This window comes from Manacus vitellinus, unplaced genomic scaffold (assembly GCF_001715985.3).
Source record: "Manacus vitellinus isolate BGI_N305 unplaced genomic scaffold, ASM171598v3 scaffold_79_pilon, whole genome shotgun sequence".
In the NCBI taxonomy this organism is placed as follows: Eukaryota; Metazoa; Chordata; class Aves; order Passeriformes; family Pipridae; genus Manacus; species Manacus vitellinus.
In genome coordinates, this window is record NW_021940812.1 from 1520626 (window position 1) to 2028157 (window position 507532).

Consider the following 507532-nt stretch of genomic DNA (forward strand, 5'->3'; position numbering starts at 1 on the left):
AGCTCAATTTGGTCACCATCAATTATTTTCTGAACACATTATATCAATATAAATGGAGGCTAATTCCACTGGTCTATTGTGTCTCAAGAAAAGAGATCAGAATCAACTGTCTTGCACTTGGTAGGGGTTTTAAGTAGTTTTCTAAAAGTATTCACAAAGTTAAATGTAAAAAATCCCACTGTCGTCCTGGTGTCACTGGAAGTGGCACCTGTGATCCAGCATACATGTTTCCAGGGAAGCATTACTAACATGGCACATCATTACTGGGGATAGATGTCAAGAGAACATCATTACCTGGGCACAGAGTATTGATACCCCAAGTTGTTTTTTCTCCTTTTGCCCTGATAGAGGACATGTAGTTACAAGCAATGCAGTAAACTTAGAAGGCTCATCAAGGTGAAAACAATACCTCTGATGCAGTGATTTAAATAGTGAGCCATGTAGGGCTAACCATCTTTGTTTACAAAGTTCCAACTTAGTTTTCAACTTGTGATTTTGTTTTGAATTAACAGTAAATATCCGTCTGACTGCAGCATGGCCTCTTTCACATCTCCTCTGGATAAGGCTCCAACCAAAGCAAACTTCAATAAAACCCCTCAGACCCCAAACGTGATGAGTTCTATCTCCTTGTTTCTTTGTACTTTCTTTCCCTGCCTCTGTTGATCTGTGGTCTTGGGGCAGGAGTTTGTGTTTTAGTGAAGCTGATGCACTACAGAGCATCGACCCAGCAGTCCACTCTTGCCATAAACTGAATGGGTTGACCATTGCACAGCACGGGCCAAAAACAAGCTCCCTTTTTGAGAGTGCAGGCAAGGGTTGGGCATACAAGTCTGTGGTCTTTAGAAGTTAAAATGTCCTGCTGATGAACTTGTCATTTTGGAAGGTTTCAGGATTCCTGCAGGGATGCGCTTTGAGAACTGGAAGGCGGACAACTGCAAAGAGATGGAGGAAATCAATGGGGCTAAAAACTAGTTATTGAAGGGATGGAAAGGGAGTGACCAAAGGAGGTACAAATAAACCTTTAAAATCAAATATTGAGATGCCTAGTGGAGTGCTTCAAAAATTGGTCTTCATTGGCCTTAATTAATTTGTAATGATTTGGGCAGGAAGAGTTGGCTGTGCTCACCAAAGCGTGATGGGAGACAGATGAGGGAGGGCTCAGAAAAGAAGTAGGGTTGGAGTATCTCAGAGGAATTGGATGAACTAGAGAATTAGAATAACAGAGATAAGATTAAATTTAATCTTGCAAAGTGCAAGAGCATGCACTCTGGTATTAATAAATTAGGATTTTTGTTGTAAGAGACACTGGGAAAAGAGGGAGAGCAGTGAATTAGTTTCAGATACCTGATCTGCAGATGTGGTGATCTAAGAGAAAAAGGACAACTGCCTTTTCTGGCTGGATGCATGAGGCCCTTCCAGAATTGAGTTATTAGTATGTGTATGTGTAGTATGAAGATTTAGTGCTGGACTTCAAATTAGCAACCCAATCAACCACCTCCCTACAGCCCTAAGAGGAAACACCCTGTGAATATTTATTTTGCGAAGGTTTTTTGAATGGTTCAGCTATCGAAGATTTTCTCTGCTTTTGCTCTACACATTCAGCCTTTCAAAGACCAGGGCTTAAGCTACAGAAAACATCCTTAGTTGGGTCAATGAGAATTGACTGGTCACACGGTGCCACTGCTCCTTGGTTTCAGATGTCAATTCTGGTAACTGCTGAATATACATTAAATATTTTCACCCATCCATGCTGCTCTGGAAAGATCCCAGGGGAAGGTGTGCCTTCAACTAGTGAAAAATTAAAGATGCTGACCGGTAAAATCGTTCCATGGAGATGTGGTCAGCACTGGGGATGCTTTGGAGAGGACTTGGGAGTTAAGCATTTCTATTTCTTCTGGCTCTAGTCCAGTATTCCACTGATTGTTACCTAATTAACAACCTTTTCATTAAATTACTGCTGAGAGGATTCTACTTCCATAAGAAGGATTTTAAGACAGCACGAGGATGGACTGAATAGCCCCACAGCCTTTTCCAATCCTGTTTTCCTGGGTCTTAAACAAATTAGGCTGTGTCTTCTGAAACTGTGGTATTCCTGTACAGCATCACACAGTCTTTACTGGCAAAAGCCAGTAAAAACAGAGGGAGGGGGTTTGGGTTTGGGAGGCTTTTTTCTTCATTTATCTGTGCAGTGAGTCAGGTGCCTTCCACAGTCTTAGTTAATGTGGATCCCACACTGCAGGACTTGAGAAGTGGGGAAATAGCTAAAAGCTTCAAAGAAAAAACGTGGAAGCCACCTGTTTCATTTGTTTTGATAAGGCTCAAAAGGTGTTCAGGGGGTGCTCATATAGCCCTCATTGCAGAGGAGAGCAGGGGTCTTCAAGCTGATTTTTCCAATACCCATCACAGGAATTTGGGTAACTTTCTCAAATATGCAGTGTCTGTTTAGTGCTGCACAGAACTAAATGGTCCTGAGTCAGGTACTCATGAGCATAGGCTGCTCTGGGTAATATTTATGTTAGTAGTGGTGGCTGGCTTTGAGTATTTTGCATGCAAGCAAAATCCAGCTCACTAGCAGGGTCTGATTGTTAAAAGATTATAATATCTCCCTGAAATTTAACACTTTAAGAGAACTTGATAATAAATCAAATTACAAATAACACTCTGAACCCTCATCTGAATCCTTCCTGCTTTGTGCTTAGGTAGGTCTTCAGTAAAACAGAAGTGCTGCTGTGAATTTGCTCCAGGATGGATTTAAGATTTCTCTGCAGATCAGTGGCCCTGATACCAATCTGTTCCTTGTCACTTCCTATCATTTGCTTTTTAAAAATTATTATTGTTATCATTATTAGCCTTATTATTGAAACTGGGGCTTCTGCAAACAGTAGCTGGATGCAAGATCTGAGTCACAGGGAAATAACTGGGTACGGTTTGAGAACCCCAGCGTTGTAAGTATGTCCTTTTCTATTTCTAGCCTGGGTTTTTGTGTGGCAAAACCAGTCCTGGAAGCCAAACCTCAATTAACTGAATGAAGAGATAGTTTCTTTATATATTCTCTGTCTTAAATACGGCCACAAACAGGCCTCTCTGCAAGGTGACACCCACAGCTCCTACTGCTATGAACCTTTCCAATTGTTTAGAGGTGCTGCCTTATTGGAAAGGGCTTGTGTTCGTTCACTACAGTGAGGAAAATTCACGGATCACATCATAACAGGGAAGATGTGGTTGTTCCCAGGTCGTCCCTGTGCTACTGTTAATCAGCCATATCCAGAGGGAGGATGCATGTTGCCTTTAATGGGGGCGAGGAGCAGGAGGAATGTAATCATCCCTCATCAGCGAGACCCTCAATCACTGCACTTCAAACAGCTGGGGGTACGTAACCTCATCTTCATTTGAAAATTTTAGTACCTTTTCTCTTAGCTACCTCCATTTTAAGCCTTTTTTTTTCCCCTCATAAATTTTTATGATTTTTTTTTTAAGGGAGAATTTATTGGCGAAATGGCAGAGACCGTGTGAAATGTGGAAGAGCTAAAAGGCTATCACTGTGGTAAATGAGGCTAATGGTTCTTTACCACCAGCTGTTTAGAGTTCAGTGATTGAGTCTAACTGACAAGAAATAATTACCCCCTCTCAGAGAGGTGAAATGGGCCCTCACACTGTGAATGCTGCTGATGAAGGGGCTGTCCCGGGAGAAGGCGGGATCCTTTCCAACAGTTTCTGTGCATACATCTTGGATCCTTAAACCTCTCCCAGCATCTTGCACTAAGGTTTTCTTAGTGCAATGTTTTCTTAGGGTGGTGTCCTTCAGTGACTCAGCAAATCCCTCCTGCCCTTCTGGTCCCAGGGAGGTTCAAAACCTTGAGACAACATCTTGCAGGGATGAGCCCAGAGCCAAAATAGTCCCATTATTGATTAAAACTGGTGACTGTCTCCTAGCCCATTTTATTTCAAAGCAAGAGCCCTCGTGCTTCTTATTGCAAAGATGTGCATTAGGATCTAAAAGCACCTGTTTTGTTCTTCTTTTCTAATCAATTGCAGGGAACAAATATGATGAGTGCATTTGTTCACAGGCCAGAGAGGGGGAATACCTTGACTTAGACGGGGGAAGGAAAGGACTTGCAGTGCTCCAGTTAGAAACCTGCATCCTCTCAGATCATGCTGGAGCCAAATCCCATTTAAAACAAACACCCAAACAAACAAACAAAAACCCAAACAAACAAACAAAAAACCAAGTCAAACCCTAAATATTTGGAATATGCAAGAAACATGAGATGAAACACAGAAATAAGCATGACGGTAATGGCTTGAATGCCACTACATTTCTCTGGCTTTATTTGTTGTGTTACGGCATTGATGAGGATACAAATACTTTGGATACTTTGAAAATGATGTCTCTAATGACTAAATTAATTATTATTATGCAAGAGCCCATCTGAGGTCGTGCTGTGTACTGCCCAAGTGAAACCAGGTACCATCTCAGGTCAGCTCAGGAGGGTGGGAGGAGCCTCTGGCCACAGCTTAACCACACTGTGGCTGTCATTACATCACTCATCTGGTTTCTTTAGAAGATGACCATGGTCATCTCCAGATGGCTGCCATGAGCCACCGTGGTGCACACAGAGCTTGGAGCCTCAGCAGTGAAGGAACAGCTCAGGGAGGCTCTGCTTCAGTCCCTGTTTCATTGCTCCTCTTTTGAGTGGCTGTTTCTGATGGGGCTTTTTAGAGGCATTTTTAGATGAGAATTTTACCCATGAAATGTCTGAGGTCCTGTGGGTTGTAACAGGCCAGTCAGTGCACATGCAGCCACCAGTTTGGCCTCCTCCTGCTATGAGGTGCTGTCTCTTCTTGGCTTCTTCCCCCTCAGTTTGGCCTCAGAAGGAGACAGGGTGTGCACCAGTGACAAGGTAGCACGTGAGAGATTGCTGAACATCAGAGGCAGCATCTTCTGAGAATCTTGTATGTGGGAGCTGCTGCATCCTCACTTTTCCCCTTCTCTCATGGCAGTTAAATGAAGCAGGTGATTTACTGATCACAGAAATATTTGTTTTATCAAAATAGTATAAATAAATACCGCCAAAAAACCCTAAAAAATAACCCAAAGGAGCCCAAAAATCCCACAGGCAAAACTAGCCAACCCATCACATGTGGAGACCCAACCAGGACCCAACCCCTCTGTCCTCTCATCCACCATCAGTGCCTCGCAAGCACAGGCTCCTGGTCACCAGTGTGGCCCAGCAGCTCTCCCAGCTTCACGTATTTGCTAAAACATAAACACTGAGGACAGGACTTTCCCTCTGTGAACCCATGTTGACTGTGCCTGATGATTGAATCATCCTTTAAATGCCTTTCAATAGCACTCAGTATAATCTCCATATTTTTTCCTGGAACTGTGGTTGGACTTACAGGTCTGTCATTCCCTGGGTCTTCCCTCACACCCTCTTTGTAGATTGGGGTAGCACTGGGCATCTCCCATCAGCAGGGACCTCCCCAGACTTCCAGGACCTTTGGTAGATGATCAAGAGGGGTCCTGGCATAACATCTGCTCACTCCTTCAGAGTTCCAGGATAAATCCCATCCGGCCCCATGGACTTGTGAGCATTCAGTTGGTACAGCTGGTCCTTTACAATGGAGGAGACAAATCAGACCCAGGATCTCCAGCCATGGGGGATTGGCTCAGGTGAAGGTGATGCTCACCCCAGGGATCAGAAGAGACCCAAGGGAAGGTGAGGAGGAACCTTCAATGCCGAAAAATGGACTGGGTGACCAAATGTTCTGGTGCAGAGACAACCAGAAAGGAGTGAGTTTTTCTCCCTCCTGGAAAAAAGAGTAGTTCAGGGTTTATTCCCCTTCAGGCTTTTTCCTTTGTACCTGGCTGCTTCTGTTCTTTCCAAAAACCTCTTTGTAAAGCAGAGGAAGGGGTTGGGATGACAGGAGCCCCCAGAACACAGCCCAAGTCAGGGTCTGGGCCATGGGAGGGAGACTCAGCTGATGGGGACACATGGGTCCTGTTCTTACCATTCTTCAGTGTGTCCTTAAGTCCCCATCTCCAGGAGCCATGCCATCAACACTCGCCTCCTTACAGGCTCCTGTCCATGAGGTCAAGGTATTGAAGGTAAGCATTTTTGGAACATCAGAAACTTCAATGCAAATGAAAAAATGCTGACACTATTATAGTAATTCTACTCAAATCTCCTGGATTTTGTTTTAAAGTGCAGAGTGGGCAAAAGAATGGATGGGAACCTTCTCCATGAAGGTGGTGTTTATTTACAAAATATGTGGGGTTGCTTCCTAAGTAAAGGTGTGAAGTTACCCATGACAAGATGCATGAAAGCCAAGCTTCACAAAAGTCCTCAGATTTTTTTTGGTTGCCTTATGTTAGTGAGTGTATCTTAAGGGAGGATGTGCCAGGGTGAGAGACAGAGTGAACGACTGTTGCCAGCTCTGGGATTTTTTGGCCCCGGTTGCAAGGACTCATGCCGGGCAAGAAGGTACAAAGGCTTTTCTTCTTCCTCGGCCTCATAAACTCAAGTAAGTCTGGTGTACGTCCTTCAACCACACCTTTGCTCATCCCCAGGCCAGCAATCCGTGATGCAATTCCCACAGGCATGGGGAGAAATTCTTCCCCCAGGACAGCACCACCCAGTCCCCTCCCAAACCTTCTGCCCAAAGTGTGCTGCCTATTCTAGCACAGCCACTGGCATGAGGGAGCCCTGTCCCACCTGGGAAGGGGACCCTACACCCGGGAAAGAGCCTGTGCCCATCTCTAATCCTTTTTGTGTGTCAGAGATCCATTTTTAGTGCTTACCTTCCCCTTCCTCCTCCTGTCTCCACAGTAAGATTTCCCCATGGAGGGACATGGCACCACATGGGGCAGTGGGGTGGGCAAAAGTGATACTGGGCCACTGGGAGGGCTGATGCTGAACAACACGTTGGTCATGCCAGAGTTTTGTCTCCTCATGCCAAGCCCAGAAGTGCCAGGAGAGGTGTCTGGTGTACTGAGAGGGGGCTGGGGGCTGGCAGCGGGCAAGAAGAGCAAGATCATGTTTCCCACAGGAATATGGTCCTTGTGCCACGATTAGAAACACCCCATGGAAACACACACACACAAAAAAAAAAGAATCCCTTGTTGCCGTTTCACATCAGAATTATTTGTGCTAAATGCCCTAGAATATTCTCAGAGAACCAGTTTTAACATGTGATTTTGGAAAGGGCGTGAAAAAAACCTGCGTCAGACTGAGCCAGAAATGTAACCAGACTGAAACCCATTTACAGGAAATAATTACCAGTGTTTTGGGCAGGGTTTTTTTCTTTTTTTCCCCCTGGCATCCCCAGCAGTCTTTAGACAGAAGCATGATGAACAGGCAAAGAAGCAAGCAGCTCTGGAAACGCAGCCTGTTGCAGTCTGGACTGGCAGGGAGGATGCTCCTTGCATTGGGCTGTTCGTGAGGGGTGGCTGTTCATGAGCTTGAGATGCTCATCCAAAGTAACCCTGGAGGAAAAGATTCAACTTGTCAAAAAACTGAGTAAAGAAGAAAGTATTTCTCTGGAGAATGTGAGCTTGGGTACCCCATTCATGCCACCCCACGATGGCAGAGAAGCTCAACCCCCCTCAGCACCAGGGCATCCAGACTCAACCTCGTTCCCCCGTGCTGCCCTTGCTGCCCACTGCAGGTGTTTGGCCCACTCTGCCACCATCATTGCTGTGGTTGAGGAAGTCATGACAAAATTTGTCTGTCCTCAGTCCTTTTACTGGGTTTTGGACTCAGCTGAGAAGTTTCCCCAGGCTCTGGTGTCATCCTTGCTAATGGAAGAAAGAACTTTGCTGGAGGATTCAGTGGAAACATGGTCCAGGTCACAGCCTTCCTCCAGGCAGTAAACCAAAGTATCATAGGATGGTTTAGGTTGGAAAAGACCCCTGAGATCACTGAGTCCAGCTGCTAACCCAGCCCTGCCAAGCCCACCACTAAACCATGTCCCCAAGTGCTACATCTACACTTCTTTTAAACACTTCCAGGGATGGTGAGGCCACTGCTTCCATGAGCAGCCTGTTTCAGTGCTTCACAATCCTTTCTGTGAAGAAGTATTTCCCTAAAATCCAATCTAAACCTCCCCTGGTGCAACTTGAGGCCATTTCCCCTTGTCCTATCAGTTGTTCTTTGGGAGAAGAGACCAACTCCCGTCTGGCTACAACCTCTTTTCAGGGAGTTGTAGAGAGCAATAAGGTCTCCCCTGAGCTTCCTTTTCTCCAGACTCAAGAGATCAGGTAGAAAACAATGGTTTAACCCTATTTTGTTGCTCACTCACAGTGTTTGAGGGATGCCAGAGCTGATGTGAGGCACATTTTGTCTGCTGGTGGATGGCAAGGAAAACCATAACACACCACAAGCTCAGTCCACTGAGGCCATTTCTTATCCGTATTTGGCAGAACCAAAAATCCCCAGGCCATTGTGATGTGTGATACTTCTTTAGGTCCAGTGTTGGCAGTTGGTGCTGACTGAAATCCTGACTGTCAGCCTAACTTGGAAAAGGGCATTTGGATGGTAGTGGGAAAGAGGTGTAATGCCTGCAATGTGATCTCCAGCCATGCTGACTGCTTTCTAAATGAGCTTCATTATACATATAATTAAAGGAAGAGAGCTGAATGCTATTTAGCCATGTTTTAGGGGTATTAATTTAAAGACTAAGGGCACCTGGAGATTAAATGAATTAACTCACAACTGAATCAGGTTAATTGTCATTTTCTTTACCTGGAATGAGGCTGAAAGAGGAAGTTTTTAATTCAATAGTAACTGTGGATATATTAAAGAAGAGTAGCTTCTTGAACAGAGGGAAACTCACTGTGAGAAATAGTGAATTGGGAACCAAAGCAGACAATGGAAAAGCTGGATGACAGTGTGGGCTCTGGGACTGGGGAGCACAGAGTGAGCATCCCCAGTGGACCAAAACTGGCCCCTGCATTGGGCACTACCCTGTGCACCCTTCTGTGGTGGGGTGATGCTTCTGGTCAGGAGCAGACCTGGCCTGTACCCACACTGCATAACTTCACTTCCTACCCACATCACATCAGCCTTTTCACTGCAGCCACCAAAAATAACATCAGCCACAAGTGAGAGCTCCCAGTCACCTCACCTGGACATCCCATCCACCTGGACATCCCATCCAGGCATCCTGTCGAGGGCTGTGGTTCTGCACACCTGTTCCTGCAGCTGAGCCTAGAGCTCTTTCCTGCCCTCTGAGTTTGACAGGCCTGATTTACTGGAGCTTGAATCAGAATGGGTGTCTTCAGTGGGGCCTGTCCATCTACCCATCTCCTGACTGCTGCTCTGATACATATAGGTTAGGCTTGTCAGTCCTGAAAATCTCTTCTGATGTGTAAGTGCAAGCTAAACACTGCTTTAAATAACAAGTAATTAGCTATAGAGACACTTGTGGAACCTGGTGAAATTCCTGGAGACATGATGTATTGCTGAGTGATTATTTTTCCATGGCTGATGTGACCAAGCAGTGTTAATGTACATAAAGGATGAGCAATTTTTCAGCAGAGGATTTCTCTCCAAGCCTCCAGCTTTCAGAGTACACAAACCCCTGGATTTCTTCCTACATCTCTGTCATCATCAGACTCACCTGAATTCTAAGGTAAAAGTTCAGATTTGAACCCCCTTTCTTCCTATGCACATGTGCTGCTTCCTAAAGCTTTTTTGACTGAAACAATTAATGCTTGAGGAAATCCATTTGTCTCCTCCTCCTTTTTTCACAGTGAGCCCTTCACAGGCCCTCATTGCCAAGGCTTCAGCTTGCACATCAGCTTTACTTCTTTCCATCTTCTCAGGCTTAGGTAGCATATACTAATGTCACATCATTGCAAACTCTTCTTAGATCAATTGTTCTGTCTAAAAATAAAATAAAATCGCTGACTTTATCAAAGAACAATTCTACATGAACCAACCCAATCAATTGGGTACAATATATATCCCATTTTCTGTTTGGCTCTCTATCTTTGATCCTTCTTTCATCTAAAACCTGTTTTATTTTCTTGTGCTATGCCAGGGTCAAGATATGTGCCTTGAGCTTGCTCAGGCCCCTGCCACAAATTAGTCTCTGCCTTCACAGTTGCCCAGTCACTCACCTGCCAGCACAGCTTATTTGATGAATCTCTTTAACATCATCCCTTCTGGATGCATCATCTCAAATGGTGACTCCTGTCTGCTCTTGGATGGAGAACAGGAAGGCTTCTTGTTTAAGGGCATAAAAGGACAAGTTGAATTTCTGTGGTGGATCCAGGCATTTTCCATAAATACCCATGTGACATTTTTCTCTTCCTCCCATGTTCAGTATCAGCATTCTGCTGCAGACCACAGCAAGGTGTTTTTCAAGCTGCACTTGTTCTCTTTGATTCCTTCCTCTCTATAGAGTGAATGAAGTTATCCTTGCATGGCTTCCACTTTACCTAAATATTTCATTAACCTTTTGGTTTTTCCTATGCAAAGTCGAACTACAAAACCTGGTTTATGGCAATTTTCCTTATAAACCTTCCAAAAGGTTGGTTTCTTTGCTGCTCAGAGGCTTGCCAGCTTCTCCCCAGGAGTGTGGTTTGCCTGCAGTGATGTACCTGGTCCTGCTTTGTGCAAGGGTGCCTGAAGAGGACTAGAAATGCATTTTCGACACTTCATGCGTGTCACAAAATTGACTAAACCACAGACATAGCCCAGGAAGATACAGGGAGAAGAGCCCTTAATCTCAGCACCTTCAAAGGGCTTCACAATGCTTTCAGGCAACTTGTCATTTCAGTTAGCACTAGGCTGGCAAACACTTCTTTATCCTTCTGGGCACAAAATATGTTTGGCAGCTTCTGCAGCCCCACCAGGGCCAGGGAGCCTTGTGCTGTTACAATATTTTGACTCACTCCCCTCTGGTATGAGGGCAGTCTGGAGCTTGGCTCCATCTGGAATCCCTGAAGGACATCCTGGGGAGGTGGGAGCAGAAGGGACCCCAACACACACTCCCAGCCCCAATGTTTGTCCCTCCTCTCTCCTGCTTCTTCCTCCGACATTTCTGAATCCACTCTTGGGTGCCAGGGCAGGAAAAACACATCACCACAGGTAGTTATGAGAAGTCTGCAGGAGTGTATTGCACTGCACTTCTTTCTCCAGGTTGTTTCTCCAGCAGTCTCTGTGTCTGCACTCCACCATCGCTTCCAGTCCCAACGAATTCAATGGGACATTTTCTGAGGAACAGATTGTCAAACCTACTTTCCTTAGGAAAACTTCCCTTCAGACAGCAGTGAACTTTTCATAGAATATTCAACACTGTCATGTTTCACCTTCCTCAAACGAGTGCCCATGGAGCACCAGGGTGACACACTCTCTTGTGGACAGGCTGAGCTGGGTGGGCTGGTGGTCACCTGGCTGGGTTATACTTTTCTGTAGCTTCCAGCATCAAAGAATTTAAATGTTCCACTTTTGAATTGTCTCCTGATGCTGATTTCAACTGTGCAAACTTCACCATGACATAAATACAAGATCATTTTAAACTCAAGTTTTATTTGAATTTCCTTTTGTTTTGTTTCGGACTTTTTTTTAACATTACAGGTTCACCTTCTTAACATTTTTTCTGCAAAAAGTGGAGGCTGGAAGCTAACTTGAAAAAAACCCAATACAATCTGAAATACACATGCAAACACATGCTAACAGAGTCAAATTTAAAAATGCCTCTAAGTATTAGGATATTCAAAACAAACAAAAAAAGGTTTAGTAAAAATACTCTAAAACATCCAACTATTATGCGCTGTTGTTATCTGAGTTCTGTCATAAAGACAATATTTCAGCAGATTTAGACAGATGCGATTTCTAAAGGGGATTTCTAATTTGTATTTGTTTTTAATTTGGGGTTTGGATCACAGCAGCAGCAACAATTTGTTTTGTTTTGTATTTATGGCTGCACATGTTTAAAATGGTAAATCTGCACTGACCTATTAGACCACAAAAGTGAAACTAGCTTCTGTATTCTCATTCCTTAGCTGGCAAAAAAACCCCCACAGCATGCATGTATAAAATAAATTAAATTTTTACAGCTTTCAGGGTTGGGAACCAAAGGCTATGCAAGTATTTTGGATTATCCCAGTCCTGGCTTTAAAAATAAGGAAATGGTTCCTTACCAGAAAGTGATTATTTCAAGACAAAATGCATTTTTCTAGCCGATGCCTTTCATTAAAATGGTATCATTTAATCCAAAATGAAAAGGGAATTTTTAAGGAGCTTAATAAAATGTGCACATTTCTTTGTGAATGAAACAGACTGGAATACAGAGAGATGCTGGTTTGGTTTGATACCAATAAAGATACTTCAGTCTCAGACATACTTCAGGGTTAGCACCAGATCATCCAGTGTGAGCCCCCTGCTCTTTCTTACCCACCTGTTTTTATTGGCTTTGCTGCTCAGGACAAATAGAAGTGTTTTCCTTCAGTCCTTAAGCCTTAAAAGCAAACACAGATTGAGTCATATTTGACTTAACACAGAAATGTGGATGGGACCTGTTGCTTGGCTCCCTGGTCGCAGCTCTGAAGAAGGGCTTATCCAGGCAGAGCAGAGCCTGGGCTGGGTCTCTCTCCTAGCTGGACTCATTATTTGGTGACAAATTTGTCTTCTCTGGCTAATTTCTAGGCCCTGGACAAACATGTGCATCATTTTACTCATTCAAGTTGCTTCATGCCCCAGGATGGAGGAGGATAGATTCCTAAGATGCTCCTGAGAGGCAGCAGGTGAAACCATAGGTTGAAAATAAAAGCCCCACACTCAGGTCCAACCTGGGCTCTTTGGGGGTGGACAGAAGTGGTCATTAGGAAAACAGCCCAGTTTTACACCATGGACCCCCCAGAGAGGCAGGAGGGTCCACAGAATCCCTCACGGGGCCAGAGGGTCAGGCTGAGACAGCAAGTCAGGCAACACCCATTGCAAAACTTCTCATTTCCCTGCAAAGTCCTTCTGAAACGTATCTTAGGAATGTCCCAAACAGTACTTGCTGGGAAGGCGCTGACAAATCCAGGGATAAAAAAAAAAGGGAGCTTTATTGCAAGAGGGTGATGAAAGTGGCACTGACCACAACAAGGGAGCACATTTCATTACAGTGGCTGCAGCACAGCCTCCGTGAAAATTACAGGGAATGCTAAATCAGCCCTGGAAATGGTTCAAACAGCAATTTGCTCTCGGCATGACCATCGTGGAGAGGGAAAGAGACCAACATGGAAGCAATGCTCTTGTCCTTCATCCTGCAACTGCCAAACCTCAGGGTCTTTAATGGATGTAGAGATAGGGCAGGAAAGAAACACAGGTCAGAGATTAACTTCTTTGAAACATGTGCAAAATTAAGCACTTGAGGGGGGCTTTTTCTGGCAGGAATAGGGTCCTGTTTTTCACCCAACTCTGGTCCAGAGATTGACACATCTGACCTGTGGAAGACATATGTTTTTTTAACTATCTGCATTCGGAGCCCCAGCAGAGCTCAGCATCTCCTGAGCATTTCCTTTGTGCCGAACCCAACCTCCTGTGCCAAAGGAATCAATGATTTTTGCTGCCTTCCCCAACCTTGAAATATCCCTTGGGAATATTAGAACAGAGCACACAACCATCTCACTGCTGACAGAGCTTCTCCCCCATTGCCCCTGAATGATGACATCCCATTTCTAACCCCCTTTGCTATTGATTTGTATGGTAAACTGACATAATTTGGCTGATACACAATTTTCATTTCCGCCACCACTGATGAATAGTAACATCCTCTCTCTATGCTCTTTTTTTAAAAAAGCTTAATAGTTTGAGAGGGAAAAGATGACCTTGTAGAGGTGAAAATCTCTCTCCTGTCATCCAGTCTGGTTGAACCTGGGGATGGGTATGGCTTAGCCCCTCAGCAACACCCCACACGCCCCACACAACTGGTAATAATTTTGTGATCAGTCTGTGACTGTTCCAAAAAGTAGGAACAAATGAGTTAAATCACAAATCTAGTGCACTTCCTATCCTGTCTATTCCCGAAGAACAGCACGTCAGCAGTGCCAGAAGACACATGGATGATAAGTTACTAATAAATTCATTGTGTTGCTGATCTTTAACAGGCTAATAAAAATACTCCTCTTCTTTTAACAGTGAGAATCTTGCATGAAAAAAAAAAGGTAGAGTTTGAGAAAATATTCTATGCTTGAATTGTAGGAATGGTTATTGTAACAGTCATAAATTGCTATAATTTTGCTTTAATCAGATATTGATTGCATTTGTACCATGGCACCATCTGAGTTCTGTGAGGGCGGCTGCCGAGCTGCACAGTTAACAGGAAATCACTAGAGGTCACTTTGATTCCACCTAACACAACAAATCCTAAAAGGTCTGGGGGTTTGTTTCTGCCCTTTTTTTTTTCTTTTTTTTTTTCGTGAGACACTTCTTAAAAGCAAACTCATTTTGCACATGTGTACAGGACTTGTATGTAGAAGCTCCTTGGGTTGAATTTTATCCTGGTGTAAAGAGTGAAACTCTGAAGAAGTTTGTAAAGCTGTGTCTATATTCATCAAGAGGAAATTTGGCCTTGAGTTTCTTTTTTAATATGAAACATCTTCCACTGGATTTGATATTCCTGATAACAGATGTCATTATTTAACTCTCAATAAATAGTTCTGTCCTGTCAAGGTCCCTTTGAACAGGAAACGAATAGCTTCGATGTATAAATCTGCAAGAAGATATTCTGGTTTTGCTCATTATTCAGTTATACTCAAAGGAGAAATAACATTTAGGTGTGTTTCATTCCTAGTTTTAGTTGATAACCAAAGTACAGACATTTCCTTGCTAATGAAAAAAACCCTAAAAGGGAACACCTTTTGATCAGGCAAAACACTTCCTTGATGCAGAGAGCAACTCCAAGAGGACTCCAGACATGACCTTTTATTACATTTGTAAAGTGACAATTTGCTTCCTTGGGAACCTGTAGCATGAAATCTGACTTTAATTTTGGAAATCTGGGCTCTCTTGGGCTCTACCCTGCCAGCTCTTCTTGTCATGAGGTCACAAATACCTGAGTCCCAGGTGAGGAACGCACAGCACAGCTCTCTCTGGAGTGGCATCAGTGCAGTCCAGATGCCTTGGTGTTCAGTCCCTGACAGGGCAGGGGCTGCACAGAGACATCCCCCCCGCCCTGATGAGCGGCAGCATCCAGCCCATTGCTGAGTGCAGTTGGTTTAATCCTGGTTTGGGAAAAGCAAAACCCCCTTGCATGTCTGGGATCTTGGTGGTGCTTTGGTCCTTCTTGCTGTACATACACCAGGTTTTGCTGCAAACTGGTGCAGCGTCTGCCAGTGCCCACCAGTGAGGTCCCACAGAGCTACAGCTTTTCTTCTTCATCTGATATTGTTCAACACCTGCTGGAAGGCACCAGGACAGCTGATGTATCTGCATGACCCCGTGCACTGATGGGTACCAGATGCATCCCTCCTGCAGTGGCACCACCAGCTCAGTGCCAAGCTGCTCAGCACTGACAAAAGCAGGACACCAGAGCTGAATTGAAATTAAAATGCTTCAGAAAAGCTTGTCCCATGTCCTGTGCTCAGTGCAGGGGATGCTGTATTTGTGCTTGGGAGCCAAGGAGCCAAGCCTCTCCCAGAGGTAGAAAACAGCCCTGTGTGTCACAGCCTTGGTTGCACAGACCAGGGCAGTCACTTCCCATAAACGAGCTCTTTCACATCCACACACCACTGAATAAAGGCCTAAGTGACTCCCCAGTGCCTCCATGAGTAACTCAGGAGCAGTGGGTGGGAGAGCTGTAGGCTGTTCTTCTGTGTCTGATGCCCAGGACAGCTCCTGGCATCAGCACTGAGTCACTCAGGCTGAGCACCAGAGCGTAGACCCAGCTGTGTCATGCCCACACCCAGGCACTGGTGACTTCTTCTGTCCTTTTCACGACTTGCCTAAAACCTGGGCTTTGGAAGGTGGGATGTCCCCAAGATTCCAAAAAGTCCCAAGCAAGAAGTCCATGCTGGGTGGCTCTCAGGGCAATCCTCCATCCATGCCCTCTCTCCTGGGGGAGTAGACAGTCTTGATGTCCTGCCTCACTCCTAGAAACACATCACTTCTTTCCTTTGACAGTACACAGGAAATTTCTTTCCAGGGGCAGCTCTCCACAGGCTCCATGGTGCTCCCTCAGCCCCCCACAGCTTTTTACCCCCACTTTTTACACTGTGTGTCCCACTCCAGATCACATTAAGCAACGTGATGAGCACCTCTCCCATGAGCATCTATCTTCTCCTTTCCTTTCCCCAGGGGAAAATGGAGTGGGAATAGTTTTAATTAACTACACTGTACGTGCACAGTGTTTATACCAACACAGGCAAGGCTGAACAAGTGTGCCTTGCTCTTGGAAAGAGAGGCACTGAGGTTTGTGGCCTCTCTGAAGTCCTGAGCTAATCCTGCAGTGGAGAACCAGCTCCAGAGAAAGCTCTGGCCTTGGACTGCACTGGGCTTACCCCAGTATGGATGCAGAGAGGAGGGTGAACATGTCTAGGCCCAGAGCTTGGTCACTCTGCAGAGCTAAGGGAAGTCTATGTGCACCTCACACCAGGTCCACTGGATGAGTCAAGGATGCCCCAAATATAATCTGGAACCTCATGGGGAGCCTCTGCGAAAAACAAAGGGCTGAAGTGACATTTTGGGCAGGATTCAGCTGTAAAGTTAGGACACCTAGTCAGACGTATTTGCAGGTGTCTCAGCTCTCTCATTAGTCCATAGAGATCTTGTCCATCCAGACTCCTCCAGCCAGCCAGCCATACCATGGAGGTACATGGAGACACAATCAGAAGCCAAAATAGTTTCTTAGCCTTGAGCTGGCTAAAGCCTTGTGGGTCCTCCTCATGACTTAAGTGTGCAGTGCAGAGTTTGACCATGCAAAAGCCAGCTGTCATCTTTTTCAAGAGTATTTAAAATGGGCTTTAAAATCCCATAATAAATATATTTATTTTAGATATAAATATGGCTGATACTGGCAGTTGTGAGAGATTTAAAAATTAAACACCTTTTTTAACCAATATGTAAATAAAAGGGCTTTCAAACAGTCTGACAAGCAAAGGTTCTGGGTCATCCTTCGGTTTCAGCATGTGCACACAGAGGAGATCCCTCAGTGACGAACAGGGAGTAGATGATACCTCAATCATTGTGTTTCTCATCATGTAGACCCATAGACCAGAGAAAATTATCCTTTGAGATGTTTTTCTTCAACCCTCTGATGAAGGCAGGGAGACAAAAGCTACTTGCTCAAAATCAGAAGAAACCCCATCAAAGGAGCAAGAATCAAAACTGGTTCACTCAAAGCCCAGCATCCTTCTGGCAACTTGTTTGTCTGTAATGAGGGATTTTTTTCACTGTTTTCTCCTTCCTACAGCTATTTATAGTTTCACTTCACAACCAGTGGTTAATATTTTCAAAGTAAACAAGCATGTGGTCTCCCACACAGAAGATGTGACCAATTCTCCCGTGCTGCCTAAGAAGTGTTGCCTATGATATTCAGTATCTTTCTGCAAGGATCAGGGGGAAGCCATTGGCAGAAGGGAGAGGGCAGGAAGGAACCTTGAGAAGAAGGTTTTGCTGAGGCTACCACGCTCTGCAAGGCTGTGAGTGAGTTTGCAAAGCATCTTCTCCTGAAGATGCACCATGTTGGAATTTCACACATTTATTTATTTTTCTACTAAATCTAACCCTCCCTGATCCTTATTCCTGAATACATGGGTTAAACCTTATTGCACTCTAGATCAAAGACTGGTATTTCGTGCCTTCTCCTGCACTGTTGTGCAGTGACAAAGTTCCTGGTGACTTAAGTGGGAGCGAGGCTGTGTCCTGGGAGACAAAACTTAATTGAGTGTAATACCACAGGGCACATAAAGTAGGACAACACAGCCTGACCTCATTTTGCCCATACATAACCCTACTGACATCAGTGGGAGCTGCACATACGCAGTCAGGAGATGACATTTGCCCACTCTTGGCTTCTCTAGGAAATTCTTACTTGCCTGATAAATTCTATTATTTAATGGCACAATATGAGAGCGATGGACACAACAGGTAAAGCTGAGCAAACACAGATGACCTCCCCTGCCTGTTTGAAGTTGTGGAAAGACTTCATTTGACGCTGGTGGTTGTTGTATTGAGCCCACAGTACACAGTGATTCATAATAATTTTTCTCAATGAAAGCAACCAGGTTGGTTTGTTGTTATTTGTGGGGTCACACATTCATTATTTGCAAATATTTGAATGGCAGCTGGACTTTCTGATGCCTGTGAACCCCACAGCTTCCACTGGTGATAGCACAAAATGGTTATTCATACAAATACTGTGCCAGAACAGACTTGTTTGATACTGTACATTTATTATGCTCCTATTTCTAGAAAAACTTGCTGAGTAGAAAGGGCATCATTTGGCAAAGCCAACAAAGCTTACACCAAACCGATGACTATTCCAAGAGAATTGTTCATGAGCAATCCTGAGACTAATATTTATTAGTATTCATCACAGTCTAATTAAAACCACTGCTTACTGCTGTGGAAAACAGGACAGGGCTGACTTAGAGAGAAAGGTGAGCTGGGTGAGTGAGGTTTCAGCTCTCTGCTCAGTGAGAGCTGCAGGAGCAGAAGCAGAGCTCAGCAGAACTCCAAATGCCCCAGATTTTGAGCCTGGGATTTCTTAAAACTAATTTTGTTTTAACTCTTTGGTCTCCTTCCTCTCAGAATGAATACAAAGAGAATATAAAGGAAGATTCTTGATTGATGGGGCGCACTGCTGTTATATTGAGGCAAACTGTTAGCTTATTTAACAATACCAGTTACTCAGAGGGTTGGAGCCCCTCTACACTTGCAGATATGTGAGACCTGATTGAGGATCTCCTCCTGCAGCTTGATCTAAGCAGTCCCCATATGGAGTGGAATTAGACCCGGGACCACCAGAGGCTGCTTACAGCCTAAACTGTTCAAAAAAGAAGCCCATGAAACGCTTTAGTTCTCCAAATTAGCCAAAGCCTGAGCTGTATCCTGCCTGTAAATAAGCTTCCTCCACTCAGAGAAACCCTACAACAGGTCTGTGACATAGTGCCTGTCTGCTGTGATACCGAAAGGATTTTGCTCTAATTGCATACAGATGTATCATCCATTCCCTTGCACAGAACTCCATCAAAAGATGCAAAACTTGGAATGCTGTAGCATTCCCAAGTATATTTTCCCTCTGAGCACATCCTCTTTGCAAGGATACATCCTGGTGTCCCAGAGAGCTGGTCCAGGCAAGCCTTGCCCCAGTGGTGGGGTGAGGAAGGGGTCCCTGTGCTGTCCCTGGAGCTGAGCAAGCTGGGCAGAGCTGCATGAAGCACATGCTATCCTCACAGGATTCCTGCTCCTCTGACCATGCCCAAGCCCTCCTGCCCCTGGGCAGAAGCCAGATGTGAGTTTGGTGGCCAAGGGACACTCCTTGGTCACGCCACACAGAGCATCCCCTGTCACCTCTCCTCTCCGATAATATGAATGGACATTTGTTTACACCAAACTGAGCAAATCTAATATTTATTTCGCATTTAGGTCACAGGACATCAAAACAAATACTTTTACCCCAAACAGACTTCTTGGCCTTGTGGTTTCACTCCTGATTTGCAGAAGTATTTGTGCGAAGAGCTGGCTTGCTCTCACTTAAAAATGAAAAGGAAAAGAAGTTATTTAGGGTCCTGCACTCTGCTTTAAGGTAGCAACACAACTCCCTCTGCACCCAGATCAGCTCTGGATGCCACTCTTGATTTTACTGGAACCAGGACAAGATCATTAAACTCGTATTTCCTGGATTTGCTAGCTTCTTTTCAGCACTGAAAACCAAAATTATTTAAATACGTAAGCCTAAACACCCCAAATGTGAAGTATTAAAAATTATATTTAACAATCTTGGCACAAACAGTGGCTGCAAGGCTCATCCTGCTCCCATCAAATCTGAGACAATCCCATTGCTTGTAAAGATGCATTTTTCAAAGATGATTTTTTCCCTTCCAGCCTGCTCAGTCCAAGGATCACATTAACTCTGTTCCTTTGAAAGCTCCAAAGTGTTCAGTACATGGAAAACTGACCTTTTTTCCAGTTAAGTTTGCATTGGTTTTAAGGCAGAAACTGCTGAAGAAAGAATTTCAAAAGCTTAAGAAAGCTGGTGGTCCCTTATGGCTTGCAGTAATGAGTAAAATAAAATGCTCCTACTGGTCTCCTTCCCCCTGTAATTGAAATAGATGCTGTACTGGGGCTGCAAAACTGCTGCCCAATTATCGCCCAACCGGGTGGATTTACATCACCTGCTCAGCCCTGGTGTGGTGTGAAATGCTTGGGAGGGCCAGTATAAACATATTTATAGCCTGGTAGGGTATGCTGAGCTCTTAATATAAGGATAATAATGTTATATATGTATACAAACGTGTGCATCGTGTGCATATATATATATAAAGATACAGCTAAGCAAATTTCACATGTGAGGGCACAAAGAGCTCCTGGCTGTGGCACAGAACAGCTCCCTGCCTGTGAAAGACCTGGTTTACCCCAGTGCTTGTGCTTGGATTTTAATTGCACTGTGGATGTGATCCTCTTTTGCTGGTGCATCCAAGCTTCCCCTTGGTGTGTTTACCTGGTGTCTGAGCACCAGGGCATTCCTTGACAGACCAGACAGGTAAACACCAACCTGTCCCTATATCATTAGGGTCACTTCTCACGTTGGCTTGGGTGGGGGAGGCAGTTTGTGCCCCACAAACCCCTTTCAAATGAGTTGGCTTTGCAGAGCCACACAGTATTTCACAGGTAAACGACAGACTGTCTACGTGGCTCTAGGTAGGAGAAGAGGGAGGTTGTGACCATCATGTGAAGCGACACAGACAATTCCTCACATGTTTGAAGAGCCCCATGCCAAATCCCCCCTCCCCGTTTCAATGTCATCAGGGTAAAAACCACAGAGCTGAGAGTGTGCAGTAGGAATGCTGTCACATATCAGACATTTCAGGAAGTCTCTGTAATTTCTTTAATTATTCAGACAACAGAGCACAAGGATAATAGCTTCAAGTACATTCTTATACATTATTTTAACAGTAATAGATATGTATTTAGTCATAAACTACTCTGTAGCCACCACTATGTGTACATTTTATACAAACTATTGCCATACTCAGACCCTGAAAATGGACAGTGACATCTCCTAGACGTTTTGCACAACGTTTTGACAGTACATCCTTCATACGAGAGCTGGAGCTACAGTTTGGGTTGGCCCATCTAAGGAAGCACTTCTAACGCACACCACGGAGGGGTGATCCGGATGAGAGGAGCCGGAGGAAGAGATGGAACACACACATGGTGAGAGGAAGGCAGAAAGCCTCTTGGAATATGTGCAGTGGAGAGCATGGCACAGCACTTCTCTGCTTGGCCAAACAGGTTGATCCTAGTATAAGACAGCATCTTAGCTTCTCTCCCACCACAAAGCTCTGAGCTCGTCTTGGCCTTTTGGTGAAGATTAAATGCAGCAATGTCTGATATGATCCCTACCAGACACATGCCCTACACTGACACAGGCATGGGCTCTGTTCTGATGGCTCATTCACATCTCAGTTACAACTTAGACTGAAGCCCCCAGGCCAATGGCTTTAAGTTTGATCGCTGACATCCCTAAACACCTCCACTGCCCGACCTCTGGAGAAGGTCATTTTTCTGAGTGTAAAGGCCTTAAAAAATGTCATCTGCCACTCAGAGACAGGGATAAGAGAGCTCAGATGCCCAAGCACTGCCATACATGCAAAGGCCCGGCTCTTAGAGCAGGGACTCATTTGTTCCATGATCACATTCTCACATGCCCCAAACCAGCCGCCTTGTCAGCCCTCAACGCACCAGCAGACCCCAAAGACATGGAGGTGGCAGAGTCCGAGCTGGGGTGGGCAGCAGGTCCCCAGCACCCACCAGGCAGTCCACAGTCCCCCACGATGCCCCACATCAGGAGGGCATTAGGGTGGCTTGGTTCCTGTCCTGGTGCTGCAGCACGCTGGTGGTCACACTGAAGTCTCATCTCCCCAGCCATGTCCGAGCTGTGGAGGTTGGAAGTGGTCCTGGACTAGAGGTTGACGGGAAGGAGAGACCACATCCATCTGTTAGGGCTTGACACAGCAGTGCTCGTGCACGGGGCTCAGCCACCAGCTCCTGACAGCACTCCAGAAGCTCCTAGGATTTCAACATGGAAGAGCATGGTCTACACCCTCTGGAGATGGCCACAGGTAGGGACATTCCGGGAGGCCCTGGAGCTGCTGTCCATCCCAGCAGGAACATGGCTGTGTCTCTGGAGCAAAAGGCTGCCCGATGGATGAACATCTAGACCGGTGAATAATGGAAACCAAAGGAAAGGTGAGAAGACATTCAAGGAAAGCTCCCTTCCGGCACGGTCCTGTTGCAGACGCTCACACACATGCACACACAGTGTTTTGCAAAATTTTTAAAGGGTTCCTGGAAACCCCTCATGGAGGAGCACGTGGTGCAGTAGAACCTCACTGATCAGCACCTGCAAGGATGATCCCCTCAGCAGGGGTTGGGGCTGGGACCAGGCAGGGGATTCAGTGCTGGCCACACCACTCAGCTCCAAAAACACATCTCCAGTGCGTTCACACATCGGTGGCTCGGGACAGACTCCTGTGTTATAGCTAAGGAATGTCTCTCAGAATAAACGAACAAATCTTTATCCTTTCTTTGTTTTGCAAAAATGGTGTTTTGCTCTGCTCTCAGCGGCCCCAAGCCCTGTGTTGTTACTCAAAGTGGCCAGTGAAATCTGGTGGCCGTCTCCTTCTTCCAGCATCTGCCACATGAATCCCTGCTAACTCACCAAAGTCAGTGTCTCTCCCTCAGATTTCCATCTTCTGGCACCCAAATTAAAGCCAATTAAAATCCCGGTGCGGCCACAAGATGAAGGCAGTTGCCTGCTTTTACATTTGCACACTTCAAAGGGAAAACTTGATTTAATATCCTCAGAAATCAATTTTAAGAGCTGTCTGCAGTGTCCAGACCAGGCCAGGAAGCGGACAGGGAGCCGGGGCTGGAGCTGGAAGAGGGGAGAATCGCCTGAGTGCGGATGGGGAGCCAGGGCTCCGGCAAAGGGAAACCGCGTCTCCCGGTCGCTCGTGCAAATAAGTGAGGTTCTACTGTCACTACAAGAGATTCCAGGTTATGCTCAAATGTGATGGATTCTTTTCGATAATTAAAGTACCAAAATTAAATGTCATAAGTAACACATCTAAATATAATAACAGGCACTCCTTTAGGCATCATGTTTCCTAAACCAATAAGCAAAAAGGAAAAAAAAAAAAAGATGGGATGCACCAGGAACTCTTAGTTATTATATACTAACCAGACTGTGCATGGCACATTTTATTTCTATAAAACTATTAAAACTATTACAAAATATTCAAAAATACATTTTAGTAAATTTACAGCAGTTATTTCTCAATTTATTAATGCAAAACATCCTTTTCTCCCCTCTGTACAAACTACCATCTCCATCGTCACAGAATTGCCGCCATGTGCGTTTTTTAAAAAATATTATTTTCTAATAAACTTTTTTTTTGAAGTTAAAAATAACAAAGTTTCTTACGGTTTTTGCAAATAAAAAGTTTGTGTAACAGTCTTGACTTCCATGGACGTGGCCGAATGGTGTTTTTACAAAGCAAAACATGGAAAACAATACAGGAAATGGTGTTACATTTGAAACTATTTAAATTAAAATAATATATTCTCATATTTTACACTATTTCAAAAAACGAAATGTGATTCAGTTAAGTATTGATCTCTCAAAAAAATCTAATTTACAATTCTGTGTATAAAAATATAATTTACGGACCCCCATGAAGTTTGTCTTTTTTGTGTGTGTCTGTTTGTTTGCTTGTTTTTTAGACTTGCTGAAATGACGGAGCAATGTAATGGAGAGATGGGAAAGTACAGAATTTTGCTTTCTGAAAGTCAGGACACACGTGACATGTAGAAAAATAGACTCTGCGCAGTTTTGCTTGGCCTCACAAAATAATTTTTTCCCGTGTGAGTACAGTTCACATGATAATAAATTATCAAAGAAACTATTTAAGGCTCTTGAAGGTCCGGTTCATATCATTTAAAACATCTATTCAAAATACCAAAGAAATAAATATCCAGGAGAGGAGGAAAAAAAACAAAACAACAACCGACAAACGAAACAAAAGAACAAATAAAAATATATATATATTTATAAACTAAACAGAACAGAACTTCCCGGGGTCTTTGTTTCCCTTAAAGTCTACTTTGGACTGTCCTACTTAATTATTATTATTTTATTATTATTATTATTTTTAAGTCTTAATCCGTGCTCTCTTTTAAAAATAGGTATTTTTTTCTTTTTTTTTTTCTTTTGGGTTTTTCTTTTCTTTTTTTTTTTTCTTTCTCTTTTTTAGTCTCCTTTCTCTCTCTCTCTGTCTCTCTCTCTGTCTCTCTCTCTCTCCCTCTGTGTCTCTGTCTCTCCCTCGGAGGCCGGCAGGTGGCCCGGGGCGGCGCAGGATGCTCTCAGCTGGACGACACCACCATGCCCAGCGGGTGCAGAGAGTCACTATCCAGCACCCAGCTGCCGATGCGGTAGAGGAGCCGAGAGTACCAGTGGATGCCGGGGGCCGTGGGGTCGCCCATCGGGGACCCCCCTCCGGAGGGGCAGAGGGTGGCCAGCATCCCCTGGAGCAGGCGGAAGGGGGCGAAGGCCCAGTGTGCCCAGCTGTGCTCCTCCACGACGGCGTAGCAGGAGGCCAGCACGCGGTTGATGAGGATGGTGCCCTGGGCGGTGAGCGGGGCGTAGGCCCCCGACGCCTCCTCCCGCAGCGACACACTGTGCACGGCCGCGGGCAGGAGCTGCCGCCGCCCTCGCCCAGCCGAAAGACCGCTGGCCCGGCGCACGCGGCTGGCGAAGAGCGCCGGCGGCTGCTGGGGGTCCCCGCCTGAGACTGGTTGTGCTGGGGGGCCACGAAGAGGAGGTGGGCGGCCGTCAGCAGCAGCCGGGCCGGGGCTGCCGTGTCTCGATGACGTAGAAGAGCTTGTGGGAGCCATCCTCCCGGTCGAGGAAGGTGAGGAAGTCGCTGTAGAGCAGGCGGCCTTCGGTGTCGGCCACCAGCACCCTGTCGCCGGGTCTCAGGTCCTTCACCAGCTTGGTCCCGCCTTGCTCCAGGTGCACCGTGGCCGAGCCAGGGAAGCAGCCTCCAGATTTGGCTGCCACCGAGTTTTCTGTGCAAGGAGAGAGGCACAGCAGGGTTAGAGGAGGGAGAAGCTCAGCTGGAGCATGGGTGTATGAGGGGACACGCCGCTTCCCCAACCACCCTGACCCACCCAAGAAGAATAGGTGCAGGACACAGCCAGACTTCTCTCTGAAATTCCTCCATCCTCATCTATGAACATGCCCCATTTACTCCCAGTGGGTCAAGTGAGAATCCCCTTCCTGACAGATTTGAGCCAGTGCATCTCTCTCTGGGTTAGGAGTTAGTTTCTTCGTTAAGGAAATGGACCAAAATATTTCCAGCAAGAAAACTCTTCCAGAACAAATTTCTTCTGGAAGAACTTCCCATTTGGCTACGATTTACCCTACACTGACATCCGATGCCAGATAACTCGCAACCTTTTGAAGCCGAGTGCTTTTACTGGCTTAAGGTTTCTCCTCTAAGCAAGTGTCTGCGCTTGCAGTGCTCAGGGTCCCCACTGAGCTCTTACTCAAGGAGGTCATCTAGGGAGAAGACAGCAGGGAGCAGGAGGAAACTTTGCTCCAAGGTGCACATGAATTTGCCCCACTGGAAAGCAACAGTCAGAGTTTCACGAGTCCTCCTCCATCACCCTGTACATGCCCCCGTGTTGTCTCCAGTCCTCTCTGCTCTCCTGCTTGGCATGGTGGCTACTGGTGCACATGTCGCTGTCATACCACCCCTGCTCAGCATTTCCTGCACTCTGGGTCACTCCTCTTTCCAAAAAAAAAAGCCTCTCCCACCCCAGTAGAAGAAGGATGCTGTTCCCTGTCCCAGAACTTGGGGTCCCCAGGCAGCTCCACATCTGTGCCAGGCTCAAGCTCCTTCACCTCCTCCAGCTCTTGGGAGTTACTCAGAGTTTAGATATTATATGCTGTCATGAACTGTAGCCGTTTTCCAGTGCTACTGAAAGGAACAATCTCAGATTTAAAGAAAGCAGAAGTAGCAATGAAACTCTAAGTCTGTCTTGCAAATCCCTTTCTGGAAGCTCAGCCACCGGTGGGGTGGTGGGAGAGAAACTCTGCCATGTTCCAGGCTGGTCTCTATCTTAACAGAGGGACTCTGCAGTGCCCCTAAAAGCTCTGGTATTCTGAAGATGGGGTAGTAGCTCATGCTATGCCATGGTAGCAAGTGTGTTTGCTACAACTGTTGGCATTCACCATCCCTCCCTCGCCTTTCCCTGGTTTCTCCCAGTTAATCCCTATACCAGTTAAGAGACCTGGTGATTTATCTCCTGAAGGTGGACAGGGTTTATATTTTACCTCCGCAGTTCTTACTGAAACTTATGGTTTAAATAAATCCTTGGAGTGTCTCCTAATGACTTTCTCGGGAAGGACAGGAAGGGTGAAAATTAGACCGTTATTGATTTGCTAATGACTTTATCACTTCTCCTTCAGAAATGAAGCAGTTAGATCTCCAAGGCCTCCCTCTTCAGGGAGGACATGGCAACAAACAAGCTATGTGCTTTATGTAGAGGCCTCTGCTAGCAAACTACACCTTCCTACAAGCCGACAGTAAAGGTCTGGCTAGAGCTTTGTTTGCATATTCAGGGACTTGATGAATAGATCTAGTAGTGTAGCAGCTCTACAAACATGCCAGTGAATTGGCAGAGGTGTGAAAATCTGCTTCTTTGAGCAGTGCTTGTTTGGGTTCTCTAATTAAAATCCAATAAAGGATCAGCATTGTCATTCTGATTCATGTAATAAATGCAGACACTCTTGGAAGAGAGGACACTTCCATTTTTTTCCCAGCTTCTTCCCCCCCTTTTCTCCCCCTCCCTATTTGTTCAGGTGCAGAAACCCTATGTGCCAATTCACACACATACTCTCCAAAAAACCCAGGACCTTCCAAGCATTATTTGCACAGCAGAGCCACTTTTCCAAGGCACTCAAGATCTGTATTTGAATTTTAAATGTAGAAGCTTGCTCTAAATACTTGCTGTAGCGCATTATCAATGTCCCTTTTACCACCCCTGCCTCTCCCTCCTCTGTTCTGGTGACAATAATTCAGGCCTTGGGGGAACTCTTCTTTGCATTCCAGTCTCCGGGATCATACTTTTTGCAAACAGAGATCTAGATAAAGAATCTTCCTGCCTGGCATTATGGGGTTTAATCTTCTCATGAGATGCTCTGTCATGAAATGAGGTTTGGACAGTTTAAGATCAGGGTGAGAGGATGGAATTCAAGCCTGCTTCCTTCAGCCTGCCTCGTACAGTCACACGACCCTGCGTGACACCCTCTAAATATTGCCCCCAACTCCGTGTGTGTCGAATCTCAATGAGCAGCTTGGGGTTACTCCTCTCCTATGAAATGCCCACGGGGGTGGATTAGGGGATGTGCTTGGGCTAAGGTCACCACACACCACAATCAGACACCTTGTGCTGTAAAGCCCATCTTGGCTGTTGAAAGGGATGTTTCATATCTCCACACAGCTGACAGTTCTGCAGGGCCTCCTTCTGGCTAGAGAGGACCCAGGAGCTGAACAAAAGCAGTAGCAGGCTCTCAGGACAAAGCCTCCACGGGCTGGGAGAAGTGCTACCTCGGCTCAGCCCCTGGGTAGCTTCGGGCTGGAGTGGGGCAATGAACCTGTCCTGCAGATGAGCAGACTGGTTTCCCTGCCCTGGGGCTGCTGGGTTCGAAACAAACGGCTATATTTAAAGAAAGCCCATTATTTTCCTTTGCAACCAAATGTTTCTTGACACATCCAGCAGGCTGCTGGGCTAGAGGATGCTCTTGAAAAGCGCTTTAGATGCCATCCAAAGGCATCTAAATGGGTGGAGGGAGACGGGAGGGCAGGGGGCTGGCACTTGCCAACCGATTTGCTCCCCAAAAAAGTGTCAAGTGTCAGAAAAAGGAACTCTGCGAGTCGAGGATTTCTTGCGAGCTGTTCCCGGGTTGAGACAGCGTGTGGCGTTGTAAGCACAGGGGAGGGGAGGGAAAAAAATTATGTGTATGTGTATCCCTATCTGGGAATTTCCTAGCGGCTACCGATGAAGGAGGCTGGGGACCACGTTACTTATTTATTTTCCTGGCCGGCTCCCACTCGGAGATTAGCGCTCGCGAGTAAGGCGTGCAGCCAGCGGGGCGGCTGGAGACTGCCACGAGTGTTTGTGTTGAACATGCTCTTTGGATGGGGAAAGCATCAGATCCCACGGGGGGAGGAGAAGGGTGTGTGGCTGCGGCGCAGCGCTCGTGGGAAGGCTGGGAAGAAACATCACCCAAATAAAAATTCTGTGCAAAAGTGCTGCAGCTGGCTGGGCTTTTTTTTTTCTTTCCGCCCTCACTCGTTCCTTACTCCCACCCCTGCGCCGGTGGGGCTCCGCTCCCATCCCCGCAGGAGCCCCGGCGGGGAGAGCCGGGTGATGGGGACACTTCGGGGGACAGGAGGAGGGAACCCGGGTGACATCAGGGCAGAGAAGACTCGGGGGGGCTGAGTCGTGGCCCGCGGGTGTCCCCCCATCCCGACCTGTCCCTGGCAAGTTGCCTGCCCTACCTGCTTTGACGGAGCAGTGGATGTGTGCCTTGGACTCGTAGTAGACCCAGTCGAAGCCGGCCTCGACGGCCAGGCGGGCCAGCATGCCGTACTTGCTGCGGTCCCGATCCGAGGTGGTGATGTCCACGGCGCGGCCCTCGTAGTGCAAGGACTCCTCAGAGTGGTGGCCGTCCTCATCCCATCCTTCGGTAACCCGCAGCTTTACGCCGGGCCACTGGTTCATCACCGAGATCGCCAGGGCGTTCAGCTTGTCCTTGCAGCGCTGCGGGATACGGATAGACAGGGAAAGGTCATTATGGGGATGCTGCAGCCAGGGGCAGACCCCCACTTCGTTATCTATACCCCCTTGGGCCGCATCCTACCCTCCCTCCCCAGCCAAATAGGCGGCAGCCCTCCCTTCCCCCCAAAACACGCGGCAGAATGGGCTCAGCCAGAGCTGAGCATCTTCTCCCCCGTTGCCAGGGAGGGATGGGGAAGCAGGTGAGGAGGAGTGTGAAACATGGGGACATGGGAGGAAGAGGGGATGAAACACCACGAAAACCCACAGGGACTGAGCAGTCCCCTCCCCGGCACCTGCTGCGGGGACAGGGGAAACCCCCCCGGCCGCACCACCGGGTGCGAGTGTGGTGGTTCAAAGCCACCTGCACGGAGCAAATTCCTGCCGCTAAGTGCCCAGTCCCTTCCCGAGAGCAAAGTTTCTGCCGAGAACAAACACTCGCCATATATCTCGGAGTCACGGATTCCCCCCGGAATGTCTCTCCGGGTCTTTTCAGCTTAATTCTGTGTTGAAAAGGGTATCAATACATGTTAACAGCCTTTATGTGCTGGAAGGATGGGTGTTTTGTTTTTTTTTTTTCTCTCCCTTCGCCCATCACTCATTAGAGCCCTCAAAGCTGCATGGGCTGGGAGCATTCACTCCGCTTCAAACATACATCGGCGCTCGCCTACAAAGCCGAGCAAATCCATACAATAATATAGCTCTTAGTGGGAAGATGAAAAGCAAGGGAGGGCCAAGGAGGGAAGTTAAGCGAAGCAGGGATGCTATGCAAGCTAGGAGCCTCTTTGTGTGGAGTGAAACGCTTACAACTCCGTGGAGAAGCATTGCAGGGTTTTTCATCGCCCCTCCGGAGCCACCGACCTTCCTCGGGCTGAACCGGGCCCCGCAGCACCAGGGTCCCTCAGGGACCGAGTAATGAGGGGGGCAAGATGGGGAGAGGGAGGGGAAAGGGGCCTGCAGCACTGGAAGGAGGTGAGCTGTAAATGAAGCCCTGAAAGTTCTGGGGGGATTCCTATCTTAGACAAGGGGGGGAGAACAGGCACAGTGTGATAGGGGAAAGGATTCTCAGCCCTCCGAAAGAGGAAATCAGCACCAAAAGCATTGAAAAGCGCTTGACTAAAGGTACAGAGTTAGAAACACGCACGTTGCCAGCTTTCTTCCCCATTTTTGAGAGTAAAACAAGTCGTGGATATACCCGATGTGGTTCGCTTGACGAGATGGATAAAAGCCAAGCGGGATGCAGTAAGCTGCTCTTCCCACACTTTTGCTAGCCTGACTGGGATTCTTGGCCTCCTGCAGGACCCTTCTCCCCAGTGTGCTCACAGCACACCTAATAACAGACCACAAAGTCCCCCTTCACAGCTCCCAGAAAGGCAAAGCCTCTCCATTACCCCAACGACGCTACTTTTAGGGACGTGACAAGGTTGCTCAGCAAGAAAGTTCCCTTGTGTCTATCAACAGCCATAAAAGTGATACCAGCGACACACAGGTACCCGAGAAATATAAAACACAACCGTGAGCTCACTTTGGACTCTCTGGCCTACCGTTGTATGTAGAGAGACCGGTGTTTGGGTTTCAGCACTGTTCCCGGCAGCAAAGTGCAGCGGCACAAGTTGAGTTTGATTTATTTTATTTTTTCCTTCTCTTCCTCTCACACCTGAGAGGATGGATACGCTCTTCCACTAATTTACGGGGGGAAGGGGGCGAAGGATCGAACGTTTCAGCTACTGATAAGGCGACAACACTGCGCGACACGGCGATGTCTTGCCCCCCACGGGAGGCAGCGGGAGCGGAGGGGGCGGACCGGGATGCGGGCAGCGGTGAGGGCAGCGCCGAGGGACTCTTGCCGCTTCGGCCCTGCCAGCACCAGTTCCCGGCTTCAGGGGAAATAAAGAAGAAACGGCCTCCTAAAGGACTTTCTTCCCTTTTATACTGCCTGAGCTGGATTGTCAGAGTCAAAAGCCGTGAAGCCCAGACTATTTATTAATTCATTGGGTCGTGTGCCACAAATCAAGCCCAATTCTGTTCAGCCACCGTGAAGCTCAGCAGGGCTGCCTCCACTAACGCTTTGTGTGGAGGCAAAGTTGTTCAACAAGCCCTCTCCTGCCAGCTCCTAATCTCTTCACAAATGAATTGCTTGAAGGAAATACTTAACAGGTACCTGTCAGTGTAAACAACCTGGTGGGCTTCCTAAATGCCAAGTTGATCTCTAAATTCCTCACATCACGCACCGGTTGTGTGCCTGCATTACACGAGATCGCTATTTTTTTTCATACAAATTCCAGCTTTATCATACTGACCTGGCCTCCTTATCTCTCCCCCGAATCCAGCCAATGGCTGGGGTGGGGGGGGAGGGAGGGGAGGAAGGGGAGCCCTTAGCAAACTGCTGGTGTCACTGCAAAGTTGAGAACCTGACTTACCTACCTCTGTTTGCGTTCGCCCCCCCCCATCCCTTCTGGAGTTAATATTAACTAGCGACTAATGCATTCGGCAACCACTCTGCAAGTTTAACGATTCTGTTCAGGAAAAATCTCTCCATGGTTGAAGGGCTCCCGAAGCCGGCGTTTGAAGGCTGGGATTTAACGAGAGGTTGCTGGCGGAGGGAGAGAGGGAAGGAGAGGAAAGCAAGGCAGGGAAACCGGCGGCAGGACGGCACCTCGGGTCGCCAGGGGCCCAGCCGTGCCCGGGGAGCGGTGGGCAAGGGCAACCCCTCCGCCCGCTCCCCAGCCCCGCTCCATTTCCCTCTCACTGCCTGGCCGAGGCGTGCCGGAGCCCCGCTCTCTCCCTGCTCTCTTCTCAGTCTCGCTCCCCCATCTCACAACTCCCTTTGCCGCCGGGTACCCGGGGCTGCTGCCTCCTCGTCCCCGCTGCTCTCAGCCCACCTCCCCCCCATTGTGTCTAAGGCATGGCAACAAGCGCTGAAGGAGAAGGTGGGGGGGGGTGTAGAAAAAAAAAGTATTTGTTTTCGTTTCGTTCGTCTGAGGGAAGTTGACAGAAGGTCAGGAGTTCAGCCGCTGCCAGCTAATGCAGCGGGAGCGCAGCAGCCCCGCGTAGCCGGCGCGGCGTGCCCCGGGAGAGCCGCAGGCGGGGTCAGCCCCGCAAGCCCCCCCCGGCCCGCAGCCCACCGCTCCCGACCGCGCCCCCGCTCCCCCGCGCGCGCCGCGCCCCGCTCCGCCGCGCACACACGCACGCGCAGCGCGCAGGGAAGGAGGAGAGGGAGGGAGGGAAGGACGAGAGGGATGCGCGGCCCCGGCGGGAGCCCGTCTCCCGCGAGCCGCCGCGCTGCGCGCCGCGCCGCGGCTGCGGAGGGAGGGTGAAACCCGAGCCGCCGCGATCAATACGCGAGGGGAGTAAGTGGAGCTGAAAATGCTAGAGATGCGGCTCCGGAGGCAGCGGGGGCGGAGGAGCCGCGGGTGTGCGGAGGGGCGCGGGCGCGCCCGAGCGGGGACCGGCCCCGGCCCCGCTGCGCTCCGCACCCTGCCGCGGGGCGGCGGCCGGGGGCGGGCGGAGGCGCCGCCGCGCTCCGAGGTGCGGTGCGATTTAAGGTGGTCGGGAGGAGATGGTGGCGGCCGCCGGTCCCTCGCCCCGGGAGACCCGACAACGTGCGGAAAATCAGGCCGAGGAACGGGGAGAGTTTGGGAAATTCCACTCCCCACTCTCTCCCCCCCCCCTTTACCCGCGTCCACTCCCCGCCTAGTCCTTCCAGGCGAGTCCTGCTCTAGCACTGAAGGTGGGGCTTAAATGTATTAATATTAAAAAAGCGCTGTTGACCTATATTTGGAGGAAACCCATTTCCAGTGTCTAGATTGCATGTAGTTTCTGAAACTCCGGAATTGGCAGAGCACTTGACTTCACTGAGCTCTCTGTTGAGCATGAATAATAATTATGAGGTGACTCTCGGAGCGGTTCTCTCTCTTTCCCTCTCGTTTCTCTATTTTTTCTTTTTTTTTTTTTCTTTTTCATAATATGGTTCCGCAATCCGATTCCACCCGAGATCCAATATTTACCCAGTTGTAAACCTTGTGCCATCAGATTTTTTAAAACAGAAGGTGATGCAATGCCGATAAGTTGCAAGTCCCTCCCCTATGGAAGTACCAGAGCATTGGTGGCGAGCATCCTTAAAGAAATATCAATATATTTACGCTCTGATGGGCACAATTGCAAATGATGGTATTGCAATACGAGCTATATAATACTGAATCAGGAGAGGAATGGTCGATCCGGCTTCAGCTGCCTTTTGTGAGTGCACGACTGCATGCCTACTAAATTTAGAATATGCTCACGAGAGAAATAACAATAATAATAATAATAATAATAATAATGAAGGTTAAAATGAAATGAAGAAAAAAAAGAGAGAAATTGAATAAAATATATATATATAAAAAATCAAGTCAGCAGGCGCAGCAACCACGGACTACGTTTGTAATAATGAGTGGGTGGCCCGGCGGTCACTATACAGTTGGGGTCCTCTGAGCTGTATGCAATTCGTTTGATCAAAGTGCATCCTTGGGGACAAATGCAAACAGCAATCTCTAACCAAGTTACAGGGAACGCCATGGCACGGTAATGACTGTAAGTACCACACAGATTCCCCCACCAAATATCTAAATAGCTCCAGCTCCAGCCCCTGCTAACTTGTCTGGATAGATGGTATTTACATTCAATGGGGAAAACTAGCCGAGTTTGGAGGGGCGGGGGGAGGAGGGGGAGAGGGAAAGGGGGGGCTTTCAAAAATGCTAAGACAGATGCGTCCTTTAGGATTGCTCAGAGAGGTTAACAAACACAAATACAGGTATCTCTGTGGCTCTACCTGAGTCATCAGTCTGTCAGCTCCCGTGTTCTCTTCATCCTTAAAAATAATGTCAGGGTTGTAATTTGGGGTTAGTTCTTTAAATCTCTCGGAGTTTCTTGTGATCTTCCCTTCATATCTTCCACTGGCCCCTAGGGTCTTCTCTGCCACATTGGGAATAAACTGCTTATAGGCTAAAGGGGTCAGCTTTTTGGGGTGCCTCCTTTTTCCAATGCCCCTGCCTGGTCCACAAGTCAGCCCAGAGGAGACTAAAAGAGCGCAGATGAAGCCCACCAAGAGAATTCTTGTCAACAGCAGCATTTCGTCCATTGAATCCAATTACTTCAAAGCTCTCTGTGCCTATCCCTGGCTGTCTCTAGAGCTCTCTCTCCTCCTATGTCCTTGTCTGCTTTCTGAATCGTATACTATCCACCGATCCCTAGCAAGACAGGTGCTGGAATGGCAGGCTTTAGGTCGCTGATAACGGAACACATCGGAGTTTGGTCGTGAGACAGCAATCGAGAGACAAAAAAAGGGTCTGATTTTAATGGTAGCAAAGCAAGACGCTTGTGAGAGGAGTCTGCCTTTAGTTCTATATTATAGCTGCCAGGGCCGAGAGCTGATTGGCCAAGGCGAGACAAGCTTGTCTTCTGATGTTTTAACCCTCAAAAAGGCAACAAATTCTTGAAAGATTTTTTTTTTCCTTTTACCTGAAGGGCTTGGAGCTGAGAGGGGTGGAGATCGCGCTTTCTTGGGATAACATCAATTACACGCTTTTTTTTTTCTTTTTGCCTTTTTTTTTTTTTTTTTTTTTTTTTTTTTTTTTTTTTTTTTGTCAGAAACTTTCTTGGCAGAATGGTACATTTGTCAGCAAGAGGAACAGATGCCTCTGTGAAAGACGGGGAAAAAAGTAAGATTAGCAGGCTGCCTCAGTCCAAGTCAAGATTCTAAGGGCAGTTGCGGTTAAATAAAATGCCGAATTGTCGGGGAGCCGTGTAAATAGGAACGTATTGGGGAAGTATTAACGCCCGGGGGGGAATAATGCCATTTCAGAGCGCACCCACCTAAATGGCTTTGTAACAGGTTTCTTCCCCCTGAAAAGGGAGATTGCTCTCCTTCCTAAAGACGTACTTTTTAAAACACACTCGCCTTTTAGCTGTTAAATGACCACTTTAAAGGCAGAATCAGGTCTGATGCGAGGCGGCAGTTAGATGAAGTTAGGGTGTCTGACTTATGTATCACACAACTGCAATGAGGCACTTTTTTTTTTTTTAATAAAACAAGGACTATCACCCAGTTTAAAATAGTGTTGTATCTTCGAAAGTGCGTGAAAAGTCAACTGATTAAAAATAGATGGTCTCCTGAGCACACTGGGGCTATATTCTTTGTTTCTTTGGTCAAAGTCGGAGAGGAGCGTTTTAGACTCTTACACCTCCTTGCGGGGTGTCATTAAGTTTTTAAGAAAAGCATAGTGCTGAAAGCATCCGCAAACACAATTATCAGAGATCGATCCAAGCAAAGTGAATGGAAAGGGGATAAGTTTAATGTTAAATTAATTGTTATCTCATGCAGCGTGGCAAGTGATGTCTTTATCCCGATCTCCAAAAGCTACTAATCAGACAAAGGTGTTGAGAGACGGGCAAAATTGCAGAGATGGGGCTGATAGAGCAGGTTAGACAGAACAGCAGAGTCCCATATGAACAAACACTTCTCTGCCTGTAAAGTGCTCATTTACTTTTGCTCCTAAGAAAATACAATTTGTCCTAGGATCTAGAAACTTTAAGGAGTTTTTTTAGGGGTTGTTAAAAATTCCAGGACAGCATGCTGAAGTAATTAAAAGTTCTGTCTCTCAGAAAAACAAAACACATCCAAAAATCAACTTTATTTTAGTTGTGGGTATCTAAAAAAAAAAAAAAAAAAAAAAAGAAGTTCTTTGGAGCTAACAATCATATGGGATTTTTCCAGTCTGTGACATCGACCTGAGTAATCAACTTAATCCATGTGAAAATGCACTTTAAAATTAGTTTTTAAGTGGTAAGAAAGTTGTGCATCCGTAAACTGTAACAAGCAGGGCAGCATGGACTTTTCAAGGGACAAAGTGGTCTTTTTAGGTAAACTTTAGAAAAGAGCCGAAAAAAGTAATCCGAAACTCTCATGCTGGCTCTAACCGGTGCTCTTCCCTCTTTTTTAGCCTAAACTTTTCTTCTGCTGTTTATGTTTCTTTGTAGAGTTTTAGTGAATCATTGATTTCTCTTTCCGAGCTTTAAATTGAGGAGTTTTGACTTGGAAATGGGTAAAAAGCTAGAAAGTCAGCAGCTTGGCTTCTAGGTTGTTATCAACCAACTTAGTTGCAGAAACAAGTTGTATAACAGCTAAATACCTGCTTCATGCTATTAAAAAACAAACTTAAGTTTTATCTTGCCGTCTGCGTGCATGCGAGAAGACAGATACAAGGAATATATAATTTATACAAAAGAGGATATGTTCTTTTGATGTGGTTGCTTAAACAGCATGACTTGATATAACAGTTGATTAAACAGCGCCAAGGAATAAAAGCTATTCTTAATGGTGTGGAATACTGCAAATCTTTTATCGCCCCTCTTACCTTGTCCCCCTACCCAAGGAAAGATAATCGATATCCCAGGCACTAGACGGGTGGACATCGCAGAGAAGAAGTCTAGAGAATAAGGATAAACTCCCTCATTATCAGATTGCCATATGTACAAAGCAGTCACCCAAAGATTAGCAGGGAAGGAAACGCAAAGAAGGAATTAATTAAATGCAAGTAATAAATGCGCGGGGCGGGGGGAAGGGAGAAATCAAGAAAAGTTGTAACTGTGGGAAGCTCGAAATCCCCCTCCTATCAAATTAGATGTGAAAGAAAGCAGAGCTGGGGGAGCGGGGAGGCTCTGCTCAGCCTCAGCGCAGGCTGGAGGTGGCCGCGGCCCCACCGGGAGCCGGGCCCGCACCCGCGGCCTCCGGCATGGCGCCCGTGCCTCTCCTACGCCGCGTCTAAAGCTTCTGCTTCTTCCTTTTCTAATCTATTATTTAAATGCCACCGCTTCTGGGCGAAAAAATAGCCCCCAAGCCCCCAGTCCCTGTCAAGCAGCGCCGGGCGCGCTTTCCCTTCCGCGGGGCATCACTGACCTGCCCCGACCGGCGCCCCAGCACCGGCCCCAGGCTGCCGAGCGGGGAGATCCGTGCCCTGCCCCTGCCCCGCCCCCACACCTCAGAAGAAACAGCAAAACACCCCGCGGCCGGGCCCCCACCGCACACCTTCTTTGCGAGGCCGTCCACAGAGCCACAGCCACTGCCTGCCCCAGGGGTCCCAGGGCCCCTCAGGGCTGCCCAGGTCCAGGGTGACGGGGAGGCCCCTGAATGAAGACCCCCTCCCTCCACACTGCTACCCACAGAGCCAGGTCCCCCATGGAGCTGCCGCCAGGCTCCCTGTCAGCCCCCAAAGCTCTGGCAGAGCGATGGGGAGCCCCTTGGGTCATCCCCCGGTGCCCCAGGGCACAGCACACACCACAGTCCCGAGAGCATCCACTGCTGACCCCACGAGTCCTATTGCAAGCACCCATCGCAGCCTCATGGCCCAGAGTTCCTCGATGACACACAAGCTCTTCCAGTGGCTCTGCCAAACCTTGTGGCAGGGGGCCAGGCTTCCCCCCACCGTGGGGCCATGGACAGGGCTGTGGGGCAGCACTGTCCTGGGCCATCCCTATGGGGCCTGGGCTGCAGTGGGGCAGTGGTGGGTGCACCTGGCCTCCAGTCAAGCTCTTTGAGGATCTCACTTATCATTTATCTTCTTCTTTTGTGAAATCTGGATTTGCTGATGGCCGTTTGCTCTGCATAAAGGCAGGGAAGGGTTCAGACTGCACAGGCGAGGTTGCTGGTTGGCCATTTGAAGTTGCACTAATACATTTTGCTTGATGAATCCCAAAACACAGGATGTTTCCCTCAGAAAATTTGAGATGCAAATGCTGTGTACCTTTTAATTGGATCTTAATAATTTATCATCCTTAATGGCCACCTTTTTTTCTCACACTTAATATATGATTTTTTTATTAAACTATCCATTTTTAGAGCATGAAAGCTTCATTCTTGTAGCCTCTTTGCACCTCTGGTGTTTGCCAAGATATTTGGGATCAAAGCAATCACTGATAGAGAAGTAGATCATGAATAACTTCAGCAAAACCAGAGGTTATGATTGAGTAAGACTGGTATAAGTGGAAGGAGACTCAGGCAGGATTTTCATTTGAAGCTTTGTTTGATTCTTTTTTACACCCCACCCCCTTTTACGGCAATGTTAGACTATTTCATTTAAAAGAATTGACTCACCATCCCTTGTTGCCTATCCTGGTAGTATTGCAATATATATCTTAGAAATTTCAGTCCAGAACTACTGTCTAGCTGGCAACTATACCTTTACAATGACAAGCAGAACAAGTACTTGTTCCTTGGAATATCCTTCCAAAAACCCCCAAACCCTGGCAGCAACAAGAAAAATTAAGCTTGTAGTTTTCCACTCATTTTGGTTTGACTGCAAAATTCAGGGAGCCACAGAGCCAAAACCTGGTATCTGCTCTGCTTTTCCCTTAAACTGGCATTAGTCTGTGAGTACTCCTGCTACAAGAAAACCATATTTTGTGTGCATGGAGAGGCAGAAAATGTTTGCTTCACAGAACAACTCTGTCTATGTGCATTGATTTTGCCATTTTCATACCCATCTGCTTGTGGATTAATGCTAATCATTGGCTTGACTACGGTCAAAACAGCCTTTCATCATACATGTAACAATTACTGTAGGCAAAATGATTCATAAGACATCGTTATCTATGTTTTATTTCATATTTGCTCTTGAAGCAAACTTTAAAGCAGAGTTTCCCCCAGATTTCCTTATATCCTCAACAGTGCAATATGTAATGTCTGATTACAGGTTTATAGAGAAGCCCTTACATTTCTTTCGTAGGTATTTTAATTTCTCTTTGAATAACCCAACATTTTCTTGTACCAAAAGCCCCAGATAGGAAGGAGTATCCTTTTTTATTTTTTGTTCTTTCATTCCTGGGTTGTGATCTGCATCCCTTTTCAGTCACTTCCTTCTAGTCATGAGTGGGGAAAATCCCAACCCAGGTGTTTCTGTCCATGCAGGAACGGTGGGAGGGAAACAGCCACTAGGGGAGCTCGATGTTGGGAGTAACCTCTGAGCACCTTCCTCACAGCTTACACAGCTTTCTGCACTCCCCGGGAGTAGAAGTTTGAAAGTAGTTGTTAAGTTAAAAACAAAAACAAAAACAAAAAAAAAAAAAACCCACAAAAAACCAAACACTAAAAAAATAAGAAAATCAAACCAAAACAAAAACCCTCAAACAACAACAACCCCCCCAGCCCAAAACAAAGCAGCAACATACAAAATGGACAAGTTTTGGAGCTTTATTTTTTTATTTTTTTTTAATAACAATTTTATAACCAACTAAGTTATTTTCTTGTCGCTCTGTACATTGAATTCTGAGGCAAGAAACAACCACAAAAACACATTTCTTTAGTTTCTGATAACCCATAAAATTAAGAGATAATGAAATGTAGCTGCTTAAGCACCAGTCAAGAGTACAAGAATATCTAATATTTAGTTCCAGTTGTAATGTCAGCTTGCTTTGCTGGTCATTGGCAGGAGACTTAGATCTAAAGTTTGCATCACATAAACATTGCTAAGAATAAACCTTCAAAGGAAATCATATCTTTTTCTTGGTTTTGTTGTTATAAAAATTGTTACCTGGATTATTAATGGTTAGTATGTTGATTTGGATTTTGATTGTTTATCTAAGGAATTTATCTGGGCAATAGAGTCAATGATCGTTAGAGGTTGTGGGTGGAGGAAGAGCCAAAATAGAACTTTTTCTGCATGCAGATCAATACCAGCAGGTTCTTACTTGGTTATCTTTGGGTCCCACCTATTCTCAAACATACTTCTGAGTCTGAAGAAGCTATTCATTCTAACGGACTTGCTCTCATCTCTTTCAGTATGAATGATTACTGAAGCTAGTAAAATATTTAGTGTAAATAAAGAGGCTATGTTTAATACATATATATACTCCCCACAAAATGGTTAATAAAGGAATTACCTTCTAGCAAGATCTGCATTTTAATGTACTGTTTTCTGTTCAGAAAAAAAAGGTGGATACATAAGAAGCACTGTGAAATGCTTGTGATTTTTAGCTGTCTGACTTGCACTGTTCTTGCATTTTAGGGGAAAAGTGCAGAGTCATATTTTGGAATATTGAGTGATAATACATCTCTGGGTCTATATGATATGACATCCAGACAGGGGATGCTAAGAGAAACCTGAAGGCATGAGATAAATTCAAACTTAACTTGCTGGCTCTTGCAGTGTGAGGTTGGCTTGCTCAGAGTACACAAACCAACAGACTGGATCAAGGCTCTCTGTTTGGGCAGAGATCAGAAACAAAGCTTGCCCTCTAAAGTCCACCTCATAGCCTGATCCAGCCATGGTAACCACTGTATTCACTGGGCCATGGTAGCAGGAGAGGTATGTGCATGATTGTCTTAGTTTTTCTTGTTTCCTTACATTTGCAGACTATTTTTGAGCATAGTTTACATGTTTTCTTTCTTTTTTCCTGGCATATTTACACCCCAGCTTTTTAAAATGCTTTGTTCATGCCAGTCAGTTTAGCAATGCGCTTGTTAAAACAGTTCCTAATATATTGTATATGACTGAAAATGACTTAATTGTTCTATTTCTTTCTGACCCCAATAAAAAGTGTCCCTGATATTGTTTGAGTCTCTCTCTGTTCACAAGCACCTACATATATGTCACCGGGTGACTTTGAAACATTTCTTAGATACATCAATTCAATTGCTCTTATTTATTTATTTAGATTTGTAATAATGACAGTAAATGGCCATCTGAATCAATCTGGGCACTTTGCAGTCATTAATACTGCAGCATCAATATCACATAACACAATTATAGTGCAATAAATTACCCATATGCCTCATCTGTTGCCCAACAAAAATAAGAGCTCCCTGTACCTATCACATTGCTCATTTATGTCCTTTCCCTCTGAAACACCTTGATAGAGGAAAAAAGGTCTTTGAAATGTTCCTGAAAGCTTAACAAAACACTGTCCTTCCCAAGTGAAGATGTAGATATGAGGAAATGGCATGTGGGATGCTCCACCAGCTAATATGTCCTTATGAACAGAGAAGGGCCCAATCCTCAGCACAGTTAACTCATAGTTGCTTATATAACACCAGGAAACCTCAGAAGGACATCATTGATGACATCTACAACTGAGTTGTGTGACAGTTCAGGAAGACTTATGCTCTCCCATCTCAAGCCACGTGGGGCTTTCAGTGACAAAAACAAAACCTTGAATTTTGTGTAGAAACCCATTCAAACTGAAGTCACCGGCACAGCTGTGAAATCACTGTGAAGCCAGAACTAGGAGCAGACTGTCACATTGCACATCACCCTCAGTTATTATCCATATTGGTTTCAGAAATAACGTAACAAAGTGCCCAATTCAGCAGCTTAATCTCCAAGCGTGGAAGGACTGGATAACTGCAGAAAGACTGGCACCTAAACCCCACTATTCTCTGACAGGTGATGATGCAAGGAACTCTTTAATGCAGCTTCTTTCTGGGTATGCAGTGGCAGCACTGATTGTTTTTATGTCAAGTGTTTTCCTGGAGCATCTTTTCTGAGGGGACAGAGGGATGGAGGGAAGGAGGCAATCAGAGAGGCTTCCTAGGTGCAAAGGGTCCTTTGTGCAACCATGAAGCTCAGAGCTCCTGTGCCATTGTGTCACGGGCTGGAAAGGGAAACAAGCTGAGCCAATGATTCTGCAAAAGCAGTAGCTCGAAGCCTCAATAATCCTGGGATCCAAGAAATCGGAATCCTTTTTCCAATTTCCCAGAGGATCCCCTTAGAAAACCCATTAGAACAGCAGACTTGACCCTGCTAGGCCTTGATTCAAAGTCCTCTGGATTCAACTGGAGCTTTTCTGTTGTTTTCAGTGGATTTTGCATCACTTTGATGTTAAGTCCATTACATTTGTGTTGCTCAGAGCAAACTGCTTGTGGTGGTGTTAACAATTCCTCAGATTCATACATAAAAGCAGAGAGGTAACAATGGTTTTATAGCATCAAAGTAGCATGCCCTGCTCAGTTCCCCGGTGAGATTTCTTTGGGTAACTCAACAAGCAACTCTACAGGGTAACAAACTGTATTAACTATTCATGCTAGAAGGTTGTGTCTCCTTCACAACTGCAGCAGTATTGCCCAAATCTGCCATAACGTGACAACTAATCTATTGGTCAAATTTGTTCGTAGAATTAATCAATTTCAATCAGTAATTGCCTTTGGGCAACAGTTCAATTATGGCCTCATCTTTTGGTTCTCGCTATTGTAAAAACAGCTACGTAAGTTTTGAAGAGAAATTTGCCTCATCAATGCTCAGAATCAGGCAGTGTTGATGCTGATGTTTATTTTATTCATATAACCACGTTTTTTGCACATGACTTCTTGGTGGGCATGGAGTAACAATGCAGTGACAATGCCACAGCACACAGTGTGCCCAGCTATATGCAAATTAACATTAAAAAACAAAGAAAGCCCCTTTTGAGGAGTATGATGTATCTCTCACCCCAGTGCTGGAGTTATGAGATCTCAGCATCTCTCAAGGTTCAAACAAAAGATACTTTTTTTATTTCAACTCTTCTCTGTGTTTATTTTTCTGTATGGAAGAAAAAAATTATTTGCTGGAGGTGCAGAGTTTTCTTCAGAAATAAAAAGCACACTCTTGAAATATTCATAAAAAAAAAAAAAAAACAAACCAAAAAGCCCCACACTGTACTACTTCACTCAGCCTTTCTTTAGGAAAGCAAAATAAATCATAATTTATGCATGGAGGCTTGAAAATCAAAATCGTCACGAAGTAGCATAAGGGCAGCCTGACAAAATAAGGCACAGACCGTAGGCTAGAAAATTACCCACCATGTAAACAAGGTGACACAGACAATTGGGCACTGAGAGCTCAGTGATTTTTGAGGCAGGGGAAAATGTTTTGCTGATATATCCTAAGGGAATTTTGAAATCACTCCAAAATGCACTACCTGAAGACAGGCAATTTTTGGAATGCGTTCATATTATGTCATTATATCTAAATATGCTGAGCAAAGAGCAGGATAATATTTCCCCTTCCTCTATGCTGTTAAAATGAATTCAATTTGGGGCAAAATTACTCAGACTTAATCAGTATTTTTGTGCATTAGTATCCAGTTGAATCTCAGGGCAAATCAAGTAGGCTGCAGACATTGGTGCAGCTTGATATTGCTATTTTTATTCATTTCTGTTTATTGTAGCAAAGCTTAGAAGCCAAGAGAGAATTAGGCACCATTTTACTAGGCTTTACTCAAACAAATATAAAAAGATCTCTTCTTCAAAGAGCCTACCCTTTTATTTGTACTGTTTGTACTTCACCTTATCTGCATGAAGACCCATTGAAGTAATGAGAACAATTTACAGAATGAGGCATATTAAGATTTCCAATCTGATGTAGCAAAATGAAACTTCATAAAAGTCCTCAGCTGGTCCTGATTGGGTGTAGTGTGAGAAATACCTCTCTTGTCTTGGCTGGAGGTCTCATCCACACATTTTAAAGCTTTCTGGCCAACCTCATCCCTAGATATTGCTGAGGTAATTATATTCCGAGTGTTTCAAAAAGGACTGGATACTTACATAATTGGAGTATCTCTGCTGAGTAGACGGTTTTAAATGATGTGTGAGCTTTAGTAGTTTCTGACAGAAACTTCCATTAATTATCATGAGCCAGAAGGAATCTATCCCTTTAAACACCTTCTCGTGTAAATACCCATTTTGAGGATCAGCCAACAGTAGTCTCTGAGCCTGGCTGAAGCCAATGGAGAAGAGGTTTTGAAGACCCTTGGTGATTTGGCAGCACAGTGATCCTTCTTAAGCAATGAGCTGTGCATCAGCAGTCTCAGTACAAGATTGAGTTGCAACAGCTTCATGAGTCACTTCGTGGTGATTGTGAGAGGGTATCCTCACTTGTGGCAAATGTACAAGATGAGATTTATCACAGAGTCATAGAATAGTTTGGGTTGAAAGGGACCTTAAAGACCATCCAGTTCTAAACCCCCCTGCCTTGGGCAGGGATACCTTCCACCAGATCAGGTTGCTCTGAGCTCCATCCTGCCTGGCCTTGAACACTTCCAGGGATGGGGCAGCCACAGCTTCTCTGGGCAACCTGTTCCAGTGCCTCATCACCCTCACAATAAAGAATTTCTTCCTGGTCTCTAAACCTCCCTTCTTTCAGTTTGAAGCCATTCCTCCTTGCCCTACACGTCCATGCCCTTGTCACAAGCCCCTCTCCAGCTCTCCTATGGTCCCATTAGAAGGTGCTACAGGGTGTTCCCAGAGTCACCTCTTCTCCAGGCTTAACAACCTCAACTCTCCCAGCCTGTCTTCATAGGAGAGGTGCTCCAGCCCTCTGATCATCTCTGTGGCCTCCTCTGGACTCACTTCAGCAGGTTTGTGTCCTTTTTATGTTGGGGACCTGAGAGCTGGAGGCAGCACTGCAGGTGGGGTCTCATGAGGGCAGAGCAGAGACACAGAATCACCTCCCTCGACTGGCTGACCACCCTTCTTTTCATAAAATCATAGAAAATCCTGGAATGTCCTGAGTTGGAAGGGACCCACAAGGATCATCAAAGTCCAGCTCCTGGACACGACCGTCCCCAAGAGTCATACCATGTGCCTGAGAGCACTGGCCAAAGTCTTCTTGAACTGTCAGGCTTGCTGCTGTGACCACTTCCCTGGGGAGGCTGTTCCAGCGCCCAGCCACCCTCTGGGTGAAAAACATTTTCCTAATATCCAACCTAAACCTCCTCTGACAGAACTTCATAATTTTGATGCAGCCCAGGACAGGGTTGACTTTCTGGGCTGCGAGCACACATTGCTGGGACGTGTCCAGCCTCTCACCCACCAGCACAGTTGGGTGTTATGGAACAGTCTGGGCCAGCTCATGTTGCTTGGTAGGTGCAGTAAGCTGGGAGCACGAGTGGCTAGCTATGGTAGGTGAGCTGCAGTGTGGTAACTAATTCAGCCTTGTCACCACAGGGCTTCTTTGGATCCTGCAGATCCATAAGTGGCTTTTGAAAATGTCACTTAGGTAGGAAAATGATGCCTGAGTTGTTTGGTGAACCAAGAATCAGACTGCGAATGGCAAGTCTTAGAGAGGAAAGAGGCAAAAGAACCTTCTTTTCTCAAGTTACAAACACCACGTAGAGAATAGATATCTTTAATTTATGCTTATAAGATATTATCAACCTTCCAAAAAAACACTGCTAAGATGTCAGTGTTCTGTACATGACAGCCACTTAGAAAAACAAGATTTTTTTTATTCTCACACTATACAGTTTCTATGTCCTGTTGAATGCATTTATTATACATTAACATAATTACTTTAATTTATTACCTTAGTAAATGTCAGACCCATAAGATGTCAGTGTATTATGTGTATTACACCGCATTAATTTTATTTAACAAAGAGCCTCAAAGAAATGACCAAACCAAGCATCAAGTTTCTACTTCACATACGCATTTTTGAGAGAGTATTGTGAAATAAAAAAATGTGCACTTATAATTAAATGCTGCCTTTGTTTATACCTACGTACTTCTGTTATGATCCATGCAGACTGAGACCTGCAAAGCCGTGTCCAGTTGGCTGGGATGCTGGAAAGCCCTGGCTTGCTAGTTCTAATCCTAGTTCTTTTCACATATTAAGTGACTGTCACATCATGAATTTAAGACAGAGTTTTCCTTGCTTTTTCTTTTTTTTTTTTAAAATAAAAAAATATTAGAACCCTCAAATTTGCTACGTAAAAACCCCTTTGATTCTGCTTAGCACAATTAGGGGATAGAATAAGAAATGATCCCAAGAAGTTTATCTAGCTTTGCTTCTTGTGCCAGATCAGGATCACATCATATTTACATTTATAGATGGCTTCACTATTCAACCTGCAGATTTTGGAACGAATACGTATTAGAGGCACTGGCTGCAACACTGTGCATCCTCTGTTTTGCCTCATCAAGAGGGAACTGCAACATCCCCTTTCCAACCTTTGCAGATTCCCCAGCAGCAGGTGGCTGCTGACCATGACCTCCTCCCTCTTAGAGGAGGGCTGAAGTGCTCTTCTGTATCCTCCTCAAACTTGGAATTTTTGTGCAACCTTTTTTCTCCTCAAGGAAGATATGTAACTTCGTGTTGAGGATTACACACTCGTATTTTTCAAATGAAAGTATCGCAAACACTGTTCCTGATCTGTGCTGGCAGAATTCACTGGAATGGCTCCATAGAAGTCATGTTTAGTTCATATACTGTCAATAATTATGAGTGATATCCTAACCTGACATATTCACATACTATATCATTTCAAATATTTGCCTCTGATTATGTTAGTGCAATGTATTGACAGGCTCTAAGAAGGCAGAGCTTGTCTTGACAAAGCATCTGAACTCTATAATTCCATAAAATATCCCCATGAATTTGGAGAGGCCCTCTTAAAAGAGTGCATAGTTTCTGAGATCTATGCTACAGAATTTAAGATGTAAGTTATTCCTATGCTTGTTTTTCTATAAAATACCTACAAAACAAAAAAGCATTAGGGGTTGAGATGAAGGGAGATGAAAGCAAAAACACCAGGTAACCTGTTTTTCTCAAGATTGGAAAGTAAAACCAGCATTTTCTTCATGCTTCTTATGTCACTGTGAGGAGATCACTTTGCGGAAGGATATCTGCTGAACTTATGGACACCTCTTTGTACAAACCTCTTTCATTAGGACACCAGATTTTCTATATGTGCACAGTCCACATAATGCCCCAAGAGAGTTATTGGAGTCTAAAATAGTTTATGTGAGATCGTAAATATTTCCTCTCCAATGAACTTAATTTACTTTCACATTTGATAAAGACTTCCCAGAAATCTTTATAGATAATTTTCCTGAAATGCAGACCTGAACTAAAAAGATGTTTCTAAGTAGAAAAAACACAGACTGATCAAATTCTACAATTTTTCTTGACATAGAAACCCAACAACTTTTCTCTGATCATTTTTTAAGTAAACATGGTTTACTTAAAAAATAAGTAATCGGAATTGTGAGGGGAATTTTTTTCCTTTTTAAATTAAATGAATAAATTAATCTCCAATCCTCTCTCATATTGTTATTGGAATGACTGAAATCTCCCAATCCATTTCCTTTTGGACAAGACAATTTGCACTCCTCAGAGTCCATCTTCTTGCCAGTGCTTGAGATGCTACCAGTACTCTCAGCTCTGGTCATAACTGAAAATCTAACTGTTCAGCTTATTTTCCTCTGAGAACTCTGTTATGTTCTTCCTTGCTGAGAAATGCAGATATTTTGAACTTAAGACATTTGAAAAAATAGTATGACCAAAAATGCCGTTTTTTTCCTTTCAGAATGGTAAATTTTCCTTAGTCACTCTCACTTGAAGAGTGAGAAGGAGCATTTACCCCTGTTATATAACAACTTCTTCTCAGTTTTTAGACTGTCAATTACTAGACCGAGAGGGACCTCAGCTGGGACTGTATTTTGTGTCATGGTGTAGATCTTTGGACTCAATGATCTTAGAGGTCTTTTCCAACCTTAATGATTCTATGATCTTATTTTGTATTGGGGCCTTATATCTATTTTTGACAAGAGATTAAACACATGAAAGTTCAACCTTGCAAATTCTTGTTGCATGATCTAAGAAGTGTGGGAGGATGTGGCTTGGTTCAGGTGAGGCATGTCTGTCTCCATGGACAGACAGAAAGGCACAGGTGGCAGTGACCTGTGGCATCTCTTCCCAGGCAGGTAAGTTGTATTCTTTTGGCCTGTTGACATCTTCTGAAATTGTAATTTCAACTTCACAACCTCATTTTGAGGCCAATCATGAAACAAGAGGTTATCACTGAAAATGTGTTGGGGGGTAACCTGTTTTAAAGCTTTTATCTTCTTTCTGCTGAAATCTCTTGGTGCATCCTGGATCCAAGGAGGTGAGCTGGGATATGCCTCTGTTACTTGTGTAATTTGTGAGCTTAGTGTTACTATGAAGTATTGTGCCCTGGGCTTTCTTCAGCAGATTTTGAGGGAAAAGACAATCTCACATGAATTACTAAAGCACCTTTTAAGATGAATGCCCACCACACTTTTGGAAACTATGCTTAGTTTCATCCTCTGTGAGTGTTTCAAGCACCTTCAGATTTTTGGGTGAATGCTAAGACTAATTTAAGATAGTTATCTTGGTGCTGTATCTCTTCAGTGAACTACAGCAAAATTTCTCTTTGCATGAGCTTTCCACTAGAGCCAGGTAATTAGATTTTAGTCACGAGTGGCCAGCAGCTACAAGGTTTTTCTCTGAGCAGAGACTGTCAGTCACATCAGATTTTATTCATTTTGTGATGTGGATAAGCATCCAAAAAGTAACAGGCTGACACCAATAAACTCACTTTATTTTTAATCTGTGGCAGATTTGTGGCTTTTATACTGAAACACCAGGGCTCAAACCAGCTGGTTTCACCACATTCTTGGTGCTGCCCCCTCCTTTAACCCACAGTAGCAGAATCACATGTAACAATTTATGAGCTTGTGTTCACCCGAGAGCTTGTGTTCCTTTGCTTACTGTACTTTTCTATCTGTAAAAAAAAAAAATTAAATAAATATGCTTAAATGAGTCAGTGATTATTGAACTGGGAAGCAGATCCGAGTTTGACAATTAAACGTAACACATCCATATTGGGGTGTGGGAAGTAAAGAAAAAACAACAAAACTTTAACATTTTCACATGCCAGAAAAACTAGCTTTCATGTTCTTTAAACAGGAGAAAGGTAAGACGTGTTTGGGAATAAAGACATAGCCTCCAAATTCACTCTTCAAGTATACTCTGTTACAGCAGCATGATTCCTTTTATGATTGTATCCATCATGCTGTCAAAAAAAGAAATCTTATCTTCACTCATTACTAAATATACAAAGAGCTGGGATTTCCACTTGGCAAATGCTCCTGTTTACCTGAAGGCTCGATTTTACCTGCACTTTGATAAAGTTCATTTGCTGAGATAGGCTAAACTTTTTAATCCTTAAACTACTGGAGTTTGTAAACCAAGTTTTGCTCTGAAGTAAGAGGCATGTGCATGGAGTAGCTATTTTCCTTAGGAAAATTAAAGATTTTGTTATGGAAGGAAGCCAAAGGGCCCATCTGGATCTGTCCTGTCTGAGTTGTGAGTTATAGCTCCTGTTTACAACTGCTCTGCAAAAAGAAGTCTAGGTGAGGATGCCTTCAGTAGTCACTGTCAGCCTTGTCTTCTCAAGTTTTTTGTCTTCAGGAACAGTCAGTCAGTAATGGAGACAATATCTTGGCATCCGTCATCCCTGCTATGCTTAGACCTTTCTAATGCTCCTTCTCATTACCAAAACCTCACATTAAATACATAAAAAGATCTTTGCCACTTAAAAAGAAACAGAATCAGGCCCTCATGTGCCATAGTGTACCTTTCTTTATAATGAACGTGAACAATCCTCTCTGAACATGTTGATGTGGATGAACTTCCTGAATCTATGCATTGCTCTGAATTCCCTTGATTGTTTCTCTTTCAGTTGCAACCTTTTAAAATGAAATGATCATTTATTAATATAATTATTTCTATTATAATGACAACCACAAACCATCAGTGAAATCATGGTCCCAGTTTTCTGAGCTATGCTTAAATGAGAAATCACAAACAAATCTCTACCTTGTTATTTAAACAAACACAAGAGGGAAAGGGTGTTACTGTAACTCAAGTGCAAAAGTGATTTTCACAGTAGAGGTGACAACATTCCCTTAGATTTGAGACTTTACCATCCAGTTTAGTTAAGTGTTCCTGTGTCTCAGGTTGGCAGAGCTCTGTGGCCTGTACATCTCTCTCTATCTCCACAACCTCTACTCCTGTAGATCATTTGTTCTGTCTGAAACCTGTCTCCTTTGATTTGCAGTCTTGCCGATATGTGGATTTCTATTTTTTTTTATGTTTTTTTTTCTTTTTCTTTCTTACTTTTCATTTCAGTATTGTCTAATTTCCTGCAGAATTCAGTCTCTAAACTTTACTCTGGAGACATCAACCACTACAGCAACCTAGTCCTTCTTTGTCTAACACAGAATTGCTCCAACAGTTGCTGCCACTGAGGGCAGTGCTAAAATTCACCTGGATTGAAGAGTTAGACCAACATTTCTTCTCTTCAATACTTCCTTCTTGTCCTTAGTATTAGCTTCTATTATTTAGTCTATATCTTCTACAGCATTCAGTCTCATTTTCCTCATGTTCTTAATTCAGTAAGTTAAGCCCAGCTTTGGAGCACTCTAATGACTGTCTTTCCATGCAGGTACAGCCTGGTTAATTTAATCACTTGGCTCATTGATTCATTAAGGTCACTGGTATACCAATATGAGCAATGATCATCCATATAGTAATCCTTTTGAGTTCTCCCCTCCTGTCCTAACCTGATTTCACATGAACTTTATCTATAGGCCAGTTCTTTATGAACAGTGTGACTTCCCTTGAACCAACACTTACATATGTTATGTTTTGCATGGCGTTATATCAAAATTCAAGAATTCTGATGTGCTTACACATGATTTCTCTGTAGTTATGACTCTCTTTAATTAAACAGTAGCTTTCTAGGTGTTCCCCTGCAGTGTTCCTGATTAATGTTTCCAGTAACTTCCCAGCTTATGAATCAAAATCTGCAATCTGTTATCGTTTTTATACTACCATTGATTGAAATTCTTTTTCTGGGTTAAAGCTCAGCTTTGCAAACTCTAGAAGATTTTGTGTAAGGAGTATAGATGCACACATAAACACACTCATATGCACAGAGTCAAAATCTGCAACTCAATCCCAACTTGTTCCCAGCTGCTTGGCAAACAGAGTTCACATACCTTTTAATGACCTGCAGAACGCTGGGTTTTTGCTGACCTCCAAAAACCAGGAAGATTAAAATTAGAAGAAGCACTATGTATAGCTTATGCTGCGTGTTCCATTTAAGTTTACCCACAAATATTTTGTTGATTTTTAGTGAAGGGGATTTCGTATAGAAATCCTTGTGGAAATTTTTGTTTTCCCCACACCTGGCTACTTCCACATGAGTGCTGTCTTTCTCATGGGACATCAGGCTGCTAGAATGATAATATTTAGTAAACTTCCTTTAAGAATCCTGACATGAAGGCTCTTAACCCAGGAAAGGCTTAGAGGGTACCTTTGTAGCATTCTCACAGAGAATTGCATCATTCTGTTTGAGAGCCAGGGTGGTTTTTGGCAGGTGCTGTGGTGCAATCAGACAGTGATCATATTCAAAGGAGTCCCAGCATTTCCAGGTATTTCCTGGAGTAGTGCACTTCTGTCCTTTCCCACCCCGTGACCTGCAGTGGGTATTGCTCACTCCTGGGCCCTGCTACTACCTGCCCTGGTGAAAGTTTAAATGAGGAAATTGCCATTACGTAGATAGGTTTAGAGCTGTTATTTATAAAGGGAATGATACTAAAAGTTGCATGACTTCCTTCCAAAATTCAGTAACTTTTCTTGAGTGCTGGCTCCCTGAACAGATGTCAGCCCAAATATCTGAATGATGTGAGCCTTCAGTGGCAGAACTTGGACTGAATTTTTCCCACCATAAAGTGTAACAAGAACTTGAACCCCTCTTAGCATCTGGGTGAAATCAAGAGTCAGAAGACTTTCCACAAAAACAAAACAAAACAAAACAAATCAGAACACAACAGGAAAACATACTTGACAGCAGTCTCCACTTGCACCTGGGATGCAGAAGATCACAGGAAGGTCTTGCTCTGCTTGCTGGAGAATGGAGAGTGAAAATTGAGTTTCCAGTATTTCCAGTGTGTGTCCTAGGCCCTGAGCTGTTTGGGGAGTGAATTTTCCTAGTCTTTCCTCTGAGAACTTGATCATTTGAATAAATAATTCATCACCATAGGGACATTATCCACTTCTTTTTTTTTTTTTTAATAATCCCTCATTATGTCCTAGCCATTAGGTTATTAAGACTTTTACTCTGTCTCACATACACATGAACATGCTTTATTTTTACTAGAACCTCAGCTCTGGGCTTATGTTGTCACTAAACAAGTGGGATTTTTTTTTTTACAATCAATATTTTCAGGTAACTGGATGCTTCCAATGGAAAAATATTTTGATCAAAATAATTTCTGACTATGAGCAGGTTTATGTCATTAGCCTGTGTAATTCATATTTTCAAATTAGAAAGACAAATAAAGGAGAACTGTAGAATGGAGATATGTGTGCATATATGAGGTTGCTAATAATAATATTTGTAGACATTTTGATTGCATATTTTTCCACAAATTTTGTACATTTCTGTGTTTTTTTCTCTGGGAATGACAAACATCATACAGATAGATGATGTGTCCTCCTCTCTTTGCCTATTCTTTGGGTCAAATATAGCTCTTTGAAATTAATTGTTTTGTTTTGTTTTCTTTTCTTTGCTCCTGTCCTTAATGGGACCAAATATTCCACCCATATTCTTTACTCTTGCAAGATCCCCAGGGTAAACCAAATCTTGGTTCTATTCCCATTGAGTAACATACTCCTTGAGCAATCCCATCAGCTTCTCTGAGACTATTTGGGATTATCCAATGGGAGCAAAAGCAGGTGAGTCTGGCCCCAAGGTACTTACACACCCCCTGGGACAATGGCACCTCAGTTTCGGTCAGTGCCTTTGGGTGCTCTTGCATTTCAGCCTTTAATAATCTGTTTCAATTGTCAGAGTGAAATTTTAATGAATAATCCATTAGGTACATGTAGAAACCCAATCTGTGACAGTGTGATGGTATTCAAGAAACTGTTTTCCTGTGGATGCTTCACGGAAGAAGAAAGGATGAACTCATCCCAGCAACTATTTGCTTAGTTCTTGGGGGATTTACACTTCTGCGTCAATGGTTCAAAGGTTGTCTGAACTTGCAGTGGACTCAAATGTTCTGCATTTACATCCAAGAGTTATTTTCCTTTGGAGAGCGATGTGGGTACCCTACTGCCTGCTTTGGGTTGGTGCTGGGCTTGTCATTCTCAGAAGGTTCTGCTTTGTTCAACCAAATTGTTCACCAGTCTGGACTGAAGCTAGGGACGAGTTTTTTTAACAAGAGCAGCAGAAGGGCCTCATGGTAAAGAAGTCAAATCACAAGGGATTACTCTCACCTGACTTTATCCCCTTGATGCTTAGTTATCTAATCTAAATGGGCTGTCTTGAGTCCCCTATTGCCAGTGGAAAGAGATAGACAGCAGTGAATGGCCTTCTGGAGGTATTTATGTCTCTCTGTGCTGACTATAGGCGGAGCCCAGGCAACTGGTTTATAGTAAATGTCTAACTTGTCATGGGCTATAGTTAGAGATATGATAAGTGGATCTCACCTCTAATTTCCAAAGGTCTCATCTTCTTCCATCTGTGACTCAGGAGAAAAATAATAACCATGTCGACATGGAAGGAGTGCCTACACTAAAGGAAAATATCAATTTGTTGTAAATCCTGACCTGGGCTGAGGGTATCTCAGGGGGATGGAGCTAGAGCTGGTCACTGGGTTCACTAGGGGGAGCTAGGAAGAAACCTGTCAGTCTCACAGCGATAATGGAGTTCCTGCTGCAGAATTATTCCTGAGAAGGTACTTGTGGTGGAGAGTTCTTCCGAAGTCTCTTCTCTTCCTGCTTACAGACACTATGCTGGATTCGTCATATCTGATTTTTCAGCCAGATTATAACTTCTTGTCCATTTGATCTCCAACACTATTTTTGATTACCTTACCTAGATAAGACTTGACTTGCATATAGAGAAAAATGTGGTCCAAGATAAGCATGTCTTTGTCTACAGAGAAAAAAAAACAAATACAATGACAACAATAAATCCATCTGGTTGCAAGACTATGTTTCTGTCTTGGAAAGACTTTGGACACATGAGCACTGAAGTACCTCTAGAGTTATAGGATGTATTACATATGTGTGTGTGTAAGTGTGTATATAGTGATAAACATGCCCCATATCAAGATTTCTAATACTGAGGACACATCAATAGAAAAGGCTGACTGTTCTCATTTCTCCCTAAATCATCCATTTTGGTGGGGTGAGATGAGACAAAAATCTTGCTACTGAGGTCAGTGCTTTAGCAGCCTCTGTTCTGGATTGCTGAACTCAGATGAGCATGAACTTTTTCCAGGAGCAGGCCCAGCTCTGCAGGAAGTAGCTGGTTTCTTTGAAAATGCATGTGTGCCTGCAAAACTGATATCCCAAAGCGTTCTATTTTTATACTGCGAGTTGCTGTGTTGAGATATAAAATGTTCAGAATTATTTTTATTGGACAAACACAAGCACTGAAATCATGAGGTTCTGGCAGGCTCCAGGCTCTGCCAGCTTAACACTTCTTTGTGCTTGGCAGGCAAAACAGTTTTTAATATTTTAGTTTTACTTTGCTATTCCCTGCCCAATGGAGGTAGTTCTTAGTGACTTTAAGCAAAAGGTAGGAAGCATGTAAGCACTACTGGGAGACTTTTAACTGAATTGAATCTAACAAATCATTCTCTGATCAATTTTAACAGTAATAATGCAAATTTAATTTTGGATGCAAACTTGTATAATTTGCTGCAGCTCGTGAGCCAGCTGAATTACCCCATATTCTGGGTGTCTCACTGTACTGCTGAATGATTCAGATTTATTTACAGTGCTGCTTGGGGGATCGAAACCTGCTCTCTGTAATTCAATTGAAAGGCCCAAATAATTCCATTGTTTTGAAGGAAGTTATGCTCTGTTGACCTTGGACCTTCAGTCCCTTTCCTGCAACATACAGGCTCAGCAAGGCAGGTTTAGTATTTACTTCGTGCGATGAGAAGGGGGGTGGTAAGGAAGGAAAGGAAAACCTGGATCATCTCCAGCAGTAAAAGAGCTCCAGGTAGATCATTGCCAGGTTCTTTTCTGCAGATAAGCTTAAATAGGTGTTACACCCAGTGAATGCTACTGTGACCTGCAAATGCCACAGTGTGACGGAGCCCCATAAAAGAGGTACAAATGAGAGGGAAAACAGAGAGAAAGAACCAGTTCCTCTCTTTTCTTCATAATGATGGTATGAGTTTGGATTAATTTTACCAACATTACTACGAGACTGCAGCAAGACTGCTGAGCCAGGACTGTGTTCTGAAGACAGAGTAATCTACCCTTTTAGAAGTTGCCCTTGCAAAATATTTTCTTCCCGTGATGTGTTTCTCTGCCTCCCGATTATTATTTCTTGTGTGTGTCTGACACAGTTGCACAAAATCCAAACTGAAACCACGGCCTCAGCGAGATCCGAGCAGCTTGGTGAGCTCACCGTGGCTCAGCAGTCAGGCAGGACTATGGATTGTAATTTACAGCAGAGTCCAAGCTCTGAGCAGCAGATTCAATTTTATAAGTGCCTCTCTAGTTCAGCTTAGGTAAGAGTCTCTGGAACAGACATCCTCTACATGTCCTATAAATAGTGAGTGGTTAAATGTGCTCCCTCATTACACATCATTGATTGCGATGCAAAGCACATACTCGAGAACAGTCAGCCTCACCCCCCTCATCAGGTACCAGGGAATTTATTTATTCCATATTGTCATTACAGGCAAATAAGAGACCTGACCTAATGTAACAGAGAGGTGGAAGGCTGATTATTTTATTTCCATAGCTGTTGCATTGCTGTGTTTTACAATATGTTTGTAAATCATCACAATAATGGCACGTTATTATAGCTGGTAAGTTATATCTTCAAGGAAATATATTTTAATTTACCAAAAAGGAATACGAATAGCTAACTATCTTATCAGTTAAGTCCAAGAACAAGGTCCACCCAGATACTGATTAATATCAACTGTATTGATTTTATTACTCATACTTAATAAATGACATTGATATTCTTGAAGAGTGCAAACATTTGCTTTTTTGTGCTATTGTCTCAGTTGGAGTGTAAATCTCTCACTTTCGTGATTATTGTTCTGGTCATTGTTTCATGACTGGAGGCATTTTAATGATGATTTATGGGGTTATATATAGTTGGACTATAAACTTCTGATTGCAATTAAAACCTAGTTAATGAAAACTTTCAGCTTGAAGGCAGTGTCTCTTTATCACTGAAAACTATAAAGGATTAAAATGTGGTATTTTGGAAAAAATCAATAGTTGGTTTTATTTTTCTCTTTCCATACTACAAGGCAAAAGAACCATCTAGAAATCCATATTTTCTGCAGATTTTCCAGGAGAAGAATTTTAGAAATATACTACTCTAGCACACCTGAACAGCTACAGATTCCTTTTTCCATTATTTATATGTCCCGTGTGGGCTCAGCTGAGAGAAAGAGAACTTCTCATGTTTTCTGAGAACTGTGGACCAACAGAACAACCTGGGGTGCTCCAGAGTGCTCCTTGCTGAAGTAGTAACATAAATCCTGTAGGTCCTCATGAAGAGGAAAATAGCTTTGATGCCACAATGAAAGCATCTCCTTCCATTTTAAGGTTCTCCAATCTAGTTTCCTCATGTATTCTATTTCCATTTCTATCAGTCAGTAGTATTTCCATGTATGACATTAGCCTGAGATGTCACTGTCTACACATGAGAATTATTGCCCTCAAAATGCTCCTGAGTATATTGTTATGTGATTACACTGGCCAACATACAAAAAGATTTTGTTGAGTTTGCAAGGTATAAGCAGTGCAAGGAGGTGCAGACAGTCCAGGAGTGCCATTTAAACCTCTGTGTTCTTATAGGTGTATGTGTGTGTTACACTGTCACACCACTCTGGCTTATACGGGGGTGTATGAACCTACACTGTTCAAGAGTTGTTTCACTGTCAGTGAAATGAAGCTGCTATACAGCTCATTATATAATTGTGTGCTGTTTGTTACATACTTCACAAGCTAAATATTTTAGAATTTTCTGAGTCTACAGAAAACCCAGCGTCTCTTCTGTCTCTTCTCTCTTCAGCTGTGTTGGCCAGTGAAGAATTTTGTCATTGATGGGTTGGGTTAGAGGTTGGAGGGCTGGTGCCTCAGGCTGAATTTGAATTTTGCTTAATGTTTTGTTGGTGAATCCTGTAAGTCTTATTAGGAACACTGCCACTACCCAGTCCCATATTGTCCACTCAACATTATTCCAGCCTTGTCATCTACAGGGATAAGATTTTAGCCCTGGCAGTTACAGCAGTTTGTGATGAGCTATTGACAGGGCATATGGACATTTCTGATATGGAGACAGACCAAAAAGGCACAGAGAGGCTGAGCTTTTCCACAAGCTGCCTACTGCTTAAATCTCATAATTCTACATTTTCTCTTGCAATAGGAATTTCACACAGGTTGGTGTAATTTGATATATCCCTGCTAATACTAATGTTCCATCTACACAGTGGAGATGCCAGAGTCATGTGTCTTTCCTCTCTTTCTGTTTCTAGAAGACCACTATAAAAAGGTGTATATACCCCAAAATACACACATAATTCCTCTACTTTATTTACTGTGTAAAAAAAAAACAAAGACAAGAAAATGTGCTTTTAAAGGTGCATCCCTGTCTCTAATGTAGATTTTGTACTAAGTTTTCCCAGTAGCATATTTATATTGTATTTATATAATTCATTCTCAGAAGCCTTTTTAATTTGCAGAAGAATACGCTTGAATGGGAAGGATCTATGAAGTTAATGGCTGCTCAGCTCCTCTGAACCTTGGCAACTTGCACTCTCTTTTTTGGGGAGCTTCCAAAGAACAAAATTTGACAGTTGTTGGTGTCTCCTGTTTACTTTTTCTGGACCATATTTAGCAGTGGACGTGGGCTTGAAAGGAAATGTTGGGAGATCATTACAAGAACTAACATGATCCAGTGATCAAATAGTTCAGCTGATTGTCTCTTTCTTTTTTTCCCCTTCCTGATGATCACTGAGTCAGGAGGGATCCATGGCTGCTGCACTCTCCTTAGATAGAAGCTACCCAGAGCATATGTGGACTGTGTTGTTAAGACTTCCCGTTCCTTATACTTAAAGATGAACAGAGTTGTTTGAGCGTCAGAGTTGTGGGAAATTTTCTCTTCTCTCCTTCCAATATCTTCCTTTCCAAACTCCTGCTGCCTCCAGAAAATTCAGAGTGGGCACTTTTGATTGACTTTCATCTGACCAGAGGATTAAGGCCAGATTCTGAAGAGCTCCATTAACTGCAATTTTAGTAAGTTTGTTGTTAAATGATCAGGTGTATTTTAAAGTCAAAGCACCCGAGGGAAAGAACACCAGGAGTTGGTAGATATGTAGGTAGATAGATAGGTAGGATTATTTGGAGGTAATGCCTCTGTACCCCTCACTCCTTTTGGGGAGCCTCTTTGTCACAGTGTTTTTCCCACTGCTGTAGCTGAAGTGAAGCCCTTTCAATTGCTATTACGGGAGAGAGGCATCAAAATGAACTGAGGTGGTTCTTCACAGGTTTTTAAATCCTCCTAGGACATAAAGCAGCCTGATGTTACCAACCGTCATGATCTTAACCAAGTCTTTGGGACAGATTCCTGTGATCAAAAGGACAGGTCCCACATGAACAAAATATTGAAACTGCAGTGGAGTTTGGTGGTGTTTTAATTATCAGCTACGAGAGTCATTTAGGTAAGAACTTCATTCTTTTCCTTCATTATTTTCTTCCTTCGTAAGGAAGAAATAATTACAGAATCATAGAATGATATGGGTTGGAAGGGGCCTTAAAAATTATCGAGTTCCACCCTTCTTACCATGGGCAGAGACACCTCCCACTAGACCAGGTTGCTCAAAGCCCCATCCAACTTGGCCATGACCACTTCCAGGGATGGGTTATCCACAGCTTCTCTGGGCAATCTGTGCCAGTGACTCACGGTAAAGAATTTCTTCCAAATATTTAATCTAAACCCACTCTCTTCAATTTAAAACCATTACCCTTTGTCCTAATTAAACTTTGATGATCCAAAGGAGAACTAGACTGGAATGAAGCTGAACAGTAAAAGCATCAGATTGGAAAGGAAAATAACTTCTTCTTCACCTGCTGAGGTTTGCAGTCCAGACTTGTGATTTCTGTATCCTGACTGACAAATTTTAAACAGACATAGCTGGTGATACAGGAGGATAACCCCACAGAGGGTAGTTATGAAAGCTGACCTTGATGCTTCGGGTTCTGTGAATGCTAGGCAACCACCTTAAGACTTTGCAGTGACAGTAAAATCCAGGGCACTACATATGGGGCAGTTACAACCTTAGACTCAGAGGCAATCAGATACATGAACAGTTCTCAGGGGCTGAGGCTTAGCACTGTGTTAATTGTTAACACAAGACTAGGGCCATATATATTCTCTTCCTGATCCGCTGTGGGACGAATCAGTGGTGTTATGGCATTGTACCTGTACTGCTTTTTTCTACTGGAGTATTGTATGGGTTTGGGCTGCTTTGTAACAGGAATTTTTAGGAAAACTTGAGAAACAGGCTTCAACATTTGTGATGTGTTTGTAAAACTCAGGCAATTTGCAAAATGCAATTTGTCTGGTCCTCTTCCTCTTTCATCCCAGCATAAATGCAATATGACTCCATGGCAGTGAATCTCTCTGCTTCAGCTACTCTGTTTTAGAACATCTAAATTTAATGAATTGTTGCTGTCTACTGGATTTTTAGTAACAAATACTGTGAACTGACACACTAAGTGAAGAACTAGATGAAACCTACTGTACAGCTACAAAAAGCTGAAAATTCCTTTTTTACTGTGGCTATAAATTCGCATTAACTTTTCTTAAATAATTGCTGTATGTTGCTACTTTGTGATTAGTCATAGGCTCCTGTATAAGCCAGCACAAATGAAACCAATAAAATGAATATAATGAATGTAATGAATTAGGCAATAAATACCTACAAAAGAATAATCTTAATAAAAATGCTAAAAGAGCAATATGGTAAAGAAAGTCTCTGTCTTCACAAATCAAACAGGAAATAATCTTGGAAAAATCTGAAAATGAGTACAAGCGCTACTGACTGTTACTCAGAGCAAAGAATTATTGATCCTTGCCTCCTCCTATTGATTTTATGTCACTTCTGTGATTTAATCATGTTTTCCTTGTTATCTCTTTGCAGTCTTTCTTCTATTGTCTGGTATGAAATCTCAGCCAAGGCCTTTCAGCCTGTGGTGGTGGATCAAAATAACTTTGCCTTCCATTTGCATTGTTTTAAAGAAATGATTAAACAATCAAGCTCAGGTGATCCTTGGACAGGATTATACAGTAAAAATGCATCTCTGTAAAATGAAAATGCCTCCTTCTTTTCCTTCCTCAGAGACATTGAAAGGTTGTGAAACGCTTCTGCAGACAATCCAGTGTGCAAACCTATGCAAAAGGGTCTAAGAGCTTTACTTTCATATTAATCCACCTATTCTTTTCTTTCTAAAATACTGTCAATTGTGTTTCAAATTGTGTTAGAGTTTCTGGCCACTGAAGTCTATGGGAACAAATTTGCATGTGGGAGAGACAAAACTTGCATTTTATTAAAGCAGTGTGGCTACTGCCATGCAAACTTCTTTCCAAGATAGTACTGTGCTTTCACTACAAAGTGCTCAGATTTCACTTTCAGGAAAATGGCTGCAGTGAAGAGCAATATTTGGCCTAATTCTTGACTTATGTTTAGAAATATACATTTATGTTTTCATAATTGTTTTGAAGTAAAAAAAAACAAACCTAGAAAATATAATTTCTTTAAAAGAACAAAAATAAGCTACATATTAAAACACATATGCAGTGAGGCAGATACAAATAGGGGAACATTTAGATATCTGCTACTCTACAACTCACTGTTTTCAGAATATAAGTATTGATTTCTTTCCCAATTTCATTAGAATATGCTTTGTACACATGGTTGCACACAACTAGCAAAACACTGTATTTCTCTCATGTGCATATGAAATTGTTAACATTAGATGTTTCTTAATATCTGGATCTATTTCCATAATTGAATACCTTTTTCACTCTTTGTATTAAGATTCCATTTAGGAAGGGTTCAGAGAGGTTTAATATAGAGTCAGTGGATTTATGAGTGTGTTACATACATAATTATTATGGATGGCTATAAGCACATCAAAAGGAAATATAATAGATGTTTGTGAGCTCTGGTTACATGAAACCTGTTGGACTCTAGCAACTGAGTCACCATTTATTAAACATACCTTAATAATCGATCATAGCCTTATTATAGCTTTAAAAATAATGCTCCATTATTTATTTTTCCATTTGCACCTGGACTTTTTAACCTAATCTGCATAGACCATAGTAAATTCCATACTGGGAGAAGACTGTGTTGCTAGTGGATGGGAATTGCAGAATATTATGCAGGTTTACACCACTCAAAGGTGTCCATGCAAATCTATATGTGTGTGTCTGCGTGTATATATATGTGTACAGATACTTGTGTTCTTGTTTAAACCTCTCAGTGAGGTTGTGTTACATGGTATGTTGTATGAAGAACAGAGACAGGTTTTGCCAGATTAATTCTTTGTAGACCAAATTGCTACAAGAATCTGTGGGACCTTCTTGTATACAATGGACCACTCAAACCTTTCAGCTTTCCTTTTTTCACCTTTAAGCTGGAGTAGAAAATATGTAGAAGAGTGTTTTGGGGACCACTGAACTTCTGCCCGTCAAAATGGGCAGGGGTTGGTCTTATGTGATGTGGCGACCCAGTTGGCTTTCCAGAGGACTTTCTGTGGCAAACAAAAGGTCAAATTGGAGGCGGAAATCAGAGTGGGTGCGGAAAAAAATCAACACATAAAAATGCCACTGTGCTACTTGTTGCCCTATGACAAAGATGGTGTGGGAGGATGGATTGGAAACGCAAGTGAGACCTTCCCTGGGCATCCACAAGTTGTTCTCTGCAGCAGCGCAGTGTAACTTCTGTGTTCTAGTTAACAGCATGTGCTCCAAGCCCTCAAATATAAATAGTTGCTGGTGACTCATTCAATGTAATTCTTCAGCTATGTCAGTGGGACACAAGGTTGGCCTTATGGGTAAAGGCACAGCTTTCAGGCCGGAAGTGCACGTTTTATTCTCGCCACTAGCCACAAGATAAGTCATAAGGAATTTCTTCAGTCTTTCCATTTGTAATTTTGTGAGAAAATTTTATTCCCTTCAGAGAGTATTGTGACTTCATCTGGGGGTCAGCAAAGCATTCATGGTAGGTCTGCCAAGGACTGTCAGGGCCCCACTGCCCATTTTGTTTATGCCAGGGTCCTCTGAAGTTCTAAACTGGGTGCTGCTGCTGCTGGCAGGATAAGGCTGTAGCAGCTTTCCTGCTGGGAAATCTGCTCTTTCCTGCCTCTTAGGAAGAAGCAGGCACAACTACCTCAACTCCTTCCACCAGATCTGCTCCCATCCCTGGTATATCTCCCACTTCTCTAGCATTATTTCTCATGCCAAAGTATCCCTGCCTACCCCATGCCCCTGTTCATCCTTGATCCAGCAATATGTGATCTTCCAGTTGGTGCTGAGAAACATCGCGCTAATTCAGGTCAAGCTCTTTTGCATTGTGACTCTTGTGACCATAGACTTCCTTGGGTACTTCAGGGAGAGCTGTGTTCTGGAAAAGCAAATGCCATATAAAGCTATCCAGTGCAGATAGGAGCTATAGACTATACCTCTTATTTTCAAGCACATTTGGAAAAGTATAAATTAAATAGCACTGTAGAACTGCTCAGCTTTGGCTGGAAAAAGGTGCTTCGCTTTTACAACTGCTCATTATATGTGCCTATGACTACTTAAAATTGTACAGACCACAGGACAGCATTAGCTTTTAAACCTCAATCTCCTTTTCAGAAGGAGAATGAGATCACTCAGATGTTGAAGTTAGAAGGGTTTTCACTCAGTCTTTACTGCTCTTTGTATTACAAAGCCTGCATAACGTGGGCCTGACGAGCACAGAGCCTACGCTCTGCAAGATGATTACACAGTGAAACCTGAATCAAAAGTTTTGAAGTCAAATCATCAACTGCATCCTTGTCCATTCACTCAGGGAAAAATAGGATTTAACGTATAAGAATGTGGATATTACAAAAAAATGCAGTCTTAAGAGCCTTTTAGGTACAGTCAGGTTTTGTTCAAATGTGGAAAATAATGCCAGTTGATTTAATTTGCACTTTTTTCAAGCTGAGACTCCCTTACAATTGAAATTTGCTTTCATTTAGGTCTGTGCAGTGCATGTTCTCTGCACGTCTCCTCTCCCTGTGCCTCACTACTCCTGAAGGGTATAATTCTGAACTGGGAGTCACATAAGCAGAAAACCATGATCCGAGGAGAAGCTTTGCCCTGCTCCAAAGCAGAGCTTTAACTCCCTCTTGTTTGATATCAGATCTTCAGAGGAAGCATTTCAATAGCAACCCACAGCTTACTCCCATATATTCAACAATTAGGTTATTGACAGTGTTAGACTAGGGTAACAGATAAAAAAAGGGCAAATATTTTCACTGTGCAAGAGAGAATGCAGTTCCATTGTAAAGCCAAACTCCTCTCATGCAGAGGAAAGACTTGATATATAGTGAGAAAGCCTCACAGTGCATGTATCTAGCTGCCTTCCCTAAAAGGCTCCTCACTTGATGTAATGTCTATATAGCTGCTATTTTTTGCAAGTTCATTTCAACAGCTACATCCTGGTATCGAGTTCTGTTATATTATACTGTCGCGCTAACACTTACACGTTTGTTTTTGCTGATGAACGTCTCCTAATATTGAGTTATGTATCAGGTTATTGCAGGAAATCTGAGTGAAGATGTAATATTTCACATGCTTGCCTTAAGAGGAAAGAACTGCTAATATCATGAATAATTTCTCACAATAGAGATCCAAGCTGTCAGCTCCAACTATAATATCCGGGCCCCAAGGGAACTCAGGTTTTCATCTGGAGGTGTACAGATCCAAAGGAAAATTTGGCAGTGTTATCTTGACAGTGGTGGAGAGTTCTACTTCCTTACTCCAGAGTTCCGTTAAATACATCAATAGATACACCATATTATGAATTTTTAAGCACCTCTCCAGAGACAGTACTTAATACAGAATATTTGAGGACTCAGCCTCTGCAGGGTTTGTTTGGTGCCTTAGAAATGTTTCTGCTGGGTAAATTTCTGTGGGAGTAGAGTTCGGCCCTTTATTTTAATCTGTCTTCTTTCAAGATGAATGTGTTTGTTCTTAAGGTCCAGGTGACATTGGCAGATTCTTTAGGCATCTCCAGACACCATGGCTGGAAGATACTAAAAATTTGTTTTAAAGCATAAGATTTTTTTTTAGCGTTGACCAAGACAAAATGAATTCTTCCACTATTTTCAGTGTTCTTACCATTTTCCTTAAAAAAAAAAAATCAAAGTTACACAATGAAATTACTTCCCTTTTGAGGAGCAATGAGAAGATTGTGTGTTCTTAAAGGGAACATGAGTGCAGAACAAAATCCTAGGACACCATCAGCGTGGACTCTGAGTGTGTTAAATGTTGTAGACTGGATTTCTCTGAAATGACTCACAGATGTGAACAACCCAGAAGTGCTTTCTGCCCCACTTTTTAACAAGAGACAGAAGCCACCTCCAGCAAGAAATGGGGTTGATTTTGCCTGGTGGGGTGCTCAGCTAAACATCATGGATCCTTCAAACCCTACAGAAGACAAGAGGGCTCTGTGGAATGTTTTGTGCTTAGAGGTTTGGTGGCGACCTCAGACAGTGTCAGAGGTGGAAGAGTCCAACAATGGTCACTTGACAGGTTACAGGATACTGAAATCATTCCTACTTTATGTACAAACAAATACAGGGAACCCTGTCATTTAAAGAGATTGATATAGAAAAGAATTTGCTTCACTTGCCCTGGCAAAGGTCTTGCTCTATAACCTGAAGATCAACTTATCCTGATATCTCAGTAGGGGAAGAAAATTTTTTAAATGCATCATAGTATATAAAGTCAGCCCCACCATTAAGCTTAATATATGGTATTAATTATGTCAGAATTCTTTAAAGCAACAAAATTCTTCCCAGTTCTGATTCAATTAGAAGAACTAGCTTCTAAGGCTGGTGAAAAAGACCATTTCAAAAGCCAGTATTTTATCTTGATATTGGGCAGTGCTTTGCCTTCAGCCTGTGGGTCTGCTGCATAGCTGATGTAAATGTGGTAGAGTTTTCACTTGCTTGCACCAGCTTATTCTGAAACTAGCTTCTGTATTTAAAACCAAAACAAAACACTGATGACTATTTTTGGTGCATGTATGGAAAGCATGTGAAAATAAGCAAAGAAAATGAACTTGCAGCTAAATTTAAAGAACATATAATCCTCACAGCGTAGTAAGCAGGAACACACAGCACCTCTGCAAGGAAAAAGCTTTGCACTCTGATGTAAAGATCAGCCAAGGAGAAAATGGTTAAAGAGGCAGTGAGACTCATTGGAGAGGCCGGTGACTTGATGGCAGGCGCTCAGAGGCGTCTCACATATCCACATGACATTTCTTGAGCTAGCAAACATGGCAAGGGCAAAACCATGTTTGCAATTTGCAGGTAAATAACGGCCGTATTAAAGCTAATTTATTGCCTAAGGTATTTCTGTGTGTCAGTATAAGCTTTCAAGCTAGGCTTAAACTGCAAAATTGGATACTGCGAGCAGAGCTGGTATGTTAGAACAGAAACTGCGGTGCAAATCCTGTCCACTCACACCAGGCTCCCTGCCTGAGTCACTGAGGTCTTCTTGTCAGCTGCATAAAAAACAGCTCAGAGAGGCTGACGTGGGCACGTTAAGCATCACTGCATAATGATGGCTGGTGGATATTTTCAGTCTGTGCGTACTTGGTGTGAGTGAACCTGTATCCAAGTCTGTATGGGATAATATCAAACGTTTGACCACTTCCTTGGGTATGCCAACACTGTCCTCATGGTGTCTGACCAAGCAGATGTGTTTGAACCATATCTTCTAGCTCTTCTTGCCAATCCAGAAATGCACATCTCTGAAAGGTTCAGGGGTTTTTGATTTGGTCTATCAAGATGTGTTTGATGTGATAGCGCTGTCTGTTTTGGAGTCGCTTACATGCGATAACTGCACGCGTTTGCCTTCAAATTAAACCTTGTTTCAGCAGATTTGCTAACAGTTGTGATGTTTTTTCTTTCACAACATAAGGAGGCTGCTTATGTGTTGGAATAAGAAAGATGGGCCTATGCAAATAGTAGCTCCCTTATGCAAGGAAGGGTACTCCCTCAGCAACAGTGAACAGAAGTGTTAGAAAGAGGAAACATCTACCTTTTATTCATAAAACATAGAAGTTGTCCTAAAATGTAAAATCCGGATTCACAGTAGGGAGTTAGGCTTCTAAGCACTATTGATTTAACAGGCAAAAAGGGCTGGTACCTGCATAGATTTAGCATCACAGCTTACATTAAGCAAAACATGCCTAATTGAAAGCAAGTGCCTTATCCCATTGCAATCAGTGGGATGTAAGTACATGCTTGTGCTAGACACGGAGGGAGAGACTGCTGAATTGGTGCCTGAGCAAGGGACAAAACTGGTTTATTTATAAGCACTCTATTTATAGCTTTTGCTGTGTTGGAATACACTAATTCATTTTAAGTGCTCTATCTCTGCGAATGAGCTCATAGCTCCTAAGAAGGTGAAGTTTTCTGTCTGTGCTGCCTTTTCTGATGTGGTCCTGCTCTTATTTCCCTGGCCATGGAAAATAACACCTGGGAGGGAATCAGAAAAATAGTCATGTTGTGTAACAAGCTGTTAGATCAAGAATATAAACTGGAAGGACAACAGTATGCTTTTTTCCGTAGGAGAGCTGGGCTGGCAGGGAAAAGAAGCATTGTGGAAGGACTTCATTGAAGAGATCTCAATGCAAGAGGAGCAGGGCATGGTGTGGGACCCATCCATGGAAATACCTGGGAGGACTGCAGGGTCAGAGTGAGCCCAGGCAACAACAATGGAGCACATCTCTACTCTGTGTCTATCATCGTGGGCTTGCTGGCATTTGGGCAAAGGAGGTAGAAAGTACTCCCTGCCTGTGTCCAGACAGCCACTGGGGAACAGCACGGAGGGAGATGCTGTCCTGACAGCCCCCAGACCACCCCAAAGCCCTTCACACAAGCCTGTTTACTAAAGCCTTTCCATGCATTTGACAATTTGGACCACAAGATGTGTAGTCTACACCACAGTTCTGCTGAGCACCACTTGCCTGTTGAGTCAGCCTACAGTAGGCTCCATCCTGGGAGAAAAGCAAAGCTCCAGAGTGAGATTGGCTGTAAGGAAGAGGCCATAAGGGCAATTTGCTGATGGGCAGCAGAGACAACCCCTCCACCTCCAAGAAGCTGTAAATATAAAACCAGCTGAAGCTGAGGCTGGAGGAGAAGCACAGCATTTCAGGATTTCTCTTCCTCCCCTTTAAACAGGAGTTGCATATGGAGCCATTGTCCACATTCCTGGGTACATATGCACGAATTTCAGGACATCTATTTCAAAGGACGCACCCCTGGAAGAGGGAGGAGGTGTGTTTGTGTGGGGCAGGCTCCTAACTTGCATCTCTTCCAGGGAGCTCTGAGTCATTATTTGATCCTGGTGTGCCTGGATTCTGGGCTGCCCCCATGTTTCGGGATCAACTCCTTCCTCATTTGTGGTCCTCTCCTAACGGCATCTTGAATTTCCAGTTTGGCCTTCATCTAAATTTGAAACAGGACCAACCTGTCAAATCCCATGCCCAAGCCAGACAACCCCCAAGAAAACCCCACAGTCCTACTTTATTAGTGGACATGTTTTTAGGAAATCCTTGTGGAGATGGCATCAGAAGCTCCAAGAGAGGACAAGCAAACGGAAGCAGGTGACAGAACTATATGCAAATTTCACTATATAACCACAGTCTTGTGTTTACAAATCACACAGACTCACCTTTGATCGCTTTCTCTTAAGACTTGAGCCCATAAAAGGGAGTAAATTAGACATGGCAAAACATGTGCTTTCCCCATACTTGTTCTTTCCCAGAAATAGCGAGAAAGCAAAGGTTAAAAAGGACTCAAATACATATGTATATGAGAGTTTGTAATATATTTTTAAAAAACTATTGTCACAAGTTTAGCTAAAGTGGCCTTCTCTTATGTTTCTCTCCTGAACACAAAAGAAATATTTTCGGGAGCACAGAGGATTTTTTCAGTGCAGCCTGCTCTTGGCTTTATCTTTATTTTCTATCAAGTAACTGAAAACGAAACAAAGATCTCAGACATAGGTACATCTTTAAGAGAATTTGCTCACTCTTAACTTTGTTTGAATGGGTAAACCTCCTCACTGTTTGCCCTTAAAGCTATTCCAACAGAGAGCTGTTTTATCAACACTGGCTGCTCAGTGAGGAGAGGCATTTTCTTCCACCTTCAGAGCAGTTTTCTATGCCACTGTTGGGGGGTGGGAAGTTGACCTTACGTGGACCCTCAAGACAAAACCAGAGGTTTTAAGCAAGTGAAGAATAGGTAAACACTAGCCAGCAGTTGCCATATACAGAGTACACTGCTAAAAAATCCCAGAAATCTCACTGATAGAGCGTTACCCTGTGACTGGGCAGTGCTTCTCCCCTTGTAATTTATACATGTGTCAATAGGAGATTACGCCTGTAAGTACAGACTCGGCAAACTCACTTCTAGTGTTTATTATGGAATTTTTGGAGGAGAAAAGTAAAAGAAATACTGTAGGTATTTTCACCAGTCACAGTGCCTCAGACTGATGAAGCTGCCTCTGGAGCTGCTTTATAAAAACTCCAAAACAATGAGTTTAAACAAACTTTGTAAGCAATAGACAATTTTCTGGGCTTTGTGGAGAGTGGTCGTAGCTAAGAGCTTAATGTTAAAATTCACAGAGAATCAGATCTGCAAGAAATGGTCTGCCTGCAATTATTAATTGAACACAAGTCCCTAAATCTGAGTATCCCTGAATTTTGCAAAATGTGAGAAGCAGGTCTGAATTCTTCTGACACATAAGTCAGGGCTGTAAGAAATCATCCACAATTAAACAGTGGACTTAAAAATAAAACTAATACCTGCACTGCACAGATGTTTTGATTTGTCTCAAGCCTATTGGGAACAGGTTCAAGATAAACTACATTAAGCTACTATTTAAACTCTAGCAAGAATGTCCACAGACCTTTTGCATTGATTTAATGGAATAAATTGGGGGAAAAAAGTATGGTAAACTTCCTTGTCTTTTCCCAGGAATAGGTTTGAGGTTGAGGCACTAAAATGGGCTTTAGGAAATCTTGATTCTATTTCTGGCTCTGCCAAGTAATTTATCCTCTCTGTTCTTCTATTCTTTTCCATACAAATAACTGCAATTACTAGATCTCTGCCAGGTATGTAGAAAGGGTGAAACCCTATTTGCTTAAAGACCAGATGACGTGTATTAGAGGAAAACCATAAATATGTAGAGGTGAAGTATTTCAGCATACTAGCTGTTACCATTCAAAACATTCCAAAATCTGGAAATTTAACACACTCTGTTAGAAACTGAAGTTGCTAACTGCACTGATATGTTTTGTTCTGCTACAAGAAAGTGCTGAGAACTCTGCTGTAGTGCAAATGTTGTCCCATGGCAATCCAGGAAGGAGCATGGTAGTTCGGTGTTCAGATGCCATAAATCAGGGGTATTCACACACTTTCACATAAAAAGATAATTCAGATCTCCATATTTGAAGCTTTCTCATGGATGTGAGGATTCTCCAGTAGATTCCAATGTTTTTTTGCTGTATTTCAGGGATTCAAGAATTAGTCCTAACATTAGACTGCATATAAAAATCACTACTTCAGAATTAAAAAAAAAAACCACAAACGGACTATTTTTAAGCTGATTTAAACACAAAAAAGTTATAAACCCCCCAGTTGTCAAAGTAATTTTTCATCTTCACCCCTCCCAGGCTTAATTTTAAAAATCGCAAAGCCATCTTAATTGTTTCCCTCATTTTAATTTTTTTCATTGTTGAATTCCAACATACATAATGCAAACATGGCAGTGCTGTGATCTGGAAAGTGCAGCTTGCTCTTCATTCAGCTGAGATGACGTAATGTGCTGCTCAGCCTCGCAGTTGTATTACATAAATATTATTAATGATGAAATGTGGGCTGGGTGCTAAAGTATTCTTTTAGAGTCATCCAAGTAACATGGTTTCTTTAGACATTATCTAAAACACAGCAGGTGAGTCTCCCACCAGGAAAAATGTTTCTCAGGAGACAGGATCATGTACCGGTAATTCTTACTTTATTTGATCTGCTGGTGAAAAGTATAGAGAGAGATGTCTTGGTATGTGGAACCAAGCCATGCCCATTTGGGGTTGGGGGTGTGGTTTACTGCAAGATATCTTAATATAGCAAAGAATAAAACACTTTTTTTTTTCCTCCAGAGTTTGCATAATATTAGGGACAGCCATGTAAACACAAGATCTTCTGTTATCAAAACTCTTAATCAAGGGCCTAATAAAAACTCTCCACAAAGTCAATGGAGTTTAGGAAGTAATTCATCTCAGCCTGAGCGAGACATTTACAGTAAGTCAGATGAACTGGTCCCTTTGCTTCTGGAAGCAGACAGATACCAGGTAAGCTATGAATTGTGTCTGAACTGGTTTGGTGGGAATTTTTAGCTTTCAGGTCTTCCATGTGAACTCTTGCTCCTACAGAAATTGCTTTATGATCTTTGTTGACTACATGGAGGAAATGGGATCTTACATCTAAAGGGCTCAAGCTTGTATACGCTCAAATATTCACACATCACACACAGAGGCAATAAAATCCATAGTTTGAAAACACATTTTCAGAGCCCTCGCTACCACAGTATCACTGAAAAGATGCTGTCAGCTCAAGTACTGTAAACATCAGTATTTTATCTCTCTAGACTTTCAAGATGGAAATAATGTCAAAAAAGCATTCATTTTCTGTTAGCTTTTATTATTTTGTTTAGATAGGACAATGATGAACAGCAGATCCTCTGTCTTTTTGTTCACAAAAACTCTTTTTCAGTCACTGCAGATTTGATTTCAGGCTGGACTGGGTGGTGCTCCTTCAGAATGACTGCTCTCAGTGGGATTTTTTTTTTAAAAGTCAAATCACATCTATTGATTTAAGAATTTGCCATAGTGAGTTGCTGGGTTTTTTATTAATATTAATTAAATTGATAATGTCTCCTTAGCGCTGAGTAGGAAAAGAACATCTTTGTTTTGAAATCAGGCTCAATCAAACACAAATCCCACTATGAATAGAGGAACGAAGGATTACAGCAGCCATATGTTTATAAATGAGTAATAACCTTTACATCAGCAGAGTCCTTCACCAGGAACATCACAGATGGCGATATTTACAGTAGTTGTCTCTGAAGGGCTGACACCTAGGGTGGGTGAGCCTCCGTTAGCACAAGCAATCTTGAAATGGCATATTTTGACCTTCCAGGCCGGACAATGGAGGAGTTTCATTTTCCAGGGATTTTTTTGCCTCCCTTCTGTCATCAGTTTTGCCACGTTGCTTAGTGACCTTCCGGCACTTGACCAGTCGGCGATTTTCAGAATGCAGGAAAATGTTCATGGAGAACAATGCCAACCCAAGTGCCAGCTTTCCTCAATACCCTGCTTTTGTATCTGTACAATCCAAAACCTGTAGGAGTTGGAGAGATATAACGCTGCAGCAAGTAGGACTCTAAATCAGCTATTGAAAATTCATATGTTTTGATGAGATAGCACATAAAACAGTGACTGGCATCAGGCCACGGTATGATTGCAAATGTTCATATTTGCTGGCAAAAACGAGTCTTCTATGACCTCCCAAGGTCACCTCTCCAGATTTCTCTCCCTGAGTCATCAGTGGCAGTTTTGTCAGTGTGTGCATGCACACAACTATGAGCTCTTCTCTTTCTCCTCTCCTGGCCGAGTGCCACTTCTGAGCAATAAAGTTTCCGGAATTGCTTCTGAATATTGCCTGTGACACTTGCCCCACTCCGGCTCCTGCTGCTTGCAGAGAGATGGCAAGAGAGTGAGCAAAAGCTCACCCACATGCAACATCAGAAAGTCAGCTGGCTGTTGGAATGCCACGCAGTCTACAAAAATGCCGTGAATTCAGGCGTTCTGAGATCCAGAAATTCTATCTCAGGAGGAGCAGTGTCTTCAGAAGAGGGAAGGGGATTTAGATGCCTGAGGCACACTGAGATGCCTGGATTTCTGGTACATGCATGAGATGCCTGGTCTTGTTTGAACAGTCAAGGTCTGCCAAGGTAGAGTCTCAGTACCCACCAGGGCTGTCTGTGTTCTCAGTGGACAGGGCCCAGGGACATTTCTGAAGAGTTCACATCAACTCCCAAGCCTGCACTTTTGTTGCCTTCATGGACGGGTGCATCTTCCCATTCAGTCCTTGGACTTTGCAGTGCTGGTTAGCTCATGATGATGTGGTGGTTTCAGGAGTACTGAATGCAAATGACAGGGTGGTTCCCAAATCCTGGCTTACCCTGTGGATGAAGACCCTGCCTGGACACCAGCCTCTCCCTGTATTGGTTTCCCTTGCTGCGGCATTGGAGGGTCCAGCTGGAATCGTCCATCTCACTATTGGAACTGAGCTCTCAAGAATCAAATCCTGGCTCTGCCCTTTTCCTTAAACACTACAGTAATTTAGCCCAGGTTCTTCTCTGTTTTAACTCTATTTTTAAGTTCATTGGATCCTATTTACACCTTCCCCTGTCAGTGAGACATCATTTATCTCCCCTTCACTGTGGTGATGGGCTCAGAAAATTAATCTTATGACTCAAGCTGTACATTTTCATAGTCATTTCATCCACATATAATCCAGCTCTGAGTTCCTTACTTTCCTCTATGCCTCAAGGTAAAACACTGGCCCTTCCAGTGAAATCAGCTAAGTAGAAACACCATAACTGCCACAGGTCCCCTGATGGTACCTTTGACTCCTCCTGCAGGGTTTCAGATTTAATGACTTGGAATGGGTAGCAGATACTAATGGTTTGCACATCTGTTACACTACAGCTGGAGAGTGTGTTCCTGAGTTAGAGCCTTGTTTTCATGTACTGAAAGTAGATGGACAAAAATAAAGGCTCATTAAATATTGAAAAGAAAGGTATCTTTTTTAGTCAGAATACTTATGTCTCTTCTAAAAATCAAAGTTTATAAGAAAAAAAATCTCATGTCTTCCTTCTGATATGAAATTATTGTCTTTAGCAATGGAACATGTCTGTGCTGTTTTATGTTGTCTCTATTTTGACTTCTGCCACTCATCGAACTATTCTTCATTGTTGATTTTTCATCTCTCCTTTCTTCCTACCCTTTTTGCTTCAAAAAAAAATAAATCTACCTTGACTCCTCATGCATTGGAGGAAGTAAGGAGACATCCACAAGAGACAAAGACAACTGTAAAAGAAACTTCCTTTACAGTTTTCCCAGTTATCTCAGAGATCTTATATGACCTTCCTCCATCTTGTGGTAATGTAAAATACTCTGGAGGACTCGGTCATTTCACTGGCAGGAAACTCAAATGTGCTGCTCTTTCCAGCTATTCCCATTGCTCCAATAAAAAATGTTATCTATCTGTTAAAACCTCGCAGGTCTAGAATGTACTAAACAACAAAACATTTCAAAAAACATCTAAATCATTGCACAGCAGAAGAGTGCCTCACTTTCCGTGCTCCTCTGATGAAAAGTGAAATCACTGGGTTTTGCTTTGTATTTTGAGACCTTGTAGTGTTATCTTCTTTGAACCTTCGGCACTCTTTGTTTTTTGCCATTGAAGTGACACTTCAGGGACAGCTGTCCTCACTAAAGTTCTCATTTTCCTAATATTACATCATTCTGTGCACAAAGAGCACCTAAATGTATTCGAGCAAGTGGCCTTCCTTATACAGAGTACAAACAGGAAAGAATGAAAATTAAGTCAGATCCTTGAGAACCTGCAGTGGAGTAAACAAACACAACAAAAATATTACCGTGACAATCAAGGAACGCTGCCTGAACTCAGTGGGAGCTATTCACATCCCTCTGAGCACAGGCTTTGACTCGCCTTAGCAGTAAACTTTAGACATGAGTCTGACCTGGAAAGTTCAAGGGTTTTCTGATTTAAAGTTCTGGTTTGATCTCATCTGCACTCACAACAGCAGGACAACAACTCCTGTTTTCCCTTCTTTGTTAAAAAGGTCATAACTTGCCTTGGTTTTCTAAAGCTTGTTCTTGGAAGAAAACATGTAGATAAAAATAGGAGAAAAGAGAGCTGCATATAATAGAAAACAATTGTTTTATCTGAAAGAAAATGATGCTTTATCACAATAGCTAGTTTTACTGTGCAGACCTTGGTTTTTTCCTTCTCTTTGTACTGCAGACAGAAGATGGAATGGGGCTGACTGTGAACATGAATATAAAGGTATGCACAGATGTAGGACTTTGTGAACTGCATGGGGTAGGAGTCTTGATTAGTGTTGCTGAGTAACAGATTAATTCCTTTAGCACTTTCCCGTAAACATGTCTGACTGTTTATGCAGGCAGGAGCTTTAAACTGAGTGCATAACTTGAATTCTGCCTCTCTCATCCATGTGAGCTGACGTCATCTGTTTCTTCAGCCCATTTCTGACTTTTCTGCTCTGCCTGTCCTTTCCTCAGCAGGGATCTGTGCTCCAGAGTGCCTTGCAGGACCAGTTTGCCAAGGCTATGTGATCACAGCCTAAATTGGCCTGTGTTTGCTTCCTCCCAGTGATCCAGGGGCACAGCAGGAGTGGACGGTGCCGTGCAGTTGGATGCTGAGCAGCCGCTCAGGGTTTCAGTACTGAAAGGGTTAGGGCTGCCTCCACTTCTGCCAACAGGAATCCTTCCATTGATTTTTCACTAGGAGCAAGTTCAGGCCCTTCTTCAGTAAGTTACTGACACTAGTATCAGTGTTGGTAATAGTGGCTCTGCAGCAGATGGAGCGCTTCAATTATCTTGGGCCCGTGATGAATGAGTGCTATTGACAGCTGCTGCAAAATCCATAGCAGACTGAGGATGCACAGACAATTATGATATCGCTGGTAAACATATGGCAGGATTGGATCTCCTAAAAAACCTACAAACTCAGGCTCTGCTGGCCCTGGGTTTGGTCCAGAGCCAAGTTCTAGGTTGGACTTAGCACACATCACTGTAAAATCCCATAAGGGTGACAAAACAGTGTCTTAGGACCTTGGTATTTTGAGCTCATTTTGCCTTTGTTGAATATTGTCTCTGGGTGTTATTGGTGCTTATTTGGTGTGATAAAAAGGAAAATTTTCCTATAATACTGCTAAAATGTATGTTTGTATTCCTTTTAGCCAATTCAAATTCATCTCAACACATACCTACAGAATACTCTGTGTTTGAGTGGGTCAGTCAGAAGAATTTATTCCTTTACTGACCAAGCCAAGCAGACAGTAATATCTATTATTTTAGCCAGTTGCCTGCAGTTTGCAGACCAGCCAGTGAAGCAGGAGAGCAGGGTTGGTTTTAGCAACTTTTCTCTTACTGATTCCAATCTCTCCTTTACTACAAAACCATGGTGGATTTGGGAGTACTCTGGCCTCTTGTAACCATCTCTCATTTGCTCCATTGTGGCTCCTTAGTATTTCTGAAAAGGGTGCTGAGATGGCTGCACACCCACCTTCAACCTCCATGATCCCTTTGAGCACAACTGTGACTGTACCACCGCAGTCTGGAGAGTTTGTGACCCCCAAGCCTTCCCCAGGCCCAGTGGTTCACAGAGTTGTGCCTTGTTGTCATTTCCAAACTCTTTCTTCAAGGAGAGGATAGTTTTTCAGTTCCTTTTTTATATAATTGCTCTCTTCCTTTGGCATTGTTAACTATATTATGTGATTAACAAACAGATGCAGCAAAAGCTGCAAAAAAATGCAATAAATGTCCCATCAGCTCAGGGAATTAAAAAAACAAACAAACAAACAAAAACCAACCAAACAAAAAAACCAACAAACAAAAAACCCCAGGTTGGATAACTGCTTTTACCTCTATTTGCTGAATTAACATTTTGAACTGATCCTCCTGCAATGGGCCATATTCAGAACTCTGAAAAATTTGCCCTTCACATACACTTTGCTTCTCTGATCACTTCACATCTCAGTCCCTCCCTTGAAAATGCACTGATTTTCATTCTTGCCGTATTGTCCATAACGCTTAATTATCTCATTGTCAGCTGGCAAAGTTATGAGATCAAAGACTTGAGCAGGAAACTCCTACTCTAAAATATTAGAAAAATAGCCTGAGTGATCTTATCCAATTCTCTATTTTTCAATAATTTGGGAGGCACTTTTGGATCCTATTATCTACGTTGTCATTTGATTCTTTTTAATGCCAACTTGTTTCTTAAACATTATGAATTATGATACCAGGTGCAAGCATTTCTCAGCACAGACCACTCTCTGAAACACATCTTTAATTGTATCAGATTATGTTTTTATTTTGTTTTTAATAAATAAAAATATGTGAACACACCTACACAGGCAAGGGATGTATGAGCTTGTTTGCTTCCTTTGAAACCTACTTACACGAAGAGAGTTCAAAAGCTTGACTCAGACATCATGCTCTGCTTGGGGGAGGCTGAATAAAGAGGTGATGAGGGGTCAAAGAGGGAAAAAAATCCAACCAAAATGGCTCTGTAGATGACCACAGTAGATGTGAGGGTGTGTATTTGCACTGGACTCATCAGATACCCTCTTTGTCTGAACTGAGCACTTGATGTTTAAATACTGGTACCTTTCTTGGCTACTAATATGTGGCATCTCCTTCCCCTTTGTTCATGGCACATATCTTTCCTTTGGTTGAAAGCAGGAAAGGGATTACTGACAGTTGAGTACTAGATTTAAAGACCAGAGAAAAAGTCTTGTGAATTCAACCAGTATTTGATGGAAGAAGTGTCTTGCCAGTTGAGACCATCAGACCTGTCACCACAAAGCCCAAGCAACAAGACATTTCCCTTTGCCCACAAAATCAGAAAAGCCTTTTTGCCATGCAGCTGGTAATGTTTTTTCTCCTCCCTGTGTGAGGCTTGTCCTCTCCAGCCTCTTCCAAAAAACAGAGGTGCGGGGTGAGTCTGCTATAAAGTATTTTACAGACCTTTTTTTTTCTTAAGAAAAAAAAAAGGTTGTGGGGGAAGAAACAAGGAATAGCCTATTTTTGGGTCTGAATCCCATCACAGTGAAATCTGAGGAAGAGAGTAGATTATGCAGTGTTTTCAAAATGCAATAGGTACATCTGCAAATAAAACAAAACATTAAAACCCCTCTTTAAAACATTAAATCCCTCTGCTGATGCAATATAAACATATAAAGCATTTGCTAAAAACAACTCAAGAAGAGCCAGAAGAGCTGGGGACAAAAGAGGGAAAAGATGTGTCCAGAAGACCACAGCACTGCTTCCCTGCAAGGCAATGCCTGCCTCCTGTTGGCATTGTGCATCATTTCCATGGTGGCACATGAGCTCATCTTCCTCTTAGGAAGCGTGTAGGGGTTCAGCATAAATGATTGTTTGAGATTTGAGGTTGTTTGAGATTGGTTAGGGTTTGAGATCCTTACCAAAGTCATATTAGTAAAAACACCAATCTGATGTAAAAATATGTTCTGTTCCATCTGGGGTCAGATTGCATTTGTTATCATTTAAATTTAAAATGAGGCTAGAGAAGATATAAACCCCAGATATTCTAGGAACTGACACAGCCCCAGGTCTGACTTTGAACAATTTTTTGCAGAGACTAGAGTTGTCAAGGGATCAGTCATAGCCTGTAGCTGAAAGTCATAGACTGTGCACAGGAGAAATCCAAATATGCAGGAGGAAAAAGGAAAAAAAATCTTTTATATTCCATTTCCCTGTAAACACAGGATCCTTGTCCTTGTAGAAGTTTTTGCATTTCTTCAAACTAACTAGGAAAAACCCATAAATTGTCCCCAAGGTAGTAAGCTGAGACCAGCAATGTATTTTTCCTGATTTTTGTGATTTTTTTGTGGAAGGATGCTGATAGTTAAGATTAACACTGTATCCACTTGACACCTAAAATGCATTTTCATGATGAGGGCTGTTTTTGCCACTCACTGGTTTTAATGGTCTTATCACTTAAATGGTCACAAAGGGGTTTAAGCATAATGTCCCTATTAAGATGTATGAAAGAAGTTCAAACCCCTGCTGGATTTATTTTTCCTCAGCCTGTCTGGCTATAGATTCAACTAGATACAATTATATTGATTTGCAGAGCACAGATAATCAGGATAACCAGAAATCACAGGCACTTCAGGGCGTATTTTCCCCTTTCAAATCCATTAACTTTAGGAAGACTTTCAACGTGACAAACTTAAGGGGGATAATAGACTTGTGAACTTAAAAAGAAGTTACCTTGCTGCTGAAGCAGTTAATGAGATGCCTTAAACCCCAGGAACTAAGCAACTGCTTTCAGTTTGGATTGATTGTGACAGGCAGAAGAAGTGCCACACCAAGCCAAACCATGGCCCGTGGAGAGGTGATGCGCACCTTGCTAAGACCCAGCACGTGGGGTGATGGTCCTGCAGAGGCCAGCACATCTCCTCAACCCACCACCATGGTCCCACACTACTGAGGATGCTCCTGAGCTTTTAGCACGAGCGGGGCTCCTCCAAAATACATGAAGTGTGCTGCAGAGTCTCGGTGGCTGTGAGTTCCCAGAATGAATTTGCTTTTTAACAGCAGGAGTTAAAAGGGAGCAGCCTATATCCACTACACGAATTATTTTCTGTGTCATAATGATTTGTTTTGGGATATGGCTTTAAACCCCTCCAGTGCTCAGAGGGTCTGGACACAGTTTCTCACCACAACCACAGTGCAAAGGCGATTCATCCCACAGCCGGTGTGCTCGGCTCAGAGGATCCCAGCTGGGTGCTGCTGGCTGGCCTTCTCCCCATCCGCGTGTCTGGACATGGGTGGAGATTCATTAACTCTGAGCTTCTGTTGGAATTCCTCTGCTGTGCCAATCTCCTGCTATCTGATCATTTCCAGCAAATTTATGTGGCCAGTCACGTAAAATTACGGCAAACTCTGACAAACTAGGGCAAACCATTTATTAAACTCCCAGATGAAACAATTTACCATTTCTACAGTCATTTAAATACAAATGGCTTTTCTTGGATTCTAGTGAAAAACAAGGTAAGCTGCAAGGAATATATCAGTGACATATACAGCTCCACCGATCGGGTTGATGTCTTTTACTAAATGATGTCTTAGAAAGCATTTCTGTGTGGGCTTCATTTCTTAATGTGGTTTATGGCCCCAGAAGCCTTACAAGCTTCTCACTGAGTGGAAAGCCCCCTCTCTGCCTGACAGTACAAGACTGATACTCATTTACTTTATGTTGACCAGCCTATATGCTAAAACTGATATCCTCCTTCTATTGCAGTATCTTTTCACCTTACGTTTGTCAAATCCCCTCTGATTTATTTTTTTCAGCAATCACAAATGCTGCAGCCCCTCTCTGGATTCAATTCCAACTTTTATTTTGTTTCCTTAACTTTGTGAATAACTACCTATTCCCGTAACAGTGGCAGCAGAAATCCATCCTCATCCCGGTGTTGTGCTTCTGAGAATGGCCTGTAGCAGGTATTTCGGGGAACAGCACAAAAGCAGAGCAACTGTAGAGTGTAGAAGGATACTTTATTCTGGCACACCCTCCCAGCAGTCTGTGCCTTAGGGGCACCGTGAGCCAGAGATTGTATCTGCATCTTTGCGTTTTGTAACGCTCGATGAATTTTTCAGCCAGGAATTTGTCTAATTGCTTTTTGAGCCCATTTATATGTTTGGCCTCTACAACATCCTGTGGCAGTGGAGTTCCGCAGTTTAATTATGCATCATGTGAAAAAAAAAATATTATTTTTAATAATAATTTGTTTTGTTTAAAATCTGCATCTTGATAATCTTATGTGACACCCTTCCTTGATATCCCTCCTTGATACTCCCTTTCTTGAATAGTAATACTAATTTAGAACACACCATCCCTTTCTTATATTTAGAATACTTTCTCTTCATATCTACTATCCCACATTTATCACGTAACTTTCATTTGACTGTTTTTACCAGCTGGTCACTAATTAACATGAAATCCTTTAGCCATATGTCATAATTATTTTTGCTTTTAACTTTACTGTTTGTTTTTTTGGTTTCTTTTTTTTCTTGGTCGTCTTACTGCTCACATCCTTTTCCAAGTTGCTTATGAATGTTTTGAAGAGCAGAGGTCTCAGGACAGATCTCTGTGACAAACTCCACTGATAATCCCCACCATATGACCACGCATTCCTACTCGTTTCTCCATATTTTTTTCTAGTTACTTGTTCCCACAAGAATTTCTTTACCTGCAAGTTTGTACTTTCCCTAAAGAGTGCCAGGGAAGGATCTCGTAGAAAACATTAGGGATCTAAGTGCAATGTGGGAACAGACATATTCTCTGCAACTCATGTTGCAGCTCTCTCATCTTCTTTCTGGTCCCTTGACAATCCACACTGCAGGTGAGTTAGTTTACACTTGTGTCTAATTTGGCCATCCACATGCAAAGTTTGACCTTGGGATGCAAGAGGCTGGGGCAAACTCATGTATTTTTGGCTGAGACACCTCAGAGTCTCTCTCTTATATACTCCCAAGTTACCATCAATCTTCCCACTTGAAAAGAGCAGGGTGCTGAGCAAGATCTTCAGAGATCTAGCCATCTCAGTGTGGTCTGCCTTGCTGGGCAGATGGGCATATCCATTCCACTGAGCTTGCATCTCCTGCAGTGTGACATCACGGACACCCTTCACTGCAATTTCTTGAAGGAGAGAGGCTCTGAGAAAAAGATTAAACTCTCCCAAGGGCACAAACACAGATCTCACACTGTGTCAGTGAGCTGTTATTTATGCAGTGGCAGCTCCACTGGCCGATATGAGCCAGGATCCCTTGCAGCAGAGGCTGTTGACTACAAATACTCCAACACTGTATATTTTGCACCATCATTTATGGGTGATAGCACCAGTAGGGATGAGGATGAGGGGAAGACATGTGGGATCTCTGATCCATCATCCCATTCTCAAGGTATTCTTGCTGGACACTATGCCTTTGGGCTACTCTTTTTCCTATTTACAATATTCAGATTGCAGGCTTGGTTAGAATTTCTGGTTTGCTGGCTCAGGCAAGCCTGTTTAGTTCTCGGTTGTGAAACAAATGCATTTTAAAATCAAAGCTATGTGCTCTCCTGCCTCTCCCAATAGATTTTGGTCCTCTACTGGAAGTGTTCCCAGGTCCAAGCTGTTTAGTGTCTGGATATACAAAGAAACTTCCCTGAAAAGACAGTGGACCTGAGAAGGGATCTTTGATAGATACACTGTGTATTCATGATGAAAAGAAGATAGTAAGGGTGAAAGGAGCCTCCTAAAAAGCATGTCAGCCAGCAATATATTGTCTGCTTCTCACAGATGGGATGGTGCAGGAGAATATTCAAGTGGGAGTGAGGTATGTGTCAAGAGAGGAGGAAAGAGAGCTCTTCAGAGAACAGTGGAAGGGAGTACTGCAGAGACAACATGGGTCCAAGCATTAGCTTTTTTTGAGGTGTGTAGCCGTTAATTCTCCTTATATATAAGTGGAAATGTCTTCCTGGGTTTCTCTTGCATTCCCTTGGGAGTGAGGACTGGCAGTGTCAGGCTGCATAAAACTGGCCTGTGGTACTGCTTTCTTCTGTATGAACTTCTTCTGGAGAGAATCCAGAAGATATGGCAGATTCAGGTGGCTGAAGTAATGCAGATGGTGTTAGGGACTTTGTTGTTTCACCTTTTCCCGAGTTTCCAGCATCTTGTTTTGAGTGAATCAAAAGCCATATTTTACTTCTAGTCTAGAGGAATTCTGGCCTTGTCTAAATGGTTGGATGGGCCTTGATTATCTGTTCTGGGCTCTATGAGTACAGGGAATATGCAGCAAAGGAACAATCTAGGTGGATGACTCTATGATTCTTGTGTCAACACACTCCAGCTTTGCACATAACAGAAAAAACCTGCATGTTGTATCTCAACAGAGCTTCCTCACCCTCAAATAAGAAGAAAAATTCTCTAAATTCCTTGTCTTCTGTGTGCTACCATTATTATGCTTGTCTGGCTTGCCTTCATTTCCAGGAGCCATAGGCAGATGCACAGTGTCTCACAGTAGCACACATCTTCTGGCAGACTCAGTACCCACTGATCCTTCAAGCCTGACCTGTTTCTGCACACAGTTCTCGGCAACAGCTCTCTTGATTTTTGATCCCTGAGGCCTTCTTAGGATGTTGATTAAGCTGAAAGACTAGGGATAGAATTTTAGAAGTAGACCAAAAATCAGGAATGTTCTCTTTTTTCCCTCCCAAGGTTTCTTCTTATAACTCAGGTTATAAAGTTTGCTGGGACCCAGTAGTCTATCCAGCTGTGAAAAGAATTAGTCTTTCATGCTACTCATTTTCCCAGGTGGCCAACATGATTCTCCTTTGACACTGATAATGAAAACCGTTCTGCTACATTTCTGCATCTCATCCTGATTTATCCCACCCAAATAGAACTGTCCCTTTCTTCTTCAGGCATGGCCATTTTTGTCTTCCCTTTGACCACATAGTAAGAAACTGCTTCATTACTGCAAATTGACTGATCATTCTTCTTTCAGAAAAAGCTGAAACCCTTTGACAATTTTTATGTCTCTAAAGTTTCAAAAAGCTAGATATGTCTTTAAAATTAACTTCTATTATTTTAATTGAATTGGAATAAATGCCACAAGAAAAATAAAGTAATAACAACAACAAAAAAGAACCCTCTTGGTGTGGTGAGTGAGTTCTTATCTCCAAAGCACATCCAGCACTATTTCATATCCAGTCCCTGGTTTAAATTCCAGGTGCAAAGCATGGGTAATCAAAAAGTTTTTCTTAACTCACCAGAACATCACATTCCAGACCTTAACTGTATGGTGACTGTGGTGTCACAACAGCTCTTCAACTTTTGGGCAGTACAGTGAAATATATTGAAAACTACAAATTAGCCAGAAGCTGAAACCTTCTCTTCACTGGGTGACATGCCTGTCCAACAGTGCCATTATCCTTGATTTTCTTATCATTTCCCTGCTTCATGTTGGTCACCAGTACAGTGAATCCATTCTGTTGAATTTTCAGAGGCCAATATCTTGGTACTACACCTAGAAGAGGCAGGCTTGGGTACTCATTACACGGGAGTTTTTCATGATTCAGCACTTAACCTTTGACACTGTGACGCTATTTCACCTTTGTTTTTCTCCAGTGCCAAAGGACTTTATCAAAGATATGCAACCATTTTTAACAGCTATTCAATAACAAAGATCCTGCATTCTGTTCGTGTGCATGAGCTCAGAGGAGGGACTTAGAGGCTTGTGCTTCAAGATCGAGCATCAGTAGTCTGATAAGGGCAGTGGCTACATCATCTGCGAGGAGGAAGGAGCGTTTGAAGTAGCAAGTTTAAGTCACAACAAGAACTAGACATTCTGCAGCGGTGAGAACGATTAGTGTTTCTTCCTGTGAGGAGGTGTAGTATCAGGAATGAGATGTCTGCTCTGTGGTCAGAGAGAGAGGACTCTATATAAACACTTCTGATGAAAGGTAGCACAAATGGATCTTATTTTTCCTCCATGGGCCCCTTTGTAAGACATCACTTGTAGATCAAGATAAATAATATATGAGTGCATGAGTGCAGGCATAGATCACACCTTCTCAGAGATCAGATGTTTCTCTTCTGTTAAAAGTTTCAGAACAGAAATAAAAGACAGTATTGATGATCTTACTGGTCATCATGTAACGTGCAGTTGTGCCCTGAAAATTAAATACATAATGCCTTTGGGGTGAGGTCAATGAGTTAACCTTGCATTAGATACTTGGATCCAGTGAGTAGAAATTAACCTATTTGTTGTCTTCAATCATAAACCACCTTGATTTCAAACTTTGTTAACACTTACAGCAGTAAATAAAAATCCTTAGATCTCTCTCTCCCTCTTAGGCCAGCCAATACTATTAACCACATCTTCTACTTTTATGTTAGTGTTCATGTGGTGCATTTGAAAGACCTTTTTAGCTTCCTGGTGTAACATTTAGATGAGTCTGACAGTGCTGGGGAAACTTAGGGTATTTGCCATCATCTAATAAGAAAAAACAGAGGTCTCATCTCTTTTTTCAGCAGTAAAGTCCTTTTCCTCCATCAGCAGAGCTGTTCCCCTCCTCATCAGGGTGTCACAGACACTGTGGTCAGAAGTATGGGGTGGTTGTGGCGATCTCTGTTGGTCTTGAGTTTGTGAAATGTCCCATTTTCCATTCATAATCTGTGCAGAGGACAAGATCTTGATTGTCCCCAGTGTTATTTCTCACAAATGAAACAGTTTCAAACAACAACAAACATTGGACCTCGGGCTTCAGGGACCAAGGAGGGAATTCCCCTTTGGTAAAGACTTGTGTGCTCACACACAAAACCCCAGACAAACACATATGGAACACAAGGAATATGCCCCACAGATAAAGAAAGACCCCCAGATGGGACAGCATAGTGATCCCAGGTGACATGTTGAATCATCCTTGCCTGAGTCTCAACCAGCATACCTGGTTCATGGGCTCAGGTCATGTTGACCTCCAGATTTTGGAATTGGGTAGGTATTTTCCATGAGATCGAACTGCAAAAGTCAGGATGATTCTTCATCCATTGTTTCCCAGAAAGTGGGGGGAATCATTTTGGCTTATCCCTTATTATAGCAGTTCCCTGCTAATGTAGGAGTCTCAGGCTCTGTTTTGTGTTCTTAGAGTGACAGGAGGTCAAATGAGATAATCTGGTCGATTCTTTTCTTCTTGAACCATAAAAAACTGTGAAATGGGAATTTAGAACATTTGGCTAGTATTCAGTGGAAGAGAGTTGTTGCTCCCATAATTTAAAGGGAGTTATGATGGAAATGGATGTAATATGCCCTTGAGAACTCTGAGCTTTTATACTCAAAACAAATGATAGAGGTAAGGGCAATGAGCAAAGACAAGGTGCACTGCAGAGATCCTGGGTTGCCTGGAGGTAGGGTGTTTGTCCTTGCCCACCTACAGGCCCCCAGCAGCCTGTAAACTGGAACAGCTCTGCTGCAACCAGCAAAATCGTGTGAATTCCCAGCAGGCAGATAATTTGGTCCTTCACATGTGTAGTTGTGCCTGACAAACTTGGTGGGCTTCTATGATGGGCTTATAGCAGTGGTGGATAAGGGAAGAGTGACCGACGTCATCTAACTGGACTTGCGCAAAGAATTTGACGCTGTACCACACAGCATCCTTGTCTCTAAAAAGGAGATGTGGATTTGGTGGGTGGACCACTGGGTGGTTAAGGAAATGGATGAATTGTTGCACTCAAAGAGTTGCAGTCAAAAGGTGGATGTCCAGCTGGAAGCCAGAGAACAGTGGTGGTCCTCAGGGGTTCATATTGGGGCTGGTGTTGCTTAACATCTTTGTCAGTGACGTGGACAGTGGCACTGAGTGCACCCTCAGCAGGTTTGCTGATGGCAACAAGCTGAGTGGTGTGGTCGACACACTGGAGGGAAGAGAGGTACCTGGACAGGCTGGAGAGGTGGGACTGTGTGAACCTCATGATGGCCAATGAGACCAAATGCAAGGTTGTGCACCTGGGTCAGGACAACCCCAAGCACAAATACAGGCTGGGCAGAGAAAGGATTGAGAGCAGCCCTGGGGTACTGGAAGGATTTGAGGTGTTTGTGGATGAGAAGCTCAACATGGCGTGTGCACCTGTCACCCAGAAACCCAGCCACATCCTGGGCTGCATCACAAGAAGTGTGGCCAGCAGGTTGAGGGAGGTGATTCTGTCCCTCTACTCCACCCTGGTGGGATCCCACCTGGAGTGCTGCATCCAGCTTTGAGGTCCCCAAAATAAGAAAGACATGGACCTGCTGAAGCGAGTCCAGAGGACGCAATGAAAAGGGTTGGATCACCTCTTCTATGGAGACAGGATGAGAGAGTTAGTGTTGTTCAGCCTGGAGAAGACAAGGCACTGGGAAGACCTTATAGCACCTTCCAACCCAAACTCTTCTATGATTTATGAAATAACATTCATAAACATGGGAAATAACAAGGTACTCCAAAACACCAATTGAAGGTGGTAAAAGCACTGATTTGTTCAGATATCCAGGCAATATTGATAGGAAAGGAGTGCCAGGGAGAATGTATGGAGTAACAAGTGGCAATAAGGAAATATTTTTCCTGGAAACTCAATTAAAATTAAACCAAACACAGTCATCTCCTTCTTTAGACGAGAGAGTTCAGCTGGCAGCTCTGAGAGTTGGTTTTTTATGACAGTGTTTAGCAGCACTTCTCTTATGAGAAATAGCTAGTAAAATATTCACCTTCTCTGTGGGACTTTACGCATCGGGGCCAGGATTCCTCATTAAGCCTGGTCCTTGGTTTAAAGTGTTTTTCACCACTCTCTGGTGAGGATAAATCTCAGCTAATGGTGGATTTGATAAGACAGCAGTTTTATGATCCAAATACATTGCGTTGTCTATGAATATAGCCTATTTTTGTCAGTTACATTGGAAAGAAATAAATTACTCATCAGTCAATCCATTATTATTATAATAAGAGCACGGCACTACTTAATTGCATCAGTTAAGTGGATATGACTTTGCCAATGCTCATAAATGCCATTACATCAATCCACAGAAATGGACCTGTTGATTTATTAGATGATGATGGACAAAGAAGATGTTGCAATCTCTTTTATAATTTAACCTGTGCTTAAGACATATAGGTGTTTAAGGCCAATACATGTATAGTTATTACCACAGAGAGGGAAAGGGAAAAGGGAATTGTAAACCATAACAACCTCTATCAAGTACATGTCTATTTTGGTATGTGTAATAATCCTGAACATGCATTTATGTAACACACTGTATGGTACTTAAGCTGCTCTGGGCTATCATGTACAGTTAATCCACATTTAATCAAAGGACTGTGGCATATGATTGAGTACTGTAAATTTTCTCTACCATGGAGAAATACAACTGTAGAACAGCAGTTCCACAGATGAACTGCAGCCATGTGGACTGTCTAGCAATAATAAATTTCTCAGAGGAACTCCAGGTCCATCACTGGTGATTTATTTACTGAGTGCCTGTTTTCATTTACTTATATATTTTTGACAACAAATCACTAGCTAGTAGTAAGCCAACGAGTGCAGTCCTAGGATATCATTACAAGGAATAAGGACAAATAGACTGTTGTTGTGATTTGATAATGCACCTGCAAGAGCCCTTCAGTTATTTTTGCACTATTTCTTTTGTCTGCACAAAACGCCTTCTGCACACTAGGTAAAGGTCAGAAATGACACAAAAATGGAAGTCAACCCAACCTTCATGAAAGTTGCTTCTATTTGCCTTTTGCTCTTAACTGCCTCACTGAAACAATCTGTGTTTATACCTTCTTCTGTCTTCTACCTATATTTCGGGACAAATCTGCTCTTTGAGAGCAGCCTGATTGGGGAGTTTTAAAAGGTAGTCTTCCAGCAGCCTTCTTCACCAAGAAGGAGGCCAGGCTTTCTCAAGTGTCTGAAACCCGTTTAGGAACCTGACTAGAGTAGTTATATTCAATTAATTCCTCCCAGACAGAGCTGTGGAAGTTCTTGGTTGAGAAGCTCCTAAAAAAGCTGTGAAGTGTGTCTACAAACACAGATCGTAGTCATTTAAAATTCTGACTCAGAACATTTGTATGAAAATCTGCATAAATTCTAAAGTTCAAATGCAACCTTAAATAGCTGACAGAAATGAGAAATAGGTTGAAATTTAATTTGTTTCAATTAATTAAATATTGAGATTTGATATTTTTACTATTTGCACTTTTGACTCCCCAGTGGGTATAATATTATATTAGGCTTCTCAATAAGTCTTCTAATTATAATGCATCATATGAAGACTAGAAGGTCAGCATCTTATTAGAAATAAAAATTGAAACTTTGATATAATACTGAATGCTGTAGCATCTGTGAAGCTGCCATGCCTGTGTTATCAAAAGCCGGATTCTTGTGCTCATTATTCAAGCTGAATAAATAAATTTTTTCATGAGGAGCTTCCTTGAAGTCAGTGGACTGTGCAGTAAGTCTCTCTTTGCCACGATTGAAGGCACCAGGCTCTGACCTCAAATAAGGAAAAAGATTCTGAGTTTGCTGAACCTTTGGACCATATTGCACAAGCTGGTGGAGTTCCTGGTATGCTGACAAAGGAGAAACCTGCATGACAGGGAAGATGTCTGAGTTTCTCAGGAAGGATGAGAATGGTCATTCCCTTTGAGAGTTGCTCTTTGGGCCACACAGCCCTTTCAACCTCCTCCTGTGGGCAGCCAACCAAAGGAAAGCCACAAGCACACTTTCATGGGCTGCTTCTCTGACCACCATCCTTACCAATAAGGGGAAGAGAGAGCATCCTTATGTCCTTCCCCTCAGAGGGGAAAGGCACTGCAGCCCTCTGAGCTCTTACTCCACTGTTTCAGGCAACACCCCTGAGTGTTTTCCCCCCACCAAGGGTCTGAGTCTTCTGGTGGAACCATGAAACCTTGGATAAAGTTTCCAAGGAGCCTGCTCAGACCAAGGGCTGTCCCTGATCACACTCTCCAGAGAGATTTTATCACGTTGCTGCAATGAACATATTTCTGGTTGACATTTTCAGGACAGCCCCAAGAGATCTGATGAAGCATATCAGAAAACACAAACCCAAGAGCCCATCAGGTACGTGTCAGAGGGGGATCTAGATCTAGCCTGGATTAAAAAGCATCTCTAGTATACTGAGTTTGGTAGCATAACTGACAGCAGGATTTGGCCCATTGTTTCCTGGGAAAATTAATGAGCTGTAAGAAAAATATCTGACCATCATTTGACTTATCAAAGCCATTGTGACTCCTTCCCTAAATAACATTAAGATGAATCACCTATTATTTGAGAATTGAGAGTCACGGTAGTGACTGAAGCCAAGTTAGGAAAACAGCACTGCCATTACTAGCTTTGCAGGATTGAACTTGACTTGGAATCTGGGGTTTTGCCCTGACAATACCACAACGTTTGAAATCTTATTTACTTTGTGGGGTTTCTTTTGTACTAACCTACTCACTCTAACATCACATGAAACCTTTAATAGGTGTCCTACATACACGGAATTTATCGTCAGCTGCTTGAATCCTGATCTCATGAGCAATGGTGCAAATAAGAATGAGGGTGCTGCAACCAGTGCAGAAATGTCTGGTTTTGTTCTGCAAAATGCAGTCACTGATTTTTACAGTAATTAAATTGAAGCTGCATGTAGATTATTTGCATTACTTTGGGGTTGCACTTTGTTTGATCTTTATTGCTTTCACACATTTTTTAGAGTGGCTTTTCTATGTTCCTTACTCTCTCACTGCTTCAACTTCACAAATGGATAAATATGGGAACCCTCTGGTGGCCAAAATAATATCTGTAAATCCCACTCAGCCTTAACCACCTCTGCACAATATAGGGACAAGGTCAAACTCTGTTGGAGTTGTATTATTAGTATATTTTATCACCTTTCTCTTCTTCTGTCTGTGTACCTTTGTACGTAACCTGTATGTCTATTGCCTCTGTTACATAAAATGCCCTGCATTTATCTAGACAATTTAAACAACACGGTTTTTATTGTGGTTGAAGGTCTGTCGGTCTTTAACTGCTCATCACATGCTCAGTGACTGGGGCATTTCAGAACAATTAAATTGTGAAGAAATGGATTAAAGAGTAATTAGGACTGCCTATCACGTAGTCCTCTGCACAGGTCAGTCCAGATGTGGGCATGCTTTCAGATAATAGAACACAGAATCACAGCAATTTGGGTTGGAAGCGACCTTAAAGACCATCTCGTTCCACCCTCCCTGACATGGGCAGGGACAACTTCCACTAGACCAGGTTGCTCAAAACTCTCTCCAACCTGGCCTTGAAAACTTCCAGGAATGGGGCAGCCACAGCTTCTCTGGGCAACCTGTTCCAATTGGGCAGCCTCACCACTCTCACAGTAAAAAATTTCTTCCTAATATCTAATCCAAACCTACTCTTTTTCAGTTTAAAGCCCTTATCTTTACAAACAGATGAAATTTTTCATCATCCGTCTTCCCCTCCAATATTACTTTTAAATTTAAAACACAAAAAATATGAGCCCTCCAGTGGCTGGAAAAACACCTGGTAAATCCAGGGATAGTGATCAGGGGTTAGGGTTTGGAACAACTGAGCATCAATGAATTGGCATAACTTGTCTGCCCACTGTGGAGAGGCTTCTTTCCTACACTTCTGCCATGAGCAATGGCATCAGGCCTCCAGCAATGAAGACTTAGATGTCCCCAGCTTCTACTGCAGTGGCATTTGGATTTTTTTTGTCTTGTCAGCTTATTATGTTTCCCAATAAAAGTGTAGACTCCTCTCAGTTTGCTTTCAAAGTGCAAGGTAAGCCCACAGGACTGTCACATTTTTCTTAGCAATCTTCCCTGGAAGCTGCAAAAGTTTATGATTTCTGCCAGAGATCTATGGAACACAGTCTTCTAGTGCCCTCCAGTTTGTCAAATGGATGAAGGTCTGGTATGAATCACCACTTTTCCATTTTGTGCCATTGTACAATCAATACACACTCATATAAATGAGGATGCAATGGCCAAGGCTCCAGAGGGAGTTGGGCCCCACAGATTGCTGCATCAGAAAGTGGTTGCATCAGATTCCTGCTCTTTTTTGCTGATGATAACATAAATTTATTGCTACGTTGACAAATTTGGCCCACTGAAAGGCTTGCGACAATTGTGACAATCAGCATTTCATGATCAATGTGTTGCTTACATTTTTATTGCTTTCTTATGGGGAAATCAAATATTTTGATTTTCATATATTGATTTAAATATTTCTTGAAAAAGAGTTTATTCAGACCGCTGTATACTAATTTATGGTCATAAAAAGCATCAAGGAACGTGCATATATGCTGTTCACTTAGATCCTAAGCTCTTCAGTGTAAGAGCTTGTAATATTTGCCTTGTAATATTCTGCAACACCTACTGTGACACAGATCCTTTGCAATGCCAGATTCTACATGTATTGTGGTTTCTTACTTGACATCAACTACTGAGTATCAATCATAGAATCATAGAATCAGCTGGGTTGGAAAAGACCTCTGAGACCATCAAGTCCAACCCTTGATCCCCTACCGCTGTGGTTCCCAGACCATGGCACTAAGTGCCACATCCAGTCTCATCTTAAAAACCTCCAGGGACGGAGAATCCACCACTTCCCTGGGCAGCCCATTCCAATGCCTGATTACCCTCTCTGTAAAGAATTTCTTCCTAACATCTAACCTAAACCTCCCCTGGCACAGCTTAAGACCATGCACTCTTGTTTTGCTGATAGTTGCCTGGGAGAAGAGACCAACCCCCACTTGGCTACAGCCTCCTGTCAGGGAATTGTAGAGAGTGAGGAGGTCTCCCCTGAGCCTCCTCTTCTCCAGTTCCCTCATCCTCTCCTCATAGGACTTGTGCTCAAGTCCCTTCACCAGCCTTGTTGCTCTTCTCTGGACCTGCTCCAGCACCTCAATGTCCTTTCTGAACTGAGGGGCCCAGAACTGGACACAGTACTCCAGGTGTGGCCTCACCAGTGCTGAGTACAGGGGAAGAATCACTTCCCTGCACCTGTTGGCCACAATGAAGCAGTAAAGGGCATTCTTTATCTGCTCTCCTTTGCCATCTGAAACTTAAACACTCTAAATCTAAGCAAATGAATTTTCAAACTAATTTTTGTCAATGGAGAAAAGTAAGCACCAACAAAGAGGAATTAATCAAACTTCACGTTGCATATCTAAGGTAGGTCAAGCATCCCTCAGGAGTGAGCCCAGGCACTGGACTGCTGGTCATCCTCATGTTAAATTGTTGACCTGTTCCCTGAAAGGGTATGTGTATGTGCCAAACAGCACTCTCCTAGACATTGCTTGGGCATCTTTCTGGGTAAAGATGACCCTAAAGGCTGTCCTGGGACACAGCTGTCCCAAATAAAGGTTCACCACTGCACAGCTCTTCACTATTGCCATGCAGTATACCTACAACCTCTGTTTCATACCATGAAAACACCCATCTGAAAGACTGCAGCACAGTCCTCATATAATTTCTGACACTTGCAACTGAAAAGGATAATGGAGGAAGAAAACAGAGCCCAAAGGAGACCTAGACCCAGTTCCATGGGTAAAGCTGGGCCTTGCTGCTTGGTTTCAAGGTCAGTCTCCTTTGTATTCAACAATTCATCTTCCCTTTTTACGAAATTGTATATGGGTTACCAGATTTTTTTTTGGTTTTAAAAGGCAGTATTTTTGTCATATCAACTATATGGTCATTTTTTTATGATTGTCTTTTATCTAGGCAAATAAAAAGAGAGATAAGCAAAGCCCAGAAGCAGCAAGTAGGTATAAAAGGACTACATCAAGAGAAGCAACACTTACTGTTCTGTGGATGTAGCAGTGCTGCTGTATCACAGAGACAAACCTCTTCAAAGGGAACCAGAGAAGCTACAGAGACTCAGCTCACTCAGCCAGTTCAGCCTTTGGTAGCAGATAAGGGCAGGGAAAAAAAGCAGCCATGTATTGACTGTTTCATTAATGTGCTGCTTCTACAGTACAGGGAGAAATGCTTTGTGAACATACCAGTATCTTGCTGCTGTCTACCTGCACATCCGCAGTGTTGCTTTGTTCTGAAAAATCATTGCAAAAAATGTCACCTCCTTGCATTCCTGGGTTCTCACGCAAACAGGGATGCAAAAGGGGATAGTGTAGAATTTGCCCTTCGAGTCCTAGGCACCTAGGACTGGATATATTGCTAGTTTCTGCTTCTCCCAAGGCACCAGTTGCTTCAGGGAAGCTGGGTTGCATAGGATCTCTGAATTCCTCAAGACCTGGAATTTAGAAGGCAGTTTGGCCTGCAGAATGCCCTTTGCAATGGCAAGAGACATCAAGAAAATACACCATCCATCTATATAGTCCTCACACTGGCTGGACAGCATGAACAGTTAGAAACAAATAATCAATTGCACACAAAGCGAGCACACACAGCCAGCAGTCTTTGGGACAGAGCCCATGCACAACCCTGCAGTGCCATTTCTGCAGGTTCTTCTCAGAAAGGAGTTGCATTTAAGGTCCATGTTGAGGCAAGCAAAGGGGAAACAGCTTCTCATTTCTCAGCAGCCTGTAGCAAATTGATGGTGTTTTGGTTTCATGGCTTGGGGAGGAGTAGATGAAGGCAGGGCACAGCACCCCGGCAATGTGGGCTGTGTTCAGACCACCTACAATAAATAGGTGCCTCGCTTAGTTGTCATGACTGTTATGGCAATTTAGTTCAATAAAGCAGTGAGCACACCAGACGCCCACAATCCAGGTCTGCCAGATCTTGGCTCCCTGTGCAGACAGTGGATGGGAGCAGTCACTGTGCCTAAGTTAGGCACTTGCAGTAGGAGGGTTCAATGAACCCCCATGTGCTTCTGCCTCATCTGCAGAACTATATTGCTTTGTACTCAAGGAGGCTATGTAATGCTGCCAGGAACTGATTAACATCTGAATCACGTTGTCCTCTGTCTGTGTGGCAGATATAAATAGGTTGCAGTAGAGGTGGGCTGTGTCCATGAGCGCTTGTCTCCTTAGGGGATGGTCTTATCTACATGCACACAAAGTAGAAGCCTGAGCCTTCTCAGGCAAACTTCCAAGATATTCCCCTTGTGGTAAGGAGCTATCCTACTGATCCCGTGCTGTGGAATTGCCCCTCTGACCCCTTGTCTCAGAGGCTTTACTGCTGGCAGGCACACTGCGACACAGGTCTCCACCCATCCGACCCACACACGGCTGGACAGCTGAGGAACCAGCGAAACTGCACCAGCTGAAATTTGCTTTCAGTTTATTATCTATGTAGTGTCACTATAAAGGTCTGAGCTAATCTTAGCTGCATAATGGGCTGGTAGAAAGTATTCTATTTGTTATGCAAATAAATATTTGCTTCAAATGTGGTTTCCCAAAGTATGGTCACCTTGCACGCATCTGCTTCCAAAAATGCATCTGCTTTACAACAAGGTAGTAATTATCCTTTCCTCAAGGGGGTTCAGTTTGAACCTACTATGTGTACTAGACTGCTGGCGAAGTTTTTAATTTTGGTTTATGATGTTTGTAGTTTTTGGAGGCACAGGATCAAACGCTTGAAATGCAGTATTCATCTGATACTACTTACCAACCCCAAATACAGGTAGGGTTTGCTTGGTGGGCTTTTTTCTCCTTCAAGAACAGCTCTTTTCTCCTGCACATTTTTTTTTCCCTAAAACATCAGTCAGTTGAGTGGACAGATGCAGAAAGCAAGTTACTTCATTTCACTGGTAAAATACCTTAGTGGAGTAACACAATAGCATTATCATCCTTCTTTTTTACTGGTTCTTCTTTTAATCTGTGTGTCATAATAGTGTCATTAGAGGGTGACTTCATCTTTTTAGCAGGCTATTTCTGCAGTACTTAATGTCTGTTTGATCTTTCATTCAGATATCTATTACCATACATATCTATTATAAGTTGAAAAGGTTTTTAGTCTGACATAACATTGGAGGGGAAGAAATGTCAGCTTCATTAAACCTCACAGTTCTGAGACTGGAGGTAAATTACTTATTCAGCACATTTTTAAAGAAACATACTGAAAAAAATCTTATGAAGATATGTAGTTTTTCTTTATTTATCTTCCCTCCTCTCTTTAATCCACCTATTAATGCACTTTGCTTTGCTTTCTGTAGAAAGGGAGCAGTGAGTGAAGCAGTGTCTTGAATGAAGAAATAAAGCAATGTCTGAGCCCAGTTTCTGCTGGACTGAGCAGTTCAGTGAGCTCAGGGCTGGGAAAAAGAGGGAGGAGGAGGCTGGGGAGTGACATTTTCTTTAGCTTCTCACATGCCACAGCCCCATATTGCAGTGGGTGATTTGAAGGGTTCACCCATAGCTCTGCACTCCAAGGCAACACTGTTCTGCTATGATAAACTTGGGGGGGGGTGGTGTTGGTGTTAAAGCAGCAGAATACTGCGTGAAGTCCCAAGGCTGTCAAAGCCAATAAGGAGATTTCATTTTTTCCCCTCTTGATCCATAACATCGGGCTGACAGGTAACCTGTGTGAACTGGGGTCTGATTCAGCAATTAGCACAAGCATTTCCACAACTTCCAGTGCAATGACCATCCCAGAGAAGCAGACAGAATCCCCATCAGGGCGATGTCTGTATTTATGTGGCTTGCTGAACTAGGACTGTGAGAGCACAGAAACAGTGATGGCTTTTCTCCCAGGGTTTGAGGCTCTTCATCTGCCGAACAATGCTCAGCAGTGGCACCAAGGCTGATAGTCTGGGCATCAAACAACACAAAACTGAAGTCCTTTTGAAGCAGGGAAGTGCAGAATGCATACAGAAAGGCATGAGAAGGAGGCGAGCTCAGGGGGCTGAAGCTCAAAGGTATTAGCAGGCACTACTAAGAGACTACTTACTCTTATGTAAACTAATAGCTGACACATCCACTTTAGGCTTTGCTCCTTTGAGGGATCTGGCAGGTGTGTTTAGGGGTGCAGAGGCTATGCTTTAGATATGAACTGATTTAAGTATGAATATGACTAGAACAAGGGTATGCCTGCAGAGGCCCTGCTGTAACTCCCTGTATAACACCAGCACTGCCCTTTCATTCAGCTTTCAGCAACATGTGCAGTAGTGTCTTGGTTGTCTTGACTAAAAGAATGATCCTGTGTGTTTTAGCTTGATCTTCTTTGCTACAATCCATAACAGATGCCATTGGTGTTTTTGTTACTATCGCTGCTTGATGGCTTTCTGCAACCACACTTCACATTCCTGAAGCTGAAAGTTTTGTTCTCTTAGCCACCGAGAAACACTACACTCTTATTTTGGAGTCTCCCTGCATTCCAAGATAGCACTGGTAACAGAGGACACACAAGGGTCAACAGCTCCTCATCCAGCAGCACAACCTCATTCATCGCAGCAAAGAGGTTTTCAGAGTTTGGGAATGCCCTAAAGAGCTTTACCTTCTGTGTCCCAAAATGGATGTCATTTGCTCTTTGTTCCTAGGCAACCCAGGGAGACACAGACAGCTGTTGTCAAACATTCTGCACCAAAATCGTCCCTTTTTGGCAGTGAAAAATCTCACTGAACCCACTTGGGGTCTTGAATTCACACTGGGTGCCTTTGGGTTTGTGATTAGTCATGGCACGTTTGTGCCATTGCTCGACTAAGGCAAAGCAGGCAGCAAGCTTAAAGTACTGTGTGTAAATTACATTTGCACTAAATTGTTCCAGAAACACCTTACTCTTTGAAGCGACTGGGAAAATGAAGGTGAGAACTTTTAGCATTATACACCTTCAGCTCTGTGAAATTCTGCCCTGGATTTTGTTTCTATTAACCTGGAGACTGAGATTCACAATTGTAAATGAGGACTGTACTTGGCCATGGATAATATAGACAACACTGAGATTTAGGTGCAAAAAGAGAGAGCAAGGTGTTTTGACAGGATGTTTTGAACTCCTGTAACATTTTTATCTCATTACATCTGAGACGTGAAGTGCGAATAGTTGACATACACTTGGTCTGAGGAGTTGTCACCAACTTTCAGGCAATTTTTTCCAAGTGTCAAGCTTTTACAAGCAGCTTGTGAAGTTCCTCTTCAGAAGCAGCATATAAACCCGGTCATCTCAGACAGAATGACCATGACAGCAGCAACATCTCTATTTACCTGTTTCTATTACTAGAAATCAAAGATCTCATTTCCAAGTTACCTGTAGCAATATTGTGTTATTTCTTCCATGCAGAGTTATGGGACAGATGATTTTTCGTTCCTTTCCAGACCTACCCCTGTACAGTCTTTTTCACCAGCAACTTTTTTATTTTCTGTTAATTGTTACTCTAAAAGAAATAATTTACTCCAGGAGAAGCTGTCCAACTGTTATTGCACATACCTAACAGCTTGTTAAATAAGGGCTGGAAATGCATGATCTAGCACTGACATTTCTTAATTTTGGAGAATTTCTGATAAGTATTATTTTTAAACAAAGAAATTAGTTTAGAACAGCAGCTCTCAGTCTGTGATGACACTGACAATCTGGTTTAGCACACCAAAAATCACCAGTTTTTATACTTATGTCTGTCCTTGTTTCTAAGGTATCCATCCCCACAGCAGTGCCAGCAGGTCCTAACAATACTGATGCAGCATGTAGCAGAAGGAGATTTTCTACTGTTGTAGATATACAACCTCTTTGGGTAACACAATCTACGGTGATAAAATTTCTCTCCCGCCACTGTCCACATGGAAGATTTTTTTCAGGCTAATTTTGGCTGCTGCTGCTGTGAATTTTTCATACTGAAGCCAATATAGCTGTTCTGGAAGAACATTTTGAGCCAGACCCAGCCTCCATAAATCAAAGCATGCCGAGCCCACGTTAGCTGAGCATCTGGATGGGGAGGCAGGACATGCCTTTGGGAGTTACTCTGCCTCTTTGCAAGGCAGCCAGGAGACTGAAAGTGAAACTTGTTCATGGGAGCTGCACTCTCGTCATGTTTTTATTCCCAGGGGAACAGTGTGGTGCTGGCAGAGGGTCCAGACTGGACCCATGGTGGGAAGAGCAGTGACAGACAGAGGAAGTCAGACCTCAGGAGGGAAAATCACAAAATCATGGAATGGTTGTGTTGGAAGGAATCTTAAAGATCATCTAATTCTACCCCTTCTGCCAGAGGCAGAGACACCTTCCTCTAGACCAGGTTGCTTAAAGCCCCATCCAGCTCGGTCTTGAACACTGCAAGGGATGGGGCAGCCACAGATACTCTGGGCAACCTGTGCCAGGGCCTCACCACCCTCTGAGCAAAAGGTTTCTTCATAATATCTAATCTAAATCTACTCTTTTTCAGCTTAAAGCCATTACCTCTTGTCCTATCACTCCATGCCCTTGTAAACAGTCCCTCCCCAGCTTGGTTGCAGTCTGTTTTAGGTACTGGAAGGTGCTCTAAGATCTCCCCGAGACTTTTTCTTCTCCAGGCTGAAAAGCAACAACTCTCTCATCCTGTCTCCATAGAAGAGGTGATCCAACCCTTTTTATTGCGTCCTCTGGACTTGTTCTGACAGATCTGGGGGCACCAGAGCTGGATGCAGCACTCCGGGTGGGATCCCACCAGAGTGGATTGGAGGGACAGAATCACCTCCCTCGACCTGATAGCCACACTTCTTGTGATGCAGCCCAGGATGTGGCTGGGTTTTTGGGTGGCAGGTGCAAGTGTCATGTTGAGCTTCTTGCCCACTAACGCTCCCAAGTCCTTCCAGAACCCCAGGGCTGCTCTCAATCCTTTCTCTGCCCAGCCTGTATTTGTGCTTGGGGTTGCCCTGACCCAGGTGCACAACCTTGCACTTGGTCTTATTAACCATCATAAAGGTCACACACTCCCACCTCTCCAGCCTGTCCAGCTGCCTCTGGATGACATCCCTTCCCTCCAGTGTGTCGACCAAACCACTCAGCTTGGTGTCATCAGCAAACTTGCTGAGGGTGCACTCAATCCCTTGGTCCATGTCACCAACATGGCAACATGTGTGAGAGCACAAGGCAGAAACCTGAGAACAGCCATGCCCATGCACACATCTATGAATAACTGGCATTTTAGTTATTCTCAAACTCAGTGTTTTCCCAAAACACAATATGCAGAAGCCACATGAGTTGTTGTGTTGGCACCAGTGTAGGAACAACAGGGAGTCCCGATTTCCAAGTGAGTGGCCCAGGGAAGCCCTTTAGTCCAGGGTCAATTCCTAACCTTTGTCTCTCATTAAAATATCATTCAAGTGCTAAAAAAGTTCTTCCCACTGGTTATATCATTATGAATGTTTACTCTGCCAGTACCTGGAAAAAATTGCTCTCTGAGGTAGAGCCAAATACATTACTAGATCTGCAAAAGATTTGACAGTGAAATTAATTAGTTAATCTTTGTAAAGTGCTTTGAAGATGAAGAGTTCACTATGAGTTTTAGGTAATGTTATTATAGGTTAGTGAGTAATTTTGTGAATTTAAGGCAGAGGGGTCTCTTTTACAGTGTCTTATAGTATGGCATTCACCATGTCTGTGCAGCTGACCAGTCTTGTCCTGTTATCTTCTGCACCCTTCTGTCTTAATTCTTGTGCTGCCTCTAATCCTCTAATACAAGCTCCATGGGTCAGGGACTGAGTTGTTTGAGGGTCAATATCCTTCGGGCATTGAGAATATTCTGCTAAAATTTGTTTTCAGCAAGTTTCACTCCTTGTCATCGCTGCCCCCTTTCCTGGGAAGTTTGCCATCTGAGCCTGTTTTGGCAGGTGGTTACTTCTCCACCTGAACAGACTCGGACCCTGACATCCCCAATCTCCTGCAACAGGGCAGCCCAATCCACTCTGGCTCGTTGCCCTGGGCCCCACCTGGATGCTCTCTGATCTGCTTGTGGAGCTCATGGTTAGTATTAGGTCAGGGACTTTCCTTCTGCTCTGTGTTTGTGCAGAACGCAGCGCCCTGGTTCCCCACCAGACTCCCAGATACTGTTGTAATGCAGGTAATAAATAATAACAACCTTTAAATCTCTAGTGCAAATTACAGCCTCATGCAACACCTACGTAATTTGGTATAATATTAGCACAGTAGCTACCTTGGGAGAACTATATTCAGATAAGAGAATACACAATAATAACCCTTCCATCTGAAATCAAATGGAATTGTTTAAATGCCTACAGCTCCCTTTCTGCCACCATGTGTTTAAACGACAAGAAGGAGCACAAAAGGGAAATGAGGGTGAGATAAATAACCAAAGACAAAAGGAATCAAAAAATAAATAGTAAAGCACAATAATGATGTCATTTCTCCTGTACAATACACAAAAATTCTTCTTAAGTCTGAGTCCTCCTTGCACCTAGCCCTCCATGATTACACTGGAGGAGATGAGCCCTCTCCCAGTGTTTATAGTCTGAGGTTCCAATCTTGCAAACATTTACATGCATGGTTAACTTTATGCACACAATTAGTGCAATTGAAGTCATGCCACTTGCAAGACAAGATGCAACAAGTGAGTGTATCAAACGCTAGGTGGGAAGAGGGCGGCAGACAGATGAAGGGTAGTAATGATAAGATCATGTGGTTACCTGGGCTAACTCTGCACGCTCAATGACTCCAAATGCCTTTTTTATTTTTGAATCATCACTTAAAAAGTTTTCCCTGTCACTCTATAACTGCTTATTGTGACTCAGAAAATGCTGGGCTTACTCATGTTCATATTGTACGTAATTAATGGACTTTTTCATTTTCCCTTAATAGAAATGATATCTGTCCACCACTAACTAACCTTACTTTAAAAATAAGAAAAAAAAAAGACTCCAAGCCTTTCTCATTTAACTCTTCTGCTTTCCTTCACTCTGTTTGTGTATTAACCTCCCCCTCTAGATACCTTCTCCAAAAGAACATCTTCTAGTTTCCTGAGGCTTTTCTTATCTTCATTGCAGCTGTCCAAGAGTCAAGATCTGAGGAACAGGAAGGCAGACGTCTCATTGACCAAATATAGCAGATATCCTCCTTTTCATGCAGGGTCCTGGGATTGTGAACCACACGAGGGCTGCCCTTGACAACAGCCTGGCCTTGAGCTGTCCCTCCCGGCTCTTACCAACCAGCACAACATGGGGAAGCAGACCATGAAGTCTGGCAGAGCCAAAATTAACCGAACATCTGGACCAGCCAGGGAGGGCAAAATAGCATTTTTCAAAGACCACCTTGTTCTCCCTTTGCCTTGCCCTTTGGGAAGATGGGACTGGCCTTTTGGCAGCTAAATCTCTCCTTGGAGGATCTTCTAAAAAGGCTTTGAAAAGTCAGATTGAGAAAATTCACCCTATGCCCCTCCACACACACTGGTGATACTCAAGGCACATCTGTAGAGCAGGTAAGCTGTTCAAAGTTGGATGGACTTGGGAAGACAATTTAGTTTACACGTAATATTGTTATCACATAACTCAGAATAATTATCACATTTGTGTTGTATTTTCATGATATTTGCTTCACTTAAATTGTTGTTATAAAATAATTTTACGAGTTATGTTGCTATACTCTGCGGCGATGTAAGGGAGTTTTCTGAACTCAATGGTGAGGCCATGTGATTTAATTGCCACACTATTTGTTAATTAGTCTGGGTGAAAATGCCAGCACCTGAGTGTGTTTAGAGAGTGGGCGGTGAGAATTTAGCTTTCTGTGAAGTAGTTCCAAATGCCAGAGAGCTTGAATTTGTGGTTCTGATTTCTTGATGTTCTTACTTCTTTAGCTCTACCAGCCAAATAACTAGCATTCAAAGTTTTCATGGGCAGAACTTTGCTTGTGTATCTCATGCATCTGAGTTGAGGAATGTTGACCTGATTCATCACTGGATCACATCTTGTGTAGTGCAAGTGGGTTTGGATCACTCTCAGACCAGGGAGGTGGGATTTTATGCATACTGTGAGGGCTTGAAGGGCTTGAAACAGAGGGGTCACCACCAGCCCCCTCAGTGTCTAGCTGTCATAGCTGTAGAGCAATTTGCTTCATATCAAAGGTAGGCTTGAGTTCATGTAGGCTTTGGGCAATTTTTGGTGATCAGACCTTGCAAACTCTTCATATAGCCTTGGACCTGCAGGAGAATCTGAACGAGGCAGATATACCAGACAGCAGAGATAGTGTTGGTCATGCATAGTTTGTATTAGATATGGGTAATGATGTACAATAACACTGGCTTTTTCAGAGATGTGTAGTGCTGTTAATGAAGCTTCTGATGGGGCCCAAGGAGCTACAGGTCCTTTGCTGGCTATTGAACTGGTTTTAAGAAGCAGCAGCCACAAGGCTGTCAGTCTTCTCAATGTTAATATGCCCAGGCCTTGAGCTACAAGTTATGTTTTACATTATGTCTGTTATTTCTGGGCTAGGAAGTTTAAAGTTCAAACATCAGAAGAGTTTTGTATTTCAGGGAGCAGTAAGGGTATGCCACACTCTCATGTTCTTTCTGATGTTACAAAGTAGACTATGAGCTGGCAGAGTCAGTCACAGCTCTTAAACAGGATGGATGAGAAAGTAGCCATGCTTCTGTCATGTTTTGGAAATACAGGATAAAACACTCCCTACATAATACATGTTTTGATGAGTTCAAGGCTTAAGGAAGACAAACGGATCTAGAGAGGATCTCTTTGCTGCATCATAACAGAGAAAGAAACAGCCTGGCAGGAGAATAACTTGAGGGAAAGGAAGTAACTAACCCAGTGGTGGACTGATGGCTCCTTCAGTGCAGTCTGAGGCTGCAGGAAAGATTGAGTGGCTCAGTGCAAGATGAGGAAAAAGTCCTACTTGCCAGCGGTCTCATGTGTACACACTCAAGCTTATCTGGCTCTGGTTTAATTTTAATTTAATTTTCAGCCCATCAGCCCACCATAAAGGTGTGACAGAAAGGAATGGCTAAAAAATATCTCTAAAATCCACTCATTACAACAATTTTCTTACATCCACAGGAACGGTCTTCCTTTTCACAGGAATAAGGGTAAACCTTGTGTCTACCTCATCATTGTCTTCTGCTATATTGGCCATAGATGGCAACAGTAAAGATGGCATAAAAAGAAGTCACTCACACTAGCAGGTGGGAAAACTGCTGAGTTCTGCACTACCCTAAAGGTAATTATTTCACTGGCATTTCAGAGCAGAGTCTGCTTATATGAGAGGGAAACTGCAAGTCACCTGTGCTTTATATTTAAGTTCACATTAATTTATACACAGTGGGCTAAATCGTGCCCTCATTTATAGGCACGCTGCCCCACAGTGAGGGAAACTGCAAGTCACCTGTGCTTTATATTTAAGTTCACATTAATTTATACACAGTGGGCTAAATCGTGCCCTCATTTATAGGCACGCTGCCCCACAGTGATTATGCAAGAGGAACTGAGTGGGGAATTTGATTTAGGGTGATTTCTTTTGAAATAGCACCATGAAGTTAAGTTGGTATAAATGCAGAGGGAGTAAACAGAAGAACATAATCTAGGGTGTAAAACAGCAAGTTTGGGCAATGACACTGTCAATAAAAACTCAACACCTGGACAGGGTCCCTGTCCAAACAGAAAACTCTCCCAAACATGCTCCAGTCCATCAATCTTCTGCAAAGCCACCAGTAGCAAGAAAAGGGCAGGATACTCCCAGGCATCAAGAACCCTCATAGGCTAGCAAAGCTCCAGCTGAGGAGCAGAAAAAGAGAGAGAGAATAGGCTGTTTAATCACCCTTCAGATAAGATAATTGTGGCTCAAATTCAGAAGTGTAAGGTAAAAATTCACTACATGCATGAAACTAAAACTATTTCATTTCAGGAAAGCTGGCAGAGTGTTTCAACAGCTTCCTGTGGCTTAGCTGCTATGACACAGTAGGAATAACCTTTCTTCAGACTGGGTCTTAGGAAGTATTATGTTTCATCCTTGCTGAGTGACCTGCATTTCACAGGTCAGATGTAAAAATTATCCAAGACTCAATTTTCTCACCCCTTAGCATGTTGAGGGTTTGTTAGTGTACTGGGTACTTGGCACCCAGTGCTCACTCACCCTTCCTCATTCACAGAGCTGTCCACTTCCCTTTGTGTCTGACCACTGGCCAAGAGGATATTCCAGATCCAAAACCTGCAGAAAGGAGAGCTCTTCCCTTCCCTTTGGATCAAAGTGGTTCTCCCTTTGCCCTGCAGGCACGGGCAGTGCAGGCAAGGAGCCAGCCAGACCTCCTGCTCCATCTGTGGCACAGGGTCCAGGAAAAAGCTCCACTCTTAACAGAGAGTCTTGTTCCAACTTGTGACTATTGGTGCCAGCAAGGGCAGCTATCTCTAGGGGTGGCAGTGTCTAGGAAGGTTCAGGGCATTCTATTAAACAGGCAACTGAGAAAAATCAGCATGAACCTCAGCATTAAATTTATTTGTGTTTGTGTGATGTTTCCATCAGGGTCTCATGTCAAAAAAAGATTGAACTGCTACTCTGGCTCAGTCATGACAGTTTGAGTTGCATATCCAACACTGGGATCCCATCACAATGACAAGTGATGGTGCCTCAGAGAGTATTTCTTATGGGCACTGTGCTCAAATAACACTTCTGTGATGGGGTACCACGTGGTTTCCAAATTGAAAATATTCTGATGGTGGAATAATACTTCTTTTCCAATCTTTGATATTCCCAGGTGCATAATTAATTTTTATGGGGACATAATAATATGGTATCCTATACACAATTACAATGTGTGAAGTCTGTAATTTTTTTTTTAAATCCTTTAAAATAAGTTGAGAAATAGCAACAAAGAATTTGGAAATTTTGCACGTTGCCCAAGGTACTTTCTTGAAATCCAGCAGCAGCAGCCATGAGCACATGGGTTAGGACGTTGGATATTTTCTATTCTGGTATCAGTGCAAAACCAGAGAGAGGGAGCATTACTGGCTTTTATGTTCAGGACTTGTCCTTATAAGTGAGTGTCACGAACCACATAGCTGTACATACAGTTACCAGCTACACAATAGCTTTAATGCAGAGATCACATTGTGGGTTTTTTCAGTATAGCTCACAAATGGCCTAAGAAATGATAGCTGTAATTCTTCAAACACTGAAATTGGTCGGGAAAATGAATTATTTAATGGAAGTTTTAGAAGAGAACTGCACCAGAGTCCAGAGCTTTTTTGAGAACCCCTTCTGGCACTTGGAAAAACAACGGTTTGAGTTTTTTTAATTTTTTGATTACTTTTAAGTTGAAATACTTTTGGTAGGTAGCACTAAACAATCAGAGAGATTAAAAATAAATATTTTAATTTCATTACATTTCAAGTAATCTGAACACAGTTTTCCTACTGAGAAAGGGGTTCTCATTAAAAAAAAAAAATTCATTTCAAACTGGACTGTCGTCTTAAACCAGCACAAATATTTATTCCCTCACTGCCTCTGTGATGTAGCTGTGGTTTCAACTGATTACCATTACTGTTTTTTCATGGATATTTAGGGGTAGACTCCTTACTTAACACTTAACCATGCAGTCAGGTGCTTGCAGGACTTCTTTACAAACTCCTGAGCTGTCTTGTTCCTGATAAGCTGTGTAGGAGTTGGGCATCTGGAAACCTCTGCAAATCCATCTGCCTGTGTACACTGGAAGGACCTCAAAACACTTAAAGATCTGGCAGTATGGATGGGATTCATCACATCTAACACCAGCCACCAAAATGGCACATGTCTAACTTAAGTGAACCACCTCACACCCTAAAGGGGAGCTCGGCCCTGGCAGAGGGCAAGGCATCCTCCCTGCAAAAGGCACCCAGCTCTGGACATGGTCAGTCATTTCATGCAGGTTTGTGACTCTTTCTGCTGACCTCAGGTGCACCTGAGACCCATGGATTAGATGAGAGGCTTAACTTTTACAGACCTAATTTATGGGAGATTAATCCAGCACTAGGGTGAGGTATGGTACTGAGTTATCCGTACAATACTGTTACAGGCACATGCAACTAGTAGCTAGCACTGCCTGAATGTTTATTTTAGGCACTTTTAAAGTCAAAACTTAGGGAGTAAGTAGTCAAAGTCACTGGCCTTTACTCTTCTCCTTGACCTTGATCCAGCTGAAACCTGTAAAAGAGATACTTGGTGCTAAAAACAAAAACTCCCAGTCAGGGCAAACTCCTAGATGCTGAAGGTTTTGCGTAAGATCACTGTGGGACCTTCAGGCAGGTAAACAAGTCACAAGGCAGCTTAGGTGTGTGTAAAATTACTATGGATCTCTTGAATTAAGTCCAACTCATCTCCTTTTTATATCAACACAGGGCCCCATAGGCCCAAGGCTGTGCTTATGCTTTTCCAGCATAAGCATTTTTCTGTGCACAAAAGCTCCATCTGACCAGAACGTTACGGATATAATTTCTAAAGCTTTTTGAGATCCCTGGGTTAAAGGCAGTGTATAAATGCAAGTGGTACTATTTAAACTGCTGCACTACTAAAAGTAGAACTTCAATGACACACAAATATAGTTTTGATAATTATTTGACATGATGGATTGGTTAACAATTGTCTTGCAAACAGTCAACAGACTAAATTTGCCTTAGACCAGTCTTTACATCTGGGGCTAGCTGTCCTCCTCACCTTTCCTGGAATGCCAGCTATGATGAGCAAGCTATTTTCAGTTTCTTATTAGGAAGCTGCCTTTGGACCAGTTCCTACATTACTTAGCATTTTGCCTGAGTAGCAAAATCAGAATCTGGCCGTAGAAAACCTGTTTTCTTGGCACTTTGAGCCGATTCCTTATTAGTGTAGTTACCTCTAATATCTGCTATGTGCTGTCTGCAGTGGCCTGTGTAAGCACACCTCTATGAAGATGGAGTTGTTGTGACACTTGTCTCATGAAAGAGCCTCTCCTGCTCTTCACTTTGAAGGTCCACTAAAAGGTGTGTCTATGATGACACATCTGTTCTGGTATTTTTTTTTTCTTCTTTCTCATATTAAAAAGTACCGTGATAAGTTCTTGTCGCTGTGCCAGGACGTCACTCGATACATGTAGAGGAGAAACAGTTTAAAGCTACTTGACTAACAGCTTCCTCTGTCAAATATGACATTAGAGTTATGATTGTCTCTTTTTTATCTCCTCACTTTGATGACAGGCTTATCTGAGGTAGCGAGACAAAGAGCGAAGTTGATTCAGCCTACCATGCTGTGCAGGTGAGAGTTTTGAGATCAAGTACAGCTGTTCGAAGGGCAAGTCCTAGTGCTGAATGACAGCTGCTTTCATCAGAAGCATGGCTTCTTTCTTTCTTTCTTTCTTTCTCTTTCTTTCTTTCTTTGTTGTTTTTTTGTTGTTGTTGTTGTTGTGGGTTTTTTTGACAATGCCAAGAAATTCAACTGAGGCTTGAGGAAGGTACAAGATAAAATATCAAAATATGACTGCTCGTGTAATAGTGTCAGTCTGAGCTACTGGCTCCTTTTGACATTCTTAGATCAAATCAGATGCTTTTAGAAAATCAAATGTGTTATTGCTGATTCTGGTCAGGAGTGGATCTGTTTACCAAACCCATGTGTATCACACCCACTGTAAGGCTGCATGGAATACTAACATTTCTGATTTGTTGCTAGGAAAGGGTTGCAGATTTCTCAGTTCTGTGCTCTCAGTGAGGGCTTTCCAAGATCACGCTTTTCACCTTTTTTTGAAGAGCAGCGTGATATTCCTTCCTTCTCTCCTTCCCTGCCCCTCTCAGTCCCTGCCTCTCTACCCCACCTCTCAAAACCCACTGTTAGTGATTTGATAAGTTCATTATCCCACTCTTCAAAAGCCCTCAGATAGTGCACGTTATTGGGACTTTTGACGTGTGGCTATTTTGAATTTCCCAGAACACTCCCATATGCAGATGCAGCATGAGGTTTTGCAAAAAAAGCACTCAGCCTTTATTGCATGAACAAAATCTCCCATGTAAGCAAGCAAAGAAGTATGTGCTTATCCAAGTATTTATCTATGCCTGCAGGTATTTGAAGTTTGTGAAGGAGTGCAGGGTTTGTACATGCACCGGTTGGACTATACGTAGATGTTATTAAAATCTGAATATACCTAGGGCTCTCTCTCACTCACTCTGCCTATCCAGGAAGGAATATATATATTTTTTAAACCTCAGGTTTTCTTGCATTCTCTGAATAAAACAACCTGATTCCTACCTTAGTATTTTCTTTCTACTTGTCTGCTATGTCATATTCTACAAGCATATGACCACATTCATGCTTTTTATTATTTCATCTTACTTTTCTTCAAAGACCATTCAGGCAATCTAACTTCCTGGAACTGAAAGATCCTGGCTGTGTAACACTGGAAAGTCTTGAGGACAAAGACACTGCTTTTCTTTTCTGTAATACACATCAGCCATGTCTCTGTAGAAGTAACTTTCCAGTATGGTTTTCCCACCAGCAGGAGACACTGCTTTTTCTTCCATGAAACATGTAAGAGCCTTGGAGTTTATTTTAGGTGAAAACAATCATTCATGTCATCCAGTAAAGGCACTGGAAACAAGAAAAGTATTTGTAGCCATTACAATATTCCAGTATATGGTACTTTTGCAGCTATTGATTGATATTCACTGAAACCTAGAGAGAGTAGATTCTATTAATACCAAATCTACCTATTAACCTCTATTAATATTAAAACAGGACTGAAAGAATCATGTGAAGTCACAGGGCTTGTACATATTGTAGCAATGTCTAATATTTATACAAATACCCATTGCATGAGAAGAAAAGAAAAAATGCTATTTTCTGCTTGCATATATGCATTATAAATTGTAATATTACACTATAACAAAGTTACGAACTAATACACTTGAGGAAGAGAGTGAAGCTGTGAAACTATTTGTGTGTGTTAGGAACATGCTCTTTCTTACCCAGATCCCACCACTGAAGTCATGTAAGGGGCAGCCCTATACTCCATGGGATCCTATTCTCAAATTCAGGACCACCAGTGCCATATGCTACGTCTTCCACCTCATGCAAGATCACAAAATGTAAAGGGATGTAGGAAAAGAGAAGTATGTGTCTCATCTTAAAACCCCCTGGAGCAAGAGCAAGGCAGGGTTGCACAGTGGTCAGGAGTCCAGAGCTGCAGATAACCAGCTTGACACTGTTTTAGTTCCATTGAAATTTGAGGTATGGGTACCTAGATGCTTTTGAAAAATCTCAATATGCCTCAATTTGCCCTTCTTGACATCTAAATATCTTAAAAAAATATGGCCCCTTAATTTTCAACAGAGATTTCCAAAATTAGATCCTCTCATTATTACAGCCAGAGTGATAGCAAATTGCTACTGAGGAGCTTTTCACCGTGGCCAAACCCAACAATAACAATAAAAATCTAATAATCCAAGCAATCGACTGCGTATTGAATAATTGTTCTGGGTGCACAGTGTAAATAGCACAATTCTGGACATACTAAAGAGACTGAAAGATTAAAAACCTAAATGAACACAGAAAATGTCTGTCACGTCAGATACATCAACTCTGTCAGTCCAATACATACACTTAATTAAAATGGTTCAACCATCTGTCCAAGAGGGTGCATGGGAAAACTTTAATTGATCGTCTCAGTTTTTCCAAGCGATCAGGAAATAGGGCTGAAGCTAGCTCTCCTGGAATGGATTTAAGAATTATAAAACTGACAGTTGGGGAATTTTCTGCCTTAGCTATTTTAAGCCTCTCTTATTTCTCCCCACAACTTTGACAGAATCGGACGATTCAAAAAATACAGATGCATCTGAAGTACCAAGAAGGCAGGTGAATGACATCCCTGGGTGACAGCCAGGCCTTGTGCCTGAGGGGCGATGTGCTGTGAAGAAGGGTAGGTGTTTTCCTGCCCTCCCTGGAGGGCACTGCGGCGGAGCAAAGGAAGCTTTCATTTTCCACTGGGGCTCTCCAGGAGCTCAGTGATGGAAAGAGCTGAGAGGGTATACAGGATCCCTCACTGCTTTTTTTGCCTCTCTCGCCTCTTGATCGGGTGTTTGCTCTGTAAAGAGATGCAAAGTCAGAGCTGTGTTCACCTGAGTGTGGCCACCTCACCTGGAGCTATGCCTAATGTGGCAGATCCTAGGATGAGATTCAGGTCATCTAACTTCACCTACCTAAAAGGTGTCTAGTCTCATCTGGTCACCTTATGAAATCAGTGAAAGAAAGGTCCCCTCTGAAGGTGAGCAAAGCTCCTTTCTGTAAATGCTCCTGCTGAAGGCCTCCAAAAAGACATTAAGTCCATGTAATTGTTTTCCCTAAAAGACAACCTGTAATCAGTCACTGAAGACAAGAGACCATCATCCATGCTTATCTTCATGGCCACTGGCTTTTCCAGATCAGATTCTTCCTGCTTGTTTTTTCCCAAATTCAGTCTTGGGGTTACAGTCTAAGGTGGCTTGCTTATCTCCACCTTTGCAGCCTCCATTGCCCTCTGCCACTTATTTACCTCCAAAAGACGAGGTTCTTCTATCAGCCATCTTCACAGAAATTTCCTCAGAGACAGTTTAATCAGCTTCGGGGGGAAAGTGCCATAGATCTTCATATGAAAATATCTGTATGAGGAAAAAAAACGAACAGTGGCTATTCTCTTGCTCCTAGGAGAATGTTTACCAGGTGGCCCAGGTCTCTCCAGATGATACTCTATTGCCATTCACCAGCCTCTGAAATAACAGCCTCCACTGATGAGGGTGAAAAAAAGCTCCACAGAGCAATCATTGAAGCAGGGATAGCTGACACAGAAGCAACCCCTTTTGTAATCACCCCCTTAGGCCCTTCAAAACCTGGATGGCAACAACTCAAACCCTTATCCAGGGCCCTCTCACCAGCCCAGCTCTGTTATCATGGCTGCCTGCTCTCACCAAGACACACTGGCTCCAGCGGTATTTTATATTCCTTGTTGTGGGAAGAGGCTTATGCCTCCCCATTGCTTCACTAACAGCTAGGGGAGATGGCTGAGCAAGTTGAGCAGTGGTAGGAGCAAAGTGAGTACTCCTTCAGCCTGCTCAGTAGCCTCAGGAAACAGCAGGGTTGGGGCACACCCTGCCCGAGCAGGGGAATGGAACTTCAGAAGACTGCCTCTGTCCCTTTAGACCATGAGCAATCTTCCAGTCCATTCAGGTGTTTGCAAAATGGACAGACTACAGGAATCTTTGGTATCTGTCTATGAACTGGACGCAGTCACAGCAGCCAGTCAACACGCATGTGCTGCTGGGAGGTGTGTGTGATGGCACTACCATGGAGAGCTTCTGAAAGTTGAAATGCACACCAACGCTTCCCTGAGTGCCTTGGGAACCCAGCTCTCTCTGAGGCTGGCTGCTTCAAGACCTCAGGTTCACGAAGAAGTTTTAAATGTTTGTTATGTGTGTGCAGGGAGTTCAGTGACTGGCTAATGGGTGTCAGGTGACCAGCAACATGCTGAAAGCAAGCACTGATCAGAGCACTTTCAGAAGTGTTCTTATATTGTGGGGTATAGCAATGCTTTTTACAGGCTTGTCCCAGTTTAGCTGCAAAAATCTGGGGAGACAGCAGTCAGGTGGAAAGCTTGTGGGGAAGGCTCATGAACTGGGAGGTTGTGCTCTGTTTGCTTCCCTGATGCTCCAAGTAATGTCTTTTGACTTTGTTGATGTGCCCTTTGTCTGGTCTCCAGCCTCCATGCCCATTCTTCCCTCTTCTCCCACCATTCACCCTTGTTCCATCTCACTCCCAAGCTGCTATCTCTGCCCTGAGCGCAGAACTCTGCCCTATCTCACATAACCAAACTGTCTCTAGTGTTGCTACCAAATGAGCCTAAAGCCATATATGTATCTTTTAGCAGTGCCCACGCCCTGTGCCTGACCACCCACTCTGTACCGTCTTCTGTACCTTCTTCTATAGTTTTCTGAGACTCCATGAACAAAACTCACTGTTGTCCTGCCCTGGCTCTTTCTGGTTGTGCTGTTCAAAGCACCATATATCAAGGTGTTCACCCATCCAGAGAGCTGCTTTGGGGGAAGATAAGACATTTTGTCTGTGCTTGAAAAGAGGACAACATCCACTCCTGAACATCAGCCCCTGTGCCTGTTGCACTGTCCCACCAGTTCCCAGTTGAGCAGGGTTACTCATCAATTGTTTTTTAACTTGGTGGCCTTTTCCCAGCAGGGTCATAGTATCTATTTGTGTTCACTGAGACAATGTCTTCTAGCCACATCAAGCTTGATGCATTATTATCCTAAACCGATTTTCTCATTTCATTTCAGGAATACAATTGCGCTATTTGTTTAGAAGCTCCTGCTTCCACTGACAGTAGCTACTGCTTGCTGTAAATTACACTGTATTATGACATTTCATTTTTCTGACAAAAAAATGAATTGTCACCATCCCAGTCTTCTGGTGTACTGCTTAAGTAGTTAAGCTCTTTGGGTAAACTGGGGAGAGTTTACAAGAAGACATATCATCCTTAATATTTAAAATACACTTTAAGAGGAGTGACTAATTGTGTGGGAATAATGTCATCGCTATGTTTGCATTATAGTTCTATGATCAAAGAGAGACTTCTAAGATATAATCTAAGCTCACTTAAATCCTAATGAGAAATTACATGGGAATGTTGGTATTTCAACAATCCACAAGAGTAGCTGAGCTCAATTATCCTGATGTCATAAGGGATTTGTTTGGATAATTGAGACTTCTGACCATTGAGACAATGTTCATTGTAACTAATAGGCATGCAGGGATAAATCTCTATTTTGAGGAAGAGGGAATTGTACACAGCTACAGCTTTGAATAACCAAGTTGTGCTGTAAACCCAGCTTGTATCCCCATGGATCCATGTGGTTAATAAATAAGTAACAAGGCGGGCCTGAAACTCCTCTGAAGGATTCGTCAATTGGTTCGTAAACACGATCAAGTTAGCACAGAGATAAATGGCTCCACCTGTTACCCAGCCCTGCAAAATTTATCAACTTGAGATTAAAATCTCTTTGCCTATCCTTATGATGAAGTTCATAATTATGAAAAAATGTATCATATATTACTCGCAAGTCAAAACAAATACTATTCCTTAGATTAGTGGACCAGTACAATTACACAAGTCTGCCTAATACTTTCTCCTTGAATTAATTAACAGAGTACAAAAATGTAGTAAATTCTTTATAAGGGTGAAGCCTTTTTACACTTGCTAAAGACATTTCTGACTTTCTGGGTCTCTTTGAGCCAAAGTAGGCATTGGGGCCAGCTGGACAAGATTCACTCCATGCTCCCATGGTTTCAGAGTCATCCCAAGATAATAGAAAGCATGGAGATGGGAGCAGAGATATGGGCAAAGAACTCACTGTGTTTGTATCTGAAGACTGTGAAAATAGGTCAAGTAGGTTTGTTTGTCTGTTAATGAAGTCTGTAAGAGTTTTCCCATTTCGTTTTTAGGAGGAGGTTCTTCGTGTAACACCTAATAGCATCTGACTGGCTTAGAGAATAAAGCAAGAGCTGAAATCTTTTTTAAGAGCACCCTAGGATCACAGATCTCACTGAATGTTAGTAAAGGCTATGTTCACAATTCACCTCAACATTTCTGAGGCCTCTGTTTTAAGCAATGAAGATTTTAACATCCTTTATTAGTGTTAACAAACCAACAGCGTAGAGAATAAAAAAAAAAAACCAAACAAAACACCCACAGAAAAATGAAGAATATCTGAATGTCTTTCTGCCACTTTACATCCATGATACTTGTATGTCTGCATGACATGGTACTGCATGAACTTCTTGTTATTCCCTGTCTAAGGTAATAAGAAGAGGAATAAGAATTACGGGAGGAATTAAATAGCTTGCATACGAGAAGAGACTGAATAGACAAGGTTCCTTTAATTTGGACAAGAGAAGATAAAGAAAGGATATGATAAGAGATCTAAACATACATGAATGCTGTGAGGAATAGAAAGAGGAAATGAGTCACTATTTTTGTAATGGCAGCAGGTTCAACATTAAGAAAGGAAGATTTTTTTTTTTTTTGCACAATAAAACAATACTAACCTGTTGTTACAGGGTATGGTGAAGTGTGGAAAGGCAGTAGATTCAAAAAAGCTAGAAAAATTTCAAATGAGACAAAATGGAGAGTGGTGGCTATTAAAACTGGTGATCCCTGTGAAGTTCTGGGTAATGGAGACCTTTGTCTAACGACTGACAGAGCTGGAGATCAGATGACATGATACCACTCTGTTGTTTCTTAAGCTCTTTCCTGAATATCCACTCCTGAGTGCTGCTGCAGGCAGCAGAATACCTTCCTGACCCTGAGTCTGTGCCTGTGAACTAGACAGGCCAGGACACAGGCAGGAGAGCTGCCACAGTTGGTTTATTAGTCTTGTCCCTGGTACAGGTTTGACCTGGCCAGCTGTGAGAAAACTTTGTTACTAAGGAAGTGCACAGGAATAGTTTGGGATGTTCAGACCAGTAGTTATTCATAATGGGCAGTTTTAGTGTGGCCACCTGTTTGGAGGTAAGACTCTGCCTTCATGGAAAGCAAGCTGGGCAGTGCTGGTTGGCCTTGAGGCCCAGAAACGTTCCCTGTGCAACTGAATTTTTGCCTGAAAAGTGTTGGCTGTGCTTACATGACTGACCACAACAGAATATCCTGTAATACAGAGTGAAGGAAACCTCTGAATGTGACCTTCTTAAGGCTTCTTTCATAGACACGAATTTCAATGGGAAGTAGAAGATGTTACTGAAAAATGAGTTCAGGTGACCTCAGAATCCCTAAGAAATGACCACACTTCAGGAGACACAATCAATGAAATGTGGGTGTCTCATGAAGATGGTGGCAGCAAAGGGTTATTTAGAATTTGTGCCACATTTTTTCATGAAGGGTAGGAAAATAAATGAGTCCTGAACACATCCTTTAATTTCTTACTTGAATCAGTTTGAAATCATAATTAAAATCACAGCTGATTAAACATGGATTTATCCAGTTTCCTAGTATAAGGTTCAGAAATTACTGTAGGCAGTATATGGCCCAGTGCCAGTGCCACACTCTAAATTAACCAGGGGAATCTGATTTTGTATTGTGTACCACTCTACTATTAAGAGGATGGACAGACATGTTAGACAGGACTTGTTCCCACTTGATTGATCCTGGCTCTGTACTATTTTGGAAGTTAAGTACTTTAACCTTTATCCCATTGCTGCTTGGTGTGATGTAATAGTAGAACTCCTAAGTGCATTTCTTGTCAGAAGCATCTTAAATCATGCACAACTTAATCGAGCTATTAAAAAATAAAGTTTCTTCTCTTGCTCAGTCTATTTTCCATTCTCAATGACTGAAGTCCACTAGTAGAAGTCAATCATATTAGGGAGTGATTGGCTTCTTGCCTTAGTTTTCCTCATGGAACCACAGCTCACCTTCTCTTTGTGTGCTTCCTGGGGGTCTGGTCAGCCAGGCTGCATCCCAGCAACAGACTAGAGGCATCACTTGAATTTCTAGGGTCATATCTGGTACTCTTCCCCCTACAGACTAACAGAGTTTGGCAAGGAAGAGGGGAATGGCTGGGAATTCACAAAGTCTGTGTGAAGCAATCAGTGTCCCACTGGTGGACTCTCTTGTTTGACCCACTTTCAGTCCTTCAGTTTTCATGTTGCTTTTCTTCTAAGGTAAACACGCTGTGGATCTCATTCTGCACCATCTCATTCATTCCTTATGACGGGCCATGGGGGAGTATATTCAGATCACATGCAGTGGCACTTTGCATTGGAATTGATACCTTCAGTGTCATCTACAGTCAAGAGACTGGTAAGACAGAGACTGGATTCTTGTCCAGTCACCTCAGAGAGACAGACACAAATTCTGAGTTATGTGTTTAGTCCAGGTGGTCTAGGCTAAACCTCTGTTTCTGCCTGGGACCTGAATAGGGCATGATATCACCTATTCAGTTTATGATTCATGGTGTATCTTAACTTTCTGACTTACTTTCAAAATAATGCTCTTTATGCCAGATTTGCCCCTTTTCTGTTCTAGTCCATAAGGTCATAATGGAGGAGATGCATCACCCTGGAGATGGCATCATTAGTTTCCACTCTGGGGTCGGAAGAGGCTCGTCAGAAGAAGGCACCAGATACTATTAAGCCTTCAGTTGTCATGGCTACCTTCCTTCTGCCTCACTCATAGAATTGCCTTGGGACCTTTAATGGAGAAGACAGTGGAAATCTTGCATTGTTGCAACTGCTTTTTAACAGATTGTGAGATCCCTGGGTTTCTGCACCTTCCCTGGGAAGGTCCTCAAGTTCCCATTGGTCATTCACAACAGGAAACAAAGGATGAGACTTGGCTGAAAGAACAGCTGTGAAAAGAGAAGAGAAAAGGAGTAAAAGGCAGAAGAAAATTGGTGAAAACAGAAATACATCAGTAGAGGACAAAGGTGTAAGGCTGAGGATCAGGAAATAATGCAGGTTGCAGGAGAGAAAATGGGGAGCAGGTTGAGAGAAGAGCAAAAGACATCAGAAAAGAGAAACGAAGAGTAGATCTTCCTTTCTGCCAGGCTGTATCACATAATATATGGAGAATTAGGATTTCAGTGTTGTACAGCAAAGATCTCTTCTCCAAAGCTGAAGGAATTGGCTCACGTCTGGCCCTAGATCCCTCTCATCCACTGACAATCACATATGAAAAACAAGGTGAGATCACTGCACTTTTGCTTGTTTTCCCTAAGAGAATGAAGGAAGACAGGGGGAACCTGGTGCCCCAAATGGCTTCAGACAATCTGAGCCCATGAGCTACTTAACAAGTTAAGCAGTGAGGACAGGGAGAACATTGATCCAAGTGTGCTGTCCCCAGAGACAGGCACATATAAATGTGAAAGTTTCATGCCTGTTGGGGAGCTGTCTGTCTGGTATTGCTGTACATGAACCTGAGAAAAAAAGCAAAAAGATGGGCATTAGATGCAGAGGACCTAATGTGCTACACATGTATCACTTAGCCTAATCTAATCTAATACATTCCTATACCTTTATCAAAATGCTTGTTGTGCATTTTAGGATTCAGTAATGAAAAAACACTATGGGTGTTATTCAATGATAAATTTTTACAGGTTATGTGGATTACATTAGTGTAATTCAGTAGTAACATGTTACAGATTCATCTCTTTCCTGGAATAAACTTTGGGCTCTCTCTCTCCAGCAAAAGCACTTAAGATATAGGAATTCTTAAGCACTGAAACTTTAAGCCCTGAGGTCACTGGCCCACTCTGTGTGTCTATGCAGACATTGCTTGACAAGGGTCATAGGCAGCAAGTAAGCCCGGTCAGTATAGATTACCTCTCCATTTTCTCATTGGCTAACCCCAATGTATTGCCTTGGATTAGGTATAGGGAAGCCTTAAACATGTTTTTCTCTGGAAACAAACATTATAATTTTCAACATTGCTGTCGAAGTGGCAGGATGATGAGGCACTCAAATATTTGTGACTATTTTTTTTCATGAAGGAAAGATCCTCCATTGTGCATTTAACTTACCTACATGGCATCACTGAACAGAAAGTGCCTCTGAGTGTGCAGGATAAATAAAGGACATACAGGCCGATTTTTAGGCTTGATTTGCTTGCTTGTTTCCTATGCTTGTTCTGTGACTGAATGATTTTTTATTTATTTTTTTATTAGAATATTAATTAACAGCCATTTATTTTCTTGAGATTTGTTTCCTCCTCAGAGACAAACAGTGTCTGCTGCCTTTTTCTCTTAATGTATGAACCATTTGCTACATGCTTACAAAATGATATCAAGTGTAAATCTAGTCCTGATAAGCAACCTTGACAAGGAAATTACTTAGCATTCAGTGTTCGTAGGAAGGGAGGGCGGCAGAGAAAGAGAGAGAAGCAAAAAGAGGCAAGGGGTGAGATCTCAAGTGAAATCAGCACAATGTGCTCTTTTAGGATTGGTTCTAGAGCAGATAAGCTTTCTGTTCCTCCATAAAAAGGTCAAAGAGTCTCAGCATCAAAACTGTATTTACCAAAGTTTGCTGTCATTTGGTGAATTGATCACGCATACAGTAAACAAACCTTTGTAAATATGAAACCAGATTAGCATTTTCAGGTTTCTCAAATGCAGCATTCTCTATAAAATGGTTGGGCATTTTTCTTAGACATTTAAATCCTATGCAAATAGTTACAGCAAATACATGAATCAGAAAAATGCACTTTCAACTGCAGTGACCACTCCTTTCTGTATATCCTTTTATTTGAAATTAGGCAAACACAGGACTGAGTTATTTCTATTTGTTTTTTCTGTTGAATGTTTTTAATGGTTTGTACTGACGGAGGAAAAAAATGATGTTTAGTTAAAGTTGATACAACCCACAAGTGGACATGTCAAAACAAGCTATAGAAAGTTACTTTTGATGTGTTTTATTGAGATATCTATGGTACTTTCCAATTGCCTTATGCCAAAAAAGGTAGCTCTGCTCAAAAATTATTTCTTTTGAAAACCACAAATACAACTTGTCAGCCTTTTAAATGTGCTTCAGTATATTTAAAGAGATCCTTCTTAAACTACCAATTGTCTACTGCTGGGGAAAAAAGACAAGTAGTACAATAAAATCAGGTCAAAACTCTTTACATGAAGTACTTGATTTTATTCAGGTGGTGATATCAGGTCACTGCTATTTGTATGTGTACCCACGTGTGTTTTTGTCTTCAGTAGATGCATGTGCAGGAGTTAAAAAGTAGCAGTGCAGAATGGCAAATTATTATCTCTGTGACTGCTAGTGCTCTGAGACAAAACTACAGAATATCTGATGACACTCAGGTGTCCTTTCTATTTTAAGATTCTTCCTCTTACAGAAGAGAAGTAATCCAACCTGGAATTTTCCAGGATTTTCTGTTTCCTCCTGTTTTAATCAGACCTTAAAACTGCTACAGAGAAAAAAAAAAAAAAAAAAAAAAAAAAAAAAAAAAAAAAAGAGAAAGAAAAAAACACACCTCATTCTCTTTCCGTACACAGAGATATGGTTTTCCCCACCTTAAACATACATGGTTTGAGTTCAAAGGCTCAGCTTCCTGAGTGATAGTGAAGGTCTGTTGTTTAGCCAAAGGATCAAGAGGATACTGGGCTCTGAGATGTCAGAGAGCGTGTCTAGGCAGGGGTGGGAGGTTTCTCGGTGGAGGTGGGAGGGGTGGTAACCTTGATACTTAATTACCCCATCTTATCCATGGCTGCTGTAACCACAGGGTGAGAAAATGGGAAGAAAAAAAGCCTAGTAAAATGGCTTGTGACTTTTACAACTAGAAAGCGTGTGAGACTGGGTGTCTGTGCATCCCCCTCCTGCTGTGGTGGAAAGCTGTTTGCCAGGGCCCTACCTCTGAGGGAGCAGGTCCAGCTCCTCCAGGAGCCTCAAGAGAGCCACCCTCGCCCTCGGATGCTGATGGACAGATGAGCACACACAGCTCTGCTCAGCACCACTGGGGGCATCTGTGGCAGGTGCCAGCAGGGCTGAATGATAAGCCCGAGGTGAAGCCCAAGGAAGAGCTGGACACCACCAGCCCTCCAGGAATATTTGCTACAGTAGTGCAGGCACAAGCTCAGACTGAAAAAAAAGAAACTTTCAGGGATAGGAGCTTCCATGGAAAGCTCTATAGACCCCAAGATGTAGACTCCTTAGAAGTGAAAGACCAACTTTTTCTGGAAAACATGGATCTCAAAGAGCCCTCGCACTGCCCAGGAGCCTCTGCCTGGGTGAATGGGAGACACTTGGGCCTGGTCACCGTATAAAAACTCATGATTAAAGTTGGACATAGGGTTTATGGCACGTAAATATCAGTTAAGGAAGAGCTTCCCTAGTTTATTCAGGGCTGCGAGTTGTGGGATGAAGCTCTAACTCTGCAACCCTTTTGCCCCTGTCAGAAGGTGACCCACATTCCCAAGGCTGAATGGGCAGGTAGACTGTATCTATATGCCAAGAACAGACCCTGACATGAATAATCTGTCTGTACTGGGGGTTTCCTGGCAAAGGAACTATCAGCCAGTGTAGAGCTCAGGTGCATATACCCGTAATTGTGAGGAGGCAGATGAAGATCCCACAGCACAACAAAGGGTCACAAAGATTCCCTAATGGAAGACCAATGGACATGGCAACTTAGAAACCTATAACAGATGGTCTGTATCCTGAAGAGCTTCCTACAAAAGAGACATGAGACAAGGAGAAAGGAAGTGATGGTTTGAAGGCCCAAATTAACTCCTTTATCCTTTGTATCTCTTTGCTATTTATGCCCAACAATGTTCTGTTTATCAGACTCCTGGTCTCCACTGGATTGGTGACGCCTAGCAAACCCTCTGTGTCTTCCTCCCATCCATAAAACTAATCATGTCAGTGCTCTCTGGAAATACACCGACTTTTAAGGGTCTGTATATATATATACATATATATGTGTGTGTGTGTGTGTGTGTGTGTGCCCTTGCACAATGAGCCCTGCTTTAGAAAGAACTGGAAATAGCTAAGGCATAAAATCCATCATGAGAAGAGGAAAAATTGCAAATGACTTTAATATGTACAAAATATCTACCTGTGTTTTGCTGAAACTGTTATCATAATATATCGCAGTGTCTGATAACTTAGACAGCTTTTAATGCACTAAGGTGTTGTAACTTTCACCATTTCCGTAGGATCAGAATTGTTCAGTTTGGAAAAGACTTCTAAGATCACAGAGCACAATGGTTAACAGTCTGCCAAGTCCACCACTAAGCCATGTCCCTGAATGCCACATCTACACATCTTTGAAATACCTTCAGAGCTGGTGACTCCACCACTTCTCTGGGCAGCATGTTCTGATGCTTGACAACACTTTTTGAGAAGAAATTTTCCTAATACTCAGTCTAAACCTGTGAGGCCATTTCCTCTTGTCCTGTGGCATTTTACTGGGGAGAAGAGACCAACCTCCACTTTGCTACAATCTCCTTTCAGGTAGAGAATGATAAGGCCCCCCTTGAGCCTCCTTCCCTCCAGGTTAAACACCCTCAGCTTCCTCAGCCAACCCTTATAAGACTTGTGCTCCAGACCCTTCACCAGCTTCGTTGCCCATCTCTTTCTCCCACCCAACTTGGTGTCATCTGCAAACTGACTGAGGGATCCCTAGTCAACTCCCACATCCAGATCATCAATAAAGACATTAAACAGGACTGTCCCCAGTACTGAGCTCTGGGGAACACACTTGTGACTGGCCACCAGCTGAATGTAACTCCATCACCACCATTCTCTGGCCCCAGCCATCCAGGCAGTTTTTCACCCAGTGAACAATGGACCTGTCCAAGCCATGAGCAGCCAGTTTCTGCAGGAGAATGTTGTGGGAAATGGTGTCAAAGGCCTTAAAGTCTGGGTAGACACATCCACAGCCTTTCCCTCATCCACTAGGCTGGTCACCTTGTCATAGAAGGAAATCAGGTTTGTCAAGCAGAACGTGTCTTTCACAAACCCATACTGGCTGGGCCTGGTCCCCTAGTTGTCCTGTATATGCCACATGATGGCACTCAAGATGATCTGCTCCATGACCTTTCCTGGCACTAAGGTCAGGCTGACAAGCCTGTAGTTCCCTGGATCCTCCTTCCAGCCCTTCCTGTAAATGGGCATCACATTTGCTGACTTTCAGTCAACTGGGACCTCCCCAGTTATCCAGGACAGCTGGTAAATGATGGAAAGTGGCTCAGTGAGCACTTCATCCAGCTCCCTCAGTACCCTTGGGTGTATGCCATCCGGCCCCAGAGACTCATGCATCTCTCTGAGTGATGTAGCAGATTGCTGACTGTTTCCTCTTGGATTATTGGTACTTTGTTCTGTTCCATGTTCCTGTCTTCCAGCTCAGGGGGTTGAGTACCTTGAAAATAACTGGTATTATTATTGAAGGCTGAGACAAAGGAGGCATTAACTACCTCAGCCTTTTCCTCATCCTTAATCACTGTTTTCCTTGCATCCAGTAAAGGATGGGGATTCTCATCAGCCTTTCTTTTGCTGCTAATGCATTTATAGAAGCATTTTTTATTGCTTTTTACAACAGTAGACAGATAAAGTTTTAGCTGGGCTTTGTCCCTTCTAATTTTCTCCTTGCATAACCTCACAAGATCCATGTAGTCCTTCTGAGAGGCCAGACCCTTCTCACAAAGCTCATAAAGTCTCCTTTTTTTTTCTTTTACCCCAAATTCCAGACAAATCTCTCTGTTCAGCCAGGCTAGTCTTCCCCACTGATTTGTCTTTTGGCACATGGAAATGGTCCACTCCTGCACCTTTAACATTTCCTTCTTGAAGAACGTCCAGCCTTCCTGGACCCCTCTGCCCTTCAGGATTGCCTCCCAAGGGATTCTGTCAACCAGGCTCCTAAACAGGGCAAAACCTGCCCTCTAGAAATCCAAGGTTGCAGTTCTACTGACTCCTGCTCCTTATTTCCCCAAGAATCAAAAACTCTAGAAGTTCATAGCTGGTTTACTTTTTTATTAGCTGCTTTGTGTTTTATCTTTTGATAGATGTTGGTGGCTTTTGTGCTTTTGAGCCCCTTGAAACATAAATCTGCTGGTATAGAAGATAGAGCTATTATGATAGGATTAAGACACCGTTTTCCTCTTAATGCAGTAATTCATTAAAATACTTTTTCATTAAATTGCAAAGTGCATGTTGCTGACTTTTTTTATTGCAAGTGAAGACTGTATTGACACTATTACTAAAATGTGTTCACAAAGAAAGTTGGGTTATACTGTAAAAATGGCATTAAAACAATACAAACAACTCAGGAAGAAAGAATTTAAGCCTTGATAAATTAATCTGTATATAGCATGACACCTAAAGGAGAGTGAAACAGCCTTAAACACATTCTTAAATAAGAACGCCTGTAACTTTTTATCAGTATCTGAGGGAAAAGGGGTTGCAGAACACTAGTAGATGTAACATTTACTGTAATGTATTATGCCTGTTGACTTCTGTGAGTAAGGATTTTGTCTAGCATTAGGTGTTAACAGGATTGGGCCTAACCTGGCTCCTCACAGTAGCAAAGCGTGCTTGCTGCAAGCCACTATCTGTCAAAAATGAGCAACTGCCAGCACATGAGTGAGGTTTGGCTCTTCTGTGCAGCAAGGAATTCAGAGGACATTGCTATTTTTTGACAGTGGAAGGAACCAGATCAGGTTTTAACTTGACTGCAAATTAAGAGCTCACTGAGCATAAGAAGAATACTCCTGCAAAGAGCAAATAAGCTGAGCAAGAAGAATTGTGTGCCTGATCTTGCAAGGAGCCTATTAATGGAGTCATTAAAGAAAGTCATGTTCTGCTATTGGTGAAAGCGTTGCCCATGACTCACGGGCTGTATCAGTGCAGCATGTGGTTCTCTGCCCACAGCCAGTGTAGCCGGTGAGCTTGACTTCTGTGCAAGTGTTTCACTGCCATTAAAAATCAGCCTGTCTGCCCAGTTACTCTGGCTGTCTGCAGTTACCCCTGGTCAACCCTCATGGATTTGGGATATCCAGGAGATAAATTGCTCCCATCCTTGCTACTGTGCAATCTCACAGTCGGCAAAGTAGGTAGATCCAGCTGTTAAAGCCAGCTGTTGAAAACCACCTCTGATGCCTCCAGATCCCTGCGATATTGACTCCTTTTCTGGGAGTCATGCCACAGGGCTTGGCTCAGCCAGCATTTCCTCCTTCTTGCCTGTTTTCTCCAGCGCAGCACTGGAAATCCCCACTCAGTTCCCCTCTCCCCCAGCCCACGCCCCCAGGGCCAGCGTGCACCCATCCACCCTGGCTGATACCTTCCACCCAACACTGCTCTCCGTGTAGCTTCACAGATTCCACGCTTCCCGTGCACGAGTCTGCAAACTCATGGGTGTTTGCTCTATGGGTGTGCATGTGAGTGTGTTTGGGGGGCAGCTGATCCATCCCTCAGAAGGAAACGTGGGTGAACCAGACTGGCCAGGAGCTGCAGCAACATGGATTTCATCAAATGTGGAATCCTTGTTCTCTGTTGTCCGCTTCCACCTATTTTGATCACGGGCTGGTCTCCAGGGCAGAGTGAAGGTCAGAGGCCCTCTCTGAACTACACATCTGTGTGCATATCCATCTGTTATCCTTATAGCCATACAACCCACTTTTAATAAAGCTTGTTCTTTGTACTTCAGTAAGGCCAACATAAAATGTTGAGAATCTGTGAAGCTACCAATAAATTGTAACATTTAAATATAAGGAGTATCCATTCCATTAATTTTATTTGCTGCATGGTCGCAAAGTGTTTGAAATAGATTCTGATCATGTGCCACTTCTTGATCCTTAAGTCCTAAAGGCTTTTATAGAAAGAGAAAATAGATATTTTGGAACAAAACCCGAATTATGATAAAGAAAGGTTTTAGAAAGTCACCAGTGTCTATGAGATGCAAAACAAAAACCAAAATGTGGGGGATTCTGAAATGTGGTAACAAAACTTAAAAGTAAGTTCAACAAGAAGAACAAGTTCTTGATTTGATGAATCTCTGAAAGCTTAAGACAAGAACTGATAAAATTGATAATTTTTTTCTCATAAATATTAAAAATATTCATCATTTGTCTAAAACAAAATAGTTTTATTTTGATTATTAAATTTTTAAACTCTCAGAAACAAGGAAAAAAACCCCACCTCTAAAGCAAACTTAAACTATATAAAAGTCAAGTTAAACTTTTAAAATACAGACAAAAATTTGTTTGATGGAAAGCACCTTTGATCAAAAATGTTTAGGGAAGTTTTGTTCCACCTGGTAGCCAAGTAAAGCAGACATGTATTTGTTATTCCTCTTATGCTTCACATGTCAGACTGGGCCTTATTGTTGTCTATATATGGTGTAGGCACATCTGTATATGTAAAGTGCTAGATGGTGCAGTAAAGTATTTGTGAAATGCTGCTGGTGATTAGACATATGGATTGGATATATGCAGGATGCTGATCGTTATAATAATCTCCATGCACTCATGCCTGCATTCCTTTTATTAAACTTTCTTACAAGTTCCACTATTAACTTCCTAAGACTCAAAAGTAAGAACTGAGAAAATACGAGCTGTCTGCCTACATTTACCTTTACATTTTCAACAACTGTATTTTTGTAAGTTTTAAACCTTTCAAATTTACTTTTACCAAGTAGTCTTCCTCTGAGTCACCTGCCTGAAGCTGAAATATGCAGAAGAGGACAAAAAACCTGGTGCATCTTTACTCTTCCTGAGGGGTATTGCACTTGTGTGGAAGGAAAGCGAGTAGCATGGGCATGAACCTCAATGGTCCCAAACTCAATTGCTTAAGAGTTGGTCAGTTATGGGAGGTTACAGACACACTCTGTTGCAAGACTCACTTTCATCCCAAAGCATCCCTTTTGGTAATCTACTGCAGCTGATGGAAAAGGAGGAAGTTTTAAAATGGTCTGCTTAAGAAAATATGAGGAAAAAAATGGTCAACTCTTCCTTACCTTTACTTAAAACCAGAAATTAGATGAGAGGGATGAAATTGCTGGTTGGTCAGGGCAGAGAAGGGTCAAAATGTTTCCACTGTCATTTTACATACCTGGGGGAGTGAGGGATGGGAGAGGACCAGGGACATACATGGTCTTCTGCACCACCTAGATCCATGGGGTTGCAAAAATGGGAGAAATAGTTATAGGGTCAGTCAACAGACTGCTGGCCACCTCTAGTGGTCGCAGGTAATTCATACTTTCTAGAAACATGCTCTTGATATGTACGAAGGCATTTGGCACTGGCTTACTCCCTGAAATCTGGGAAAGATCCAAACTGCCTTGCTTAGGGAAGCATTAGCAGTGCTTCTTCTGAGCTGGGACAGCCTCTGCTTCAGTTTCTCCTCAGTCAAGAGGAGAAATGGTCATTAAATTTACAGCACTCATGAGTTTGATGGGAATGAGAATGAATTCTCGAGCAAGCCAGAGAAGTGTGCCATTTCTACCCTTTACTTTGCTCTCAGTGGGAACACTGCAAACAGCCTGCAGTATGGAAATGGCAAGGTGGACAGACATTTGGAGACATGTACAATAAAGGAGAGCATTAATTTAAGAGATTCTGCCAGAGTGCATCAACAAAACTGACTGCACTTAAACAAAAAGGGGCAAAAAAAGGCAGAAAGATAGAGTCCATTCCCAGTCTGTGGAAAAGTAAGATGGTCTGAGAGGAATTGTCAACTTTGGTGAGAAAGAGAGCTGCACATAAGAAAAATGTAACTTTAAAATACACAACCACATGATGTCGGGTATGCTTAATGGAGGGAAGGACTATATTAATCTGTTTGAATTGCTAATTGGGGATTTAGCTGGCTAGATTGGGGGTTATAAGATTAAGGCTTTTATTCTGTGTTTTTGTTCTTTTCCAAAGGTAGGAATCCTCCATAGATCCCTGCTCTTGGGAATCTAATGCCCTCAAATGCACAACTCGGCAGCCGACGAGCAAGCTGATAAAGCATTCCTTGCAGATACTTAATGGGTACATTCTGTATCTCCGTCTGCATCTTTCTGTCTGCCTATCTCTCTTTTTTTTTCCCCCTTAGCACACTTGGAGGAAGGTAAGAAAACAAAACAAACTGAAAGAACTACCTCTTCCCTTCATGTTTATAGTTGCTTTTCCAGAAGTCATTTCCATTTATGGAAATAACTTCTCTAAATTTCTCCCATTTCAAGGGTTAAGATCCCTATTTTATTTCAAGTTGCTTCACCTGAATAGGGCAAAATGGAAAAAGCCCACAGGACATCAGGACACTCTGCACACCTTGGATGATGAGGCAGCTTCATGCAAGGCAGGTCTGACATGGCAGGATGCTTTCTGCATTGCCGGGGCAGCTCCATCGCTTTTTTGGGCACAGATAGCAGAGTTCACCGGAGGAAAAGCAGTTTACATTACCCTCCAAAACTACAAGTCCTCACCACAATTGTTGTGGTACAATAACTGAAATAATAATAAGAGTGTGGAACAAAGGAGAGCCTTTATTGTAAAGAAGATAGCAAGGGGTATTTTTTTATTTTGAGGTTATTAATTTTTGTACAAAGGGAAGCTGATAAGGTTGTGTCATTTGCACATCTTCCAGTAGAGAGCTAGGACATTTTAAAATCATTGGCTCATTCTTTAAGAAGGCAAATAGAGTAAAAATGTATTATGTAGTAAAATTACTTCAAAAGTTCTCAGTTCTAAAATATATACAGAAATCCTCCTCAGAAATATTGTTTCAATTATTACCTGTATTTCCCCAAAAGTAAAGGCAGCATAACTTCATATCATCATAACTCTTTTTTGCAGCAGAAGTGTCAGAAGAGACTTTTTTTCCTCAAGAAAAATAAGTTCTGTGTTTGGTGAAAATGAGGTAACTGTCTTCAGCCAGTGGGTGAAATAGAAATTCTTCAGCTACCTTCTTATTTACTTTTGCAGAGAGCTTCTCTGCTGGGTACAAATAACTGCCAAAACTGCCAAACTCATTTGTATCTTGCTGCTTGTGTACTTCAATTGCCCAGTGTTTTGCAACTGTTCAAAAAACTGCAACCATACTTATATAGGTAGAGTACTGCTGACTCCCAAATTGCCTCTTTACAGTCATTTTGCACCTGTAAGAATGCCTATTTGTGGTGCAACTGTAACGCTGAACTGGATTTAAGATATTAACAAAGCTGGATCTCACATTTTTCCTGTGGGGTCCAAAATCTCTATTCTCTCTCGTGTAGGCATATTTCTACCCTGATCAGAGCCTTAGTGAAGTCAGAAAAGGACCAGAAATGCTCAAGGATGCACCAGCTTTGATAGTAGATCAGGGACCCAGCAGGCCATGGCAACCTGCCCACTTTTAATGGAATGAATCTCATAGGAAATTTTGCGTAAAATTCATTGTCAAAACAGTGCCAAGTCAGATCCTTCAGTCGTAACAGAAGAATCAAAATATGGCTCTGCAGGGAGCTGAAAGGACGATAGATGCTGCTGCTGTGTGGCTACAAATACCATGTGATGCAGTGAGAAGCTGAGAGGGGTATTTTCGAGAAATTATTGTTAGAAAGGCTGTGCATAATACAGCAATGGAGAGAACTCAAGAAAGTTTGCAGCACAATGAGTAACACGTAGATGAAGCTGATAAACAGTTTCAGAGCTGGGAACAGCACAGGAACGCTTTCCTTGGTGAGAAAGGGTTTCAAATCCTTTTCCTCTTAAGAATTTTTGGATTTAGAGGCTCTAATGAGTTGCAATGCAGGTGACGTCCTTTTGCAGTATGCTTTAGCTCCAGAACATGTCCACCTTGTTGAGATGGAGCTTGTGCTTCTTGAAGACTGAAGAAGAACTGCGGCACTTCTACTCAACCAAATGAGCTGTGCCGGGGGGAATCAAATTGCTACTCCTGGAAGACACTTGTCTTCACTGATACAAATTTTAAAGCGTCTTATAGAATTCACTCATCACCCCACATCTGTCCCCTTGTCAGTTGGGCTTGATCAGTATTACTCGGTTCCTTTGTAGAGATTTAAAAGCTTCCCATTCTTCCTTTGAAATGTGGGAATAAATCGCATATTGGGTTTTGCAAAGTGAGTGAACGGCCCCTTTCAACTAGTCAGCAAAAAGTTTCAATAGAGGAATTAAGGCCGATGGAGAAGGAAATGTGATTCTGGGCTTAAAAGTTGTTTTTGGTGCAGACTTCTAGAAACCCAGTGCATACATTCATTGTGTGAATAATAATGGAAAAGAAATGTCTTAAACAAATACCTTTTGTAGGATAAGTTTAATGCCACAATCATATTACTTGGGTTGACTGCAGAAATGGGAATGCAAATGATAAACCTTTCCCAACAACACTAATCTGAGAGGAGCTCTCTGGGAAGAATAGCTTCTGAAATATTGTACACAATGAAATATTGTGTCCTTCTCTACCCCCAAGGTTGAGGTCTTCTTCCCCTCTTCGGGCAAGTGGCACTAGTCGGATTACAGTGCAATCATAACAACTAAAGATGGAAAAAGCTATTGGGCCATTTAATCTCTTCCCCTGCTAGTAGAGGATTACTCCTGAAGCACGTTCTTCAATGCCTCATCCAGTGCTGGGTGACTGGAGCAATAGGTTTCCATCATTTTTTAGGGAGATTATCTTTTAGATAAGACCTTAATGACCTATGTCCTAACTACTCTGCTAGAATCCTCAAAGCAGGATTCCTCAAAGTTGGGCTTAAGTACAGCTGTGTGCATGCATTTGCCTGTATTTATTTTTAAAATCAAACTTAGGACTGTCACAGTGATTTTGATTGAGAGCTGTTTTTAACAGCTCTTTGGTCAGAACTCCCTTCTCTCCCACAGCTGTGTTACAGGTAAAGTAACTATTTGGCCATTTGGTTTCAATCCATATGTAAGTACATGTTGGAGGTTCCTCTGCAAGTTTTTAATTTGTAAAGAACTTCAGGATCTTTAAAACTCCAATCATCCATTAATGGAGAGTTTGACTAAAATTTTCTCTCCAGTTCATATGGTGTAATTTGCCCTCTTAAAGAGCTGTAGAAAAATTTGGACTTATTTACTGATTAATTCATTGCTCTTTTTAAATTTTTGGTCTATGTGGTCAGATTTTTTTTGGTGTTAAGAGTTGTTCTGTTATTTTGGCAGCAACTCACATCTTGCTCACCAAATTATAATTGTGAAGTTATTGCTATTTTTAAATCTAAAGCTTGGTATGATATTTTGTTTTCCTACTCCTTTACCACATTTTCTTCATATTATTTTTACTACTGTGCATACCCTATTGTGTGTGCAGGAATACATATAGGGCCATCAGTGTTCTAACTTCTCTACTGTGTTTTAAAGCAAGTACCCAGAGAACTCCAATTCCACGGTCATTAGAAACTTGTTTTACTTTGAATAGGAAGAGAATAACAACATAAGCAATATAACATACAATGAAGTAATGGTTCCTTTCTCCCCTAGTGAAGAGAGGTCAGATCTTCCTTCCTTCCTCAGACAGTGGAGCAGTCAGATTATTAGTGAATTCTAATAATGAAAACGGGGAAAAAGTTAATATATGTATGAACTGTCATGTATTTAAGCTTTAGACATGTAGGATCAGGATGTAAATTGATACTATACTGTTGAAGGTTTTATGAAAGGAAAAGGTGTTAGGTGCTCAGATTTAACAGGAATCTTTTTTATGTTTTTCATGGGTTTGCATCTGGATCTGCAGTTATTTATTAGAAAAGAGGACTGGCCCTTTTTGTTCCTATAATAGAAAATATATTTTAAGGAGGATTAGAATGTTCAAACAGTTTCAGACAGACACCCTGCCCGAGAATAAGGTCGTATGGGATTGTGTCAACAAACTGTGATGGTCTTGCATGTTGAGTGGCCAGAGATTCATAAGATGGAGCAAAAAGGATGAAAAATTCAAGGTCAGTAGCAAGTTGGTCAGATAAATTATTTCCTTTTTTTTTTCTCTAAAAGGGAATAAGAAACTATATGTGAGAATGAAAATGATTATCAGTAATGTCTACTTATTAGTTAAGGTGACTGTGGTTTGTCCGTGCTGATTCCAGCTCGTTAGTTTGTTTCTTTGACATTGTAGAACACTCATGAGCTTTTTCTGTTAATTAATTATGTACAAATTTTCACTCAAGTCTTCAACAATTTTTTGTCATTAAACGTATGAAAAAAGAAAGAATTTTCTATTATTAAACATCCATTTGTCTAATACAGACTTGACTGTTAAAAAGAAGTCCAAGGCATAATGCCACAGAAATTTCAGATAGCTGAATTTTTCGTAATTGAACGTGGCAATTTTCTAACACTGGAAATCAGGAACATCAGGAAAATGGGTGCCAGCAATAGGCAGTACTGATTGATTTCATTACAGGCTGCTGAGGCAGGCTGAACACTTGTGTGTAGAAGCTGGACATGCAGCAGTAAATAAACGGGAGCTTTCTTTGGCCCCGAGGCCAGCTGGCGCGGCCTGGCACGGCTCAAACCCACGCGGCTTAATTTTCTCCGTCCCCTAGAAGAGCAGCTTCATCCCCTGCTGCTTATTGGCAGTGGTCCTCGGTCTACACCAACCCCTGAACTGTGCCCAGACCTTGTCAGGGAAAAACGAGACACTTGGCAGAGGTCAGAACTGTGCCACGCGCCGCGCCAGCAGCGTTCCCAGCATGGGTGATTGGCCGGAGCGCAGGCGGCTCTCCGGGCTCTGCTTCGCTTTCCAAACCAGGCTGCAGTCCTACGTGCCCAGTCTCATACTAAGCTGCACATGCACAATTTTATTGACTGTAAAACTATAGAAGAATAAATAATTTTCTTTTTTTTGTTGTTGTTTTTTGAAGCTATGACAACTTTAGAGGTATTCCTGACATAACCTAAGAGATAGCAGGGGAAAGACCGAGATACTGGAGAGACCAAGCAAAGTGTATAAATGATGCAAGAGATGCTTTGCTTAGGATATATAAATAGAAGGAGAAATCCAATGAAAAGCACATTAAAGCAAAAAAAAAACCCAGCTGGACCTAGTTTCTCTATTCCTAAATTGTATCTTCCAGGAGAAAATGTTCCCAAGAATGTTAATAATTTTTCTCAAATCTGCTGAAAATATTTAGCAAGTCTGATTAAGTCAAGGATAAATTTAGTTATCCCCATAGCTGGTTTGATCTCAATTGCATTTTTGATTGCTTGGTTGTAATTGCCATTTTTATTTTATTGTATCTCTAATAGGTGCAAAGTTTCTTTTAATTTAGTGGTATCTAACTTACCTTGCAGTGTGTTTTGGTTCTAAGCAATTTCAGTCTTAAGCATACTTAATTCCCTTCTGAGATCCTCCATCACTAACAACACAAGATCAAATAACCAACTAATTAAAATTTATGTCCATCTTCTATTGAAGTCATCATTCATATCCCCTTGAGTAGGTGATTTCTGACTGTGTGATCCCACAGGAATATTTTTATGTCTACAGTAATATGTGAGTGTGGAAATGTGGAGTTTATTCTGCTTCATTCCTGTGTAAATGGAAAAGGTTTCAATTAAAGGGTTAGTATTATTTTTTTTTCCAGTTTTCAGATATACTGTGCAAAAATGTAGCTAAATTTGTCTTGCTTCAAGGAATCAGTGTAAAGTTATATATATATCATTTTCTCGTTAAAATGCACATCAGATAAAATAAACTTCATCTTTCAAAATCCAACTTTTTTCTGTTGTTTCCTTGTAGGCACAACTGTTCCCCTGGAAATAGGGGTGCAAATCCTTTCTGAACTGTCAGTATCCCTCTGAACAAGTTATTTGGGGTGCTGGGCCACTGGTCATCTCTTCTGTGGGTGAAAAATTGCTTTAGCTTGTATCTAATGACAACTTTACCTTCCCAGATATGTTTATGTTTGCAAACGAAGCAAGGCTGTGGCTCAGGTTCAGACTAGACAAGTTGGTCCCCATCATCCACATTGTTTCATTGTACATTGGCACCATACTGGGCATGTCCCAGTGCCCATCAGGGGATGGTGTGTGCCCATGGCTGTTCCCAAGATGCAGTACCAGAGACTGCAAACTTTCTGACTCCTCCACCTTATACAGTACTCTGACACTATCCCAGAAAGATTTGTACACCCTAAACACATACTCACATGACATTATATGATCCAAACAATTCTTACCAAAGGCTTCATGCTATGAAAACACCACTCTGATGAGCAGCAACACAGCCCTCACAGCATTTCAAACACGTGGAACTGCAGAAGCACACACAAGGGATGATGACTGTGCCTTAATGTCCCCATGGGCAGCGCAATATGGTCCAGAAGAAATCCAGGACCAAGTGCTGTGCAACATGGATTTCACCAGATTTTGTCACTTGGCCTCAGGCCTGTTCTATTCAGCAGAACTTCTTGAGCCATACAGATACAGCTTAAGACAACATTTAGGAACTCTCCTTCCCACATGAGGGCAAGGAGTGGGAATGGCCCTTCCTCTCTGTGGTGCACCCACTGAGTACTTGCTCTCCTTTCACCCAGATGGAAAAAAAACACCTGAGAATAGCTCTGCAAACACACAGACCTCTGAACCAACCTCTAAATGGAAAACCACAGTGGTGCAGAGCAGCTTCCTGCCCGCCAGAAATGCTGATTACAAAGGAAAGAAATTGGAATAGAACTTTGACCAAAGTGCCTGTCTAAGAAAATAGTTGTGCATGCAAAAGTGGTTAAGATAAAGCAAAGGGCATCGTGGTTTTTTGATAAACTGGGTTATCAATAGTTTTTTTGAGCTAAAATTAAAAGTCTGATGATGCACTATTTGATGTGCTAAAAGTCTGATTTTCACCACTATTATTTATGCTACTCTGTGGTTTATTTATTTTTATTTAGATATTTGCAATGATTTTTATGCTGCATTTCTACTGAGTCAGGTCTGTTTTCGAGCACATCCAGTTGGCATGAAGGCTTTCCAGTCAGGACAGTTCCCAAGTACACACTGTCCTCAGTTTCAACAAAATAATTGAAAGATTCTCTGGGACTGTGTAGCTGCTGGAGAAAGTTTGTACTGCTGGTTGGTGGTGCTCATGATAGCTAGATAGTATCAAGTTATGATTCGTAGTCCTTGTAGATGTGTCTCTCACTGATCATCCAGGGTACACTGCTGAGGTCAGAAACCTGGGGGAGGGATGTGCCCTCAAGCTATGCAGTAATTGTGAGAGACACAAGCACGACACCTCCCTCAGTCTACAAAGGACATGCACCCTCACAGGGTGAATGAAGCACCCTCAGATAAAGGTCTAAAAAACATTAAATTGTTTCCATCTAGAAGTGGGACTACAGAGAAAGTAGTATTGCCTACCTTCTGGATGCTGAAGCTGGATGAGATGAATCTGACCCTTAACACCTTGCCTGTACATTGCTCTAAGATGTGTTTACCTGGATCATTGCAGGTGAGTGCAAGCTGTGCTGTTGGTTCTCCATGCTGGTTTCCTCCTGATGATGTGTTTGCTTTATCATTGCTGGATATGACAGGCAGTGTGCAGAGGCAAGGCACACACCACAGCAGGGCACCCACAGAGCTTCCAGATCTCTGGGACAAGGAGATCACACACCTCCACATCTGCCTCTGGGTGTGTGGTGTAGCCTCTGGGCATGAGGGAGGAAGAAGGGGTGGTGGGCTTGGCTGCTCAGGGGGTAGTGCTGCACCCCATGGACATGGGAGGAGTGCTAAGTAATACCAGAGTCTCTCTCAGGTGAACCCACACTTGCACGCCAGACCTGTCAAAGCCCTCGGAGCTGAAACAGAGAAAGGAGTGGCTTTGCCAGAGGTCTTGCACCAGGGCAGTGGAGAAATGAAATGCTGTGCTCTGGGGTCCCACTGCCATGTACTGGTTTTCACATATTTGAACTGAGAGGAGGCGAACTGTGCTGTATCTCTACATGGATCTACATGCTCCTGCTTGCTGCTCTCTTTTGGGTCTCAGGCCAGGCCACTGCTCAAATTCATGGGGCAGCAGAGAAAGGACCTGCAGACATAATCAGACAGTGTGTAGGAACAGACACCAGCACTGTTTGTTCCCATTGCGGAATTGGCCGGTTATAAAGGAGTTGCACAGGGCTTGAAGTTCCTCTGACCCCACAGGTTTTTGATGCTGGCATTTCCAATGCAAATGACAAAGAAAAATTTGTGAGGATCCTGGTGATTGCTAGTCATCTTCTTCCCAAGTGATGGAATTTAGGCAGGAGGATATGACTGAATGCTTCTAAAACAAGAGAGAGGACGAGAAATACCACGTAGTAGTCATAGGGATGTATTTCTTCTCCAGCCTCCTGTGTGGGGCCATAATTAGAGATCTGATTTACCATTATTGCATGATTTATTTCCTTTAGTTCTTGCTTCCACTGAGTCTAATAGATTTCTCATGTTATTAGATAACCCTTTCTGTGAGCTGTTGTATAGATAATGGTTTCATGCCCCAGACCCAGGGCTTTAATTTTCACGAGTGCACTTAAAAAAAACAATCAGGTAATGAGTTATTAGCCAGGTTATTAGTCTCAATTGTGTCACCATTAAATAGTTTGGTTGCTTTCTTAGCTACAGGAGCAATCAGCTGAGTGTCCTCCTGGTCTCCTGGCTGGGGAACAAGCCTGTTGATACTTCACTGCAGACCTTCCGAGGGGCTCACAGCACTCGGATGCCAGTGCTTGTTGGCCTGACATGTCCAAGGCTTGAGATTAGCACATAAACCAATACTTACACTCTCTAGAGTACAATGAAATGAAAGCAGATGCTTTTTTAAGTAGAAATATACTTGAATACTTGGCTCAATTTAAGGAAAAAAAAAGGAGTGCTTTCTGTGGCATTTTCGCTGGTGAGCGTGTTGATCCAGTTCTTCAACCACAGCATGTCCCCAGAAGAGCCACTTCCAGCTATTGGCATGGGCTTTTCCATTTTGAAATTGTATATCAAGTTACCTGGGCTTTGGGAGTCTGATGGTATCAGAGCCAGAGTCCACTGTGAAGTGAAGGGCATTCGATGCGTAATGGATGTCGTTCGGCAACGGAGCAAATCAGGCTCTTAAGCTTTTATTGCATCCCACAACGTGAAAGTGGAGAAGTCCGAGTTTTATTTAGCTCCATAAAATATTAAACCTCAACAGTGATGGAGTTGATAAAAATCTGTATTTTGTAAAAAGCTTTTCTTTCAAGGCTGTCCTTTTTATGATTAGCCTGTACATTCTCAGAAGAAAAAAAAAAAAAGGAAAAAGAAAAAAAATAAAAGCAATATCTATTATTACCAGTGAATGATCCAATAAGTGTCTCGGGTATTTCTGCCAAACTTCTGTGCAGGTTCCTAATGAGGGAGATATTAAGTTAAAATCAATGTGGGAGTAGTTCTTGTAGACCAAGGGAAAGTGTGTCATTATTTTTGCTGGCCAAATATAGTATCATCATCCATTAACTCCCAAGCTGAAAAATATCCTGTATCTCACTGGGATGCTGATCAAGTCATGTTCTTGTATATGATTTCTCTTAAGATATGCCTAGCGTGTATTTCAGGAGGAAGATTTATGGTAGGAGAATCAAAAAGCACGGGGAAATTTTGTGTTGCTAAAATTTTACCTGTATTATAAAAATCTACAAAAAATAAAAAGGAAAAAAGCCATGACATAAAAAACTGTTTGCTGCAGGCTACAGAAAGTAATTTTATCCAAACAGACCATCCTAAAACTTTGAAAACTAAACTAGCAAAGTTCTCTGGGAAGGTAGATCCAAAGTCTCAAGAAACATTACAAATCTGAAAGTACAAGAAAACAAATACTCATTGCGAGGAAATTCAAGATCTGGTGTTCAAGTTCAAGTTAAAACTATGAAAAGACAATATAATCCATGACTCATATGCTTTTAAGGAGCTGATGTTCTAAACAGAGCTAGGTAATTTTTGTCTTATATCCACAAAATACATTTTGGGCTTGTGTGAAACTTGATGGATTTGGGTTAAAGTGAATAATTCTGACTGCAAAAAAATTTCAAATGTGTGGTTCAGCTCTGTTGCATAAAAATTCATTATGAGTACTGCTTATGCTCTGAAGGAAGAATTTAAAAAATTTGCTCAAGAAAAGTATAAAAAGAAGTCCTTTCTCTCTTCTATATTAATGTCATGGTCTTTGGATTTATGTTTCTAGTTTGACCACACAACTAAAACACAGTTATTCACCCAGCTCTGTACTTATATCAATGTAGAAATGCTATTGACAAATTAATTTCATTGAGTATCATTAAAACAAGATATCTCAAAACTAAAGCTTCAGCTCACTTCAGGTATAGGAGCAATCACTGAGAGTCAGAAGATTTAGAATACAAAGTGAGAGACAGAGAGCATATAAAAACTACCTTGTTTTCAATGGAAATGTGCTCCCAGAACTTTTCATTTAACAAAAGCAAAATGTAGCTATTTGGAAGGGCCCTGACAAGCTATAAGTGAAGTGAATTTTAAAGTCATGCTGGGTGAGGGTGCATGGGAGGAGACCCCCTATGGAGCCACATGCAGCTCTGGTCAACAGAAAGGTGGGGATACAAAGTGCCAGGGTCTGCCTGTGGGAGATGCCAAACCCCAGACCCTTCTCTCTGCCCTCCCACAGGCTGCTCAGGGGAGTGTCTCTGGTAGCTTCCAGAGAGTCTGTCCTGGAGGGAATTCCCCACATGTCTGACAGTGGGCATGCCCCCGGGTTTTGCAGCAGCTCCTAAGGTTTGCTGCCAGTGAAGTCCTCCTGACCCTCCAGGGAAGGGAGCCTGGGCGTGCACAGGGCAGCCCTTTACAGTAAACGCAATCCCCGCTCTCCTTAACCCTCTCGTTTGATAATGATCCACTAATGGAGAGAATTAAAGTTGGCAGCCTTTGCCTTGCAGCTGTTCTCCACTCCCTCCTGCTGAAGACAGGCTTTGGGGAGCCAGCCTGCCATCAGGAGATGCTCCTTCCCTTAGGCTCTGCCTCCTCCTTGCATCACACAATCCGAGCCCTGTGGCTGTCTGCACGGCTGAGGCACCCAAACGACTGCATTTATCTATTTCAGTGTTGTTAGAAGTCAGGCAGGCTAGTTTTGAAGCTTGGATGTCTCAGAGTTTCTGCCAGAAAATAAAGAGTATGCTATGAACTTTACATTGCCTGCTACCAGAATTGCTTAAATTTCTGTTAAATCTTTGTCATTTCTTTTTTTTTTCTTTGCTAGTTACATGACTTTTTGAAAAGTCCTTTCAGTCGTATTACAACATTATAAATCACCTGCTGAACGATTTGGATTCAAGGTGGTTGATTCCTCACAATTTCTGCAAGATCAAAGGTATGGCTGTCCTCCAAGAGCTGTGATGCTTCACATCAAAGTTCACAATGAAAACTATCTCAATTTTCCTCTTCAACATTTGGATTTGACTTTATGACAATAACATTTCAACTGGAGTGTTCAGCCTTCATTTGCAAGAGGACACGGCTGTGCAGGTTAGCATGGCAAAGGCAAAATCAAATGGAGCAAATGGACCTCAAATCTTCTGTTCCTAGAATTTGTGAGCCTGTTCGAAAAAGCGAACGTCTTTAGCACTGCTATAAATATCCCTTTGGTAAATGCCCTGGTATCTTTCAATCCATGCTGATCCTTGTAATCACAGCTGCATTGTTCTGGTCATGTCATTGAAAATGCTTTTGACAGAACAAATGATGATCACCTGTGCTGGAGTTTGTAAAAAGCCTAAGATCAAATCTGTTATTTCATCAAGAAAAAACAACATTCAGTTCATTTCTTTCTCTCTTTCATGTGCAATGCTTTTCACTGGGACACACTGTTTTTTCACTAGCTTTTTTATTCTTTTTCTCCATGAGCCTCACAAAACAAATAACTGGTGAGAAGTTCATAAAAGAATTGCTTTTACTTGCTTCAGGTGCTGACGGCCTGGTGTGGCTTGTTATGTTGGGTTTTTCTTCTTAAAACAGAAAAAAAAAAGGTTTAGGGAACGGATTCTGTTTTGCTTGAAAGTAAGAGTTCTGCAGATGTGCGATGGCTGATATTCCTCTACCTATCCTTGTATAGCAGAACTAGACTTTAAAGTGTCTGAAGCTGGTATATTCAGAGAATATCAGTCATAAATACTTTTATGTCTGACTCATTTAAGCTGGAGTTGTAACTTTCACATTGCCACGTGCCTTTATATTATTGAAGTTTAAAGGAATTCCTTTCGAAGCCTAATTCTGGCTCATGATGAAAGAAAATCAAACAGCTTATTTGGAGTTACGTTAAATAATTACATGCGTAACCCTTTAAATGCTAGATATGCAAATAAAGTGTTACATGGTCACTTACATAGCAAAGACTTAAGGCCAAAATTCCCCCGTCTTTCCCCCCTCCCCAAACCCATTCCTGTCTCTTCTTCTGAAGTTACCTGAAACAGAAATCACCCCTAGCAAAAAAATGGTATGATTAGGTAAAATGCAGTTTAATTCCTGAAAAAAAAATCATAGGAAAGGACCCAGTTCTATACTTAACATTACACTGGACATCATTGAAAATTCAACTAAACTGAAGACTCACAGGATTATTCTCTTTTTTTCATGGTACTTGCTGTGACCCTTGGTACTGTAGAGTTTTCCAGGTGCAAAAAGGTACATCTGAGTCACAGGCATCTCTGCAATGAAAAATAGTCACAAATCCTGGAAGGCAATAGCTGCTGTTTGCCTCACTGAAATGGGCCCACCAGTGGAGATTTCAGGAGGCAGGATGCTGAACTAGGGCAGGGAGACTTGTATTCATGCAAAATACATATGAATTCAGCAGCTATTCTCAACCTATGTTCAACTTCCCTCGTGTTAGCTGCCCTAGCAATGCTGAAGGAGCTAAAAACTTAAATTCTGCAAAGAATCTATGCCGAGCTGAGTCATCTAAGGTAATTTAGGAATTTCTTGTATTTATGCCCTTTGCTCCAACCCCTTTTAAGGTTAATACACAGGATTATCTATTTAGGATCTGCCATTTCACTCAAAGCATTAAAAAAATTCACAATACAGAAGGACACATTTCCAAAATATTATGAAGTCTCTTTTAGAAGATCTTGTTTGTATGGTAACTTTTTATTAACTTAATTGCTGTACGCAACTAAAGAGACTCAGAGAAATTGCCTATTTTCATGGGCTCAAGTACATCAAGGAGAACACTGGGCTTCATTGTATTAGAGCATTTTTTGGCTTCTTCATTGCTCTGAACCATGACAATTTATTGTCAAAATATGTGAGCAAGTATCATAGAGCCTGGAATAAGGAGCAAACTTTTCTCTAATCTCAAGAGAACTGAAAATCTCAAGATTTAAAATCTAGGCTATGGTTCAGATCAGGGTGGTTTTGGTTGGTTGGTTGGTTTTTTGTTTACATATTTTTTCTTTCTGTTTATTTGATCCAAAATAATCTGTCCTTACAAAGTTGGGGTTTTTTACTGGCAAAACTCCACCTGTCTTTTGCTGGTTTGCTGGAACTTGTGTTTATGTACCACAAAAAAAGATGTCTGCCTTCACTGGAACCTTTGCCAGTATAAAAATTGCAATATTTGACCCTTACATACAAGACTAGGGATGGGCAAGAATTAATTCAGGTCAAATGGAGAAAGGAGTTTTAGCCTTAAATAATTTTAAGAACCACCTAAATGAACCAGTATGTATTTAGCTATTTTTCCTATTTTTAAAACATTTGGGAAAAGAACAAAAAAAAGGTAGAGAACTGTATTTCTGAATCAGAAACAAAACTGTAGCACTGGGAGAACTATAAGAGAACAAATGTATTTTTATATGCTTGTTACTGTGTAGTTACTTTTTGCTTAGATCACACAAATATCACCATTGCTTAACTTTGTCATTCACTTTCTAAATATTTTACAAAAGGGAATAAGCCACCTCCATTTTTGACAGAGTAGTGTTGCATGGCAGGGCCCTCACAGTTTGTTTACAGCATACCAAAAGCATTCTGTTAATGAAACATTTCAAGGCTAATGAACCAAAACCTTGCACCAAACAGACAGCGGCTGCAAACCCTTTCTTGTCTGCCTTTGTCAGAGTTCACGTTTCAGCTGTGCTCTCTGCTCCACCCACTCTGTAGATAAAACAACACATCAAGTTTGCAAGATTAGTTTTCTATGAAAAAGCTGCAGCAAGACATGCCATTAACTCTTTTGAGGCAAATATGCTCATGGTTTTTGGGCGAATTGGCTACTACTGCTGTCCTGTTCTCTTGAAGTTTTAATGTTCTATTGATGAGCCTAGAGTTAAGGTCCAGAAGGAATAAGAAGAAAGTGCCTTTTATAAAGATGGATTTCATGTGTACGGTACCCAATAATGGTCTAGTGGTTCTAATTGTATAAAATCAACTCTGTTTTGAGGATCTGATTTATTTGGGAGGGAATGTTTTATGGTCAACACTTCCAAACTGAGTTTTGACCAAAGCAATCCAAGCTCTTCATCCTGCAAGTCTGTAAGCAGCCAAGTAAACATCCAAGGCAAAATCAAGATCCACGGCTAAGCACTAAAGGCACTACTCTGAGGATCTATGTTGTCTTCCCTGTCTCTGATTTTTTTTGTGACCTCAGAAAAGTACTCTAACAAAGATCTTTTCTAGCTCTGTAATTGCAGAGTATCTGTAAAAGGCCCTCCCCAAGCAACACCCCAAGTGAAAAAGATGTATCATCAATCAGTCTGGAATGAAAAGTCATCTTCATTCTACTCCACAGAATAGAAGTAAGGTGTCTGCAACTCACCTTTCGAATGCATGGAGTAAGAAAAAGTTGTAACCACAGAAAAGATGGGTGTGGAAAAAGATATTTTAAATCTTTACTGGTTCATGGTGAAGAAAACCACAGTCATTGCTGTGCCTAGCTCTGTTAACCGCCAAAAGACCCTTGATGCTGTAAAAGTCCTGTGAACACAGGATCAGGTTTGTGCTGTTGCTGCTGCCCGTCTCAGGTCATCATCCCTGCGGTGCTCCTCACTTGGGCTGTCATCAAGAATCCAGTCCATCTTGTTTAGAAGGGAAGCTCCTTTGTATGTGAATCCTAAAACATATGTATTAACACAAACAGCTGCTTATTTTGATGAATGTAGGGTCAGTAATGTGATCTAGAGCAAATACTTGAAGCAAGTTGTTGTTGAAATCCTGGTATTTCACTGTTGTTCACACAAGTCAGTGGATTGTCTGCTTCAGAAGAAGGTAGAGTCATACACCAGGTACTTTAAGCATGTTTTTTGAGCAGGGTCATCTGTATCACTGGGCTGTCTTAGCACAGCTTGCCACAGGACTGAAGACAGAGCACAAAGACATCAGCCAGTCTCTACCATTTACAACAAAAGGGATTTGGTGCGAGGGAGTTTCAGAGAAGAGCTAATCAGGAAGAAAAGTCTGTGGTAGAAAAGTGGATCCCAGTGGTAAATAAGAGACTCACGGTCTTTATTTGGCATAATTCCATTATTCTCTACATTCAAAAAAAGATAATTTTGAAAACACAGTTGCAGGTGAACGTTCTGTGTTCCATCATCCAACTGCAATTATAGTTATGACTCTGACATAAAGCTATTCCTAGGCCATTAAGCTTCATTGTTCTAATAAAGTTACTTGTTCCAATAGAAAAAAAAAAAAAAGAAAAACCCACAAAAAATTATCTTCCTCAGATCAATAAATTCTTTGAAAATAACAGCTGTGTATAGGCAATAGCTACTGTGTTTTTAAGAACACTCATATTCTTTCAGGCAGCTGGAAAGGTTATTCCTAACTAGTTTTGAATCTAAGATAATCATCTTCACCAGCCACAAGGAACAGGCCCTGTCTGGAAGCAGAGAGACGATATCTTCAGCCTACTTTTTCTCCCAGGAACATGTTTGAGTGTGGTTTTTGGTTTGGTAGTGGAGTTCTCTGATGTGTATCAAATGAAACATAGAATGTTTTTTTTATCACCATCATTTGTAGATGTGGTCCAAGTTAGCATTGAGTAAATGTACTACCTGCAAAACAAAATATGAATAAATTCACCTGTTTACTCTGAACTCCTGTTATTCAGTTGCTCGATCTTTTTCCCAGGCTCTTCACCCCCTTAACATGTGAGGTACCTTTAGTGCATAGTATATGCAGATGCAATTTTATAATTACTTTTCCTTTAACTGAAAGCAATGAAATCCCACTGTTGTGAAGAGGAGTAGATTGTAGTCATGCAGCATGTTGAATTGCAGGCAGGAATCACAACCTCCTCAGCATGCAACAAAAAAACCTCTTTAGATGACATCCAAAGTGATCTTTCAAGTTGCTACTCCCTGGATATGTCCTTCAGGGATAAAACAGCAGAAAGGTATGAAATCAGTGAATGATGAAGAACTGGTGCTGTTTACAAAGTGCTGTTTACCTACTGCTCTCCAGTTCTTTGTCTCTCCCACAAATCCCTGCAGGAGATACTCCTGCCATTTGCTAGAGCTGACAGCCACTCCTACCAGGCTACTGCAGCAGAGACAAGATGAGAGTAAGCTCTTTTAATAACTTCTGCATTTGGAGAAAAGAGAGAAAGATGATATTTTTTTTTATTTAGTTCTTTGGTGGAACAAGTTATGCCTGAGTCTGGCAGAATTCCTGGGTTTTTGGCATGAAACTTTGCTTTATCCCATTACTTTTCTCATTCTTCTGTTCCTGACATTGCACCAGCTGACAAACCCCCAAGCTAACATGAATGCAAATGCCAAGGACACTACTGAGGAGATGTCATCCTGTCTTTTTTGACACAACCCTCTGTATTTTGGACATATGGGTAAAATCCTCTTCAATACAGTGAAAGCTGATGGCACCCTTGAGATAGAGAATGAAGATATGAAATAGGTTATCTTATGTTTCTTCAAGAGAAATTTGCAGGGAGCACATAGGATTTATCATGCAAGGAGAGTCATTTTAGCACAAATAAATGTCTGCATCTTGCAGGGCTACAAAAGCACCTTGAGATTTTCCTCTATGGAAGGCCAGAAATTGAGACAGCACAATATAGCCAGTTGCTCTCTGGTCTGTCACTCTTTGACCTCCAATTTCAAAAGTGAGTATTGATTTTGATTTCCCAACTTGAAACTCCTTAAAAGTGGCATGCTTTAAAAAGCAGTAGTAGATTGAAGGAGGTGATCCCTCAATTTCTGCAAATCAGGCCTTTTCTAAGTGGCTGAAACTATTCACTTTGGACTGCTTAGATCAATACAAAACCAAAAGTTTTCCAAATTACTTTACTCATGAATAAAAGCTGATGTCAGGATGTAAATGCACTACAAGTAATCACAAAGCACTTCTTATATATTTGTGTGTTGTATATTTGCACTTAGTCCTGAAATCATGAGCATTTTCAAGCCATATTAGTACAAAAATAGAATATTGGTATTGTTTTACTGTGAAATCTTTTCTCATTTTGCATGACAAAGGCAAACAAGATTAAGTGTGTCAAATCATTTCCAAACACTTCTCCTCAAGCACCAAATAACTCATGAAAGAAATACATACAATATCTTTAACATAAATGTTGCAAAAAACCGAAAGAGTGAATATTTTACATCTAAAAGAACTCTGCCTCATTAAATTGGTAAGTCTTTTAACTGAGGAAAATGTAGATGACATTTATTTGAAATGTGAAAGACATTTTACATATTGTAATTTTTTAATGATATTCCACTGTGTAATAGGAATCCATAATTATCTGTCAAAGCTACTGACTTACCTTTTTTTTCCCAAAAGCTACTCCATAATAAAGTGCTACTGTCATAATAGCTATTCTACTTTTCTCTATGAAGTTCTTTCCCACTTGGAAGAATAATAGGTATTGAATATAATTCTATAGAATCAGCTTCTGTAGGGCTAAAACAGGTGTTTAACTAGAAAAGGATAATGTTTAAAAAGGATTAAAATTGAAACAGGAAGTATTTCATGCCAAAAATATTGTGCTTAAGGTTGCTCATCATGTTTCAGACAAAGGTTTGCTTTCATTGGGGGGGATGATTTCTGTATCTTATTATTCTTTCAAATACCTACATAGAAATGTTAGAAAGCCCAGCCAAACAGGTGGACACACCCCTTATTTTGGCAATTTTGTGAAAGTGACACCTGGGCAAACATCTGGGCAGCAGAATCTGTCAGTGCTAGTGAAAGTCAACCAGAAAGGTCAAAAATGCTGTAGACAATTGTAATACTTTGATTTAATCATATGTTTAGCTTACAGCTCTGTGGCAGACTTGTTCAAAGAAATGCAGTGAATGTGAGTGGGAATTTGATAAAGTGAAAAATAGAAGACAGTCCACGGAGAAGGTCCTGTTTTAGCCTGGCACTGGCAGAATTTAAGTGTTGTGCTTTATCTGCCCAGCCATGTCAACTCAACCCACGGGTGTCCCCGGGGAAAGAATTCAGGTCCTACCAGAAACAGGTGAGGCTGGGGCCTGCCAGCTTCTCCTCGATGGCTTTTAATATCTGGGGAGGCTTGTTTCCATATGGGACCAGATTCTGAGAAAGATAACATACTCTCCAAAAAGTAGGGGATCACTTTTCTGTGCCCAGTTCTTGTAGCAGGTTTTGTTCTTTCAACATCTAGATAATAATGTGTGTGAACCATTGTGTTCTAAGGCACAGCAGAGCTGGAGGCAAAGAGACTGAGATGATGATTTTGCTTTATCACCTTAGAACTACTTGAAGTCCACAATGAAATAAAAACTTGGTAGCCTTAAACCTTTACCCTCTTTCCATGACTGAGGTTCCTCCAGAACTGGAGAGAGACCAAGGAGCACAGGACATGCATCTTCCCTGCATCCTGTATACCTCAATACTCACTAAAATCTCCATCATGGCTTATCCCGCTGGATCAGGATGTTCCTTTCTCACCCAAAGTGCCACTTGGCTAAGCCATGATGCCATGTGTGATGTCTGTGAAGCAGTCACATGATTTACCTCTACCTTGCTTACTGTTGTCAAGCCTCTTGCTATTTTTTAATTAGTAGAGCAGCTTTTCAAATTGTGGGTAAGGGGATAAAATGACTGGGTTTGCAGAAGAAATAGATTTGATTTCTTTAATAAGAAATTTTACTTTATTTCACCTTTGGCAAATCATGTGACATTTGATGAAGAACACAGCCCAGGCCAGAGATCTGACCGAATTTTTCATTTTTGATAGAACTTGATCATAAATTAAAAGCAAAGGCGAAATATAATCTAAAAGGAATACTCTTTGTAGAGCAAAAGTGTAAAGCAAGCAAGAAATATTTCTGAAAACTGAACTTCTAGGACCCTTTTTATTCTGATCTGCTCTTTTCACCTCAGAGCTGAGATCAGCAGCTTGGCCACCATGTTGTCACAGCAAGGCACAATGAACTGCCAGAGCTGCTTACATTGAATTCATTCCTGGTTTTTCCCACAGACACAGCAGGTACATTCGCCTCCTCATGTTGCATAGCACAGAACACTACAAGTGATCAGTCTGGTTCCAGCAAAACTCTGCATGACCAAGGTAGCACACTCTTGCTCTTAATTAGCAGAGGAGCACTGCTATGGAATTACTCATTGAAGAGGATGCCTATTTTGATATATCTCCTGTGGTGGCTTATGGGGAAGAAGGGAAACTAGTTCAGTATTTGAACGGATGTGATCTTATGAACATGCCACATGTCCCAAGAGCTTGGCTCCTGCCTCCCAGCAGCCCCAGTGGTATGTCATGCTTTCCTTCGCAGGGTGACAACCGTGTTTGAAATACTTCCATCCCAGCTGTTAAATTTATGAAGGTTATGACTTTCACACCAGCCAAGCGATGGACTTTCTCCTTCTAAATGGATGCCACGGATTCATTTGCATGAGTTTTCAGTTTTCAACAGGTGGCACTAAAGAGCCAATAAATGATTCTCTTCCCAGTCTCCAGCATGCAAACTCCTGGGCAGGCACTTTTATGTGTGTTTATCTATTTAAATATGGTATTATAATTCCAACATAATTAGTCATCTAATTGAATTGCATGACCACATCCATCCAAGATATTTGCATGTACAATTAATTAGGATTTATCTAAAAGCACTCTTTTTGTTCTCTGTTTCCTACAAGTTAAATTAGTCATGGATGGATTAGATACTGATTTAATTTTGAAAGTGTTACCATACACATATTTGAAGAAAAATAAGTCTGCAGAAGGGGTAAGCAACAGACTGGCAAAAAATTCTTTTTCTTTTCCTTTCTATATTTATAATGGTACCAATGGCCAATGCTCTAAAGCATGGCCAATGAGGGCCGGACTTGCTGTAGTCCTAGAGAAGTAAAAGTCTGTAGCATCTTCTTCAGACTCCTTCATTTTAGCAGAAATAAGATTTACAAAACCAGAATGGCTTTGCACATACTACTGGGTTTCAATCTTCCTTCAGTGTAATTTTTACTTAAACTTACATGTTCCTGATAGTTACAATACATTTGTGAACTTGAATTCTTGGAAATAATGGACAGAAAAAAAACTATTAAAGAGGTATTTCCCAAGGCAGTATCCTTGGGAAACTGCCTTGCTTTCGTGCAAAACGTTTGCATCCATCTCAGTTACAGGAGCAAATGGAGATCCACCTTGAGATGCGTTGTGCTATGCCAAATGGGAATGAACTGAAAGGAAATGGAAAACTATGAATGGCCCAGAAACAAAATATTAGCCTTGAAGTGGTGTCCAAACTGATGACAATGGACCAAAATACCTCAGAATCAGGGAGGGCAACGTGGTTTTGGTTTCTTAATTGTATGACAAAGCTTTTTTTTTTCTGTGCAGCTTATGTGCTTGCTTTATAATTGGCTGGTACGGGACAGTGAAGCTCTTTGTTGACTTTAATTTTGTCATCCAGTTTCAACCAGTGCAGGATGTACAGGGTCACTTCCAGAAGAATAAGCACAATTAAAGAAAAGCTTTGAAAACCCAGCTGAGCGATCTGTGATGAATTATAAATACAGCTGTCAAAAACAAACAAACAAACAAACCAAGATAGTTCATTTTGCAACTAAATATATTGCCTTTCAGTCCTGGAGCTTTGAGAACAGTTTGGTCTTAAAAACAGTAGAGAACAGGGAAAATGGTACCAAGATAATCTGTGGTTAGAAACAATTTCACAAGTAGGATAGAGCACACTAACGTGGCAACACCGCAGTGTGAAAGGGAGGAGCAGACCAGCATTCCACATTTCTGGGCAGTCTTTGAAGTGACCTTTGCTTTGCAACTCTTTCTTTTAAACAAATTATCTCCTGTACCTCCTCTATGAGCTCTCTTGGTCCACAGCTTCTCAGAGGCCTTTTGTTCTGCGAATGGCTTGTGGTGGGGGAAGTAATAGATCGGTTTAAAATTGTTCCTCCCTGAGATCTCATCTCTTTTCTTTTACTCCAAATTGCTTTCTTTTTCCCCTTTTTTTCCCCTTTATTTTCTTTTCTGTAGGATGGATATATTTTTATCAAGATTTTCTTCTTTTAGAAAAACCCACCCTAAACTTACAGAGGAGTAAACAGTGGGTCCCCGAGGGGCACGCTGGCTGCTGATCACATCTTTAGCATTTCTGATCTGGGTGTTTCTGTGTTACTGTTTTTAGCATCCTATTAGAGTTAGGCCAGATGGATTTTCTGCTGACAGAAGTGCCCACTGTCTGTCTGAAGTAGGTGGGTTTTTTTCATCTCAGAAAGTTAGTGGAAGGAGGATTCTTCCTATAGTTTATAAGGTATCAGTAAGTACTGTCCATCTCAACCTTTCATTAAACAATGCATTTCTAATTGCAATAGGCTTCACTTCAGCCTGATCCTTACTTTTATGTTTAAGTGCTTTGTTGAAGAGAATACAAGCAGGCTCAATTCTTTGCTGAGCTGCAGATGAAAGAACTGCAGCCAGACACACATGTGTGTGCAGTGTGAGTGTGTATGTCTGTATTTAAGCTGTGACAAATGATGGACAGTACTATGTCTGACAGATATATATCTGAAGGATGATTATAGCTGGGGCAGAATTAGAAGAAATAGTTGAGAGGTTGGAACAAAATGAAAAGAAAAGGACTAGAAGGAAATTAATCTTCCTTAATGTCTAGGTCGTTTAAAATTCAACAAGGGAGAGTTTTTTAATATAATGTAAGGTGCAATTTTTGAGTGGCCCAGACAGTACTGAAGCAGTCTCCTAACAACCTGCTGCCTGTCTACTTTGTAAAACCTGTCCTCCCATATACTGAAAATCTGCTTTTCTCATTTAATTTTATAAGATATAGCCATCTTTTGCAGATACATTTATTTTTTCAAATACACTGTTGTGTATAAAAGTTATGAGCTTCATGACCTCAGTGGAACCACTTTTTCGTGACTTTGGAGTGCACTCTGCCAATTGCCAATCCCTGTCTGATGGTGACAGATGCAGCAGTGCTAATGACATGTAATATACTGTATGTGGCTTTAGATGCTCCACGAAAACATGAAAGGTCCAGAATCACATCCATATTTCAACAACCTGACAAAGCTTCCGCTGAAACAGTGGCCTGCAATTCAAGCATCTGATAAATGTTTGAAAGACTCTAACAAGCAAAAAGTCAGGAAACTCTACCTATGAAACCTTTTCAAAAGATAGAAAAACTATAACACTGAGTTTAATTTTTTTGAACTAATTGATTCCTATTTTGCTACCAACTAAAGGGATTGAAGTTCTGCTAGTTAAGAGTGTAATGTTTAAATTTGTCTGAAAAAAAATGGAGAGGTTTTACTTTGACAACAATTTGTTATCTGCCATTTAAAAGGCAAGTAAGGCAATAATTCCCCAGGTGCCGACTGGCAAGAGGTCAGATTGCTGGAAACAGAAGGATACTGAAAACCAGATGAGAAGAAGGGGAAGTCAGTAGTGTCTTTACTAAAATCTAATTAGGAAATAGCATCTTTTCCTCTGCTTTGGAAAGAGCAGAAACTATCAGTGAAATATCAGCAAACAGTTTGGCATCTTCAAAGATATTAATTAAGTAAAATTTGGAAAGTGCTTTGAAGATGAAAAATGGTAGGGAGTGCTAAGTATCACTATTAGCAGGACCAATGTGTCAACTGATGTTGTCTGTCTGTGTAGTATTGGGTGAACACTTGGGTAATTAAGGTCAAATGAATAGCCTTGCCTGGTCAATTTATTGGATAAAGTGGGTTTCGTTTCTAGCTGAAGGAAGATGTGGTATCTGTGTGACTAACAGACCTGGAAAGTGAATGTCAAACATATTTCATGGCTTCACGAGCCACCAGTAGCAATAGCTGTTTCTTACTTTGTGGGTCTGTCTTATATTCTCCAGATACCATGGCAGTTTTCCATAGCATTTAGCAGTTTCTAAACTTGTGATTATTCATTTGACATCATGCCTGCCTTCCTTCATTAAAGGCTTGCATGCCTTTCTGAACTAAGACAATACCTCATTTTCCAGATTTGATTTTTCCAGCTTACCAGTATTTTAATACTAAAGCATTTATTGAATTAATTTGGCAAAGGTTGAGGTAGTGAAGGATTGCTATTGCTGACCAGGAGGTGCTATTCAAACCTCTCTTTAGAGTCTGCAAGTGCACTTCAGCCCTTGCACTATTACTTCGGGAAAACTTGTCATGGACTGAACCCAATTTGCTACGATGTCCAGGATGTAAAAGAGAGGTATATCAAAAGCTTTTGTACTCCTCTGTACTTTTGCTGTACCAAGTGGAATTTGAATAAGTAACAGTTAATCTGCTAAGTTTCAATGTTTATTTTTAGTTAACTTAATGAAATCCCCAGAGTACAGCCCAGTCACAGGTGTGCAGTCAAACTACAGGGGAAAGCAGGTCAGAGGGGAGCAGCCCCAGCCTCAGCAATGGGAACGGGGTCTGGTGCAACATGGGCAGGAGCAGCAAACCAGGACTAACAGCTCAAGACCCAGGGAACACAATCATGCAGATATCCCAGTAGGAAGGCTCAGGTTTCTCAAATCCCAGAATTATAGAATGGCTTGAGTTGGAAGAGACCTTAAAGATCATCTCATTCCAAGCCCCCTGCCATGGCCAGGGACACCTTCCACTGGTTGTTCAAAGCCCCATCCTACTTGGCCTTGAACACTTCTAGGGATGGAGCATCCACAGCTTCTCTGGGCAACCTGTGCCAGTGTATACCCAGTCCTGAGCATCTCAAATGTTTGGTTCTATATGCAAAATCAAGTTAAGGGACAGCTTAAACTGTCCCACATAATGGTTCAGAAACCAGGAGGAACACTTGTACCTGAGCTTTCAGTGTCAGCTGGGAGAGAGACAGCAACAGTAGATGATATTACCCATATGAAAAGGCTTTAATGAGCTGAGAAGTTGTTGCAGATACTTCTTTTCAGCTTCAGTTGTTTTCTTCCATCTACATCTAGTGCCAGGACAGTGTGGACAGCCTTAGCTCAGTGCAACCACCTGCTTGGCTTTTGAGTAGTTGTTTTGTCTTTGGCCTGCAGACTCAGCCCTCCATTTCATAACTGAGTGGGTATTCCTGATCATCCCTTTCTGCTTATTTTATTTTTTAAAAATGGTAAAAATCTCCCCAACACATTTCATGTAGCAGAGTACCAGATGAGTGTCACTGAGAAAGGTTCAGGCAGAATGGTTTCTGTTTCTGACAACGAACAAAAAGATAAACCAAGCCAGGTCTGAAATACTTTTTTTTTTTCTACCTAAATGCACTGTCATCCAATTAATACTAAAAAGGTGTTCTGTAAAAATTCAAAAACTTTGGATGCCATGGAGCTTGAGAGAAACAAGGATGGGACAGGACTGTGTTAGTTATGACAGTTCTGCACGCAAAAAGCATGATAAGAATATCCACAGTGGCCAATAATGCAAACTAAACTGCCTGGAGATATACCTAGAGATGAACAACTTTCCATTTAGCATATTTTGCTGATTGAACTCAAAGCAAATCCTCAGAGCAAAGCAAATACAGAGCATTGAGACCATAAATCTTCAAGTCCTTTAATGGAATTGTAGGCAAAGGCTTACAGAGAACTTGGGCATCCTGATAGAGGCAGTGAGAAAGACTGCTGGGAGCCTTGTCACCATGTTTTTCGTCTCTTTGTGCTTTACCTGAACAGATGAACATCCGGATACCTTCCACATGAGCAGACTTCAGATGCCTCACTGAGCACTGAAAGTCTTGGCTTTCAATCAGCATCTGTATTTTGGATTTCAAGATATCTTTGTGAGGAATCTGCCTTCACAGGAGCAGCTCCCCCCAGCCTGGCTGCCGGATGGGCACAGCTCTCTTAGGCATTCTCTGAGCACAGAGATGCTCTTAGATGTACAGCAGAGCACAGTCCTTATCTCTTCAATGTGTAATCCTGCTTAGAACTTGTTGTACACCTCCTTCTTCATGTCCTGGAGGTAGTAGCATGTACAGATGAAGGATTTCAGACCTACACTTTGAGTCCTGATCAAATTGACTTTTAGAAACTTGATGACTCTAGTTTTTTTAGTTACGAGTGTTGTACTTCTCTCCTTTCCATCATAGCTAAAAAAATCAGCATGTAGGGTGAAGAAGAGAACCTATGGAGAATAAATAAGAATAATTAAGCAGAAGGACAGAGCCACCCACTACTAATATCTCCTATTGTCGGTGTCCTAGTCTCACAGTGAGCTGTATCCAGCAAGGCAAAGGATCAGTAGCTCATTTAGCATTTGTCATACTCCAAGGATGAGTCAGTCTGTGACTTAACTAATCTGGCACAACGCAATGCCAAGTTTGATCAGACTATTTCATTTCAGACTATTTCAGTGGTTCAGCATTATAGAAAAGAAGCACTAAAGACTAAAAGTGATGTTGACTCAGCCATTTGGCTCTTGTTAGTGAACATTAGTGATTTTTGAACTGCTTAGATTCCACTTCTAATGAAAATCCATTTAGACAAAGTAATTTACATGCATTTCTCATTTCCATATGAGGTTTGAAGCCTTTGCCACAATGGTACCAAGAGAGGTAGTTCAGAATTCAGTCATTTGTCTCTGCTTTCTTACCATACACAAATGATTTTGTCTCACATAATTGCTTGATATCAATACTCAGTGGATATATTTTGACACATGACAGAATATAATGGAATTTCCCAGGGAGAGGAGAGAAACAGAATATTCTATTAGGAAGAAGAGGATTTTTGCATTGGATTGATTACAGATTTTAGCTGGTACATCAAGAACATTTCATCTCCTCTGATAAACCAAAAACTGCCTAATCATAGCTGGTAGCAAGTAACAGGCTATTAGCTCCAAGACATTAAGGAAGAATTCCAGCTGTATTGAAGTCAGTGGTAAAACACACATTGATTTGCATGAGGTGAGAATGTCAAAAGCAGTAACAGCAAAACAAGCACTTCAGCACTTAAATGTTGATTTCATCGGCCACAGTGAAAAAAAGCTTCAGGCACCTAGAGATGAATTCAGGCTGCAGGTATTGGTGATATCATCTTAGTGCCTAAAGGTTCACCAGATACTAGGGGATTGGGTCTTTATAGAAAGTCTCCCCAAAATGCAGTCCTAGATGTCTTTGAGCAGTGGGGAGCTCAGCCGGGTCCAGTCTCCCTCGGTCTAAGGGGATCAAACCCATCTGATCCCAAGGAGCGCACTGGCTTTGAACACACCACCTGGTCATACTGGGCCACTCTCTACCTCTGCTTTTTGACCTATTACTAGTGAAAAGAGTACAAAATTCAAGTGTGGGTATGTCGGATCAGGAGAGATGAGAACATGACAACTCTAATGCAGTGATTGAGAACTATCCAGAGAGAGACCTCGGGTTTGGTTCCTGGTCCCAGAGCTTTTTCTGGATGTTGTATTAGGTGTTAGGCAAACTACAGAATTGCTCTTACTTTGAGGATAAACAACTGAAAGCCTGAAAAGTTACAAAAACTTACTTGAGACACTACTTTAAATCAATAGCAAGCTAGTGGGAACCCTAGACCCAGTATTTCTCAGTGATTGGACTTAAGTAGGGTAACGTTGCCAGTGTTTTTGTACATTTAAAAAGATGTTTCTGAACCATTTACTTTAGACTGAACAACCCCATGACAGAGTAATCAGATAATAGCTGGGCTAAGGGACATTCTGCAGATGTGTTACCTTTTCTTTCCAGCCTTCCTAGACTGTAAGGGTCTTTCACAGAGCAAGCACTCAGCTGCTGTGATGATGGGCAAAGGTGTAAAGCACTAAGGTAGGGAGATAGATGCTGGAAGAGCAACCTCTGCCTTTTCTTCAAGTAATTATAGTCCTGTCTTTATCCTGGCACTCCTCACAGAGCCTACATTTACAAAATGAAATTGCCTAGGAGGCTGTACATTTTCAGCAAGCCATTTAAAACTGCAGCTCTGAGACAGCTAAGTGTCTGATTCTGGGTGGTGCTGAGCCAACCTGGACAAGATGTTGAGGCTTTTACTTTAGGATGTTAAGGGATTTGGCAAAAAGATATATTTACCCAAATATGTACTTTTGGTTCACTTGAGGATACTTGAAAATTGAAAATAAATACCCTTGGATTCTGAAAAAGAAGAAAAGTAAAGGTAGTCTTACTTTTCTTCTACTTACAATGTAAAGTACATTCTTGTAGTGCAGGGTCTGTAGTCAGGATTCACCTAAGCTCAGAGCAGTTTTGGATGACAGCATCTCCAAAAGTTTTCTGCCTTACTGCCAGGCTACAGGGGAATTTTGGGGAAGAAAGAGCAGCTGAAGCAAACCTTTCTCTCTGTTCCTCGTACTTGAGATGTCCACTGGCTGCAGATTTGGAACATCTTCCAAACTGAACAAGGCAGAGATTTCTTATGGTCTTTGTCTCCTTGACAAGATAGTGCTTTACTGAAAAAGGAGCAATAAAAGGGAGAATGAGGCCCACTGCATTACATCCAGTCATCTTTAGAGTGGGAGTGCTTCCCATTGCCACCCAACTGCTCCACTGAAAATAATCTCTGAATGTTGCCAGTAATTTCACCTTTCTTATAATGAATGAGCCAGTTTGGATGCAGTTCATGATGTAAGAGCAAGAGAAAGAATAGTAAGGAAGGTAGAGAAGGGAAATACTGAATTCTTCTAGACAGGGAGCTATTAAAACAGAGGCAAAAATGAATGACCCGTAAGCCTCAGTTCTTTGTATCTATAATCCATATAGATATATCTTTTAATCTATATTTTATGTACATTTTACAAATCTCAGGACTTTGCTCCAAAGAGATACAGTTCCCAAATGTTAAATTTTAAATACTGCAGGAATGTCAGGTCAAAAATTCCACAGTGCTGCATTTTAAAAGGAATCAGACAACTGCAAAGACTGTGGTCTTCATGAGCAAATTAGAGAGCTAAAAGATTGTCCACTTTGGGTAAAATTCAGCTCACGTGTTACAATGCCTAATTATTGGTTTATGTGTGGTTGTTCATGTGAGGAATCTGCCTAAGCTTCCACTGCTGTCAGTAAAGTTCTAATGTAAAGTTTATTCAGTGCAGGCTAAAGTGCTATTCAGCTCACCCTGTGTTTGGTACCTACCTGGTCCTCCATACCTCTGATGAGGATTTGGAGCCATAGCGTTGGAAACAGGTTAGTACTAATTATTCACAAACAAAATGTTTCATTTAGGTGTCTGGCAAACTGCAATTTTCCAGAACATTTAGGTATACAAAGAAACTGATATTTCAACTTCTGGTCTCAGTTCAAGGTAGAAAAGCACAACTGAAATACCAGAATTACTTCCAGAGCATCAACATCAAAATGCCTGGCTGCTTTGCTCCTGGAGTCATCTGTGAGCTGCATTTTTTCCTCTTGACAAACTTGTTAGTAGACTTCAGGGATACCAAGCCAAACAACTTTAAACTACTTCTGCCGGTTTGCTGGGGGTAAGGGTAGGGGATTTTGAAAGCACCTGATTGATCTGTGGCTAAGAGAAAATATGCTAAGTTTGGCTGGGCCCATATTCACTCATATTCACTGAATATCAGCCCAGGCTATATTAATTGGTGGAATGCATTGTGCAAGCATCTATCCACTAGCTGGGAGAAAACACATTAAAGGTACAGATTGGTTAAGCTCCTGTGTGAAGTTCCTAATGAGAATAGAAGTGTGCAGACTATATTCCATTTCATGTAATTACCAGTTATTTGAACTCTCAAGTGCCCAGTCCCTCCTTTGACTGCTTCTATCTAAATTTAGCTTTAAAAAAAAACCCAAAACAACAAAACCCCCAAAAAATCCTTCCTTAATTTGTCCAAAATGTTTGGTCTCGACTTCAATTGCCTTTAAATCCTGTCAATTAAAATTTATAAAGGAGAAAACCTGCTAATAGTGAAATGAAGCCCCTTGCGTTCCAAAAGTGTGCAGTAAGTCTTCTCACCCAATTGTAATAAAATTTGCTGTGGCATAGTTTCTGGGATCAATACAGCAGACCACTGCCAATCAAAGAATTTTCTACTTGCTCAAAAGTTAACATACTTTTAGCGTCTTTGTGTTGCACTGAGGACAGTCTGAGTTACCACAGAAGATTAAATCTTTAATTTTACATTACTTCAGCCATCTCTATAGAACAAAGTGGGCTTTACCTGTTGAATATGAGGCTTATGTGAGCTGAAGTGCTCTTGAGACATTAAGAGGCAGTCTTGAACAGTCTCTGAGATTTAAGCTGAGGGGAATTCTAAAGGGATTACTGCAGCATTTTACATAAAACGAGAAATAAAAACAGACTTGAGCAATGCATGATCATAAACGCATTCCTGCTGTGATCAAGAGTTCTGTTCCCATTGCTGTTCTAAGACTAAAGCAGGAAGAACTGTCAAAGGGCAACCATACTTGTAAGGATTTGTACAAGTCCAATTTATAATGAAATTAAAGGGCTGAGCAGTTTTGAAAGATTTGTTAAAAAGGGAGATACTTTTCGTAGTCTGTACAGCCCAGAGGTGAGAAATACAAGCATTATTGAATTACTGTTTTGTAAAAGAGGTAGGCTACTACATGGCTAAAAACTCATGCAGAAATAAGCCATTTTAGCAAAAAAATCACAAAAATTTTCAACTATTGGTTACCCTTTTCTGAAGAACACAGAGGCAAATAAACTATGAAGAAATATTTCAGAAAGAAAATGAATGAGTGGCTCGTGTCTCCCTTGCATGCACAGTACACGAGAAAATAAGTAAAAAGCAATGTGTTCTTGCTAGCTGCGATTCACCTTTACAGTACAGCTCCCTTTATGCAATAATGGTATAAAAAGGCCTGTACTGAGAAAGAAATCTGTCTGCATTTGTGTAATTCTGTGAAATGTGCACACACAACACGGTGTACTTAATAAAGAAGAATTAGGATACAGCACCAGGCAACTGTCAGTAAATACAAACATGAGTTTCTTGTCACACATTCACTACCAAAGAAAGATATTTGCTCTTTATGCCTGCAGATTCTCAGGAGGTGAAAGTCAGGATGTTGTTCCCTATGGTGAATGTACCTTGGCAGGTGTTACAGCTACAGGTCCCCTTGGTCCTCGGGGACAGTAGAAGGTACAACCTGCCAGCCTGGGTCAGAGACGAACAAATTTCCCAGTGCCCTGAGCCACAGATCTGAACCATCACATGAAGCCAAGCCACAAAAATGTATCATCTATATGTGCTTGAACATGAAGAGAAAGCTTCACAGAAGTCCCTGGATTCGAGGGAACAGCTTCTCTGAGTCTTCCATTGCTCTCCTGCGAAATGGGTTTGGGTTGGATGTTCCATGGATCCCAGGATAACCAGTCAGATGCTGTCAGGAGCATGTGATGGGCCTTATGTGTGACTTGGCCAAGGATCAGCTTTACCAGCAGCCCCCACTCAGCACCAGAGCACTGTCCTTAGGCAGAGCACAGCCCATCATCTGCTCCCCCCCACCATCCCTGAGCTCAATGTTGGGCAAAGTGTTGAGTGCACTGAAAGACAGGCAGGGCCAAGGTCCACACTTTCTTGGTCCTGTGCAGAGCTGTTATTTCTCTGCTAGGCTGTTCTCTGTGATGTCCATAATTTGGTTCAGGTGAGAAAAAAGTAAAATATGCCCATTTTTTTTTTTATTCCTCGACAATCCTCAAGGCTGACCTTCAGCCTTTGATGATGATCCTGTGTTTTCTCAGTGTTCCCAGTCTCAAGAATTCAGAATTCCACTAAACCTTTGCCTATCTGTCAGTGCTGTAGGTCTAGTCTCCCCTATGGGCTGAGGCAGTAAGCCATAATTTTATTAATTATTTCACTGGAAATACAGGGAAGCATGAAGTCTCTGCTAGGAAATTGTCCATTTGGTTATGTCATCCTTCTATCTATTAGAGACTCCATTATAAACAAAAAATTGCTTAAATTTGTGGAAAAGAGATAAATCTGTGAAAATTACCTTACAAAACTGCTTTGACTGACAGTTAAATTTGTCCATCATTAGACATTGTGATTATTAAATCTCAGCAAATATTTACTTGGGGGAAATACCATGGAGAGATTTCCATCTCTATTAGTAAGTCTAAACTGCAGAAATCCCTCTGTGGAGACTCTTCTGTTCAATTAAAAGAAGCATGAAAGGAAATAAGAATCACAGAAAAGAAGTATCTCATAATTGTCATGCAATAAAATATGAAATATGAGTAGAGATCAAGCACACATTTTGAACCATGCTCATAATTACCATAAACTTTTATGCTGTGTCTTGCTCTTTATTGTGGCCTCACTGTGTAAAATACAGATCAGCTTCAATTAGAATACTCTAAGAACAGATGGTCACCTTTCAATGTAGCTTCTCAACTATGCAATATACTACAAGAATAAATATTATATTTAAAACATTAATGCTGTGTATCTGTGGTTATCCCAAACTGTCCCTAAAATAGCTCAAATAGGTAATAATGAAAGCAAGTCAAAGAAGGCCCCAGCTCAAGGTGGGAAGTGAGGAGGTTTATGGTGATCTCAACACATGAAGGTGTTAATTCCATCCTGGTGGAAACCTCTGTGCCCTTCACAGATGAGCATGGCCCACACCTTGTGAAACTCTGTTGTGCTCAAGGACTCCAGCTGGTGTTCATGGTCTTTACAAGGTCTCAGCTCTCAAGTGAAAGGACAGAGGGACTCTCATGGCATAGGGAGCAACACGTCTGCAGCTCATGGCCCCTCTACCACGTGGGACCCCCAGTAAGCGTCGTCACCTCCCAGTGACATACTGACCATGTGCCATGTGACCTTACATCTTCTGCCAGGTTAGTTTTGTCCCACTTCATGATCAGACACAGCAAAAAAAAAAAAAAAGGAAGATAAATCAGAGAGGGCTATTCCCCTAATTTCCACTATACTTGAACTCATGGCCAGCTACCATAGCTCTGGGCACCGATCAGACCAGAACTGTGGCTTTGTTGGAGTCCCAGACTGTAACATTTAGATCTCAAATTAGAACTGTGTTTAAATTAACTTAAATCAGAAGTCAAATGCAGCAGATGTTAACTGTGCCGTGACTGAACTGTCTCAAAGATTGATGTCATTAGAGACACTCAAATATTATTTGCAGCACTGTCACAGATTTTTAACAGTTCTTCCTCTTTTCTCTCCTGTTTTCCAAACTTCTCTACCTTTTCCAGGACCTCTGGTCATTTTAGTCAAATGAAGGGGAATAAAATTCTGAATGGTTGCTCACAAATGGTATTGAGTCATTATCTTGCCTTGGATCAGTGGCTACCAAAAAGTTATTTCCTATTTCTCAATCACGCCACCTTTCAGGCAGTGCAAGCATTTACCCCTGTGGAAATACAGCCATATAAATATTCGACGTTTGTAAATATTTAAAAAGAACTAGGATATTCCACAGGAGTGAGGAGAACATACCTGAAAGCTCCTGAGAGCAGTAAGCACCTAATGAATTTAGCTGGTGATTCTGACATTCTGCTGTAAAGTCATCCCATTGTGAACTGAAGATTAGATAGCCCAGTCTGGGTTGTGTTTATTTAGTTATGTTGAAAAAGATATCTCAGTTGATTAAAATATTTTTTATAGATTAAAGACATTTTTGTCATTTTTAATGACTTACTACTAGTACTTTATAAAAAGTATTTGAGATTGTGTTGACATATGCTTTAAAACAAGAAAAGTTTAAGTGGTATTTAATGGATAACTTATTACAAAGAAGGAATTCTCTAGACTTGCTTTACCTTTAATTCACATTGTTTGGATGGAGCACTTTTTTCACACGATAAAGCACAATGTGTACAGCTAGGAAGAGGTGATTCGTGTGTCCAGAGAGCAAATCAAAGTCCCCTGCAAACAGGGGAGGGCTCCAGTGGTGTTGCATATTCAAGGGAGATCAGAAATGCCAAACTGTACAATGAACATCACGTTCTACAGAAATCACCCCCAGTCCCTGAGGAGTCAGATGGAGCCACCTGGACATCAGCAATATCACTGTTGTCTTCATGTCCTCCCTGTCGTCCTTGTCTATCAGGGGCCAAAAGGGGAATCATGGCTTGAGTGAATGAGGTCCTTTTCCTGGCTCTACGTGTGTGTAGTCTAAATATCCAGGACAGATAGAGAGGGGTTCTCAGTGAGTTCCTCCTGTCAGAGCTGTTTCTCTGTGCCAAAAAGCCCAACCACAAAAATGAGCTTGTGCATAAAGTCCATAATCGACATCTTCCTCAATATTGGTTAGATTGCCTTTCACTTGACATGTGGCCCCATCGTTCTTCTATATCTGGCTACATGATGGCCCCAAAATATTCTACGTGGTGCAGTTAGAGCTTTATTTTGGAAATGGTAGTTGTGAGCATTAACTACTCAGTCACTAATATGTATCCACAGGCTATCTCCCAAGCTCCTGGGCAAGGACATTAATTTTGGTATGGAAATTCACAAGGAGTGGTTGTATTTGCACTTTTTTAAAAAATGTAAGGGCTACAGCTGTTGGTGATTCTGTATTTTTCATTTATTTTTCATTTATTTTTATAGGAATATGATGTCTATTGATGGTTGGACTGTCATCATGATGTGCTGCTTCCTAATATGAGGACATTCAGCAATCTATTCTGTGACTCCACGGACATCTATGACACTCCTATACTGGCAAACTCCATAATACTCATCTCTGGAGCTGTTGATTCCTCTCTTGCAAACCAGAAAAGCCAAACACGATTAAGAGCAATGAAAAAGTGGGCAGTGGTGTCAACTACATTTCTTTGGGCTGTGCAAAATTGAGTTTGCACACATTAGGGATCCTTTAAATGCTGTGCTGGGTCTACAGAACTTAGAAAATTAATTAGCTGCTTAAATTTCTAAACTGAGTGACTTCCTCACAAACCTGAGACCTCACTACAGGAACACAGACACTCTCCAGTTTGCATGTAGACCAAGTAAAGGTGGGGCTCTTGTAAGAAGGGGGAGCAGATCTGAATGGACTAAAGCAGCTAGACTCAGGCTCAGTTCAATTTTATATACCACAATAAGCTGTCAGGATCTCACATTGAATGTTTTGGACAAGATAACTCTAAAAAACCCCAGTGGAGCGGGACTGAATTCCAGCTTTAAACACCAAGATGCTTAAATGCCCAATTCAAAACATTTTTCTAACATTTCATTTCTAGATCTGTCTCCAAAATAAAAAGGTGCCCTTTGCCATACTTAGTTAAGATGAAACCTAGTTGGGAGGAATCTCAGTTGGTCTGTCATTTGGGATTTGAGTCTCACAACCGAGCACATCATACTGCAATGCAGCAACTTTAAGCCCAAGCTTTGTCACAGGAACAATGCCCAATTAAAAGCAAACAAAGAAGGAAACCAATAAAGCACTAATCTTTTAGTACACATAGAACACCTTCAATTCCAAGAGAAACAGAGACAGTGAAAGAGCTACCTTTTAGCTCTCATGCATATTTTCATTCATGTTTAGGGGTTACTTCAAAGTCATAGAGGTAATAGAAATATGCCTGAAAATTAGTTTCCATTGGCACTGATTACCCTGATCCTAGTATCAGACTTAATTAAAACAGCATTAGAAGTTTGGGGTCTTTGTCAGCTTTTTCTCTTTACATTTGTTCTCTCTTTTTATCAGATGGTTGCTCCATGAAGCTGATGGTCTGCAAGCTTGATTTTGCCCATTGGTTCATTTTAAACAACAGAGACTAGAGCAACATGCAGAAAGCAATGGCTTCAACCACAGCTGGCCAAAATCATGTTCAAAATGGTAAATCTAGGATTGATAAGTTCTGGTGTATTCTGTTGCCAAGTTCCTAAATCCTAAATTATCTAAAAAAATCTTAAACCGTTCCTGAACCTCACCCTGTCCTTATCTCAGCCCTAGCCACAGAATATGCCAGAGGTCCAAGCAAGCTGCTGTGATCCCTGCTGTGACCTTGGGATGGTGGCAAAATGCATAATCTGTGTGATATGATGATCCATAACTCAGTGCATGTGTAGCCACATAAAGCCAAAGCTTTACATATTTCTGGGATTTCTCCATGTCTTCTCTCCACTGATCATTTCCTCTCTCAGTGTTTCCATATTCATGGCAACACTGCCCAGGTAGCCCAGCCAGAGAGGTCAGGAAGGCTTTTGGTCTCTGACACCCTCCTGTGTGGACTGTCACCATGAGGTGTCTGAAGTGCCCTTTGCCAAATCTTTTCAACAGCTCACACAGACTACATTGGTCCTGTCATCCAACGAAGCCTGTTTTCCTTTAAAAGTCAGCACCAGGTCCCATCAATTTGCATTATTTCATTACTCACCACAAAGAAGGCTTTTGGCAAGGCTCTTCAGCAATCACTAGATAATGGTTGAGAAGCATAAATAACCATTTAAAAACTTCTGGGGCTTTAATCAGCATGCTGTTTAGGCAGGATTTTAATGTTGCCTGGTAGGAGAGCGTGCATAATGGGGCCTCTTTGGAGGCATTTCTCACAACAGATTACTCAGCATATAGCAAGGGATATAGTCAGTATTAAGGTGTCTGAGCCAAAAGAACTGGGCAGGAACGGGCAGGCTCTACCAATTCATGCAGATAAACTCGGTAAGCATGGCTTTGTTTGTGGGCAACCTCACAGGCATTGCTCTTGTGTCACGACAGCTTTGTTTGCACGGGAGCAGCAGCCCAGAGAGTCAGTCTGGAGAATTACCCAGCGCAGAGATGAGCCCAGTGGAGCCCTGGAGGGCTGCAGGATTTAGCAGAAGGTAAGAATTGTGCTCCCACATATTAGTAAGTCAGACAGACTGTGCTGTGTTGCAAACAGTGTGGCTTACCTCTGTAAAGGCACTTAAAATTGCTCTCCTTCCCATCCAATGGATGAAGAAAGTGATGCAGAGATGGTTGAATTGCAGCTAGGGCCCAGCACTGCTTTAGCAAAACAGGATTTAGATTCAACTCCTCAAAACAGCTGGAAAACTCTAGTAAAACCTCACGTATTTATTTAATCTGTCTTTTCAATCCATGGGTTAAATAGTCTTAAAATAGGAGATTTGAATAGAATTAATTAAATTGCATCAAAAACCCCACATAAACATCACCTTATAGGGAGCACAGAGCACTGTGTCAGAATGAGACAACATACTAAAGGATGGAGATCTGGATTTATCTCCCCAAAGGACTAACTTAAATAACAGAAGCCTTCATGTCCTTTTTTGACAAAGGAATACAACCAGAGAAGGTCTTTTTGGTACCTGAATAACATTTATAAATATCTATATCTATATATATATACACATATACATCCATATATATATATGTCACTGTGCAGTTACTTTTTAAAAGAGGTTTCAGAGTCTGAGTCATGGACAAGCTGTTGACAATTTTACCTTGAGAAATTTATTTTTTTCTCTGCTTACAGCACATCAGTCTCTTTCTTCACACATCCACAGGAAGGTCTGAGACTGCCTGTTGGCTTCTCTTGGAAGAATGTCCTGAACTGGAGCCTGCTGTCAGCATAGATTTCAGGACAAAGAAGGAAGGTCTTTAAAAATGTAAACTGGAGCACGGTGACCAACTCTGAAGAATTGTTAGTGGGAACAAGGTACATTACTGCCCTTTGTGCTTTTAAAAATCATCCTGAGAGTTATTTATCAGATTAAGGTTTTAACATAAATAGTTTGACTCTTGATACAGTCTGTCCATTCAAATCACCAGGAAGGAGGAAGAACTTGAGTTTTGCACTTGGATTATCCTCAAGAAATGTTCATGGTTTAAAAAAATACTTATGGAGTCTGTGTTTAAATCTACATCCAACACTATGCAAATATTTGCATGCTGTAACTTAACTTGACATAAATCAGGGTTCTTGTCAATGAATTGTTTGATTAATCAGTGGCTTAATTTGTGCATCAGAGCAAGAGGGAGAAAAACAACCCAAAACAACTGTGTGATTGATTTTTGTTTTCCTCCAGACCAACCCAAATTATTGTATAAATAGGTAACTTCTATTGTGGTTAACTTCCTCAAAAGATAAAGAGGGAGGCCAAAAGCTTGCTTTTATGTAGTCCTTCCTTGAACACTGATAGATCTGGGGCTGTGAAAATCCCAGTACAAGCCTGGAAAGGCCCAGGGATGTTGAGTTTTGGGCCATTGATTTACACGAGTTAGATCAGGTTGGGTGATCAGGTTGTTGAAAACACAAGAATTTTCAGCAGTTTGAAATGGTCTCCAACTTTTGAGCTCTCTGGCAGGGTAAGCTTTGTTGTACAAGTAGGGTGGGCATTCAGAACATAAAAATCAACAGAATAACTATGTTTGTTCGAATTAAAGGAGGATGATGAGGATGATGTCCTTGTGGCCAGTAGCAGATGCCCTAACTGCAAGACAAGCATACAGTGCATCAAGTAAATGGACCCAATCTCAGTTGAGGATGCTGATGCTTACTGACTTCCAGCATATAGAGTGGCTGGCTTACCTGGGATTGGCTGTGTCCCTACCGTGTCCCATCCAGCAAATACCAGTCCCTACTTACTAAACATAGTATTTAAGGGCATTTTGAGTTGGCCTACGACACCTCTACTGGCAAAGCAGGTTGGATTTGGACAAGGAGATGGTCTCTTGCTCCTTGGCAAGGAAGACAGAAAATGTGGATTCTTTGTTAGGCTGATAGAGCTGAGGTAAGCAGAATGATCTGTTCCACACTTGGGCTGACTTTACCCTCTGCGTCACACCTGGATGCTTATCTACTCTCCCTGTTTGCCATTATGTGCACTCAATGTGGCAGATAAAACAACAGAGTTATAGTTATTAAAGCTGTGTGTAACCTCCTGTGCCATGGAGTCAGCTCTCTGTGCGGTTGCAGGTCAGTGCAAGAACAAACTTGCTGTACTGCTACACATGATTCCCCAGTCATGTAGGGAATCAAACAGTGGGACACGTGTCACAGTCTGGGTCCCAGGAATTTGGGTGTAAACAATCTCCTTTTCCTGTTAGACTGAGTGACGTGAAAAGCCTTGGAAATTTGTCAGGTGATGAAATTGAGAAATAGAATCTGGGCTTCTAGAGGCACACGGAGTGGGGAACAAATGGGTTTGCATGAAATCGCTGAAGGAGGCTCGACAGGTCCTCTGTGTCCTGGACTCCCGCAGGACAAGGAGAAATGTAACATCTCTTAACTGTGAGGTGGGTACAGAAGCACAGTGAAAGTCACCTCCTGCTCAGGAATGCATTCAGAAGTGCTTGCCACGTTTTACTGGGGATTTCAGAAATAGGGGCTAAGGAGGAGACCCTTTGGGATACTCCAAGAAGTCAGAGCCTGGAACTGAGACTCTGGTCATCTCTTTGATCATGCCCTGCACTCAAGCAGTGAGAGAAGTCAAGCCCCTTCAGAAAGAAATGGCACTTAACCATATTTAATAATTCAAAAATAACATCAGCATCTCAGAGGCTGAATTCCTTGGTTTTATGTCTTTCCTCTCTGTTGCCTCTTTTCTTTGCTTTCCTCTGCTTTGCCAACAGTGTTTTCCACTGAAAGACTTAGAGAGATTGAACAGTTTCACATTCACACTGGTAAACAAACTCCAGAGACATGTGGTGCAAAGCAGACATATTTAAACTGCTGTGTAGCTAGTTGACAGCTAGGGTTTTCAGTCGCTTAAAAAGCCCTTCAGAACTAAAGCATTGACTGTCCTCTGTCAGTCATTATTCAGTTCTAAAGTACTGGTTACACAGTAGGAGTTCTGGCAGAAACGTCACTGCATCAAAATTGAGGCAGACCAGAAGAAAAAAGATGGAAAAAGACAAATTTCCTGGCAAATGTAAAAGAAGGTGCAAATTCTTGTTTCTGGAGATTCGCTGTGATGGATATTAAAGACAGTACCATCATGGAGATCTGACATGATGCATTTGGAATAATGCAAGTTTTAATGTTTCATAAGCACTTCTATGGCAGGTCAGTCAGAGATGAGGCAAGAGAGTCATATCTGTATGGGCATTCCTGAAATTCTTCTGGAAGTGTTTAGGATGGTATTTTAAGGGAACGTGAGTATCCAAATCTCTAAGGTAGTGTTGAAAATTTCAGCCCTATATAATGCTGGACATACTACAAACAGAAAAGCAGCAACTGTATTTGCCTGCAGCAGAATCAGAGATTCTTTGAGGAGTACCTTCATTCTCACCTTACAGTTTTCCATGCCCTGATGAGTTTGTCAAAGCTGTGTGTTGAAACTAAAAGATTTGGATTAAATGTGGGAGAGAATGTTTCGATAAATTGTGTGTCTCATTTGGCAACACGGGTCACAAAATTTGAGGTATAACTCAATAAAAACTAATGACAACAGGAAGAAATCAGAACAGATATCCCTTTGCATATTGCTGAAAAACATGGATCAATGTGCAGGTAGCAAGGTTTGTACAAAAGCTCAGAGAGCCACTACTTTCCAGGTGTTGCCCTTGATGAAAATGATGGGGTCCCAAAGGAAGAAGCAATGTTCCTAGACATACTGGAGGACTGCTTCCTTACAAGGTTTGTTTAGCAATCAGCAAGAACAGACACTGTTTTCACTGTGTCCTAGGAAGTGAGCCAGGTATAATAAATAAGTAAGGAGTTGGTAAACATCCAGGGTCTCCTGTTCACAGTATCATCAGAAAAACTCCCGAGGATATGTGCAGAAGTCAGCAGCACAGAAATATTGGCAATGTGGGAACAAAGAATGAGGCAAAGAAAGTTGACTGATATTGCCAGAAGAAACAACTTGTAAAAGTGGAAGACATAAAAGAGAAAGTTAGAAGTAATTTCATTTCAACAAATAAAAGTGATGTTACTTCTTACATGCAACATAAGGAGCAAATTCTAAACAAATTTGTGAAGAAAAATATCAATTTTATGCATGCAAGTTTTGGCTTGTTTACAAGCTTTAGGTAAATATGGCTATGCATCCAGAAATCAAACACAGGCTTGAGGCAAATGTACACTTTTTTTTTTTAAGTTTCTCATATAATGACTAATGACAAGGTCAGCAGTTCAATTTTCACCAATCTGTATGTATCATAAAAGAACAGTGTACCCCTTTAACCCTATGTGAGAAAATAATTGCATTTTCTCACTAATTAAAGCAACTGCTGGTATCCTCCTTGTCTTGATATACCTCACATCTTTTTCCAAGTCCTTTCAAACTGTTGGGTTCTTGCTATATCATGTCTATGGGATGATTCTGCAGTATGGAGGAAAGGAGTCTCCTTTTCCATATTCAGGCTTGTTCTGTCCTATTTGTTGCTCCTTTGCTCCTAACTGGAATGGAGTAGGTAGCTGTATTCATTTCATCTCTTCCAGTCTACTAGTGAACAGCCCTATCATGTTATTCTTTGCCTGCTTTCCCTCTAAATTAATTTCTCATCATACACATGTCAAACAGAAGCGTTCCTTGCTCCTACTCATCTTGTTTGTCTTTCTTTGAACTGCCTTGTTTCTGCTGTGAATCAGTTGTGAGACAAAGAGATTTATCTCATCTAACTTTCAATATGCAAAAATTAGACATGATCTAGTCTGATTTAACCCTGGCAAATTCTCTAGTCTATGAAGGAAAACAAGCACCTCAAGAGGGCAACTTTTTTGTATCTGTTTCACTAAGTTTAGACATCTTCCTTTGGTTCTGACACGTTGACCACCTAGCACTGCTGTAGATGTCTAAAGGCAAATGTTCATTCTTTAAATGTGTGAAGACAAAGGTGAATGTGAGGCTTCTTCCTGATGAAGAAGCAACCCTGGGCTATGTATATGACCAGAGGAGATCTAGTGACCTGTGCTGGTGGAGGTTTTAGTGCAACTTCTAGAGCAAAACAGACCAGACGAACCATGTCCAGATTTCTAGCATGGAGACACATAGATCACACACAATGGAAGAAGCAACCTACTGACCCTGGTGAGGAGCTCTGATACAACAGTAAAGCATTAATATAAGAAATTATTGCATGAGCACATACCTGGCAGACCAGAGCCATCAGATTTCCACTGGCACTTGACAGAAAACATGGAGGATTCATTGTAAATTTTCAATGATTTGTGTTACTGTTTTGAGCTGCCCTCTTCTTTCATTTTGTTTGCTGTGCCTTTGACCCCACTCTCTGCTGATATTTATGCTGAAGAATTCAGCCTGCCAACCAGATCTGTTTCTCAAGTGACTGCCATTAATTCAAAATCACGCAAAATGTGACTACAGCTGCACACAGTAGCCTGCTGAACAGCCATACATAGCCTGGGGCAGACTCGCAATTTATTTGGCACCCTTAGAGAAAAAAAAAATGGAGCCCTTTTACCACCGATAATTGGAGGTAAGCTATTCTTTGTAGAAGCACGTATTGTACAAGGAATGGGGAATACCATGAGTACCAGTAATACCTTGCATAACAGCAAAAAGTTAAAAGGGAACTTGTTTTTAAGGGCTTCCATAGCAATAGGCTCAGCATCATATGAGCAATCCCCTCAGCCATCTGAAAATAAACCGCGTTTAATTGACTGGATAAGCAGATCACATACGTTAAAGCAAGGAATGCCCCTTCAACTGTAACTTTGAACTGTAACTCGCACACCCTTTGGCAACGCATTTACACAGAAACGTGTACATCCCTTGGCTATAACAGTAATTTTGGCAGCAACAGTAACAAGTACACCCTTTGGCAAAGCTCTTGCACAGAGCAGGAGGAAAATTTTTTTTGAAAAGTGGAGCGTTTCCCAAGTTAAATCCTGGTTGTACAACACCCTCACTTTATTATTGCAAGAATATCTTTGAAAATATCTTTCATCCCACTACAGGGAAAAAAAGTACTGTGCACCATGCACACCATCAGCAAAGAGAAAAAGAGACAGTTTAGGATTCTTTTGGTTTGCAAACCAAATTCTTTTCTTGGATATGCCAGTGGGGATCTATAACAAGACCATTGAATTAATAGGAATTACTAAATGCTTTCACAACATCAAATAGATCAGAACTGGACCGTTAGATAACATTTATACACAGGAAATTTCGTTCTGAAAGGAAACATCTATTTAACTAACCTACAGAAATTCTTTGCTTGACTCCTCTTTTATCTAAGCAAATTAAAATAATACCAAGGAAGCTTCCATGCAGCAAGTAAGCAGACACTAAAGTAAAATCCTCAGCAGCATGAGAAGTTCTGTGCATGCTGTCATGAGCATAAATAGTATTCACTACACACCTTTTGAAAGAAGAGCCACTGAACCTGTGACAAGCAATGCTAAAGTCTGTGGGAAATTTGTGTGTGTGTGAGTGTGCGTATGTATGTACATGGGTGTAAACAGTAGTTCATTAAAAGATGTGTACATTGTAGTGATGAGCCAGCCAATGAAATGAGCCAAAGGGCAGACTTTGACTTGGCTCAGCAGTCATGAATGAAGATGAGCCAAAGAGGAGCAAAGGACATTGCAAACAATTTGGCACAGGTTCCTGGCAGTCAGTGATCACTTCAGGTATTTTTCTTTCAAGGTGTGTACAGGCACATCCAGTGACTCACCTGTATTTATATCCAGAGAGCCAAGACGGACCCATATCTTGGCCCTGAGCTGCACCAAGTCCCATATTTATAGCCTGTCTTGTTCCAGTAAATAGAAAGCAAGAAGGGGAGCTGCCTGTTAAACTGTCGTCTTGTAAAAGTGAAGGTTTTTTTCAGCTGATTGAAAATCTACAGAATTGGATCTGACTGATGCAGAATAACTCTGCCTCTTTGAGGTGGAGAGAGAGTCGCCAGCCAGTGGGATGAGGAACTTGTCCAGCTGTTCCTACAACATCCTTGCTCCATAAAACCTGCAGTAACTTCACTCTTCACTTATTGTCACAGCTTTATCAGCCAGGGAAGTATATTCCTATCACTGATCATCCATAGTGAGAGCTTAGAGACCTCAATGAACTGTCAGTCTGTTTTTGCTGCATATAGCCATGAACTTAAGGCTTGCTGTTTCCTTTGTGTCTGCTTGCCCACTGAAGTTACTGAGATTTCAGTATATTTGATATACTCTGTTCTACATATTCCATTCCCCATCAGAACTTTTCTGTCATTCCCTTTCAAACTCCCTTTCAGTGTAAACCTACAGACCTTCAACTGATATAAATAAAATTACTTACTCTCTGCCTAAAGTCACCTTGCCACCTGGAATAACAATGTGGTCAAGAAGAGATGTGGTGAGCCATTATTTTTAATTTCTGTTTTATTTTGAGACATATTTGACTGTCATTTTCCCTTGTCATTGCTAAAGGAGAACAGAGGTAGCTGAACATGATGATAAGCAGAATTGTAAAAGCCTAAGTAAAGGTATAGATTTGCAATAAGCCTTACTAAGCATGTGGTAAAAAAGAACATTTTTAAGTGTTGCAGTGGTAAAAGTTAGGCTACATTGCAGGCCCTGAAGTCAGGATACCTTTCTGTTGTCTTTGGGGCATCCTGGAAGCCCTTCAGTTCCACATGCTGCCTTAAAATGAGTGTATCCATCTGAATAACCTCCACAATCCAAACCTACAGGATTTTTTAAATAATTTTGGAAAATAAAGGTGAAACAACAAATAGATTCATGGAGCAAACCAAGTTTAACACGAATCAAAGAACACTTTTCCCACTGAAATTAAAGAAAATCAAAAGAAACAAAGCCACCTGATAGTTCCTGTGGTCTAGGTGCCATTCCTCCTAAAACCCTCAAAAATGGAACTCAAGAATTTCCCTTGTGAAATATGAAGAAATGAGGTGCTTTGGAAAGAAATATGTTGTTACCAGTCTGGATGTCTGTTAGTCCTTCACTTATTCAGACTTCAATTCCATTGTCCATACAAAGGACCACCGAGCTGGACAGGAGTTATAAAAAAATAGTCAACTTAGATGAGTGAATCATCTACTGAGAAAAAAAAAGATATATTAAGCTCAGAAATGGATCTGCTGGAAGACCAAATGTTCCTTCTCATGTTGTCTTGTAGTCCTGTCCTGGACCATGTGACTACCTGACCTGCAGTCTTTGTGCAGTGGACAGCAGGTACCTCCATGTACAGAAGACTATAAACAACACACACAAAACCAAGGACTCACCACCAGAAGCAGATTATGCCTTAGACTCAGCTTGAAAACAGTGCCTTGACTAATGGTGCTTGCAAAGAGTTTGAATGAGGATAATGAGGTAGTTCTGCAACACATGTTTACAGGTGCTTCCTCTGTAGCTTGAAAAGCAACTAGAGATAAAATACAAGGATGTCTGCTTGAAAAGGAGACAAATTGGCTTATTAACTTTGCTTTCCTGGCAGTGTTAGCAGGCTGAATATGTTTCAAAAAAAGCAAAAGGGGTGTTTTTTTTACATTTAAAAATGGAGTAATGAAAACTGTGATATTACATCTACATAGGGAAACATTATGAATATTTATTTCTGTTTTATTTTAACTGGATATTCCCTGAAGATAAAAACATATGATGAAAATCCAATTATTCAAAGTCATTAGTCTATTCTCCTTCACTTTCTCTGCACTTTTGCCCATAAAACCCAGGCTTTGAGAAGTTAATTGCTAGCAGAAAAGTAAAAACTTCTGAAACATTCCACTTTAGTAGAAAGTTATTTTTCATTAAATAAGCTACATGCATATTGTCCCACTGGTGGAGATGTAGACCACTTAGCCATACACCACAAAGCTCTCATGGTCATGGAATGAAATGGACATTTTCAGAGATATCAGCTCTATTTACAAAGCTGAGATGGGCCACGTTGTGCAAGAACATGCTTCTAACAGTGCAGCTGATTATCTAAGTGATTCTTATTCCCCTCAGTAAAGGTGGTTCAGTATTTTCTCTGAAGCCTTACAGCTTTATGTACAAGATCAGTAATTACTGTGAATAGAAACCTACCATAACACCTAAGAACCAGGCACTTAGCCTAAAGTCTGTTCTGAGGATGACTGGATATTCTATTTAAAAGATAGTTTCTTTTGATAATGACTACTTAGAGCTTGATCTCATTTCTTTTGCCAGTTCAATGACAGTAGCATGGCTATTGCTGAACACTGCAATGCCATAATCCTGTCTTTAGTAAAGGCTTAAGTCCTCACCTGTGGAAAAACACAATGGGCAGATATGCAGACAAAAAGTTCAGAGGGGTTTGAAAGAGAAGTAATATAATTTCTTTCTATGAATGAAATTACCCTAAATCACACTTACAGGGTTCATTAAAAGATGAAATGTACTTGCTTCTCATTCTTGAAATGTATGTCATGTCTAAAATAACCTCCTGAATACCCACAAATACTGGAAGAGAGAAATCACCTCTGAATTCAACAGCATTAAGAGATGTCATTTCAGTTCAACGCAATGTAAAGTATTTTTTTTCATCCATTATCATAATATTTAAATAAGTGCTACTGCTGCTATAAATCTATCTTAATCATAAAATCAAAGTTCCCTTTGCATATACAAGAGATCTTGAAAACTGGATGAAAGTCTGCCAGATTGTTCCCAAAGTACGTAATCCTTATAGAGGTTATTCTCAGAGCATACTAGTGACTTCAAAACCCAAATATACTCTCTAAATCTCAGTGCACCAGACAGAAAAATATCCATCCAAGGCTCCCTCACAGACCTGAGATTGCCCTGTGTAAGTCACAGGTAGGTGTTATATTCCTTAGTGTACCATCTGTCAAGTGACAGACATTGGCAGAGATTGTTCTTTATTCAGCTTTTTTTCTCCTCTCACGAAGCTAGTTTTAATTTTTTTCCTCAGTATTTATAGGAGTCAAACAAGCTGCTGAGGATTTATGCTTTGTTTTTTAATGTTAGAGCTTTCTCACCTTTTCACTTCAGTCTCAGTCACTCGTGGTGGCCGCATCTTGCCAGGTTGGGGATGATGCATCTGATGGATCTGATGAAGAGCAGTACCTCTGAAATACAATATGTGAAGAAATACCAGCTAAACAGGCCACAAGGGCACAGCACCATGTCAAACCTTGTAAGACCTGACTGTAGACAAAGTGTGCAGGTTGAAGGTCTTTCGGTGATTGAAATGAGCAAGACAACATTTCAGGATTTGCCATCCTTGCAGACTGGGCTCTTAGTATTGCATTAAAACATCACCATGTGCAGAAGCATAAAGTGGCATCTGTTTTGTTATGGCTCAATATTTATGATGAAAAAGCCCCTGGTGACAGTGCAGAACTTTCAGTATAGTGCAAAATTTCTTCTGCCTGAAAAGTCTGATTTAAGAAGGCTGCCTGAAACACTCAGTCTCTATTATGTAGCTGCAGGGGGTTGTGTTTGTCCAGATTCATATGGCCAAAATTAGGTAAGACTTTGTCCCTCACCACTAACTGATCAGACATTAACAGGCTGGATCTCATCACTGTGTGTGCAAGCAAATGAAGACACAATTAACTGTAGCTTAATTAGTTTGGCCCATGGTACATGGTCATAAAAAAATGTTGACCAGCAGCATACTTATAGAAATATTTAGCACATATTTGCAAAAACATTATGCCAAAAAGTTGGTTCTGCCAAACATTTGTAGACTGTTGTGATGACCCACTGAATAAAGAAACCTTAAGGGTCATCACAAGTGTCACTGATACTGGAAGGAGGAATCTCAGAACCAGCACCACTGCAGCATGTGGGGAAGACCAGCTGGTCCCAAGGACATGAAGTAGGCTAAAAATATAAGCATACACTTGAGTTCTTTTGTATTTAGGGATGCTTTTTTTCAGACTGATCATTTGAAAAAAAAAGACAAGATCATTATGAAGGCGAGAAACATAGAATTTTTGATAAGGAAATGTACTCATCAGAAATATAATCAGTACATTCTTCTGACTAATATGATTTAGATGTAAGCCCTTTGATGATATTTGTTACAATACAGAAGGTACTTCTTTATGTGACACCGGATATTGCAGGGCTTGATTGCTGTGACTGAGGGCTTTAGGCATTATATAATGAAAGACTTACGATTTAAAAAAATCCCCCAAATTATAAACAGAGTATCCTGGCTCCCATTTGCCTTTGAAGGTGATGAAATTGTTTTGCTTACTTAAGCCACTAGGAGTAGCTCCCCTGTCAGACTGTCTGTGCTCATATTCACCTGTGTCTACTTGCTCTCCTTTTCACAGTCACCTGTGTTTGTAAGGGCTCTCTTTGCGTTGTGCCCTCACCTGTGATAGCATCTCCTCCAGCAACAGTAGTACACTTAGGAGCACTGTCCTGTCTCCAGAGCCTGCCCAACCTTTCCATGAGAGCTGATGGACTTACAGTAATTTTTTTGTGACTTCAGGGGCCAAGTTTGTACAGTTCTCATGGCATCCATGAGTTGGTCTTTTAGTCTTCCCAAACAAGAATAGGAAAAAAGTCTTTTTTCTTCAGGGCCAGGAAGAAGTCTAGCAGCAGCACTGCTCCTTCATTTCCTTCCCTCACCCCTTCAGGTCAATATAAAAGATAAAAAATTGCAGATTTTCCAGTGTCTTTTTTACCCGTAGACTCTTCTTTCTTCTCTCTCATTCTTTTTTTTTTTTACTATGTGTCCTTTTCTAGTAATTATTTATGATTCAAAGGGAAAGCCTTGTGGCTTATATGCCTGTGGATGATTTCAGTCCTGCTCAGTCAGGTAATTTTAGTGGAGTTGGGAAGTCACTTAAGTTGGGAGGCTGGGAAGAGGCTGACTTCTTTAGGAGAGCTACAAAGCTGAATCTCTCAAATAAAAGTGAATCTTGTGAGCTGTGGAGACCACATTTGGATCTGAATTCCCATGCTGTCTGTGAGGTTTTGGGTCCCATAGATCAGGCAATATCTGAAATGAAACATTGGTGTTTGCCACCCTTGTCTCCATTCAGGCTACTTTCTTGAATCTTTGTTTTTAAAGTTACACAAAATAATCAGCTGACTGGCAGCTACCAAAGAGAGTGATGATGCACCAACCTTATTAGTTGGGCTGACTCCTATTATATATACTCATAAGATGACTGTCCTGCTTTGGATGTCTCTTTGGTCATGCAGTTAGAAAAATGAGTTCAGTTCTGGGCACATAACACTGACTGGAGGAAGGGAGAGGAGCAGGAGAGCGTTTCATGGGAAATAACACATATGATTAAGCACTGGAATGATTGATTTATGATAAAAGATTAAAAGAACAGAATATGTATAGCTAAAGGGAGACATGCTGAATGCCTATGAGTAAGTCAATGCTGTAACCACCAGAAAAAAGAGGAGTAGGTTGCAGGGGCCTATGAAAAAAATCTGGAGCAAAGGATATGATGGTGTCTTCCAGGGAAAATTCAAGAGGGAAATTCTGGGGGAATGACATCTAGGTGAGACTGCAAAACCACTGCTGCAGCATGTTTTGGGATAGTGACAGTCTTTGGTGTGGACTTGCTTGAAAGTTTGACCAAAAAGGCCTACCAGTTATGAAGAAAGGAAAAAGAAAAGAAAACTTCTTCCTTGTGATACCAAAGCAACTGCAAATTTGCAATGTGAAAAAGCTGGGGTTGAAAGATGCCATCGGGTTAATCTTATCTCTATTACTCTTGTAGAAACTGTCAAAATTACCTTTTTATAAAAACTCCTTCTTGGGGGGACCTGAGGAAAAGCAGGCGTACAAGTCTCAAATTTAGAGTGTTTGAAATTAGTTTTTGGCTAAGAAAGGTGTGAAGCTTTCTTCTGAAAAGAAATTCTTCCCATTTACCATCTTGTTAGCATTTGAAAATCCAAGCACAGAGTCTGTCTAAAATGTTTTTTTGCTGTTCAGTATGTAATATATTCATCTGAGAGAGGCTGAAGAGCTGGTACATGCAATGAGCTGCTTACCTGCTGAGCTCCAGAGGGCCTCCTCTTTTCTTTTACTTAAAAAAAAAAAATAAATCCAGGAAATGAATAACTCTGTAAACAGACTTCAGTGTTACATACTTTCATATGCCAAAAGGTACTGGAGTCAGAATTAAGGTTAAAAATGAACTTCCCTGTGCCCAGGAGTGAATAGCTAAAAAGGGCACATGTGTTATAAAATACGATAACATATTGTCTCTGAACTAATATTATTTCTGTATCTTTAGGTACACAGGAATAGTAACTTGTGGTTGTTCTTACTGTTTCCCAGATTAAGGGTAAACAGAACCAGAGAATGTCTTTTGTACAATAGTTACCTAGTAAAACTCTACTTTAACTACAAACTACAGGTGACGTATGTAACACAGCGGTGAGTGAAACATTTCTGGGAAAACTATTTACCCAAGTTGCACAGAGAGAAGAGAACTTATCATGTAAAAACATCTTGCTTTGATATGCTAGAATATACAAATATGGGAGGAGGTAAGGTGGGGTTAGCAGGTGATACAGAAGTTAATCAATGGTTTAAAAAAAGAAAGAAAAAAAAAGACAACAGCACAATGGAAAAATAGATTGAGTGCCATGCATGAAGGAGGCAAAGCTTGGCTTGTCTATTGCTTAACCTTAATGTTCTTTTAAGGTAATTTTTATATTTCATAATAACGGAGGAGATAAAGCAGCACCTACAAAGACAAGTGAAAGCACTGCACTTCCCTGCTTACACTCTGAGCTGGCTGGACACGAGCTGGCACCAACCAAGAGCCATGTAAAGGTGTGGGCAACAGGACATCAGTTGAACCAGGAGTGTCAAATCCTGGCCAAGGAGACATGGGAATGTTATGCAGAGCCATGATGCACCTTACCTGTTCTTTTGTCTTTCTCTGAAGTGGCTCTATAAAGCTATGGAATGCTACTAGGCATGAGCATGTCCTGTGCAGAGCTTTGTGTCTCCAGCCCTCCTTTTCCTCAGTTGTAATGTTGCCTCTGTTGCACCAGTACCTTGTGAGGACTTTGTGTCATGTATTTTGGAAGCTGTCAGAAGCCAGAGTGGAAGAAACCTTTCCCAGAACTGCATGATACCTTTACCTAAACGTTATAATACATATTGCTGCTGAGGAACACCATTACAACGACATCTATTTTTGGTTGGAATAAAAACCGGCAGGAAAAATTGAGAAGCTTATTAAAAAAAATGCTCAGGATACTGGATAAGATGTTCTTAATTCTCATTTTCACTATAAAAACAGAAATCCTATTCTCTAAGAAAGTAATTCGGAACAACATCACGTGCTGGCAGGAAAACTTATCAGCCTCCCTTCCCACTCTGCACTGGCAGTGGAACTGGCACATCTGTTGGTGTTTTGGTAGAAACATTTGTCATCCCAGTTATTTGGACAATATAAATGTTTGTTAGCTATGATTTTGGTTTGTTTCTAACAAACAAGTGTACAATTTGGGGTCTACCATCAGTATGGAGGATTGTGTCAAAGAAAGAAATAAAGAAACCACACGATTCTCCTCTCTAACAAGATCACGGTCACAGGGAGGAAAGCGAAGAGGCTCAGCGAGTGTGAAAGCCAGCAGTGATGAGACATAGATGTGTTTAACTCCAGGACTACTATCTTTTCCCAAAAGTTAAAGACAGTCTTCATGTGTCAAGAGGACAATACTGGAAAATGCATGATAGGACACATAAGATATGGACAGCTGCCAGGCCTCTGAACAGCTGTGTGGTGTATAAGAATTACTGCAGCTGTATTTAAACTAGAAATTAAATCCCTCTTTTTTTTTTTTTTTTTTTTTACTTAATGTGTTCAGGCTTTTCACTTACCCGAAAGGAAACATTAGCAATTATGAAATGTTTATTTCCCCACAAGACATGCTGTTTTGTTTCTGCTGTCTGTGATCTCTGATGTTCAGGAGACATCACTGCTCATCCTTTGCACTGTGTGTGTGTAGAGCAGGGGAGATATCTGCTTAACCTGCTGTCGAGTGAGAGCAAGGCATTCAAACCCAACTTTGCACCACTTTAGGAACAACTTGAAAAGGAATAAGAAATCAGTTCTCTCCTGGTGTTTTGGAAACACTGGGAAAGAATCTGATACCAGTATGTGTTCAGGATCCTTATGAGGCCAAGAACTTCAAGGCAGGTTCCCGCAGTGTGACTGATCTGATAAGCCTGGTGGGTGTGCAGGAGGTAGAGCAGTTTTTCCCCAGGTCACTCACATTTGTGAAAAGTTTGCTCATAAGAAATGAACTTATCACAGCAGAGATGGGGCAGATGTACTTTTGCCTGTTCTCCAGACTCACATGTTTCTTTATCATTTTTGTTAAAAAAAAATAAAGAAACACATGAAGTCAAGAGGGGATACCTCATCCTGAACTTTCTCTCCCTGTCTCTGTCATTCAGAATAAGTAGAACAGAAAGCTGGGAAACATGTATGTGAGCTGTTTCTAGAGAAGAAGAGAGAAAAGCCCTATGAATTACACAAACTATCGGCACTTTTAAATTCCATAAAGGACAATTTGCCTTGTTGTGGCACACTTGGCTGTTCACTAAGGCCAGCCCATCAATGGGGTATTAGATGTCCTCCACAGTGTGGACACAGAGCTGCTGGTTTCCACACAAGCTGTCAGCTTTATTACTGCTAGAGCTAAACAAGATAGGAGCAGGTACCTGTGGTTTTGGAATGAAAATTCTTGGGTTCTCCCTGCAAAGCCACATCTACAGTGTGTGGTTTGGCTGGCAAATGTGGGTTCTGATTTGTATGCAACCCTGTGGACACTTCTAATTTAATGTTTGTATGAAAGGCTAACTCTGTGGCCACTTTTAATTAAAGGAGATTTCCGGTAAAGTTAGTCAACAATTTTTGTTGCTGAAGGGAGAGTACAGAGCCGTGCTAAAGAATTTTTGAACAACTGTTGTGAAAATAAAAGGTATAAAATTTGGTGCTTTATTGTAAGAATTAAATGCTGAAATTTTCAATTGATATGAATTCTCAAACTTTCTTTTTCTGTTCTTCATTACTCTCTCTTTCATTACGGTTAGATCCACTGGAAAGGAGAGGAAAGGGTTAGAAACGTAACTGCCCCAGGCTTGCAAGGCAGCACTGTCATTTTCTGGTGTCCCTTTGAATCCACATAAAATTTTGGTGTCATAACATCCATGGGGAGGAGATACGAAGTTCTCTACCTGCTTGTTTTGAACACAGATCTTACTACATTCCAGGAGGGATGTTGTACTTTGTAATGGCGCATTTTCCTGCTTGAACTCCTAAACAGTTCTTTTTGGTGAGGGCTGGTCAACAGACAACTAAACCTAATTTGTCACCAACAATGACACTCATACCTCAAAAATAGAGTCTGATACTCTTTATTATGATATAGTAGAACTCTATCTGTTCTGCAGAAGGGTGAATGGTCTCATATCAGGAAAATAAACAGAACATAAAGTATGTCTTTGGGTTCACATTTATCATCTAAAAGTTTTTACGGTCTAAATTAAAAAAAAGTCTCACTAGAGTCAGCTATGAAAAAGAGTAGAGACAAAAATTTAATTTGGAATGGAAACTGGTTTTCTAGATTAGAAGTATTGAAATTTTGAATAATGCCTGTGAATAATGCCTAGTGAATCAGAAAGAATGGCAAAAAATTGTGGATATTTACATGGCTAGAAATCTATAAATTATTAAATTTCAATAAATAAAATTATTTTCTTTTGATAATTTCAGGTGATAATTTTGATAATTTCACTTCTTTTTTTTTTTCCTACTGTAATTATCTGATCTTAAAGATGTGCAAACAAGCTGCCACAAGTGTTTGGCTACTTAGTAATAACTGTGCACCTTCTTACCTATCAGTAAATATAAGATCATTTACTTTCAAGAGGGGGAATTCAGAGGAGGGATAGGCAACCTCAAATTACCACACATTTATAACCATGTACAAGTCTCCCCACAGGCAGTTACCACAGATGAGCTAAATTACTGCAAATTCAGACTGCAGCTTGCATCATATTAACCGCATTATGTGCCTATCTTTACATTTTAAAGCACAACATAATTTCTAGCCAGAAGACATCCAATTCTTATATAGTGATGTTAAACTGAAATGTTTAGACAGCTGGAAACAAACAAAACTTCAATTTTTGTTAACTTAGGAAATTTGTTGATTCCACTCCTTTTCTGCAGAAAGTTTTAGCTTCAATCACTTTTTAATATCCTACTGGCATATTTTTTTCCCAAATATTTTTTTCATTCCCAAGAGAGACAACGTGTATTTTTTAAACAGGAGACATTAATCATAGGGTCATTCAGGCTGGAGGCAGGAGCTGGAGAGGTCTCTGCTCCAGCCCCCTACTCAGAGAAGAGTGAACACATCATTTACAGAGCTGTATCAACTCAGGGACTTATAGTGAAAGGCATAAAACTGAGGAAACTTCGGGGGTTTACTAGCATCTCCATGTACTCATTGCCTGCCTAATGACATTTTAAAAATAATACAGGTTCGTGAATCATAGATAATCTACCTGTGTACTTGCCAATCCAGTTGTTACTTTGATTCACTTTAATAACACCCATTTTTGCTCCAGTTTTTGTATCTTACTATTCACCTGCTGTCTTCCTCACCTACATGGAAAGAATGAAATGAATTAAGTAGAATCAGTCTGTACAATCAGAGCTGAAGCCTCCTGAGCTGAAAAATGACTCACATTTATCCGCTGGCATCTCTCCTCACAGATCTCCTGCAGCAACATCTCTCAAATTCTCTACTAATTGAGCCATTTTCTGAATTCTAGCAGTGAATGGGACTTTGTGAGACAGAGACTATCTACCATATGAAACTTGTCATTAGTGGGAATGGTAGTTTTCCTAGAAGATTTTTGATTAAGGTATATTGAAAGAGAAGTTGGAGAAGTGTAGTTTACTGCAAGCCTGCATTAAGCACTGACCTTCATGCTGCTCAGTAGTAAACCAAGAAGCAAAGATGTTAAAATACAATGGAAAGCTTAAAGAGAAGTGACTGTAAGTAAAAATATATACTGGATTTGGGAAATGCACGAGTGTGTTTTTATTAAAAACATTAGTGTCACCGATATTAAGATTTAGGCATACACACGTGGTCTAGTTCTCTAGGCAGCTAAAATGACATGTTCTTCTTCTCCTGCACTATGTATCCAGCTGCATTGTCTTTCCTACCTCATTTTCGTAATTGCTTAATTCCACAACCCCATTTTTTATGGTCTATTAGTATGGAGCAGCAGGTGTTCATCAAAAACTCTCACTGTCGCTAAGAGCACCCACGACATAATAAAAACTTATGAAGGATCAATTCAGGTACAGCAAGGCTGTTTTTCCCTTGTGAGTAGAGAATCCCTCCCTGACAGCTAACAGACTCCAGTAATGCCAAATGGAAGCTTTTCTGCTAGAAGAAAAATTGCATTACAGTAAAGAGTGTGAAAATCAAACTGTATTGAAGAAGAATACAAAAATCATTCTGCTGAGTTAAAGAAAATGTCTATTCTGCCCAGAGATGTGCTTGGTATCATTAGATGGTTGTAGGTGCCAGCAGAAAGCAGATCAGAAGAGCAGTGCCTATTCCTGAGCTGTGTACTTCTGGCTCTGCCAATCTGCAGGTTAGAGCCTTCCTGAGATAGAGGATTTAGCTCTTTCCTGGTGTTTGAAGGCAGATGGCCTTTGCTTTATCTGCTTTATACATTTTGCATACAGAAAATCCTGCAGCAGCGTGTTCCACAGTGTAACAACTTGGTAAGTGAAAAAAACTTCCTTTGTTTTATTTGCTTTGACTGTTCTAATTGCTGATTCTTGTGTGTGTCTGTTTTACCAGTAAAGAGAAATAGTCATTCTGATTTACTTTTCCCATGTAAAATTTAAGTTGTATAGACTTTACAATCGGAATCAATGTTCTTAAAGGTCTTATCCAACCTAAATAGTTCTATGATCCTATGAGACTTTTTTTTCTTCTTCTCAGCGTGGGTAGAAAAGATCCTGCTCAAGCTTACTGGCATGAGTTTTCTGGACAAATGTGTTTATATTCCAACAAGAACAATTCTTTTCCTTCAATTACACTGTTATGATTTAGAAGAAGGTAACAAACCCGTGGAGGTAAAGTCAGAGGAAAAGGTGGCCAGAGTTTACTTAAACTCTCACCAGCTTTCTGTGCTCATCTGATCCATATCTCTGATCATGCTGCAATTTATCCCACAGTAGCTGCAAGGAATATTTTCCACATCACTTGTAATACTGAAGGAAAAAGTCCTGACTCACTTTTACGCATATTCCACCTTTCTTTTTATGACTGTATGTAAATGTTCACACAGCTACATACACCCCTAAATTGAAAAAAAAAGAAACTTTTTTCCTCTTTCATCACATGTTTTTACTGTGATGTGTTCATTTCACATCCTTGGATCTCAGCTTTGCAATTGAATCTCACAGTGGAGATGATCTTGGATTCTGCAGGTGGATGGATTTTAAATTGATGTGAACAGGACTGGATCCATGTTTTTATTCTCTCACAAAGACACAATCAGTCTTAAGAGCACCTATTGGATGTACAGCTGAAACTCTTCCTAACCTGTGAAGTCTCCTCAGGTGTTGCCTGCTGCTGTTTCCTTGTGACCAGAGCCATCCTTTTCCCCACACAAACTCCTGTACAGGTGGAACGTTGCCATGCAGTGATGCCATGTCACGATACCACAGAGGATGAAGGGCACTCAGCTGCAAGGAGGAAAAAGTTGTAGTTCTGAAAAAACTATGGCATTTTTCCAGATAAGCAGCATTCAGGTCTCCAAGTTTAATGGTTTTGTTCTTTCCAATCTGGTGGAAATGATGGTGTCGCTTTCAGGTTATTGCCTACCTTCACTATTTCTTCCTGCACCAAAGAACATTGTAGTATCTATTTAGAGGTAAAGGAAAAAAAAACTGGAATTAAGCCTCAGATGTTAGGAGAAGGTTTCCATTTACATTTGAGAGTTTGGTTTGCATTTTATTATTTGCATCTGTCACTGATGTATATAGATAACTAACAGTGGGGCTAGAAATCCCTTGGTCCTCCAAGCCCACAGCCCTCAGGTCACTGTTTAAGATGTCACTTGTCAACTACACATAAATATTTAGATTGAATAGAGGTGTAGATCTCAGTTGCTCAATGCTCTCCACACATCTTCCTAACAGCCAGGCACTTCGGACTTTTTCCCCAGGATCTTCCTCTCTGGAGGATCACCAAAATGGGCCCCCCTCACCTCCCACAGGCACCACAGGCTGTGCTGGTGCCTCCAGAACTTGGGATCTGGGTAGAATCCAGGCTGCAGTTGTGTAACAGGCTTGTCTCTGCATGGCAATGGCAAACTACGTACATCTTGTTGTTTGAGGAACAGCTTGGCATGAATAGAGAGATTTGCTGCTTGGAAATTGGTTTTGCAACAGGAGGCATTTGCTGTTGGTTCATAGCAGAGAGGCAGGGCTTTCTGCTACCCCATGTGTTGTCTAGAAAGCTTGGTACTGCAGATTAAATTTTTGCTGCTGAGGACAATATTTTCTTCTTACGTAACAGCCCTCACCCTCATTTCACTTAGGCAAAAACATTATCAGCTGCACTGGTGGTTGGATAGTTTCTCCAGACATCAAAACCAAAACCAACATGAGTTTTGTTATCCAGGCTACATATATAACATGATTTTAAAGGCCTTGGAGCATTTAAGAAAGGATAAATGAATTAAAGACTGTATTATTAGCCCACAGTGGACTATACTTGTCAAAATTTGTTGAATATCCAAATTAAGTTAAAGCTAATCCCTACATGAGCCTATAAAAACCTGTTCCCAACAAGTCTTCATAATAAACTCTTTGTGCCATGAAATATGAATTAAATTGTTTTAAAGCAATAATGTTTAGGTAAGTAAAAAGAAGTTTCCTACTGAGAGATATTTTGTGAACAAAATTAAATATTATAAAACCATATTATTAAATTCTGTCAAAAAGGCATTAATCTTGTTACTCTGGCATTGGTGCCTTGGTTCTCCATAATTATGGATTAAGACTTCAGACAAAAATATGGTATGGAAGGTGTTTTTCACAGTTCCTGAAAAAGAAAATAAAACTTGAAAGTATGAACCTTTAGACTCTCAATATGTCATTCTATTGTTACTATTAACTTATTATGTGCTGACTTTATGATTGGCATTGTATAAAGCTCAGTATGAATATGGTCCCTGCACAAATGAATTCACAAACTGTTGAATCAACCTCAAAATATTTGGTAGTATAAGATGGTAAAAGAGGAGGATATCTATGTGTGCTGAGGTTAAAGAAAAGTACTTCATTATTTTCAGTAACTTGTGTGAGGCTGATCTATCGCTCTTGATCACATTGTAGGAAAAAAACTAATCACTTTTATAGAGAGAGAGGATGTGGGAATAGAAAGTTTGTTTATCCCAGAAAAAGGTGCAAGGAAAAGACAATTTTTGAAGACTGCAACATTGGTCTCACAATGTGCTAAGGACACATGTACAACTGAGTAATCTCATGTTTACCTGCCCACCAGTCAGGGCCAGGTCTAAAATAGTCATGTCCTCTAGTCAGCAAAGATAGATAGCATATTCCACTCTCAGAAATGTTTCCAGGGTAGGTGAATTGTCTTTTGGAAGTGTCTCTCCCTTTCACTGACTATGTAACGAGCTTAGAGTTGCCCTTGGGACACTTTCTTAAGGAACAGAAAGTATATTACACCTAAGGGAAAAGCAGGCAATACAAGCAAAGAAGAGAACGGATGAGGACACAGAAGATGAAGGTCCAGCTGTTCCTGGCTCCCTAGGCAGTAGGCCAGTGAGAGATACAAAGTGATGGTACCAATCAAAGCTGTTGCAGTGCTGTACTTCAACAGATGGTTGGACACTTAATAATCTCAGGGTTACAACCACAGTTTTGATAGTCCACAGTCTCCACTGCACACAAGAACTGCTCTAGCACAAAAGAGAATAAATTCCATCATTTCCATCAACTCCAATTTTATGCGAGGGAAAGAGAGTTAAAAAAATCATAAGAAATGCTTTAGACAGAACCCAAAGTTTTAAGATTTCTGCAGAGGATTTTTTTTTTTACCACATTGAATTATACCTCATGATCTTTTTTAATTTCCCCACTACAACTAGTAAAAGAATTCTGAAGGTTTAGTACTTTTCCTAATTGGATTATCTCTGAATGAATGCAATAGGTAAATGTGCCTGTTCTAGTACTTGGACATCATAACTCTACCACTCTTCCCTGTAAGTCATTGTCATTGGATCATAACCCTGGTATTCAGTCAGCATTTTTTGCTATAATCCAGGTCGCTTATTCAGATTATTTGTTGGTAATATGACATGCTTGAGATTTTATTACACTTTCTTTACACCCTAAAGCAAATGCAGGCAGCCATTAAGCATGGGGGAATGCTCAATCACATTTATTATGTCTGATATTTACTTTATGTTGGTAATTCACTAAGACACAAGAAAAATAAACTCAGAAAATGTGTAATAAACTGGAATTTTCAGTCATTGTAGAAGACTAAGTTAGTTATAGAGTCTGTCACCTCCAAGTAATAGTTCTGTAATTAATTCAAAATGGCAGCTTTGTGATGGTGATTAATTAATCTAGGTAAATCAGTTGGTTTAATCAATTTCATAGAGATTATTTGTCCACAGCACACATTTTAGACATAGGATTGACTGAAATACATGCTTTTCACCTCTGTAAATATGGCAAGAATTACATTTTCACCCCACCTGGTCCCCCTTTAACTTTTCAGATCTTATGTGGAAAGAGATCTTTCACTGCAGCTAATATTGCATCTACTGTTTATGCAACTAGAGAAATACAGAAAGTTGTGTTCACTCAGATGGGAACACCAGCAGTTATATAAACTGTAGTGGTTTGAACCAGGTTTTCCCCCTGAAGCTAAGAAAGTGGTAACCCCCAGGGGGTGGTGACACTTGAGATTTGAACCAATCTGCGCTCCTGTGAAATATAAACATACCACAACCAGGCTGGAAGAGACGAGCTGTAGTCTGGTTGGAGAAGAAGTGACCATGTTGTAAGACCACGAGGAGAAAGAGCAGGAGCCCCCCTGGGTTCGTGTGTAGGCAGAAATCCAGCCACAGCTGCTGCATGCATGAGAAGAAGAAAGCCTGCTGCCTTAGAGACGGTGCTGCTCTGAAGAAGGGATCTTTCCTTCTTCCCTCCTGGACTTTTATTTGGAGGGCAGAAGAGATCTGATCCATTGTAAATACTTATGTCATGGTAGAGATAGTTGAGATCGTGTGTATAATGTGTTATAATATTTATGTGTAATGTATTATGATATTTATTTGTACAGTCATTGTAATATATTCCCTTTCCCCCATTCTGAGTCTCGTGTTTTGTCTGGAAAAAACACATCTTGTACTAGATTGAGATGGGGGAGGGGGCTTTAACTAGAGAATTAAATCTTTGGGGCTCTCAAACCATGACATAAACTCTGCAGTGATTCACAAAATTTTAAAATTTACCTTGATATTACATCATTAATACTTGACAGTTCCGAAACCTGTGAAAACTTCTGCATGATAACACACAGATGCAGAAATCTGTATAAATATGTATGTGTCTGAATTTTTATTATTTTTTCTTTTTCCAAAACCAAGTCCCAGCTACTATTCCCTTTCAAAATTGTTCCACATGAACACATAAACGTTGGTCGAATGCCTACTGTAATTTGAGTAAAAGAAATTATTTCCTTTAAGAACCTTTTTGTGCCTCTTACAAGAACACTCTAGATCAGTGAAGATACTTCAGAGGCCATAAAATATAGGGATGCAAATTCTCAGCACAAAAAATTAGGAATCTATTCCATTTTCACAGGGATCTTGGACAAGTTTAGTGTATGGTCTTTACTGTAATATAAAGAGCTGCTACCCTAAGGCCTGGGGTCAGCTGTAGCCTTTCCATTCAAAGGTGACTTGTTTTAATGTACTATTTATTACTTCGTCCTGTTGTTTATTCCAAATATGAGGCACCACTCTGCCCGTCCTCATCATTTATATTGCAGAATAATAAACCATTTGTATCCGTACATAATGGGGTGAATTTCAGAGGGGACAGGTGGAAATTAATCATTTGAGTTTCAATGAATCAGTGAAGTTGTTTGATCTTTGATGTCTCTGAAGCAGAAGCATTGGCTCCTTCATTAAAAAAGGTGCCTCTGGATGTTGAATATAGAGGGAGGACTGGGTGGGTAGTGGTATAAAATTTATCTAAGTTACCCCAGCTTGGGTACACAACATGATATTGCTCAGATCAAGCCACAATTCAGGATTTATTTTTATTTCTTGTAAATGCAGCTAAAGGGTATTTGTCTTTATTCACATTTTTTTGGGTTTCCTTTCTTGGGGAAAAAAATGGTATTGAAAAAATTGTAAGAAACAGTCTTTTCTGAAGATCGTCACCTCACATTTCAGCAGTAATTCACAGTGCTTAGACTTCTGTCAGTGTCTCAGTAGGAAAAAGGGAGTTGACTGCCCTTTTTCTACAGTCCTATGTGTTTGGCAAAATTAGTTCAGTGGAAACAGCTGAATGTGACAGCATCTTAAAAAGAAAAACTTACGATGGATCCAAAAGTCAGCAAGTGATGAAAGCCAAGATTCCTGAAATGGCATGTATGACTCTTTCATGTCTTCAAGAGAATAATGTAGTTGGGGTATGGTCAAAACAGTTGCCCAGCTACAGTTTGAGCCTTCTAAAATAACTCCAAGTGCCAAATACCTGACAGTGGGATCTGGGTGGGGAAGATAGAAGAGGAAAAAAAATCACTTCAAATATTAAAATCTTTCTCTTAGGACATTTCTTTTACATTTGAGCCACTGGGCATCAAGTCAGTATAAGGCACGTTTGCTTCACTACCACCTTCTTTAAAAATGCTCCAGTATTTAGCAGATGGAAACTAAGTGTCTGTGGCACTTTGCAATTACCTCCCTGCTCAATTAAGGCATTCACTTACACAGACAGCAGAACTCAGAGAGGGCAGGTATGAGGGGGGTTATATACATGTGTGTTTTTAAAAGACTTAACCTTTGAAAATAGTTATTTAAAAAGTTATGTCAGGCAGAATATGTATTACTTCTGGCTAGAATTCAGGAAAATAAGTATTGTCTAAATGCTTAGAAAAAATTATCAGGCATATTTCTTTTTGCATGAGTCCTTTTTAACTTTGCATTGAAAATTTGAGAAAAGATAGTCTTCTGTACTGGAAAGCAACTCAAAAATTATTTAGGGCAAAGCTTAATTCTGAATTCCCAAGAAGCACAAGAAGTGTTTGGAGTTGTATTTGCAACCAGTGCTCACCAGGTTACGTTTACAGTGTTAAAAGACCCTTAATTGAGTCTTCCTTCTCCACACCTCTTCTTTGCCTTCATCTCCATAACTTCATCTCCCCATCTTTTCCTCTCAGTCTCCACAATTGCATCTGCCTGGCTTTATTCTTTCAGTCACTCCAGGTCATTTTGTGTTCTCTTGTTCTTGGATTTTGCATTGTCAGGAGTTCTCCCAGGTTACTGGCCTTTCATTTTTCCAGACCACTGAGACAGAAAATGAACAGAAGTCCATGGCTGTGCCTGCCTCCATGGTACTGTGATTCCAGGCCGTGGTGGGCCAAGGCAGCACAGCCTCTGACTTTCCCCATGAGGGACTCTGCAGATACAACTATGTGGCTGCCCCAAGGAATACTTCAAGCACTGAAACTTGCTGATCCATAGAGACAATTGTCATCAAATCATAGAAAAATTAAGGCTGGAAGGAACCCCTTTGGTCACCTTGCCCAACCTCTGCTCAGTTCACAGGTGTGGTTTTGTCTTAAGCTAATGCACGTTTCCCAAACAGTTTCTGGGTATGACTTATGGACCAGAAACCAGTCCCAATAAGGGGTTTGTGTGTGGTCACCCCACTCTGGAGACTAAGGGAAATTAACAGTGTGAATATGGGCTCCTTTATGGCAGAGGAGCTCCAAGCTACAGGTTTATGTGAGGCACACTTAATCGATTAGTATGAAAGTAACCTCTGCTAACTCTGTTGACACTGTGTATTTGCCATCTATAAAAATATGTTGTTTAATGTCTGTGCTGGCTTTGCAGTACTATGCCACCACTCATCTTCCATCTTCTACGTTGCTTGAGGGAGGAATTTCTAGGAGACACTGTGATCATCCCTGAGTTAAAAATAAAACTCTCTCATACAGGTTTAAGCTATCCAATGCATTGCCTTCCTCCCAGGAGTACAGAAAATATACTGAATTGCACCTCAGGACCACACCAGTTCTCCTTGCTCCTGTGCTTCTCTTGAACTGATCGCCAGATTTGGGGTGGGGAGGGAATTTCTCTGCTCCCTAGGGAGAGCTGACGAGGACTGTCAGGGGTTTTGGTGGTGTCCTCCCCAGTGTAGGCTGCAGTCATCCAAACCACCAGGCTGATTTAAGTCCTGAGCAATTTTTTTTCTGACCCATCTTAACAGCATCAATCTTTGTGGCACGGATAACCTTTTAACTGGCTTTAGGTGGTTAAGAAGTGATCGTATCTGTGCACGCAAAGCCAACAGACAAACCACATCATGGCCTGGATTCAGCGTGCAGGTTGATCTGTGTATTCCTCTTTTTCTGTTCCCCAGGCACCCTAACTCTCTGTCATTACCAGCAGAAATTAAATTATAAACTCTTAAGGGCAGATGTTACATCTTTCCTTACTCTTAGAAGTTCTGTGCTTATATATAACCCTCTGTATAATTTTTTAACAGCAAAGAGCTTAGCTTTAACTCTTTGAAAAACAGTTTCTTGTGATAATTTTTTGATTTTTTTTCCGGGGGAAATTTTTCCTTTTTAGTAGTAGTAAGGTTTTCATTAATTCATTTTTCCTTGAGAATATTTTTTTGGGGTGGAAGTGGCATTTTATATGAAGAATATTTTCTACTGAAAAAAGTTTCAACAGTTTTAATTGGTAGAATATTTAGACACAATTGAGAACAGGACTGAAGAGTGACATTTCAGTAGAAACATGCAACTCCTCAGTCTGATGTGCCAAAGATTCAAGATCTGAACAAGTCTGAACTTTAGGAAAAGAAATCCAGCAATTCGTTTCATGCAGCAAAACTGATACATTTCTCCCAGAAGTGATGCTATTAACAGTTGCCACTATGAGAAGCAAGTATACTAGCATTTTTCTGTATTGTTTATCACAATGATTTCTAGAAACAGCACTAGGTAGCAAAACACGCCTGGAGAACACCAGGTTAATTACAGTATTGCTCAGCGTAGTACCGTGTAGAAATGCCCAGCTGGCTTTCAGTAAGTCCGTAAAAGATTAAAACACATGAGGCAGAACAATGTGCTCGCACAGCCTGACTGCCTTGAATAGAGAGAATCATTTAGTCTGAGTTTGGGTGTCACTGCATGAAATTGCATAATACGGTGCGCAAACATACCCTCGGAGTTTCAGTGGCCTAGTTAGGGTGGCACAGTGATACCGGCAGAGTTATGCAACCAAACCGGGAATGCAGAGAGCTCCCGCCGTGCCATTTCTCCTGAAACACGCAGGTTCTACTTCTTGTGCACAACGTGCCCTCCTGGAAGCACTTTAAGCAAAATATGTTATCCACGCATCCCCATGCAGGATGGGAGTTGAAGCAATGCTGCACTTACCTCACAGGGAAGCCTGGGTTTTGGGAGCTTTCCATCTTAAACGTGATTGGTAAGGCAGATCTGAACCTGCTGGCTTCAAACTGAATATCCTTGGGATTCATGCCCTTTCCATCAGCACTAGCTCCTGCATTTCTCTTCTAGGCAATTTCCTTTTCTGAAAACACACACTGTTTTTGATAAAGTGACAGCTCTTTTACACTTGCAACTTTTGCCCTTACAATATTCACAGTATTCCTTTCAACAAAGCATTCAACGTAGAGGGCATAATGAATTTATCCCATCCACGTTAATTAAAAGTAATATATTGCTGACTGTGTCAATGTATTTTTCCTTTTTTCCTGGAGTCAAGTAATTATTATGAGACTGAGAATGGTTACTTATTTCTAAAATGCTTGTCCTTGAAATTACTTCAAGAATTCATTCCTGTCATATGAATTTATCTTAAATAACCTGGGAACTGTCAACCAAATTAATCAAATCTGTTACTTACACTGTTTCTTCCCTTCTGTTATAAAAAGAGTTAATTAATATTTGTGTTTGATAGTGCTGACTATTTTCAGGTTGTCATTTGCTGATGACTATTTTATTTATTTAAAATCTGTCAATTCCTTCCCCTGTTTGTATTAGTTCTCTTACTTTTGACGTTTTAGGCATCTGATTACAAATGTGATAGAAACTTTTGTAGATAAGATTTTCTAACATAATTTTGTCTCATGGGTTCTACTGAGCTTTGAATTCAATTGCAGAGAAACAAGAATCCCATAGGTACTGAGTGGTATTTTCCACAGTGGGTGACTCCAAGTCCAATGTGTTCAGAGTTCTTTGGGTCATAAACAAGGCCCAAACCTACAAATGTTTATATGCATAAACACTACTGGGAGAATTCCTTATCCTATTGAAGTGAATGGAATTCAGATAGAAAAGTTAATTCATCTTTTGTGGGGGCTTTAAGAAACCCAATGCTATCTATGTGTGTATCTCTGGTAGATTAGCCTTGGCTTTTCAGAAGTCCCTGCCTTGACAGTGTTTTATAAAATAAAGAGTTTCATTGCACAAAGTCGCAGCACAGAATTTATAGAATATATAGAACACAAAAAAAATTAAAATTTTTACAGCAAAGGTACAGCTGTAGATAATGCCTTAAGTTTTATAAACTATATAGCTTCTGATATGCAAACTACACTCACACTAGGAGACACTGGGTTATGGAGCTGGGCCACCCCACAGTGAACAATGAAAAGCAATACTAAATGCTCAGTTTATATTAATAATATGCATAATAAAGAAATAAAAATTAAAAAAAAAAATTAAACCCCCCCCCCACAAAAAGAAACCATCCTGTGAGGCAACACTGGGATTCAAATCTCCTCTTCCAGATAAAAACTCAGAACCATACCAGTTTGGCTACAAAATTTCCTGGGTTTACCGTACTTACTGCTACACTTCAGCTTGGACTTTCCCTCATAACAAGCAGTATCCTGGACTTCCATCAGTCAGCTGGAAAGACACGCTGATCCAGACATGCCTAGGAAGATAAGGGCATGAAAAGTCTTTGGGATCTGGTCCAAATCTCACATATGTCTCCAATGTGGTCCAATAGAGAGATAATTCAAGGCTGACTTGAACATCCTTTTCTTACTCTTGATCTAACAGCATCATAGTCATCTTGCTCTAATTAATTGCCCCCTTAGGTTCTGCCTCGGGTGTTTAACATATTACACCTCTTACAAGGGGCCGTATCATAAGGTGTCATTCAATGAGAGGGTTTCAGTTATTCCTTTAGTCCTTTTTCTGCTGATTTTTTCTTCTATTAAATTGAAGTCTTTTGTTTACTTTGACTTGCCTCTGAATCCAACTGAGTCCAATAGCATTAGACTGAAAGATGGTTTTATGGCCCAATCCTTAAAACTGATACAGGAAAAAATTAATTGTTCTCTGGGTGGTTGAACTGATAAACAAGTTGCTATGCCTGCAGTTTGCATGGACACAGCTGGGCTTAGGCAGTCTGTGATATACCTAAGAACCCCATTTCCCAAACAAAAGCCTGGCCAAGCTGCACCATTGATCCTTTTGGTCCACTGGCTTTCTTCCCATGGAAAATAAGACATAGAGGATGCGAGGGGAAGTCCCAGGGTATTAGTCCAACAGGCAGACTAGTGACACACAGAACGTGCATCCAGGATAAAAGCCAGTTGGGACAGTTCTGGAAATTCGGAGCTAGTGCTAACCCTTGCTACCAGGACCTTTGCATCCCTCTTGGCACTTGATAAGATTCTGTTCTGTTACATGATTTGAATTCTAGATCTTTAGGATAATGGATTAACAGCTTGCAAACTGCTGTAGCAGTAGTTCTTGTCTTTCTGAGAGATTTATGTAAATTCCTCCAAATCTGATATGAGAAGATCAAGAATAAACCTTCTGCCTATGTACTATAAAATGGCAGAAGTTGTAAGTTTAAGTTTTCAAGGCACCCAAGTCACTAGGTTTAGAAAACCTTGATGAGAAAATTTATATACATAGTATGAATTTTTGTCCACACACAGACATTAGCATGTATGCTCAATTCCACAGCTTTATTCTTCATGGAGTCTTTGCTCACCTGGAATATATTGCTGGCTGCAAATATTTTGTAAGTTATACTTAAAACTAAGCATAAGAAACAAACCATGAGAGATAGGAAAAAGCAAGGGTGGATTTCTGTGTTCATTCAGCCAATCAGCTTTTTAAGAAAATATCTTTAATACATGACAAACATACAGTTTGTTAGTTTTCCCCACAGATTACTCGAAGCACATGGGCTTTAATCTGATTTGACAGCCTTGTGATATTTTCTGCCATTCTTGTTCTTAGCAAAGTGCTCTAAAAATGCATCCATAATTTATTTATGGGACCTTCTTTAACCCTTGAGTAACTAGAATGTACACCATACCTTTCAGCCTTGAACTGTCTGTGCTGATTGTGGAAAGTGCCATCAGACACCTCTGAGGTGAAGCAGCTGAGCATTACTCTTTATTTCTAAAACAATAAATAGTGAAGAAGCCTTTGTTTTCTTGTCAGAATACTGAAGAAGAAATATCAGAACCTTCTGCTACATTATTTCTCCCTAGAAAAATTCACTAGCACCACGAAGACACACAGCTATTAATAATTTTGTGAGATACTTTAATTTCTAACAAAGGAAAATCCCAGGACAATCTATTTTTATCTGCACCAAGAGCTATTTTTTTCCCACTAAAAACATACTGAACTCCTTTTAACATGAATATACCATTACAGATCCTATTCAGAAAGCGTCTCATAATGGGCAAACTTCATATCTCTTGCAAAGCTCTTAACTTCTCTTGTACTTTATTTGCCTCCTACTATATTTAGATTTGTTGTAATTATTTAATATCAAGCAAGTCTTCCATTTCTGTGATGCCAGAAGTGGCTATTTGGTGGAAGTAGTTTTATTACTGAACCAGATGAACTGTTGTTATGGTAATATAAGGAATAGCCCCAAGTTTGATGCATTTATTCTGGATTTGGCCTGACCATCTTTTGTGTAGTGATGATGTATAAATCCCTTTCCCTTTGGTCTGGGAAATATTACCAGGTGAGCACTGTGTCCTACATTCCTGTTTGTGCTGCATTCCTATCCCAGTGTTGGGTGGAGTTCTAATGCAAACTTGGATTTCATAGACTCGCAGAACCGTTGAGGTTTGAAAGGATCTTTGTGAGTTATCTAATCCAACCTCCTCCTACAAGTCCAGTTAGATCAGGCTGCTCGGGACCATGTCCAGTCAAGTTGTGAATACCTCCAAAGCTGGAGATCCCACAACTTCCCTGAACCCTCTTCTGACATTTGAATTGAATACTCACTGCCCTTACTGTGCATATTTTCAACCTACTATCTGATCAGAATTTTCCCTATTCCAATCTGTGGTCGTTGCCTCCTGTCCCCTTGTTGTGCACCCTCAAGGGGAATCTCACTCTCTCTTTTTTGGATTATGGGAAATGTGTCCTTCTAGTCACATGGAAATGTCTGGAGTTATTCACATCTCTGGATGTTCTCATGCATGGTTGATAATCACTGATCAGCCCTGCAAGTGAGGAGATGGTAGTGTTACCTGGGCTGTGGTCTGGTTTTACAGTGTCTTTCACAAAATGATGTTATCCTGCAGGCATTTCCATCCTGTGCCAACTGATGATGGCTCCCATGAGAAAGCAAAGAGCCCAGTTAAGATACAGCCCGCTCAAAGCATCTCATGTGCTGTGCAAGCATAGGTTCTTGGGACACTGATTCTACATTATTTGGGAAATCTCCCTCGTCTCCATGGGAAACACATTCTCAGCATTCAGGTCAAGTTATAGTTCAAGGATTGTGCAGACTATACAATTTTCAATTTAAATATGGTAGCAAAGAGCTTGATCTCAAGAAATGTATCTACTTACTTTCATTTAAGTAATCCACTTTTCTTCTTTTTTCCAGAGCTGGCACATTTTGAACTCATGGCTTGTGGGCAATAGAACATCCAACTCAATAAAAGAAGTGCTTCTGGAAATCATAATTCTGGAAGCCGTAAAGCAGGGAGTAGTGAGCATGGATTTTTGAATGGGAAATCACACTAAAACAACCTGATATCCCTCCATGCTGAAAAGACTAGTTCAGTGGGTTGAAAACCAACTGACTGGACTGCTGGACTTGAAGGGTTATGATCAGTGGCATGAAGTTCAGCTGGAAACCAGCTGCTGACTGTGTACCCCAAGAGCTGGTTCTGGCACCAGTATGGTTTCACATCTCCATTCATGACATGGACAATGGGCCAGAGTACACACTCATCAAGTTTGCAGATGATACAAAAGTGGGAGCAGTGGCCCACGCACCAGACAATTGTGCTGCCATTCAGAGGGACTTGGGTGGGCTGGAGAAATATCCTGACAGGATGAACATGACAATCAACAAAGGCAAATGCCAAGTCCAGCCCCTGGAGAGAAACAACCCCATATCCCAGCACAGGCCAGGGGTAATCAGCTAAAAAGCAGCATTGCAGAAAAGGGCCTGAGGTTTCTGGTAAACAAGTTGAGGATGAGCCAGCAATATACTCTTGCAGCAAAGAAGACTTAGGAGCATCCTGGGCTGTACTTGGAAGAGCACTACCAGCCAGCTGAGGGAGGTCCTCCTTTCCCTTTGCACAGCACTGGTGATGTGCACCTGGAGTGCTGGATCCAGTGCAGGGCTTCCCCAGTACAACAGAGACATGGACTTGCTGCAGTGTGCTCAGTGCAAGAACACAAAGACAATGAAGGTTTTGGAGTATGTGTCAGCAACAGGAGACCGTGAGAGCTCTGGTTGTTCAGCTTGTGGAGGGGAAGTCCCAAAGGGATCTCATCAATGTGTATAAACAACTCAAGGGGAGTAAAAGTGGAGCCAGGCTTCTCATAGGCATGACAAGGGACAGGACAAGAGGCAATGGGCACGAAACAGAAATTTCATTGAATTAACAATCTTTTTCTACTGTGGATGTGGTCAAACAGTAGAACGGGCTGCCCAGAGAGATTGTGGACTCTGCTCCTAGAGATATTCAAAACCTGGCTGGATACAGCCCTGAAGAACCTGCACTAGATAATCCTGCACTGAGCAGGGGAGTTGAACTAGATAAGCTCCAGAGATGCCTTTCAAATCATCCATTCTGATTCTGTGGTAATTTGCCTCAGAGTTTGGAGAATACTTTGGGTTTACTCCAGTTTTTTAGCTTAGATATCCTTTCTATGCTTTGGAGGGTTAGTACCTTTCTAACACAGTATCTTTGGCATACCTCTGCTTGAAAACATTTATCACAATCTTGTAGAAGTGAAAGATTCTCTTTATTCATTTTTTCACTTTATTTTATTCTACAACATATTTGTGTGCAGCTGTATCCATTGGAAAATGTGCTTATTTGACTAATGCTTAACTGTTATCTAGTAGTATTGACTAGTTTTCTAGATTACTTGGAGCCAAAATAGCATGATGGTTCCTTTGATATTAAGTAATTATCCTGGTTTTGTAATAGATCTTGAGCAACCCTATCCTTAGGCAGTAGAAAAAAATTACAATCTTACTCTATCAGATACAGAAATACCTGGGTGAGTAAAAATTAAGAGCTTTCCCTCAGCACGCTGTCCACACCCTTGATGATTTGACACCTCTCAGTTCATTTCTTATATGGGGACTTCATAAAATGAAGATTTAAAGTCTTATATTCAGCTCTCCTCACCGCTGTCTCCACCTCCCTGTTCTCTGACTATGAAGCAGAATTAACATTTCTCTGTCTAGCATGGAGAAATGGAGAAATATCTTTGGGAGACCCTCCAGTGAGGGGTGAGTGTGGGTATTTACACAGACAGATGCAAGCTCAGGGCCAGACTGGGTAGATGCGAGTCAGCTCCTTTCCAGAAGCTCTGTAGACAGGGGAGCACAATAAATTATGCACAGATCCCAACATTCTTCGAGGTTGGCACCACAGTGCAAGTCTGTATGTGGTACTTCGACTTGTCCACATCTGATGGGCAAAGTGCACCTCAGAGTCAGTGCCCCTGCCCAGCTGCTCACTCCAGCGCCTGTAGTTAAGGCAGTCTCAGGTCTGCAGCAGCAGCCACAGCTGTTTTGGAGATTTGAAAAGAGGAGCCAGGAATTCCCCATCACAGCCTGGATGCCAACTTCTACATAGCCCTGGGCAAGTCATTTAACTCCTCTGACTCAATTTCCCCATCTGCTAAATGGGGATAATAGCAGAGGAGCATTGTAAGGATTAATTAATTAGCTAATGTTTGTAAAGTGCTTTGAAGATCAAAAGCACAAAGTACTATTGTTGTTATCAAGGGTGTTGAATTAACTTTCCTCATTTTGGCACACAAACCCCAGCACTTGGTCTGTTGCCTCAGGGCATGTGCTAGCATTAAGAACATGATGTTGATCATCTAGTCATAAGCAGAGCTATCAGAGCACTCTTGGATGTGTTGGTAGTCACTAAAGCCCAAGTTCCCCAGATATGCCATGCCACCATGCAGCAGTTGGAGTCTGATCTCTCCAGGTCTTCAGTGGGTCAGGGTAAGCATCAGCAAGTGCTTCTCACTGCTTCCTCTGCTCACATAAACATGTCCCTAAGGAGTCAGGACTTTTCTCACGGCCCATCAGGTTTTCTGGGTTTTCCAGTCTTTCCACACCTCTCTGATTCTTCTTTGAGCCTATTCCTAAGTGTCCACATCATGCATCACCAGGTTCATTGACCATCGTGGCCCACAGGCTGCCCAGCTCGGACTGAGGTTCCCACAGACTCTCCATTGCTGGACCTGTGCACCTGATAGTGCAGGATCTGGCCCCTGGTACTGGGGATCAGCCACCTGAGATGCGGGTGTTAAATGATTCCCAACGAAAGTGCACTGCCAGAGTAGCTGAACTGCAAGAGCTCTTCCTCCTGAAGAGGAAAAGAAATAGTATTTCTTAGTCTTTGAGAAGCTTGGTCTTTTGCTGTAAATTTTGCAGAGGCCCCAGACTAGATTAAGAGATTGTGATAATTACACAAACTGAACAGAAGGCAAATGTTGGTTGATAACTGAGAATTATTGTCAAAATGCCATTTTAACTTGTTCATCAACAGAACAAGCTAAATTATTATTAACAGCTGAGGACTCTGATCTCCACAAATCATCCATTTACTAGAAAACAACTATTTAAATAACTGCGCTGACATTTTAATTTCACCTTTTATTACTGCTGAAGAAATCATTCACAGCAAAACCCAATACTCAACCTTCCCTAGTCACTATAAAGACAGCAATTATAAAGTGCAACACAAAAGATTTTTCTTAGATGTCACTTGGCAAAAATATGCACTATTACTGATAATGCAATGATGTGGAAAACTTCTACCTGTGGCCTTGCCTGCATTTGGTCTCTAATGGACTAGGTTTTGCTCCTTTTCCAAAACTTTACTGAGGGACTGCTATGTTGGTTCTCAGTATAAGTGAAAAACGTGGGATTTCTAGAAGAGATAAAGGTGCTGAGTTCATCAAAGCTTCAATTCAGTTCATAATGTTCTTTATGCCCACTCAGTCTGGCACAAAATACATGGATTTGAATTATTGGGATCAGTTCTGCAATGCTGTAATACTAAACCATATGAATTGATAGCTTTGCACCTTTTAATGTTTGTAAAGAGTATATCATAAAAATAAGAGGTTGAAAGACTGTTATTAGATCAAATTGCAACAAGATTGTTTGTTGATAGAGAACTGTGATAAATGTTTTACCTTTAACTTTGGTTTTTACTGACTCATGAAAATTTTGCTCAATCTGTCTGCTAAACACAGGCCGAAGTCACTTAAAAATATTATTTTCTCCATTTGGCAAATGCTGTGAAATATCTGTTTAGGGAGGGAGTAGTTTTTGAGTACAGCTTTTGGTACTTACTTCCTGGACACTCTCACATGTAAGTTAAGAGCACTTAGAGGAAAGTTACCTCAGCTCAGCAACCTGATAGGTACTTCTCCAGGTTCATAAGGGTAGTTGTGCACTTTGTTCTCTAAATAAGTGGTTCTGAAACAAAATACATGGCTCCTAGGAATGCCCATATGCATTTCTTGGAGGAAGTGTTTGATACAGGGCATCTAACAGGATTGTAGTAGGAAACACTGCTCCACAAAATCTGTCATAAAAGTGATATCCACTGAAGCAGTATAATAATTCATTACTAGAGAAACATGGGACAAGGACTGTGACATCATAGAATGGGTTTGGGTTGGAAGGGACATTGAAGACACCTCTAAAGCCACATATCAACTGGTTAACTGTGATTTCAGCATGTGCAGGGTTTTACCTGAACCATCTGCACAAGTATAATATTCATCTATAGCAAATAACAAAAGATAAATTCAGGCAGGTGGCAAGATTTGGATTTTTTGCCCTTTCCCTTGCAGAAGAATTAACATGATTCATTTTATCTTGTAGCTTCCTATGTAAACCCACAGCAGGCTGTGTGTGTAAAGACACTTGTCAAGGCATCTGTACATTGCTCAGGCTCACTAAAGGTACAGACAGTCTGTGGCCTGAAGAGTTCAGCATGACACAGAGTCATAAAAAGCCAAGGTAAGGGCTTCTGTCAAGGTGGAGCCAAACTGTGGGAGGATGTGCTTCAGTCTGAACAGGGGATATGGGTAGGGATTGTGGGCATGTAGCAGATGTGCACCTAAGAGAGGGATGACTGTGTTGTACTAATATTAAATATTTGTTTGCACTGTGCTAGGACCAGAAAGCTGTATCTGGTTATCAGCCCCTGGTGCTGAGTTCTGTCTGAACACAAAGGTAGGCAGCCCCTGTCCCAAAGATTATGCTGTCTGATTATAGTCAATATTTCTGCTGTCCCTGAGGTTTCACGATTTCAGAGTTCAGGCTCCTAAAACCTTGAGATTGGCACAAAAATAATGAAATTGAAAAAAAATAATAATACTGCAACTGGGTTTATTTTTATTTGCCTTCCGGTATCTAAGTCTTTGCAATTCACTTGAGTCATGTTTTCTCCACAGCCCTAACGAATAAAAATGTAGGTCTTGCCTACATGGGATTATTTTTTTGTCATAATTTAACATGTAAATTTAAAAAGATATTGTTAGCTCGGTATAACTATTTCTTCCAGCTGGTCACTCACAGTGGGACCTAGATTATGTAGTTTAGGCAAAGTTATAATTTAGCTCATCTCCAAAAAGTAGCCCAAACACTACCTTGCAAGGCAGTCGCTGTCCCAGGATAGTTATACCTCTACAATTTTGTATATACTGGCATGAAATACTGCTGTGGGGATCTTTTGACAAAACATGGTGCTACTTAAACACCCCAAAAACCTTACACGTCATGGAAAACACATGCCTCTGAGAGCTGAATGCTAAATGTTGAAGCAAAAGGTTTGATGCAAGCCTCAGGAGGGAAAGAAATCTCAGATGTTGGCAGAGCCACTGCTGAAGGCAGAAAATGAGTAGGAAGGAGGACAACGTGAACTGCGATTAAATCCAGCTAGGACAGAAGCCAAACTGTTCTGGGTCACTCACACTTAGCCTATTTATAATTTTAGTACAATACAGATCATGAACAATATTAAAATAAATAACATGTGCCTTAATGACCTCCTCTTCTTGTCCCTGTCATGCAAAGAATTCTCTAATTCTCTGCCTACTGACAACCTTGTGTTTAATTGCTTTTACATCGTTCTATGCACCCTACCCTTACCTACAACTCTGTTGAACATAGTGGTATACAAATTTAAATTTTTAGTCTTTCTTCTCAACTCTGTATCAATACATTTAATTCTGGTAATAGATAGAAATTAAATTGTTATCAGCTGGTAATACGAAATATTGATATGAGCTGGCAAAGAATTTACAGCTGTACATTTCTTGTTGGGCTCTAAAACAGAAGAATTTCTAATTCATCATATTTACATTTTATATTCGGCTTTAAGACCAGGAATTTTATTTCCCTTTATGACACCCTGTTCTTCAGTTACAACTGTGCATAAAAGCTGGTTGTTTTTCTTTTTCATCCTTTTAATCCTGTGCCAGTATAACCCAATTTACTGCAGTGGAATGAACCTAGAGGCAGAGCCTGGAAAAGCAAGGGCACTGTATCTCAGAGAGGAAGTCTAAAGTTCTGAGCATGACCAAGAGATCACTGAAGATTTGCTGCTATTAACAAAGGACTCACCTTTCCTTGTTGCCTTGTACCAGTTTAGCTCCTCATGTGAATACCACACTCCCTTGTTTTTGTTAAGCTGTTGAGGACAGGGGTATTTTTATGAATTTGCTCACGTTATGTTCTTCTTTTCAGTGTGACTGCAATGCTTTTCAGGAATTTAGCCTCCAATAACATTGATTCTAGCCCTGGGAAGGTAACATACCCCATAAGACTGACTAAAAGAGAGTAATGGTTTGCAGCAAACCCCAAGGTCATTTTCTAATAAGCCAGATATTGTTAGATACATGGGTAAACAATAGATATTTATAGTTACTTTTTCAGGTTGCTTATCTAAACCTCACTGAAATCTCCTGGAACCACCTTAATCAGGACAGAAATACTGCAAAAAGCTCTTTGATATTTCTTTTGATGTCAAATACAGCCAATGGAAGCTTGAGGTTTTTTGGAGATTGCATTCAGGCACGGGTCTTAGAGTAGCAGAATGTCAGAAGAAGATAGACTGAAGGCCAAAATCTTCAGGTGTCCTCACCTTGTAGCCAAAGTTTGTTCTATATGTTGCTGCATATGAGAATTTGTCCCTTCAGTCATCTGCCTGTATTATTTCTTCTTCCTGCTTTTATGTGGTTTGTTGTTTTAGTGGTGTTGGGTTTTTTTTTTGGGGGGGGGGTGGTTTGTTTGATTTCTGTTTTGTTTGTTAGTTGTTCTTGCTGTTGTTTGTTTATTTGGGGGTTAGTGTTTTTTTATTTATACTTGTTTTACTGATGGGTAAATTTGCTTCTTACAAATATTGCTAAATAAAGCAATGTTTACATGAGAAGAATATTTGGAATGATGTATAAAGAATCGATGCTCATGTTCAGAAGTATGTTGAAAAATGTTAAAGCCCTTTGTGTAAAATTTCGGTACCTATTTCTTAGCTGTCGTCCAGAGATGACAGGTGAGCATGTGGATCCCAGCCAGCCCTTGTAAGTGACCTAACACTCTCTATCAATGCCTTCCCTGCAATACTACTCCCACATAGTGAGGATTTATTATACTTTATTAACACTTGTACCGATATGCCTCTAGCATACTTTACTGCTGGGAATGGACCAGAGCTGCACTTGGAAGCACTGTCAACCTTTAACACAAACTTGCTAAGAAAGGTAAAAAGCTAGACCTTAAGTACCTGTATTCTGAATCTTTTCCCATTTTTTTCTGGGAGGTAAGCTGCAGGATGGCTTAACTTTGCTCATAATTTCGCTGGGCATGTGAAGATGCAAAAAGCAATAGCATTCATTGTCCAATCATAAAAAATTTACTTTAGTTTAGTATTTTGATTTCATAAGAGCTCAACTGACATGACAGAATTTCACTATAATGGAAGCTTCAAATATTGCAACCTCTGTAAATAAAAAAAAAAAAAAAAAGCAAAATCCAAGCAAATTAAAAGAAATATTCAGTGAGGTTTGAATTTTTCAGTGTCTCAATAGAAAATGAAATGGTTTAAAAAGAATAAAAGAAACTTGAAAATGGACCCTGTCAAAAGCCATCAACTTGCATTGCATGAGAAGTGAGACTGGGTGCTCCTAGTGGGCTCCCCATATGAGAAGTTGAAGGATCTAATAATTTGATTTCTGCAAGAAAAGGTCTTCAATCACATTAGCTGGAACTGAAAGTGCTTGTAGCAATTCCTCTGGCAGCCTTGGAAGAATTCTAAAGCTCTGTTTGAAAAAATTAATAATAATTCCATCCTGCTTGGTTATGAAACTCAGAATTAGGATCCAATATTCCACGTTGTCCTGAGTTATCTAATTTACTGAGCTTTGAAATGCTTCATCTCCCTCACAGCAGTCTCATAAAGGATGTACCTATTCTTGAACAAGCACTGAGGCTCTCAAACTTGGCCTTTAAGTGTTTTAGTTCAGTTGGGTTTTTTTTCTCCAGATCAGTGAAACTCTGCTAACACATTATTTTTCTAGGCTCTCCATACACATACAGAAGAGAATTTCAGCTTGTATGCTTAAGACTAGGCAACCCTTCTTCCCTAACAGCATTAAACCCACAAGTCTCTACAAGAGGGTGTAACAAGACAGGAATGTGGAGATCATCCTCCCCATCCACCCCTGAATCTCAGGTGAGCCCATTCACCTGTAGGAGGAATAGCTGCCCCTGCAAGACACAGTAAAGCTGGAATGCACACGCTGAGAGTGGCAGCAGGATGGACATCTTAGGCTCTGTACTGGACCCTGCATTCGAGGCTTGTAAATCCTCTTCACTGTTTTATGAAGGTTCTTTCCTGTTTAGTGCTGCAGAGATAAAGGAAATTAAATCAGCGTGTATGTTATCAAACAAATAAACAAAAAGGCCAGATTACATCTCCTCATGTATCAGAGTATGATTTCAGTGTCAGAACCTCTTATCTTTTATCTGAATTAATCATTCAGGAAGACGGAGGGGTCCTTAACTCAAATAGCCATCATTACACGCTTCAACCATTCTCATGCCTGCCTGCTTTGTGTACCTGAAGAGAACACTCTAACGCTAGATTGGTATCAAGATTTCCCGTAAGATCTGCAAACTTCTATGAAAAAACAGGGCAGGGGCTAAGGGACTTAATGAGAGACACTAAACTCATTCTGTGCTCAGAGAAGGGGAGTCTGAGAGGATGTGCACATTGCCAAATAATTCCACTTGCTATTCAAACACACAGAGAAAAAATGGGCTTAGTGCTTGGAGAAAGGGGCTGAAAAATTGGAAAGCAAAATTGAGCACAGGAAGAACAAAACACAGGCTAGTTTACTCATGACAATGATTTAAATCAGCTTTTAGAATAACGCTGGGGGGAAAGTAATCACAGGAAAAACTAGTGCAAAAAGACCTGTGCTGTAGAACAGAAAGAAGCAGTTGAATGCTACATGCAGCTCTCATTATCTGTGAGGGCTTTCTTATAGGTTTATGTAATTTATTGTGCTGTACGTGACCAGACACGAGTGAAAAGAAAGATTCAACAAAGGACAGTGCACAGTGGTTGACGGGCAGGAAGAAAGTCCGTCAGGACTGCACGGTGGCACAGCATCAGCTCTGTCTGTGCACTGAAATGCAAATGTGTGTCGTTGTTGTTGGCTACAGTGGCAGGGCTGAAATTGGAGGAAGCAGATGCTGTAATCTGATGATGATGTTGTTCTTGCTGAGTCTGAAGAATCACTTCAAGAGCTAGTAATGAGAGTCGCTGAAGCTAGTGTTGATTACAGACTACATCAGAATGTAAAAAGATAAAGGTGATGACACTTCTGAAATGGCGTATTGCAGCCACAATATAAAGAAAGAGGTTGAGCAGTGAAGGAAATTCAGTTTCTAACAGACACTGGATAAAAATGGAGAGTCCCAGCTCTTGGAAGAAGGCATCTCATCGTATATTCGTGCATATGAACATTTGACTATTAAGGATCTCCAAAGGGGATGATGAACACAAGACCAAGTGAATCTCTGCATCTATTTGCTCTGCTCTAGGAAGGAGAATATTAATGCAGTAGAACAAAGCAGGTAGATTAGAAAAGCTGTGAGGATTTGTAATCTCAGGCTCCCTCCAAATACCATCAAAGTGGACTTCGGGTTAGGAATACTTTTAAATACTTTTAAAATATTTAACACTTTAAAATACTACAAAATGCTTTCAAAAGAATGTCTTCACAAGGGAGAAAAAAGGAGTAATGCAAGAAGGAAGCAAAGGGAAGGTCGGTCAGTGGTTTGAAATGGCTACACATTAGCTGATTTAAACTGAACAGGGGTCCCAAATGGAGGTTGAAGCTGCTTTTAAAAATGTTATTGGGCAAGTTTTACAACCAGAAAAACCCTCATCTCAGCGACACACAAATTTTTCAAACAGATCCAGCTATAACAAAAACATACTCTCAAGGATCAAATGGACAATCTGCTTAATAAACCCCTGTTTTTCCAGGGACCTAAAATACTGCTGATGTTCCTGATTCTTTTTTCCTGTGACACAGACAGGCACAGTTTTTGTCCATTGCCATAGGCAGGCAAGGTGGAGAGGGAAGAAGGGGGCCATATAAAGTAAAATAGTGAAACCTAACCAAGGGATTATGAGGAGCATCTGCTTTAAAGGAACTCTTGAAGAAGCAGTCAAAAGGCACACAAAGACCACAAGGCCACAAGCAGCCACTGGAGGAACTGAACATTTTGGCATTAGTATCATAGAATCATAGAATGGCTCAAAGATCATCTAGTTCCAAACCCCTGCCATGGGCATGGACACTTTCCACTAGACCCCCATACAATTCTTTTAGTTTTTCCTTGTAGGAGAGGTGCTCCATCCCTCTTATCATCTTGGTGGCCCTCCTTTGACTCACTCCAACAGGTTCATGTCCTTCCTGTTCTGGGGACCCCAGAGCTGGGTGCAGCACTCCTAGTGGGATCTCATCAGAGTAGAGTAGAGGGCCAGAATCCCTTGACCTGCTGCCCGTGCTGCTTTGAATGCTGCCCAGGACATGGTTAGTATTGCTCCTGCAGTCCAACCTCATGGTGTCCACCCCTGGCCTTTTTTATTTTGTCACTTGGATTACCATTCCCAGCTAGGGCTGTATGTGGGTGCTATTTCCAGCAAGAGTCAGTTCTCCTCTTCTTTAGATGTGAAATATTGTCTCTGCACTGTAATATTTTATCATATCGCATATTGGCCAATAGCCATATAATTTCCAGTTCATAAGCACACCATCACCCATCAAACACAAGTGCTGAGGATGTAAAAGAGCTTTTGCAAAATTAAAGGGATTCCTAAGTCCTGGCATTACAAGTAACACCTGCTTTACATGACGACTCATGAAATGAAGGATTGTCCTTGATTGTCTACCTCAAGATGATTCAAAATGGTCACAAATGGTCTAATTTGTATTTTGCAACCAACTGAAACTGTAGAAACTCCAGAGCATGCATTCTAGAAGAGCTGACAGCCTAGTTTGTGTCCCTTTAAATGTCACTGCTGTGTCACATTACTTCTGACACAATATGTCATGTGTGGTGTGATTTCAGAAAGCAGGCAGACTCTGAGCCAAGCACACAGCAGATGTTGAAGAGACCAGGTGGCCACAAGAAATGGGTAATTTTAGATCTCTCCAACTAGTTCAGCAGCCAGGCTTCTTCACTGTTTGTACATCTCCACTCCAAATCTCTGACAACAAAGACAGCAACTTTGATTTCCCAAAGAGCATCCTCAAACACATTTGATTGTCTCTTGATTTTTAGAGTATAGCCACTTGGGTTTATAGCAGAAGGATGGGTGAGAGACTAGCAGGAAGAATAGTACAGCACAAGTACCTCTTTACTAGCTATTTGTCAGGCAAATGCAGTCACAATCAACAACCTACTTCTGCTGTCCTCGTGAAGATGGTTTAGTTGTCTCTGTGAACTTCCTACTCCTCATCCTCTGCAATACAAGTAATTTTGATATCGCCTTTTCTCACACCTTCTTGTAGATCACAGCTTCTTGTAGAGCTCAGGGCAACCTACTGCTGTTAAAGCTGAAGATCTGACCACTTCACTCCCACCACATCATCATAACATACTAATTTCCTGCCTAATGGTTATCCATACTAATTTCCTGCTTAATGGAGTTCAGCTCATGTAACTACAGCCACCCAAAAATCAGGTGTTTGCTCATAGCAAGCTCTCCATGCTCCCTCTGTAGTCCAGAGACAGAGACGTTCTTCTAAATTTTTTCCCCATCTATCTCATATGCCTCTTTTAGGAGAATTAAAAAATATACACCTCTGCCCTCCATTGACTACAGAGGAGCCTGGATGATAAGCATAGATTTAAACCTTGATTTTCAGAAACATGATAGAGTAAATCCCACTGCACACCATCTTCCATAACATTAGTTTCCATGTTACACACCTTGTCAGTTTTACGTGCAGAAAAAGCCTCACCTGTAGCTCCTACTGGTGAGGGGTCATTGATGGTCACAGCCAAATAAGAACCAAGAATTTTGTATTTTAGGTAATGGCCTTTGGATACCTGTGCCAATTCCCTCACCAAATTTTCAGTGAGCAACTGTTCCCAGAGAATGTTTCCCTCGTTTCCTACTCAGTAAGTGTCTGTCAGAGCAGTAGGAAAGACTTCAGGAAGCTGATCAAGTTCTTGATTCTGCAATGCTCAATAAATCTGAGCTGTACATTATGTTGATTTAAGTATCTTCCAGTTGTCAAAGCCCCCTAGATTTTCAAGAAATAGATTGCACTGCACAAAGGTCTAGCTACATGCGTGCTAGCAAGAGCAGAGCACCTTTTCACCTATAAATTTAAGCAGATATAAGTTGTTCTTGTCCCTGCCCAACTCTATAGCAATAGAAATATCATTTTACTTTTTCTTGTATCCTGGAGTCAAAGAGTTCATTTTAGGTAATAAATCCTGCATAACGGTAACATAATCCAAGGAAGCAGTGACTGCAGTGATACAGAAAAGGTACTATTTTTCTCAGTCATGATTTAGGTCACAGCTTCATCAGATTGGTTATTGCTATAGCAACCACAGCTTTTGCTTTTGTACAGAGACTTCTAACAGTATTCCACAAGGTAAAAGAAACATTCTGAAACACAGGAGATAAACCAAAGACATAAAGGCATACAGTCCATCAAGGTAAAAAAAACCAAAAGCAATCTACTCTTTCCTTAAAGACTGAACTAACGCCTCATTGCGAAAGAGAAAGAATGAAAGTAATGAAAATAAATATAACAAGTGTTTCATGGACCCTGGTAGAAATGAAACCATGGTAAGGCTATTAGAGCTCAGAACACAAAGGACTCTTTCCTCTGGTACAGAAGGTCACAGATTTAGCTCCTGTGAAGGGAAAATCCAAGCGTACTTCATTTACTGAGCTACTACACTAGAATAAGCACCTTTAATTATTTTAGTCTCTCTCTCTCTCTCTGCTTTCCAGACAATGACAAAGCCTTGTGAAGGCAGGGTTTTTATTTATTACCTAGTCCTGTAGGACGCTTTATTTAACCAGCCTTGCCAACACAATGATTTCCTTTGGAAACTTTGTCCTTTACTACAAATTACGTCCTATTAATTTAAAGAAGCGGGGACAGAAATTAACTTTCTGCCCCTTTTGCCACAAACCTGCTTATAGGCCATTAAAAATATACCAATCCAACTTGTTAAATGTACTTTAAATCAGCTGGTTTAAATTGGCAAAGCCCTGCATGTAATGAAAAACTTTTTGAGTTGCCTTTTAGTTGGGCTAATGTATGAAAAATAAGAGAGGACCTAATAATGGCTAATGGTCAGCACTTACATAGCAGAGCACTTTTCATCTCCAGAGTGCTTTTCAATATTAACTAATTAAATTTAACCCATTCCTGCAAGGGGGATGTTATGAATGCTTTATTGATCAGGTAAATGAGGATAAAGGTCTGAATGTTTTAACCCCAAAGCCAGGTAAAATCAGTGACAACCAAGACACTGCATTGACTTACAAGATGTTCTCAGTATCTCAGGTTTATCCCTTTCTCAGGTGGCAACTAGTGATAGACCCCAATGGTTCTGCTGGGCACTTAATGGGACAGAATGGGACCATACAAGCTTGTTAAAAATTGCTACTGAGAGGTTTCGGCTTTCAGACAATGAGGTCCCAATCCAGCAAAGAAATCTGAGTACAGTCCTTGGTTAATATTTATCCTGAAAAGTCTGTGCTGAAGACTTAGCACTTGGCATAGTGCTGTCTGTGGTATACAACCCTAACAAAGGACAGAAAGCACATTGCCTCCCAATGGATATCAATGGGCGAGTCCTACTCTATAACTTTATACAAAAATGTACTTCTGCAAACACAGACTGAGGTTTGGGCTGAAATAACTGTTCCTCAGTATTCCATCTCATATAGCCCTACTTCATTCTTTTGGCCAGCTGACATTTGTTCAGATTTCATAATATTTACTTACTCATGTTTCCTTTTTTTACTGTATTTGCTGAACTATATAGCTTTCTTTTTATCTGTAGATACAACCATATGCATTGCTGAAAATTGGTAGATATTATAAATGCACCCACAGCTCTAAAATCTTCCAGCTCTTCCCTCAACAAGATAAAAATTAAAATAACTATATGAAAATTTTGGTAATAATTAATAGATATGGACCACATCAGGAAAGTGCTTGAATGCCTGCCCTGCTTTTCTTCAGTGTAAGAGTATAGATATGGGTTATGGCTACATCACAGTAAATAAAGCAAACTGGAGAGTGACTCTCATCCCCTCAGCTAACTCCTCCAGGTCCATCAATAAGGACTCCAAAGCCACACTGATCCCCAGCCATGCCCAGACATCAAATAACAAGGTCAGTACCTGGCCTTCAGTGGTCATCTGCAGTTTACCCCTAAGGATGCAGCCTGTGTGCCGAAAAACCACCCAGCCCATGAGGTAACATTTCAAAATAATGGAAATTTTAACATGAGTTTAAACCTGACTGAATGCATTTCAGGCAATAAGCACTGTATGTTGCCAAAGTTGTTCTCAGGCTCCTTGGACAACAGCCTATGAGAGAAGACACACAGGACACCACATTTTTTGTTTGAAGAATCTCTATAAGACAACTGGCTTTCAAAATTCAACAGCACCTGGGAGAGGATGCCAGGATAGCTTGGCTCAGCAAGAGAAAATTATATGGAAAGTTTGAAATGCTGCACTGAAAGTTTCCTATCAGGGTGGAAATGAGGCCACAACCATTGGGGTAGTCCCACAAGTGCTTCTGAAATCAGCCTGCCCCTAATGACCTTGTATATCATTTGCCCTTCTCCTCCAGAGGCAAAGATCCGTGACTGTAAAGACATCCCTTATGAAGCCTTCATTGTTATGTGGTGCAGCTCTTTTACGCCTTTCACTTATGTTAGAGGCATTGGCATCAACCTGGGGTTTACCCCTGGTCTGAGAGTAGGTGGTTTGGGGGATTCAGGATAAGATACCCCAATGCAGATGCTCCCTTTCTTTCAGCTGAAATGGTTTGCCAGTCCGCTGCTCTGCATTTGTCTTTCAGCTATCAACCTTTTTGGTGCAAGTATCTGATGTCTGGTTGTACCTATGGTGTGTTAGGTAGGATAGGGCTGTATAAATGCTGGACATTTGAAGGAGGAAAGGGGAACTGAGAAATTACAGGCTGAGCAATAGAGGTTTTTCCCTCTGCCTGTTAAAAAACATCTTCAAAGCTGACTTTAACAACTGAAATCAGAGGCGGATATGATTCAAAACTATTCTGGGCTTGTTAAACTATTTTTATAAATGCAAAAGCTTTTATTAGCTTAACATACTATTCCAATCCACACGAGTAAAATGAAGCGTGTCTTCGTAATTCTGTCAAGATTATGCACATTTCCCTCCTGACTCAAGACCACACTGATCATAATGGCGTTAATTGATATTCATGTGCATGCCATATTTACTTCTGCAGAGTTCCCGTGTAATTGAGCAATAGTTAATGGGCACTTAGGACTCTATTCACAAGAGATTACAAATGTGTGTGTATTGGGGAGCTTTTCCCTGTGGAGTTTCCATGTGTCTGGATAGGTGCATAATCAGTGCACCAGTCATCAGACAGAGCAGCTGACACTCGTGGCCCTGGTGAGGGCTGGAGCGAGACAAATTCTCAGGCCCTTCCCAATTTGGACTGGGGGGAGGGATGGGGACTGCGTCAGGGGGAGATGATTATGAGTCAGGGCTGCTCAGCAGAGACAGAGATGGCATCCACGAAGATTCAGGATGAATCGTGGCTCCAACCTTCAATAAACCAGAGCTGTCTCCTTTCTCCCCCTGGGCAAACAAATCTCTCCTTATTTTATCCTTAGGCAACCCTATAGCCTGTGTGCACCTTCCTCACCCTTCCATCACTGGGGCATGTGGCATCCCTCACATCAGCCAAACAACCCATTTCCCCCCATTTCCAGTCTTTAGACATAGCCAGGCGTTCACAGATGTCCTTCCCCGGAAAGCATCAGAATTATCAGAAGCACTGGGACCCTGCAGTGCTCCACTGTGTAACCTTTCAGATGTAGCAATAACACATTCAGGGAGCAGACTTCACTGAGTGGAACCCCAAAGCACTTTACAAATTACAGAGAGAGGAATCACGTTAACTCCCTCCTGATAAGCTGTCATTCCTGGTCTGCAACACAGCAGCTGCTTCACAGCCCACTGCAGCATCTACAGCAGCTCTGGACAGGCAGCAGAACTCAGTACATCATCAGTGACATGGCAGGAGAAAATAAACCAGGCATAGTGTGACTCCTTAGACTGGACATTGGTTTTGGTGTGTGCATTTGGGCAAGGTTTCAAAGGAGAGTGAGTGTCACTGGGTGGTGACATCCCTGGGATTTTCGAGTTAATGGAATAAGGGAGAGGAATGAATAAACATGAATTTTTTTAACAACACTACCACATCAGTGCGTTTAGTGGAAAATAATATAATTTTTCATTTTCATTTTTTATCTTCTTTTCCTCTGCTAATAAGTAGAGTACAGAGCTCATTCTGCTCAGGCCACTGGGATTAATAATATAAAACCCTTGAGCTGGTAAGAGGGAAATTGTTATTTCATATTTTAAAGTTCATTTACAATTCTGGTTACAAATGCTACTGATTTTATTGTGTGCTTCTGGACTCTTTCTCTCTTGCAATGCTGCTCCTTAGGCTTAACACCATTACTCTGACCCTGAGACTTACTCTTTCCTTATGAAAGCCGAAAATTTAAAAACTAAAAGATAGAGAAAAAAAATAAAAATAAAAGCAAATCTGCAAAGTGAAGGAAGACAAGTTGGAAAGTCCACACCACTGGCTTGTGAAATGGACTTCAACAAAAGTCATACGAAATCCCATCACAGTGGCAGTTCTGGAAAAACACAGGGGAGTCTTTCAGGTCATAGTCCCTGTCATAATTTCATGAAGTTTAAAAGCTGACATGCTCCTGTAATGTTTTTCGCTTACAAAACACACCTGGGTCATTCCTTGTCAAAAGAAGTACAGTATTGCCCAAAAATATGAGTTGTGCTTGTCTGACAAGCTCCTTGTGCCTTGTCACTTAAACATCATTCCAATAGAGAGTCTAGAAGCTGTATCTGGAGACAAGATCTGTGTCAGCGCTCTGTTGGGCTGCCTGTAATGTAACTGCCCTCAGCAAAGGTGTCCCCTCTAGGGAGGGAGTTCAGAGTTTCTGGGACTGGTACAAATTTCTGTATATTTTAACAAAATCACCTTTCCCATTGGTCAGGTAACAGGAAAGCTGCTTCCACCCTAGAAAAAGATAAAAAAAATGTTATCCTTAGGTTTCAGAATTGCATGGAATGGTATGAAAGAAAGACCTACTGTTGTGTATTAGGAGAAATGTAAAAATATTTGCTGTCAGAGTTAAAATACAAGAGAGCTTACATTAGGCACCTCTCACACATGGATTTCACTGATGCAGGTATGCAGTTATCACATGGCATTCATGTGATGATCAATCATCTCCAGGTGGAACAGCTCCAGCAAATGAGAATGAATATGGGAACCTTTCCTTGTATTTGTCATGTAAGAAATAAATCTTTATTGCCGAAAAGAACAGTAACAGCATTTCTTCCTAGTCCAGATAGTGTTGTCTTTGTCACATCCATCTTGATGTTAAATGCAGAACCAATGATTATAGAACTTTTCCAGTCCAAGATGTGATTGAAAATGAGACCACTGACTTCACATATCAAAATCTTGACTGGATGCTATATTGTTACAGCACAGAAGCATTTAGGAATCATCCAATAAAGGCTGGCAATTGTTGTTTGTTTCATCCTGAGACAGATATTTTGGGTTCAATGTAGGCTGTGGTCCAACATCTTTCTCTGCTTTCAAATATTTCTACCTTCACTTCTGTTTGAATGTTTTACCCTCCGAGGCAGAAAGCATTCTATGACAGGTTTTTCTCTATCCACTCTTTTGGAAAACTTTCTGTGGAAGACTGAAATATTTTCTGGATATTATGGATTCAGTGGGATTTACAACCTTCCATTTATGAATTAGATATGGCAGCACTTGGGAATACAATGCATACAGTCCCATCATGGAGGTATCCATAAGTCCAGTTATTACACTGTGCTAAATTATAGAGTTTCTTCATTATTATCTCCAGTAGAGAATTTGCTTCTTTTATAAAATTATCTCCCAAACTGGTAGATGACAGTTTCCAACCTTATTAAGAGTTCTCAGAGCAAATGGTACATCTATTCTGGGTCAAGCCCAAATGGACAGAGACGTGCTGTACAACCTTGGTAATTATTAGAATGGAAAAGGCATGGAAAAGCTGTGACAAAAGTGAGGTGTTCATGGCACATCTTTGCAATACAAATTAGTCACATCACTTGGCAGGGTGTTTCTCAACAAACTGGAACAGATCGAATTTTTTTATTGCGGACCAGGTTTTGGAGAATCTCATGGGCACGTGGTTTTCCTCTTAGCTGTGAGAGGAAGTGACAGTAGTTTTCAGGATCCAGCTCATGCCCGTTGAAGCTAATCAAAGTTTTTCCACTGGCATGGAGAGAAGAGGGAGCGAGGCCTGAAAGCCCTGCATTTCAGCAGGACAAACCAAGCACTTCCCTGGCAGTGCTGAGCCCAAGCTTCCAGGAGAAACACAGCATCCAGAGCCAGTGACAGGCTGATAGCATCCACCCCCTCCCCCATTTGCTTCCAGGGTTTGCAGTCATCAGCACTTTCTTGAATCTTAACTCTTCCCTCATCAAAATATAAAATTTCCTTTGGAGGAACTACATTTTTTGCTGGGCCAGACAAACAGTTTGGGTAATAATTCCAAAATGAAATATTTCACAATGACTAATCTGAATTTTTTTGTCTTGATGAGAGAAAAATTGTATTGATTCTTGTTTTGCTTTGGCATTATACTGAAATACTGTTCAGTGCAATGTGTATACAACTATCAGATTTTAAATGTGATAATCTTCTTGGCATGGTCCAAAGGAATTGAATAATTTTATTCCTCCAAATGAAGATTACAGAATGATTTTCCACTAAATATTTCAAATACTTATGGAGGGATCCACAACCAAAACAAATTATAAAATCTTATAACCAAAGCAAAATTAAAAGTGTTGAAATTGCCCAGAAAGGTGTAATTTTACTTGTTGGAAAACTTTAAATATATTTACCAGAGGTTTCCATGTTTTTGTACAGAACCCAAACTCAGACACTTACTGCAATGAGAGATGTGAAAAGTTTTTCCATATCAAAGCCTACTGCAGATTGAAATCAATTCTGAACAGCAACAACAAAAAGTCATTGCTTATTAAGATTGAGAGAAGAAAAACTCATAAATTATTTTTTCCCTTTAAAAAGAAAATATCTGTGGACATTTTGCTGAGAAGATCTCACATTTACATGCCTCAATTGAGGCTTTGAAAACTGTCAGAAAAGACTGATTTACGGGAAAACCTTTCACATTTGTGAAAATGTTCCAGTCAATGAAGGTAAAAGACTCTGCAGAAGGAAAAATTAAAGTTTGAATGTGCTCAGTGGACACTCATTAAATTTTGGCAGCTGAATTTGTCAAAACTCCTGACTGTCTTCCTGAGCAGTGAATATACGCCAACCCAAAACAAAATCTCTCTCACCAACCAGCAATAAAACTTTGAATGCATATCAAAATACAGCCAATGTTTGCTATTTTCAGTGGAGATGCCCATATCCCCAATTATTTTGGTCACCCCATGATCACAGTACCTCTCCAGGCTGCATCACACCCCCTGCCATCCCTCTGCAGCCAGGAATAGCAATACTATGACAACAATGGATCTCACTAGAGCTATCCCATAGTGTTCCTGATTGTGTGGCAAAAAGAAACAAAACAGTCTCTGGTCCCTCTCTCCCCTACATTTGCACCAATCTTTGAAATGGATTAGACACAGGCTAGATGGTGAATTAACTATCTCTTTTTCTCCCCTGTACTGCCACTCACTAAACCAAAATTCTTGCATTTACCTCAGTATGCTTCTGAAGAAGTTCCTTACAGTGTCATGCTTATAACCACAGAATCACAGAATATGGTGAGTTGGAAGGGACCCATAAAGACCATCAAGTCCAACTCTTATAGTCTTAGAGTATAATGACAAAATTTGTGATTCAACCATATCCTGGAGCTTCTGTGTAACTGCGTGCAGGGTTAATGGAGCTGTTCTGCAGAAACCAATGCAGCTGCAGGGAACTTCCAGTACATTACAGAAGCATTAGCTCAAAAAAAACAGGGGAAAAGAGCACATGACCCATTAACTGTACAACCAGCAAGGTGTGTTTCGCTATCTGCTCCAGAGAAAGGATGTTAATATCAGTTTGTTGCATCCTCAGAAGGCATGAAGGGAGACACTGTGTTTGGAAAGCACATGTGTGCCCTGGATATTGACTGTGCCATACAAAGGTGTTAAACTATCCTTTCTCTAGGGAAAGTGTTCAAATTGTAAACTGGAAGCTTATAACTTGTATGACTGTGGAGTGCTGCAACTTAGCACCATATAAAGTCACAAAGGGTTGAATGGTGTAACCCCATCCTGTTTTGAATATAATTACAAAGCTGATGGAGTTGAATGAGTTGCGTAAGTTACCATGAATATAGCATCTAAAGCACTTTTTCTGTACTGCTACCCACCCATCTATAAATATTTCTAGATATATATAATGCAACTAACAATAAAAAATGCATCTAATGCTCTTTCTTTGTATAACTGTCCATAAACCTGCCCAAAGAAAGAGAGAATATATGTGTATATATGTTACATTTATTCATTTTGTTTTAAAACAACTTTTTGAACAGTCCCTAGGAGTCTTTAGATTTCAGATAAGTAGACTGTGTGACAATAACAAACATTAAACTACTGTTTAAACCAACTTTAACAAAGTTGGTTAAAAGTAATTCCAAAGCCATCATATTTCTAATTAAGTTTGAAAGTGATGCATAACAAAAGGACTCAGAGAAACTTTAATTTCATATTCCAAACTAGTTAGTCCAATTTGTTTGCTTTGAATCGCTCATTTCAATAAGGTGAAAACTTGTGTTAATCCTCCATTCATCAGTTGCCTGGGTGCGTGTGAAATGAGTCATGTGGACAAAATAAACCACTGCTAGCCGCAATATTCTATTGTCCTTTAAGCTTCCTCAAGGGGCCTCTTCACAGGTACCAAAAAGCCACTTTAGACACTTCACATATTTTTGAAGATCCTCCCTTTTTTCACATCGCACATTACTCACTCATTGAAGAATAGCCGAAAACAGGCATAAAATGAAGGAAGCTGAAGTAGGCCAAACTCATTTTCTACACAGAGAGAGATAATTGGCACTGCAGTAATTTTGAGGAACTGAATTAAATGAATAAATTGTGACATGGGAAAAACTGAAAAGGACAACAGTTTCCTGGCTTGCACATAATAGTTACTCTGGACAGCATTTTTCTTGGAGACCAATTGATAAAACAGGACAAAAATGTTTTTCCCATTAATTGCTTTCAAACATTGTCCTGCTAAATGCCCAATTAAAAGGTAGAAGTGTGAGCTTCTTTTTTGCTTATAATGACCACATATTGGGGGGAAAAAAATCAGTAGCAACGTCTTAGCATTTTCTTTTGTGGATGTGGAATAAAAAGATCAATGGAAAAAGGTTCTTAGCTTACCTTGAACTAAAACAGCCTCAAAGTCTGGAGATCAGCATGGGGGTGAGCATGGGGTGGTGGGTAGTGGGACACATACAGTATCACTGCACTGTGCTGAAACTATCATTTACACTAAAAAACTTAATTTCATAAGTTAGTAAAATGCATAAAACATAAGTTCATAGATTATTTTGAATGGATTGTAAATGGGGTTATTTCTTGTCCAAGAAAGAAATAGTTATGTATATAAACCTTATACCAAAATTTCCCCTCATTTGATTTTTAAAAAACACTTGTAAAGACATGGTTCTCTGACACTTAAAGAAAATTCTGATGGGTCACATACACAAAAGGCAATGGAGTCAAAGTTATCTCTGAGATAACTCCACTGAATTAAAAGCGGTTAATTCATCACCCTCTTATTAATTATATTAGTTGAGCTCTTAGAGAGTTGTCATTGTGAGTCAATACTAAAAACATTCATTACTTTTTGCAATGCTACTTTTAACAGCAGATTTCTAGGTGAGACTAGCCTAAATCTAGCAAAAACATTTTAAAAGCGACATCTTCATAACAAAGTAGCTTTTATCTGTCCATACATCTTACCTGTGCATCAGTAATGCCTATATGTTTCACAGAGCTTTATAATTTCTTCCAGACCATCATGCATACTTATCACTATCCTTACATTAAAAACACTCTAAAGATGAAATGGTTGTACAGTTTAGTTACAGAACAGCTGACATGGCCCTGCACTGACTAGTAATGCATAGGGAATCTGTTTTGGCTGAATTTAGTGATAAATTCTGCTTCATATGAAAACAATCTCCAATTTTCAGATTGTTAGGAACTCTCTAGAACAGAAGATATGTTTAGTGTTCCAAAACAAAGCATCACTGCTGGGCAGGGATCTCATTTGCACCAATCTGTGTCCAGACTCTACCTAGAGCTGTCTCTGGACTACACCTCAGATAAGCCATTGATGTATGAATCTATACTTATGCTCTTGCAGAGAAAGTTCAAAGAGAGGTAAAGTGGAGGGCCAGTCCCTTCCTGACAAAGGAAAGTCAGGGGCAAGAACTCAAGTGATACGAGCTCCACATTTTACAAACTGACTAACAGTTTAAAATCTCAAAATCCAGCTGAAGGGAAGGATGGCAGGAGGCACATGTTGTCCTGGGTACTGCAGGAGGCTGCTGTACCCCCAGCAGAGGTCTCCTATGCATGTGCTACATTTGGATGGACAAGCTATGCGGTCCATCCCCAAGGTCAGCATGTCAAAGAACCATCCATGACCCTTTTGTAGCCATTTCTAGGCCAAAAGAGAAAGTTTCTGAAGATATCCTGATTGTAGTGATCCCTCATCATGGCTAGGCTTGGCGAACGAAGATTTGGGAAGGCTCTATCCACATTTGTTACAGGCACGTTGGTGGCTTATGAGGCCAATACGTGACAGACATATCCGATTGCAAAAGGCACAGCAGAAAGACTCCTTAGATGGTGTATTCAGCAAGACACGGTTCTTTCTGTGTTGCCTTTTCTCCTCGAGAGTGATCCTGCGTGTGTTCCCGAAGGAGACAGCTGCGTTATAGATGGTGTGTCTCCAGGCCTCCCAGTTGGAGGCCAGAGTAGACCAGTTACAGTGATCAATATGGCCAAGGCTGAGATGCTGTTTCAGGGAGTCCTTCTATCTTTTCTTCGGGGTTCCTCTCATGCAGCAGCCAGTGGCAAGTTCACCATAAGTGATCCCTACATGTCAGGTTTTATGTTGACTCTTTTTTTTCTTGGCAGCCTAAGTGAAATTTTCTGCCTTTATCATAGAAAAGAGACTGGTCCCTCTGGGGCGGCAGATTTCTCTTCATCCTCGTTGCCTGAGGCACTGATTAAGTGAAGTGCTTAAGCACCTGGGTGACTATAAGCACATGAGCCATTGCACTGAGTCAGTTAAAGGTAGTCAAATGCAGAAAAAGACCTTGCTACGGGAAAGTTGCTGTGCAGAGCTATCTATTAACAGGAACACAAACCAAAAATTGCAGTAGGGCACCTCTGTGCATGTTTTCACTATTTACAGGGATTTAAAGAGCTCTGTGAAACAGACCCTGATCACAAATTTTAAACTATTAGTTTTAAAATTTGAGTTAGAATCATTCTCTCTTTTGTTTCAAGACATCATGATTTATATTCAACATCTGCTTCCATAAAGTTCCATCTTTTAGTTTGAAAAGTGAGACATCGCTCTTATGCACAAGGGGGAACACAAATATGATTATCAAATATTGTAAAAAAAAGTCCTAAAGAAAGCTGGGTGAAGAGTTTTTAAAATTTGCATACAGTTTATGTGTTGACTCACTGTAGCACATATCTTGTTGGGAACAGTGTGAGAAAAGTATCACAACAAAATGCCACAGAAGTTCCATCCTGCAGCAGCCATCCTTACCTGCAAATGAAATGGTTATTTCATTAAAAAAAAAACACAATCTCTTTAAAAAGATCTATTTAAAGCATTATGTTACCTGAATCCCCAAGAGTTACTTAGGGGGCTGTCTGTGTTGGAGGTAAAACTCTGCTTTGCCTCCTCTCCTTACTGCTCTGAATGAATGGCAAAGCCTCTCTTTGTTGCTGCAAGAGGATTTGGCACTGAAGTTATCCTAAATTATTTGTGCAGGGACAAACTGGAGCTGCAATGCCATGCCAATGCTGTACCTCTGTGTAGAGTCCTGTCCCACGCCTCTCTACCTGCAGATTTGCAGTGCTGATTTGGCTAGTGTCGAGAACAGTGACCACCTCAGGGCAAAGACCATCTCTTTCTATAATTTTGGAAAGTGTTTATCAAATCAGAAATATTCATCTAGTCCAAATCTGTGTTTATAATGAAAGAAATGGAAGAAAATTATCATCATCTCCAAAACCCTGTTCCTCCATGCACTGCTCATCACATACCTGTTACATCTCTGGGTCCAAGTCTCTGCAGTTACATTCTAGTCCACTGGGACAGTACCACTTCAGGAGTGAATATGCAATAGAAACTCTGGGATTACCTGCTTTCCTTAGGTGTCCTTATCCTAGAAGGCAGCAGGTCTGCTGCATCCTGACTGAAATGGATGGCAGACAGCCCTATGGTGATACACAGGAATTCCCTCAAGAACCCATTAAAATAAAATTATAAGTTTTATGAAAGCATCTATATACCCTGTGGTGCATGTGCAAGTTTGCCTTCCCTTTTGCCTCCTATCCCATAGTGAACTGACAACTCAGATTATTTTGGGTGGCTTCTGGAATAGACAAGGAAAATCCTACAGCTGTCTGCTAAAGCCGCTGACAGGGTGACCTGAGGGACACTCAAATCATGAGGGAACTCCAGAAGAGGACAAGGAGAGCCATGAGCATGACACTTCAAGCAACCAGTCCCTGGCAGTGGTGGCTGGCAGAAACTTCAGAAATGGTGCTGCAGAAAGGAGACCTTCCCCTGCCACATCTCACAGCACCTCTGTATAGCTCCTTTTCCCAAACATCTTTCTTTTCTACACCATAGCTTGAGATCACTGCTTGTGTCAGGTTTGATGATTATCACCTCTTTTAAGAATTAGCTGGTACACGTCCTTTAGATCAACAGATAGTAACTCATACATTTTGTCAGCCTCTTTAGATTCATCTAAATAGTACAAGATGTGTTACTTTAGTACAAGACTGTGCATTATGTTACACCATGTGGAGAGGTAAAAATTCCTCTGTTTTTCTAACTTGATCTTCCTCTGCTTCTGTGTCCAGGACTGCACTCGTGCTTTTCTTCCAGCATCTGCGTGTCCATCAATTTTCTGTTGATTGTCAACTATTCACTGCCTGGTACAACTCATATTCTTCTATCACCTTCAAAATGAGACTTTTTTCCCCTAGATTTTCTCTCTTTCAAGATGGGTCCTAAGCCCAGATATATAGTCAACTCATCATTTCCTTAATGTCAGTCCTTGAACAGGTGTCCCAGAGAAGGCTTTGGATGCCCCATCCCTGGAAGTGTTCAAGGCCAGGTTGGACAGGGCTCTGAGCAGTCTGGTCTAGTGAGTGGCATCCCTGTCCATGGCAGGGCAATTGGAACTAGATGATCCTTAAGGTCCCATCCAGCACAAACCATTCTATAATTCTATAAATCAAGCCTATATAAAATGGCATAGTGCTATAGACTCTGAGAATTATGTGCTAGAGATTTAGTTCTAATATTCTTATTGGGAATATTGATATTTCTGCCCAAAAATCCAGGTCATTTTTACTGCATGTGTCTTGCATGGGATGATCTGCATTAAAAAGTAATGTACATTTTCTATTTTTGAAACACTGTAATGATACTGACTGTAAATTTTTTAATATTGAGTTTCTGAAAATGGTGTTTCACATGCTTTGCTCTCGACCACATACAAACACATTTTGAGTGGATGCCTCTTTAAGTAAAAATCTATTACGCATAAAAAGAGTAAAAGTCCAGTAACAACTTATCATTAAGGTCTTCTGTGTCATCGGGTCCATTACACATTAGTAATTCCTCCAGAAAGAAATGAAGAAGCATGAATTTACGTGTACATTGTATATCAATAATAATCATAGTAGATACTAAAATTATTGCATGTCCTTTACAGTATCCTGTTGGATATTATAGCTTCTATGGGAATATAAATGAGATAATTTGTGTCCCCCAAGCAATTTAAACAATATGATTTTTTTTATGTCCCTGCTACTTTAAATGGAATTAGTGAAGGCAGTATGTTATCCTCAGTCACTATCCATCAGAAATTACGCTAAAATTGATTAAAGTATTACTTATCCTAAGTACTGTTGACCTATTTTCTTTCAAACCTGTCACATATACATATAAGATTAAATATACAGTAGGAATCATGCAAAGATACAGGATGAAAAACTTGGAATTCAGAACAAAATATAGCAGCTGATTGCTTCCAGAAGAGTAACTTTCTGAATGTTCAGGAGCTATTCATAGGAGGCAATTTTAACATGAGCCTGGACAGTGAAGATTTTTCTTAGGGATTCATATATCTAATTTTATCCTTCATATAATTTTTCTTCATTCTCCTGTTTTCTGTGCTCTACTGTTTCCTGCCATCACTCTTTGTAACTACAAGCCATGATCTGCAGCAGGGTTCACAACCATGGTAGGCTGCCAAAATGAAGGAGTAACATAACCAGACCTGGCCATAAATATTTTTTCATTTTTCCATTGATCCACCCATTGCCTGTTCACATCCACTCTCAGAATTACACATCAGGTAATTCCTGCATGGAGTGACAACATAACCTGCCATTCCCGTTTCAAGACAGGGTCCTTAAATCCAGAAGCATAGACATTTATGAAAATCTTGCTGTGGGTAAATAGCATTTTGGAAGGGGGCACTCACAAAATCTAAAAAAGGCAAAATAAATTTTTTTAAATAAAAAGAAATGGAGGAGAAGACAGGCAATTTTAAAATATTTTCCAGCTTAGCCTACCATTACAATCCTGAACTTAGTTTTTTTAATATTTTGTAGTCTGTTGATTCCCGTATAACCCAAAGTTCTCTGCTGTTTCTGTCAGAATGAGACATAACCTTGAGGTCTGAGCTCTGGGTTTGGATTTCTGGCAGGGATCAGCCCTTGCACACAGTGATTCATTAAGCTTGTAGGTTAGCATAGCACCTGCATACACATTTGGAATCCTGGAATCATAGAAAGGTTTGGGTTGGAAGGAACCTGAGAGATCATCTAGCTCCAACCTCCCCTGCCGTGGAAAGGGACACTTTCCTCTAGACCAAGGCACTCAAAGCCCCATCCAGCCTGACCTTCTAGGGTTGGGGCAGGCACAACTTTTCTGGGCAAGTTGTTCCAGTGCCTGAGCACCCTCAGAATGAAGAGGGAAGATGGAAGACTGTGTGGCTTCCAATCACTTGGGCTTTCAGAGAAAGTCTAAATAAAATTTGGGCTACATTCAGAAAATCTGATAAGAACTTTTCCCTGAGGAACGCTTTAAAATTAGCAGGTTTGTCTTGTCTCCTGTGATACTCACGATCATCTCTGTTGTGATTCACTGGGTCTTTCTTAGAAATAACCTGATTTCCTGCATGGATTATCTTTCAAAACTGAGGCCTAATTTTGGTATGCGCATTAAGCAAAAGGTGATCAATAAACCCCTCAGTTCTGTACTCATGAGGTTGCACCTGGAAAACTGTGACCAGTTTTAGACCCCTCAGTACAAGGGGGATTCACCCAAACAGGTGGAAGGCTGAGGCACTTTACAGACAAGAGAGACTGAAGTTGGTTTAGCCTGAAAAGAAAAAGCTAAGAGGGAAAGTAATTGCTAGCTTTAATTACCTAATGAGGGGTTGTGGAGAAGATGTAGCCAAGCTCTTTTCAGAGCTATGCCTAGCAATCTTGAAATATATCCTACAATATTATACCAAGCACCTCAAAATGAAAATATTTCAAATTATTAATTTACTTTAGTTATATTTATACAAACCGATCAAGATCAAAAATTAGAAATTAATCAAGCATTTAAACTGAAAGTTTAAAATCAATTTAAACTTTTCATTCTGCTTCAGAACTTACGAGTATTTTTCCAGGACCATCTCCAATTTTTCAACACACAAAAGTATGGTCATACACAGACTCCACCAGCTCAATGAGTCAATTCTGAACCCTAATGCTATCAACAGTAAGCACTCACAGAGCTCTGTGCTGACTGTTCTTATGCATTTTGGGTGAAACACTTTGAAAATATATTTATTGATGTGGATCTTGGATGTTCATGTCTATAACAGACATTTTGGTGGGGGGAACATGGTGCACTGTTCTCTCAATATCTCAACTGCATTAAGACAATCTTAAAAATGTGGATTTAGATATTGGTAGTGCCTTCTATATTGGGCTGAAAATTTCTAATATTGCCCACAAAATTCTTCCATATATGTATACTTCAATTTCTGTATTTTCTTGCTGTAGCCCACTTATGATGGCCAGCAGATCCCACTATACATGTTTTATCTGAACAGGCCATTAAAAAGAATCCAAATGACTAAAACAAAATGTTTGCCAGTGAAACAATGAGGTAAAATCAAATATAATTTTTCTTCTGCTGCAAAAACTTACATATAATTCTTTTTCTCTCTTACTGTTTTCAACTGTCAATTCAACAAGACTTTGTTGGTTTGACAGGCTACCCAAACACTGCCAAACATGCAAGAAAGCCTGCCTGGGTACCTGGCAGACATGATCATGTGTAGCTTTTTAGAGCAGGTTGGACAAACATCTGTCAGAAATGACGCAGTTAGACATGATCCTGCCTTAGGGGAGGGAGCTGGACCAAATTACCTCTTGTGGTCCTTTTCAGTCTCTTATTTGATGATTTCAGTGCCTTGGGCTAAGGTGACACATTGGGTCTGATCTTGGGCCTGGAATGTCCAAAAATTTTACATCGGTTACATGTGGGTACATAACAGCATACCTTTCTGGCCACCACTTCTTTATTCATCTGTCTTTCTTTTATCTAAGGGCTATATACAAGCTCACACACTTCTCAGAGTTTTTATTAAACTATTATTAAACCATTCAAACTGAAAACATAATGAAAAAGTATGAATATTAGGGACCGAAAATAACCTTTGGCATTCCACCCATTTTGCAGTCTGTACTTTCCCTGTTGGGCTTTGCTGTCGGAAGACAGCACTGAGGATTTTGATATATTTTCTAATCTGCAGTGCTGTGTAGGTGTTGCAACGTTTGTGAGGTTTCCTGGCTGGTTCTTACTGTTTGTTTTGCAGAGCCAGAGGTTTGTGTTCTGAGATACTGGGAGACAGAAGACTGCAGTTGGGTGAAGGGAACATATTTGTCAAGGGGACTGTGTAAATGCTGCTTCTGCCCTCTTTTGGAAGATTTCATGCATCTCTAACATCTGAGTTCTTTAGATGTTCAGCACCAGGAGTAGAACCCCGGGTTTGATCCTGTGGGAACATCTCTCCCATTTCTTTTTGTTCCCCATAACTGTTATTGCTGATTTTGGGGACTGCAGTAGATTTCATTTACACTGGTTTCTTAGGGATTTCAGCTACTGCCAACACAGAGTTGGAACGAAATATCACAACTTCACACAGGGCCGTATCGCAGGTTGGCTAAAGAAAAGGTTAAAATACAGTAAAATGTTACTATAATGTAAAGTAATGTAAAGTAAAATAAAGTAAAATAAAATAAATATTTTTTACAAAAGCCAAAATATATTCTGTTTATTTCAATTTGTGAATTACCTGTTCATGGGCCTATTAGAAAGAAGAAACCTGTATCACAAATTATCCAGGTTATCATTCTGAGGCTGGATTATTCTGTCATCTCTCTTTCCTTTAAAATTACTGTCCTAGGAGGAAAAGGAGATTTACCATTCAAACTCATACAAACATTGCAGTACAATCAACTGCTTTAGATTAAAGTCTTAAAAGACCACTTTTACATCCTGCTCTGAAGGGAAATATAAATTTTCTTTTTAAGAAACAAATAAATGTAGATTCATTTGCACAAGTAAGTTCTGATCCAACTCCTGATTAAGTACGTAATTGATATTGAGTTCAGCTATCCTTTGCTTCAGTAATCTTTATTGTGCGTACTTATTTCTGTACTTGAGTCTTTAAATATGCCCAGTTCGTGTCTGGTAAGCCCTAAAACAGAAATACAGCAGGACAAGAGGATTCTAAATGTAACATAGCTGCCAATATCAATAGGCCCAATTCCTGTCTATGTTGAACAATTATTGTATGTTTATCACTCTCCGTTTTCCCTTCTTTTTTTTTTCTGATCACTGGAGAACTCACATCTATTTCTGGTTTGATGTTTTTAAGCGTTTGCAAAGCACTTTTTGAGAATAATTTATAGCCTACAAGTTCTCCCTCACTTGCTCCCTACAAGTATTCACCAGACATTCTCCAGGCTGAATTGGATGAGTAACCTAAGACATGTGGAATTATTTCTGCTCCCTGGCAAGACAATTTCCATTATTTAAAAAGAGGTAATAAAAAATGATTGTCAAGTGACATGCTCTGCCACCACTTGTAAATATTCATTCCTGGCTCATATCCATGAATTCTGCAGAATACACAGTGATTTCATGATCATGTGAGCAACCATCTGAAGATTCTCTAAAACCCTGGATCGCAAGGAGCAGAGGAGTGAAGTGATTATATTTATGTGTACTTTTTTTCCCCCATTCGTCAACAAGCTCTGCCTTTTAAAGTGTGATAAAAAGATACACAGATGCTTATTTTTTTGTATTCCCTCACATTCTAAAGAACTCACTAGAAAGGCACCTGCATAAAACAATATCACAAAGAATGGTCAATAACGACTGAAAATAGTGTTAGTACAGGTGTTGTATGAACATCTTTGATCTTGAAAGCTCTGCTTCTTTTAAAAGCTTTAGGAAGAATGAATGTGTTTAAGTCAAAGAAAGAGCCTACGAGTATTGTTTTCTAAAGTAGACAGGAAGAAAAATCACTGACTTTACTCAAATACCTGCTACACTACAGCAAGAATAAAGGCTGAAAAGAAGCTAAAGCTTTTTATATATATATATAGAAATATGAGTGGATTAATTCAGCTAGAACTGGCTCTCCAACAGTAAAAAGTGTCATACATTATTCATAATCCTCTGATGAGCTACTTCTAGGCAGCCTCAGATATGCAATTTCTAACATAAACCTCATATAGATATCTTTCTCTAGGTTCATATCTGTTAATTTTCTAGTAGTTTGCATTGTAGGATAGCAAATGTGATTGAAATGCTGACTCTGTTCCTGAGGTTGTCGTGAGATCTACAGAGGATCTGTAAATTTGCAAAGGTATTTGGGTTCACATGGAGTCCTCACGGAGACAGTGCCGTAGCCAGGAACTAGATATGTTCATTTCCTGGAAGTAACAAGACAAAACAGGTGTGAAATACCTGCCTGAATTGTATCAAAAGTCGTATGGTGACTTAAGAGCACACAGCCTCAAAAGTTAGAAGGCTACTGGATGATCCAAACTGTAGGTGTGTGTCCAGGAGGAGCCCTATTTTCTAAAAGATGAGCCCTTAGGAGGTGCCTCAGTCAGGCAGCCAAACACTCCCAGAAATCCAGCTGCCTGTTTCCTCATTTTGAGGTAATAACGTGGTGTTTAGTACATTATTTTTGCTGGTAAGTTATCCATGAGACCATGGTGCAACCAGTCAAGGCACAAGTACAGTGCAGCACAGTGGGTTCATTCGCTTGTATCTGGTTCCTTTCCAAACCCATACTATTGCCTTGATTGAATTAGCTCACCCTTACGAACAGAAGAGAATATCAGAAGTTAAAAGAGAGAAATAGTGTAGCCAGTTCAGGGTTAGAGCCTAGGGGGTCAACAATAACCTGTAGCTCCACAACACATCATATCTGAAGGTTCGTTTGCAGATGGAAGTTACTATCTCCCTTGAAGAATGAACTCGGCTTAATTCTTACATCTCTTGACAGCAGCCTTGGCCAGAGAATAAAGGCAGAGGCCTTCTCCTGAGCTATTTGATCCTTGATTTCCGTAGCTGAGATCAGGGACTAAACCCCAACCTCAGACCAGTGAGCTGAGAAGGTTTTTTATTCACTTTGGTCAGATGAGACCATAATCTAATTCCTAAAATGCAGAGGAGTTGAAAATGAAAGGTAGATATAAAGGACAGCTTTCCTGAGACTTCCCTGTAGTGAAACATAAGATAAGGACTTCATACATTAAGTTGTTGCTAAAAATGTGGATATCTGTGCTTTCTTCAGAAAGCAAAAAATAAACAGTTAAATGACACTGGTTACAGTCCAGTCCGCGTCAAGAATGATTGTCAGAGTTTCACAAGAGAGGTGATGTTATCAACCAGGAATAATGTTTATTAGAAAAAAAAATAAACAGACTGGTTTGATTCCCTGCCATAATGGAACAGTGGAGTGTGCAGAATGCCTCTTGCTGAGAAGTGCCAGCAAAGTACCGAGCGATATTAGTGGAAAATGGAACCAAGCTGGCGTTCAGCTTTTCAGCTGAATTCAGACACTACTGAAGTAATTTGGGTCCAAAGAGAAAGGGAGGAGATGGGTGTTGTGCAGGCTACTAAAGATCCCTATTTAACAAACCAACTGTATAGTGACAATTGCATTTAAAAGAATTTATTTTTATGATTATGTCAGTACTTCTTCTAAAGGGTGAAGTTACAGCTTCACTACAGCTTAGAACAAAGTTCTAAATTTCTAACAGAGACAATAACACAATAGAAGTAAAGGAAGGACTTTGTATCTCTGATGCTTGTTTCAGAAAGAAAGGGAAAACAAGAAATCAATTAATTAAGATTTAACATTAACTAGAACTTTCATCTAATTGTTTTTGTTGCCTTCAGAGCTGACATTTCAGGCGTGCATTCCTCTCTTGCAGTTCAAGGAACTCTGCTGTGAGTTTCCTTTAGAACACTCTATTCTTTAGGATCCCAAGAATAACCCTGCTCCATTGTCACACTAATTCCCAACAATGAGTTCCTCAGCCTCAATAGCTGGAGAAAGGTTTTACTATACCAAATTTTCACAAAATCAAAGTGGCTAAAAGCTACTGTAACTCCACATTCCCTGAGGTGCCTTGTGAAAACATTCAGAAGCTTAGCACTGTACTTAGCTGGGGGTTTTATAAGTTTTGTCTACTCAGCCCATGTCTGCATTAAAAAAAACATTCAGCATCTCGGGATTACAAGAGCAACAATTAAAGCAAAGCCTAAAAGCTGACCTCTCTTCAAAACCTTGAGCTATTGCTGTGCAGGAAACTATTTTATACTTAGGTGCCAATCTTTGCATAAGCTTTAAGCTTCCCATAAGCAAACAAAGACTAAAGAAACATTCGTCTCCACCAAACATCAGTGGCAAACATAAACATAGGGGGGTTTTGTGTATCTGGTGAAAAGATGGTTTGGGAATGGAACCATAATTCACTCTAATTGCCAGATCTGACTTCTGCTCTTTCAGAACAAAAAGATAAATTTGAAGCTTCACAATCTCTTTGGTCAACTCACTTACACCAGACATCAGACACTCTCATTTTCACATGTTCTCGTGATAAGTTTAATTTGAAAGTACCCTTTAATGTCCTGGAAGAAAAAAGCAAAGCAAAGAAATATCTCTGACACCTCAGTGCTAGGCCTCCTAAAGCAAATGATATAACAACTAAAGCTGAAAATAAATCCTGACCATCAGCATTTCAAATCTCATATTCATATGAGATAAATTGATTTTTGTTTGAAATCGCAGCATAAAGCAGTCACCAAGTGCTTTAGTAAAAAAAGCATCTTTTACTGAAAAGATGGAAAACTCATACAAAATATTTTCAGTGAGCTATAAGGATCAGGGATAGAGTCTACTGAGTTGCATATGTCAGATTTGGAGAGCTACAAATGGGTCAGGTGACTGCGTGAAGATACTGGGAAGGGAGAGTGTAAACTGGAACATGTTTTTCAGGTTAATACAAAAGTGATTATCCTCATAGTTTAAAGAGGTCTGCAACCAATGGTAAAGTTGGGTTGAGTTTTGCAATTAAACCTGAATTCTTCCTCTGCCAATAAGAAATTAAGACCACTGTGTTTCAACATCTTTAAATAAGCCATTTTACTTACATATCTTGCATTTTCTGTTTTTGATGCCTGTAGAGATTCAGTCATTCACAGAGATTGAATTTAGCTGTGTTAACCCAGAGAAGGAAGCCCTTTCATGGGACATATTCTGTCCAGGAGGTGGATCTGCAGCCATTCTTGTGCTCCTTGGAAGAAGTCTGATGGAGTCAACTCCCTGAAACCAGTGATTGCTGCATGTTGAGAGGCTGTGTAATGCCATACACTGGCATGCACTGTAAAACAAAGGAGTTATGGAAACCACAGATAGAAAATCAAAGGAAAATCCACTCTATCCCTGTCTATTCTGACTTAACTTGCCTGAAGAAGACATAGGCATAGATCAGACAAAACAAGTGCTCCGGCCACGATATTTATCATATCATTAAACTACTTCATAAAAAAAAAAGAGATTGATAAGAATTAATTGGACTTAGGTGTGATTTCGTTTGTGTACTGCAAGTGGCCCCGGATTATAAGCAAGGACCATTCACAGACAATAAACTATCCCTGATGGACTGTTTGAGGAAAGTCTGCTTTCCAAAGTCAAGGAACAAAAATAATTAGCATTTAGATAGCACTTTCGGTTAGCAAAACACTTGTAGGGTCAGTACAGCAATATCAAGGGAAGGAGGCAAAATGTTTTGAAGGATCACTTAAAAAGTGTAGTGCTATCGTGCAATATTCCCATTCTTGTGACCTGGGTCATGATCTGGTGGAGGGTGTCCCTGCCATGGACAGGGGGGTTGAAACTAGATGATTTTTAAGGTCCTTTGCAACCCAAGCCATCCTATGATTCTATGATCACTTCATTGGGAAAGTACTGCTCAAAAAGACTGTCAAAAAGACTTTTCTACAGCAAAACTAGTATGTTGGATATCTGGCAAAATATCTCATTTTGTTTCAGTTTTCTGATGCTTGCCCCCTGAATTTTTGTTGCAAGGGGTTTCTAGTCATGTCAGCCACACTATCAGCAAAAGAAGGGAAGATATTATAAGTAACAACTTACAAATATGAAGTCACACTGGCCAGAGTAGGAAAACAGTCCTCTAACATGCAGTTTATGTCATATGTACTTAAGTACATTTAGTCTGGACACATGGTGGTTATTCTTCTGCAAATCACTCACGTCAAATACCTGAGCTGGGGGATAAACTAGTGGGCAAAGGCCACCCACAGGAATTTCCCTCAAGGCTACAGGTTATTATATAAAACACCTATCTAGATATCTTTTATAGCCAAGGAAAAGGAAACATCCTCAAAGGTCAGTTAATCCCCCTTCCTTGAAGAAGTGAAGGATCCTGAATGTCGCTGGAAGTACCTGTCCCTCCCCACTAGCCAGTGAGGAAGCCTGATAATCCAGCCAAGATGCCTAATTTGTGCACAGATATAGTCAAATCTAAGCATGTTAGTTAAAGTTATTGAAAACTAGGGTTTTTTGAGCAATGCTCACACTCTGTCTTTAGCCTGCAAGATGCTGCTAGAAAAATTATCACAAAAATACTTTTTTTTTCTTCTTTAGTTCTTATACCCAATTAGGAAAAATAAAGTTCTTTAATGATGACAAGGTCTCACAGTTCTCATGAAAAAAAATATTAAAATTAACCCTGTATCTTTCTTTCCATATTTTGTTCTCTCCACCTCATTCATGATAAATGCTTGTCTTTATTAGAGCATCTTTGACACTAAGTAATTCACAGCTTTCCTAATGCTTCTACTTTAAACCAGCTTTAACTGCTGCTACAAGATGGTTTGATGTAAGCACCTGCTGCTTTCAAATTGATGGAGGATGAAGGAAGAGGCAAGGATGCTCCCATGACTGTGCTCACTCCAGAAGAATGACCAATAAGAGATTTCTTGTTTCTCCCCAAGGATTTTGCCCTGCTCCCTCTGTTCTTCTTGCATAAAAAGGGAGATAGAGCAGAAGGTAAAGCAGAAATGGTCATCAGCTACCTGGGGTTTCAGAGCATAGATAACATTTGTTATTTATTAATTGAATTACAGTATTTCTACTGCAAAAGCTTCAGTATGAAAAACGTAACATAATCATTTAAAACAAAAATTGAAGAAAAGACTGTCTTTACCAAACATGTTAAAGCATATGGAAGTAGTCTGGCAAATCAAGCAAAAAGATAGCTAATGGGCCAACAGGATATCAATATCTTTCTCTGACAAGGGAACAAGTGTAAAGGTAGGCAGTAAATGTGAGAAAATCAAGGGGAAGGAGGAGAAAACACTCAAATGAAAGAAAAAACGAAGTATGCAAATAAGGTTGTTTCCACCCTCCCACTCTCCCTTTCAGAGAAACAACATCTCATTTTTTTAGGAAGAAGTTACAAGAACTATAAGCAATCCTTTGAATGCAAAATAGTATGTTCCTGTGCTGGTCTACTGCCTTTCACGTACCTAAACTGACAAAGGTTGTAGCACCAAAAAATGTGAGTATTAATATTTTATAGACAGATGGCTGGAGCTTTTTAATGAGCACATACATATGTAGACTGCAACTCCAGGCATGCTAAATTTAATCTTAGGGGTAGAGTCCCCAGAAAAATTTGAAGACCATTTAAAACTGGCTAATGTCAAACAATGCATTTGGTACGTTCACAAAATCTGCCAAACCAAAATGAAATATCCAGGCGGTGGGATCCACTTACGTATTAGCTCTGTGAGTTACCTCCAAGCATATACCCATGCTGCTCATAATGGTGGAGTCTCCCAAGATGGCACTGGCAAAGTGGCTGTGTTGAAGTGGCACAACACCCCCACTCTGTAGCTCTTCACAAAGTCATGGTCCCTGAACCTGAGCATGATATCAAGCTCATACAACTTTGCTATGCCCAGGCAGCGAGAAAGCATCTCTAGACAGAGGGGCAAAATGTCATCTCACAGCCTCTGTGATGTTAATTTGAGGGTCTCTGCAGGTGTCCACTGTTAAGTGTGAGCATGACATATAGACTGAGACTGGATGCCACTCTTCAGCTGGATAACACAACCCGAACGTTCTGGTCATCACTTCTGCCCAGATGTGTGGAATCAGACACTGTGTGCTCTGAGATTTGTCAAATTGAAAATGTACCTTCCCATAACAAAGAAGAAAGGTAAGGCCTCTCACTTCACCTTACCAGATAAAGCCACCAGACTTGAAGTAGTGGAAACACCACTGTAGCACTCCAGTCAAAGAATATGGAGCTCAGAGGAGATGCTCAGCTATATAACAGTACTGACCTCATCTGACCAAAGGACATGTGAGCAGAACATCCACAGAAAAACATATCTGGATGTGTTAGAGAAATTAAGATGTTCCTGAAACTGTCATACTTTAGTTCCTAAACATTCGCTCCAATGCCTTTGATTCACCCAGAAGTCCAACAGTGAGTATACTATCAAAAGACACATTTAATGGATAACCTGTAATATTTTTCGCTCAAATCCATACATCAACTTCATTTGCACCTGAGTTTAGAAACAAAATGTTGTAATCAATCAACTTTTAAGCTGTTTCTCCCCTGTTGTATTCAGGACACATTCTGGACGATGAAACCACAAATAGGATGTAATTTGGAAAGCAAATGCCTATGTGCATATTTACCTATATACAGCTGTTTACAAACATCTCTTGTTTTAGGACAACCACAGTTTCTGGCTGTCTGACACAGCATCTTCATGAACCAGGCCAGAAATACTCCTACTCTCTGCCTCACTCTTCTGTCGTTAAGTAAAAAAAATATGTTGACTCCAAAAGTACCCTCCATATGGTATAGATTGCAGCACTGCTTCAAAACTGGTCAGCTTGCAGTGGAGATATAAGAATTGGTGTCTGTCTACAGCCATCTTTGTCAGTGTACCCATACGATGACATCCATCTTACATAACTTAAGCTATCTAAAAATTAAGCATCTGATATATGCCAGCCTTCTTCAATAGCAGTGAATGAATTTCTTCAGGTGTGAAGCTCCAACTGTGACTCATTCGCTGACCATCAATTTAAAATTAAGGAATATTTTCATCCTGTCATCTTATTTAGTTCTGATATTTTTAATAGTGTTATAATTATTTTGGCTAGTGATGGTGAACTTGTTTACGATTGAACCCATTTAGTCTCTAGGTACTGTGAAATTATAATGCTGGATGTCATTGCTAAGGGAGCCCATTAGACAAAGAAGATGATATGTCAATTTACTATTGTTGGCTCTTAACTAAAATTTCGGGGAGTTTGTTCAATTCTCCTCAATATTTTTTTTACCAAACAAGTCTAGAAGCTGGAAACAAAACAAACAGATAAACAAACAAAAACAAGCAGAAAAAAGACCATCAGCTCCAGCTGTGTTTTCTTAATAATAAGATGCTGCTTGTGCCATCCATTTCGGTGTGCAGATGGCAAAAATCTGAGACATCTCCATAAAATTAACAGCAAAAACATTCAATGTGATCACAAACCCCAGTGACTTAGTGATATAAACACCTCAGGTCTGTGGGAATTCCAGAGACTGGATGTTGGGAGTAGGGGACAAGGGGAATGTGGGGGTACATTCGGAAAATAGGGGCCTACTACGGACAATATTGCAGCTGTATAGTATGTAGAAGATTTCTGGCACAATGGTTACAGTATTATTTTTTAATAAACAGTTAAAAGAGAATGAGTGTCTCTATAGCACAGGTAAGTAATTAAAATTCTTAACTGCACAGTCAAACACATACAGCAGCACATTGCCAACTACAGACAAAAGTAGGGCTGTACAAGTCTGAACATGCACCTATTTATTAAATCTTATTTAAAACACTGAAATAAGTGCAATGTCTGATGAAATATTTAGGGTGTTTAAAGGTGCCACAGCTGACAGAAAGCTTTTTTTTTTCCCCGTACTGGCACAAGATTATTTTGTTTTGGTTTTTTCTCTCTTTTCTTTCAAATAAAAAAAAACAGGGTAAATTATTTGAACAGCATCTAAGTAAAAGGTAGGCTTTACATGTCTCTAGTTTCAGTATGGGGTTTTCTAAAAGAAGTGCTACTGATTAATTGAATAACTTTTTGTTTCGCTGGATTTTAATCCATAGAATTTCCTTTGTAATTCTAAAGACACAGTGTTTGCGTATAATACGACACTGTGCCATTTAATATCACTGCATAGCTGTGCAATTGGCCTCAAGTATAATATAAGCCCAGACAATCTATTCTTTTGAAGCGAATGTCCTGGTAGTGATTCTGGCAAAGTGCAAAAAAAAGGACATTGTATTATAAATTCTTTGAAATATAGAGTTCTAACCATCCCCCATTCCTCCTTCAAGCAATAGCAACTGTTAACAGTACTGCTAACAGTCCTGAACCTTCACATAACCTGGCCCCAGCAGAACAGCTCCACCAATAAAATTTTGGTAAGTCTTCCACAGCCTCCTTTGCAAAGTACACTATTCTCCTTGGATGGCACAACCTCCCAACACAGGCGCGCTCTTCCAAAGAGCCATCCATTCATTACTGACTTATTGTGACTAAGAGGTGAGCTGAACACTGTACAAATTGCTTTTTTCTGCCTTCACCTCTTAACAGGTTCCTGTCCCTTGGCCAGCCTGGACCTTGTGAGCTCCACCCAGCATGTCACTCCCTTTTTGACTTTGTGCGAAGCTCCAAGAACCCAGAGGTCATTATCACACACCAGATAATACTGTTTTCTGCTTTGGTAAGTGTTGTTTCTTTTACACTGATCACTCACTATTTCATGCCTCTATACTTCCATAGAGCTTCCTGTCAATGGTGATGGTTGTCTTGGTGCCCATTGGTGCAAAATATATACCCCTGAGAGCAATGAACATTATTTGCATGCATGCACACAACAATTTGCTCTTTCTTGCTGGCTGACAAACCTATTACAAATTATTCTTGGTAAGGCTATTAACACATTACATTTGAATGTCATGGTTTCAGTGATTCCATAATAATCACTCAAGTGCCCTCCTCAGTTTTCTGGTTGCTCTGCCCATTTTGCAGGCTATTAAGCATGTGTGTAGTGCAAATCATCCAAGAAAGCACACAGCATCTCTTAGGTCACTTTGAGTCCCTTCCCGTTTACTGAAATGTGAGTGGTCAGCTTTCTCACCCAAGCACATCTTGAGCAGCAGGTCCCACCAGCAGAAAAGGTAGGGAAGGGAAAGAACCTCAGCAAGCTCTGTCAGGTCATGCCACAGACACTGCTGTTGGGAGCTGGTCTTATTTTGAGGACACAAAAAAAGATGAGGAGAGAGCAAGTCAAAGTGGAGCAGTAGGATGGGGGTCAGGAAAGAGACAGGAATTTAAGGAATGGTGAAAAGCAAGCCAAGGTAGAAAAAACTGGGAAAAATAAAAATGGGAAAAGACGGTGGTAATTCCCATTCAAACAGCCCTGCCAAACACTGTTCTAGAGCTTCTTCCATGACTGGCTTGTCTGGATGCAGAGGTAGACATCACAACACACAGGGAAAGCCTTAGAAGAATATACGGCTGAGCTGAACGACCACTCAAATGCTATAATAGAGTAAATGTCTGAGGGAACTATTTCTGCAGCTAAAAGGGATTCATTTCTACTCTGAGTTCCATCTATGGGAGCTGTAGACACCAACACAAACCACCTGAAAGATGCTGTGTTGAAGGCCCTCAGGGGTACCATGTGTGTCACCAGCAGCAGCACCTTGGCAGATCAGCCACTGAACTGACGTCCAGAAACGGTGATCCTGTTTCACTCCTGACACACGGAACCACCCGTGGGCATTGCTGCTCCAGGAAGCCCTATCCATTGAATTTTCCTCCATCTTCCTTCTTAAGTCAGTGCTTTTAAAGTCTCAATGAGCTTCTTGACAACCTTGCTCCTATCCCTTCTGGATTGAATGGGAGGATCTGCCTTGACTGCAGCAAGTATTGGGGTAGATCTTTATAGAACACTGGAAAGATTTTCTCAGTTACTAATGAACAACCTAAAAGACCACAAAAGATGAGCTTCTCTTTTTCTCTTTGCACACTCTGTGAATGTATCATCGATCTTACAGATGTCATCCTACAATGAGTAAGTAATTTATAAGTTATCCAGTTGATGATTTCATCCTGGTGTACTATAATTTTGCAGTTTTCTCATGACTGCTCATCCTTCAGTTTAAAACATATCTGTTTATTCTTGGATTGTTCTGATGGTTCTATTGGGTTATTTTGTTCCTTTGTGACTAGTCATAAAAGTCACACGATCTGTGCAGTTTCAAATTCCAGACTAGATAAATGCAAAAGTATCCACATCTTCGATTTTATAACAGCTTTTATAGTTGGCTTTTCACAAAAATTGTGAGAATTGTCCACTTTGGACAGCAAATTAATTTATTTCAAAATTGATTGATTATAACTAATTGCTGTAACAGCTGTTGCCCAAAAAGCACCAGATATGTACTATGTTTTGTGCTTTAATAGACTAATGAAAATTTCAGATTTTATAAAGAAAATGTGAGGCTGGTCGCAAGGAAAGGGAAGGGGAGAAGGGATTGTGAATGTGCCACTGATCCCAAATTTACAGTAGTTGTCACTGTACCTCACCACATACAAAGACAATACCCTGCTTCCCTCCCTAAGACTGATGCTTTCTGCCTTCTTGTTTGCTTTGCAATGGGCAGAACAGTTACCAATGCAAACTTAGCAGGGTATTTGGAAGGAATATGGGATGTCTTATTCGTGAAAGAATAAAAAATTGGATAGACAATACGTCTGTAATTATTCATATTGTGGTAGTAAGGAGAGACCCTACTCAGAGAACCATGCCATGGTAGGTGATATGTGTATTTATTGAAAAATCCCAACGGTCTTTCCTCTAAAAATCTCACCATTTAAGCATGGGATGAAAACAACAGGTGGATATAACGAAGAGGGAAATAATGCAGTCGGGATAACAGCATATTTATCGTCTTCAGTGGAATAAGTAGCAGCACACCAGCTGCTGGGCTATTGTCAGATGTTTTCCAGCCACCACAGAAAAAGTGAGTTTTGAGGAGGGGTTTGAAGGAGAATAGATTAGCAGCCTTATGGCATTATTATGAAGAGTTATGCATATGCATAAGGAGTAGCTCTGAGAAAGTAAGGAGGCTCTTGGACTAACAAGCGACGAAGAGAGGCATCATGGGGCTGCCACAATGTAGTGCATATTGAACCTGCTTTCATATGTAAACAGACAGCATGCTGCAGTCTCACAGGATCTCTGTTGCCTTTTATTCAACATCCCAGTGCTGCATGTAGTGGTGGCTGCTATGCCAGTGATACATTAAATACATTCAGTTAAATAAATATAATTTTAAATGTCTCAGCATTTGAATACTGAACACAGTTGTAGTGCGATGAAAAACAAGGAAGAAAATGGTAACTATGGTATTTTAGGACTATTGGAAATAATGACCAATTTGCTACTAACGCCAGTGGAAGATAGATTTCACTCTAAGCATTTTGGAACCTTTAAGCTTCAGGGCATAAGCAAGCATGCAGTGTGACTTAGGAAAGGTTTTCCTTGTTGATAGGTTATCTTAAAGGTAACTTTTGCAAGACTTCCACTTTTCTCTTTTGCAGGAAGATACAAAGCACAGCGTTGACTCCCTGCAGTGAGCCTCGTGCTTCCAAATAATTTATTGACATAGCTCCCTCTGAACATAGTAGCTTAGGAAAACAAGTTGGAATAAGCTACACAAGAATCAAGTGAAACTTTCTTCATTTTCCAGATGTATCTGATTTTTTTTTTCTGTCAATCCCTTGCATCAATAATATTAGGAAAATGAGGTGTTTTTTTGATGACAACGTTTACTTTAGGACAGTGAATATGCTCCCACATGAAACACATGGGCCATGTCAGTACACGTCCATGTACTGCACATAACCTTTTCCTTTGAATTGTACATGTGTTAGGAACATATTCGCCGGGGCTACACTGGATGCTGAACACTAATATTTGCACAGGAGGTTCTGTTCCTGCATTTATTCCTCAGTGGGCAGGCTCCTGCCTTCCTTTGAAGGCATTTATAGGAGTATGGTTCAAACAAAATGTGCTGCAGACTGAAATCACCTAGTGCAAAATAATATATGGAGGTTATTTGCTCGACTGTGTGAGCCTGAGACCAAAGCATATCGCTGCAGGAAACCATGGGGACTACACTGTATTTTCATTAGGTACTTAGGATTTAAATGATTTGAAAACTGCATTTCAAGTAGAGAGAAAATTTGCTGAATGGCCTCTTCACCTACCTTGGGAAATCTGTGAGCTTTCCAGTATTTCAGATATTTCCACAAGCAAATAGGCACTTCTAGAATATCTTTTACGATTTATCATCAGCAGGGCTCTGTATGGAAGGCCACTGGAGTGCCTTGGCATTCTGCAAACACCCTGAACAATTTAGAAATGTTATTTTGCCTTCTTATCAATAGATGGAATACATTACAAAGCCCAGCCCTGATAGAGAGCTCCTGCTCTCACAAATAGTGGACCTAGCACAAAAAAAAGTGAAAGATTTTTAACTCTTCCAGCTCCCTTGTCACATATCACACCAAGTTACTTCAGGACTGCCACAGGCAGGTGAAAATCCACAAGGAGAGACACACAACATGGTGCAAGCACCAACTGACCCCACGAAATGTGTGTTGCTGAGCAGCCTGTTCGAGGAAGGGCTGCTTGTCCTGGGGGTGCCACTCAGGAGAGGGATGCACAGCAGGGAGGTAGGGCAGGAGTCAGACCCTTACACCTCCAAGCACACAGACTTGAAAGCAGAATGCAACAGGGATCAACCTGTGTCATTTGGGGGATATTTTCTGGGCTTTTGTTTTGTACCAGCTGATCTAACTCCTGCTGTGTTTCCTAGCAGTTAAGACACTTTTTCAAGCAGTTTGATTCAGTTTTGTGGGCATCTTTCACCTTACTTTTACTTCCAAAACAGAGTAGGCTGCATTTACCTCTCTGATCCAACTTCCAGAGCAGCTGATGTATTGAACAACAGGGTGAGATATGAAAGGCCAGGGGATTAGGCATTTTGCATTATGTTTAGGAATGCTATTTAATTTCCCTCCAACACATTTTGAGTCAAAGTCCTATAGAGGGCTTGAGAAAGAAAACTGAAATTCAGTGTGGACAAAACCAGTTCATCTCAGTGTTTTGCACTGCTTTGTGGTTTTGGTTTTTTTCTCTTTAATAACTGATAGTGCCATGGGCAGTATCAGTGGTGTAGCCTTATCAGCTTCTATGTCTTAAAAAACAGGGTGGATTTTCAGAGGATGGGTGGGAAACCAGCTACTGTTGTCTTTCAGCGGACATCTTACCTCTCCAAATAGCCTTATAAAATATGCCCCTATAAGTGGAAAACCTGTCAGGGAGGCATGCACGTTCTGCAGTCTCCTACACTCAGTTTTATGCCCCTTTTTTAAACAATTCCAGCCTGGCTAAGGCCAGAGGCAGCCCTGTGTAAACACTGCAGAGCCGTGTGGCTAAGGTTGCAGGCATGGGCACCACTTCCAGGCGACTGAAGGGCAAAGCAGGAAAGAAAAAAACAACCTCCTTGAACCCCCTTTATGAAATCCATACCAGGTACAGCAGATCTTGGTTTGCACAGAAAAGTCCTTTTGTTGCTCCTCTGCCATGACCTCTGTCTGTTTGTCTGCCTGTCCATCCAGAGACTGAAAGCACCAGCTCTTCCTGAAAGCCTAGAAAGTGCCTGTAACATTGTGGGCACTACCACAAACAAACACGAGGAAAGACAAAGTCTTATAAGATGTTAATAGGAATGTGAAGGCAAATAGTCTTGCAAAATGCAGGAGACCAGACTCAATTATTCAAAGAGTCTTTCCTGGACCTTGTTGTTTATCATTCCATGATAAGGGATATATTTATCTTTTAAATTCTTACTAGTCAAACAGAAGAGCTTTGCTTTCCCAGAGGAACAATTTCCCTCCTTCCCAAGCTGAACACCTCTGCCTCCCTCCCACCCTCCCCTCTTCCCGATACACACAGCTCCTGGTGCATGGAAAGAGCAGTGGGACATGTCAAGTACATTTTTTCTCCTTAAAGCACGTGTACCTGGGAGGTCACAATCTTTACAAAGTCAAAGTTTTGTGTGTTTGAGAGCTTTGCCCTACTACCATGTAATTGAAATCAAGCTTTTAAAAGCTCACGACAATGTGTTTGTTCTTTAACCTCACCCAGCGAAAAGAGAGGGCTTTGCTGAGAGAACCCATTGTTAAGCTCCTACACTTAAGTGATAAGGCACTGATACAACCAGTAGCAAAGAAAGAAACTAATAATAATAATAAAAGAAAATATTCACGTCTTCCTTCCCCACTGCATTAATGCCCTGCCCAGATTAATTTTCTGAGTTCTTAACAAATGAGGCACAGCATCTTTAATCATATAAAAATATTGTTATGAGACTTATTTAATAACAGGGAGATGTAATGAGTTCTCACATCAGAAAATGGAGGGTTTCATGCATTTGAAAGTCTGCTCATTATCCATTCCTACATCTTAATGACAGATGTATCTATTACTCAAAAAAGTAGAGGATCTATTCAGAAATGTTTGAAACTAAATGGTGGAACAATACATACTTAAACCATCTTACATCATCACCGAGCATATGGGACACTTATGTTGTTATGTGAAAACCTCTGAGCACGTGGGGAGGCAGCACAAAGACTGAAATGGAACAGGGCTGAGGTGTTGTTTCTCTGACCCCAAGGAGATGACGTGCAGGTTGTGAGAGTGTGCACAGCAATCAAAGCAATCACATCCTTTCCCGTCGAGGAACTAGGAGCCCGTGAGTGAATTTTGCAGGTGTTTGGATTCTGATTATTTAATTTTTTTTTATTCATGCCAAAGACTACTCACAAAAGATTTGTTTCCTCAGTAGAAGGTTTGGAGAAGCATGATCCAGCTTTAACAAGTCACACCTCTGGCTTGCCACACAATTTATAAACCCAGAGCTTTCCTTCATCATGAAAACACCTTGCAAGGATTCAGCCATTTCCACCCTGACTAGCTTGCTGATCTGAGAGTTTTCCTTTCCTTACGTCACAGTGCCTCCATGAAAAAGGACCAGGATTTCAGTAAGTGGTTTCTATTGGCCTCGACCTTCAATAACAGAAAAAGGTGCCTGAGATCCAGCAGTGAAAACCATAGAATGATGGTATCTATAAAGACAAGAAGTTTCCAAGGGCACTAATTGAATTCAACCAGCAAACTTCTCTAAATGGAAAATTGCTAGTAGCCAAAAGATTTTTCCTGGGAAACCACCCAAAGATAGAACTTTGAGCTGACTTCATCAAAGGAGATTCTCAACTGTGAAAAATGATAACGCCCCCATGGCAAGTAGCGCATCAAAATCAAATAAGGCTTGGAACAGTAGTAACTAGAAGGGGAGTTGGTTGTGATGCAGCAAATATCCGTGTGCAGTATCTGCAAAGAAACACCATGAGATAGTCTTTAAAGCAGGAAATTTCCACCCCAGTGTAAAGTCCTTCCAAAGAAGCAGAGAGCGATATGGACCAGGATGTTTTCACTGAATGGTAAACCAAGCCACTAGGAATATGACAAAAGTCTATTAAAAAATACATTCCTTTTAGCAGAGATAATTTATAAAAAAGAAAGAGAAAACCTAGAAAACAAAGCTATTCCCAGTAGCCTGACCAATTTTTACAGTTGAAAGCTGTCCATGTCCCTATGTAATGGCTAGTTATGCTACTACAGTGTTGTTTTTCGCCTTCTGAGCAAGTGGGTAAGAAAATTTACACAGCCAAAGAGATATGCAGGGAGGCCTTTTTGATTCACTATTTTATTTGCTGCTTTATCACAGTGGCTGTATAAAAGCAAACAAAATTCTCTAGTTCCTGCAAGGCTGCCATCAAACTCCCCAGCACAGAAAACAGGTGTGCACAGTGAGCACTGATGCAGTTTTGAGCTGCAATCACTTTTAAGCAACAATCACTTCATACCACCTGTCTCAGTGTTATCAGGGATTTTAGTTGAATTGTGGCCTAATGGTAAATAATTCAGCAGAAACTGAGACTCACATACAAATACAGACAAAGACAGAAAAGTAAAATATAAAAGATCAGAGGGAAGATCCATCTCTAGATTTGAAAGGTCATCAGTAAAACCCTATTTATAGGCTTTTCTGACCAGCTGAAGCTCTGTCCCTGGAGGTAAAAGCTGTCTGAAATGTCCCTATGTGGGCAGAGCAAACAGAGCCATTCTAACGAGTGAGGAAAGGTTAGGCTCAGGGATGAGTACGAGTGAAAAATATTTGGCTAGACTCCTGGTACAAACTCCCACGCAATGCTTTGAAAATCTACCCCTCTGTGTCCTTAGCATTGGTTTTCAAAGTACAGCAGCCTAGAGACAGATGTGCCATTATTGTTTATGGTTCAAAGGCAGAGAACTCGTTTGGTGGGGAAATAAAATCCATACTAATAGAGCAAGTACCAAAAAATGTTCTAAGAGGGAATGAGCATGTTCTAAGGTGTTTTAACAATCTTCTGGCTCCTAGCCCAGAACTCAGTTGGAACAGTTGTATTCATCTCCAGGCCACCACTCTTTGAACTTATGGAAACCTATGGTTATATTTAGCTAGTTAAAAGATATATGGCCAGCGCATTGTAACCCTTTTGTCAATGACTCCCCATTACAAGTTTTAATTTTATTGCTTTTTAACCACAGTTGCTTAATTCATGGGTTCAGCTGAGAGGGACGGAAGGCAGTTGATGGATGGTGTGACAATGGCACTCCTGGCTGATGTTAAGGCACTCATCATCTTAGGAGGAAAAGCCAGTTTGCACCACTCTGTTCAATGGGTGATCTAAAAGTGACACGTGCTCCGAACCAGCCCTCTCTGTGCTTATGGGACTATTAATAGATCTGCTGTTAACAAGACAATTTGCAGACAGAACATCCCCTTAGACAGACAGTGTACACAGGGCATTGTTGCCAGCAGATTTTAGAGCATAAGAATGAAATTAGTAGTCTTTAGTACTGTACAGGTGCTCATTTGTACAGGGGGGGAAATAAAATCACTGAAGAAAAAACAGCAACAAAAAAAGGAACTTGTTCAGCAGCCCACACCTAAAACTTTTCAGTTATAATGAGTTTCATATTCTTTTGGTTATAAGGGGATCAATCAGGAGAATGTAAAATCTTAATGAAGAGAGAATAAAGCAGAATATTCAGAATATTCATAGACCTGACATTGTCTTCCTGTGCGATTGTAAAGATCAAGTCTGCAGATAATGTGCCAAAAGGTCAAGCAATTAAAACCACCACCAAAGCTCCAGTCTACTAATAGGTCTGGTAAAAAGAAAAGTTTGTGTAAATGAGAAGTTGTAAAAGTATCACAGCTGGTCCACTGGGTAGCCCAGGTTTCCAGCAACCCCAAAATAGCACTACAGATAACAGGTAACAACGAGGGCTTAGAGGATAAGAGGTAACTTTTCTCAGTTTAACTTCCCAGTTTCCAGTGCCAGTCCTGAACAGGTGATTCCACCTAGATTACCTGTGGTCTGCAGCCACCACCAAGGACTGGAATGGCATCATGAATGGTGAAATGAAGATGTGAGGCTGAACACACCACAGAATTGAGTGGCCTGATTACTTCCATCCTCCCTATTTTGAGTGCAAGTACATGGGATCAGAGAGTCACATAGAAGCAGATGCCAAGTCTACAGATCACAACACAATTACTTACCCAAGTCATTCAACCAATGGGATTTTCCTGCAATTCCTTAACACTGTGCGTAAAAGCAAACTGAGGACATCAAAAAACACATGCACAAAGTCAGAGCAAATTTGCGCTCTAATGCAACATTTAATTGTTATAAAAATGATTTTTAAAGTCCAAAGAAAGTGAGAAGAAGAAGAGGAGAAACACAGATATTAATTATGCCACATCACATGTGGAACAAAGCAGCTAAGGCTGGAAGTTTGAAGTGATTTCAAATAGATGTAATTGGAGGCTGTCATCACAAAAGGCCTTCATTTCCTTCCTTCCTTCCTTTCCTTCCTTTCTTCCTTCCTTCCCCTCTTACTTCCCTCCCACTGAGTGCTCCCATAAAGCCAGGACCATCATCCATTCAGGCAAGTGATAAGACGAATGAGCTACCTAAAATCAACTAGAGGAGCAGGGCAATTTTCAACCCTCGCTGGGGTTTGCGTAAGTATGATGGGCACAATGGAGGCAGCAGAAATTTATATTTGGAGAAAGGAAAAGACAAAACTGCACCTTTCAGCAGCTGCCTGCACAGAGTTTTGCTTACAGCAGTCAGGAAACCACAGCTTGTCTTCATTAGACCTACACACCCAAGAGGTAGAAGTGTGGTGTGAAGGGAACTTGTGCTGTAATTCTCTCTGGTGTCTTACTACTACTGCTCAATGAGGACAGGCAAGCTCTCCATCACCACACATTGCCCGCCTTGAGAGCTGAGCTCCTCAAAACACGGAAATAGTTATAAATAGGAGTTGTAAGCAGTCCTTCAGCTCAGTGCCTAAGTAACAAAGCAGTCAGACACATGTGAGGACTGTGTTAATATGATGTTAAACTTCACATTCCCTGTTTCACTCAAAACCAAGAGGGTCATCAGCTGTCGGCTCAGCAGCTGCAACTGCACCTGGCTACAAGGGTTCCTGAGCTATGACTGCCTTGAGGAAGCTTGGAGGCATCCAGATTTCCTTAGGCTCTGGAGAAAGCTAGTGAGATGTGTGAACAACCTCTGCAATCAAACCAGATGGGAATGTGTATCAAAGAATATAGCAACATACGAACATTTTGAAAGGGTATCAATACATTTACTGCTTTCTATTTTCATATGTTTAATAAGTTAACCAAAAGCATTCCTAGAACTGCTTGAAAACATTTTTGAGGATGTACTAAATGCTTGCTCACTAACAGTTTTCTGCTGCTCTTTCTAAGGACTCTCAGCAGCAGGTATTAACAGCTGTGATAGGGATTTCACATGCAACAACCTTGAGAATTAACCCCATGCACAACCCACAGTTCAGACTGTGCTCATCAGAAAGACAATTTGAGGTGCAGGGAAAAGCAGACAGTGAAGGCATTGTATGTATTTCATCTCCCTCATACCCCTTGACTGTTGTGCATACTTACTAAAAATTAGATTCCAAAACTCATGAGTGCTAATTAGTCTTTTCCTGCAATGCAGCACAGCATATGGCAAATATATCTACCTCTCCACATCTGTCACTGGTAGGCAACTGAGACCTGTCCTTTGAACCTTCATCATTTTTCTCTAATTCTTCTCCCATCCTTATTCCCTTCTCGCTTCTCTGGTCCCAGCTCGTCTTCCTGACCTTCCTTCTCCATGCTGAGACAAGGACCAAGCATGGTATAACAGCCAACTCCATATAACAAGCTTTTCTTTAAGTAATCATTAAAGAAAGTGTCCAGCAGGAATAAAAAAAAAAATAATAGTATCACATCTATCTGTCTACATATATATTCATCAATCAGGCTAGGAAAACAGGTAAATATTTTAGTCCTCATATTTTCAGGAGCTATCAATGGTGTGCTATGACATTTGAAGACAGCCTGAATCTCCTCATTTGGAGATATGCAGCAAAAATATGCCCTTACTGGAAAACTTTCCTTTTCTGGTGGATTATTTAAAACATTTCCATAAAAATGTACCACATAATCCAAATGGGAGCAATGTTTCCCTCCTCACACATCAGGCTAACACATACAAGTAATACAGTTCTTCTCCTTTCCCCCTGCCAGCATGGTGTAAGTGGTAGCCAAATCTCTTCCTCACTAAATATCCTGGAAAAATGTAAAGGGATGTTAAGATCTGTGCAGTTCAATTTAAAATAGGAATATTCCTACGAGCTCTAAGCTTCTGCTTAACTATCTGAGAGAACAACTGCAGCAGGGGTATGCTCTCCAATATCATTCAGAATAAATCTGCCTATTTGACAACAGACCTTTAATGGGGAGCTGTGACAGAGTAGGTATTCAAAGGAGATGGGATTTGGAGTAATCACATCAGCATCTTGTGGTGAGGAAAAACCTTTGGTCTCACCTGGATTATGCACACAGCCTATGAAAGCAGAAACTGCTTCATGATTTTGTAGCCTAAAAGCAATTTTAAAAAAAACATAACAAAGGGCTGTAACAACTCTATCCAAGTTAAACCAATGAAATTTGCTGCTACCACACACTGCTGAGCCCTAGGGAAAGCACCTCAAGAACCTGGGATTTGAGTCCGAGACAATTAAAAAGAGGTTTATTCATCAGAAGTCTGGAAGCACAGGGTGGGATTCAGCTGCCTAAACATAAGTGTCTAGTGCCATTTTTGATGCCTTAGGGGATCGCATCTGGCCCCCAGCTGCTGCTCCAGAAGGGAGTAGGTCTTTCATAGATCATGTGTCATATCTGCCAGTCGTGTGTGGATGCCTCAGTTGGCCTCAGGCACAGAAAATGACGCTACATGCTTGTGTTTTGGCACCTGAATCAGTCCCGTGCTGTCTATAAGCAATTTCCGATTCTCTATTTTAAGTGTTTATCCTTTTTTTGTTGTTGTTTTTCCCAGTTTTCATTAAATTGTGGAAATCAATTGTCTCATTCCAAGCACCCTTTCTTCTGCGAGGGCTATCTTGGTGCAGAAGGCTGCCAGGAGTGACGCTTCACCCCTTCCTGAGCCCAGAAGGAGCTGAGTGCTCCACTCTCCCATGGGCTTCGGTGGGAGCTGAGGCAGCTCTGTGCATCACTGCAGCCCTCTGCCTGGATCTGGACAGATGCAGAGGAATAATTCCTAAATGAATCACACACAGGCAGCACAGGACAATGCAGCTTCCAATACCATGGGGCTTTCGCAAGGGACAAAATTTTATTTCTGTCTGTGTTAGCTGCAGTTTGGGCATCTGCTGGTGACTGACTTTCCATTTGTAAGAGGCATTCCTTTCTCACCTTTGTTATCAGACCCTCACCTCTTTGAGACAAGAGTGATGATGACTAATCCTCTGTAGGCATTCGAGCCATCACCTTGATCTCCTGAAAACCTTACTTTCAAGATACAGATGCACACTGTGGGGACATGGTTGCTATTGCAGCATGAGCACAGGGATGTCCCTGCTGCTCCCAGAAAGTGACAGCTTTTGCTAGAGACTATTAGGTAGGCACACAGAACAGTAAAAGGGTGGTATGGTGAAGATCTTCATCATTTCATTCAATCTATTTATGTAGCAGGAATTGTTTTCCAACAGGGACTTTATTTAATTAGAATAGGTTAAGTTATTGTGCCTGTGAAGCAGATATAAGAATGGTGAAGGTACTTATTGTTATATAACAAGACTTATGAGAAGCAGCTGAGGAAGCTGGGAGCATTTAACCTGGAGAAGAGGAGGCTCAGGGGGAATCTTATAGCTCTCTACAACTACATGAAGGGAGGTTTTAGCGAGGTGGGGATTGGTTTCTTCTTCCAAGTAACAAGGACAGGAGGAAATGGCCTCAAGTTGCAACAGGGGATGTTTAGATTGGATATTAGGAAAAATTTCTCCACTGAAAGGGTGGTCAGGTACTGGAACAAGTTGCCCAGGGAAGTGATGAAGTCACTGTCCCTGGAGGTATTTAAAAGATGTGTAGATGTGGCACTGAGGGACATAGTTTAGTGGTGGACTTGGCAGTGCTGGGTTAGCAATCGGATTCAATAACCTTAGAGATCTTCCTCCAACCTAAACAATTCTACTGTTCTATGATTCTGTGACCCAGAGTGGCTTTTCATAGAGTGTTTCCACTACAAATAGCTACAGGATAGTGAGTGCCTACTCTGGTCTGTTAGTTAATCACAGAAAAAAATCACATCAGTCTCTGCTACAAATAGCACATCTTCAAAAGCAAACCCTAACAACATCAGTAAGTTTTCATAAGCTGTTTCAGTATAGTGGTGCAAGAACAGCTTTGTAACACCACCTACAAATGCCAGTGAAGGATCCTGACACATTGATTTGCCAAGACCGAAACACAGCAGCATCCACAGGTGCTTATTTTGCCTTTTTGTACTTCATCAGCGTCGTGCAACTGTTGGCTCAGTCAGCAAATATGTCAGGTCTTGGAATAACAGCTACTTGTGTAGCTTAGGTACCCTGCCAAAAGGTAAGTGTTTTAAAGACTAAAATTGTAAAGTATTACGGACATAAAGCCTGTGATAGCAAAGGTGACTCCTCAGCATTATGCTCCATAGCAACATATTTTACCAAGGCCAGGAAAAGTCAGCTTTATCATCACCACTGTCATCACTCTTAAATATTGCATCCTAGGCAATTTCTTTTTGGATTTAGGCAGATGTTTTCCCAAGTTCTAATTTTTGCTCTTTTAATCTCTAGTAAACACAGGCTTCTCAATTAACATTTATGAGTTGCCCTCACACGGCTCACCCTGTGCAAAAAGCACACAATACTCCCCGACTCTGCCCTGGGCAGCACTGTGTGCACATTGGTATGGAAGCATGAATGCAGGGACAGATCAGCAAACAGGTGGGAAGCTTGGGTAAAGCCAAGCAGAAGGCTGACAACATGGTCAAGGGCCAAGAGAACATGACTCAGAGGGAGAGGCTAAAGGAGTTGGGTTTGTTTAGTCTGGCAAAGAGGATAAGGGGCAATATAATAGTAGTTGACATCTACTTGACAGGGACTTACAAAAATGACAGAGCCAAACTCCTTTCAATGGTCCTAGACAACATAACAAGGAACAATGGCCACAGGCTGAATCTTGGCATGTTCAAGTTGGACATTATGGAAATAGTGCACTTGAAGGGAAGTGCAGCACGAGAACAGGTGCCTGGAGAGGTAATGAAAACTATGTCCTCAGTGGTTTTTAAGACTCTGTTAAAGTCATGGCTGAACTCATCCCCAGCTGGCAACAGTCCCAACTCTTATGGGAGGCTGGATGAGAGACCCCCAGAGTTTCCTCCCGACCACCATTTCTGTTTCCTGTTTCATCTCTTTATCTTTAAATCTGGGGGGACTTGTGCCTCAAAAGTGCAATTTGCACTTCATATTTTCTCATGCTCTAAGTGAGCCTCTGAGCCCTTGAGATTTAGAATAAGGTCAGCACTACTTCTTCTTTTAGGTGGGATGTGCCTTGCACGACTCTCCATGAAATGGCATGTTCAGAGCACGTCTTCCAAAGGTGAGTTTTGCTGTGAGGGTGGACTTGTGATCGTGTATAAATGAGCTGTCTTGCTGGATGTCATTATTAGCACTAGGAGGCTTCTGATATGCCCAGAAATGGAACTTTAGGTGTCTGCTGCTTTCAATCAACTGCATCTTAGGTAGCAGAAGTGCAGTGTTCTTGGGTTTCAGTTTTTTGATTTAGGCAACTAGTCGAACATAGCTTGTTCAGCTTTGTGTGACTGAGCAAATAATTTAATATGAGCCCTTAGAAGTGAATCTGTATGTGATAGTTCAGCTGGTCCCTCTATCTACACAGTATTATGTAACATGCCAAGCATTATGTGATGATGTGGTATTTTACTAGTAGTAGTTAGCACAGAAAGACAAACTTCATTATTTTTAATAATAAATCTGTATGAGTTTTCTGTAGCATCAAAAGGTACATACGAATAACCACAGAGTATTAAACCAGTCTAGCTCAGTATCCTGTCTCTGATGGTCATTCTCTCCTAGTCATTCTGAGTTATAGTCTCCTTGAAATGGCTTAATAGGCAGCAGAGCATATATTCTTCACAGATTTATTAAATTCTCTTACAATTTATACTTTTGGCTTCCACAAATTTCACTGTCAAGGTGCACCAAAATTTAATCGTATTTCCTAAAAAAAAAACCCTTTCTTTTTGTGTGTCTTAGGCTTCCTCTTCATAGTTTCACTGCATTCCCCCTAATTCTTGCATTATGAGACATTGTGAAGTAGTCACAGAGGAGTGCTGTGATGACTACAGTGAAGTGCTCAAGATGAGTAATTTTGAGTAATCTGTCCTTTGATTACATGATATTAAAGCAGAAGGAAAACCAGACCCTGCAAATAATTTATATCATCTTCCTGGTAGCTTTGATTTTCTGAAGATATTCTACAACTGGATACAGGCTAACAATGAAATTTCTCTCTTTGTGCGAAGCAGCATGAGCTAACAAAGCACATCTATGTAACACATGCACAGCAGTTGGTTAACCATTTCAGAGTGTTACCTTGGCATTATAAGATAAAAGAGAGCAGAGTAAAGAGGAATGATGAGGATGTCGGTGTGTCATAAACAAATCTCCAGATTGGCTCACTTTCATTTCAGAGTTGACACTGTTAAATCGTACTCTAAAATTCTCTGGTGTCCTTTATTGGGCAGTTCTGCAAATACCACAAATCTTATTGACTCTCATCCCATAATTTTAAGGTGTATATATATATATATATAAATATATATATATATGAGCTACTACTCTTTGTGTTTTTCTTTTTCACAAAAGCAATAAAAGTTTTCGAGCATCCCTTTCAATTCCGCACCAGAATCTGACCCAAGAGAGGACATGGCACTCTTGAAGCAATATTAAGTACCAAGGGTCATGGTGAAACCTCTCTTCTGAGGTATCACTCTATTTTCGCAATTTGCTTCCTGCACGAGCTGAAAGCAAAATGCGTCCACATGACAATTAAAGTCTAGAATGATTCATGACTGGTCTTTAACAGTAAATTACCAATAGATTTCTGAAGACCCCAATTCAATTCTCATTGCAATCTCACAATAAGCACTGCCATCTATGCCCTTCAATGTTTGACATAAATTATTTGAGGCAGCATGTATTTCATCTTCGTTGATACAAGAAATTACAAGTGGCCTAGTGGTTAATGACAGAAGTTGACATATCAAAGGATTCAGAGAAGCATAAACAAAAAATAAATCACCATCCGACTGCCCCTCCCCAATACTAAATTCCTCGTTTTACAAAGACCATATAATCCTTTCTTTTTCAAACAAATACCACCGTATCACTGTTATTCTAGCATAAGCTAGCATAAAGCTTACAATAAGGACCTGTTTAATGTGCTTTTTAATAGCCCTGTTTGAAGGACTTCTTACTGACATCATATCGCTGGGCGATCCAGAGGGGATTACACGTGTCAGCCCAATCAATTGCTGGTAATTGTAACACAAAAGACCTATCTGAGAGCTCACACAGGCACAGTAAACTGTGCTTCTATATTCGCCTACCTTGTTAAAAAAAAAAAAAAAGAACAGCTATTAAATTAATTGGCACTAAAAGCATGTAATAGTTATCTAATCTATTAATTTTTAGTTTAATATTAACTAGGGTGTCTCCTATGACAAGTATTTGACCTGTAGAGAAAGAATGGAGTAAGATCACCCGTGCAGTCTTTCAAGTTAACAAAATAGTTGCCTGAACGAAAGAGGTGAAGGCATTCTTTAGCCTCTGCCTCGTACTCTAAGATTTTATTTGTTTTCATACAAGTATTGACTTTATGTGGGGCCAGCCTGGTTGTGCCTGACGCAGCATGTTTCTCTGCAAACTTCAGGCCTTTCAGCCCAGCCTGGGGGACAGCAGAGGCCACATTGCCATCGCAGAGCACAGAGGATGCATTCAGAGCTCACATCGGCTGTTCAGTCACAGGGGGCCACAAAAAGGTGACCATCCTGCTTGTCAGGATGCGTTGGGTACCGTTGGCTCTAGGAGTGGACTCAGGAGCCCTCATCACCTCCAGGACATTGGCCCACACACAGGGGTCAAGAGAACAATCAGCATCCTCTTCCCATTTCATCACTTTGTTTTGCTCCTCTACCCCAGTGTTCAGGATAGGAAATCACCAGCCTGCCACAGGGCCTGATGCTGCAAGCTGAGAGCTCACACTCTGCTGCAGTCACTTACAAGTTGTGTCTAACTTCTTCCAGCACCAGCTTGCTGCTCAGCCTGAAGCACACCCATCACACAGGTGAGATCCAGCTCTCAAAACCAACACACTTACTCTAATTTATATTCATGTCCCTGAGGTCAGGCTCAGTCCCACTAATTCTGAGTAGTGCAGGATTAGACCTGACACAAGTCCAAAAGCCCTTTAAGCAGTCAATTAGTTCTAATTATGGCAAAAAATCATTTGCCACCTTCTGCCCCCCTTCAAGGAGACGTTTTGGGAAAGCATCAGGAAGAGCAAGATAAATATCCAGAACACAAATCATGATTTCACCCTTTTGAAAAACTGCATTTGGGAGGCTGACATGATTTATTGATCTTGGTAAAAGAGGTGTTTCTAGCTGGAGTGCTGCAGCTCCACGGGAGTGGCTGCCACAAGCAGCAACTTCACCTGAGGCATTATCTGGTGCATCCCCATCACCACTGCCTTAACACTCCCTGGGTACTTCCTGTGGTGCCACAAATTTGGCAGAGAGTTGCAGGATAAATGCAGAAATATATAAGTGAAGAATTTCAAGGTGATAAATTCATTCCCTAAGAACAGTCAGTCACAAAATAATCTCTCCTATTTTAAATAGTGGTAAAGGAAGACCATGTTTTATTTATATGCAGCCTACCTGTCAATGCTTTCTAAATACCTCGCAAAACAAATAAGAAGCATTAAAGGGAACCAAAGTGATCTCACACAGCAAAACTTTCTGAAGTGCCAATGCTGCCCTAGCAGTGAAGCTAACACTCGGTTTTTCTTGGACAAAGAAAATCAACAAAGAGTGTTAGAAGTTATATCCTCTTTATAGGCCAAGGTAAGTGGCCCTCTCGAAAATTACACACTTCTATATGTGCAAAAATATACACTCCTCTGTGTTGACAATGGCCAGGACTGAGCAGTCACTTGTGATGCTATCCCAATGCTATCCCAGTAAGGTGAGCAGTAAAAACAATAATGTAGTTTTCAAAAGACTAAGTTGGTTCATGTCTCTGAAAGTCCTCAAAACCTTCCTGTGGCATGGTAACCTCAAATCATTAACCTAACACAAAAATAAATGTTTTTTTTGATGACCCCATCATCTGCAAAAATGCAATCCAATAACGCTGTTTCAATGGAAAATGTAATTAAAAAAAGAATCCAAGTATGGGTGCAAATGTGCTGACACATGAAGTGTCCTAAAGAAACACTGACTGTAGTTGGTATTGAGGGATCCCAAGTCCCTATGAATTGAACATATAAACCAGAGCCACTGAAAAGCATCATACCCGAAAAGCATGAATATTGAATAAACCAGATAAACTTGTCAGATGAAAGGAAAATGTAGCGTATAGAATTGGTTTTGTTTGTTCCCTTTAGATAGGTGCTAAGTTATTGTATTTCTTTCTACAGATCCCTTTGTGATGGGGAGTGTGAGTGCATGGTGACTGCTCAATGTTCAGGATTTGAAGGTAGAGTCTCTATCAGTTGCCCTTTCTCCAGGGACGAAACTGGAGGTATGGTTAAAACAGTCCAAATTATTTTTATGTTTGTTCCCATCCATTTAATTCTTTCATAGAAATTGCCCTTTCTGAAGCTTAGCTGCTTCTGCATTTTGTAATATTTTCTTTTCTTGCCTTCACCTCATGCATTGTTTTCCATGGGCACCATTCCAAATAACTAAAGAAGATAAAAATCACTGCATTTCAAGAAGACCAAGAGGAACATTTTAAACTTTTTATTCACCATCTGCACAACACCTACCTCACTTAGAAGGGCAGAGCACAGAGGACAGAGTGTGGAGAGAGCAGCTCTTTCACTGTAAAGAGCTAAGACATCTGCTATGCCTGGCAGCTCTCTTCTCGTTTTTCTCTGCACATCTGCAGGGTTAGATAGATTACAGTCTGCACCATGGTTTGGGACAAGTAGCCTGAGAATGAGTCCAACCTTGACTGAAGCTTCAGGAGCTACTGCAATGTATGAAATAAAATATTCAGAGAAAAAAATTTTTAAAAATTAATAAAAAATACCGTGGTCAGATTTTAGACCATCTAAAATAGAATTGCAAACCCTTGTGATGTTTCAGCCTAAGATGTCAAGGAGCAGATTGCAAGACCAGCTATTCATAGCCACTAGACTTTGCTTCACCCACAATTAGCAAAGATGCAAGAGCTACATTCACACTGTCAGCTGTGCACACACAGCGTAAAAGCCGTGTTCCTTCTCTCCATTTATCCTCAAGGAACTGGGTCCACAGCCCTGGAGATCAGCTAATCTGAATTGTACATTCTTAGAGATTTGGTGCAGTGCTAAGCACTGTGCTGCTCTCAGCCACCACAATAAGTAATTTAATGAAGACCATAAGCTAACCATTTCAGGATTGTGTTTGCAGATCAGGTGTCCTTTCTTCATGCTTTGTGGAGAAGGTTTCAATTTTCCTTCTCCACGTTGTTTGTTTGCCCATAATTTAGTTGTCAGCTGCAGAAGAGTGGGTTTTATTACAGATGGATATACTAGAGACAGTCGAGATACAGATTTAATTGTGCAAAATTCCTGCCATTTCCCATGAGCAATGTTAACACTCAGTGGTCACAACAATTGGGTGCAAAGTCAGAGATTAGTGTTATATCTCAAAAATCAGTCAGAATTGACCTGCTCTTTTGATCTAAATGACAAACAAAATGTATTTTCTTTACAAGCACACAAGGGCTGTTAAGCATCTTTGCTCTGCTTAGAATAGTTTCGTTTCAACTTCCTATGTACAACAGGGCCAGGATCTCAGCAGTAGAGCTTTCTTACATTCTTCTCTGTTGATTTGTTAGTGCTCTTGAGTGATAAAAATCATGATTTTCATAATAAGTGGAGTTAGTGAAATATGTTTGGAATTTGGAAGAAGTGTTGAGCTCATGGTGTGCACCTCATTCCAGTTAGGCAGCCTTTTGCAAGCCAACGAAAGGCTCAAATGCGAAGTACAAATTATTCCCTGTCCTTCACAAGTGCCAGACAACCTTGATCCCTTTGAGACTGCAACACATTACTTTCCTTGCAATACCAGTCGTGGCTGTGCAGTGAACACCAAGGCATCTTGGTACATTGACATTAGCAGTGACATTAGCTAAGGTCACTAGAATTGCAAAAACATAGAACAGAAGTTACTGTTTTAACCTTGGCAGGATAAAAGGGCATAAGGGCTTTGTTTTTGCTGTTCTTTAGATGTCTGAACATTTCTTTTCTGTGTGGCAGTATCTCCCCAGAACATGGCCAGGTCAATGTGCTGTCTGTGTGGTCAGCAACAGAGTATTACCTTACACAGCACAAAGACAGCAGAGGACAGGGAATACTATGGTTGGTTCATCACATACAACTCAGGAGGTGCTTGTACAACTCCTTGTGCTTCTGTAGATCAGCTTCTCTGATCCTGAGCGTTTCCTATCTCTTCTCAAAGCCTGACCTCACACCACTGTGCTAGTGCTTTCTGCTCCTCTGTCCCAGACTTGACATGTCTGCCTGAGCCAAATTGTAGCTGAATCTGAAAGTGAACTTCAGATAAGTATGGGGTTTTTATGTACCTTATACAAGGCATCCCTTCCTCTAGGCACTGCTGTAGTACAAATTATCGTTAATAATAATATGTGCTTTGCAAAGAGACTTAATTCCATAATTATATGGGTAATTATATAAGGAAAAGTGAGTAGTCTGAATAGGTCTCATTGCATCCTGGCTAGAAAAGTATTTCTCAGACTGCAGAACTTTACTTTTCTGGCACAGGAGATGCTCAGATAGGAACGATCCATAACCCACACCATGAAGCAAGATGTGACACTGTCCCTGCACAAGATCCAGGTGCAGACAAAGGGGAGCAAATAATTCCCAAGGTAAAGAACAAGAGGATGCTACTATCATTATCATGGTAATGCAGCTAGCCTACACTCCTTAAAAATGAAGCATGATCTGGATGATTCGGCTTTGTCTGAAAGCTGGAAATTATGTAGAATTACACAGCATAAAAATGAATTTTGGTTATTTTCCCTTTTCCTACTGTACTCTCACAGATTTGGCTATCACCAGCTATTTGCCCACTAAGAGCTTGACATTGAGAAAGCTGGGAGATGGAGATGCTTGAACATTTTGGTTCCATGTCTGGGCCTCCAACAATCTCACCCACACTCAGAGTGGTTAGAAGAGAGTTTGTTTTAATGTTTCCTGTCACAGTACAGGTACCCAACTGTGCTGACCAAGGTTTCACATCTCTTCATCACACAGAGTGCCTGAATGGATAAGTTAGTGAGCAACACTGGTCCTCAGGTGGTTCCCCCAGAGCCATATACTACTTGTTGAATATTTATGGAGAAAGGACCAAAGGATCTGCCTATAAGAGAGGACTGGAAATGGAAGAACTGATGTGGATTTGGTCTGAATCAGTTAAGGGTATTTGCATCACACCTCTGCCTCTTGGGCATAAACTGATACACCAAGAGCACAAAGAACCACTGAGAGGTTCAGCAAATTGAGTGGGGAAGTGATTTTTCACCCACCAGTAAAGAAACAAAAAAAATGCAAAGCAGGAAAGATCACTAGGATCTCTGTGGGTTTGTGTTCTCAGCAGAGAGGCTACCAGGCATCTGTAGATGGTAATTCAGAGGCTGAAACAGTCTTCAGTGTGAAGTGAGGGAACATTAACCAATAATACTGAATTGAAACATAATTCTGTAAAATAATTCTGTAAACAAGTTAGCCTCGTGATAGGATAAAGCAGAACAAAATACAATAAAATAGACTTCTCCTGAACTTTTTACTATCTTAAATGAATTTCGACTATCCACCTAATGTCACAAGAAGACAGATGGTGTTGACACAGTATGTGATTACTGAGATAAATTTTCTTGGCCAAGACAAATATTTTAATTGAAGAGCAAATAAATACAATTTTCATTTCTTTTTGAGATGCAGTTGTTTGAAATCCAGTGGGGAAAAGCAATTATCTCATTACTGCTTCTTTTCCACGGTGGCAAAAATACATTCAAAATCCAAAAAATCCTACCAGGTCTAATGTTCCCCCATGTTTCCTGTATTCCTGGGTTGCAACAGTGATGACAGTCAGTTGCAGCATGAGAAGAGTGTGGAAAATGGAAAGAGATCATACCCAGCCCTGCCTTCAAACATAAGGAACTTCACCTGCATTCAAAGGGAAGATCCAGGAAACCTGGCAGAGGAAGTTAACACATCTGGAGTGTTTTGGTTGTCATGCAAAATGCAAAAACCATATAACCCTATTACAAAATTTAGGTATTGCAACAACCAACTTTCTAAGATTCTACTTTCTTAAATTCTATTGGTTTCTGGAATTGTCTATAGACTTCTATTAAGTATACTTCTTGGGGGTTTTTTTGGTTAGTTGGCTGATTTTTTTATTGAATCCCCCAGGATTTTCTAGTCAAAGGAACATATACTTCTCAAAAAGAGAGGTGAACCCGCAGCTCATACCCCTTTGGCTGCTCTACTCTGATGCCCAGAGAAAGTCTTTCAGAGCATACTGAAAAAAGAGACTTAGAGATGGTTTCCTTATACTCTAATGCAGATTCACATGGATGCCCTTAGTCATCACATAGTCATATGCATGAATTAATAGGTTTATTGTGCTAATGTGAGGCTGCGAATGCAGAGTTATGCTCTTTCTTCCCTCTGAGGCTGTGCTGGGGAGCTGTACATTCAGGTTGTCCCTGCTGCAGGGATTCCTTCTGAGGCAGCATCCCGCCACATCCCATCTAGCAGCACCTGACAACATTCCAGTTGGAGCTTGCACTTTCAGTCAAAGGCTTTCAAGTTTGATCCCTTCAAATCTCTGAAGTTCATCCGTACAATTACCTCTGCTGTTCAAAGCAACCCAGGGCTTAGATGGAAATAAAGAACACGGAAGGATTTCCCAGAGTGCTCTTGGAAACTTGAAAAAAATACAACGGGGAGAAGAAGGAAAAAAAAAAAAGAAGCGACATTAAACCTTGAAGTTCTTGCAGTGGTGGCAGTGTATTTGACACTAAAAAGCCAAATTCTGCTCTCAGAGAGTTGTGGCCACCTGGAGCTGTCAAGGACAGCCTTCAGGATCCCCAAGAATCTGTAAAGTGAGTTTGCCCTAAAAAGTCCTGAGGACCCTTGCTGACCAGCAGATACCCCTCTCCCAAAGTATCTGTCACATTTTCATCTGTAGACAGCACCCTCATGGAATGCAAGCTCTGTCAGACTGATGTTCCAATCCAGTGTTTTATTAGAGATGGATTGATAAAAAATAGCTATTTATAGGACATACCATATATCAAGCAGGATGCTATATAATAAGAAGAACCCTTTCCTTTAAAATTGCAAACAATGAACTAGAGATTTTAAATATTGCCTACACCTTATGCCCTTCCTAGCTTTATCTGTCCTGTTTCCAGCTTTGACCTTACTTCCTGCATTTCTCTTTCTTCTCTTGCTAATTAGGGATATTTGTGTTTCTTAGGAGGTCATCTGATCTTGCTGCTTATTTCCCACTTGGATCAAAACTCTTATAAAAAAAAGTTAAAGCTTTTAAAACACATTTTACAAGATACCTATATATAACTAACCTCTTAGGATCAGTCTTGACCTACATCCTTTTATTCTATCATAATAGGCTTATCTTTACCTGATGCTTAAAATATTCTTTTCACCTGAGTGATTCTGTCATTTACACTTTCCTTCTCTTTCTGTCTGTTAAAAAAACATTACAAGGAAAAGAAAAATCGTCTATTGGATACAGCCTGTTTGCACTGGGCACACATGTTTATGAATCAGATAAGACCTTTGAGTGTCAGGTAGGTGGTGGCACTAAAAGCTTTATATATCACGACATCAAAGCAGCGAGGAGATGAAAGAGCATATTTTTGCATCATAAACAATATTTACATATTGTGATATTCCAAGAATCTTTCATTTAAACAGGTGGAAAAACAGGGAAGCAAGCACACATGTAAAGCAAAGTCTTACTTGTGGTTGATGATTAAATTTTATATGGCTTTGATATAACCACTGCAATTAAGTGCAGTGATGAGCAAGGACTTGTTTTGCTCTTTATAGGGTACACATTGTTTACTAATCCCTGGTTTGTATGATAAATCCATCATCATCTGGGCACAGCTGCAAATAAAATTTTTAAAGGACAATTTTCACCCTATGGAACAAATTTCAGAATATTTATCCCCCCTGTGCACTCTCTATCTCTTCTTCTTCTCCCTCCTTGGAATGTGCTGTTCTTAAAAAGAGGCATCTTTTTTATATTCAGACTTTCTGGACAGTGGTAGCTATTTTTTATGGCAAATTCCACCATTTTTCAAGCTCCAGGTAGCACATATGCGATGTAAATAGAGGCTGGAGATTCATTTGCCATTTCAGTCGAAGGTGGCTGTTAAAAACTGGAACATGCTCAATCACCGCAAATCAACACACTGCAATTTTCACTTTTCCTGATTTTGAGCATTCATCACCACTTGCTCTTCACCCTTGAAAAGAAGGGCAAAAAGACAAATTACTTTAATTAGGAATTAGTTATGAGAGAATGAGGTGTTCTAATTATATCTAGAACCTCTTACATAGTTTCACTCAGGCTTATTTGATTTCTTAATTACTGAAAGAGAAAAGCTGCACACAAATTGCACCAGTTTTTGAAAACAGAAATGTTGTCTTTTATCTGGTATTATGGATTAGTCTACAATGAACAGTGGTAAGGCAATAACACCTCCAAGACAGCACATGCATTAGCACAGGATAAATTTTTTTTGTTGAAACATTAGATAATCACCTTCTTCCATATCTCAAAATACATAATTTTATACACTATGGTGTGAAACCATAGATGTGACAGGCTGTAATGATTTATTTATGAGACATTATTCTTTGATGCAAGAATACATTAGGTTATAGATTCCATTTCCACAAATATAAAGTGTCATGCACTGCATCTGAGCTCCAGTAAGATACTGTAGGCTCTGAGGTTCATTTTGTATATATAAAACTGTGTATAAATATATATTTTATGACTATATCAGCAGCCAAAGTTGCGCAACAGTTTCCCTTTTATCAGATCCTTCAAAACATATTTTTCTCAGATCTATCTGAAAATATGTATCAAACTGGAGATAGGGTCTAGGAGACTGTGGCAGAGGCACTGTTTGCTTATGAATGGTTTGAATACTGTTCTTTGTTATGGATGTTGAATGTATCTATTTTATCTATTTCAGGACATTTTAGATTATTTCGAAAATAACTGTGGTGATTGTTGGCAGCATTTTTTTCAACTATATCTGCCCTTGTCTTAATAACATGCCCAACTACATGTGGATCGCAGAGTGCCACTCAAATTTTAAACCTCTCTGAAAGTTGCTTTCATCATTTATTTTTTTTTCTTCCTCTTTTCTCTTACTGATGGAAAAGCCCCAAGATTCTCAGTGTTAGTTGGACTTTCTCCCAGCAAAAGCATGGGGCAGCATTTACCAAATCTGCAAGCCTGCTCAGGCCAGGTGAAGACTTGATGGCCAGTGCCTCTGAGATCACAAGTGAGGAGAGGCTGCAAGGTCCCAGCACATCCTCTCTCGTGGAATATTCCTGTTGGAGCAGAGGCTGCCTCTGGCTGATGGAAAATCTCACAACTAAATGATTTGTGTGAAGGGAGGAAAAAGGGCCGGGGAAAGGTCAGGCATGCTGTGCATCTTACAGAAATTCTTTAAAATCTTCTGAAAACTTTTTTGGAATGTGTGATGAATTCAGGATTCAGGATCAAGCCCACATTTACTGAAAAATAAATCTCTCAGCAATTAGTTTTCTTTTTATGTATGTATAATGCTTCAGGGTCTTCTTGTGATAGAGCAGCATGATTCAAGGGATGTCAAGATCAGCTCCTTCCTTTTTTTATCCCCTGTTGTCATGATGAGCAATATGTGCAAACAGAGGCACGTTTATTATCAAGCTTAACACAAAATACTATTTATTCCTGTGATGTATCTAAGGTCTAATAATTACAGTCATGGATTCCCAATAGGCTAAGTTTATGCAGCAAATGTCTAGGCTTTAGAAAAACAGATATCCATAATAACAGAGAGGGAAAGGTTCAGGTTTCCTAGCTCTTTGGAGCTGCTTATGCAGTACAAAAAACCAGGTGAAACTGAAGTGTCCAGTTGCACAGAAGAAGGCTCTGCAAGGTGACATGGTCAGGAAGGGATGAGAGGTTTGTAGCAGCTCTGAGATGGAAACTGTCCCACAATTAAAAACCTGGAACTGGCTATAAAAAAGAGCCAGAGGGGCTGAAAGAGACAGAGAGGTTTTGTGTGTGTAGTACATGTGTCTGTGCTGGGTCTACAGGTGGGTATGAGAGCTGATTATATGTTGCTTTATTTCACTCCTCAGAGAAAAATCTGCTTAAAACTGGATTTTTTTCAGTGGAATCCTTTTTTTTTTGCTTTAATGTTTTATTAACACGATTTTTTTTCTTTTGCCTTTGAAATAGCTTGATTTTTAAATGTAAGTTATTACATGTGTAGGAAAATATCAGCAATAAATATCAGTAACAGAAACTGCCCTGAAATATGTCATAGTTGTCAAATCAAATATTTCATTTATTCATTTTTGACTCATAAACTTATTGCAACTTTTGGTATTATTGCAGTCCAGACAGGACCATTTTCAAAATGTAAAATATTTTCCAGACACAGGAAAATTAATTCACCTCATGGCTTTAAAAGTCAAGAAGTGAACCAAGACCAATTTATTGTCTCTGTTAAAAACTTCCTATGACAAACATCCATCTAAACATCTCCTAGAAATGTGTACTGACCCAAATCCCTGTGGATTTTATACTATCCATTAACTTACTTTTGAGGTCACAGTCTCCCTGTTACTGTTTACCTAAAGACCTCATGCCTAAAGCTTGTCTGCTTTTCCAAAGCATCAATCAGGCTGATAAAATCTATTTCTTCCTCCTATATATATATATCTTGCCCTACTCATATCTTTAAACTCTCATTATTTCCTTAACAACAGTATATTAAATATTATGAACAGTCATGGTGCAGTTTAAATTAAAAATAATAATAATAATTAATTGTAAGCTTTTCCTAGGCAACATTTGGGGTTCCTGAGGAAATTTCTAAGCTTTCCCTCTAAGTCTTTTGGTTGTTTCAAAGGCATATATATATGTATGTATGTATGTGCACATAAACTGTTCCCTTAAAAGAAGGTCATCCTAACTTTCAAACTCCATTTTATACCTTGTAAAGTATACATTGAAAAGTATAAAACACAAGCATGGGATACAGAAAATAAAACCCAAAACAAATGCAGACAACTGCATGGCCATCATGGACCATCTGATACTCCAGTGCCTTCACACAATGAAGGAAATTGAGTAGGGTTTTGGGGAAAGGAGGAAGGAAGGGACCAACTAAGCATCTGAGGCTGACTTGGAGGGTGGGGGAAGCAGGTGAAAACTGGGGTTTGAGAAGAAGGGAAAGTGAGTAGGTGAGAGGGTTTAGGAACCTCTGAGAGTGAAAGAGCTGGGAACAGGCACAAATGTTTTGCACCTTTGAAGCAGGCATGAGTAGAACCTTCATCTGATTCTTCAGTGCACCCCCAGCCAGGTCAAAGAATCACAGAATCATAGGATGGTTTGGGTTGGAAGGGACCTTAAAGATCATCAAGTTCCAACCCTTGCGCCATGGGAAAAGACAACTTTCACTAGATCGGGTTGCTTAAAGCCCCATCCAGTCTGGCTCTGACCACATTCAGAGATAGGGCATCCAAAGCTTCTCTGGGTGACCTGTTTCAGTGTTTCACCATCTTCTTCAGTTCTTCTGGAGCCAGGGCACCCTACCCTGTCCCTAAACTACTTCTGGACTCAGTTAGCTCCTTCTCCCACAATACACACTGCTACCACCTACCTCAATGGCCCCTGATTTTACCTTTGCATCTCCCATAGGGAATGGAAAGAGGAGGAAGATGGAAAAGGGCTCAGGAGACCAGGGATCAGGCCATCTTCTCATCATGTGCAGCAGCTATGGGATGTAGGACTCCTGCTGCTCCCATTCCATGGAGAAGGAGAGAGAAGGGGAACAAGACAATGTGGCTGCTGTACATTTCATGCAAAATGATCTTCTTGTGAACAGTGATGCTTCTTCTACCTCATGGAGAGAGGATGCTCCACTGCTTGCTCCAGTCTTCTGTGCTTCTGCAGATACTGCCTATGTCACCTATATTCAAAGCCAGGTCTGCAACGGGCAGTGGGTGGTTGTCATCCCATTAGACAGAGGGACATAAATGTGTATATCACATATTTTATATGTAGTGTGTGTGTTTAAGCTAGTCACCCCAGGCTGATGGTATAGTCAGTGAGATCCTTGGCAGACTGTGCACGTTGGAACCTCGGGTGTGATTCATGTCATCCTAAAGTAAACGCCTGTAATAGGCCAGGCAAATTGCACCCTAAAAGCACTTATTGCTCTTCCTTGACTATAAAGGGAACCTAGAGTGATTAGCACAGCTGTAGACAACTACTTTGTAGATGTTGAAAGATAAATTACATGAATCCCACCCTCTCATCTGTACAAACATCTGAAGAATTCACTGTAATGATGGTGGTTTAGCTGTGGCCTGCAGAGCACATGACAGCACCACGTGGAGGTCTCTGGCTGCTCTCTGCTGCTCAGCATCAGCCGTTTGCAGAGGTGCCTCAGGGCACCTGTTGCTGCAGTCACAAACAGACTCCTGGGAGGAAGGGGCCCAAATCTCAAAAGATTTAGAAATTCCTGAAAAGGATTCAATCCTTGGAACTATGCAGGGCCAAATTAGGACATTTCATTTTCAGGTAGAGATCAGAAAACAAGCCCTTTACTTCTTGAGAAGTCCAAGGCAATTTCTCAGGTGGGGGAACAAATCACTAATACGTCCAGAATTTCCGGAGGCTGATGAGAACAGTCACAGTCCTGTCCTTAGGAGCTGCCTAAAGGATCTGACCAGGGATGCATCCTATAGTTGTATCATGCCCTCCCTGAGGACCTGGGTCCTATGTTCATACAGTGAGTCAATCTCACCAAATAAACAGCAGAAAAGAGGAAATTTCTCACTGAGTTCCCAACTTTTGCCTTTCAAACATCATTTTACAATATTTTCTTTTAAGCCTACAGTCACAAGAAGATCTGGGATCTATCTACCAACTTCTATGTATTTTTAATTTTTTCAAATGTTTGTACCTCGACAGTCTTTCCCCCCAAACCAGAAGGGGAGCCCTCACAATGGCATCTCTTCATTTAGATGGGGCACTCGACAGAGAGACATAAGGCACTTCCTTCTCCCTGGGAATGACAGTCATCATCTCTGGAGCATATCCCAGCTCTTGCCAGCACAGTGAGTGAGAGATTTCATCATAATAATTTTAATATCTTTCAAATGGTTGCATGGATGGATAGCAGTCCTGGAAGAATATACACTAGAGGGTAGTCAGGGAGCATGATTAGTATTGGGAACAAGTATTTTTCTTGGCAGAGGACAAGTGTGCCATTTGATAGATAGTGAAACACAGCAAGAATGCTGCTCAGTAGCAGATGCCAAACATTCTCTTGTGTGCATTGAAGAAAATTAGTTTTGTTTTGTTTTGTTTTGTTTTATGCATAGGGGAAGGGAGGGGGGCTTCCCACTGTCTTCAAGAGCACACATGGCAGTACCTGCCTCTACACTGTGATCACAGCATCTGGGACCAGTGATGCTACTTCCCCCAGCCTCATTTATCAGGGTTAATAAACCATTTGAAAACAGTGACCTGGTTCTGATTTTGTTCTACATCTCTTTGGAGGGGTGCAAAGCTCCACCACTCTCATTTTTACACGTATACATGCCCAGTATCCTGTTTCCAGATAGGCATGTTTCAGGTGGAAATATTTGCAAAGAAAAAGAGAAGGTATTTCTGAGCAGTTTGTGTTCTCCTTTAAATTAAGCAAAACTTTATGTTGATGAGGTTTTGACTTGGTATGTTTTAATCTGTCGACATATACTTTGAAATAAAGTCACTTTAAAGAGAAAAAAAATAGTATTTAATTTTAAAATAGTGTCGAGTGGGCACCCCGAGCAATGAGCTTTTGATAAATATTTCATAGAGATTTTTAGTGAATGCGTATCATCTGCTTTATACTACAGAGCCAGAAAACTTCTTGTCCAAGGTGTTGATGCTTTGAACCTAAGGAATCTCGAAGCCCACATGAGATGATGCCTTTGGAGCAATTGCAGCTTATGCCAAGAAGTTGATAGATTAGCTTTAGCATTATAAAATATTTAGCATTATAAAATATAATAGTTCTGCAATAATGCATGTATTAGAGTCCCAGCTATATATTTACCAGCACTTAATAAGCTTGTATTAAACTAGCCCAGGCTATGGAGGATGGCTCCTTAAAATCACTGTGGAAAAACACCAACAAACCATGGTGTTTCCAAAGCCATCACTGGGACCTTGCCATTATATTAACTTGCTGACAGTATTATACTTCTTAAGAAATAAAGTTCTGGGACAAAAAAAAACTAGCTCTTGGGTGAGGAGAGGGATTGCCTGAATGCCTACTTCAGTGCAACACCACTGCTCTGAATCATCCAGGTGAAGCATTTCACTCCTGTCCTGAGCTGGCTTTCTAAGCTGTGGTCTCCTTGTGAGGGGACAGCTAGCTTTCCTCTAAAGCAGAGATAAGTGGACAAACCTGGAAAGCTAAACAAATCCTTCCTTTTGAACTAAGCCCAAGAGAAACATCGGAGTGAAAGAAGAGCCATCACAAAGCTTTTCACCCAATTCGGAGTCTTCTAAAGTTTGGAAACAACACTTCATTCTTCATTCCTTTCTTTGGGCTTGTAAAAGTAGAAGTGTTTTCTCCTCCTCATGATTTTACACGTTCAGTCATGCTACCTGCTATACTTGGAACCGTCTTCCACATCCTTTCATGAAATTTCCTCCGACCTCTCTGTAAAAAGCCCTCTCACAGCAGTACTTCCCCTTTTTTTCCTCCAAGGTCACTGCTCTCCCAAAAATTTGTATGACCTGTGACCTGCTGTGGCATTCTTCATTTTCTCCACATGAGCCTGTGTATTCCTCAAGGATACTTATTTTGCCACACATTTCATCACTGGAGAAGTAAACCGAAGCCCAACTGAAATTAATGGCAAAATTCCCATCAACTAGAACAGAGCCAGGATTTTGCTCAAAGTATTCAAATGAGGCCTCAGTTGGATGTCTGTGATGCAGATATTTCTGTGTGCAAGGGCAAATCACATCTGCTGTCTGCATTTAAAGCGCATTGAACAGCTGATATTTTCAGTGCTGTATTTCTTTCTAAAATAACCCATTTCATCTGACAACAATGTAGAATTTTTTATAGCAGGAAAAAAAAAAACAAATTAAGAAACAATCTAATGTATGTAAAGGTTCTGGGGCTTTTTTTCTGTTATGCTGGCAAATATGTATATATATATTTGCAGATATCTTATCTACATGTTGCTGTTTCCTTGAGCACCTCAAACAATAAATCGAAACATGCCTCATGGTAACATTGTTGGGTATTTTTCTCTCACCCACGTACATACCTATGAAGGTTTAAAATACAACTCTTGAAAAGATTCAGGACTGAAGGGGGAAAATAATCTTATTATGCAACAATTTATTGTCCTGCCAAATGTGGGTGCCTTGGAAGCTTGAACAACCCGCCAACACACCTGTGTACATTGGCATTAAGCTAAATCAATAACAAAAAACAGGCCTGCAGCCAATTACCTGTCACACAGAGATTCATTTTAAGTGGAGATTTTACAAGCATAACTTGAATCATATCTAAGTTATAAGATAGTCCACACAAGAGATTTACAAAGATGTTTGAATTTAGAGTAATGCTTACTAAAAAGCCATGTGTAAGAATGTTATTAAAAAGCGCTCACTAGCCATAATAACAATTGATTTTCCTTCACGGCAGAGCAATTTGCAGTAACAGAGAAATGAGGGAAAAAAAGGTATTTTCTTTACATTACTGTTTCTTGAGATCACCTTCTTATATCAGACAGGTCAGAAAAATGTCACTCTCTGCTTCCAGGGTTTCATTGCCTTGATACATATACATCCCGTGCTAAGCATTTATTTCTTTGTTATGATTTTTCAATTAGTTCTTTGATTGGTTAAAAACAATTGAGAACTCTAGTTTTTGTATTTGTGAGACACTGTATGTTTCAATTTCAATATATGCTAAAGGTGCAGAGTACAGAGTTTAATTCATCTATTGGCCTTTCTGCTCACTTTTGTACCACTGAGCATTCAGTTGCTGTAGGTTTTGAGCTGTTCTCTGCAATCCTGTGTGCTAAATACTAATTGCTTGAGGTATATTCATTTATTACTATGAATCATTGTGGATTTAAAAAGCAGTGGTTTTCCGTTAAAGATGTTACTCACCAAAGCTGTAACTGATATTTCATGGAGCACCCATTTTCCTGGAATCCCGAAGGCTGGTATTAAACATGATGAATCAACAGTTCCTTTTGAAAAACCACTGTTTCTGCACCAAGGTCACTGAATGTCATCAGAGCACAACTGGTTTGCAGATTTCAGGACACGCTGGGACTTGCAGCTTGGAAGAGAGGACATCATATTTCCTCCCCTCAGAAACTCTCCCAGCTACCCTCCCACTGTTTCAGAGTTAGTTAATTTGGTCAAAAATGCCTTTTAAGTCTTCTGGAAACTTATAATGAGATCACTTTTCCACTAGTATTATAGGGGTTTGGGGGTGATACAGTGCTCACTAGATGCTGGCATAACTCGTTGTAAAGATAGGAAATCTTATTTTGCAGTTGTTTTAGGTGCCATATCACTTTTGTGAGCTGGGAAAATTTTACATTGCTTCACCAGGAATTTGATCAAGTTAAATTTAGATTAGATATAACGAAGAAGTTCTTTACTGTGAGGATGATGAGGCACTGGAATAGGTTGATAGAGAAATTTTAGATGTTCCATCCCTGGAAGTATTCAAAGCCAAGTTGGATGGGGCCCTGAGAAGCCAGGTCTAGTGGAAGCTGACCCTGTTCATGGCAGGGGAGTTGGGACGAGGTGGTCTTTTATGTCTTTTCCAATCCCAACCATTCTATGATTCTATGATTCACTAAGAAAAATAATGATAATGCAATCTTGAAGATACATTAAACAGGATGCCACAGTGGCGAGTGCTGTATCTACTGACCTAAAAGATTGTTTTACCTTCTTCCATGCATCATTTATCATTTCCATAGACATAAGGATGAAAGTACACAGAGAAAATGAAAATGTCAATCAGAAAGTCTCTGTACACCAGTGCCCTAACTTCTATTTCACAAGCATCAAAACAAGAGATCCTAAAGGCAGAGATGCTAAAAATAATAATTGATTTTAATTTTTTTTAGCAAGTGATAAGAATTTTGTCCCAAGAATTAAAATTATCATAGGAAAATGGATTTTATTTAGAAGAGGAAGGAAATGGAAATGTGCAAAAGAGAAGTTACATTGTTTAAAGCTGCGTTTAGGAAAATTCTACCACAATATTTCTGATGGATATGAAAACAAGAGTTTACATTTGTGGAATGCAGGGGGAAAGAGGAAAAAAATTAAAAAGATAAGAAAGAAATGCCCTGTCAGGACCATGCATGGTCAGGGAACATGGGACAACAAGAGGGTATGCTGAGAAATTCTGGAAAGGCCAGGCAAATAAATTCAAGCCTCTGGGATATACAGGAGCTGGAACAAATTCCATACAAGGCATCTCATGGCTGGGGTGAACCAGAGCAGTCACAAGACTGCATGGATGAGTGAGGAAAGTGAAGTTTTAGACGAAGATTAGGGAAAAAGAATGAGAAGAGATGGTAGAAACTGCAGAGGAATGAAAATGGGGAAAGACAGCAGGTGAAACCAAGAAATGCCAGCACAGTGGAGAGGGAGAGGATGAAGAATGCTTTATTATAAAATTTAATTTTTGTTCTAATGAGCATACCACTAGTTATTAACAAGTTCTTTTTTAACTTTAATATGTACTTTATCCTATTTTCCATATTTTCTTGTAAATGTAGACACCCTCAGTGACTGAAGATTATTGCAAATAGGGACACTCAAGACAACATTTCCAATTGTTTGTAAAGTCTTTTCCCTGCCAAACCTGACTTTGTACTCTGATTTTTATAACTATAAAGTCTGTGTTTTGTAATATTGCTGTATATTTGGGCATTTCCTCCTGAAAATGTTGTTATTCTTTAAGTATTAAGATGAAGGACATCAAAAATATTTAGGTGCTTCCTCTCAAATTGACTGATTCTTCAATACATTTAGAATAGTGTTAGTATTTTTGTATATATATATATATATTGTTTATATATTTTTTTATATATATGTAATTTGCAGCTTGAAGTCACTGCTAATGAGTAAATACACGCATTAATTTGCCCAAACTTTAATAGAGCATTTACCTGAGTTATTTTTTTTTTTCCATTTCAGAATCCTAATTTATTGCCTAACCATTATCTGAATAAGGATACTATTTGATCCAGAATCATTAAGTGTGGATGTATTTGTAGGTGGTCTTTCTCTGGACTTTACAGTATCTGGATCATGTTTCTGAGCTAGAGCTACACTCCTAAAGACCTGAAACAATGCTAAATGGTTTCATCAAGAGACCCTTGCAGTTATTGAAGGGCATTGTATTGTTGGGCTTCTATTTTTTATGGCATTGCCTGTAAGTCCTTTCATCTCAAAAGTAACTGAACTACTTCTTGTTTGCCCTCTGTGTGTACTGTCTTGGCTAAGAGGTGGCTCTGCTTTGCTGCCAGGCAAAATGCCTGACTGTTTTCAGCCAAAGCATAAACCTAGAACACACAATAAAGATTTTTTAAAAAAATTAAAGATTAAATAAAGATAAATCTTTTAAAATAGGTCATTTTCCAAGGGAAGGAAAAAGTATAAGAAAACCCTTACAGCTTCCTTTCACAACTTTAACACTGGAAATATTTAAAAAGCCTACAGCTCTCTACCAGGCAGCTTCTTTGAAGCCTCTATTTATTGAATGCAATAAATACTTAGGAGTTATCAGTATCTGTTGCAACCTGGCAGTATTCTCAGGTAGAGGATTAGTAAGTAATTAATGGAGAACTACTGAGTCAGAACTACTTCAGAGTGTGTCCCAGTTACAGTGTTAATAGTGGTGCAAGCCAAAGAGAGGGCAGGAGTTTATCCTTGAGATCCAGTTCAAAGATGGCACCAAAATGCCAACGGCTCCTGCTTCAAGTTGAAAGGGTTGAGAGCTTCCGCCTTTGGAAAAAAAGCCAACAGATAAAGATGCTTTAGTTCAAATATGCCAAGTGCATATGTAACCTCCCCCAAGCTAGAAAGATTTCCTCATTGTTAAACCAGACCTTGACCTCAGATATACCATAATACACACCAGCCAGGCACAAAATGTGTTTCAGCTCTTAACCTAAAGATGTCTGATAGGTAATTGCACAAAAAATTATGGTTACCCTGACGCTTACAGACTGGCCCAGAACCCTATTTGAAATCAAAATTTTCTAGTTGCTTTCTGGGAAACTGTTATCAAAATCATCTTCTTACGTTTTCTGTTCATTTGATGCTCAAAAAGCAGGTAGGATTTGCATGATATCACCTGCAACTAAAGGCATTTGTAAGTAGCAAACAGTTTGTGTATGATTCCTCTGTAAGGTGCAGGTGGTATGGTAAAATTTCTGAATGCAAAAAATTGTATGTTGACAAACACAACTGTGCTCCATAAGAGAAGCTAAAACATGCAGAATATTTACAATGATGTGTTTTAAAATGTGGAGCTGGTTTCCAAGTTTTGGATCCCTCAAAGCATTAGGTATCTTAATAATACATATTCACATGTTTATATTTATATTAGTGTGTGTATATTGAAGAGCAGTAGGAAAAATCAATTTTTTTAAAGTTAAACTGATATTTCATTGTTCTTATGCAGCTATGCTGGGCCACATTTTGCAGTGTGAAATAGATATCACCAAGGCATGTAACTTTAAGCAGTCGATGGTGAAACTACAGACATTTTCATATAACATGCCATGGAGCAAAGTTATTGCATTCTTCAATATTCTTGTTTGAGACCACTTCTGACTTTTATGATCACCCTAATTCAAACTGAAGTAATAGAGAATGTGTCAATACAACTTTCCCTTTAAGTATTACTAAGGAGCATGCAGGAGCCCACATGTTTGCTTAACTGGCCCTGCAACCAACACTGCTAACAATAAAACCAGAAGTTCAAACTCAGTTCCTTGCTTTCAAGTGTGCCCTTCAAACAGCAAATACCAGTTTATCATCCCCCTAAAACAGGGTGCATGTTAACCAGGAATAAATCCAATGTATCTACACCAAGGTACTTAGCACACAAGATACCAAATCATTTCACTGACTTTTTTAATACATACTTTTTACCAACAGTAACAGCTACTCGTGGCATGTATGTGTCCATGTGTGAATGTGTCTCAGAGACATACAACCTCCCCCACCCTGTGTTTTCAAGGACCATAATATACTGCCTGCTTCCTAGTCCTGCAGATACCCTTGAAGTGGAATAATGTTTAACAAAGGGCAATGCTGCGGGAAAACTGCCAACAAAATGAAGGGTGGGGGAAGTCAGTCAAAGCATTCTGATGAATATTTTTGTACCTCTAAAGACACAACTATTATACAAACATTGACCTGTTTGTCAAGCAATCACAGTTTACTATTGCTTAAAGGTCACAGAAGTTTCCAAGATTATTAAATAATGCATGGAGCCAAAGACCAAGGATATTATTTAAACAGTAGAGGTAACTTTTGTTAGTGAAGGACAATATGATGACAATGTCCCTTTATTTTCCTTGAAATTTTGTCGAGTTTGCAATGTGTTATTGTAATGGCCCATTTCAGCTGAAAGAGAGAACTCTACTGCGGAAATGGGGCTCAACAGTACAATAAAATATTATCTACATTTTTCTCCCCTTTTGTGTACTTTTGTCAGTACATGATTTATATTTTTGGAGGCATTTCAGTGGTACTAGGGAGTAGCAGTCTATCCCATACATAAATGAATGCAATGATCTATCCCTGTTTGTCTTTGCAATGAGGATTATGAGTCAGTGCAAAAAGTGCTTTGCAAAAATTTAGAGTATGTGCTGTGAACTGACAGGAAGCAGTAGAAGCTTTCAAAACCCAGTATCTACTCAGGCTCCTGTAAAGACAGTCTTGTTCTAATAAAAACTGCACCTACTGCTTCCCAATGACTGCAGTTCCTTCATCTCTCAGTAGGTCTTCCAGGTCACCCCTTCATTGACCTTTGGAGGTGCCTAGCTCTAGTTATTCCCCAGACCCAGGGATTCAAGGATATTTACAGCTGCCCACATAGAGTCCAGCATGGTTTTACTCCCCTCACTGACAGTGAGTTTCTGCTAAGCGACAGACATTGTCCTGCTGTCATTGTCCTGGAACAGAGCCAGAGCTCAGGGAAGAATGACTTAAGCAAAATCATAACCTGAATAGCTCATCATCAAATCATTGTTGTTCCCTGCCCAGAAATACCTCCCAGGTCACTGTCCCTGCAGAAGTGCCATGTTGAAGGGCTGTTACACTGTGACACACCTCAACAGCCCTTAAAACAGGTAATCATTCAACATCCACCAGCACCTTCCAGCACTGTAAAACAAAAGCTAGCAAGGCTTCCACATCCTTCATTCTTCATAGATTACAACACAGAAATCATTGTGGTCCCCAAAAGGCAGGACATTTGGAGAACAATGCCTTTCCTAAATAATCCTCTACCTTCCCTCTTTACTGATCTCCACACTGCATAAAACTGGTTAATCAGGGCCATCGTCAAGAGGAAGACTAAGCAGCAACAGAAGTAGTTCCTCTCACAGAGGCAGTCCCATCTGATACAGAGGATTGTGCTCCATGGGCACCAAGCTCCAGGCAGCCACCTTTTTGACCAAGATCAAGAAGGACACATTTTCCCACCTTGCTAAGCAGCTGCAAGGCTGTTCTGAGATCTCCAGTAGGCTGAACCTGGGAACTTCACCAGAAACCACAATCAAGACAATTACAAAGGTTTTGTTCCATCACTGAAATAATCAATAGTTCTCTTCACATCTAAAATTTGCAGCCATGTATAAACTGGAATATCGTGGAGGTGAATAATTACTGACAGAATTTCTTATTTAAACTAAATACTAAGAAGAGCAGAGTCTGGAATTGGGATGGATTCTAGCACCCAGTGCAATATTTCTGTTTGGCTGGTGCTTGGCTCCTGTTAGTTCATTTTTATGAACATTTATTTTTGGAAGAGTCACAACTAATGGTCTGCTTGATTGCCAGGGTCTCCAGTGACAAATTGAGGGAAAGAAAAAGAGGAAACTTCAGGGGACTAGTGAGAACTAGAAAAATTCTAGCCTTATTCCTCTGCTGACTATGACTGAGCATATTCTCTCATCAAAATGTCCATAGGTCACTTAAAATAAAATGAATAAAAATATGATCTCTTTTACATGAAAGACAGCTGCCTGACAAGAAGCGTTTGGTCACATGACAGGGCAATTGAAGTTATCATCAAAACCAAAAAATAATCTAAAAAAAAGATAATAATAAAAAGGCAGTGCCTTTGAAGAATAATTTCACATTACACGTGTAACTACATCACAGAATGGCTCTGACATTCCAAGAGACACCATTTCTTTGGGAAATCAAGTCATTAGCTCAATTTGTGGAGCAGGTAGGTACCCAGTGAAACTGGTAGTCAGACTTTCACATTTGACTTTAGGGCTGAAGCAAGATGCCTTCAGAGGCAGGAGAAGGAAGAATTCATTATTAGTGGGACTGGCAGATACAGAATTATGCCTGGCAAACCCAAAATACAATTCTAAGAACCACTTTTCTACTGAAAACTTAGTGGCATTTGAGAGGGCATGCAGTAACTTTATTCCTTATCCCAGTATAACACAAGAGGCACATTCATTTGTATACCCTGCAGACTCCTCAAACGAGCCATTGCCCAGGGCACTGTCTGCCAGACCCACCCTTGCCTTCCCTATGATCTAGGGGAGAAAAGCACGAAATGAGAGCCAGGAGGTTCACCTCTCTGGGTGCAACCTGATGGCACTGCAGTGGGCATGTCTATTCTGGCAGCGGCGATCCCTGTAACAGCTCCCGGTGCAGGGTAATGCCAGGAGGAGATACCACATCAGGTCACGAAGGCAGGAGATCGCAATTCATAGGCTACAAATCCTCTCTCACAGCATCCAGCAGCAGCACGTGGCACAGACCCAGTGCAGCACCGTGCTCCAGTGGGTCATACAGCTGTGCGTGGTACCTAAACCTCACTGCCGCCGACTTTAAGCAGTGACTCATCTCAGCAAAGGCAGAGAAACATCTAGGAATGTAAACTGGTGCAGGGGAATTTAATATACCTTGAACCTACGTGAAAATAAGACTAGGCTTCCCTCATTCTTTCTTATCCTCATTGTTCAATAAAAAATATTTAAAAAAAAATAAAAAAAACCAAGCAATCTGTAGAGTATAAATCATGACTTGATAAATGTAGGTCCTTAGAAGCCAGTTGTGTAAATACAGATACACCTGCAGGCCCTGATAACCAGATTAGCAGCAACAGCTGCCAGACCATGCATCAACAACCAAGAGATATTGTTGTGTCCTGGCCAAAGAAGTTTCCAGATTGACTCTCAGGTGCTTCCCGTTAGTGAGAACAATGCATCATGAAAGTAGATGATCTTCATTGATCTTGAAAACTTAACATTTTTCTCCTTGAATGTATACAATGAGGTTTGACACTAACATTAGTTCACAGTATCTCTGCTGTACAAAAGGATTGGACTTTGTCTGCTGGCAGCTGGGAAGGATTTCTGTGAGGGGAAAAAAAAAAAAGGTGTCTGGATTTGGTATGACCTCATATAAAAAAGTATATCCTTATTGGATAAGAACCCAGATCAACTTATTCATAGTTGTCCTGCCACACCTGTTCTTATTGATGATTAGAAACTAAAATTAACATTTCTTTGTGGTGAAACTTCACTTGAATCACAAAACAAAATCTGATGAGCCTCAGAGAGACTAGTAATACAAGCTAGACATAAAGTACACAAAGGAGGCACAGACCTGCGAGGGGTTGGGGGAAAGATAGTTGTCTGTGTTTGGGAAAGAAGCTCTGTGTCCCTACAAAGCTTGGAAAACAAGTTTAAGGTTACTGACCGTATTTCAGCACTGTGCTTGCCATTCTTTCTGGGGCAAAGACAGTTCACAAAAAAAATACCATAAAATCTGGATGCTTCTGCACTGCTGGGGCTGTGGAGCTGAGCAAGACCTAACACAGTCCCACCTCTCCTCAGCAGTGCCAGTCCCAGCAGGGTTGATGTGCTGGGCAGAGCTGGGGGTTGGTAACAGTGTCCATTGGCAGCACCCAACACATCAAGACGTGGGATCATCCAAGGAGTCTGATTAGAAGCAGAAGGAGATGGGGCCCTCACTCCTGTGGCATTGTCGGGACAAGGTCTGACAGCCCCAGGCTGAGCTGAATTAGAGCTTCTGGACCATGGGCAGGGGTGGGTGGAGGCTGGGCTGGGCCAGTAAGTGCCCTCAGGGTCCTAACAGCTTCCTTTATAGGAAATATCTGAAAAACCTTATAACCTGAGACACCCAATATATGTGATAATTCTCCCCCAAAAGACCCAGGTATGAGCTAATCATCCATGAACTTATCTTCCATGATGGATGTGAGGACTTAGACAAAAAAAAAATGTGTCTTGAATCAACTCTAGTGAACTAGGTGACTCCCTTCTTGGCAAGAACATCTATTCAACCTAAAACAAGGTAAAAGTAATGCAAGTTAAAATGCTGATGGGATAGGAAAAGTAGAGTGGACATCTGTTCCAAACAAAATAATTGAAAGAACTGCAGAATTTTTGGATTATGGATGTGTACTCTCTTCACCTAAGAGCTCTGGAATGGAGATGCATGAATATGGACTCTCTTCTGTGGGTAAATTGGTGTGAGGCCAATTCAGGCTTCCCACTCCCAGTCAAGTGTAACTGCACTGTAGATACAGTTGGAGTATAATAATTAATATGCATCAGAGAAATTGCTTTATTATAAGATGGATTATGCTGTAAAGACATGTAAAAATAATTTTAAAATACTTAAAAGATGATTCCAGCTTGTTGTGGCCTGCTGCAAAGCATTTATAAACTGGAGTACTTACAATAGTTCATGCATGTCTCTGCATGTTACAACGGTACATCAGAGAATTTATTTATCAGAAAAAAAACAAACTCTGCTAAGTCATTTTAGTGCTTATAAAGGTTACTGTCACTTACAATTTTGCCAGATTTTATAAGGCGCAATACCAGATTGTCACATGGGAAAGGCTTGTAGATTCAAGTCCTTATTCTTCCCTCTAACGAGTGCTGGAACCAGCACATTTGGGACACAGAGGTTACGTCAAAGCCTTCCAGCTCTTTGAAGGATAATTAGCATACCTGCATAATCACATGGTCTACCTTCTATGCATTCATGTTAAGGAGAGGACATCAATCTAACAAACACCCAGCGGCTGACAATTTTCATATACGTGTATATATATATATATATATATGATAGTTCTCTGTAAGATACAGTATTCCACCTAACAGCTGCAGAAAACTCCTTGCCACATTCCCAATCCCTCCATGGAAACAGCTGCATAATTCTTTTCCTGCTGTACTAGGTAGGAGTGTTCTGCTGAGGATATGATGCTGTTGGTTGTCACTTTCTATTGTTTCAGTAGACAATCTAGATCACTAGTTTAGTAGAGGGTATATAAGAATTACAAAAGGTAGCCAATAAATAATACTCTAATAGAATGATTTATGTTTGAAAATGTTTGAAAGTACTTGTAGATATGTCCAGAGGTCATCTAAAACAGATATCTGGTTCAAGAGAATGGTGTACAATGACGTTCACGATCTACGTAAGACTCTCCTCAGCAAACAAACCACAAAGGAAATAGTGGATATAGGAATACCTACAGGTCTTGGTGTAGCAGACTTAGAGGAGATACTTCTCTCTTCACTGTCTGGTATCCAAAGATACTATAGTGCCATGCATCAGCAAGGTTCCCCTCTCTGGTGTCTGTGTAAAGGCAGGGAAGTAATCCAATCAAATGGCACATACCAACTGGCCCTTTCTCTACAATTTTCTCTCCTTTGTCAGTCCGAGTTTTCAAAACTGGAAACATATGACAATTGCATCAATACCATGACAGTGTCCCAACAAGTGGTGAGCACTGTGGTCTCTCTATCCAGTACACCAATGGCCAAGAAGACACAACCTCTCAGATGCGACCTGTGCTATTTGTGCCTTTGGCTCCTTCCAAAGTCTACACTGATTCATCCCTTAGGGGCCTGCACCTACTTTCAGTCTTTTCTGCACGTAATTCTAAATATAAGCTTTTGCCTCTGAAGTCCTCACCTGCCCTGTGTATTAGGTCTTTCATGGTGCTGTGCTGCCAGGTTGTTGAGCTGTGGACGCTAAAAGGAGTCCACAGGAAGAGAGTACTCTTGGGTACAACTCCAAGCATGTCCACAGTGTTTTGATGGAGAAAGCAGGGAAATCACAGTGTAGAAACAAATATATACAAGCCGTAGTTCTTGGTCTGCAACCAAAATGAATAGCCATATATCCTGGACTGAGATGTTTCAGAGACCTATGGACAAAGCCTGTGTTATTGTAACAGAGTGTTTTCTCAACCTATGTCCAGAGAAGCTTATACTTCATTAAAAAGCCATTGTCAAACAGATTCTATAAATGGATAATAGCCCTAATAAATTTTATTACTTACTGTAAAAACAGTAACATAAACAAAGCACATTAAGCAAGCCCTTTTACCTACAGAAAACATATCAGAACTATTTTCCTGCAAGATCTAATTAGATTAAGATTTCATTTTCAAAACAGAAGAAAATAAGTATTTTACTTGGGGGAGATTTGGCTATAAGTCAGCAACAGGTTTGTTGTGGGTTTTGTTTGGTAATTTTGTTTATTTGTTTTTTGTTTTATCAAATGGCAAATTTGCCCAGGTAATAAAGAAAAGGAGCACACTGGTGATAGTACTTACTTAAAAGGAGAAACTCAACTATGTGTTAAAACATCAAAAGATCAATTGTTGCATTTTTAAAACAATTATATGGTTTTCTTTAATGTTTCATACTGCACAAATATTTTTGCAAACAGTAACATGCATATATGCATGCAAATGTTAAGGAGCCGTAGGTCCTAGTGTCTGCCTCTTCATTTCATATGTTTATACATGTGATACTTAAGTAAGTTTTAAACTCAGAGCCAGTCTATGCAATCCTCGAAACGGCATTTTGAGTTGGGGAAGTAGTACCTTCGATTAGGGCTGCAATGAAGGCATGAAGTTGCACCAAGCTCTTTGAGATTCTATTTGATATCTGTAAAATGGGAGATTAAGTCCCTCCAACTGCTGAGCGTATAACTGGTGTAAGGGACCACGAGTCCGTTGAAACCAAGGAGAGTCCCCACTGTATTTGGCAGGGCTTGAGCCCTCACTGTTTAGGCAGAACAAGAAATGGAATTTCCCTGGCAATTTATACACTGCCACTGCAGCAACAGACTGGTGTGAGGGTGCGAAGGATCTTAGTATGAGTCAGATCCAAAGATGATATCTGGCTCCACTCTCTGGGCTACACAATGAAAGTAATGATTGACTTCAGTTGTGTCATTTCTGGGACTCTTCCATCCATGATCCTAAACAATGAACTCCTGGGAACCTGTATGTGCTACTGATGAAGCAGTATCTGCCTGTCCCTGCATTTGGCTCTCTAAGGGACTATAAGGCTAACCTCTGGTTGCCCATTTTTATGAATGGGTCAATTGCAACACACATCACCTTTGCATGTTTGAGTGGCTGTTTTAGCCTTCTCTGTTAAGAGTAAGACACTCAACCACCCACAACAGGAGAAAGCAGCAATAAGGACAGTACTGGTTTCCTAGTTGCACCCATCATTTGTGTCCATGTATCCAGGCTTCAGCATACATAGGAGCATTGTAGCTCATCAGAGAGACTGCATTTCACAGCTTTTTGAAAGCCTTTATTAGCCAGAGTGCAGCTACTCCCTGCAGCTCCATTCCCAAGCTACCTTGAAACCCACTAACCTGGATTGTGGGAAGTGTCATTGTGGAGTGGTCAGCACCATCTGTCTAAATAGGCTTATAACACTCTTAGATGTGTCAAATCCCTATCCAGTGTGCCCAACTCATTTTTGCTGAGGTCCTCCAACTGGTTTCACCAGATTCTTCTATTGTTACTGAAAAAGGGGAAGAAATTTTATTATATATTTTTAGTCTTCTTAAAAGAAAGCATCTCCTTCAGTTCTGGGAGAAGAGTGTCTTCATATCTGGGAACTGCTCCAATGCTGTCTACCTATTCCCTCATGACACCAGGAGCAGGGTGGTAAATGCACAGTCCTCTGCAACACTGCAGGAGGGACTCACACTCGGGACAACAGTGAAGTACAAGCTGAGTTTACTCAGACACCAGATTTCCCCATTACTCCCATGTTATCTTTAATATTCCAGATGTCCTCAATGTCAAAACATCTTTGTTCTAGTGATAAAATTCAACAGCCCAGTGAGGGGAATTCACCACCATCCAGGGAGAAATCCAAACTTGAGGTGTTTAGCTGAAAGTGGGTTCCCCTTTCATTTTAATTTACTCATCATATAATCAGGAGGGAAAGTGATGTGAGAAATATTGGTGAGCAGTGAAAAAGGAGGAAAGGCAAATTCTGTACTCTGTTGAATGAAAGAGAGGATGATATGAAGGGGCAGAATTTTTCTGCACTACAGCTTGTACAGAAAACAAAGAGTTTCATTCCAGATAATATTTAGGGGGGAAAATCCCTTTTTAACTTTCAGAAACAAATAATTTTTTGAAGTGTATATAAATAAAAATATTTTATTTTTGTCTGCAGATTTTAGAAGAATGCTGAGAAGAGGAGGAAGTGATGGAATGAGGGAGACAGAAGAAACACCACTTCATGCTCCAGATTTCCTAAGAATAAAAGTGAAAGAAGAACCTCGTTCCTATGATAAGCTAATGGGTGACAGTAGAGAATATTTCAGAAGAAAACAAATCAGCCAAGGGTAGAATAATATTGTACAGAGATGGATTATCCCCTTAGGACGCTACACAACAAGGAACTTAACACCTTGTTTTATTCCTGCTGGAGATGTGTTAAAGCAGTGGTCTAAACATTACCAAAAAAAAGAAAGAATGGTTTTAGGGCAGGTCTCTGCTACTTCAGTTTTTCTCTTCATCTGACCCAAACTAGAATGAAAGCTTTGCAAAATGAACGCTGATTTCAGAGTTCCAGACCAACTCCTCCACCCATTCCTATGTCCATCAGACTTAGGCATTTCTCTAAAACCAGTACTATGCAGCTACCCTGCAGCCTCAGCTTCCCCCAGTACTGCGCTTCAGGCTGTAAATTACACCCAGTATCCGAGTCTCAATGAAAAGACCTTTCAACCCATAATGTGAATTGGTCAGTTGCTTTACTTAAAAGCAAAGATAAAACTAACAATTTGGAAATTGTCTATAGCATGTTTGCAGTGCTGCAAGAGTGCTGCTCCTGCTCTTGCCCTTCCTCTGTATCAGTCCCCTTCCAGACCCACGCTGCTGATGCCCTCCCTTGCAATTGGCTTTTCAAAGGAGAGGAGCCAACATCACACAGTGGGGCTGGAAGGAGCCCTATGACATCTTTCTTCCCCAAGGTATCAAAAAGAAGTAATTTAAGGGCACTCTGATAGCTCAGCTCAGAGATAGCTACCCAATTTGTTTGGAGAAAGTATATGATAGCTTTCCTACTTCAGAAAATCAAAGAATCAGGACAAATGTTTCAAAATGATACTCTTATTTCGTGGTATTTCTTTTTTTGATTCAAACTCAAAACTACAAGACCCATTTTTATGTTACTTTCCATCTCAGGTTTATCAGGGAATTGTGGAAAAAGAGAGAGACATTGAAACATTTCAAAGTTACAGAAACTATCTGTGCGAGACTGACTGTAAGTTAAGATGAAAAAATCAAAAGTGGGCAGTTGTGTTCTTGTTTATCCCGATCTCACCCACCCACATGGTAGCAAAATAGGCACCATGCTGAAATTTTGTGGCAAGAGGCTATTGTGTGGGCTTAGAATAATTTAAGAATTGATTGTCAGCCTGTTTCTTGGCTTCCAGCTATGAAATAATGCTCTAACTAGAGTGTAGTACACTGAAGGACTCATTACAGACTTTAAAGCTGTCTCATTTTCAATTATGAATATTAAAAAGAAATGCTTTGAGTGACTCCTGTGTTATAATTAATACTCTAGGTTTTGGTTTGTTCTGTTGGTTTTTTGAGGTCTGTTTTAAAGACGCTTTCATAACTTACTCCTGAGTTAGTTCCCCAAAACCACTGTTCCTGTTTATATCAGTGGGGAAATTCCCAGTGGAAAAACTAATCAGACCCAAGTTAATGAAAACAACACCCCCATTTAAAACAAAGTCCTAGCCTTAAACAATCTTCTAGCGTTGCCTACTTGTGTACATCCAAGACAAAATTTTATAGTCTGCATGTTCCAACCTTAAAAAAAAAATCCTGATTATTTATTTATGCCCTTTTTGTTTAAGAAGTTAAATCCCCAGAGCATCTCAATTTAGATCAAAAGCAAGCTACCAAACTTCACCTGGCACACCTGCGCTGTGTGATTTCTTAATTACCTGCCTAACATTCCCAGAGCTACAAGGCAGGGATGCAGGACTCTTTTAGCACACAGTCAGATCTCTGAAATGCACCTCGTGTAGCAGAGCCTTTCCAGAACGCCCGAGGTGGTAACCAGCACTAAGTGATCCCACATCCCTACAGATACTTGCCTTTCAGCAAATTGCTTTCTCACAGGTTTTCTCACGAAGGCAGGGACCCATCGTGGGATAAGAAACCTGGAGAAAATGAGGGATTTATGAGCTTCTTGAGGAAGGTTTTCCCCTGTCTGGCAAACGACAAGGAGTAGCTACATGTCAGTAAAAACAAAGATTAGGACTAGGCCTGTTACAGGTTGTTATTGCTTATGCTTGCCATGCAACTGCCTAGGCACCAGGAGAGAGTGTGGCCACCTATGTCAGATACCAGGGAATCCTTCAGTTGGAAGTCCTGGTCATGGAGAGCACAGAATCTAAAGAGGCACACTCAGAGCAGGAGAAAGTGGTATGACAAGGACAAAGCTGATTTGAGGAGGCACACATAAATTTTTTGCTGAGACAACTTTTCTTGGCCACATGATGTTTCTGCACACAAAACCTCTCTCATGTGTTAGTTGTGACTGTCACTTTGCTTAAGTGCTGACGGGTTGTTGACATGTCCTTTGTCTGGCTGAGGAACATGCACACCTTGTCAGACGTGGGCTCAAATCACCCATAATGTTTATCTTGCACATGCAATGAGAATTATACACATGCAGAAGATCAGTCACATCTTCAACTTCCCTGACACCAAGAACTTGCAGTGTTGTGTCCTCATGTGTCCACATTTTAATACGAGATTCACTGCCATTTCTCATTTATGGTTGTTTGGATAGTAATTGGGCATCAAATATTACAGTTTCTTTGGCCATTTGTCAATAGTGTAATTTTATTAATTGGCCAAAGCATGGACTCTGTTACCCTGAATGTAATTTATACTGCCAAGATGTGATGGCATCTCTGTTGGTACAGTGAAAATGTATGGAAACAGTGAAACTTCTGGAAGGAAGTTAAAGGTGAGCATTAGCAATAATAGTTTATGTGTCTCTGTAATTCACAGGACCCCCAGTACAACCAGAATTCTTTACATATCACAGATGAGGCAGAGGAACAATACACAAACACGCAATAGGTGTGACAACAGCCTTTCATCTACAGGCAGGTCATTCATTGTGACCCACCTGTAATGGAGACAGAAAACATTAAATTTTATTACAAAAATGTATGTCTTTTTATGAAAGATTTCAGGAGAAAACATTTTTAGTTATGTCCTTCAAAATTCACTTTTTGGTTAAGAAACTTTTTCATTGCCAAGAAAATTGCCAAAAAAATGCAAAGTCACAGCTGGGATCAGAGACGCACTGAGAGGACTGTGCAGGACCTGTTTCAAGCAAAAACATCCTCCTGATATGACTGCAGGATTTTTGCAAAATCCTCAATGGATTAAAATTTCAAATAATTTGGTAAGGGATGCTGTAGGGCCTCTTACATTTAATAAAATCAAGGAGAGGTTCAGACACACAGAGATTTGGGTAATCAAGGAACTACTTAATGTTCTACATGTAATTTTAGAACTTCTATATAATCTTGAAGACCCAACCAACAAGACTTATCATTATCCTTTGAAATTACAATATTCTACAGAAATTCTACAAAAACTCCTGGGGCATGGAGATGTTTTTTAAAAGCAAGGCACTTTGTAGCAAGGCACTTCCCAGCTTTCTCCATGTAATAAAAAAAATAACCTGACTTATCAACAAGAAATCTATCTGCTAAAGTTAATGAGGAACATCTGTTGGTCTACTGGGAGAGACATTGGAAAAATGGGTGGGAATTTCCAACTTTAACTATGCTGCCACTCCCACAATACTCAAGTCAACAGAAAAAAACTGTCAGCAAAAGGTCAAAGTCATTAGTAGAATTTTTTTTCATCTACAGAGAGACAGATGAGATACCTATAATTTCAGATACATTATTTAGGATTTTCCAAAGTTCTCATTAAGTTAATTTATCATATAATGCCTATCTTTTGGAGTAATGTTTTAAAGGCTTGTGAGACTACTATGTACACAGGACTGTAAGGGAGCAACAGGCTCAGATTCACAACATAACTTGGTGTAAAAAGCCTCTTAAAACATCAGTCAAGTCAAAATAATTGGCAATGCCCCACAGGTTCATGATCCCAAGCCACTTGCAAGGCACATTATCTTAGGTAACACACTTTCAGAGTGGGAAAAGCCCTCATATTTGCCACTGGCTAAGGCCATACATGAGCCATTATTGCTGCTTAAGTGATGCACAGAAGTTTGTAAGATTACCATAATTTGATTGTGACTGTGAGTCCTAAGAAGTCATGATCTAAGGCAATTAAATTTCTAGGTGAATGATAATGCAAAATGCTCCCAGCACGCGGTGTCAGTCAACAGGTGCGTTTATGTGAAGTTCTACAAACACATTCAGGAAGTCTGACCTGAAAGACACCTTGGAGAAAGTGTTTTAATGAGTGAAGATGAGAAATGCTCATATGCTGTGTTCCATGATGTTAATAACTTTGAGCAATTTGAAAGCTTTTTTTGTCCACACTTGATACAAAATTTAGCTCTTCCAACCCGTAAAACAGGTTTTCATCTCAGTTTTAAGTAGTATTGACTATAATGTGTTTGAGACTAAAAGTAGAAAAATCCACTACTAGCCTTATGGTTTTCTTTCTCACCAAATTACCTGTTTAGGAAACAAATAGCATCAGCAGATACTATTTACAGGTATGACAACAGATTTTCCTAGCTCTGGGATGACTGTTGAAGTTTACATCTGTAAAGGCAAGTCCAGATCTAAAATATCTCTTGCAAATATTCATGGAATTCAAACAAATAACTGCAGGGATTTTTAAAGCAGACAAACAATTTTTACTTATGAACATTTCTGCATAAATATCATCTGTCATCATTGGCTGATATCCCTAGCTATCAGATATAATGGCTATTCCACTGTTCCCATCATCACATATTTCTGATTATTTAAATCATTATAAAAATGGATAAATGTAAACCTGAATTATCATAGAATCAATAGAATATGCTGAGTTAGAAGGGATTTATCAAGATTATTGAGTCCCACTCCTGGCCCTGAGCAAGACACACCAAGAATGACACCATGTGCCTGAAAGTATTGTCCTAACTCTTCTTGAACTCAGGCTTGGTAGTGTGACCACTTTCCTGAGGAGTGGAATTTGGCACAACATATATGAATTTCGTAGGTATTGCTGGAAACACCAACAATTACTGAGATTACTTGATTGTCCCATTTTAGGGTCCCAATATTGCAAAACTTTTGATGACTTGGCCGAACACTGACATGTCAGACACCTGTCTGAAATTGAAAAATCTTTTTTGGAAAACTTCAGCCAACAGAGTTCACCTACTGCCAAGGATAAGACCATGTAAAAAATACTTGCCTTGTCCATGTTAAAACCCCGTGGTAACCCCCTGTTTTCAAAACTCTAATGCCTGTATGCTTTGGAAAACACAATTGAATTTTGGCATTAAGTTGTGGGTTATCCCTGAAACACAATCCTTATAATCTCTGTACAAATCTACAAAATCTACACCAGGGAACTATTGCAACTGTTAGAAAACCACAGGTCACACATGAACCATGGGCACTTCTGAGACCTCAGTCATTCTCTGAAGGTACATCCCCAACATCAGTATTTCAGGTTGAAGATAAAGAGATCTGACACTGTCTTGCAGTTACAAATACAAGCTATTTCCAGTCATTTTGGGACATTCGAGAGGACAGAGTGCTTTCAACTTCCTTGGTGAAGACTATGGAAATAGGTCTCTTAGTTGGAAGTGGGGGAGGAAGAGTGAGAAGACAGGGGAAAATGAAGAAATTAAACTGAGGAACAGACTGGAAACAGTCTGACATTTGTTTCAGGAGATAGACAACATGGGCAGGCCAGAGTTTAACGCCAGTTGTGTGGGAGGGAGTACAGTGTGGGAGCCAGTGAAAAAGGGGACCTTGATTTATGTCTGGGAAAGAGTATTAAAACTGGAAGATCTGAGGGAGGACTAAAGTGGACAGTGTAAGAAGGCTGGAACTGCCCCAGCAATAGGGAAATCTGAAAGAAATGGTGTGTGGCTGGGTAGGAGTAGTTAAGTACTCCTGTCTCAGTCTCATTTGGCACAGTAAAAGTGGTTGCATTTAGAAAAATAGGACATCAAACTTCCCTCATGAACCCAGAATGGAAAACACAGTTTAGGGGCTTTGCACATCCCCCACTGCCCTGAAATATCTGCAAGATCCACTGAGTGGTCCAGTCTGCCTCATAGAAAACAAGCCTCTCAGTGTTTTCAGCAGGACACTGGTATCTAGTGATTGTTAATGCTTCTACTCTATTAATTGAAGTAAGAGAGCTTTCAGTGGCCAACACAGACTCCAACCCCTCTGGCTCTCCTGGGAGTCACTGTGACCCTGCATAATGAAATACCTATTTTGGCAGTCTACTTTTCTTTTTTTTTGCCTCTCAAATATGGGAAATTACATACCTCAAACTGTGTGAAAAGAACCTTGCAGTAGCAATCAGATGTGAGGAAGTGCCAGAATCAAATTGCCTCTCCAGCCTTGATTCAACCCTTTTTTGCATAGGCATTATCTTTAATAGCATGATCATATACTTCTCCCTCCTGCCGGGCACAAAATGGACAGCACTGATGATAGATGGGAGGATATAACAAAGGGAGACTGTGCCCATGGGATATGGATGTCTTATAATAGCACAAAAAGAAAAGAGGATTCAGGTGCAGTAATAATGCAGAACAGCCATTCCCCAGGAATGACCTGGACTGCAGGTATCACACCGGGGAAGTAATAGGAGATGGTTACAGCTCACAGCTTCTCCCACTAAATCTAGGGCTTACCAGAAGAGGGAGGATGGTTTCACCGTTGTCCTTGAGGGCTGGTAGTATTTCTGCTGTTCAGCTCCTATGCAAAGCCAGGCAAGCAATTTAAACTAGCTCCCTCCCTCACCGTTATAAATTGTACAGCTTCATTTTCTGGGTCCCTGACTAGATACTGTGGTGTCTCTGAGCTGCAGAAGTGCTGAGCACTCACAGTCAACTACCACATAAAATATGGCTCCATGCTGTGCAAAGTCAAACTCTAACCAGCAGAAACCGGACACTCTAATCCAGCAAACATTTCTGTCCTGCCACTTGCCCCACCTGTTCATGGCGGGGCTTCGTGAACGAAGATTTGGGAAAGGTTCTATCCACATTTGTTACAGGCACGCTGGTGGATAATAAGGCCAATATGAGATAGACATATCCGGTTTGCAAAAGGCACAGCAGAAGGACTCCTTAGATGGTGTATTCTGCAAGACACGATTCTTTCTGCGCTGTCTTTTCTCCTCAAGGGTGATCCTGCGTGTGTTCTCAAAGGAGACAGCAACATTATAGATGGTGTGTCTCCAGACCTCCCAATTGGAGGCCAGAGTAGACCAGTTATGTTGATCAATATGGCCAAGGCTGAGATGTTGTTTCAGGGAGTCCTTGTATCTTTTCTTTGGGGCTTCTCTCTTGCAGCAGCCGGTGGCAAGTTCACCATGGAGCAAGATCTTGGGGAGGCGGTGGTCCTTCATCCTGGAGACGTACCCTGCCCAGCGCAGCTGTGTTCTCAGCAACATGGCCTCAATGCTTGTGACTGCTGCTCATTCTAGAACAGATGTATTGGTCACATAATCTGACTAGTGGATATTTAGGATTGTACGGAGGCAGCATTGATGGATGGTATTTACATTCAATACCATACTGATGGAAGCCTATTCAATCTAAGGCGACTGAAGGCCCACACTAAGACCTTAAATCATCTTGTCCGGGAGCTACTCTGTGCTGATGATGCTGCCCTTGTGGCCTACGCAGAAGCAGCTCTGCAGCATTTAACATCCTGCTTTGCAGATGCTGCTGAGCTCTTTGGACTGGAAGTCAGCTTAAAGAAGACAGAGGTTCTACATCAACCTGCACCTCAAGAAGTCTTCCATCATCCCCATATCACCATTTGCCAATCAGAGCTCAAATCAGTCCAGCAGTTTAATTACCAAGGTAGCCTCATCTCCTCAGATGGTAAGATTGACAGAGAGATAGACAACAGGTTAGCAAAGGCATAGAGTGCTTTTGGAAAACTCCACAAAAGAGTTTGGCATAATAAACACCTGAGGAAAAGTACCAAGATCAGTGTTTACAGAGCCATAGTGTTGTCTACTCTCTTATATGGATCCGAATCATGGGTCATCTACCGCCACCACCTGCGTCTCCTAGAACGCTTCCATCAATACCCCACCTGTAGAGTCATGTTAATGACATATCCGTTGGGCTCTTGAAAAAATAAATCAAGTATTTTTTGTGAAACTCACAGACAGCAGAGAGCTGAAAGCTATAGGAAAGTCTAAGGAAAAATAATAATGCTGAATTCAGTACAGGAACTGGCAGAAGGGAGCAAGAGAATACTTGACATCACATGATGAATACCAAAAAGAAAATTAAATACTACTCGCTCATTAACAGAACGTGGGACAGTCTGTGTGCTGAAAGAGGAAGAGAAGAAGCAGAGGGACCAACATGTAGATCTATAATTAATACTTATGACCCACTCATTACACCCAAAATAGCCAAACTGAGATTGCAAAGCTAACCTTAATTCTGCTATTCTTTGACTTCCATGGTTTGACCTCTCAAATTGGCTAATACACTTTTGATGAAGGCTGGTGTTTGGCTTTTCATTTGTCTGTGTGTATTATCTATAATCATAATTTAAAGAATTTAAGCTTTAGAAGTCACTGAAATTTATCGTTTGAATTATGATAGAAAAAAAGGAGAAATTCTTCAAATCCAGCCCTCGGCCAGCAACTGTAAATAAAACTTTTCCTTTGTTATTCTTCCTAATAGCAAAGCTTGCATTGTCACATGGAACACTTGAGGAATGGGATTGAAGTGAAACAGAAATCAAGTTTTTATAAGTTAACATCATCTATACTTAGCAAGAATGCGTAAAACTAAAAAAATATTTTGATTTGATTAAGAAAATCAGTAGCTACAATAATTAGAGATATTAAAACTTCACATCCCAATCTAGGTTTTGAAAGTTGAATAGATTTAGACATTTATTACTTTTCCTGTTTTCTATTTTTGCTGCAAAAATCTATATTATTATGTTCCTTGCAGCTACTTTTGGCATCTGGTTTGTTGGTACATGACTTTAACTATAGATCCCATTGAAAGCAGTATTTTTGGGGTTTTTTTTTGTCACATCATTAATATCTTCATTCAAAAATCATACATCTTTACTTCAAATAAACCATTCACCATGCAGTAAACAGCTTGGTGACCTCACAAGCAACCACTGACAGCTACTAAAAAACTGAAAGATTGCGTAACACCTGCCCTTACCTTCAAGAATACTGTTATATTTCATGTGCTGTCAATTGTGGTGATCAGGAGAGGTGCCTGAGGACTGGAAGAAAGCAAATGTCACCCCAGTCTTCAAAAAGGACAAGAAGAAGGACCCAGGGAACTACAGGCCAGTCAGCCTCACCTCAATCGCCAGAAAGCTGATGGAGCACCTCATTCTGGAAGCCATCTCTATCCACATTGATGACAAGAGGGTGATCAGGTGTAGTCAACATGGATTCACTAAAGGTAAATCATGCTTGACTAACCTGATTGCCTTCTATGACGAAACAACTACCTGGGTCAATGAGGGAAGACCAATGAATATTGTTTACCTCCACTTCAACAAGGCTTTCAACACTGTCTCTCACAACATCCTCACAGGCCAAGTCAGGAGGTGTGGGCTGGATGAGTGGACAGTGAGATGGATTGAGAACTGTCTGAACAGCAGATCCCCGAGAGCTGTAATCAGTGCTGCAAGGTCTAGTTGGAGGCCTGTCACTAGCATTGTCCCCCAAAGGTTTAATACTTAACATATTCATCAATGACTTGGATGAAGAGATAGATGCCTCCTCAGAAAGTTTGCTGGTGGTACAAAACTGGCTCATACCTCAGCGTGTTGTGCAGCCCTTCAGAAGGACCTCAACAGGTTGGAGAGATGGGCAGAAAAGAACTATCTGAAGATCACCAGTCAAATATAGGGTCCTGTACCTTGGGAAGAATAACCCCCTGCATCAGTACAGGCTGGGGACCAACCTGCTGGAAAGCAGCTCTGCAGAGAAGGACCTGGGGGTCCTGGTGGGCAACAAGCTGTCCATGAGCCACCAATGTGTCCTTGCGGCCATGGCCAATGGTATCCTGGGGTGTATTAGGAAGAGCATTGCCAGCAGGTCGAGGGAGGTGATCCTCCCCCTCTACTCAGTCCTGGTGAGGCCAGATCTGGAGTACTGTGTCTAGTTCTGGGCTCCTCAGTACAAGAGAGACCTCGAGCTCCTGGAGCGGGTCTATGGGAGGACTACAAAGATGATTAAGGGACTGAAGCATTTCTCTTAATGAGGAAGGGCTGACGGAGTTACATCTGCTCAGCCTTGAGAAAAGGTGTATACAAGTATCCAAAGGGAAGTTGTCAAGAGGATGGAGCCAGCCTCTTCTCGGTGAAGCCGAACCATAGGGCAAGAGGCAATGGGCAGAAACTGATGCACAGGAAGTTCCACCTGAGTATGAGGAAGAACTTCTTTCCTGTGCAGGTGACCATGCATTGGAACAGAGACCAGAGAGGGTGTGGAGTCTCCCTCACTGGGGATATTCAAGAACTGTCTGGACACAATCCTGCACCATGTGCTCCTACATCAAGTAGGATGACCCTACCTGAGCAGGGTGGTTGAACCAGATGACCCACTGTGGTCCCTTCCAACCTCACCTATTCTGTGATCCAAAGACAGACCCGGCAGCAGCCAGAGGGGACACCTTGCCTGAGTCACGGGAATGGGAACCATCTCCTGAGCCAGGTACTGTGCCAACCCTCTTCTGACCTCTTCATACCAGACTGGGGTGAACCACCTTCTCACTCAGGCCATGGCTTTGGTACATCGGTGCTGAGGGTGAGGATGACAAGACAAAAAACAATTTTATCTCCTTTTCTATACTCAGTGTTAGTGCCCAAGCCCAGCACTAATGTTTTTCTGCAGACCTGTTAGATGTCATCACCCTTCAGCACTCAGATTTGTTTTGGCTTTTAAGCATTTCTCTAATTCTTTTTACAAGGAAACAAAATCTGATCCTTCATAAAACGTCAGCTGTTAGGATGAAGCTGCATCTGTACTAAGAGGAAATTAATAGCAAATGTTTATCCTGGCCACTGGTGAGTGTGTGGTGTTTTCCCTCCCTGCAGTCAGTCCAGGATTTCAGTTTTATGGCCTGTGGCTGTTAAATCTCGGCTCTTCAGATGACATATGCATAATAAGTATGTCTATTCCCTTAGCCCACTCCAGTTACTAGGATATAAGATGTACTTTAATCCTCTTTGACTGTCGCCAGACCTTCACTGAAGAAATGGTGGTGACAGCTTATGCTGCTATCAGCTCTTCAGACTCTTGTTCCTACTTTGCTCACCATTATCACCTCCTGAACAACTCCTGCAAGATAGATTGTGTGATTAGTTTGAAATGAATGAGGGGAGGCATCTTTCATGACTTTAGATAGGTGTAAACCACACATCAGGAGCACTTCAGGGTCCTCAGAAACACTTCAGAGCAAGAGTTAACTTTGATGAAGTCCATTCCTGATGTCTCTTTATTGCCTTCGAGGAACCTCATTTTGGTCCTGAGTCCTTTGACAGAAAGTCTATCACAATAAAAGCAAGGCAGAAAAACACACCCACTACTTTTTAAACCTCTATGATTTGTGGGTGTGTCAACCTGAATTAGGGGTTTACTCTTCTTAGCGAAGTCAGAACTAGTTTGGGGTTGAAATTAAAACCATTTGCTAAAAAAGAGATACCCATTAGAGGGAGGGAGTATATCATCGGTATATTTTAAAAACACAAATCTTAATTCAGGACCTTATTTTAGACACAGGTAATGGTAATGAAAGGTGGTGAACCTAAGAGAGAAATTATATTTTCATCAGTTTGTGTATGATATAAAACACTATTGCCTCCACATCCTCTTCCCAATAGGTTAATTCTTCTTTTTAAGTTGAGATACTTGAATCATTACCTAACTTTGCTTTCTGCCACAATTTTTCTCATCCATGAAAATGTTTAGCAACAAAGTACCTTTAAAAGATCATAAGCAGAGCACAGATACTACCAGCAGGATATTTGTATCCTTTGAATAAGGCAATCAAACTTCCACCCTCCTTTATCATCTCTTACCTCTGCTCAGTTGGCATGGTTGAAATATTATAGCCAATCTCATCAAAACAATCTGAAAGGAAAGTCAGGATCCTTTCAAAGCCCAGAAATATTACTGGAAGCACAGAAAGCTCATCTTTACAAAAATTATTAGATCTCAAGTTTGCTTCCTGCAAAAAGGTTAAAGGGCCTACATCCAATTAATAGTATGTATCTACTTCAGTCCAAGACATAATTTAGTTGTGACTATACTTTATAGTACCCCAGTCACTTCTAGACTATAACTACTGTGGCTGTGTTTTTATTTTATCCTAAGTATGTCTTTGGTCTAAGTGTGATTATTTCAGGTTTATTTTGGAGCTTCTTAAATAAACTCTGCAAAAGCAGTGCTTGAATTGCCATGTATATGAATGTTTGTGGGTTTTATTGTTATGTGAGATGCGTATTCAGAAAAAGGAACAAATTCAATTTTTTTAATTGATTTAAGAACAAATTTGAAAGGACAGCTGTCTTAGCTAGAGATTTTATCTTCCCTTTTTAAAAGTATTTTCTCTTTTTAGCAAAAAATATCGTGGTTGTAACTAAAGGTTCTACCAGTCTTCAGCTGCTTCTAAGTGCAGGTTGGATGGAGTTCTACCATTAACTTCATTGGGAGTAAGGACAGACCTGTGAAATAAGCTGGGGTATAATGCCTCACCTTAAGAGAAAAGAGGAGCAGATGAAGAGAAATTACAAGGCAGCTTGATCTTTAGCACTGGTAATCAACCTTTAGGACTGAAAAAACCCCTCAGAGTCGGTATTTCTCATTTCTGTGTCGCTCCATGCCAGGGGGGCTGATCAGTGCCATGGCCCATGCCGGCATCAGAGGACAACCCCTCTAAACCCTGTCTGAGGGACCAATGGGACTGGGATGCAGGGAGCTCGGCTGTTCCCAACCTTCATTCATCCCTTAACCCAGTTGGGAAGGAATAAGTGGTGCTACCCCGGAGCCAGAGTCAAAATTGTTTGTGTGAAGGGAAGGAGGGTGTCTTGGTTTTGGCTCACTTTCTCGTTCAAAGGGACTTGCATAAAGGGAGGCTATTTCCCTGAGCTTCAGCTTCCATCCTAAACAAGTCCCAGAGCTTTGTCCTGAATCCTTTTCTTTCCAAAGGATCAATTGCAGGCTGGAAACCACAGGACTGGATCTTGGAACATCCAGCTTCAATGGACCTTCAACTACAGCAACAAACCCGGTGATGTTTTGTAAATCCTCAGAAAACAGTAGTGAAAGTCTAAATTCCTATGTTTTCCAACTGGTCACTACATTCCTGAACAATATGATTATTACTTATTCTGTGTCACCCCTGGACAGAGGGAGGCCAGGCACAGCCCTGCTTCCACCTGCAACCTTCAGAGCCAACCTTCCAATGTGCCAGACCACAAGAAGAGAGGCCAAGTTATAACATTTAGATGAATGTGGAAAGCTAAGGTATTTTTCCCTTCCTACAGCATAGTGATCACTTGAATCTAAATTCCCATGCCCTTCTGGCAACCTAGAGGAGAGGACAAACAACAATCCCTGGAGCAAGCCCTTGTCCACAGAGATACGTTTCACTCTTCCCATACAGCTTCACAGGCCACAATGGAGTTCAGTGCAATGACACAGCCCCATGGCTTGTGCAGACCAATATTCTAGATCCTTTCATATATGCTCCCTGATGTCTCAAATAACATAACAGTGTTAGCAAAACCCACATGCACTGAAAAAGATACAATATATGCACTTCATGCCTCAGCTCCAACACTAAAAGCAGAGATATAAAAAGCAGGTGTTCATAAACCGGGGCATTGAAACTACTGTGGGGAAAGGATATGTGTTAATCTCTAAATAAGGTGCCATAGGGAAGAATACTTTTATAACCCAAGAAAATGTTAAAGTAAGTTTAAACTTTACCACAAAGTCCACCTTGCCTATTTACTGTGTGAGGTGATATATCACTTCTATGTGAGCAATAAAGATAAATTGTGTTTTAAGGCAGGACTATGAAAATTACAATGTGGATACAACAGTCCCTTCCCCTTGAAGCATTCCATTTCTTCTTATCATTTGACATATAATCTAGAAATGGGGCTATTGGAGGCAATAGAGGCTTGAAAGAGATTGAGGCTGAAGAAAGTAAATTTCTTTTCTCTCCCATGTTATACCCATCCTGCTTGTATTTGAGCAAATTGTTTAACAGTTCTCATTGTTCCCTGGAGATAATATGTAAATAATTATAAATGTTATTCATTAGTACCTCTGAGGAAGTGCACTTTGATTATCCCAAATGAACTGTGTCATTCCTGGGATTTATTATTAGGTTGATGTATATATGTATTGTGTAGTTAGGGTTAAGAAAAACTCAAGTCAAACTGAAATTTATGACACAGTACTTCTCAGTGTCCACGGTCAGAAACAGTGGTTGATGGTGTCTTGGTGGGTTTTGAAGACCTTCTGTCATTTGAGGAAAGAGAGATGCGTTAAATCTTAAAAAATAAAAAAATAATAATAATTTAAAAACAAGTAACATATACTATAACACAGTTCTCTATTTTTGAAGATTTTTTTTTTAAACCCAGTTCTTGTGAGAATAGAGTAGAATAGTTATCGGTTGTGCCTGTTACACAAACTAAAAGGCGGTTGCGTCTGTGCCTTGACTGACCCTGCAGCGCAGCGCCATCTGGTGCGAACGCCTGGAATTGGCTCCCACAGGGAAGCACGTTCCGGCTCTAAAAAATACGTGTTTCATTTCCACATCCATTTCTAGCAGTTGCATTAGGCACTTCGCCCCCTTTTATGAGATAAATCATCCCACAATAGCCTTGTCAGTTAGACAAGTATCATTATCTCGCTCTGCGAGTAGCTACGCCGAGGCAAGCAGGTAATCCGAGTTACAGCGGGAATCAGTGTGGAAGTCGGGATCGGATTCAGGATCCTTGATTTATAACGCTGCCCAGCAGCCACCCAACAAGAGGGAGAAGCTCGGGTCTCGTGCTTTGGCGTTAAAGTGTGAGCCGCAAAAATTTATTCTTGCTGCCACAAACCTAAGGAACAAGGAATGTTCAGGGAAATTAAGACATGGCAAAATCAAAACTAGTTAGAGGGAAAAGACTTTTTCGCCTATTCTGCCTGCAGAACTCACTGCCAAAGGACATCCTCAAGGCCAAGAACTTAGCCAAATTCATTATATTTTCATACAGTGCTGGGGTCAGAACTTCTTACCAGCAAACATTTTTGCTGACAAATTTGGAAAGTACTAATAATCCCATGTTTTCAAGTTTAAAGCTCTCTGATTTCACAAAGTAGCATCAGATGAGATGCTGGCTAAAGCAGATTATTCTATATTTGTGGGGAACTAACACTCTCCTTTACATTACCCCTTCCTTCCTGGACCAACTGAAGAAAGATCCTTCAATTTTGGGGGTACAGCAATTTTTTGATCCTACAAGAGAGGGGTAAGCTTTCCATTCTGCCACAGATTTCCCATGTGATCTTGGGCAAGACACTTAGGGTGCAATTAGATGTGCTTGCTGATCTGGTGTGGCATGTTGCCACCAAAGGGGACCTCCTCCTCCTTTATCCTCCAGCTCATTGTGTCAGGAGTCCTCACTTTCTGCTGAGCGGTTTCATCTCACCAAACTAGAAGAAACCTACCAGCAATCCAGAGGGCAGAATAATTCAGAAGTGACCTTTTCAGCAGAAATGAACTTGCATATTTAAGCTACAATTTAATGACACAGGATGAGCCACTCTGACAGCTCATCACCAGCAAAATAGAGAAGTTCCCTCTCTACAGTCAGTTCCTCATCCTCTCCCATTGCTGGTATTCATTTGGATCTACTTCTGGTGTCATTGACCCCTTTGAGCCAGAACTCACAGCAAAAGATAAACTCTACAAAATAAAAAAACTTCTGTTAGGTTAATGAGTTTTAACTGGTTTATAGCAAAATCCAACTATACCAAGACTGGAGGTGAAGCAGTGGGACTTTGCATCAGGGAAAGGGAAGGGGGGAGGAAAAAGGGCAGTGGGGAAAGAATGAGTAAAGGAGAAAGGTGTTGGGAAATTGCCTCTCCTTCTGGTCAGTCATCAGCTCTGTTCAGTTGCTCATGAAATCAAGCCCAAGCTGTCATCTCACAGTTAACGATCATCAGACTGCCACGTACAATGAAAACAGGAGCATAAAAATTACTTATATAAATTTCCTGATTCTTTCCCTTCTCTACTTTTGACTTATCTCATTTGCTTTCTAATTATACTATATTAGATTTAAACATATCAGAAAAGTGTTCTGAAAAATGCAATTATTTTCCTCTCAGTAAGGTTTTTATGAGTATTAATAAGGTAAATGTAACCAAATTCACTTATAACTGAGGGATTAAGCCTTATCGCTGCAATGACACATAACCAAATTCAGATCTATTCTAATAATCTGTTGACGGAGATTACACCTTCATCTTGATCAGACAGACAAGCAGCTGGGGCTATAAAGTATATTGTAATAAACAAAAATGAACATGAGTGAATAGATGTTTCCTCACCCTTCACACTGGCAGAACTGAATAGCTAGTTTGTAGAAGAAAGTGACACAGACAAGGGTGTAAGAAGGTGTAAAGAAAAAAATATCTCTGTTCCAACTTTCATATATTATGTAAGCTGTATATTCATCAATGCCTCTTAACCCCAAAGATAATTTGTATCTCTATTTATGCTATGACAGTGTTTGTCCTAGAGTTTCATCAGGATTATTGCCTGCTCAGACGAGGGTGTAGGGCAAACTCCAAGGAGGAGATACCAGTGGCAAAGCTCCTGCTGACTTCAGTAAAACCAGAATGTCATCCTGGACAATTGGATGAAAAAGTTCCCGTACCTCTTCTAAGGTAAGGGAGACATACGCTAATAACTAAATAATTGACCATGAACAGAGGAAGGTAATCTGATTTTACACAAACATGAATTCTCAGGTCTCAAAACTGAGCTTCCCCTAGTCTGGCCTAATCTTTCATGAAGAATGATGGATTCCTGCCTATAATAAAAAAATGTATACAACTCTAAAATAAAGACAAGGGTGTAACTTTGTGAGTTACCTGCTGTTATAGCCAGTAGGTCCTACACATGGGCTGCCCCACAGCACTGTAAAGTACAGCCATGGTCAAAGTCAGACACCATAACATGCTGTGACTGCTCTCAAGATGGACAAAAAGGACTGACTGGAGAAGACTGGCAGGGGGCAGGGTGCTAACCCATACTTCTCTGAGGTTATGTGGACTTTAGGGTCTATGAAATAACATCAGAAATCTCAAAGAAGGCTTCTTTGGTGTTTTTTATCTACTTCCTCTTCCAGTTTGAACCAGCATCAGCAGCTGAAGACCAAAGCTTGGAGTTTTGAGGAAAAAAGTTAGGTTGGTTTTTATTATGAGTAATAATATTTACAGTACAATAGAGCCTGGAGGCCAACAAGATTGGGATCCATTGTAGTAAATGAAAACCACTTGTCTCCAAGTAATTAAATAATTAAATTATTAAATCATGTTTAGAACTTCTTAAAAAGTACTTATTTTATCTACACATGAAACAACCAAAACTCCTCTAGTATTGGGGTAAATGACAGGGAAACATCTTCTGCAGACAACTCCATAGCTACCTTCAGGACCTTTGCCACTGTCACGTGGCTGCCTCGTGGCAACCTGTTCATCCTCCCAGTCCCTTAAAAAAACACTTTCCTGGCCAAGCCAGGCATACTGATACAAAACTGGGGTGTAGACCAGACCAGAGATAGGGAAACTTTGCTAAACAGGTGTGGTTCATTATTAGACACTTCATGCTTTCTATTTTTACCTTAATCTCTTTGCTCTTCCCTCAGGGCTTGTGTAGTCTAGAAAAGATTTATTTTAAAACTTATTAGCTCAAGCATTTGAGCTAATATATTTAAAACCCCTGGTTTCTGATCCTCACTCAAAAAGTGGCTACTTTAATCTCCCCAGGCAGGGTGTAAGAGTCCCCTTTTCTCCACTTGGTCCTTTCAGAGGACCAGGGTGTCCTGACTGCTCCCTTCACTCCTTCACCTAATTAAACCACTTTTCCATCAATTGATGATGAAAATACCTTGTGCTGTTTATTCCAGGGCTTAAACAGGTGTTAATTAAAACACTTTAGCTAGCAGTTTTAAAAATACACCTTTTATCCTAGGGCCTCAGATACAGGAGCAAGTTCCTGCAAGGCAGCTGAGCCCTGTAGCTGCGCAGGCGCTGTCAGCTGCCTCCAACCTCTGCTTGCCTCTCCGGCCCTAATCTCTGCAATCTTCACACACACATCATCTACAAGCCAACAGACAGGCTATGTTTGCTAAGGAGAGCAATTATTTAAATGTCCCCCAATAAATTCCCAATCCCATTTCAATTAACATATGTAAAACTCACTATAATGTTCCCCGTGCAGCCCCTGTATTGCTTTAAAACTGCGTAGCCACAGTTTGAAGAATTAGTTATTTGCCATTAGGAGAATAACGGCACATCTGCCACCTTGATCATCGTGTTTGTATTATTATCAACTTCTGTCTGAGTGCCAAGTAATTTAATCAAACTTGAGAGAAGAAATAATAATGTTTCAGTTGAACAATGGCGTGGCCCTTTGAAAAGGCAGAGATTTGCTCTAGGGTACACTAAAAGGAGAGAAGGTCTATAAACAAAGGGTAACACTGTGAAAAATTTATCTGTCAAATCTAGCTATTTTTTTTTCCTACTTGCAAATAATTCTCCAGCAGATTGCAACTACTATAAATGTATCACCCTTCAGCAGATATGCTATGTAACACATTGCTTCTTTAGAGATTGTTGGCAGTTTGTTCAGTTTAGCATTTATGGCTTCCTTTTTATGCTGGTTCACAGCACATTACTTTGTTTCTCTGCTCCAACTGGACAGTCCAAAGGAAAATGCAAAGTTGTCTTGGATAAAGAAAAATTAAAAAAAAATAAATAAATAAAAAGAAAGAAACCGAGGGAAAGAAAAGTAAGCAAGCAAGCTGAGGACATGTTAAAATGTGTGAAATCTTTCCTTGTCATTTACAGTGTCAGGAAGATCATTGTATCTGGTTTTGCTCCCAGGTTGTTTAAGCTACTGATGGAGGAAGAGAAGGCATAAGTCATATTTACTGACTGCCTGGAAAACTGTTCAGCCGGTGTAAATTCTTTGCATGTGAGTGCATGTCCATGTGCCGTGTTGTTTGCAAAGGGTGCAGTCCCTTATCCTTGGCCCTTTTGTTTGAGCAAATGCTTAAGTGCCAAGCCTTGGTCAGAGACATCTGGAAACTGCTGCCTATCCTCCTTGCAGCACACACAGCGCACACTTCTGTAGCTGAAGCCAGTTGTCTTTCTCTCATGTGATGCCATCAGTGGATAACCATGGCTAAACCAGAGTGGCTTCTTTTTTTGCTTCCTAGGCCTTCTCTGCCTCTGTAATTCTCCATTGCCAGATGCGTAAAACAGAACTGGAGCTCCCAGAAAATATTACCCCAGGTTGTAGATCCATGCAAGCAGGGGATGACAATGTATTGATAACAATAGAAAGAGCACAGGCTGTTGATCACCAAGGGTAGGCCCTAACATCCAGGCAGGAGTCTATCTGTCCACAGTAGTTTCCTCTGAAAGAGAATGAAAATCCCGATAGCTCTGGACAGTGAATTTATAGAAGTAATGGTTGACAAAAATTTCTGCATTGGCAGGATGTTATGGATGCCCTCAGCAAGTGACCAAGCAGCAATTAACTTTTGCATCCCCATTTTTTCCCCCCTGTTCCTTTGATGGTATGGGTTATTAGGGTGGGATATGCTTTATGGGGGTAAGAAAGCCAAAACCCAATGTGAAAATGTTTTCAGATCATCTGAAGAGAGCAATATGAAGGTTAGAGTTTATATGACTGTTTACAAGAATGTTGTTATTACCATGCTATAAAAAAGAAAGGAATGTGACCAGACTAGTACAGAACATCAAAAGAATTGTAGAGTCATTTTAATGAGTTACTAGAAACTAAGTCAGGTTCTGCTGTTTTGAGGCTATATGGTTCTATTCTGTGCAATGGATTTAAGTCACTTAGCAACCTTAGCACAAGTTGTAGCACGTTGGGGCATGCTCCCAGCTGGTGTTTAATGCTTCCAGCATCCCCAGATGGACAGCCTGTCCTGTCCCTGTTTTACAATGTAGGAAAAGACAATTAGAGCCCAGAGGTCTGCTGCTCTGCTACCTGACCTTGTGCAGGCAGTGACAGTTGAGTAAGAGAAGTGAAAAGTGGAGTGTATGGGTGTCTGTTCAGACCACTGCGTACGTGGGAAAATAGCAGCAAAATCAAGCCAGGAAAGTCATGCTTCTACGGATTTCATACGGATTTCATATGGATCATCATCATCATCAAGTAGCTACAAGTAATGGGAGGCTGAAGTAGGCCATATATAATGCATCTATGGCAAGAAATTTAAAGAAATTTTCAAAGTTAATAGGAGTTTATCTAACAGTTTTGCCTTAGAAAACCTCTATCGTGTTTGCAGCGTATTTGCTGATATTTTCTGATTCATTTTCTTTCCTAGCAGTAATTCTTTTTTATGATACCAAAATGTCACATACATACCAAGCATACAGGGCACCTCAGAAGGTCCAGAGATTTTGTATTTAATACAAAATATCCACAATGACATTTAAATCAAAGTGCACAATTCAGAATTACTCTGGGCTCTTAAGCTGAACCTATAACTACACTTTCAGAGCAGTCTTGGACCAGACCTTGAGACAGCCTGCAGAGTCTTTTTAAGTACAAATCTTGACTTTTAAGGTGTTCCTTTCACCATGACAGGGGAACTGGAACTAGACAATCTTTAAGGTCCCTTCCAACCCAAACTACTCTTTGGTTCTATGATTCTATGATACTGAAATGTGGTATCAGTGAGATATTGATTGGCATTTGTCATAAAATAAAACATTTTGTTTTGCTAAAGGTGATGCTCTGTTAATGTAGATTGTATGATTCTAAGATTGCAAAATTTCTCTTTGGAAATTTAGGACTGGTCTATTCTTATGTAGTTATTATGTAGCTTTTCACCTCCAGGTAGCATCCAGATCTATACCAATCATGTATTGTTAAATTATCCAGAGAGGCTGTGAGTACCTGCATGGCTGTTGGAGCTGATGGATTTCTGAAGGAGATTATTACCCTCCCTGAGATACAGAGCTTCACCAGCCTATGAGGGCTTCTTCTGGAAGCTAGAGAAAGATTTGTGTGATTTGTCAAGTATTTGGATGAGCTACCATGCAGTCACCTGCTGGGTCTTCTATAGGGGGCATGGAAAGCTCCTACTCCAAGGGTACCTGAGAGCTTACAAACACAAGTCAACAATTCCTTCTACTTAGTCTGTCATGCCCTGAAGAAAATTTATGGGAATTCAACTTGCCCAAATTGCTCCATTGTAAGTATAAAACATTAAAGAAGGAAACTACCAGTTAAAAAAGGAGGGGGTTGCATTACCAGTGCTGTCTTTTTTCACTTACTTCTATCAACTTTTTAATTGCCCAGTAAAATAACAATAGAGTCACACTCCCATCTTCTGCCCTTTCTAACAGGAGAAAAAAAAATAAGTGCTAGTCATTAAAAAATGAGCCATATTTGTGAATGTGCTTTTTCTCCACCCCTTACTCCTTGCACAGATAGGTGCTTACCCACCCTTCCCTTTGAAGGCAGCTGGCTGGGTTATTGCTCAGATAAGCACACATCTGCACTCCTGAGGTGCTCTGACAGGTTAGCAGAGAAAATACCAGTTAAGGTGTCTCTGAAGAAAAATATGGAGAAAAAATTCCTGCTACTACTTAAGCTTTCTATTCTGTATTGTGTCATCAGCTACTATCTAGGTGCTAATGTTGCAGATCTCTGTTGGGGGGATGGGTTGTGATGAGGAGCAGGGGTACCCAGATGGATCACTGGAGTGGAGACTGATAGGTACTGAAATATCTCACTATGGCTCTCGTTTATAAATCTGTTGGGTTTTGTTTGAGATTTCAAGTAATCAACCACATTGGTGGAGATTATCACTGCTTTTTTTATTTAAAAGCATCTGAAACAAGTCTCCAGTCATGTCTCTGGGACAAATCATCTGTGAACATCTCCAAGATACATAAATGCAGCACATCAGCTGCTTAAGCAGTTTATCAAATGGACACAAGCTTGTGTGTGGTGTGCTGTGAAATATATGTGCCATGTTATTATACACCTGGGCTATATGTTTTACAGTAACTTAAATTTGGCACTTTCATAGACCAATATTCATGTTATTAATAGTCATATTTAGGACCATGCCATTATCACAAATGTCACACAGACATTTCAAATTTTCAGTCTCCTACTTTTAAATAAGTGTGTGTTTGGTCAGTGCCTGCTTTGGGTGTTCTTTTTCTTAACACACCAAATATAACTGAAATGAACATTTTCCTTGCAGTGCCTTGCTTATATACCTCTGTTTTCATCCCCCAAATCAACTCAAACTGGTTTCTTTTATTATGGTTTTCTGAGAGTACACAAGAAATTAATGGTTCTAACTGTGAAAATCTGTCCTGGGAAGCTGCCAGAAAAGCAATTCTCCCTGACATTTGCAGCTGCCACCACTGGGAAAAGTTGCCACATTGATTTTGACCTTCTGAAGTCCAGAAGCAGAAATCTCACCTCTCTGTCAGCTTGATGTTGTACCATGCAAGTGTGCACAGTTCTACCCTTGCCTTATTGCCTGAGAAATATCAGCTGACTTTAAAAAAAATCATGATTTAAATAAATAAATTCTGTAAACATCAAGTATATAATTGAAGAAGTTATATAAAGGTTCATATATGCATTCCTAAAGGTAAGGATTTAAGTAGTTCTAGCAAATGTGACATGCCTTAGTGCATTCATGATTCTGTACAGAAGGTTCTTGCCACAAATTATCACCTCATTCCAGACTCAAGACCCAGTACAAAGGAAAATGCTCTTAGACTTGTCAAATCTCAGGCACTGAGCATCCAGCTCACCAGAGCTGTGCTCTGCCACAGCTAGGCCTGGATTTCATGATGCCCTATGCCATGATCTTCCTGCTCTTTGACCCTGCATGCCAGATGTCCTGGCTTGTGGTCCATCAACCAAAGGCAGGGGGAGTAAAGTGGTGCTGATGTCCTGTTCCCATGGAGAGCAGAACAGAGGTGGATGGAGAGCTCCATGCTGTACCAACCAGTGGGCCTGTGGTCCCATCACACAACCTGATGTAAAACTGTCCTATGATTTGAAGAAAACCCTCTCTTCCCACCTAGGGAACAGTAGGGTAGAAGAAATGGAGCCAGATCTACCTGCTGGATGCAGTGCCAGTGGACACAGGTGGTCAAGAAAGAAAGAGGCTGGGCTGTCACAGGAATTAATCAGCTGCCTCTGTACCAATCAGAACTTTCAGGGCTGCACTGCATTCTTCTCATTACATTTGGCCAAGAAAGGCAGGCTAGCTGTGCACGAGCCTCTGGCTCAAGGGAGAGATCCACATAAGCTCAGTGAAAATAAATGTCCAGAAATCCTTGCTGTAACATGCACAGATGAGGTGGCACAGCAGCAGGTATTTTGGGTGGGACGTGAGATGTCAGAGTAGGCCCAGAAGCTCTGGAATCAACTGTAAGTCCATTAAGGGTGGATTTCAGACCCTACAAATTCTCTGGCATGAACATCCAAATGGCTGAGTCCTGGAGCTTACCATCAGAAACAAGTACACTTTCCTGAGAAGTTTACTACAATAAATTTGAATTAAATACCTATGTCCTTAGGAGGCAACATCAAATCCTAAACATTATCTAATTTGAAGGTATTATACATGGTCTCTTCCCCGGAGAGCTGTGAGCAATACCCAATGGAATATCTAGACGGATCTACTTTTTCTCCAGCTGACAAATGTCCAGGTTCCACCTCTGAGCCTGGAAGAAGAGCTCAGCATGCTCATTGTGCAAGGAGCTGCACGACCGACACTTCTGGAGAGTGTATCAGGTCATGTAGACTTGCACCCACTTCACATTTGAACACAAGTCCGAAAGAGCTAGTCTTGACCTGTTCCATGCATGAGTCTTGGGAGGGGTGGAAGAAAACAATACTTGGAGCCCAAAAGGAGACAGAAGGAGTGGGACCCCTGGGCAATACAGGAGACAGATGGAATTCCAGGACATGCTGGTCTGCAATGGACAAAAAAAGCCCAAACCAGCTCCAGGTTACTGGAAGCTGCAAGGATTGGCAAAGGGCCTCTCCATCCCTGAAACCAGCTCTTCTGCTGGTTCCTTGGAGTTTTCAGTGGAGGTTCCAGGTGTATAAAGAAATCTCAGGGAAAGAAGTTTACCCATCTTTTTTTTATTTACTACAGATATTTTGCTTAGCTCTGCGTGAAACCACCTGCCCCACACAACCACAAATAATGCAGCAGTAGAGCAATTTTTCTACCACCCACATAAGATAAGGAACCAAGAGACACGAAGCCTCATTATATCCAAACAAAAAACTTACAAGCAAAAACAAAAGTGTTAACAGGAAGCTGAAAAAGTAGCTGAAGAAATTAGCTATTGTGCAATCAAATACAAAGTGAATTCCAGAGTGTATTTTGTTTTTAACACATCTGCTAAGTGAAATCCATGTTGAAGTTACATTTCAAAACTCATAAAATCACCATCACTATCATAACTATCATCTTAGTTAAATTCTACCATAGTCACTTTAAAGCAGCTTCCCAGCAGAAACGTGTGAGGTGAGAGGTGGAGGTGCAAAGGTAGGTGGCTCTACCCACTTTTCAAGTAGAAATTAGTCTGCCTTGAAAGCAAATCTCAGGGATTGATGTGCCGACATAAACACGGAAATAGCACAGATTTGCACAACCTGCAGGGTTGCAGGCCATGGTGCTTTCTTGGAGATTTTACAGTATTATTCAAATAACAAATTAAGTACTGCACTAACAAAGGAACAGCATCTACTGCTTATACTTCAGAGGATGACTGATACCTTCAGATAGGCATTTGCATGGAGGTGAGATTATGAGGGACTACTTCTGCACATCCCAGGGAAGCGGATTTCTGGAAAAGGAAGGCTTGACACCAGTGAAGAGTTGAATGTGGCAGTCTTTTGACATCTCACACTTTCGCTGTACTTGTCCTGTAACCATCAAAACCTCTGAGGCTGCATTGAAATATTCTCTGACTTGAGGCAGTCAGAAGGTCAAACAACTGCTCCCCTAGCTGCAAAACTTTACCAAAATATTCCAATGCCTCTTTCTTCAGGAGAATAAACGTGTAGCTGGATGCCTATTCATTGCTTAGACCCCAGTGTCATCACTCGAGTATGTTGACAATCAAGTCTCTTGCTCATCAAAAATGAAACTTGATCCATCCTTCAAATCCATCCCCTTTTTTCTCAAATCAACAAAAACCCTTCTCTTTTTCACTTACTTTTATGAAAATCATAGAAAACAAGTCTAGCCATGACTTTTAAAACCATCTAATGCATACGTCTCACCTGCTTTCCCAGGCAAAGCTGGAATCAAACACACCGAGCTGTCTCCTGAAAGCTGCAGCAGAGGCAAAGCCAGTCATGTGCTCTGAAGAGTTTGCCCCACAGAAACATGGATTCTTGCTCTTGCCCTTTCTAATTTGTAGTTCACTCCCCTTTTGTTGTAAATGATGACCTTAAAGTGCTGAATCATGCAAAATGTCATCTGAAGGCACCATTTATTTTGAGCTTGATCTCCCTAACAGTTTGACAGGGAAGTGCCACAGTACCGTTCCCAGGATTAATAATGTGAGATGCTGCAATACAGAAGGCATCAAAGAGGGACTTCAGCTCAGCAGCTCTGCCTCTGGATAATCCTCCCCAGAGAGTCCTGAAAGTCAACAGAGAGCTCTGCATCATGCTGTGAGCTTGGGCCCATGATGAAAGGTGCTCTAAAAGAGTCAACTGCAAGGTCAATGTGTTTTACACCCATGTGTTGAAAAATAAGTAAGCATCAGTGTCCAATTTAGTTGTCATCACAGAGTGGGACTCCAAGGCAAAGGAATGCTCTAAGCTTGTAAGGACCACACTTCTCTCCTTCCCTTTGATGTGAGCCAAGGTAATGGAGATTCTGCCAAGGTGTGACTAATTCCTTGTTACTACATTGCATAATATTCATATACATTTGAAAAAAAAAAGAAGGCCTTTAAGAATTGGAGGGAAAGAGAAACTCACCCCTGACACATTCCACAGAACACAACCAGCAGTACAAAGCGAGTTTTATTAACAGATGGTGAAAGCTCAATTTAAAAAGTACTGTGGGCATTAAAGGAGATTGTTTTATGTCTTTGACATGAATACTCAGGCTAGATGAACTATCAGGAGTTTGGTTTAAGTGAGATTAATGCTTAGTATTTGGAATCCATCCAAACTGATTAGATCTGATTGAGTAAGAGAGCATAACTTTCTATATCACTTTCAAAGTGATATGATTAGGCTGTGTATGTAGTATCTGAAAATGTAAATATAAACAGAAGAGGAGGGAAAAATACCCTTTCAAAGTTTTAAATGCAAAAAAATAATAATGATCCAACTGTATATAAACACTTAAAATTTAACTGACTATTAGAAGAGTTAGATAAGAAAAAGAGTATTAATGACATATAGAAAGTGTTACAGTAATAACAAGCCTCTGTTCTGCTCTGCTGAGCGTCTCAATTATCTCCTTTGAAGTCAGTTGAAGGGTACAAGTTTGGGTGAAGAGAACTTGACTCCAGATCATTTCATCAAGGAAGGTCAGGGAAACATGGAACTTTTCAGGTTGTTTGTAGATTTGCAGCCACCAGTACTAACTAGGAACAGTTTGCAGTTATTTAAAATTCTCACTTTTTATGTCATAAAGAATTTACTAATTTTACATATATTTATATGTGTAATTAACAGTTTTGCCAAACACACATTTTCATGCCAACCAGAGAGACTCAGCTGCAAATTCAGGTACCTGTATGTTGGTGTCTGCTTGTAAACTTTGTGTCTGAGTTTATTCAATGAAGAACTGACCAATGCAGCCAACGAAGCCTACAGACCTCCATCAGCTGTGCTCTTTTGGGTGCCAGCTCGTCAGTCAAATTCACATATTGACACCTCCATCTAATTACTTATGTGTATATGAGGGATAAAGGACTATATCCTAGAAAATACTAATTCTGAAATAAAATTTAGACAGACAATCTCTTGACCTTCCTCTTTCACGCAGTAGGTAAGGGGGCACTGAGAAAGACCACTGCTGAAATGTTGACGCAACTTCTACAGTCCACGCATGGACAACTGGAGAAGATTCAGAGTAGGCCTATAAAAGTGATTTAAGGGATCACTTAGAAAACCCAAAGGGCTTCACTTGGCAAAGCAAAAATTAAGAAATTAATCAGGGTCTGCAAATCTATAGCCTTTAGAAGGAGAAGACCATTTCAGAAGACAACAGCATAATATGAATACATATCAATGTCTAATGTAAAAAGCTACGTAATTCCAAATCTGGCCTTACTATCTGGGTGTTACGTTTATGTAGTTGGTAAGAAACAGTTCTGAAGTTGGCACAGAGAGGAGCTCCACCCTAGTGACCATGTCTAGAAGCAACCAGTGTCACCAGGTGGCAACCTGGTGGCCAGAAGCTCTGTGGCAGCTCAAAGAGGGACTTGTGCCTTCCTGCTGAAATGTGAAATCTGCCCCCAAACTGCAGGCTGGTCGCTGCCTCTAAGACACAAGGGACTAATGGCAAAGCCAGGAGATGCCTCTAACATTGTCGCTGTCAGATCTAACACATTGTCCTTTCTTGTACTCAGATCTTCACCGATTTCCAGTTTATCTCAAACTTCATCTCAGACCTCATCTAAGAAAAGAAGTAAATTCCCCCATGCAACATATACAAGGGGTGAGGAAGGAGAAAAAAAGAAAAGTGAGAAAACACTGTTTTATTCAGCTTTTCATCTCAGTTACAACTTTGTAAATGGTGCTGACATTATTTCCAATAAAGCCACTATTCATTCCCTCTCCCAGAGGATAACAATTTCCTTCAAAGGGCTAGTCCTGCCACCAGGGCTTGTTGGGGTGAGGGGAACAACTTCACAGCAGATGCAGCCAAAGTGCTGGGATCCCAGCCAGAAACCCAGGCACATCATTTTTCTAGAAGTGACAGCTTTCATCTTTAGCAGCAATGGGCAGCACTCATTAGAGCTCTTCACTAGTAGTCAAGGTCAGGGCATTATCTTCCACTGGGCCTTTGGTAAATTAATTTCCTAAATTAAAATAAGAGGGGAAGAAACCAAAAAAAAGAGGGGGTTTTGAGAAGTGTTTGGCTTCTGCTGTGGATTTTTCATGGGACAGCTCTGAACTCCTAAATACTGCTCTCCATAATAAAGAAGACAGAGTAGAAGTCCAAGTCTGTGGGCAGGAGCTGAGGTTTCTCCCAGCTCTACAGTGTAAAGAGCATTTACCATCCAGTAGGTATTTATAATCCAGTAGGCACAGCACAAATGAAACAGGCAGAGAAATAGATACCCTGATCTGGTGCAGAGGCATTCCTGGACATCTCAGCTAAGTTGGATAGCTGGTGAGGATTAAAGGCAATACAATGAATCACAAGTTTTATTCATGTCGAAGAGTTCTCCATTTGACAGCATTCTTTAATAGGTAAGAGGCACTTTAGGAATTCAGTATAGTCCCATGGTTTCTTAATGAAAAAAAAATAACAAATGCTGAAAAACTCTGCCAAACAACAAAGCTTACATTTTATACACGCTCATCAATTTAACCCTAAAACCTTAAAAGCCTCAGGGTGATCCCAACGCCTTTAATACCAAAGGCCCTAACTATGCCACAGATCAAGCACCAAGCCCAAGCCTGCTTTGTCTAGAAAGATTAAAGCACAGTCAAACAGGTGAAGGCTTCTTTGGAATCATCACCTGCAATTAAGCAAAGGAAAACTAAGAGGAGAAGAGGTAAGCTGAACTTGCTTTAAAAAGACACCACGGGAGCAGGTGGATGCTTGCTGAGGATAGCTGTGGTGTCTGCTGTCATTCTTTCACCAAATGATGTGCATTCATTGGGATTTCCTGCACATTAGCAACAGATCACTTGGTGGGAAAGTTGAGTGGGTGCTGCAAAGGCAAAAAAAAATTCTCCCCCCGCCCCCGTATATCATTCTGGAAAGACTGCTGTTGCCAAGCTGCTATAGACAGCAACATCAGGGCTCTCTCTGAGTAAAGCAGTGCAACAGGACATTTCTTTTTGGGAGACAGATAATAAATAATTTATCATTCTTTGCCATAAACAAAGAATCTGTAAATAACTAAACATTTAGTTTAAAACTAAAAAAGGGTGTTTAAAAATCTAATATTTTTCTTCAAAACACGGCTCCTATAGTCATACTATTGCAATTATTATTTTTGGAAGGCAGGAAGATTTTAGTCATTGCTGTCAAGACAAAAATCTTGCAAATGTAAGTAAAAGAATAAACATCAGAATGTAAATTTAAATTACATTCAATTTAAATTTTTTTATACTCTTTCATAAATATTACAAGTCATAATAAAATAAGAATTACACGTAAGAAAGGGGGAAAGGAAGGAGAAAGCCTTACACACCAACATACAGATCTTTGTGGCTGTAATATTCTTCATGTTCTGCATTTGGAAGGCACTTTACACAGTCCCTGAGGATAGATACTGGGTAAGCTGATAATACTATTAATGTTATTAATAATAGTATTAATTAGGTTAATAATGATCACTGTAAAATCCATGATAACATTTTTAGTGGTGTTAATTATTTTAAAGCTTTGCTGAATGACATTATCCATCTGGTTTAATTAATTCCATATATATATTTAGAGTCTACCTAAAATGCAAAGAATCACTGGCTCCTCTTCTAAAAGCGCCAAAAACTGCTATTCCTGTCAACATTTTCCTCTGGACACACACCTACCCCAAAATCCATACAATTAACATGGAAGACTGAACGGTGAGAAAGTTTTTCTTTCAACTCAGCATTTGCAAAATCTTTGTTGTTCACCACCAATAAAATCTTCTCTGTCAACCCACTTAATCTGTGCCCAAGGGTAACTCGGGGAAAAGTTCAGGAAAAGTGTGAATCTGAGCAGCATCCCATGAAGCTCACCATCTCCTCGCTTCCTGACCAGGAGAAAATCTAACTAGAGCTAAAGTCTGCCCACTGAACACCAGCCACACCACCTGGGTTATTTAACTGGTTTGCTGGGGTCATTGAGGTAGTCCATGATTATTCACAGCCCAAGACCTCTGTTCCCAACCAGGCACTGGTAGAGCAGAGGGTGCAGAAAAAAATCCCATACCCAGGGCTCAGCCTGAACAGAAAATGCCCCAGAAAAGGGTGATCAGCAGAAATGAGAGAGTCATGATACCAACTGGCCTAAAACTTTTATGTGGGTTTGAGGAGGGTGGAAAGAGCAAAGAGGAAGAGACATGTTTAAATGATTGGCTGTAAGGAACAAGACTGATCTGCACAGTGACAGCACAAGACAAACGACCTGAATAAAACTTTCAGGTGGGGATTATATAAAGAAAAAAATCAATATGGTCAAAATACATAAAGAGAGAATTAATAGAGAGGGCTTTTTGGAATGATCAGCTGAAAACTCACAGGACTGGGCAAAACATGAGAGGGTTTTATAACCTCTTTTTCTCCTTTGTATTTTTCAGGTCACCCTGGCTTACAAAATTCAAGCTGTATTTCTTCTGCTTTGCTTCTTGTAAAATCAATAACAACAATCAATTAAAACTTGTTTTGTGCCAGTAGGCCATTGTTTGTGATAATAATGCAGGGAGATGAAAGAAGATCGCTTTATTTCCTTGACCTCCTTGGTACACAGATAAATACAGTGTCTTTTCCATCTACAACTTGAAACCACAACCCTGTCCTGGGTTGGTTTTTAAATTATATGAAAGAAGATTAGATACTCTCACACACTGTAAATAGTTTGAAGTATCTGCTTTCAGTATCACTGTAACTGGCTGGGAGATAGCATCTAATTTATGCCTAATTCAGCAAAAATTCCCAGGCTCAGCCCAGGTTTTATTTTGATTTGAATCCTCTGTGATCACACTAACTTCGGTCCGTTTTCATCAAACGGAAGATGTGAATAGTCAAGGAAAAGACCTGGCAATGAGAAATCTCACAATTCATATCAACAGCAAGCTGTGTTCATCTCACAGCATCCAGGATCTCATCTATGTCCTTCAGGTCCCATATCCTGACTATTCAGACATAGACACACACAAACAGATCTATATAGACATACAGAGATATAAATGTATACATATGAGATGTATGAGGTAGAGAAAGAGGCAGAGAGAGATCTCTGTGAGTTTCTCTTGCGTCTCAAGTCAATACAAAACTTAGCCCTGAATTTTTTCATTCACTTTCCCAAAAGCCCTGAACACCCATCTGGCCACTCAAAATGCCAGGCACAGTGCAAATACTGGAGCAGCCCTTTCCTCAACAGTTGGTATTTTAAACATACATGGAAAGCAGGCAACAAACTATAGGAGGAGCAAAAAAGGAGGATGAGGTTAACAGCAAGATCAACTCCAGGCCAGATACACACACAGCTTGTCCAGGGGTGGGGTTGCATTAGATCTGAAAACAAAGTTAGAAGGCTTTGTCAACTGGAGGTGGGCAAGTTATGCAACTATTTGAACATGAGCATGCCTGCCTGCTCAGAAAGGAGATTAGGGACTTGAATATGCTTTTATACCTGCTAAATAATTAGTATCAAATAACCACATCCACTCTGCACTTTTCCTCTAAATAGTAAAATGCGAATGAACTGTTTTTTATTTCAGATGGGAAGTCTGGGATTTTTAAAGGGCCCTGGACAGTGTTAGACAAGCAGCACCCAAAAACTTCACCCTGAGATTGGGCTACATGTTACCAAACTGAATCCTCATAGGCTTATGCTCTGACACACTCACCAGAGGCATTTACACCTAGTCTGCCCAAGGAGACTTCTCCAACACTGGTCCTTACAGCCTGGTGAAAAACATATGGCCCAGCTCTTGCCAGCCCCACAGCTCTGAGGCCAACAGACCCTGCCCACAGACCAGTCACTTTAATGCTACTCCTTGTAAAATGCCTTGCTGTTTTTTACATTTGCTTTTGGGTTGTTTTTTTTTTTTTTCAAACAAAGTCACATCATATTTTATTCATAATATCAGGGTAAAGAACAACCCCCAGTGTTCTACCAAGGTCTGATGTACAAAGGGTTAACTCTAGGACTGGAAAAATTGGAAGCAGGCTCAAAGAGACATACAACCTCAAAATGCCTTGTCCATATCTTTTTGACACTTTTAGCACCATTAACAGCTATTATTTCTGGTTTCACTGCCGTTGCATCCCTAAGCTATTCAGTACTGGGGGCACATCCTAGGACACATTTCACTGTCTAAAAACAGATATGATCCAAAACAATCTCAATGCCTTTTACCTGTATCACTCCCTCCCTCCTCCCACCATGTACACAGGGTTACAGTTCAGCACAAGTGAAATTCCAGGCACTGGTTTCCTTTTCTCACTTTTCCTGCAAATTTATCAGCAAGTGTTGCTTTTTTTCAATGTCTTGAGTACAGCAAAACTCTTCAGATCACAGATTCAACCTCTTTGCTTTCCCACTTGGGGCTGCCTGTACTGGGAGGGCACCTGAAGCTGATGCAAGGAGGAAGACCAGTCTTTTCTGGCATGTGACTGCTTTTCTCTATTTATTGATTGAACGTTGCACAATGCCTTTGGCTTAATAAACCTCGAGAATGTCACAAGAAAATAAATGAATAATCAACACCTCCATAAGCCCACTGCACTCAGCTGGCCTCCAGCCGTGGCAGAGAGCTCACCATGATCCATGGATGTAACGAACCACAGAGAACCGACTGTTTATCACCATTTCCAGACACACTCTTAAACAGCCTGATTTTATTATACTTCCAGTGTTCATATGGTGAATCAAAGTGCTTTCAAAGAAACAAGAGTTACCCAATTAACCAGAATGAGACAGCAGGAAAAAAAACACAGTAGATAGGAAAACAGCTTTGTTCCCCATTCCAGGTCTATTAAAAAAGTCTAGGTGGACACTTGTATTTTTCCCTGTTGCTTTTAACCACCAAACTGAGAAAACTAAGGCTGGTATATACTCCTGGAGTCAAAACTATCCTTCTTTGATAATTCCTTGATATTATATTCAAGTATCAACCTTGTCTTCCCACACAGTTATTTTATACAGTTTCTGAAATTTCCAGTGTCTCCCACAAGCTTCCCAAGAGCAGAGCGGAGGCAGTGATAACTTGGAAGGAAAGTTTAGGAAGTGGAAGGAAGTAAACTTCAGCAGAATGTGGTGGGCAACGACTCCTGTGGCTCCTGGATGGTGCACCCTAGAACTGCACTTTACCCAGCTAATATCAGGAGCACACGGGTCAGGGTGAATCCCACCTTTGGGGAGTGCTCTTTACAGAGACAAAAAAAAATTATGTACATTCCCTGATCTTTTCAGGCATCACAGACCTTGAAGAACTAGAAAATCAAAATTGCTACACTCAACATAATCATTCTTAAAATCCCCTTAACTCTTTCATCTAGCCTTTCTATCTCTCTAATTCTTCCTTTCCTTTCAATTTGGCTTTCAGTTTGTGAAGTTCTGATGGAAATCCTTTCTGCACAGATGAATAATGAATATCCTTGTCCCCACTTCACTCACGTGTTCTCCTGGCAGAAGTCCCAGGTTTGGGAATATTAAGCCGTCAAGCAGGTAACAGCATCTGGCTTAGGACTCAGGGTCCTTGCAGGAACTTGTGCTGGTTATAACATTATATATTATATATTGTGCTGGTTGAAACATTAGCAGAAAAATTAGTGGGACAAAACTTCACAGATCACTCTCAAAAATCCTTCATAGCAAGGGACAAAACAGTGAGATTGGGTGATGAGGGATTTTTTTCACAGTGTTTGTTTTTCTTCTTTTTCATATCTTTAACTGGACTATGCAAATACCTTTCAAAACTCTGTCTTTGCTCACCTTTTCTAATCTTTTATGTAGTCTGGGTTTTCAAGCTTTGGTTGTATGTTATGGTCATTGTATAACTCTGTTTCATTGAATTTTATTAATGGTAATCATATTTCTAACTTATCCATATTGTATTTTTGTAAATAAAGCTGTTCTGCTCAGGCCCTTTATTTGCACTGTGTTTCTCCTACCTGCTTTTCAGTGTATTTAAATTATGCTATAAATATTTTGAAAGAGACTTTCACTTGCTGCAATTACATTTTTGAGAGCTTGAGCATGTTTATCTCTGTCAATATTAATTCCATGAAAGTTTGCAAACAAATGCCTCTTCCTTGGAGTGAAAAATAGAGCCCTACCACCCATAGCTTCTGCAATCACAGCTCACCAGTCTGTCTCCATCAGATCTCAAAATAGGCGTGGGATCCTCTCAATCTAACAGTGTGTTTCATAACAGCAAAGTTACCAAAATAGTACATGATTTGAGGTGCTTTGTGTTTGGTTGCACAAGCTCATCTCCTGAAAACTGTGATATAGACTCCAACACACATATAACATCCACCTGTTGTTTTAGGGCGTTCATTGATATTATTTCTCAGCATTTGTGTGGATATGCTTCTTTACCTTGAAGAATTTTAAGTTGTAAGTGCAGCATAAGAGGCATCTTTCATTCTTCTGCCATTTTTTAAGGATTTTTCCCCTCATATTCTTTTTCAACTCAAAAATTTATGTTCCTGCAGTTTGGGTTTTTCTTCTTCTTTTCCTGTACTTCAGAGTATGAAGGAAACAACGTTTATCCAGTTCCTCATGACCATTAAAGCTGCTGGAAAATTTCAATTCTTATCTGAAAGAGGAGCAGAGATTCAACACTGCAAAGTTCATAAATGCCTTCATGAAAATAGGCAATTACCCTGAGGACAGGTACTTGAATGAATCTTTGGCTTTCACTGTGAGAAAGAATTCAGCACAGTTACACTAGTGGAAAAGCCAAAAAAGGGAGGTATTTTAAGTGTTTCAGTGAAGAAAAAGCTACAGTTTTGCTTAAACAAGCAGAGAGATGGGACTGTTCATTGTACAAGATAAAAAATTAATATGTTAGACCTTATAAATCCTGCTGTTGTTGGAACAACTACTTTCTTATCACTGGCTCCTCATTAGCCCAATTATATGTTATTGGCACAGTCTTTTCTGGAATATTGTCAAGTTGTATGCTCCAAACATACCCAGACAACAAGAACTGAAATGCTTCTCTTGGTCCACCCCAGAGGTTTTATACATACACTGCCTTGTTGCAGTAGAGCAGGATTTATAACTTTACCAAGAGAAATAATATTTCTAACAAGTAAAAGTAATAGACATGATGCATTTATAAATTATAAAGGTCCAAAATAATAAATGTATGTGTCTTTTTCAGTTGAAATTTGTCTCTCTTTTTTTTTTTTGCCTATCATATAGATATATCATATGTATCACACAGAACTGACCCTCTCACTACAGAAAGCCACAATTTATCATAAATCTTGAAGAAATACCCAGTCCACACTTGGCACACTCACATACTGACAGTGGCACTAAACCTGGTCACATTCATATTGAAGTCTTACACTGAATTTCAGAAAAATCTCAAGAAGTCTTGACACTCCCACTATGAGTTCCCTTTTAGGGAAGAGCTCATCTGTTATTTACTTTTGTCACATGCTGCTCCAGATATAAGTATAGGAAAGTCTGCATTAGCTCTGGTTTCCTCCACCATTTCAGCATATATGACTGTTCATATTTGTAAGTACATTTGCCTATGAATTGCACATTTCAGTGCTGCCCAGGAACCTGGGACATTAATCCTGGGTCAGAATTACCAATCCTCTGCTCTATGGGAATGATTAGCATCCACTAAAATAAAACCATTAAAGGAAGGATGCAGCATCATAGGAACAGTGGCTAGGTTCTACGCTCAGTTTTTGCCTATGTCACACTATCAATACAGGTATGGTGTCCCAAAAAGTCCTGTGTTTAGGTTTTGTGAAAGGAAATGGAATCAGACCTCTGAGTTTAATATTGCTTCTTTATATAGATTTCTTCATTATGACATTTATATTTTTGTGGTATTTTTTTCTTGTCTTAAATTCCATTATTTGGATGTATTACCTTTACAGTTTATTTTATTTGTTACCTTGTTAATCCTGTTTCATCATTTCTTTCTTACATCTCACCATTTTCCTGCTTGGAAAAGGTTTGAAATTTCCATACACACACACACAAACACACACACACTTTAGTGCAGCAAAAACAATGGCAGACTTCTTGATTACTTGCCTGAATGGTGTCAGCAAAGAAAAAACAGATGTCAGAGGCACAGCTTTTAAAGGCCAAACAGGCCAAATTAAAGGAAAATGAAAAGATGTTAGGTAAATTCACTCATTCTTCAAACAAACTCATATTCCCTACCTAGGTTTTTAAAAAAATTGCCATTCCTCCAACTAAAATATTCCGGAGTGTTTATGGTCTGCCAGATGATTGGAGTGTAATAAATGTAATTTTGCAAGCTTGTAAAATATCCTGACATTGCCTTAAAGAAACCACAATAAACTATCTGGTTGGATTGCTTTATTTCCATTTCTATACCTTATTAAACCAGTACGGAGAAGATGCAGCAGCAAAACAAGGGAAGTTTACCTATTGCAACACTAGAAATAACTGAAAATAGCTTAAAAATAAATTCTGTAGCAGGCGACAGTCCATTAAAACCCAGCGCATACCCCTTTAAGCCTTGCTACAAGCCAGATCCTTATCTCAGACGCAGGCAGAGCGCCCATTTACTTCAATAGGAGCCGCCCATGCATATTCTGAAGCAGAATTTGGTCTGGTGTGTTCATTAAGGGCTTCTGAACTTAAGATGTTACTTTGACGTTCCAGAAAGGACCTGTAGTACAGATAAGCTTGTGTTGATTCTCGGGGAAGCTCCCTCTGTTGCTGTTTCGGGGCAAGTCCCGACACCGAGCCTGCTGGTGTTCCCCTCAAGCATGACATGCACCTACAGAATAATGAAGACATTGAACTCTTTGACTGACAGAGCCTTATAGAACTGATGCACAGAAAAGAACAATTATTGCAACATCGTGGCAAACCCCATCTTGGACTGAAATTCCCTTTTCATCTGCGGGCTGAGGAGCATGCCAGGATTATAAATGAATTATAAATGGCTATTGCAGGTACACAAACACGCACAGTGTTCTAGGAAGTGAAGTGCTACAGCTTCAGACTCGAGAGGCCCAGTAGTGCTCACAAGCTCCTGGCAGCTGCCCAGATGTTCAGAATCAGTGGCTGGAACTGTGGCAACAGCTGCCTGAGCCCCTCACCCACCTCCACCCACCCGAAGACGGGCTCTGTCATCGGGCAGATCACAGACCTGACTGCCAGGTCCCCACCAGCACTGGACCAACCCACGGCCTCGTTGTGGCTCATGGAACAACTTGACCTCAGGAACCCCATCGGTCACCTCTCCTCTTCTCCTCCCAAGCCCGCCTTAGATGACCCTCCTGCGATGAGAAGGGTTTAATCCCTAAGAGAGTATTTCCATAGAAACTGAAATACTGTCAAGGTTCAGGAACAAATGAAAAGATCAAGCAATTTTCCATGTTTGTCAGCTTTGGCACAATTCTCACTATTCCAATCAGTGTTGCTCTTATTCTCTAAAAAGAAGTGGGTTTTTTTTTCTAAGCAGCGGTACCAAATTTGTTCTCATGTGCTAATTTAGAAAGGCTTTGTCTTGTCTGTCTTATGGCTTTATCTGGGTTATCACATCACCCCTCTTCCTCTCCCCACCCTGTTATCCTGGATAAGGGAGAATTTTTTTTTATATAATTGGGAATTCTACACAGATTATGAATCTCAGATACTGGCACCAGCAAGTCTAAGCTGCCCACAGGACTCCTCTGCCATTAACAGACCGCAGTGGCTATAGATGAGAGTGCCACTGTTCCCTGGCACAGCAGCTTCAGCTAAAATCCATGCTGTGCAACACCTGACACATTGAAGCTGCTGAGGAGATAGTACGTGGACATCTTCCCCAGTCTTTTTCCAAGGACGTGGATCTTCATAAGAGTAAAAAGGTGAGAGCAGGAACTGGGGAATTTCTAGTCCTGGAGGATTTCTAGGAACTTTCTTATGTAAATTACCCGTCTTAGAGGGAGAGCTGAAGGCCTGATCTGTCCTCCCACTCTCCATTAGTCCCTTAGGGAAGAGCAGAGCCAACTGATGGAGGGTCCTACTTGTCCTTGCAGTCCAGGCCAGCAGAGTCAGTGTTCCCATCTAACACATTGCCTCCAACATGCAACCACACATTTAAAAGGGAGTACACAGAAGCAGAAGGAACAGATCACATCTTCCTATCCATCCTCCTCTGCTCACCATCTTGGAGGACATTGCAATGCAAATGACCCTGCTCCTGCAGCACAGGAGCCCACTCCAGTCCTCTGCTGTGTGGGTGAACCAGCACAGCCCTCCAGGTTAAAACAACAAACACACATTCTAACTACGGGGAGCGCTATCTTGGTGAGATTATGCATCTATCTAGGAATTTGTTTCATCCCTGTGCCAGAGATTCAACTTCTGCAGAGAGCAAAACAGCAGCAGTAGAATTTTCCCAGTGCTAGATGCTGAATGACACAATAAAATAAAAGTTATCTCTTTCATTTCCCGTAACACCTTCTCTTGGAGGGCCTGGCACAAGGAGAATATGCCTCATTACACCTCTGTGGTTTGTAAACCCTGGAGATCAGTCTTTACACACATGGGGAGAAGGAGCTGTACAGAGCTCAAGTGATTTCACTAAGACTAAACAAAAAGTTTACAATGGAGGCAAGAGGGCAACACAGCACTCAGATTCCTCTTCTGTCTTTTAGACCTAAGATTGCTTTTATTGTACAGTTCTGTGCTCCATGGATCCTGCTGCTCCTTGTGTGGAGAAAGGAAATGGATATTTACATTTTTATACCATAACCCAGGCAGAGGCAGTGAAAATTGACATCGGACTAATGTTTTAGCTGCCATTCAACAACAGATTCATTAAAACAAAGCCACCCTGCAGATTTGGATTATAAACAAAGCAATTAACAACTACAAAAATTTGCAACCCATTAAAACTATTTTGGGAGCCAGGCCCTCAGTGGTATCTCAGAAGGTCATACCAGCTGCTATCAGCTCAGCCTGTGGCTCCTTGGCTCTGGTCAGCGTCAAATCCATCCCCCAGTGCACACCCCAAAGCAGCCCTTGAGTCAATCCATGTATTTCCAGCTCCCAATTAATTAATTCGGCAGCTGGCTGACACCACACCCTCCTTCCCTGGCCACACTCATTATGCCGGGCTCAGGGGAAAGCAGGAGTGTAGATGCTGTTGCACTCTGATTTCTGGCACACGCCTGGAGTGTTGTGCTGGCTGACTCATGCAGGGAACTGCTCCTATCCCAGGGCCAAGGATATTTCAGTCAGCCCTGGGAAAGGTCAGGAGATGAAGCCCTGACACATGCAGACCTGGTAATCCTCTCTGTCCTAGCCTCCAAAAGCAAAGTACTGGGCAATACACTGATTTTCCACAGTTCTGTTGCCTCTTTGCACCTCGCTCTTGGGTTTTGTGGACTGCCATGATTTCCCCAGAACCCCTCGGAGGGGGGTGGGAGAAGCACCTAATATGTGGCTCGGAAAAGCTGCATTCACTCAGGTGCACCCAGCTGGGAAGGTTCTTGTCAGGCAATGACAGGCTCTGGCCAGTCCTTACCCCTCACCTGCAGTTTCAAGAAACACCAGATCTGTTGCTGAGAGTCACAGGTACATTGCTTATTGTTGCTTATATCTTTTTTTCCCTACTACCATTTATCAAAATCTCAGTCCTTTGTAAGGGCTTCCACTATGAAGTTACAGATTCTTGCAAAACTCTGCTGTATACTCCTAAGTGCATATAATATACTCAGAAATATAACTTGTTATATTATTTGTTCCACCTCTATTAAGGATTCTGTTGAAAACATTAACACTAGTGTAGTAGTTAGATAATAGAGATACTACAGTACATGCTTTTGTTTTAAGAAGTTTTGAATTTCTAGATAGCTCTGTAATGCCCAAAAGTTCCTTTTGTTTTAATCACAATACAAAACAGTCTATTTACCTTAATTATTCATGTTGAGGTTTTCAAGGTTCTTTGTCTTTGTGTTCCCATCCTATGAACTCATCAAGCATCAAGGTTTGGAGGAGTTTTTTTTTAGCTTGTGTTCTGAATATGTTACAGTTGGCATCACACCATAAAACACTTTGGCAGCCAAGCAAATAGCTGTACATGAAACCCAACATAATCGTGGGTTACTGAAATATGCTTCCTGTTCATGTCTGGAATTCCCCTAATTAGCAGAGTATTTTCTAATTGGTCCAAAATGTATCATGAAAATGTATCATGAAAATGTATGCCAAAACCATGATGAATTTTCCAGCTTGTCCAGCCAGGACCATTTTGCTCCATCAGTTTTGTAAAGCCACCTGTAACGTGAAGGGAAATGAGTCACTCACTGTCTCTGGGTGCATGATTTTTTTGTCCCATGTATTTCAGATAGAGATTACTTTGCCAAAAGTCTTTCACAGGATAATCCAAAGCAATCACAGTTGATAAAACACTCCATAGAGCCACCGCTGGGTTCTTACCCAGAGTTGCTTTGCCAGCCAGCATTACAACTCCCAGCTGGCCACTTTGCAGCTCATGCCAGGAGATGTTAATTTTTTTTATTATTATTATTATTAATTGCATTTTGGGAAATGTAGTTCTGACCACTACATGCTTCCCATCAACAGGACCCTAAATGTGGGACAGCTTCCCAACACAATCCTCAGCTGGCTGGCAAATGTGTGATGAATTCCTTTGAAAAAACTTTTTTTTAAAAAATGTACTTTTCCTTTCTGGCTATCACTGAAAATGCCTATCCTGGACACACCTCCATTATTGATCCTAGAGAAGACTTCAACTTCAATATATTATTTATATATTATTTTTGACTTCTTTAATAAAGATTATTCTGTACTTCATTACCCACTGTGGAACTAAGTTCCCAGGCATAAGTAGCTGCAGCTTAAAAGCTTTCTGTGGTTTTCAGCACAGAAGCTGGGGAGAAAAGAAACAAACCACATGCCTTTGGTGACCAATCATGCAGAATAAACAGCAGACACTGATAAACTCTGATTTCAAGGCAAGTGCAGTCCATAGGCTTGAATGTATTCAAATAAATCTTGCCATATAAGGAACAAATGTTGAAGGTCAAAAACTATATGCAGATAACTCACAAACAGCAAAACAGACTGAACAGTACAATAAGGTGTTCATCACTAATAAACCACCTCCTTTATTGATTAGATACAGATAAATATGAAATGTTTAATATGAAGTGTTTAATAAAACACTTCATGAGTCTTCAAAAGAAGAGCAACAGTCTGTGAAAATGAGGAGCAGAAAAAACTTTAATTCTTTTGTGGTGAATGCTACCTAAGTTCAAAAATATAATCCATTGTGTATACCCAGATTTACCTTCCTACATTAATTTCCAGATCTTAAAATTGTGGACTAGTTTTTGAAGATGTTGACCTAGAGTATTAACTGAGATGATGCATAATGCAGTTGATTTTAGCACTGATTTATGGCCTCAATTATGCAGTTCTACATCAATCTAAAAATTAATATTTCAGTCTAAACACTGTTTCACATTCTCCATGATATAACTTGTCACCGTTAATCTCCAGCCTTGATGTTAAACACCTCCTTGCTAGCAAACTGTAAGTACAACATGGACTATATTTTCTGTGCTGCTGGAAAGAATGATTGAAGACTGACTTGATCGAAAATCTTGATTTATCTTGTCTACAATTTTCAGTAGTGTGCAGTGATTTATATACCAGAGAAATTTCTTTGATTAGCTTGCCATAGTCTAGAAAGGGTAAACATTATGGACATTAAAATTTCAACACAAATGTTATCTTCGCAGTAAGCACAATAGTGACATCCTCTGCCTATCAATTCCTGTATTAACTGAAGTTCTGACACTTCTCAGCGGAGATTTACCTTCAGAGCTTTGAGGTTTGAGCAATCAATATATAACCTACTTTGATGCATTCCACACACCAAACTACATTAAAATAACATTAGGGCTTGCTTTAAGCTGACAGCATCCAGGAAATGCACAGTTATAGGCAAAAACTCCACCTTATCTGATCCTTACATAATTTCAGATTCTGCAAGCAATGCCTGATTTTGTGCCACAGTAACCAGCTAGAGCATGATTTTAGTGCCCCAGTTTTCTAGGCTTTAGCTACTTTACATACCCAGTCCAATTGTGCTAAACTATCTTTAGCAACTTTTTATAATGCATAAAGGGAGAAGATCCATAGTGTCCTCTTGAACCACAGAGATCTTCACCAGCAAGCACTGGCTCTGCGTTTGCCTCGTTCCCTGACACAAGGCTGGGACCCCTCACATTCCTGCTGTGGGTTCCTGAGCAGTGCAGCTCAAGGAAGGATTCTGGATACTTTTCCTTGCAGCCAGCAAGGTAAGACTGAGATTCAGTCATTTAAGTGTCCTAATAAATACAAATGTACCCCGGGAAATAATTACAATGCATTGAAATGTCAGTCTTAAAGAACATTTGATTAGACCTTCAAGAAATATGCCAGTTTTTGCCAATACATGCCAACTCTATTTATTTGAAACACAAAGTGGTTTTCTTTGTACAAAACTTTTCTAGTGTAAGTTCCACCAATTCCACAGAATGGGGTGAAAACCTCCATTTTTCCCCTGAGAGGCTATGTAGGCTACTCATACACAGTGAATACATTGCACCCAGAGATCACTCAGATCCTCCACATCAGAACAAGTAGCCTGCTCTGTTATGGCTTTAGGATTGTTCATAACCTTAGAGTTTCAGATACACAACCTGCTGAAACAGTAATGGTAAAACTTAATGTGAGGTAAGAAACACACCAATAGAACATTATTGGCAGAGGCAACACCTTCTTTCCCAATGCTTTCCAACCAGGACTCCCCAAAATAACCTTTTGAGCAAAACTGAGAAGCTGTTGAGCAGAATAGTTATATTGATTTCACCTTTACAGAGGAAAAGGAAGACAATGTAGAAAAAAAGACCTGAGGAGATTGTAATGTCTGACATGTTTGGACTCAATGGTCTTAAAGGTCTTTTCCAAGCTAAATGATTCTATGTTTCTAATTAATGAAGTTAAATTCAGCCAGAAAAGCTTGGTTTGTTTGTTGTGAAAATGTCTGTTGTGTCACTTGCGTTGTCAACAGGTTATACCTGTCAGCTGGGATCTGCTAACAGGCACCCAATGAGAACTGACACTATTTAAAAGCACTGGCTAGAAGTAAGATTAACTCAGAAGGAACAAAGCACTTATCATATCCTCAGGCCTTAATACCAACAGGGAAACTATTGTTTCTGGCAACCCCATAGAAACAATGAAGAAATCCAATTTACAAGGCCAGTAGACCCCATAAATGCTCCTACATCACCCCCTCAAAGTTAGATAAATAAAGTGTTATTCATTATACTGTTACTTTTACACTTCTACTTAGATATTGATGAGGTCAGATGAATTCCATGTAATGTGATGAGATTGCAACCTATAGTCTTAAAGTTGCAAACCAGTCATTACAGTACATGTTCACAAAGACAAAATTTTCACTACTGCATGCAGTAAGTCCATTCCTGCTCACTTAATAAAACCTAGAGTTTCTACAACAACAGAAAGAGATAACTTAGATAATGGACAAGACTGGTATATAACAGTTATATACAGTGAAAAAATATTAGGAATATTTTGAAGGCTACAAATTCAGATTTATGTTCTTCTTATATTAACATGTACTTTCTGCTTTCATACTTCACCTGTACTAACATTTGAGGAAGACAAATGGGATGATGGGTGCTTTTGGTCTGTGATTCTTTTGCTTGTGTAACTCGGACCTAATTGCAGGTCTGCACTGTAGTTCTTAAACTCTTTTGTACAGAGCATGCATAATCAGCAGACTTGGATGATTCTGCTAATACCACAGTTAAATGCCTTGAGCAAACACACTATTATAATTTTGCACCAATTTGAAAATATCCATTTAAATGTTAAATGAAGAGGAACTAATCAATAAAAACGTGCACAGAGTCTCTTGGGAAGTACACTGGAAAAGACAACAATAATCTGCCATTAACATGCAAATAAAGACACAGCAGGAAACAATAACAGTATTGACTTCACTACAGTAGTTTAGGAAGAATCTTTTACAAAAATTTGGGCCAAATTGAACTTCGATTTAAATCATTGTAAACAGACCGGCTCGATTTGACATAGTGGGGAAAGGAACAGAAGCTCCAAGGGCTGGAGGCGTGCAGACAGCTCCTGATACTGCTGATCAGCCATGCTGACCTTGCACGGCATTTGCTGTAAGGTGCTGCACAAATATTTTAAATTATATTGCCTAAAGAGCTCAGCATCTGAGACTGCACACAAACTGAGTATGGAGTGAAAGGAAGTAATATAATGTACAGCCAAAGGCTTGAGCTGGCAAGACTGGCCAGTCTACCTAATTACTTTTTATGCTAACATAAACACTGCTACACATCTACAATCTTCTACTTATAACTTGTGAGCTATTTCCCTCAAATGTGCACATCAGAGACAGATATTTAAAAAAAGGGATTAAGTCACAAAGAATAGAGAGATGTAGACCAGATTTCTCTGTATCAGAGAAGATAAAATAAAAATATGGACACATGGGGAAATGGACATGGCAGGCTTCAAAGGGAACTGGAGAAATCATAGGCAAGAGTAGATAGAACGGTACTGACAGAGGTGTGATAAGGTTGAATGAAAAGCCTGAATTTCTTTGAAATAGGAAAAAATGAATTTTTTGATGAATAAAAAAAGGTGGAAAGATAGGCAAGGAAGGTTTTTGTAGGGGCTGCAACAATGAAATGGGATACACAGGAAGAAAGCAAAAACCTCTTAACAAGTAGAAAAGTAAGTAAAGAACCAAACAGAACAGCTCATAGTGATCAAGATATAAAAAGAAAGACGATTTATTTTGAGAACTAGATTGCTAGATAATTTGATAACAGTTCATCCTCAAATCCACAGTTCATGAACACATTGTGCCACGGGATAACACTTGGTTCCCTCTTACACAATTCAGCTGCAAGTAAGTTACTGTTGCCAGCAAAGTGAAAACAAAAAGCTCATTCAGGAGTCAGATCCAACACCTGGAAACTCACTGTTAATCATTCATGTTTTGCTCTGTGAAAATAGTACCCTGGACCAGTCAGATACTCCTGGAGAGCAAACATTTTTATTTCAAAACTATGAATATTTTTTCTGCACTTTGTAAGGCATCATCTTAGCTATTGCTGGCAATGAGACAGTATTCTCAGCATAAATCATGCTGACTGAAGTGTTCTCTTCTGGCACTGATGCTTGCAGATTGTCATCTGAAGGCTGTAAAGATCTTACTCTTTGCTTCTCTTGCCATGTGCTTTATCTGCTTTGAGAGCCTTTGCTCTGCACAGGAGGCAGCTACAGTTCAGTCCTTAACCAGTGACTGTCCTTTACCACAGTTCTTCAGAACTTGCTCAAAGGAAGGTAAAATTTAAGTGAATACCTGAAAAACAGAAGGAATGTCCTGCTGTCATGATGGAACAGACCAATCACCCCCAGTAGGAAGAGGCTGAAGATTCAGCCAAGATGCTCCTCCACGTGAAGAGAACAAATAATGGAATGCAATACAATTAACAGCCTTTTGCAAGAGGGGCATGAATTCAATCACCTCTCTGGCTTCTTTTCCCCACTTGCAAGGGGACACAAAGATGCAAGTTAAACCAGCAGCATTTCTTTGTCAGAACTTCTTTGCCTTCCTTTAGTGACAAATAATTTTCTTCAAGCACCAACAATTATCCTTGTGATTATTCTCACAAATATAATAAATAGTAATGTGAGTAGTGTTAATGACAAAACCCAGAGGCTCCTAAATGATCCATTCAGGGTAATTCTTGTCTGACTTTGGAACTATTTGGCTTTTCTCTCTGCAGCCAGGTAACTCTGCTGACATGGATTAGTGACCTGCCTTCTGTAGTTCATCAACAAAAATCAGAGCAAACAGGTTGGCCCCTATATGAGAACGTAAAGCAATGAAGACTCCTAATTTCTTTACACATTTCTTTATAAAAGCTGGCACAGTCTCCCTTGTTGTGCTTTTAAAAAAAACCTCTCTAGCTACAGTGTATTTTAGCAACTACCAGCTAATTCATCTGCTTGATGATTCTTACTTTGATACTCAGCCCATCTTACACTCCCGATCTCAGTGAAACCTTTAAATTTAGCCTGAGGATAAAATATTGAATACTGTTCCTATTTATATGCTTCTGTGACCAAAGTAAGAAGAAAAAGAAAAAATCACCTGATGGATCAGAGGAAAAGAGCACTGGCATTGGCCCACGGTCTGATCTCACTCGAGCCAGCCTGTTGCCTGATTAATGAGCTGTGATATCATAGTCTGTGAGGAGGCATACATAAGTGGCAAGGAGAAGAATAGCAGCAGACACCATCAGGCTGCCTCTTTTTAAATTGGTGTGGGGGGGGGAATTTTTAAAAATAGTTACAGTACAGGTTCCTATTAAGGAAGGAGGAAATCCCTCATATATCAAGGCTCCCGGATTGAGGAAGATTTGTTGTTGGGGGTTTTTTTCCCAATAAAGATATATAAAACTAGCCCTTTCCCCGAAGAGGAGAAGATTTTTATGGAAGTGCTTTAAAACATTAGTAGTTACTGGAAAAACAAAGGTATTTTTTACCTTAAGAAGTCATTTTTGCTGACAGGTTTTAAAATTGCTTTGTGTTTTGCTTACAAAATGGCAAAAAATATCCATGGTTTCTCAGATGCTTTACAGCCATTGAAAGCAGAAACTGATGTGTCAGGGGAGAAGGATAGTTCAAGGTCAGAGCTGGTCAGAGGAGGCTCATTTCTGTCTTTCATGATGAATTTCTTAATAATTTTCCAATATGGTATCCAGTACTTATTGCTATAGTTTTCACATAGCCCTACTGGCCCTTGGAGTATGCAAGAGACTATGAAGAGAATATATGAATATTTTCCAGTTAAATTATTTGGACTGTAATTCAGGACTACATTTATTCCTAAGTCTTCCCACAGATTTCCTAAAGTACTTCAGAGAATTATTTTTCCACCAACTGGAACTGCAGGTTGCAAAACATGGGAAATAAAAGTGTTTTGCACTACTTTCATTAAAACATACATAAAGATCACAGATACTCGGTCATATTTATGTGATCATCACAGTGTTCTTCTATTAAATTTTATTAATGTTGGTGCGGTGGCCATGAGTCCCTGGTCACCCCTGCTCCCTGTTTGACTGTAAGTGGCAAGCAAAGACATATGAAAAGTGTGTGGAGAACATGTCCTTGACGTGCAAATATCCCTAGGTCTCACTGACTACTGGTCTCAGCCTCTTGGAAAATTAAGCTATTGGACATGGATGATAGCAGGAAGGAAAGCACCAAATATCTGGAAAAGGAGGGCTTGGAGGCTGGATTTGGGGAAGCAGTGCCCTGGGCAGGCATTTCCCTCTCCCTTTCTCTCTCTCTCCCCCTTCTTCTCTCATTAAACCAGAACTGGAGAACAGGCATGCTGGTAGGGTGGTTTCCATATATCCCTGGTATCAGGGCATGAGTAATAGACAGGAGGAGGACTAAGGACTGGGCTGGTAAAAAATGAACCCTTTTCAAAAGCATACTCAAACATCTGACAACCCATGACTTAGGGCCTTCCTCCAGATGTCCTGCAGGCTTTTTCCACAGTCTTTTTGGTGATTTCTCACTAGAAAGGGACCAAAATCTGCTACAACAGAAGGATTCAAGACAGACAGGATCCCCTTGTGCAGCAGGGAAGAGCAATAGTGCTCTTACCTTGGGTTTTACTTCCTAGGATTTTCCTTTTACTAAAAGGCAGTCACCTAGAATAAGTTATGGGCTCAATGTGAATAAGAAAGAACTTCTTGGTCCCTTCTTCAAATCCTCAGCAGAAGTTAGTTTGTTGTGTTAGTTAATGTTGTGAGGACTTCCTTAAAATCTTACAAATTCTATCCAGTTATGCCAGTGAAGAAGACACAGACATCCATAGGAGTCTGTGGAAACAAAAGAAAAATTTAATATGAGGGCCATAATTTTAATTCATATTAGAAAAACGAGGGACTTAAATTCCATATGTAAATTTAATATAAACATAATAAAGCTTCATATAAGTCTAACAGATAGGTAAGATCTTTTCTTAAAATTAACCAGCTTCCAGAGATTGATTTTTGCCATAGAAATTCCAGTTTATAGCACCATTTTTCTAAGTGATTCTCTGCACTAGAGTATAATTTAGATGATGGATCCCTCTCAATTACTGTCCATTAGAAGACAGGAAAACATTAAGTTCAAGTGAGTATTATGAGAATTATGAGTTACCCTTTAAGTGAAGAGATTGTAAGTGAAAATTAATTTTTAACATGTTCATTTCTGATGTTGTGTAGCATGTTTTTGAGCAAAAAAGCTTTCCTAGAAAGATTATTTTTTTCAAATAAAAGCCCCTTTCATTACCAAAAAACCCCACAGTGCAGCATAATAAAACCATGTAACTGCAAAGTTCTCAAACAGCAAAACTTGCAAAGTATTTCACATGACTTCCCTAAACAGTTATATATAAAGGGACCCTGCACTATAAGGTAGAGGATGGTTGGTATATACTGCAGATGTTCTGAGCATGCAGAGGTTTAAGGGCTGTGAGAAAGCACAAGTGATGTCCAGCACAAGGGAAGCACCTTGAGGAAACACACTGGTGTTGTACGTGCACATTTTTGTATGATACAGGGTAGAAACTGGAGGCTCATACCTCAAAACATTGCAGAGATAAAGACTAAAACTTTAAACCAACTCACTAAATTTGAAGCTAAACTCTTCCCTATGCAAATTCCACATTTGCTCACGCGAACATACCTAGTATTTGCAGAAATTAATTTTAGTTACCTATTTATCCAATTTGCCTAGGAAGTTCAGAAAACCAATTTGAAAAATAGAGCTCTTTTCATATAACCTTGATGCTGAGACTAATTTAGAGACATAACATGACCATCCTGCTCTTAAAAGACATCCCTCTGATCTACTCTTTCAAAATAAAATTAAGCAAACTTGAGGATTCTTTCAGATTTATTTGGGCTTTTTTTAATTGACAGTATAGCTTAATATGAAACATCATGTGTTTACCCTTTGAAAATGACTGGAACAACTTGCTCAATATTATTAGAGAATAGAATCTTTCTCCCTCTGTAGAGACCCATGTGGAAACAAGAGAAGATGAACATTTTGCATGGCACAAAGAACAATTGTTCTGCAGCTGCTGCCACGACCCTCAGGCTACAGTGGAGTCATGGCCCACTTCCTTTCCCCTATAGGGATCTTTTGGTTAATGTATCCACTTAGTTTACAGCCCAAGTATAAATCTTATTTTATGCCAACTTACTGAGAATAACATAGCAGGTTGATATCCATCTGTGCGGCCTGCACATTCCCATACAATAAAATATCTGTATTCAAGTCCTTTCTGACACTACATGAAATCCAAGGGATTTGTGTGGTGAAATCTTTGTGGTGTGATTGACAAGACTCCTGGGGCCAGGAAGCCACCACAGGTATATTTCTTTGTTCAGTGTATCTGGAAGGAGTGACCTGGTCTGCCTATGGAACAACTTTATTAGTATTCAATAGTTAACACTCAACAGCTTTCAGAACTAACATATAATACAAAATATTCCTAGGAATACAATGCAGACATAAATTCCTTCACAGATGTCTGTGCATACTCAGTCAGTCATCAATATTGTCTTTAACTGGCATTCTCGTGGCACCTCCCATGTGAAGACCTCTACTGGGATTAGTTAAGCCTCTCACAGCACATATGTGAAGATGGCAGAGCACTCAAGGACTAGCACTGCATATAAAAGCACGTTGCAGAAAAGGGAAAAGTCCTGATGCAGGGTGAAATATTGGCCTTTTAAAGGTCAAAAAATGTTTTCATTTCAACGTAAATGGAAACAGGAATTGAGCTCATTTACTTTCTTTTTTTTTTTTAACCTATGAAACTAAGGGTCTTTTCTACTCCTCCTCTCCTTTTGGCTGTACTCCAGCTCCTACACATGCAACAGGGATTGATAACAATAAAATATGCTGGTATTGAAAATCTGCCCATTATTAATAAAGCAGATGATTCATTACTCCTTCAATATGATGTTAACGTCAGAATAAAGCCAGCCTTTTATTGCTATGGGGTGTTTATTTGTTTACTTCAGAGCTCTGTTGCTCTTGCCAATGGTTTAGATCCATAAGAAAGTGAGATCATCACAAGTGCTGCCACAGCAACACCCACTTGACCCCTGTCCATTCCAGACAGTGAGAGATTTTCCATTCTTCTGAATTGGAGTAGGATCAACCCCACTGTACATCACTGGAAACTTCCTCACCCTCCTGTTGTTGTTCCACAGAGTTGGATTAGGACTCTTCCATAACTGTACAGTTCATTAAGGTTTCAATATACACATATTCTGGATGTAGATTGCTTTCATGTATCAATATACACATATTCTGGATGTAGATTGCTTTCATGTCTTCACACAAAAGGTAGCAAATGCAAAGTCCATAATGTTGTCACGTGGCAGCCCAGTCTGGACATTGAGTAGTTACAAAGCCTTGTCTTCCCCTCCTACCTGAACCCCAGTGTTCATTAAATGCGTATTTAGAGTGAATGAAAAAGCAGAGTATAAGGAGAGCAGAGATGGAGACCAAGGGTACACTGGGATGGTGATGGTAAAACCCATAGCACCCAAGTATTCATCAGTTGTTGACAATGACACAATGACATTCTATCAAATTAAAACTGGAATAATCTTGTGGCTTGAAGCAGTTTCTTAGGATATTTTATTTACAGTGACCTCTGTTTACCAAGTCCTTTTACCTGCAAGTGAATTCTGTGTATGTTATGCTCCTTGACTTTAGGAATGTCCAAAACCAAAGACTTTATGAAATTTTGAATGGTGGAATTTATTTTCACTCTTCAACAGAAAGAATGTGCAAACATATCAAGATTTCTATGTAAGAAATGAGAGGAATTTGATTCTAAAACAGCTGAGTAGAACAAGTACTTCTCTGTGACAGAGGAAATCTGCCTTCCTGAAGATAATCCTAGTGAGCAAACTGCAGTCTTTCTTTGCTCTATGATAGAGATGATACTCCTTGCTGTAGAAATGCTTTGTCATTCAGTTAAAACATGAGAGGAAACTTCCCAGGCTGGATCTGAAATCAAGCAGCTGAATAGCTGGCAAAACCCATACATCATAAACTGTGCCTCTAAAACTGATATTCACTTCTCCTCCTTATATGCCAGAAACCTAAAAATTCCTTCCTTTTACCAAATTGCAGGAAGCATCTCATCTCATTAATGCCACTCTTTCTTAGAATCTTTTAAATATGCATTTTTCATTAAAATTCTAATTCTTGATAAACTGAAAGCAAGATCTGGTGACAAAGAGGTTATAATTAATCTAGCAAGACTAGTCAAAGAAATCCATGTAATTGAAGGAAAATGTATGAATGAGGAGACTAATGCTACAGAACTTCCAAAGTCTTTTCTGTGGAATTAATACTATGGAGACCTATAAAAGATTAATCAAGATAAGCAATCGATAACTTCTCAAGTGCTAATAAGCACTGCCATGTTCCATGATATGTTGAGCAGTTTATCATGTTTAACCATATGAAGATTTATAGAAAATCCATTGTTAAAACCAAAGGATGAGGTAATGCACCACTTAGTAAATGAAGTGCAATTAAAATTTATGCTTGATATTACACATTCAAAAGATCTGTAAAAATCATTTTGATTTCCTCTTTTTAAAGAAAAGAAATTAACGTACGAGTTGTACCTTTCAGTCAGTAGTCCTGGGAGAACAGTGAAGACAGCAATGGCATTCTTCAAGTTAATATCTGCTTTCAAGGGAAAGGTGATGAAATAGCCTTAAAAAATTGTTAAGCTCTCTTCTCACTTCATTTTACTTAGGGATCAAACTTTGCTTGAAAATTCTGAAAGTTAAATAGAATACCTATTAGGAACATAAAGGTCTCTGCTATCCATCAATCTGATAGATTTGCAGGTCAGCTGAGCGAATTACTTAATGGCTAATTAATAGTCCATAAACTACAGGTCTTGACCTTGGGGTCACTGTGACAGAACTCCACACTACAGCATATTATTAATTAAAATCTTCAAATTATGTATTTAGTAAATCAATTATTTAACATTATTAAGGTCTCTCAAATGTATTGACATGATTTGTTATTTATTTATATGTCACTGGGCAACAATATATTCTGACAAGCACACCATAAGCATTCCTGGTAAACATGACAGAGTTACAGTAACAGAATGTATACCAATGCTTTTCCTTTACATGTGTCTATTGTTTGTCTAGTTTTAGTCTTATTTGGGGGAATATTTTGTAAGTAAGAATCTCCTCCAAAGCTCAGCAAAAATTTTAATTTAAAAATCTTTATGGTCACAGACATGTCATAGGAAAAAAAAAGTTAAGATCCTGTCTGTTGGCTCGATAAATTGCTAACTCTTAAAAGCCTTGTATTAAAACCACTGACACTACGTACATCATTTTGCTTTTGCAGTGTCCTGGACCATATATTTAAGTTTATACATAGCTGCACAGCCACATATATATGTATATATCTCTATACACATACCACATCATTGCTCTGCTCCAGTTATGGTCATTCTGGAAGCACAGATGATTCATGTTTTTTCTATGGCATGCAGATAATGATGTAGGAGAGAAAATGAGCAAACTAAACATTGTCCCAAGGACTATACAAAATTACAATCAAATTTCAGCAAACAAGAATCAGATATTCAAGGTACAGATGACTGTCACCTTGTAGGACCCAGCACAGTCACTTCACTGGTAGAAGTTTGGATAGAGAGAGAATGAGCTGAGGTGTCTCCACGGACATATAAAAAATCTAGGATGGAGACAAATTGAATCCAAGGCTCTGGCAACTCATGAGATTGCCTGGTGATTAGTACTTATCCTGTCTCATAAGATAAACTCTTTAATATCATTGCTACTGCTCACAAGGAGGAGCACATTCATGTGTCCAGATGTACTTCCTTTGAATTGCCTTTGGAGGTACCTGCTCCTCTCCTCTAAGATGTGGCACTGAAGTTCTTAAATTCTGGTGTGCTAAATGACACCTAAACTAGATGCCTTAAATAAACAGCGTGAGTTACCTCCCTCCATGGACAATAAATTATCCAGACAAATGTATCAGTATAAATTAAATCGGTATGATAGATACATACAATTGAGGGTGTGTAGCACCCAATTAATTAAGTGGCATATTCATCTGCAATTAGCAAATAAGCTCTCAGATCTTGGCATGGGTACTGTAAAGTGTGTAAGCCATGGCTATGTAATTACAATGACGCATGACTCTTTCTCATGATAGTTTCTTCAGGAGAACATATCCACTCTAACCTATATTCACAGATTGCTCTGACTCACTCAAAATTACATTTTTCCAAAAAAATATATCATTTAGAAAGCAATGGAAGGATTAATAAGATTATATTAGAAACATACTTTGCTGGAAGATCGCTTTGATTACTAACACTAGCTGATTCTTTTTAAACAGCTTTACTTCAGAGTGGTACAAATCATGTACCACCTATAACTGATATATATATAATAGTTCAGGAAAGCGTTCCAGAAACATTTACAGCCCATGCAAGTTTGCTTGCAAGGTGAGACCATCTTCTTCCTTGATTTGAATAGCATGAGTAAAATTGTCTATAATGCATCACTCTGCGTGACAAAGTCCTTATCAGTAGATGCTGACAGAGTTGAGTTAGCCTTGGGTCTCCTGCCTGCAGAAAAAAAACAAAGAAAAAAAAAATCCTACTAAATACTGTACAACTCTTCCACTGATGAGCAGGGAGTTGGTTTAAACTGCCTCTGAAGCAGTCTGCTCAAGTCAGGCATTATACTTTTGAAATATCAACTTCTTGGCAGAACCTTCTTACTCAGCCACCACAGCCTTGAGCAAGGAACCACATAAAGTCATAGTGGTTTCACTCTGAGCTTCAATTATTGCTCTTTATCTGCGAGTCACACACGACACACCACCTCACTGAACCAAAGGAAAATCACGCCCGAGGGCCATGAAATCAGTGACACTAAAAAGACATTCAGTGACACTAGTATGTCATGCTGGATGTATGACCTGCAGAAGAAACACTGCATTCCAGAGCAACAAGCATTTCCTATGAAAACCACGTTGCTTCCTGGCATCTCCAGGGCATTGGATTCACTGCGTTTATAGCGATCGTCTTAATGTATTATTATATTAAATGTTTCAGGCACTTTCACTTACCTTTCAGAATTAAAGATTAATCAATTCCATGGCTGTGTACATCTAAACAAAATGTATTGATCCCATTCATTTTTAAAAGCAAGACACTACGTTGTATTTCAATATGTCATATTTTAAGTCTTGCTTATTGATCACGTTTTGAGAACTCTTGATATTCCATTGGAAATTAAGATACAGAGCAAGCATAGGATTTTCATTATGATGATGTATCCACGGAAGCCACAGTCTTTTGTATTGACATGCTTTTGTTTGCACTGAGATCCACCCACTTCTCTTATTATAAGCAGAGGCTCTACCTGAGAAACATTATTCATTTTAGTGTTCCTGCTGTCTTCCCTGGGACCTCACATACACACTGAAAGTACTCCTAGATGCAAGCAACAGATCCTAAAAACTGGGAGTAGACTTGCATGAGTTTCACATTACATATAGTCCTATACTGCAAGTCTGCAGAAACCAGCTAGTTTTCTGGGAGCAATTTTACTGAATTCAATTGCTGACTTTCACCTTTACAGCAGTTAAGTTCTTCAAACCAAAACCAGCACCTTTGGTTTGCCTCTTTAGTACTTAATGTTGGTCTAGTTGGCTAAAGATAAATTTCATAGAGCACCAACAGCTTACAGATTCCAGACACGACACTGAGGGTCTCATAACTCAGAAAGATTAAGCAAGGAGGGCACTGTTCCTCACAACTGCACAGTCAAATCAGGAGTCTGGAGGCATTAAACAATGAATTGACAATCATTGATACCATTTTCAAGATTTACAGCTTTATATTACTCAGCCTTGGAATGTTTATAAAGCAGCAAACAGAATTTTCAGAAAGCGAGTCTGTTCACCAATACCAAACATGTTCCTACAAGGCCCCATTTTCTTGGGTAGTATTTTTGAATGCATGCACAGAAATTGAGCCAGATAGTCCTATTGGTCCCAATAGAAGTCCAAGTGCTAAATATACACATAAAAAGCATGCTGGAAACATGCCACTCATGTAGTAGTTTGCTGAAATGGGAAAACATTGGATTAGAAGAAAACAATGAATCATTTCTAATGCTGCTTGAAACTATCAGCTTCACAAGAGGATCTCAAAGAAGATGGCACATACCTTAAAACCCCTCATCTGTGCATGCATTCCATGTGTTGCTCTTCAGCATTACCACTGAAGTGTCTTCCATAAGTAATAAATACGTTATGTAAATAAAACATAAATAAACAAATTCTAGAGCTCCAGGCAAAAAAAAAAAGAGCTTATATTATAATATCATAAATTATGAAGACTGCAATAGCTACAGACAGTAACTTTTTAAAACAGAACTGTGCTGATAAATATGTGTGATAAGACTGAGTAAGGCTTATTTAGTTTCAGAGTGGAGTAAATCAGTTGATTTAAGTCAATGTAATTATAGAAACAGCGAAGTCCTCAAAAAGTCATCAGATTTCTCCCGACACTTTTTTTAATCCTGACAAAGAGCAATGTAAATGAAACCTGTGCAAGAGGCTAAAAAAAATTTACTCAGTGAGTTATAATCACAGAATTGTAGAATATGCTGAGATGGAAAGGACCCATTTGGATCTTGGAGTCCGACTCCTGGCCCTGCACAAGACACCCCAAGAATCTCAAAAGATACCACTTTTACTTACTCTTTTTAGTACCTTTACTCTCTAGCTACTTTTAAGAAATCAATACACTCTTTTCACAGGAAATCACCGTCAGTGATTTCCTATTTATAAAATGTAGAGGAGAATAGAAACTATGGACTTTATGCTAGATCACTTCTTGAAATGTGGTGGTTTAAAAGACTAATTAATTGAATATATCTACCACAAACAAACACACTTTGTAAAACAAAACACAAATGCAGCCCTGCCTACCTAGATATGAGGTTTCTCAAAATGTGTGCTGATTCTTCAAAATAAAGTGAGGCAAAATCAATTTTTTTTTCCCGAAATCCTAGAGCGTTGATAAAAGGAGATTAGGATTTAAATTGTTTCTGCTTTAATGGAAAATGCAAATTGATTTGATCAATTTTCAAAAACAAAATTAAAAGTGCAGGCTGCCAACCATTTTTCTCAATAGGGAATTTCATTTGTTCTAAACACCAATCTTTCTGCTCCTGTATCTGTAGCCCACTTGCATAGTAGCAACTGCTTGGTGTAATAAATGTCTATTATAAATCTTTAGGAGAGTCAGAACTGATAAAAAACAGTGACATTTCTCAGATTGCCTTCTGAAGTTTTCATTTGATTTTCTCTCAGACAACTTCCTCCACATTTAATTACCCCCTTCAGTCTCTTAGGTGACTTCCTCTGCCGTACCCTGAAAGTTTATCTCCCCACCTTCTATAGATCCTGTTACACCTAAAATGTCTATATTTTTATGATATCATTAATCCTCAAGATGACTTAGTAGTGCACCTGATAAGTAAACTGTCTTTGGGAAAGGCCATTCAACTCACAAAGAATATGACCCAATATCAATAATATCCCATTTCTTTTCCTTTTTACTTGTTTGATGACACCAGCCTTTATATTAATGAAATCCCCATGAATTTCCCTTGTGGAGCCCTCATACCCAGACGCTGAAGTTCCTCCACTTTCTACATCTCCAGTTGAGTCCTCTATTGTCATCTTCACAGCTAAGACCAAACTTATTTCTTATTTTCCATAACACATTCTCACTCTCAACCTTTCCAGCTCAGCTGCACTTGAAACTAAGTTCTCTCTGACTTTTCTCTCTCAATGTATCTCCTCAAATCTCCCACATCCATGTTTCTTCTTTCTTTCAAAGCTTTCTTTCAAAGCATCTCTACTTTCATCTCCTCCTACACTCCTTAGCTCTGGCAAATCCATCCTCTTCACCACCTTTCCTTTCATGTGTATCCCTCACTTTGTGCCACCCAATTTGTTTGGAACATACTCAATTATTTATCAAATTTTCTCCCTCTCCTTCTCATCTATGGAATAAAAACTTCACCATTACTAGGCATGAAGAGTTAGCATGAGTGTATAAAATCATGGACATCTCTAATCTTACTCATAACATTCTGTTGATGCTTGGGAAAGTATCTACGGACGATGTGGTCTTAAAGTGGGTAAATCACAGAGTCCTGGTCTAAAAAAATCTTGATCTTTAGAACAAAAACGTTTCTAAGAAATAATCACACCTCTAAGCACATGGAGTCCCTCATATTCCCTGCAACATTTAAACCCAGATACATTTAAAATTTACTTCCATATGTACATAATCTAATCCTTTATCAGAACTGAGCAATGTACCAACTCATATTTGTAAAAATGAACATCTAATTCTACCCAGAAATTTACTCTTGGAGAACCAAAAAAGTGCTTTAGGTATGCCAGATTCATTGAACACATGATACTTGCTAGATTTCTTTATCTTTCTGCAAGCATCATGCTATATGGTAATACCAAAATTGTCCTAAGGGTTTGACATTAGTTCAGATCTCAGGGCTTTGATTGCCATCCAGACTAAAAGCATTTTGTAAGTATGCCAAATTAATAAAAATGCCTCCTTGATACTGTTCACCCGGCCTTGCATTACCTGTCTATACCCATCTACACCAGAAGAGCAATGTAATTTCAATTCTGAGATTCCAGAGAGAGTTCAAAAGACATTTCACTCCACTCGGGAGTACTCATTTATCTCTAATATATAAACCCATAAAATTAGGGTAAGAAATAGCTCTTCTGCTGTAACCTATGCCTGTCTATGCAAGCAATGTTTTGTTTTCTACTAATCCTAATTGTAATCAAGTTGTAGGTTCCATCTATCCAAAAATATGGATCCAAACTGGTCTTTCCTACTGTTATGCTTTAACATTTCATATTTACTCAGCCTAAACTGAATTGTGGATTTTGCACAAGAGAACTTCTATTTATTTATTTAAATCAAGAGTGTGTTCTAGAAGGTAAGTATTTGAATTACATTCTTTGTCTCTTAAGACATGTCCCAGTATCTATTACAAGAAAGGAAAAAGATTGCATGTGGAAATGTAAAGGCATCAAAACACTTTAGAGCGATCTAACTACAAAAGGAAACGGATGAGACTAAGTTAAGGAATAATAGGGTAGTACTGGTCAATGCTAAAATATATCTGCAGAGGAAATAAGTTTAAAAACTATGTGGTTTGTTGTTTTTTTTTAAAGTGGGGAAGAAGAGGGAAATTAAATAGATTTCAATGGCACACAAAATTCCACACCATAAAATGCATCAAAATTAAGAAGTTGTCTGAATCTAGATGTGCCAGGGAAAATCTAAAATATCTTTGGTTCACGAGTGGATTAAATATCTAGATCACTAGTGTAGAACTGAATTAGCAGAGCCATAAACCCTATGATTCTACGATGGCCTCATCCCTGAAACTCCACATAATGAATGGAAGCAACAGTAAAGTACTGACAGAACTGACACTAAATCTCCTCCAAAAAGAAAAGTTCTGATGTTATAGGATACATCACCTGTATCTCGTACACATTCTTGAAACATCATAAGTAGGCATCATCGTGCCATCCAGTCAAATGCTTTCTCCTTTTCCAGGTGTAGCTTACAACTGGAATACCTGAGTTGTGGCTCCATAATTTTCACAGAAAATCTTATCTACTATCAAGCAAGTTCCTTCTATTCAATTAAAATACTCTATAAAATATATAGCCAAAGATAATGCTATCAACTTTGTGTGCTGGTAGTCTGGTATAAATCTTACTCTGTATAATGGAGAAAGAGTAGCATGTTATCAGGACACTGCATGCTATTGTAGATACAAATCTACTTCAACTTCCATCTTATTCCCAAAACTCATTAACATATGAAATTGGAAATTCTATGTAGGGCCTCATGCACAGTGGTTAATCTTCTAATAATATTATTAATGTGTTGATATTAATAATATTGGCATATGGTCAGAAACACCTGGCTGCAAAAATCGCATACTTTCCTTCTGATGGCAAAAGATAAAAGTCTGTTTTTGAACGAGGAGCATGACAACTTGAATGGAATGCTGATCTCCTTTCATAGAGTGCCAAACTTATCTACTATCAACTCCAGAGTTTCAGTAAATATTATCCAGTCCCACTTCTAAGAACACCTCTACCTCTTGGAGAATTTTAGCCAGTTATGTTGCAGTCAACAGAAATCAATTAATGCTATTTTCATAGGCATAGTTTTTTCTAAATCTCTCCAAATCAATATAACATTCAACTAATTTTATTCATTCAGTAGGTTTTGGAATCTTCCTATATTTTAATTTAAGAAAACCATTCACTGGTACCAAAGACCTGAAATGGGTTTACACTGTTAACACTATTACAAATCACATATAATGGCATGTCAGGAAGTTGCCACATAATGTTATTGTTCATCCATCAATTTAAAATGTGACAGAATACTGGTTACTGAAGAAAGAGTTGCAGAAGGCAAAAGGACAGTACAGACTCCAGAGAGTGATAAAAATGTTTCTGTTGTATAGAATTTTCAGTTGACTGCTCCTGTATTATCCTCTACAGCATAGTTTAATATTCAGCAGCAATAGATATTTCTTTACATAACTCACAAACTATGCTTCGTATACTTTTAATTCCTTCCTATCTAATGAGTTCGTAAAAAAAACCCTGAAACACATATCAAAGCTAACAAGCTGATGCAAGAGCACACTGTGTCAGCATCATGTGCTTATATTTCTCTACCCCTACAAACCAGAGACGAGCACAGCTGAGTCTAACTTTCTAACTTCTCCACTATTGACTTTCAGGGTTTGATTCAGCTGCCCAAACAAAAGCATCTAATACCATCTGAGATACTACAGAGACTGCAGCATCCACCTGACAACCACCAGTGGTGATGCAGGAGTGGCACATGAAGGACCATCATGATGTCCCAAAGGATCTCAAAAGGCACTAGATATCTATGCCTAGGCAAATGCATCCCACCTCTTGTTATTTTAGCAATATGTTTACTAGAAGAAAGCTCTCAGGACACAGTGTGTGCTGTCATAAGCTGCTAAATTTTACTGCATTAAACTCTTTTAAAAACTGAACACACTCTGCTCTTATCTCTTCACAGTTTATAATGGAAGGTGGTTCCAGAACCTTACCTGCTCTATCTGATACTTACAAACGTTGCTCATATTGCCAGCCTTACTCATGGATGATTAAACCCATTTGCTTTAATGCCAGCATGTTCCAGCTTCACTAGCACTGGTGATTTTCCTCCCTTGCTGGGTGTACAGAGAAGCCATATACACTTACAGCACAGTGTTTCCTATGCTAAACAATGCTGGGCTTTAACAATGCTTTTTGGGATGACATTAATACCCGTTATCACTACTGGAAACACTGTGTCTGAGACTCTGTTTGCCTTTTCTGCCGTCACTTTGTGAATCACACAGACATCCTGTTTTTAACTGGCAAACTCCAGACTTTCTACGGTGTTTGTCATCTTGTGTGGGTGAACTTCCACATTACAGCAATTTGTCTTTTTATTAACCCTAGTTAGTACATTGATATTTTATTTAATTTCTTTCTCTTCCTTCCTATTAATATTATACATAACCAGCTAAGTTAGCTATTTACCACTATTCAGTATATCCCTTCTTTGATACAACATGAGCTCTCACCTTCAATCTTAAGAACTGCATGCTCACCATTTTTAGCATAACTGAGGAAGGTCTTCATTAGTTTAGAATTTACATCTTGGGCCAAAAAGAAAACAGGATTGCTTTCTGTTTTGAGGGTTTGAGAAAGAGAGAAGCAGGAAAAAGTAGATGAAAACAGCTGATTATCTGCAGACAGACAACCTAATTCTTGTACTTGGGTGTTTAAATCTGATATCTAGAGAAAAGTACTGTGAACCACATCTTGATTGGGCAGGAAAGAATGTAAAAACCAATGATGAAACTCACAACCACGGCACTATCATGGCCATGCAAGTACTACAGTATATAAAGATGTACATATGATAAACTCACCCTCCATTGTAAGAAATTTCCACTTGTGTTACTATGTTCTAAGGAGCTGATGCATAGCAATGGCTTTTCGCTCAAAATGAGACTATCTCCAAAACAGTCATCTCTATCAAGTGTGAGGAAGCAAATCCGCAAAAGGAGTGTTTAATAGATCAAAGGGTTGTGTTGTCATCCAGCAGGACCTCCACGTGCTGGAGAAATGGGCAAAGAGGACTGTCATGGAGTTCAACAGAGGAAAACACAAAGTCCTGTCCCTTGGGAGGAATAACTTTGCTATAACTTGCTGACCAGCTGGAAAGCAGCAAAATAGGAATAGACTGGTGGACACCAAGTTTAACACGATCCAGCAGCACACCCTTGCAGCAAAGGCCAACAGAATCCTGAGCTGCACTAGGAAAAGCACTGCTAAGAGTTCGAGGAGGGTGATTTTTCCCCTCTACTCAGCACTGGTGAGGGCAGATCTGCAGTGCTAGCTGAAGTGCTGGGCTCCGCACTTGAGACATGGACACATTGGAGCAAGTTCAGGAAAGGGCCACAAAGGTATTGGAATTTCTGTCATACAGAGAGAACTGGGATTGTTCAGCCTGGAGAAGAAAAGGTGCAGGTGGATCTTATCAAGGTGTATAAATACCTCATGAGATGGTGCACACAAGACAGAGATAGACTCTTAGTGGTATCCAGGAAAATAAGATATACAAACAGGGAATAAGAAAAAACTTCTACATTGTAAGGATGACTGAACACTGCAATAGGTTGCCAGAGAGGCTGTGGAGTCTCCATGTTGGATATATTCAAAACCCAACTTGACAGGGCCATGAGTAACTTGCTCCAGCTGACCCTGCTTTGAGCAGGAGGAGCTGGACTAGCAAACTTCAGAGGTGCCTAGTCCAAAACCCACGAGAGTCCAGATAAATCAAATGGACCCTTAAGTCTCTCACCTGTTGCAATCAAGAAAAGAGACAACACCTATAACAAATTTGGTTTTCACCTCTTCTAATTTCACGAGGCACCTATCCAAGCTATGTCTCTAGGCTCCATCTATAGTCAATGGGGTAGGGCAGCACTTCACAAGAGGGTGCAATTCATGTCTAAGACAGGAGGCACCAGTGACTATTTGAAGAAACCTCCCCTTCCCCCTTCACCTAAACAAGAATTTTGGGTGTCAAGAGAGGTCAGCTGAACCCCATGCCACTTCTTACACACTACCTTTGTCCACTGCCACATTCATATTTCTGCTCTTCCCCTTTCCCCAGTCAATTGCAAGTCCATTTGAATTTGCTTCCACTATGTCTCCAGACTTACTAAATCAAATCCATTGTACGGCACAAAAGCAAAGGCTTTCTTCAAATCCAAATAAATTATGTTCAATGTTTCAGGATTGCCTCCCAATCTGCTAGTGTATATAATGCATTTAAATGAAACGTATGCATATGAATGGTGATTGCTCCTTATTGAAACGCACATCTCTAAACACCCTGTAATCTTGTTTCTTACCAGTGTCTCCCACAAATTATTCCAGCATAAAAGGCTTTCTTCTTCATCCTCAAACCAGTTTTAAAGCCATAAAACACAAACTGTTACTCAAGCGCTTATATTGTCATTGTATTTATTATTTATTCCCTTTGCTAACACACACAGTTATAAGGGTTTTCCAAATGTATAAGGGAAATTCTCTGAAATTGAAATTTGGACGAAGATTAAGAAAACAATTAATGTATGAAAGACACAAAAGAAAGTCTCCTAATACTCTAATAATTGATAATTATTTAGAGACCTCATCTGATGCTCATTGCCAAGAGTAAGAGACTTTTTCTCTCTGCAATGATTTTTTTGCAGCCTGAATTCCTTTCCCATCAGGCAGTCTCACAGAACCATCTGATCTCCTAAATGAGCAAAGTAAATGAGTTGTCCTTTCTCTGCCTATGTCTCATGCATTCTGATTCCATATCTGTCGATTAAACCCCTGAACAACTCAGAAGCATTAAAATCCAGATACATTCTCTCCAAAAAAAATGTATAAAGGCTTTCCTAGAAGATTTCTAGGATACCTGCATTTTTGAGTCTCAACTGCTGTCAAACTGCAGTTCTTCCAATTTGCCTACTAAGAAGTAAATTTCACAATCAAAATTACTTAAAAACCTAAACTTCATTTTCCCGTTGACTGAGGTCCTTCAGACTCAAATCACATTGAAAACACCCTACCTGCCTAAATCCCTTTTGAGAACTGAGTGCTTCATAGCCCTTTCCCAAAGAAACCTACAGATCTGACTATTTATTTTCTCTCAAGTAACAAGGTGACTTTTTTTTCAGAAAACAGAGATTTCATCACCAGGAAAATAAAATAGTCTTCTAGAATGACGACATTTAAAATATGCTAGTTACAGTATGATTCTTGCATGAACAGGTGATGAAAGAAATGCATTTCTTCCTGCCAAAACTAACAGCTGTATTATTAAATATATTGATAGGATTGTGCAAAAATCCAGTCAGATTACAATTGTGAAAAAATACCTCATCTGCTGCTTCTTTTTAATACAGTAGCAAATATACTGCCTGGTTTGGCTTCATGCCAAGATTAATTTTAAATTGGACCTCATGAAATATTTATGAGGTCCAATTTAATGGGATTGCTTTCTCTGGCATTAAGCCTGTGTGGATAGCATCTTAAACACTAATGTTTTTAACAGAACCTCAAGACACACACACAAAAAAATCTCTGGCTATTAATAGGCTTATTAATAAATTGTTTAACACTGACAGTCTGTGTTAGAAGTATTTTGACAGGCCCTTTGTAGTGAATCTTTACCTGCTTTTCTCTGAGCCCTCACTTTGCAGTCTGTCAAACAAATGCTGCTTAGCATTTAGCTAAATGGTAAATCATCATTAGTTAGAAACAAGCTGAAGTAAGCCTGAGTAAAGAGCTAATCACACTTAGGTAGGCTTTGTGGGGAACTGACAGTGCAGTGCTCAGAAAGCTACAGACACCACTCAGCTCCTCTGTGGCTTTCTTGACTCACTGAGACACCATTTACCTTTGGTTTCTAATTACATTTAATAGTTCAATAAAAACACTGTATTAAGACACGTATACTTACAAAAAACCTCAGTGTTTCGTACAAAGGAAACGTACTGAATAATTGATAAATCATTTTCCTTCCCTTTTTCAATTAAGAGCGTGGACCTAATCTCTAGAGCAAATTATTTCAACTGCATTTGAGCCCATTTCTAAATAGCTGCTTCACTGCTCCTCCTCCATCAGTGTTCAGAGTGGACCTTCAGCAATCAAAAATCGTGAGTGGAGTACAGTGGTAAGGTCAGTACAGACCACAGCCAAATTTTATCTCAGTGTGCTGCTACTAGACAGCACCACTGATGTGTGACCTCTGGTTAATGTAGAAACAACACTGGGGGTACCAAATGGGGGTACCCCAACTTTATGGGTCAGCTCTGCAAGCTGCAACACAGGTGCTTGAGTACAGAGACACGTACAGAACAAAGCACCTAACGGAGTACAGAACCCATCCTTTTCCTACAGGGAGCTTTGGGAGGCCTGCCCAAACAGAGGTATGTCTGGAGTGTAAGGCCAACATATTCTGCACCACCAAACAGAAAATACATTCCAATGTGTTTCCCAGCATGATCCCTTTAGAAGGGCCGCAGATAGCTCATACACCTTTGGGAAAAGCAACTGCTATGAGACAATCAGAAAAAAGAGGTTGTCCTTCAGACCTGCTTGGTTCAACAAATCTCTGCAAAAAAAGGGTGCTTGTCAGAAGGGTGGAATGTATCAGGCAAGCAGGAGTGAGTAGCACACAATTCAGAAATGAAAGAATGTGGGGAGAAATCACATCAAATTATGAGTTTAAGTAATTGGAAGACAATAGCAAAAAGATATACTTTTCCGTATGTGTGACATCTAATTCTAGAACAGCAACTGACAGTCACAGAGTGTGACATGACATTATAAAACATTCCTCAGATCCTTTATAGTGGAGTTAGATGTATTCCCACTTAAATCCCATAGCTGTATCACCAATTCTGCATTCAAAGAGGCAGAAAGTTGGCTTCACAATTTGCCTTCCCAGGACTCAACATGTTCAACAGTCACAGGTTTTTAACAAAAATAAAGCCACACTACTAAGAGTTTGGAACTAAATAAAAAAAGCTAATGATCTAAATAATGAAACTACATGGGAGTTTGAGGAAGGCAGATTGTAATTAGCCAACTGGAATTTAGCCAGGATACCACAGCTAACACCTCTGTGACCTTCAATCAACACGCTTTTAATATGCATGAAGTTGGGTTTCTTTATCATTAATAAACTGAATGAAAATCCAGTTGGAGCAAATGCTCTGTTGGTTGATTTTCATCATTACAGAACTGCTGGAATGATGAAATTCATGAGGGAAAAATGGGTGAAGAGTCAGTCTTAAATGCTTATATATCTAGCAGTCTGTCGCCTTTCCAACACTTCTGATGCTGACAGCTGTTGGATGTGCACAGAAAATGTTTTCACACTCATAGCTGGGGTGTATAAGCAACATGTTCACTCCAGAACTCTTCCTGGCAGAAACCCAACCACCCAAATTCCCACTGTAGTCAGCCGGAATAAAGAAGAATCTGTGGAATGATACCTTGAATTCATTTCCACACTCCTGTGAGACCACCGTAGCTCTTTCTGGATCACATGCTGCACACACCCACTTTTTTAAGGCATAAAAGCACTGGGTCAGAACAGCACAAAGCCTGCCCATTTTGTTGTTCCCACACAGATCAACACCCACAGCATTAAAGAAAAGCTAATCACAGGAAAGCCATGATTCACAGGCAGCCATTTCAAATGAAGGAATCCCAGCCCACACAAAGTAGCTCTATGGAATAAAAACTTTGAACCAGCTACCCCTGTTTAGGAGTGTTGATAGCAAGATTAATTATCCTTCCGTTGAGAGGCAGAAGCTGCCACAATGATGTGTCACCAGCACTTACCGAGCAAGGATGTATTCATCACAAGTGACAAGACTGCAGAGAAGTGAAATTCTTGCTTAATATTTGTCTGTATGCTAATGCAGTTTGAAAACAAAGTTCTCTAAAGCTGGATGAGAAGAAAAAAGAGAAGAAAAAAGAAAAGGAAGAAGAAAAATGCTTTAGCCAAAGTAAACTACAGGAAGAAGTAAAGCAATTTAATTTTTTTACTCATTTTACAGGCCTTTTGAGATTTAATCTGCACAGCCATTAGGGATTTAAAGAGGACTGATGTTTAACTTGTTTGCCCATTTGACTTAAGACAAATCCAACTGACAACAACAAAGCACTTTCTTTGTCTTCACCACCACTTAATTTAAAAGGGACATGTTTACTAACAGCTTAATCTGTTTAATACAAATAGTCTTTTACATTCTTTAATCCTGTCCAAAAAAAAAAACCAACAAAACAAACCTTCAAAAACCATTTGGTCCCTTCCAAAGCCCAAAGCTGGACTTTGGGGCAACCTGATATCAATAAAATATCTTAGCTGTACAAACAAAACCACACTGAACAATTTACATCATCTTCATACAAGTAGAAAAAAATATGTTATTTTAAAAGTGTCTGCTGAATACTATACACTTTTTTTGTGTGATAAAAGCTGTCAGTCTGAAGAAATTCTATGGCAAATGCACATATTTATTTCATGGAGCTGCATGCACAAAATTCTAGTTAGCATTAGTGAGGATTAATGTCAAAGAGCATAATAACTGCATCATCTCTCAATGTCACACTGTTTCTAAAAACCGCTTGGGAGAGTTCAATGGTCTTTCTTCAATGCACATATAGCCTTGAATTGCATATGGCATGTCCTTTTTTTTCTAGTATATTCTCTTCCATGACCACCAGTGTCGCTTGGTTGTTTAATGCTAATAAAGATGGAAAATGTCTTATTCTGTAAAAGTGTTAAACCACCTGCCAGTCAGGTTTATTCTTCTCTGATTACATTTTCTCATCTTTGCTGTTGATGTTAACCCCAATCTAGCAACAAAGCAGAGTAATGAGAATAAACATATTCCAGTAGTCTTAGTACTGGAACTCTCTGCTGTATGACCTTCAGCAAACAATTCAGCCCCAAGCAAGTGTAACATGTGAGCATAGTTTAAGTTAAAGAACAATCTTTCATAATAAAGATGCACTTTATTGTCTCATAGCATTGAAGCCTTGCCTTTCCTCTGTATTTCAATTTCTCCATCTGCAAAATGGACTAAGAGACATTCCAGCAAAAGGATATTGTAAAGGATATATAAAGTAATATTCTTGTCACTTTGCCTGAAAACTTAGTTCAGGTAGTGTCAAACTATCCTGTAAGGTGTCCAGGGTTAAATTTTGTGGTTTGCATTTAAAATTCTTAGTTCGCAAGCTTCAGAGCCTTGCAGAACACTCTAGATGTACCATGTTACCATCATCTCTCCTTGTATTTCAAAAATTCTAGTAGTGTACATCTTTCCTCCTCTTTAAATACGAAGGAGAAAATATATGTCTGTAAAATACTTTCAGGGTTTAGTATTTTTAATAGAAGGCACTATAAAAATTGTGTACTGTTTTACCTAATATGTCAGCGTTGCTTCAGGAATTAGACAGTTATTAAAATAAAGCCTTTTATCTTCAGATTCAAAAAGGAATGGAACATAAAGACACCTCTGTCAAAATACTCATAGTGACTACATTCATGAGTAAACTCAGCCATACAAAAGCTAAGTGATTATTAGTCCCTGGTTAAACAAGGAGCTCGTGGAAGAAATGGGAACAAGCCAATACTAAGCATTTACATAGGCCTTTTCACACAAGAATTTAAAACATTTTACAAAGAAAACAACAGCGAAAAAAGCGGCACTTGATTCCTGAAACTCAGTCTTCTGCCATATTTACTACACATCAGTCTTCTCCAGAAAATGTTGGTTGAAACATTTACTTTGTTACACATATTTTCACTCTACCTCTGTATCAGGTATACTGAGTAAACTGCAATTTTATACCAACACACGTGCTTTTGAAATCAGATAAATATTTGAACTTCACTACAGAGGCTTCTATAAAAGCAAATTACACCCTGTCCTGTAAAAACAAACCAATCTTTGACAGCAATAATAAAAATCATATGACAATAATCGTATTTTCAAGTTAATGGCAAAATAAAGAGCTGTTAAAAGGGAGTCTTTATCAGCCTAACAACTATACTATATTTTAAACAGATCACGACCACGGAACAGGTTAGATTTTCAGAGGTTTATCTGAAAATTTCCCCTTAAAGATTATTTAAGATTTTAAGTGTTTTTGGAGGGAGGCTGCTTGTTTATTTCATATTTATAATAGCACCTGGAGGAAAGAAGACCTCAACCTATCCGTCAAAATCATAGGAATAATTAAGAAAACCCCTAGCAATATTTTCATTAATATTGTGTTCATCAGTTGATCAAAATATCTAGTTTGGTCTCAGAAATCTTACTGTTTTAGTGAGACACAACATCTTTAAAAAAAAAAAATAAAACAAACCATGCTGTCTCAAGGCACTTGTGAGAGCAATACTGGGGGATCCACTTGACTGTAAGTGTAAAATGTTCATCCCAATTTTATAAACCTCTTTTGAAAGCCTCACTGGGCTATTTTCAAAAGCATGAAGATGCTTCAACTGAGAGGTTCTCTTTCCCTTCAGCTGCAAAAGTATACACAGGGGATAATTAAATTGCAATTAACTTCTAACCACCTTGTCTCTCAACAAAGTGATTCTCTCCTGTGGGAAAGGAGAAAGTAAACGGGATTTGGAGGTGTGGTGTACTTTCCTCCTTGCTTTCCCAGAGCTGACAAATGCCTACTCCAGCTGGAAAAATATAAACAGCTCCAATGAATCACAGAAGTTTGGACATCTTGCTTGGTTACTTGATGCCAGATATCTGATAATGCAGACACTCACTAATCCTCCACGTACCTGGCATTTTTGGAGTAAAACACAGTATGAATAGTTGGTTAGTGAAGACAGGGACTTTAATTAACCTTACTTTGTGGGAATTTACTATTTTAGGCTATACAAGTGGTGTCATTTAAATTTTCTGCCCTATCTCTCTTCATGTTTTCATGCATATAAACTGTAAAAAAAACCTTGAGTGTCCTCCTTTTTCAGAAGATAGCCCAAAAATTCCTTGGAGACAAACTCAGTTAAGGAAAAAGGCATAATAAAATAAAGGAAAAAAATCAGTTTAAACATCAAGAATTCTACAATGTGTAACTATTCCAAAGTCATAAGAGCAACCAGGCATTTTCCAAACATGACCTCTCCCAGTGGCAGCAAAATGCTGGATGTCATGCTGAGAAATGGGACAACCTGGAGAGGATGTACTCATTTTATTGCTTTTTAGTGAAGAATGATCACTTCTGCTGTGCAGGCAAAAGAATAACAGGTGAAAGAAAAATAGCTTTTTATTGTAAAGTTTTTAGTGCAAGAATCTTCTGTGTCTATGGTCTCACTGTAATGTCTCACCATTACCTAAAAACAGTTGAAACTAGGCAGGCTCAGCAGGGAATGTCACCGTAAGGGAAACCCCAATTACAACCAATGTGCCCCAAATCTGTGATGTATTTTGCTGTGTGCTGCTTCAGCTTCATCTGAAGTGATAAACCTGTAAGATGAGCAGTAAATCTGTTGCTCCCAACTTCTTCAACTGTTATAGTGCCTGGAAGTTTTATGGATGTATTTTTGGTGGCCTTTGGGCTTTATATTATTTCTTCATTTAACATTGAAAGTGAATACAGACAATTTATGGACCAAAGACTCTAAGTTCCTCTCTAATGTGCCCTTGTAAAAAAAAGTTAAGACTGTCCAACTTTGTGACATAATAGAGGATTAGGCACTTGGTGGGCTCATCTGGGTTGGAATTTAAAAGTTTCCACTTTCAGTGTTCACCTTCTTGTGTCTGAATTCATTTCACATTCAAAATATCCTCACAAAATGTGTCTCACAAATTATTCCTGTTTTTAAGAAGCTTTCCACTGCTTTTAAGACCATTGTCAGTGTAGTCAGAAACTATCAGAATCAAGAGCACAGTGATAGGAATGAGGGAAAAGGTTATTTATTTATTCATGCCAACTGCATCAAGAGCCAGGTATCCCCTACAAGGCAATTGCTGTATGTTTAGTTTACAACAGCTGACCTGAGGATCACACTACAACCAAGCAATGTAACATACATTAGAACAGAGTTTCCTCTCTGAAAAGAAATGGGAAGTCAACAATGCAGCTAATTATTACAGTAAAAAAAGTCAAATTAATTAAGACTTTTTCTTGTACACTTCATTTTTGCTAAAGGAATTTGTGAGGACACAGGAGGGGTATTTGCAAGTGCAGTGAAAAAAGACCATAAAAAAAGGATGACAAAGACTCAGTTCAAACTTGGGTGTGCAAGCCCAGAACAGTCACAAAAGTAGAGGCCTTTCAGCTCCTGTTTTTGTCTTTAAAGGAATAGTTTGTTGAAGATATAGTCTGCAGAAGCACATTTTGGTTTAACTGTGCTCACTGTAACTATCTATTGATACCAGAAGAGAATTCCACTTTCACATGATTATTGAAGAATATTATGCCAAGGCATCCAGATTTAAGGTATGGAACCCTTTTACAATCTTGTAAGTAATTAAGCATTGATCCATGGCATGTTTCATTCAATTGAAGGAAGAACTGAGAAGGTATTGCAGAAAATGTAAGTTATTCACAGGTTTTCTTGGTATTAATATAAAAATGCAGAAGAATCTAGCATTGCAACATTGCAGAATCTAGCTATGCAACATTTTATTTTAATATCTCATTATATTTTATTCATGTGATGAGCTAATCCAATTTTGATGCAATTCTGTAAATATGGCACAGTAAAAATTTCAAGTTATGGTTTTGATTGCCATTTTTATCCTGTCTACTCTATTTCACAGCTCAGCATCTCCAACCAGCCTTTACCTCTCACAGTGCACCAGTATGGTTTCATCTTACCTTACTATTGGCAATTCATGGCTCAGGGGAGATAAAGAAAAAATGAAGAGTTTGTCTCACTGAGGAAACTGAGAGTAGAAAGGACAATCTCTAAAGCCTACATAAAAAACTATTTACATTTTAAAATCAAATTTACTTGTTGCAGAGGAGAGAGTTTTTAATAAGTTAAAATAGTGACAAAATATGAGTATTTGATAGGATGCAAAAATAAAGTGTAAAGTTCTATAATCCAAAAGGCATTTCTTTCTCCAGTGTGTACAGGATAAAAACTGTCAGCAGATAACATTAGTAGCCAGCTAAACCCAACCATCTGATTAAGCCAGGTCATGCCAATCAAAGTTTAGGGTCAAATAATATTGTAAAGTATCAGAGGTCATGAAGAGATGGACACAGATTAAAAGATACGAATGGTAGGATGTCACACATGAGATGAATGCTGAAAAGAGGCACAGATATTAGGAATATGAAAATATATCACTGGTCTGATTCGCATTTCAATTATGGAGCTTTTATTTCTTTCTATTTGTTCAAAGTGGCTTTGAATGAAAAAAAAAATTAAAAATCATAACCCTACTGGACTTACTGTCATGACCTCATCTGGTTCAGTGCTGACAAGAATTTAAATCTTATTTGTCAATAAAATTCAATGATTTAATACTAGAACTGGTTAAATATGGGTGGGGGGGAATAAAGAAAAATTCAAATTTAAAAAACTATTCAGTCGTACTAGATTTCTAATATCTTCATTCATTGTTCATGCATATTCATCTAAATTCATTTTCGGCTGCCTGAATGGGAATGTTTCAAAGACTCATACTTGATGTGAACATCCTGGGATGTGCATCTACAGTTCTATGTAATCTATTCAGAAAGCAAAACCATTATCATGTGTACCAGGTAACCAATCACAAAATACCAATATAGTCTACCAATATAATCAACTTCTTGTTCGGGAGGTTTAGTTTGGATTTTAGTTTGAACTGCTTGCAATTGGAGCGTTTTAAAATTGCTCACAGAGAATTGCTTTGGTTCTGTCACAGGAACAGGTAAGTTTCAAAGTAGCTTTTAAAAACTAAACCCAAGCGAAAGTCACATAACTGAAAATATCAGATGCAAACAAATAAATGGTACAAAAATGATAGGTGGCCTCCCTTCTATACTCATATCTTGCAGTGGTAAATCTGAATACCAGAAGTGTTAACATACAAATCAGTGAGCAGAAATTCACTACACATACTACCCTAACCAAACCCCTCTTATAAAGGAGGGAAGTGGGAAACCATTTTCATCCCAACTTCCTTTTATGAATCTTGCTGTCAACAGAGTATCAACTGCTAATGAAAGGTTCCTTCAGGCTGCCTTGTACTTTACTCTGAATCAAAGTATCATGACTGCTTTCACCTGCTCCTGCCAGGATAATCATCTGAAAGTTGATCAAACATATCTGAACCCGTACAAGAGCAATAACTGATGGAGATGGATGCTGTCAGCTGGGAAGACGTCTTCACGCACTGTTTGTTCAGCACTTGTCACCTCTGGATCACAGTTCCTCTGTGTGCACCTTTCTTTTTTATTATGACAACACTGCAGTCCAGCAGCTTTCATTCCTGAAAGCTCGATGAAAATACGTGATGATTTTTTGAAATATGAGAAGAAGCTGCTTATCTTTGGAAAGATGTTTTCTTTGATGCTGGTGTAAAAATGCATGGAATGCATCTAAACTCAATTAAGGAATATTTGTAGTATCACTTAACCTCTTACAAATGCTTCCTGGCCAACTGTAAAGAGAGATGACATTTTCTTTGAACAGAAGAAAAAAAGAAGGATGAGGGAGATACATATTAAAACTTACTTCTTGTGGGAATTTGGTCTGGGAAATTTCTTCCCAGAAGAGGAAAGTTTTGCCAGAAAAATGTAACATTATGTAAAATCATGTCATTGCTTAAGGGTTGGATATATTCATTACCCAAGAAAAATCCATCTGAAGTGCTGGACAAGTTGCAGACACCAAAAAAATCTGTATTTTGCTTAAGAATATTACTATCAAGAAACACTGTTCCTTAGCTCTTCTACTGCACAGACTTTTCCCACTTCCGGGTGAAAACATAAAAAAGCTTTTTCCTGCCCACTGAGTCTTAGATTTGGATATTCAAAAAAATTTAGTATATTTTTCAAAGGTGGTTTTCTATTAATTTAATTCATTTAAGAATTTCATTACAGCAGATAGATGGAACATAGTGGCAAGGATCTGAGAAAGAACAGATTGTGCTACTAGGACATACATCTAAGATCCCCAAGTTGGAAGGAATACAGACCTTGTCTTCTAAGCTGGCCATTCCAATGTAAAGTAAGTCACAAGATGCTGCCAAGTGCTACTGTCTTATTGTTCAAGTATTTTACATCTCTAAAGTTATTAACAAAACCCAGTTTTACCTTTTGACTACTCACATCAATATCTCTAGGAAACAGGCTGGTGGCCATACTTCAGCTACTAACACCTCCATGGTCCAGATTCTTACAGCCCAAACTCCATCTGAATCTGAACTCCTGTTGCTTGTTGCCTTGCTTCCAAGGATTCTCAAGCAGCAGAAAGCAACAAATAAGTGGAGATTAGGCTGTGTGAATCATGGAATTTCATGTCCAGCTCCATACCATGTCTCTCCAGGGCTGATGGTTTTAACATGAAGCCTTGGAGGAAGAGGGAAGGGATAGTGCAGTGTAAAACACAGTGTTTGCCTCCCCAACCTGTGCCAATGTTACACATTCATCTGAGACTGAAAGACCAGGAAAATAAATCTCAAGGGTTCTCCAAGCACTAAATGAAAAGGTAAAAGAAGAACTGGTTTGGGCTTTTAGATGCAGTAGAATAAGGAAAGGTGACTTCAGAACACTCCATGCTTCTGAAATTCAAATCTTAGCTGTGTTCTTTCACTTACATGGATGATACAACTGTGATGTCAACAGGCTCTTTAAAGAATGATAGTGGGTAACTACAGACAGAAAAACTGAAAATAAGAGAATTCTTTGACTGCTCTAAAAATGCCTCCAAAGGAAGGGTGTGTATTTATTCTGCCAGAGCCAGGATAAGGCTGAGAGTGAGAGATGAGGAATTAAGCAGCAACCTGATAACACCAACATTAAGAAATACTAGGCACAATGACAAGGTGTCAGCTGTCATTGGTTACCATTCAAGGACAGTAATGGAATTGCTAGTGACTGTAGGAATCTTCTCCACCACACTTTTGCACATTAGAGAAAGGTGGTCAGTAATTAAATGAGTGGATTTTATGCTGGCAAACATCTACTCAAACTAATGTGCATTGGCACAGCATCCACACCACTGCCACTGCCATGCACAAAGCTACCCACAGCCTGCCCAAAACAAAGTTTGTTCAGATACTCATGCAAAATACCCAAGTATTTGCCAGACTTTCTGGGAGGGATTTACAACCATATCGTTAGTACTGACCATTATCTACTTTTCCTACAAAGGGTACAAGCTGTTGACCAAAGGCTGTTGTGTCATGAGATAAATGACTTCCTGGAATTCCCTGGATAAAGGCACTGAGAGATAATGCAACACATAATGACCTCAGGTGGCCTTTAGACTAAGTCTAAGTTTCCATAAGCAGGAAACTGGAATTTCCTACACTGTTTACTGAGTGGGGGCAAATTTTGGTAGTTCCCTATCAGTCTGCCTTTAGCATCAAAGAAACACCAGATCAGTGGGATTTGGAATTTTAAGTCCTGGTTCCTCATAAGACTTTATTGCAAACTAAGGAGCAATCACACTAGTTCCTCCTAGTTCCTCCTGACAGAAGCTGGCCAGGTAACTAGTAAACACACTAAACTGTATGAAGAAACAATTTATGCATGTTTTTCCAATTTGTTTTTCCAAGTCATTTTTCCAAATTGTTTTGTTTCATTTTCAAAGTGTTTCTTCATAAATATTTATCAGAAGGTGAGCACTTTTGAACTTTTCCAATTCATGCTTTAAGTGCTCTGCCCTCTGAACATCTAAGCCTTTTGATTTTCTTGTGTTATCAAAGTGACTCATGCTGGAAAGATCTGTCACCCTGCAGGTTTTGGGTCATCATGAACAAAATATTCTTGGTCATTTTGGTGTTTAAGCCAAAATCCAAATGCATTGATACCTAATAAATACTTCACTGGTATACTTTAGATATTGTAGGCTGCCCTGGATATTACACTGCATTTATAAATTGATAAAGTGATGAAGGAACAAAGAGTCCTTCCATGTGGAGCTCTCACTTCTAATTGTAAATCATATCTGTGTGGGAGATAATAGACCTCTCTGCTTTCTCCTTTCTTTTATTCTTCCAATTCTTTCTCCCATGTAAGTTTTCCCTTCTGTGGTGCTTCCTTTTTCCATCTTCCTTGGAAAGAATGCCCAAATGCTTTCAACACAAGAATATAACGTAAAAATAATTAAAATCATCAAAAATAGGGGATCTTATTTACTGGTGGGCTGAAGAAGAAACAAAATTAGTGGTATGTAATCAGAAATAACTGAGACCCAGAATGGGGAAAACAGTGTGGATTTGATAAACATTGATATTAAACAAACATATATAATTTGCCTGAGATTTAAGAAAGCATTTGCTAGCCTAATCTAAAAGTTAAACGTCCCCAGTACTGGGAAGGAGTTGTTGGTTGGACTGGGAAGATATCAAAGGAAAAAGGCCCTTGCAAATATAAAAATATAGGGCAAATAGAAGTGATTGACAGGTCAACACAAGGATTAATATGAGGACAATTTCAGTCACAGTGGATATAATATAAGAGCACACAGCATGGCAGAAGAGCTTAGCAAGTATTAAAACAAAGAAAAGGATGGAGCAGTATTAAGTTTGGTACCAATAATTTTGCAAGTGATCTGAACAAACTGGGAAAGCATTTGGGAAAATTGTTGGCTTCCTTATTTCAATGTCAGAAACGCAAGTTAATGAGACTTTCACAATAGTAAAAATTATTAAAACAAAAAAATCTCTATGCTGTAGAACTTTGCAAGAAAGCTCCCCTGATGAAAAAGTATAGTTTTATCTGCTGAGTCTCTCCTGACTGCTTAGTTTTCAGTGCTCAACAACTTTTAAAGAGAATTATAACAGTAGTAAAAACACATACACCTCCTAGTATTTACATGAAACGAAAAATCTCCATCTTCACTTAACCTTCTCAAAGGGCATGAGAAAAATTATCTGCCAAATGGTGTTGGCATACAAAAGCAAATTGCAAGAAAACATTGCCTTCATTTGGTGCAGTGAAGCACTAAATTTGTAAAAAATTCATGAGCCTTATCAACAAAAAGTTATCACATATCTGAAAATGTATCACTAAAGATAACACTTTCTCTTAGGACTGAAAAATCATTTGAGAAGCTAATGTTTCATTCAGAGACTTTGGAAACTGAAAATCCTAGAAAAATCTGAATAATAAAATTATTTGGGATGCTTACAAGCTTCATTTGGGTCATCTCTTTAGATATATGTGGGGATTTGACCCTGGCTGGGCACCAGGGACCCACAAAAGCTGGTCTGTCACTCCCCTCTTCAGCTGGACAGGGGAGAGAAAATATTACAAAAGGCTTGTGAGCTAAGGACAGGGAGAGATCACTCACCGGTGACCATCTTGGGCAAAACAGACTCAGCTTGGGGAAATTGGTTTGATTTACTACCAATCAAATTGGAATACAATAGTGAGAAATAAAAATTAAATTTTAAAACACGTTCCCCTCACACCTCCCTCTTTCCCAGGCTTAACTCTGCTCCCAGTTTTCGCTACCTCCTCTCCTCCAGTGGTACAAGGGGATGAGGATTGGGGGTTGCGATCAGTTCATCACATGTTGTCTCTGCTGCTCCTTCCTCACACCCTTCCCCTGCTCCAGTGTGGGTCCCTCCCACAGCAGACAGTTCTCCACAGACTTCTCCAGTGTGGGTCCTTCCCACAGGCTGCAGTTCTTCATGAACTGCTCCAATGTGAGTCTCCTGCAGGGTCCCAATTCCTGCCAGCAAACCTGCTCCAGCGTGGGCTTCGCTCTCCACAAGTCCACGGGTCCTGACAGGAGCCTGCTCTAGAATGGGCTTCCCACAGGGGCATGGTCTCCTTTAGGCTCTCTCATGGGGTCCTTCATGGGCTGCAGGTGGATCTCTGCTCCACCATGGACCTCCATGGGCTCCAGGGACAACTCCTGCCTCACCAGGGTCTGCACCATGGGCTGCAGGGGAATCTCTGCTCCAATGCCTGGAGCACCCCCTCCTCCTCCTTCTGCACTGATCTTGGAGTCTGCAGAGTTGTTGCTCTCACTTATTCTCACTCCTCTCTCTCTCTGCAATTGCACTTTTCCTTTCCCTTCTTAAACACATTATTCCAGAAGCACCACCACCATCACTGATGGGCTCAGACTTGGCCAGTGGCAGGTCCATCTCAGCAGAGCTACTTGGCACTGGTTCTATTTGACATAGAAGCTTCTGGCAGCTTCTCACAGAGGCCACCCCTGTAGTTCCCATGTAAACCCAACACAACACTGAATAAACTGTCACAGCCCACCACTGAAACCCCCTAGCAAAGGCTGTGCAAGTCATATACCTCGGACACTGACCCCACCAACTCACTCTCATTGCAGGTAACCTGTTGTGATGCTACAGGCTCAAACCTGGAAGTGAATCTTACTTACACTCAGATGTTTAAGTGTCCATTAAATGGACGAGCTGGCTCACAGGAAGTTAAGCACATGCTCAAGCATTTTTTCAGTCCTGGGTGACAATGCACTCACGCCACAGGAATTGTCAGTTTTAAGCAACATAAAAGCACCTAAGAAAAGAAGAATTTTAAAATAACCAAATCTGACTGCTCTCTCTCTCTCACAGCTGAGGTAAGGATACAGGCATGATTTGAACTGCTTTGTTTTCTACTCAAGTGATGATGACTTTGGTCACTGAGTGCATTTTACCAGTCTCTTCAGAAAGAATGATCTAATAGGGTAAAAGAAAATTGCTAGGGTATCTTCTAAGGTTCAGTTCTTTCACTTATTCTCCCTGAATCACCACTTAAATCACCTCTTAAAATCACCACTTAAAATCCTCTTTCAATGTCTAAATATAAACAAATAAAAAACAAGCCAAATCTTTTCCTCTAGTACTAGGTTTAAGAAGAGTATTATATCACTTTCCTCAAATAGCTACCTAAATACAGACATGTTACAGTAATAGTATCCTTAACAAAAATGTCTTTATTCCTTAGCAGCTAGAAAGGAAGATCACCTTCTAGAGACCAGTAAGGAAGAATTACATTAATTTGACCTATAAGAAAATTCTACTGTTGGAAGCACTAAGAATACAACTGTGAAAATGGGAAATAAGCAAAATTTTCAGCAAAACACATTTGGAATTGAAGCACACTAATTAGTTACAGTGTCAAACAAAAAAAAGATGGGATAGTCTTCAATTTAGAAAGCAAACATTTTTTGTATTACAATCATTTTCAGGAACTCATCATCTGACACCTGTTCTAGCAGTAGCCTCAGATAATAAAGACATCACCTTTAGATTCTGAACTGCTATTTAAAAAAAAAAAAACACAAACAAACAAAACTAGAACAAAAACATAAAAATGCTTTTGATGATGCCAGAGGAAGCAGAATTTGCACATGCAAGAACTGGAGTCAATCAAAATGGTATCTCTGAGGTAGTAAGGAAGCACTACAAAGGTGAAGAATAAAACGCACCACCAGAAGATCCTGGTTTACAACAGAGAACGCACTGTCTGCAGAGTACAGTGCTCTTAAACAAGGCTGTCTCAGACTTCCCACTTAAAGACCATCTTTATGAGAGTTCACACCTTCCCCAAACTGTAATGATTTGGACTGACATTCTCAAAAATTTGTCTGATAAAGACTGAAGTTTTTGAGAAATGTTGACCTAAAATGATTCTCTTCTTTCTCAGGGATGAGAGGATGAAAGCATTGCTTCCTCTATTACCTCCTCCCCCTCTTTTTATTCTAAGTAAAAAATACCTTTCACAGCTGTTTGGTGGAGATGCTACAGCTCCCTCCATGACTCAGATCGGGATTTGGAAACATGGCATAGCAGTTGCCATAGCATTAATATTCTGTTGTTCTGTTGTCCACAAATTAAGCCAAGTTATGAGCTTCTGCAAATCTGCCCACACAGACTGAGAGGAAATTTTGACTGTGTAGCAGATAATAAGAAGCAAGCTCCACTGATTGAAACCTGTTGAAACCAAACTGAAACCTGCTGGGACAGTTGGAGTGTGTGCACCACATCCTCCCAAATCACAGGTCCATCCCCTGGCAGGGCTGTGCCTTTCTGCCTGTGTGCACCCACCAGACCCACTGCCTAGGAATGAAAGCTGTAAATTTTCTCCCTCCTGTGCTTTTCATTGCCTCTGTCTGTTATCCATCCTCTCCTCATTCAGGGTTAGAAAGCATATATTGCAAATTATCACAGTGGAATGAGAACCAGGCAGAAAAGTTTTTGGATGATTGGATAAAGAATCTCAATTACAAAGTTCACAGTGAAAGCTCAGCCACATAACAAAGAACAACAAATGACAGCAGACTATCCAGTGCCTCCAGTGACTTTGGCAATCAGCATATTTCTAGGTGCAACTTCACAATCACCTTTCCAACAAATTTGAAATTTTATTTCTCTCCACAGGATGGCATTATAAATATTAAGGATGGGAAAAAACCTGAACACTCTGGAATCCCCCCATAACTTTTTCTCAACACCTCAGTAGTTTTTAACTATTAGATGTTCATCTACATGAAGCCATTTCATTCCATTTACCAAGAGGGCAATAGTCTGGCAACTCATCACAACTGGGCAGGAAATGAGACTTACATCTTTAAGACCCTCTCTCATTTACAACAGGAGTTGAAAGAGAGGCAATGCATAAGGAAAAGAAAAAAACATGGTCTTAAGATAAAAAATATAATCCTCAAGTACTGGAGTCTGGTCAGCTTTGGCCACAGCATCACTTACATGATGCTGAAAAAGTCACCCTGATCTTTTCACCGCTGAGCCCTGATTGTCTGGCCCTCACTTCCTGAAAATCCAGATTATATATGAGATCACAGAATCTGATTTATGAAATGGTTGAGAATTCAGAACTGCAGGAGTTGGCTACAGATCTGTTTTCACTACAAGAAGTGTAAAGTACTCTGAAATGTGTGAAGTTTAAGGCATCTCAAACTGAATTGAAAAAAATTAGTCATCACTTTTACCTTGCATTTCACCATCTTTCCTGTCCTTGTGTGTTAAATAGAGACAATACATTAAACAGTGATTAATCAAAGGATTAATAAACTATCCTCTTATGGTAGTACTATAGAAAGATACTTGAGGAAGTTGATAATCATGTATTCAATGCTGGACAGAATGGTGTGGAGCAAATAACTCAGTGGCATACACTGAGCAATTGAGATAAAAAGAAACATTTCATAGAGCTCCTATTCAGCGGTGTCTATTGTATATGTCAAAGGCACAGACGCCTCACAGAAAAAAGTAGCTATGCAATCATGTAATTTAACATCCCTGTCAGGGTGTGGATGAACAAAAATTACCAGAATTAAGATTGCCTATGTATTTTCTGTTTTCTCTACACTTGACTTTACAACCTTAACACTCTTGTAACAAAGCATATGATATACTGACATACTAAAAACAATTTTTCCACTGTTGAGTGTTTCCATGTCAGGGATTTGTAAACACTTTTTTTGTATTAAAGTCCTACTAACATTTAGAAAGGTTATGAACTTTGAAAAGTCACTGAAGTTTATATTCAAAAATATTAGTTTATTATACATTTCTAGTTATTTAGATACTGTGCCTGCCTTTCAAAAACACACGCAAATGCTATCATTTATCAAGCAAAGGTGTAAGACCACGTTCAGTGACCCATTTAGGAGGGTATGGGGGTAGAAGCCAGGAATCTGAAAATATCCACTTTAAAATGTCTCCCTTCTTTAACTTGGATCAATTAAGGAAATGGTTTGCCATTAAACTATGGCTCTCCCACACACCATTTAAATACACACTTGACTCCCATTGAAATGGTCAGTTCAACTTAAATTAGATTGAACTGTGCATAAACAAAAGGCTACTGGAGAGCACAAAACTCCCATAGCACCCTCTACTGATAAAGAGGGAATGGGATTAACATTCATACAGAGCAATTCCACAGAACAGGCAAAGTAAGAGAAAAGTGAAAATGGGTTTTCACTGCGGTTCAGAATTTAAGCTGCTGCTTTATAAAGGGACCCTTTCAAGACATTACACTTAAAGGCCCAGTCCTGTAGTCCTTACTCTGGCAAAATTCCAGCTGAAGTCAATGGGAATATTGCCTGTGTAAGGACTATTCAAAATTAGTCAAACTGTCTGAATATCATTCAATCAGCTCTAATCACTGCATTGAGAATAAAGGCCGTAATTTTGGCAGGTTTTGTCACTTTAAATTCTTCAACAAATACTTGCATTATTCTCTGTAAATCATCTTGCCAAGCAGTATTTGTCAAATAATTGGACAATTTTTTTCCATCAACCATTGAATAAATTATGAATAACAAGCACTGATTTAACCATGTGACTCCCATCAGTCAATTCTTAAGTTTCCTATGAAGGACTTAACTGGGGTTTTTATTGGTGGCTTAAACATTAGAGAAAATCTCATTCAACAAGAACTACTCAGCGACCTTTCCATCAGTATTGAAGATGTCAAGGCTAAAACTAAATGGTGATTTGTTTTTTAATTGTATGGACTCTCATAAATGTTATCATATTTTTGATAGAATGTCTAATTTCACTCATTCTTCCAAATTCTGGAGCATAATTTTAGAAAAAAAAAATATGCAAAGCTCTTCTTCAGAGAGATGATATATTTAAAGAGATTTAATAACATTTGCCACATTAACAGATATACTTGGAATAAATATTTTCTCTCAGTAACATAAGCTTCACATAGGCACGATAGCTACAAAACTATCACAGTATTAGCAACAGTATTTGTGTCTCCTATTCAACAAATATTTTGTTGGTTCTTTTACCTTTGAGACAAACTCTAATTAGAAATATGAGGGTCATTAGGAAATTTTAAAGGGAGGGTGAAGATCCAGATTTACTACCTTTTACTGCTCTGTTAATAAGAAATTAAACTAGCAAATAAATACACATTAAAACACATTTCATAGGCATTTAAAGTAGAAGTTTAAAATTTCTTTTTAAAAAATAGGGAGAAAAATTAATTTAAAATTAGAAATACTAGGGCATCAGAGTGCACTGATCACCAGTATCTAAAATATTAAGCAACTTCTGGTTTAGAAGAAGAGACAAACCCTTTAAAAGATCTGTTATTGTGCAATACAGTACCAAGAGAAAAATCTTAGTTTTTACCTGAACTTCTATAGCAGCTGTTGTTACTATTACTTGGAACAAATAATTTTGGATATTTATGGTCTCATCTGAAATTGCTGTTCAGTAACACCTATTCCTCCAAGTGGCACACACCCTGTCATGATGGATACACACACAAGGCAGTCAGAACCAAGCATATGCACAGCCAGGGCCTAAAGCATCCCTCTCCTCCTTTTCTCTCTGAGATGAGCACATGGGCTCCTTGAATGCCTTTCTACTCAGGCCAAAACAAACAAAAACCAATAGTGATGTGAGGAGGCAAGGGCAAATGAGCAGATGAGCAAAAAAGATTGTCAGAAGAGTTTATAAAGCAATGGTGACTGGTAAAACAAATTAAAATCTCGCAGGGAAAAATTAATTGTAGAAGGCATTACTACTCTATGCAGTGGCTTGCCCTACAGAAGCAACAGGGATTTCCTCTCTCTCTCTCTCTCCCCCATGTGGATGTATCTATATGCACATTTTCTTGTCTCTTGTTAACTTTCATTAACTTTGTGTTTCCCTCTCATTAATTCACCTTTTATTTCAGGTAGTATCAGGAAGTGCAATTAGCTGCATCAAGAACATCTCTGCTACCCAAATTATTTAGCTGGTAACTATGTTTATAATTAAGTGGTTTAACATCACTTTATTACATCTTCTCAGTTGCTTACAACCTTGCCAAACTTCAGTTGTCTTCCATGCCAGGTTTCTGTCTTGGGAAGAAACTTTTCTGGAAATTTTCTGTAAAAGCCTTCTATGTGAGTGTAAAAACTGTTTTGTCTACATTCAAAAAACTTACGCCTTTCACTGATATTGTTGGTGTGATAATTGCAGAAAAAGAGATAAAATTTGGGCGTGTCCTTCTACATATGCTCAAGGGAGTCTTGTCAGAGTTGGCAGATTTACAGCCTCTGTCTACTGCTAACATGTTCCATCTTCCCAGAGCTCTGAAAATAAAACCACATTGACCATATATTAACCCCAGCAGTTGACTGTTGTCTATTCTTGTCCTACACAGGTCTTTTTCTGCAACCAGGGGACACCAGAGTAAGAAGCACAGGGCCTGAGATCAGAAAAACTGTGACAGTCTTGCACTGCTGCCTAAGATCTGTGGATGCACAGCTGGGCAATGCAGCCTGGGCAGTTTAACCACACAGCTCTCCTGTGCTCACTGCTCCCCTTTCACGCTGTGGTGCCCAGGCAGTATAGTTAAAGCACTCCTTCCTAATGCCAATGGAGTATAGACATGGAGCTTGGAAAAGGTGGGAGAAAGGGCTGGACTGGAATAGGCTGGGGTAAGAGAGGGGAAATCTGCATCCTACAGCAAAAATAGAGAGCAATTTTACATTGACTGCAAAAACTGATCCTAATCAACACTCAAAAAGAACCCCACATCTCTGAAGACACACTCTCTAGCCCTCACAGCCTTATTTCTGTAATTATGTTGGTCTTTTACTGTAGGTCTCTTCTATAATCGCTCTGGTTTTTCATATTAAAAACACATTGGGGTGGATTCTCTGCTGGTGTAAACTGGCACAGTGCCACTGATTCTAGTGGAACCGTGCCAATTTTCATCAGCTGCAAATCCGGACCATTCTTGCTAATTTGCTTGTAAAGAAGCTCCCCACATGCCTCTAATCATTTCTATTTTCCCCCTTGACCCTTCCCGTGTTTGAGGTTGGGTTTTTATCTTAGAAACGTAGTGAGAAAATGCTTTATTTTGTTCCATCAGCAAATTGGGATGTCATTAGTCACCACTTCTAGCCTCTCCTCCAAAATCAGACTCACAATAGAGTGCAGCACAAAAAGCTCTGCAGCACCTCCACAGTTTGTTGAGGTGCAGGAAGGGACACACACCCTGCAGCTTCCAAGGAGACTCAGGTGTTAAGACCTGCTCTGTCAGAAAAAGAGATGGCACATGCTTTGTCTCTATGGCAGTTTAAACACATCTACAATGAACCTTGGACATTCCACTGACTGATTTATTTTTCTGATGAAAGCTTTTGCTTTCTATTGCCAACCTAATTTTTCCCCACATTGGCTTTAATTGCCTCACCTTAATTAACAAGGGGGTTTCTTATGATGACCTGTGTTTCTAGTTTCTGTAGAGAAACCTTGTGTAGCATTCTTTGTGGAACACGACTTTTTGAGAAAACTATATGGGTACTTCTACTGCCAAACTTCTCCATTAAATTGTTAATCTTTAAAATATATTGTAAGGCTGGAGCAGCAAGATATACAGCTGCAACAGTCAAAGTTATTTTTCCTTCGAATTGTACTCCATCCAAGCTCTTTATAGTTTCGGGTTTTCTATCTTAAATGATTTTATCAATTAAGTTTCCTAACACTAAAAGAAGTTCACCATTCTAATTCCTGGAATCATACTCAGAGTCATTTACCCAAACACAGTTTTGTGAATCTGTCTACCTTCAGTTTTTCTCTGTTGTATCACATTTTGCTGATTAATTACCTACATTTTAATAGGAATTCAGTTAGCAATTCTTTAGCTCCTTCAGATTCCTTGGATGAATGCCACATGTTCTGACTTTCACTGTCATTTAATTCCATGGTTGCTGCAAACCCTGTATATACATCACTGCTTTTGGCAAAGATTGCTCTTAGTAAATAGCAAATACTAAGGCAAGTAGTTCCTCATGATCTGCTCTGCTGAAGTTCTAAGCCACCAAACTACTTTATTTCTGCATAAGCTCTTTGTCTTAGTTTGTTCCCTTTGTACCTTGGTGACTTCTCATGCATTTCCAGCACATTGGCAGTATAAGTCTAAACTTTCTTCAGATTTCCTCTGACATGTTTGAGATTAATTACACTTGTATTACAGGGAAACAGCTTTGAAAAAATAATAAAACCTTATTATTTAAAATACACACCAATAACGTCATCTACCTCTCCTCACGCTCTCCTTAAAACCACATTGGAGAACAGTCTTTGCTTTGTGCTCTTTACTGTCATTCTCAACCAATTCAATCTAGTATTTACCCCAGATATTCTCTCTTGGTCCTATATACTCTTCCCTTTTCTTGCCTAAAAAAAAACAAAACTATGTAATTTATAGAACAGCCTCCCACTTCCACATCCAAAACTCTTTCCTACACAGTATACAGAAATGAATTATTGTACCTCATTGATTTTTTTCCTCTGCACCATATTTCCCAAGTGATAAATTATACCTACATTATCTTGATGTCAGACATTAAGCCCTACTCAGAGTTTTCTTTAAGCTCCTTATAATCAGTATTTGCAAGTTTTATTATTTTACTGAAAAGTTCCTCTTTAGAGATATCTTTTCACCCTTGCTGCACCACAGATGCAGTTGCTTGCTTTATCTTCTGTTCTTGGGCGTATTATGCAAAGGTGAGAGGTCTGAACAATACGTAAGAAATGGGACATTTTTTGTCTGCAAATACCAAGAGGAGAAAAGTAAAATTGTAGAAGAATACTTTTTCTTGTAAAGAATGTTTACTGCGTACACTTTTGTTCTATCAGGAAATGTACAATACTAAATAGAAATAAGAAATATTTTTGAGTTGTATAAGTTGCTGATGAAACAAAGAAGAGAATACTATATTATTTAAGTACCTTAATTTTTTTTAAGTTAAAATTTGTATAATGCACAGGGTGAAAAAAAGACAAGAAAATATTCTAGGCATCGACAAATGTCTCAAGAGTGGTCTGACAAACTCAATCTATTCAGATTAGCAACAATAATTGAGGGATGACTTGATGACATTGTTAATGTATCTTTTCAAGGAGAAAATACCAGTTAATAAAGAGCTCTTCAGCCTAGCTGAGAGAGGCATAAAAAGAGCAAATGGTTAGAAGCTGATGCCAGACAAATTCAAATGAGATATAATAAAGAGTAACGATGATTAATCACTTGAACAGACAACCTCCCTCAAGTTATGAAATTTTTAGATGAAAACAGAATGGCTTTATGAAATATATGATTTAAACAAATGGTTTAATTTCTAAACTTTGCTACCTGCATAAAATTCCTTGCACAATCTTAGGAGCTCAAACTGGGTGATCAAATTGTGCCTCAAACCTGAAAGTTTTAACATGTGACAATACATAACTTTCAGAATCACGCAACCATTCCTGACTACTACTGGTTTGTTTTAATTGTCTTTTTTGCATTCTCTTAAAATGGTACGTTTGTGAAACAATTTTCTAACCCTCTGCCTTATTACACAAAAGGTTAATTTCCCTTCAGACAGAGCAGGTAAAAAGCAGGTGAAAGTTGTATTTAAAAAAACACTCCTGTTTCAAATAGCATTTTACGTAGAAAAAGAGAGAGAGGGAGAAAGAGACACAAACACGAGCACTGGAAGTATTTAAAGCATGCTCTGAAAACCTCTGTGATGACAGTTTGAAGAAAGCAGCTTTATGTGCTACTGAGCCCATCTCTACAATGTCTTTTAAATGCAACTGTTTACCTAGAAAATATAAGCAAGGGCCAGAATCTGAACTAGATGAGGCACCTTTTGAGTGCAGACACTGAACTGAATCCTTAACTAATAAATTGTTCCACACCTTTGTCTGAAACAAGAAAAGCAAAGGTCTGCATTTTCTCACAAGAATGCACAAGCCCCCTCAAAAGCAATATGGTTTTCTACATCTAAGTCTCAGTATTTGTTGACTTAAAGAGTTTGTATGAATGACAATGCACATCACTGGTTTGTTACTTCTGTCATCTGTGCTACTGAGTGTACCTTGGCGCAGATCAAAGTTGAAAGCTTCTTAAAAGATACACAAACCACAATGTGACAAATAGCATGCTTTGTTTGACACAGCAAACAAGAAATTACTTTCATCAACCCAGGAAAAGAATCCTGTGTTTTCAGTGCTAATTCTGAAGACCGCAGTGATGGAACCAGAGCTTTACTTCATCCCCAAGGAATGAGGACCTCTCCAAAGACAAACAGAAAGGAAGGAACAATGTCAGTGCATTAAATGCTGACAGTGGTACTCTGGCTTGTACTCTATGGTACACATTTGCAAAAAATTCACCCTTTACACAATTAAATGGATTTCCCACAAAGTGAAAAATGCCTCCACTGAACAAATATTAATCTGACCGGAAATTATGGATTAAAGCATAGACAGCACTTCACAGACAGATCCAAAACTAAACATTCCTACATCTATCACATTACACAGCCTAGTACCACGCATGGTTAATGCACAGGCATCAGAAATATTGCAAACAAGATGTTTTGTTCTTTTTACAGTAACATTACCTAAATAATTGCTGACGCATTCTTATAAAATATTTGAAAGTTTCTACAAATATAAGGCACTTCATATCTGTAAATCCTTACTACATTTGCACAAATTGAGTAAAAAAAATTTCACTATGACATATGCTAATAAAAATCAATGGTCATATATGAAATCACATTCAGTTTGGAGTCTAATTTGATCCAAAAATGTATATATACAAATTTCCCCTTAAAGTTTTTCTCCCAGAGAAGGAAATAATACTTACTTAACAGAACAGATTTTTAATTTGACTATGAACAAATGACAGCCTTTTTACTAACTTGAAAGGGCTTTAAATGAGACCTAGTAACATCTCTACTATTCTTACAAAATAAAATTGTGCAGCTTTCCTACTGACTTGGAAGAATGTGCCTGGAAGTTAACAGAAGTTCACAGAAAATGTAAACAGTAAACAAAGAGCACAACAATGAAAAATACAGAGTATGCCTGTGTACACCTACAAATAACTAAATAAACACTGAATATATGTGAACAAATAGTAAACAAGGTAGAACATTTTCAAACTCGGAGAAGAAAGAGCAGACACAGTACTTTGATAATTAAGGACGTCTGATTCAGTTCTCTTAAAATAACCTTTAACAGGGCAACTACAAAGCTCTGTGACACCGTGTTCCTTGCTGAGTCAAAGGCAGGGCTCACATGTGCAGATTTGCCAAAACCTGCCCTCCTCAGTCAGCAGAAGTATTTCAAACTGGAATGCCTTGTTAATGCACTCAGATTCAGCTCTCATTCTTTATGACAACAGTGCACTTGATTCTCAGATGAAAAACTGGCTTGTAAAATTTTGGTAGCATAAATGTCCTGATTTCCAGTGGGGAAAAAAAATCTGTATGTTTACATGTGCAAAGGTTTACCCATCCTATTCACTGTCCCTGGAGCCTGGTTTGGAGGCAGTGACATAACCCAACATCACTGTAACTACTACATAACAACCCTTTCAGGGAGAAGTTTAAGACAGGTACAGAGCTCATCAAGCTCATTTACCACACAGGCTTTACTTGTTATGCCAAGACACACTTTTATAACACATTCTTTTTAAAAAACACCATTCAAACACTGATCAATTTGAAGTAGCCTACACAAAAGTACTGCATTCCTTTCAAGTGTTTTAACATTTTTGTTACAGTCCTCTAAACACGACTAAGTGTAAAAACATATTACAGACAGTAAGTTTCATAATATAAAGATACAATATCAGTGAAGCTCATTTCAGTTGCTGTGCTAAAAAGTTCACTTCAAACCTTTGAACTAGAATTACTGTTTCTGTATCAGATTTATTCCACAGACACAATTTAATAGCTCTTCCTGAAAAGTTGCTCTCCTGCCATTGATGACAGCAGGCCACCTGCCTCTGTTAATTAGCAATACCATGTCCTGTTGCAGCTCTATAACAAGAAAACAGATTGGCTCTTTGGCTGGAGCATTTTGTTCTGGAAGACCAGAAGCTGTTGAATCTATGTTTTGCTCCTTCAAAAAGGCTTTAAAACTTACTACACCCATGGTACCTCCTCTGAATGCTGCTGTTCTGTGACTAAAATTCTCATTGTTTCTAAGTCTTCTTAAAAAAGGATTCTGTAAAAGTCAATCATTCCAGACAGTTCCATCATTTCAGCACTATTTAAACACATGATTAAGATTTCAAAACTATACACATGGATAAAACCAGGTATCATTAGTCACTTATTAGTCACCTTCCAAACAGGCAGTGTGTTCATTATGTTAATGTCCCTGGAATGCTTAAAGCAACCTTTTGCATTTTGAGTGGAGGCTCTTGGTAAAAGGTGGCACTTAATAAGAAAGAGCAATTACTATGGCATGTTACTCTCCAGAAGACTGTAGTATGAATTTTAATTTCTTCCTGACCATGTTTCTTCTAAGGCTAATAGAGACATTTTAGTTTAGAAGCAGTAGGAAGTACAGTAAAAGTGAAAAGCAAAATAAGAGACTACACTAATCTTCTCTGAGTTTCAATTAAAGCCCAGCACCTCTGGATTAAAGGCTTATTTTAACAAAAAGCCTTAATTAAGCATACATGTGTATAGGATCACCTTAATGAGGTATGACAGAAACAGAAGAAATGGCAAATATTATTTTAAAGAAGCTTATTAACAACTTTAGGAAATTCTGTCAAAGATTCCTAAAAAAAAAAAAAAGTAATTCAGCACTGAAAAGAAACAAGAATGTTGAACCAAGTTCAGGCATAAAACAGTGAAACCAAAATAGGTGCAAGAGAGATATTTTTCAGTATCTTTGTATTTAATTGATACATATTAATGATTTTTCTACACATCAGGGGCTTTAATTTTACAAATATTACAGCATTTATATTTCCATTTAAATTTTAGACAGGAGAAAATAATTTTCTATTTTATTTCCTAATTTAAATTTATTGATAAAAATCTTTAGGAGTTTATATTGTAAAATAGCCCTTCATCATCTTACTGAATTGAATTTAGTGTTAGTCTTAACTTGCAAGTTCACTTTAAAAACCGTTATTTTATCTTTTCATTCCTGCCTTTGGAAACAATCAGTGATTTAATGTCATTTTAAAGATAGCCACTTCAGTTGCTTTTTACATCATCCCCTACAGTAAAGAGAGGTATTCTCATTTGCAGATTTGACTTTAAAGTAATTACTTATAATTACAGAGAAGTGCATCCAATGGATTAATCACTCCATTTACATGCTGCTGGAAGGATTACTCTCAGGACAGCTTCACTGCTTTTGCTTGGAAAATGTCAGTTCCACAAGAAAACAAATCTCTCAAGTCCGTGGCAGCTGAGAAGGACTCTGTCAACTGTTTAAACCCAAAAAAATAAATAGCACACCTGGACTTAAGACAGCATCTACGCCTGTTCTCATCAGAAATAAAGGGCCATCAAGTGAGAATAACCAGGAAAATAGCCAGAGAAAACCTACACTCCTGCTGGGGGGCTAGAGGTACCTTCAATGGTTCTGGATCTGCAAGAAACATGTCAGTGCTTATCAAAGACAAGGGAATAGTTTCTGGCTCAGGAAGCCAAGCTCTAAAGCCTGGGAAGTCCCTGAAGGAGCTGATGCTGCACCAAAGTCTTACTGTCCCCCTCAGCTGTCTGCTTTCCAGAGGTGGGCGAAGATTGGACATTAGGGGACAAAACTCTTTGTGTGATCTGTATGGACACCATTCATCTCATACAATTCACCACCATGTTCTCTTTGTATAGATGAATTTTTTTTTATAATGATGACTCTGTTATGGAGTTGCCAAAAATACAGGTCACCCAAAATGGCAGTGAGGAAGCTGATGAAGGATTTGGAACACAGGTCTTATGAGGAGTGACTGAGGGAGCTGGGGATGTTTAGCCTGGAGAAGGAGAGGCTCAAGGGGGGGCCTTATCACTCTCTGTGAGTACCTAAAAGGAGGTTGTAGTGAAGTGAATGTCACTCACTTCTCCCAAGTAACAAGCTGTAGGATAAGAGGAAAGAGCTCCAAGTAGCATCAGGGGAGGTTTAGATTGGATATTGGGAGAAATTTCTTCACTGAAAGGGTTGTCAAGTATTGGAACAGGCTGCTCAGGGAAGTGATGGAATCACCATTCCTAGAAGTGTTAAAAAAATGTGTAGATGTGGCATACACATGTGTAGATGTGGCATATAGGGACACAGGTTAGTGGTGGACTTGGCAGTAACGGTTGGACTCAATGTTAGAAACCTTTTCAAACCTAAAATATTCTATAAATCTATGAAAACTACAGGGCCTGCCTCCCATCTTACTGCTGTGTCCCTGACCATGGCAGGAGGTTTGGAATTAGATGATCTTTAAGGCTTCTTCCAACCCAAAGCATCCTCTGATTCTGTGAAACAGAACAGCATTGTAAGCAGTGGCTCTCCTTTGCTACAGACACTGTTAAAGGGTCTCTCTTCACCCTCTGCCAGACTCCACCACTGAGCCACATTCTCCAGCTGTACCAGTGAGGATGTTGAGATCACAGCAGAGCAGCTCCAGCCCCGAAGGGGCTGCTAACATCATCCTTGCTCTGAATGTCACAGGTTTCCTTGTCTACAATAAACTAATCTTGCAGAGCAGTTCAGTGGGATTTATTGCTGTGGCTATATTTTTTCCTCAGTTCAGCTTGAAATTTGTGGTTCCTCCCATTCATTCTGAAGCCATTCTGTGTCCATCTGGGCAGTTGACTGGGGGTGAAACGAGGTTGACAGGGCAGGGACACGATGGTTTATGGATCCAAAGTTCACTTCTGTGCCTGGAGCAGATGTTAAGTTCTCTCCCATGGGAGCCCTAGGAGAAAACAAGTGAAATTTTAGTGAATTTCTCATCTGCTATTGATGAGGCTGTTTCTGCTGAGAAACATTACTCAAATTCTTGTACGTGTCTGTTTGTAAAGCCACACTATTCCTGTAAAATCAGCTAAAGGTTATCAATGGAACATCATGGTTTTACACTGTATGATTTCACATCTCTTAAAATAAAGCATAAATGTGGGGAGAAATGGAGGATTAGGTACATAAGCCCATTCACTGTATAAAAATAATTCATTCTTATTTATATTCAGTATTCTGGAAGGCAAAGTTAGCCTTTGGGATTGTTTTTAATTATATGAAGTTAAAGTGTGTTTGGGCATGCCAAACTTGTATAGTTCTTAATGGGTTTATTGCATATAATAATTATAGGCTCAGTAATTAAAACTTAAAAATTACTGCTATTTTATCTAATATAAATGATAAATCAAAGATTTCATTTGACTTTTTATAAGTTAAAACTAGGATGTGTCAGAAACATCAATCTTAAATTTCACATTATGGTAATTGTACGTTAGGTTTCAAGTACTGGAGTTGTGTATAAAAGCCTTTGACAAGTCAAAAATATTGGCTAAGAGTGAAGTTTCTTTTATTTTAGTGTAATATGTACAGGTTTAAATAATTTACAGCAATAACTATTCAAGATTGGTTGGGAGTTCTTGCTTTTTTAGGGCTGCTCCTCCAAAAGAAAGATGATACAGTTTCTGCAGTTTGTCTGCAGGATCATATAATACACACTCATCAGCTCCAGGATTTTTCATTAGCAGAACATTTTAAGTCAAGGACAAGGGATACCAAGAACATTTACAAACCTGTGAACAAAGAAATGGACAGAAGAATAGTAGATACTGGACTAAGAAAAAAGAGCACTCACCACAAAACCAAGGAAGATGCAGAAAAGGAGTATGTTCTTGATCCCAGTACTCCACAGCTAAAGTTAGGTAAACCATTCTGATTTGTAATTTTTTTTTTATTTAAAATAAACTAAAATGAGGACACTAAAGTTTCTGTTCAGTAGGATAACCTAATGCTAAACAGCATAATATCTGTTTTAAAATTTGACAAAATTCAGCAGTTTAGTCAATTAGGTAAACAATGAAATTGCCATCAGTTGCTTGAATGTTTCTTTTCATATCTGAAGTGTATTTTAAAATATTATGCTTGTAACAGTGAAAGTAAAAAGGAAGATAGTGCATCTTCATGAAGACAAATTCTTCATTAAGAAGCAAGAAGTGTTTTTAATGTATATTGACTGTTATAACTTTCTTTACCTTTTATTCTCAAGGAAACAGCAGTGATTTTGATACTGTATTTATTTGGGGGAATATTTTAGCATTAAGATTTTTTTAAGCCTATTTGAAACTGTTTTACTCCTTATTCTGTAAAAAAAACATTTACTTGTGCTGCATGAAATGTATTCTTCATTAATATCTACCCACCTTTGCTCCAAGTTAAAAAGGTTTGTTTTTACAATGGTCCTGGGGCTAAAACAGGGAAGAATTAACACCTGTAGTTAAATACCTTTTTCAGTTTAGAAGCAAACATTCAACAAGATAAAAGTCACAGATGTGAGGGCTTGGAATGATGCCTGGTGAGAAAATTCACTTTTAAATAGTATTATAATAGTACAGTTGTGGAGCAGCAACAGATGATATTTCTTAGAAAAACAAAGCCAGGGAGCATCTTAACAGACCAGGAGAGCAAATGTGCTTCCCATCTCTCAGTTTCAGTCTTGCATTTCCCTTTTCTAAAGGCTTCAACAGTATTTTTGCCATGAATGTCTTCTTGTCTCCATCCTTCCACTTGTCCTGATTAGGCACTACTTACAGGGTCACTTGGCTCCACAATTTTCAATTTTAAACATAATGAACTTTCATCGTCCTTAATAGTTGTTTTATTTATTCTTTTTCATAGAAACAGCCTCGGGCCTCTCTGAAGATCACGTTTCCTTTGCTGTAGCAGAGTCCCAGCTCTAAAGGGAACCATGTAAATCAGTGACTCTCCCTGCAAGCACAGGCATCTGCCTTCTGGAATCAGCTGAAGGTTAAGAGGGAAACTTCAAATAACAAAGAAGTGAGTGTAACAAGTGACAGGACAATGGTAGTAGAACAAGCTGATTATTACTATGTTTACATGGTTATAGTTCTAAAGATGGGCAGGGTTTTCTTTGGTTCATTTTGAAGAGAGGATAACAGAGGGGAAAACAGCAAAGAGGTACTGGGGTTAACAAAAGTATTGATAATGAGTGATTATGGAAGCTAAAGTTTGTGGTGAAAAAATGCAGCCCAAGTGTTAACATGTTCTCTGATTATAAGATGAAGTACTTTCTCTTTAAATCCCAGCACTTACTGAAATGTTCCATATAAATATTTGTGGGAGTGATTCAAAAGAATGTGCCAAAATATTTTTTTAAATGGAAAATGTTTCCGGGTTTTGTTTTTTAACATTTTCACCTGTAGTCTCACATTATTTTAAAATGCTTGTGCCAAGCTTTCTTAATAAGAATTGTGTGGTTTAAAACTTGCAAATGTGAAACAAGTTTGAAAATGTAATTCAATATACCTTTGTCTTCTTGAGTTTGTGAGTAATCAAACAAAATCACACAGGCCTCTATAATTCCTTTTTTTTCCAATAGGCACTTGAGTCTGAAAATCAAATAATAATAGTTTCAAAGTTAATGCATGCAATCATTTTGATAATCTTCATATTAGGATAAATAACTTTGATGTAAATTGGTGTGTCAATAGATGGGTTGGGTTTGTAAACTTGATGCATAAGGATGAAAATTCTTGAATGTCTTTAGCTGTGGTAAATGTAAGTTTTCATTACTTAATTTTTTTTAAATGGTGCTTTGAGAATATCTTCACAGAGCCTTTTGCTTTGACCACACATCCCTTCTTTTGTGTCCTGCTGCCAGTTTTCCTTCACCAACTATGTAGTATAAAATCTTTCCTTCCAAACACCTGTATAACCTGTCCCTCACAAATATCCCAGCTGGTTTGTATCAATTTGAAGTTAGGTTTTACCACAAATACCTTTCAGTTTCAATAATCCATATGTGAAAATTTTAAATAAGCATTTTTTTTTTATACCCCAGGGATATATACAAAGCCATCTCATCTTCTTCCTTAAAACAAAAACAGTCTCTGACCACTGTAGTTGGAAGGAAATCAAGGGCAGGCACTTTTTATGTTGTGATACTGTCTTTCATGCTATGACTGCTTTGCTTCTTGTTCACTCCCTCCCTATCCAGATTTTCTCATCATTGCTTGTCCATATTGCACTATCAAAATGGGACCTTGTTTCTCGATACCTTTACAAGGGTAACAAAAGTAACAATGTGGGGTCTATGTGAGCAAAACCACATTCAGCGAAATCACTCTTCGCGTTGTTCCGAAAGCATAAATTGACCCAGCTTGAAATCTCAAAGCCATCCTGTTGTTCCAAGACATGGATTCAAACAGATTTACGTTTGAAGGATGTCATGACCTCACAAGGAAGTAGGGTAGGCACATAGTTCAACCAAAGGGAAGAAAGTATTCCTTATAATTTCTTTAGCACCTCACAAAATTCTCTAAAAAGATCAAAGGCAGTTTGTGCAGATTTTAGATGATTAATGATATACATCTGTAGATGGATGTCTCAAAAATTAACAGATCCTGTCCTAGAATAATGAGCTACTTGAGTGAGGGGATCACCAAGACCCCATTCTTTGGTTTGCTAGAATTCCTTTTTCCTTCATAACTAGTACAATGGGTTTGGATACACAAGCTGCCTGATGGGGTTTTGAAAGCTTATACAGAACAAATATGTCTCGAACAGTAATGTCAGATTTATGCAAAGACTCTGGTATGAATGAAAGAGCTTACCCTTTCCTTCCCATTTAGAACTAGAACTCTCATCTAGGTGCCATCAGTTTTCATTGTAATTATTGTATATCCCTCTTCCTTTCTTGTTTTGTCAAATACCATTGAGGCCTCATCATGGACTCATGTTATTGGCTTATTAAACATGCCTTCGACATTCCTCCATGGATTTTGGTAAATCCACACAAGCTGCTTCTTCTGGTCTTCAAAAATGGAAAAGATCTATACATTGCTGTACATACCAGCATATTTTTTTACTACTAGGATACTGACTCTGGACTTTGTGGGGATAGGCAGGAATACTGTAAGTATTTTCACTGATCCCTTCTTTAAGAAGGCAGAGATTTCACATGAACATACAGCAAGGCACCTCATGGTTATCATTTAAGATCAACAAACTCAGCAATCACAGTGACACTATCCCTGGCATCTTGTGACAATATCTTTGTTTCTTTGTGCTCTTTATTTCTGTTGAATATGTTACAGTTTCATCACAATTCAGTATTTTTCAGCAGCAACAGTTTTTTATTATACCACTTCATTCATTTTTTTTTTTAAGAACACATGAATGCAATGCTGGAGAAAACCTCACAAATTAATTTTAACAGATTTTGTTTATACTGATGATTTGAAATTATGTTATTGTGCATTGTTACATTGTTCAGTTAATCTCAGTTTAATGGCTCTGAAAAGGTAACAAAATAAATCCAAATTACTCACAGATAAAAGTTTACATTAGAAAAATCCTGTACAAATCCTGTACGTAAAAGAAGTTCTGATAGTTACTGAATAGTTAATTCATTAATGGTTTGAGTTGGAAGGGATCCTAAAGATCATGGAGTTCCAAGCCCCCTCTCATGGGCAGGGACACTTTCTACTAGATCAGGCTGCTCCAAGACCCATCCAACCCGGCCTTGAGCACTGCTCAGGGATGGGGCACCCACAGCTTCTCTGGACAACCTGTGCCAGGGCCTCACAGTGAAGAATTTCTTCCCAATATCTGGTTCAAACCTGCCCTCTATCAGTTTGAAGCCATTACCTCTTTGTCTATCACTCCATGCCCTTGTAAAAAGTCCCTTTCCAGCTCTTTTGTAGCCCTTTTAGATACTCACTATGAAGAAGTATGTTGCCTGTCAGTGGTTTGTCTGATGTTATTTTGGACATGACATGGCAGAGGAAGGTTGGTAGTACTTGTTCACTTCTTAAGTTATGATAGTAGAGAAGGTAATCAGCCTTTTTATCTGTTCTTTCAAAGCAGGTATAGACTATTTTCTGCTTCATTTAAACTGCTGTTAGATACAATCCTGGCCTTCATTCATCAGAATGCTAAACACTCGCTATTTATACAATCTAAGATATATTTTGTTTTCTCACAAGTTTCATTAATTGCAGTTCAGTGCAATAGTTATTTCTATTTGGAACATGGAAATAGATGTAGATTTAATACCAGTCAGTCACTTCCTTAGGTTACCTGATCAAATTCCTGCATTTTACCTTGATGGCTTTGTTCAGTGTATGTGTGTACACATAAGCATAAATACATCATGCTTTATTACATTCTCTCATCTATCATCTTGAAAATATTAAGCAAAAGGGACAAGTGACTGATTGAAGAGAGTACTGCTTCAGAGAGGTGATGATGGCAATTAGAAGAATTATCCCAACTGCTTGCAAGTTTCTTTCTGCAGCGCATATTTAGGGTAGTTTTTTCTGCCTGTTCTCCTTTTTAATTTTTCAAGAAGACTTCTTACAGCCAAGTCTGTGATGTGAATCAAAGCCTTTCAATAACCTTAGATGCAGAGGTTCTGCTTCCTTTTACATCAACTGAAAACGTATGACTGTCCAAAGACAGGTAGGACAGATCTGGCAAAAGACCATTCTGCCAATTTTTGGCTACCCTGAAAGTCTGAAGTTTGACAAGAGAGAGCAAAAGACAACACTCATTAAAAAGGTTACTTCAGATTTGGCACAAAAAAGGGAAATGCCTCTGGAATTCTCTTTGTCCTCGGTGTTTCGTTAGCTTTCCTCCCTCAAGGGAAAAAGCCACTGTATCTGAAAGCTTTGCCTTCAGCTGGCTGCTGGCCATTAATCCTCTTGTGTTTGCCAGCTCAGTAGTGCTCACTACTTGTTCACTCCTTTCCCAGCTTTTCCTTCCTCTAAGAGCCAACTGCCTTTTTTGTCCAACTCTATGTCTTTTGTCGGGATGTAGATCATCAGCATTTGGTGGGAACTTAGGTCAGATAAAGGTGAAGTTTTCCTGTAGCCTGTGAACAGAGTTTCTCTTTTGGTTTTGTTTTGGGGTTTTTTTGGTATGCGTGAAATGCTGCAATTGATGTGTACCACTTCTCTAAATTTAACATCTCTGTTGTGAAAAAGGACAAAAATTAATCAGCTTTCATTTTACGTGTTTCTTTTGTAATCTTTCCTCCAGTCAGTAGCATTTGGCATTTCTTGCTTTCTGCCACTCCATGCATTGTTAATACAAAATTCACAGATTCACAAACTAATTTTATTTTCACTGGAAAGATTGCAGTAGTAACAGACAGAAACTGATGACCTTTCAGGCAGCCAGATTTTTTCTTGTCAGCATTTTTTACTTTTCAGCTTTTAGAATGCTTTAAAGTCAGGTTTGGTTCTTGGGGTTATTTTTCTCCTTTGATAAAACAGGTGCTGCATTCATGCTCCCATGTACTCCATAAAGTGAGTACATTTTCATATAACTATTCAAGCACATAATAGATGAGTATTTTAATTAAACCACTTAAGTGAATATCTTAATGAATTAAATGTAATCATCTTGAAAAGTAATTTTGATTCCAGATTTTTATGATAAGAAATATAATTTAAGGCTATTTTATGATGAAGCACTTTATTCTTTTTTATTACCTTTTTAAAAACTGTATGTGTAGTTCCTAACTGAGCTATACCTGGATATACTAAGCTGGAGTACTTTAATTCATGAAATTTCATGCAAACACATGGAGATTTACAAAATTCTCTTAACACTTTAATTTTAAAAATATGCATCTTGTAGAGTGCTCATGGATTGATGAATAAACTGTTTTTACATTCTGTAATCTATCCTGTTTAATCTGTGCCAATGAGATTAAATATAAGTAATTGTAATTATTTTTTCAGGCATGCCTGAAAACCTTTGGAAAACTTACAGGCAAAAAGTTGTCCTATGTGTAGAAAAGAGCAGTATCAGACCAGAGTGATACATGATGTGGCATGTTTGGTTAAAATAAAGTGTGCTATTAGGTAAGCCTTACTTCTGCTACCTGTGTGTCACTGGACAGTATCAGTTTCTAAATAATATTCCAAAAGTTTTAAATATTTGCTAATAGACAGAATGAATGCACTACAAAAGTTAAAGTTTGAAAAAATGCATGAAATTATTGTTTCATACAAATAGGTATATTAGCTCGAGTCTCCTCCTCTTGAGCAAAATTTCATCTTAGGGAATTCAAGCTTTCTGGAGGGATATATTGTTAGAAAACCGTAGAAAGACTTGAGAGAAACAGTGCCTCCTAAGGATAGTAAACTAAGAAAGCAATTATTTGAGAAAAAGTTATGTTGCATTCGCTTCTTTGGTCTGCTTCTTTTGTGTGATTCACCTTCCTTAAATCAGAACTCCTAAATATCAGCTCTCTTCTTGTTCATTTATTTCTTCTTATTCATATCAAACAGGCAGCACAGGAGTCACTCAGTTTTTTTGTTAGTCTGTTCATTCCACTTAGAAGGAAAATTATTTAAATATTTAATTTTAAGGCCTGCCAGTTGCCTGGCAATATTAGGCCCAACAATATTGGGCTTTTTGTGAGGCTCTCTGTTTTCCCTTCTCTTTTTGATAAATCTCAGTGATCTATTTTCCTATAGAATTGTATGAAGGGGGTACAGTAAGGGGAGAAACAAATAAATCCATAAACAATCATTACTTCCTTTCACTGTCACCGTTCTCTCACTGAACACTGAACCAGGTAGCTCCATTCCATTGCTTTGCCCCTCTCTAACGTCTGCTCAGAGAGCAAAAAGAGAGCTTTGGAGGTACAGACCCCCTCTTGCTATATTCCGTGTTTCTCTGTGACAGTGAGATTGTACCCTAGAAGTGTCCTGGCACAGTGGTGGAACAAAACTGGTGCTGCTGCTCTGCTCGTGGGCTGACAGCGGCAGGAGGGAGAGGAAACACTGCTCTCAGCTTTAAGGCTGAGACAGACTGCTGGTTGCTGTGCTGCCTCTGGAATCAATGCAAAGTCCTTCCCTGTAGCAGAGCAAATGAATATGGGGGTGACTGAAAAAAGCTGATGTTACTTTAAAATTGTTCAAGCACTTAAGTTTGGAATAAATGAATCCATTGGTGGGTCGTGACTGTCCTCAAGAAGCGTGATGAGAACAGACAAGAGCAACACTTAGATTTTTCTGCATGAAGGACCAGGGAAGCAGTCATATGCTTCTTTCCCAAAAAGGCTGCCAGTTTTCCATGGGCCCAACATACCATGCTGAGCTATGAACAGGGTGTCACTAATGGGAAGTTGAAGAAGGTTCCTAAAGTATCATCTGTTAAAATTTCTGCCACAAAACTTCAGATGGCTACAGCAGCAACCTACCAAGCTACCTATGGTGGGCTGGCTTTTAGGGTCCCTGTTTTTTGTACCTAATTTAGGGAGAAAAAGCTTGATAGACTGCTCACACTTCATCACTCAATTATAAAAGGCGTGGGTAGGTCTTCTTTCAATATAGTTTCCATATATAGTCCATAGTAGTAGGAAATCATTTTCATATGCAACACTTCAGGATTTTGCAGGGAACAAAACAGGTACCACTTTTTCACCTTCTATTAAGAATACATTTATAGTCTTCTCATAACAATTAGCCAGGTCTAAATGAATTCAGTACTTGTTGTGATTAAAGGATATGTACTTATTTTTCTTAGTGGCTTTCAAGTGGCAACAGGAGATGAGTTTTCCTGCCATTCACTCTTACACTTTTAAGTGTTGGTTAATGAAAACACTAAAGAAAGTTTTCACAAGGAGCTATCCATTTCCAGACGTCAAAAAGCTTTCCTAAAATAAAACTTGCTTTTCAAAATTGTGCTGTGCTTTTAAAATGTCACTCCCTAAACATTAGCATAACCAAAAGGGGTCACAATTGGGAAAAAAACTAATTTATTTTTTAATAACCCTGCCGCCTCTGGAAGGATCACAAAGGTTAAATGTCAAGTCTCATACACTTAAATAAATATCACAAAATAAAAAACAAGGTCTGAAATATTAGTACTGGGAAGGACACATATTACTTGTTTCAGGGTGCTACAGTAGCCCTTATTACATCTGTCATTAAAATTTTTAATAATCTAGATCAAAGTAGATAAGAAAGGTCACTGAAACCAAAGTAGGCTACTTTTTAGCACTACTATACACAGAGAGCAGGGTGTTGCTTCAGCATGTTAGGCAGTGAATTTCTTTGATCCTATCTATAAATGTCACTCCGTATGTCATTTAATTGTGGTATAGTCTTTTATTGGTGCAATTAAATCTTTTCAAGTGCATTACATTATCTCCAGCTCCGCTAAAAATCTTGCCATTGTTTAGGAAGCGAGGTAAGTCATTGCGAAATGATGCAGTTGACTTTAGTTTCTTCCTTCCCCCTCCACATGATTTCTCCCAACGATTTTAATTTAAATCTCACCAAACAGTATAATGGTCCTGGAATTTGTTTAGTCGTTTGACTTCCTTTATCACACCGAGATGGTAAACATTCTGTTGCTAACTTGAAGTGGCTCCAAGCACCAAAACTAGGAGGATATTAAACCAGTAAAAGCTTATCAACTGATTCATTGATATGCTGTAAATTCCAGCCTTTTCATTTTACTTTTGAGGGTTGCCATAAGTCAACACATTAGTAAGCAATTTGCTGACATTGGATCACTTAAAAAGGCTTCCCTGTGGACAAAGTTCACCTCGGCACTTTGTTTCACCGTTTCATTTTATCATAGTCTTGTGCTGCTGTACAGATGACTGATGCAGTTTTGCATACCAATGGGGTATTTCACATAGCCTGTTTGTGCCATTCTAGTCGAGCTTTCAGAAGTCACAGACTTAAAACGTAGAGGCACGGTGTTTTCAGAAATAAATGCAATCAATCAGTTCCAGTTGTTTTAGGGGGAAAAAAAGGTTATTCAGTATTATGCATTAATATTTAAATCCCAGAACATGTTAACACTAACAAATTATACAAAATGCTGATTTCCTTTCTGTTCTCATTGATAGTTTAGGCTGATTTGCCAGCTAGCAAAACTTCTGGATCACATTTCAGCTACCTTTTTTTTTTACTTCTCAATCTTAGACTTTATTTGCTGATTGATGGATGTGAGTTGGGTCAGGTCATAGTGCAGAAAATACAGGAGTAGCTCAGAGGAGATAGTATCTTAGCAGCAGAGGAACTTCATGGATCCCTGTCTCAGGTAGGAGAAGAGTTTTCCACTTTATTTTTACAGTTCCAGCTCAAGGAGGCTCAGGAAAGGACTTTCAGGATCACTTAGTGAAACAGGGAAGGGAAGTGCAAGCTTGGAGAAGAAACAGAGGGCTTCTCACTGCTAAGGGAAGAAGGCACAAGCAGCAGAGGCACAGAGAGGGGCTTAATGTGTCCCAGCCCACGCTGCCCCCTGCCCTCAGCTCTCCCTGGTGGTCAGTTGTCCTCAGCAGATTGTCTAGTCCGAGTTCACAGACAGAGGGCAGGTCCTGGAACTGACCCCAAACTGCCTGTGTTCCCTCCCATTCACAGAAATAGACCCTGGATAAGGGCTGAGCTACAGCACGGTTGCTATTCTTCAAATTTTGTGTCCTGAGTAGCTTTTGGAAAGCACCATCGTGGCTGCTCTACCTTTCTGTTACATCCCTCCTCGCTTGCTTACAAACACAGGCCAGGTCTGTTCAAGTTTGATACCCATATAAATGAAGACCAAGCAAAAATCAGGAGCAAAATTGTTTTCAAATGGATCAACCTTTACTTGATAGTGAACAGAAACCATAAGCTATATAAGGGTTAGGTGTCATCTTACCTTGTATTTCCTGAATTTAGGCTTTAAAATTAAATCAGTAAGAGCAGTTAAAATGACAGTGTGGAGTAGATTCAGTTCTAGTACCCAGGTAACAACAGTTCAGGTACAACTCACTAGAGTTGTTGTTGCTTAATTAAATACATAATCACTTTAGAATATTAAAGACATAACCTATTTCATGAGTCCTTCAGGGAGCACACGGTGTCATTGTTCAGGATTGTTTGGAGACCACAAAATGTAAATATTGAAGGAGGCCTGTGGTGGGATCCCTGTTTATTTGTTTTCTGTTTTACACATACCACCCAAGGTCAGTGTGGGAGACACTCAGATTTGTCTTTCCTGTCAGTGAGCAGTTGTGAGGGGAAGCACAAGGTTCCCCATCAGCTCTTTGCTATACACAGAATTCTCTTACAGACAACACAAGGGGTTGCTGCTTCTCTCATCACATTGGGATTTAAATACCATATACAAGGGCTCTCGGGGAACTTTTCTGTTATGTTAAATTGTTAAATCAGCATTAACTAACAAGGAAACTAAATCCAGTTTGTACTGACACACGGATACATTCTTTCAATAAACTGTTGTGTTAGGGATCATTTGGAAATACATTAAGTTATAACAGTTCAAAATTAGAAGTGAATCAGACCAGAGAATCAAAAGAACACATGGGATCAAATCTGATATTTAGCAGGAAATTCAGGAAATTCGAAGTTTATATGAAATCTTAGAAGGTTAAGTGGGCTCTTCACATACTTTCTGTGGCCTTTTTTTAGGATTTGGACTGTTGATTCTCTGGGTCTAGAAAAGTTGACTTTGAATATTCTGATATATGCTATGAAGGGTCACCTTAGCAGTAGGAAGGAAGCATTAAAAAAAAAAAATTAAACAATAGGAAAGTGTTCACATGCCATCAGGTTGCCTGACCTTAAGCTCAACCCTTCTACCACCTCACCTTCCACTTCCCAACCCACACTCCCTGAAAAAAATGGCTCCTTGTTTTCCTATCAGGTTTTCACTCCCAGGAAATGCATGGAGAAAAAGGCTCATGTTGTATGGTCATGGTACAGGTGTCAAAATGGTCCTTAAAACTGCTCTATTTAGGAGCAGTGACACAAAGGCAAGCCTAAGACTTGTGTGAGTCCCTGCAGAGATCTGATACTGTGGTACATTGGGAGAAACCCCCAGCAAGCTGGGATTGCACTCAAGGAGATGATAAAGTTCAAGAAAAGCATTCACTGCTTTTAGGTATTTATTTTGCTGAGCACAGGTGGGAGCATCTTCAGATATGAAGACAAGACTTCTCAGGCCTATATGCAATATGTGGAAATATATTTAAGGCAGTAGGTCATAAAAATCCATATTGAGGACAACAACTGAGATGCCTCTTCTCTTACTGCTTGTCAAAAAAAAAAAAAAAAAAAGAAGAAAGAATTACTAAAGACATAATGTACTGCCAGGGCTCAAGCTTGAAGGTTTCTGTGTCCACTTGAGCTCTGCATTTCTAGGCACGCATGAGCATCCCCACAGGCAGCAAAGAGGATGATGAGAAGCCTGCATAAAACAGTTGAGGGAATTGGGGGTCATTTCTTATACAGAAGATAAAGGGAAATGTAACCTTTCAGGTGTGGAAAAAGCTGGTGCAAGTAGAAATACTTGTTTTACTGTGGACATTTGAGAATCAAATTAAAGCTTAGAGCGCAGCAAGGAGCCTTCGCATCTGACATTTAGAAAACCTTGAACAATTAAACACTGGAATATACAGCCTAGAGACAGCAATCACATCACAGACAGTCCCTGCCAGCCTGGTTAAATACCAGGAATAAGGCAGGTATGTTTGATCCTGCCCAGCTGGATGGATCAGACATCTCCAGGTCCCTTCCATCCACATGATTCTTGAACTTTAAAAACAGCCTAAATGCTCCTGTGAAATGGAAATTAAAGTCTGAAGCTGTTTAAGTTTCAGACAGTTTAGGAAACATAGTGGTCATGTTTTTAATACATTAAAAATTGCCCTTCAGTCAAACTATTAAGTTATTGAAAATTACTCACAAATTACATAATCACCATACTTTCCTATAAACAATCCCCACTGGCCTAAAGCAGAGGGTTCAAATTAACTGCACACCTGTCGTAAAACACAGGGCTGTGATGCCTCTGAATGCATAGGAATCTCCAACACATTCCCTGCATCAGTTATTTTAGAAATATAGCCATTGGAGAATCTGAAAAGCAGGTTAAATTGGGAGGAGGAAAGAGAAGGGAGGAACACAACTATTCACACCAATTGCTGGCAGCATAATTCAGAATGCCACAGAGATTTTTGGTTTTTCATTGCTTAAAACAAAACAAAAAAAAAATAAAGGCACAAAACCCTGCTATAAATCACACTTTACCTTTATTGAAAACACAGTAAAAAAAAAAATCTTCCTACAAAACATTCAGTGTAACATTTCAAACAAAGGAAAAAACACAATACCACTGCTTTTCACAAAAAGAAAAAAAAAATCAGCCTACCTAAGGCAGCAAGTATTTTCATTTATTTTTGTAACACAACAAAGGATCCACAACAGAGAACATTATAAATCGTATTCCTGGATGACCTAAAACAAACTGGGAAAGGTTTGGTGGGGAAAAGGTATTGTTTGGATTTAAGTAACGCTAAAAGCACAATTTTTCAGCTGTATTATACCTTGGTCAGATACACCCACGTGAAAGGAAAGTCAGTTGCTCAAGATTGAGTTTACAAAGCCTTAAGCACAAACCGGACCGAGAGGGGACCACCAATTCCCTGTTCAACATCTCCCAGCCTCACACGGTTCAGATTGTGCGTAATTTCTAATTTTTTTTGTAAACTGAGATCTCAACCAGTAACACTGCAATGAAAAACCTGAAAGTGCATGACAGAAGGTGTCTGCTGCCATCGTTACAGCCCAGCCAGCTGCAGCAACAGCCATAGAAACACCGGTTCAGAATTGGACTTTGACGGTCGCGTCATCCAAGCCCACGTGAAGCTGGTCCCAGGTGACAGGGATCAGAGTGCCAGCAGCACTCTGAGAATGTTCTCTGTCTCCTCAGTGGGAATTTTAAAGACAAAGCTCCACGGAGACAAGAGCAGTGTGTGTTTTCTATTTAGGTAACGTAGGGTTGGGTCTCAAACCCCACAGGGAAGGAAAGGAAATGTAGCCTTTTTTTGTATATACCTGTGTTTCACACACACACTTTGAGATTTCAAATCCGTGACCCAAATGTATCTTCATTTTCTATCCATTTGTTTTTAAAGCAATAGAACTCATAGCAGGTAAGGGAAAAATACTTTTGAAACCTACCTTTAAGAAATGGTAAGTGGCTCAACTTTTTTAGTTATATAAAGCCGGGGAGAGAAAGTTACTCACAGAGATTTTGTGACTCTAAGAATTTTTGTCCAGACTGGAAAAACTCATGGTTAGGTGGAAGTGGGGAAGTCATGCACCAATTAATTTTCTCCTTAAGCATTTCAACACATCCATTGTATCCACAGCACAGGTACTGCCATCATGCCACTTTTCTGAATGACCACTTTACATGAGGAGAGAAGGTCCAAAACATGCTCATGAAATACAAAGGTACAAAAACACACGGAAATCCTCACCCTGGGACCACACAAAGCCTGACTGAGGAGAACACTCTGCCCACACAGCGTGTGTCCATCTCTGATGGAGCGAGGCAGCAGGCACAGAGAGCTGTGCTCCCACTCCCATAAATCCCACGGCAGATGAACTGCAGCAGTTCCACAGAACATCAGCTACTGTGCAGTGACTGCCACGGCACAGGCTCAGAGGGGCTGTACCACACATCACTCCCACTGAGAAAGGGCCTGGTTGCCTCACGCCACTGGAAGTTAAAAATCACAAATATATGCAATGACTAAACTTTTTCCCTCTCACTCCTAATTCAAACTGACTTATCTCTTGGTAATTTGTTAGAGGATGCTCTAGTGACAGGATCGTTTAAATGGAATCTAGTGGTAAAACAAAAAATTAATGAATAAATGCTAACATTTTCACGACGGAGGAACAGTTCTAACTAGGGAATGTCTCTGTACAGGTTATGTGAGAAAAGAAATATATTAAAATCAAAGAAGTGCCCCAAAACTTCAATAGCTGGTATTTATGGAAGGACTGAATATATGAGGAATGCAAAATAAAGCCCTGTTCAGGAAGGAGCTTCATCCAGTGATGCTGCCTATAAAACTTAATGTAATGGGGGGAGGGGGAGCAGAAGCAACAGCAACACTTGAGGTTAGTGATCAACAAACATTTAGAAGCAACATCTCAAAATGCTCATGGAGGTACATATGAACGTTCAGACACCTAAACACCTTGAAGAATTAGGATTTCCTAATTTCTGTGTTTATGTGAGGCCTTCATACAGATACAGCTTTTAAATAGCTTGGAATTAGATATGTCAGGAGTATCAGTATGTACAGGATACTTCTGACACCACTGGCTGTTTGGAGTCACCTTCTATATTTGTTAAAACATTTAATGCTATATATATTAAAAAAAAAAATCTAAGAGCAATAAATGAAACTTTAAAAGTTACTGAAAAAATATGGTGATGAACACAGAAGTAGCAAGCATCCTCAGGTTTTCTGTTGCCAAGAGATATTTTCAGAAGTTCACAGGCTTCTATAAAGTCCAAGATAACGTTGCACTGTGAATCACAAAACAGATTTTAAGAATTGATGAAGTTGTTTTCAGTGTCAGTGAATTACTGGCGTATTTAGAAACCCTACAATTGATGTTTGTATACTAATGATACGTGTTTCTTCTTTCTCTTAGAAAGAAGAGTTTTAGGTGCTTCAACTGTGAAACATTTCAAAAACCTTCCACTAAAGCTGCCTTCTGGTATGTTTTCTTACAGTGCATACATCAGACCTATGTAGATTCCTCTTCTGCTATTTCATGTTTTGTCTGGATCAAGAAGAGTATCTGTTCTAAACATCAACGTCACAGAGTACGACAATGAATGACTTGAAAACACAGAAAAGGGAAGCAAGATGAGATGTTAGATGTCTTCAAGAATTAAGGCCAGATTTAGAAAAAAGTTTCATCAGCCCCCGAGTTCCATGAACTTCAGGATTTTAAATATAGTTTTAGTAACACGGAATTTTAAAGACTGACTAGGAATATAATCAAACAGTCTGCACAGGTGAGCTCACATCATTTCCTACCACCCTTCCCCAATTACTGGGCACACTGGGGATTCTGGAAGCCACATTTAGCGTCAATTCCTCGTGAGATGTGTTCTCCTTCCTAAGATTCTGACCAATATTCTCAGGCTTTAATTGTTAAAGTGCAACAGCTGTGGTCTGGGGGGGACACAGTTCCTCTCAGAGCCATGCAGCACTCTTGGGACAGCAAGAAGCCATTCAAACAGAGAATGACTGCACAGTCATGTACAGACAGGAGATCCTGAACAACTTCTGAGCCCCAACTGAAGAGCCGAAAGCGCCAAGCTCCAGCTCAAAAACACCCCAGCTATCACCTGGAAACCCAAGGCTGCAATCCCCACCTGAAGTCACCCAGTTCAGCACCTAGAACTGTTGTGTGGCAGAGGGACACACCACGTGCTCATCTCACACCTGGATCACAGAAAGGACCATCACAACTTCATACAACAGAGACTGTGTATACCTTGCCTGAGGTAAGGGCAGGGGGCAAGGTAGAAAAAGGGGCAGAGGTTATATCACCATCTAGGTGGTGGCTGTGGGCTTAGACTGCTCTCCCTGAATGGGATGAATTCAAAAGAAGCATTTTTGTAGAGTTCAAATACTGTTAATGTGACTGAAATAACCTGCCAGCTTACCAATAGCAAATTCAATAGTCATGGGTTGGGGAGGGAAGTCAGTGTAGGGAATATTGTCTCAAGTCAGCACTAAAATAACAAAAATCCTAATGCTAGGGAGCAGGGGATCTTATTTCATTAAAGCAGTTAGAGGTTCACAGTTCACATCAATACTTTTTTAAATTAAACTAAGCACATTTCTTTTTAAAGAGGTTACTTATATGTAAGGCCTTAGTGTCCTGTCTCTGTTCAAATTATTTCATCTAGATTAGAAAAAATTGCTATTTTCAAGATCAGAGAATATGATCTTGAGGCTCAGCTGCTGTATGTACGCCACCATCCCACCTCTGGAAGAGGAAGAAAAGAAAGAGAAAGGAAAATAAAAAAAAAATTTTAAGAATTCAAGGAAAGCCCATATGCAGGAAGAGGTTTCCACCTTATTCCTTTCTACCTGTTTCTACCTTATTCCTTCCTAATTTAGACAGTAAATTCTTTAAGAAAAGGGCCATCATGTCTTCACTACACAGGAGTAGGCACATGTGAGCACCTCAAGTAGCATCAGCTGCTGCAGAGACACACAGGAGAGCAGCAGAGACCTGGTGGGACAGAGGAGGGCTGCAGCCCCTTGGCACTCACCACTCCTGGTGACACACTGGAGGAAGTGTCACTGTCCATCCCACTGAGCACATGGCTGCAGGAGCTCCTGCCCTCCCCTCTGTGGTGCTCGAGGTGGTACTTGGGAACCAGACAAGGAAAACAACTTGTCAAATCCTTTAATTTCTATGACATTAAAACAGGGTCAAAGGTATTGGAGGAGCAGGGACAAAGATAAACATCACATTACAGACAGTAAACAAAGCTTCCTATGAATGCAAAAATTGTTACTTGTACAGTAACCAATACCACTAATTTTTAGCTTAAAAGTGATAAGCATGTGTGCTTTAGGCTTAGAAACCCCACAATATTACAGTTCTGCCACTCCATTTAATATTGTGCTACCAACACAGAATAAAGCCAAGAAATGGCTAACTTAAAACACTTAGTTTACATCTATTTTTTGGTCTTGTGTGGTATCTAGTTGAAGATGGAAGCATTGATGTGCTTTTGCCTCATAAGAAGTGAGGCAGATGTTAATGTTACTAAGATCAGCTGTATATACCTTGAAGGTATAGAACACCTGACTCTACATGAGTCAAAATACTAGGAATGTACTGTCAATATCCATTAATGAATTACCAGTTGCTTGTATTTAAGTGACAATATGTTCTGTGAAGAGTATACAGTGACCTGTATCTTACACGCAGTAACAAAGTTTTGCATAAGCATGTCATTTTCAAGGCCAAAGGTGTATTTTAATGTGGACAGTGTCACAACATCAACAGCTCATTTTAAATCAAAACACTGTCAGTAGTTGCACAGGGTAGTTCTGAATTTCCCATCCACCTTGGAAACCACACAGCATCTCAACTATCCCACAGATTCCAGTGTAAAATCTTTCCACACATAGCTTAACTCATACATCTGCCTGCAATACCCAGCAGAAGGGGTGGGGACAGTCAAGGCTGCAATGCTTGTTTTGAAAATGAGTTTTAAAGCCTTGCCTGAAGCTTGGGTGCTTCTCAGCAGGAACTGCCTCTGCTTAGTTTAAGTAATTGCCCAACTCACTCTCAGAAACCACACACACAGTATAATCCACCCTTTTCTGTGTTCCTGGGTCACTGGTGTCAGGACAAACATCTCTCCAAAGGCATGAAGAGCAAGACCAAGGATGGTTCACACTCCCTTGGTGTATTCCTAATATTAATTTCTTCAGTTTCACAGAGTGTATTTAAATAACTGTCTTAATTTTGTAACAAAAATATTTCTATATAGCTAACTGGCCTCACACACCACAATTCACCAGCCCCATCAAGACATGAGGACAATTTTGTCATACAATGACTTGCATGAAGAAGTGGACACATTTCAGTTGTTTTTAACTATAATGCTAACACATAGGGCTACAAGCTCTGAGAATACCTGAATGGTGCCCCTAATAATATATCTCCCAATATTTTAAATGTAAACACATTTTAAAACAACTTTCAGTTACAGCTCCCTGTTCTTAGTTGCAGAACTTTGACTCAGATAAAGATTTCTCTCTAAAGTGTCAGCATTAAACTCAAACAACAGAAAAGATGCTTGTAAATCTTAGTGAAATCAAGCAATTTTACTTTGTCTTCCAAGACTTGGTACAACACATCAACAGTCAGTTCAATAAGCCTTGCATTTATACCAATCACACACACAAAAAAGTAACTCTCTAGCATCATATTTACTACAGCAATATTTACATTATGCCCCAGATCAAGTCAGAAAAGGCAGCTTAAAAAAAAAAAAAAAGAGAAATCCTCATGTGTACTGGAGCTTGATTTTTTAAGCACTTTAGTGAAAAAAACAAGCAGACATTCACACAGACAGCAATAAGGGCGACAGCCCAGAGCAGTCATCTCAGGAGAACAGTCAAAGAGTTTCTGACACAAGGTTTACCTTATTTCGGAACCACAGTGGAAAGCAAGTTGTCCCCAACTGATCATATATAAAACCCCAAACTACAGACAGACTGACACAGTTGTTTTACAGAAATGGGAAATAAACAGGAATATTTTCTGGCTCCCTACATGATGGGCACTCACTGAACATGTCCCCATTCCAATCTGTTTGAAGCAGGACAAAAATGCAACCAGATTTTGAATACTTACTTGGTTTTTTTCTTTACTGTAAACTGCTTACAGGATTCCCAAGGCTGCAGTAATGCTATGAGAAAGGATGTTACCACCCACCAATGCCATCCTGAATCTAAGGTCTCTGAGCAGTTAAACTGTAACACTGCAGAAATTCAAACTACCAAGATTGAACACACAAGTTTTACTTATCAAACCACCTATGTCATCTCTATAATCTTAATTTATGATATCTATACATATAGGCCTATATACATCTTCATGTGTACATTAAAAAAACAGGCTAGTGACAGACACTGAACTGTGCCACTGAACAGAAATCCTGGTAACTGGAGTACAAATTCAGAGAAATTTACTTCAAATTAAAGACTGTAGAAAACTGCAACTGCAGCCTCCTAGGCCTGTGCTCCTTGCATTGATTACAAGTACTGCTTACACACAGTAGTTCATCAAGAATTTTACAGGGGGGTACTGGGAAGGGTAAAGGACCTCCACAGCACAGTAGCTCACAGAACTGTAAGAGCTGTGACAGGGGGTCTACACAGCTTTTTACAAAGCATACTAGGCTCAGATTTAACACTGAAGGTAATCTTCATGTGGACTTCAATAAGACATTGTTTGACCACCAGTAAAGCAACCTGGCATTTAGAGCTAAGGACAGACAGCTGAAAACATTGGCCTTCCAAGAAAGCATCATGACACAGCCTACTGTATGCAGCACAAAGGGAACTGTGATCTCCACCAGTTACTGCTATTTTTAAGACATTCTTGTAGAACTGTTTGTCTCCTGTCAAGGATGCCTACTCCAGGTACTTTACATTTCCAGTAAGGGTCATATTGGGCTTCAAGTGTATCTTTTCTTCTTTTTTTTTTTAACCAAGTCCCAAAGTTATTCTTTATAGCTGTGTTTGTGTAACACAGGAGGTACTGTGCATTCAAAATGGTAACAAGTTTAAAAATAAAGATGTGAGACTTTCAACAAATAAAAAGGAATGCGTTATTCTCTTCAGTTTCCAGTCTTCAAGGCACCTCCTGCATTAACTTACTGGGGAATAAACAAGCAGACCAAAAGTTCACTGGAAAGAGAAGAATGTGACACACCTAACTTCCTCAGAAGCACAGAGCATCAAAAATGAGACAAGGCTGGACCCAAACTAACAACAACTAAAAGCAATCTAAAAATGCTGATGAGATGACGGGAATGCCATGAGGTTGATGTTTTCAGCTCTGTTGATTGCAGGTGATTGTTATCACAGTGATTTCTGATGGCCATTTGCGGACGGCTTTGTCTCCGAGTCTCTTGGATTGTTTGATAGATGAAGTTTATCTAATCCTGCAAAATATTAAGAATGAGATAAAACTCAGACTCTCCCATGTTTCATGCATACATGAGTTCAAAAGAATACAGAGAATCCAAATTCTACTTTGTGGTTAAGGACTTCACATTTGCTGAAGACCAGAACTGACCTCCTAGCTCCGGTAAGAATTACTTCTGGGAAATTCCCTCAGTGGTTTTTAAGTGAGAAAACCCCATTAAAACAGACAAGTATGGAAGCCAGAGAATCCTCACTTAACATTGCTGAAATCACAGGCTTAGATGTTAAGAACCAAGAAAGACTTGCAATACTTTACCCTGTCAACCTACAAAGACCTAAGTAATTACCTAAAATACTTCTTTTAAACTATAGCATCTTTCTGAAAATCACCCATTGTTGATCCAAATGTCATTGGTGATGACCATATCACCTCTCTAAAGTGTTTATATGTCTAATAACATTTTTAGGCCTACATTATTATGATTTATCTCAGTTTCCAGCCATTTGTTCTTATTGCACAGTTCTCTACTATTAGTGCTAATTCAAGTCTCACATCCTGCCCCAGGCAAGTAATTAAATTACTCTTTTTGGGGGGAGGGAGGGGAGGTGGGGAAAGGTGGTAAATTTAAACATATTTTATTCACAAGAGGCATGATGTCAGTCCTTCCTTGCTTGCTACAGTTCCTCTCTGAACTCTCCTATCAAGCCTCTAAAATTACGGATCAAAAATGGAAAGAGCTTAAATTCATTTAGTGTAGACTATACTGAATGTTTTACTCAAGTGCCATGACATACAAAGTTAAATTTCTTGCATTGCTGGAATTCCAAAATTGACTGCACTACTAAAGAACCTAAAACTCCTCAATAGTGTCTTATTTGTAAGTCCCAATATTACATGAACTCTTTTTGGTCATAGGCCAATTTTGGTTCTCATTCTTGACACTGTTTGTTATGTACAGCAGTGAAAACAAATCCAGGTTTTTGTCAGGAATCTGGACATTTCAGGGTTTATAACTCCCTACTTGTGTCAAATTCAGCGACCACCTATCCTACTGCTCCTGCATTTTCAGGTCTGTTACACTGCCTTCAACATACATAGTTTTTTATTAAACACTTTATTTATAATTATTTTACAATAATTTTAACCTAATTTGCTACCAGCAGAGGTGCACTCTGAGAAGTGCTTGGAGTTTGTTTCAGCATCACAACTCTGAAAGCAGTAATCAGTGAAAATTAACATGAGTAACTTTTAGATGCTGCAAACTGAATCCACAGTTACAAAGAAACAATTAAGTTTCACCATTAATCCTCACAATATAAGCAAATACCACTCTAAGGATCTAAAAAGACAGGAGACTTGTTAATTAGTAAAGACAAGATGTAGCAACAACAATACATATGTACATTTTATCCTCTTAGTATCAAATGTGTTTCAAGTCTTTCTTCTATGATCAAGAAATATGAATGTACAATTTGATCAAATTTTTTGTTATATCAGGTACAGGTTTGACTCAGACATCTGCTAAGATTCTGTATATTCCATACAAAGATTTTCTGAACACGTGCTGGAAAAAAGCATCACAACAAAGCAGCGAAGACCTCCACTATTTTACGGAGCTAATAAGTTGCTTTAAACAAAAAACAGCCAACCCATACACAAGCTGCAGTTCTGGTTTGTAATAATTGGTCACTACTGTGCTCTCCAAAGGCTGAAAATCCAACTGCAGATCAGCAAGTCTCACATATCATTAAAATCAACACTGTACTTTAGCTCTGGACTCTTCAGAAAAAACCACACTGCTATGAATCCTCATTTTAACTTACGGAAACTTCCACCAAAAGAAAAGTTTCCAGAACTTTACCAGTAACATGCACATCAAGGCAACAACAGTGGAGAAAGGAAATCTTCAAGCACAAACAGAATTCTCAGAGCTGTGTTACCTAATGCCTTCAGGAGCTCTTCTCGCACAGCAGAAGTGAACTTTCTGACCAGACACAATGTTGTCATGATAGCAAAGAGCAAGTTGTAAGATAGTACAATATAGAAGTTCCCCAGCCAGTTGAACCTTCCAAAGTCTCCAAGCAGATCAAATCTGGTGATTCCTGTTAAATTGCATGTAAGATTTAGATCAAAATATTTATAACATTTTTTAAAGAAACATAAAAATTTATTTCTATTACATTTACATTTGAATGCAGATTTCTTTCAGACAACACATTAGAAGACACACCGTTAAATGCACAAGACAGTGTTCTCAAGATCATATTCTACTTTGTTGACCACTATAAAACTATACCAAAACCCTTACCAAAATGTTTCCTAAATTTCCTAGGAAAATGCTTGAATAATGTGAGTTGAAATTGTCTATTCTAGGTAAGAACTTGGCTTTTATAATTTCAATAAATAAATAAAACTAGGAAAAAAAAAATCTAGCTTTAGCATGAAAACTGCTTGAAACTTCAGTTTCTATGAAATCCTTATTTATTCCAGAAAGGATGAAATGCCCCATGGGCTTCCTTATAAAAAAATACACGTAGCAAAGAGCCTTTCTATGAGAGCCACAACATCTTGTGGTAAACACTAAGCCTTTGTAAGTGTTTTTCCAGAGCCATTGTTTTTGAAACCAAAGTTTAAAGACATCTTTGCAACTGCAGTTTTTCTCCTGGATAAACCCACTGCTACAGCCATGGAGTATGTGGCTGAAAGACGGTGCTGACAGGTCTCCTTCACAGTGCATCTCAAACCCTGACACTCGGGCTTTGTGCTGATCAAAGGCCTGTCAATCACTACAGTTAAATGAACACAATTTTTCCAACACGTGGAAATGTCTACAAGCTGTAGGGCCCATCCCAGAAAGCAGGAGAGGAAGAACCGTAGGCTGCTCTTTTGTCAAGTCTTAGCAAGTACCACACTGAATAAATGGCAGAACATTGAGAGGATACCCACAAAACCATTGTCTATGATTGCTAAACCATTATATTCCCAAAAAACCTCTGGTGTAGATGATGTCACAGGAAAACTTGTTCTTACAATAGGCAAAAGAAGATTTGCTTTATCCCAGAACTAACACAGCAGCACCAAATGAGGCAATGACAAAACAGCCCTGGCTCTGAAGCTCCTGGAAGTGAGTTTTCTGTTAAGTTATTTCATAAAGGTTTGGGGTCTTTTAAGAACTGACTTCAACAGTGATAATAAAGGAAGAGAGACAGAATTAAGGGTCAGTTACCCTCCTTTCAAGGGTAAGCTTGGCACTTAAGAATCTCATTGTGACTGGATACCAAAGACTTGCAGCTAATTATCACAATGTTAAAAGATACACCTACTTCTTGTACTCGGCATCAAAACACGGGAATCAAACTTCATATCTAAGGCAAAGATCCCAAAATGAAGAAAATGAAAAGAAAAAGTTTCAAAGGATGAAGCAAAACAATCACTGAAGCTGATCAAAATAGCAACAGGGAGAAATATCAAAAAAGCTCAGAAGATCTTACCACAAAAAGAAGAAAATGGCTGCCTGAATTAACTGGTAAAGAGATGAAGGACAAAAAACTGCTTTTCCACTTAAAGGCAAACAGTGTCCTTAACATTTCCAAAGGCAGCAGTGTTTCAGTCAGACTGTGAGGTTACAGGAAAATTGAGAAAGTCAGATTTGAATGTACAGTCTTCCAGAGCTTTAAAGGAAAAGAAACAAAACAGGTAGAACACCAGGGCGAGAGTTCTCTGGAAAAGGAATAACATTCCTTGATACAAATAGGTCCAGAAGAACAGCAACCCACAGAGCAGTGTTACAAGGACAAACAGAAATGAACCCTGACACTTCTGTTAGAGCAGGTGGGAAAATACTGTCTATATATTACATTCAACTTCTTCTTACAAATAAAAAATGTCACTGCTCATGAGAAAAGATCTGACACAGTAACATTTCGTAAACTTGTGGGAGAAAGAGATAAAAAGCTTTGGATGACTTTCTTACAGAAGAAGTACCTACTGAGCTCACAGAGAAAAAAAAAAACAAGACTAATTTGAAAAACTATTTAGTAGTTGAATAGAAACCTGCATCTCTACTGCTCCAAATACATATACACAAGAGCTGGTGACAATTTACAAAATATTAGAGAATTCTTCAGGTTAAAAAAAATAGTATGTTTTTAGACTGTACATACAAAGAAGTTTAAAATCCCTGTTTACGGGGGATTTTAACGCTCAAGAGTAGAATTCTAGGAGAACTTTTGTATATTAGAAATTTCCATTTTGTCTGCAATTGTTTGTTTCTGTGTTCCTGATTAATAAGTGCCCTGTTCCCAATTTGTTTCTCGGTGGTTAGCAGTATGGTGCTGATGGGAAACATTTTTGAAGGGCTGCTAAAAGACTGAAAAGTTCTGGGAAAAAATGAATTAACTTATTTAAGTAGAATAACTTATTTTAGTAAAAACTTTCCTGGAGTTCTGGAAGAATGACAGATTAGACACATCCATCACCTACATATCTAATAAGAATGCTATGAAACATAAAAAATTCTATTTCCATTTTTAAAACTTGAAGAAGGTCAGTGCATGTATCAGATAACTTTTGCTTTTTCACCTTTCCCATAAGGATAAAGTCCAGCCTTTTCAGTATAGTCTAGAAACTTGCTTTTTTAATAAAGAGAAAAGACTATGAATCTGCTTAACATATTTATTTCTTTTCATCTATTCAGTGCCACAGGGCAGTGGCATGTAGTGCAACACACATTGATATTTTTGCAAAGCACCACATGACTCACTGTACTCTAATACACTCTATTAATCCTGTTTGGACAGCTGTGACTGTGCATTTGTTAGCTGTGTGTTAATTGTTCCATCTTTTTTCTTCTTTTATTTATCTCTATGGCAAACTATTCAGGAATTTCATTTGTTAGTCTGTTTTTTAAGTGAGTTTTACCATTAATCTGTTTCCTATGAGACAACAATGGACCCAGCGTGTACACTTACTGCCACAGAATCCAGTTATTATCAACTCTTAATCTCATGGATCATTAACAATTAATTTTATTTTCTTTTAAACAATTCTTGAATGCAGTAACTCACTGGACACAAACTAACATTTTAATTCTGTTCTGAAACACTGATTTTTCAACATAACATCTTGCTCTGTGTGCTAGAACCGTTTTACTTCTTAGATCTTTATTGTACTGTCTGTATTTTAAATCTACACTAGTTTAAATACTTGAATTATTCTTTTGTACTTTTGTGAAGTTTTACTAGAGATTTTTTAAAAATGAGCTCTAGAATGCATTTTTTAAGATTCAACGCTCCAAAATGCATTACAGAGATTTTATTGTCTGTTGTAGAAATGAGTACTGAATCTACTAAAACTCCTCATCTGTAGATACACCCAGTGTGACAATATACAGTGTAGTTTACTAGAAAACATTAACTACTCTTGATTCAGCAGTATTCTGGTTGAAAAGAAAATCAGCTACAGAACTGCTGGGCATGCACTGCTGGTCTGTAGGCCTCAGCCAAAACTTCTCATCTTGTATTTAAGACTTGTACAGCCCGAGGTGAAGACTTTTGTTTAGTTCCACTTAATGTTCCCAATGAAATTCACATTAGCTGCAAGAATTCCGCACCACTTAAATATATAATAGCCTTGAAATCTAACTTCAAGAATTCAAGCTGCAGATTACCTTATTGAACAAGGTGAAGATACAAAACATCTTTCAAACTGGTTAAAATAGTTTAACTACTTCAAATGCTACTGCCAGTTCTTAACAATAGAATCAGAATTTCTTCAGTTCTGCTACGCTGGACTCTGAATTTTTTAATTTGAAAAATGAACTAACAAAAAATACAAGCAGATTATTTTAGAGAAAATGAAAGTAGCCTGGTATCATTGCTGATAAAGAAAAAACTTAATAAATGAAGGGTCATTAACTGTTTTTAAAAAAACATTTTCACTCAATGTTATCTCAAATGTTTTACCTGGAATCCCTGAATGTGTTTTTTGACAGAAACTGAGCACTGTAATTTCACAGTGAACATGAAATTATTTTATACTTCCCCGGACAATCAGTTCTCATAACTATTCCTCTCCTCATCTCCTGTTCTAAGTTTCCAATCTGACCTACCTTTTTAAAAGAATATATTCTGTAGAAAATGCTTCGCATCTCTTCCTTAGAAAGTATGTTCTGCAGCTCATGTATGTCGAATGTACATTCAACAGCTCACTCTGGTGTAGAAAAGAAGCCCATGCATACATGCTCTTTCCATTGAAAATGATGACAAATTAAAATACAGCTGTAGGTTGTTCTTTTGTGTTGTCGGGTTGTTTTTTTAAATTCAATTAAACATCCTTTATTACAGTGTGTTGTACTTCCATTTCACTTACCCAGTGTCCTTGACATCACTGGCAAAGCAGAGCTCAGCACCAAGATGGAGACACAGTTCCCGATGATCTGTTTGAAAATGATAAACAGTAGTTAAATGATAAATGAGATTGCTGAAGGGAACACAAAGAAAAACAGTGGTCAAGATGAAAAAGAAGAATTCTTAAAAGGTACATTCTACAAATTAAACATAAAGCAATTTTCTTTAATAATATAGTAATATATTGTTAGTCTCGCTGACTTCTGTTACACTTTCCCATATGGTGTTACACAAGATGAAGATGATCCATGAAAAAAATCAAATATGTCATCATGTGATTTTAATCAAAGTGTTACATATGCTTAGATTCAAAACAATTCAAAACTACCACGTTGCAAAGCATCAACTGTTTACTTAATTCCTGCAAACGTTTTATAAAAGAATCATTCCATGGGCTTAGAAGAGACGACTGATACATCATCAGCTTAAGCCTTGGATGTAACTGCTTGCAGGATTAGCATTATTTAAAAAATTACAACAAAGAGCTTCCTTTCAATTCAATGCCTGTTGTCTACTTTAAATAGTACAAAAAAATTCACAGCTGTTAGATTTTACTCTAGTTCTTGTGAAGGCTTTATAAAGAGTAATTGAAACTTTCTTTCACAAAGGATCATTTTCTTCAGTCCTATTTCTATCAGTATCTAAAAGAAAAAAAAAACGAACCTGAAAACTTTTTGAAAGTAGGTAGACATTTGTGCATTCACTATTTATCCCTACACTATTTCTGGCATACTGTAAACAATTAAAAGGAAACAATAAGAGCATTCCAACTCTCTACAATTTATCTAGTATAACCATTCTGTGTGTTGACCTACTTTCTCCCTTCTAACAATTTATAGTAAAAATATCTTCATCCATTACTTAAAAAAAACCAAAAAGCCCACAACAAAAAACAAACAATGAAACACACTGAAAAACTAAATTCAACATCTGTTCCTTAGTTACTGATCACCTCCCCTTGTCAGCTGTGGGAATATTTTGCCAAAAACCTAGGCATTAGGTAACAGCATTTATTATTGAGAAGCTAGTGGTAAATTGTAGAAAGTCAAATTAGCTTTAGATTGCTAAATGTTGCTGAATAGCCCTCCTCAGTCTTAGTTTAATTATTCAAATTTGAATTACTTTGTCTGTATTACTTCTAGAAACCGACTTGTTCAGAACTCAAACAAGCTCCCTGAAGTACAGTTAGCACAATCAAAGTTACTCATTAGCAATACGTTTTCTTTGAGAAAAGTTCTTTCACTTGCTTTTCTATAGCCAGTTAACAAGCTCTGCCATTCCCGGCTTTTTACAAGTGAATGGATGCCATCCAAGCTAAACAGAGCACATCCTTTTTCCCACTCATTCAGCATTTTGAAAATCTTCCAGTTTGTGTTTACGCAGCTTACAAACAAATACTGATCACTGCAAATGAGCCATTCAGGGCAATTACTAAGAGAGTCAGTTTGTCTTGGGTGGCAAGAAAGAGAGGAGGGGGCCATCCCCATCCCAGACTGCACCTCACCTTTGTCATAGTTGTGTCATCCTTCCTGGGAGTGAAATTTTCAAAAAAACGAAGACTGTAGAAGCCAACAACAGAGGATACCATGAGATAGCTGTGAGAATCAAGGAAAAAGGAACCTCCAAGGAATGCAAGCTTCACTCAAGTTCTCAGCAGTCTCCTAAAAGTCTTAAAAACTAAAGAAAAAAGAAACAAAAACACTTCAAGTGTTTGAGAAGGACTGACCCATTTCTTTCTTCTTTACAGGCAAGTGTCTTAGTAAATTACCAGTGTCCCAGAAAACTAGACAGAATACTTGTTAACAGACAGAATTCTTACAGAAAGGATACAAAATCAAAATGATTTCAAGTGCTGCTCCCACAAAGCCAAAGGTGGATAGGGAGGCATTTCCTATTCCAGGCCCCTACAAGAAGAAAAAACTTTGCATAATTTCACAGAATCACAGAATTTAATAAGATACATAACACTTCATAAAGTTAACATCTACCAGGACCAAAAAATTAACATCTTCCATGAATATAGCCTTTTCTGAATACAGTGTTTTAGGGGTGTTCTGATGTCCTAACCTGCAAGTCCAACATCCCATGAAACGGCATCAGCAGCTTTGAAACTGCAGTGAAATGTATTGCCAAGACAGAAGGGATAATGATTCACTTGGGATGCACTCTGCACCCACCCACCAGGCTGTGTTTTATACATACTCCACTGCTTTGGAAACTTTAATAAGATGTCTCAAAGTTAAAAATTTCTAATTGTTCACAACGCCATTGGCAGAGTGGCCATCACACCGAACACCTTGTACAGCTCTGGCAGCTCATACCCAGCTATGCCCTGGGGAAAGCACTACAAAGTTAATAAAACAGCCCTCGTGATTAAAGATACTATGAGTCAATGAGCTGTTCTTTACTTTCTTTAAGTATTTTCATAGTAAAGAAGGAAAAAATGACATGTTTTCTAAGAGGAACACAAACCAAGCCAAGCTTTTCATATTGTTTTTTAATATAGATTCTTAAATTGAACATTACTAGTCTGTATGAAAGTAGAAGACGTAAGTAAAGCACAAACTTTACAGCTTTGCTTTACTGAATCACTGTATCTACATAAAGCTTCTGCACTAGTTTTCATATGAACTCACTATAACATGACATGTAATAAATGTTTGTGTTTGCACAGGAACAAAATCTAGAAGCAAAGTCAAGGTCAAGGCTCATTAGTTTCCGTGTTATTAAAGCAGAAGTTCTCACTTGCACTTCTGTAAGGACTCCAAAGTTTTACTAAACTTAAAAAAATCATAAAAAAAGTTTACTTTACCCCTGATCCCTTTGGCATTGCAGTCTCATCTACCAACAGGTAAAGAATGTTGAGAGCAACCAAGAGAACTGAGATGGACTATAAAGTAGAAATAGTCTTGTTATTTAAAAGTATTCCACATGCTTAAAAGGTATACATTTATCCCCATCGGACTCCATAATGTCAAGTTCTTTTAAAATGGTCCAGAAATATCCAGAAATATCAAGATTGTTGCTTAAACACACATCACCCAAAAATTTTAAAATTATTCCCCCCTACAAACAAACAAAGAATTCTTCATAATTTTTGTTGAGGAAAAAGAAAAAGATAAAAGGAGAAAAAAAAAGGAGTGAGAGTTCTTACCGTCTCAATCAGTAGCAATATCATGACAGCTGGATAGACTAAATTCCTTTCCCAAGCAGAAGCTTTTTTCCTCCTTTCTGTCCAGAAGAGAAAAACCAGAAGCTTAATAGCATAGATCACCTTAGAATATAACAAGTAAGAATCATTCAGCTATCTATAAACTCTTGTTGTACCTACAGGTAACAACAGTAACTTTATCTGGAACAAACATCAACCAGTTCATAAAAACATCCACCCTGCAGAGCTGTACAAAGCAATGCCAAAAATATGAAGCCTCTCTAGAGAAAGGTTGGGGAGACAGAACTAACAGATTTTTCTCTCTTGCATGCTTTACCCTAGCTTTTTCTTCTCCTGGCACACAGCAGTTCTACAAAGTTGAAAATACACTGAATTTAAAAATATGCTGTTTACATGTATATATTAGCATGACCTAAAGGGACAGAACAGAATTTCTGATATTTAAATGGTATTTTCCTCGTGTAAGGCAAGAAAGACAAGACCAACTTCACTGGACATCACCAGCATGTGCAAAAAAAACCCCACAATTCGTTCTTACCACAGTCTTAGTTTGCACACAACAAATTGATAAATGCAAAAATCCCACAAACCTTTGAATAAGTAAGGAAATCTCTGTTGAGTTGCTGCCATCACCAGAAGTATCACTTTTCAGTTTTAAAAGACACAAACCTGCTAAGAATTATTTTACTGCTCTTTAACACAATTTGACTTTTATAGAGAGAAGTCAAAAAGGAAAAGTATTGTCTTAGATTAACACAAATAATCATAAACATATTATTAATTATGAGAAGACCACAGTATTGAGCTCCATGCAAGGAAGTCAAGTGTTTCAATTTCTCTAAAATTATGTTAAAGATAAGATCCAAATCAGACTCGCTACTTAAATTTGTTTGTGGGAGGGGCGCAAGGATTCTGTGTCATGTATTTATAGGAACTATGACAATTTGTAGGGCACAAATTTGGTTAAGAACAAACTTCAATCAATCAAGCCACTGATACAAGCTAAACACAGCACCTTAAGGTCATTTATTGAACTATAATTCACAGGAAACACTGGAAAAGTTCATTACCTAGATTTGTTTTCTTGCTTTTCACTTTTTCAAGCTCCCGTTCCAGCTCTACTGTCTGGTATTCCACTGTGGAAGATACACCTTTTAAAAAAGAACAGAGTATTTTGGATGAGACTAAGTAGTGTGAGACACACGGTGACAATTCAGATTTAGGAAGCATCACATTAACACCTGTGACTTGAAACTGCAGGTGTTTCTTTGAGACTCTTCAACTGCTTTTCAAAAAACAGTCAAGAGCCTCTAACTCTGTCTAACCAGTAGAGTTCAGCATATCAGAGGTTTCAGTGTGATCTGTGATCCACGCCTGTCCTGCTGAGAACAGCCATGGCTAAGCTTTTGCACAGGTCCAACGACCACAGTGTGACAGGCAGGATGTGTCAAATGCCTCACTCTGCATCCCTATATGATTCTTGCCTTCAAGGGCATTATTACTCAGCAACACAAAGGCAAAGTGGAGCTTTGCCTCCAAAGTGTCTAGAGCTCCAGTTTCAGCTTCTGCCCCACCTTCCCTTTCCTCAGCAAGCTCAGTTTGCACACTGTTGACCTGCTTGGTAACATATCTTCTGCTCATACCAGTTTGCCTGATCTGTCAGTCTCTCCGTGCAACAGAGCTCCCCTCTGACAGCCACAATCAGATATTGCCCACAACCCCACAAGGCCATACTCTTCCACTTTCCTTTTCACAGTTTACAGCATACGTGTGTCACTGTTGTGCAACTCCTCATACTCTCTCCTCTGCAGCAGCTGAAAACTGACAACCATAATATTAACTCTTTTCTTCCTGCTAATTTTCTCCCTAAAAGTTGCTCAGCGACTTTTTTTCCTATCCCTACACAGCCTCTAGGAAACCCAGCCCATTTTTTCTCTCCATTATTTTTCTCTTCAACCTTCCATGCTCTTCCAACCACTTCTCTTTCCCAGTGGTTTCCCTCCTTGATGCCAGTTCCTCCACAAACACTGCCCAGTGTTCAGGTACTGACACAGCTCTGCAATGATGACTAGAAATCTGCTGTTTCAGTTCCCATCTCATTATTCCTCCTTTAGCTTTCACTCTCTGCAATCACAAACTGAAAATATTCCTCCTGGGATAAGTTAGAAACACTCTCCACTCACCCTTGCCCCACTTTCATCCCTTTTATTTCTCAATAATTTCACCTGAAAATAAGAGTTCATATTTTCCCTGTCTATTCTAGACCAATCTCACTCTGCAAAAACACTCTGTGGCAGTGACAGTTCAAGGTCTTAACAAATCCAAAGTCCTCTCCTGTTATCATTTGTCTCAATTTACATTCACACCCTTCACCTGTTGGCCATTCCCTACCCACGGCCTCACATTTGGCTGTGGGCTACCCTGTAGTAGCACCATGCTCCAGATACTTTTTTTAATATGAGATTAATATTCTTCTCCAGGCTTTTATCTCATATCTTGATCATTTGGCAACAAAAAGTAAACAGCACTTAGGCTGCTGGCACATTAGCACTACTTTGTAGTCCAGTCTCATTATTTCCTTATTTTCTGTTGTCTGCTCATCCATCCAGCAATCTCAGTACAAGAAAAGAAGGTTACTCTTTTTACTGCAGAGTATTAATACTGATTTGTTCAATGCAGTCAAATCATCAATGAGATATCCAACTGTTTCAAATATTAATTTTTACACATTTAATCAAATGTTCTTCACACACATTTTTGCATATAACACATAACCTCTGTGCTATGCCTAAACATTTATCTTGGATTATAGTGACATAATGTGGGGGGGGTAATATTTACAGGGCTTCAAATATATAAATATCTCTAATCCCAGGACTAACCAGTAAGACCTCCAAACACTGTTCTGTAACAACTTTTACTCACTTGAAGTGCTTGAAATATGAATGTCAGTTTAATTTCTCCATGTTTTTCAATGAGTAATCATAATGTGAGTTTTCAGAAAAAGTCATGTCTTTTAAAAAAAGCCCCTGAAGCTACTTATCACTATAAAAATAAGCTTTTGTGCTGATGCATTCTCTCTGAAAAAAACGTCTAAAACATCTTTTTTATGGAATAACTAATTACTATGAGGTGGGGAAAAGGACAGATATAGAGCTCAGTGGGAAAAGAACTTTAATGGAAACAGTTGAAAAAGAAGGAAAACTCAAGTCGGTATCTGACACTTTCTTCTTCTCCATAACTGATTTAGGGGTCTCTGAGGAAAAGCTCAATTGAATATATATGTTGTTTTCTCCCCTCAATATAAAAATCCTATGAAATCAGTGTTTTGAGCTCTGGAGTCTTTTCAACAAAGTCAGTATGATCACATTAGGTCCCCAAGAGACAGGTCAGTAGAAATCCTGAATCATATCTAAGTGCTGTTGTAGTTCCTCCTTAAAAGCAGTTGCAAACAACAAGTTGCTATACAAAAGGATATTTTACGAGAGGGGAAGGCAAAGTTTCAGATCAGTCAAAAGAGTATTTGAAAAGGATGCAGCTAAATTCTTAAAAGCTCTCTAACATTAGCTTTATTTCAAACACGCACAAAGTTCAATGTCAGCGCTGTCTAGCCAATAAATCAAATTGGTAGACGAGACTTGTTTGGACTAGCAATGAAAAGTTAGAAGGGATTCTCCAAGAAAGCCACAAAGCAGCTCATTTAAGGTCAATTTAACGGTATTATTCTGTTTTTCTTCCAGCCCCGACATAAGATTTCAGTACCTCAAAGGAAATTGTAAGAGTATCTATTTGCATTCCCCCAAGGTGATTGGCAGTTCAACACCAATTAGTTCAAAATTACACTGTTACTAGTGTGCAATAAAAACAACACCTTTCATCTTTCTTACATAGGTAAGGATACCTTCAGAGCCAATAACTTTGATCAAGTAAGTATTTTTGATCCTACCCCACCCGTCTCTTTGGATTCAGGAAAACTAATAGCTGAAGGCAACTTTTTTCTTTTAATATAAAAAAGTCCCAGCTTTATTCTTCGACTGTAGGAGTGATGTGGGTACTGAAATATAATACACTGGAAACAAACATTTTCCCAAAGCCCAGTATCTCTTCAATAGATAAAAATACTAGGGTAGATAACACAATCAAACTTTCCCCTCCCTCCTCCTCCAATTTTCAGTTAGACACTGCAGACACCTGAGGAGGAAGAAAATTAGTTCCCACAAAGAAGATCTACAGTTTCACAGTTAGATTTATTTTCAAATATGAAGAGCTTTACAGTCATCAAGTATCGCTTAAGCCCCTGCTCTGGTCCTCCTCAGTTTTAATAAAAATTGAACTCTTTGGTTATATATATAAGTCAAGTATATATTTCAGAACACTTCACTGCAAACCTGCCCAGCAGGGTTACTTTAGCACATATATTTCCACCACCAACACTGTGGAAGAGTTGCAATAGCCATGGCAGGGGAAATGTGTAGCCAGATTATATCTGCTGTGATACAGCAACAAAGAGACTTACACAGTTTCTGTGTTAAGACACAGATTATGGCCTCTTAACATCACAGCACTAGATTTACTGATGTAATTAGCACCACCTTCATTTGTACACATTTTTTAAAAATGCAATAAACATGGTAGGCACGAGCCTTCATAGTCTGGCAATAATCATGTCTATTTTTCTGGCATAATTTGTACGCATTAGAAAGACTTCTAGAAGAGAAGATGAAGCTTTCCATGCTTGCCATTTTAAGTGAGAACCATGCTTAAATTTACTTAACTACTCACAAAAATCCTGCAGAGTATCTTCTTGCACATCTATTGGCCCCAACCTACGTGCTATCTCCTAGTTTAGATTTTCATTTACTTTTCAGCTTAAGTCCATTAATTTTCTCTGTACACCAAACGATGGTTTCTCAAGCATTCCTTCAGGTGGGGGTGCCAATGCCATTTCCTCAGCATGGGAAACAGAGGAACTCAGCCCCCTCTCCTGTCACAGGACATTTAAGCCCCCACATCTTTCACCGCTGAGCAGTAGGCTGGTGAGTGCTCCCTGGACCATGGGTGGGTTGTTGTTCCACTTTTCACTGAATACCAACCCATGTGCTGAAAGAGAATCCAGTCTTTCACTAGCAGCTGGGGAGCCACTTGCACACGTCCTAAATCCAGACCCATTTAGCAGACACCTTCACACAGACTAGGTCCACCCCACGAGTGATATTAAACTGCAATATGAACAACTGTTGCACAGACTTCTGCACAGAAAAACAGTAGAAAAGCATCACCTAAATAATCACATTCCCTACCTGAACAGCAGAACCTGCCCTGTGCTACTTCCAATTGATACTTGAATAACCATCGGGTCATTTTTTTGTCGTACACAAACACAATCACCATGACAACATAAAATACTTCATAACAAATATCTTACAGTTCCCAGATAACATCAAACACACAGAATAATCATAATTACCCTATCACAGCTTCAAAGACATTCACTGCATGCACCTTTTTGTCTGCCTGTATGTGACTGCACATATAAACACGTGTAATAGTATAGAAACCTGGGCTTCCAAAAAAGCAAAGGTGAATGTTACTTTTAAACTGAAACAATGGCTGATTTTAGCACAAAGAAATCATTAAATCTCCAGAAATTTTAAACACTGGAATAAAGATGACCACCATGACGTCTGCTATCAAAGGTACTTTCCCTCACCAAGCAACTTTGAAAGGAGTCTTATTGAGTCCTCAAAGAAGGAAGGATTGAGATATATGACAGAAGACTGAAAAGTAGGAGAGAAAAAGTAGGAAATTAAGAAAATTAAGACTAAAATAAGTCATAAGACAGCACAACAACGGGTTTGTCATGACATGAATATTCTTTGGTTTTCCAACCTGAAAAAATTGTGGATGGATGGCTTATCTGTGCAGTTAAAAGCAAGTCAGAAGATCTGCACATGATTTCCAGGTTTATAGAACCAATACATTTTCCATAATTGGTACCTGCCATGTTGCAATACTCTTTCTCTTGGAAGCCAAAGCTTCATACTGTTTTTTAAATACTTCCAAACAGAAAAACCTTATTAAGAAATGCAAGACTGTAATATTAAATACAAGAAGTCTATATTTTTATAATTATGTATTTTAATTATTTATTAATATAATTATTCGAAGTATTAAATTCATCAAATAGCTCCTAGAGTATAAAAGACTGCTCTGATTTTTAATGGATTTTTGCCTTAGATTCTGAATAACAATGAACTGAAACACAAAAAACCCTCCAAATTGAAAACAAAATGCACATTGTAGGAAGTGGAATCTTTTGCTTATAGAAGTTACTGGTTCTTCAGACAAGGCTAAAATTGAGTCATTTACCAAGCCAAGATATTTTGCAGTAACAGTTGTGGGTCTGGTCACTGCTCAGTTGCTTACTCAGAACATTCACACATTAGAGCTGATGAACATGTTAAAAACAAACCCAAAGGGAACCACACACATAAGGGCCAATCTTGAACAACCCAGTGAGCAATGAAACACACACATATAATGCTTTCTACACACTAAGATGTCAAAATTTTGGATTTTAAGAGAAAACAGTGAGACCAATGCTCCTGAGCAGAACCACTCTACCCTACATACTGCATCTGGAGCAGAATCACAAGCATACCATACATACCATTAAGCTTCCTCTGAATTGCTTCTTCCTCCAAAGTGATGATATACATCTGCTCATCTAGGTCTTCCAGGATCTGTATTTGGAAACACAAACATGAACGGAGTATCAGAGGTACTTTTTTTCCTGACTGCACTAATATAATCAGGTTCACTTTGCTCCAGTAACCTATATTTTAAATATAGAGTCTACACTTTACAATACTGACACAATGAGAACTTCACAGAAACATTATTCCATTCTGCCACAGATCTGTTTCTTTACTGCAAGTAAACTTCCTGTTCAGTTTTTATTTACGTTCAGTTTCAGTCTAAAGAGATGGAACAGTATATCTGACCTACCCTCAAATCATATCAACCCTCACACTTGATTTAAACAAAAATAACTGCAGACTTCGAAAAAGGATATTAAAAAGTTAACTTTTCACAGAAGCCAGTATTTCAAGCAAATATAAACTGCTATTGGAAGCTAAAACCAAATAAATTAAGTCTGTCTACCTTACTATCAGGTGCTTTGAGATTAAAATTTATGGATAGCAAAACAGTACATATTATCTTTGTATTTCCAGGATTGAACTGACCAATGAAAAGGAATGCAAGACCTAAGTGCACCCAAATTTTAGTAACTATGAACAAGGAAATGCAATAGCCAATCACTAGAGCACTTGTACGTGGTACAAACTTCTCACATCCCTCACAGCACTCAGTATGTGAACAGAAGAATATCTGTGCATAAAAAGTTCTTTGCTATGCCAACCACCCACATTTCACCCATCTAAGTGTACTCCCAGGTACCCTTCCTGTTATACAGCCTTTGTTTGCTCTTGGATCCTTTGCTCCTGAACTCAGAACAAGCCCACACTTTTCAGGTATTTGTAAAACACAGTAGGGAATACTGGCAATGAATAATACTAGTAGCATTGATAAAAATTGAAAAATCAGAGGAAGTTTGTATTATTATAAGAAAAACTTTCTGGGGAAAAAAAAAACAGGCTCTTGTGCTATATAAAAAATTTCAAATGAGTACACAAGTCATGGCTATAGAAACTCTGATCACCTGAAGTCAGAATTCCATAGAAGTGCAAGCATGCTAAAAGAAAGTACCCAAATGCCATTCTACCTTGGCACAGGTTGCACAGGAGGACAGAATTGTGTGGCACTTACTGTCGGCTTCACCAGCAACTGACCCATTACTGTAAACATCCGAGAGAGTCCCACTGGCGTGCACACTGTGGGGGAAGAGAGAGTATGCAAAACAGTCACTTGTAAGAAAAAGACCAATTTTTTATTGGACACTCACTGTGCTATTCCACACATAACCATTTTTTGGTTTTGAAAAGAACTGCAAGAGCTTCAAGGTCCAAAGGTGAAGTTTTAAGTACATTGCAATCATATGATTTTTGAACAAGACGAGCATCTCTCCCCTTCAAGAGCTGAACTGTGATTTTTTTCTTTCGGCAACAAGGAACATCATATTATCAGATATCTTAAAACTTTCTCAACTAATTATTTATTCAAAGCATGTGGCACCAGAGGATATGTCTACACTAGTAAATTCAGCAGTGCCAGGATACATTCCGGGGCTTTAAGAATGGATTGCCCACACCAGTATTTTGCTAGAACTATCCCTGGCATGATTTGCCCTGAGCCAATTAGCACATTCTCAAACAATTCTCAGTGCAGTTCTGGAGTTCATGCAGCCCAGGAACCATTATCATGAGGCAATACATACACAGACACCTTCTGCCAACTGCAATATCCTGAATGGAATGACACTGGCTGGCCACTGCACTGGAGAACATCTCAGGTCCATTACAACTATTAGCACAGGTATAGCTGCAAGGTCAAGAGATCCCAAAGCCACTTTGCTCTGAAAGTCATCCTGCAACTTCAGTTGGTAACAGGCTCAGCTGCCAGATTTTAAGCTACTTGCTAAGAAATAACAATGGGTCCTTTCCGATCCTAGCCTGTGATGGTTTCCAGGAACACTGCATATATGCTTCTTGGGAGAAAGGTTCAATGTGCTAATAGAAAATTATTATTAAAAAGTAACAGTTTAGGGAGAACAGCTTTCAAATACTGAAACCTGTAGGAGATGAAGGAATTCGTAACAGCACAGAGGAGGTTATATATTTATAGTTTCCATTATAATAAAAGAGTTGTCAAAAAAAAAAAAAGGAGAAGCACACAAGATTTTATAGTGAGGATTACAATTATTTTTATTAACTAGTGCTTCACTGTAACTTCTATGTATCACAGGAAAAACACAAGATATTCAAAACTCTAACTTAAGCCAGTCTTCCTTTACTGCAGAGGAAGCCTGCAGGAAAAGGAGAAAAGAGAGAGGAAGCAATGCTCCAAATCACCGCTGCAATAGGCTTTACTCAAACACTGCTGCAGCAACTAAAGCTGAAGATCTACAGGAGCTCCACTCCAGCAGCTGACTCACTGCTGTTATGCTGCCCTTTCAGCTACACATATCTAACAGCTTTTGGAGGGCCTTAAATAACCTCAGTGATTTGCTTGTACAAGACACATGTAACTCTTCCAAAAACTGGCATTTAATCACAACAATTTTGGTGAACTGGTTTACAACAACCCCAGAACACAGGCAGTGTTTTCAGCTCTGCTAAAACAAAACTACAGGGCAGATGCAGAAGTTTTGTAAACCAACTTCCCATTATTAGTACCTCTTGTGAATCACACTCTGGAACAGGCTGCACCAGACACCAAGAACCACAGTGTTTTACCTCTCCCAGCTTCCTCCAAAGTGGATTTGGGAATCTGCACACCCAGAGAACCTAGGGAGATTCACCAAGGTCTCTTTCATAGACAGATCTGCTTAGTATTAGGGACATTTCAGATTATCATTCCCCACCCTTTCTCCACAGTGGCAGCCCTGGGTTAGTTCTGAACGTATCAAGCTTGGAGAAGGGATGACACCATGACAGTCTAGAAAGGGATATGTTCTGTCCCTCTCAGTAGTTTTCTAGAAAGCATTCAGGGATGGGGTTGAGATTATAAGTGGGATTTGGAGCCTTCCATAATGTTTCTTATTCCCCTAAACACGGAAGACTCAACTCTGGCTAAGACCAGTTGATATAAAGTTGGGGGTTTCATTGCATTTGTTTTAAATGCAATTGCATAACTGACCTGCAGACTGGCCAGATACCAGCTCTGTGATTATGAAACCTGACTGCACCATCTTCCAACTCCTGTCTACACAGCAACATTTTCAATTACAAAAGGAAGAAAGGTAGTTTACTGAATATAGGACAAAGTGTTCCAAAATAATTTTCTCACCATATCGCCAACCTCCTGCAGACATTTCATTTAAAAGTTGTGCTTTTCTTTGCAGAATGGAGTTCCTATTTTTCACCTACCTACTTTAACAAGTTATAAGTTAAAATTGTTTTGGGTGAGGTCTGAAGTTGCTCAAAACCCAGAAATGTAAGGTACCATTTGTTTAAACTTCAGAGCCCAAACCTAACAGATTTACATCTGAATTTAAACTTACTAGGAAAAGGAAAAAAAAAAAATCAAACAACTTTCACAATCAAAAAATTTTCTTTAATCGTGAAAAAAACCCTACTACTAAAAAAAAAATCCCCCAACCCACACAAAACCCCCCCAACATTAAATTGGTTCATCTTTTGGAATAATCAGGAAAATACTTACACAGAAGTAACAAGCATCCCATCAGTGATATACAGGAATATAAATATGGGAGGTAGAATTCCCAGAGGTCTGTAAAGAAAACATTGAGCACAGCCTTAGCTTATTATACAGGCTACTTATGTCACAGAATTTAACAGAGAAATGGCACTGACTGAATGAACAGAGATTCTTTACAAGCTGTGCAATACTCACATAGCATTTACTAAAAATATACTTAACTGGAAACACCCATTTCTGTAATTAAAATTAAATTAGTGTTACAATTCTTCTGCATTCCATACCATATAAAGACTCCATACTGGCAGCATCATTGTCTATGAGTGCTGAAGCCACCCATACGATTCCAAGGATAAGCAGTGCAAGAAGGATGAGCATTACAAGGGTTTCCAAAATGCGTGCTCTGATGCCCTGTGGGCAGAAGAGGGGAGAGGAAGGAAAGAACACAGTCAAGAAGTTTGAATCAGATATTTTTAAATATAAGAAAATTACAAAGAAATAGCAGATCGTTCTTCCTAAATACATACTCACATTTTATCATGTAGACAAAAGTATAACATGTAATGCACATTTAAAAGGCAGTGCATAAAAAAAGGAAGTACTTATGGTTTTATAGTGTCCAGATTGAGTTTTCCCCCTTAAACCCATAGAAAAACGTTTTAAATTGCATATGCCTTACAGTTCTCATTAATCTCATTATTCCATAAAGTACTCTTTATACCATATGATTTTGCTCGAGCATTTTTAAAAGATGGATTACTTTCCTAATACTTTCAGCAAAGAAAGTGGATTAGCAAATTTTTATCTATGATTCCAATCAAGGGAATGGAAAGCCAATTATGGCAAATAGCCAAATGGCCCGGCAAGCATTAAACCCTGCGCAGGTACAATGCACCAATTTCCTTAAAATACATTCTGCAGCTGCAGCTGCACCAGTCAGTCTTCAGAGCCCTCCAGCGCACAGCCGGGGTACTGCTGGCTCCGGGCTCCCGCTGCAGCCACTGTTCCCATCATTCCCATCATCCCTGCGTGCCTCGTGAAACACAACACAAATCACTCCTCCACAAAGTGACAGACCACAGCATTTGCTCCAGTCTAAACATGTAACAACGCTCTAATAGTTGCTCTAATAGTTGAGTCTTAGAGTTGCAAATATAACTATACCAACACATAAAATCATACCTATTTTTTGCTGGTGTTTTTATCACTAATTTAACTAATTTTGAGTAATAGAGCAATTTGGACACTTTCTTCAGGCATCCTGGCCTATGAAGGGACCATTAGACTGATGTTCAAATAACAATTTTACTTTTATTTTTCTTTGTTTGCCAGTACACTGCTCCACAAGCAAACCCAACTCTTGTTTCTCACACAGGTTCACACCAACTTGGGGATATTTCACTGCAAAGACTATGTGGTAGTTAAAAGCAGAAAATTCATTTTACTTCGTTGTTTGTCTATTTTTGTCACCTCTTCCCTCACTGCTTAACTAACAGGGTAATCTTTACATGGCATTTACCCTGAAAATTACGTTCCCTACATAATCACAACAATCAACCATGAACAAGGACCTCAGGCATCCTGACCATGAGCACTGATGACTTGTAGCACACCACTTCCTCTCCTCCACCAGGCCTCTGCAGAACAGCTAAGGTGGCACAAAGGAAAATAGATAAAAAGAGACCTTCACAAAATTCCCCTTAAGAATAAAGTGGACAGATGAAGTCCAAATCCATAAACAATCTCAAACAACTAAGTTTCAGATTAAAGTAGCATAGGATAGGATACAGTTTTACTCCTAAAATGTATTTTGCATGTAAGAAAAGGAGCTTTGAGGTTGTTAAAAGTTGTAAAAATGTTATTTTTGTAGTGTTCAAAAACCAGCTTTCAGTCTTCCATGAATTATTTTGAAGGTGAGCATCAAAGGCAAATACATGTGTAAAGTTTTGAACTTGAGTAATAAATTACCAGGAAACAAACAGATTACAGTCTAAGTACTGAGCACTGATAGAGAGCCTTTACTTTACAGCAGAAGGCAAAGGACTAAAGAAAACCCAAAACTTTCATGGATACATGCACGGAGATCTACTTCAGGCTTTCCAAGACAATAAATATAAATCTGTTGTCTAGGTTCCTGAAGGCCTCAGCCACAGAAACTGGATTCCTTTCTTCCCTTCTATGAGACACATGCACAAATCTCAGCTTCTCTGACTTCAATTGTCACAGCAGCAGATTCTTCTGGACAAACCTGGAAAATATTTCATTTTATATAGTGACCTGAGCACCAAATCCTCCTCCCTTGGATTGTCAAAATAGACAAAGAAGAAATACACTACTATGGAGACAGTCAATGTAAATAACACTTTTTCATACTGCAGGTGTTCTCTAAAGACAGGTAAGATTAGGACGATACAAGTAACACTCACTCTCAAAAAAAGGAATGACCACAGCAAGTACCCAGAGCTAACCATTGCTTTTGGCCACAAGTACCATTGGCACAAACCCTAGAAAAAGCCAGTTAGCTACCCAGTGAGCCTTCCCCATTTTTTTGTTTCCATGCTAGTTTGATCAGTCTTTGATTCCTGGAAAATTGAATCAATCTCCTTCTCAGTAGTTACATGTATCTCCACATGTGTGATACACCAACAATACTGCAGTCTCATGTGTGTATTGAAAAGCAGGACTGACAGCTCACTCCAAAGCAGGACATTGTTTATATTACAGCACATACACACCAGGAATCACACACTGATGATCATTTTAAAACAGTAAAATAGTAATATTTTTAGGAACTTCAGTGAAATTAGATAGAAATATTCTGTCAGACAGCAATGAATACCTGGTAACGGTCAAGGATTTAAAAAAAAAAAAAAAGACACTTAAGGCATATAGGTACTTAACCTCAATTAGGCACCCATAAGACTGTGCCCTATGAAAACATTAATGTTCCAGGCACATTAGTTCATACTTACACACACTAGTGTATCTGCCAAACAGCTGCAATTTGTAAAGAACGAAAAGTTACAGAAGTTTCCCCCCGAGCATACACTCACATGGAGAAAACCTCTGGAGAATCACAGAAGGGCTGAGGTTGGCAAGGACCTCGGGAGGTCACCTGGTCCACATGAAACAGGGCCTCCTAGCACTGGATGCCCAGGACAGCGTCCACGTGTTTTTTGAGTACCTCCAAGTTTGAAGACTCAAAAACCTCCCTGGACAACCTGTGCCAGTGCTCAGGCACCCTCACATTACAAACTAGTGAGAAATGAGCCTTAGACACCCTTACTACTTCTTATTTCTGCTGAGGGTAGTTTTATTTATTCCAGTGAAAAATCCATAGCTTGAACATTGTCATTAGTAACATCACTAATTTAAAAGCTGGGCAAAAATCTATACTCCTGACTTTGAGAAAGATACAGGTAAATACAAGCAGTGTTGCATTTTATTTCAATAAAGCAAAACTATTCAAATAAACCTTGAAATTCACTGGGTTTTATTTTTTTCCTGAGCAAAAACCTCTTCCCTGACATTTTGGTTTTGGTTTAACATTTCTTCTTTGAGTCACTTCGCTTCCCTCACACAGTCCCACTATATTACCCAGATTTCTTAGACAAACCAAACATCCTGGCACATCAAAAAGAAATTCACAAAACACACAAAATGTAATTGAGCTTGAACTTTAAAATTAAATTGGTAATTGAAATACATTAAGGTTTTCATACTTTCACTGCTATACACTAAGAATATTGCTGTGACTTCAGCTTATATTTGTGTGGGAAAGAAATAAGGGAAGCTGAAAGACCTAGAAAAAATTTATTCCTTTCCAAAAATCCTCGTCTAGAATAAAGCCTGGGATTAGAAAGATTATTTGCCACTCAAAGAGTTTCAGATTATCCATAAGGCAAAAGCCACTTCTGAAAGTCAATTCCCTGTTGTCCCTGAGCAGAAGTCTAGCATCATACAGGCCAACCTGACACATAAAATGGGTCTCTTGTGGAAGATGGAAAAACAAAAAATATGGCGAACAAAAACTTTTGGAAGCAAATTACTATAATCCAATAGAAATTGTAATTAAACTGGTTAGCAAGGAAATTGGGAAAAAGGACTGATAGATTATACTCTCATCGCTCCTCCCCACTCCCCTTTCTTCTAAACTTCAAAGTTTCACAGTACATTTTCAAAATCCTCCTAGTTCTTTAACGTGAGCACTTAACAAAGTGAAGTATTTTATTAAAGGAAAGATGTTTAACACATCAATCCCAGTTGACTGGAACTTGCCAAAAGCCCAGTAACATCTGTCATCTTCTCTATACACTAATGGGGGGAAAGTGGGGGGAAAAAAAAAAAAAGAGCATTTGAAGCTCTCAAGGTCTGACTACAAATAAAAGCTTTCCTACGAACACATTCTATGCATCTTGTGGTTTGTACAGACACCTGACTTTCAGACTTATAATTCTTTAAAATTCAATTGTCAAGACATTCAGTAGTCTTTAGTTTAATCCTGAGCTACTTATGCTGCCTGGAGCACCAAGCCTAGGGGTTCGTGTTTCCAGAAAAACCTAATTTTAGCAGGAATGGTTTTAATTATTCTAGAAGTGTTCCGACAAATTTTTAATTGCTACTCTGGAAGGTGTCATCAAAATCTTACCATGTTTCTTTCCTATTATGATTAACACAGATAAGTCATCCTGGATGAAAAATAGCCAAAAGATATTAAAAACCAGTACACAGCCAAAAAAGGAAATCCTTCAGCTGCAAAGGCCAATGAAGTACAAGTGGCAACAACAATCTTGAAGGGGTAACAGATGTCATACAAGAAATTCAGAAAGCAAAATTACTAAGGAAACCATCTCTCCTTCATCAGTACATTTGTGTTAAAGGATGACTATTATGCCACTTACAACACAGTAAGACTTTTCCTGCTGTGTGTGTTCACACATAATACTTAAGAGACTGGTTTTACTTTGGAAGGGAACATGTGCAGTGATAGTTTCTTACAACTTTTCAATAAGGAAAAGGAAGAGCTCTTGATAATGGAGACAGTAACGCTGGGCATTTTTCTTCCCATTTGAAATTCTGTGACTACTTTAAATTATATAAATGTGTATATATATATATATGTATTATATATTATATATTTATATATATTATATAAATGTATATATTTTGTATATATACAAAATGCTTTGCCATTAAGCTGGCATGGGTAACAAGTGAAGACCTTCCTCTGGACACTGGCTGTCCACAAAGTTTCAGACATCTCACACAGCCAGTGATTAGCACAGGGATCTTTCCTGACCACAGTGACTTACAAGGACAGCACTCAGGCAAGAAACATCCTGACTGCTCCTCTCTCCATTAAGAGACTCAAGTTAACTCTGGAAAGTTTAAAAGGAAATCTCTGACAATTGCCATTCTAGCAAGGCTACGGTAAAACATGCACCACATTCCAGGAAATTCACTGTGGAAGATACCATTACCTTCCAAGCAGTGACACAACTCTGTGCCAGAAACTCACAAGTTATTTTTTGGGGAAAAAAAAATGAAAGCAGTCAAGCCATTTTTTGCCAATTTTTGCTCTGCCAGTTGTGATTAGGAACACAAATATTCTTCAGAAATTTAAGCCTAGTTTTTAATGCTTCCTAATGCTTTATGAATTTTAACACATATGTACAAATATTTACCAAGAGTTCCTTTGTTTTAATGCTGATTGAATAAATAACTGATTAAAAATAATTGAATGATTAAAAACTTTCAACATGTTATTTTCTCTTTCTGTAAGAGGCTAAATTCCTGGTAAAATCAAAGAGCTACAGCCCCACCCTTACCTCAAGAAAAAGCATTTCTTTGCTGGAACATTACCTGGCTATAGTGATTTTGGTGAACATATTATTAGCTCCTATAAAATGGACATTTTTGGAGCTAAACTGCCAATGTGGGACATGGAATAGCTTTTGTTAATTCCGTATTTTAATTTGGTTGCAAATTGTGCAGAAAAAAAAAAAAAAACAAAAAAAACTATTATCAATGAAGTAAAAATTACATGTTACACACAAAACCAGAGAGCCCTAACTAGGTTTCTATGGTGCTGAATATTTGAACACAGTTCTGCTTGGACATCTTGACCTCTTGCAAGGTAGGTAAACATCACTTTTTACACCATGCCCTGACCCATGGGGAAAGCCTGGGAAACATTTCTGCAGTCATGGCACATTTAAAGTACACATGAAGCCCATTGTTTTCATGTGACAGTAAGGAGTCTTAGTAACCTCAAGATTTGTTCAGTGCAAGGCTGACTGCAACAAACATGCACACAAACATCTGCAGGAAAAATGGAGGCACTAGAAAAGTGAGAATTACAGTGGGTATGAGGTTGGGGATGTTATATATTAAGATCAATTACAATTTTAGCATGAGACACCCCCTCTTTCTCAATTTGGGGGCATTAGTGAAGAGATGAGCATCAAGCATTCCACCCATTTCCACCAAACTTGGAGCAATCTGGTTCCAACCTATTCAAGGCAGTGCAGAAAGACATTTTTTAATAAGCAAAGGAGACCCATTTTGCATCAGGTAACATGAAACACTACATTAAGCACACAGATATTTAGTTATGGGGTCATTACCTTATGAGACTATACAAATTCCTGAGTCAAACCCAGAAGCTGTAGTTTTAAGAGAACTCAGTTCTTTAAAAAAACATAGATGCTAATGACTCAGGACCCTCACAGAGTGAGTTAAGAAAATTTTAATCAAGAAATAATATATTCAGGCATCAGATTCAAGTAATCAGAAAAAATGTTTCCTTGTCCATAAAAGAACCAAATACTTCAGGCTGTAACCAGAACCAACTGTGTCTTCTCCCACACCACATCTTCCCTCACAGAATCCTTCCAGCCTGTGGGAATGTTAAGATTAAAATGAGCACTTTTCATCACAACACAATACACATATTTTAAAGTTTATATTTATTTTCCACACAATACAAACAGTAAAAAATCAGTCATAAAACATTCCCAGAAACTTTCAGCTGATGTCTGTGTTAGTATATTTTCTCAAATGGTTTCACAGTGGTTACCATTCTGCCAATGGAGTGAGAGGAGGCAGCTAAAATCATTTAACTGTATAGAAGTTAACAGTAACACAGTGTAAATAACAAAATCCAGAAATTTCAAAGAGAAACTAAGAACTGGAGAGAGAAAAAACAAATGAAAGTTAAAGGAACTTGATGGGAAAAAAACATAATTAATTCTTTGGTACTGGCCAAAGAGATGTACCAATAAGTATTAGACCTATGCCTGCAGAGTTGGAAATGAAGGACCAAAATACCTCAACTTGAGGTCAAGAAAAAGATGTCTTTATTTAGTAGCCTGGTGAAAAGGACATCTATCCAGGATGCAGTACACCCACTGGACTGACTCCTCTGCCAAAGAAAACTTAGGCTCTCCTTCAAAGTCCCAGAGGAGTATCAAACCCCAGTGTTATAGTATATTTTGGGGTCCATATCCATCAAACTTTCCTGTTGACACCACTGCACAGACATAACTCAGTGAAATAACCTAAGAACCAAGATGGACTCCTTGCAGACTTGTATCCTTGCGACTCGGATAGAAAACAGGTTTTTCCTCACTTTTTTCCCTAGGACTTATTTAATTATCCAATAGAACAGGGATTCCAGTGAGAATGATAATGTGGGATTCATTTATTGCCTAGCAATTAAGGCACTGTTTCAAATACATGGATTAAAATTATTTAAGGAAAGAGCATACCCCGGCTCTTCCACATCTAGGTATCATTCTTGTAGATTTAACACAGAAATAGTACATTAGAAACATTATTCCTTCCAAATTTTGTAACAGAATATATAAAAATTTCTGAAAATAAGGAAAAGCTGGACAGACTAGCAAAGCAAATGCAAACACACACTTGCTGGAATAAAATAATTACAGTCTACAGCTGTCAGATGTACACAACTACCCTGCTGCAGCCCATCCTAAAAAGGACAGATGCAGATCTACTGACACACAACCCAAACCTTTGGGGGAGAAGGGAAAGAAGAAATGAAAGGGTAACACTGTAAAATGATGACTGTCCCAAGGTCACCCTTTCCCCCACAAGTTTGCTCTGCTGTTCCATTCTCTAGCCCAGCCCTCACTAATGGAGCTCTCAGATGCTCCATTCCTTCCACCTACCAAGTTTCCCAGACTTTCCAAAGCCACCTGCAACAACAGCACGGGAGCTGTGGGATTTCTGACACTATGAGTCTCCCTCTAATCACTTACTTTTGGATCAGAAAGAATCTTTCCTGGTGGACTGGCGTGATAGGAAGATAAACACAAATTTTCCAACATCTATGTAGCTTGGCAGAGGATTAAGATAAGTAATGCAAAAGTATAATGAAAGACTTGGAATTCGTGATTATACTTCTGGCAGAAAGAAACCCTGAAGACAGCTACCAAAAGCAAATGACATGTAGAAGCACACAGGTCACTTTTAAAGTTCTAAAATGAAGAAAAATAATAGAAAAATAAAATAAAAAATTAAATTAAATTCAAAAAACCCTGAGGTCATGTCTGTTACTAACCCCCTGATAGGGTGAATAAGATAAGAAGAAAAGACACTTCTAGGAATTAGTCAAAGCACCAGAAAGTTGGAAGTTTCTATTAATAAGCTGGGAAACCCTTCTAAAAGCTACATCAGGGAAAAAAAAAAAAAGGTCAGGAGAAACTCATTGGTTCTCCCTCCTCCTTTGCTTTGTAAATTAAGTTGTGGTCTGCCCCACAAATCCTTACTACAGATGCATTAGCTCCTTCCTTGTGTTGTCAATTCAAAATAAGTAATTCTTAATACAGAACAATCCTTAATGTGGAGTATTTCTAGTAATACTAAATAAATAATACAGACTAAAGGTCTAAGTATCACGTGGTTATCAGTATTAATAAAAGCCTGTTGCTTTTAGAAAGGGAATCAAAAGTGGTGTTTGCCTAGTAAAGTCACATTTAATAAAAGGAACTCTATTAGAAAAATGTTTAATGACTTTCTACAATTAGGACACTTATATTAAACCTCTCCACTATCAATATAAAACTATGTGGAAATTTTCTTCTCTGTGAATTAAAATTCTAATTATATTACATCTGTAAAGTATTTTTAAATTTTTATATAAATTAACAGAAACACATGAATAGACTTACAACAGAGACAAAGTTTTTGCTTGTCCTGAACTGTCAGTGCTTGATGTTAATGAAGACTTAAATGAAGACACAGACTAATGTAAAAGTATTCAAATACTCAAATCTTAATTAAGAGATTTCTCATGCATAAACCAGCCATTTTTATAAAACAAATCACATTCTTCAAAGAGGAGATCAATTTAATGTTTCCTACCATCTAATAAGAGAAACTCAAACACTGAGATGGGAAGATGCTCATATTGCCTCTTGAAGCTTTTAACTCAGACATCTCAAATCCTTGAGGCACCTACCTGCCTTTTTCCATTGACTAAGAAAGGGGCCTTCTAGATCCCCTGAATTACAGTCATTTCAGGGATCCTGCATGTGTGAATACTTCCCTTGCAAAGGATGGCAAACTTTTCTAGTTTAAATTAAACAGTTACATTAATTTTATTATAAACTGAAAATAAATAAAAAAAGAAGAAATACATCTCAGGCTTTTTAGACACACATCTGTCATCTACCACAAACAGAAGGGTCTATGGAGGGCATTAAGAATGCTCCATCCAAATAAAATTTAAAAACTACTCACTTCTGCCTAAAAAGAAGTGTCTTAGGGAAAAAGTCTTTTAGAACACAGTGCTTCAGTTACATCAATAATAAATGAAGATACTCAAGCATAGCATTGGGAGCTGTTCCATCTGCACACTTTACAAGTAGTAGAAGTATTTAACGTGTCTATTTTTGCTCATGCAGAACTCCGCAAGTTATCCTAAAACCAAATAAAAACTGTAACAGAAAAAACCCCACTCAGTTTATTCACTAAGAGAGTAGCAGAGAAAATTATTCACATCTCATTCCATTTGCAGGCTTCCAGCTACACCTTAAGGCTTTCAGCAAAGAACTGTGGAAATTCTAGAAAGCATCAACACGCTACATACAGCACAAATGTGCAAGTTCAGGACGACGTGGGCGTGGGGAAGGCACAAAAGTTCAGCAATGCATCTCATTCCTGGCTCAGATGGGGTGGAATAACTAATGCTCCAGTGCTAGCTTCCAAAACTGAGCAGTTTTACAGACGACTCTACCTACTCATAATGTGTCACCTAATGCAGTTTCTCACAGTGTGCTGGAGAAGTTGTGGTCAGAAAACCACAGTTCAAAAGAACACATAATTTTCTTTGAGCAGTATTTTTATCCCAATATTACTAACAGTCCTTGGTTCATCTTGTTACTCTAAAAATTTCCACAGCTCAAACACGTGAAAACGTTGCAAGAACACAGATTAACCTGACACATTTTGATTTTCTATCTACATATATGATTTTCTATCTCATCCAGCATTATAGAGTTGGTCAAAAAAAGTAACTATAACCTAAACCCCACATACTGTGGCAGAAAAGCTGAAGCACTGTTCAGCTAACGACGTGGCAGCGAGGCAGGCAGTCCAGAAAAGCTACCCCAAATAAACTCTACCATTAGCTTATCTCCTGGTAGCCTATTTTTTTGTAACTTACACTGAGGCCTCTTTAAATGAAGTACATTCTAATTTATGGAAGCAACCTACTGACATTTAACTACTTCAATGAAACGGAGCACAGATCACATCTCATCACATCTTGATCCAATGTGTGCAGCAACCAGCATCCACTTATTTCCCCCTCAGCTGTCCCCAGGTACAGAACTGTTACATATATTCAACAAACCACAGATCTCCTTATGCTAAAATAAAAAAGACAGATTTTTGCATATAATGTCTCCAACTGACTTAAGCAAGAAATCTTATAAAACCTTATGAAATATTTTACATACTTACAAAAACAAATTCTTAGTAAGCCATTATTCCTCATCAGACAAGTTTTTCTCTCTTGGCCACTGATTCTTGAATTTCTTTTTATTTCACTCTCATTGACACATGGTGTGGCCTTAAGCTGATGAATACGTGCATGTTATTTATCTGTCCTGCACAGTCTTGGATCCTAAATGTCTAAATACAGACAGTTAGGTCAAAAAAACCTTATGCATACTGAAGTTGAGGTTTTGAATTATAAAAATTAATACAACCAGCATTTCCAACCTCTGTTGACCTACCTGTAGTAATTTCCATGTTCTTACTGTGTGTAATGCAAATTTGTCTTACACTCTTTGTGAAAGGACAGAAAACAGACTTCACTGCAATACTTTTTACAGATAAAGGTATTTTCATCTCACATGAATCTACAGTAGAGTTACATGCTCCTGTCACAAGTTTGCAAAAGCAAGCTACACACTCACAAAACTCTTTTAAGACAAATTTGCTGATATATATCTGTAAAAGAAGAATTTATTTTTCCTCTGCAGAACTGCAAATGAAGGACCCGGTAGTGTAGCTATAATTTTAACACATTTTTGGAGTTTAGTGTAGACACTTATCAATGTGACATGCTAACAAGTATAGTAAACTTTCTCATCCTCCCTTTCCTGCCATTTTATAGGGTCTTCTCAAATTTAATATTAGATGGGCCTCTACAATACAAATTACAAACCCAATCTACATTTAGCCATGTACACAGCATTTCTGAGACTTCGGTGGAAGCAGGAAGCACATGAAGGTTCAGGATATGGACCATCCTTAATGCAAGATTTACCATTAAATACAGTCCTTAACTCTGCACCTTACATCTTACAGATTATGTTATGGGTTTGTGCAAATGTCAGCTAAGTATTTTTCTATTTTAATAGGGAGAGGAAAAAACCCTGAACAAGCTGCTTGCCAAATCAGAATCCCAGAATAATCAGGATCTGCTTCTAAACAACAACAAACTCTAATAAATTTTAAGTGGTGTCATTTTAAAGGACTTCAGTTTAAAAACTGGATTTCATATCTGAACTTGAGATGTTAGCTTATGTCAAAAATACAAACCCAAACAGCTGCCTTTGATGTGACTGATTAAACAACTTTTGTCTCTGGTATCACTAATGGAATGAGTAAATGGGTTGTAATATAATGTATAATAATTCAGTTACATACTAGTAAACATTTCATACAGATCAGAGCACTAAAGTCTCAGTTCATGCTGAATGATTTTATAGACAAATAAATATGAGCTTAAATGCCAAATAAACATCCACTGTTAACAGGGCACCTCAAGACTCTTTGGGGAACCATCACACACAGTGGCCCGTGGGTATTGCAGCCAGAGGGACATGCAAGCATAAAGCACAGTTAAATGCTGTTTGCAAACAGGGTTCAAGATCATGCACTCTCCAAATCCCCCTTCCAGCAAAATCAAGGTAAATTTCAAAAACTGACTGGTTTTAATTAGAGATAATTTCATATTGGAAAAGAATTCCAGACCACTTATTTGCCAGTAGTTTGCCATAAAGGAACACTTTCTTTCCATGGAAAACTGCTTGAAATAAGTAAAAAAGGTTCTGAAAGTAAATACTTCAAAATTAACTCTAAATATACTTCCTACATTGGCTTTGCCACATCCTGAAAATATATTTTACAGTGTTCTACACCTATAGTTGTACCAGAGTTTTACTGGTACAAATAACAAAGCTGCTGGAAAAATACAGAAATTAGAATTTCCATACACACCAAGAAAAAAATTCAGCAGGTTCACTGTTCACTGTACTTATTACTGTGTTTAGTTATTTAGAGTTGCAAATACAATGCATTGCAACCTAATACATCAGACACTGAAGCTTAGTTCAGTCTTATTTCGTGGTGACATGAATAGGAAAAGTCATTGCTACGGATAGAGTGGATCAAATCAACTACTGAGGAAATGGAAGACATACACACACTGGGGTTGCTCAGTAAACTAAAAATAACTTACTTTTACAGCAAAAAAGCAGCTTCAAAAAATGTTAATAATGGTATTTCTGCAAAGCTTCAATCTTTCACCCTCTCCCCAAATAAGTAATTTTACTTGTAAAACATATTTTTAAAAGTCAGGCTCCAGTGAAAGGGGTGAAGGGAAGAAATCTGTCTTAAGAGCAAAAACCACTGCATTTCACATTTGGAAAGGAACCTACACCCCACATTTTACTTGCACAGGCTGAGCTGCCGCTGCTAACTCAGGCAGGACTTTGCAGCCACCACAGCCAAATCTTTATACAGTAGCAAGCACTACACAATAAATGTTCTGAACACTGGCCCAGCTCACCTGCCTTCAGCGTATGAATAAACTGCTACATTTTTAAGTGGTGTTTTTATTAAAATAAACTCAATGAGGATTTGGGAAGAGTTATCAAGGAAAGGCAAGCAGATGGAGAGACTAGCTGACACATAACAATAGCTGGTGAAATATTACTCTTATTTTCTGTAATAAACACCAAGATCAAAACATTACGCAAGTTAAATTTCCTTGAAAGGTTCCCAGCAGGAGTTTTCCTTTTTGTTTGTGCAGTACGCGATTTCCTCTCACCCACAAAAAACATACCAAGAATGTGCATGTGCCACTAACACTAAGCAGCACTTCCTTAATCACTCATTTCCAACAATTTATGGATGATCAGTGGCAAAAACGAGCAAAAATAATGAAAGCATGCAATGAAAGCTCATTGAGACAAACCGGCTTGGACTTCCTACTCATTTCTGTGTCTCTTTAAGATGGGGATCTGATACAAATTAGCCACTGGGAAAAAAGTCATCTGGTCATAAAATACAGTACAGGGTCACTTTTATGTAAGTTTGCCAAAAGGGACATAAACCAGGACAATTTCAAACTGTGACACAGGATAGAAGTATATTAAAAAAATCTTTGTTCCTCCTCCATTGTGCTGTCATGTTGCTCAGCTTTATAGACATTCTGAGCACCAGCTCTGGCCTCTTCGCTTCCACCTGGTCTACCTAATTAATTAAGCAAGGAAGTTACCTCAAATTTTTGTACTATTTGTTTTTACTATCATGCACTTCTTTTGATGTTCCAGGAGTTAACCTCTTAATCCACAGACTTTGTGTGTTGTGTTCTGAACATTTTGGGATGTCTGGATAATTTGGATAATTGGTCAGGATGTTGCTGTCGCTCATGTTAAACTTTATGCTATGACTTCAAGTTCAAAGATCAGTATTAAGGTAAAATACTTCATAAAGCCTTTTTAAAACTCTACACTTGTGATTATACGATACCCAGTTATTCCAGTTTGTCACAGTGGTTAGGTTGCACTATTTGTATTTTCTTACAAGGAAATTACTCTTAAACATCTTTACCTTTGTCAACTTCAAATACATACAAATTTCTGTTGAAGTTACATCAAGAGAAAGCATATTTTAAAGGTCAAGAAAAGGTATAGCAATTATCTCCTCAAAAATGATTGCCTCCTTCACACAGCAGCACACATGTAATTTTCTGTGCAGTCTGTTATTCACACATGGAAACATCAGCACTGTGACCTACAGATGCTCAGCTGCAAATATCACATTTTTTCTTTTTGGAGGGAATGATAAAGAATGAGGTTAATTCTGACACAAAGAAACACAGCTGACATCTTTGCTTCATAACTACTACAGAATCTGAGCACATCACTGACGAAGAACTGAAAGGTTATCTAAACAAGGAACATAACTTTATGCACAGACTATACAAAGGAAGACAAGGAGAACATAGAAAGATATGAAACTGCTTTTAATACTGATGCAGGAGATCAAAGTTACATCAGGTACTCCAATAGCTCAGTTAATGCACTGGCTAAGGGGTAATGTATCACTGCGACCTTCAATTACTTCAGTAGTTTTGAAAAACTAAATTCACATATGTGCACAAAAATACACGTGTCCATACACACATATATGCACATACATGTCTGTATATCATACACCTTCAATATTGGTTTTCTAATTATTGTTCTGATATCAGAAATCTGCAACTGCCATTAAATGGAAATAAACTAGAGCAAAGAGCAGCACTTAAGGTCTTTAAAAGGGCATGGTCAACCTCCCTAGGCCCAAAATGCCCTTTTTGAATTAACATAGTGGTTTTTTATTAAAAACTAGGCAAGGAATCAGTCTGAATTTCAGGAGAGCACTGCATCCGTCCATGGCGAGTGTCTAATTTCCGAATTTCTCTCCTCTGCACAATATGCAAGCCCTTGGTTGTTTTAAACTGTTGCCCTGGGGAATTAAACTGAGTCTACAAGGGGGGCCATGTGCCATTTAGAAAGTATACTAGCAGCCAAGAAAAAAAACCTTAGCAAATTGGAAGATGGTTAATCAAACCCATTCTGATTCAGGAAACTCAAACAGTTAAGGGAGCAAGGCTACAATACAGGAACATGGAAAGAAAGGTTATACAAAGCTTTAACAGCAACCTATGAGCTATTTGAAATATCATAGCTTGCAAAAAAGTCACATTACAGTCAGTGCATAAAATCAGCTCTTATAGTACAGTCTATGATAAACACTCAAACAGATGGCTAAAAACTTTGGGGGTTAGGTCCATATGTGATAATAACTAAAATTACTGTTGCTATTTAATCTGAACAAAGACATCCATTAAAAAGTAAAAAAATCTGTTCCATTTCAGAAATGAACCTCTTTTAATGATTCATTTTCAGAACTTTTATCAAAATCCAGCCAGTAATTCATACGTGAACACGTTCAAATAGACATCTCCACTGTGCACACCTAAATCTCAAATGACCTATGTAGTCATTATAACGAAGGTAATTCAATGACAAATCCAAGATGACTTGCATAAAAGCTTCCATGGCAGCAGCCATCTTATCCAAATTTTGAGCTGAGTTGGGTATCTAGAATCAACTGCTTTTACAACTCCCAACTGAAAGATTAAAGATTACATATCCATGCCAAATCTCTTTACTGAATGTCTTTACACTTACAGTAGCTTGCTCTTCTCTTAAATGCTGCAAGTTTTGCCAAATGTATGAAATGTTCTTTTAAATTGAGACCACTGAAATCTTGATTTTTCCAGCGAACAGTAATAGCATTTGAACAATGTTTTATCTCTCTGGTCTATTAGTTTGATGTGATGGATGACAAAATACAACATTTTTTTAAATTTACACAAAATAATTTGTTAAAGTAACAGAATTCTACAAAGCAATCATGGTCTCAAAATATTATCTGAAAAGAGGTAAGAAATATAACAAAAATCTACAGGAAGTAAAATAAGATGGGAAATACCCTTCCTTCACAGATTCTAGAACTGAAAAGCCTACATGTAATCCTGAGTTTGATTAATCATAAATTTTCCCAGATTCTAACCACCCAATTATGTGATGTAATATTTTAAAATATATATAGTAATTATTGCAAGTAGAATTGTTTATCTGCATGAGCATCTGAACAGAACAGCACATTCAATTTTAACTACCAACTTAGTCCAGAAGTGACATCTGCCATTTATTTTCCAACTAAAGTGATCAAAGACAAGGTATGTTCATATTAAAATAGACCACAATTTCTACATCTTCACCATCGGCCTTAAGGCTCACTCCAAACTGATCAAACAATTCAGTATGTCTGCATCCATTTTGGGTACTTTGAAATAGAGCAGTCTGGTAAAACAGATATTGGAAAAAGGCCTTGAGCACTTATACCAGGAATCACATCTGGCATCTGGGATGTTCCAAAAACATTGAGAAGTAAAAAAAAATATTCCAAAATTGAGTTCACTGCCCTTTCAAAAGGTGGGTCTTAATACTAAAATCTGATCTCATCTACCCCATGAAAAAGTCAAACTACTCTAAAGCAGCAACAATCACCTTTTTCCTGACATCTGAAAAAGATTATGGTTCTATCTCATCTGGAGTTACAGATGCTTCCCAGCTTAAACATGTAATGGTCATCTTATTTATCCTGAATGGGATTTATTGATAGCCACTATCACTGTTACTATCAAAGTTTCATGTACAGTGCAAGTTCAATGTATACATAAAGTATCTGCTGGAGCCAAGAGAACTCTGCAAGTCAAGGGGACACACCAGAATGATGGTACCTGGCACGCTAATGGAGAGAATCCTTGGGTTTGTTGGATTGTAGGAGACACAAACCTCACTGAAATCAGTTATTTTTTTAGAAGATACATATTAACAATGGCTAGATACTTAAAGGAAAATGGGGTGGCCCCCACACAAAAACTGGAAGGACAAATGGAGTTGCTAAAAGTTCTTAGGCCTGTAGACACCTGAAGTGGAGGAAGAAGAGAGGAGAGTGTTTTCCAGCCAAGAGTGACAAAAGGAGTTAAACACAGTAGCCCATCATCAAACTCCTTTAAAGTTGACTGCATTAGTTTGGTCATCCAAACTCGTAGCTGAAGGGCCCTGGACACACATCTGCAGTTTGGTCAATGCACGGCAAAGACGCGGCATCATCAACTCAGCACGGGCGACACCAAACAACACTTATGCACCAGCAGGGCCCAGCCAGGGTGGTGTTTTCTGCCACAGCTCAGTCTAAGTAATATCTCCCAGTACCTTCAGCTGTGGAATACAGTTTTCGCTTCTCCACGTTGTTCTCTCAAATTAAAATTTTTCCTAGAAATTACTGCATGAAGGATCTGTTTTCTCTCTTAAATGAGCCCTAAAATCCCAGCTTGAATGCAGCACTTCAGTTGAGTTTTCCCTAATTCCACCAAGAGCAAAAATGGCAACATCACTGCCTCCATGCCAGTTCCTGCCAATGCAACCAGGAATTACGTGTTCCTTCCAAACACAATTATGCCCCTGTGGCTTTACATGACATGCCATCCATCAATGATTCATAGTCTTTCATATCCATCTTTAATTCTTTGCATTTTCCAGACTTCAGATCACTTTCCAAGACCCTTTGCTTTCTGAGAACTGTCATCCAAAGGGAACAGAATTCCCTCAAGTGCAGTATCATTAAAAACAAAAGTGTAATCATTTGGATGATAAAGATTAATGGAAACACGCTACAATTGGTCCCCAGACAGTCATTCCAGTTTAATCTATTTGATATTTATGATTTGAAATTCATTTTGATGTGCCTCCATTATAGTAATTTTTCACTGTAATTCTTTAGTTCACATATTAACACAACCGTTATCATTCTATTGTTCAAAAATTGCTTTGCCAAGTTCCATGCCTCACTGAAATACTTGGCTCTCTTAAGTATATTCAACTAAGTTGAATATTTTAGGGTATTCTTAACCCATTTAAGATAGTTTTCTTAATATATTATTTAAATACTGACCATACTTGAATCTTCTTTGGGACACTTGTAATTTTAAAATTTACAAATCAATCATGTCTTCACAGGATCATCTGTTATTTAATCACCTTTCCCATTAGCGAGAAACCTGTCCTCCTTTTCCTTGTTATGTTATTTCTAGTGTACTTATTGAACCTTCTCTCCTTTTACCATCCCCCAAAAAAACCTCATTTTCAAAAAAAACTTGACTAAACCTCATTTTCCAAAAAAATCTTGACTAAATAATTTCATTTAAACAAAAACAAACAAACAAACAAACAAACAAAAAAAACACAACCCAAAGAGCTAAGTCATTTTCTTGGTCTCAGTACATGTAGCTTTTCAGGATACCTTTTTCCCCCCACACAATGGCTTGTGCAAGACTGTGCAGCCGTATTTACACTTTCACATAAGCACACACATCCCAGAGCCAAATCCTCCCAAATTTATAATTTCAGTTTCATCAGAAAGAAGAGCTGAAAAGGAAATATATACTGCAGTTATTCCATATTTAACAGTGTTTTCCTACCTTTTTCAAGCCAGCAAATCCTTCTGATTCCAGGAAGAAAAACGCAAAGGGCATCAACACAAACAAACATAGATTTGAAAAAAGAGAAGCAAGATTCCACAAACCTGCAACAGACAAGAAAAAGTTTACATTATATGTTTCTAAGGTTTAAAAGTTAAAGATACTACATTTTCCTCCCTTATATATAACAAAGTAGTATACATACAAGTGCTAACAGCAGCCAGGTTTTTATGGATACAGTTATTGGCAGGTCATTGCTGAAAAACATCCATTTCTGTGTAATGATCTTCAAACAAAAATTGGATACCAACTTACACAGCAGCAAACATCTGAAACCACGGAGTACTTCCACAAAACCTCATTGAAGGTTCTTTAGAGAACTGTGTTCAAAGTTTTCAGGACAAAAGTATTTTACTGTTATCAGTGAATCTCACAAGAACCAGTTCTGTGTAATCACTTCCTCCATAATTTTTCCAAGAGAAACTCCGACAAACCATGGATTTTAACATGAGCAATACACAAATGCCATTGTCACCTCCAAACCAGAAGATAGCAACAACAGCCTTCCACTGGCTCAGTAGGCAAGAGGAGAGCAGTAGATGTTGTTTACCTCAACTTTAGTAAAGCTTTCAATCATCTCCTATAAATCCCCTCACAGTCTAATTAAAGAAGTAAGGTCTAGATAAGTGGACTCTGAACATTGGATCAGCTTCTGGGCTCCCAGGGCTGTGACCAGCAGGACAAAGTTAGGCTGGAAGCCAGTCACCAGTGCTATATAAACCCCAAGGAGTTCATGGTGGGTTTAACACCTTCATCAGTGACCTGGGTGATGGCAGAGACCACATCCCCAGCAAGTCTGTTCAAGAGAGAAGAAGGGGAAGAGCATTGTCCTCCCCTGCCACTCCAATGAACCTCAACAGGCTGGACAAACGGACAGAGAGCAGAGAAGAGTAGACTCAGGGAGATTTTATCAATATGTAAAAATATCTGATGAGGGAGGAGGAAAGGAAAACAGAGTCAGATCTTCACAGTCGTATCCAGTGAATGGAGAAGAGGTAATGAGCATGAACTGAAAAACTGGAAAATCTACTTTGCCATAAGAGGAAAGAAGAAAAACAAACAAACTAAAAATCCCAAATGTTTTCCACTGTGAGTGTACTCAAACACTGCAACAGGTTGCCCATAGGTTTTGTAACCTCCACCCTTCAACATATTCAAACCCAAATGGGCAGTGCCTTGAGCAGCCTTCCCTGACCGACTCTGCTTGGAGCAGGTTATTTCCAGAGCTCCTTCCAACCTCAACCATTCTCAACCACGGGAAAAATCAACAACTGCTTACAACTAGGACATCTGTAAGACACATGTGACATCTGCAGGAAGGGAATAGGTTTAGCAAACAGCCTGAAGTGACAGCTAATCTCCATTAGGGTATCTGCTCTATAAAGATTTTTTTAAGCTGAACACTTTCTGAACAGCCAGTTTCTGGTGCCTAAACATAAACCCATCATCACTCATCCTATCAGAAGTTGTACAGGATGTGGTGTTTCTTCTTTATAAAAGCAGAAGCTTACCTGCAGTTTTGCAGCTAAGAGGTCTAACTACTGTCACATGTTCTGCATCCTGAAAAAACCAGCTTTTACTTTGTAGAGAAAAACAGACTTAGTCCCTCACCTTCCCTAAAGTGCACGTTTCCACAATTCTGTGGGACTATGTTGTATCACCTGAATATCACTGAAAAAAGAATATCCCCCATGATAAGAAAATTTGAACTAACAGCTTTGTTTGTTTCCTTTCTTCCCATGTAGAGGTTTTTTTCCTTTTCTTCTTTAAAACTGTTCATTTTGGAAAGAATAGGTAAGGAAAGAGACATTTACTGGGTGTGTGGGGAATTTACTATTAAGAGAATTTCTGTATGTAGTTCCAAATGTAAAATACTTAGCAGTGATGTTCACCTATACCCTCCTAAAAAATGCTTTCACCATATACTTCCTTTCTCCTTAAATTACACTATTTAAATTTGAAGAAGAAATAAAAACAAGGTGGGAAGAGGGAGGCAGGGCACCAAAAGAACTACTACTTCAGCAATTGACAGCACCAGGACACCAGGAACTAAACTTAGCCAAATACACCACAGAAAAAAACCCGAGAAAATTCCAATAGATGCGTGAAATATAACACTCAATTGCTAAGGAAAACAGACTGCCTAAAGGTGGCTAAACTCCAGCTAACAAAGAAGGGGATTTTTCCTTTTGAATTTGCTTAGCCAGGAAGCTCCTGTTACCATTCGAGAAACATTCAGGCATAGCAACATCAGCAAGAATGTCATTAACAGCCCTTAGGAGGGGACATTAACTCAAGCAGTCTGCTTTTTTTTTCCTCCCTAACAAGTAAGACACCAGAGTTAGAGTAGAAATACTACTAGATGGGGGTGGGAGTTTTCTCTAACTGAAGACAGACAGTGCATTTAGTCACCTAATGCAAAGCTGAATACCTGCTTGTCCTAATTTCAGCAGCTCTATTACACATGTATCTTAGAATACAAAACAGTGCTTAGGTGCTGCACAGCATGTAGAGCATTTTAAGGAAGGGAAGAGTGGTGCATATCCAGGTGATTTTTAAGAAGTTAAAATCCACAAATTTACACATTATCAGTTGATACCAACCACATTTACAGAATATTAAATTACAGAGCTACAACATGCACCTGAAGTTGAGAGGGAAGGACAGTGACGTTCTGCTGCTGACAGACAAAAGCACGTTCCTCCAAGGAAGGAACATACAGAGCCCTCCATATTTCTTATCCTAATTTGATAGTCCAGAAATCAAATTAAAATAGACCCAGAAAAAGAATTATTTCCTACTACGCTGACTGCATCATAAAACTGCAAGAGACTTGCAGACATCAACATACAAAAAAGCTTTAAGCTATTAGAATATTTTAATTTTTTTTTCCTTTGCATTTGTAGTGACTTAAGAATGTCCCCCATAAAACACGTTAATAAAACACAGAAATTAAAAATCTCTCAGTCTTTGACAAACAGATTAGACCCTGAGCAACTTCTCATCCTTCTTATTCACGGCAGTTTCATTACGTTTTACCCCCACCTGGTGGTTGTACCCAACAGCAGCACAGGGGAACACCAGCTGTCAGAACTAGTTCTGGGTTTAGTTCAGCATGTATTAGGTAAGAGTGCTCATATTGGATCCAGGCTTTAGAAGTTTTTTCTGCCTTTCTGCCTAGTTTCAAAAATTTGAGGCATATATTTTCTACTTTTCTATATGCCACAAATAAAGCAACTATGTGAAGTATAAAATTCCTTAGTGTCAGGTTCAAGAACCTCAGATTATAGCTGTAATTGATAACTCTAGAAAAAATGAACTGTTTTCAAGCAATACAAATTCTTCCATTTGATAACACTTGCAAAGCAGTACACAAGCCGTACGCGAAGGTTGTGCTGGACAGAGACATAACATGGGCTGGGCTTCAGTGCTTGTGATGGCACTACGAGCTCTCACAGCTCGCACAGGTATTTGCCGCTGACCTCGCCGAGGTCCTGCCAGACACGAACAGGGTTTAGAGCCGGGAAACGCGGATGTGCAAACCTGGCGAGTGCCACAAGAGGGAGCTCTTCCCCCAGGGAAACGTTCCCGCACACAGCTCCAAAACCTCCTGATGCTCCTGGGAGTTCTTCACACCAATGTAACTCACACAAGGTTTACCACAGTCGTACCTGCCCCTGCGGTAAGCTTTGCAATACACACACCTGGAAGCACCAAAATGCTGAATTTACTTTCTTGCTATAGTCACTGCTATTGGACTTACAGAATATAAATTACACTGTGCAGGCATAAAGTGGTACTTTCCAAAGATTACCACATTAAAATCAAAAGAAGATGGTCACTGGAAAATTCAAAAGCCTTCTTATTTGACAGCTACTTACTGCAGCAGCTTTCTTGTTAACCCAAGTTTTCTGCTGTAGTGTAGCAATTCTGACAAAGGGAAAAATTCTGAATTAGCTATTATATCATTTTCAGTCTCTGAAATATTTTACTGTCCTTTTTCCAAAGACAATTCAGACATAGAAGGAAGGATTTACTTTATTTTTTTCTTATGTTTGCAAGTAAAGCATGTAAAGGTCTGAGCAGCCAAAGCCACGCGAAAAATGAGAATTAGCTGGGTTTTTTTCCTCCCACGGAGGAGACACACCAAATTAACAATCCCCTACGATGTGTGACAAAACAAATCATAGAATAACTCAACTAGAAAGAACATCTAAAGTCACATAGTCTAATCTGCCTTTAAAAAAAGCTAAACAGCAGGTGCAATCAGGTTGCTCAGGGCTTTAACCAGCTGAGTTTTAGAAAACTTTCAAGATCTCCCAGTGTCTCTGGACAACCTTTTCGACTGTCCAATCATCCCCAATGTGAAGAATTATCCCTTTATGTTCTGCAAACACCACTTCTGGCCTCTCACTTCACAAAAAAGCAAACAAACAAACAAACACACACCCCCAAAACTCATCCTTGCAAGTGAGGGATCTGGAAAGTCATGAATTTGCTACTTGTGTTATTAGACATTTAGCAAAAGCATACATTTTTTCAGAGAAATATCCACTCAAGCCAAATTACTATCTGTTCACGAGAGCTAAAAGGACACCACAGTCAACTTGTAAATTACTTGTTCCATATTAAATAGTTTCACATAGTAAACCTACTTTCTCCAGCCAAATCTACCAAAGAACGTCCTGTTTTCACCAGTTACTATTTTACTGCATGTCTTTACCACATGATATGCTTATATTCATAGCAAGTTTCTTAAAACATGTTTTTTTATATTGAGAATAAATTTAATAGCTATCATCTTAAAGAGAAAGGAACATGAATCTTGCATTAACACACAAGGAAGAAGCTTGAATAGCATGTTTCAAGTTAGCTTCTAGTAGCTCTTATTTACATTAATATTCAAAGCAATGAATTTGGTTTAATTCCATCAAGTCTGCCTAATTCTTAAAAAAAAAACCAACAGAACAGTTAAGACAGATTTTGTGAAATATCACACAGCAGCAAAAACAATGAGCCAACAGAACATTAACAATTCAATTAGCATATTAAATGAAAATGGAGTTATCATTTTGAAAATAAGAACACATCTGTGCAAGTATAATGAAGACATCCATTTTAATTACATTATGCCGAGTACTAACCATGAATTAGTGAGCCATTTAACCACTGAATATAGTAGTTTTGTGGAAAAGAAAGCAGGATCTCATTGCTGATTATTGAGAAAGGTAGAAGCAGGACTGCACCAGCTGAAACTGCTAGAGTGAAGGTGCTCAAGAACAGCCTGAAATTTAAAGAAATGTACCACTGTTACCACCAACATGCTCTGAACAGGGGGGAAAAAAAGTAGTTAGCCTACCTGTCAATCAGTGTCTGAAGGCAACACATTCTTACACTGTAAACGGGCAGGAAAAACTGGGATTTCCACAACATTTCACTTCCAAAAACCAAATTTAAGTTTTCAAATAGTTTACAGAATCCAGTAAAAGAATTAGTTTTTACCAACTACCACGATTATTCTCTTGGGACTTGCATGCATGCAATTCCAATGTGATACAAAGGTTAAATTACTGGAGTTCATGAAATATCTTTTCATAAGTCTCCTCTTTTAGTTTTCATTTCCCACATACACATATATGCAAGAAAATAAAAAATCCATTTCTATATTCTTAGTACAATTTTTAAAAGCAGAGCAGCTTTCTAATGTCTAAAGAGTACAATTATACATAAATACTTTAACACCAAATTTTAAAAAAATTGCTTTTCTGTCACAAAGTAGTTATTTTAGTTATCATCTCATAGCTGTAAAGTCAATACTCAGAAATTGTCAGAATTATTTCAAATATTTAAGCTTATTCTTTGCAGATCTCAAATACAACTTATAGCAAATGCCATCTTGTGGCATTAAAAAGAACTGCGTTCTTAGAAAAAAAAAACAACAAAAACATTCTTACAGAACAAATACAATGCTACAATAAAATTAGAAATAATTCTAAAAATAGCATGACAAAAAACGTGATCTTAAATAGATCATCACTACAACAGGAGCATCAGTAACTTGCTTACAGAAATTTTACTTTTCCTTAACAGTCTACGCATCCATTTTTCACTTACACAATACTTAATCAAGAAAAGAAAGTCTGAGTGACTAATTTTATTTTTAAAAATATTCTTAGGCCACTGTTGTTGGTTTCTGAGACTTTTTTTTTTCATTGATTTAAGGATGTTTAAGTATTCTAAGACAGAATTGTGAAACCTAACACACTACAGAAAGGTGCTACAGCAGTTTGGTTTTGTTTTCTCTACACACACCCCTATTAAGTCCTGACAATTATGCCACATGAAGAAAAATCTGTGTACAGATGCTTGAGAGTTATTGCTTTTTGAAAAACAACATGCACACTCTTAAGGAACAAGAAAGCTTATGCTGAAAGAAAAACAGCATTTTGTATTTATAATAACACTTCTAACAAAATGCTATTACACTGATGGAAGTGCTAAGCTTGTCTTAAATTGTTCTTCATGTAAACACAGTGTATGTTTGTTGTATTTTAAAGCTAAATTAGAAAACAAACACAGGGGGTTAACAGTTAACAAGACAAATTTTACCCTTTGAATATTGAAAAATGCAGAACCACAGGTGGACCACAGGTGCTATAAAAATAATTCAATCTAGAAGAGCCGTCACTGTAGTCTTAAAAGCACAGGAGAGATGTTCCTGGACTTGAGAAGGAAAAGCTTCATGGCATTTAAAAATATGTATTGTTCTCTAGATCTGAAGTAGACCTTGTGGTAAATAAATGTTTTGAATTCATAAAAAGTATCAGTATCACACTACTGGGAGAAGTGCACCTAAGATTTACATCTCCTTTGTACATCTATTTTACATCTTGTGCTTGCCACCACTGCACACCTAAAGTGAACAGCTTGCAATGTACTCGGCACCTTCCCAGGGTACAAGACAAACCAATAAAGTACTCAAAGGGCTCTCCTTCCAAGAGGATGACAGTACCACCAGGGAAGAGCTAAGAACATTGTCATAAGCAAGTAGTAGGTTCACACAGTTCAGCAAATCATGTAACTGAGATGGCAGCAACAGCTCACGGATGTTCTGTAAATCCTGAGGCATATTTAAATAGGAGATATTAATATCCAGCTTCATAAAGGAACAGGATGAAGACAGAGTTGCTGGCAAACAAGCAGGTCTGGCAAGTGTTTGTCTTCCACTTGTTATTCTTTTTTAAGCTTTTTTACAATGATCAGATACAGATGTCTACTTCAGAGGGAGCTAACTTTCTTCCCAGGATCCACTGCCCCCCTTGACAGGGCTTCCATTGACTACAGGGGGAACTTTAAATACCTGCATTTTAGAGATCTAAACTTAGGTGCAGGTCTTGCACTGAGTTCTACCTCTTGCATCAGGTCCTCACACAATATTCTGGCTAATGCAATGTTCATGCCTACCTGGAAAACCATAGGTGTAAAAAGGACCAAACTTTGATAGCACAAGGTACCACGTAACCAAATCTTTTTCCTTTGTCCTCTAGCAATCTATTTGCTGTCACATCTAAAAAGGGTTGTTATTTATCTGAAAGCACACAAGATTCTTATCATAACAATATATTCAGGAAAAAAAGTTCTGCACAGAAGAGCTATACATACGATATTCTGTTAACAATGGCATCTTCATCCTCTTGCTCATCTGAAAATTAAATTACAGAAGGTTATATTCAATACTTACATGTCTTTCCTCAGGTTAAAATGTATATACATAGGAATAATTTTTATTTACAATTAAAATTTAGACATACAATTTATTAGCATCAATATTTTAAGAAGGTTCCTTCTAAAAATGAATACTCTTGCCTTTTTTTTTTCCCTAGTTGAACTTTCTTCAATCAATGTAACAACCAAGTTATTTCACTTGACTTAAATATGTAGATCAAAATTTCTCAGAAACACCTTCCAGAGGGCTCTGTGGCAAATACACTTTCAAACTACTACTGCCATGGCTGCTACTAGAAACTGTCCCTTTGGGCATCTCTGAAACCAGGGAAAGCAGGTAAGCTATGGCAAAGTCTTAGGGTCCAAGTTAATTACTGCTGGAAATCCCTAAACAGATGTTTCATTTCCAGTATTAATGTCTTCTCAAAACAAGAAAGCCTTCCCAGAGCAGTAGTGATGACTATTCAGTTGCTTCCCCTTACTTATCCCTCTTCCCAGTTCCTGGGGGTTTGTGACAACAAGGAAGGGTCTTGTTATTCTTGCTATTTGTTTTGGATTTAAGGTATCATGGCTTCCCTTCTGGTATTTCACATTTCAGACAATTTTTGTTTACTTATTCCTCGCTTAATACTACAACTATTTGAAATAATATCAACATCTAACTAAGAGATCAATCACTAACATAATTTATTCTTCACAATCTTCTCTACGTCAGTACACAAATGTAAGCATTTTTAAATTTGAAATCATTTTACATTCAGCTTTCTTGCATTTGTCAGGTTTTCCATAAGAGGTAAATCAAATTTATTTTAAAATCTAAGCATAAATAAAGTCAGGTGTTTTACGTACTTAAGAGTCATGCACACACTTGAAATAAACATGTAACCACTAACATCATGCTATTTTGAAATTCTTCTGTGAAAGTACATAGGGTTGTTGGATTTTTTTGATGGGAAGCTCATGGTATTTTGAGAGACTAAGTCAAGGTCTCTTATGAATCATTTTGGCTAAAGAGTTTTTTGGATAAAGAATGAACAATTTGTCCTTAAAGAGTTCCAGTTGTGTTAACTCTTCAAAAATGTCTCATCAGGAAGATCCTAACAAGCTACAAGGTTTGTCTACCTAAATACTCACAGAGCTTTCACAAAGACAGCTGCAGAGCAGTTCCTCTTCCTAGCCAAGACTAAGTGCCAGAAAAAGGTAGTAAAAGTGTCTTTACATCCAACAGTATTTGCCAAACCAGTTTCCTCTTCCTGTTTTTCTGTATCTCCAAATGGTAACAGCTTTGTAGTATCCAAAATACATATTAGGATCAGAGGATAATGTCAGTCTTACTTTCTACGTTTAAAGAGATGCATCTTTTTTTTAAGGTATTAAATTTCATGAAGCATTTGCTTTTTAAAATGTGACTCCTTCTATGAAAGCAGCTCTATCATAACACAGGTCACTATAGCTGAATAAACAGTTTCCATTAAAGCTCAAAGTGCCAAGATCATCATGCACAAGAATGTTTCTAGAGTATGACTATTAGCAAGCACCAAGGTCCCAGATAAGCTGCCAAGAGTCAAAGATTCTGACATTTTATACAGATTTTTTGCTACTGTCTTTAGAAAAAAATATAGATGAAAATGACAGGGCTTCCTACAGCCTAGTTTCAGACAGACAATGTTTCTAAAGGAAAAAAAACTATAGTATTATCTCAAAAAATAAGACTTCAGTGGAAGTCATAAGGAACAGGTTAAGAATACTAAAATAACTTTACCTGAGCAAAGCAGAACTTTTAGAAGAAATAAAGCACTTTCCTTCTGTATCACTGGTAACATTTTACTTTACCAGCTAAAGCTGTAAACTTGATTTTGGTGCTAAAACAGAGCTGAAAATACTTATTCTGGAAAAGCTGACGTGAAAGGAGAGCAACAGGATCTAAAGGTAAAGGAGGCAGAAGCGTCTACTTGACATTAATCCCTTTCTTCCCTCTCAAAAAAAGTTAAAATTTAGGCTGTCACAGTGCCACAACAGAACCAGTGACTGTGGCCCTCCCACTCAATCACAGAGTGAGAACGTCACTGATCCCCTTCTGAGACACTTCAGTGCTCTCCCTGCCCTGCTTGGTGATCCCACATGCACAATGAAGGACCCGAGGAGTGCCAGAGTAGGCACAAGGGAGGATCTGGGACCTCATGGCTCAGGGACAAAGGAAACAGAGAGAGGGTAAGACAGCAGCATAGACAGCAGCACAGACAATCAGATCAGTGCAGGCTGTCCCAGACCAGCAGCCTGGCAAACACTTTTGGTCAAGGATCTTGTTCTTCTGCTTTCTTTTTTCAGAGAGAAGACAAATCACCTATTCACTTGAAAAACGGAATTATTTTTGGATATGTTAAAAATTCTGTGCTTACCTGCTTTCCTTTTGTATCTTGTGATTATGAAGTAGGAAACTATGTAGAGAACAGCAAACAGGAGAAAACAGATCTGGAAAAGAAAAAAAAATTGCATCTATTAGGTTGTGAAGAAATGTCTGGATTTTAATAAACAGAAAATCCAGTCTCAACAATTTAAAACCGAATTCAGATCAACAAGAGTGTATTCTATGTAAATTTCAAGACTCTTACATTTTATATCTTATTAATAGAAAGCTAAACCCATAAGAACAGTTTAATTAGAATAACAGGTACTGGGCAATTATATGGCCAGAAAGTTTTACTCTAAAATTAAGAAAAAAGCCTTATTTACAGTGGGATTTTTTTTTTTGTCTGGGGGAGGGTTGGGTGGAGTGGGTTGTTTTTTGAAGTTTGAATCCACTTGAGTTGTGAAAGTTATCAGACTTATACGCCCTTCACATGTAACCTAAGGATAATTGTATCTTATACAGGGGGCTCTCTGAAGATCTATTTTGGAGTAAGCTGTAAAGCTGTGGAAAGAAAGAAACATGTTTACTATTTCCATCATGTCTTGAATCAAACTAATTCTAGGTGACAACACACACTCCAGAGAGACTCGTGTGCCTACACTGGATGTCCAAGCCTGAGCTCAAACATGATGTTTTCTTCACAGTCAGAAGCCAGGGGCACAATCTTCCTCTTCATAGGGCTGGGGGCTTATTTAGGTCAGATGAACCTTGAGCCCAGAGTGACTTGCATCAAGTTGTTTCTAAGATGTAGCACTGGAATTTCAACACAATAAGGTAAGACCAAATCACCTACAAATATGTCTGAAATCTTAGAGGAAAGGATTCAAACAGCAGGACAGCTTTAACCCTCCAAGTTTTTGTGGGGTTAAAAAAAAAAACAACAAAAAAACACATTTTATTTGCTCCTGAATGAGGTATCAGTGGCTCAACACTGTTTTCTTCATCTTGGGTGTTGATACTATTAAAAACGTGACTCAGTCAGACACGCAGCAAGAAGGAAGCATCTTCTGTGCAGCAAAATAACTTCACTGGGCAACAGCTGATCTATTTATTTAATCAAATCATTTGTAGATTTGTTGCCTTGAAAAACTCACTGTCTTAAAAAACTCATGAGCAGAAAAGTTACCCTAAGAAAAAGGGAAAAGTAAAAGAGAAGGTAGTGATGATAACCCTGGAAAATTTGCATCTAAGTAAGCATATTGCATCCAAGTCAGCAGATTCAGAGGGAGAAAGAATGCATTATTCAGGAAGGACAGCCTTTTTATAAAATACTGATAAAAATAAACTGAGAGTTATTTCCCTTGTGTAGTCAGACATTTCAGATTTAAAAAACCAAAGTATATCCAAGTATCTGAGCAAGGCATTTGGGTGCCTGGAACTGCCCTACAGGTGCCTCCCAGAAGTAGGACAGTGCTGTAGGTCTGAAAGTGGCAACCAAGCTCATTCTCTGTGCAGGCAATACACAGCAGCAACACCCAAAATACAGATGCTGAAAATTAGATTCCATGACTAGATCTCCGAATTCAAACATTTAATCTGAATAGAGCTCACCATTCCAACTTTCCTGAGGAAGCTTCAAAGAGGAAAAGGTTTTGATAAAAAATTCAATTCTTTAAATAAATAATTCTAATTATAAATAATGTTATTAAGATTTAACAAAAAAAGATGGTATATTTTTGAATCAGGAAGAACAAAAGAAACTGAGAACAGCCTTGGTTTTTCAGTACTCTGACCCAGCTTATCCTGTCAGTATCAGAAAATGCAATGGTAGTGCTGAAAGAGAATCCTTCTCCAAGCTTCCAGTTCCTCTGAAAACTAGACCAAGGCTACAGATAGAGACATCTAATTTTAGGCACCCACTTTTTAAAATCGGGTATCACGTACACAGGGTCAGTGAATTCTTTAAAAATCTGTCAGATCCAAATAACACTGTACTGACGTAAGAGAAATATGTAGTTAAGTTCATTTTTTGTTTAATTTTATTTAAAACAAGAATAAAAGTTACTGCAATCTTGTTTGTACCTTCAAATAAAACAAATGACCTTTATTCTATCTGTGATAGCAAGGTTACAATGAAAATGTGGGTCTGTGCTTAAAAGGTACCACTGAGATAAAGGAGATGTTTTGAAGGGCACAGCAGATAAAAGCTGTCCAGTAACACAAACTATCAAATGCTGCATTTCTGGTTTTAAATAACAGCTACTTTGCAACTCGACAGTAAGGGGTAAGTATGTATCTTGGTGTAATCATGCCCCTACTTCTGTCAGAATTGAGAACAACTTTGTACATGTTTGATAAAGTTGTTTATTATTGAGAATTCACATAATTTTAAAATGATGGGCAAGAAAACACATAAATTCTGATAAATGAAAGCTGTAGGATCTTAGCAAAAGAGAACTCATAAACTAAAAGTCCTTCAAACTGACCAAAACAAGTCAAGCGGCAAACTCAGAAATACTACTGCAGTCTCAATTTATACTCAGTGAAACCTCTGATCCTGAACTGTTTCTAACCATGCATTCTGAACAGCTTTCTAAAGGGAATAGCTAAAGTCAGCATCCTAACTATTTATAGAGTGGAACTCAGTTAAGCTGGGGAAAAGGAATGTGTTGCCCATGATAGCTGAAGAATAGGCTCCACTGTCCTGACATGCTGCAATCCTGGGTTCTTATTCCTCATGCTGCTGTTTGTTTCAGGATATTTTATACTGGGAAAAAAGAAAACCAGCTTTGTTTGTACTTGCTCAGCTTCAGTTCATGTTTCTCATATGAGTGACTGGGCTTGTGTGCAGCACTCCAGGTACAACCTTACAGCTGTAGGGACCAGCATTAAGTCCTTCTTGCTGTGTTGAAAGTGCTTCACCACATTCACCACATTCACCTGAGTAACTCAGCATTGTCCTCTGATTCACTGGATCCGTCCACACTGTCTTTTCCAACCACTTCCAGCAGAGCAGCTCTCAAGTTACAGTAGAAATGTGGATTAAGAGTTCAACTTCATCACATCTTTTTAAAAAAAAAACCCACACCTTAACGTCACACTATGTCTATGGGTTTGCCGTTCTAACCCTTTGTTGTGTTGACTACATCTCCTGAAGAACTAGGTTTGTGCTAACAACAGAGTGGTTTACTTCATTTTCACCTAAGTTGAGCAAGATTGCTACCTGAGGAAACTGAATGGTAGCTTTTTTTTCCTCCCAAAACACACCACCTTTTGTCATGTACAATACAGCCAGTCTCTTAGTTACTTTACAGCTCTTCCACTAAGGAACACTGACCCTAGTTTAAGAAATACCTTTTAATGCATTTCCTGGGTACAGCCCTTGGCATCCACAAAAGGAACACTCTAACAATAGCCATGTGGCTTCAGAAAACACAGTTCTTAGCAAGTCCTGATTTGACCTTCTCAAAAAACCCCTGGAAGAGAGCTAATTCTCATATGCATATGTTCATAGTACCCTAAATCATCTGTCAGCTTTCATTTCTAATCACTTATTAAAAAGCACAGGTAGTCATACTGAAATAGGGCACTACTCAGAACACCATAAAAAAACTATATCGATTTCTTCAGTGGAAAAAAAAAAGCCTTTATTCTTTCAATTCCATCTTTTCTTCAGAAAACTAGCATAAGTGACTGTATTGGAGCCAACACTGAAATATAATGCTAAATCTAAATCATTTTGCAAGCTGTTTCCAACCAAAAAGCGGGTTCATGCCATCATCTCTACACTAAGAGCTGACAAAAGTTAAGGATGCTAAAATACAGCAAATCTAGGACAAGCTATATTCCTCAGATCCCCAAGTTCTCAGCAAGGAGTTTTTCACTGGAGCTCAAATGAAGCTCTTTCAGGTTTGATTTGCAGAGACAGTTAAGACACTGTGCAAAGACTGTACCCAAATGTGATAAGTAAGGATTTCTGACAGCCCCCGATAGTGTTAACTGAAAAAAAAAAAAACCAAGAAAAAAAAAACACACTTCACAAGAAATAATACCTCCCAATATTAAAATTTATTTCCTTAAATTCACTCAAACTTTGAGAGACAAAGTAGTTGTGGATCTCCACACCACTCAGTAACTAAAAACGAAACACATGGATTCTATGTCACATAGAGGGGCTCCCTTTTAACAGGGGGCACATTAAGGAGTCTTCAAACCTCATGCGTGTAATTCATCCACATCTCTTCCCATGGACCAAATACAACCTCTGGTGGGACAAGCAAAAGAAGCCTGTCTTCCCCTGGAAGTGCTTTATGCTCCTGCTTAGATTACACACTAGACACGCCAAGAGAGGCTACTTGGAGACACACTGCACTACATTCTTAGGTATTTGGTATCCAACTCTTCCACAGAGTCATACTTCTGGATTTCTCACCCAAAGTCATCCAAGTATGATCCAAGTCATTCTTTTGGATCTGTAGCACACAGCTCCTGTGAGACTGGAGCTGGAGATCACCTGCATACATTTCAGTTCGTAACTATGTGTCTCTAAGGGGCTGACATTAAACACGAGCAATAACAGCCTGAACTAATTCAAATTACGTTGTACTTATCCCACTGACAATTACCAAGGATCAGCTGACACTAATTTGTCCATGTGGATGACCTTTAAAACTCTGGCACTGAAATTCATGCCTCAGATTGGAAAAAGCATCATTTTTTGTTGCAAGGGCTAGAGCTACCCTTTCATGATAGGAAAGACTATGCTCAAAATGAATAAGATTCTCCTTTTTTTTCTCTTACAAACAAGATTCAACCATCTTTTACAACTGTAATTCATGTGTGTGTGCATCAAAAACTGCATTTTCATGTACAGGAAGATCCACAGATTCTATTTATGTAGCATGGAATTATTCCCAACTGTTGTGCAGGAAGCACAGGTGTAGTTTACACAAGGAAGAAAGCACATAGGTGCCTTGTCCAATACCTCTCAATCACTGTGCCCTGGTAGCACACACTCCAAAGAGCATCCTGGGCTGTATCACCTGAAGCAAAGCCAATAATCATGGGAAGTAATTATCTCACTCCAGGCAGCATTCATCCTGTCACGTGGAGTTGCCGAGTCTAGTTTTGAGACTCCAGTATAGGAAAGATGTTGGTAATTGCAGCAAGGAAGGTGGTCAGGAGGCTGGAACACTTGCCTTGTGCAGACTGGCTGAAGGACCTCAGCATGCTCAGCCTGAGACAAACAAGGCTTCACTAAGGAGACAGAGCTGAGCTCTTGACCATGGTGTCAGTGGGAGGATGAGAGTGAAGGCAAGAAGAAATCAACTCCATGAGAAGAGACAAGCAGTGAAACCAGTTGCCCAGGAAGGCTGTACAATCTCCATTCCCAGAGGTTTTTAAGCCCTAAGTAATCTAGTCTGACACCACAGCTGACCCTCCCCTGAGCAGGAGCTTGGAGTCCAGTCAGCCTTTTTTACTGTCCTAAATAAATAAGCACCATTACAAACTTAGTCATCTCATAATTTATACCCTTCTCCAGGTCATTTATGAATGTGTTTAAAAGTATTAGTGTAAGCACAGGCTCCTCTAGGACTGTGTCAGGGGTGTCCTCCAAAGATCCGGACATCTTACAGAACAACTTTTAGCAGTAGGAACCACCAAAGAACTCATTCACAGAAAGAAGTCACACACCTTAGTAATGTTCTTTGACTTAATACACTTCCAAGCACAAAACACAGGTTCAACACATGTTCATTTCGACTTGAAAAGCATCAAAGCAGATAAATTATCATTTCCTCCCACTTGATTGCATAGTAGCATCTACCATAAGGAGAGAAAATCTGGAAGAGCAAAACAGACAAGAAGTGAACAGCATCTTACTATGTTATGTAAGAAACGAAAGATCAAGAAGCTCTAAAAAACTAAGGAGTTAGGGAAGAAAGGAAATAACTTTAAAACCAAGTGGCTGTGTCAGTATCAAAAATTGTTCCTGTTATTACAGCCACCAGCATTTCTGTGCAAATGATACACGCAAAAAAAGGCTACAGACATAACAAAGAATATCTCCACTTCTTGTTGTTACTTTATAGACTGTGTCCTTTTCCCTAAGTAGAAAAAACAGCACAGAAAAAAGAGAAGGCAGAAGTCACTCTGGGTAACATCACCATCTAGAATATGTCCATTTACATGTTTAAGTGTTCAAAACGGAACTGTCTGTGTTTTGCCTGTGATTACTACATACAGAAAATAGTTGTGTTGCACTTCCGGGGTTTAATTTCTGTAACAGAAAACAACCAAACACAGCACTGTACACTCATCTCTCACTGCTCTCACGCTGCTGAAGTATTTTAATGTGCATTAAAATGCCACATGGCAACTAAATAGCTTCTTCTTACTGTTCCACTTGGCAACTGCTTTTGTTTACTTGCAGAAAGGATGACAGGAATAAACTCCAAGAATATTCAGGTGGAGACAAACAGTTCTGCTTGGTCTATTTCTAATAACTCAATTATCCCACTGACATCTAAAAAGCAAACAAGATGTTCCACCTGTTTTGGATGTGTCAACAGTAAGTGACCTATAACAAACTAAGCACACTAAAGAAAAAACTGAGAGCATAGTTAGAAGTTTTAGTTATCTCGGCATTCATTGTATCATCTGCTTTGGACATCTTATTTTTCTCAAAACGAGATATTAACTATTTATTCTTAAAAACTCTGCACTCTGTGGTTAGATTAAGTTCAATCTCAATCAGCCAGCCCTATACACTTCGTATGACACACTAAATTCAACCTTAGGAGAAGATGTCAAATATGTCCTATGTCTACAGATTAATTCTGCTCATTAACATCACCCTCCACAACTATGATTCCCCCACGTGTATGGTCTCCTCTCAGGACTCCTCCCTGGCTTAAAACATGTGCAAGATATTGACCCACTTTTTTTTGTTGGTTCCTAAGTCATCAAGAAATTATAAGTGGTTCACGGGCTGGGTGCCTAGACTTGCTCACCTAGGAAAAGATTCCAGGATCCAATAGAAAATAAAAAACATCCAAAAATATATTCCATGTGCTAGAAATTATGCTGAAGATAAAAATCAGCTTCTACAGCCATTCAGAAGGTAGCTTCCATATGTCATTCACCTAAAACTACATTCACATTAACTTCACCAACAGCAAAGCTCCACTTCAAACTAATGAAGGAATTCAAATCAATAAATTAATTTGTTAGCTTTTACATTCACTTTTAGGTGCTTAATGGCAATGTATTTATATTGCCAGGTAGAGAGAAAAAAAAAAGATATTATGGCATCTCCACAACTATTAGTAACAAGCCCAAGATACCTGCATTCAGGGCTCTGTAGTCCATACCCAGTAATACACTCAAATCCCCTCAGAAAACAACAGCAAGTCATTTTTGTTTGACCTGTACAGGCTACAGCATTAAAATCAGAGTCAAGAGTACCTTTCCACATTAGTACACGATTTAGAAACACTCTCTAGAATTAACACCAACAGCACTAACCCAGACCACGCTACCATTCTGCCCCTGAATGAAGGTACTGCTCCACACTGCACAGCCAGGCTATGATAACAGTTGTATTAAAACTTAAGAGTCATTCCATTAAAAATGCATTTCTGAAAAAACTCATCAGCATCAATTCTTCCCATAAATATATGAAAAATAGAAATTACAGTGAGATAATGGAAAAAATGGTATACTAGAGAGATAACCAGACACTTAAAATCAACAGTAGAACTGTGAAGTACTGTGTTTTGACGACAATCATGAAACCTATTCTGGTAACCACACCACTGTAAGACAAGAAGGTGAAAGGGGAAAAAAAATATCACACACATACAGTGCTTCTGTCCTCTGTGTATTGAACTCAGCCATATGCAGACTACGCAGACCTCAATGCCATCGATAACATAATACCTGCTGTGGAGCACATGTGATTTGGAAACAGAGGAACTAAAACACAGTTAATCAAAATTTTCAAAAATTATCGAAGTGTTCAAATATTAAAACAGTACAAAGCACAGGCCTCTCTCTTGCAATCGTGCTGCTGGTAGTTAGAAACAACTTTTAACATATCCAATTAATCAAGAAACTAGAAACCTCTGCGTGGGAAGCAGCTGAGCAGCACTACCATACATATTCAACACCAAGCTGATGAAACATCAACATGAGTTTTGAAATCACCTTTAAGAGAGTCAATTGGGCCCCAGAAAACACAGATCAAAGTTGCTGAAAGTATGAAGCAATTTCCCTTGTCACATGAATGCCTAATCTGGAGGCAGTAGCTCATTCCAGGTCATCTCTACCTGGTTGTATCCTCACCTTCTGGACATTATATGCATAAAAACAAACTACAGTCACAACTTGCAAACTCTCTCCTCTTCCTGTGTTGCAAATTCTTGCATGTGAATGTTCCCAAGAAGTCATTTGACAGCACACATTTATAGGAAAGTGTCTGCAGTTTTCAAGGTAAAAAGGGGAGCATGAAGGGAGTAGAGAGTGAGGCAGAAGGCTTTCGCAACAGGAGTTATCACTGCCCTCCTAAATGAGAATAAATACCAAATTAAATACAGGAGGGTGAAAGACAGGAAAGGAGACAGCACTTCAGTTTAAAATAAAAAAATCACTCGCTTAACCTTGAAATAAAAGCGGTAAGCTTATGTTGAATGGAATAGTTTTTTCAGATAGTCTTCCTTAACCCACATTTCCAAGTATGTCACCAGAATGGAATTCCGACTTTCTTATCATAACCTCACTGGCAACATGCTTCAATTCTCTCTCCACTCTGACACTACCACCATCTCCACTGCTGCTCTGTTCTCCTCCTCACCCACCCCTCAATCCTCCTCAACATCTCTGAAAACAACTCTTTCCAGAGAATCTTCTGCTAATAAACTCAGTAACAGTCAGCATCCCCCATCACAGCAAAGACTGAGATGTCATCACAACCCTCCGATCTCCCAGTTATATCCTGCACCTTATCCAGTCTCTCTACTCCATGCCCAGCTACCCAAACAAAACCCAAGACAGATATGCTTGTTTGTGGTCCTACAACGAACAGCTGGGTTTGTTTGCTATCATTCTTTCACTTTTCATTAGATTTTCTGAAATCTAATTATACCTTAACATAAAATTTTCTTAAGCATATGTCTGTACCTTCCATGAAGTGTGTCACCCTTCTGGTCAACTGCTACCCCAAAGAAATACACCAGGAACTCAAAGGGAATTATTTTGAACTGTAAGTAATTGCACCTTTGTATACTTCAGCCTTTCATGCTTATTTTATGTAAACAGAAAAAGTGGAACTCTCCAAAAGCTGTTTCTGTTTTGGGAATAAGTATCTCTCTCCACTTGTCTACGCCAAGTATTTGGAGATGCCTATTGATTCCAGATGGATCCACAGTGCTGATCCTCAGGACCAGCAGCCAGAAGATGACTCATCACTTCTTAAAGTTCAGTACAGCACCCATGTTTACAAGTAAAGGTATATTTTTAAGATGACAGAATTATGCCAACATTTTATGTACTTAATTATGTTCAATACACATCCATTTTTCAGTTTTATATCTCATGCCACTACCACAAATAAGTCTTTATTCAGTTACAAATCTTTTCCAGAATATTTGAGAAAAAATAAAAGGAAGCAATACTGAGAAACCTGGGAAAATTTTATTTTTGAGATACAAGAAGCCATTTAAGGTATAAATTACTCTTTAAGTTTTCAACGCATGGATTGAAAAAATTTCAGTATTTGTAGCAAATTTGTTCTTAAAAATCACCCACCCTTCTAATCAGTATTTTCTTCCTGGCCCACCTGCAGAATATCATCACTTCTGGCACGAAAAAGGGCCTGCGAAGATCACAATTTTTTAAGGAGGCAGAACCGGTCAGGAACAAGAGCACACTCCCAACAGGAGTACGGTGCTTTCTCATTTTACAGCCCTATATGGGACAAATGCCAGCAGTAACCACACTGCACTAGTTCATAGAAGAATCCTGAACTAGTTCACAGAAGAATCCTGAACACCATCTACCCCAAGACAGGACAAGACGACAAAAGGTATGAAAAGAAATCGGAAAAGAAAACAAAGCCAGTGGTATTAGTGTGAAATTGCAAACAAACAAACAAACAAAAATCAAAGACATGAGGCAGTTGCAACTATCTAAAAAGGCCTTTCTAAACTGCTAGAAATTATTTTTATATTCAGATTTGTGCACATAAAAAAACAATCTTGTCACCTTAAAAAAAAAAAGAAAGAAACAAACTTAATATTAAAAAGCTGTATGGTTAAAAAAAAACAGGCCTTATCGTAGAGAAAATTGCATTAAGAAATAGAGAAACTAGGTTTCTCAGAATATTTAGTATCTGAAGCCTGAAAACTTTTAGACCTTCAAATGGAAGCATCTCACGTTTAATATAAAACTACATATTACACCAGTTTCAACATCTGCCTGAACTTGCCTGAAGCACTCAGAGTCATAACAGCACTTCTGTATTCCAACTTATTTTACCAGGACTGATTTTTTTCATGACATATTTAATACAATAAACTACTTCCCAAACATACTATGTGTATTCTTAAGCTTTCTAAGTAATAATTCTGTGGTCACAAAATTGAGCCTTCCATAGTTTTCCCCACACTGCAAATACAAGTACAGTGTATGTATTTCGCTGGGGAAACCTCATAACTAAGTGTACACATATATTTTTACAAACTCAAAATTCTACACTTTGTAAGTGGAAAAATAACAATTAAAAAAGTAGATCTAAATTTTAAAAGTCCAAACTAATGTTGCAGAATAGAGGACTCAAACCGGAAAAAAAGGAACGTAAGAATATTCTAAAAAGGGAACCCAGGGGACCAGAAAGAGACTGAACCATTGCACTTAATTTACATTTGAAATAAACAGTTCACAACAACACCAGCAGAAAATGGAACACTTTATAAACAGACATAATAACAGGTCACAAGGGAAAAGCAGGTCCCTAAAAGCTCAAATATCTTCCACGGATGTGCGAGATCTCAGCAAATTATAAAATGAACCTAAAGGATCAAGAAGGGCAAACTAAGTGTACAAAGTAACAGATCATATCAGACCAGCACAGAACATTGTCCAGCCCTTACAACTCTTTCATACAAATGCTGATCAAGTACAGAATACAAACCTTCTTCTATATTTTGCCATCACCTACAGTCACTTTTCAGAAAGATGCCTCTTTTAGCCAGAGCTGAGTATGACTCAGGCTTTGTTAAGTCAAGGCTCTTGCTGACTTTGAGCAAACTCGTGGCTGTGCCATGTCTCTTACACTTGGGTCATCGGTTCACAATCTCCACGTTTACTTCACTGCATCTGAATTTTAAAGTTCACACAAGTCTGAGAGTCTGGGTGTTTTCAACAACTGTTTGAAACAACAGATCCTTGACATGGAAGACTCACATAAAAGAGCTATGCTGAAACTAGAGTAGGGAGTTAACCAGCTTCTAGTAGTAAAGATCCTCCTCATGAAGCAACAAAATACAGGGCAGATGATTTTATTGCCAACAGGCACCCTCTTGAAAAAAACAGGTACCATACAGACACTCCAAATGAGGTCAAGAGCGAATGGGCCGGAGTTAAATTAAGCTTTAAACCACTGAGTCACCTCAAAAGCAGATGAAGGATTTATTTTTTAAAAAATCTTTCCCTAGCCTTGCTCAATCTATAAACATGTGTCAGAAATATTTGTCTTTTGAAGGTGGAATTAGCAGAAGTTGGCACCTGCAGAAAGACAGGCACCACCAGCAGAAGGAAAACAAGCCTCGAATTTTTTTATGTTACACAACTTTATGGAAAACTTTGTAGCTTGCCAGTTCAGAGAATAGATGAAACAGAAATGAAGCATTACACTGAAGCTAAGTTTAGTGTGCCCTTAGGACTCCATCAGAAAGCACAGTCTAAAAATCCTGTACGTGTTCAAAGAAAATTTCTAAGGGAAAAGTGAAAAGGATTTTCTTTTCAACTACATCAGCTTACTTTGATTTCTCTTCTCTCATGAATGTATCATTTTAGCTTCCAGTAAAGACTGTGGCAGGCAACTAGCTCTCCAAAGACACTACTACCAGATTACATAAATTTGTTTTGCTCCTTACAGACAGATACGGGTTTCCTCCCTTGTAATATTAAACAACAAACACAGAACCATGGAACAGCTTGGGCTGGAAGGGACTTTGAAGATCAACTAGTTCCAATGCCCTGCCATGGGCAGGGACACCTTCCACTATACCAGGTTGCTCAAAGCCCAACCTGGCCTTGAACGCTTCCAGGGATGGGGCATCCACAACTTCTCTGGGCAACCCGTTTCAGTGCCTCACCACCCTCACACTAAAGTATTTCTTCCTAATAACTATTCCAAACCTACTCTGTTCCAATTTAAAGCTAATACCCCTTGTAACACAAAATCCTTCTATTAACTGCTCCACTGCCCCCAGCCCACCTGCAGCTGGAATCAAGGCTTTGTGCATGTCAGAGTGGAGCCTGTTCCCTCCTCCAGCTGAGGGGCTGATGATTATGCCCACTACCCACACAACAGCTGTCTATTTGCATATTTTAAGAAATTATATTAACCACATAACTTCATGAGCAGCAAGAACAGGAATGGGTAGGAGAGGATGTTAACATAATTGTGCATGTAAGGAACACACTCGGTGTGCTCCATCATGCTCAGACCAACCACAAATGCACTGGTAATATGCTCCTGCAGCTATGAGGCTGCACACTCAGCTGGGGGTGGCAGCACTTTATGCACTCCTAGAATTCTGTGGTCTTCCAACATAAATTAAAGACTGGATCACAACTGTACCAATGCATGACTTAAAAGGCAAAATTGTTGTTATTATTATTCCCACTGGTTAAACAATAACAAAGGTGGCTAGTGATCCATGTTAAGATCAAAGTAAAGTTTCAAGAGAAAGAATATTCTGCCTCCACTGTCCAAACAAAACAACACTGCATCTCTAAAATATGAGTTACTGATGTCTTATATGATTTCTTACATGGCTACACCAATAGGAAGAGTTACCAACTGCTCTAAATGGGCTGAAAAAGCTTTAGAAAAGCAGCTGCAATACAGATAAGACATTTCTTTGAGTTTAATAGACCTTCACTACTTGTAACAGTACCCACAGAGGCTGCATACAGTTCCTTCAGACTCAAAATCTTTGCATCCTACCAGATACAAAAGCACCATACGTAGCATAAGATTTATCAGAACAAGACTCTCTGGTGGAAATGAGTAGGAGATAATTAGCACACAAATACAAATGGAAAAACAGACACAAGGGAGAAGACAGGTGATTTGTGCATACACCAGTGTTTTCATACCACAAAGGTGATTAAGATAATGCTTAAAGCCTTCCTTACAAAATAGTATTTTACTTTTTATGCCCCTTCACTAGTCACAGCTTCAAGGACATACGCTACCTGCCCTCCCAAAAGAGAGAAAGTCCAAAACGTCTCCTAAAGTAACAATTCTCTTCATACAGGCTTGTTTTGCACTCTTCGGAAAAAAACATCCCAGAAAGAGAACACTTCACCAGAAGAAAGAAAGTCTTAACATCGCTTCGTAAAATATAGAAAAGGAATTAACACTCTGGGGATCCAAGCAAGTCTCTGTTACCAAATGACCGAGCCGTAGGCCTAAATAAATCAGTTAACAGTGGGATTTTAGAGTCTCCCAATGTAGCTGAAAAATATTTAAAGGTAAATTATGAAATCATATTTTAATTCAAGAAATGTCTTCTTTCTCAGATAACAGTGACCACAGAGAGAACGTGATCCCCCAGCTGAGCTGGGACAGCACGTGCACAGGAGACAACACTGCATGTCTGCTGTGAGCAGCATGTATTTCCTTCCTGGAATTGAAGCAGGAGAGACAGGAACCCCATCAAAACACCTCCACCAGCTTTGAATAGCCTTGAAAACAATTACGAGGCAGTCAGAGAGGAAACCAGAACCGCTCTCTCTGTCTGCATGCAGGATGCAGGGCTGCACCTGCCTGCTCTGTATGGCTCCACTGGGAGAGCACTGGGCATGAGGGGTCAGGGAAAAAACATGAAGGTTACACACAGCCACTGAAAACAGCTCAACGAGGCAGGAGGCTCCCAGTATCACAAGTGGTAACACAAAATCCCATGTGCACCTGACAGGAACAAGGCTGCACCTGAGGGCTGAGGTGTTCACAGAATGGATCAGGTTGGAAGGGATCATAATGAGTCATCTGGTCCAACCTCCCTGCTAAAGCAGGGTCATCCTAGAGCACATGGCACAGGATTGTGTCCAGACAGTTCTTGAATATCTCGAGTAAGGGAGACTCCACATCCTTTCTGGGCAATGCGTTCCACTGCACGGTCACTGCACAGTAAAGAAGTTCTTCCTCATGTTCAAGTGGAACTTCCTGTGCATCTCCTATGCCCGTTGCCTCTCGTCCTATTGCTTGGCAACACCAAGCAGAGCTTGATCTATCCCCTTAGCACCCTCTTTTAGATATTTATACAGATTAATGAGGTCCCCTCTCAGTCTTCTCTTCCCGAGGCTGAACACTGTTCACGAGGTTGTTGCACAGTTATCTGTTCCCAGAGCACTCCGATGTCCTGTATGGATACACAGCATTCTCCCTTTTCACTGAAAGCACGGGGAGAAGAAAACGCTCCAGAGGGTCGGTCAGCGCTGGGATCCTCCAGCCGGCCCGGAGGGAGGAGCACGCACAGCGCTGCCCACCCGGGACGGGCCCCCGAGTCCCTCCGGGCACTGGGGCAGGCAAGGACAGCGGGGGGGAGCGGGACACCCCCCCGGCTGCACGGGGCCAGGGCTGGGGGCGGCGAGCACGGCGGGCGGGGGTCCCGCAGTGACAGGGCGGGGAGGAGCGGGCGGGGAGGAGGAGAGCGGGCGGGAATCGCGCAGCCGGAGAGCCGGCGGAGGGTCCTACCGTGTACTCCCGCACTTGGCTGTGGAAATTCTGCTCCCGGATCGTCACCTCGTCCGCTTCCATCCTTCATAGTCCCGGCGGCCCCCGCGCGCAATGGCGGCCGCCCGCCGCCGCGCCTGCTCCTGCCCCGCCGGCGGCGGGCGCGGCCACCATGGCCAGCGGCAGCCCGGCTGCTCCCCCGGGCCCCGGCGGCGCGGAGGGGCTCTGGCTGCGGCCGGTGCGTCCTGGCGGGCGCGGCGGAGGAGGAGGAGGAGGAGGAAGGAGGAGGAGGAGGAGGAGGAGGGAGGAGGAAGGGCGGGCAAGCGCCGGCCTCAGCTCCTCCTGCTGCGTCACCGCGCAGCGACCCCGCGCGCGCCGCAGCCCCGCCCCGGCCCCGAGAGGGGCGGGGCTAAGGGTGTGGGCGTGACCACTCAGCAAGGGGCGTGGCTTAGCCTGAAGGAAGGGAGGGCGAACGCGACCCGGAGGCGGGGCGGCTTGGGGCGGGGCCAGGGTTAGGGGCGGGGCTTGAGGAGCGGTCTGGGGTGGTTTTGGTTTTAGCGGCAAGGGCGCGTTTCACGGACTCGCGGAGGCAATTGGGTTGGAAAAGACCTCTGAGATCATCGAGTCCAACCGAATGACCGAACACCACCATGTCAACCAGACCATGGCACCGAGTGCCACATCTAGTCTTTCTTTAAACACCTCCGGGGACGGTGACTCCACCACCTCCCCGGGCAGCCCCTTCCAATGTCTGAGCACCTCGGGTCGTGTCGAAACAGGTCACCTGTTTGTGCCTGTGCGAGGCAGGGACAGGCGGAGTCCCTATGCGTCCTGGGGGCAGGGAGAAGGGGACATGGGAGAGGGGAAAGGAGTTACAACTTGAGTTCCATTTCCCCAGAGCAGCTTTTTGCCTTTGGGTGATTTCTGCCGTGTTGTTCTTTGCCCGAGCGCTGTGGTGCAAAGCCGCATCACCCTCTTTTCCCCGTTCCCGCTACACGCGTGGACAATCTTCGCTTCTGAGTTTGCAAGTAGCTCAATTGTCTAAATACACGCAGAAGACTATTGATCTAGGACACACTACAAAATATAGATTGGGTTTAGCAAACCAAACACTTCGTTCAATCCAAATTCATAACATTATTCTAAATAAATTTCAAAAATAAGGATTATCATTATCTGCCTATTTACATCTATTGATACATTATCCATGATGTCGATGCCAATCATAATTCTGATTATATTCACTCCCCAGGCTCTAGCCCATCTTCTTGGTTAAAGCAGATGGTGAGGTATTTAGGAAATTTTGGAGTTAGCAGAAGTATTTCTTGTAGTTCTGAATGGATGCAGAACTTCCTACAGCTTCAGTATGGTTACAGTTCCACCCTTCTTTTTGATACTTGTGAAGATAGAGACGAGGTATTTGCAGGCAGAATCACACCGTGGGTATGAGGCCAGAAATACTCCCACTCTCTCTCATCCTGAAGCCCACTGCTCAAGGAGGGAGACTTTAGGTATTCATTGAAGCTGCAGCAACAGAAGACAATCAAAAGCAGAGCTGAAGGAACAGGGAGCACAGCCTTGGAGCTACTTCTTGGGGAAAGCTGTCCTACTTTACCGCTATTCCCAACACAGCACTAGATTCTGTCTGTTAGACAATATTATTACTCATCTGGGTTTTTTCATTCACCTATTTCCACTTATCTTCAATCTCCTTTTCTTCTTCAGATGCTGAAAGTGGGGAAAGCATCCATAGCTGCCAAGAGGAATTTGACATGAGACCTGGGCTTGTGAGAGCAGCTGATGTTGTTCTCTGCTGAGGAGCTGGTCCAGAGTGAAGAGTGTAACTGCAGGCAAGGTTTATATGTAGAAGCAATATCTTTAACAACAAACACAGCTGGCAAGAGCAGACAGCTGTCTGGTATGCAAGAATCTGATCTCAGGGACACCAAATTCTCTCAGACCTGCCTATAGAAATATTGGTATATAGACAGGTTCCCTGCTTTCATCATCTTGTATAAAAGGCATGCACAATAAATTACAATGGCATTATAACCAGGGTGTAAGGAACCTAGTGTTAGGCCTTCAGTGGATTTATGATGAAGATGGAAGTGCCGTAGCCAGAACAAACAAGATCTAAGAACTGGGGAGACCAGAAGGTCCAATTAAATTGGGAAAATGAGAACAGTCAGATATTCAGCCAGCTATGAATATGTTAAATCATACATACTAATACCAAAACAAAGGAGTAGCATGGTTGAGATTCAGGCCACAGGCAAGCAAGCAAGCTGATCCATGCACAAGGATGACCCACAAGAAGCAGATGGAAGAGTGAAAAAGTCTGAGGAAGAAGAGGCAATAAAAACCATAGTTAGGAGTCAGGGAAAGATTTCAGGGCCAGGACTCTGTAGGCTCTTAGGGAGCTTCTGCCAGCACATACTGATGCCCGCTGCCTGTTGGTTAGGAATCTAGGCCTGAGGTGAGTCTCAGTTCCTGAGCTACCTGAGAAATTATTCACCCACTGCCCAGGAACAGCTCATGGAATCTGAAACCAAGTTTATTTTATTAAAGAGCTCTGAGAGTTGTATCTAGGCACCAAGTATTTAATGCATTTCTAACTTTATCTGCAAAGATATTAAACACAGGAAGACTGTGAAAAAATTAGCCATATTTTGTAGCTGTTATAGAAATTAAAACTAAGGTTTGGAAGAACTGAACCCTCCACTTCCACTTGGGCTGTACATTTTCTTTTTAATCTATTGAATTTGAAATAAACCTGAGGAGGAGACACAGGACATAATTTGTCTCATTCTGTGGACTGGCAAGTTCTTTCTTCCATTTCTAGCAGACGAATCATCAGAAACACCATACACATTTGTATTTGCAGGAAAGGCAGGGAAGGGGAGGAAATAGCTTCGACCCTTTCTTGGGCAGAAGTTATTGCTCAGTTCTGAGGTGTTTGCATCACAAAGGAAGGTCATGGTAGCCACCACAGCAAAATCTATTTATATCAAAGGAAGTTCAGTGCAGAGTGGGCAGCTCTTGCAAACCAGTGAGGAGATGCATCCAACTGACTGATGCACCCATTGATTTCTGATGAGAGGAGTATTTTGAAGCACACCAGAAGAAAAACTCACAAATCAAGTACCTTGCACCAGAGAGTGTTTGAAAGACCTCTGGACATTTTTCATCAATATTTAAGACAAAACAAGACAGTACTGGAGGGACTGTCCTCAGCCATCCCTAGGACCTCAGTTGCCCTAAGGATTTTGTGAGTTTATTACTTTTCAGTCTAGTTTTAAATACATTTTTCAGCTTCAGGATTACCCAGTAAGTGTCTGGTTCCCTGATTCCCCAAGGAGGGTTTTATGTGCAGTGTTACCTCTGAGACCCTCTAAAAAAATAAGTTGGGATATTCAAGCTAATACAATTCAGTTGAATAGTCTAAAATGGAAGTTTCTAAATTTGGAACTGTTTCACTAGGAAGGTTCCCTCAGAATTTGCCAATGGATTTTAAATAACTCTCTTTAACTGTAAATGTGAATTTGGCAGCATGCCTTAAAACCTAAATCCATCTCGCAGCAATTGAATAGGTGATGCCTTCTTTTCAAGCCATCATTGAGCCAAGGGCAGCTTGGACTAAATAGAAAATAGGAAGTTATTCTCTCAGTTAATACGATACTTACATGCTTATATTCAAAATATTGCCTAAGAATTGGCCAGATTGAAGCCCAAAGCCCAGTTTAGTATGTTGTCAAGAATGACCATTGATTTTAAAGAGAACTTAGGGTAAACACACACCACAGATGATACCCAGCACTTTACATACTCAAAAGCCAGTCGTGGAAGACAAAAAGAAAGATGAAAAAGTTAAAATAACTTGATCATGATATAAAAGAAATTTTATGCTATCATAGTTATTTATGATAATTAATAATAAATCATAATTGTTAGTTATTTATTATAAATTAGGATTATTTATTGGGTGATTATTTCAGTGTCTTATATTTGGTAAGCTAAAGCATAGCAAGAGTTGCATCAGAACTTGAGAAATCCAGCTCGATCAGTCTTGGATTCATAACTTCTACTTTCTATTTCTTTACTGTTTTTAGAACAAAATAGTATGATTATTTTTTTTGTTCCAAATACTTCCAGCCTGTACCTTCATTCTGTCAACCCAGTAACAATAACTGCCCAGCTAAATGTATTACGGCATAATATATAAAATAAAATGGGATTCAGTGATGAATAAAACCCCTTCTAGTGCCTAAGTTTGCTTCACTGATAGGAGCCTAAAGAGAGAAAGCCTGCAGAGTTTCTTACAGGCAGAGGCATAAACTCTGCAGGAGTTCAGTGTTGTCAATACAGGAAGTCATGTCATGAAGCTAGAACAGTTTCAGTTCCATATCTAGGCAGCGTGAAGTGCCTGAAAGCTCACTTTGCTTCCATTCACCTTTAAGTGTCTTTCATGCCCTACTGTGAGCATTCAAAGCACTTCTCAGATCAAAATAACAACAACAAAAACAAGGAAAAAACAAAAACAAAACAACAACAAAAACAAGAAAAACAAAAACAAAAACAAAACACACATTAGGAATGAAGTAAAAGGGAATATTCAGGACATCTGCTCCATCTGTGAAGCCATGGCTGATTTGGCTGATTCTTCGAGTAGATATTTATTGGTAAAACTCCTAAACTACTGCCAGGGTCAATATTGTTACAGAGTTGAGGACTCAAAAACCAAACCAACAGAAAAAGCAATACAAACACACACACAAACACAAAAGCCTCCCTTTCACCAGTCTATGTCCGTTTTGAGCCCAGAAATTAGTGTTAGATTCAATCAGTCTCTGAAAGGTGTTCAACTAGAATGGATAGGTGAAAAGAGTGAAAACTCACTACTTCTCTTTATGGTGTGTTCAATATTTAATTCCTGCTAATCACAATTCACCTCAAAATCTCCTTTACAGTCAGTTAAAAAGATCTGCTCTTAGTAAATTTACTCTTTAAAGATTTTTCTCAACTGCGAACTCAATTTTTTTTCTTTCATGCCTGAATAGTCTCCAAACTTTTAACACACTTATTAAAATGCAAGCGAGAGAACTACTTCAGGCTCAGTTTCAGCGATTCTATGAACAGAACAAAATCACCGCCTTATTTTATGATCTCTTTATTTTTATTACAGACCATTTTAATTATTACAGAGGAAAACAGAACACAGATTCAGAGATGAAAAACATGGTTACTTCCCAGAAGTAAATGGAATGTGCCGTTGAAGACACTCGTGTCTGCTCTTGTCCTCCTGCTATCAGAGGTCTGGCTGTAGGTAAAAGGCTTCCTTGTGGCTTTGGTTGCCATGTCCTCTCATTTGCTTACACAGAGCCAAGCCAGTTTTAGGGACATTTTAATCCAAATGCTACAGCAATCATTTCCTTGACAGAAAATAGTGGCTACCTCTGAACTTCGTTCATATCAACTAGCACCAATCTGTAATTTCTATTCTGAATCACTGTCCTCCAGATACAGCTCTGGTCCTGTAGGTGGGACCTCAACCCCTTGTTCCCAGTGCATCCATGAAATTTGACTCTTTTGTTTTCTGTTTCACAAACATTTCAGATTGCTCTGTATGATTAGCTCATCTTTGTAATTTACCACTCTTATCTCAAGTATTTGCCAATGTTTCTGTGTCATCTGCCAGTAGCATTAGCAGTGGTTTGTTGACCAGAATAAAGATACCCTTTAAAAAAATGTAATTTCTATATCTGGTTTGGTTTTTTTAGATCAAAATCAGTTTTTCTTATTTTTTTTTCTCATCTTTGGAAACTTTCTGATGTACTAAGTACATATAATAATTATTTTACTGGTTGTAAGTGTTATGTTTGCCCTTATGGAATATGAGCTTGCCAATATCACAGGTTGGTTCCATGGCAACATCATAATGGGATCCAAAAGAGTTATCTGAGCATGAAGTCAATATTATTTTTGTTAGTAAATAATCATTAGAAGCTTTAATGTTGTTTTACCACTGGCTCAATAATAAAAACCAGCATATGCCTCTGAAACCAAATTGTCACAAGTGATGTTTCTGTTCTTCCAGAACAGATGCTTTCTTCACTTCTGTGCTTTCTTTTCAGTCTCTGTTTAGTTCCCACTCTTGACATGCCCACATGGTACCATTTGAAATGACTCCAGGCCCTGTTCCACTTTGGTTTGTTGAGTATGTGACACTGTATTACATCTACACAACACACCACACAGGCTGTAAAATCTCACCCATCACCATGTCTGTGCTTTCTCTGCAAACATTGCTGATCCTTTACCTTCCATGGTTTCTCTGTCCTTTTGGAATATTATCCTTTGATTTGCAGGCCAGTCAACATCTTTCATTAGACATCCTACTCTGCCAATCTCCTATTGATTATAAAAGATACGACCATGCATTAGCTGTATTATAAACGATGAAGCTGCAAATATCCACCCATATTATCAGTTCCTGACTACTTAACATGGCTGTACTCACTGTCCTTTAAAAAAAAATTAAGTCGTTAATCTGCTGGGCCATCTGTGCTCAGTCTGAACTATCCTCGAGCTACTTTTTGTTAGTTATATAGTTTTAAGAAATGGAATTTTACAGTTTTTGGAGGAGATAGGTTGCAATGTGAAATCCTTAAACAATTAAAAGCCCCATTTTTGGTAGTAGTTAAATAATTTATTTTTTTTCTCTCTTAAATTCAGTACCTGACTCATCATGGCTAAGATGACTGTATTGTTAAATACCACATGGAAGGCATTTCAAAAATCTATCCAGTATTAAACTACAACCGTTTTTCAATCTCAGTGACAAAATCACATTGCATAAATTTAGTCTTTGAAAGTAAGCCATGCACCTTTTATGAAGGACTTTTATCCAAAATGCTAGAAATTTTAAAGGAAATTAATCATCTTAATTTCTAAAATTAATAGGTGCAAGATTTATTCCTAAATCATGGATACTCCTTTCTAATTAAATTCAAATGTGTTTAATGCATCTCAGGAGTGTTAAGATAATAAGTAGTCTTTTTCTGGAACTTAACATCCTCGATCCCTGTCAATAATTATATTGGGTGACTAATAAAATATGATGCCAGGCATTTTTTAAATCTTTATCTTCCTCCTCTGTCTCATTAGCAAAATGAATAGGTTTGCACCACAGGCACCACCTAATCTGGAGATTCAATGTTGTTCAAGGACATAGCAAATAAATTTCAGCAGGTATTCTTTCCTGAAACAGTCAGATATAAAATACACTTTTACAGCATTTGCCCATTGCCATCCTAAAATTTCTTGTTGCCAAATAAGACTATTGCCATTGTAAAAGCCACCAAAGGCTGGAAGACCAAAAAGGGCCACTACAACTGTCAATTCTGATCTCCTAACTAGGAGAATTTTATGCAGTTGTCCCATCAAAGATTACACTCCTCATAGTGCTCCAATGACTAGTATTTGATCCACGGAACATGGCACTCATCCATTCCACCAGTGGTCTATCAGAAAATGCTGACACCATGAGAACAGGTTATTTTATAACATAAGACAATACTTATTTTCAGAAACTGGACTCAGCTCTAGCAGGCCTTTTAACAGAAATCATGCCCGCAATGTGAAATTAGCTAATTTGTTCTTCAGAGTTTAATTTCCTTTCTCAAGTAGATATTACATTACAGTAATTACACCTCTAAGTAACAAAAAAAAAAAAAAAGGCAGGCTCCTCAATCCTTGGGATGATATATAGTGCTCTAGCCCTCATATAAAAGCGAAAGCCATCTCTAGTTACTTTTAACATTTGGGAATATCTAAGTATTTGAATGGAAGACTCCAGAGATTTCATATTATCTCGAAGGTGGGAGGATAGAACAAGGAATAGGCTGTGAATCATCCAACTCTTTAAAACATTTTCTTCCTAATTTTAGGTCCTGTAAGCCATACATTAAACTCAAATTATACCCACTCTGCCAGTGATTGCAACTGCAGAGATGCTCCATGCTGAATACTCAATCCACGTCTATGTTACAAGGCATGTATGTGATATTGGACCATATTTTATATATGGTGTGTCAATCCAACTCCCTGCTCCTTGCAGAAGTACCTGAAACTAAACTGTATGACTAAGAGCAATGTCCAGATGCTCCCTGAACTCTGACAGGCTTGGTGCCATGACCACTTCCCTGGGGACCCCGTTCCAGTGATCAACCACCCTCTCAGTGAAGAACCTTTTCCCAACATCCAATCTGAACTTCCCCTGACAGTCTCATTCCCTTCTGTAAGGCACCCCTTTGATAGTCACTATCACACTGTGCCTGTTTGGTTTTTTTTCCCATTTTATTGAGTTGTAGCCCTCAGCCTGGGCAAGAGGAAAGGTCAATCTACACAACATACAGAAAAGCATGTGGCTGTCCTACAAAACTTCCAAATCCAAGGTTTGTCTAGAGACTGCTGTCTACACACTTCTCTGTCAATCACTTTTTTCACTTCTACCAATCCTGACTTGTGTAGAGAGGTTGTTGCCAAGGTCTGCGTCTTGAAAGCCAGGTTACACTTAAAAAGAAGGCTGAAAAAACCACAAGAGAAACTATCTCATAAAAGTCAGTCCTTTTCCCTGAAGCCATCTCAAACAAGACAGACACTTATCAGATATTGAAAGACATAGTTGTATCTTCCTGTGTTCCTTGGGACACCTGGCACATCTCAAAGTACATTCAGACTAAGTACAAACAGAGATTGTACTTTGCCTGTTCCCTGGGGCAGGCTGTCAGGGCCCTGAATGTCCCAATAGGTCCCTGACCAGCTCCACTGGGACCCTTCACCTATGCCCCATCTACCTACTGACCTCTGGGCAGGTGGTAGAAATTAGCCACATCCATCTAAAAAGCTCCTCACCCTGTCTGGTCCCCACTGAACGTGCTGGGGAACAGAATTACTCTGGGCATGGGATAGTTGCAGAAGCCTTCAGGGCTGTGATCTGCCTCTGTGGCTGGGCTTAGCATCCTCCAGGTTTCAAAAGTTATCCTGGAGCTGTGAGAAAGTTCTTGGGTGTACATCTCTATAGGTACTGTAATTGTAAATGAGGGACATGCCAGTCTACATTCCCATTAAAAAAAAAAAAAGTCCAATATACAGTTTAAGAGTGGGGGAGGTGGGCATGAATCAGCTGCTATGATGTCCTGGCATTTCCCTTTTCCCTGATCTCAGAAAGCTGGGGATGCCACCAGCTATGTTAGAAATGTTTCAGCTACACTCTCTGCCCCATCTTCTGCCTGGAAGAAGACAGTCTTGTCAAACAGCATTGATACCTGAAAGTCTCTTAACAGCCTGATATCTGAGGCTGCTTCCTAGATTTGAGAATTTGTGGAGGCACCTGAATCTAGGATAAGTCAACTATAAAAGCAGACCCTAATTCCCCCTCAGTGATGTGAATTTAGCATATGCCTCTGTGTATACACAGTGCCACCATCTTAATCTGTCTCAGGTTTTCCTATATTATAGACAGAGGTGTGCAAGCATGGCTACAAATTCTTCACGACAATGCCTCTATTCCCTGGCCTGTCTGTTTGCCCTTTCCTCAGTAAATCTCATCCATGGCCTGGATTAAGTCCTCCCAAACCCTCTCAGTGTCAGTTGAACCCTACACATAGAAAAGGCACAGATCTCTTGGTCTTTCAATGGAGCAGTGCAGAGAGAAAAGTCTCCCCACATTACTGGCTTTCAAGTTACATCTTGCACTTGTTGAACATCAGGTGTCCTCTTTTCCTGACCAGGTGCACCCTGCTCTCCTACAAGCTGCTAATGGCTGATATGAGAGGAGTGGGACAACTCCCAGGCTTATTCACACAAGGTTGAAAGTGTCAATAGTCATCCTTTCATTGCCATGAGTGTATAATAATGGTCACTGACCCCATTTCTCATCAAAGGTGTGGTCATGCATGGCTCCACCTGTAATAACTACAACATGACAGAGGAGTGCATCTTATCCCTGGCTGAAGGAGATGATCATACCTTTGGCCTTGCTATGGGTGTCCTTCAGCTTTATTACCTCTCACCAGTTTCCCCCTATTTTCCACATGTTCCATGTTGATATGGCTGCTGTAATCAGGCCTTCCCAGAATTATGGACTCACCCTTTAAAGAAAAAAAGCATAAAGGTCCCTATAGGCCATTATGTCATGAGTTCAGAACTGATTGTAAGCTTAGCTCACCACAGTATCCTGGCTCTGCATCATACATAGCAGGATAGAAGGCTGTAGAGTTTTTAGAGAAGCACAGAGACAAGGAATTTCTCCAATGTGAAAGCAGGTACACCATTCCTACATTCATTCTTCTATGAAGCATATGCCCTACAAACTGGTTACTGATAACCTAACAGAATCTAGTTTTTCTATTTTCAGTACCACTAGGATTATAAAGATGTCATCTCTTTGAGACAGATGATTTTTTGTTTCTAAATCATCTTATTCTGTGAGTAATCACTTATTTAAACTGTACAGATAGTAAAAAGTCAACAATGCTTCATAGGATATATTCATACTGTTTTACATCCTGTGTGTTGATACCTCAAAATTTATTTGCTTTTACAGAAACAATATTTTTTACATTGTTGTTAATTTGCCAATAACTAAACCTACACCATAAGAGTAGATTAAAAGTCATTATTAGGCACAAGAGATAACATGGATACAAAGGGGTCACTTCGTCCTGAATAGTAAAAACAACCAACCATAGGAAATAACTCTGCAGTTTGTAGTCACTGCTGAAGTATTGCACAGGAGGTAGTTTTCTTTGAAGTACCGGTAGTGCTGCACAGCATATGACAGAGTTTGACTATTTATGAAGCCACGTGTGCACTGAATATTGTTTCTGCAGCCTGACAGCTCATCTCCCTACATCACACTGTGTCCTGTCATCCCTGGGGGTGTCTAAGGGCCATTACTCTGGGTATACACTGACCTGATAACATCAGCATCTTTAAATCCTAGCTCACAGCATGCTTTGCTCCATTTGTATGGAACAAAGAATTAGCATAATGAGGGTATAATTTCAGACCAATTTGCTGTCTCATTGTGTAGTAAGAAAACAATCAACCTTTCCCAGATAGGCCTTCTCCCTGTTCAGCTCTGTTACCAAAGTTACATTTAGTTTGGAATGCATTCAGGCTGCTAGCAAACCTGTGAGGGAATTCCTTATTGAGAATTGCTCTTGTCCTAAATAACACTATAGGCTATGGCAGACATTTGGATTTTCTGTGGGAGTGGCAGGGATAGCACCGCAGTGACCTCATCCTCTTCCCAAGTTCTCTTCACTGCTCAGCAAAACACCCTAGTGAAATACAGTCTTTGATGGCTGAAATGCCAGCTCCCATATTCAGCTCCATCTCCCCACAGCAGGATCTACTGGTACACCCTTCTAGCCTTCATATTTTCTCATCATACCTTGAGTCATACCAGGTGTGAGGGAACATTAGCTTTCCTGTCAAACAGCTCTGAAGGAAGCCTCTGATTCCTCCTCTATGGCCTAAAGCACCTTACAGAATACCTGAATCAAAACCTGTTTTGTCTATTAAATTTCTGAAATTTATCACATAGTTTGGCACTTGTGAAGTAATCCTGCAGCAGACACTGGGCAACTCCAAAGTTCCCTACATCTAATTGATTTTTGTATTACTGCAGGCTAATAATCTCCAGAGAGCCTCTGAAAAACCCAAGTGAGCATTTCATCTGAGCAATTTGTAGAAGAACTCAAGCAAACACCTCTCAGGCTGTAGTGCTGATCTGGTCCAGCTTAGTTCTTGTTCCATTTATTCCAGCTACCCCTCAGCAGCACGGACACAGCAGTGCATGGCCAGACAGATATGGGGAAAATAACCTGGCAAAAATAAAAAATTTAATCAGAATGAATTCTCTGAGTCAGTTCATTCTGTGCCCACACATCAGAAGGAACGACGTAACTGAGCAGAGGGAGCTATTCCAGCCACCACTGTTACAAGAGGGAAAGGCTTGTGAGCTACATCACACACACAGAGCAATCACAAATATGTTCTTCTGTTTGGCCAATGCCATTTGTAGTAGTGACAGTGATAGAAAATGTGAGAAACTATATGCTCTGTGCACACACAATCCTCCTAAAGGATTCATGAGTCAAGAAATGACTATAAACCATAATTTTCAGATAGTTCTTCCTGCCCTGTGATATGGAATAAGAAATGCTTATGCACAACATCAGCAGGACAAGTTTATGGCACTTTTTTGGCAGAATTTGTTTAGAGGTTCACTCATACAATAGATTTTAAAGTGTATATTTTCAAATCATTAAATGAATTTGTATATCATATGAATACTTATCCATAATGTGTGTTTGTGTATTTATATATCTATTTTATGTGTGCGTGCTTATTTTTATCTATATTTAAAGTTCTCCAAAATATAGTTACCCTGACATACTACTAAAATAAGCTTGTACAGAAGACAGCATTGCATAGTGTCCTCTGTAGAATTTCTTTACAAGAGACAGAATATATACTAATTTGTATCCTAAATTCATTTTAACCAAGGTATGGGTATTACCTTTTCTCTCTTTTTTTTTTTTACAAAATCAGTGTTCATTGAGTTTTCTGAAAATAGTATTTTTGCCTCTACAAAGAAGCAGCAACTTATATTATTCTTTCATATGAGTTTGTGTGTGTATGTATATGAACAAAAGAAAAATATAGTTTAATTACAGTTGGAGTGCCTCTTCGGCTTATCATTTTATTATGCAGTTTATATTTTATTTTCTTAAAAGGAACATTACAGTTTGTGCCCCAAACAAACTCTTTACTTTAAAATGGAGGAAATATTTAAATGGCTGCTTGAATTAAATACAAGAACAAATAAATTAAAGTGTTATAAACTGAAAAAAATATTACAGACAAATCTGAAATATACATAAACTAAAGCATTACCTTAGTTATCTTCCCCTGTTAGATGTGTCATTGCTTGCACAAAGTCATGTACTCCAAATCAATGTCTTCACTTATGCTACACTCTGGAAAAAAAAATGGGAGTTTTGACTACATAGAAATATAATAAGAACTTCACAATGTGACCTATAGTTTTTACTGAAGTAAATTAATGGATGGCATGCAGATGCCAAGATTAAACAGAGTAATAACAAAACATTAGTAAGCACTTTTAGTGTAATTAAATTTTTGATGTATTGCAATTTTTAGCACGTAATTATTTTTGAAGGAACTGGAGAGTAGTACTGGATCACACCCTTATTCCACCTAGTTACTAAAGAATAAAGTGTGGTGATATTTTTAAATTCTATTGCAGAATAATGGTGTATTGTCCATCACTGATAATGATGGCAAGGTTTTCCTCATCTGATAATCACTCATAGTGATTACCTAATAAAAGGACAATCCTTGGTACTATAAGAACCTCTGGTCAGTCCAGAATGTAAGCAAGAATTGAAATGTGCTATATAAAGCATCTCAGCTTGTAAGTGACCTTGAATCTGCTTCCTTATTGCTGGAGGTTGGGATTGTTCCATGGCTACATTCCCAGTCTTCATCAAGGGGTTGCTGGTAACATCAATCTTAAACACAAGTCTTTAAAACTATTTTTGATGTTGGCCTTGAACAAGTCTAATAATTTCACTTAATCACCTCTGTTTTCACACAAAAACTGGAATCTAGGCTGACTTCTAATTTTTCACTCTTGTGAAATGCAGCCACAGGTTTTCTGTCTGCCATCAAATATCTGGAATCACAATTAGATAAAATATGTCAGATGCCCTGTGACACTCAGCCATCTTTATTGTATAGAAGTTCACTTTCAGCTTAGAGTAGAATAAATTTTGTTTGACTCAGAGGTCAGTCTTTGGGAAGAAAAATGAGACATGTGGTCATTTGCATATTCAAATATGCAAAGTGAATGCATCCAATTTGCATTATTTGTCTCCTAATGAGAATGACCTTTCTGCTGATGGGAAAAAACAATTGAAATTGGGCATGTGAAACTTATGGAAGAATGTGAAGTTCCAAATCTCTAACAAAACAGGCCAACTGCTTGCTCCTGTGAATTAATAAACAGTCAGTGTTGTATTGAACCCCAAATCCTGGTGTTCTTTCATCTTTAGGGACACCCAGGTTAGGTTCAGTATCTGAATTTTGCTGCTCAGATGTATCTCTAGTAACACTTCTTGCCTGGCACAACTTCCTCTTCACCATCATTTACCAAGAACATCTAAACAGTTCTCCCACCACTAACGTGGCTCAGGTTAATGCCACAACATCTTTATAATTATTTTGCATAACAAAAATTGAAGCCTTAAAATTCAAATAATGGGTGACTGTTACTACAGCAGGGCTGAAACTCAGTTACATCTGGTCTTTGGTCCTGTGTAGATCAAGTTTCTGTCAATACTGAAACTGAAACGGAAAGAATCCACGATCAATTTACCAAAAAAGGAGCATTAGGATCACATAGCCTGTGTTGTTTTACTTCTGTGAATGCCAGAGAAGGAAATGAGTCCTGCAAATAGGCAGCTCCTCTGTAAACTGGTATCATCATCACTATTGCCGTGTATTACTATACATTAATTACCTTTTCTACTAGGAAAAGAAATATGTATATATATATATATGGTCAAATTACCAGTATGCTTCTCTTCCATTCAAGCTTCCTCTTTCATGTGCAGAGCTCACCAAGGCAGTAACATCTGCACACAGGTAACAGGTCTTAGAAGTGGAACCACTCACACGCAGGACTCAGGACTAACTAAAGAGCTTGGAATTTAAACAAACATCTTGACACGGCTTAGAAGCAAGGGCACAGTTGTTTATTCTTGTTGTTGTTTCCTTTTCATTATGGTGCTGCAGGAGTCCCCCATTAGGGATCAGGGCCTCACATTGTGAGGATTTATTTAAACATTTAATGAAAATATGGCACCTGCAGTTAAGAATTTACAACTGCAATTAAAGGATGAAGAATAAAACTGTCTCTTCAATTGATTTCTGTAATCATAAAATTCTAAATGATACTAACATGTACCTCATTTTAAGTGTGTGTTTTCCTATGATTATGTACAGGAACAGGATGCAGTAAGCTTAACACTGCCACTCGGGAAAAGCACCCAGACAAATGTGGGTTGTCCTAAAAACAGACACCTTACCTTTGCCACCAGCAAGCAAGGAAGAAATTTTCAGAGAAAAAGAAAATTCAAGCTGTACAGAACCAGCCAACTCCCTAGGCATGCATATACAGTTGTGTAGAGCTTTGTTCTTAATGTCAACTTACTTGTTAGCATGCTTTTTTCTTTTTCAAGAAAATTATTCAGGAGAGCAAAAAAGACAAACTTTCATTACAAACAATGTAATTAAACTAAAAGGGTTTTAGTAATTGTTCCTGTTTTCACCTGTGTTTCAAAACCTAATTCATACTGGGCACAGGTGCAAGTGATTACACATTGGGCAACAGAAGGATCAGCTGTAGTTGTTGAATAATGAATTCTCCTTTAAAGCAGCATGGAAAATAACTGTCCTTCCAGCAGGCTGTCTTGACACAGTAATTTCTGTAATCTGCTAATGGTGTGGTTTCATAACTGATTTAGGGTGATCTTAGCCTGTACTGCTACTGGAAGGAGCAGTTCTCTTCCCTTTCCCACAACTAGCTACCTCTTTCTGTAGCTGAATCAAAAATGAACCCAGTCCAATTAAAAAGCTTCTCAGGTTTATTCGGATAAAATCTTGGATTTAGTGGACTGTGACAAGAGTCCTGCAGTCAGCATGAAGAAGGATGAGGAAATGCATTACTGGACAAATGCATGGTAGGTTGAGGTTGACCTAAAGTAGCTGCAAAACTGCAGTTTGGAAAGATGACAATTACTCAAAAGAGATGTCAGCAGGCGTAGGAGTAGATTAGGGTGGGATCTGGTGTCAGATACATGCTGGGCAGAAGTTGTGTAAACATGGGGTTACTTAAGGTCATGGTTTTGTTTTGCTGCCTTGTCCTTTGCACACAAGTCACCTAACCAGGTATCTGCAAGGCAATTGCCTGCAGCTAAGCCAGTCATGCAAGGCTGCCTTTTAACCATTGAGTTATGGAGTCTAAGGCACTGACCATCTTGATTCAGAAGCCCCAGACGAGTTTTTTTTCTCTATAAATCATTATTTCTCTCCATTTGACTATAAACAGAGAGCAAGGTGACTGCTGTAGATGTGCCCAAACTAAGGAAGATCTCTATCTTGTCTGTCAGGCTTAAATCAGTGTGGCTATTTCGAAGTACTCTGAGAGAATGGTCTGTAACTAGAATGGGGCAGGCACACTCCACTGCTGCACTCTGCTTGTGGTCAGGTAAGTAGAGCTCCTGAACAGGAACTGTATATGAAATTTATACTGTATTATACATAATAACATAATGCATTAGAGGAAGTGAGATTAAGATGTAGAATGGCAACCAATATGTATAAATTGATCACATAGTTTCAGCACAAGTTACCAGATCCAAAGCTTGCTGTCATCCTGGAAAGACCTGCAAAGACTGCATTCTATTTGACTCAGACACGGATCATATTTTTGCACGTTTAACAAAGCCTTCAGGAAAAACTTTTAAGGTTTTTTTTTAAGCAGTAAGACTATTGTTAACAGCTAGGAGCACCTCACTGAATTGAGAAACCTGCTGGAAGTTGTCCCTGAGGGCAATCACCTCAGATTCTGTATAAAAAAGACAGTGTTAGCAGTGGGATGAACAGTAACACTGCACTGGACTACTGGTGCAACTGCTCCTGTGTCAGTGGCACAGCACTTACTCTTGCCAGTGTTTCCACTTTTGCAGATAAATGGCCAGGTAAAAGGTGATTTTAACAAAGTAACAGTAACTGTTTATTTTAGGAAATTTGTCGAATTCAACCATTCACAGGTATTTACTCTGGACTGTCACTCCTATCTCCAAGTATTCTTTTTCTAAAGTTGCCTTGTCAGAATCAAAGAAATAGCTAATAACAAATAATCTTCAGGGAACAGAATTACAACTGGTATATTAAAGCAAAGCAATTAAGAACAAAGGAGAAGGAACAGAGAGAAAAGGAAATGTCCCTTGGTATGTGTTTACAGCTTTTTTGATGAAAACTGCCTTATAAATGGAAATACAAGTGTTCCTTAGATAAGGTCAGTGCTTAGCACATAGTTAAGTCTCCCAGAGACATTTCTTGGCACAGAAGCTTTGATTATATAAATTTCATGCAGGAAATGCAAAGTGCTGTAATGTGAGACTTTGATCAATGGTACTATTTTGATTTACAATTGTGTTTTTTTTAAACTGTGATGTGCACAAAACACTAATTTAAAAGCTCATTTTAGTTGCAACCTACCTTTTCCTTTTAATAACCATAAAGTAATGAGATTGCATTTTTTCAGTCATCCTTGTGTCACGTATCAGATAATCTCCTTATAGTTTAAAACTAAAAATGCTAATGGATTGGGGAAATGGGTTTCTGCTTTCACTCAGCATATCTGTCTTTTTTATGCTTGTCTTTTGGATCATTTATCTAAATAATAACCTTTAGTACCCACTCCTTCCTTCCAATGAACTAAAAGATATTAATGATTAAAATCAGTGAAAACATCTTCTCCCTGCTCGAGTTTTGCCATCTGAGGTTTCCACTTTCAGCTGCTTCTTTTTTTGGAGGGGAGGGGGGGAGCTACAGACATCCCCTTTTGAGATATTCATATGGTTACTTCCTATTTTTTCTCAATCAAACAGCCTAAATTATTTTAAAGTAATGTAGATCTCTCTTAATGAGTGTCACCAGTGAGCACGGACTGAAGGGACATTGATTTAGGGGAATAAAAGAGAACAATTACATGAAAACCTCAAAAAACAGTTTTTGGTCAGCAAATCTGTTGGGGCAGCCCCAGAAAAGAGGTAGTAATAAGCCCCTCAAGGGTAGGTGCTGTGGGTGGCAACTTTTCAGCAGACAAATCTGGAGATATAGGAGGATATATTTGTGTCTCAGAATTATGGAAGATAACTCATTTTGTTGTTACAAAAGCAGCACAGAGAAGATAAAAGAGCAGCCCAAGATCAGGTACAAAGACGGTGGTAACTGTGGGAGAAAGTCCCAGACATTTTTCTAGACTCTTTGTGTAGTTGGTTTTCATCAGGTCTCACTTCATCTGTTTAAAGACCAAGATTTCAGAAATTGCTTAGCACATAGACCCTGGGGGGGGGGGGGGAAACAAACCACCCCAAAACAAAAAACACCAAGATTCTAAGCAACAGGGATGTATCTTCAAAACACTAAGGAAATTGCTTTCATCATCTACCAATATCTCCTGAAATAGGACTGAAGTACATCTGAGAGCCAACAACTTTGTACTGCCTTGAGACTCTGGAAAATGTTTTCCAGAGGAAAAGTATCCTTCCACAGACAATCTTTCCCAGCAGACCAAATTTCAGTTCTGCTGATCCCAGTGGTGACAGTATGACATGGAGGGAAGCAGTACCTCAAGTATGTGCTGTGCTAGAGACTCACAGCAGAGTCTTCAGGTAACTTGCACTGTTCTGAGGCTCTCACTGACTGCAATAAATTCATTCTGGCATGAAATTTTTAGTCTGCAGAGCCAAAAAAGGCTTTGGATTTAAAGCCATATTCTTACATGAATCAGGCTATTTTCTCGATTGATAAGAACAAAGAACAACCTTTATGAGCTCAGTCTTTCTGGTGCTGCTTTGATACTTCCTGTGGTGATGAACACTCTCAATAGCTGCAAATTACAAAAGAGCCAGAAGCTACCTATGTGCATTATGTAGCCACTAAATCACATTTTCATGGCATGTGGGAGGTGACCAGGAGACAATAGCAGACAGCAATTGTATTCCACTCATTCTGCTGAGGGGTGAGAAATAATAATCCCTGAATATAATTTAATAGGAAAGGAAATCTGTTAACAAAGATTATCTCAGCAGGAAGCAACAATTCTATACGAACTCTCATTTCCAGTGAATTGTGCCATTATGCTCAATTTCACTGTAAATGTGAAACCTGCCCTTGTGGCTTGTTCTCTGCTGGGGGATCACTGTCAAAACAAGGAACAATACAAAATGTTCCCTCGATTCTGAATTCCTATTTGGTAAGTGATGCCCATATGATGCGGAGACCTAAATGTGAAATGTGTAAAATGGAAACTGTGTTTCCTCCCTTTTCTGATATTTAGACAACATAGGAAATTTGGAAGAGTCATTGGCAGGAGTTTCTAATTTATTCACATTTTAGATCCTAAGAAGAATGTATTTACCAGGTACTCGAAGTCAAATTGGTAAATATAAAATAATAAACCACGATATTCTGAGATAGTCTCTAAAATATTTGTTGTATTTGTTTTGATATGGCATCATTAGATTTGAATGCAGGATTGGTTTATTAGCAGGTAATAATAATTCTACTTGTGTATTTTTTTGCAAAAGTAGCATGCCCATTTTCACTCAAATTGGGGATTATGGAGCTCGGCAAAATACATGTTTTTCATATTTTGCTTTGTGACATGAAGCACTGAAGAAGGCAAATATTGGCACTTTCTCTCTTTGAAGATACATGAAATTCTGCATTATTGGAAAGCTCTGTTGCCCTGAATGACAAATTACACGATGAGACAGAAGGAAGATGCAAATCTCGAAGTTTTAAAAGCACCTAATATTTTCTCAAATTATATTCAGCTGTATTTATCTTGCATTCTGGCATGCTGCTGGATTATTGTTATCAATAAATCTATAAATAAGATGCAAAATGCATGGAGCCATCTGTGCATGAATAAAGAGTGGCCCGGCAATAAATTACAGCATAATATATAGTTTAAAATGTAGCAAAGGGAATGCCTTGACAAATCAATGCAACGTATCTTGTCACTGAGGGTGAAAGATTCATTATGCATCACCCTTGAGAAAGCTAGATTTCTGAGGCATGGGTCATCTAGGACATATGATGTAATCAGAGAATATGGAAAAATGCATAGAAAGACACAACTAATCTTCAGAGTAATAAAGCCATATTAAATTTTCAGGTAAAATATAAGTCCTATGCAGTACTTCATTGTCCAAGAGAGGTCAGGAGTGCAACAACAACGAACAAAATGAAGCCTGACTTCCTATGGATTTGGTCCCCACGGGAGATTCAAGACCAAACCTTTTTCTGAAACTGGGTCATATGTGCTGGCTTTCAGTTATGTTTTTCTGGTGTCTGCTGAGGTCTAAGCTCATCTGGTGGCACTTTTTTCAGCCGAGAAATTCTTTGCTCTGCCCAGTTTTTGATGAAACTGGGGGAAATTCAGTGTTTTAAGAAACTCCGGGCATCTGCCAGACATGACTGGAACCAGCATGCACCCAGCAGGCTGCATAGCCCCGGAGCACAGCAAAGAGACTAAAAATAAGACCAACCAATTGGTTTTCCTGCTGACAGAAGCAAACCGCCATGGGACATTTAATTCCTGCTGATCACATAGACGACAGACAAGTTGTCACTGGCTGTGCAGAGCAGGGAGGATACGTCCCTGTGGCAGGGACACTTCTCCTGCACCCTGCCGTGGATGGAAATGTCCCAAGAGCAGCCAGCACTTCCACAGAGACCATGGATGTTGTCTCTGGCACGCTCAGGAAGAGACACCTGAGCTTGGCAGGGTTGGAAGGGGTTTAAAATGTGGGTCTGGGCAGGTGGAGGAGAGGCCGGGATTCTGGTGTGTCTCAGCATCAGCAAGAGCCTCGTGGCCAGTGGGGGCCTTGTGACCGCAGCCAGGGCTGTGAGAGACAAATTGTTCCAGTCTCTGGTGTAAGAAGATAGACAAGCCTTGTATTTTCTTTCTAGAGTGTGTCCAGAGAAGGGCGATGGAGCTGGGGAAGGGTTTGGAGCACAACTCCGATGAGGAGCAGCTGAGGGAGCTGGGGGTGTTTAGCCTGGAAAAAAGGAGGCTCGAGGTGACCTTATGGCTCTCCAACAACTGCCTGACAGATTGTGGCCAGGTGGGGTCGGTCTCTTCTCCCAGGCAACCAGCGACAGGATGAGAGGACATAGTCTCAAGCTGTGCCAGGAGAGGTTTAGGTTGGACATTAGGAAGAATTTCTTCACAGAAAGGGTCATTAGATATTGGAACGGGCTGCCCAGGGAGCAGTTTAAGAGGTGTTTAAGAAAAGGTTTAAGAAAAGACTGGAAGTGGCACTCAGCGTCACGGTCTAGTTGACATGGTCATGTTCGGTCAAAGGTAGGACTCGATGATCTCGAAAGTCTTCTCCAACTTAATTGACTCTGGAATTCTTAAATATATATATGCACAAAAGGGGGGATCTCCGGTGTGGGGTCACAAGGGTCCCTCCCCTTCAGAGCTAGGGCGGCCTGAGGCGCCGCCCAACAGGGGGCGCTGTGCCCGCCATGGCGGCCGCGCGGCGGAAGAGGCGGTGAGGTCCTGCCCCAAGATGGCGGCGCCCAGGCGCGGCGTGGCGGCGGGCGCGGAAGGGGATGAGGCGCCGGGGGCTGCCCGCGCCCGCCGCGGCGGCAAGCTGGACCGGCTGCGGCAGGCGGTGCACGACTCTCTGCAGGCGGCGGCGACCAGCGCCGCTGGCCCTGCTGAGGGACTCAGAGAGGCAGAGCCGCAGGAGCCGTCGGGACGCCAGGAAGGAGAAGCGCAGGCTCAAGCGGAGCCGACGGCGACGACTCCAACGCGGGGAGCTGGTGGAGGCTCTCGCCGACCCGGACAAGCCTGCTCCTGCCAAACGCGTATCTTAAACCCGCTCCGGCCAAGCCGCTCCGGTCAAGCCTGCTCCGGCTAAACATGCTCCAGCCAAGCGGTTCCTGCCGCCCCCCCCAGACCAAGCCCCGGAAGCGCGCGGTCCGGTTGCCCGCAGCATCGAACAGCTTTCGGCCCGGCGGCCGCCGCCTCGGCGCGGAAACGGGCCCTGCTGGAGGCCAACGAGGAAGGAGGAGAAGGAGATCCGTCGGCTGGAGCGGGCAGCTGGGGCTCGGGAAGCGGCGCAGGAAGCAGGAGGGGCCCGCGGCCGAGCGGGTACCGCAGAGTTTCCTGCGGGACGGGCTGGGATACGTGCTGGGAGCCCTGGGCACCCGGGCTGGGCTCAGCAGGCTGTGCGAGAGCAGCGACGAGGAGGAGGAGGGAAAGGAGAAGGAAACCAAGCCAAGGCCGCGGGAGCGCCCGCCGGAGCCGGAGGATGACGACGAGAAGGATGATGATGATGAGGAGGAAGTGAAGGATGAGGAGGAGAACGAGGAGGATCAGGAAGACGCCTCAGACCCCTCCGAGGGGGATGACGAGGAAGGACAGTGGGAGAGCGAGAGCTCGTCCTCATCCCCCGAGAACGACGAGGAGCCAGAGGCCAGCGAGCCCCTGGAGCAGGAGGAGGATGAAGAGGAGGATGAGGTAGGAGAGGTGGGATGTTCGCCTCTGATAACACAAACCTGCTGCTCAAAGGACATGCGGCGACCAGAACACAGAGCAGAGTTACATCGCCTCTGTAAAGCACAGGTGTTTGCTGTCCAGTCGGGCCACGTGAAGTGTTGTCCTGGTTCAAAACCACACCTGGCCCAGCAGCAGTGTTGGCTTGAGAGGTCTACCAAGACCTAGGGACAGCTGATAGACATGGAGAGCTGATAGACACCACCCCAAATCAGGATGGTGGCTGGTAATACCTAAGGCACGTGGGATCTGGAGCTACTCTGGCTTTAGAGTGTGAGAATATCCTTAAGTGCTTCTGCTGTGGGCAAAGACAGCTTGTGTTAAAATTAGCATCTGTCACACACCGAAGTGTTACTTCTAAATGATCCCAGAGGTCCTGCCTGTGTTAGTTCTTGTAGCATGAGTGGAGGAGAGGAGGTAACACAGACCTCATGGCGCTAACCTAAACTGTCACTGATAAAACCTGGGTAAAACATAGGATGTCAGGTTTTAGTAACCATAACGTAAAGAAAATTTCATGTGTAGGGAAGAGGGGCTTTCCCGCTGTCAAGTTGGTCGTAAAGGGTAACTTCTTGCCTGCTTCTTTTCTGTATTTTGTTCCTTTGGCATTGGTTATTAGATAGTAAGATTTATCTTTAAGGTTGGTGTATTAATCTTAAATAGAAATGTATGTTGGAGTTCAAGTATTTAAGATCATGGTTTCATCTGGTATCTTGTTTTCTTCTTTTCCTGGTAAGAGTCATAATCACAGTGCTACAAAGTATGTTCCCCCACAAGTAAGGAGAGCTCAGGAGACATTAGATGACAAGAAAAGAGAAGAATTGGGAAGACTGAAGAAAATGGTGAATGGCCTCATTAATAGGTAATGTAATAAGGAAAGTTGTTAATCTTTCTGGTTCAGTGTGACAGTGCTCATCAGTCAAAGCCAAGTGACAAGGATGTGACTTTTCTCTCCACAAGCTGATTTTAAGTTGGCAATCATGTCTGCTATTGTTAAGAATAATTATCTGTGTTGATATAAATTCTTCAAAGTTAGTCATTATAGACATTAAAAAATCTAGAAAATAAATTTAAGATTGGGCAGAATTCCACACAGCAGTTGCCTGCAAGTGGTAGGTATAATTCACTAAGTGTCAGTTGGAATATGCTTACAAAAAACCCTCAGTGTGAGTTTTAACTCCTTCCCAAAAAAACCTCTGTTTTTTTTTTTAAATTATTAAATTTCTCCAGCACTATGACTGAGAAGGAGCAACACTTCCTAAATTAAAGTACTTCAGAACAGAAAAAAATAATGAACATTCATTGTAGTTTTAGAATATTTTTAAATAAGAAATCTAATGGCATTTTATCTGTTATCTGTAATATGCAGACTAGAGTTTGTTCAGTCGTTCGAAATTTGATACACCTTGTATGTTACAGTAGGAATTATTTGCATAGTTCATTTCTTCAAAGACTGTGATGTGCTATAGTTACAACTGCTAAACACAGTCTGTTTTCTTAATAAATCTGTTTGGTGTGACAGTAAGCACATCAATAGTGCTTTATAAGTGCTGCTAATGTGTTTTTACGTGTAAATATTTTTTAAAAAGCTACACCAGAATTAAATATATTACTTTTTTAGTTAAGTGAGCACAGAAAAATACAAAAGGCTCCTTCCAGTCATTTTTTCAATCTTAAGTCTTTTCTTAAGCCACTCTAATTTCTCTAAAAAAATTACTGTTTGCTGGGTAAACTCAAAATTGTGGAACTGTGTAAAGAGAAGAGGAAGTGAACAATGGATTTTGTTTCTCCATAGGTTGAGTGAACCAAACTTGTCCTCCATTAGTGGACAGATGGAAGAGCTCTACATGGCCAACAGCAGAAAGGACATGAATGACACTCTGACAGATATTCTCATGAATGCCTGCGTCACTGCAGTTGCCATGCCTACGAGGTTGGTGATGGAGCATGTCCTTCTGGTTAGCATTCTTCATCACAATGTAGGAATTGAGGTAATTCTTGTGTCTGGGACTAATTTTGTTTAATAATACACAATGTAGAGTGTTCTCCTTGATGTTTTGTTTTGATTGCCATGTCATTTTTAAATGCGTGTCACTAAAAAGCATCTTTAGTTGAGTTTCATCAATAATTGTAACTTATTTGCAAGGTGTCCACAAGTGAAAGGGTCCAAGTCTGTTGCTTTATCTGATTTTATTTCCTCCATGAGTTACCACTGGTCAGCTTTAAAACCACCATTTTTTCATCAAAATCTTTCTGCATCCAGGAACCAAAAATTTTTAAACTTCGAATTCTCCCCCCTTTAATTACACTAATCCATTTCTATTCTCTGGGGTATTTGAGGGTATTGATTTTGAATTATGTGTATCCAGATAAGAAAAGTGTTACAGTTACAGAAGCCCTTTCACATTGGTGGAAATAAGTTCTTTTCTAACCCAAAGCATCAGTGGAATTAAGTAGGTATAATAATGCTCCGGAATATAAAAAAATTCAAAAAGCATGGTAGTTTGGGGGGGAATTTTCTTTTGTGTTTTTAAGCCTGATGAATAATTGAGAAAAAATCTCTTTTGCTTACTGTTAGGGAAATGCTGAAGCTACTGATGTCAAAGATTTTAGCTAATTTCAATGAAATGTCTGTCAGGGAACTGAGGTGCTTTAGCACCATCTTCCCATCAAATTACACTTTTTTTTTCCTACATCTCAATGCAAAAGGTGTATGGATGCAAGTTCTTGGGTTTGTCATATAGTGGCCTGAATACTGGCCCTGAAACCGTATTAAATATCAGATGGATGCAATTACAGCAGCTTTCTCCGTGCAACCTTGATACCAAACTTTTATTTTGTCACCCTTCTGCTTGAATGGCAGTTCTGACTGGAAATATAATGTAATACTACAAAGCTATATTAAGAACAGAATCAAAATCTTCTCAGAAGTTGAAACTTTACAAAATACCTGGTGATGAGGTTTAGATACAGATATACTAATAGGTGTCAGAAATTGGTAGATGATATCCAGACTCTGTTCTGTACCACTGGCTTGGTTACACAGCACCTTTGAATCCAAGACTGAAGTATTTCAGTTTACTATAATTTTTTTCTGTAAAATAAATGTAGTATATGCATTACATGAAAGTGTGATAGTACAGCTGGATTGAAGATTAGGTTGAGCAATGCAGAAGTTGAGATTCCAGTAGCTGTGTTTATACATTTGTGCAGTCATTGGATAGTTAAAACCTGAGCTAGTCAAGGCTTGTAATGCAAGTCAGTGCTGCTGCTGGGACTCCTGGTTTTCATAAGAACAGTCAGCAGATTTTAGCACCATAATAATGGGTAGAGTCTTGTTTAGCAGCAATGTTTTGGTATGCTTTCTAATTCCAGTCTTGAGCATCAACCCTCTCTTCAGAAATACAGAGATTCCAAAATTTCTTTTCTAAACTGTATCATTGACAAATGGCTAAGAATTATCCCCACTTCAAAATCAGCCTAAGCTGTGAAAACTCGGTATTTTGGGGGTTGTTTCACAATATTATTTTTTATCCCCCTGTTAAGGATTTTGTTCTGGACTGCTGAACGCAGTGATGTGTTTGGCTTTTGATATACAGCTTTTACTGGATGAATGACTAGCAGTAGCAGCATGCTAGCCTGACAGCTGGAAAATTGCTTATATCTGTCCATGAAAATTATGTAAACAAATGCTGATGTATGTGTACTGTAAGTTTATAACGTGTTTTTCTTGCGCAGGCTTTAGAAGACAACTGGATGTCATATATGAGGTGTAAATAACATAAACTGTTTTGAAAACATCACACCACTTAGATGTTTGTGCATGCAAATTTAGAACATCTGTAATAGTTGAAAGGAGCAACAATATTTCTTTAAAATTAACAGTGGCAGTGACCCAAAAATAAATGTTTTACAGATGTCTGTAAAATCTACTTACAGTTAACTGCTGGATGTTTTTTTTTCTCCCTTTAATGGAATTGTTGCCAGGTCGGTGCTCACTTTTTGGAAGCTGTGGTGAAGAAATTTGATGAACTCTGTAAAAGTGATGCTGAAGGGAAAGAATGTGAAAATCTGCTTGCCTTGATTGCTCATCTCTATAACTTCCATGTGGTTCATTGCCTGCTGATCTTTGATATTCTGAAAAAGCTTGTTAGCACTTTCACTGAAAAAGAGATTGAGCTGATTTTGTTTCTTCTGAAAAACGTGGGCTTTTCCTTAAGAAAAGATGATGCATTGGCTTTGAAGGAACTGATTACCGAAGCCCAGAGGAAAGCAAGCACAGCAGAGAAGAAATTCCAGGATCAGACTAGGGTATGTGTGTGTTTTTAAGGATTTTATCATCTCAATAGACTTTAATAAGTACCTGGATACGCTACTTAATTTAGAAAAATATTTTCTGCTACATTCTACTTATGTTCTAAATTACCATTAGTGTTTGGTTGTTGCATTCATTTATTTGCATTCTTCTTTTCTGTCTTGCTCTGTTAGTACTTAGGACACAGACACCAAAATGCTTGTGATGGTGACACAGGACTGTTTTATATCTTATGCAGTGGACAGTTTGATGATACTTTGTACACTTCAAAAAATGGTCACTGAGACGTGGTGTTTGACAGATTAAGCGTTGAGTTGAAGCTTGTACACAAATTAATATAATAGGGGTAAACATCCATTTGTAGTCATGTAATCTTAAACCTTTGTTTCCAGCTGAGCTGCTTATTCTCACAGAGTTGTAGTTTCAAAGTACACTCTCTACTGTATTTAATAAACCCACAGCACATAACCCACAGAAACATTTCTTTTCCCTATAGGTTCGTTTTATGCTGGAGACTATGTTGGCACTAAGGAATAATGACATGAGGAAGATCCCTGGTTATGATCCCGAGCCAGTCGAAAGACTCCGCAAGTTGCAAAGAACACTGGTGAGAACTTTCTTGGCATGTGTAGCCCAGTTATCCTTAAACCAGGAGTAATTATCTGTATTGTATGTTGGCTTGATGGACTGTAGTATTTTAATTCATTTAACAGTCTGAAACTGGTGGACAGAAATCACTTCTTATATCATTAACTTTTATCTCCTTGTCCAGCCTTCGGCAGAACAGTTTGAGAAAGGACATAAATACTTAGCCAAAGACTTTGCCTTAAAGTCCTATAAAAGGTATATGAAAAAGATTGTTAGATGTTTAATGACTGTGTAGAAGAAACGAGTCAATATGACAAATTCTGGTTCTGGGTGTGCACACCTGCTCCTTGCTTCACCAGAATTATTTTGGAAGTCTAACACTTCAGAAAAGCTGGATGTTCCTTCTTCTTGATTTGTTTTTTTTTTTTTTGTGACAGAGGGCAGTTTGTCTAGAACAACCCAGTATAAAAGGGATGAAAGTAATTTATAAGTGCTGGATATGCATATTAGTATAATAGGCCAGACAAAAACAAGCTAGGTAACCTAGTTTGTAGAATTTCCTCAAATTTTCAGGGTCTTCCTGATACACTTCTAGACTCTTTTGTTGAAAATTCTTATTTTGTTCAAAGAGTTTAACATTTTTTTTATTTGAACTGTGCAGAACTTAAGGCAGTTTCTTGTGTCGTTTATTTAATCCCAAGTGTTCAAAAGGAAAATCGTGACCAGATTGTAAGATGCTGCAAATCATCGTATCAGCATTGTCGGAATTCCAGTCAAATTTTGTGATTGGAAGATGGCTACTTTTTCATTTATTATCTCCTTTTTAAAACTAAAAAAATATCAAGAGCTTCTACATGTTGATTTAGCCAACTTTTTGAATTTCAAAAATTACAGCATATGGGGAGCTTGTAAATCCTTTTCAGGCTGCTGACTGAAACAAAGGTTGGGCAGGAAACATGGGAAGACCTTATGGAGATTAGCTTACCTGTTTGAAGTATTTGTTTAAAAGTAATTATAAGCAATTAAAATATTTGTTGTTTTCTTTTAAAAAGAAAAAAAAGTTTCAAATAAAAGCTTCTGTGTTGGTTTTTGTTTGTGTGTTGTTACTCAAGGTTCGCAGCGGTGCTTCGGGAAGAGACACTCAGCTCCGCGTCTCCCTGGAATCTCTGCTCAGCGCCGATCAGGTTGGTCGGTGGTGGATCGTGGGGTCATCCTGGAGTGGAGCACCAATGATCAGTGATACAAACAGCAGGACTCAGCAAAAACTGCATTTAGGAAAGGTAAATCCAGGCAGTTACAAGTCTTAAGTGTTTGTGATCTTTTGAAGGTTCTTTGTACAGGTGAATAAGTTCATTCAGAGCCCACCAAGAAAACTTTCACGGGCACTTGTAAGACTGTAGATTCTGCTGTTATGTTTTTTAAAATGTACTGATGCACTTCACAAAAGCTGTTACTACAAATATTTTGGTGTAGCTTGCTGTTTCTTATCCTGTGGAATTGCAAAAGTGAAAGAAGAGACTTGATTTAGAAGTGGATTTGCTAGTAGTGTTGTCTATCTGTGGCATATATCCAAGCTGATTCTAAAAGTAATGTGGTGAGATGGTCATGGTGACTTACATCAGAGAAGCACGTCTTAAAAAATGATTGGCACAATTAAAATGGATTAAAATGTATTTCCATATTTGAAAAAGCTCCTGATGATGCCCGTGCCTCTGGACAAAAGCTCAGGACCTTTGGATTGCTGATTCATAGTTTACTGGAGAGCTTCATTAGTGGTATTATTCAAGGCTGCACAGAAGTAGCTTTCTTAAATCAAGCATAACTCATAACTATAATAGCATATAACCTTATTTTCAGGTGAGTTCAAAGATAATGGAGCTTGCTCGGAAGCAGAGAATGAACACTGATATCAGGAGAAGTATTTTTTGTGTCTTGATGACAAGTGAAGACTTCATGGATGCCTTTGAAAAGCTGCTCAAGTAAGTACAGACTAGAACAGAAGACAACCCAGAACTAAAAATAGCACTGAATGGGTTGGAAAAATAGCATTAAATGGGCTTAAGAGCATTTAATTGATAGTACAATTAAAAGAAGTGAATAGCTAGGGATCCATGTAAGGTGAAAGGGTAGGAGAAGGGACCAAACCCCTGGTATAAGGGCTAATGGGAGCAGGCAGAACTGACTGGCAGTCAGAGGAAAGGTGTAGCCCCTGTTCTTGTCACTCACAGCTATAACTGTGATTTATGGCATCTTTTGGCATAAGGAGCCTGTATCTTTTGGCATTGGAGCTGTGTCCCAGTCCAGTGGATGGAAGGCTGTTGCAGGCTTGTTCCCTTACAGAGACAGACCAAAAGACCCTGCAGAACATCTCTTGGTTTTGTAGCTGGATTTCTGTGGTTTCTGTACTTCTGCTACTTCCTTGACTTCTTGCCACCTTGTTAAGCCATGTTGTAGGTCTCTGCCCACACTTGCATGACCTGGTAGTGTTCTAGCACCTCCACTTCCCTCTTGCAGAATTTATTAGCTTTGGCTTTGCTCCAGGGTCACATTTCACATTGACCAGTTTCCTTCCCCCTTGGCAAACAGCTCTTTAGAACAAGATGTGATCAGGGAAAACCTCAAACTAACCTATTCTTTGTGTTTGTCAGAATATTAATTGTGAGAATATTAAGTAAGTGGGAAGGGAGAGATCAGGTCTGAACTTTTCTGTCACAGCCTTGTAATTCAAAGGAATTGTTTTGCCAGGGTGGCATGCAATTATTTAATTTGCTTACCAAACCAAAACAGACTTTGTAATAAAGTCAACTAATATTTGATTAAATGCCACTTCTGCAAAACACAGCTTGAATTTAAGACTGTGATGGAGTCATTCCAATATCTTAATATGGCCTGTTCAATTAAAAGAAATTAGCTGCTGCTGCTGCAGCTCTTGCCAAGACCTGGTAGCTCAATTTGCAAATTGGGTTTGACTCTCATCTGTACTATTTAAACTAGTACACAAATCTGAATACATACAGGCTTGGCAGAAAAACCCTCTGCAAATTGCCTGGTGTGTGTTGGTAAGGATTTTGTACAGCAAACTCAGAGAGGGGAATTCCCTAATCTGCCCACATCTGGCAGAGTATAGTGGAAAGTACACAGAACTGTCAGTGAAGGAATTAATTTCAATGTGAACATGTGTTTCAGAGTGCATGGGAATTTATATTCATATGTTTGATGTCAGTCTCATGAGGAAGAGCATATAAAGAAGTATTTTAACTGTTCTTGTTGATTGACCTTCTGCTAGGTCTGCTGGCAGAGTTGAGGTGTGGCTAAAGGATAATTTAAACTATTTAAAATCCAGGCTACTATAGCTTTGCTAGTCCTTCTCCTCCTTACTGCAAATGAAAGTAATTAGTTTGAAGCCAGAACAGTTCCCTGAAGTGGCTCAGCTTGTGATTGCAGAGGAGTAAATGTAAAGGGAGGGCTGGGAAATCACTGGAGACAAAGAAGAGAGAGCAACTTGATCTTCTTCATGAGCTTGAAAGGCCACACCTCCTTCACACCCAGTTTCACTCAGGAGAGGAAGTGAACACTGCTTCAGTTTGATGGAGAGGCAGTTTTAAAAGTTGTTTGGTATAGATAATGAATGTGAGAAACTTGGCATCACAGAAGATATTAACACTTTTTAAGAGGCTCACTTATCCTGTTGTAGTGGGCTGTGTAATTCAGGATAGCGAGTATCTACGAAAGGGATTGTATCTACTGAAATAATTTGAGCTGACTTTTAAAAGGTGGGTTTGAGAGTTGCTAATTTTGATCTGAAGGCAGTGATAGTCTTGGACTTCAGCTGGTGACAACTAACCCACTTAGAGGCAGGCTTCTGCTGGCAGTAAATAACCTACTTCAGAGGCAGTTATCCCATTTAATGGTGGGAAATTCTTAAAGCAATCAACACATACAAGTCCATGGGAATACTGTAACTCATGAAGATTTAATTGGTGAGGTAGTTGCACATTCTTTATCAGATATTTTTGGGTTTATGAAATCTGTACAGGTTTATGGTGAAGCTCAGCAGTGAAAGAAAGTCCAGACTCTTCAAATTTAAATACTTAGGAATGCTAGGTCTGAAAAGATACAATACTGCTAGTTCTATGAAAAAGTGAAGGTAAGAACAAAACTGAATATCCAAGTGTTGTTACTTGGTTACAACTGTCTGGCAACATGAGTATTTCCTAAAAAAGCAAGTTATGATAGAAGTGATGATAAAGAACGAAAAAGAGAGTGTACCAAATAAATAATTACAGTGTAACTTCACAAGTCATCTATTAAAAGCATGTCCAGTGGCTGAAAACCTGTATATTTGTAAAAAGCCCTTTTAGTTGCTCTGTACTAAAATCAGATGGAACTTGGTTGATGAGGGAGCAGGTGAGTTATATCATAGACACAGCACTCACAGTGATGGTCTCTTTTGGAGAAGCAGACTTCTAAGTCTGCTAAGTTTTCACTGCTCATTAGCAATCAGCCTAGAAATCATCACAGATTTTCCTATTGTAAAACCTTAAATTCTGTGGAGTTGTGGCTTAACCAGCAGTATTTTTCTCTGTTAATCTGGTGTGTCTGTGATCAAATGCAATGCAGATGTCTGGGGGTGTATACAAACGAGGGGTAGTAGAATCAAGCAATGACAAACTACTCTGCAGGCAAGTTCCAGTGGAGTCAAACCTGGTTAGAAAGTATGCTTGAGTTGTACTAATGTGAAACTTGAGCTTGAAGCAATGAGAAGAATTTTGTTTGATATTTTTCAGATTATAATACGAAACATTTTTCATTTTAATTGGTTTTAATGCTGCCAAGCATTTGGCAGCCCTAGAAGTTAAATCATATAATTCACAGACCAGGTGCATTGCCAGTTAGTTACCATTCCCTGCCAAAGTGTCTCAGCCCTCCTTTAGACTGGAAGGCTGTTCAGTGCTTGGCCTTCATACAGAGGCAGCCAGCATAAGTAGTCAGAGATACTGTTTTCTTCAGGCTTTTTTCTAAGGTGCTTTGAAATCACTGACTGCATCCTCTTAGGCTGCTATCAAACAAAAATGGATTTCAAGTATGATGGAGTTGACATACAGATTAAAAAAATTCATATCACCAACTAAGTAGGAAAAACACCTTAGAATATTTTCTTATCCCAACTAAGTACCACGGAAGTGAAGCACCCTGGATGTGTTTCTCCAGTGAATCCAAAGGCTGTTTTTCCTCCCATGGCCATAGGTACAAGTGTGAGATAACAGCAACAGGGCCCTACAGTTCTTGTTCCACTGTTTAACCTTTGTAGTGGTCTCTGTGCAGCAGCATTTGCTGCAGTCCTACTGCTGTGCTCAAAGGCACAACCATAGTAACTGTGCCCTCTCCTCTATTTTAGTTTGTGGAGAGCTACAAACATGGAGTGGGCTACCTTTCCTTCCAACAGGGAGTGATTACACTTGCATCATTCAACGTCTGTCTGTTGAGGTCTTGCTCTTGCAGCCACTCCTTTAACACCCATAATATTGTAGCATTTCCACATTGCCATACCAGGATATTGGTTTAGCTCACAGTCTTAAATTTTTGAGTCCATTCAGTAAAGGCTTCATAAGAACTTTATAACAAGTAAAATTTAATGTGATGTTTGGAGGGGTTTTTAAAGTATTACTCTCAGATGTCGACTGTAGCTCTTACTTTGCATCAGTAATTTTTTCCTTACTAAATGATTCTCATTCTCTTGCTAAATTTTAGGCTTGGACTGAAAGATCAGCAGGAGAGAGAAATAGTTCATGTCGTCCTGTACTGCTGCTTACAGGAGAAGACATTTAACCCCTTCTATGCATTTTTGGCTAACAAGTTTTGTGGATATGAAAGACGATTTCAGGTAAAGAAAAACCTGTTCCTTCTTTGGTTTAGTGTCATGACTGTGGTTAGGAAAACAATTATTAAATACCTGAGGATGGATGCATGCCCATTACGATCTTGATCCCAGGGAAAAATTCTGCTGGTATAGCTGTGCATTCAGGACTTGTGGTCAGATATGAGTAGGAAATAAAATGACTACTGGAGAAGGTTTGCTTTCTTCTGTTTCATGCATTTTAAAAGAATTGGAACAGTCTGATCAAGCATTTCTGTTAATTAACAGAGGGCTCGTAAAGAATAGAAGGTCAATAGGTTTGTTATGTTGTTACTCACTTAAACAGCTGCTTGATTTGTAGGATTACTTTTTTTACCTTTGACCCCTAGGTGACATTTCAGTTCAGTATTTGGGACAAAATCAGAGACTTAGAAAACCTGTCAGCTGCTGCCATCTCCAACTTGGTTTCACTGTTGGCTCACTTAATAAGGACAAAGTCACTGCCACTTTCAGTTCTCAAGGTTGGTGTGTCTCTTTCCAAATCTTTCTTTGTTTTCCTTCCTTTTTCTAGTTCTGTGGAAGGTGTGTTTTCTCTCTTACCTAGATGGTACTTTAGCTGATTATGCTAAGACAAAATTTGTTCTAAGCTTAGCAAATTATTCCATTTGATTACAGTAGTGCTGTCATTTGGAGAAAGGAGAACCTGTGGTGACCTGGGCATACAGCAAATCTACAGTTTTAAGATTATTTTCTTTAGAGTATCCAGAGTTGGAACTGAGGCTCCTTCATTAACAGGCTTTAGCAGTGGATTTTGTGCTATGATTTTTAGCTGATGTTGATTTTTATTAGACAAGAAAGGAAATCTACTGAGCATCTGGATTTCAGAATGGGAAGTCCATAGAATCTTATTATAAGAATAGTTGAAATTAAACAGGCAATTAAATGGATTGTCCTAGGTACTTATGAAGTATTTACCTAGTTGATAGATTACATCTGGTGTTCTGGTACTAGTAGACTTCTATTCCTTAGAAGATTCTCTGCTTTCCTTATTGATTGGCTTTTGGAGGCAGCATTCTCAGCTAATTCTTCTGTGCCAAAGTCAAGACTCAGTATATGCAGAGGCCAGTTGGTGTGCTAAGAGCTGTTCATTTGCTGTTCATTTAGAAGAGAAGACAGCTGTTTGAAATATTTGAATTAATCTAATTCTCTCCCTCTGCCTACCAGGTAATTGAATTTAGTGAACTAGACAAACCCAAAGTCCGTTTCTTGCGACAAGTATTAAGCACACTGTTAATCAAAGCAGATGCTGAAGAACTGACTGACATTTTTATGAGGTAAGTGATCAGAGAGATCTCCAGGGAACCCTTGTTGGGGAGTAATTAGGAAGATAAGAAGTTTGCTTATTTTGTTTGGAGTTACACGATGCCTTTTCCACACATCAGCCATCCCTTAAAAGTCAGCTCTCCTGGATGAGTGCAGGAAGTGAGTGTATCACTTGTGTGTTGGCACAGGCTCTGACAGAGATGCAGCATAACGAGTGTGACACAAACTAAAGCTTTCAAATATTCAATGTATCATGTTGGTGAAAGGATTTTCATGAGCAGAGCTCTGTAATTACCTGTTTCCCTTATTGCTGTTCTACCATCTGTGTGCAGTGGGATTCACTCTGCCAGCAGTCATTGCTAGGAGGTATGTTAAGAAGGAAAAATAAAGTAGTACTAATGAGGAAGAGATTTGGGGGATTTCTTTATGGGGTTTTCATCAACACTGTCTGAAAAATCTTATTTTTGATATGAGACTGGGTGGCCTGAAGAGGCTGGGAAATCTCCATCCTTGAAGAGGCTGAGGACTTGAGTGGATAAGACTTGCAGTGTCACATGAAGCGAGAAGAAATTAGGTGGTGATCTTTTAACACAAGGAAGTTTGAACAGAGTGTTTGCCTCATTTTTTGCTGTAATGTAATTGTTTACATAAAGCAAGTCTGAGGCTGCAGTATTCTATTTTATTGTTGAGGGCCAGTTGTATGTTTAGTGTTTGGGCTGTTTGCCAAACCAGACTTGGTAATTTGAAAGCCTCTTCAATAAAGCTCCTTTTATAGGTTGGGGTTTTTCTATGTCTCTATTTGAAGAAGATGAAGAAAATTAAGAAACTTCTGAAATGGCAGAAGAGTAAATAATATTTTTTATCTGTATCTTTACAGGGTATCAGACAACCCCAAACTGGGAATGCTACGGGAAGGCTTGAAACTCTTCCTTACCCACTTCTTACTGAAACATGCACAGGCCCAAAAGAGTGCTGAAGAAGCTAGCTTGTTAAAAGAAAGAGTTGAAGTAGCAACCAAAGCTTTGGAGGCAAAAGAACCCAAATTGAAGCTATAGTTCTGTTTTTCTGATAAAACATACAGAAAAATATTTCAGACACAAATAATTGAGAATGAGGAGGGCCATTTTACTCTAAAGGATTCATTTTTTAATGTAAATATAGTTACTTTGCTCTACACACTAGTGAGAGGTTTAATTGAAGGGGATACGAGGCCTTTTTGAAGAAAGGGAAAATATATTTTTGTCATGTCCCTTTTTGATACAAGTGCTTCGTGTTGATAGTTGGTATCTGGAAAAGAGGCTGAATTTCTCTTCCATGATACTCTCAGTCAGCTGCAGTGTTCTGCATTGCACATCCTAACCTTTTAAAATTGTAAAATAATGGCACCATAAATAATAAAGTAGACTTAATTAAAGGCACTTGCCTAAAGAAAGGGGCCACTAGATGGCACAAGTACTGGTGAGTCCGTTTGGGAAGAAATCAACTTTTTTCCTTAAGTGTTGGAAGTTATTTGCTAATTCTGTGAATTATTTCCCTGACTGTTGGTCAGGAAAAAGATCTTCAGTTGGATTGAAAGCTCTCGTAAAGTGACTTGAAGATCTGACTTTGCCCGATTATATTGGGTTTAGACATCACAGCGTAATTATATTGCATTTTTTTAGCCTGTTTTCCACAGCTTTAGAATTGGATTTGCCTAGTCACTTGTGTAAAAAAGATAAAGAATATCATCAATATGAATATTTAATAAGAGAACACCTTCTTTAAGAATTTGCTCACATCTTCCAATCGGATGTTTAAAATAAATGGTGTACATTTCTGTATAACACACTGTTAATGGTTTGTTTCTTTTGTCACCTTACCACTACACGTTAAACTGCCGTTTTTCTAAATGCTTTGCTTTTTGTATTAGTTTTATTCTAGCTGGCCTGGCAGGAAAGGAATGACCTTAAATTGGGTGGAGAGGGGAAAGTACTTTATTGTCTGCAGTGTGTATCTACATGATCTACTTATGTTGGAGGTGTTGGCCCTATTTCTGTAGCCAGGCTGGCCTCTGGTGTTCAAGAGGCCACCTATGGTGCCTCCTAATTGCATTTGATACCAATTGATCTGTCCCTGTTGGGAAAAATTATTTTTTAATCCAATTGTTGGATGTAGAATCCTTTGCTTGCTCAGGTGTGTGAGTAATGTTTTCAGGCACAGTAGTGCTTCCCCCAGGAGCCAGGGAGCTGTTTTTCCTCACCTTTCCTCTGTAGGGAGCAAGGTGTTCTGGGAGCAGAAAGATCCACTTTCAAAACCCCAGGTTACACTAGCAAGGTAACAACTAACACAGAAGAGAATTACTATCAAAAGAACAAAGCAAGATGCTTTTTTTTCCTCATGTTTCATATCATTGGCAGCTTTTAAGAGTACAAAACTGTCCATTTCCCCTCAGTTGCATCATAGATGCAACAAGACAGAAGAATAAAAAAATGAAGTTACAATATTTCTGGAATTCATGCCAATTAACAGAAACATGGGCAGCAGCAGAATCGACACTATTTTGATGGCTACAAAAGTCACAACTTCAGGCAGCGTGAGCTGCCTTACAACCAACCACACCAAACCTTGTATTTAAGTTTTGGAGTGTGGACTCAGGGGAAAATCTGTGCCAGCCCCTAGAAGCTGGCTGCTGTGGAACGCACGGGACTCAGTGAGTAAAAATTGCTCCCCCTAGACTGCAGCAGCCACCTAATTAATTACCTTTTCTGTAGGAGTTTAGGTAGACCCAGCGTGTGAACATGTTTGTGGTTTAATAACACCTAAATGGAAACACACTGCTCTAGCAGGGAGGTTGAGGTGACTTTGCTCCTCGAGATAAATCTCAAACCATCTTCCTTAGATCAGGGGTGACAGGCTGCCTGTCCCTGGTGTGAGCACTGTGCTCAGTGATCAGAGCTGACCACACTTTGCTGCAGTGGCAGGATTGCCAGGAGTTTTATGGGTCTGAGTCTATTCACTTGCTGCAGCTGCCTGAGGCAGTGGATGCAGGTGTTGCTGTGCAATTAGAGGGGATGGTTTTAACCTTACAGTCGAACATTGCAATTGCTTTTTTTTTTTTTTACAGTGACACTTGAATTAGTTATTATTTATCCCAAAGGCTGGTATGTTTTGTTCAAACTTAATGTTATCAGAGCCATTCCTTTGTTTCTGAGGAAAACAGTTTTTACCTGCCTGCGGCTTTTATATTTGCCATATTTATGTAAAAACATAGGTTTTTTTTAAAAAATGACTTTTCAAGGAGAGCAGATGAAATACACTGCCAGCCATAGTCATGGTGCAGGAACAGTTTTTGTGGGTGATTCTGCATAAGTCCTGCCCTCCTGCTGTGCTTTGGTGAGGGAGTAACTGTCCAACAAAAATTAGACAATTCCAAGATAAATGTGAATTCCTAAGTCCTGGATCTTGCCATATTTAACAATTTTTTCCATGGTCCTACTGGCCAGACTGCCACAGCTTTCCAAAGGTGGAAGGCCTGGCAGAGTCTGCTGTTGATGTACATATGTGTCTGCAAGCTGTCACTTCTGCCATCAATGCATCCTTGGGACATAAAGGATATAAAGCATGTGTGAAAAGGAAAGCTGAGATTATTTTATATTCACATATATTTTATGGGTATTGTACATGTCTACGTGTGTGCCTAAATGTGTTTTTTTATATCTAGAAAATATATAGAATTTTTTTTTATATATATACTTTTAAGCCTGGAGAAAAAACTTGTCCCAGCGGAGCTGGCCCGGCTGGAGTGTCTCCTCCTTACAGCAGGGCTGTCAGTGCTATAACGTCTCTCTGGAACAGCAGCAAGACTGAAAATGCTGGCAGGCAGCTTCCTGCAGGACTGCACACTCAGCACTGCCTGCCAGCAGAGGCTGCTGGGGAAGTTACACCCAGCTGGGACACATTTTGCTTTGTCTGCCACGGAATAAGTGCTCAATAACACACATACCCAAAACTGAGATTTATTCCTGTTGAGTATTGGTGTGTCAGCCAACACCAAACCCCTGATGGTTCCAGGGACAGAGATGCCACTTAAAACGTCCAAAATTCTTCCATACAGGAGGTTTAGGGGAGCTGCTACTTAACGAGAGGAAAAGAGCTTTGGGTTGGTAAAAATACACTGTGCTGGAAAACCAAAGCTATGGTTGCAACAGTAATCCTTACTCCTGACAAGCCAGTGGAAAACACGGCGTCATTTTCTTTAGATGCATTTAACTAAAAGCTGGATGTTTGATTTTTGAGCTATGTAGCAGCACATTTGAATTCCCCCTTGAAACAGCACAATCCACTCATTACAGCAGTTTGGATTTTTGTTTTCTTTTAAGCTGGACAGCGATGTTTTAAACTCTCTCTGTTTTCTGTATCAAAACTAACGGGGCAGCGAAGTCTGGTTTTTAGCTTTGGCCGGAGTGTTATGCTGATAAATCATAGGCAAGTCCTTCTGGCAGGGTTTTAACACTGCACCTGAATGGGCCAAGTATTTGCAGGGCTTTTCCAACTTGCCGTTTTTCCATTGTCCTGCGCCCCGGGGATGACGAGTTGATGTCAGTCGTGCTCGGGAGGCGCAGACACGGCGGGTCTGCCCTGCCTGGCGCTGGGGAAGGTGTGCAACCCAATACTGTGCTCAGAGCACATCTGGGATCGTTTGATTCCCATTGTTCTGCGGGTGAACTCTGGACGTGAGAAGTTACAGCCCGCGAGCAGCGCGGTGCCAATTGTGCGCGACAGTGATTTCAGCTTAATAAATATGCAAGTGGTAACTCCAATACTCAAATTTTTGTTGCACTGAGTGTAATTGCAGCTTAGTGCCTGGCTATGTGTGTGTGAGAGTCAGTATGTGATTTTTTTTTTCCTGCAGTAGGTGAAGCAATTTTGTTTTCAGGAGACAATGTGATCCATAGGGTCGATTTTAAAAGGCTGAGTGCATGTTTTAACGAAGACTTTTTGGGTTGGACTGATTTCAGGAATTGTAGGTAGAGATATGACTCTTTTACCATATGCCACTTTTTGTGATTTCATCTCCTGGAGGAACTTTCCTTCACCCTCCAGTAAAGCTTAGTTTACCAGGAGGCCTGCAGGGATGGACATCACAGCTGCCCATATAAAACAGCTGTGCTATCCCCAAATTCTGGTGTGACCTGCAGCCTTGCTTTAAAACTAATTACAGTAAGACTTTGGCTAATTTAGATTCATGCACAATTCCAAATCGGATACCACGTGGTTTCCCTAATAACACTTTAAGGAAATGAATGAGCATTTATCAAGGATAAGCTTGGGGAGAGCCAGCTGGCACCAAAAGTTCCTTAAAACTTGTGTCCTAGGACAAAGAAATTCACACACCAAAACCAGCCCACCTCATGTGAATGGAGTGGAATTCACTTCGAAGTGATTTGGAAATGCCTAACCAATGCTACTAGAATGAGAGGTACTGAGTAAAATTAAATAATAGAGACCGTTTTTTAATAGTTCCTTCAAAGTCTTTTGTCAGTTACAGTGAGATGGTTGTTTCATTTTCATAAGTGAGAGATTTCCAACTGTGACACATTTTCCATTAGAAACTCCATTATGGACCTTTTACCATTCAGACAGTAAGAGTACCCTCAATTCTCTCTTGGATGCACAGGCCAACACAGCTCTGGTGTGAAATAGCAGGGAATACTGTTGGAGGCAGTGAAGCCACTGGGGAGCAGCTGTTGGTTACAGCCAGGAGATGGAACAATATGTTTTTCTAGTATAGCGACAGTAAGTTATGTTTGGTGTCACCTTGGGGAAAAATAAGTCACCTCGATTGTATCTCCTTGGCCTGTACCTTATTCACAAAAGCATCTTTCCTCCTCAGCCAAAGCCTTAGACTCTGAATGGAATTTCTTTTTCCTTATTCTGTAGTTCAATTCACCCTTAAAATGTTGGCTAGATGGTGTTTACTTTTCAAATTTCCCTACCTAAATGGTTTAAAACTAAGTCTGTGGGTCTCTTGAAGACTTTTATTACACCAGGGATTATGCAGGTACTGTGTGGCAGGGATGAGGAAGCACTGCAGTAAGATAGGGATGGCATTTGAGACTCTTAAATGGTTCCTGTGATGATAAAAGCTGTTGAGGGAGGCTCCAGGGAACTCTTCACCAACGCTTCAGAGCTTGAGCAGCAGGCATTAAGTCATCTTAAAAGCTGCTGTGGGTTTTGAATCAGTTCAGGTTTCCTACCTTTGGTCTGAAATCAATGTGAGAATCAGATCCGGAGAGACACTGGACCCATCCATGCTTCTGGGCTGCCCTGTTCCTGTGAAACCTCACACCAGGTTTGTGAGTTTAGGGAGCCTTCACACTGCTAAGGGCTGGGGAAGCAGATCTTTATTCCTGGCCAAGTTTTTGACACTCTCACAGAAGCTGAGTAACAGTTTCCCTGAAATGGGCTCCTCCAGGGAGGAGCCAGGGCTACACAGGGCTGACGTGGAGTTGTCAGAGGCACAGGATCAACAGGTTTTGCAGAAGAGCACATTTAAGCCTTTTCAACATTAGCCCATTTTCCTCTGTTATTAAAATTGACCCTTAGATCTAACCTATATATGTATTTATCATTCCTGAAGATGAAGATTTGGAGGAATAAAGGAGTGGGGGCTTCAGGTATCTTGCCATCTTTAGCTGACAAAAGGGATTTCTTCCTCCCATCCCCAAAGCAAAGGGCACCCATGAGGTTCTGAGTTACTACAGGAGTGGTGTCCCCTCAGGGAAGCTTCAAAGACAACACAACAGATCTTCTTCATGGTGCAAGCTGCCAGGAGCTCCTGCTCCCTGAGAGTGATCCAACTTTAGACTCCTTGGGTTGGCCTTCCCATTCTCAATGTGACTCTGTCTGTGGTCCCTGCAGGTGAACAGGTCACACGCTTGTGTCCTCACTATCCTACAGCCAGGGAGCCAACAGGCAGTTCCACTCATTTACCTGGGAAATCTGCAGGAGAGGCCTGAGTGAACTCACCCCTCACCTGCCCACAGTGGCACAGGTGGGGTATCTCTCCTCTGCTAAAACCTCCATCACGGGCTTTCTGTGACCTGAAACCTGTGTTACACTGAACAGCATCTGATCACGGGCTGAAGAATGAAAATATGGATAAAGTTTATAAGTTTTATTACAACAAATCACACAGCTGTTATTCCATCTCCTCCATGGTCATTTATACTGGCCATGATCCATTCTTCAGGTCTCCAAGAGACACAACATGGCAAAAAAGGTGAGAAGACCACCTGTTTCATGAGGCGGAGGCTGAAGAAAGGTGAAATAACTTGCACACATTGTCTAAACAAGTAACCTGCAGAACAGAGCTGAGTGCTGTGATGCTCTGAGCAGGAGTGTAGAGGCAGCCCCAAATCTGCTTCTCCCAGCACCCTCAGCTCACTCTCACAAGACCACGTGAAATGTTCATAAACAGCTAAAAAATCTATTGTCAATCAGGCCCTTTGGAAAAGATGGGGGCTAAGAGTGTGGGTGGAATAAAGGGAGTCAAGAGATCCCTGAAGGAGGATGAGAGCCACAGCAGGAGCTGGGAGGGGAGAAGGAGACAGCACAGACACAGGGAACCACTGGCTGATGCTGCTGAAGTGTCATCTTAATTATCCCTGGCAAAAGAACAGTGATTAACATCGATGACTGTGGACAACCTTTGTGTAATTACTCATTAACATTTCTAAAATTGCACCTAGCTGCTACAGCAATGCATGCTTTATAGATTCATCATGTTGAAGTCCAGAAAGAATCATTAGATCGTCTCCGCAGACCCCTGTGCTTTGCCAGCTGCTATTACACTGCAGAAATTAGCGCTGGAGGCGGCTTGTGCTTGGCTTCCACGTACTTTCCAGAAAGGGCATCCAGGGATAGCAAGCAATGGACACTCTGCCCCATGCCTTGAGATGTTGTTCTAAATTCAGATTGCTCCCCTGCTCCAGCCTCACGTTAAAATCCATGCTGGTTGCCTTTTTTTTTAATCATTATTTATGGAAATGGTACCCACAGCCAAGCAGAGCTGGATGGGAAAAGGAATTCTTTGTCCCCATCTCCTCTGAGCGGGAAGAGAGGAGGCAGCTGAATTAGAGGCTTCTGCATTGCCTATCTGTGCTCCTTCCTCAGACATGGGTACCACCTGCCCAAAGCTACCATTGGCCAAGAACATTAACAGAAGTCCTGTGAATAATAATTTAAAATAATGGATTAATTAGAGGAAATTGTGATCTGCCTGCAAATGTCCTTTCTGCAAGCATTAAAATGGAACTAATCCTTGCAGCTACACAATTCATTGCAAGCCACTGGCTCTGCTGGGTTTTTCTAGAGGAAAAGGGCATTTTTATTCTCATCTACTCATTTTAGAAACCAGTCCCAGTTAGACTAACTCAGGAAAAACTGTTTCTTTTCCTAGAGAAACATGAAAACCAAATTTTTATAGTATCTTGTGATCAGAGAAAGACCACCTACATGTTGTAGGTGATCCCATTTCCATTGCAGATGCTTCCGTTTTGACCCAGGACTTCAGCTAAATTAAAATACTTCAGTCCTCAGAGTAGGGAGAAGAACACAGTAAATACCTTCTGGGTCCACTACCCTTGAAGAAGACTGTTTGGAGGAGATACTACACAACCTTCAAGGCAAGAAAAATGATGCAAAAAGTCTCAGAAATCACAGAACCACCTCTTCTAATGTAGGGCAACCCCAATCCACCATTGATGTTATTCTGGTTGCGTGAGTATTAGTGAAAAATGAAAGATCTGTATCACAGTTGTTAATTCCCAGAGTAATGTGCAGCTGGTATTTAACTCTGGCCAGACCTGAACCACCATTCTGGGGACAGAAAGACTGTAATTTGGGCACTACACAACACCTGAGGGAGAGTAAGGTCCCCTGGGAGCTTAATCCCTTTCACTATTTGTCCTGTGTTGCTGTAATTCAAACAGCTGACCAAGAAGCACCCTGCACATCACAGGAGAGATGCCTGGGTCAGGAATTAAAAAGAATGAAGCATGGTGTGGTTATCCTGGCACTCACAGCACACAAGGGGAAAGCTGGAAAAGAAAGGGAATCTACACCAAGATTCACCATCCTGGGTTGTCTCTGGTGAAACCAAGCCTTAGTGTAGCTCCCCAGCAAAGGAATCAGAGCTGTAACAGAGATCAGAGCCAGGAAGGATCCACAGGAGTGATGCAGCTGCCGGCACACTCAGGGAGCAGCAGGGATGCAGAATGCAGCCCTCCCACCACGGCCCTGCTGTGTCCAGCCCCTCAAGCATAAAGGGAAGGGGTGTAAGAGGAGGATGAAGAAGTGTGGGATGGGGTCTTACTGAGAAATAGAGAAATAGAACATTAATCCCTTAGTTTTGGATGAGCATAACAGTTTAGGCTTCAGAAATAATCAATAATCTTTCTGCTAGTGGAGTATTTCATTCCCAGCAGTTTCACAGAGAGTTTGAGGGAGATTATATATTTATGGTTTCCCATTTGAAAGACTTTTAGCAGGTTTACCTGGAACATATGGATCCTATTTTGGTTCTTTTGTTTTAGCACTTAATGCTTATGAAATTGCCAGTTAATGACATCCATGCCCAAACCATGTTGCTTTTTAAAGTAAAATGCCTACCAAAGGTCCATGTTCATACTTACCACTTCTCAAGTACAGCAATGAAAGTTTTAAGAGGCTTGTTACCTACTGTGTCTGGGGGAGGGAACCGGCAGAATAATGAAATTACAAACGGGTTTAGATTAAAGCCTTGCTGGCCCTGCCTGCTCTGGGGCTCGAGGCACTGCAACCCCACCAGCACCAACGGGGCACCCCAGGCCTGGGTGGGGGGAGACCCTGGGCATGGGTGCAGGGAGGCCCATATTTTTTTCAGGAAACTTGGGTGGGGTGGAGGTAAACTGGAATTACGAGGCCCCTGGGGCAGGGTGAGGAATACCGGGGTCGGGAGCAGAGGGATGAGGCTGGATGGGAGGGCACCCCGGAGCTGGGTGAGAGGGGGACTCCGAGCGATGCTCAGCCAGAGAGAGCATCCCTTCCGTCTCCAGCCTCTGGCTGACCTGGGGCGCGAGTGACAACGGGCCCTTTTGCTGCTGACAGGCTGGGCAAACCCCGAGGCACCTCCGGCAGAGACCCCTCCGGCCCAGGGCGCTCGAGGGGCGGGCGCGGAGCTTCCCCGGGCCGGGCGGGGCGCGGCGCAGAGCGCGGAGCGTGTCGCGTGTCGCGCATGTTACCGGCTCCGCTAATCACCCTGAGCCTTTGATTGCCCTGCACGTGGGGACGAGCCTCCGCACTTCAAAAGAGCGTGGGAAATCCTGATTAAAAGGCTTTTCTCCCCCGTTGGGATCGACACCTTCTTTGAAGCCCGTCCAAGCGACAATGCAAACGCAGCCACCGCCAAAGGACTGTATCTATATTTTAAGTGACTTTAATTTCTCTTTCCCCCTCTTGCTCTCTTCCCCCCTCCTTTCCTTTCAGTTTTGGAAACACCTGGTAAGTTGTAAAATGATTTACGAAGTGAAAGTGTTAAATGAGGCCACCAGCTGTAAGACTGACAGAGCTTTATGAGTTTTATTAGGTGCCCTATTATGGAAAATAAACTTTAATCCGTCCATAAAAACAGAATCTGAAAAACATATTTGCCCTTGTAGTCTGGAACACTGAAGGTATTCTTGTGAGACGCTGGGCTTTAAAGAGATTAATTTTATTGAGACAGACACAATACACCGGTAGGACTTTGATACCGAGTCCGTGAATAGCTGCCTGTACCCGCAAGGCTGGTTTTCATGGGGCTGGGACACGTTTGGACACACACCTCTTGGGCATACAGAAAATTTCTGTTCCGATGGGGCACATCTGCCAGTTTATTTAGTGGGTATTTAACTGGAAATTAATGACTGAGGGAAGATCTTTTTCCGGGGAGGTGATCCCAGATACCTCTTGAAAATTATTAATTATAATTAAAATAATTATTGATGTTGTTATTATTATTATTATGCACGCTATGCATTATATTTCATTTATAGATAATTTTTTAAGATAACGATGTGTCCTCCAGACTGATACGGTTTAGACATTTCAAGGTGTGAGCAAGAGGTAAATCCTGATGACAGTAACTCGGACGTGTCACCGGGATTAGGGTGGAGGAGCCACCGCGGCCCTGCGCGGGTATTGCGCGCTCCTGCAAGGCTGTTCACCCGCGAAGACGCAGCCGCAGCAAGCGGCGTGAAAACCACAGAGATATTGATGCCTTTATACTTCTATCGCCCTAAAGTCTTCACAGCCTGTGGCCGAAAGAAAATCGTTTACAAATTTAAATCAGAGACTCCTAGGTGATTGTTTCCGTCCAAGGGCGTACGTATCGATCAATCCCAAATCAAATTTATCCCGATCAAGTATTTTGACACATGGGATCCATCCGGTTTTATGATTTATCGTGATTTTTGGCGTGTCGCCCCGGGGCGCTGTGCGTGCAGGGCCGGGGAGCTGGTAACTAACCGCGTTAATGCCTGAATGGCACCTCCAGCCGCCCCACCTGAAGCTTTTCCTTCCTGAATCTCATCCCATAATCTCATGCATCCACTAGCCTGTGTTTCGCGGGCCGGATTTTTATAGAAGCCGTTTAGAGGGGCCACGCTGTTTCCATTTGAAAGGTTAACATGCGTTTGTAGGAAATACCTTTTATTATTATTATTATTATTATTATTAATTGTAAAAACGCATGAGAGTGAGAACAATCCATGTTTCAGAGCTCCTCGTTCTCAGCCTCCGAGGCTCTGCGGTGACCCACGAGGCGGTGACACCCGGGAGGAGGGGGCCGGGTCCCTCCGCTCCCCTGCGCGGCCCTAGGCGGGAGCAGAGCGGAGCCGCCCCGTAATTCATTCGCGGGGATGAATTGCCAGACGTGGCCCCGAGCTGGCGGGGATGAGCCAGTGATTATATTTAAATTCGCTATAATTGATTTGAGGAAGAGCTGCGGTGACAGGGATTAATTGATCCGCAAATTTATTGGCGAGATAAATCCCCTCAGTTATCGAAAACCCCGCACTCTGCCGCCGAGGACGGTGGGGGGTCCCGTCCTCGGTACCGGGGAGGGCACGGGGGCCCCGAGTCCCCTCCCACCCGCCGGAGGCCCGCGTTGTTTTGGAAGTCGAGCAGCCCCTGGAAGACAGTGCTGCTCCTGCGAGGGGGGAGATTGGTCCCGCCGCTCTCCCGGATTCCCGAAAGCATCGCGCGACGGAACCCGCCTGGGATACGCATCTCCCGTGCGCTGCTCTCAGGAAAACCCCACGCCGCTGTCAGACATCACACGACAGCTGAGACACCGGATTGAATTCGGGTTAGAAAGGGGTTCCCCGCTCCTTCCCGAGCGCTTCGGCACCTCCCAGAACACCGGGATTCCCTGGCTCGAGAGCGCCGAGCATCTCTCCCCCCTCACACAGCGCTCATACACCGCTAGTACAAAACGCCATTTATTTTCCACCCCATCGCAAGGGTGGGAGGGCCTAGGGAATAATTTAGCATGCATAAGTAGAGGTAATTTTTTTTTTTTATAAATACCATATACAAAAATAAAGACAGTATTGAGATTTCCAGCAGTTTTAACGTTCATGACATAAACAGTTTTCCCGATATATAGTAAGAACAAAACACTTCCAATACTTAGCGAAAGGAACGAGCTTCCAGGGGGCAGGGATGGGGGGGTGGGGAGCTCAAGTTTTGTCTGTTTTTCAGTCAATAATAACACTGTATTCACCGTAAATCCTCTTCCCCGCCCGGCATGCGGAGGATCCTCTTCTCCACCCCTCTCCAAGCAGGGAGAAATCGGAACAAGGGAGGGAGTGGGGCCGGTGCCAACCACGAGCGGCAGGGCTCCCCTACGGAAGGACGGCTGGAGGGAGCGGGGCGTGCGGGGGGGCTCACTGGGACTGCGACGGGGCCCCGTGCCGGCCCCGGGGCTGCGTGTCCTCCTCGTCCGCCTCGGAGCAGTCGGAGGAGTGGTACGGGCAGCACCTCCCGGCCGCCGCCGCCACCTCCTCTTCCTCCTCCTCCTCTTCCTCGTCCTCAGGTTCGCTGTCGGGCAGTTCCCGCATCCTCCTCCCGCCGCTCTTCTCGGGGGCGGGCAGCAGCAGGTCCTCATCCCCCTTGTCCTCCCCTCCGCCCCCCTTCTGCTTCTCGGCCTCCTGCGCCGCCTGCTCCTTCGCCTTCTTGCTGCGCTTCCACTTCATGCGTCGGTTCTGGAACCAGATCTTCACCTGCGGGAAACGGGACACGCACACACACATCACCTCATCCGCCACCCCCGAGGGCAGCGTCCTCCACCCGCCCCTCGCCGCGGGAACTCACCTGTGTCTCGGTCAGCATGAGCGACGTGGCCACCTCGAAGCGCTTGGGCCGCGAGAGATACTTGTTGAGCTTGAACTGGTGCTCCAGCTCCAGCAGCTGCTGGCTGGTGAAGGCCGTGCGAGGCCGGCGGCACTTCCCCAGCAGGTTGGACTGCGCCTGGGCTGGGAAAGGACAGGGGGGAGCGCGGAGGTGACGCGGAAGGCGCCATGCGTGCCCCGGCAAATCCCCCGGGAGGGCCGTGGGAAGGGAGGAAAGACTCTGTGTGTGTGAAGCAAGGATGGACAACTATCCACCGGAGCATGGACCGAGGCAGGGATTTCTTCCAGCCTCCAAGTCCCCCGGCTCCGAGGTTTTCCGGCTTTCATAGTGTCAGGGGATTCCCCACAGGGACCAAAAAAAAAAAATTAAATTTAATCTTTTAAATAAAGCAAAATATGTCTCTTGATTTCCCAAGAGCCTAACCAAACGCGAGACAATAAACCGAAGCCAGGGATCGCGGCGAAGGGGCACTGGGCTCTCCAGGGAGCGGCAATTTGCTCCATTTAATGTTTTAGTTAAACCTGCCGCAATCCCAGCCCGCCCATATCCGTTTAATTAGCGGATTTCGCAGGCGGGCACCCCTCACGGCGGGCCGGGAACCGACGGACCGAGCAGGGGCCACTGCCTGCCACGCCGCCGTGGGAGTGCCGTCACCGCCCCGCGCCCTCCGGGCGTAAATCAGCAGCGAGGGGTGGAAAACTATATTTGAAAGGGGGAAAAAAAAAAGGCGTAGTTTCCACGTTCAAAAATAATAAGCAAAATTAAGGATTTATAAAAGATGAGAAAAAAAAAAATCCAGCGGCGAGCAAACGGGGACTGAGCCCCTTCGTGGGGTTCGGACACCCCCGGGGCAGCGCTACGACCCATGTCTGGAAGTATTTTGGCTACTTTGGTTTATTTGGTTTAGAAAAATCAGAAATCTGGGAAGGGGTGGCTCCCGCTCCCCGGCCGCGGTTGGTGGCAGCTCCCTAAAGCGGCAGAAAGAAAAGGACAGTGTCCGCTCCCGGCCGCAGCGCCCGGGAGATTTTCTCACCGCCGTGCGATTTTCCGAGGCTCCATTCCCGTTTCGCTCGGTTATTTATTCCCCTCTGCCCCTTGTTTGAGAGGCAGAGCTCTGACAGCTCTCCTAATTATTTTTTCTTCCTGAATGTTCCAGTCTAAACAACCCCAATTCGAGTGAAAACAAAGGACTTTTTTGTCTGAGAATGTGTGTGCGAAGTAGAAGGGGGAGAAAAAAAAAAAAAAATCGCAATTCTTTTCCTGGCATGATTTTCGTAAAACTACACCTCCGGTATTGTTAAACCGGCCATTCCCACCGAGAGCTCACACCTCCGAAAATGATCTTTGCTTAAACCAGATGCATGCAAGGTCCCCATCGCCGCGAGGCCTAGAGCTCAGCTCCGCGCTTTGCTGGGACTCCGGGATCGCCTGGCTCCATTCAGCGATCCCAGCCTTCCTTGGGCCCAAACCTACACCCTTCCGATTATATTTGTCCATTCATTATCCCCAGGGAGCGCAGAACCCCACATTTTTGACCAACCCCAGATCTTCCCTACACCCCTCTACCCAGAGAACCCGACATCATTATTAAAAGCCCATTTCCTATAAAAGATAAATAAAATTAAGAACGCTGCACGAGTGATGTGACTTGCCACCCCGCTTTTTGGGGGGGACTACATTGAAATTGGGATTTTGGGGGACACCATGGGAATTCCTGCCCCTACCCTGAACACAACACCCCCACCTCCCCTCCCCAGCGGCTTTTACCCTCCGGAACGGGCGTTTTGCAAAGGCAGGGAGAGATTTGCCACCTTCCCGTTTAACCTGCCGTGAGAGGCCGGGCTGCCCGGGGCTCCTCAAGGGCCGGGAACGGAGAGGTGACCGCACCTCCCCGTTTCCCATTGTGGACCGCTATTTCTTTCCTTTCTTTTTTTAATAAAAAATTTTCAAAAAATAAGAATATCGCCTCAGGTTTAACTCTGCAATTTATTTAGGCGGGGGCAGGAGGAGGTTTCTCCCTTTCACGGAAGGAGGCAGCTGCCGGTAGGCCCCCGCAGCGGGACAGGGGAGGGAAGGGACGCGGCTGCCCTGCGGAGGGAGGCGAATACTCACAGTTGAAGTCGGGCATCTTGGGCAGGATCATGCCGGCTGTGGAGGCCCGGAGCCACTGGTCCAGCTGGAAGG

The 507532-nt window shown here is 40.4% G+C and overlaps 4 protein-coding genes and 2 long non-coding RNA genes across 7 annotated transcripts; 2 read left to right on the forward strand and 4 right to left on the reverse strand.

Annotated features, from left to right (window-relative positions):
• Window positions 1-24510: 24510 nt before the first annotated feature.
• SHH (sonic hedgehog signaling molecule) lies at window positions 24511-34393 on the reverse strand. Its single transcript, XM_018084943.3, is given in 5 exon segments — window positions 24511-24991; window positions 24994-25068; window positions 25071-25289; window positions 28790-29051; window positions 33877-34393. Coding segments are annotated over 5 exon segments (1272 nt in total). The 5' UTR covers window positions 34186-34393; the 3' UTR covers window positions 24511-24584.
• Window positions 34394-162849: 128456 nt separating this feature from the next.
• On the reverse strand, window positions 162850-181889 carry LOC108641749. Its single transcript, XR_001922241.1, has 4 exons — window positions 181815-181889; window positions 179746-179845; window positions 172205-172294; window positions 162850-162885 (listed from the first exon to the last, which is right to left on the reverse strand). It is a non-coding gene; the product is annotated as an uncharacterized LOC108641749 (long non-coding RNA).
• A 13289-nt stretch (window positions 181890-195178) lies between these two features.
• On the forward strand, window positions 195179-380219 carry RNF32 (ring finger protein 32). Its single transcript, XM_018084940.1, is given in 7 exon segments — window positions 195179-195257; window positions 289221-289421; window positions 373385-373654; window positions 379191-379279; window positions 379718-379755; window positions 379757-379877; window positions 380061-380219. Coding segments are annotated over 7 exon segments (957 nt in total).
• An 11434-nt stretch (window positions 380220-391653) lies between these two features.
• On the reverse strand, window positions 391654-457533 carry LMBR1 (limb development membrane protein 1). Of its 2 annotated transcripts, XM_018084952.3 has the most exons (17): window positions 457412-457533; window positions 442472-442544; window positions 440010-440049; window positions 437492-437631; window positions 432288-432391; window positions 413710-413836; window positions 413429-413497; window positions 410915-410979; window positions 409755-409827; window positions 404155-404235; window positions 403067-403143; window positions 402725-402802; window positions 401743-401816; window positions 401417-401507; window positions 399875-399941; window positions 395446-395607; window positions 391654-393521 (listed from the first exon to the last, which is right to left on the reverse strand). In XM_018084952.3, exons 1-17 carry the CDS (start codon window positions 457472-457474, stop codon window positions 393439-393441), a joined length of 1467 nt encoding a protein of 488 aa, XP_017940441.1. In that variant the 5' UTR covers window positions 457475-457533; the 3' UTR covers window positions 391654-393438. The 2 variants fall into 2 exon arrangements, with proteins under 2 accessions (XP_017940441.1, XP_025752143.1); XM_025896358.2 differs by lacking the exon at window positions 437492-437631 and having other exon boundaries at window positions 457412-457455.
• An 11706-nt stretch (window positions 457534-469239) lies between these two features.
• LOC108641750 lies at window positions 469240-471826 on the reverse strand. The gene is made up of 3 exons (XR_001922242.1): window positions 471758-471826; window positions 470357-470439; window positions 469240-469281 (listed from the first exon to the last, which is right to left on the reverse strand). It is a non-coding gene; the product is annotated as an uncharacterized LOC108641750 (long non-coding RNA).
• A 7034-nt stretch (window positions 471827-478860) lies between these two features.
• NOM1 (nucleolar protein with MIF4G domain 1) lies at window positions 478861-493760 on the forward strand. The gene is given in 14 exon segments (XM_029964691.1): window positions 478861-479105; window positions 479253-479358; window positions 479360-479395; window positions 479397-479816; window positions 480590-480714; window positions 481648-481843; window positions 483840-484163; window positions 484664-484774; window positions 485868-486035; window positions 486613-486734; window positions 490507-490639; window positions 491002-491133; window positions 491837-491946; window positions 492813-493760. Coding segments are annotated over 14 exon segments (2406 nt in total). The 3' UTR covers window positions 492991-493760.
• The last annotated feature ends 13772 nt before the right edge of the window (window positions 493761-507532 follow it).

Excerpts from the sequence above, each read along its gene's own strand:
- LMBR1 (XM_018084952.3), bottom strand. The coding sequence starts at position 457,474 with ATGGAAGCGGACGAGGTGACGATCCGGGAGCAGAATTTCCACAGCCAA. Across the intron at positions 413,837-432,287 it reads GATTTGCTGGCTTGAAAAAG|GGCATCAGAGCACGCATTTT; the intron begins GTAGGAAAACAC and ends TTCTGCCCACAG. Across the intron at positions 399,942-401,416 it reads ATGACACAACTATGACAAAG|ATCATCGGGAACTGTGTCTC; the intron begins GTGAGGTGCAGT and ends ATTTTCAAACAG.